The 576716-nt window shown below is 38.5% G+C and overlaps 16 protein-coding genes, 3 long non-coding RNA genes and 1 pseudogene across 31 annotated transcripts in view; 12 read left to right on the top strand and 8 right to left on the bottom strand.

Annotated features, from left to right (window-relative positions):
• Positions 1-2032: 2032 nt before the first annotated feature.
• tnk2a (tyrosine kinase, non-receptor, 2a) lies at positions 2033-30527 on the bottom strand. Of its 2 annotated transcripts, XM_041968798.1 has the most exons (21): positions 30309-30527; positions 27638-27724; positions 19694-19856; positions 19458-19528; positions 17827-18033; positions 17596-17745; positions 17276-17371; positions 16504-16685; positions 16282-16408; positions 16002-16148; positions 14756-14850; positions 14194-14388; positions 12870-12961; positions 12727-12771; positions 12397-12632; positions 9318-9521; positions 8577-9229; positions 8201-8342; positions 7485-7580; positions 5712-5839; positions 2033-3305 (listed from the first exon to the last, which is right to left on the bottom strand). In XM_041968798.1, the coding sequence occupies exons 3-21, from the start codon at positions 19854-19856 to the stop codon at positions 3293-3295; spliced, it is 3042 nt and encodes a 1013-aa protein (XP_041824732.1). In that variant the 5' UTR covers positions 27638-27724; positions 30309-30527; the 3' UTR covers positions 2033-3292. The 2 variants fall into 2 exon arrangements, with proteins under 2 accessions (XP_041824732.1, XP_041824731.1); XM_041968797.1 differs by lacking the exons at positions 27638-27724; positions 30309-30527 and adding an exon at positions 23661-24233.
• Positions 30528-32060: 1533 nt separating this feature from the next.
• Positions 32061-45406, bottom strand: tfr1b (transferrin receptor 1b). Its single transcript, XM_041968656.1, has 19 exons — positions 45320-45406; positions 43254-43302; positions 42874-43081; positions 42399-42630; positions 41011-41148; positions 40776-40860; positions 39413-39532; positions 39167-39262; positions 38926-39065; positions 38616-38785; positions 38415-38534; positions 37856-37941; positions 37716-37779; positions 37576-37643; positions 37421-37494; positions 37144-37234; positions 36606-36833; positions 36333-36482; positions 32061-34420 (listed from the first exon to the last, which is right to left on the bottom strand). Exons 2-19 carry the CDS (start codon positions 43284-43286, stop codon positions 34211-34213), a joined length of 2313 nt encoding a protein of 770 aa, XP_041824590.1. The 5' UTR covers positions 43287-43302; positions 45320-45406; the 3' UTR covers positions 32061-34210.
• Positions 45407-51552: 6146 nt separating this feature from the next.
• On the top strand, positions 51553-98287 carry sh3kbp1 (SH3-domain kinase binding protein 1). Of its 5 annotated transcripts, none has more exons than XM_041968281.1 (19): positions 51555-51782; positions 63521-63678; positions 74419-74533; positions 75759-75865; positions 77593-77737; positions 77886-77962; positions 80448-80537; positions 86907-86973; positions 90553-90647; positions 90732-90827; positions 90933-90984; positions 91637-91744; positions 93117-93252; positions 93342-93412; positions 93535-93644; positions 94427-94564; positions 94885-95093; positions 95182-95245; positions 95439-98287. In XM_041968281.1, exons 1-19 carry the CDS (start codon positions 51779-51781, stop codon positions 95475-95477), a joined length of 1881 nt encoding a protein of 626 aa, XP_041824215.1. In that variant the 5' UTR covers positions 51555-51778; the 3' UTR covers positions 95478-98287. The 5 variants fall into 5 exon arrangements, with proteins under 5 accessions (XP_041824219.1, XP_041824217.1, XP_041824215.1 ...); XM_041968282.1 differs by having other exon boundaries at positions 77901-77962; XM_041968283.1 differs by lacking the exon at positions 91637-91744 and having other exon boundaries at positions 51554-51782.
• Positions 98288-99942: 1655 nt separating this feature from the next.
• Positions 99943-143696, top strand: map3k15 (mitogen-activated protein kinase kinase kinase 15). The gene is made up of 29 exons (XM_041967956.1): positions 99943-100614; positions 113107-113246; positions 113458-113481; positions 115512-115705; positions 115900-116068; positions 116224-116330; positions 116699-116869; positions 116958-117070; positions 117239-117398; positions 119333-119483; positions 120276-120383; positions 120521-120570; positions 121224-121319; positions 121465-121552; positions 121647-121780; positions 122683-122810; positions 123173-123303; positions 124673-124778; positions 128990-129147; positions 129271-129454; positions 130207-130384; positions 130937-131111; positions 134463-134648; positions 135348-135453; positions 135620-135860; positions 140523-140635; positions 141254-141360; positions 141479-141555; positions 141759-143696. Exons 1-29 carry the CDS (start codon positions 100299-100301, stop codon positions 141850-141852), a joined length of 4005 nt encoding a protein of 1334 aa, XP_041823890.1. The 5' UTR covers positions 99943-100298; the 3' UTR covers positions 141853-143696.
• Positions 143697-164223: 20527 nt separating this feature from the next.
• On the top strand, positions 164224-166027 carry ccl20b (chemokine (C-C motif) ligand 20b). The gene is made up of 4 exons (XM_041967958.1): positions 164224-164421; positions 164568-164670; positions 165226-165300; positions 165405-166027. Exons 1-4 carry the CDS (start codon positions 164340-164342, stop codon positions 165475-165477), a joined length of 333 nt encoding a protein of 110 aa, XP_041823892.1. The 5' UTR covers positions 164224-164339; the 3' UTR covers positions 165478-166027.
• A 551-nt stretch (positions 166028-166578) lies between these two features.
• On the bottom strand, positions 166579-173139 carry LOC121628721 (toll-like receptor 13). The gene is made up of 4 exons (XM_041967957.1): positions 173101-173139; positions 170336-172925; positions 168290-168407; positions 166579-167966 (listed from the first exon to the last, which is right to left on the bottom strand). Exons 2-4 carry the CDS (start codon positions 172830-172832, stop codon positions 167723-167725), a joined length of 2859 nt encoding a protein of 952 aa, XP_041823891.1. The 5' UTR covers positions 172833-172925; positions 173101-173139; the 3' UTR covers positions 166579-167722.
• Positions 173140-188808: 15669 nt separating this feature from the next.
• LOC121629334 lies at positions 188809-198919 on the bottom strand. The gene is made up of 3 exons (XR_006008358.1): positions 198841-198919; positions 198553-198608; positions 188809-189034 (listed from the first exon to the last, which is right to left on the bottom strand). It is a non-coding gene; the product is annotated as an uncharacterized LOC121629334 (long non-coding RNA).
• Positions 189031-198535, top strand: LOC121629335. The gene is made up of 3 exons (XR_006008359.1): positions 189031-189320; positions 193865-193866; positions 198185-198535. It is a non-coding gene; the product is annotated as an uncharacterized LOC121629335 (long non-coding RNA).
• A 3719-nt stretch (positions 198920-202638) lies between the features above and the next one.
• On the top strand, positions 202639-203874 carry LOC121629333 (trichohyalin-like). The gene is made up of 2 exons (XM_041969038.1): positions 202639-203384; positions 203421-203874. The coding sequence occupies exons 1-2, from the start codon at positions 202694-202696 to the stop codon at positions 203738-203740; spliced, it is 1011 nt and encodes a 336-aa protein (XP_041824972.1). The 5' UTR covers positions 202639-202693; the 3' UTR covers positions 203741-203874.
• Positions 203875-203958: 84 nt separating this feature from the next.
• LOC121629332 (girdin-like) lies at positions 203959-205987 on the top strand. Its single transcript, XM_041969037.1, has 2 exons — positions 203959-204446; positions 204675-205987. Exons 1-2 carry the CDS (start codon positions 203973-203975, stop codon positions 205623-205625), a joined length of 1425 nt encoding a protein of 474 aa, XP_041824971.1. The 5' UTR covers positions 203959-203972; the 3' UTR covers positions 205626-205987.
• Positions 205988-218041: 12054 nt separating this feature from the next.
• cnksr2a (connector enhancer of kinase suppressor of Ras 2a) lies at positions 218042-310572 on the top strand. Of its 4 annotated transcripts, none has more exons than XM_041967561.1 (24): positions 218042-218548; positions 234882-235045; positions 235615-235817; positions 245557-245644; positions 246058-246099; positions 249581-249700; positions 251546-251605; positions 251923-251991; positions 257610-257756; positions 258959-259071; positions 259193-259347; positions 259728-259817; positions 262922-263136; positions 267746-267797; positions 270247-270422; positions 272180-272253; positions 272374-272445; positions 273102-273169; positions 274336-274433; positions 274860-275075; positions 276111-276252; positions 279281-279505; positions 284615-284802; positions 309936-310572. In XM_041967561.1, exons 1-24 carry the CDS (start codon positions 218485-218487, stop codon positions 309981-309983), a joined length of 2889 nt encoding a protein of 962 aa, XP_041823495.1. In that variant the 5' UTR covers positions 218042-218484; the 3' UTR covers positions 309984-310572. The 4 variants fall into 4 exon arrangements, with proteins under 4 accessions (XP_041823495.1, XP_041823494.1, XP_041823497.1 ...); XM_041967560.1 differs by lacking the exon at positions 309936-310572 and adding an exon at positions 288736-289140; XM_041967563.1 differs by lacking the exon at positions 284615-284802.
• Positions 276883-277352, bottom strand: LOC121628518 (annotated as a pseudogene).
• LOC121628516 (kelch-like protein 34) lies at positions 298316-301457 on the bottom strand. The gene has a single exon (XM_041967565.1). The coding sequence runs from the start codon at positions 301387-301389 to the stop codon at positions 299581-299583; it is 1809 nt and encodes a 602-aa protein (XP_041823499.1). The 5' UTR covers positions 301390-301457; the 3' UTR covers positions 298316-299580.
• On the bottom strand, positions 304680-320946 carry smpx (small muscle protein X-linked). Of its 3 annotated transcripts, none has more exons than XM_041967568.1 (5): positions 320635-320946; positions 313297-313356; positions 309898-309984; positions 308097-308252; positions 304680-305283 (listed from the first exon to the last, which is right to left on the bottom strand). In XM_041967568.1, exons 2-4 carry the CDS (start codon positions 313330-313332, stop codon positions 308100-308102), a joined length of 276 nt encoding a protein of 91 aa, XP_041823502.1. In that variant the 5' UTR covers positions 313333-313356; positions 320635-320946; the 3' UTR covers positions 304680-305283; positions 308097-308099. The 3 variants fall into 3 exon arrangements, with proteins under 3 accessions (XP_041823502.1, XP_041823501.1, XP_041823503.1); XM_041967567.1 differs by having other exon boundaries at positions 308093-308252; positions 320635-320940; XM_041967569.1 differs by lacking the exon at positions 320635-320946 and adding an exon at positions 319837-320011 and having other exon boundaries at positions 308093-308252.
• A 2590-nt stretch (positions 320947-323536) lies between these two features.
• mbtps2 (membrane-bound transcription factor peptidase, site 2) lies at positions 323537-338363 on the top strand. The gene is made up of 11 exons (XM_041967566.1): positions 323537-323834; positions 325976-326124; positions 326291-326429; positions 327064-327167; positions 328861-328988; positions 333244-333362; positions 333805-333985; positions 334728-334834; positions 335874-336072; positions 336406-336481; positions 337372-338363. Exons 1-11 carry the CDS (start codon positions 323760-323762, stop codon positions 337592-337594), a joined length of 1500 nt encoding a protein of 499 aa, XP_041823500.1. The 5' UTR covers positions 323537-323759; the 3' UTR covers positions 337595-338363.
• Positions 338364-342765: 4402 nt separating this feature from the next.
• Positions 342766-364103, top strand: phex (phosphate regulating endopeptidase homolog, X-linked). 2 transcript variants are annotated; one of them, XM_041968785.1, is made up of 23 exons: positions 342766-343088; positions 343310-343451; positions 349504-349560; positions 349651-349812; positions 352368-352451; positions 352665-352891; positions 353193-353261; positions 353654-353770; positions 353981-354064; positions 354433-354575; positions 355520-355613; positions 356585-356713; positions 356845-356946; positions 357252-357329; positions 357536-357639; positions 357723-357781; positions 358085-358139; positions 359042-359109; positions 359226-359356; positions 359555-359620; positions 359801-359905; positions 361321-361397; positions 361490-364103. In XM_041968785.1, exons 2-23 carry the CDS (start codon positions 343328-343330, stop codon positions 361590-361592), a joined length of 2238 nt encoding a protein of 745 aa, XP_041824719.1. In that variant the 5' UTR covers positions 342766-343088; positions 343310-343327; the 3' UTR covers positions 361593-364103. The 2 variants fall into 2 exon arrangements, with proteins under 2 accessions (XP_041824719.1, XP_041824720.1); XM_041968786.1 differs by lacking the exon at positions 342766-343088 and having other exon boundaries at positions 343258-343451.
• An 8902-nt stretch (positions 364104-373005) lies between these two features.
• ptchd1 (patched domain containing 1) lies at positions 373006-396046 on the top strand. Its single transcript, XM_041967426.1, has 4 exons — positions 373006-373636; positions 382322-383027; positions 393677-394371; positions 394467-396046. The coding sequence occupies exons 1-4, from the start codon at positions 373223-373225 to the stop codon at positions 395565-395567; spliced, it is 2916 nt and encodes a 971-aa protein (XP_041823360.1). The 5' UTR covers positions 373006-373222; the 3' UTR covers positions 395568-396046.
• Positions 396047-397697: 1651 nt separating this feature from the next.
• On the top strand, positions 397698-399565 carry LOC121629204 (E3 SUMO-protein ligase ZBED1-like). The gene is made up of 2 exons (XM_041968812.1): positions 397698-398801; positions 399089-399565. Exons 1-2 carry the CDS (start codon positions 397698-397700, stop codon positions 399563-399565), a joined length of 1581 nt encoding a protein of 526 aa, XP_041824746.1.
• A 48049-nt stretch (positions 399566-447614) lies between these two features.
• LOC121629191 lies at positions 447615-466678 on the bottom strand. The gene is made up of 5 exons (XR_006008346.1): positions 466589-466678; positions 453339-453343; positions 451574-451580; positions 450475-450478; positions 447615-447625 (listed from the first exon to the last, which is right to left on the bottom strand). It is a non-coding gene; the product is annotated as an uncharacterized LOC121629191 (long non-coding RNA).
• A 71053-nt stretch (positions 466679-537731) lies between these two features.
• LOC121628587 (dipeptidyl aminopeptidase-like protein 6) overlaps positions 537732-576716 on the top strand; it is a 293653-nt gene continuing 254668 nt past the window's right edge. The window contains exons 1-2 of one of the 2 annotated variants that reach the window (XM_041967678.1): positions 537732-537935; positions 538024-538091. In XM_041967678.1, coding sequence (XP_041823612.1) covers positions 538035-538091 — 57 coding nt within the window. In that variant the 5' untranslated portion in view covers positions 537732-537935; positions 538024-538034. Of the gene's footprint in view, positions 537936-538023; positions 538092-566238; positions 566328-576716 lie in introns of those variants that run through there. The other variant, XM_041967679.1, reaches the window with a different exon arrangement.

A 576716-nucleotide genomic window follows, 5' to 3' on the forward strand; every position in this document is an offset into this window, starting at 1 on the left:
AACGTCCTTTGGGATCAATAAAGTTCATATTCGTATCCTCTAAGATGACAATGCTCAGAGAGGATGGAACGTCCTGCCTGCAGTCCTGACCTCAACCCCATTGAACACTTGTTGGATCAATTTGGGTAACAAATGCCATTTGAAGCATCCCACAGCAAAGCTGGTGACCAGCGGGAGGAGGAGGTGCCAGGCTGTGGAGGCTTTTAACATATTTAAGGACATTTCAGTGTAAGAAAAAGCGAGAGGAAAAAAATAATTATCATTATTATACACATTGTGTGTGTTTAATTTGTTCATTTTATCAGCCTTTTGTTTGGGTTGTGATGGTTTGGCTAACTGGGCTCCATGCTCTGGTGGCTCTCTTGCTCTGCTTTTGACCCTTGGAGGGGGCACACTCATCATAAAACACAACTGATTCCTCACATTTTGTACTCACTCACACACACTCATGAAAAAAAAGACTTTATTGCTCCTGATAGTACTCTGCTTTGTTTGCTTGTAGTGGCTGTAAGATGTCTGCGCTATTTGGTTCGATTCTACATTTGTTGCTGTTTTTTATCTTTTGTATCTTTCTCTCCTTTTTCTTTCCTTTTTTCCTTTTCTCTTTTATTCATTCTCCCTCTTCTTTTTCTTCCCCTCTGTCAAGTCCAGCATCATTATGTTATTCAGCAGCCAAATTAAATATAAATATTGTTAAGTAATTATCAAAGGGAGAATGATATTTGCAAAGCTTCTTTCTCTGTAGAAACATTAAGCTCCCACTTAGTGAAACAAACTTGCTGCATCATTATGCTGCTGAACAGGACAATTAAAAAAAAAAAAGTGTATAGCTTTGTGTGAGCCAATAGCTCACCCTAAATAAATAGTTCAGATTTCTAACCCTAACAGAATCCATTGCCAAAATAACAACAAAGAAACAAAGTTGTGGTGCTCTGTAACCATGACAACCAGTTATAAAGTGTCCATAGAGGCAGTTGTGATGCTTTTAAAAAGTATTTTAGCTCAAACCATGGTCATTTTAAATTCTACCAAAGTAATGTTTATGTGTGAACCCCACCAGGAAGTGAGAAAGGTGTTTTAGTAAAATGTCTTACTGATGGAACCAGGGTCTCGCCTTAACAATGATGTCTACTCTCAACAGAAACACTTACTGCTTGCTGGAGCAGTATTTTACAGGAGGTCATTGTTTGTTGTGTCTCTTTATCTGAAAGGTGCCTGACAGGAGGAGGGAATGACGAGCAGTAGAGCAGTGATTCCCAACCCTGGTCCTCAAGGCACACTATCCTGCAGGAACAGCTCTCGCTCTCTGACAAGCTCTGCACAAGTCTACAAATAAGTCATTTGAATCAGGGGTGTTGCAGCAGGGAGACATCTAAGACCTGCAGGATAGTGGGCCTTGAGGACCAGGGGTGGGAGGACCTGAGCCAGACTCACAACTCACAACAAAGCTGGCTGCATTAAGGAGCTGCAGCCTCACCAGTTGAATGAATGAATGAACTGATGTGACAAATTCCGGATAGAGGACTCGTACTCCACCTGACATTTCACAATTCCTCACTGTAAAGTTTACTTCCGGGATTTTAGTTTACAGTTTTTTTGGGACTTTCCAGTTTATATATATATATATATATATATATATATATATATATATTGTTTTCTCATGTTGCAGTGGGGGTTCGATCCTTGCCTCCTCCAGGTTTTTACTGCTCAGCTGTTCTGATTGCTTCTATGGCTTTTTGTCCTCGTCTCAAGAATTCAGCCTATTTTTCTTTTATTTTTCTTTTATTTAAGTCACCCATCAGCTATTCCAGGTAGAAAGCATTAATACAATTATTAGATCTTTCTAAACTCTTCTAAAATAGGTTCATTTACAATTTTTGTTAGGCAAATTTTTTATTTAATACTATTTTTTATCATTTTGTATTGCTTCTTTAACTGTAAAATCAAGCTTCTTTTATCCAAGTGTTTTTCTCCGTAATATAGTTTAAAAAAAGAGGTTATGTAGAAGAATGACCACAGAAAATATCAGCAATTCTTAAAAGAAAATTTCCATTTATTATAAAACAACAAAAGCAGTTTGAATTTAACATTTTTAAGCCTTTCTGAACAGCATAATACAGTCAGCATCAAATAAAACAGTATCAGGACAAGCTGTTACGGCTGAGCATAAGATAGGATGGTTCACCACTCACCACCATGTAGTTCTGAAATACTTTTCCTTTATCTCTGAATTTCTTTTTGGGATAAATTAACATCTTGTGGCTGTTTTAAAAGCCAACTCTGCTACAACAGACAACATGTAATTAACATCAACTTGTGTGTAGCTGCAAATCTGCAGCAACGAGCTCAGTCAGCAGCTGCCTGTGTAATCGACTGGATGAGAGTAAAGCTCTTCACTTCGTGTTCCTGATTATCGAACAGCAAATTCATAACAACAAGTGATAACTTTAAGCCTTACGATGCAATCAATGTCTCATTTGTAGAGATAAAACAAATACCCTGTTTTCACCCATCTGAGGAAAAGCAGCACTCAAAGTCTTGACCATCACTTTTTCAGATTACTGTTATAAAGTTTAGTCCAAAACACCTTTCTTAAAGGTAACCTGTGGAGTATTTCACCTATAATGGCACTGAATAGGTTTTTGTAAGAGTCTGTGTGGCTGTAATATTCCAGCAAAAGCAGCAGAAAAGACAGATTTCTGGTAAACTTGAATGTAATAAATGTAATACTCAGACTTTTAATATTTAGTTTACAAGAAAACTCCACAGGGAACCTTTACAACAAACAATACACACATCAGATATATTAGCATTCATATCAGCAGCATCTTCACATCATTACCTAAAATGCTTTTTTTTTTTCTGACCAGCAGTTTGCACGTGTGTCGACACACTTAGTTCATTATTATATACATATTATCTTTACAATGTCACAAAAAGTACAGCCATACATCACCTGATACTTCCCTGATTTTTATATTGCGTCACTAATAGCTAAAAGGCATGGGCGTTTACAACATGCATGCGTTCAGTTCAAATCTGCAGCAGCTTACCAGAAACGAAGTCTCGACACATAAACTGTTCAAGTAAATACTGAATCATCCAGCAAGCAGCTCTGGCAGCTGGTAATGAGCATGCACGCGTTTGATGCAGTACGTTAACAGGTATTCACAGCAGGGAGAGGGACACATCTCTCCACTCATTAAGAAGCATCTTGAGTCGCTGAAGAGATGAGTCATCCAGGAAACTTTGTCCAGATGGGTCGTGGAGCTCATCAGTGCTTGATTGGAGCTCACTGTGTCTTCCTTTTGACACAGAAAGAAATAGTTTTTGTTTGATTGATTGTTGCATGCTCAAACTTTGGATTTAATCACAGAACTCTGTAGTTTGTCTGAAAGGCTTTTAACTTAATGTTTTGATTCTTATAATTATCATTTTCTGTGGCGGCAGACAGAAATTTTTATTTAAAACACTGGCTGGTGAATGCAGAGATGCTATTAGCGGCTAATGAAAAACTTCATCTTTATTTGCTCGAGGAGAAAATCAGCTGCTGTAACCTGAAACTCAGGTCGGTCAGGTTGTGGTTCTTCATAAGAGGTTAAGTTTGTGATGTAGTTATTATATATGTGTTGTGCTGTAGATGTAAGAGTGCACCTATTAGGATTTTTAGGGCTGATAATTAATTGATTACTGCAAAAAGGACCAGCCAATACTGATAGTGTACAGGCTTGTGCAGAGGTGCGTTGTAGTAGGAGACATCTAAAACCTGCAAGACAGTAGCTCACGAGGACTGGAGTTGGAGACCCGTAGTTTATAGTCTTTGATTGATAACGTAACGTTATTTACCAATGTTCTATTTTGAACAACATTTTGTGGCAATAAAATGAAAGCGAAACCTTATTTTTACCCATTTCTCCATTTTAATTTGTTTAGATTTACTGTTGTGTGGTAACAACTATGATAGCAATAGTTTTCGGCTGTTAATGGTCCAGATAAAAGAAAAAGCAAATGAACAAACAAAAAAATTCCTTGAAACATGCACATAAATACTAAAAGGTAGATGTCCAATAATGCCACTGAACTCACCATTTCACTGAAATATGACACTACGCCTCCCGTTACCCTGTGATGGTATTATGTCTGACAGTTTCATTTATAATGGGGAGTGGCAGCTGTTTTATTTCTGGATATTATCAGTGTCATAAAAATAAGTCAGCTGTTAACAATAGCTCTGGTGACGTCTGCACTCCTGCTAATATTTTCCATGTCTTAATAACTTTACATCTGTCTCAAGATTCAGAGTGAGTGTATTTTTGTATGAAAGAATCACACCCTGACTGGATGGATTAATACCAGTTTGAACATGTTTATTTGCCAGTGAGGTGACGTTGTACGTCCCTAGAGCTAGCTTCTGTAGCCAAGCATCAGATCGCCAAGGTCCCTGCCTTCAGTCATCATCCACTCCACTTTGTACCTGATTTTCCTTCCTGAGCTGACATGGAGGTGGCAACGTGTGCCTTTTCCAGGCTGGGTCCAGCCGAGCCCCATGTGCCAAGGCTCAACCATCAGGCACTCACTTGGGGCACCTTCAAGGCCTGGCTCCAGGAAGACCCCAGGCTTGGAAAAGTGACCCCTTCCCTGAAATTACTTTGCCTTGGGTGACTCTACCAGGGGCTGATGACCCCAACAACACAGCCCTCAGGTTCATGGAGGTTCTCAAACGCCTCCATCATAGTAAGAAAATGATTCACAAAGGGAAATCACCACCTGGAGAGGGTGGAGTGTCCTCTCTGAGTAGGGAAAGAGACTCTGCCCCAAGTAGAGGAGTTCAAGAATCTAAGGGTCTTGTTCACAGTTGTGGGAAGAATGGAGCAGGAGATCAATGGGCAGGTTGGTACAGCATCTGCAGCCATCTGGGCTCTACCTCAGTCTGCTATGATCAAGAAGGAGCTGAGCTCTCAATTTACTGGTTGATCTATGTTCCTACCAACACATGTGGTCACCAGCTGTGGGTACTGACGGAAAGAACAAGATCATTTATACAAACGGCCGAAATGAGTTTTCTCTGCAGTGTCTGGGCACTTCCTAAGAGATAAGGTGGGAAGCTTGGTCCACTGGGAGAGGTTCAGAGTAGACCTACTGCTCCTCCACATCAAGAGGATGCCTCCTGTATGCCTCCCTGGTGATGTGTTTCAAACATGTCCCACCAGGATGAGGCCGCAGGCAAGACCCAGAATGTCTGGACAAGCTGGAAGCAGTGGCTGGCAAGAGGGAAGTCTGGCCTTCCCGGCTTAAGCTGCAACCTGACCTCAAAAAAGTGGGAGATGGATGGATAGATGAAACTTTTTATTCATTTACTGGTAACCTGTGCCTGCTGTTTAAAAACCTGATGTGATTTTCTTGTTTATATGAGTTACATGTAAGTGGTTGTGATATGAAGCTTCAGTGTCTCAGTAAAAAATGGTTAGACTTTTATTACATAACTCCATTTATTTACTTTGCTTTAGACAATTTAGTTCTCTCCATTGTACAAAAAAGAAGTTTGATCCCTCTCATTGGATTCTTAAGTGACAAATCAAATAATTTAGGATGAAAACTGTCTGATTAGTCCATGATCAATCAGATCAGCGGAGTTGGAAAACAGCATCTTTGTGGTACAAAGAACCCAAACAGTACTCTTTCTTCTTTGTTCATGGTTGTAGTTTACTTACCTGTTGCGATGTGGTCCGTATGTGTCCAGCATGACGGTGCTGGCCTGCTCCAGGTTCCACTGGCAGCGCTGCAGGAGATCCTCACATTCAGCCCTCGAACGCAGTCCCAACCGAAACAGCTGCTCTACCTACGATGCATACAGCGGGGAAGCATTTTAATACAGGTCAGTGTGTGTTGACTGCTGTGTTATCCTGCTGTCATGACAACCACTTTATATATTTTTGTAGTTCTACTGTTTTCTGTGATTACAATCACTTCAGATTCCAGCAGTTCCTCCTTCACATTGACACTTTACTGAGGGTGTTTACCACTGTCATCACCCCACCTTCCTACACTTAATTAAACAGTGCAGTACAAATACGCTGGAAGACAGCGACTTTCAGCAGCATCAGACCAACGCTCAGGGCTTTATAAAGTACAATAAAACCAGGGTAACAAAACATTTAGATACAAGCACGTTATTGTACGAGATCATGCTGTGTAAGTTTACTATTATTCTATTCTGAGAAATGTCTGAGCTGTAGGAACACATGCAGGCTATTTGCACTGACTGCAGCATCAGAGCTGAAAATCCACAGCTTGTCAATATTTTTTTTATATTTTTATGAACTCCTGTCTGTTTTATTTAGGACTGAGGCAGTCTTGAAAAAAGCAGATTTTTTTTAACTCGTACACTTGCAGCACTTGGTCTGATATCAGAAAGCTGCCATCAATGCAGAAACATGCTGGAGAGCTTTACAGTCCACTTAAGAGGACTGTCAGACCCTCCCAGCGCTGGAGTGAATATTGAGAAGGGGAGAGTGGGGCAGTCTGTTATCTATTTATTGAACCTGGAGGGGACTTGTGCACGTTCTCCCTTTTGTCCCGTGCTCTGTGCCCTATCCCTGCAGCAAAAGCAGCGTGTGTACTGCATCCTGTATGAAGTCCCTTAGATGTTTTTTTGAGTGTAAAATCTAATGTGACCACACTTTAAGTAGACCAGTGTTTGTATTACTGCTGAAAACATTTCTGAAAAGGCTCGGGTTGTGTTAAAGTTGATCAAACAAAATATACAAGTTCCAGCGACTAGCTGAAGTTCAAACCGAGCATCAGAATGGGAAGATATGAGGATTTAAGTGAGATTGAATTAAATATTGGTATACAGAATAACATCTCTGAACACACAACAAGACGAACCTCGAAGCAGATGGGCTGCAGTAGCAGAAGACCACTCTCATCAGCTCAGAATAGGAAACTGATGCTACAATTCACACAGGCTCTTCAAAACTGGATGATAGAAGATGGAAAAACATTGCCTGGTCTAATGAGTCTTCATTTCAGCTCCACAATCAGATGGTAGGCTGAGAAGTTGCTGGAAACAACATGAAAGCATGAGTCCGTCCTGCCTTGTAGAGAAAGTTCAGGCTGCTGGTGATGTAATGGTCTGGAGAATGATTTCTTGTCCCCTTAGTACCAACGTGGCCTGGTTTAACCCCCACAGCCTTCCTGAGTATTGTTGCTGACCATGTCCATCCCTTTATGACCACAGTGTAGCATCTTCTGATGCTACTTCCAGCAGGATAATGCACCATGTCACAAATAAGTTCAGACTGGTTTCTTCATAGTCTGAAACCCCCCTTTAGCCACTTTACCAAAAAGATGTGCATCCTGACAATAAATAAAGATATTTGACTTTGCACAGTTAGGGTTAGGGTTAGTTATAACTGATTGTTTTCTGCTGCTACAAATAAACTGTTGTGAACATGAAAGCATACGTAGACTGGTAGGTTTACCTTCAAATAATTAACAGCCTGAGGGATGCTCCAGTTGTGATTCTGCAGAGCGGTCTTACACTCCTCCATGGTGACGCCATGCACTGCTCCTTGGACCTGTCAGCATTACCACCAAGTCAGAATCAATAGATGCATGTCTGGATTCATGGATTGTTTGAATTTTAATGCATAGTTCAATGCTACTTAAAAAACGAAGGAATTTCCCAGTAACAATCTCCTGGGTGGAGACAACAGGAGTTACAGCTAAGGATTGAAAGTGTTTGTTAAAACTATGATAAATGTCTTGATGTCCTTGCAATTAAAATGGGAAACAAAAACAAACAGGGTTATATTTATCATTTTAAAGTTTGTTACTTTATTCCCCTGATTGAATCTACATGCAATTTAAAATGAGCCAAAATTAAACTTTGGTTTTCCCTCATTCAGTCACATACATGTTCTAATATTTTTAAGAACAAAGTTAATGTTCTGTTTTAATCTGTTTTAAAACAGCCATTTGAATTACTTTTTATAGAGTATAGACTTCTGCTAATTAAAAGTTTGTAGATAAAAGGAGGTCAATCAGAAGCTTTCAGATATTAAATTGGTGACTTTTCATTTTTCCACCTGCAGCAACGATTGGCATTTGGTGTTCGTGTCGAGATCTGAAACAAAAACAATGAAAAGCCATTTTATATTAAAAGAAAAAAGCTATATTTTCCTCTGCTCTTCCTCACCTGTGTGATGCTTTGGTCCTGCTGTGTGTTGGAAGCTGCAGCTCGTCCGTTGTTGTTGTTATAGGAGGTGTTTGTTTTAGCTCCGCCCGGCGGCTGCTGCTGCATCATGGGTTTGACTGCTGCCATGTTGGCTGCCCCATATCTGATTAGAAGAGAAAAATAAGGAAAAGGAATATTAATCTGTGAACGATAGCTGCAATTTTACTTGTACTCTGAATGCATACTTGTTTAATTTTATAATTTTATAATAATTGTAATTATCACAAAAAAACAAAGCCATGAAAACACACCAACCAACAAACCTCTATCTGGAGTAAATAGGTTTAACAGGGCGAGAATAAACAAGTTTAAGGCATATTTGATACGAGTATCTCACCTCTCTAGAAAGGCTGGTCTCTCTGGTAGTGAGGCAGGACTAGAGTTCTGAGAGCTGTCAATTAGCGGGGAGAGGCCACGCCCCTCACGAAAGGTGAGGGGATCCAGCGAAGAGGTGGAAGAGTACGACGAGGCTGGCGCTCCTGGCCGTGAGGAATGTAAAGTGGCTTGATGAAAGGAAGATGTGGGTGGGGAGTTGGAGGACAACAAAGGACCCAGAAGTCCAGCTGTCCGGCGAGGAGAGACGGAGAGAGGAGGAGGGGGCAGTGCTACAGGTGTAGAGGAGAGTGGTGGCACCAGAGGGAGGGGAGAGGAGGAGCGAGACCCCGGTTGAGAGAAAGCATGGTCTCTGGGTGGGATCTGAGGAGGTGCTTCTTCCTCGTTACCCAGTGAAATGGAACTGGAGCGGGCCTGCTGGTTGGTGGTGCGGGTGGAGAGGCTGTGTTTAGAGGGACGTAGTGGGGGGATGGGGCTGCGAGGGGGCAACACCGGGCGATCCTCAAAACAGGAGGTGAAAGAGGAGGAAGAGGATAAAGGGGAAGGAGGAGGCAGACAGATCTGCCGGTGGGGACCCAATGGAACCAGAGGCATCGGGGTTGGAGAGGATGGGAGGGAGCGACCTGTTGCCATGGGAACCTGTAGCTTCACCATCACCTTTAAACAGAGAAATATTAGCAGAAAAGGAAACATGGGTTATGAGTGACTTTAGAAAACATGACTACTCCTGTGTGAGAGACTCTACCTCTCTCTGTAGCTCTTGAAAGAGGTCTGCTGACTGGGACTCGCTCCTGCCTGGCATGCTGGGCCCTGGAGTGACCAAAGCTTCTTCCGTCAACCCCTTGTTGATGGACCGCACCTCCTGGTCCTCCGATTGGTCGTCGAAGTCTGCGGTAACCTCGTCGTACGTTGGCTGAGGGAGAGGCCAGTCAAGGATGGAAGGAGTGTCCTGAAAAATCGATACAAGTATTTCTTATGTTATCAGATACACTGAATGACTGTTTAGTCTTATTAACAGGACAGAAGTGGACATAATTTAACATTCAACAACTATAGTGAAAATATTGATTCAGTGTTCAAAAGCAACGTCCCAGGAGACAAACATGGATCATGTTAAAGAGTGGCTCCACAGCCAGGCACCTCCAACAAGAAGCACCTGGACGCATGGCTCCTTAGTACAGATTGTTTAATAACTGACCACAACAATGGCTTATTATAATGATGACTTTTATTAGAATATGTAAATTATTCCCTGGTTGCCTGGTTAATACCACCACTGAGCAACCTTCAGACTCAGCAGTAGGTCTCATTTTATCAGATGCACACACTTGCTCCACCACTGAGTACACTGCATCTTGAAAGGATGCACATGGCAATTTGCTGTGCAAACCTCACAAGGCAGAGTATGTAAAAAGAAATGAAAATTTATGCTACTGGGTACCACTTTCCCCTTTAGCCAATATACCACAAAGATGTGCATCCTGACAAGCTCGTGGGATCAAACTGTAGGCAAGATGTCCAAGTTTGGGTGTAAATTAATTGCCAATTTGTAAATAAAGTTGCTTCAATATGATTTGAATCTCAACAAGTGAATAGTATATTTTGGACAAACAGGTTTCAGTGTACATTTTTTTTATTCATTTCTTCTGTTTTCATGCCTAAACTTTGATCGAAGACGGGCTAAAGCTGTGGGGTAGAATTGCTGTGAATCCCCACAGTAGATCACTAAAGCATGAACATGTACATGATCGATCAATGAGCACCAATCACCATCAAACTGCACTTCTCTGGGTGCATCCAAGAGGAAAGGGGTTATTTATGACATTTCTAGGCTAAAGGGTGCACACTGCCCTTGGAGAATACAGGAAGTGATTGTAAGCACAGACTTCCCACTCGTTTTTTAAAGCTTTGTGCAATTAACTTCATTGGGAGAATTTGTGGTGTTTGTGTGGTTGCTTGACGTCTCTGATGTGTCTTTAAAATCTCTGAACTGCTGCTCAATCGCTTTTTGTGTGGGAGTGGGTTAAATTATAGGGTTAGAGGCTCAAATTTCAAGATTAGCCAGGAAAAGTGAATAGAAGACCCTCTCCTCTTATTCCTGGGTAGCTCCACTGGGGGTGATGGTGTGCAGCTACTGGAAAAAAACCAATCATCTTTCCTCCCAACCTCAGCTCAATACGATGTTCAAGGAAATTGTCTACATAAATCCAGTTCCCTGACCAAAAGTGAGGTCAATGACCTTTGTCAGTTAATTAAAACACAGCTTTGGCCATGATGATCTGCAGAGCAAAGGTCACAAAGCTAATATGAAATTAAATAAAACAAATAAAAAAAAAACTTTTTAATACCAGTGGGAAATTACAATGTTGTAAATAAAAACAAAAATAATAATTAGAAGAATTTAATGCTTTATTTGAGCTGTCTTGCAATTGACTGACGAAGCCTCATACTGGACAACCGACACTGCTCTACTGATTTTGTTCTACAGGGACAGAATTGAGTTGTTTGCCGTGCGTGAACTGTGCTACCCAGCATGAGAAACGTAGCTTCACTGAAGCTCATGCAGCTGCAGTGTCAGCAGCACAACACAGAGCAGAGAAAGTGTTACAGCAGCTAAATTAAACGAAAACAAACAGCTAGCCAGCTAAAATAAACTGCTAGCTAGCTTTGTGGAACAGAAAGAGCCATTTTTGCTCCACAAGCAGCTACCTAGTCAAGATAAAAACGGCTATAGATGCTAATTTATCAGAGTGGAAATTGCTCTAATAAATAGTTCATTCTAAGCAAATCTAAATTAAATTGTTAGCCAATTTTTTGAAGCAGCAACTGCCTTGCTAACTGGCTAAACTAAGCTGCTGAGTTACCTGCTAATGAGCTGCTCTGTTTTTAGACCACACTAAACTAAAATAAACTGAATCCTTTTCTAGCTCAATAAAAATAGCTTTTATTTAATTTAAAAAAATAAAAGTTAGTTTCTTGACATAGCCACTCAGATTGGGCATGAAAGTTAAAAGAACCTATCTGAGTCACTTTCATCCTACGCTACAAAATGTTTATTGCACTTGTGGGCTTTTTATGATTTCTCAGGCAATTACATATTAAATTGAGTCTTTTAACCAATTAGTGTGCTTACAAAGTGCAGCAGTTCTGTATTAAAACATTGTGAATGAGTAACGGATTTTATTTTGTGCACTGTCAAAGCTAAAATAATTAGCACCATGTTTTTTTATCTTTCATTCTCTTTTTTTTGATGTGGTAAACAGCTTGCTGAAATAAAGACTATTTAGGACAATTAGCCCACTGACACCAGTCTGTTTGAAAAGTTGTAGGTTGCAGCTGTTCATTAAGTTTCTCTGATTATTTTTTAGGTGAGAGATGATTGAGATAAAAATTGTATCATCCTTCACTAATGCCTACAATTAACTACTGAGTAACTCAGCCTCTGAAGTGTCTTAAACTAGAGCCTTTTCTGAGATTAAACTTTCTCTCTAATGCTGTGTTCAGGCAACACAATTTTGGTAAATAAGTCAACACAGAGGCAAAATTCTTATTGTGACTTGGCACAGATATGCCGTTAGTTCCTGAACTACTGTTTGCTGCTCTTACAACCTTTTATAGACCATAAGGGTAAACAAACAGCAACGTCTGAGGCTGTTTGTGTAAAGCTGGGTGCATTTCATTTGGAGAAAAAAAATCTATAAACCATGCTTTTAAAGTTGTTTCAAAAAGTGTCTCTCTGACAATGAAAAATCAAACATTTCTTAGCTTTTAAAGCACTGGAACTGGGCATTTGTGAGGGCAGTCTGACCTAGACACAACTCTACCTTCAGTGTGTCCTCGTCTGCTTGATGTGTTTCCATGAGCGGAGAGGGTGTGGTTGAGCTGAAGCTGTCATCAGTGAAGTCGATGAGTGACACCTCACTTTTGGCTGCGCGAACACCTGTCCCCTCCCACGGTCGAAGCTTCAGACCTAGAGACGCTCCCAGCTTCTTTAGCCCAGATGAAGTGCTGGCGTCATCCTCGTCATCGTAATCGTCCATCACCAGGTCATATAATGGCTCTAGAGATACATGCAAACACCAGAACATTAATATCTGCTTAAAGGTCAGATTGTGGGTTGCAAAGAGCGCTGAGAACGGAGAAGAAAAACTTACTCTTGAGCAGAACTGCAGGCTGGGGTGGACGAGGGGGTGGTTGCTCTGTTAAGGACAGATTAAAACCTTCAGCTTATATTTACTGAAGAGGAATGAACTCACATTTCCTCAAAAGCGATATTAAATAAGAGAAGAAAACTTACTTTTTGCACGGTTGGGGAGTTTGGTGGGTCTTGCAATGCCAGAATCGAATCCTAGGACATCAGGCGGGTCCATGGGATTCCCTAAATACAAACTACAGAAATACATAACTTCATTTTAATATCAGTTTGCAGAGACAAAAAAGTGCATATTTAATATATTTAAATGAAGTTGCAGCTTTAAATAAACATAGATACTGAACATGACTGGAGTAATTAAAGTTGTTTACTGCAGATGTACCGACACTCTGCTACTGTAACAGCTGATAAAGGACTCGTTGAGTTTTGTAGCCAATGTGGGACAATGAAGAGTTTTTCTTTATCAATCACTGAGCTATGTGTTACTACATGTGGGCTTCTGCTGCCCTCTGCTGGGAAGCTGCAGTAAAATCAGTGCTAAACAGCACAGAAGTCTTCAGCTCAGAAAAAACCCGTTTAATTTAATTTCTGGGATGTAACAGATGTTTTTATATGATCATACTTTTTCAAAAAGAAACATTACATGCTCCAGTTTTTGCTTCAACTACATTAAAGCGAAGCTACACTTTTATGAGCCCTCATGCACTCTGAGCTCCAGGGGTTGAAGCCTTTTGCTTGTCCCCTTGTTAGACGTAAGACAGGACTGTGCTGTTGAGGCTCTGGAACAAGTTGCCTTTATTTCTTTAAATGATCTCTAAAACACGCTTTGGTAATTTCCCAAACCCTGTTTTTCTGTCTTTTGGTTTTCACCCATCTGTCTTGTCTGACCTGATTTTTATGTTTTAATAACTTGAATGGAAAAAAATGTTCAAGCTCTTTTGACTTCATGAGCACATAAATGCTATTATTATTATTATTATCATTTGCACCTAATCTTTTCTAATATGGCAAAATTAGACAGATGTAACTGTCTAAAACAAACAGCTCATAACCAAATAAGCTGATTTAATTTCAGCTTTTATATTGTCTGCATGTGTCAAAAGGTCATTTTCACACTCCTGATGGTGCAACCAAGTAAATACATGGTTTTTATTTGTGGGCATTTTTGTGTTTTAACTTAATTTTGGCTGTGAATGCCAAGTTTACAATAAATGTATGAGGCCAGTTGGATATATGGAAACAGAAACAACTGGAACAGAGGTTTAGTAGTAGTACAGATAAGTCAGTATGATTTGTTCTTTGTTGTACATCAAAGAAGGGTGGTGTGAATTCTTAAATAAATGTCATGATCTGTTTAATTATGCTTTTTCCTGAAGTAGAAAAAGAGGGAAAAAAAGCAGGATATGAAACAATTTACAATAAAATTAAACTCTCCATTAGGTCTGAGCTCGTGTCGTGTGTTGTTAACCTGTCTATTCGGTCTGCGTGTCCCCAGCTCCTGTTAGGGTCTGTGTCTCCGTGTCCAGTGTGAATGAAGGAGTGTTTCAGTGGTCGGCTGATGTCCTGGGCGGATAGACCGGCGACCGAAGTCACCACATGACGAGGAAACTGACCGACACGCAGCGTCCGCCTGTTCTGACCTCGCCACCAATAATGCTCTGCCCTGCAAACACACCAATACAAAAAACAGGCACAAAAGCGAAGTGTAATCAGCTGTTTGAGACAAAAAGATGTGTCTCAAGGTTGTGGGAATCTGGCTTTCAAATTTGGGAGGTCACAGAAGGAAAACACAATTCAGACAAGCACACACAAAGACTGAGCACACTATTTCCACAGTGAGTCAGCAATTTTCCACTATGCAAGGAATCCAGTGTCAACAAGAGGTACGTGTGTTCGCCTGAACTGCATGAAAGAAAATGATTCTGTGCTGAAAGATTACTTTCTGCTATTTGCTTTTTTGTACCAGACTGAGTTTAGTGCAACAGTCTTTTAGCCCTGAGTTGATTAAAAAATAAAGGTTACACACTGACCTTCCCTCGATGATGGTAATGACGTCGTCCATTTTAATCTGGAGCTTGTCTTCCTCTTCGAAGTCCTGCAGAGCTCTCATGTCTGTTGGCATGGTCTGCAGAAGACAAACATTCCCTGTATTATCACTGCCATCAGCAGGAACAGAAGCACTATGCAGACATGGAAGAAATACTCTGTTCCCTCTCAGCTGAATCATTCATTCTATAATATGTGACAATGGACAAAAAGAAAAAACACTTGCTTCTGCAAAGTTCACTCAGCTGTTTTAAGGAAAATCTCCTCGATGCTTTAAAAGCAGGGTTTTCACTGCAGTGTTGAAGGCGTATTTCACTTTTTTTGCTGCCTTCGGCTTTACATTTATCTGAGAGCAATCAATTTAGTCCTGTGCTATTGTTAAATAATAAATAAGAATGATTATGATACCTGGGAAAGGGAAATTATAAAATTTTAAATCTCCTTGAAAGAACACACTAACCTTAGCTGCATTAATCTCATAACACCATAGTTACATTGAACCTGCAGTAATTCACTCTGACATTAGAAAATCCTTGTTATTGTTGCACATAATCATCATATGTTCATAAACAAACAAACTGATACAAAACCTTTAACCTGTTTTTTTTGTTTTTTTTTAAAAACTGTATGAATCCTTCATTTGAACAAAACCTGGTTGTGCTGCATGCTGGGATGGAAGCAGTTCCCTCCCTCTAAAACAATATTTCTACAAATAAACAGTTCAGATTCACGTGCTGGACCAGATTACTGATGCACAACCTCTGCTTAAATTTCAGAACACTGTAAGCTAGTTTTTTTATTGTTATGATTCACTTTGCTTGAGTTTGAAATACAAAAAAATACCAGAAAGCTGATTAAGTGTTTTCTTTTCTTTTTTTTTTTTTTTTTTTTTTTTGTGGCTGGTTGCAACATTTGCAAATCTCCACTCCTTTCTTGGCCCATATTCCAGAGTAAACATTCAGCTTTTTGTTCTTTTTTAAATCAAACCAAAGGGTTTTTTCAGTGTCTGAAGTGTTTAAATAAAAAGTTATTTTCCACTTGCAGTTGGCAGAAATGTTTGGTGTGTGACTACGTTAAACAGAAATGGCTTGAGATATCATTTTAGAGATTTTAGCATTGTTAGTATGTACGACCCCCTTAAAAGAGCAGGATTCCCACAAAACCATCAACTTCCCAATCTCTGCATCTGCTGAGATTCATGAGGTTACTGTTTAAAAAAAACTGTGTTACCTCAAGCAGGAAGTCTCTGAGAGCGATGAAGGTGGGCCTGTCTTCTGGTTTGGGGCTCCAGCACTGCAGCATGACATTGTAGATGTCCTGAGGACAGTCATCAGGCTTGCACAGCCTCTCAGCCTCAACGTCCACTTTATGGAGGATCTGCAGACATACACATGAAATGTTTCAGCTCGTTTTAGTGGTAGGTTTTCTCAGAAAGCTGAGATACATGTAAGAATGACATTTTCTGCTCAAATCACAAATTTCCTTCTAGTAAAATGGAAAAAAGAGGCACCTGGCTTCCATTTAGGCCCAGCCATGGCTCCTGTCCGTGAGTGAACATCTCCCACAGGGTGACGCCAAACATCCAGGTGTCAGATGCATGAGAGAAAGTTCGAGACTTCAGGGACTCTGGCGCGCACCTGGAGAGATAGCGATGCAGAGATCATGAGAGAAGTGATTATGAGATAAGTGGGATGAAGGAAAGAAAAAAAAAGTTGCAACCTGTTCTCCTCACCATGGGAAAGGGATTTTGTGGCCTTCCTCCATGATGTACTGGTCAGTATGTGTGGGCAGCGCCCTCATCAGGCCAAAGTCTCCGATCTTCACCGTTTCATTGGTGGACAATAGAACATTGCGGGCGGCCAGGTCTCTGTGGAGGAAACGCTTCTGCTCCAGGTAGGCCATCCCGCACGCTACCTGCACAGACACAAACAGGTCATGTAAAATGTGAGATGAGACCATTTCTTAATGAACTAGATCCTTCTTATTTATCTGACATGCTTTAAGTTGCTGGCAGCTGGTTCACTTGGCAGGGCATCGGTCTCCCGTACAGCAGACTAGAGTTCAAACCCCACAGGGGAGAATATTAACCCCTTCCAGTTGGGTCCTTAGGCAAGACACTACTTAATGCTACGCCTAACCAGAAAAGCCTCTGCTAAATGAATGTAAGCTATGAAGCCTCTCAGACCCCGAGGTCCTCTGGTACTGGCCTTTTAGTTGTTAATTGTTAGATCTATCTGTTTTTACTTTTTAACTCAAGTGTTTTTCTCGTGAGGATCCCCCACACCTGCACCTATGCCTGCTCAGTTTGCACTGTCATGGTGACCGCTCTACTCCGGGTGTTTGGGGGACCCTGCACAGTCTCTGGGGTCGTGGGGTGGAGTGGCTTGCTGTATCTTTGTTTCTATACATACGTCACATAATTTAAATGCGATTTGATTTTTACTTCTGACTGATCGGTCAGAATCTGCGATGAATAGAAGCATTTTTTCTTCATTTCCTCTGACCTGTACGGCGTAGTTGCACAGCATCGAGATGAGGATGTGACCCTGACGTTTTCTGAGGCGATCCAGCAGAGAACCCAGAGGAGCCAGCTCAGCCACCTAAACCAAGGGAAAAAATAAGTCTTGTGCACATAAATCTGTAAATCTTCTGCTTCATTTCATACATTGTGGGACTATATGAATTAATCTCCTCAGTAGCAGGAAAGCACAGCAGCGTCTGCAGGTTTAACCAGGCTGATTTAATATGAACACTAAAAACAGTTTATCCTATATTATATTATTATATTTATTAATACAGAAAAAATAATAAATTGTGTATTTACCATCTTCATGGGCTGTGTGAGGACGATCCCATACAGGCGGATGAGGTTCTGATGGCTCAGTGAGTGCATGGCGTTCACCTCCCTGATGAAATCATCCAGGCCGTCTGAGTCCAGCACGCCTGCCTTCAGACACTTCACTGCTACTGACAACTGGAGACAAAGTCATGACAATGCCTGCTACCCTCCAAAAACACGTCCACTAATTTACTTCTATGTCTCTCCTCATCTCACCACTCTGCCGTTGGGTCCGGTCCACTCTCCTCGTCGCACCACCCCAAATGTTCCATCTCCGAGCCGCTCGAACAGCTGCAGCTCGGAGTCTCTGATCAGGCAGGTGAGCGAGGCGCCCGGCTCGGTACTGACTGGACCGGCGCCAGACGACGCCCCCTGAGGAACAGGCTGCTGGGGGTCGGAGTCCGGTCGTTTTACTGGAAACACCTGCGGGTCCAGAAGAAACTTTTAACAGGTTGATTCATTTATGATTCATTTGTGGATCTAAAACATAACTGCAACAATGCATCATAGTAACATGATGGAAGTTTAAAATAAACAAAACATCCTTGAAAAGGTGAGTTTTTAAGAGTATTTTGAACTTTATCAGGTCAGAGCTGACACAGATGACTTTTGGGGGAGATTTCCAGTGGGTCATGAGAGGAATGGAAAGATGGTGTATGGCAATGAAGGAGGTCAGTCTGATCGGAACGAGTCAGGTCATTTAAAAGTGAGAAGGACAATTTTAAAGTGACTACACTGAAACAGAAAGCCAGCGGAGTTTGTGGAACACAGGAGAGGAGGAGGCGAGCAGCAGAGTTTTGCATGTACTGGAGCTTGTTTAAAACTTTATGTGATGAGTTGGACAGGATACTGTTGCAGTAGTCGAGTCTGGATGAGATGAAACCAGGAATGATGGGTGGAGAGGGGGGTGTTCTTCAGATGGAAGAATGCTGTTCTGGTTATTTGGTTTATGTACTGCTCAAAAGGGAGGTTATGGTCAAAGACGATACTGAGGTAGTGAAAGTGAGGGGATGAAACCAGGGAGGGTTACAACACTGAGGCAGATGTATTTGGTGGTTTTGTCAATGAATTTGGTACCAATAATTATTCCAGTTAAGTTTGATCTGCAGTAGGTGGCTTTCAATCAACGTCCTCAGCGCAGAAGGAAAATTTATTTATATTTATTTACACCATAAATATTTTTTTTAAGTTTACAGTGAGGTATTTAATAGTGTGATAAAGGGCTGAAATACTTTTAAATTGCTCAGTTATTCATTATAAGTCATATTTAATTATCTTAAAAGAAAAATAAATGAATTTTTTGAATTAAACAAGTAAATTTAAAGTCCCATATTTTCATCAAGGGAAAATAATGATGTTATAAGTGTTTTAATGGTGAATATTACATGTTTTTTTCTAGACTTTAAACTTTCTCTGTGCCTGAAATAAGCACCTAAAAGCCAAAGTCTGCTGTTCAAAACTACATATTTATATGTTAATTTTGGGTTTCATGGGTTTCAGTAATCATGGTGGATTTACGAATACGGAAATAAAATGCAAACTTTCAAACTGGATTAGTTGGAGCAGTGAAAATGGGATGACATGAGAATCTGCTGCACATCATAGCGGTGGAAAATAAATGTAGGAAAGGGTTTAAGTTATTATAATAACTATTTATAATAGTAATAGTAATAATATCTAATTATTTAGTGGTATTGTACGAAGTCATCCTGTAAATGTGTGAGTGCGTATAAACCAAAGAAACATGTGGGTCTGAGCTTGTCAGTGTCAGATTACCAGATCATCATGTGACAAACCATTTCTGTCTTACTGTGTAAGTTATCTGCAGGTCAGAGGTGGTACTGTACCTTGCTCATCCAGGACTTGCGTTTGTAAAGGGCTCTTCTCCTCTTGACCGCCTCCCAAAGCCTCCTCTGACCTGAACCAACACAAACACATCCTGAAAACTTTAATAAAAGCACTAATCCTCTTGAATTTCCACTAATAATGTCAAGAGTTTGTAGGATAACTGGTTTAGAGACAGAATTTTAAGATGAATGAAACAATGGAAATCTCTACAGCTGCTTCCGGGTGTAAGACCCACCAGGGCGTCCCATGCCAATTTTCTCCAAATCTTCATTCTTGACATAGTCGAAGTGGGAAAGTCGTGTGACGTTGAGTTCGTCTCGGATCCGCAGGAAGTATTGCTGCAGCTGCACATCAGTCAGCAGCTCCAGCAGCCACTCTGTGCCCTCTTCACCCTGCATCTGCACACACACACACACACACACATTTCACCTGCATCAAAACACTGTTCGTAGGAGGACACAATCTGATATTTAATTAGTTCTGCTTTATTTAACCCAAAAAAAAGCCTCACTGAGATTAGAAATCTCTTTTTCAAGAGATTTGATCAACTTTCAAAACACAAGAAGTAACACAAAACATGTAAAACAAAGGTAGCAGCCAACATTAGGTCCATGAAATACAGCGTGGGTTGAATAATACCAGGAGGTTTAAAAACAGTCACATTTACAGAGAGATTTTTCTTCTTGAGCCCTTAGAATAGACTTAAACTCCCCCAGAAAGACCTTTCAAATCAGTTTGAAAGTTATTCCAAGTGGAAGGAGCAGCATATTTAAAAACCTTTTTCCCAAGTTCTGTTTTCACTTGGGGCCGCCATCTGTGCACCAGAATGAGAGCGAAGCCTATAATGAGTCTGTTTCTTGGACATATAGATAGAAAGATATAAAGGAAGTAGGCCAAGAATAGTTTTATATATAAAAATTAGCCATTGTGAAAGCTTGTGTACATAGAGCAGGGCTACTCAATTCGGTCCTACGAGGGCCGCAATCCAGCAGGTTTTCCATGTATCCCTGCACCAACACACCTGTGCTGTTTGGTGACATGGTGTGTACCACACTCAACATGGACCAGAGGAAGCAAAGGAAAGAGTTGTCTCAGGAGATTAGAAAGAAAATTATAGACCAGCATGTTAAAGGTAAAGGCTATAAGACCATCTCCAAGCAGCTCGATGTTCCTGTGACTACAGTTACACATATTATTCAGAAATTTAAGATCCATGGGACTGTAGCCAACCTCCCTGGACGTGGCCACAGGAGGAAAACTGATGACAAATCAAAGAGAAGGATAATACGAACGGTAACAAAAGAGCCCAGAAAAACTTCTAAAGAGATTAAAGGTGAACTTCAAGCTCAAGGAACATCAGTGTCAGATCGCACCATCCGTCCTTGTTTGAGCCAAAGTGGACTTAATGGGAGACGACCAAGGAGGAACCATTGTTAAAAACAAACCATAAAAAAGCCAAATTACATGTGGACAAGCCACAAAGCTTCTGGGAGAATGTTCAATGGACAGATGAGACAAAAATGGAACTTTTTGCCAAGACACATCAGCTCTATGTTTACAGATGGAAAAATGAAGCATATGAAGAAAAGAACACCGTCCCTACTGTGGAACATGGAGGAGGTTCTGTTATGTTCTGGGGCTGCTTTGCTGCATCTGACACAGGGTGTCTTGAATCTGTGCAGGTACAATGAAATCGCAAGACTATCAAGGGATTCTAGAGAGAAATGTGCTGGCCAGTGTCAGAAAGCTTGGTCTCAGGTCATGGGTCTTGCAACAGGACAATGACTCACAACACAGCTAAAAACACTGGACTATTCTAAAGTGGCTTCTATGAGCCCTGACCTAAATCCTATTGAGCATCTTTGGAAGGAGCTGAAACATGCCGTCTGGAAAACTCCCTTCAAACCTGAGACAACTGGAGCAGTTTGCTTATGAGGAGTGGCCAAAATATCTGCTGAGAAGTGCAGAAGTCTCACTGACAGTTACAGGAATCGTTTGATTTCAGTGATTGCCACAAAAGGTTGTGCAACAAAATATTAAGTCAAAGGGTACCATCATTTTTGTCCAGGCCTGTTTCATTAGTTTATGTTTTTAAATAATTCTGTTGCAGCATGGTTGAAAAGCAGTGTCTGACTTTCATTGGTTTTCCATAAGGTGTTAGTAGTTCTGACATGGACAATTAAGTCATTCATAGCATGCAAATATGCATGTGTGTTGAGAAATTAGTGTGTATGTGTCTGCTCATTCAAAGGCAGCCCTGACATTGAAATGTCCCTGCAACACAGAACGTGTGTCTGTGTGCATGTTGAGGGTGTAGGTTAACTACAAACTGTAGATTATCTGTATTGTGCACAAACATGGACTATCTTGCAAAAACTATTTTAATCCACATCAACTGTCCAGAAAAAAGCTTGCTAGTCTAGCTTTGTTTACATGGGTGTTAGCACTAAAAATACCTTCTGTCTCACTTAGACTGAGGTTCTTTTCATCCCAGTTTGCCAGGATGGGACAGGTCAGTTATTTCCCCAAGCAGAGCCAATAGAAACATAACAAGATGGAGGTGTGGGCGGAGCCGCAGAATACACCCCTGCATTTGAGAGTACACCCTGAACATGACAACTAGCTTATGTTGCGCGTTTGGTGGATGTAGCTAATCATAAGGGTGGTGAAGATCACGAGTCCGTTAGATTCTTTTGACATTCAGTCAGTTTAGTAATGAATACTCTCAAATGTAAGTTCTTACTCTCAAATGGAAGTCGCTTGGATAAAAGCGTCTGCTAAATGACTGTAGAATAGAATAGGTCTTAAAGGTGCTTTTTGTGGCAGGGGTGCTAATTTCAGCACAACCCCCTCTTTTTGTGTTTTTTGTCTCATTCTGAATCAAAATCTGGCATTTAAGGGGTCAAAGTTCAGAAACACCATGAATATTTGTTATGTTTGTTGAGCACTGAGGCCAATGATAGTACCTATGACAAAAAAAGTTAAAATATTTCTATGACATTATATATTACTGCATGTTTTTCATGTCTTCGGGTAAAAGGTGTGGGACTTAGTACATAATTTGACATTACACCATAAGTAAAAATGCAACAAAATCAGTGTCGATGCTAGTTTTTGACACTTAAACTCAGGCTCAGATAATCCCACCCAAAGAAAACATTTGACAATCATTATTATTAAAAAACATTATTCACTTTTTGTGATTTTTGTCTCATTCTGAAATCAAGTTTTAATTACAAAATCTGGCATTTAAGGGGTGAAAGTTAAAAAAAAAACACCATGAATATTTCTTATGTTTGTCGAGCACTGAAGCCATGGAATTATTTATTTATTTTGGACCTTTTTTCTGTCTTAGGAATGTAGGTGGGGAAAAACTGCTGCAATGAAAAATATTAGTCATCTGTAAATACGTCCCATCTTGTGATCAGCTGGGATACATATTTTCTACTGGCCCCCCTTCTTTATTCACAATACCTCGCAGATTAATCAAGAAAGTATTTGTTTAGTTTAATCATACTAAACACAAGCTTTTACAGGATTTTACAGGTTAGGTTTATATTTAGAGACAGTAAATATATTTTTAAAGCCCATTTTTCAGAGTTAGACCCAATTTAAGGATGGGTGAAACAAGAAATGTCACTTTTTTAATCAACTTACATCATGGTCACTTCATAATTAAAATTTTTTCATGTTATATGACCATGAAAGTGTGTTCAAAGAGGAATATTTCACAACAGAAAATCTACTCAAATTATTTAAAAGATTTCTTTTATGAGTTGGAATTGTCATTTATCATCAGCTTTATGGGTAAAATTGTGTTTGTAAATTAAGTCATTCTACATGTTTATCAGTGGTCAACGCATGACTGGAAGACTAAAACAGGGAAAAAATGTTGCTGTTTAATTAATTAGCTCATCAGCAGAAAATTAAACCACATTTACAACAACGTTCATGTTATTTTTACGCTGGATGAATAATTCTGTTTTTGATTGACCAGACTTCGACACAGGCAGACCTCCAGTATGTGACACGTGTTTGTTTGACTTAAGGGTTTATAATAAAAGAAAAGATTGAGCAGGTGCAGCCCAATATGAACACATGATCACAGAAATGCTCACACACTCACAAACACACGCCTGATCACACTATACAGTCGTTCATCACACAGATATTGCACATTCACCCACAACTTCAGGCTTTACCATTTGTCCCTTGACACTCCTGTTTCTCTCCTCTTCATCCTCCCCCTCCCCCTCTCCTCTGGCGTAGGAGAGTCGCTGGTACATATAGCTCTCCCCCATACTGTAAGAGCTCCTCTTGTCCTTGTTGTTTGCGGCTTCCCTGTACCTCAGTTATTCAAAGAAGGCGTTAGCTGTGCCGCCGTGCTTCCTCCAGCTCCAAGTCTAATGCGCTAATCTCCTCTCAGCTCCATGACCTTCTGTGTTCAATCGATGCACACACCCGAACACAAACTCACTGACGGGGGGCATTTGATGCCGCTCCCTCCTGTCGTATTACCTTAAGCTATCTATAAACTCGCTCCGTCCTCCCTCCCACTGCTCTTTTTGCTCCCTGCTGATTCACGGCTCCCTGCAGCATCGGACACCTCCATACTTCCCCTCCTCTCTCCAGCGTTTCCTCCTCTCCTCTCCATCTGCTCCTGGCTCAGGAGCCGAGCCCACAATCTGATGTTAAATAATTTAGCAGCCCTAATAAGAGCATGAGAGACAGATCTTAGAGGAAGGAGGGGAGACAATGGAGATACAAATTGGTGGACAGATGGATGGGAAAATGGATGGATGTTAAGACCAAAGAGAAAAGATGTGGAGACAGTTCCCAGCATGCATTTAAAGTGATGCTGACATGCATATGGTACAGCAACAATGCTCAGTTCCAACAAGTAGACCATTACCGAAGGAGGAAATAAGATGTAGTGAAAGCTTTGAATTGATTACTATGACTGATTTAACTGAATACAGCAGGAGTGGCAGGTATCAGCAGATATTATGGGAAGGTGCTGATTTCCTCTAATTTCTATGACTGGAAATTGCTGGCACGTGATAATATATATATATATATATATATATATATATATATATATATATATATATATATTTTTTTTTTTTTTTTTTTTTTTTTTTTTTTTTTGACAGACAGACAAAGTGTCGCTTAAGAAATGTCGATTCTTTTCCTTCTTTCTTCAGAGCCCAGCAGAAAACGTCTCTTCATTGATAAACTTGCTCTCTGATGCGTCTCTCTGCAGTAATCAGACGCATGCTGCAGCAGGACAAGACATAAAGAAAGAAGCATTGGACTGCAGCCTCTGCATGTGGTTTCTGTGTTCAGAGCCAGTGAGCAAGAACTTTAGAAGAAAAAAAAAAAAGTTAATGCACAATAAAAAAATAAATAAAAAAAAAACGCTGTTAATTAAGTAACACGTTAACGAGCCCAGCCCTAATATATATATATATATATATATAAAACAAGAAACTACATTTAAAGCTTGGAGGCATATGAGACAAACTAATTTTCTCTCTGAATGGTAAATTAGTCCAAATTGAAGGAATCATGGATGGTAAAACGGCAAATTGTTTTAGAAAATTAATTTTTGTTCCTTTTTACTTTTAAAGGGGTAGGGGCATAAATCCATTTGAATTTCTGGGTGTAAAGCTGCAAAATGTAAGAAAAAATACAAATATCGGTGGGGTAGGGGGGGTTAATCATCACAAGGCACTGTATTAAATCAGTTTTCATGAATGAAGAGAACAAGATACAACTGAACAGCTTCAGTACCATGTGGCTGATGTGTCTTTTTTTATTTGCAGCATTGTATTTGGAGCAAATTTGTTTATTAACCTAATTTCTCTTAAAGCAAATGGAGGTACTGCTGTAAATATGAGGGTTGTGTATAACATCCACTTTGTAAGTCTCTTTCCACAGAAATGTACAGCTGTAGTTCTGAGGCTTCCCTCTCTGCCATCTTCCCTCCTTCACATGATTAATACTTAAGTGGTAAGCCATGAGACAGATTAATGAGGCATGAGGATATTGCTACGGACATCCTCAAAAGTAATTTGATAAGTATATACTTCATTAATTTGTGCATCATCAGCATTCTTTTCATCATCAGCAGACCTTTCATGTAATTTTCACCAAAATTCCAGGATAAACTTGGATTCAATGAGCTGTTCTGGTGGATTTTTTTCCCTATACTTATAAAATCAGTTGAAAATACGTGAAAGATTGTCTGTATAAAACTTTATATTTTTGTATGTTTAGTACTGTCTTTCTTGTGGTAAGAGAAGCAAAGCGTGGCCGCTACCATTAGCAACACGTGACAGCAAAGACAGGCTAACTGGTGCGTAAACTGCAGCAGGGGGCTGCAGCACATGTAGGCTATGTGACTGAGCACTTCATGTGTGTGTGTGGCTTCATGTATGACAGTGTGTGTCTGTGTGTGCTCATTTGTGGCCTAAATGAGCACAAAATCTGAGCTTTTCTCTCCATGGTGCACATGATTTAATTAGGGCATACACTAAAAATAACAGAGCTAAATTTAGCTTGCTTTCACAGGTGAATGACTTGGTGAGAACATGGCTGCTTTACTCTCATGTAAGCATCAAATACCCGAGATTGTCTGGACTATCCACATAGGATCATATAGAGAATTCCAGCTGCTCAACAGCCCATGGCTGCTGACGTGCCATTCTTCCCTTCATGATGCTCCATATTCTCAGTACAAGGCAGATCTGACCAGACGGGACCATGTGTGCTGCCCTGGGCTCCATGAAGCTTCCCTGGTGGGAGCTGTGCAGATTTTTTTTTCCCCTGCTTTAATAATTATCTTGATCCCACAAAATGATGCCACCTCAATGGCAGCATATGCCTCTTCAAAATTCCAATATGCAGCTCTCCCTCATTGTTAACACAAATAGCTAATCAGCCAATTACATGGCAGCAATTCAATGTATTTAGCCATGTGGACATGGTCAAGGCGACTTACTGAAGCTTTAAATGAATATCAGAATGAGAAAGAAGGGGGCTTTACGTGACTGAACGTAGCAAGGTTGCTGGGCCAAGAAAAGCTGGTCTGAGTATTTCAGAAACTGCTAATCTGCTGGGATTTTCCCACTGTCGCCATCTTGGCAGCGTCACTCATGTTGTCATTCTGGGAAAATCCAAAATTGGGTAACGAGGTGGAGCTGAGAGGGGTGCTGTAAAGGTGGGGGTGGATGATTGATACCCATCAAACTCCGAGCTGCCTGTAACTAAGAGCTAACTGAGCTAACCCGGAGCTAACAGTAGCTAACCAGCTAACGAAGGTAGGCGGGCTAAAAGCTAAGGCGCGCTGTTAGCCGGCTACAAACCGCGGCTGTGCTGCACTCTCCCTTCTTTCCACAGATATTGGATACCTGTCAATCAAAACAACACATCCCTAATTATGCCGAATTTCAAGCTTAAAAAACATCCAAACGGATTACTTAGAAAAAAAATTCACCCCCCTCACAGTTGTCATAAAAGTAAACTTGACTTATTAATCCTAAAATGTTTTTTGTACCAGGCTTTAAACATGTTTATTTCTGCTGTGAAGTTGGTCTTTTTAACGTCTATGGGGATTGACTCTGTTTTGGAGCCCCTAGTGGATGAGGGGGGAATTTTTGCACTTCCACATAGGCTTCACATTTTACCAGCCGAGGCTGCCGCTTGATACTAACACATACACCGGCTTTTGCACCTTTCACTGATTAAAACCTAGATGGTTTCTCATCTTTAGTATCAACAACCAGATACTTTAAAAATATTAAAATAAAGAGGAACTGATATGCTTCAGATGATCCTGACAATTTATGCAAAAATGAAGAGAAAGTTATTTTAGGCATGGAGACATATGGGAAGTGGGCTAACAAGTTTCTTCCCATTCAGAAAATTTAAAGTGTGTTTTTCTCAAGACCAAGTGAAAGAGAATAACTAACTGTATGACAGATTAACCAAAACATCATTACAGTTGGTTAAATTTGTTTGTTCTTGGATCTCTGAGACTTCTGAAAATGTCATAACTGTCAACTTATAGTCTAATAAACCTTCACATGCTATAATACCTGTCTGGTAGGCTGATGCTATGAAACAGCTGTGAGTGGTCACAATGACCTCATCAGTGTGTTTGGAGACCTGTTCTTACCCTGCAGAGGTCTTCTTGCCAACCAGTGGCAGTCAGGAGTTAACCGTAGGTCACCTGCAAACAGCCATGAATGGAGCTGCACCGCATCTAAAAGAGAACGAGGCAGTCAGCACAGATTTAAACCACGTTATCAATGTCAAAAACTGCCTCAACAAGATCTCAAAGCTCCATCTGCTCCTGCAAAGAGAAAAGCACAATAACTCGCAGCTGCGACAAAGTGAAGGAAACTGAGCAGACGGTGACAGGGAACACAGCCGGGAGGAGAATCCAAGTCCAGTTCCTGAGGTTGAGTTCTGAGCAATCACATCAGTTTGGCTTTAGGTTGTGATACTCTGCTTTACCGAGGGAAGCTAAATAAGATAGTATACTGGTATACTGTACTTCCACACATGTGGTGCTTCAAGGCTTTTAAATTCTTTATTTTCTGCATGAAAATTTCATAAAACTTTAGACCTTGAGTAAAAAAATCTGACAATGTTGGGACACGACTATATATAGTTATAGTAAAACTATATATAAACTATAATATATATATATATATAGAGAGAGAGAGAGAGAGAGAGTAAAATATTGATTTTATTTTTCTTCAATCGTTTATTGAGTGTTGCCCAAATACTCAAATCTATTTTAATTCAGAATTCATTGTTCCCTGATGGTGGAAGCATTAACATAAGACAGGTAAAATCCTTTTGTCCTGTAAAAGACCTGGAAAATTTTATTCACACTTTCAGATTGGACTACTACAGTTCTTTCTAGTATGGTTATCCCTCCATCACCTGTAGCTGGTCCCGAGTGCTGCTGGTCCCGGTAGACATCAACACATCACGCTGGTTTCAGCAGGTTTTTACACTGGCTTCCTGTCCATTTTCACATTGAGATTTAAATGGAAAGGCACTCAATTATTCATCCATTCTGCTCCATTTCTAGAACCCCAAAAGATCACAGACATCCCAGCCAGATGTTCTTGATTCAGCCAAGGTCTCGCTTGAAGCAGAGAGAGGTTTGGGCTTTTATGGTGGCAAACATTAGACTCTGTAATAAACTGCCACTTAATTTTCACACTGCAGAGTCTTTATAGCCTTTTAAATCCTGTCTGAAAACTCACTTTGTTTTTATATTGTGATGTCCTTTTGTTTTAACTTGTTTGCTTCTGCAATTCATTGTACTGGGTCTTATCTTTTTCTGGTCTTTCTCTGAACCACTCCTGCGGAGGGTAATGATGGTCTTAAATGTTATCCATTTATGCATAAGTACTTCAACATTGTGTACATGTACCATCTTCTTTTATGGTCCGTTTAAAGTGTTACTCACCCCAAACGGCACTCTAGCACCTATTAAACAAAACCAGTACTACAATTTTAAACCTGCAACCTATTTTATGTATTCAGCTCTTTTTTGTCAAGGATTAATTGTTTTACTCTGATTTATTTTTGTGCACACAGTAAGGATGTGGGACACAGTACCTGAGGTCACCTGTCGTGCAGGCAGACACGTTTGGTGTGTGTGTTTGTGTGTGTTCTACTCTTGGTTAACATTTGGTTAAGACTATGTCCTAGCTGTGTAAAAGCAGTCACATGTGTATAACTTAATCACATTTTGTGAATGAGACATTAATCTGATCCACTGCATGTGGAAAGACAAAATCAATTTATGTTCAACATTTTAACAATAAAACATATCACATTATATCTTTCTTTTCTTAATGTGGGTGTCAGCTCAATGCTTGTGGAGATATAAATTATTTTATTCTAAAAGAATAAAAGCACAAGTTATTTTAGTAAAGTAATTCGTTACCAATAGACATATTTTTATGATATATAAATGGCTTCCAGTCATTGAGATTTGGATTATTTACATTGCTCTGCACCTTCACAGAGCATCATTTCACTCAGGCTCCCATATTTTTACCCCCTCCAGAAATGTAATACCATTATTTTCCTCAATAAATAAAAAAGGTCTTGTTTAATTACTATTTAACCTGATGATCAGGTCCTGTGATCAATTAAAATGAACTCGCAGAGTGAAAAGAGAACATTCCCCACATTTTTAGTAGCAACAAGGCAGGTTAGGTCCAAACTTTCCTGCTATGACTTCTGCAGGTTTTTCTGCAGCTGCACGATTTTCTGAATGAATAAGCAGGTTTACAAATGTTCCTAATGAAGTGCAGGATGAGAGGCTAAACATAGGTCACATCTCTTCTCCACAAAGTTCTGGCTTGTGTAGTGCAATTTAATTACATCTGAACAAACTGTACAAATGCTGTTTTTTCTCAGGTTTGCTGAGCAGCAGATGAGTGATTAATGCTGCTGATCAAACTGACGTGTAAAGATGGTGGAGAAGACATTTATTTATGACTCAAGTCTGAAAAGCATAAAGCACATATTTAATCGTGAGTTATTATTATATAGCTATTGATATAGTTCATGCTGTCACAAAACACGACGCTTGTAAACTGAAGTCACTTCTCTGATGATTTTCATTGATCCTCGGTCTAAAGCTGATTAGCTCTCCTCGGTCACATTAAGTGGAATCCCTGTCGCTTCAGCTTTGGTTTGACGACAGTTTCAGCTGTTCTCCTATATTTGCTTTCACTTATTAAAATTGGCAGCGTTTTCGGTCCAACATGTTAATACAAAGCAAGTAGCAGAAAAATAACCCCCGGCGTACAAACCTATGAAGATGGGCTTTATGCGGGAAAACGGTTCTTTTTCCTCCGGCTAGTCTTCGCTTCTCCCGCCGCTCTCGGACGCCACAGCCCGGCGAGATGCCGAGCTGTTTTATCGTGAATCGAATGATTTCGAGCAGATCCGTTATCTCTGTTTATTTTCTCAGGAACCGGAACGCTTTCCAAGTGCGCGTGCAGGAATTTGAGCGTCACAGTGCGTCAAAAACGTCAAGACGCTCTGCTGCTGCTAGACCGGAATTACCTGGATTAGCACTTCCTGTTTAGTAGTTAAAATAAAAGCACGTTTGTGGTGCTCTTACATCTTATCATTTTAAAAAAATGTACATTTAATTTTTGGATATCCCTTTTCTGTCAAACTTATTGAAATAGCTAAAAAAAAAATTAAAGTACATTTGAAGGATCAACTAAATTTCGAGATACATAACATTAATTTTAATTGGCAGTATGTTGATTTTTGTGGTACTTCATCCTCCAATTCCTTTCCAAATCAAAACAGCTAACATGTAAAATGCCTAATTTAAGGGTCAGTATTTGGTTCGTCTGTTCTTGGATAAAGTCTTAACACAGAAAACAGATCAGAATCATACAAAGGATATCATGCTAGTAGCTATATAAAAGTCCCTCATTTTATAGTGACTATGTAATTTCACCAGTAGATAATCTGCTAACATGTTGGTAAAAATATTGAATATAGATGGTGAAAATGTTACTGAATGAAAGATTTGGGTGTTTCTTTCGCTGCTGGTATTTAAATAGTAAAAATAGGGGGGAAGCCAGAGAAGGAAAATAAAGTCTTTAGTGGACTGTAATGTTGAATGTGTTGTTAAATTTAATGCAGGATTTTACCATTTTGTTCATAACAAATTTCAAAGAGGCCAAATAAAAAAAAAAACATTAAAATTTTTTAATAAATCAACTTGAATCTGCTAGTGGCCAATAAGTATAACTATGCTGTTTGACTTAAATTTCTGACAGTAACTTTTTCCAACTTGTCTATGACCTATCTTTTAATGACATAAAATGTATTAAATAACTGATTTTAGTAATTTTGTTATAAAGAATGTTTGAATCTCAAGTATAGTAAACAAATCAGAAGGAACCCAGGCCCCACTGCAGCAGCATGGTCTGACGATGCTCGGGGATCTCATCCTGGTACCTAACGGCAGTCAGGGGTCCTCTGTCCGGCCCCTTGAAGGTCGGTGCGGCGCTCCAAGGATATGCCTTCCCAGACTACCACAACCAATGCCAAACCAAAGGAGCAGATAGTCGTCCTCCTACAGCCCCATCCTGGTATCCCCTCCATGCTCTCGATACTGAGACACAGTAAACTTGCCACAGTGCACAAATGATGCACCACCTGGATGAGCTGCACCACCTGAACAACTTCTGGATGCAGACACTGCCTCGTGTTACCTTTGGTGATGAGGCCACTGGAAAAACCCCAAAGTGACCAAATATCAGCCAATAAGGATGAAGACAGGGAAATGGTCTACGGCCACCACCTGCAGGACCATTCCTTTGGTCCTGGGGTCACCTTGCTTATTCCTCTCATTTCCATCTGTTGTCTGTTCCATTTGTACAACGGCAGGTGAAACTGATTCAGTGTTACTTCCTAACAGGACAGACTCATGTCCCAGAAGAGGGACTGACTGAGTTACACGGTAATGATGTGTTCATTTTTGTGAGCAGTGCATGTTTATCCATTTAAAAAGGGGAGAAATAAAAATGTAGAAGAGAGATGCTCGATGGTTTAATGACACTTGTCTTAAATCTGAAACTGGAAATCACATTACACACATTTTTATATTGCAGAAACAAAGCTGAACAGTGAGGAGAAATACATTTCCCAGCAACCTAAGCGCTAGCTAGACGATTCTTACAAAGTCTAGTAACAGATGACAAAAATACTGATTTTGAAAGCAAACTATTTGAAATTATCTTTGTTTTTTTTCCCCTCCTCTGTTACTATGTTTTAAATCCATTTCAGAGACCTAAAACATACAATTCAGATTAAAAGAAAAAAAGAAAAAAAAGGTGAGAGTAGTTGAATTAACAGCCGTTTGGGTAAAAGCTCTGATTCTGAATGCATAAGTGCAGGAGAAATGCATGCAAAGCTAAATTTGGCTTTTGGAGTGAATTCATGTGTAGAACAGCGCGGGTAACTGAAGTTTGAAATACGAGGTTTAGAGTTGACAAGGTTGACTGATCTTTTTCTTTACCGACAACAAATACGGTGCATTTAAAACATTGACCAGTGTTGAACTACTTAACCTGGAAAAGTCTGAAATCTACAGCCGCATTCAAACTGGAATCACTTCTCAGGGGGAGGTGGTCACCAACTTTAAATCCAATGATGAAAGCAGCCTGCTAGTTGTCCAATTACCCTTACATGAAGACAATATCAGGAAGCCTCTGTTAGAATGAAAGCTACCAGTACGGGAATCACGTTTGTTCAGAGCTCAGATTACCTTACAATTTTAAAGTCTACACCACAACTGGATGTCTGCATCCATCACACACACACACACACACAACATCCTACAACTTCCTCACATTTAAATCAGAGCCTGAAAGATTTTGCTGTCCACCTCCCCTGTAAAGTTGATCCTGTATGAATGAGGCTCATTCTCATGAGACACAGTATAGATCATAATTAAACAATCAAATCATCAAAACAGGAAACCACTGAAGGTCCAGAGGACTGTTGCAACACACATAAAAATAAAACAAATAAATATGTCAAGTATAAAACTCTGGGAAACACTGTTCCCGATAAGTTGTTCCACCTTTAAAGTGAAATATGAGAGACCCTGCTCCCGATAAATACACACATACCAAAAAAAAACAAAAGACCTCACAAAATGGTAGGCAAAAACTACCGTCATCATCAATCATTATGGAAGGCACTGCTCCCGATAATGTGTTTTAATTATGGAAGGCACTGCTCCCGATAATGTGTTTTAATTATGGAAGGCACTGCTCCCGATAATACCGATAAGTGCTCCAACTTGGACTGTGCAACATAAACGGCTTCCTTGCAAATTCTCTAACCAATCAGCTCATTTGGGGTCTTGCTTCGGTGTCTGCAAGGTTTTTTATGCTTTTCCTTTAAAATTTAGTATGTGAACCGCCATCAAGTGAACAATTAAACAATTTAATCTCCAAATATCAAGACAATTTCATCTCTTTTAGCTTCTACTTGCTTGTGGACAAACCAATTAAAAAACCGTTTAATACCTTTAATTCGTTCCTTTTGGCAAACTACACACCTAATTGTTTAAGTAGTTTGAATAAATACAATCTCTGCACCAAAAGGGGAGAGATTACTGCCAGGACAATGGAAATCGAACTTTCCGAGGCTCCATTTAGTTAGCAACAGTTGAGGAGTCGTTTCTGTAGCAGATGCTGCCGTAGCTTTCGACAGTATAACCGTCATAATTATGGAAGGCACTGCTTCCGATAACGCTGTAGTGAAAAGACTAAACATTTATAGTGGACACTGCCACTGATAAATAAAACATAAGACAGTAGAAATAAGGTGTCAGTGCTTTGATGGCAAGAGGTTGCAGCAAAGGCTTCGCCTGGTTTGATGCGTACGGTGGAGCTGGAAGAGAGCCAGCAAATTTATCAGTAGTATTTCTTCAAGTATTCGGTGATGGTTTAATATTTAAATCTCATATTTTCCCTCCTCTCTACGTTAATATTTGTGGGATTAATTGTAAGATAAGCCCCCTTCCCCCCAAAAAAAACCTAATTATAACCCTGGAATTAAGGTACGGGACCTCTAACAGTCAGCTTGTGCTTGCCCGCTTAAATCAGAACTTTAAAATGTACTTTCTAATAAACTGTCTCACACAAAAGCAACTCCCAAGCTCGCATCTCTGCTTTTAGATTTCATTATCGATGTCCCACACGTTTCCCATCATGGCGTTGGCACATGCCTTCAGGTTCCAAGTGGCCAGAGCCAGCTGGGTGCGGAGCTGCTTTGTGTCGGACACATCGATGGATGCTAAAGTGTGGGAGCCCCGGCCGAACACGAGGTGGCGGAAAGGCGTGTCAATGGGCGACACGTATGGAGAGAGGAGGCAGTGCTCCACCTAAAAATAATAAAAACACATCAATCATATTAGCTTTCAACATCATGCAACTATAAGTTCAATTCAGAGTCCAATAAGAGAAAATTGAATTTAAAATTAACATAAATATTAATAAAATACATCTAATATATTAAGAAAATTGCCATTTCCTTCTGGGATAAATAAAGTACTTTGGTTTAATAAACTTATTTTAATTATAATTATCCTGCTTAGTCCAGAGGGCGTCAACCTGCGGCTCCAGCGCACCTGAACATGCTGAACACAGCTCTTCAGGGGAAAGGACGCTCAGCCCTGCACATGTTGGAGGAGGTTTTGGCTTTCTAGCACAAGCTGACCGTGCTTGCCGGAGATTTACAGAAAGGTTCGCTGTCTCACTTCCCCAGTTTGAGAGAGTTCAAAGAAGCTCACGTGATAAATTCAGAGTATTTACATTCGGCAATCACCGCAAACGTTGTTTGGGAAACGACTGAGTTCAGAGAGGGGAAAAAAAAAAAAAAAGACTACATTATCCTTCTCTGTCACTCCCCCTCGATCCATCCTAAATACAACTGCATTGGCAGGTGTGGGTCAACGTGCTCTTGAGATGGAACTGGCCGACATAGCAGACAAAGACGTATGGATGTCCAAGTTTAAACGCTTGACAGCCGACCTTGAAGAAGTTGCCCGTCAGAGGTCCGTTCTTGCTCAGAATCACAAATAGTGTGCTACTGAAAAGCTCCCCAAACTGGAGAAACTTGTGTTCGAAACTTGGAAAGCTTTCTCCGACGTTCATGTGAACATGAAAAGGTATGCTCTTGGAGTCCTGTTGATCTTAGCAGGTGTTCTCCAACATGAACTTTATTAAAACACCTCACAGATGAGCTTACAGGCCTGAGTAAAGATGAAGGTGAAACGGCCCTGATGTGCAGACGCTGTACGCTGAGGTTCAGGAGCAGAAATCACAACCAAGTATGATAAATATTTTAATTACCTGCCATTTTGCATATATTCATGTTTTTTCATTGTTCAGTAAAAGTGTCATTTTATTTTTTGGGTAGTCGCTGACTGCACGCGCCAGACGGCACACAGAGAAAAAACAGCATTTTTGCTTTGCTTTGCTGCCGGTGGATAATTTCATTTCATTAAAAAAAAAAAAAAAAAAAAAAAAAAAAAAAAAAAAAAAAAACAAAGACTCATACTGGGTATTTTCCTTGAAAGTAAACTTCAACCCAATGTCTTTTTTTATTATTTAAAATGTTTTTGTTGCATGCAGAAATGTGATGTCGTTTTCTCTGCAGTCGTTCTTTGATTTAATAAACACACACTTTGTTTATATATAAAATAAGGGAAGGGATTTGTGGCTCAGTGTTTTCTGTGGAAAACGGTCCAAATGGCTTCGAGTGGTAGCGGCTGCCGAGCCCTGGCTTAGTCCAGCTCAGGGTCGCGGAGAAGCTGGAGCCTATCCCAGCAATTAGCAGGCGAGAGGCAGGGTACTTAAATAAAATTATAATATTTTGTAATTATCCATCCATCCATATCCAAAATAAATATTGATAAAATAGAATTTAAATAAAAAAAAAAAAAAAAAATGCATCTTCACTGTAATTATAAATCATTAAATAAGTCAGTTTATTTAAATATAGATTAATAAACCAAATTAAAAACAGGTCTATGAATTTAGAACTGCCTTTTCTCCTGAACCTAATGCCTAGATGTATGGGTGTACAATACATTTAAATCCAGTAAGACTGGATGTGATCTGTAGGTTTCAGTATTTGCTGAACATGCACATTAATTCCTGCTGTTAATGAAGTCATTTCTCTTAATCTCTTCCTTAGAGAGTTTCCTTTTCCTCCATCAGCGCCGTGATCTCTGAACTCAGACTATTAGTTTAAACTTATATTCTGCTCAGGTTGGACATGATGCATCTTACCATCCTGATCCTGTCATTGAGGATCCGACTGGCCTCCGGGTCAGTCAAGTCGGTGTTATCAACAGCGGTGCCGATGCCATCAGCTGCTCGCTTAAAGGAGCTTCGTGCACGGTTCAACCATTCAGGATCAACATCTTTCAGCTCACCAGACTACAGGAGAAAAGGGACGTGTACACATCAGTTCAAATACTTTTCATATCTTGAACTAGAAGCTTACATTAAATATGAACCATGAACACAGAATAAAAAGAATGTTCAAACTGTGAACCAGACCCGCAAGAGCTTTTTAATGCGCCCGTAGACTGTGAGCACAGCTTTGTTGATCAGGTTGCTGTATCGATTCACATCCAGGCTCAGCTTGTGGTCGTGGACCAGTCGCAGAGCCATCTGACCAGCAAACTGCGCCGCAGTTGCCGTCATCTCGCTGGTACGCCGGTTGGTTTGGTAGGAGAGGTGATCCTTGTTGTCCAGGCTGGTGCCGTAGTAAACGTAGGACTCGATCTTAAAGCACAAAAACAGATGAAAGAAATTTTATGCATATCATCAAATGCCTGGTAATCAATTTTATAATTAGTGATTATTTAGCAATGAAAAAAAAAATTGATCTTGTGCATCTGAAGTTTTGCCTTTTCAACCATTTTGGTTTGAACATTTTAAAAACCAATTTAACCATCCAGCCTTCTTCTGGACTAACTAAAGGTCTGAAAGGTGGTTTCAGTTCTTAAATGAAACATTAATATTATATTAAAATCATTTTTTAAAAAAAAGATAATAGTCTGCTTTTGTTGTTTTAATATCGGCAGAGACTCACCTGGGTTTTGATGAAGTGGAAGGAGACTGAAGGAATTCCAGAGAAAGCCAGGAAGGGATAAGCAGGATCATCCATCGACATTGGCCTCATTCTGCAGGTCGCACAAAATGTCAATTATATTATGTAGAAAAATAGATAAAAGTCTGGTTTTGAGTTTATCGATATAAAGTGAAACACACACCAACAGCAAAAACCTGCTGAGAAAATTAATTCACTGAACAGTTAAAATAAAATCATTCGGCCAGTTTCCTACAGTCAGCTCTGGTTTCCTACTCACACTTGGGTGTCCCAGCTCCCGTTGTTTCTTACAGTCATGCTGTACACTGTGCCATCACCAAGAGGACTCTTCACCTGCAAGTAAGAGGCGAGTAACATTCAGTCAAACCGAACTTGTTCGTACAGGAACTGGATCAACATTAAATTACTTTTTACCTCCTTCATTGTGCTCTGAAGAAGACTGTAGAGCAGCGGACTTGCCGAGGCTATAAAACTCCCATGACCTACCAAAGAAACACACTCAGTCCACTGACAAATTTAACAAGACATGCTTGGTGTGTGTCTTCTGTACGTACCCAGGACGACTCCATCCAAGCTTATGTAGGTTATCACATTTCTGTCAATAGAGGATATAAAACCCTAAAAAGCAAAAGAGACATTTAAGCTGATTTCTAATGCGGAACATCTTTCATTTTCTGGCTGGTGTAGTTTCTACCTCAAGCCACTCGGTGGCGCCGACGCTGCCGTACTCTCCAGCACTCCAGCTTGCAAACACCAGGCTTCTCCTGGGCCTGAACCCATCTAGAAGATATAAATAAATAAAAAGGACAAATACTGAAACTTTGTAGAGTTGTTAAAATAAAAAAGGAGGTAGACCCATTACATTTATTTGTTTTATTTGCATCTGATTGTGCACACTATGGACCATTAACTTTGTTTACGTGGCATAAACAGCTGGAGACACGGATAAAGAAAACACAGAAAACACAGATTTGCAGGATGAAGATACTGTCTGGGTTTTATTGTTTGGTTTTTCCAGCCATCTGATTGGCCAGTGTACAGTAGCAGCTACATCACCATCTTTTGGCCGGGCGTGTTTCAATCGTGCGGTCATGTGGACATTTCTTGTTTGCCAGCTGGGTACCACCAGCATATGCAGCCAAAATCAGGCTTCAAATGCTTCTTTTCAGAAAAACACCAGGTAACTATTCTTAAGCAATATTGCACCAACGTTGCAATCACCTACGTTTTTTCTTCTGTGTGGTATCTCTTACCATTCTCCACCATCTCATGGAAGGCCTTGGCTAGCTCCATCAGTACAGAGGTGCCTACATTGGCTTTAGCGTAACCGTTTCCCCAGGCGTCTCTCTGAGCTCCCAGCAAAACGTAGCGATCTGGAGTTTGATGCAGACACATCTTAGCACCACGTCTTTGATTTAGAATGAAGTCTTGAATAAAAAAAAAGTGAAACCTACCAGGATCAGCGAATCCTTTGATTACTCCAAACACATTGTGGAGTTCACTGTTGACCAACACGTTGTTCACCTCAACAATGATGCTCTCTTTGCCTCCCAGGTTGTAAGACACAGACGAGAGACCGCCTTTAAAACCGCTGCTTGTGTTTGATTCTAAACCACCGATTTTCCTAAAAAATAAAAAAAGTGGGAATGAAAAGTTTGAAAGGGCGAAAAAGAACTAAAGTGATTTTTCTTGTGGTCAAAGTCTGAACACACGCTAGCACAACAGCTGCTTATCCACATGTATAAGGCCATTTCTGTGTCTTACTTTAGAAGAGTTTGAGCCACGTTGGCGCTGATGGTCTGGGCTGGGATTTTGGGTAGGCCAGATGAGTTAGTTGGGGGGAACTGAGTGTGGTTGAAGGAGGGGAATCCAGGAGTGTAGGGGTCACCTGAGCCCAGATGCACCTGGAAAATGCACAAAAAGATAAATAGTAAAAATTTAAATTCATCACTCTTGACTCAGTGGATAGAAACTAAGACTTTACAGCTGCTTGCTGCAGACTCACATGTCCATAGAGTTCTGTGTCTGTGTTAAATGGGTAATCTTGAGGATCGGGGTAGATTAGGACAGCAGCAGCCTCCTTCATGGCAGCATTGTTCACCTGAACAGACATGATCAGAAACAAGCTTTCCTGAATAACCAAAGTTCCCCTGCGTTCTTGTCGTTTTCTTCCCACCAGCATTAACAGTTTTTCTTCCTCATTCTTTCCTCCACCTCATTAAGTGAGGGGGGAAATTTTAAACACACATACCTGCTCAGCAAAAGTGAGATTTCCTGCACGGAGCAGCAGCACAGAGTCTTTCAGCTCAACAACTTTCTGTACAACATCCAGATCCTCTTTACGACCGTAGTTGCCGTACACCAGCCGGCCCTGAGAGCACAAACATGAGCAAGAGTGAGAGAAAAATAAATTACGCTTAAATTTCATTGTTTTATCCATAAAACATCTTATCGTACCCCTGCAATAGTCCTGAAGGATTTACACTTCTAATTAAAAGCTGCTTTATATTGTGCAACTACAATTCTTCATATGTTTCATGCATGTCTCACACACCACCCGATCTTTATAAGAGATTTTAAACTGACCAGAGCGGCAGATGTGCATCAGCTTGTGCCATTCTGAAACAACAGCCTAGCAATCCTTTTCTGGCTGCACACAGAAACCCTTCCATTTTCTCTAGATTATTTTGCACTTGCACTGAAATCTTGATCACAAGTAAACAGACATCTGATGACTAATTTCTTCTAGATTTAGCAAATCAGCCTGTAACTTGTGTGAAACCAGTTTCTGCCAAAACAACTAAATTAATGAATGATTTAAACTAAAATCTCATATGGACAATTCAGTGGCAGCTCAACAGATAAACATGTTTAGCAGCATAATCAGACTGAACTGTGTCAAGGTGTTAATTCAAATTAAAATTCCACTTCATTACAAATCTGTTATAGTTATACTCTAACCAAATCACTGATGCATTGGAGGCCAACGGCAGCACCATATTACACACAAACAGCTGGTCCTCGTTCAAGCGTGCTACAGATCTTTAACTTTACTCAGATTTTTAAACCTGCACATTTCGGCTATCAAATAAAAACCTTAGAAAACTAAAGTTAAAAGTGAAACAACTTTTCTCTGTATGCAGTTACTTAAACCTTTAATGTTCACACTATGACAGCAGCAACAGAAGATGAGACACATGAACATACTGAAATGGAAGCTAATGAGGCAAATTTGTGAATGACATTTAACTCTAGAGGACGGAAAACTTTTGTTCAGCTTGCAGAAAAAAAAAAATTAGACAGACAGAATAGTTTTTGCAGTTTTAGTTGCGATCGCTGGCAGTGCTGTTGTAATGATGCAGGTTTGATGTTTAGCATGTTGCATAGCCATGTATTAGATAATCATCCAATCGAAGACCACATCCTAAATCCACAAATCAAAAGCTTAGAAAAAAAAAATGTGAGTGGACTTCTTTTTCCACACAAGAATATAAAATAACTCCACATCTACAGAAAACATCCACCACACCCTGCTAATGTAAAGTTAGCTTTAGTCTTGTGATACAGCTGCTAATGAGTGAATTTGAAAGAAATTTCTCCAACTTTTAACTCACCTGAACTCTGCCAACAGCGCTGTAGGCCAAATACCCGGTAGGCTTAAAGACTTCTGAACCAAACTGAATACGGTTTGGACGCTGGCTGCAAAGAAAATCCAAAACTGTCAAAAATGTCCCTTTGTTTTCTCTATTTAACATGAGGTGGACACAACGCTTCACAAAAGATAAATAAATAAATGATCTGACAGGATGAATCAGAAGAAATTGGCCGGAGCCAGATGACTAAGCCAACCTGTCTGGCATCGGCAGCTGCACATGGTGGATGTCTGTCCAGGGCTTCATCTCCAGCCTCTTGAACGAGTCAAAGATGCGGTTTGCCAGACTCTTATCTTCTTCACTTCCTGCTGAGCGCCTGAGCTCATCAAATTCCCTGCAGGGACATGGCATGTTATTTTCCAGTCAGCTTCATCTTAGCTTGGTCTTGAAATTCACCAATTCTCTTTCATGTGCCAATCAACCGAGACGCCTTGGTTTTTCCATGTAGTAAGAACGTCAGATGACTTTCAGGGAAAAAGAGGAAACCCACAAATGTCAGGCTAATGTGAATGAAGACACTGTTCAGACTTCTACAGAAACTGACATGAATATCTTAGCTTATTTTAGGAGGTCATTACATTAGTCGTTGGGAAAATGTAATGACAGCTTTTTCGTAGAGGTTCAACGGTCTCATCTCATTCTTACGCAGCCATACTGGACATGATGGTTTGCATTAGAAAAACTATTTCCTTGTTCTCCTCATCTTTTATGGGTTTGCAACAACAGGACACATGCTAGGGAATAAAACCAACCGGTTTTACCATTTCACTAGATCACACTCATCATGAAGGATTTATACAAACACACAACTGAACTTACTTGATTAGATTAGAGGTTAATCTTCTGTACTCAAAGAATACACAGGTTTAGCTGCGCTTTGAGTGAATCTTCACAAATATTATTGAAACATTATCGGCCGTTTCTTTGCTGTGACATTTTCACCCATGAACTTGTTTTTATATAAACTCTATAAGTCTGATCACTGGTGTAATTAAAAGTTTACTACCTTATGCTGCGGTACTGGACAGGATAAGTAAAACAAAAAAAATAAAAATTCTCCTCCTTCACAACCAGATGAGGCAAATGCCAAAACTGCATCTTTTTAATGACACTGTTTATATCAAACAATAACTGCGCTTCCATTACCACTAGAATTCCAAAAAACATCTCAAATATCAGTAAAAAGTTTTTACGCTCTCATGAGGTGGTTTTTCAGATGTGTTGATATAGAAGTATATCACACAGGTCCCTGGACGTGACCTATCGGGTCATGTGACCAGTTCATTTCAGGTAAAGATGGCGCGGTATGAGTATTATTTTTCACAAATAATTAAAGAAAAAATATATACCTGCCATCCTTGACAGCAAACAGCAAAATACAGAGATTCACAAAAAATTTGAAGTCTCCTTCCTCCTCAAAGGAGAGTCTCGCAGGACGCGATTTTACAAGAATAACGGCTAATGTGCTAAACACCACTTAATGGAAACACCTCGAAATCGCAACTGCAGACCGGTTTGTTTGACTGGTGAGAAGAAAGAACACATTTAACATGTAATTTATGGGTGTAAGCAAGAATAATGTACCTCAGAGAGCTTTCAAAGGCCTGACTGGTGAGTTTCTCTGCAAGCAACTGAGTGAGCTTCTTCCAGTTCAGCTGAGGTTCTGGAGCTGGTGCAACTGGTGCAGCTGGAGCACTTGATGTTGTTGTCATGGTCCGTTCTGTTGTTGTCCCGTCTGTTTTAACACCCTTCTGTACCCCGCAGTCCACAGGCTCCCCTTGAGGTTTCTGGTGGCTGGCGTATCCAACCACGTAACCTGCAGTTTAGAAACAAAACCAGGCTGGTTTTCTAAAGTGCTGCAATGTAACAAAGCAACTTAGTGTTACTGAGAATGCATGTGGGAACAAATAAGAAAGTTAGGATGATTCATTGCTGCTTTGATCTTTTCTAGATATGAAATGAGGAAACAGTGGGTAGGTCAGTCTATTAAAAACTTAACCGTTACTTTCTCCACCGATGTCTCATTAAGAAAAACATTGAGACTGTAAGTGTGACCAACCAATAACAAATATCAGCAGGATTCCCAGGACCACGTAGAGAACAGTCCACCGGCTCCGGCGGAGAGGTGCGGGCCTGAAGCTCGGCGAGCCCTGCGCCTCCAACTCTGTGACGTCATCTGTGGCATCGTCGGACAGTTTGACCTCGGCGTGTCTCTCTCCGTTCTCTGCTGGCTGCAGAGTGAACCTGCTGTACCGTTCACTCCTCATCTGGAAAAGATAAGGGCAGAAAATATGAGAGCAATGTATTCCTGATTGGACAGACGAAGCCACCAGTCAAATAGTTACAAAGGTCAGATCATCTAAACAAAATTTAAAGTTGTTAAGAGAATCAGCCTCCACAGAATGTAACAAAACATTACAGTCAGTAACAAAAACTCACCACGCCGTTGAATGCAGACCTCACCCGATCCATTGCTGTGCTTACTGGTCTAAAAAAATGAATAAAAGGGACAAAGAGGTTGGAAATGAGAAGGCACCAAGGACAGGGGAGACAAAGTGGGCGTGAGATGAGTCAGGTTTGCAACAGTGAGGCGTTTTGTTTTTTTTTCCCCCTCTACTTGACCGTTATGGGTGAGTGTAGGCTGAAGGGAGTTTTCAGTGTAAACTCTCCTTTTTCCTGAGCAGATTCTAGATAACTAGTGTTCTGTATATGGGTCATATACAGTGAGTTTTGTATACAGGTTTAGGCTGGTTTCCTGGTTTATTGTGGGCAACATAAATCAATACCAGACAGATTCAGTGTGGTAATAAATTTGAGCTGCATCATCCTTTCTTTATTAATAACCTCGTAAAGATGGGGTCTAAGTGGCTTAACTCTGCTACAAAATATATTCGGATAAAGCTGACTTCATCATCACATGGCAACTGGAAAGAATTAAATATTTTAATTCAGAAAAAGAAAAATAAAGCCTTTGCATTGCCAAAACTGTTAAGTGAAATTAAAATGTGCCTCAGCTGTAACATAAAACACTTGGAGACATTAATACCGAGACGTTGTTTCCTCATAACAAAACTACAGGGCGTTTGTTATCTGCTGTTGAAAAGAAAAACATGGCAGACGACAGCGAGACAAGTCATTTCAAACTTGAGGAAACAACTGACAAAAAAAAAATACACTTGCCCTTTTAAGTTTGTTTCCTTACAGGTTTGGGCTGATGTAATACCCACAGAGTCTGAAACCAGTAAAGTGTTTCATCTTCCTTCCTGAAAAGGAGGAGTTATTACAAGAAACTGATGTGCGGCGGTTAAAGCTGCAATAGAACAGAAATAAAATGCTTCCATTTTATTTAATTATTTGTCTGACTGAACAAACTAAATGATTTTCTTGCTTCTTTGCAAATTATAGGCCAACTTACATCATAGGCTGGTTAAATTTGCTGTTTAGCCCCGAGTAATGCAACACAATCGATCATCCTTTTGTGAAGCTGAGGTGAAGAAAGGATTTAACTTTACCTGATGTGTTGAGACCTCATATGCAATTCTTTATACAAAATCCAAAATATGAATTACCTTTACTAATGTAAATAAGGAGGACAAAATTGTAAAGTTTTTTTTTTTTTTTTTAGGAGACTGATATTTTTTTCTTCTTCTTCTTCAGTGATCAGTCAAGAAAGAACTGCGGGTTTAAAGCCACAGGGCTTCCTTCTTGTTTTAATTGTAAAATTATGCATAAAGCAATACTAGTTTTAAGTTGCAACGCTTTTCAGTCTGCATTTGGGTTTTTGGCATCAATAACCAAGTTAATGATAAAGGCTGAAGAAAATTGGCAAAACTAGAATTCTAGCGTCATCTCTTTTTTTTCTCCCTCTCTCGTCTTTTTCTTTTAAATCTTGAATTTATTTACGTAGACTTTTCTTACGATCAACCCGATAATGACAGCGTAAAAGTAGAATAAGATGCAGACCTACTCACTCATTTGCTTACGAGCGTTTGCTCCAATTGCAAATGCATCAACCTCTGCTATAAAAAGAAAAAGATAAAAGCCAGCAGGATGCCGTATAAAAAAGGTCTAACGGTGTTACATCCTGTCACGAATCCACACGCGCCTTCCTCGTCAATTACAGACTTCTTAAAGTAACGTTTAGGGAGATTTTACTCTTTTCTCATTTTCTCTGAGGAAAAATGACTATTTTCGTCAGGGTATAAATATTCATTCAGTTGCATATGATAGTAAACACGGACACGAAGCTTACACATTTGCGCTACAACAAACCACAGAATACATTCACATTGTCAGTGTAATTCTGCTTTTTGGTGGGATCCAGCTGAGATTACAACATTACTGTATTAGCTAGCAAAACGCATCACCGGAAACACCACCTGCTAAGTCGTGGCTATACGTAATTATGTAAACCTCATAGAAGCTAAACGAACCACTAAGCTTGTAATGTAAAGAAAAATAAACGGCTGGATGAATTAATAAATGTTATAGGCGAAAAGTCTCACCTTATACCCAGCAAATGACTCAGCCGATGGTTCGACGGTCTAGTGGTCCTATCCCCCTTTATATGGTTCTATTTCCGGGCGTCATGACGTCATGGTAGACGTGTATTTGGCGGTTCTATGGAAGCAGGAAGTATATTTGGCTAATTTAAAAGATAAAAAAAAAAAAGGCCGAGAGACATAGACCCTTTAGCGTGGTGACAAATAAATAATTAAAAGAAATAATAACATCCTGCCAAAAGCACTGATGCCAGACCAAATCGAAGATGATATTTTTAAAATAATGTGGTGACTGAATGGGCAAATGATGTAAGCTTTATAAGATTTGATCATGCACTACCAGGAAATAGATAATGAAAACAAAGAGTGCATATCTTGAACCTACACAATGAAAATATTATTTTAATGTTGTTGGTTAAACATGTCTGAAGCTCACTTGACAGGTGCATTAAAATAAAAAACAAATCACTACTTATCATGATGAAAACTGTACAAACAAAACTGTTAGCGAATATTAGCTGTAACTCCTAACCACTGTGTTGGAAGCAGCAACCACCAACTTTTACCTTGCTGTCAGTCACATGAAGTGCTGGATGAAGATAGAGACATGAGCTGTTAATGGTTCTGACATGTCTCTGGCACTCATCCATCAGAGTATCATAAGTGACTCGTGAGTAGGTGTTTCATCCTGTGGTCTTCTGCATCTTCCTTTTCTTGCTGTCACTTTCATTTTAATAGAACAAAGAGTTAGGCCTTTCACATCTTTTTGCACAAGGCAACTCTACAATCAATGCTCTTTACAAAAGGTGCCAACAGATGGGAAACCACCTCATCCTGGGGAGGAGAGATTTACAGTATTATGATCTCATTCTATAACTGCTCTGCAGATGGTCTCTTACTAAGCTTTTGAGACTGTGAAGTGCTCCAAAGGGTGGGAACCTCTGAATCAATAAATGAGGAAACTGTCATATAAGGCTATTTGCAGGCCTTGATCATTTCCTTTCTGTAGACAATAAATGATGTCTTAGTCATTGTTGTAGATCTCAAACAACTTCACCAGACCTTCTGCAAATATGGTAATCATGACTATGCTAGTAGTTCCAGCTGAAAAGCAGCTGACCTAAAATGAGTGAGCTTTATCTTTATAGAACACTTGATAAAACTGAAATGACCAATATATATCTATATTTATGTTTTTTTTTTACAGTTTTTTTCATGCACATATGTAGTGGCCTTAGAAGAGATGAGTCCCCACTTTCTTGTGGTTGTGCATTTTTTTTGTCCTTTTTTGTCTGTTATTGTGTTGTTTTTGTACAAATGATGGTTTCTTTTTCACTGCAAATCCAATCTACCTTTAGGTATTAATAAAGTTATCTTAACCTTATGTAATTTATTATAAATTGTGGAACTAATAAAGGGAACTTGCATACTATATCTTCTCAGCAATTTAAGCACGAACGTCCACACAATGTTAAATTTATGTGCTCTACAAATAAAAGAGAAAGCATATGTTTAAAACTATTAATTTATTTTATAAATATATAGTACAACTGCAGCAAATTAAGACAATATAAACTCAACTATTTTAAATAAACACTTAATTTAAAAGCAAAGTAAACAATTCTTCATAAAATATCAGAATCTATGGATTTGTTTAATGACAGTACAATCCTACTTCCCATTCTAGATGCAACAACAGACATTATTAAATATCTAACAGCAGAGGACGGATACAGTGCTAGAAATTGTGTGTACCACTGAGACTTCTCACTATGTGTGCCTTTCACTTGAGCACATTGTGCAATAGCAACACTGTCCCAGATGGTGTCACCTTAGTGCTTTGTGTTAAATTTACTTCTCTCTTGAGGGTGAATTAACCTCCATCTGTGGATGGTACAACATTTCTTACGTCTTAAAGCAGCAGCACAGATGGTTGAGCAAGAGCAGATCTGTGGGATCACATACCGCAAAATCACAGTGTGACTGAGACAGTAATATCTCAATGTGTTACTCAGAGCTTTGATGCTTAATGAATGTCTTGGTTGTTTGGGGGTCAAACCACTCACAGTAACTCCTACAGAGAATTTGGAAACACATATAAAGCTCCAGCTGATATTTGAACCGGGAACATTGTTGCTGTGAGGCAACAGTGCAAACCACCAAAGGCCAAGATGACCTAAACTGACATTATGAGTTTTTAATGTTTATTAAGTTAGATTTCTAAATAGATTTAAAATAGAAATATGGATTCAACACTGATGGATGAAGCATTTAAGGAGGACATTATAAGAACAATAATTTACAAAAATACCTATGCATGACTGCCATGTGTGTTGGAAAAGCTATTATAAATGTGTACATAACACAATAAGCAGAACGGTGATTGGCTATTGTGTTTAAAAATGACAGGGATTATCGAACAAACATTATATACAGAACTAAATTGGCTAAATTTCTATGTAAGATTAAAACTAAATTAATTTAATTCTAAAAGGAAAATATACCAGATTTGTTCAGATGTGTAGATATTAGTATGTGTTCCTGTGAGGAATAAAAGAAGATGGCACATAGCACAAATAAAAAAAGACTCAGGTTTGTCCTAAAAAAAACAAAACAGCAAAAACAAACACTTTCAGGATGAATATGAACATCCCTTTTTCAGGAGAGGTCTCCAAAATTGTCATTATTGTCCCATCTGTTCTCAAAGTATAGATTTATGTTTTCTAGTTCGACTGGTGACTCTTAGCTAACAAATCATAAACAAGACAAGGTCAGTTTTAATAAACTTGCTTAAAAATCATTATGCCAAAGTTATGCAGTAAACTTTAACACTTATTTGATTACAATTTTCAAAAGGTCAAATAAGCTTTACTTGAATATTGAACAAAATAAGTTTTCATATGTAAATGGCCGTTTTAAAAAATGAAATATAATTTTACTAAACTCATGGTGTGATAACATAAGACATTTCCAAGCATGAGACATAAGGTTGACATCCAGATATTATGTTTTTTTTTATTATTAATATTTTATTTATGGGTTATGCTGCTTTATACACAACAACAATGTGATAAAACACCTTTGTTGCTTTCTGGTTTGGTTCAGACATTGACCTTAGTTAAGTTTGGATATTTAAATTTCTTGGTTGGGGTTAAGAAATGACCATCACAGAAAATTTAAACATTTGTGTTTAATAATGTCAAGTTTGCCTTAATGGAAGCCATTTAAGAGATTTCCTTAGTGAGGCTCCTGCTACTTCCTGATGGGGTTCGCCTTGTTCTTTGCTTGCTTAGGGTTGGAAAACAAAAATACTTTATTAGGTTTAACCATTTAAAACTCAAGGTCTTCTAGTTGGGAGCTTTAGCAAAGATGCCAGACTTTGGCACAGACGTCCAGGAATGATGTTCACATATTTTACAGTGATTTGATAGAAGTTTAGAGGAACAATTATCCTTTACCAGTAACACATATACTGACATTTACACATCTTACAAGTTTTCTTTTAGTATGACTTCAGAGGTTTTCAAGCTGTGTGGTTGCAGAGATGTACTCTGTTCATTATGGGTCTGCAAGTTTTAAGTAAAGACCTAAAAACAGACGTAGGACTCAAAGGGCTAAAAACCTTTTTTTTTTTGGTAAGGATATCGGCCTACTATTGAAATAATCAATATATGTATGAACTTTTCTCTGCTGAAGGAACTTCAGAATCACATATCCATGTTCCCCTTTCCATGCATCCTACCTCACAGCTTGTACACTTTTTAACATGTTTGAAAAACATGCAGCCAGTGGAGTTAGGTCCAGAGATGTGGGTAAATTTACTCTTTAAGATCAGTTCACTGCCTCATGGCTACAATTATATGTCATAGTCAATACTTACTTAAGAGTGACACAACTATTTCTTCTTCTTTAAAGATGAGGCTAGACGAAGAGAATCAAGAAACAGCTTAACATTGAATAATTGAGACTGAGATATAAAAAATGCAATATTTGATCCAGGGAGCAGAAGGAGTTTAATCTACTTTACTCATTTGTAGCTCTGTATTTTTTTTTTTATTCTTGGGTTTCACGTCAGTGTAGCTTTACATGATTAACAAGTAAAGAAAAATCTGTGTAATCTGAAACCTGCATTTCTTTAAGGGCCCCCTTTCTTTTTGAAGCCTTTAAATAGTTAGCACCCTGTTCTGGTAAACTAGTTCAGCTTTGTGTACTTAATGTCTCTTTAGCAGATGGATGTATAAATATTTCCATGAAAAACTGGTAGCATATAAGACAAAAGTAGAAAAAAATAACAATAAGAAGAATGGCATGAAAAGACAGTTCCTGTAGCAGTGTGGAAGCTAAAAGCCTTTTGCTGACATGGTTTCCTCCCCAAAACATTTCCCTCATTAGCTTAAACTCTGAGCACATAAACCCAACTTCCTTTAACCCACATCTGAATCGCTAAGCAGAGGTTAACACTCCAGCTGTGGATGTGATGTAGACACTATCCACAAAACGCCTCACACCTTCAAGTCAAGGTCAGGCTAGTGCCTACTGCGTCATCCATACCTGAGATGCATTTACAAATATCTCTCCTTTTATCTAAATGCCTTCTCTGGTTGTGCTACACTTTATCAGATCAGATCTGCCTTGTTGTCTGTACTGCAGCTTGGTCTGTCACTCCATGTGACAGTTGATTATAATGGAAAATAACTAAAATCAGATCAGTTCATTGCCCTGGTTCTGCTGCTGCAAGCACATTCTCCCCTGCATTGATTCAGAAGTTCTGCAACAGCATGGTGTGAGAGAGTTTCTGTTTATTTCTATATGAGAGTTAAATATATTAAATAAATGTAGGAATAGTGAAACAATCCTACCACTAAAATGACATTTTTTAATCTGACATTTTGAAGCAGGAAATGCATTGTGCTAATTATATATTCCACATAGAGGAAGTTCTGTGGTGTGTTTGTGGGTTCACTGCCGGTGGCATAAAATAAATGAATAATAATAAAAATAAATATTAATATAACCTGTGTTATATGGTGACAAGACAGACCGTTTGCTCACAGCATAGTTGTTAGTTGGTCCTTTTGAGACCGCAGCTGTAATTCCTTCACGTTTATGGCAACTATCGCGAGATTTGGGTCACACAGGTGCGATAATTTGAGTTCCGCCGATGCTGCCTTCAAAGGCCACTGGAAATATGTCTTCCTACCCTGCCCACAGAATCCCTTAGCAAAAGGCGAGATAAATAATTTTCCATTACACATATAAAAATGTTATTGAATCAAACAGACTAAATAATCAAATAGGAAATATAAATAAAATGTTTTAATGATTTTTTTTTTTTATAAATAAAGTTGTATACTGTGCAAACATCTTGAACCACTCTTTGCCTCTAGATGTGGATCAAGACTCGTCAAGAAACTCATAAACTAATTGACACATTTGCCAACATAAATTAAATACAACATATAAATATAACATAAACAGAGTTTCTTCCATTCTCTATCAAGAAGATGGTCCCACGCTGCTTAAAAACAAACTATATGAAAACAACACAAAACTATCTTCCTTATTAAAGCTAAACATAAAGAAATGAGTGGAGGTTTAACAGTAGGCTACATGAAATAAATAAATACAAACGAACACCCCACTGATGGACAACATCAAAATCGTTTACACATGCAAATCCAGGAACATCACATAGAAAGTACAAATGCCTTTGAAATTTGAACACATTCTTAAAGTAAAATACAATATAGTTATCATATTAATTGGCAGTTAAATAATATTTTGATTGCATACATGTTATGACACCTTTTTGGGAACTAAAGAAATAGAAACTGACAATGATAACCAATTCGATTTCTTATATGCTACATCACATATAGATTACTCTATTGAAATGAACTTTTTAAAAATCAAATTAAACTTCGTAAACAAATCTATTAAAATTTAATATTCAGTGCATACTGCAGCCCATTAGGAAGCATGGGATTTCCTGTCCCTTAACACAGTATTTGTGCCACCACCATCTGTTCAGCGTGCATGACGCAGAGTGCAACATGCTGCGTCACGCCTTGCTCAGTCTGTCCCTTGTGAAATTTAACATGAAAAAAGGGAAGTCGGAATTTACGTGGTACACATGAAGGCAACTGGAGAGAGAGAGAGAGAGAGAGAGAGAGAGAGAGAGAGAGAGAGAGGGAGAGAGAGAGATTTGCTCATCAGCGCTTTTTTCCGTTTTCTGTCCGTTCGCGCTGCCTCCTCCTCTGTCGTGTCACTGGACAGGAAAAAAGAGGAAGGAATATGGTTTCGTCTGACGCTCCTCCCGTTTCAGCGCTGCTATAGCGGATCTCTCGTATGAGCTGGAGGCTGGAGCTCGGTCCTGCACAAACCGCCTCTATACCTGCGACTACAGCCATCCCTGTGACCAACCAGCCTGCAGGAGCGCTACCAACACACCGGGAGACATAAATGGGTGAGATCTAGCCCCTTTTTTCTGCTTCTAATTAAAAGAAAGTCTTAAAATAGCCTCCAGCGCCTCTGCGCATCTGGATGGGACAGTAATCAACGCCCGGTCCAGATGCGCGCAGGGTTCAGGCTCATTTTCTTCCTCCACCTCTCCACCTCCACTGACGTCGCTTCATACACAGCAGATCTATTTGAAAGGGACCATAGGCTTGGCGTTTTGTTGCTACATTCCCGAAGCTTTACTTCTGCATGATTAGAAAGATGCGCGTGGGTGTGCAGCGCGGCCGTGCTTGCGCGTTTTTAGGAAAGTCACATTGATGACTTGCAGATGTTGACACGTTTACATTCAGTCTCTGTCCGTCTGCCCATTGTGTTCCTCAGTGGTTGAATCTCCAGCTCTGCGCCTCGGTGGGTGAAACAGGCCTGACTGTTCTCACCATCGCCAGCATTTCCCACAGCGCTGCGTTGTTGCCCATAATGCGTGACCAGTACAACTGACCGCCGATTTCATGGTCGAGTAATCAGTTATGTGCTATTCTAATGGGTCGATTGTCACGCAGATGTTCTGCAGAGCTCGACACTTGACTTCCCTTATTTGTTCTTGGAACTTTTTATCTGTACATCTAAAATGCCTCATATCTCAGCCAAAAGCATGTGACTTGAAATGAATGATTGATCGACTAATCAATTCAATGATCTACAACACGGATCATTAGTAAAAGTTAACCTTAGCTGCAGCTGCTCTCCTAATATGGCCCATTTGGTTTATTTTGTATGTAAACATGTTATTGCAGCTCTCTGTTTCTGCATGCAGTAAACAAATAATGCTCAGTTAACCTCAGGGGAAACTTCCAACACCCCCGCCCCTTACACACACACACACGGCACATAATCAGAGGCCCAACCATACCCACATTCCACTGACCAGCTATCTTAATACAACTAATTTAAAAATGTTTGTAAAAGTTATCCTTCAAAGAAAGAAATTAGCTGAAATGAACATTGCAAAGGCTTTTTCAATTAATCTCTGATAAAAGTTAAACTAGTAAAAATCATGTGTGTGTCTAAAACAGGTTATTTACCATTAACATGGTGCATATTCCTTAAATTTATTTACTTAAGAGGTGACAGAATGATCACAATGTTTAGGATAGTTGGTTTGTGCAAGAGAATTACCTACAAATGCTAAATAATGTGTTAAAGAATGGATTGATATATTAAAGCACAAAATTGTAGTGATCAGCCAAACTAACCAACAATGAACTAAATTCATGTTGACCCAAAACAGTCAGATCTCACACACACACACACGACCCCTAAAACTAAAAAGCAGTAACAATCGACACCAGTTAGACGTATGACTTTAATAAACAGCTAGAAATATAATATTTTGGTCTAGATAAAAGCTCATCTATAAAGTTCATTAATGCAGATGTCTCAGAAAAAAACTGGTCTGAAAATTTAGTTATTTCTTCACATACTTGTTTACTACGCTTGTTACCAGAGGATTCCACCTGGACGTTCATCAGAGAACTCAAACCGGATAGAGTAGCCAAATTTTTAGAGGGTAATGATAAATATAAATGATAAATATGATGACAATAGAGCAGGTTAGCATGTAGTTAATTTTAAGATCATGGCAGAAAAAAAAAATAAAACAAAACAGCAGCTTTTATTGTAGATGGTATGTAAGCTCCATAAGGGCTTGGATTTACTTGCTGTTAGCGACAAGTCCACCTACGTATCACGGCTGCCACACATTCTAACATTTGTTTGGCACGTAGGCCGCTCATGTTAATGTGAGGCAACTTGGTGCATGTGCAAATTAAAATGTTGATTTGAACTCATGTGAACAAGAGCACGAAGACGACAGGACAGATGTGAACACAGTGGCAGATAGTTCTGAAGACCGTCTCTTGGACTTTGTCTGCATGAATTTTTCTTTCCATTGCACAGTGATAAACACTCGCATTTTGGTGGTTGAAGCCCCACAAATACAATGTGATTGGTTGATTGACCTTATCACTCTTTCAAAGTCCAAGTGCTGTGTACTGCCCTCTAGTGGTGACCTCCAGTGTTTTGACTGCGACGTGCTTCCGTCATTTGCAGCAAGTATACGCAAACATAGCGAAACGTAGACGTTTACACTTCACAGCAAGTATCCAGCCCTAAAAGAAGCATGCTGTAAATATTTTACCACTGTTGATTTTCAGCTCTTACATCTGGTCTTACTGATCTCACACAGTCCCTAGTATTTACTCGCATACTCAAGGGTACTCATGCATACTCATGAATGTGTCGTCAATGTGTGGCATTCATTTCTGAGGACGTGCACAAATGATGTTTCAAATGCAAACTATGCTAGGCAGCCATGATAACCATGCATACCTAAAAATAAAAGCAAGTGCATTTTTAGCCTAAGTGGAAATTTTTACTTAATATTTAGAATTCCTGCCTAATATTTTAAAAATTTGTCTTTATATCTCAAAATATCAAGGTGTAGTTACAGATTCAGAAATCTGAAAATTACTTGATACTTAATCAGAATTTTAAGATTAAAAGAATTTTAATCTTAATATTTTTTAAATAATGCCACCTAACTTTTGTCTTACAAGAGCTTGTGATACAAAGTTGCCATTTTGGAACAAAAGAAAATGTAGAGAATTTTTTTATAGTCTGGTAGAATTTTGTAATAAGTAAAAAATATGAAACATCAAATAGGAATTTTGATATAATCTTTTCAAACGGCTCATTAAAGCTCAACGTTAAATCCGCAGACGCATATGGACGGAGCCTTCTGTGCATTTTCTGCGTTCTTTACGTCTGTACTTCAGTCTGTTTTCAGAGAGCTTGCTGATGTGCAGCCAGATGTAGCTAACGGAGCAGGACCACGGTGGCAGAGTTGCCAACATCCAACCACTGACAATAAGTAAAGAAGAAGTAAAAGCTGTATATAAAGACACACAGTGTAACTTTCCGACCTTAAAACTTTGCATTCCTGACTCGTTTGATGGCACAGTGACATCTATTATGTACATTTCTGGCCACACAGAAAGCTGCCGTCTATTTTATTTTTATTATGTCTCTTTCTGAGAATGTAAGTTATCATGATCTCCACCGCCGTCGTGTTTGCAATTGAAACGGGTATTGGATCTCAGAGTCGAACTCTCAGCTCGGCCGTGCCCTCCAGTGGATGCATTACTAGCAACCAGTGTAAAGCATGCATGGGAGTACGAAGGCAGTGACGTTTGAGACGAACGTACCTATTTACACACAAATAAGAAGCATAAATTAGGCTTCAGTCAACATTTTAAAATACTTCGTCATACAATTAATCTCTAAGTTTTAAGATCCTAAGAGATTAATAGTTTTCACTGAGCTTTTCTTTAAAGATTCTGACAGATTACAAATATCTGACTTCTTTTTGTTTACACTGGACCATAACAGCTGCTTTAAATGGACAAACATGAGGTGAAAAAAGGTCTAAATAAACAAAACTAAAACTAAACTAATCTACTTGAATTAACATCCCAACGAGAGGCTTAAAAATAGAAAAAAAAACATTTTAAGCTAAATTAAATGAGACTTTAATGCAGGATGGTAGTATGAATTGAATTTGGTGGTACAGGTGGTCAAAGAGTGCTTTTAGAGACGTGAAAATGAGAAAGTTTAAATCAAAAAGAACCCTTTTTATATATTAAATTGGCCTGAAAAGATTCAGTCCCTGCACACAGATTGTGTTAATGGACCCATTATGTTGTTTTGGTAATTTCTTACCTTGTTCACAAAAATAACACAGAACAAAATAAAGACAAAGAGTCCCACATGGAGTGGGTTGCCTTCTGTTGTGTCAGACATTTTAACTGCGACCTTCAGTTTGTTCAGTCTGAAGGTTTTTTAAAGACACAAAAAACCCTCTCAAATATTTCATTTCGCTTTTCACAGTCTCTCAATTGTTATTAGTGTTTAGTGTGGCCAAATTCTATTTCACTTTTCTTGTGTGAAATAGAAAAACTTTCTCTCCTCTTGCTTTTACTGCCAGTGTTGCATTCAACACTTATTGTACACTGCTATATTTTTTTATCTCTTGGCGGGTTTCTCACCTATATTTCTCTGAAATAGTGTCAGAATTAGACACAAACACCATAAGCCAAGAAAATAGAGTAAACTCCGTCACAAGATCGACTCCGCAGCAGAATGATGAGCAGAGGATGGTTGGAATTTTCCTTTAATGGGGGAGAATTTGCTGAAGCTTGTGATCTGATCCACAGTCGGAGTGGGTGGCTTTGGTTCCCAGCGGGCTCCAGTCCAAGGGGAAAATGTTTTACAGAGAAAAACTTACAGCTGCTCTTGACATCATCAGCCCCAGCAGCACTGAAATTCAGTTACAACCAAACACAGGTCTGCTGTAAACCACCGAAATGTCAGCAGAGCTCTGCAGCGTTCAGTCTGTCTGCAGCTTCCCCTTATCTAAACTAGCTGCAGCTGTTCAGCGGACGCTACAGGCTCATCGCAGTTCCTCTGAAAGGCTGTTTTTTGACCACTTGAGTAGGAGTCTTGTTTTGTCTGTAAGCATTTCAAATATTCTCTCGCTTGTCTTCCCAAGGTCTCCCATCTGACTTCTTCTGCCCTGCAAGCAATGAAGTCTTTTATCACCTACATAAGTTGAAGTAGAAAATGCTTCATTTATTCATTTCTTTCATTTAATACCTTTGACAACAACTCAAAGGCCAAAGTGAGAGAATCGTTTCAGTTGCTTTAAATCGTGTTGCAGATAACTTTGACATACAACGATTAAAATACTAAATGTAAGGCTTGAAAAGCATCAGAATCTTCATGAGGACTGAGTGTTTTTGGATGGGGGCGGGGCCTGCGGCAGCACCCGCTGCTCATTGAGAAGAGTCAACAATACAACCTTTCATGTCTGTTTCCAGTAACATCAGAAAAAGTTGGAAGTTTTGCGCTTTGTAGAAAGAGTCGTTAGAGGGTCTGAAAACTTGTTAAGTATAGTAAACAAGTTGCTAATCTGTGGGACCAACAAACACACTTCGCTGTCTGTTGTTTTTAGCTGGCATTTATTTGTTAAAAACCCAATTCTTTCGTTGGAAGCTTGAGAACAAAAAGGCAAGAGGGATATCTTTTATATTAAACCCAGATTTATCCAAAATCTGGCCACAGGTAAAGCAATGCAGCGCTGGGCTCAGAGGACTGTTTATCCTGCTGAGCCCCAAACACTGGATGTGATCACATTTTATGTCCTTAGGCCTTGAACAATGGGATGGCTTGACATGCAGCTGATTGTAAGTTATCAAAGATGTGAGCAGGCCACCCACTTCTTCATGCAATAGATTAGGATGTGATGTTCAATGTGTGTGAATGTTGAATTGAGGCGTGTATCTAATGCGACAGACCTAACTGATGGCTTATGTCATTCTATGAATATCTAACTGATGGTTCTTTATTACACCACAGTCTTTCTTTTCTGTCCATATGTACTGGACATTTTAGCTGAAAGACACAGTGAGCCAGATGAGTTCTATTAAAACATTCGTATCAGAGCTAAAATAGTTCAGAATGTAACCAACTATTACAATTTAGCATTTAATAATTTAAAGGTAATGCCTATCAGTATTCAGTGTTAGGGTAGTTACTCTAAAAAAGTAATTAGTTACCAGTTACTCATTACTTCTGTAAATTTTAATGAAATTACTTTACCAGTTACTGCATTTGAAAAGTAAAGCCACTACTTATTACTTTACCATTTCTTAATTCACCGTGTAGACATGGACAAACATCATAGTGTTTAGTGTATATTGTAAACAAAATGGCTTTAAACCATAAGAACAACAACCCTGTCTGTGGGAAGAAATGGACACAGTAGTCTTATGAACATTTTATCTAGTATTTTTCTAAACCTGGGCGATTCAATAGTCGACAGGGGGAGCATGTTTCCTTCAATGAACCTGCAACTAGCTTGTTAATTTCTGTCTTACCGGCTGCTGCGCTCCAGGAAAAAAGCTTAGCTTGTTTAGGTGGGTCGGCTGCTTGTTTAGGCGGGTCGGCTGCTTGTTTAGGTGGGTTGGCTGCTTGTTTAGGCGGGTCGGCTGCTTGTTTAGGCGGGTCAGCTGCTTGTTTAGGCGGGTTGGCTGCTTGTTTAGGCGGGTTGGCTGCTTGTTTAGGCGGGTCGGCTGCTTGTTTAGGTGGGTCAGCTGCTTGTTTAGGCGGGTTGGCTGCTTGTTTAGGCGGGTCGGCTGCTTGTTTAGGTGGGTCAGCTGCTTGTTTAGGCGGGTCGGCTGCTGAAGGACTCCTTCCACTGACCGGCGAGCAGGATCTTTTGCCACAAGTTTGGACTGAAACTGGACTGAACTGAAAATAATGTGAATATCGCCACTGACCAAAAGCCCATATCTCCGTCTCCAGCTTTATTTTACTTTCTCTTTACGTCACTCAAATCGATCTCTATGGCAACTTGCCCAGGCAAGCACACACACAGGCAGCAGCATGTGTGTACCACTTAAAACAGATCAGGACTTTACACATAGGCAAACACGGCATGAGTAACGCAGAAAAACACGTTACTGTAGTCCAGTAAAGTCATTTCGTTACCAATATTTTAAGTGTAACGCATTACTTTACTTCGTTACCCAAAGAGTAATATCATTACTCCCAACACTGTCAGTATTGCAGGATTACAAATCTGCAGCTATTGCAACAGACATACCACTCTTGTGAATTTCTTTCATTTGTAAAATACAGATTTTTCTTTTATTGGTTTTTCTTTTAGCTATGTTCACCACATCATTTGCAAGCACAATCAAGTTGAACCTGTTTGTGTAGTATTATGTGGTCTTTATCTTATAAAGTCATCTGCACAAGCGAATGCTAGTATCTCAATCCTGCTGTCTGTTGATTAAATATGTGACAATATGATGGATTTTTTGGGGGACTGTTATTTCCCACAGATTTATTGCTCATGTATTTACAGTGGCAGGTCACATGAGACAAGGAGTGTGAAGGAACCTCATCCAATGTAGCTCAGATTTTTTCCCACAGTTGTGGACAGTAGGTGATGTTAATAACAAATACACTAAAAGTAAATTAAGCTTTACCCACAGTAAAAAATAAAAAAGATATCAGCCAGGAACAAAGTCATGGGGAGAAACTCAGCAGATGGATGTGTCTCGCTCAAGGGCACTTCTGTGCACTTTTTTCCTACTGCTGGTCAGGGAAATGAACCGATGAACCGAGTCTTTTGGTACCAAGCTATTCTTCAATCAAAGCAATGTCTGGTCCCATGTGTGGCTAATTCTGGTACTTTAATGGGATTTTTAAATAAGAAGACATAATAGAAAAGAACCTGATTCATAGTATAAAACTATGTGTTTCTACCTGATTATTTATCATTTATGCAAAATGATCTCTTTGTTTTAACCGATTTACTGAGCGTATGCTCTTGGTATAATTGTAACTTCGTATGATTACATAGAAATGTCTTGGATCATTCATACCTTTAACTTTTTACAAACAGTGCACTCAGAAATCTCATTTATAAAAATTCATAAACTATTAAAATAACTCATTCTTTAAAATGAGCCATTACACATTAATTATTAATTCATGGAGCCATGGAGGTCCCAGAATTTAATTTTCAGTCTTTGCATGCACACAAGTTTGGCATATGCCTGACAATGTTATTTTGTGTATGAATATCAAAATGAAAACCTTTTTAAAGCGTTTCAGTAGCTGGTTTGTAAACTTTACTTCAGTAAATTACGGAATTTGCACCCAAATAACTCAACACATTTGTATGGGTATACTGGAATGCTAGTATGTATAAGTAGCTACATAGTTTTGACGTACTTTAGACATAAATACTGCACAACTATCTTGAATTCTATTCTATTCATCTTTAAAGAAATTATACTGTCCACCTTCGATACTATCAGTGTTGTACATCTCACAGACAGTAAATTAAGGCTGTTTGAATTGTGATCTCATAACCAGTGGACTTTGCTCTATCTACATGGCTTCATATAGGAAAGTTCTCCTTTCTGGAGCTTCTTGATGAACATTGTGTAGTTTTTTTCAGTAACTTTCATCATCATTAACACTTGGTGATGAGCGGAGCCGCAAGCTGTCATTCTCCTCTGGTGTTTGTGTTGCTGGCAGACGTGGCTGGTGGGTGGGTGGACTGCAGTGTGCACTTCCATTCTGCCAGTCAAATGTGCCTTAATATGCTTCGCAAGATAACTGCCACAAGCTATCAATTCACCAAGCCCACTTCTTTTTACTGAAGAACCCTCCATTTCCACTCAGACTGCAGCTTCCCCAAAGACATCATTGACAAACAACAAATGCAAATAGTATCTGTGCAGCATTGCTGTCACGTCTGTGACTAATCCCTGCAGTTATCTCAAGCCAGAATCATATCCTCCCCATCTGAGCGACAAGCTAACTTGTTCCAAAGTATTCTCCTTTGTCTGTTTAATATTGGTGTCCTGTGGAACACTTCCTCCTTTCCCGTGATTTACCCTCTCAGCATAACCCTGACCTTCCTCTCTAACACAGCTGCTTTTACAAGAAGTGGTTAGTCTTGCAATTTTTCATGATTTTCTTCATTTACTGTACACATTTAAAAGAAATTTCTGGGAGGAAACCAGTGTGTTTGAGTCATTGCTACCCCTTCATACTGTGGTTCCCATGGTTACCCAACCCCTGAAACTCCCACTCTGTCATCCCCCCTTGTTAGCTGCAGTTTGTGTGGGCATACAGCTGGTTAAGCTACGTGTGATATGACACACTCACTACATTTTTACAAGTATAAGCAGCTGCACAAGCAGTCATACGTTGTTTGTGTGATGTTAAGACAGAAAAAAGAAACCTAACCCAGTAGTATCAAATGTGTGGCCCAAATCTGCATGTGTTGATCTGGATTCTCAGTCATCCAGCCATGGTTATCCTAAGAGCTTCAATTAAAACAAGTGGACTTCTATTTCTTGGCTCTTGAAGCCGAAACCCATGACTGACTTGACAAAACTGTAGAAGCCTTTTGGATAAGCAGTTACATTTATTTGAGCTCATAGAGTGAGTGCTTTTACCTAAACGCAGTCATGCAACCACCAGAAACAGCACAAAATTTAATCAGTGTACTAACTCACAGCACCTTTGGGTCACATCTGGTCCACGTAACACCGACCAATGCTGTAACTAAACCGGGGAAGACTGAAACTTTTATCCACTGCCTGGGAACACAATTTTTTAATAGCATTTCTGAATATAGCTTAGTTATTTGGTTTTAATGATCAATTTTCTCAGCTACATAAGAAATTCTTTTATATTCGTCTCCAAGACTGTCCTCCTCTCAAAAATGATCCTATGGGGGTTGTTCATGCAGACCAAACTGACCTGTTCCAAGAAAACGTAGTTGTAAAACAGTTTCATGCAAAGTGTTAAATTAGCCTCCGTGACAACATGGTCTGTTGGAAATATGTATTCAGCATGCCACTTCAAGCTCTTGTTATTTATTCATATGGTGTTTAAGCTTTTAGAGTCTTAATTTCAAATTCTTAAAGCTGCACTATTGAACGTTGGCAGATTTTCTCAGTGACGTCGACCAGTATAAGTCAATCTGATGTTGACTCTTGTCTTATCACTTGCTCTGTTCTTTTCTCTCTATTTTTGGTTTCATTCAATAATGCCCTCTTGCTTTTCTTTGATGAATCAACCACGGTGTGCATTCAAAACGGGCAGTATGTTGATATTTGGTTGCTAGCATGTAAAGTAAAATGCTGTAAAGTTATACAAAAGTGTGGTTTCTCAGCCTAAGGATGCTGCTGGGCAATGATGGCTCCATGAATGTACATAATGAAAGTCAGTGTGCCATCAAAACAAATCAGATGTCAAGGCTGAGGCATGGATGAGGGGACCCAAATGCAGGCAAACGGGTGCAGAATGAAGGTTTTAATTACATGAACTAATCTTACAAAAACAAAACCCAGGTAAACGTGGGAAGACTACAATGAACTGGTAGAGAATAAATGAAACCGAGGGGTATATATACAGAGAGGAAAACTAATGAGAAACAGGTGAAGTGAGGGAGCTAAATCAAACCAGGTGCATTAATGACAGGAAGCAGAACGCAAAACAGATCACACAAGGGAAAACCTACAAATTAAGACAAAGAAAACAGAACAAAACATGAGAAGACCATGAAAACCTAAACCAAAACCTCAGATCATGACATCAGAAACACATATTAGGGCCATAAAGTTGCGTAGGGCTACTTTAAAATGACACACCCAATAGTTAGTGTTTGGGTAAAAGTGTAGAGCAGGGTGTAATTTCCTCACAGCAGATAGACCTCACCATTATCATTTCCCAATTCTGACCAAGTTCTTTAGTAAAGCCAAGGGTAGCTACTTTCTAAAACCAACCATTAAGTGGCAAAAATGTCTTAGTAAAGTGGTATCATTGACTAAATATAACCCAGAAGTAAAAAAAAAATAAAGGAACAACTGTGGTATCTGGGTTGAACTTGTGTCCCATGGCTTCCCGCTAAAAAAGACTGTGGCTTCTCTAAAGGAAACACTTGGGAATAACGTTTGCTGTGATGTGGAAATGCTCATATAACTTGTATTTCGCTTCTGCCACCTGTAGGGGCAGCATTTTATATCACGCCCTTGTGGGTTGAAACAAAAACAACATTTAACTGACTTGAATGGCCACTCTGCTTATTACTTACATTAGATTAGCTGCCTGCTGACCTAATCATTCTGTGTTTTTCATGTGTGTTCATTGGTTTGCATGCAATGCTGAGGTTTAGTGTGTTTTTCTCCAGCGATGTCACACCAATAAGGTGAATTTGCAGAAGTTATACACCATCTGAAATGATTCAATAATTGTTGTTCCACTTCCAGTTTTTGCAGCAAAGCTTTTCATCAGCAGGCACCAGAACCATAAGCGCTGGCCCACTTACCTGATCCAAACAGTTAACTTTTGAGATTTGTCTTTGATTTCATTACTCACCTTGCCTGTGGTCTTTCTAATGCCTCTTATTCCACTGTAACATTTAGAGGTTGTGTTTCCAGGAAAATCACTAACAAGCCTAGAAACAAACCCGTGTGTGCAATAATTAGATCAGTGAATATCCTCTAAAAGGCAGCTCCAGTTTGCTATATTACAAGAACTTCTTATCACCTATCAGCAACATTAATGTCAAATGCTGCAGGCTAAAAATAGAAGAAATTATACTTATTATAATTGAATACAAGCGCTGCATCTATAGGCGGTTTTACTAAAAAGTTATCAAGATTATATCTGAAAAGGAAACAAACACTTGCTGCTGCACTTAAAAGTCATTTTTATGTGTTTCTATGTTAGCAGAACTTCACAAAGATAAGAGATTTTATCATAATCTAACACCTTTTAAAAAATCCATGTGTTTGAAGGCACGTCTGTAAGGTATTTCTGACAGAAAGAAAGCTGAAAAATGGTTTCAGAAACGAGCAGACAGAGGCGAGGAGGAGGAAGAATATGATTAATTAAATGTGGAACATATGCGTATGCTACAGAATACTGTTAATAACAATTTTGTGCATGTTTCTTTTTCACTTTCATTTACATAAGTATATAAAAGTTACACAATCTTCAGACTCTAGCCCTCTGAGGTTGAGACAGAACTTTGTGTCTCTTCTCAACTCTGCAGTTGTTATAACACATTAACTGTCTGTTGCCCTCTGCACACAGTGGAGGCCGTGGTGGAGTTTGACTATGAGGCTCAGCAGGATGATGAGTTGAGCCTGACGGTGGGCGACGTCATCGTGAACATACGGCGGGACGATGGAGGGTGGTGGGAGGGCGAGCTAGGTGGACGCAGGGGCCTCTTCCCCGATAACTTTGTCAGGGTGAGTAATATACAGCCTCCAACACTACACTAGATTTCGTCATATTGTCAGAAAAAGAAAGAAGTTTAGAGGGACTTTTGTTTGGGGTTGAGATTTGATATAGGATTAACAGTTATTAAAATATTTAATTTCCTGTGCTTGGACTTGAATATATTTTCACATATTATCTTTGGCACAGCAAATATAAAATTAACACAAACTTGAGTAAATTTGTGTTTTATCTTTTATTTCTTTGTTGTAGCAATGCTTCTTAAAAATAATTGGAAAACCTTTTTTGTTTTCCTTTTAAATGCTGACTTTTCTGTAAGGAAAATGTATTTTTGGGATGAGCAGCAGAGCTGAGTATGTGGATTGCGCCCATAAAAAATTGCCAAATCTTTTTATTTATTTATTTCTTTTCCCTCCCAAATTCCAGAGGTAGTCTCTAGTATCAACCCTGCTATGTATAGGTGAGCGTTGTCTTCTAGGACAGTCTGGTCCTGAACTGTTGAGATGTTGGATTGCCACTAGTTGCAGAGTCTCATCTCTATATCTTGCTTCAGTGAGATTGCATCCAGTGATGATGAGCCTTGGTTTTTCAGTGAGGGAAACGCCAGCCCACACCAGCACACTGCTGCCAAAAGTTATCCTTTTGGTGCAGCGTTTAGTATAGCATTTCCCACGCACACACCAAAGTATATAACAAAAAAATTAAAACACACCTCATAGAAGTTCACACACAATCGCACACAAACTCACACAAAAACGAAGCGCATGTACACTCCTTCCACCCGCCTATACCCCATTCTGTACGAACATGAACTCCCATCTCTTAAACGAATGTAAGTATAAAAATAATAATACAATGAAAACATCTGGCTGTAGACAGAATCTGGATTTTCTGCTGTACATAATGTTCCTCCACATGAACAGGTCCCACGGCACATGTTGCCAACATTAGTGCAAATGGGCCTGACAGTAAAGGGCAGTCATGTTAAAAGCAGAATAAGCTGTTAGACATTAGCAGGTAAGATTTGGAAAGTTTTCCATGCATGCAGCCCACAGACTTAAGTCTGTTGCTGATCCCACAAAGGCATTTTCCTTACAAATGCAGCATCACTGAAAAAGGGAAATAAACAGGATTTCGTGTGGTGTATATATAAAAAAAGCATTGTTACAAAGAAAAAAACATTTTTTGCAGTAAGTTTACTTTACCTCCACACAAGGCATGCAAATAAGGGGAAAATCCAGTAGTTAATGTTTTCCTAAAGTGCTGTAATCGAGGTGGTGGAGTGTGAATGTGAACAGCATTTTCTCAGACTCAGACTATCCAGCAAAATATCACTTCCTTTATAGAAACAGCTGCTTTTGTTGAATTTCCTACAACACCGAATGTTAAAAATGTGCAACCCATCAAGCAGGAAGACTGGTCAAATGTAATTCAAGTCAGTATAGAAGAGATCTGCTAAATCTAACACCAAGCTAAAATGATGGAATCACCATATTTACAAGATGTTTAGCTTTTTATTTTTCAATTATAATAAAAACAGCGATATAACAAAAATGATTTAATATCTGAAATTACTGGCATAAATAAAAATAAGTCATTTTTGCAGTTTTTTCTTTTTTTTCTTAAACCAAAACAAGAAAATTAAAAGGAATAACTAACACTTTAATTTTAGTGCCTGAACCCATTAAATAAATTGTTGTCTGTGTCTAAACTAGTAGCAGTGAGGCCCAATCTTAACCAAACAGTGAGTAAAACTTGTAAACAGCAACTGAAAGGTAAATTGTGTCGACTAAACTCAGGTCTCAAGTTTCTGAGGGACTATCCGTTTCCTCTACAGCTCCTTACGAAGATCTTGTGCTTTGTTCAGAAATTAAGGTATAAAATTTTAGCAGCAGGTTTATCAGGGTACAACACCAAAGCACAGCATGGACACATGTCAGAGACACCAACGATATTTTATTTTATTTGCTGGAGGCAGTATGGCTCAGTGGGTAGAGCCTGAGGGCTGAGGGTTGCTGGTTCGATCCTCGGCCTGTCGAGCTCATGTCGAGGTGTCCCTGAGCAAGACACCGAAACTGCTCCTGATGGGTCGTGGTTAGCGCCTTGCATGGCAGCTTCCGCCATCAGTGTGTGAACGTGTGTGAGTGGGTGAATGTGATGTATAATGTAAAGCGCTTTCGGTATCATACCAGGAACAGAAAAGCACCATATAAATACAGTCCATTTACCATTTTTAGAGTGTTGAGTACCTAAACAAACCATGTTTATTGAGATCATTGAGGTTAGGTCCCCCAACCAGAAGTTTATTTTTAACTCCATTTTCTACTTTCTGTTTTCAGCTGATGTTTGGCCAAGTTTAGAAAATGAAACCACAGGGTTAGGTTTAGGAAAAATATTAGGTTTTGGGAAACATAAACCCTTCCAAAGTTTGATATGTATTGTAAAAATATTTTGATTTAATGTTGTTTAACATTTAAATTCTGCTGTCTTTTCTGTGACTTGGAGATATGACTTTTATTCACTGCACCGCAATAGGTTGTTGCATGCAGAGAACCAGAGGTGGTTTAAAAATAACACATTCAAGATTTTAAACCCTGATCAAGGTCAGTTGGTGTTGTTTTTATTGTACACTCACTCAAACTGTACTGTACAGCAATGTTTCTCAATCCAGGTCCTCAGGGCCCACTGCCCTGTATGTTTGAGATATGCTCCTACTCAAACACACCTGATTCAGATTAATGAACTTCCTCAATAAGTTTTTTGCAAGGCTGTTAATGAGCCATTCATTTCATTCAGGTGTGTTAAAGTAGGGTTACCTCTAAAACGGTGGTGCCCAAGTCTGGTCCTCCAAATTACTATGCTGCAACTTTTAGATGCATCCTTTCTCCAACACACCTGAATCAAATCAATGGTTAGTTACCAGATCTCTGCAGAGCGGGCGACATGTGGATGACGGAATTCAGCCGTTTGATTCAGGTGTATTGGAAAAGGGTTGTATCTAAAAGTTGGTGAAAACACTGCTGTCTAGTATCGATGCCCTTCAGGTAAAACATTTAAGTGTCAAACACACATTTTTAATTTGTGATGTTTGCCAGTGAGCTGCAGGTTTGGCTTCCCTCCATGTTTAGAGAAGGCTGAGAGCCCCACAGTCATGGACTTCATTGGTTTGTAAGTAGTTTATACTTGGCTGATGGTGTGTCTTGCAACACTCATATGAATTTCTCTCAACTTCAGCTTCTTAACTCTTATTTAGGTTTTAGTGGGTTTTGCTAAAACTGTGAATACACCATCCTTATTTACATGTTGATGATGCATTTTCCAACATTAGCATAGACATGAGTTCTTTACTATTTTTCTAAGCTGCAGACTTGGTCTAATTCTTTTACATTTACCATGTGTTGTTCATAAATGTTAAAACAATCTCCCAATTAGAATAAAAAGGTTTGGCTTAAATATGGCCAAATATGCATCTATTGCAGAAATTTGGCCTTGACTTATGGCATTAATGTGATTGTTACTGCCAAAACTCAGCCGGATGACCACTACATATGGCCCACAAGGAAATAGACAAACGGCAGGCTTCCTGTTTTAGGACCACTTCTGGCCCACAAAATACTCAGCGTAATCAACGTCCAGGCCTAAAAATGAACATCTGAACTTGATGTGGCCCACAGGAGATTTACCCTAATCCAAACCAGGCTGGCATCTAACATCTGGCCCACTTTTGGCCCGTGGGCAGACAAGCAGAATAACAGAAGATAACAAGTATTCATAATTCAGGTTCTTAAATTATATTAATACATTACATGGATAAATGAGGATGTAACAGTCTATGTAAAGTGCATGTAAATGTGTTTATGTAAAGTAAACGAAAGAAAAAAGAATTTGGAAACCAAACCAAATGAAAATGAGTGTCTTCAAGGTTGGAAAATACTGTCATTGTCTGCCAACCTCCACACCTGCAGACTTTTCTTGAAAAAAGCAGATCTAATTTTTTATCATTCACAAGCAGCCGGCTAGTTGATCAGTCCCATGTTGTTGATCTGCCCTTTTATCCCACCCTCCACGCAATAATTCTAAAAAAATAAAGAAATAAAGAAAGAAAGAAAAACCTGGATGTCACTGTTAGTACAACATTTCCATGCTTACATTTAATTTCAAACAGCTGGCTGTTTCAGTACACTTCACATGTACCTTTGCAGGTACAGACCGTGCAGGTAGCAAGTAAAAATACCACCACAGAATGATGCTTCAGAAAAATCTGCCTTACTGCTGGTATTTTATATTTAATGGAGTTAGTGCAGGTGACTTACTTTATTTGGTTGAAAAAAGGAATGATGCTTATTGTGTTTATAAGACAGATACTTCATGGTCACAATACACACCTTATGAAATATTTTATCTGGAGTTACTGACATCACCTCGCATTCTGGATGCGTTTCCTTTGCTGAAAAGTAAAGTTACAGAAAGAAAAACAAAGAAAACTCAACAGATTTAGAAATGCTCCTTTGTAACTTTGTTGGACTTGTGAGGGATATCTCTTAAAATGAAAAGGATAAAAATATGAGGAGGTTTAACCAGAATTATGCTAATTTTTTATCCCACCCTCATATATTACCCAGAATTTGGCTTAGATCCCAACAGATTTATGTGTGAATGGTTTTTGTAGCCTTCAGCGGACAACTTGAAGCAGAAATTAAGAGAGATTTTTACAACTTCACATATTTTTAGTCTTCAAAAACAACCAGCACATAGTACATTGGCAGTTAATCACATTTTCCTCCAAAGGAAGAAAAACTTCAGAGCTTTTTCTTGTATATAGCAACACAGTCTGCCTGTAGATCATCTTTAAACAAGCTGCCTTAAGCTTCTAGGACATGTTTCCACTGCCTTTGTAATAGTACAGTAAATGTCTTAAGTTTATGAATACATCTAAGCCAAAAAACAAACCCAAATGGATTTAATATTTAACATTTGTAAGCTAATGTGTAATCCACCTGTCCTTGATGTGATGCATTAAAGGTCCACAAAACCTCTGCGATAACCTGGTTTTCCTTTTTTCATCTTTGTTTGCTGGTGGCTCTGAACAGATCAGGTACAAATTTAAACAAGAGAGAGTCAGTAATGAACTCAGTCTCATACGCAAAAAGGCTCTGGTATTTAAAGTAGTAAAACTGCAAGTTTGTGGTGATGAGAAGAGGGAAGTATCTCGCTTGTGTCTCATGAGGGGAAGTAGAAACGTGCCACAAGCTGAGGGCAACAGGACACATTTTAATTCTAAAGAAGCCAGTCTATTGTCAGGTTGTCCGCTGTGCAGCCAGGCTGCATTTGTGCTGACTGAATGTCACCGCTCACCAGACAATGGGCCTGTGAGGCCTTTGCATAGATGTGTGTGTGTTTGAGACAGACAGAGTGAGGCTGTGAGTAATGCAGCAATTCCAGACTCGTCTGTCACAAGACTGCAGTTATGGGAATCAGTGACATTAAGGTCTGCGATTCTGATACAAGTGTGTCTGTGTGGGTGTGTGATTGTGTGGGAAATGGGGATTGAGGACACACAGGTTAGAGAAGTAGCAGGAAGTGTTAAGTGGTGCTATTAACACTACAGAACACAGGTGACTGGTTGTAGATGGATAAAGTTAACAGGCTTAACTGTGGATGCAATGAGTTGAGTAACTTTTGACTGTAAAACCACAAACATAAAATTCCGCTTTTCTCAAGATGTGTTGCCAGTGAAGGGTGTTTTTTTTGTAATAGACTTAATCAGTGAGAATCATCTACTCAAACAACAAGCTGTAAACACAGTTATAAACCACACAAGTCACGAGGGAAATGCTAACCAACTATCTATATTTATATCATAATGATCTGTTCCGCAACTCTCAACACACCAACTGTAATGTTGCTAACACCCTAAAAACTAAGGCTGCAACCAAACAATAATTCCATTATCATTCGACCTGTCCAATATTTTCCAGATTTAATTTATCAAATGTGTCCAAGTTAAGCTTGTTATTATGTCCTACTATTTATAGATTAATTGATTGACTGATTAGCTTATCTTCCTGTCAAGAAAACAAGTTGCTTAAACGGAGTGAATTTCTCATTAACATCCTTACAGCCTCATGCTTTAACGGAGGTGGAGGATATCCTGTTTATGGGAAGTGCTGTAGTCACGTGAGCTCTGTTCATTAGTCGAGAAGAGACTGCAAATCAGTATCACATGCTCTGCTTTGAGATGAAATGCTTTGGCAGAAAAGGCATATGCAGTTTTTAAAGACAAAAAGGTTACTTGGAAATATAGCAAAGACTGTACTGAAGTTTTATGTAAAAAATGTGTGCAGCTGCAATTAGGAATGGATTGATCACTATTTAATCTATTCTGTGCCTGTTTTCTAGCCTTCTGCATGTAAATTGCAAACCCATAATAAAATGAGTATATCTGTCCAACCACAAAGTGTGTTTGAATATGTTTGGCGTCATAGTGAAGAAAACACTTGTGGGTTACTAGTGAAGAAAAAAAAAAAAAAAAAATGAAAATGGTACATTGCACAAATGAAAAAAGTTTCAGGCTTGCCTAAAAAAAAAAGCTGCTTAGCATTTTCATCTGTCAACAGATTAGTTGACAAATATTTTAGTTCTTTAAATTTTAAATTTCTTTAGATTTTCTAATTTAACCAAGAAGCTTAGCCATATTTTTATTAAAAAAAAACGAAAAAAAACAAACGGAAATCAAACACTGCCAGCTTATCTACTTCTTTTCAACCGTTGCTTCAAATTGTATTCATACCCATTCAATTACAGCACATTTTTGTTGTAGATTCAGTTATAAAGTAATGACATTTAACAGCTAGATCTTGATTAAGTGCACAAATCCAAGTGTGTAAAGCTTGTAATCATGTTAAAGACTAAGACAGAACTCCTGCTAAAGACAGCTATGGGTTTGTACCACACACTGTACAAATAATGACCTAAGCCATTACAGATCGAAGACAAAGCGTAATCTGGGCTAAATTTGGCACTAATGGCTTAGTTGTGGTATTTGCAGGTGTTATATGAGCCTTACATGGCCTAAATGTCATAACCTGGATCTATGTCTGGTAGTGGCAAGTTGAATGAGCCAGATGTAGCCCACAAGAGTCCCCTATGGGGTACAATGAGGACCATTTCTGGCCAAAAAATTAAAAAATGCTGATTTGGGCTATCTGTTATGGATATGTGGCTGAGTTTAGACAACCGTGCCCACCCTAGTCGCTGCTGTTTTTCATAAGTGCCAAAGAAAACTGCAGATGTCGGCCATGCTGGATCATGCTGTGCCACACATTCTTTACTATCTGGGGTTCATATGCGCAGTGCCACCAACAGCCAAAGACACTGGCACTGAAAACATCTCTGCCTCCATTGAAATGTCTTTTCTTATTGAAAATCAAATCAGTAAATTCTTCCTACAAAAACTTTGGTATCAATAGCCCGATTCATTCTATTCCCTCTGTTTTATTTAATTATTGGTGGCTCTTTAGATTTATTTTCAGTTCAATATTTGTAAGTCCTTAAAGACACACCAGTCAGGCTTTGAGGGTTAATTAATCCAAAATGTACTTTAAAATACACTGAGTTTCAGAACTTTCTGAAGATTATACTTATTAGTGACCACTAAAAGGAAGAATGTAGCTTATAAAAAGAGGGGAAGTAATGTTTTACTTCACTGTCACAAAGAGATGCATTTCACAAAGTGTTGCATAACCATTGGATGTGTTTCCTCTGTTAAAGACTACTGTATGCCCTACAGTGCTGCTTCAATATCCTGTCTTTCATGATCTGTGAAGACAAGAGGGCAGAGGTCTGGTTATAGGGAACACTAAAAGCAGTGTTTAGGAGTTAAAGCAGCCTAGTATAAACCACAAAATTTCTAGGGTTTAGACATCATACAAACAAACACATGGAGCCAACACAGCAGTGTCCATAATGCAGGTGTTTCCTGTTCAGATATGATGAATCATGCTGTCTTCCTCCCCTCTTTTTAGCTGGATTTCCTTTAACTCAGGGTTACCTCCATATCCTTAAAGCAGGAATTGCAGTCATACATGAAAGTAGTCCAAGTAATGGCAAAGGCCTCCAACAGCAGTACAGTTTCTTTATTTGACTATTAATTATTCAAACAAACTCATAATTTACATTTTAGCCTCTAAAAAATGTACGTTTAATTTCTTTTCAAGAAACCATACAGCTAGTTAACACTGCATTTCTATCACTATAAATAAAAGAAAGGGATGTAAGCAAACCAATGGCTGCTGTGGATTTTTGTGTAGGTTGGCTTGTGCTGTGTCTCCAACTTTAAAGTGTGTTATTTTCAGCAGTTATTCAGTGGGTTTGTGATAATGTGTAAATTTCTGCATGAAGGTTGTTAGTGTTTTTTTTTCTTTTTTTGTACCTGCTGTATGTAAGTTAGAGAGCTGGCAGTCCTGCTATCTGACTGCAGAATCAATGTCTGTCTCTAATTCTGCATTAATGCTGCATTAGCCTACTTAGCAAACTACACCAGATTTAATGGAAGGTAAACTTTTTTCCCCTCACCTCAACAAGCAGAAATCACTTAAAGTTAAAAGAAAAAAAAAGGCTGACAAATGGCAATTTACGGTCATCTCTCTCTGGCATTAGAAAAAATAGCTAACCCACCTATAAGCTCACATATCCCCAATAAAAGGCTATGGCTCCTTTTTTACAGTGCATGGTTTCATAGACCTGGCTTACAGCTACCCCAGAAATGTTAAACTTGTAGCCTGCGCCGTCTCTATTTTTATTTTATTGATTTTTTTTTTATTTTATAAAGTTAGTAAGATATCAAGCTAGGCATGGCAGTTTATTTGTATAGCACATTTCGTGTACAGGACAATTCAAAGTGCTTTACATAAAACAAAAGCATTATAGATATTAAGAAATAGTAATAGCAAGAATCACAATAAAATAATAAATTACATTAAAATAATTAAAAGCAAGATAAGTTAAAAAGTTACGGTGCAAGCTAGTATCAAGTCAGCTAACTAGCATAGCATTTTGGCTAAAGAGACAGTTTGACTGGAGTTTGTGAGGATCAAACTGGATTTAAAGGATTAACACTGTGTGAGCCCAAACACTGAATACTGCGAATTTGACAATGTTTCCCCGTAAGTAATAAAATAGTTGCAGGTGGAAACATGTCAAAATTTGGGGATTTTTACTGTTTTTGTGAGGATCAGAGGATCAGAAACTTGTTGAAGTTAAACAACTGCTCTTGGTTTTCATTTATTTTTATTTATATAACAACTAAAAGGGTTTTAAATAACAATGCATATGAGCACTTCCTGTACCTTTTTTTAAAGTAAAGTGAAATCAAATTTGAAGTTAAATTAATATGTTTCACTCACTGTGAAACTATGAAACTGATGCACATTTATCCTAAAAATTATAAAAGTTTTAAAGTAATAATCTTTGTCTAAATTTTTTTTTTATATAAAGGATTTAAACATGGTGATGAGTCATCCTGCAGTTGGAGGCATTTATGAATTTTACATGCAATGAAACACTTTCTTACATTTTGAATTTCAGCAGAGCAGCGGGTGGTAGGGGCCAGTGGAACTGATCAGTCAGAGCAGACTGGGTTTTTCTTGATAGGGGCAGCATCATATGCTGTTGCTTTTACAGGAAATACTAAATATGCAGTGACAAATAGCCCTCTGTTAGCTGTTTCATGGGATCTGTAATTATAATGATCGGTTTGTGAAGTCGTCTAAGGCAAATCTAATCTTGTTCTAGACCCGTGCTCTCAAGAAGACAATTTCTACTTTCTAATCTGCCACTTCCTGTTGGGACTGGAGCACAAAACCCACATGTCAGATTTTAATTGGCCTCCCATCCATGGGGAGCCTAAATTATTTGTCTGCTGACTGCCAAATATACAGTTTGAAGCTTGACAGAACAGAACCAGTTCTAGATAAAAATCACACATATCTCAGCATTGTGTTCATACCTAACCTTTGCTTTGATAAAGGTTCTTAGCCTCAAATAACCTTCAGTTGTTGTAGAGGAAACATTTCATGTTGGTATTTTTAGACCTCAAAATCTCATTAAGACTTTAGTGCCACACCAGGTGATTCACCATCACAGTGTGTATAAGGGGGTTTGACTCTGAGTCAATGTGTCCAGGCCCATCTGCTTCGCTGGGCTGTGTTGTGCCACAGGCCAGGCCCAGTGAAACAGTCATGATGAATGTGGAAGAGAGATGTGAACCATTACGTCTATTTTTCCTGTAACTCTGATGGCTTTTGTGTTTGTTGTCTCATCATCTGTCTGCTTGTGGAGCCATCTGCCTCCCTGTATCTTTACTTGATCAGTTTTGCATGCTGTCTTGTGATTCTTTTAGTAAGTAAAAGTCACAGGGACAGCAGGAAAGGCAGCAGTTGTAAAGGAGGATTTTCTGGAATAAATAATTAAATATTGTGTGTAAATAAATATTGTGTTAAATAATAATGGTTACCAGGGTTTACTGATATTTAATACTGATCCTGAGAAGATTTACTTGCATTAACATACGATATAATGATACTGTTTGTATAAAAAGGTGCAGTCTATTTATGTGCCCAAATTTAAGTCCTGCCTTGATTCATGTTACCTTTTTTTTTTCCTGTAACCTAGAGATTCTCACCTGAACCTGCTATTTTTCCATCTCTCCAACTATGTTTTCTCACCTCCTTTTCCTCTGCTTCTCTACACAGGAGATAAAGAAAGAGGGGAAGAGGGATGGAGGACCAGCAGGCATGATCCGGTCTGAACTTTCCAATGGCAGGGCCAGCCCAGTGTCTGACCCCAGTGTACGACCAGGAAGGAAAGGTATTCAACACCGTCACACACTATGCCTCATACATTCACACACTGTGGTCATTAGGTAACCATAAATCTTCAGGCTCATAGATCCTATTAGTGTGAGAAAGGATTTGGGTCAAGCATTGCTCACCATTTTGCTGTTAACATGTATACATGTTACACCCTGACTGCATGCTCAGGGTCTGCAGGAGGGATGAAAAGTGTTCTCACACCAGAATCAGAAAGAAAAGTGGAGTTAGTGTTAGGATTACAGATGGATAACTTAACAATTCTGACGGTTTAAGCCTCTGTAATACATCACTGTTAATCTTAGTATTTCTGTTTCAGTTTAATTTAAAGTCAGATGCAGAATGACAACAAAGAGTTGCAAAATGATTAAATAGACCCACTAAATAAGACAATAAGAAGAGATTCAACAACCACGTGATACAGAACAGCAGCACTGATACATACAGTACAATATGTTGTACATACAAAGTAATTAAAAACTGCCACAAAGTGAAAGAAACAAACTAAATTATTAAACTTTTCAGTCAAAAAAATGCAGAAAGACAACAAAGATCTAACATGATCAAAAATACACAAAATGATCAGAAGAAGAACAGTTAGTGCTGTGAATGAATTAAAATCCAAACAGGAAAGCGAAACAACTGCGGAGTAACACAGTAAGACAACAACACCACAATAACTGAGCATAGAAACTGTCAAGAGATTAAAAACAGGAGTAAAGTGATCAAAAATGTGCAAAAAAAAAAAAAAAAAAATAAACCCACAAAATAGCTCCAAGAAAAAAAGACCCAAAACTGTTACAAAGCAATAAAGCTGATAGCTTCAGCAACAGTAGACATAGTTTTGGTGTCTTTCTCATATGGGAGGGTGAGCCGTAACATATTTTCACCTAAACCCATTCATTTATGCTGGACCTGACAGCCTATATGATCCCTGAAAATTAAGATGCGTTAGTGACACGTTGTGGACAAAACGTGAACTGCAGGGTCATGTCACATTGCCCCAGCTGATGTGGGCATCATCAAGGGTAATGACTGGGCTAATGAGTGCAAGACAAACAACTATGACACTGGCAGGGAGGCTTTGGTGCCAGTTGTCAGGGGTCAGAGGTCAGTCTTCAACCTGCAGGATATGGTTACTGATGAGTGTGTGAGCTCATGATGTCACTTTATGTTAGACCGATGCATGTTTACGCATAAATTCTGGTGTGTGTGTGTGGCAGGAGACCAAATCCGCAAACGAAGATGCAAAGCTGCGTTCAGCTACGTGCCTCAGCATGAAGATGAGCTAGAGTTGAAGGTTGGAGACGTCATCGATATTGTAGCAGAGGTGGGACTGATTTTCTTTTCCTTGGACTATTTCCTCATTATTAACCTGCTGTGTGAGCTCAGATGAAAGTCTTGTTAAAAAATATTACCTGGAAAAAACAAAACAAAAAAAAAAACAAACCAAAAAAAAAAAAAAAAAAAAAATCTCATTTTGGATAAAAAGTAAAAATTTTAAGATGAAATAATTTTGAGAAGTTCATTTTCCCATTTTTTTTAATTTTAAAAATTAGAAAGAAGAAGAATCGGGAAAAAACATAAAATACATAATAAATACATTAGTTTAAAGTTTGCAACTACAAATTCCTTTATTTATGTAAAAAGTCTAATGTAAATGTATTTTATTTATATAGCACTTTACAACAACCCACTGGTGAACCAAAGTACTTTATAAAATTTTAAAACAACAATTTAAAAACACACCAGAAAACAAGTACATAAGTAAAAGTAAGATGAATAATTAAAGCACAAAAAATAGAAAGAGAAAAAAAAGAGAAAAATAGAAGTGTGGGGCCATCCTAAATAAATCAGTTTTAAGTTTAGTTTGGGTGGGGAGCTTATTCCAGAGCCTGGCTGCAGCTACTGAAGAGGCTCGGTCACCCCAATGTTTAGATTTGGGCCTGGGGACTTCCAGCAGTAGCTGGTTAGACGCCCTCAGAGTCCTGCTGCACTCACGAACTGTTAGCATCTCAGATAAATAAGATGGGGCGAGGCCATTAGGAGCTTTAAAAACAAACATTAAAAGTTTAAAATCAATTATTAAATGGACTGGAAGCCAATGGACGAAGGACAGGAGTGATGCGCTCTCTTCTCTTGGTGCCAGTTAAAAGCCGGGCAGCAGCATTTTGCACCAGTTGAAGGGAAGACTGGGAGACACCAACATACAGTGCATTCCAGTAATCTAATGTTGAACTAATTAGAGCATGGTTAGCTTTTTTAAGGTCATAACTGTTAAGAAACATTTAAACTTTGTCCAGAAGACATATCTGGAAAAAGCTTGTCTTTTCATGGAGCAAATGACATAAAGTAAAAAATCTCATTTTGATTGACAAGAAATTATTACTTTTTGAATAAATAAAAATGATGAAATATGTTAAATTTGATGTTTATCTTAACAGAAAAAAATAATTGAATAAAAAATGGAACATTGTAGTTTTGACCATGTTGCATTAATAAAGACATTTACTTTGATCTAATCTACTTCCTGTACCTAATTCCTGTATTAGCCAAAGCTATAAAATAGCTGTAGACACACCAGTTTGACTAAGATCACACTAAACTGAATTTCTCAAAAGCATCTGAAATGTCTGCTAATTGTTTTAGTCCATGAAATAATAAGTTAACCACCAAAATGCCCAACTAGGTGAGAGGGGGCATATCCTATTATAAACTGCTTCCTGTCCTGTGCTTGTATACTGGGACAAAGACAGTTGTCCTGTTAAAAAGCCTAGTTGAGCTATAGCTGCAGCTTAACTGAAAACTGGAATGAATTTACTGACGTTATCTTCTTGCAAGATAAACACTAAAATAATAATAATAAAAAAAAAAAGCTCTGCATTTGGTCATTGTGAATCTTTGTGTCTGCGTACACCATCTTCGTTGTTTCCTGATCATGTTTGTACAGGTGAATCTTTTGTGCGCTTGTGGTTTTTTCACTGTATGAGTACCTGTGTAAATCTTTGTATAAATGTCACCATATGTTTTTTGTGTTGTGTATCTGTGTATGTGTAGGTAGAGGAGGGATGGTGGGAGGGAATTCTTAATGGGAAGAGTGGAATGTTTCCCTCCAATTTCACCAAAGAGCTCCTGACAGAGTCAGACACACCCTCTTTGGACACGCCCACATCACAGGATGAGCTCCGCAGTAGCTGCACTAGTGAGTCTAAGGCAACAAAAATATGATTTGTTACCACGACTGAGGAAAATGTATGTTTTCTAAATGTTTTAAAGCATGATTTGAAATTATGACAGTAGATTTATAAGGGGGTATTTGTTTTTGTGTGTGTTCTTGTGGTTGTGCATAGGCAAGGATAGCCCAGGCAGTGAAAGCGATGGAGCGGACTGTCGATCAGAAACAGGGATAGAAATCCAACCCAAGAAGGTAAATTTATCACACACGGACTTACTGTATGTACAGAATTTTACACCACTCACTTTTATCCTCCTCCACTTTCATCTTCACTCATGTAACCTGCAAAGGGACAAAAATGTCTGATCAGGCTATGCATTACATTTTAAATGTACTTTTCTTCATATTAAGTAATATTTTCTCAGTTTTCTGTACTGCAAAACATTAATTCTGTGCATACTGAGAACAGAAATTGGAGTCATTTATCTAATTTTTTTACATTTCCCACACATAGCCCTTTTGTTCTTTCTAAGGATGCTACTACTGGTACTACTGGTACCAGTACTGGTACTAAGGATGTTTTCACACATGAACGCCAGAGAAACTCTGAAAAGTTTGGTTCAAACATGCATGTAAAGAAGGATTCTCTGCTGGTGATTTATTATCTGACATGTTTCCTTTGCGTGCACAGAAGGCAGGACGTGACGCAAAAAGTTAACGCCAAATCTAAAGGATTACTTTAGCTGAATTAGCTAAATATTAGAGGAATATACCCCAGTGCTTCCTTTATTATGTCCTTTAGCAAAGAAAACACTGGCACATCCTTTGTGAAAGAAAGGTTATGATTACATCTCATGATTCTTAGCAGCTGCTCCTTTCAAAGCAACCTATTTATTCAGTTCTTCTAATTAGAATTTGTGTGAATAAAAATGAGGACGGAGGAGTGAGTCAGTGTGAGCAGACAACACTGTTTAATTTTTTTCCCCTATTTTTAATTACAAACTCTGATTTAAAAAAAACAGTACTAAATTATATAATATATGATGAGTACATCAGTTAAAGTGTGGTTGTGGCTTGTCCTTTATTTTAAATAGACATTTATTGGAGGTACTGCACTTGTGCTGTCATATTTTGAATGTGCAATAATGATTAACTTTTGGTCGATACTCAACGGCTACTTTATCAAGTACATTTGTCTAGTACCAGGTGGGAACCTTACTGCCTTCAGAACTGCCTTAATTCTTGGTTTCATAGACTCAACAAGGTGTTTGAAACCTTCCTCAGAGGTTTTGCTCCATATCGACATGACAGCATCACACAGTTGCTGCAGGTTTGTCGGCTGCATCCATGATGAGAATCTCCCGTTCCACCACATCCCAAAGCTGCTCTACTGGACTGAGATCTGGTGGCTGTGGAGGCCGTAGAAGTCCAGTGAACTCATCGTCATGTTCTAGAAAGCAGGTGGAGATGATCTGAGCTTTGTGACATGGTGCATTATCCTGCTGGAAGTAGCATCAGAAGATGCTCCACTGTGGTCATAAAGGGATGGACATGGTCAGCAACAATACTCAGGTAGGCTGTGGTGGTTAAAGGGTGCTTAATTGGTACTAAGGGGCCCAAAGTGTGACAAGAAAATATGCCGCCTACTTTTACACACCACCAGCAGCCTGAAGCATTGATAAAAGGCAGGATGGAGCCATGTGACTCTACCATCTGAATGTTCCAGACTCGTCAGGCCAGGCAGTGTTTTTCCATCCTCTATTGTCCAATGTTGGTGAGTCTGTGTGAAACGTAGCCTCAGTTTCCTGTTCTTAGCTGACAGGAGGCACCCAGTGTGGTCTTCTGATGCTGTAGCTCAGGGGTGCCCAAGTTCGGTCCTCAAGATCTACCATCCTGCAACTTTTAGATGCAACCCTTCTCCACACACTTGAATCAGATGTCATCTGCATGTCATTCAGCTCTGCAGAGGCCTGCTAACGAGCCAGTCATTTGATTCAGGTGTGTTGGAGAAGGGTTGCATCTAAAAGTTGCAGGATGGTAGATCTTGAGGACCGAACTTGGGCACCCCTGCTGTAGCTCTTCTTCTTCAAGGTTGGACATACTGTGTGTTCAGAGATGCTTTTCTGCAGCCCTTGGTCTTATTTGACTTCCTGTTGCCTTTCTATCATCTCCAACCAGTCTGCTCATTCTCCTCCTCATTAGCAAGATATTTGGTCCAAACAGCTGCTGCTCATTGGATATTTTCTCGTTTTCAGACCATTCTCTGTAAAATCTAGAGATGGTGATGTGTGAAAATCCCAGTAGATCAACAGTTTCTGAAATACTCCCATCTGGTATCAACAGCCATGCCAAAGTAACTTAAAAGTCACAAAGTCACCTATATCCCCCTTATTCCTCATTCTGATGCCTAAATGCATTGAATTGCTGTCATGTGATTGACTGATTAGCAACAAGCACTTGAACAGGTGTACCTAATAAAGCTGTACTACGCGTATTGTGAAGCCCTAGTTTCAGACAACTGCGACTTTTTAAGGTGTTAAAAACATGTTTTATTCTCTTACAAACTCCCATGTCAGGTCAGATTCAGTGTGCAAAGATTAGATCTCAGAAACTGGTCTGCCTAAAGAGACATGTATAGTTGGACCATGATCACATGGGAGCATTTGTGGCAAAAAATGTGATACTTGAGCTGTTGTTGATATTTAGATGTTGTGTTTCTCTTTTAACTGCCCATCAGATCCGCGGGTTTGGCTTTGGTGACATCTTTAAAGACCAGCCCATCAAGCTCAGACCTCGTTCCATGGACGTAGACTCAGAGAGGGACAAGGTGAGTTATGCACAACTAGCTGCCTTTTCCTTTGACTCACACTCATTTCCTGCCTACTAAACAAAACTTAAAACAAGTTTGACATTAAAATGATCATGTATGGAATGGAGGGCTAGCATTTACCAACAGCCGAGTCCCCGTGGTGGCTGGAAGAATTAATGAAAATCTCAAAACATGAATGAACTGTTTCTTTTTATGTTTTTTGACACTTGGATTGTTGGGCTGTGAGCAGTGAAGAATTTAACTTCTTACATGGCTCCTTCTTACTTTGGCTCCTCCCCTTCCTGTTTCACTTTCATAGCACAGGAAGTGGTTTATAGGCTCACACACGCACACACACACACACACGCACTTTGACACACACACATCCTACAGGGATCTGAGAGGCAAAGCAGAAGTGAGAGCTCTGCAGAGCAGACAGAAAGGGAGAGCAGAGAACGTCTATACTTGTTTTCCTGCTATCGGCAAAGCTCGGTTTTACTTTAACTGGACATCCAAGAGAAGACGGTAGGGTTGAGTTTTCTCTGCTTCTTCTCCTTTTTTTTCTTTCTTTTTTTGTTATCCTCCATTTTATTTGTGTTCCGTTTTAAAAATGTCATTTCTTCACATTAGATTAAGCATAATTACAAGTAATTGTAAATCTCTTGTGTGAAGGCCACACATGAGATTCAGATTTTGGAAAAGTGGTTTTAGTGGTGATATGTGTGTGTGGCAGGTTTTGTAAATATTTCCTGTGTAACCCTGAAGAAGTAATATTTATAGAAGGGAAAAATATGCTGATGTGATAGACTAAATATAGTCAACTATAAGGATAAGAAATTAAAAAGGTTGTTTACGTTTTTTAAGGGTTTCAGGTGTCGGTTGATGGTCAAGAATCATTTCAGATGCGGATTTGTACGATCAGAAATACATTTTTAAAATATGCTTTTGTTACTAAATGAGCTAAGGTTGTAAATTTGATTAAGAAATGTAATTTGACAAAAATTACAGAGACGTACTTGTCTGATGATGGAAATTAAGATTATCTTACATTTGTGTACTATTAAAGGGTCAGTTCATGCAAATTGTGTAAAAGTTTGCACTTTGCGTCTGGAATCTTTTACAGCACCTTCTAAACCCAAAAGCAAAACCGTACTTTTGAAGTCCACATTAGATCGACATAAAGAAAATAAATGAAATCAGGGGTTTTTAACCTGCATACTGCTTCCTGTGGCTCCTGCAGACATGTGTGTGTCTGAAGGATGTTTGTGCACCACTCCTGCTGAGTGGGAGGCTGTTGTGCTGCTTTATAGTGAGACAAGTTTCTCTGCTCTCTAATGAGACCCAGGAGGAGGTGACGGGAGCGTCTCAGTCCGGCTGAGTCACTCACAGCCACGTCAACTTCATAAATGAATGAAAAGGTCAGATGTGAAGCACATAAACTAATAGCTAGCTTTAGGGTAATAATTATGATTTGGACTAATTCTGTACTAGTACTTGCCACCTGTCATGCCAGTGAAATAAAAATGTCTAAAGTTTTTTTTTTTTTTTTTGCTAAAACTGTTAGTATTGTATACTCTTTACCAGTATTCTTTATCGTAAAGCTGCTGATTAGATTTTTTTTCAGTTATTTTGTCCTCTTAGTGACTTAGAGTTAATGGCGATTATATAAATGGGCTTTGACCAAACTTTACAGGGGAAAAGTCGGCGAGGGTGGGAGGAGGATGTTTGGGTGGATTGAGGGTGCACAAAACATGTAAATCTGTCACCAGAGTTAATTTTCAGAGCCCTGTCTATAGATTAGCAAGAACTGTAGTTCAAGGAAAGATTATTATTATTATTATTATTGATTTTAAATAAGCACTGATAAGCAAATAATTGCTACCGTTTAAGCTGTAAATCCAGCCATTGTCTTTTTCTAACCTTAAATAAATCCCACTGCTCAAAAATGACCTAGAAAGTTAATAGAAAACAGGGAGTTAGCTTAGTTTAGCAAACTTGGCTCTTCACAGAGAGCAAATTTGTTTGCTAACAGCTACTTCCTGGACTTTCTCCGAGTTAATTACTGAGCGTTATTGTATTTACACTCGAGGTAAAAAGTCGCCAAAATCTGACTGTTTTGACCAAATGTGACCCATTTCACACAGGTGTTTTTTTTTTCTCAAATCAGACCCAGGCCACTTTCATATGTGGTCTTATCGAATACATAACTGAGGTTTTTCAAAGTGAACTCAGTCTGAACAGTCATGCTACATTTATTCTGACTTTTACATCACTGGTGAGACATGTCACAACTCTGCGATGGAGAAGGCAGGATGTGTTAAAACAGTGTGATGGATCTGATGTTACCACTTCTGGGCATGTGGGTCAGTACAGGGCTTTAGACTGTTGGAGTCTGAACAATAAACTAAAAGAAATTAGATCTCCGCAGAGAGAGAGAGAGATGTTGGAACTAAACATTAAGCCCTGCAGTGTGGCAGACTTACAGTAGCTAGTTGTTTCCACCTTTTATGCTTAGCTAATCACCTCCTGGTTATAGCTTTATTGTTAAAAATCTTACATAGGAGTTATATTTCTAAAACCACGTCCTCATAGAGATGAGTTTAGGTGTTTCCACAAAATTTTTCCCAATCTTTTAGAAATTTCACCCACATGGAACTGGCATTTTGGGAGTCAGAAAAAGCTATTTTTAACTTTTAAAGTGACATTGTGTAAGAATTACTACCATCATCTGTCATCTGATAGTTAATAGTGGCCACTCAGGTGAAGAAGTTTCCTCTGGGTCATGAATGGTTAGGGGGAAAACATCTGGTGGACCGAAAATCACTGTCAGATTGTTCCTCTGAGTTTAGAAGGAAGAATGGTTTTCACATGGGGAACGGATCTCAATGGGGAAACTGGCCTCGAAACAGCACCAGCTTTTTGTCACAGTAAAAGCAGCTTATAAAGCCTTCCCACCGGCTTTTAATCCGGCTTTACCACGAGTAAAAGCCAGCGTTTACCGTGACTGCTGCGTTATGAAAACGACTGAAACCTCGTAAACATACACTTCTGTACCAACGAGGGTGTATTTTAGCAGAAATTACTGTGATGCTGTCTGTGGTAACAAGCAACACTAGCTGCGTTTCCATTACTCCAAGAATTACGCAAAACTGAAATATCGCAATAAAAAACTGGTAATGGAAACACCAAAATTTTGAGAAACCTCTCAAATATCACTAAAAGGTTTTATGCTCTCATAAAATGGTTTTATCAGACGAAGTATATCGCAAACCTGGAATGGAAACACCGTTTTCATATTTACATTTCCCCCAGACATGATGTTGGGGGTCACGTGACCAATTCATTTCAAGTAAAGATGGCGCAGTAGGAGTAGACACAAGAGAAGATGGAAATCTTTTTACAAATAATTAAAGAAAAAATATATAACTGCCATCCTTGAAAGCAAACAACAGTGAAATGCTGAGTTTTACAAAGAATTAGAAAAAGTGGAGTCTCGCGACAAGATTTTAGGAGAATAACGGCTAATGAGCTAAACACCGTTCAATGGAAACACCTTCAAATTGCAATTTCACTTTGTCAAAATTGTAGAAATATCGCTTGTATTTTGCAAAAAACGGTAATGGAAACGCAGCCAGTGTCAAACAAAAACAAATTAAAAAAGTTAATTTTAGGCTTATTTAGGTAGTACCACTGACTTATTTGTCAAGGACAAAGCTGGCAACTTCAGCATCTTTCTTCTACCTGGTAAACCTACCTGGGTAAACGCAAAATTGGTGCTATTTGTCCCTTACGGGGAGCTGTAGTTTCAAGATGGCACACCGTCACGGCTCATCTCTTCCGGCTTACCAGTCATATGTATGAACAAATCTAAACTTCTTTATGTTTGTGTTTTTATAACACAAACATCTTTCCTGAACTGATGACGCCAAAGCCGCTCTTCTTCCTTAACCTGCACATGCAAACCCTGCTAACAGCTACAACATTAACGGATTAGTGTTGCGTTTGTGCTGCAGAACCTTGTGAGCATGATTTGGCTTTGACTGCAAAATCCTAAAAGAGACAAAATCCACTCAAATGTCTCCTTTTTAACTTGATTTTCCACCATTTTCTTCTTTATATGTTTGTTTATATTGCATGAGTTTCTGTGCTCGCTCCTTGTCCTATTTTATGTTTTTGGTGAATTTCTGTGGCAGTGTTGCAGCACCACTTACAGGCCTAGCATACGCACTACACCTTTTTCAGTAGTTTTGTGTGGATGCACACATTTCAGGAAACGATTGCATCTTTATGTAAAAACTTTTAAAAACAAAATCAATCCTGTCTTCGTGTGGATGTAGCCTAAACTACTCTCTGCAGTAAGCTAATGCTAAATCTCTCAAAGCAAGAGCAATACAGCACTAGATACCTACCTGCCAAGGCTATATTGGAAAAAAAAACTTGTTCTGAATCAACAATAACTCAAACAATCACTTGAAAATGTCTCAAACTCTTTAACCAACAGCAACCCTGTTGTTCATAAAAAAATAGATAATTGATGAACAAAGTTATGAATGTTCAGGTGAACACAAAAAAATCCACAACTCAATCTGAGCATTTCTTTCTCATAGGATTTGTGTCACACTTACTTGCAAAAGTATTGCAACAGTGGTCTCCTCTGAAACCCTGCAACATATCCTTCCTGTGTGAATTTCCTGCTGATGCTCACACAGACTAACACAAGAAAATTTTCCTTTTGTCCATGTAAATTGCATTTAGTCAGATTTGAGCTGGAATATGACCAGAATAATATGTTTGTGTTGCCTTAATGTGAACAGCTGGATGTGGGATTTTTGTGTGTTTATAATTTTGCACAAAGTAAAGTCATATGATGTTTCCCATAGTGTTTAAAAAAAAAGAATAACTAACTGTCTGAGTCCTCCTACATATCACCATTGGCCTTTGAAAGTCTCTCAGGTTGATCCCTGTTGGCCATTCAAGGCCAAACTGGACATGCAGACATTTCTGCGACACTGTAGTGATCCTTTAAACCTTGTGGTTCCACATGGGTCTAATTAGAGAGGGGAGGAGAGAGGGAGGGAGGGACGGAGGAAGTGTGGAGGGGGAGTCCGAACAGAGCAGAGCTGTGTGTGTTCAGACAGACTGTGTGTTGTGAATGTGTGTGTTTTCCTGTGGAAGAGCCACCCTGGTTCCACAAACACTGTGGAGGGATTCACTCCAGCCGGGAAAAGACTGCTTTAATTTCAGACTCAAACACTGAAACACACACTTTGCAGGAGAGTTGACTTGTTGCTTTCTGTGCTAAATCTGACCCCATCGCCGAAGAGACTGCTGCTGATTACTAGATAATAGTGATGTTTTTTTTTTGTTTTTTATTTTAATATAATTTAGCTCATTTTGAGCCCTAATTTAACAGGAAGTATGCTACTAGTAAAGACCAGCCTACAGGGTGAGGTAAGGTAGAAACATTTCAGAAGTTATTATATGGTTTGCCAAGGAATGTTTAAGGCACCAATCGCAGACATGTAGATGTGGTACATCCCATCTGAACAAGTAAATAAACATTTCTCAGCTCTTTGTAGCATTTCAGCTAGAATATCTCCCTAGATTTCTGATTTGGATACTCAGATTAGGTTAATCAATGCCAGAAATCATCAGCATGGTGGCTCTGAACCCCCTGCATTTATAGCAACTGGTATTGGTACCAATACTCAACTTGTTCGATCTGTTAGTTCTGTTTCCGGTTCTTCTATGCCAGGGGTGGCCAGCGTTGGTCCTTGAGAGCCACAATCCTGCAGGTTTTCCAAATTTCCCTGCTCGAACACACCTGACTTAAACCAATGAGTCATTGTGCAGATCCTTATAGGCTGTTGGATCCAGTTAATTTAAGCCAGGTGTGCTGGAGCAGGGAAATCTCCTTTTTAGAAACTCTGCAGACAGGTAAATCTGTATGACTTTCTCCTCACACACGTTTTAATAAACCTGAATAGACTTTCTCTTTTTATCCACACCACATAACAGTTTAGCTAATATGGATCAAGTTTTAAATAATGAAAACTTTTGAAGTTCTGACTGGTTTTAGGTTCATCCAGCTGAATCCTCCCTACTGACTAACTAGAAAATGAAGATGTGCCAGAGTTAATTGTCTGTCAATGCCAAGCTATTTCTATAGCACCATTTATCCAACTTTCAGTTTCTAGCAGGGTTCAGCTCTGCCTGACGCTGAGTAGCAGCCGTTAGTTTGCTCCGACTTTCTGTCGTCATCATTTCACACCTTCACACAACCAGGTCACAGACAGCCCCAAATCAAATCATCCTGTACATACTGTATGTACTGTTGGTCTGAGTGGGAAGCACTGAAGGGTTTTCTGTCTTCTGTTTGTTATTCAGGTCAACGAGGGGAAATCGAGCGTTTCAGCTGAAAGTATGAAGACTGAACCCGACAGCAAAGCTAAAGGTATGAGGATGCAGTTCTGTTGTCATTTAAAAACTTATTACTGATACAAATTAAGTTCCAGTAATAATAATAATAATAATAATACATTTTATTTTTTAAAAAAGCGCCTTATCAAAGCACCCAAGGACACTGTACAAACATAAGACACTAAAAGTAAACAAAACATTAAAAGCACAAAACAGAATAAGTGATAGAGGAAGGAAACACTGTGGAAAGATGTATATGGACTTAGGGGGGATAAGACTGTCTGAACAGATGAGTTTTGAGTCTGGATTTGAAGAGAAGGAAGGAGTCCACTGTACGGAGATCAGGAGGGAGGGAATTCCAGAGATGAGGAGCCGAGCGACTAAACGCCCTGCTCCCCATTGTTGCCAGACGTGCCGGGGGAACGGAAAGCTGATGGGTATGGGAGGAACGCAGTGTGCGGGAAGGGGTGTGTGGATGAAGGAGATCAGAGATGTAAGATGGAGCCATGTTATGGAGTGCCTTAAAAGTGATGATCAGTGAAGCCAGAAAGACTTGTGAGCAAAACAGGCTGACAAAACTTGGCATGCATTACATCTTATTAATCATTTTCTTGATCTTTTCTCTTCATTCATGAAAGCTTCCTTTCATTCTGATACACTATTGTTTCTTATCAAAACAGTCTTGTAATACTGTAAGTTATTTAGAAAAACTTCCTAGTTGGAAAGTTTAGATGCTTATGAAAAGATTTTAAATCTGGATTGAAAAGCATTTTATTGAGGATAACAAACAGGAAGAAAATGTGAATATGTTTTCCAAATTAGGGTAGGAATTACATGCAAAACCACCATCACCCATATATGGAATAGTGTGATGAGGTGAATGAGCTTTATTATTTTATCTGTATTACATGATCGTTATTGTCATATTTAATTATTGGGGTACAAAGACTCATGCAGCTTTTCTTCCCATAACATTTCACTGTGATCCAGTTCCGCCTCGGTACCATATATAGTAAATATTCTGTATGGTATTCTATATTGATTCTACCTGTTTTAAACATGGTTACAGCACTGATTAGACCTTGCTTTGATTCCTCTGTACTTTAGACTTTTAGTCTGTCTCCTGTCTCACCTGGAGAGCTGGGTGGGATTTAGGGTGGCACTTTATAGAAGTTCAGGCACTACTTAACAGAGAAAAGCTCCGTGCGGGAGATGCTGAGTCCTCTCCAGTGCTTCTTATATGTGGAGTCTCAAGGTTATATTCTTGGGCTTCTTCTCCCTTTCTGTACTTGGATCAATTCTTCAGAAATATGGCACCACATTCCATTTTTATGATGACGACAATCAGATCTACATGCCACTGAATCAGGAAAATGCATATTCTACAAACCACTTGCAGTAATTTCATTGCAGAAATTAAGGCAAGGTTGTTCATATTTTTAATGAGAAAAATACAGCCTGTGATGTTTGGGCCTAGTGATACTTCCAAAGTTAATGTTGACCTGGATTAATTAAATCACTATTTGACTTATCTTTTATTTGTTTAAATGTCTTCATGGTGATCCCCCAAAGTGTCAGTCTAAATGCTTCTAGTTGCTAATAAGTTGCTTCAGCCTCATGCTCCCTGTGCTCCAAATGGTTGGGAGATCAGTTATTATTAGTCGTCTCTAAGACAAAAAATGAAGCTTAGAGGTGACCATGCAGTTTCGGCTGCTGCTCTAAAACTGTGTTATGGGTTACCTTTGCATATCATATATGGTACTCACTTCCTGTTTTATAAAGAAGCACTACTGAACATTGTGGGGTTTTCTAACGATGACTAATTCAGCATCCATCTTGCATCCTTCCAGTACTGAGTAAAAGTCAGTCTGATGTTGACTCTTGTCGTATCTGTTGCTCTGTCTCGTTCTTTCTTCAATAATGTCATCTTGCCTTTCTTTGATAAATCAGCACATTCAAAATGGTTTTGTTATCTAGTTGCTGCCGTGTGGCGTGGTACAAAAGCAAACCACAGCTTAAAGCAGAACTCAGCTGTAACATGTGGTTCAAGGCTGGAAACCAAAGTTGTGAAGCGGAGCAAAGATAGCTCCAGAAATGTGTATAATAAAAGTCACTGCCATCAAAACGACTCAGAAATGCATTTCTATGCTCAGAAAGTAAGACTATGTTCCGACTGCTGGCTGAAGTGACCCAAATCCGATATTTTTTGCCCCTATGTGACCTGTATCTGATCTTTTCATAACAGTCTGAATGACACAGATCTGATTTTTTTCAAAAGTAACACAGGCCATTTGGATATGTGGTCCTAAATCCGATGCGTGTCTGATCTTTTGCCATGTGAAACATCACTCTCACCACGCCTAGCTGCAGCTCCGTACCCACACATTTGTCTGTACCGACTTTGCTGCTGCTGCTCCACAAGATGCCATGGCCAAAAATCTGGCTCTCCTCTTTTGTAATCACCTTCCTAAAACGAGGCCATTGAAAATGTGCTGGCTACTGTTGGACAATAACTAAAATTGCAAAATACTCTCCGCTGTTACGGTCCATGTTCTGCAAACACAAAGACGTCACACGCACGCTCACTGTCCCTTCGTTGTGTCTCCTGCGCATGCGGGACACGTATGGTACGCATAAGGTTCATACAGGAGATCACATACATATCGCATTTAATTGGAAATGTGAGAGGACTCTCAAAAAAATCAAAATTGAGCATTATGCCCTGCAGCTAGTGCTACGTTTTCTCTCAAAATACATTTTGTCTCATTGGCTTTTACCATAGTTTGAAGTTTTATTATTTTTATTTTTTATTTATTTATTTTTTGTAGTTTTATTAACCGTCGCGATTTTTCAAATCTTTACTTTCTTAAGCTTCTTGCAGCTGGATGACTATGACCTTTAACAATTGTTAGAATTAATTTCTTTTTGTTGTTGTTTTTCCAAACTGCCTCAATTTTGGAAAAAAAAAAATCGGATCGATGCGGCGTCTGCAGTGACTCTGCATCGGTCTGTCGTGGTGAAGAAGGCGCTGAGCCAAAAGGCAAAGCTCTCGAATTACCGGTCGATCTATGTTCCTACCCTCACCTATGGTCATGAGCTGTGGGTAGTGACCGAAAGAACAAGATCGCAAATACAAGTGGCCGAAATGAGTTTTCTCCGCTGGGTGGCCGGGGTCTCCCTTAGAGATAGGGTGAGAAGCTCGGTGATCCGGGAGGGGCTCAGAGTGGAGTTGCTGCTCCTCCACATCGAGAGGAACCAGATGAGGTGGCTCGGGCATCTGGTTAGGATGCCTCCAGGACGCCTCCCTGGTAAGGTTTTCCGGGCATGTCCCACCGGAAAGAGGCCCCGGGGAAGACCCAGGACACACTGGACGGACTACATCATCTCTGGTGGCTGGCCTTGGAACGCCTCGGGATCCCTCCGGATAAGCTGGTGAATGTAGCCGGGGAGAAGGAAGTCTGGGTTTCTCTGCTTAGGCAGCTGCCCCACGACCCAACATAAGTGGCAGAAAATGGATGGATGGATGGATGTTTTTCCAAACCTTGCACGCTGTTTTCTTTTGCTTCTGTTAAGCAGTTTTGCTCAGTGTGTCTTTGCTTTTGATGATTGGCAGGGCGGGAGCAGTGTAAAGTCCTCTTTCCTTACGAAGCACAAAATGAAGATGAGCTGTCTCTTAAAGAAGGAGAGATCATCACCATCATCACCAAGGTGAAAGAAACTTACATGTGTACTGTATGTTTGCAGTCGTTCATATTGAAAACACTTATCGCGCATTTAAACTGTGTTATCCAGGAGTGCGCTGATGCAGGCTGGTGGATGGGGGAGATCGGTGGGAGGCAAGGCGTCTTCCCTGACAACTTTGTCAAGCTGCTAGAAGTTGAAAAAGAGGTAATTGTGTCATCTCAATGTGCATGAAGAAGCTGTCAGTCTTTGATGTATGAATCCTCAAGAGATCGTGTTTTTGTGATGTTTCTGATTTGCGTGTGTTTCCAGAGACCAAAGAAACCACCTCCTCCCAGCGCGCCATCAGCTAAACACAACACAGGTAACAGCTCACTTCTCTTCTACAGTTGTTCTTTAAGGCCCTGTTTACGCTACAACACTGAGACGGTAAAATGCAAAAGTTTTGTTGCGTTCTGGCCTCATGTTTACATGGTAACAGAGTTTTGGGTGGATAAAAACACAAAGATTTGACATCGGCTTCCAGGATGAAACTTTGTCGCAGCTCAAGGCGACTCTCATCAGTGTAAACTGGAAGTGGAATCTTTTGGCGACGATGACGTCTTCCATGTCATCTTGCACTTGCACACTCAGATCCTGCTTAACCCGCGAAAAGCACAGCTACAACAATGGCAGACTTCTGTGTCATGTTTGTACTTTCTAATTTATTTGGTCTGTTGAAGCCTGTTTCTGGTAGAGTATTTATGGCGTCAGCAAAGAGCCAGAGGTTACATGCACCAGATAACTAGTGTTAGACACGTAAATCTTCTGTTCTTGTGTTGTGTTTTGCGGTCTTATGAGGAGGCTGTACACACTTGGGCGTGTCGTTGCAAAGTTTCACTGCCTACTAGAGGCCTGGCATGTGTACTACATCGTTTCTTTTTTTCCTGCGTGGACATAATTTATATTCCACTGTTGTGAAAATGCTTTTGTGAAAAATATTTGCGTTTTGCATGGAAACATTGTTGTGTAAACAGGGCCTAAGAAAAAGGGAGACTTGTACAGTCAAACACCAGAAACATCTGAAGTCAAGAAGGTTCCTCCTGAGCGTCCTGAACATTTGCCCCAGAGAGACCAGGATCGAGGTAAATTCTGGGCTGCTTTCCCTTCTCTGGGTCTGCTTTTAAAGCATCTTGCAGCTTTCTTTTCTCTCAGATCACTAACCACCCTGCTTAATAAAAACATGTTAACAAGAATCCAGCTCTAAATCTTAGCTGCTGCTTCACAGCAGAAAGGCAGGGATTCATTTCTGTCAGGGCACCAGCATCAGAAACCTTGTTTGCAGCATGTTTCCCTTCTTTTGTGTGCAAAATAACAAAGCTTTGATGAAGAATGCGTGTCAGCATCAGGAAGCTACGGGTAGTGTGGTTTTAATCTCAACGAACACTGGCACCAACTCCATGGCTGGTACAAGACAGACACTTCCACTTGTTTGCACAATGGTGCCATTATATAACAGCAACACAAAGCAGTTAGCCTTGAATTGCTTTAGGAAAGCTAATTAAAATAAGGGGTATGAAAAATATTTACAAAAGACAATAGAAAAGGAAGTAGATCAGAAAGACCTGAGGGAAGATTAAGCTTTTAAAAGGCTTACTTAAATACTGTTTTTATAAACTGAAACATCATGCAGAAGTATCAGCTCTGCAGCAGGAGCTTTCCTACATTCATGATCAGACTCTAATTTACAGATTTCCATCTGCAGCTCTGACTCACAGTAAAGATGCTGCGTGAGGAAATTTGCATGATATGGTAGGTAGCATAAATATGATAAAATCTCTGTAAACAGCCTTAGGACAGAGGTGAGTTTGCACTGTGATGAAAGATGCATCTACAGAAATCCAACCAGCATTAAGTGAATGAAATATCACTGTTATTGATTTAAAATATTTTGTTTTTGACAAGGAGGAGAAAATGTAAGAATTTTGATAACTTTTTTTCCCCTAAAAGAACATGAGGCACTTTTCAGAGTAATATTAAATGTGTCGAGACAGACTGGATAGGAGCTATAATCTTTTAAAACAAGTGTAAATCCACCTCTGGGATCGGATCACTCACCTTTTTGTTAAGAAACTCGAGGCAGCGTTCAGGATTTTGTTGAAATGTGACATTCGATTGTTCTAAGAGTAGACAAACAGTTGAAAAAACTTTCAGATTTCATCGCTTGGCTTGTGTTTCTATAGAAATGAATCTCATAAATACTGCTTCCACCACCTTGCTGAATGGTCTTAATCCTCTCTGTACTCTGTGGCCCAGTTTGGCTGGTTTTCTTTTTTCCTGCAGCCTTCAGCATCTTTAGACCTTTCCTCTTCATGGTTTCACCCTTCTGCCTATTTTTTCCTCTCCAAAGGTCAAACTTTACTCATGTTGCTGCTGCAGCTACATTTACCTTCTCATCTCTTCTCCTTGCTTGTTTTTGAGAGTTTTATTTGACTCCTTGAGTTTGTTTGTTTGTAGGTGAAGATGTGAAGATTGGAGACATCCCTAAGCCCTTCCTCCCAACTCTCCTACCCAAGAAGCCCCTCCCCCCAAAGTCAAGCTCCTTCTCTTTGTCTAATCCCCCACGCCGTCCTGAGAGACCACCTACACTAACGTCAGTACATACAGACACTCATCCTGAAAACAGCCGTACATCCTACAGCGTACTGGGCCTAATGTTTCTTGTATGATTTACCTGTTCAGGTGTGAAAGCCCCAAGTCTGAGGGCGGGGCTTCGACACCAGATTCCACCTCTGATAGGTCACATGACACCGGTGAGTCTGACTGACCGGTGCATCGACCAATGAGAGTCAGAGCTCTCTCTCTCTCTTTTGCTCTCGTCTCTGCTGGAGTGTAAATGTCTTTTTTCTTTTTTTTTTGTGGTGTGTTTGTGCAGAGTTGGATCTGGATGCAGTCGTCCCATCAACAGAGAAACTGAGTCACCCGACAGTGTCACGCCCCAGAGTCACAGACCGCAGGCCACGCTCGCAGATCATCACACCGGTGGTGTGTAGTCATTCTGTCCCCAACACAGTCTTGCCTACAGCCCTGCAAAACAAACACAGGAACATGTCACATTTAATAAGCAACACATGACATGTAATGAAATTAGGATGGAAATTAAAACAAACAATACTACCCATGAGTACTACAACAGTACTACCTAAAAACCAGTTAATTGATTTATAAGATTATTATTATTATTATTAGATTGATCAACCATGAAAATAATTTGCAATCATTGTGCTCCATCTCAGGTAACTACATTAGCAATATTCTACTTGACCATTAATGCATTTTTTTTCCTGCATTGTGTTTTTTTCACTCTGCAGATCAGTTCTTAGATAAAAATCTTTTGCCTTTGTACAGAGGTGCTAGTTGTTTCCACTTGTTATGCTAAGCTAAGTTAGCTGTCGCCTGGATTTATGACAAATGCATATCTATTAATTCTATTAACTTGGTCTCAAATACCTACCAACAGATTTACTGAGCTATTTTTAGCCTATTTGTAAAATTATTACAAAACTATGTCTTTAAAAATAATACAAAATAATATTGAAAGACAAGGACAAGGGCATAAATATATTCCCATGTGTATCAATCTCCATCAAATGTCTGATTTCTCACAGTTTAAAGTCCTAATGCATTTTTTAATATAACTTTTAAGTCGCTGTTTTGTTTTTGTTGTGGACCCTTGGCAGTCAGGAAAAATCCTCAGTGCTGTTGGATGCTTTATTTATCTTAGTGATTAGCACAGTAATATGTAAACACATTTGTCTCATTGGCAGGCGTCTTTGTCCAGTATGGACCTGGACTCTCCAACAGTGGAGGACAGGAAGGAGAAGGAGAGAGGAAAGGATGAGCATGAATCGGTGTCTGTTAGACCTGTAGATGTTTCTCTGAGGAAAGGAGTTCCTGTTATCCCTGTAAGACCGCTGCACCACCTTGCACCATTTCTCTCAACAGAGGGCGCCAAACTACACAATAATATGTTAATGAGTCAAGCACACATTCATGCATTTTTCACTTTTTTACTCTATTTTTGCTTTTAAAAATAATAAATCTTATCAGAATACCAGGTTATACAGCTAGATCCTGACACATTTTGCCTCTGGCACAGTTTCTGTTATTTTAATTGTAAACCAAAGTTTATTCAGGTTGCAGGCATGTAAACAGATGTGCTGCAAAAGGACACTAAGTGAATAATTCATAAGCATGTCAAATCCCTGATCTGTGTTTGTATTAGGTACCTGACAGTAAAGCACCGCTGCCCAAGCCCTCTATCCTGACCCCACCAAGCTCCAGCCATCGCCCCATCTCCCCATCTTCCTCCGCGGGTCAGACCCCCTCCCCCGAGCTCCGACACTCACCACTGACTCCCCCAACACTGGAGGAGCTCAGGAACCACCTCAGAGACCTGAGAGCCTCCATAGACCTGCTGAAGAGCCAGCACAGGTGACATATCTGTCTCATGAGCTGAAGTGTGTTTGAAGGATTTTTGGTAATTTGCACAAAATGAGCCATTTGCGTTGGTATATTTCAGGCAAGAGATGAAGCAGCTGGCCAGCGCACTGGACGAGGAGAAAAAGATGCGTATTAGTTTACAGGTGAGCCCTTTAATGTGTCTATGGTAATAAACAGTCATTACCCATGTACTGTAAATAGAAACTAAAAAATACTGATTTTCAGTGTATTAAAATATTAAATTATTAATGCAAATAATACCAGCATTGTTTTAATCTGATAATGGGACATAAAATAGAAAAATGAGCAAACAGTATCTTTTCCTTGGTTTTGCAGGTGGAAATAGAGCACATAAAGAAGAGCCTGTCCAAATGAGGACCATTGCATCCTTATCGGCCCACTATGATCACATCCGAGGCCACTATTTGAAAACATTGTCATTATTGGTTTTGACACAGCCAAAAACAAAGTTTGTGCCAAACGGTCATCACGATCAGCAACACTTCTGCACCATGGAAATCAGCAACCACCCCACCCCCACCCCCCAGCGCCGCCTTATCCTTTGTTTACGTCTTGATTTTTCTTCTAATTGAGGCTTTTCTGTTCAGTTTACTGTTATTTTGTTGGAGCTTGCTGTGCCACTGGTACTGGCTGGCTTGTTGCTGCGTGTTGCCACGGTTACAGAACAAGGACACAGAGCGGCAGTGAAAATCACTGGTACTTTTTCTGAGTGAAGGAAACATCGACCTCTGTAGCTCGGTCGGCTCAGATGACCTCTGTGCTGTTCTGCGTCCACTCTGTGGCCTTCACCTCCTACCTGTGTGTGAGTGTGTGTGTGTGTGTGTGTGTGTGTGAGCGTTCCTTCTTTTCCTGCTTTGTGAGGGACTTAGTTGTTCAAGTTTCAAAGCAGGGACATTTTTGAAAATGCACATAAGCTGCACTTTCACTGCAGGAAATCTTCTGAGCGCTGAACCTGTTTTACACCAGAAGACCCAGATCATGAATAAAGATCCTGCTTGGCTCTAGTCCCAGCTGTTCACTGGTGCCATAAACTGGAAACATTTTTTTTTATCTGTGTCAGAGGGACCAATGACAAAACGCAGGCCATGTATAAGCAAGCATGCATACAATATCTGTTTATACAAGGAGACAGGGTTTAAAAGTCACCAGAATTTTGTGTGGTCCCTTGGAAAAACCAATTTAGCCAAACTGCTGCTGCTTTTTGAGATCAGCTGACCAGTATGACCTATCTGATTCCTGTGGAAACAGAACTGAAGAAAACATCAGTTCCTTGGAAAACTACCTGACAACTTAGCACAAATGCAGCTTTAGCTATATAAGCTAGGCTATGAGTGGTTTAAAATGGTATTGGGTCTATACTTGCATATCTTTACATGATTTACAGTCCAAAACTCCTTATTTAGGAGTGTATAAACTCAGTTTACCTCACCTATAAAGCCTCCTTGATTTTAGTTGGTCAGCATCCAATGAAAACTAGCATCCTCAGTTCTTTTGAATTTGTGAACATCAAACATAGACATAGAGTTTAAACTTGCAGGGAACATTTTTGCATTCATTCCTGTGTTATAAAAAATTGTACTCAATGATTTTAAAGTAAAATGCAAGTGACTGAATCAAAGGGAAATTTTCTGAGCATGTATACTTCCATTTTTTTAAAATTGTTTTTAATTGGCTACATCTCAAAGAGGAATGAACTCGAAAGATTATCAGAATTTTCCTAAACAGTCTCACTGAAACAGCTGATGTGATTTAGGTGCTAATTAGCTTGCTGGTTAGCTTGGCTTAGCATTAAGGTTGGTAGTTTTACATCTTTATATCATCTGTAAATAAATTACATGTAAAAGTGACAGTTTAAGTTTCTCCAATGACAGAGATACCTGAAAAAGTCACCGCCCATCACCAAGAAATAAGTTAATACAGGTTAAAAGATCAGGAGTTTTGGAGGCGATGGAAGCACAAAAAAATTAACATTAAATAAATAATCTCCACATTCATGAGATTTACAAATTTCAGACTTTGTTTGGGAAATGAAGTAGCGACAAACAGTTTGTTTTCTTGTGGGATGGGATGATGATCTCAAGTTTTTTCTTGTATTTTTTTGTATTTAAAATGAGCGATAATTACAACACAAGTTGTCTTTTCAAAGGGGTATTAAGGTTTATAACAATGGCCCAGGGTGGACATGGGGGAAAAAACGGCCTCCAAATTTAGGCAGAAAAGTCCTTACAAAATACTGGCATTTGATTTATTCATTCTGATCCACTTTGCTTTGCAGATGTCTCGTAGTGTCCGTGCAGAAGTGCCTCCATCCACCAAAGCAGCAGAGAAATTTTCATTTTAAACAGTTAAAGGAAGTGTTGCCTCTCTACACAAACAGAAATAGGTCCAAGTAAGGATTCTTATTTAGGACAATTAAACTCAGCAAACATGAAAAATAAATACAAAGGTCTGTGACTCTGCAGTTGAAGTAATAATGTGCCCCAGGTCTGTTGAAAGTTATCATCTGTTTCTTGTTTTAATTGCTTAGTTTTACTGTCATTCTACAGGAAGAATTAGTTAATTTAATGCAGCACTATAGACAAACGCCCAATAAAGCACATTTTAAAGAAACAAATGATTTCCTATGTGGCTGGAAGATAAAAAAAAATACATGCACAAACACCTGTATTTGTCATGGGTAATCCTTCTGTGCATAAATTTTCCTTTGCACCTTTATAACACAATTCCAGAGAACTTAAACACCTGTGCTGGTGGTTTCACATCCTAATAAAATAAAATGAATTAAACTGTGATTCATGCACAGCTCATGCTTCTGATGCAGGTAAAAGGTTACTCTGAAGACGTATTGGTGGAATGTAGTGGCAGGTCCATACTGGTAAAGGAATTTTAAACGAGTGTGTATGCATGTGTGTGGCAGCATGTGTGGCAGTTTGCCTCCCTTATATGTGCACAGAATCTATGGCAACCCGTCACTGTGGCCTTCCTGTTTTTGATTCCAAATCTTTATTTCTTCTCTTTTCTTTCTGTCTTTCGTATGACAAATAGAAAACTGCTACAACTGAGACGACAAGCTGTTTTCTTGACTTGGTCCTTTCTCTCCAGGATAGTGACAAATCTATATACTTTTATATTTCAGTGTAATAAAGATACTATTATGTACTGTATGTATGCCTCTTTTGTTTCTTAATTCCCAGCTTGTAAAATGTACTTTTGTTTGTACCCGGCATATGCTGTATATGGGGAGAGAACAGTTTAATTCTCTTTGTTAATCTTTTTTTAATGTATTGGTTGTGTACAGTTAGCCGTTACAGAAACTACATGCGCTCTTAGGTCACTGAAGGTCTGAAAGAACAAAAGCAGAAGTTGTTTCAGTGTTTACGGAAAGCACAGAATTTCTGCAACAGCAACGTACTTCACGTCACACAAAGACAGTTAACCACTTACCAATGCAGAACACAGCCGCTATGATGTAGCCTGGTTTATTACTAATAGCATAAAATTTGGGAAGCGGAAGTATTTCACTTGGTCAGCACAACCGGAGCTATATTTCACTAATAGGGTTTGTCGTAAGCATAAACACTTGAAAATTTTAGCTATGTCATTAATACTGTCAAACCAGAGACATGAGATCTAAAGAATGTTGTATACATGCATATAACTGTACACCATAAACTGGTAAGAATTGAAGGTTACCATGGTGATAATAACCCGTTGGCTGCAGCCTTATGTTGACATTGAGTTGTTGCCGAGTGTGATTGCCTTTATTTCTCAAGCCTGGTAGTTGCATTTTCTTTTAGTTACACTCTATGGTCACCACCAAGTGGTCACATATATTACTGCAACACAAAAATATATCCCAAAACACCACTTTTTGATTTTCCATATGGTGGAAACCAAAAATACAGCTAATAGAGAGCACATGCTGGATGAAAAATTAAGCAAGGGGAAATTTTTCCATGTCTGTTGGTAAATAAACAAAAAAATTAAGTCTCTTTTTACTAACAGCACTCAGAACTTACATGTCTCAAGGCTTATTCGATGAACTAAAAGATCCCAGGTTAAATTAATTATATTTCTGTACCCACTTAAGTTACAGTAGGTTTTCAATAAGACTACTGATGTAGAGGCAAGTCGCTGTAGTTTACAGGTACATGATTTTAACAAAGGCCAACCTGATCTTTGCTGACATTCATTATCAATCCAAAATCAAGTTGTACAGCAGCCAACAGCTGGAATTAATTATTAAAAGTTGTAGTTAACTAATCAACTCCTTCCTGTATTTCAAGAACTACCTGTAAGGATTAAAATATCAGGATCACCAAGTGGTTGCAGTTGCAGAAGTAGGCATAGATTTATTTATTTTTTCTTCTATTACACAGAGAAAAAGACAGCTCCAGCAAAGTTTAAGTTATAATAATGGCGATAAAAGAATTATTGTAAGCATTACTATCCCAGTACTCAAGTTGGCGCCCATTTTGGGAACACATGGATCTGTAGTCTCTGACCTCTCACAGTGTGGTGGATAGCTCTTGGGTGCCACCCAATTCAGTATTAACAGGTGACACCAGTGCGTAATAATGGAGAGTATTTATTCATGTGCCAGAGTAGTCTGTAGGACCGTTGCCTTCACGATAATAAATGATTTGGAAAACATAAAATCACTTCAGATCCCTGCTGAATTTCTTTGCTGCTGGAAAACACAGCTGATAGTAAATTGGCTGCTGTTCGCAGTGGGTATGAAGGGACCAGAAGGACACGGTTATATATATACACGGCTGGAGACACAGCGATAACATTTCATACTTGGCCAGGAGCTGTTTGTCAGCGCCCTCCAGTTGGAAACTTAAAACCAGGCAAAACTGCAAATCAAAGAACAACAGTTTCAGTTTTGGATTAGTTTTTGTTCAGACATCTGTGCCCCCGTCTCTTAATTTCAGTGATCTGGTCGAATCCAGTCTGGGCAAAGCGGACGTCGTGGTGCGAGATAATCGGCAGCCGATATGAGTTAATGAGGCGGAGATGCGGGAGGACCAACTTCGCCTCGACAGGTGGGTCTCCAGTGAGCGAGAGGGGTACAAGACGGAGGAGCAGACAGAATAAAGAGGGCGGAGAAGTGGACAGAAAGTGGACAGGGAAGGAGGTCAATAAAGCAGAGTCACTTCCCATATTTTCGCTATGGAGACGGGACAAAGCGCGCAGATCACCGACATGGTTGGAGAGCACTCCCCGGCACTCTGCGCGCTGGAGCGTGACAGGGACCGGGAGAGGTGCGAGGTGTCCAGCCCTTGCCTGATAGCCAAGCAACGCTCCCTGCGGGTCGTGTACGTCCTGAACGACGGGCTGAAGTCGGTGATGGCGAGCAGCCCGGAGTCCGGAGCGTTGCAGTGCCTGCAGAGAGCCTGCGACGCGGAGAGCGCGCTGCTCACCACCGTCACATTCGGAAGGCTGGACTTTGGAGAAACATCAGTGCTGGACAGTTTCTACGATGCAGGTGTGTTACAGTCCGGCTGTTTGATCGCTGACATGAGAAAATAATTGTTTTTATGAGCTCTGTGTCACCAGTTTTTATTGCAAATCGAAATGGGCGGCTCCAGATTTTTTCTCTGCAGTACTTAGTTACTTTGGAAACTTATTAGCAAATCCTACAGATATAAACTAAAAAAAGAAAAGAAGCAAAAACAAGAGGGCAAGCAACAGCAGCCTAATATTGTCATAATCATCACCATATAAATAAAGCTATTAAAGCATTACAGTGGCGCACGTTGAACTTTTTAATGTCCCAAAGCAAAAGAGCACATACTGTAAGCCTCGCTTCCACCAACGGGTGCGGGTCGGGACGTTAGGGTGCGGATATGGTTTGTAAAAGGGGTTATACACACTACTCTCAGAGGGTGGAGCTTACCTCCGATTGAGGTGAAAGCATCAATAAGTGCACTTCACGAGCTTAAAATATGGCTGATATCAGGTACTATGGGGAGAAGGTCACTGCTAGTTCCATCATCGGACAGACACTGTCAATCCTACTGACAATCTGACACTATCACTACCTAATTTTATTAGTTAATATAAATTGTGCGGCCTGCATGTACATTTGTGTTTTGAGATACACTGCTCAGGATGCAGAGTTCTCTTTAACACGAACAAATAATAAATATAGTACATAATGTATGAAAAAAATAATATACATTTTTTTCTAAATGATTGCATATTTGGAATAGGTACAACTAAAATAGCTTGTGTGGCAGCACCTTACATTGGCCTTGTTTGAAAACTGAACTATAGAATGAAGTACTTTTAAACTTGACTTTGGTTACATGTGAACTGACTGAAAAATATTAGGTGATGGCTTTTTTTTTTTTTTTTTTTTTTTTAACATTTCAAGCAGGTTTTTTAATATCTGTATCTTTAGATTCAACTCACTATGACCCAACATGAGAAAAACCTGCTGGATGAACTGGAACGTGAGCTTCATAGATTTGGTGATCAGGTGCAGCATCTTCCGGGCTCTTGGGGGCCCGGTGCCCTTTGCTCTGGCCACCCTGGGGGCTGCCGATCTTGGCCCACCAGGGCCTTTGCCCTGTGACCACAGGGGGTTACGGTCGTGGCCCTCCCCTGCCGCCCTCTGGGTGGGTCAGTGTTCGTCTTTGTGGTGCAGTGGCTTGGGTTTGTGTTCTGGGATTGCTACTGACTGCCTGAGTCTCTGGGCTGCCCTAGTCTGCCTCTAGCCTCCGTAGAGGCCTAGTTGCATTTGTATGATCACACTCGTCTCTGATCACTCCTCATACCTCATACTTCCTTCCTCATGCTGACACAGTCACTGAGTTGTGCAGTGGGTTTACACACCAAGAGGCGTTTAGTCATTTTTTGTGTGTGTTTCTGCTACTTTGGTTGTTGTTGTAATACATGCTCGTTTATACATGCTTGCTAGTTTAGTTTTTTTCTATTATTTATTTTTTGTTTTTATTTTGTTGTTGTTTTGGTTTTTCATTTATTTGAGGAGGTCCTGATGATTGTCAGCTTTGCTTTCTTGTAAAAGCCGTAGGAAATGATCTGTTCTCACTATTCTCCTATTTTCTGTCCCGTCCGGTCAGGTCCAGCAAGATTATGTAAATTACATAATCCATAATTCCATAAATAAAATTTAAAAAAGTATTATATATATATTTCCCACAATTCTGTTATTCTGTTGAGCTCCATCCACACCTGAAAGACATTAGGAATAGACAAACATCATATTTTAGGAAAAGTAATACTGTGGCTGGATTTCCACCATGAATATCTGTATCATATATATCTCAATACTGGAAAAAGAAAAAATATATAAACATGTACTTAAATATCTGATCTTCAGTTAAAAGAGCAGGCCAGTGTACAAACTCAGGTTCAAACTCTACCACCTCTTTTCGTCTCAGTGCAAACGTCATCTTTTGTTTTATAAGCTGCCTATTTGGTGTTCTCTTCTGCATTTCATTAAGCAAATCTTTGCCGGTATCTTCCAGAGCTGTTAGATTACATGCTTCTAGAAGGTTCAGCAGGAAGTTTAGTTCACCTTTCTTCACCCTCTTAAAGTTCTTGTTTGCTGGTTTTCCTACTGCTGCTTGTTCTCCACGTTTTCCTGCATTTATTGCAACAACAAGGCATTCTGATCTTTTTTTCTTTGTTCTGTAATTTGCCATTTTGTATTTCAGACTATTTTTCCAACTACTACAGCATGAGCTTGAGGGTTGTTTGGTTATCAGTGTTAGTGCAACACTTTCAAACTGAGCATATGATGTGTAGCTAAACATGCTTTCAGCCAGTCTCTCGTGTTTCAGCTCCTGTGATACTTTCAGGAGCGTGCCATCTAGAAGACACAGCCAATTTCCTCGTCTAAGTCTGTGCTCAACTTTAACTGAAAAGTTTGCAAAGCCAACCAAGGTTAAAAAAATTCCGGCCTGAGATGATGCTGAGAGGATTTTCGTGTCTGCTGAACTGTGTGTGTCACTCTGGATTCCATGAGATGAGGAAACACTTACCAGATTAAGTGTTTTTATTGGAGCTCATGAATATCTATTAGCTTGTATAGTTCATAACTAAATTCTGTATCTTTGAACTGCAGACAGAAATTGTAATTAGGTCCCAATTTTGTTGTAAGTTTACTGATCAAATCCTCCACTGTAGCAGACCTTGTATCCAGGATGACCTTTCTTATATCCGACTCAATGACAAAGGTCACATGTGCTAACATCTTGGGAATAAAAACAGCAATTATTTCATTTAAAATATACATGTCCTCAAAAATAATTGGTTGCTGAGCCACTGCAAGGAAAGTTACAAAATACAAATCTTTATGCCAACATTTTCTGGTGCTTCGTAGCCGGTGTCAGAGCTACAAATCGGAAGCTGTCACGCTATTCCCAGTAGCGCACTTAAGGAACGCATGGTCCAGAAATCTATGAGTGGGCCAAAGGCCGTGATCAGGTGATGATAATGCTCAATAAAGTGAACTTAATCTAAAATCAGGACATGTAGCCTGCAGCAGTTCCCTGTGTTCTTGCACTTTGCTATCAAGGAAGTGAACTGACTCATCAGTTTGTCTGGTTGCAACAGCCAACTCACAAAACAATATTTTTGTTGAATATGTACATTGAGAATGAACATTTTCCCTGCATTTTTTTCTTCCAGTATTTCATGGCCAATGAGTAGTGTAAGCAGTCTAATTAAAGTCCAGTTTTCTTGGCCATTTCCACCTATGGTCCGTTTGATAGAAAAGCCCGGGCAATAAGCTGAGGCTTGTCATTTTGTTGTGAAAAGAAGATGCGAAGGACTTGATAGCATGATTCAGTGTATCTAAAGTATTTCTTTAAAATCAGGTATGAAATACAGTGATAACATTGCAGGAAAAGGAACATACACAACAGTAGATATTGTTTCTCTATTAAAGATGCACTACTTAACTTTTGTCATTTTCTCAGTGCCCCCTATCGACGGCTAATTCAGCATCCATCTTGCATCCTACCTGTGCTGTGAGCTCTTTCCTGACAGTAAAAAACAGTCTTATGTTGACACCCAATTTCCACCAGGTGTGTGTGCATCTTGTTACGGCTGTGCCGTGATTTATGTTCTGATTTCCGTGGCGTGTCAATCCACTTCATGAATGTCAGGTGCGGAGCGCCCACGACATAGCAGGATCAGTGAGATCACAAAAAAACAGGAGAAGTGGAGAATCTTGTGATTCTCCACTTCCAGGATAAACGTCTTGTCGTCCATGAAACATTGTGGCTCCCTGACTGGTTAATGATGTAATGTTTACACTGTTCAGCAAATCTGCACAGGGGCTTTTATTTTGAAAATGACTGGAAGCTTTTACACTGTTTTGTGTCTGATTTCCTGTCTGCCCCCATCTGAACTGCTGAGTTTGACATGTTCTGAATGTGTGTTTCGTCAAAAATAGATTGCTGTGTATGTTTAGCAGAGAGCTGCAACAAGATGCTTCTGGGATGCTTCTGACACGCACTGAGCAACACCCGGTGTGAACCAAACCATTGATCAAAACGAAGGCGAAACGTTGTGGAGGTCACGACTCACATGCACCGGGTGGACATTAGGGTTGCCTTGTTATCTCTTGTTCTTTCTCTGGTGCTCTTTTGTTTCCTCTATTCTTCTGATAATGTCTTCTAGCGCTTCTTTGCTGAATCATCCACGGTGCTTGTTTAAAAATATAATAGGCACATATCTAAGTTAAAAAAATATTAAATATGTAAAAAAATATAAGAACACCTCTATATTTACAGAAAATAAGAAGAAATCACAGCACACAGAGTAATATTTACAGGGTGGGTAAAGTGCATCCTAGAGGTTTGTTTATATGTGTGTGTGTGTGTGTGTGTGTGTGTGTGTGTGTGTGTGTGTGTGTGTGTGTGTGTGTGTGTGAATGTGTGTGTGTGTGTGTGTATGTGTGTGTGAGAAGGTTTGTGGTCTTCCATGTTGTAGACAAAGAGAAAAGAAGGAGGAACAGGAGTTTGTTTACTTCCAGTAGAAGTAAATACGTCATGTCCGCCCCGTCCCATCAGAACCTTTCCCAACCCCCAGATCTTTAAATAAAGGTGATTAAATGTGTTTTCCATGTAAATCTCAATTCAGAATTACTATTTCCATGTCAACGGGAAGGAGAATACTTTAATTCTGAATTATTCACTTCTGAATAATTAATTCAGAATAAAAAAACCACCATGTAATCGTGGCCATTGTGTGTGGCTGTGGAGGGTTGGGTGCATGTGTGCGAGTACTCTGGTGGTGGAGGTGGTTGTAAGTGTTGAACTAGAGGGAGTGCTATTGCTTTCACAGTTCTGGAGAAGAAGCTGTCTCTGAGGCCCCGTTTACAACTCTGAGACATTAAGTGTTGTAAAGGTTTTGTTGCGTTCTGGCCTGTTGTTTACATGGTAACAGTGGAGTGGAGTTTTGGGTGGGTAAAACCGCAAAGGCCTCCAGGCTGAAATTCTCAACACGAGAATCCGGTGTAAAGTGTAGTTAGTGTAAACTGGAAGTGGAACAATTACGTATTTCACTTCATCTTGCACTTGCGCACTCAGCCCCTGCTTAACCCGCGAAATGCACAGCAACAGCAATGGCAGCAGTGGTGGTCTGATGAGGATGCTGTACCCACCTGGGTGTGTCATTTCAAAGTTACTGCCCACTAGAGGCCTGGCATGCTCACTATATTGTTTCTTGTCCTCTTTGTGTTTTCTCCTGCATGGATACAGTTTTCATTCCACTGTTGTGTAAATGCTTTTTTTTTTTTTTTTCCAAAAACAAAGGAAAAATATTTACGTTTTACAAAGAAACAGTGTTGTGTAAAAATGAGTCTTTTTGTAGTGGTTTTAATGTTCCTGTACCACTTTCCTGATGAAAAGGGTTGCCCCAGTGGGTGGGGTTGGCTGCAATACGTCTGGCTCTCTTCTGGACTCGGGAGGTGTAGCTGGAGTCCAGATCTAGTAGACGGCGGCCCACGATCCCCGAACCCCCCTCACCACTTGGGTTAAGTTCCTCTGTTCTGTGCTGTGCAGCTGCCATACCACACCGTCACATTTTACAAGCAGCTGAGAAGACAGTCCTGTCCTCTTCAACTTCCTGAGAAAGAAGAGCCATTGTTGGGCTTCTTCACCAGATGTGAAGTGTTCACAGTCCAGGAGAGGTTTAGAGGAAATGTGGATGCCCAAGAACTTAATGCTGTCCACAGGCTCCACTGCCTCTCCGTATATGCAGAGAGGAGCGTGCTCAGTCTTTCTAGACTGCCTATAATCTACTCTGACTTTCCTTGTCTTGTTGATGTTAGGAACCAGATTGTTCTTGAAAAACCATTTTGTGAGACTCTGGACCTCCTCTCTGAAGTGGGTCTCATCATTGTTGGATATGAGACTCACCATAGTGGCATCGCCTGCATACTTCACAACCATGTTGGTGGGGTGGATGGCAGACCAGTCCTGTGTGAAGAGGATGAAGAGGGCAGGGCTGAGCACACAACCCTGCGGTGTTCCAGTGTTGAGGATCAGTGATGAAGATGTTGACTTCCCTATCCTCACCACCTGGGGCCTGTTGGTGAGGAAGTCCCTGATCCAGGCACAGAGTGATGTTGATAGATCCAGGTTGTGCAGCTTCAGGGCCAGCATGTCCGGGAGAACAGTGTTAAAGTCTGAGCTGAAGTCCACAACAACATCCTAACATAAGTGTTTGGATGCTGCAGGTGAGTCAGGGTGGTGTGAAGTGCTATGGAGACAACATCCTCCGTAGAACAGCTCTCCCTGCAGGCGAATTGCCAAGATAAGCTGCTCTCCTTTCTGTAGTTGATAAGAAGCCATCCTTTCCACACAACCTTGTTATGACATTATTCTGGCAACCTGTCTCCTAGTTTAATCATCAACATTTGTGTGTTGTTTCAGAATATCCCTGACTGAATTATGCAACAGTGGCTGGGACAGTTCACATGTCCTTAAGGGCTGCTGTATGATGTCTTGAACAGAACTTTCTAGAACATGAAGGATTGTTTGCATCTTCAAAAAAAAAAGTGATGCAATCTTGTGCTCCAACAGATTCTTGATATCATGAAGCTCTTCAGTGCTGAAATCATCACTCTCCTCATTAGGAGTGCTTGGAGACATAAACTCCAATAGGATTATTTTGTTGGATAAATTACCAGCATCCATTTCTAGCTTGAACATCCTCCATTTATTTGATCTGTACCATTTGTTTCTATAAGAAAATTCTATGAAAGTTAAAGTCTTTATATGGATGCTGGATCCTGTGATTAACTTTTTAAATGTGCACTGTGCATGAGTGAAAAAAAAAAGTCACAAAGCTGACAGTTAAAATGATCATTAAAATTTGAATTTCTGGCCTTTCGATGATTCTTGGACAAGTGGACTTTAAGAGCATTTATCGCAGTGGTTCCCAAAGTTTTGTTGTTGGGCCCCCTCTGGTTTATACGGAAAATTCTGCGCCCCTAACCCCAACCCCACCTTTGAACACACACACACCTCAACCAGACACACATATTTTGTTTGCAAACTTCTGTACGGTTTATTTCACACATCAACCTTTTTTAAACAGTTGAAGAAATAAAAGTATACTGCAGTAAATTATAGGCTGCAACAAAATAAACTACGACAAAATTTAAATATCAAAACAACAATCCACCTTTACAGTGAGATTATTTCAAGTGCAACATTTTCTTTTTTACTGTTTAACAGTATTCTTTGCTGTCGGTGTAATATCAAGCAGTGTAACAGTGTAGTTATGTTCAGTGTAACAGGTTTCTATTTTTTACACTATAAATATTCAACATTCATATAAATACATTTGTCAAAAATTGCCTCTCTGTGCAAAATGGGTTTGAAAACATGAATGACTCCCTGAGAGGTAAAATAAATAAATAAATAAAAAAAAAATAAAAATAAAGGTTTGTTGTGCAAAAATTACACCTTTAATCCACCAATATTTTTTGTGACTGGTATGAGCCTGCTTGTTGCTGCCAGTCTTCTTAAATATGGGTTGCACCTGTGAGGTGCCACTCTGAGTTCAGCTCATGTATTTTGTCTTGACTGAGGCCACATCAGAAAAACCCATGTCACATAGTTAGGATGTGGCAATAGGAAGAAGGGCCAGGGCTCTCTTAGCCAGCAATGGATAATCTTTCTCCACTCCAATCCAAAATGCAGCTGGTGTCTTCTACTTAAACTGCAGCCTCATTGTTGAGCCTCACTGATGTCATCACCACAGTCAACTACATCACAACACGACCAGTTAAAGCCTGGATTTTTTTCGTCACTGTGCAAGGAAATGGGCTCTGATCACACAACTGTTTTGTTTCACAGCAAGTCCTGATGGCTGTCACATGGCCTGTACGGTAACTGGCTAATGTAATGCCACTTGTAAATGAAAGCTGCTTCATGTCTTCCTTCCCAGTTATTATAAATATAGGTCCTATATCAGCTTTGACAATATGTCCAAAGCATTAGGAAACTAGATGCTCTCAGAGAGCGCAGACTTTTACCAAGCCACTGCAATTTGTATTTGCCAATGATTGTGGGCATTATTTTTGAAGTAGAAGCTCTAATGGCAAATTATCCCCATCTCCCAATAGTAAAGAATCCTTTAAAAAATTCTAAAACAATCCTAAAAAAAATTGTTTCTTGCTCCACTTCTGAGATTTCCTGAAAATATTCATGAAAACCTGTCCAGTTCAGTTCAGTTCCGTTTATTTGCCATTGGCAGAAAAGAAACCACATTGGAAAATAGTTGCAAGGAACTTAAAGTGCACTGTCAACATTTAACAGACAAAACAAAACATACGAAACACAAGCCTAAAAATACAACACATGGACACATACTACTAAGAAACAATAAAAACACTATAAATAAATGGCAATACAAGAAGTAACTAAAACAGTAAAGTGCATTTCTGAGGTATTTCAAAGTGCACTGTTCAAAGTCACGACAGCTTGTGGAAAAAAAAAAACTTTTAGTATGACGAGATGTAGTGCATTTAATAGCGCAATATCGTTTCCCTGAGGGCAAGAGATCTTTAGCAGGGTGGCCAGAGGGATCACTGATGGTCTGCAAAGCTCTTTGTTAAGAGTCTAGATTTGTAAATGTCCTCCAGGACTGGTAGGTCACAGCCTATCGTCCTGTGAGCAGAGCGAACCACTCTGTTTAAAGTTTTCTTTTCTTTCACAGTGAAATTGCCAAACCACACAGTGACAGAGCTGGTAAGAAGACTTTCGATACTACACTGATAAAACTTTAAATGAATAGTTTTGCTTTGAGTGAATTTTTTTAATTTCCTTAAAAAGAAGAGACGCTGGCGAGCCTTTTTAGCAATGTTACTAGTGTTTGACTGCCAGCTCAGATCTTTGGAGAGAGTGACACCCAAAAACTTAGATAATCTTTAAATTGTGTTGCTAAGAGACAATCCAGCGCCGCCAAAACACATGACGTGGTAAATCTATGCAAATTGGACAATGGCAGTTATAGAGTAACATGTATCCCTACTCACAGTGTGTACAGTCAGTAATAAATAATTTTACTGCTGACAAACACACACTGTCTGCAAAACACAGGGCTTTTATTGTTACTGCAGGTGCAAAAGTTTGTGTAAAGGTTGCAGGCTTCACTGTGCATGAAGGACTCTGACCCTTTACTTGAGTAAAAGTACCATTTAAGAAAAACATCATCACTCACTCATTTTTATTCCCAGCTCACTACATACTGACACTTGGTCAAGAGCTTTGTGTTGAAAATCAGCCCAGCAGAATTTAGCCCTTCAGAATTTTACCAGGAACTATTTTTAACACAGATGTTATAAACCACAGGCTCATACTGATTGTTTTAGTCATATATGTCTCTAGTATCAGGGAGATATTAAATATGCATAATGAAAACTGTTTTCAAATATTCCAGCCACTTTTATCTGTCATACAAAAACTTTTAAATACACATGAGATGCTACAATCAGCTGACATTATCCTATTTACTGATCATATTACTGCTGTCAATAAGCTAAATGCCAGTCAGTATTGATTTTAGTCCGATATATTTGCACATCCCTCATAAAATTTCAACATGAAGAGCTGTAAAATAAATGGGCTGTAAGAAGTGCATTTTATTCCTGTTTGAGCAATGATTGACTATTTTACTGGGACATCCAGTATGTCACTGCTTCGTTTTACTTATTTAGAGAAGACAGTGTGAAAATGTGGGTTTAAAACGAAAGAGAAATTCCTATTTGATTCTCATCCCCTCACAGTTTTGTTTAAAACCTGAAAAACAAGTCTTTACTGGCTCAGTGACACTGCCGGGAAGGTTTTGCTACATGAATGGATTTAAATCCTCAAGATTGTCTTCTCTTACTGTACATTCATCTTAAACTGAACTTGTCAACACATCTAAAAGAAATCAGCATCTCTCTAACATGATGATACAAACTGTATTTGTTTGCTAACTTTACTGTCTTCTGTTGCCACCACCTATAACTGGGTGACCCTGTGTAACCCCAGAATGGAAAGTCATCTCTGTTTCACAGTTAGTTTTCATTCATGTTATTCATCATTCTGTCTTCATCATGAAAACCAGACACTCTTTACAGCTCCTTCTTGGATCAGGGCAGCGAAATCAGAGCTGCTCTGTGGAGCTTTTTAATTGCCAGTTATTTATACCACGTGCTGTTGTCTACACCTCTGTTGCAGACAACATGGGTACAGCTGGAAGGTTTAGTTATAAAATCTGCAGGGCTGGTGGGATCATCTTAAGCAAATGAAGCCAAAACACAAAGATAATCTGAGTCAAATGAGTCATGAGAAAGTCAGTTGAAATTAAACTTGCCAGAACAGGTGAAACACAAACATATCTAGCAACAAATTTCTTTCTAAGTAATCCCACATAACCACTCAGTCACCTTTTATGCTTTAATTCCGTCTGAGACATGATCCTGTCATGACATGTAAAAAAATAAAAGCTTTTGTATTAGCAAGTTTTGAATAAGCATGACTTTACTGATATATGTCGACAAAGCCCGGATGGATTTCCATAAAAGGTTTACAGCTACAGCTGCATCATTCCAAAGAGATATTTATATTAATCCTGAAAGTGTTTTTTTTAATTAGGCAAGTCAAGTGAAGCTTTTTTCATTTGTGCTTTGTGTCATCTTGATTTATTCTTCACCAGTAACATATAAACTGATTTTTACACATCTTAAATCTCACGAGTTTTCTCTTTTTACTATGACTCCAAAAGTAATCAAATAGATCTTGTGGTTACAGAAATGTACTCATTTCATTATGGTTGTGGCCTAAAAGATACACACAAGGCTCACAGGATTAAAATAGGTGTGTTATATTCCAGATCTCATGTTACTCAGTTTAAAGTATGTGTGGAGTAAGACGCTGAAATTGTGCAGGTAAATGTGCTTGTAGTGGTGGGCCTGGCTCTAGCTCAGCTGTAGGGAGGAAAGGTGAAGCTTTGCTTCAGGTAGCAGCGGCAGGTGAGGTAGCTTGGTGCGACTGTACTGCATGTCTAGTCATGATCTGTATTTATCTGCAGCAGCATGCTCAGACCCAGAAGAAGAGCTGAGAGCAGACACTCTTCCTCTCATATGTTATAATAAATATGCTGTTGCTGGGTGACACTGCTAAAGTGCTTGCTTATCTTTAAGATTTACTTTGAATGTTCACCAAAATTAGATAAACATTGTTTAAACGCTCTTTTTATATGAGACAATGGTTGGTGAAACATCTGAGTAGCTTACTGTTAGATGTGCTCCGTTGAGCCACGGTTCTTTCAGACAGAGTTTAAAGTAATTCTTTAAATTTTCCTTTTGTGGATGTCCACTACAGTTCCTTTCTTTTTGCCTTGTTTGTTATCTGTTGGGACTACTACTACTTCTCTCAAACTAAAATCATTTGGGGTGGCATGGCTCAGTGGGTAGAGTGGGGTTTGATCCCGGCCCAGAGAGCTCTTGTCGAGGTGTCCCTGAGTAAGACACCGAACCCCAAATTGCTCCTGGTGGGTCGTGGTTGAGCGCCTTGCATGGCAGCTTCTGCCATCAGTGTGTGAATGTGTGAATGTGACGTACATGTAAAGCATTTTGGATAAAAGCGCTATATAAGTACAGACCAGACCATTTACCATAATTAACACAGCCTGAAATTAAACAAGCCAAAGTATTAACATTTCAAGAGAGATTGTCCTGTGGAAACAAAGAACAACTATGGAAATTACAAATCTGTTGCCAACCCATTCAGTCAGTGCATATACTGTATATTTGAACTGAAAGAGGAAACTTTACCTGCTGTTAGGAGCTAAGAAATATCAGTGCATTGCCACTGTTATTGGGATTCTTCCTCTGACAGTCATGAACGGTCACAGATATTTTAATGCACTAACTTTTACCTGTTGGTGATGGCACAATCAACAGGATTCACTCATTCTTCAGAAAATATAAGTCCCATTAGTCTTGTAGAAATGAAACAGTTTTAGACATTTCTCTCAGCACTGAGATGATACTGTAGTTAAAACATGTCTGCTTTAATAACAAAAAATAGTACTTTTTGTCCACTGTCTGGACAAGCTGAGTGAACCATTACTGGCAGAGTGGGTGTTTGTAATTATTGCCTGTAGATGAAGGCTTCCTGAGAAGAAAGATGTGGTTCATCTTGGCTTCATCATCAAATCATTTAGAACGCTGCAGGCGCTGCCATTTCCTGGAATGCAAAACTTCCAGTTCCAGGAAGGATTTTCTTCATTTTAATTCTTTTTTTATAAAGCAGGTCTAGAAACAGGGACTTATAAAGCAAGCTGCTGGAAGCTGCTTGTGCTTTTAGAGATTTAAACTATCATTTTGTAATTTTAAACTTTCAGGTCTTCACTTGAGCTCAGAGGCTTAAATCTCAGTTCAGGTGTCCTTTCTTAAAATGTTAAATGTCATGTTGCTAACATTGCTTCCTCTATCCAGACATTGCTGTTGTGGACATGAGCGATGTGTTTCGGCAGCCCTCCTTGTTTTACCACTTGGGTGTGAGGGAGAGCTTCGACATGGCCAACAACGTCATCCTATACCATGACATGGACCCCGACACAGCCCAGTCACTAAAGGTAAACAGACACACCTCTTTGACTCAGCCATTGGTGTAATCAGAGTTTAGAGATGCCATTCCTTCACACAGCCTGAGAACAAAGTGATCCACTAAGTTATTTACAGACGTGTGTGCAGTACAGGCAGTTCTGCTGACAGTTTAAAATACACTGTGTCGCTATAAGTTACAGCCTTGAAACACATATTTCTTTTGTTTTTCTGCTTTTTCAGGACATGGTGGCACAGAAAAACACTGTAAGTTTCTGTTTGTGTGTTTTTGTGTGTGTGTTTCACAAAGATTTATGTGTGAGTGCACTGTCCTCTACTGTTTCTAGGAATATCCGTGACAAGTTCTGTCCAGCCTCTCGTGTGAAATGCACTCAGGAATGTGTGTCTACATGCTTTCCATTCTCTCTCTCTCTCTTCCTCTTACACACAAACACACATATACTGTCACATATACTGCATAAATGGGCACATGCACTGAAACGTGCATGGTCCTGATATATGATCAGCAGCAAGTTTTCCTGTAATAGAAGAAATGTTTAATATATGTGTGCTGTCTATTTGTGTGTGTGTGTGTGTGTGTTGAGTAGGCTACTCGTCCGACAGCATTAGGCTTTCCCTGGGTTCAGTTGCCTCCAGAATACAGAGGCTCTGGACTACGAAATAAAGTAGGTATAGTTCTTGGCCTGCACCACAGCATGCTGGCAGACTGTGAATACTAATAATCTAGGAACTGAAGCTGGAAAAATGACCTCCCCCATGGGATGTTGTGTGAATGACACATTAAATCCAAATAACAAACACATTCTGTACATGACTGATACATTCTACTTAATGCGTTCCCCATGTTCACTGCATTTAGACCTAGCTAGGCTGTGCAATCACTTCCAGCTAAAACTGTGAATGAAAACAGACATAACCCATTTTGCGATGATCTGGTGCCATGTTTACATGTATTTGTTGCTAGTCATTCAATCAAAGATCTAAAAAATCCTTAATGCACCATCCATTTGACAACAAATTGCAGAAAGACACCAACTGCTGAGCAAAGTGGGGAAAGTGTTTTCACTGCATGTGATAGAAAGAAGCTAGCATAAACCTTTTTAGCAAGCACAATAAAACAAACTCCAAACTAGATTCCAGTCTCCAAACATCCTTTTCTCATAGGATGTGATGGGGGCTCTGTCCTGCTTTGAAAAATGTTTATGTCTGTGTGTTGTGCAACTTAAAAATAAATCTCCTCTCAGCTCAAGGTTGGGTGTGTCTGTCCATGCACTGAAATAAAAAAAATTAAACTTGGATACAGAGATAAAAAATAACGATGAAGATTAAAATGAATTTTTAAAACATCCGATTAGAAGGAATCTGACAGATGTCAACAAATCATCCACCGAAGACGTGTTTACGGTTGAAGTTGGTTCTTTCATTAATGACTCTTGGCAGAACTTTTCCTGATGGGATGTAGACCGGAAGCAGTTGAGCAGGAGCAGCTCCTGGATGAGCCCAAACTCTCCAAACTCCTCTCTTGTTATGAAATCATTTTGAACCCATGCTCTCTTAGCTGTTGCTCGCCTCCTCCTCCTCAGTAAAAGTAATGCCTGGTAGTTGCTGCTTCCAAGTCTGCATCATGTCTTACTTTTTGTTACCTTACAACTGGGACCAAACCTGGAAGATTTTGTCACCCTAAACTATTATAAAATAGCCCGTTTATATAAAACAACATAACAAATTATAGTGTTTTCCTCTTTTAAAAGAAGCAAACATAATGTTTGTGTTCCTCAGATACTAAAGATTGTAAATTACAGGCCAGCAGACTGTAGCAGACTGTCCAAATATTTCAGTAGGTTTAGAGAAGAGAAGAGCTAATATTTGTTTTTCATTTGATCTATTTACTTTTCTATATTTCTACTTGGAGCTAGAAAGAGACAGTGCTGAATGGGGAAAAGGCTTTTGTGCTCCTGTTAGCACACAACCCTGCTTGTTCTAACCTCCTGATAATACCATGATGCTACCAGACAAACTGTGATGTTCTGATCCTCTGCTCATTTATCACCTCTAATCCCTGCACCCTCTATCCCACCTGCCCTCTGCTGTTTTTCCTCTTGGACTCCCTTAACACCTGCTGTCAGTATCCTGTATGTTTGTGTACCTGTTAAGTAAATATATTACATCTGCATCTGCAGGCTTTTAAAATCTTTGCTGGTATTCAGATTTGGTACAGTCCCCCCCCCCCCTTTTTTTTAATAAACAGTACTAAAACTCTGTGTCTCCCTTTCTAGGCATCCAGTGGTAATTACTACTTCATCCCTTACATAGTGACTCCAAACCATGAGTATATGTGCTGTGAGAGTGATGCACAGCGCAGGGCCAGTGAGTACATGCAACCCAGTTGGGACAACTTGTTGGGGCCACTGTGTGTCCCACTGACCGATCGTTTCACCAACCTGCTGAAGGATATCCATGTTACATCCTGGTGAGAGAGAATAAAAAACACTAAGATTTCTGATTTATTTATTTATTAGTTTACTGTAAAATTTTGGAAGTTTAATCTGTGGGAAAACGTTAGAATCAAATTTCTCTCTCCTTGTTGCAATCAAAATAATATTTCTTCTTTACTTCCCAAAGCATTTCTTTCAACCCAGTTTTTACTGCACCATCTTTCTGCAGTGCCTCTTTTAAGGACACCCTGCTCAATGATATCAGAAAGGCCAGGGAGAAATACCAAGGAGAGGAGCTGGCCAAGGAGCTTTCCCGTATCAAGCTTCGAATAGACAACACTGAGGTCTTAACACAGGATATTGTCATGAACCTGCTGTTTTCCTACAGAGACATACAGGTACAACACATCTTTAATTTTTTAACATTTTGTTTGATTACCTTTTTAATGTTATTTAAACTATTCCTGCATCCTTGTATAATGGGAATAATGTAGTTGCATTGTAATGAAGTTAAAAATAATATGTCATCCCTTGTTTTTTATCTAACTAACAGGACTATGATGCAATGGTGAAGCTTGTGCAGACTCTGGAAATGCTGCCAACTTGTGACCTGGCCACTCAGCCCATGATCCAGTTCCACTATGCATTTGCCATTAACAGGTACACAACTGGTGGATTAAAACTCTTCTACTGCCAGAGATTCAGGCTAAAAGGAACTTTACGACTTTAAAAAACAAATGAGCTTTTTGGGCTGTCCTCACTTGTTTTTTTTTTTTTCAGTATGAAGCATTACCCCGCCCCCCAGTCAAAAATATACTATATCACTCATGTCTAGATAGCATATTAATAACATATTAGCTTACTTGAATTTGAAAAATTTAAATGTGTCTAAACTTTGTGACCTCTCTTAGGTACAGTTAATGACATGAACATGTTTTTTATTTTATGACCTAATCTTACATAGTAATTCCCCAATGCAGTTAAAATGTCATCATTTTACTATGATTTATGCATCTGAATGTGTGCAGGAGGAACAGTCCTGGAGACAGAGAGCAGGCTCTCAGAGTGATGCTCCAGGTGCTGCAGTCATGTGAACATCCTGCACCTGACATGTTCTGCCTCTGTGGACGGATCTATAAAGACATTTTCCTTGACTCAGACTGCAAAGACACCATAAACAGAGACAATGCTATACAGTGGTGAGAGCACACATGAATATATGGATCTGTTTTTCTATCTTTTTATTCCCAGTGGTGTTGTCATCTGTGTTTCCTCTTCAACCTGCAGGTACAGGAAGGGCTTTGAGCTGCAGCCCACTCTCTATTCTGGCATCAACCTTGCTGTCCTCCTCATAGTAGCGGGCCAGCAGTTTGAGAGCTCCATTGAGCTACGAAAAATAGGTGACCTTACAAATCCCTTTGATTACTTTTACATTGGCGCACAAGCTAGCACACTATAAAGCTCATTTGTTTCAGTGGATGTGCTTAAATTTGATTTAGAAAAATGGGTTAAATAATGTGTTTTGGGTGGTAGATTTTTGATGATCACAAATAAATATATTTCTGTAGGTGTGAGGTTGAACAGTCTTCTGGGGCGCAAGGGTTCCCTGGAGAAAATGAATAACTACTGGGATGTGGGCCAGTTCTTCACCGTTAGCATGTTAGCTAGTGATATCCCTAAAGCTACTCAAGCTGCTGAGAAGCTCTTTAAACTGAAGCCACCTCTATGGTAAGTTTCACATTACAAAAACATGCATCTGTTATGTCTTCTCTGTACCAAAGATCCCTTAAGTGCCACCTAATTTATTGCAATATGTGACCTAATTCACATCTAAAGTGGTAACTTGATTTAAGAAATGTAAAAACCAAATATCAGTCATAACTGGGGCTCTACATTAACACCTGCAATGATGCAAAACATTTAGTTTTTTTCTTCTGGCAGCTATCACTAAATTTCTCATTAACACTATTCCATGGTGCAGCATACATCCGCTGGCTCTGTGTTTAGCTTTGTGCAGAGCTACGCAGTTTGGTCCTAAAAGTGCCGTAATCCAGCAGGTTTTCCATGTTTCCCTGCTCCAACACACCTGACTCAAATTAATGAGTCATTGTACAAAAATTAATAGGCTATTGTCATGGTGGTGGAGAAGAAGTGGACCCAAAAGCGAACTGAAGAAGCTGGAGGCATGTAAGTACAATAATCCGAGGTTTAATGGAGAATTGGTAACCGATACAGACAAGAACAGGGGGAAAACTACGACAATCTGGCAAAGGGTAACTGAAACCAAGGGGTATATATATTGAGGATAACTAACAGGGAACAGCTGAATGAAGAAGAAACAATCATAGAACACACAAGAGGTGTGGCCTCTATATAATTAAGACAAGAAACCAAAAAACATAAGACTTAGGACAATAGAAACTAAGGAACGGAAAACACCAAAGCAAACCCCTATAAACCGTGACAGCTATTAAATTCTTTTAATTTGATTAAGGTGTGTCAAGAAGCAATTGAAAACCTGGTGGATTGCAGCCCTTGAGGGGCCGAATTGCGTAGCCCTGCTTTAGCGTGTGTGGTGTCATTTTACATGCTAATGTTTGCCTGAACAATGTGCAGCTAAATGAGGAGAAAATTTGAACAAAGTGAAAGAAAAATAAAACTGTAGTTTGGATGATGTAAACAACAAGCTGGTTATGAGAAAAGAAAAGAGGGAGGGGGATAATGTTAACAAAAGAGGAGCTGAAAGCCATTGAGATCTGCTATGTGGATAGTTTTCAGTCATGCAGACTAGAGTCATTGCGCAAACACAAAAACCAAGCTAAGGAAACTGAGAATAGCCAGATGGGGCACTAATGAAATGGGATTAAATTAAATTAGAAATTAGGAGGAATTTTAAGTTAAGATGACTGTATCATATTTTGTTTTACTTTGACAAATCTTTAAGTTAAGCTCAAATATAATATGTCGGCTAGCTAAAATTAATCTGTATTTGAGTGTTGAACTAAATTTTAAAGTAGATAATTTCAAATGAGTTAAGAGCAAAAGTTTCTCTGTTTCTAAGTAAAAAACGTTGAGAAAATGTCATGGTTTGGCATTTTCATAAAATAAAAAAAAAAAAAAACAAATGACGATTTACAGAAACATTTATGATTAAATGCATTCAGTTGCATTTATAATGCGTTATAGTTTTATTTTTCTGGAAACACATTTGGCTAGTCAGAAATTCTGATTGGCTGGTAACTTTAAATATTGAATAAGTTAATGTAGAGCCCTGGTGATGTCTAGGAAGACCCCACTTGCACCCAAAAAATAGGGTTTTGTAATATTGTTATAACATCAACGTGTTCTTATTTGTACACTTTAAGTATGTGCTTTAAAAAGCTCTTTTTATAACGAATCCTTTCTTTAATACCAGTGGCCAGTTAACACTGAAAGACTGAAACATCTGACGATCGCTTCCTGGCTAAAACTTTTACAGAAACCCAGAATTTTAATTTGTGTAATCTGTTGTCATTATTGCTGTTACCTATTTGGTGTCCTGTGCATGACATTGAAATACAAATAATAACCATCAGTTTAGGGAAATTAAGTGGATTTGCAAAGGATTTGCAAGGCTCATTGGCCTCTAATTTTTTATTTGGTTAATTTGTGTTTTCTTCCAGGTATTTACGGTCAGTGGTGCAAAATCTGCAGCTAATCCAAAGGTTTAAGAAGCAGGCCGTGGAACACTCTCCCCAGCGAGAGAGACTCGACTTCTGGATGGACATTATTGTTGAGGCCACACAAGACACCACCAACAGACTGCGGTTTCCTGTACAAATACACATCCAAACATGCTTAAAGTTGCATTAAGACAGTGGTCCTCAAACTTTTTGTACCATACCCCCACTTTGGAGGAAATAACACTCCCAACCCCCCCACTCCTACTCTGTTCAAAATAATTTCAGAGAGATTTTATGATTCAGTTCAATATGATTCAAGTTATGTTAAATATTTAAAGAACAAGTTTAGCTGGAAATAAACCACATCCATGGATTGTCACTGTGTTATCTGCTGCTGTTTGGATCGCGTTTTTCTTTCAAGAGTCAGGTCCAGATTTGTCTGGGAGAGATAACCGTGGGTGAGGGATTTTATGTTAGTTCTAACGGGTGAGCGTTGGTTCAGGTTGGAAGAGTTGGACCCGTGCAGGACTTTGTGCAGCTGGAGATTTAATTTATTCAGCTTTCCAGCTACGCGGCTGAGATAAGCCAATTTAACATCACCCATAATCTCCTAGTTCAGGGCTAATACGTCTTTTTATTTAGATGCATTTGCTGCTGGTGGTAACCAAAGCAGCTTCGTCTTTCATTTGAAAGACTGGAAAGACGTGAGGGGGATGTAATAAGAAAACATCTTTTTACACATTTACTGTAAAACGAAGGATGATACACCCTCTTTCATCTTAGTCACTTGTTTCTCCATCTCTTTCCCTCTGTCTTTCCGTTTTGTCCCTGTCTCATTATCATGGATATTTGTAGCCCAAAAAGAGAAAAGGGAGGATTTAAATGCGAGTTAAACAGTTAAACTATATATTTTGTACCCATTTTATTTTTGCTCTTTCTACAGGTGTTGATTCTAGAACCAACTAAGATTTACCAACCCTCCTATGTGTCTATTAACAATGAGGCTGAGGAAATGAACGTCTCCATCTGGCATGTTTCCCCTGCTGAAACGGTAAAAGCAAAGTTTTTGTTCTCCACTAGACTTATTTAATTTTCTTCACCACTTTAGAATTAAACATCAAACAAGTCCCGATGCTTTGATCCAAACACAAATAATGTGGAAAATTTGATTATTTTCTTTCATTACAGAAGGGAATCCATGAGTGGAACTTCACCGCTACATCCATCAAGGGCATTAGGTATAAACCAAGAGACTGGGGATCATAAATGTGTCACAAATAAAAAATAATAGCTATAAAGATAATTACTCTGCATTATATTTGCATTTTTGGTCGCGATTATGAGAAATGAGGGATTACTCAAAACATATACGAGGGAGGAGGGAGGGAAATGCAAGCTCCTTGCAGCTGCATGAATAAGAATAATTCAGACATTTAAGCCAAACTGATAGTAAACACAGCTTTAGCCACCTGGAACTGCATTAGGGATTTCCATTGGGAGTAACATTCCAGCTGACCTAATCACCCTCCACATTCATGACAGTGACTTATGATGCAGAGCTGCAGTTACATAATCCATGTAACACGAAAAGCCAGCCGGAGGGGGAGAGTCCAGGGGTTTGCTAAAAAAGAAAGATGTAACACGATATCTGTGACCCATGAATAATAGTAGCTGGGCTGCACTAGCAGTTACAAAAATGTTTTAGCTTTGCACAGATGTAAAATAAAAACATTGATTCATTATATAAGAGATATTGCTCATTATAAAATTTGCAACTTTGCTGCTCATGAAAATAAAAAATTCAAAGTTTTGCTTGATTTTAAGCTCAAACTGTCTCTAAAATGTGTTATATAACTTAATTTAATGACATTTCCCGTCACCTTGTCTGCAGCATCAGTAAGTTTGACGAGCGCTGCTGCTTCTTATACGTCCACGACAACTCTGATGATTTCCAGATCTATTTCTCCACTGAGGAGCAGTGCGGTCGGTGAGGAAACACACCTCTAGATGTGTCTGTGTAGGTGTGTTTGTTTGTCATGTTTGTCTTTGTTCAACCTGTATGTGTAATTTTGACCCCGAGGCCACAAGCCCAATAAACCATAATCATATTCATGTGTGTTGGTGTGTACCAGGTTCTGCTCCATGGTGAAAGAAATGATATCTGATGGTACAGGGAATGCTGCAGAGCTTGAAGGAGAGGGTGATGGAGATACATTGGAGGTCAGTTTACATCTATATAAATATATTTCTAACTGTAAGCTGTTTTATTTCACATGGCCTGTACTTGATTGTTCTCTGTATTTGTGTGTAACAGTATGAGTATGACACCAACGAGACAGGGGACAGGGTAGTGCTGGGGAGGGGAACTTATGGAGTGGTGTATGCTGGGAGAGACCTGAGCAACCAGGTCCGGATTGCCATCAAAGAAATTCCTGAAAGAGACAGCCGGTATGTTCATGGCCTGAGGGACATTCAGTTTTCTACATTTTCAGTAAAGTCAAATAACATTAAAGATGTTAATTTTTATCATTAAAAATGTAGCTATAAATGTTTTTAAAATGTTATTATTAACATTAAATTAATTTATGTATTAGTATAAATGTTTGTAAATATGTATTATACATACATATTAAATTATCTTATTATTAACATTATTATTATTATCATATGTTTTGAAACACGACATATTACACTTAATCATTATTTATTTAACTAAATCTAGACAGAAAGTTTGGAAGCAAAGTAAAAAGCAAAGTCTTCCACAGAAATAAAGATCTCAAGCAACCAGGTGCTGCTAATCAAATTATTAACTGATCATCATCAGTGTGAGCGAACTACAAAACTTCTAGAACGACATCATTTAGACATATGAGACCAACAGAAATGTTTGGTCATAACAGACAGCAGCATATTTGGTGAAAATCAAACAAAGTATATCAGCACAAATACCTCATTCTAATTGTCAAGCACGGTGGTGGAGGGCTGATGGTTTGGGCTTGTTTTGCAGCCAAAGGACCCCTTGAGTGGACCATGAACTCTGTATTCCAGAGTCAAATGTGAAGCCATCTGTCTGATGGATGAAGCTTGGCCATTGCTCATGCAACATAATGATTTCAAACACATTATACATCATATTCATCTAAAGTTTATTTACCATATTTAAAGACCTGATGAAGAGCAGATACATAAAACTGTCAAATAGAAAGTGTGTACTGTTTTCCTATGACTTTGTATGAGTTATAGGACGTGTGCTGTCCTTTGTCCATTAATGTGATACCAGAAGACATGAAGCAGTTTTATTAGCTCACTATAGCAAAGAAACAAAATGCAGTTTGTCTCCTGTGATTCAGATACTCGCAGCCCCTTCATGAGGAAATTGCCCTTCACAAGTACCTGAAGCACAGAAACATCGTTCAGTATTTGGGTTCTGTTTCTGAGAACGGATACATCAAGATCTTCATGGAGCAAGTGCCTGGAGGTATGTTTGTACAAAGCTTTGTGTAGTGGTAACAGTGCATTTCAGCCTGACTCTACATCCTCTACATTTTATTCATTCTGTGTACAGTAAAAAAATGTGTTTAGCCGACAAGGACAGTATTTCATAGACATTAAAAAGAGACATAAGAAAATTCAAATGACCCAAATATACAGTAAATTAAATATTCTTTTATTTCTGGTAGATGTTCTCAGTTATGAACAACGTCATGCTCATGAGGGACCAATATTCTGTTTCAGAGATCGATGCTTGTGACCTCTCGGTTACCGGGCGGTCTCTCTAACTGCTTGGTCATCTTCCCATTTCATGATAGGTTTTGGACACTCCTTGTCTCCTTTCTCCAGGAAGCCTGTCCGCATTGCTGCGGTCAAAATGGGGCCCTTTGAAGGAGGCGACCATCATTTTCTATACCAGGCAGATCCTGGAGGGGCTGCGTTACCTGCACGAAAACCAGATCGTCCACAGAGACATTAAGGTGCTTAAGATCACAAACTAATGTGTCAACACTGAATTTTAAAAGAAAACAGATTTAATTTGAATAAACTAAGCTTTTGAGTTTCATATATTAAATAAGGACAATATTGTTATCTCCAGCCTATCAATGGGAGAAAGATCAATTCAAGTATGAAAAGTTCATTTTAAAGTTTTTCTACTATATTATTTTGTTTCTTTGTTTGGTTCTTTGACTTAATCTTTATGGTAAATATGCAACAAATTTAGTCAGTTAAATATAACATAATGGACAAGATGATTTAGTGCATTTAGAGTCCAATAAAAATAAGCCCCTGTGTTAACACACCGAATGCCTCAGAAGTTCAGAGTTTAAAATGTTAAGTGTAAATTTTAAATGACCTTCAAACATGTGAACATTTTAGAAAGACAGTATATAGAGCTATAATGAGAACCTTTATTCTTCACAGGCTGAATCCTCTTAGACAAACTTAATTTTAATTTCTGTAAGTGGTCGTCAGGAATAGTTCTGAGGACTTTTTGAAGGACTTTCCAAAGCTTTTTGGATATTGGCTTCTGTTTGTTCAGTTATCTTTCTTCAGTAATCCTGAGGTCTGGACTCATCACAACACAATTTTCAGTCCAGTTCTTTAGTCGTTTGGCCTTTTTGCCCCCAGTTCCCTTCTCTAAGAATGGCTTTTTAGCATCCACCATGGAGACCATTTTAATGAGGATTCATTGAAAAGTAGATGGATCAACTAAAGGTACAGATGCATCTCTAACGTCCTACCAAGTGATTGCTTTATATAAAGGCCTGGCACCTCTTCATTTGTCTACTTGTCCAGTTTCCTCAGGATTTAGATTTAGAAGGACACACTGCACACCATTCTGCGATATGCCAAGTTAAGGCCAACAGCTCTTTGAGAATAATCTTGTAGCAATAATACTATATTATGTCTGTTGAACTGTGTTGTCTTTAGCTGCATCCATGAAAAATGCCAAATTAATGGGAAGAAATTATGCAACTTTTTGACAAGCTTCTACGAAGAGTATCAATGAAATTAAATTTTAGTTGTGTGTGATATAGAGAGAAAATACTGACACGTCCCTTAAGTTTGGTGCCTTTGAATGCTTTGTATGATTTAAAGGTCAGTGATAAGTGTCCTAACAAACAAACACATTCCTCTAAAAATGTTAACGTACAAAGAATGGGCTGAAAATGAGTGAAAAAGCAGGCAATGATCACAGGATAACATTCATGGACCTTTAGAAAGTCTGCAGAACAAGGTCTTTATATCTGCTTTCAAGCCCAGTGAAATGGGGTTTAAAGACTGAGACCTTACTGCCTTTTAATCCTTTTTTTCTCTTTTTGTTTTTGTCTGCGTCTTCTTCAGGGTGATAATGTGTTGGTAAACACTTATAGTGGCGTCTTGAAAATCTCTGACTTTGGAACCTCAAAGCGGCTGGCCGGAGTCAATCCCTGCACAGAAACATTCACAGGTAGCTGTTTACACCTTTGCTGCTTCAGTGAATTTCAGCTGCAGTCTGTAAATTTGCTTTCACTGGTTAAAAGAACTTATAAACTTTTATAAATCCATAAACAAAAGCAACAAAGAAAAAAAAAACAGATAAAAGTGCAGAAATTAAGCTGTTAGGGGACATTTTCTGAAAATGTAAAGTTAGTCTGATTAATGTCATGTTGAGAACATTTTCTACGAGTCAATATTGTAATTAATGAATGAAAAGGCCAAGAAAAAAAATGGAAAAAAAGTATAATAAAAACTTACAGTCTTTTGTAACTTAAAGGAAAACCGAACTAAATCGACTAAAATTAAAGATAAACTACTATAGTCTGCATTTTCAGGCAGTGAGTTTTTCTCTTTAAAATAAAAAATAACCTTTTTTTTTAATTTTTTCCCCAGACCAAAAATAACAATTGGTTAAACAAACTGTTGTATTTTATTTATTTTTTTCTTTCTCATAACAAAAATGGAAGTAAGTTACGTGACCCAGACGTACGCTGTGTTGAAACTATATTATAATCATAAAAATATGTACAGAATGCATTATTTCCATACTTTTTTCACATATACATTAATAAAATGAAGAATGGTTTAATGTATGAGAGAATGATAATTTTTCCAGCTGTAGCTGTAGATACAGAGAAGTGTGTCTGAGTTTAAGGTTAACAAACAAAAAGACTGCATACCTCCAATATATTACATTACATAACCATTCTGCGTGATTTCTCACATGCCCAGGAGGACAGAGAGGTGCAAGAGATCAGCTGCTTAACAAGCTGAAAGTCAGCCTCTAATGTTGTGAAGTTTGCTCTTATTTTAGCTGCTAATCGCCATGGTAACTGATGCGGGACTAACCCTAACCTGCTCGGAAGCAGTTTCTTTTTACAGATCCTGCTCCTGATGATCAAACAGACATCAGCATTGGAATTATTAAATCTAACCCGATGCCTGCCATAATAACTATGCTGAAAGAGTGACATTGATGCAAAATAAAAATTATGTTGATCAAATAGCTGATAGAAAATCAATAAAGGTTAATTGTTTTCTTATTTGGCAGTCACAAAAGACAAAACAGAAAAACAAACTACCCTTTTTGTCTTTGCAACACTGCAGAAAAGCAACGGAAAGATGCTCTGATTTTCAAAAAGTACAATGTTTCTGTGGAAGGTTGGTAATCATGCAAATTTAGAAATGAATATAGATTAGTCTATCTAGGCTCAGTGTGCACCCATAAATGTTACTATATCCAGAACAGCTGCACTTAATAATCTTAACCTTGTCTTGATAAACCTGAATTTAAATTAGATTTTACAATAAACATTCAGCTCTAATGCTGACACTGAAACTTCATATAATAGAGTTAAATAGTCAGGCCAGAGACCAGAGAGCACCCACAGCTGATGTGCATCGTTTGCTAAACAAAAACTCTTTGACAGCCTGCTTCAAACAAAGTGTCAAAGAAATTTAACCAAAAACTTAACAGTCCATCTGCTCAGTATCTGCAACCACAAGCAGAGAAGTGGAAAAATGATAACAGTTATCCAACTTTGTAATTTAGATCAGGAAAACAGAAATGGTGAAAACAAATAGTTTTTGTGTTTCCTATTTAAAAAAAAAAAAAAAAAAAACTCCGGATAAGCGGAAGAAAATGGATGGCTGGACTATTTTTTTTTTTTGTTTGTTTTATAAGTAAAATTTGCTAAAATTACACAGACCAATTAAACACAAATTCCAACCAGTTCTACATATACAAACAGTAATGCAGTCTGTGCAGTATAAATGGAGTCATCGAAATGCTGCAGTCTTAGACTATGAGTGTAAATATCAAATGACCCTCAAAATGTCAAGAGCCACTATCAGCTTCTATGGAAACACTCCAACACACCAGCGTACGCAGACATGCACATTCATTGGCCATCTGGCCTTCTCCTGCAGCCACAGAGGTGTGTAATTAGATTAGCTAATCAAGCAGAGGCAGAGGGGTGTTTACCTTTCATTAGCAGGTGTGTGTGTATCTGCTTATCTGTTTCTCCACTGCTGTTTCTCCCACTGAGCTCTCACTCAGTTTTTATAGCTCCAGTCGTAAATCTGCTCTGAAGTTCTGGCAGCAGAGGATACACATGAGATAGTGGGATGAAAGTTAATCCTTTCGTTGTCACTTTTTGTAACTTTAGCCATTTTTCATTTATTTAAAAGAGCTTTATTGCCAAATTTATGTCATTTGTACTTAAAAATATACTTATAATAAAACAAAATACCTGGGTTTAAAAGAAAGATTTTGATAAATAAAGACTAGTGCTGGGCAATGATTAAAATTTTTAATCGTGATTAATCGCATGACATGCTGCGATTAATCGCGATTAATCGCATCGTTACGCACAAAATGTCTCTTTCCTTTAAAAAAAGGCCTACAGCTATAAAAAGAAAATGCAGTAAGTTTTGGTTTACAAACACGACATCAGGGGTCTCCAACCTGCAACTCTGGAGCTGCAAGTGTCTCTCTGGACCTTCCACAATGCCTCTAAATATGTGGCTAAAATATTTTTTTTAAATCTATCTTTCTTGTCATTAGGTTGGAAACCATGGACTTTTTTTCCCCTTTCTCTCACATCATTCCTTAGCAGAAAGTCTGTCTATCCTCTTTTTTTTTTTTATAAAGGTTTTATGTTTTTCTTTATTTTGAAACCTTAAAAATGGGAATAAAAATGCAGTTCTTCAAAAATAATAAACCTCGTATGGTGGCTCTTCATTAAAAATATATATTAAGTTGCCTTTTTGAAAAGTCTCGTAACATTTGCGTCTCTAAAGGAGTTTTATTTAGCTGGCTGAGGGAAAAATGGCTCTTTGGATTGGAAAGGTTGCAGACCCCTGCACTAAACACATAAACAGGTTTAGCAGCAATTTTCAGATAAAATATTTCTTCATATATATTTATAAAATCAAATATTTATGAGAAAGAAGGATGAAATGTTCAGGATTTACTAACTAAAAGGTAAAAAGTCAGCAGGATGGATTTAAAGCTGTGAAGCTGCTTCCTTCTAAACACAGAAGGAACAATATGTGATGAATATCAGCATCAGGTGAACAGACAGAAAGCAGGATGAGAATCTCACAGCTTCTAGATGGTGAGGAGAGAGAAATTATTCACAATATGCACAATAACCTCCATCCATGCACCTTTAGTACTTCATTATCCAGATTTCTGGCCTATAAATTCTCTAAACTCTAATTTTCAGCCTCCGCTACCGGGAGTTTAGGGGTTAACATCTCGTTCCAGGTGTAGCATCAGGTCTGTAGATGTAACTATAAACATGTGTGGTATCCACAGAAAGTCCACAATCTCAGCTACCAGCTCAGTAAAACCATTTCTATGTCCACCAAACACAGTTAAGACAACAAATTATTTAAAGAGCAGCTACACAAAGTCAGAAAAATATGTAAACACAAATTATGTCTCCCCGTGTCCACCCCAAGGCATGAACACGAACAAACGACTCCTCTACTGAAAGCTCACATCTCACAGATTCCACAGCTGGAAGTTTCATCTTAATATGACCAAGATTCACCGAACCAGAGGCAGAAGAAGACCCGATTTATGCTTCACGTTTGTAAAAGTCAGAAAGAATGTCTTACCTTTGCTGTCTTGCATAAATTAAAACCGCATTTATTAAAAAAAATAATAATAAATAAAGTTTCCCGTCCAAAAATTACGATGTTCTGTCCATCTGCATGTGTTTTGACAAAGAGAAACGTCGGTTCTTTTATTCTTCTTCCTGTTCAAGACTGAAAACATCTCTTTATTTTAATAAACCCGCTCTCTCCCGATCACGTCAGAAGCACCGCTGCAGCAGGGAAGAGAGACATGGACGCCATGTTTCTGTCATCAAAGCCAGCGGCCAGCAAAAAAAAGAAAAAAAAAAAACCGCATGTCTTGCCCAGGGCATGACCTGGTAATGGTCAAGTAATGGTTATAGTTAGCAATAGGAGAGACCACAGTGTGTTTTATGAACAAAATAGCAGCATTTGACAGTATGAAGCCACTGGTGAACTTACTGTCGTGGGGGGGTGGGGGTTGTCGATGAAAAGGGGGGCCTGTAGAAAAAGTTTGGGAACCACTGATAATAAGTCAGTAACTTGTTTAGAATGTGTCGCCTATATATGTTGTATAATTTGTCTATTTGCTCAAAGGCACACTGCAGTACATGGCTCCAGAAATCATTGATAAGGGCCCTCGAGGCTACGGGGCCCCAGCGGACATCTGGTCTCTGGGATGTACCATCATAGAAATGGCGACTGGGAAACCTCCATTCCATGAGCTGGGAGAGCCCCAAGCTGCCATGTTCAAGGTAGACTTTGACTTTTTTTTATGAAGCTTACATTTTCTTTTTGTTTCTTTACTATGTCAAATCTTGAATCCATATTTTTAATATCCAGACTGTCTGTGAGGAAATTATGGTTTTATGTTGCAGGTGGGCATGTTTAAAATCCACCCAGAGATCCCAGAGTCTTTGTCGCTGGAGGCCAAGTCCTTTATCCTGCGGTGCTTTGAGCCCGACCCTCACAAGAGAGCTATTGCCTCGGACCTGCTCAGAGACCTTTTCCTCAGGCACAACACTAAGGGCAAAAAGAGCAAGATCGCCTTCAAACCATCAGGTTACATAAACACAGTTTAAGCTGACATTGCTCTTTTTTCATGTGGCTCTTCAGTGATCTTTGTGTTTGTGGTTAAATTAAGATTTCTTTGATTTAAGTGAGGGAAAAATCAGGCACTTCAGAGCAGGTTGTGGCATGGCAAGTATCTGAAAGTACTGAGATTCTGTCATGAGGTCAGCAGCTCATGTTTCCTTAACGTGATGGTGTATTAGGGGTGGCCTGCACATCAATACTAACAACAACTGAAGTTAAATTGAGCGATGGTTATAGCTGCATCTGACCACTTAACGGGCCCACCAAGCTTGTTTCAGTATACATGCACGGCACAGTAACCGAGTTATAAGCAGAAGTATGTGAATATACATTTCTTGGTGGGAGATCAATATACAGTATGTGTAAGTATAGCCAAATTCATTACAATTATGTTGTCTTTAAAATAATTTTAAATAGTGATTTTTTTTCAGGATTTTATCAGAGCAGAGTGACACCATTTTAATGGGTCACAACTTCTGATGCAAATATGTGAATGAGAGTAGCTTACTAAAGGATTTTACTTAAGTGACATATTTAGATGAGGTCTGTTAGAAGTAGTATAGAATAGCAAATTTACATGTTACAATTACACAACACTAAAGAGAATTTGAATTTTTTTTACAGATTAAAACAGATCAATGTTGAGTTAAAGTAGCAGGCGGGAATTTAAGATTGTGTACATGTGCTCATGTGTCTTTCCTTTATGTTTGTGTTGACAGACTATATCCAAAATGTCTCCATACCAGTGCAGCTGCAGGGCGAGGCTGCCGGTAGCAGCAGCAGTGAACACGGCTCTGTGAGTCCAGACTGCGACTCCAAACAAGATGTTTTCTTCCAGAAGAAGAAACGCTCTGGCTCAGAAAACCTCCTCAAACCCTCCAACTCCAGTTACCTAAGGTAAGAAATGTAGAGGTTTTCCATCATAAACAGAGCTAAAGTTCACAAGTTATTGTTCTTATAAAATCCACCAAATCATTTGGATATAATCAGAAAAAAAGTAATGCATTTTCACAGTGTGAAAATAAAATACAAGAAAATATTGCAATTCTAAAACAACGTACAAATCCTACTACAGCTGAAATGATGTGAAGATGTGAGTGAATGTGTGTGAGTGTATGAGTGCTTTTTGGTGGCAGGTGGCCTGCTTGTTCTCTGCTGCCTTTTACAACAGCGATATAATGAGTTTGGATAATGTTGTGATCTTCAGCTGGTGGCTGTGCACACACACGTCCTTGGTTGTACACAGATACATGTGCGTGCACACATCCGTGCACGTCCTTCTGGGTTGACTCATGCTGCCCCTGCATTTTCCTGGACACACACAGTAGCCAGGAGAGGGTTGCATCTGTAAATAAACTGAGTGGCGTGTCACACTGTTGTAAATCATTTGTGTAATTCTTGTTCTATGTAGCAATGAAGTCACAGTGTGTGCGTGTTTGTGTGTTGCAGTGTTCCAGATGAGAGTTCTGTGTCCGAGGACCGCAGTGGCCCCGCTTCACCTGAAGACAGGGACAGCGGTCTGTTCCTGTTGAAGAAGGACAGCGAGAGACGGGCTATTCTGTACAAGGTCCTCAATGATGACCAGGAAAAGGTCATCTCCAACCTCAAAGAAAACCACATCCAGGTGTGTGTGTGTGCGTTAACTTGTATTCTTCACATTGTGGGAACACAAATCCTTTTTTACACATTCATAGTGGGTGTGAGAAAGCCCTACAGTTCAGGGTTCAACAGCACCCTCTGCAGAATATTATGTTGGACATTTTGTAATACATTTTATTGTTTTCCTTTCAGACCACTAACACACACAAAATACACACCCACACAGAGACCCGTTTACCAGTATCCTGTACAACACTGTTAAACCTCAGAAGTTCTATTAAAGAAGAAGAAATCAGATCTCTCTCTCCAAGTGCCTTGATTCTCTGACCGGAATCCTAGTCCATAATCTGCCGCCTCAACCAGCATTCCTATTATTTGAGGCTCGTCCCCTCAAACAGTGGGGGACCCACCTGTTTTTCCTTTTTTTTTTTACTTGTCCAGAATAATGACAGCAGAAAGATGGTCTGGTTGCCTTTTTGTGCTGAACAAATTTCAACAAAGCTAAACTTGATTTGAGGATTTAAAGCCTCCATTGATACTTGATTATTGTACTTTTTTTTGGACATTTCTAAGTAACATTTTAATGCTGGACCTGACAAGGGGAGGCAACGGAAAGGGGTAGTGTGATAAAAGGAGAGAGTGAGAAAAGATATACAAACAGCAGCCACAAGAAACAGTAAAACCAGCTGCTACACCTGTTGAGAAACTTTGTAAGAAAACAAAGATAAAGTAAGATTTTTCCAGTTAGGATTTTTTATTTTAAACTATATTACAGCCACCAACAATGTAGCCTATACTGCCGCCTTCTGGCAAGACTACACAGTCTGTTTTGACACTATTAACCACTAACATGGCAGATCGAGGGGTATTGTTTTGCATTTCAACACATGAAAACTGGGAAGGGTACCCTAATATCCGACCAGACCCTTCCTACTTTTTTGGTACCTTTCCGTTGGGGTACCAATCTAACTGAGCAGACCTAAAAAGGTGGAGCTTGACACACAGCAGTCTGTTGATTGGATGAAAAAAAAGTCACTTCGCGTGAGACCTGGCATGAAAACAAAGCACGAATGGCTCCTTGTTTAAAGCAACAGATGTTCTTTTTGTTAATTAAATCTCCATTTAAAATGGCTTTACAAAGCATCACCAAGAAGTAAGAACACAAACTGTTGGATGACATTGTCCTGCTTTGTTTCTGAGTTGCGCTCTGGTTATACTTTAAGGAACACATTGTGTTTGTAATAATTTTCGTTGTTGAGAGCATTGAGCTGCCACCACCTATGTTAATCCGGTCTGGCCCGGTATTAGAGGAAAAAGAGCTCCCACCACAGACAGGTTAAAAATACTGAAAATACAAATCTTTATTAGAATTAATAAATAGCTATATTAGGGTGTCTGGGACAGCTAGACAACTATTTCACAATCCTGCTCACCCACACCGCAAACTAAGAAAAAAGGTCATACACCCTAAAAGAAGCACAACACACAGGTTTTTTTGCACAGCCGCTGGTACACACACTCCAAGGGATTCACTTTTACACCAGCTTTTTAAGGACCACTACAACCGTAGGAGAACCCACTGTTGACACTAGGAGGAAGCAGAGCGCTGCCCAACCAACTGGCCACCGCTTCAAATGAGCCCCCATCTCAGTTGATCTCAATTAATTAAAACTTCTTAAAATAATTTATATACACCCGGATATATCCAACAACATCTAAATTAATATGGATATAATTAAAATTGTTTGACTTATCCTGCTCCGGTCTGGCAACAAGACACAAGTACTGGCCATTTGCCATTTACTGTTTCATGTGAATCTTTCCCTAGTGGGTCTGCGACGATATCAAACGTGTTTTATATTATTGCAAGTTACAGTGATCAGCAACCAATAGATGAGCTCTGACAAAAGCAGAAACAGGACTCCTGACTGTCAGAACGACAAAAACGGATGAAAAAAAAAAAAAAGACAAACAAGAAGCGGTGAAACGTTGTAGGTGGAACGTCCAGAAATAGGTGCAGATGGTTATTAAGATCATTTATGTGTTACAGTATAATGATCCAACAAATGAGGGCAGAATAGAAAACTTATTCATCCCTCCAGATGCTGATGAGTCGGTGTAACACCTGGTGGAGATGGAAAAGCCCATTAAATAATGATGTTTAACTCTCTATTGATCCTGGAAGGAAACTCTCTCCTTGTTTGCTTTGCTGTGGGCAGATCAGCCCTGTTCCATATCAACTGTCCAACAAATCACAAAAAATGCTGAAAGAATCTAGTTATAGTCTTGTAAATAGTGATCCACAGTCTTCAATCAAATCCCAGTCTGAGACTAGGCTAAGACGTAAAACTCTAAAGTTTAGAGTTTTAAGTCTAAAGACAAATGTCTAAACATTTGTCTTTAGATGTGAGCAGGTGTGAACTGGTAGTTTCTAGAGTCTTTTCCAATTCTTTTCAAAGTCTTCTGAAGTAAGCCAGCATTACACTATGTTTGTCTCAGGGTTACCAAGAAGTGCCTCAAAAATCAAAAAGAAAAAATAGACATCATTTCAAGGCAGAGATGTACTGTTTAAGGTTTCATGGACATCTCTAATACACAGGAAGATCCACAGGGAAAAACAGCACTGCGTCACACGCTAGAAACTTGATATCAATGCATTGGCCATTGGCACTGTGGCTATTTAAGCAAAGAAATCCAAGAGGACGATAATGGAGGAAGAGAAAGAGACAGAGACCGAGCAAGAAACAAGACTAGAGTCAACATCAGACTGACTTTTACATGCTGGACAGAGCTCCACGGACAGAGGACGCCAGGTGGATGTTGAATTAGCGATTGTTAGGTAGTTCCGTGGGTTTTAGCTGTTGGAGATTTTTATTGTAGCATCAAAAGTGACCAGGAAATAGAGAAGAAGACAGTCAAACTGATGCTGTGGCCACTTATTTAATAGATAAGTTAATACAATACATATGCTAATAAAAATTCAAATAAAAAATGTATGAGTTAAAAATTTGATACCATTGTCATGACAACATCAAAAAGAAATATAATCTCTGTTTAAGAGGAATTTTATATCTAAAGAAAACTAACAGGGTTTGTGATGTTGGAAACAATGGCTGCATATTACACTGGTGTGTATGAAAATAAGCACACAATTACCAGTAGGTGGTGTTAAAGCTCTATTAAAATACTTCCATCACCACATTTTATTTTACAACTTGTTTCCTGACAGAACATCACATGATACTAGACCCTGCTCAGTCGTTTGAATCCTAACAGGCTTCACTTTGGGACTGTGATGATTACAGTTTCAGCTCAGTCAGTAGATAATTCTGACGTGTTTCTATTTTTTTAAATTCAAATGCCTGTGTGTGAACAGGGCAGTGAAGAGCTCCAGCTGTCTGTGGATCACATCAAGCAGATTATCTGCATCCTTCGGGACTTCATCCACTCTCCGGAGAGGCGTGTCATGGCGGCCACTATCTCCAAGCTCAAGCTGGACCTCGACTTCGACTCCACCTCCATCAACCAGATCCAGCTGGTGCTGTTTGGCTTCCAGGACTCGGTCTGCACAAATACACACAATGAAACACCTTCATGTGCTGGTTTAATTGGACAGAATTGACACTATGTGATTCAGATTAAGCAGAGGCCAAAGTTGCCCGACAGTTTGTTATTTACTTGTTGGGACAAAATTAGTCAGTCGAGATTAGTCAGTATTAAAAAAATAAAAAATCTTTTAAACATGTCAAATAGACTCAAAATGTGACTAAAAGGCTAAACAAAGAGCATAAAGTAAATATGAATTAGAGTTAATGGAATGTTGTGTGTATGTGTGTGTGTGTGGGTGTGGCTAAGTGTGTCTTTGGATGAGTGTGGGTAAGGAGGTAGGGACTTTTTGATTTTAGCACTGACATGATAGAAAATGTTTACTTATTCTACAGATGTCTTTCTTTATTTCCTTTTGTTTTTGGCATATGTGTGAAATTCTTCGGCTTATCTGAAGACCGATGGAAAGTCCTGAAAAGCACTCTGTGCAGTCCCATTATAAAAAAAGGCTAAATGTGGGATGTAAAAATTGTGTTTATTTCCTTTAGAAAGCTATAAAAAGTTAAATTGCATAAAAAAATGACTTTAAATCTTTCAGATCAGCTGAACTCTGCAGAAATGATCCAACAATCCATAGATTTAAAACTACAGAAAGTATATACTTTGAGTCAGTTTAAAACAAAAAATATTCAAGCGTGTGTCCTTATGTTCTCAGGTGAACAAGGTCCTGAGAAATCATCACATTAAACCCCACTGGATGTTTGCTATGGACAACATCATCCGCCGGGCTGTGCAGGCTGCTATCACCATCCTCATACCAGGTAGGCTACACAGATGGCTGAAACATGATGTTTTGGCATAAAAAACTTAAACAGCTCAGTCAAATATTTATTTAATTTAAATTAAGGACAGTGTCTAAATAGCACAATATAAATTATTATTACAGTAAAGTAGAATTAGGAGTAATATCATGCATTTGACCTCCAGAGCTGCAGACACATTTTGGACCGGCGTCAGAATGTGAGGGGGCAGAGAAGGATGATGAAGTCGATGAAGAGGAAGCAGAGTTCGGCCCTGTTTTAGCTTCAAACTCAGATGACCCGGGGACATCAGCTGACCCCGCCCACTCTGTCGTCAGCGTACTGAACACCTCCCACTCCCAAGAACATCAACGATCGCATCATAACCTGGGAGTCCAGCTGGGGCGTCTTAAACAGGAAACCAACAGGTACAAACCACTCACACACCCACTGCACACTTTCTCTCTCTGTGATTAAGATAAAAAAACTGGTTGAGGTTTTCTTACATTATCTGAATGGAATCTGTGGTTGGAAGATCCCTCCCATATCTAAGACTCATGGACAGCAGGCATGAACGCACTGCAGAGATCAGTCATGAGACTATTAGAAAAATTCATAGACATTATTACCCTTTCAGAAAAGCACCTTCTGCAGTTTAAATTTTAAGGAGCAAAATACAAACAGACTGTAAATGTGTCACGAGGAAACTATGACATCAGTCATAACCTGCTTTTTATTTTTGAGACTTTACTATGTTAAAGCAAAAACACATATCAGTTGCAGAAATTTTGAATAAACAAGCATCAAATTATGCAGAATATAATATTATAATGCAACAAAAAAATAAAATAAAACTAAATAAAGGAAACTGATGATCCCGAGTCCTTCAAAAACGGAAACTGGCTTAAAAATATTAAAAATGTCTTTCTTAAGTATTTTAACTCAGTGGTATGACTCAGCTCATAGGCTCCAAAGAAGACTAAGAGCTGAGTGTGGATAAATTATAGCTTTATTTAAATTAACAAAAGGTATCCAACGTATAATCTTGTTAATCTAATGCCACCCAAGCCCAATATTTTTACAGCCTTCTGTATCTGTGTGGCTCTCTGGATTATTTGTCCAACACATTGCAGATGCTCCTCAGGGGCCAGTTGTTCAAAAGATTCAATCTGGATAAAAACTATCCGGATTTGGGAATCCCATTTTTCATGATGGAGGATCATGTAATCCATCTTTCTTTTATCCCGGTTGTTCAAAAGTTGATCATGTAGCTCCATCATGAAGTCCGAGTCTTTCTGATTCAATTTCTGCAAAACTGATAACTTTTCTCTGTGGAAATAACTTAAACAAGAACGTTTTACTTTCAAAACCTGTCGAATAATTTTTGCCATTACATGCTTTTGTATTATCAAGCTCAAATGTGACTCTAAAACAAGCCACAACAACTAAGTAAAATCAGATGGAATCACATTATCAGCAGGGATATTTTACCATGATGGGAAAAAGAGCAAAAAAAAGACTTTCTTTTTTTTAGGTAAACTTTTTTGTCTGTGTGATGTGACATTTCAATTTTTTCTTCACTTATAACACATATATAGGTATTTACACAACTTAACAAATCTCACATGTGTTCCATTTACTATGACTAGAAGTATGCAAATAGTCCTCGTGGTTGCAGAGATATTCTCATATCACTTTAAATGCTATTTTTGAGCAGAGACCTTAAGCACAGAACTTAAAAATAACGTGCATTATAATTTGAATGTTATCATAACGTCCACAAGTCATTGGAAAAACTGCAGAGTTTGTATTAACATCGATAGACTGGAGGCTGTTCATGGCGGGGTGGCAGGACCTGTGGGTGGCAGGACCTGTGGGTAGCAGGACCTGTGGGTGGACAATGCCTGCACTGTGTGGTCACTACATCCCAGAGGAATAGGATGAGGAAATAAAAGAAAGCAGGTGATTTGGTTGTTTTCATTTCTGTTTACAGAAGGTTTCAGGTTACAGCTTCACTTTTGTTGACATTGAAATGTTTCCACTTCAATGTTCTGCTGTAAGGACATAAAAATGATGCTGTTTCCGATTCTCGTGGGAAACTGAGTAGATGATTGCTAACTCATAGAGCAACTGAAGTTAGATAGATGATGAAGTTAGATATTCTAGATATATCTTCTATTAGTTATTTTAACTCCTCTTCTTTTATTAATTCCAACCACACTTATAATTTGTAGCTGTTTACAGTTTCCTGTATTTTCTAGCTTCCACATACTTAGTTTCAGCTTACAGTTACAGCAAGATTTCTACTTTAGTTGAGCTTCTCTTTCATTTTAGAAATTTGCTTTAAGTTACCTTAAACAACAAGATGCACTCAGAGAGCGCAGAACTGCAGCAGGCTATGTAGGGTCACTCCCCTGAGAAAAACCCTACCAGGCCCACCCAGTGCCCCCTATATTTTGAACCTTCTGTATCACCAGAGCAAGAATATCAACATGACCCGGGTCAAACAATATCAGATTATAACATTTACCATGATGTCATCTTGATTTTTTTATTTTTTTGCCAATGATTCTGGGCATTATCTGATGATTTTGAAGCTGTAGTGGCTGTAAAATTATCCCCATCTCTCCATAGTAAAGAATCCTTAAAAACATTCCTGGATCCAGATGGTGATCCGGATCACCCCCAAAATGTAATCACTTGTCCCTTTATCCTTTATTTCCTGAATTTCATCTAAATCCATCCATAACATTTTGAGTTAATTTTTTAAGAGTCAAACAAGATGCTTCAACAAATGAATGAGGAAGACTCAGATGGGGAGATAATTACTACATTAAGACCAAGTTAGGAGTAGACATCCTTGGCAAGAGGTTGAGGAAGTATTCATGTCAAGCTGCAATAGAAGATGGCCTGTTGCTGTGATTTATAATGTTTTAGACATGACTGAACACTCTGTTTCCTTACTTTAGCATCATGATGCTTTTCTTCTAATTGCTCATTCTCAGATAATTGATAAAAAATACAAATAAAATTAAAAATTATTTAATTTTGTTATATGTTAGCTAAGTTAATGTTGTAAGCTGGTACAAGTCCAAAGTAATTCCACATGAAATGTTTATTTATTGAAGCTTTGTCCACAGCTGAATGATTAAAAAAAGATTCAAAGAAAAAATAAAGGCCTCTGTAAACGCCACCTTCATCCTTTTTATGCTGCATCAGTGTCAAAAGGACCCCGTCTGGCAGTTTTAGGGGGTATTGGAATGTTGGCGATTCTAGTTTTAAAAAGCATTCCTGGATCTGGGTGGTGATCTGGATCATCCCTAAAATCTAATCAGTTGTTTCTTATACCATTACAGAGATTTCCTAAAAATTTGATCAAAATCAGTCTTTACGAGTTACGTTGTTAACAGACAGACAGACAGATGGATGCCACTAAAAACAGTTGCCTTGGGTGAGGTAAAAAAGCATGTCTCTGGGCGGTGTCACTGCAATGCTCAGTTATTTTCATACAAATTTACAGATTCATTTTAAGACACCTAAAAACAGGAAGATATGAACAGAGTGACAGAACTTTGGCTGCTTCTTTCCTTCATTTTTTAGGCTGCTAAAATAAATAAAGTAATATAATCTATGTCATTCTGTTTACTTCCCATGTCATTTAGCCATAGCCCTGTCATGCTTTCTGTTAAGATTAAGGAATAGCGCTTAGGTAAATGTTTTACCTTCCAGCTTGACCATATAGTCCTTAGAGTCATGGTCCAGGGAAACTGAATGGACAGGGAGGAACATTTGCTCTTGCAACAAAACATTTAAGTAGACTTTGTAAAAACTGTTTTACACTGTCCTCACATAATGTACAGCAGCCTTGTAATTTCCATTACACAAATGAGCTTTACGCGAGGACAGAACTGTTCAAATCTTTGCAGATTTTTTGGTGATTTCTAATCCATCAGAGACTAAGAACTAATAACTGCTGGTAATAAATATAAGATGAAAATGTGTGTGATGATGCTTCTATTTCTAAACCTAATACTTTGTGAACGCCCAATCCTGAATAATATCCATATTAATGGAAAAACCTTTGGGAGAAGTCTGTGACCTCATCCTACATCCTCAATATACTTGAAGCAAAGCATTTCTGCAGCATCACATTTTGCTACATGTACCCTGATGCTTGTTTGGACTGATTTTAGTTTGGACAACTTGTCTCCTGTTATGTTAAAGGGGTGAAGGGACAAATTCTTTTAAATACCAAAGATATGCCAAGCAGAAATATATACTCTAATAACTTGTAATGTTAATGTTAGTTTCTCTTTTTAATAAAAAAAAGGCAAGTTAATGCCAATACCTGCAGAAAGCTGCACTTTGAATCTAAATTTTGAAAAAAGATTTAGAGCAAGAGACCAACAACCACTACAAAAATATGCTGAGATGTTTTTAATCATATGTTTTTCAGATTCACACGCACCACATCTTGTTTATCGATCAAACTTTATCTCTAAAACACAGCTAATATACAAACGATTTGTACCTCAAGATTCTTTCCATCTTAAAAAACAAAACATGGCAAAGAAAAAAAATAATTATTAAAAAACAAAGAAAAAAACAAACATCACAGCCACACCACTGACAGGCCAGCGTATGAAGTCTGTTTTAAAGGTAAAGTAAACAGGCCGTTTCTTTCTTGTCTAGGTTAGTTCTAATTTAGTTTCCAACTCTATCTCCATACTGTCTCCGTACTGTTTGCCCTGAACCCAGACTGATTGTCCTCAAAATTACAGTTGTCTTTCATAAAATCATTTAAGTGATTAAAAAAACAGCTTTTCGTAAAATTATGCTTAAAAATGGGAAATTGGCTCCAGATCTATAACTGTTAAGATCGTAGGTGTCTAAATTTTCTCTGCTCAGAGTGAGGCAGACTGTCACTGTAATTTTAACGTGGCCAGTGTGGTATCAGTGTCTCATTTCAAACTCTGAGAGGAAGCTGATCAGAAAGCTTGTACGTTGTACATCTGTGGCGTCTCGTACAGTTGTTTTTGTTGTTGTGGGATCTCTAACAGTCACCGTAACAGATGTTGCTGTTGGTGCAGGATGCTGGAGGAACTGCTGCAGAAGGAGAAGGAGTATCAGCAGGTCCTGAAGGCCACACTGCAGCAGAGGACACTCGACCTGGAGCTGGTCAGACTCAGACACAGACCACCAGGTAAAATCCAGGTCATTGATCTGATGGTTGAGTTTTAAAAAACATTTCTGTCTTTGTCGTGTCTTTAATATTATAGTAACCTGCTACATACTGCATGTCCACAAGATGTGCTGAAGTGTTTTTCCTGTTAGTATAACCTTAACCCAGCTTTAATTCTAACTTCAACCAGTCGTTCTCAAAGTTGCTTAACCTGATTACCAGTACTGACAATAAAAAAGAAATCAGTATCTCTTGTTAATAATACATTTGTAATATATAATAATATATCATGACTTGATAATGCACATGTAATATTGTGACATGATCTAAGATAATCAAATAAAAACATAATTAAATTAATTTTACTTTTTATTTTTACTTTTTTTTAATAGTTGTCAAAAGAAAAGGAAAATAACTCAAAAGGCAACATTTAATTTGATAGCTATTTTTTTCTTCTGAATGTTATTTATTGAAATATTAATAAAAATGTGACTGCTTTTGACCATGATAATTGTGTAGAGAACATGAGACGTTGCAGCTACTTGAACTGGAAGACATGTTCACACCATAAAAAAAAAAAAAAAATCCTTCTCATTACTTAATTAATTGGGTATAAAAGATTTTTGTTTCTTTTCTTAGACATCTCACCTCCCTCCATCCTTCACATCCCAGCGGAGCATGAGCCGGACAAGCTGCTCACTGATTGGCTGAAAGAACAGGGTGCAGATGCTGACACTATAGACAAGGTTCAGTATCAAGATTTTTTTTTTTTCTTAAAAATCCATGTACAGACTTTTTTTTTTTACTGTTTAACTACTGCTAACCATATTTCCAAGCTAACAATTTGTGTGTTATGTGTTCCAGTTTGTGATAGAAGAATACACACTGAATGACATCCTGAATGACGTTAGCAAAGATGAGCTCCGCTGTCTACGCCTTCGGTAACCACATATATTTGTCTTCTACCTCAGACATCAGAATAAAACAGAGGTTAAATCAAGCTAAGTTTCCACCTCCATAAGGCCTCAGGCTATCTTGCTAAGTAACAAACAAGTTCTGCAATGTTTGGTTGTGATTTATTTCACAGCTCCAGACATCAACCAAAAGGACTCCTTGGTTATGTAACAATCTTCTTCACTCTCAGGGGTGGAGTCCTCTGCCGGATCTGGCGAGCCATCCAGAGGCACAGAGAACGAGAGAGGCTGACGGGTGACAAACACTCCAAAGATAAAGCATGACTACAGCTGCAATTCTAAATTGTGCAGGAGACCTGCACACATTGACACATTACCAGCACCCTTCTCTGCCTGTCTCCACTGTGCCTTTTCATGTTTCCATCTTTGTGTTAAACGTACAGAACTGACTGAATTCATGCAGTTTTTGCTGACCAGGCCAAAGCGCCTTAGTGCGGGCACTACTTTATTATCTTTGTGTATTTAAGTGTTTGTGTTCTATAATGTGTTTGTGCTTGAGATTTTTAAAGGATACAAATCCTTGTTAACAGAAACAGTTTAAAGTCTTTGCTAAATGTTTCTTTAGCTCTGCCCTAAACTGGAAAGTGATTGTAATTAGTCTGTGGTTTTATCCTCTTAGAAAATTCAGTTTTATATACATATATATATATATAAAAAACTAAACCGCAAAAGTATTGTAGCAAACCACCCTTTCATCCCCACTAAGCCAGGGATTAGCCTACATGAAACTGACCATGTCTGAAACCAGGTACCACAGTGGATCCGTTTGAGTCCTCTACCTTCTGCGGTACTGTGCAGACAGCGAAGCCGCACAACTCGAGGATATGACGTCAATGTGATGAACACGCACCGATTCCCAATCCACCCTCCCATGTGTTTTTTATGCTTTATAGTCAAGCATTTTTTGAAGAAGAAGCTCAGCTTCTTTATTAGTCCAAATAAATGTTTCTCCTTTGCTTCGCCGTGAATCCTCAGCTATCTTCTCTTCTCTGCTTCCGATGTGAACTTCCTGCAACACGCAGTGAGCCTTTACTTGCGCATGCGTTGTTTTGCTCTTGCTTTGGAGTGTTACTCTTTAGCGCCCCCCACAGCCTGTAGTATGTACTACAGCGGTGTCGTGGGGATAGCCTTTCTACTAGTTGCCACCGTTTTTGCCACCGTTTTCACACCTGAACCGGCTTCGGTGCCATGTGGATATAGCCTTAATGCTAAAGGACACTACTTCTTCTGACTGTTCAAAAGAAAAATCAAGATGAAAAGGAAACCTGAACACAGAGAACAAGATGTATCAAGGTCTTACTTCTTAAATGTGAGCAGACACATCTTTTAACTTCATGAAGCCCTGCTCGCCTGACCTCGTAGATGCTGTAAACTGACTTTAAGGCATCTAAGAAACATACTGTTGCCTCTACGTTTCACTCTGAGTGCTCATTATGAATCAATATGCTATAAAAATCACACCATTCTTTTTCACTTAAGCAAATGGTTTTAGAAGATGCTGTGGTTAGAAAGCTGGATTTGATCAGAGCCTGGAAGATCCTGGAAAGAGACTACAGGTTTATCCCCAAGTCCTAATGGCCCAATTTCCAGTATAATATCAGGCTTGTTTTAACATTTAACAAAATAAATAAATAAATAAATTATTAAAATAAAAAAAAATGAAAATACATTTAGGAATCTGTATAAAATAAATAGAAAAGAAAAGATAATAGGCAGCTGACAAAAGGCAGAATGCAAAAACCACCATAAATAAATATTTATTGATTTTTTTTCCTAACTTTTCACATTTTACATTCCAATTGGCAACCTTGGATGTTATGTTAGCATGTGGTTGATATGTGAATATTAATGTATCTCATGCCAGCAATTTTCCAACTGACCTTTTACTGAAAATAAGGGATGTTATGAAAATTACAACCTTAAAATAAAAGGTATTAAACCAGCCACTCATCTCAACTACTGTTTTCATATTAATTTATCTGTATCATCTTTCTTCTCCCCTGTGTGTAACTGTTTTTAATAATTATTATTGCTTGTTTTTTTTATTCCATCTGTCATTCATTGTTTATTTATGTGCCTTGAAACTGCAATAAATGTCAGAGATCTCCTTGGCTGATTCTCTCTTCGGTCTTGGTCATCAGATTCTGGCTGATAAAAGATGACATAACAGATTTTTTCTGTTTCACCTCATTTTGGATGCCTCTGCCTTTTTTTTTTTTAGTTTTGTCTTTTAAAAGCATGTCCAGACCAGAATAAAAACTTACATTTTAATGCTGACATGCAATTTACAACTACGTGAATTTGCAGTTGCCTACATGTTGAACACAATCTGCATTCCTTCACATGCCAGCTTCATACCATCCTAAAACCTGTGTCCCTATCTTTCTGTTACCTCACACCTTCTAGACTTTAGACTTTATACCATATTTGGATTTAATAATTGTGATGATTGCTTGTTCATAATCTGTAAAGTCTGTCTTTGATTGTGAAGTAAACGCTAAACCCAACCGTAAAATGACCTGTTCCCATTAAATGAAAAATGGAAATAACACTTCCAAGCCTGTAGCATACCAGGGGTCTTTATAGGATTGTTTTGCTTTTATTTTTAATGTAGCAAGACCAAAGACTAATTAATTTATTATGTGTGTAGATGTTCATATCCTTTTTGGTTTGCAAGATCCGTTAACCCCTGTTATGGTCGTGGATTTTGATCTTGTTTTGAGTTTTTATCGCGTTTTGGTTTGGTTCCTTGGTTTAGTGTCTTATTGAATTTTAAAGTTCTGACTTTGTCTTTTGTTTCCTAATGTTGTACTCTAGTTTACTCAATTTGTCATCAGGTTGTTTCTTGCACCTTTTACCTTTAATACATGTTTTTGAAGAATAAGGCCTTGTCATTTTTTTTCTTAAAAAGGGATCTTAAAAATAGAGAATCCAGCTACACAAATGAGACAAAGGTCTGATATTTTGTCATCTGTTGATCCACTTGGAGAAATTTTAGTTCATTCCTCCTTATATAACTTCCCAATCTTTAGGATTTCTCACAGGAGCAGCTTGTTAAGGTCCTTCTGCAACAAATCAAATTAAAGTCAGACTTTTGACTTAACTACTCCAAAACATTTACTTTATTCTTCTTTAAATTTTCTAGAAAAACAACTTGTGTGCTTTTAGTAAATGTCTTTATATATGGCCCAATCAGAAACTTGTTAATTGGATTGCGTTATACATGATATTATCCAGCTTCCTGTCTTCATTCCGGACCTCTGATGCATACCAGGAGTATTCCCATATCATTGCAATATCCTTGTTATCAAAAGATTAAATAATATAAAAGGCTTAACAGAATGTTTGAAACACAGATGTATTGAATGGGTTGTTTTTGTAAAATAAAATATTTTGAAGAATTTAAATTAAATGAACTTTTAATTAAAGTTTTTCTACTTCATAAGAGAGAAATTACTGCTTTGATTATGTGTAGCGACTTTGGTCAAGTGATTTATGCAATTTAGATGAAACAACTCAAATTCATTTGAGTCTGATGTTTGTGGGCAACTTATTTTTCCTTAGAATTGGATTATAAAACTACTATCATAAGAGGAAACAGAAATTTTTTTTTCAACGGTTTCAAAGTTAATTATATTTCTGTGACATAAAAAAATTGTCTGCAAATGCTTGTTAGACAGGAAAGATTAACTTTACATGACTTGTTTTGACTGATATATTGCTCCATGCTGACATTTACAAACCTGTTTATGTCTTTATATCAAGGGAAAATGCAAATGCAAAGGAAAGAAGTAAGAGCTTTTTGCTTTGGCTAATTTGCATTTTTTTTTTTTTTTTTGGCACATCTGTCAGGAAAAGAACATTCGTTGAACAAAGAACTTTTCTTTGATGACAGGGACTGAGTTGGCTGACAGTGTGGATAGTACTCATCCCTTTGCAGATTTTTTGTGAGCTGTGGTTTTTAACTTGGCATATTTTACGGAATTTGTTACATGTTATTTTATTTGCAGTTGTGCTGACTTGCAGGATGTCTTTCAGCATGTTTGTGGCAAACCTCTCAATGAACAACAAGGAAACAGTTTGAAACCAGTTATGCAACATACAAAACAACATAATTAGCAGTGCTGTGTGTCTCATATTCTACTTCAGTAATTTTTGGTGCAGCGTATAACACTCATTAAAAAGGTCAGATTTGTTTGAGTAGTGCTGTGTGAATGCAGTCTCAGTCCAGAAGAATATTTCTCCTTCCAACTGAACCGAGTCCCCAGTCGTACAAGTCTAGCAGACTTTCCGGGGGTCAACGCACCCCTAGTTTTGTATAACCCCACAGTCTGCTAATAAGCTTCTTCTTTGCTCACATTTATCAAACTTCTGCACAAATTCACACTCTTTCTCAGATTCTCCTAATGTGCTTCAAATACAAATGAGAAATGCTAGTAAAATATAATATACTTGTATAATAATAAAATGGTTACTTTATTAGCAAACCTTCATCATTACAATCAATAAAATCTGTCTCCACATGCCGGTCTTCCAAGTGACACTCTCCAGTTCCTCCTGGGGGATTGCAAGGATATATAATCCTTCCTGTAAGTTTCCATCTGGGTATTACCCTTGGTTTCCTTAGTAGCAATTAATTAAACTGATTTCCTACTGAAGGAAGTCTGCATAAAATAAACAGCTCAAATGCATTTTTCAATTAGACTGGGTTGATCTCATGGTGGCTCTCCAGTTTTTATCAAAAAGACAAACTAGCCTATCAGTTAACAATGAAATCTCATGTTAGTTGTCTTATCACCCTGGACCCATGCTCAAAGCTGGGAAACATTCGGCCAGGTGGGTTGGGGAAGAAGGGGGGGAAAGGGAGGAAGAAGGAAAAAGAGGGGATAGGAGGAGAAAGGGGAGAAAAAAGAAGGGAAAAATGAATGAATTAATTAATAATTAATGCAAACCTTGGGTTATAAACGTATGTTTAGTGACCTAAACACAAATTGGAATGTTTTTAAAACCAGGATGTGAACCCGCGACTGGTCATTGCGGCCTGGGTGGAAGATCATGTGACATGGCCTCCAAAATACGATGTTGGGAATATCATTAACAAGAAATAAATGTGATATTTAAAGTCTTAAAGTCTTAAAGTCAGGTTTATTTGTCAATTTCTTCACATGCCCATAACATACAAAGGAATCGAAATTACGTTTCTCACTGTCCCATGCGTATACAGGTATCAAGACAAGTAGGACAAGACAAACAATAAAGTGCACAGACAAGTCTGGTCCTTAAATAAATAAAAGGTATCAAAACAAGGCTAAGAGGTATCACAAACAAGATCAGCATATGTGCATTTGAGTCTTCCAGTAGTTTTACAATATGAAGAGATATACTGTGAGGAAGCAGCTCCAGTTAAAGTTTCAAGTATTCTCAGGGTTTGTAGTGCAATTTAAAGTTACAAGTATTTACAGGGTTTATAGTGCAAGGCAGTCAAGTAATACAAGTGTTCGCAGGGTTTGTAGTGCAAGGCAGTAATCGCACTTAGCAGCATACTTAGTAGCAGTAATGTTAACAGTCTTTGGTTCTGCTGGCTGGGGCTGGGGGGTGGGGGCGAGAGTTTAGTTGGGGCTGGGGTTGGGGGGGGAGGGGGTAGGGGCAGGGGGGTGGGGCGAGAGTTTAGCAGTCTCACAGCCTGATGGATGAAGCTGTTGGTGAGTCTGGTGGTGCGGGAGTGGAGGCTCCTGTACCTCCGTCCAGAGGGCAGGAGGCTGAACAGGTTGTGTGCGGGGTGGCTTGCATCGCTCACAATGGTGATGGCTTTTCGGGTGAGGCGTGTGCTGTAGATGTCTTGTAGGGAGGGGAGTGTTGCTCCAATGATCTTGCCAGCTGTATTCACAATGCGCTGCAGGGCTTTCCTGTTGTAGTCAGTGCAGCTCCCACCCCACACGGTGATGCAGCTGGTAAGGATGCTTTCAATGGTCCCTCTGTAAAATGTGGTCAGAATGGGTGGTGGAGCGCTGGCGCGCTTGAGCTTACGCAGGAAGTAGAGGCGTTGTTGTGCCTTCTTTGCCAGTGATGTGGTGTTAGTGGTCCATGAGAGGTCCTCACTGATGTGCACCCCCAGGAATTTGGTGCTGCTCACCCTCTCCACTGCAGTGCCGTTGATGGTTAGTGGCAGGTGTTGTGTGTGGCCTCTCTGAAAGTTGACAACTATCTCCTTTGTCTTGCTGACATTCAGCAGAAGGTTGTTGTCCTTGCACCAGCTGGTTAGGAGGTCGACCTCTTTCCTGTAGTGGGATTCATCTCCTTTGGTGATGAGCCCCACCAGAGTTGTGTCATCCGCAAACTTCACAAGATGGTTGGAGCTGTAGGTTGGTGTGCAGTCGTGTGTGAGCAGAGTGAAGAGCAGGGGACTGAGCACACAGCCTTGAGGAGCTCCGTGCTCAGGGTGATGCTGCCAGAGGTGTTGTTGCCTACACGCACCACTTGTGGCCTCTGACTTAGGAAGTCAAGCAGCCAGTTGCAGAGGGAGGTGCTGAGGCCTAGTTTGTCCAGTTTGCAGATGAGTTGTTGTGGTATGATGGTGTTGAATGCTGAACTAAAGTCTATGAACAGCATTCTCACATATGAGTCCTTCTTGTCCAGGTGAGTGAGAGCTGGGTGGAGGGCAGAGCAAATTGCATCCTCTGTGGATCGTCTGACTCTGTATGCAAACTGGAAGGGATCCAGGGTGGGGGGGAGGGTGGATTTGACATGAGACATGACTAGCCGTTCAAAGCACTTCATGATGATGGGTGTCAGTGCCACAGGACGGTAGTCATTGAAGCAGGATGGTGATGATTTCTTTGGCACAGGTATGATTGTAGTGGCTTTAAAGCATGACGGGACAATTGCTTGTTTAAGGGAGGTGTTGAAGATGTCTGTGAATACATCCTTCAGCTCCTCTGCGCATTCTTTCAGCACATTACCGGGGATGTTATCTGGTCCTGCTGCTTTCCGTGTGTTGATGGTGGAGAGTGTCCTCTTCACGCTGGCGGCAGACAGACACAGGGTCTGGTCGTGAGGAGATGGTGGGGTTTTCTGTGGGGTGGTGTTGTTCTCTGCTTCAAAGCGTGCAAAGAAGCTATTCAGGTTGTTGAGCAGAGTGGTGTCGCTCTCACAGCTCCGTGGCGCGGGCCTGTAGTCTGTGATGGCCTGAATGCCCTGCCAGAGACTCTGTGCATCCTTGCTGTCTCTGAAGTGTGAGGTTATCTTGTGTGTGTAGTCCTTCTTTGCTTTCCTGATGCCCCGGGACAGGTTGGCTCTTGCTGTTCTCAGGCCGGATTCATCCCCTGCTCTGAAGGCGTTGTCTCTGGCCCTCAGCAGCCTGTGGACATCCCCTGTCAGCCATGGCTTCTGGTTAGCCCGAGTGGTGATGGTTTTAATGTGTGTCACATCATCAATGCATTTGGTGATGTAGGAGGTCACCGTGTCTGTGTACTCCTCAATGTCTGTAGTGTCATTGTAGGTGGCTGCTTACTCATTTATTCAAGGGATACTATTACGGAAACAAACGTCTGTAATTGTACTTATCTATTAATATAATTCTACTTTTACTTCCAATATAATACACTGGTATTATAGTCCTCTTTTTTTCTATCCAGGAACCAGAAAAGATGCATTATTATTATCATTTTATATTAATATGTACACTAGATTTTTCTTCATCAGTGAATTTTGTTTTGTTTAATGTCACAATGTGGTTCTTTCTTACCAGTTTAAGGTAATTTTCATATTTTCATCATAATCACCACAATAATCATTTCAAACTCACTGTTTAATGTACAATGTCAATAAGAACAATGGCAAACATTGTTTTTCTAATTGTTTTTCAATAAACACTGTTAAACAATAATTACAACTATTTACAATTAATCACTAATACTGTTGTGCTGTTTAATGCCACTCTCAACAATCAGAAATGTTGCTTTTACACAGGAAATGAATAATATAAGAAAAATTTAACACTCAGACAATCATAACTATTTACAATTATTGATGAGCTTGTTTAATTTAACCTTTGGTCAGTACACCTGGCAGCAGTGCTGGCTGTGTCCGTATGGAAGGTCGGCAATGTCAATGTTTTAAAATGTTTCATAAAAATATATTTATAATTAAAGTAAACAAACAACACAAGTTATTACCTTTAAAAAAGCTATATACATCTATTTACAAATTCCTTATTTCTGGATCTTCCTCATTTCCTCCAACCACTGTTTCTTTGTAAGGGCTTCAGACTGTGGGCGGTAGACGCTCCTGCAGGTGTTTGCCTGCACATTCCTCCTGGATGGCCTCTAAGTTGCAGGTTGGTGGTGGGTGGCCTGCCTCTCTCCGGGCATGACTCTCTGAAACAGAACTTCAGACTGTCCTGCCTGTGTGAGGGAGGGATCCCAGCAGTACTCATTTATCCATAAGTGGTCCTTCAGCTCCTGGAATCTGTGAAGACACACTAGTCCCCTGACCTCCAGAAGCTGTATGTTTCCCTGCATCACACTGGCATTACCAACAACCAGCTTCCTGATTTTGTGGTAGTCCCTAATAATTAAGGACCACCTTGATTCTGCCTCCTTGCCTTTTCTTTTGGAGACTGGGTGAAGACCACACGGTCTAAGAAAAATGGTCTCCACCAACCTACAGCCATCAGGCCACAGTGCAGGTGCACTGCTTGCACCTTGCACACAGTGGGTTGTGCTCGCTACACCTGGAGTTTTGAGGTCTTCTTTGGTGCTTGTCCCCTTCATTCAGCCTCTGCCAGAGTTCTATAATTTGGTCTGCCTGCAGGTTGCTGAGGCAGAGAGAGCTCTGCTGCCGAAGCCCAACTAAGCACTCAGCAAGTCTGCTCACATGATGGTATCCAGGCACATTCTGGCCATCAATAGCCTATGACTATTATTCAGCAGAAAATAGAAAATGACTATTTAAAACCTTTATTTTCAATAAAATACGTGAACATACAGTATATACAATACAAATATATGTTACTGACCACAGTTTCATCTGAGGTATCTCCAGCCTCAGATATGGCAGAGGCCAGTGTGGAGGAGGTGCTGGGAGCAGGTTGAACGTCCATATTCAGCACTGTGTGGTCATCTGTGAGGTCAGAAAAGCCCTCATCTTCCTCATCAACCACCACATGTTCCTCAACCAGCCGGGCAGTCTCCTCTGAGACAGGGTTCATGTCCTGCAGTTCCTGACCAGTCTGCCAGAACAGAAACTACACTCCTATGAGCTCGCTTGAAAAAAGACAAAATAAATAAAGCACAATGCAGACTGGAATGAGTAAAAACCAGTTGGCTGTAAGAATCATGAAATACATCCACAATAACAAAAGGTAAACTTTTCTTTTACTAAGCAACAGTAAGGTATACAGTGTAGTGTATTCTGGCCTTTGTCAAAGAAAGATTGGACACCTCAAGACTATGGGGGTATTTTTCTATCTTTAATCAAGAGCGTGATTGTTTGTTTTAGGAGCACGATTTCTGGTTTTCACGTCCAAATATCATCTTGCTCTCTCTCAAAACTCTGATCTCACACTCAGAAAGTCCCGTCATGTTTTCAAATATATTGTTCTTCCTTTCAAAACTCTGCGCTCAGACTTGATCTCTTTCCTTCACACTCAGACACTTTCTCTGCTCCCTAAAAACTTCTGCTCTTGGATATTTTTTCCTCTCTCTTGGGTAGCTGAAAGAGCTGTCTGTCAAACCTCCTCCAGCCAATAGAATATGAGATAGTTCAAGCAAATAGTCCTCACCTTCTTTAGGGTGCACTTGTTTTACTTCACACAGTGGCCCCAAACTCTTAGCCCAGATTTTGTTTGAACATAAACTTTTTAGTAGTGACTAATTATCATTTTATGTTTGCTAGAGGCAGACTAGGGCAGCCCAGAGACCCAGGCCATCAGCAACAATCCGGGAGCATGAACCCAAGCTGCCCTATCACGAAGATGACCCCGTACCCACCCAGAGGATGGCAGAGGAGAGCTCCAGCCAGAGCCCCCTGTGGTAACGGAGCACAGGACCTGGCGGCCCAAGATCGGCAGCCGCCGACCCTGCCAAACACCGGTCTTCCAGGGTGGCCAGAACGAACGGCCCAAGGTTCAAAGAGTCCAGAGGCAATCTGTCATCCCAGCTTGGAAAAAGGATGCATTAAAATCCTGAATGCAGCTTTGCAAAGCTTATTCTGTGACACTATCAGCCTTCTGAATCAAGCCTTCTCTTGTTATTTTCTGTGATCTTCTGGAGACCTCTCCGGGTATCTACAGTCTAGCAGTTATACAATCACCAGGTATACAGCTCTGGTCCAGCAGGAGAGGCACATTATAAAAGTGAATAAAGCAAATTACAAGACAATTCTTAACAACAACAAGTTAAAAAAAAAAAAGTACAACCATTGACAAAAGCGTGCATGCAATAAAAACCTCTCCAGGAGCGACCAGGGTGAGTGACTGGACTTACAGTGACCTCTTGAAATACACAAAAAATCTGCTGTAGGTTTGCAACTAAGCAAATCCAGCATGATTATGCACACACTATCTTCAAGTTCCGTTCATACTCTACTGCGCTATCCTGGAGTTTTTGTTGTTTCCCTGTTCCAACACACCTGACTGAAATTAATGGGTCATTATGAAGAAGTTCAAAAAAAGCTGTTGGATCCATTTGATTTGAATTAGGTGTGTTGGGGCAGGGAAACAACATACACCTGCAAGATAGTGGCTCTCGAGGACAGCAGTTTAACACCCTTTGCTTAAACTGAGATTTCAGTGACATCTTGTAGCTAAAAAGGAAAATCATTTACTATGATGAGAAGATTTGCCTAAAGTTCATGCTTGATATCTGAAGTGCATTTGATCTTGTACACAGTTACATTTTACATAAAATGGTTGTGTAAAACTCTTCAAATCTTACAGGGTGTCATATATATTTTGCTACGTCTGTGGTTAAAACAATTTTGTCTGTACTACTAAGGGGTATTTCTATGTTTTCTAATTGTCATATGTACTTATTTTGTAATTATGACAGAAGCAGATTTCTGCATTTTGTTTAATCGCAGGTCAGGCTGGGTTGTAAAGCAATCTTTTAAACCATAGATTTTGGTGGCTAAAAAGACATTTGACACAGATAAACTAAGTTTAACATAAAGGCTATGATTTGCCCCAAAGTCTTTTTTTTAATGATTTGATCTGTGCGTTTTAGTTTAACTTTTTTCTTTTCCAGCTTTGTTGGTCTTGTTTTATTCCAATAGTCTGTCCCTTCTGTGTTCTAGGAGCTGTAATTTCCTGTTCCCCTGTCACACCTAGTTCTCAGTTGCTAATTGTCACACCTGCTTCTCAGTATTTTTGTTCCAGGTTTTCCTTAGTTCTGTGTTAGCTCATACCCTCACCTTACATATAGCAACATTAACAATGCATAAAACTACTATAAAGTGAGAAGACAAAAAACCCACCGAAATAAGACCAAATGTTTCTATACTAATGCACTTCAGCTGAAAAGTCAAATGGCCTTAAATTGAAGTCATTTGGTCAGAGGACCAAAATAATGATCATACCTAGAATAAGAGTTATCAGAATGTATGTTTGTGTATGTGTCTTTATGGTGTGTGTGTTGTGAGACTTGCAGTAACTATTTACACATTGCAGTTGTTTTGTTCATTTCATATTTAATGACTTTTCCACTTTAGAATGAAAAACTTTGACTTCAGATGAATATAACAAACAAAGGAGGAGAGGTAACTCTGGAAACAAATCAACTTTAGCAGCTTTTATGTCATGACGAAAACACATTCTGAGATCAACTTGCAAAATTTGAGAAATTGAAATACCCGAAGTGGGTCATCCTGAAGGAAAAGAAAACAGACTGAGGAAATCCAAGTGGACAGGAGTATACCACTGAATTAAAACACAAAAAGGACAAGAAGCATCAGAAGAAACATTATCTTACTGTCTTTGTTACAATGTTCTGTGATTTTCTGCCATCAGGTCTCCACTCCCTTCTCTTTTTAGAGTGGAGTTAACACCGTTGACCTAATACAGCAGGGCTGACAAGCTCAAGCATGCAAAATCAAAAGGGATTTGATATTTGAATCAAATGTGTTTCAGCTGTTACTATTTTAGATAACATTTTTGTGGCTGCTGACTCACATCATTTGTGTAGTAAAGTTTACAACACTGTAATTTAGCTTCAGTGAAATAAATCCAAACCTAAACTCCTTGTAATATTACATTGTGAATACACTATGAAAACTGAGCTAACTTAATATCACTGAAAGAAGTGTTATTTTGTTACCATCAATGAAAGTCTCAACTATCTGTACTAAGTACAAAGTACTTCTTTGTTTCTATCAAGGATGGCCCTATTTCTGTCAACCACACAAATGTGCAGTCTAAGCCAGCATTTATGTTTGGTTCTGGGGTTATTTACACCGCAGTAACTACATACCTCTACATTCCAACTAGTTTTCAAAACCATGTTTGAAAAACTTTTTCGTAATTTGGTTGCATTTTAAAGTTTAACTTTGCGCATCTTTTACATTATATTGTGTTTAAATATGGGGAAATCTTTTAATACAAAACTGCAACTAATTTCCAGCTGAATTAAGAATTATTTTATGGAATCTAAACATTAATTTAATATTGAAGCTTTGTGCTGTATGCTAACTGTTAGCCATTGCTTTCATTTGTTTAATCCATTGTTAATACCAACTTATTCCATCCTGCGTCATCCCTCTGCATTCGGTGCCAAGACAAATAAATCCAACAAAATCCAGGACGGTGACCCCTCACCCCACCAAACCTAGGACTCAGATCTACCCCTCAGGCCAATATGTTTTTCTTCATTGAAAAAACAGGTTTTTTTTTTATCAACTAAACAACTTTTGAATACAAAACAACTGCTATGATGTCTTCCAGTCAGGTTTTAGATGGCACCACAGTACTGAGATGCTCTGACCGAAGTCATTAATGACATATGTTTGAATACAGATGATGGAAAAATGTCAGTCTTATTTTAACTGGACCTCAGTGCTGCATTTGATGCAGCTGACCACAATATAATTCTTAAACAACTGGCTTAGGACCAAAATACATCAGTGACCTTTTGACCCAGTATCAACCTACCAGAACCCTCAGGTCATCTGGATCCAGTTTCTTATCAGTTCCCAGAGTCAGAACCAGACGTGGAGAAGCTGCATTCAGTTTCTATGCTCCACATGTCTGGAACAAACTCCCAGAAAGCCTCAGATCAGCTGACACAAGTTAAAGACCCACTTTTTCTCTGCTACATTTCACTTGTTATTGCTGCCTGCTGTAATGCTTTTAATATTTTGTGTAAAGCACTTTGAATTGTCCTTTAACTGAACACAGTTTGCAGACTAAGTTACTGTAACGCTCAAAGAACCTGGTGAATTGTCAGCTGGATGAAATGTGTTTGGAGAGTGTGATCAGCTTGAATCAGGGCTCTGTATTCACCACACATAAATATGAATTTTAAAAGGGGAATTGGCTGATTCTAAAGCTGATATATTATTGGGACAATCTATTGAGGGTCTTTAAAGCCTGTGGCTTTTTAAGTCAATGAAGCAAAGATTAATAGGACAGCTAATGTTTAGATTCTGGTTATTGATTTAGCCATGTTTTGAAGTGTGTTTCATGACAAAGGTTTGACTTGCAAGAACTCAGCTCTCAGGAGTTTGAAAATGATATGTGGTGTGTATTTAATTATTAAAGCTAACTTTCTGTGGTTGAGTGGTGAATGGACAGCAGAAATTGCTGTTCAATATAAAATCCCAATATAATTAATGCACATGCTTGTCACGTTATTTTTAGTGTTTTGAAAACCTTTTTAACAAATTTGTGAACAGAGTCCATCCTGTGAAAAAGGAAATAAATATATCCTATTGTGACGTCATGGATTTGTAACGCAAGGGAACAAAATAATTAAGTTGTGGCCACACATTACTCACATTACTCAAGCTTGTCAGTCTGCAAAATGCTTTTCCGTGCATTTTTAAACCATGAGCTTTGAGCGTCTGAATTAAGTGTCTCTTACTAATTATAGACAGACTGTTGCCTGTGTGAGTGGGATTTATAGAGTTTGTGGAACAATAAAGGGGTGAAGCTGCCCTTGAACAGCATTCCTTGTGTTCTGTTTTGTTTTGTAGCAAATCATTTACTTACTCAGTAAACCCAGTGATATAATTATAATTTAAAACAAAATTTTCCATGTGATATGACTGCTAAAACAATTACTTTCACATACATTACTAACACATGTCCAGGACTTTATTATCTCATCCCCATGTGTTGATCTGTAGTTTTGAGACTATTAGAAAAGATTAATGATATAACTGCTAGAACTACAGAGGAAATATTAAAAATAATCCTTTTTTTAAATTTGTGTTAAAGATGCACTATGTACTGTCAGACTTTAAAACTCTGTGTTTCTGACTCATTTGACGGCACAGTGACATATATTTAGAAATCTTCTGGAGTTGTTGCTGCTCAGCAAACCACAGTTCCCAACTTTCTCTTCCAGTATGTTGCAGCTGAGTTTTGCTTTACACACTGTGTTACGCGCTAGCATTCAGAAATAAACACGGCAACCATTTGGAAAGCATACCATGGCTGATTTAGCAAAGAAACACTAGCAAACAATATTGGAGGACAAGAGAAAAAGAAAGAGAACGAGACAGTAAGACTGTCTTTTACTGGTTGGAGAGAGCTCACAGTACAGGAAAGATACAAGATGGATGAAGAATGAGTCATCGTTTGGAAGCACGTCATTGAGAAAACCTGGAAATGTTATATATTGTGTCATTTGAGACAATTGTAAACCTCTAAATGATCTACAAGATTAAGAGATGCCGTGTTTTACACTTGCACGCAACACCACTGTTATCAGTCTTTCATTCTCCTAACATGCGTAATCAAAGTCTTGGCATAACTCACCACTAAAAACATAAATTTCCATGCACAAACCAGCCTCTGTTTTGTTAATTAGTTACTATGTAAATCAAGTTTTCTCTCTTTAGCTCCTCCAGGCTGTGCTTTATAAAGAGATCTCAAACTGTGTGTAACCATAGGTACAAAAATGTTCCCGTTGGTCTGTACAAACATTTATTCATTAACTAATCTGTTGAAGGAATGCATGTCTCCACATTTAAAGGGAGCATTTTCACACTGTTTTCAGTTTGAAACTTTGATGAGGAAGTGTAACCCGTTGTTACTTTGGCCATCACCGCTTTTGCGACTGCAGCAGATTTACGAACACATTCACACATGTGGGAAAGAGACAGAGTAAGCTCAGTGTGTCGTAGCTGCAGCAGAGGAAACGTGTGTCAGCCATTTACCTCCTTTGTACACCCTGTAGTCTTAAGCCACCTGCTGCTTTTCTGACATTCTCATGCTGGTGGTGGAGTGGACTGTGTGGAGAGGAACTGCAATCTCGCCTGTGCCAGCAGTGAGACAGCGGCTGTTCTGTCCTTCTCTTCTGGATCACTTGAGTATTTGGGTCAGGGTCCAAAATCACAGTTTTCATAGAACTCTATGTGCACATATACTGTTTTTTTTTTTTTTGTTTGTTTGTTTGACAGCAGTTACATTTTTCTTTATGCTTGACACCTTTTTCATATTAAAGACTATGATATATTTTTTCTTTTGTTTCTGAACTGAGAAAGGCTCAGACATTAGATAAGTTCATTTGGTAACACAGGACTGTTTCTTTTATTTGGTTAATATAAGGTCCAGAGAAACTATTTTCCATTTTCCATCCTTTATATTTCATATTTAAGACTTTACATTAAGTTGGGACTTTCATTTCAATTAAATCATGAGCTTGGTGTTTGGGATATTGGAAATAATGATGTTCAGAGTGTAGTTTGTTTCTTTTCCTTTGGACATACTAACTCCAATCCAGTAGTTTATAAGTAGCTGGAGAAGATAGTAAACTGTTATCAGAACCTGGATAAATTTTCCTGTTTCGGAATATTGTTTCAGCATTTATTTTTATTTAGAGTAGTTGACATTCTGGTTACAGAAGCATAATTTAATACTGAATTTATCTACATGTATTGATTACATGTAAATTAATTGATCAGCTAGATTTTGAAACAATAGCTTACCTGCTAACTGACCATGATTGCCACCCAAAGAAAAGAAAAGACTGAATATAATCATCATTATTCCAGATGAGAAAAACAGCTTTTGTTAGAGTACAGGAATGTTTTAGAAAGGTAAATCTGCAATTGTTGTTTAGGATCTTGCCTTTTTGGAAAAATTCACAAAACTTTGTTGAGGGTGTGTGTGAAGTAATCCAGCTAAAAATCACCAAAGCAAATGTTATTTGTTAGAAGCAGAATAGTCTTACTTTGGAAATAGATTTTTATTTGTCAACCCAGCCAGTGGACCATTAAAAAACGTTTCCTAGTCCAGGCATCTAAAGGATTCTTTACAGCTCAGTAATTGTAAAACCACATTCCAGGTGTCAAAACCTGTTTTGAACAGTGATGAATCGATTCCTGCTTTCATTGGGAAGCATCAAGTCAGAGCTTCTGTTCCACTTTTAGCTTTAATCTTACAATTAAATATGTTTCTTTCATGTACAATTTCATGTACAAGACAGCTCAAAGTGCTTTCCACAAAACATTAAAAGCAAGGTGCAAAAGAAAATATGTAAAAGTGATTATTTATGTTAATTATGTAAATTTGAGTGTGCAGGGGCCAGGCTGGGAGGGGTGGGCTCTCCAGCTCTTCCAGGGTTGGTTTCTGGTGGCTGGGTGGCAGTGTCAGTAGCACATGTGTCTGGGTAGGGGTTCGGGGTGGGCTGGCATTTTCACTTTTATTTCACTTTTTGTCCAGGGAGGTAAGTAGGTTGTATTTTCTTTATGTTTGTTTTGATGGGTTATATCTCACTTTACAGGTAGGTCTTTTTGGTTTTTTGTTGCCATTTTTGGCCCCCCACTTTCCTGCAAAGTCCCCTAATTCATTCTAGCTTCTTGTGATTTTAATGTTTTTGTTAATTAAGCTATTCAACTGTTTAAATCTCTATGATGCCTTCATCATGATGACTCAAACTCAGGTTTACCAGACCCAAGCCCACCTCTGTAAACACCAGACTACCGCCCCCTTTAAGTCCAATAATGTGGAAACAGGCTGGAAACTACAAAGTTGAATGTCACCATGTTTTACACCTACAGCCCAGAGCACTGTAATCAATCTTTCACTGCACAGAATTAGGTCATCAACAAGGAAACACCTCCCCATTGTAAACACAAATCACCATGGATTGGCCAGTCCCTTTTTCACAGTCCGTTACTATTTTAAGCACGTTTTCTATTTTTAGGTCCTCCAGGCTGTGGTTTACAAAGAGACATCAGTCTCTTACACATTTACAGTTCTATTAATAACATCAAGTCACAATGCTCCTGGAGTTTTTACCAACTTCCATTCATTAACAAATCTGTTGCAAAAATCCATAATAATAATAATCTAAAACATAAAAAATATAAAACTTAGAGCTACTCTATTTTTAACCTTCGTACAGTAACATTTGTACCTAAATAGAAAATAAATAAATTAATAATAATGATTAGTGATGAAAAATGAATTTGCAAAGCTGCCACAGTTTGATGTGAAGAATAAAAAATGGATCTTTCAAAATAAAGCTACGCATTTTCCAGCTGTTGGCAAACAATAACTTACTTGCTCATGATTGTCATCCAAACAAAAGAAAAATTTTGAATACTAGATGAGAAATTGCACCTTTTTAAGAGTGCAGGAATGCACTTTAGCAGTAAACAAATGTACAAATGTCATTCAGGATAAACAGGGGGTCTGTGTGTTCTACTTTTATCAAGTTGGAAAAATCAACCAAGTTATTGCATAATATTAAAGGTGTGTATAAAGTAATCCGGTGAAAAAGTAAATGTTTTTTGTTGCTATTGCATATTTTTATTATGATGTCTTTTTTTGTCAACAAGCCAGTATGTGATTAGGATCAGTGTTCATGTTTTTCCAGTCTTGGTACTTCATATTATTTACGAATCAATAATCTTATTTCCACTTTACTCTTCTTTTGTCAAAGCCTGTCTCTATCAGCGATAAACCAGAGTTGAAGCGTCACATTCTTGCTATTTTATAAAAGCTTTATATCATACGTTTGCTCCACTTTAAACTTTTAACTTTGTCCTTCAGTTGCATGGTGTTTAGAGAAATAAAGTAATATAAGGTAGTATAGAAATACGGTGTCACTATTCTAACAAATAAAACTTCAGTTGTGTTGAGGAATATTTTTCACTGCACACATTTTATATTTTATATTTTTTCTGCACTGTGCAGAAAAACACACATAAGTGTTCCAACAACAGCTTCAGTAATACTGTCATGGTTTATGGTTTCTGTTCTGACTTCAAGTGTTAGTCTTAGTCATGTTTGTAGTTTTTGGTCTCGGTTTTTGGTGTTCAGGGCTTAGTTTTGTGTTTCTTTGGTTTCTGTTTGTTGGTGCACCTTATCAGATTGCTCATTCAAGTCACCTGTGTTTAATTAGTCAGTCGGTTTATTTAAGTCCTGGGTTTTCAGTTACTCCTCGTCGGAACCTTATGGTTTCTTCACTGTAGTTTGTGGTTCCCTGTTCCTGAGTTTTTGGGAAATAAACCCTGTTACCAGCACCTTTCTGCCTCCTGTCTGAACTGCCTGCATTTGGGTCCTCACCTCTGCTGCTACACATCACAAATACATGTGTAACTTGTTTTTTTCCATAGTGCTTAAAACCAGATAACCTCCAAATGACCCAAACCAAGTAATGTGTGAACAATCTGGAAGCTACAAAGTTGAATGACACCATGTTTTACACGCGCACATTCTTATCAGTCTTTGACTGCACCAAGCTGCATCATCAACAAGGAAGCAGCCCAATAATAATTTTAATAAACACAAGTTTACATGCATAGGCCAGTCCCCCTTTTTTAATCTTATCTGTTACTATTTTAAGTGTATTTTCTATTTTTAGCTCCTGCAGACTGGTTTACAAATATATTCTAAAATGCATGTGACAGACCTTTATGCAAGAACAGTTCTGACAATTCAGGTCAATGACATTTGTACACACTATTAATAGCAGTGGCACCTGTCCTCTGGAACTCCCTTCCTCTAAGCCTGAGATCTGTGGACTCCATGATCTCTTTTAAAAAGCAGCTAAAACCACATCTTTTTAAACTTGCTTTTACTTAGTTTTATTTGTTTTTATTCTCTCTGTATTACTGTTATTTAGTGTTTTATCTTATTGTTAAGCACTTTGTGATTTTATCTTGAAAGGTGCTGTAACATTTACTTACTTACTAATAAATCAGTTTTAGATCTTTTGTGAAGCTTCTATCTGTAAAGGAAATATTATGTGAACAACTTAAGTAATTTTGGTATACACAAGATTTTGCCCTAAAATCTCTGCCATCTCTTTAAAAATTTACCAATGAAAATCATCACCTAAAATAATGGCCTGAGTAATTTTTTTAACCAATGTTTTTTGCCTAAATCATCTTTTTTTTTAATGCTAGCCACCTTCGATAATGTCACCCACACCCTCACATGAACAGATCATATGGTTTGACCCTTGTATTAAATGGCCCAAGTCAAGAGTCTTAGGCTGTTTTAGACAATTTTACAAGCTTTTCGAAATGGCTGCTGCTTCAAGAAGGAAGAGCTATCTAGTTGCTGAAGTTATTGCCATGATTCAGGGCTTATCCCCACTGGTAATTTGAGTTTTTAGTTTATAATCGACCGTTATTGTGTAACTATCTAGTCTTCTTATTCAGTCTTTTAGTCTTCATTTTTAACTCCATGAAGCTAGCATTTAGCAAAGAGCAGGAAGGTACCAGAATCTGTTACTGTTACAAATGATGAGCTTTATGTTAACCCTTTTCTATCTTTTTAAATATTTCATCCACATCTAATGATGAAATATCTAGGATCTAAGAAAATTTAAAATATTCTATTGCACTCCAACATCCCCAAACAATGTGTAGCTATAACTAAAAAAGGACAGTCTTCTGTTATGTTATGAAAATCTCACTTGATCACAATAAAATTAATCATAAGATCATTTTACCTCCATAATATATTATTATAGATCATATATAGACCACAAGGCAATTGTTGACAGGTTTTTGGTCACTTGACATTTCTGACACTGATCAGGTTTCATCCAGTGACAATGAAGAGATGAAACAGCATGTACCAGGTCAAGACTCTGTTTCAGATGGCATACAAAATACTCTAAACACTCCTCTTAATGTAACTGAAGATGCCAAGCAGACGCATCTACACCGTGAACAGGACGTATGTGATGATGATGTCATCACAGATCCAGACTATGCCTCATTCTTTGATGAGCCCTTTGTCTCTGAAGATGAAGACAGCCTAACTTTGGTGGGAACAACTGTGGAACAGCAGGATGAGAATGCTGATTTAAACAAGAGTCAAAAAGAAAATAAAAAATGCCCTAGTCCAGTAACATGGAAGCTAAATGAATCCAAGGAGAAATGCCTGAGAGGAAAGTCATACAAGAGTAAAGATGGAAAAGAAATAAGAGTGAAGGCAATGGGTCCTCCCTGCAACTCAAAGTTCTGTCAGCGAAACTCAACTCTAAACTGCTAAGTTATTACAGATAGCAGTGGATATTTCATAAGATTTGGGCAATGAACACCTGCGAGGAACGCTGGTTATACGTCACCACTTTGGTCACAAAGGTTAACATAAAGCAAAAGAAAGTTGCTGAGGGATCCAGACGCAATTCATCATTGTCCAACCATCTGAAACGTCAAGATGGAATAAGCCTCAAAGCGAGCAAAGCACTTTTTTCCTCTAGTTACACACTGGCTGAACAAAGACACCATCAACTATGACGAACAAGTAGCAGCACCCCCATCTAAATCTGGACTGAAGAGTGGCAAACATACACAGCTTGCAACTGATGCCAAGGATTTCCTGCAGGGCTGGTTGAGGGACCTGCCCACTGTTAATTCACACTACGTCAAAAGCACAGAGGCCTACAAAAACAACAAATTCCTGCACCCAGGCACAACTATCTCCTAACTGCATCAGGAAAATCAACAGGCAGCTGCAACCGCTTGAATATGGGCTGTTGAAATACAATATTACTCAGAAGTGTTCCATAAAGGAAACTATTCTGTATTCATTCTGTGAAAAGATCAGTGTGATGTTTGTGTTTCATTCAAGCATGGGAATATCAACAAGGCTAATTATGATAAACATGTCATCCAGAAAGATGAAGCCAGGCAAGAAAAATCTTGTGACAAGGATTCTGTGAAAAACGAGGTCCATTTGGACAATGGACTAGCAAGCTGTGCTGTTGTGCCCAAAAACCCAGGCCAGCAGCTTGTATTACAAAACAAAACTGCAGGTCCACAACTTTACCCTCTTTAATTTGGGAAGGTTACTGCTACATTTGGGACGAATGTCAGGGTGACCTGAGTAGTGAAACATTTGCACACCTTCAATATCATCATTTTGAAGGTGTGATCAAGGACGAATGCAGAAGCGAACGATGGTTGCGGTTATCAGAACCCTTATGCATGTGTGGCAAATGAATTGTTAGTCATGTTGAAGGTTCAAAATGGCTTAAGTCATAAAAGCATGCAAATAAATGTGCCATTTATTCCTCTCATGTTACATAACTGACATTTTAATACGTCAAAAGTCATCTATCGTCACAACCTTTTTAAATTAAATTGCTAATAAATGTAATATATTTAATATTTTGTTCAGTATTTTTTTGTTTTGTAGAAAAACCTGAAAAAATGACGTATGCCATTATTATAAGAGGCTGTTGAAATAAAACTTGAGCAGCTGATTTTTCTGTTTTGACAGAAAATTGTGACAAAAGGCAACAGATTTGACATTCAGTTCTGATTGACGATCACCTTGATAGCTGACATTGAGGGAGGTCTTTTAGTAGAGATTAATTGATTCTTAACATTTTCTTTTCAACTGCACAGTTTAGATTTTCGTCATTTTTCAAGCTCTCCTCCCTGTAGTCCACCATGCTGCACAGCAGTCTTTCTACAGAAGAGAAGCTGTGCCATGTCAGCTAAATTTTTTGTTTCTTTTAACATCCTGGTGTCTGACAATAACATGCAATTTTAAATTTATTTATCAATTAGAACGAGAATTGCTGAAGAAAAAAGGTTTGTGACAAAGTTTTATAATATTCAATTTATTTGGTTGATATTATTCAATTTCAAAACCAACAACTAAACCAACACACCCTTTAATAAAACTTAAAATACTTTCACACATTTGAAGCTTTGTTCTTTCAAATAAAGAGTTAAATATCAGATCTGTGGTCTATATTGTAAAGTAAACATTTCTGTCAAAACTATTTAAAACTGTCAAAACCTAATTTTTGCTCTGAAGTCTGGAACCAGATAATATTCCGGTTCAGCCTGATAATCTTTGGCATTTGCTTTATGTCCTTTTTTTTTTTCCACCACTACATTTTTTTTTCCACTTACTGTTTGAATCAGGTGAACCTTGTGCTACTTCCTGGTTTCCATTAACAATAGCACATGCCATTACTTCATCCTCCCATTTAGGAAAATCCCAGGATGGCCTATTTAAGCAACTCCCTTCAAAGGTGCCACACTCTCAATTAATTCATTCAGAGGTGTTAAACCTATCCAGTCTCACACTATCAGAAAGCACTAAGTGAGTAACAATGTCAAGCAGCAAAGTGAGTCTCTTGCCAGCACTGTGCTTCCTCATTATTCTCACCACCTATATCAACAGCACAGAGTCAGGTGAGTGCATTAAACAGGATTTTTATCTCAACTATGTGCAGTTCTGATGCCATTAAATCAAGTTACTGCAAGCTATTTTGTATAACTTTTTAAGCTGGAGGCAAAGCATTTTCTTTTCTTTTAATAGTCTGTGTTTGTGTTCACAGCCAGCTGCTGCATGAGATACGCCAAACGTCCGCTACGCTGCAAACAGCTTCTGGGCTACACCATCCAGAACATTACTGGCTCCTGTGACATCCATGCCATCATGTGAGTTAACATATTTGTTGTTGCTATATCTAACTAAAGCAGGCAGAAACAAACTGATAATGATTATTTAAAACTTCCAATAATACTTAGCAATTCATGTAGTTTGTTCAACTCTTAATAATTCACAGTCATTCAAGTCGAGGGCAAAAAGTATGTTGTGAGGAAGAGTAAAAGAATATGATGCAAAGACAAACTGAATAGTAAATAATCCAAAATGCAAGGCGACAGCAGCATTTCAAAAGCATGGTGTCAAGTGTCAACTACTCTTGCATAATCTGTCTCGGGTGTGCTCTCACAAGCACTTTGAAAATGATTGCTTCAAAGATAAACAGTTTGTGTAAGGTGTTCAGTGTCAGAGGGAAAAAACCTGAAGTGAATTCCCCAGACGTCGATTCACAACCTAAAATCAGCCATGAGAGAAATGGTTTATGATGTGCAGCAGATGTACTCACGGGGTTAATATTCAAGCTGAATCGCAGGAATGAGACTTCATGCAGAGAAACTGAGTGGAATGAAGAGCAGTCACGTGATCGTTGTTATCTCCTCCTCCCACAGTTTCCACCTTCCAGGCAGGTATGTGTGTGCCGACCCTTCAAAGGGCTGGACCCAGAGAGGAATGAAGTGTTTGGAGTGAGTATAATAAATGTTTTCTTAATGCATTCATGTTTTATCTTTATCATGATTTTACTACTTTTGGCTGCTTACTGAGCCAAACTCATGTTGTTAACTTGCAGTGAGAGACGGAGGATGGCTGAAAAGGTCCTTGAAGGGAAAAGCATGACTACTGATCTGCAGACTAAAGCGTAATCTGCCAGAGAAGACCAAAGAAGTGAAATTCTGTTTTTCAGTTTTAAATAACTGTAAGAGGGATCTTTTTTTTTCTTGTATCTGTTTTATGAACAGGAAAGTGTAGTATTCTCAATACTCAATAAGCTGTAGCTGTAAGTACAGTACTTAAAAAAATGCTGAATAATTCAGAAAGTTTAATCATTTTTACTGCTTGTGTTCACCGGCTCTGGCATTTTAACTGCTCAGAGAGATGAATAAAATCATATAATGAAATGTATGAAACATTGTTTTCGAAAGGTAGAAAGTTAGATTGTACCTGATATTTGTCAGATACTTTAATAAAAATGTATTTATTGTAATAATAAGCTAACTAGAAAAATCACACATTGTGCATTAGTATGAAATATGTATTTATCAACCAGCAAAAAAGTAAAATATAAAATCACATGTGATGTATAAAAAACAACATAAAACTATGTTTTATTGAGTTTTAAAAATTTCTTACTGCTCCCCATCTCCCCTGAAGAAAAGCTGATGATAAGCAATATAATAAACTTTTTTTCTTTTAAATTTTTACTTGTGTGTGTGTATTTTTTTTTTACTTTTAGTAACAAATCAAAGGTCACAGTAGCTCTTCCATTTCTCATAAAATCCAGTTGTTCTTTCATGTTTTCCATGGTCCTGTATTCTGGAATCTATGAAAACACAGTTAAAACATAGAACAAAGTTCAGTCCTATTTATACAGGTGCTCACATACAAATAATAGTTTAATCTATAAAATATAATGAAACAATATATTTTGCAAGTTCCTTGTTAGCATATTTCTAAGGAAACATGGGGTGCTTTCCTGGTCACAAGACTATTCAGAGATTATGTGTAGCCCAGTCACTGGATTATTCGGAAGTGATTTTTTGTCTGGTTGCTGAGAGGTTGAAGTTTTTGTGATGATGCTTAAACAACAGAAGGTCCTCGCAATCTTAAAATTAAGGCCTCCTGTTTTGTTCAAAATGTGTAGTAATAAATATGGTTGGAAGTGAGTAAATGTTGCAGTAAATAGCTGCTGTCACGGTGCAGCACAGGTGAGGACCCAAATGCAGGTTTAAGGAGGCAGAAAGCAGACCGGTGCAGATAAAAGCTTTAATAAACTACAAATTTACAAAAACAAAAGACTATGAAACATGACATAAAGACATGAACTCAATGTGGCTAAACTGACTGACCTAATTTCATTCAGTTACTGACCACAGAAAAATGTGCTTAGTTATCCCAGACTAATCAACAGGCTTCATTTAAAATAAAAAACGGAGCAGATTTACAGTCTGACTTGTAGATGTGTATATTGCTGAATAAATTTCTTTATATTTGTGTACTCGATGGAACATATTACAGTGGGTCAAATCTAAAATGAACTCAAACATAAACACAAACTAAGGAAGGTGTAGATAGCTTAAGTATAAATATTTCTGGGAGAGGAGGAGACAGAAAGACGACAAGAGCCAGAGACACACCCATACACCCATATTTGAAGGTTTATTCAACCATTAGAGAACCATGATTTATATCATTCTGGATTAAAACTGCCTTGTGTTAAGGGACGGCAGTGCAAGAAAGTTTTCCTGAATGAAACGTAGGCAAGTCAAATTTATTTCATATGTAAGGCAAACCGATGTGCTGTACATGATCAAAAGAAACGACAAGAGAAAACATACACTGGGTTATATATTTCAAAAAGATGTCAGTGGGAAATTAATCATTAGTCATAACTGTCAATGCACATATGCAAGAAAATATATTCAAAAAGAAAAAAAAACTTCTTATTAATTAAAAGCTGTTGCAAATAAAAGTTTATGGCCCAGTTTAAACCAACTAAGGTTTGGAGGAGGCTTCAGGTTTTAGTATATTTAACCACACTAAGTAGTTTAATTCAGTAAATTGTGATTTTCCAGCTTGACTGGAAGGAAACAGTTCAGGTTACACTTCCTATTATTTGAGTGTGCAACTGATATCAACATCCCTCCATCTATATTGTCTGTATTTTCTTATCCTATTGCAGGGTTGTGGAGGGGGTTGGAGTCCAGCTTCTATCAGACAAGAGTCGGTACAAACCAGGTCTTCAGTTCATCGCAGGTCCAACTGTGTCAATAAAATCCAAATATTCGGTTCTAAAAACGAGAAGCTCTGCATGCGGCAGTCTTGAGATAAACATCCAAAACATCGAAGACAATGCAGTGATTTACACCGGCTGCAAATCGTGTATATCCTTTAAATCACTGTGTTTGGTACACTCAGGAGAAGACTGCCCACATTCATATCTTCTCCAGTTTTTAAAGCCTGTCGCAGTTTCTCCCAGAACACCTCAGGTTTCTCTCCAGCTTGTGTCCAGCTCAGGTAGGTTTTCTTCTTTAGCAGCTTTCTCATGCGGTGGTATGGTGAGAGAAGATAAGTGGGAATCTCCTCCAGAAACACCAGGATCAGCACATCCTTCTGCTCGTCAAACAGACGGAAACTGTGAAGGCAAAATGGAAGGACCTTTTGAATGATTTTGATAAAAAAGAAAAGGTTTCAGGAAAAGGGAAAAAAGATACAAGACCCAAGGCAAAGTAGAGTTAAAATATGTTGCAAAAGGAAAAGAAAGTCACAAAAAGACCTACAAGATTATTATTATTATTTTATTTTTTTTTGCAGGACTACAAACAGTTGTCAAACATCTACACAAGCATAAAAAATATTGGGGAAAATGGGAATGACCAGAAAGAACCTCTAACATTTGAAAGGCTGGGGGCCAGTTGTTTGATAATCTGTTCATGGCTAGTCTAGCCACCACGTTACCTGGCTGTCTGGATTTCTCTGGAGCACCATTCACTCTCAAGGTATCTGTGGCTGATGACACAGATGGTCTTCCTGCTTCCATAGATGGCATCGGTGATGTTCTCAATGATGGGCTTTCCTGAGGGGGAGGAAAGGAATTAGGAATTCAGTCATGAATAATGATGTTTGATTTAGCTTCCGGGAAATTCAGGAAGGTACTGTGGTGACATCTTCTGGTCATTAGAGAAGTTACTGCATGTGCATTTAAATAAAATGCACAATTAAAAGTGACCATAAAAGTAACAAAATATGTTTCCAGGAGATTATGTTCTTTTAACAGGAAAACAGTTTCTGTTTTCATGCTTGGACATGAGAGATCCACTTCTGCTTTGCTGTAAAGTTCTTCTTTTTGTTCTAAAAAATGTCTTCCACAGTCTACAAAAAAAACCACAAACACATGAAGCTTCCCCGTAGTTTAGAAAAAGATGACTTATGAGAAAATGGTGGACTTCTAGGAGCTGGGGCTGGGGAGCAGGACCAATCCGTTTTTTTTTAAGCTGTACACTACTCTGGCCAACATGAACTATCATGCAAGCCTTAACATAAGAGCAGCTGTGGAGCAATAATAAGCAATGTTTTCAGTATTTTTCAATATTTTTAGAATTTTCTTTCACCCACTGGCTGTTGTACAGTCCCAATCAATCAACAATTGTTTACATATTATTAATTAGTTTTATTTTCTCATGTATATGACTAGACATGATAATGTTGAACTGCTGGCGTACAGACTAGGCCTGGGCGGATCGATCCATTTACTGATATCATCGATACCAGCGTGATGAGATTGATGTTTTACTACACTACAGAGTGTGTTTGGGACAAAAAGCCAAAGAATTAGACCTAACCAATAGTGGATTTAGCTTTTAACTAATTTGCACTCTTCACATTATTTTTCATGAACATGTGTGTGATAAAAGGGAATAATAAGTTATTTTATTATTTTTTTACATTACTGATGTTATTTTATATTGTTTACAAATCAAAAAGCTTAAATTTATTTTTTTTTTTTGTTCTGCCATTTAGTTTCTTAATAAAATGTTTTATTTGAAAGCCTTTTTGCTGTATTTGATTATGATAAAAAGATAATAATTAAAGAAAAAATTATAAAATAATTGAGAAATTTAAAGAAAAAAGTACTGTATTGGCAATACTTGGTATTGGCTCGATACTAAATTTTGCAGTATCACTCAGTCCTACCACAAAAGATTAAAACATCTACGGTCAACCCTCATTTAAAAACAATACATTGAAATACATAGATGAAAATAAGGTGTGCAAATTTGTGTCCTTAATTTATATTTAGGCTTTATTGAGTTGATTACAACATCTACTAAATACAAATAGCAAACGTATGATCTTATTTATATGACATGAAACTATCAGCTGCATACTTATTAAACATGTAGTTAGATAATATCCCAAATAAATTAATGGACGTTTGTTCCTGGTCAGACGTAAACATCATGTATTGTGTAAGATGTGAACAGGACAAACACAACCCATTATTAAATCATTTTAAATATTTATTTTATTTGTGAACCATGTAAAGCTTTTCTTTAGTGGAGCCCCACTATTAAATAAAAATCTATAAAAGAAAAGTGTTTAAAAAATGGCAGTATTGCTAATTTAATGCCTGTTTCTACACATTTGCTGGAAGCAGCTTGTAAGGAGTTCATGGAAATTTATGTCCTGAAATTTTGAGATGTTTAATTTAAATACAGAAACTTGAACCTCACTCGGTTTGATTTGTCTTGGGCCTATAAACAAAATCCATTTAATCACATCTAATAAATATCTCTGAAAAAAAAAAACACAAGATGTTAAATTCTTTAAATTAAATATCTTTAATATTCAAGAAAAAAAGGGGATGTTACACAATTAGCTGTAAATGAATCAATATTGAATCGGATTTAATCGGAATAGGCCGTTGTGAATCAAATCTGTTTGAATCGGTTCAGGAAGTTCGTGACGATACCCAGCCATAATCTGGTGTAAGGGTTTTCTTACCTGGTTCAAAGTCTCGATGGTGCAGACACAGCTTCCAGCCCTGCTCTTCTTCCAGTTTTGGTAAGAGCTCTCCGATCACCCAAGGCTCATCGTGGGCATTGTAAGAGATGAAGGCATCATATTGATTTGGAGCTTGCTTGTTTTTTTGCTTTGTGTCTAAGAGCCAAGCCAACAAGATATAATAGGCATAGACCAGCTGCCACCTCATGAAGTGGTAGGTGAATGCTCCCACCATAAAAGAGAGGATTAAACACGAGGTGGTGACAAAGAGGATGAAGTTGATGTCCACTGAGCAGGATTTTACGTCAAGATCCAAAAACTTTTTATCTTTTAATCCATCTGGATAGTTACACTCAAAGTTATAGGCGTCAAACACCTGTGTTGTCTTATTGGTTTCTAGCCAGTTGAGGAAAAAGGCGTTATAACAGTCACAGGCAAAGCTGTTCCCCATAAAGTCCAAATACTCCAAACTTGGAAGGGATTTAATCACTTTCTCAGTGATAACTGAGTAATGATTCTTTCTTGCCTGCAAGAACTCCAACTTGGTCAGATTGGCATTCACAAAGAAACTGAGTGACTTTAGAAGTGTTGTGGATATGTAGAGACTTCTAAGGTTTGCCAGTGGAGAAAACATTTCTGAAGAGAGAGTGCGGAGATCATTGGAGCTAATATCAAGTTTTTCCAAATTAGGTGTGTAAATAAATGTGTCTTTGTGCAGAGAGAGAAGCTGAGAATTCCTGACACTGAAAAGCAAAAGATTTGTCAAACCTTGCAGGAAGTTGACAGGAAGATGTGACTTATCCCTGTGATGCTGTCCAGGAATGGACAACTCCTTCAGATTGAACAAGTTAGAAAATGGTGCACGTGTAATGTCTTCTTTGGGATAATGAATTTTATTGTTGCTTAAATCTAATCTTCTCAGATTAATAAGAACGTTGAAAGCTCCTAAGCCCTTTGTTGTGATACAGTTTGACACTAATAGAAGCTCTGTAAGATTTGTCAGTCCAACAAAACTGTTCCAGTAAAGTTTTTCTATTTGATTGTCATTTAATGATAAATTCCTGAGAGACCGCAAACCTTTAAATTCCTCAGATACAATCTTAGGTAGTTTATTTTTATTCAAATGCAACCGTCTAAGGTTTGGTAAGTAAATTTTGAAAGCATCATTTAAACGAGTTATTTGATTCGTCTGTAATCTCAGAATTTGCAGATGTACCAAATCTTTGAAAAAGCAGTCTTTCAGAGCTGTGATTGAATTGTTTTTGAGGTTTAACTCTGTCAGCTTAGTTTGGTTGGTAAAATCATCACAATTAAGTGTGCTGATTTTGTTGCTGGTGAGATCCAGTTTGGTAAGAAATCGCAGATTCCTTGTTGCAGATGGAACTGAAACAAGTTCATTTTGACTTAGAATCAGAGTTTTCAGACTCAGAAGGGATCTGAAGGCATCCTCATCTATTTTCTGTATACTATTTTTTGTTAAATCTAACTCAGTCACATAGATGCAAGCCTTGAAAAAATCTGAATGAACATGTTTAAGGTTATTTTGTTTAAACTGCAGCATGGACATTGTCGGGATGCTACAAGAAATATTTATGAGTGCGCTGAGGTTTCGTTTCATTCCATTCATCCTCAGAATAGTTAAGGACGAGTTCACAGCTCCAAATAATGCCTTCATGCTATCAAGAGCCATGGGGAGACCACTAATATCAAGCCTGGACACTTGACCCAGGAATGTTTTGTTTCGCACGTCCCAAATCATCGGTTTTTTACTCGTAAAGCCTCCGATATTAAAAGAGGTGAGATTTGGGAAAACATTGTCAGAGATATTTAATTCAGTCAAGTAATTTTGACAAATATCAATGGCATTAAGCTCTAGCGAGTGATTTGTTAGTTCCCATGAACGAAACGTGTTTAAGTTGTTTTTTGTAAGTACGAGCGTCTGTAATTTTGGCAGATGCTGCAGTATCAGATGAATGTTTCTCATTTTTCCCAGTTTATTGTAGGAAAGATCCAAAAATGTCAAGCTTGTCAGGGACTTAAAAGAAGTGGACGCCACTATTTTGAGGTGATTACTTGTAAGTCTTAGTTCGGTTAAGCTGCTCAAACCATCAAAAACGTTCTCGCCTAGAATATCAAGTCGGTTATAATTGAGGTTTAACCTCTGGAGGGAAATCAAACTGCTAAAAGCAGCGCGATCTATCTGTGAGATGTTGTTGTGTTTTAGGTCCAACCATATTAAAACAGGTAGATTTTGGAAATCTGACTGTTGTATTCTCATAATTAGGTTTAGAGACAAATCATAGCCGGTCAGTGTTTTGGGAAGATCTTGAGGAATAGCTTTTAGTTTATACTTTGCACATATGGCGGTATCTCTGCTGATGTAACAATTTTTCAGGACATATCCATCGACAGAAATAATGAAACTGACCGTGCACATCAAGAGGAAAATAAGGGAAAGTTTTTCTTTTGGCTTTGCTTTGTCTTCTTGCAAGCCCATTTTTAGATGTCGAAAATTAAACAGTCCATCCAGTAAGTTATTTAGATTTTTCACCACAAAATCCACTGAGTCAGTGGACTGCAGCCAGTTATCCTGAGGATTCAACAAACAAGACAGTTAAGCAAAAATTAGATAATTGAAATTTATGCTCGTATTATGATGCTGTTATTAATTAGAAGAACAGTGAATCTCATCTCAGTCTCTTTAACTTTACTGAATAAGTGCAAATATTAATCCAAATCTATAAATAATAATGGTTTCTACTTACTGCGTCACACAAAAAGCTCAAAGATCCCCACAGAATTTTTCTGTTGAACTGCTTTGCCTTGAAAAAATGGTCATTATAGATCAGATATATAGAGGAAGTGAGAAGAAGAACTTGTGAGGTTAGAAAACATCCAGTTCCTCTTTTTATGGATCCATTAAGGAAGCAATAACAATCACACAGTGATAATGAAACCTAGTGTCCAGTATGTGTTAGGGTTCCTGTCTGTCTCCCCTGTCTGTTTCCCTGGATTGCCCTAGTGTGTGCGTCTGGCTCCCTCTGTCTGTCTTGTGTGTCATGTTTGTTCCTGGCCAGGAGAGCTACCAAGGCAGCAATCACCTCACCTGGGCTGATCTCCACACCAGGACCTCATCCACCAATCAAACCACCACAGTACTTAAACACCGGACCTTTCTACAGTCCTCGCCGGATCGTCCAGTTACCCATCTGACTCCTGGTGCCTTGGATCCTGTCAGTCCTGTCTGCCTTGCCAACCTCCTGCTCCGATCCACTCCCTCGTCTCCGTAGCTCATATCTGACATATATCTTACATAATAATTATGTCTCATCATGCCAAAGACTGCACGGTGGTGTGGTGGTTAGCACCACAGCCTCACAGCAAGAAGGTCGCTGGTTTGAATCTTGGCTGGGGGGAGGTTCGAACCTTGAGGACGGTGGCCTTTCTGTGCGGAGTTTGCATGTTCTCCCCGTGTATGCGTGGGTTCTCTCCGGGTTCTCCGGCTTCCTCCCACCGTCCAAAGACATCTGTCTGTCTTGGCCCTGCGACAGACTGGTGACCTGTCCAGGGTGTACCCTGCCTCTCACCTGCTAAAATGCCTGGGATAGGCTCCAGCTCACCCGCGACCCGAAATGGAATAAGCGGTCAAGATAATGGATAATGGATGGATCATGCCAAAGACAAACATTGTCATGACATTTTGTGAAATTGTCCTGAAATACAATCCACTGATTTATGCTCTCAGAAATAACTTTTTTTCTTCTCTTTTCTCGTTGCAGTTTGTTACATCATTATAAAAGGATGGTTAATCAAAACCAACAGTTTTGTAACAGTATTATAGAACAACATCCTACAACCTATAGATTATTTAATTTTTGCTTCTTTAAACTACTTAACGTTAGTTTAGCTTTAGTTACATGAACCTTATTATTACGTTTAGGCATACATAAATTTAGGTTAAGCAATAAAGTAAAAAAGAACCTCTGTTTAAATCTTCTGTGTATACAAAATCTCTTTTCTCAGACTACAAGACTAGTTCCTTCAAAATTCTGACTAAAAATACTATTTTTAACTTGAAAAATTTGCAGAATGTTCTTTCCAAGAATGAGATCATTTTCAGCTTCAGCTTCAGTTCCTACTGAAAAATGCTGCCCATCACATTTCATCCTATAATTCTAACTTCCTCTCAGTCTGTCTTAACAAATGCAATGTGCTTGAACAAACTAGTATAACTCACAATAAGTCTGTTCTGTAAATGGTTTTATATTGTGTGTTTAGATAATAAAGCAATACTTTTCATGATCTTGTTCACTCCAATAAAATAACAAATTTTCTTATTTCTTACTGGAACCGAGTTCATGGCAGCATTATAAACTATTTTGTTATCTGTGTGACTGATGCCACACAATATTACTCGAGTCTTGTGTCATTCAGAAAAACTTGCTTTTGCTTAGTATTTTTCCACTTTTGCACAACAGTGAATTAGTTTATTTTTCAACTGGGAAATAATGAGAATCCTCCAAACCTGCTTCTATTTTGTCTTAGGTTATATTAAATAATGACACAAGATGATGTCATGTGTTATCTGAGATTGTATGAACCTCATTTTTTATTTTTAAAACTATTGTTTCCTGACATTAAAAACTTTAAACTTGGGTGACTTTAGATATATTTAGTGTCAGATAACAGAGATAATTTTGAAGTCTTGTAATACCGTTATAGAGTTAAAGAACAGTTAAAGAAGCCATCACCTTATAAATACGTTGCATTTATTAACAGTACTTGTATTAACAGCTGCTGAGGTACTTTAACAGTCACCACAATGTGGGAAAATATTTTGCCAAAGCTCATAAATTCCCTAAATCGTTTTCACATCCTCATTAGCTCATGTAACAGCTCTGCTCACGGTTGTCAGACCACTGCTGATTTACAGGTGAATTATTTCACAAACCACACAATTATGTGACATTTAGCTGCAAACACTTTGCGGTGAAACTTAAACGAGATCATTTGGAAAGGACAAGGCAAAACTTGTTTCTCACACTAAAAGCTTAGTTTGACAAAGTTTATTGTACATTTCATTTCACCAACTAACTTATTTCATTAATAAATGAAGAAAATCAGCATATTTACAGTGAAATTTGGAAGCCTGATGTCAACAATTTGCTCCTCCTTTTCCACCCATTTGTCACCTTGTGAAATCCTTTGTTTGTCATTTCAGATATTTCAGAGCTGATTTCTGAGGAACGCCGACGACTCCTGCAGTCTGACTGCGTGGATGGTGACGTGAGCCGGAATGTAGCCAATCAGAGAACGAGTAGGCTGGTAAATAAAGTCTGTGTTCACGCCGTCTCCAGTCTGTTATTTTTTTTAATTCTGGCTTTTTCTGTTAACAATAGTCCCAAGACCACCATCATTCTCTTGTCCTGTTTATCCTCTTCCATGCTGTGTGTTGTTTTGTGGTTCTTGCTATGTTTCTTTGTTTTTTGCCAGTTGTTATGGTTCTTCTTCTACGTTTCGACGTTTGTCCGGCTAGGAGGACTAGATTGTAGATGAGTTGCGGGACAGCATCGTGTGTGTTGTTCTGTGATTAGATAATCGGAGCACACCACATACAGTACGATCAAAACTGATTCTTTTATCTTCACGTGTCAGGTCTCGACCACATAAAAAATGACTCCGTATTGATAAAAGGCAAAAGAGCTGTGTGCATGTGTGTACATTTGAATAATGTTGGGCTATAAACTGGTCCGGGTTTTTAAAAAGCTGCCAGTCAAAATGTCCGGCTTGGGTGAATTCTGTTGGGCTCGGGCCTTTTTGGGCCTAACTTCTGAAGCCCGATTAGAGCTCTACTTCATAGGTTCTGGAAGATCCTGAAGGTAATCTGGAGGAGGGACGAGATAGCAGACCAGTGGAGACAAACAGAGGGTGTGTGGATCCCAAAGGAGGAAAAGTCTCAGAACATCAATCAGTTCCGAACCATCTCACTGATGAGTGTTGAAGGGAAGATCTTCTTCAGCATCACTGCCAGGCGACTGACAGACTACCTCCTAAAAAAACTCCTATGTTGACACCTCTGTCCAGAAAGGAGGGATCCCAAAGTTCTCTGGATGTTTTGGTGCACACACTCAGTTTGGAGCTTATCAGGGAAGCCAGGGAGAAGAAAAGTAACCTGGCTGTGCTGTGATTGGACCTTGCCATCACCAATGGATCCATACCCCAGAAGCTGGTCAAAGAGGCATTGAACCATCATCACATTCTAAAGAATTTCAGAGACCTCATCCTGGACTACTTTGGCAACTTCAGCCTGAGAGTCTCTTCCAGATCAACAACTTGAATGGCACAAGCTCGAAAATGGGATTATCACTGGAAGTACAATCTCAGTCATTATCTTTGCACTCGCCATGAACATGCTGGTGAAGTCTGCGGACGTCCAATGTAGGGGGGCCCAAACCAAGTCCGGAAGCCGGCTGTCACGGACTGCGGTGGAGGTGAGGACCCAATTGCAGGCAGTCAGGGCGAGAGGCAGAATCGGTGCAGGTGAAAGGTTTATTTCCCAAAACTCAAGACAGGGGATAAACCATACAACATGTACTGCATATGACCACATACGAGCACATACGAGGATCTGACCAGGAGTGACTGAAAACCAAGGACATATATACACGGACATATACATATATACACTTTTTCTTTACTTCGCCAGTACTATTTTGTTTGCTGGACATTGATTTTCTTTTTCGATCATGTTGTTTCTGTCTGTAGGTCCTGTGCTGTGTCATTAGGTCTCATTTGTGTCTTTAGTCCAAAATGGTAACTGCGGTACTGCAGCACCATCTAGTGGCGATTGTCAAAAACGCACCAATTTCTCATTTGCAGGGATTGTTTGTAGGAATTCCCGTCAGAAACTGATGAAGTGGTAGCACCCTATTTTTACAGCGTAAGACGTTCATGTTGATAGAGGTTTTAATAAAATAGGAACACCACAAGCTGCAGGACCTTAAGCTTAAGGCTGGTTTCTAATCACCATGAATAATAGACACATCTTCAATAACATAAGACTAATACTTGATCTGATTGATTATTCCGATCTTATTGATGAAGATAGTTTCATCCTCTTCCTAGACTTCTATAAGGCTTTTGATTCTGTTGAGCATCCCTTTATTTTTTTTAGTCTAGAAAAACTAGGATTTGGGAGGTTTTTCTGTTCCGCTACCTGAAATCGAGCAATATTGAAGGAATTTCCGTTGCTGAAAGGATTTTACTATTGAGCCAATTGGCGGACGACAGTTGTTTATTTTTGAAAGATACTACCCAGGTGCAGCAGGCTGTTGATACCATTTCGGCTTTTTCCAAAGCCTCCGGTCTTTGTTTAAACCTTAATAAGTTTGTTCTTTTCCCCTTAAAGACGTGTGCTATAACCTCTATTAATAATATTATGGTCAAAGATCAGTTAAATTATTTAGGTGTCACTATTGCTAAACTCCAAAAGGACAGTCAATCTTAACTTTGCACCTCTGATTAAGAAAACAGAGAGCAAGAATTAATCTTTGGTTACTAAGGGACCTGTCTTTAAAAGATTGTGTTCTCTTGTCCAAAGCTGAAGGTCTTTCTAGACTTATTTATGCTGCATCATCACTGTCCTTGGACAATAAAACCACCAAAAAATTGATCAATTATTATACAATTTTCTATGGAAAACCCGTCTGCATTACATTAGAAAATCAGCTGTAGCCAATTCCTGTGAAAACGGTGGCCTTAATTTTTTGGACTTCTCTACCTTAAACTATGTGTTTAAAGTCAAGTGGCTAAAACAGTTTTTAATGAATGACTCTTCCATGTGGAATTTCATTCCTAAATTTGTTTTTGATAAAATTGGAGGACTGCCTTTCATTCTAATGTGTAATTACAAAATGAATAAACTCCCTGTTAAATTTTCTAATTTTCACATGCAAGTGTTACAAGCTTGGAAACTGATTTACAAGCACAACTTGTCACCGCATAGTACTACATTTGGAATAATGGGGACATTCTACCTAAAAATAAAAGTATTTTTTTAAAACAGTGGTTTTAAAACGGCCAGCTTATGAGTTTTGCTGATTTTATTTCTCGTTTCAATATTCAAATATCAGATAAAGAATATGCTATGGTCATTAAAGCTACCCCGACAGGATCAGTCTTGCTGTCAGGCCGATCCTGTTTTGATTCATCCCTCTGAGACCTTCTGTGGGAAAATTTGTTTTTCCTCAGGACTTAAAAAAATGTAACAAGGCTTCTGTAGCTTGTTTTTGTCTGATACTGTTGCCAAACCTAATATTGTGACATACTGGAATAATTTTGTCAAGGATATTCCATGGGCCCAAGTTTGGATGTTGACAAATAATTATATTTTAAATAACAAGATTAAAGAGGTCTTGTTCAAAATTTTGCACAAATTTTATCCTGTCAAACATTTCCTCAAGAAATTCAATGACGATGCTGATATCAGCTGCTCTTTTTGTCATACTCACCCTGAAACTGTCCCTCATTTATTTTGGCATTGTGAATACAGTAAAAAATTTGGTTTGATATTTCCAAGTTTATTAATTATAACTTGCTTACTGATTTTTCTTTGTCCTTTGAACATGTGGTTTTTGGTTTCTTTAAGTATGATAAAAAATATTGTAAAAAAAAAGCTTATGTGACTAATCTACTGATTATTATGGCTAAATTCTTTCTGCATAAGTGTAAGTTCTCACAGCATAAAACTCTTTTCTTATTGTTTCACAGAATGTTCATGTCTTATATTAAATCTTTGAAAACAATTAACAACGATAAGGCGAGAAGGGCTGTTGCCTCTTGTATCACATTTAACTTATATACGCCCTGATCTGTAATGTGTATTACGTAGTCTTTTTTGTATCTTTATCTTGGTATGGGCACCCCTGTTTATGTTCTCTTTTTATTTATTTATGCCCTTTTTTTTTTTACTTTTTTGCCCTTTTAGATCTTGTTGCATTCTGTCTTGTCTTTTTATACCATTTCACCAATGTAATTCTCTCTTACTGTGATTAGTTTCTATATTGTTCATTATATGTAATTATTATTTGTTGAACTAAATAAATGGTAATTAAAAAAAAAATCTTTCAAAAACCAGGAAACTCAACCCGAAACTAGGGCTGCAATGATTAGTCGATGTTGTCGACAATAGTCGACACTAAGACACTAAAAATAGTCGACAATGAATTTACCCGTCGACTTTTGTCAGCAAAAAAAAAAAAAAAAAAACCTACAGAGTGAGGCATCGTCTTCTTCCCTATCTCAGCTGAGAGTTGCTCAATGCACATGAGCAAAGAAAAAAACTACAGAGTGAGACATTGTTTTCTTTACTTATCTCTGCTGAGAGTTGCATATAAAGTCCACCAGGGGAAAAATATGGCGGCCAACCAATCTGGTGGCCGAAGATGTCAAAAGTCTGAACTAACTTCACGTTAAACTTGCAAAATAAATTAAATGCATGTGAGATTTGTAAAGCGGACCTTGCGTACCGCGGAAGTACGTCTGCAATCCTCGAACAATTAAAGAGGAGGAACGTCGGACTTACATAACAACCTCATGCAAGATTTCAAAGCTGAAAGTGACGTAAGATCCATTTAATAATCATGAGATACATAATCCGATTGGTCGACTAGTCGTTTTAATAGTCGGTGACTAATCGACCATCAGAATAGTCATTAGTTGCAGTTCTATCCGAAACAGGACAAGATGACTTCTCACCTTTCATCAGTATCCTTACCTGGCAGCCCTGCTGGTGGGAATACCAAGGAAATGCATCGCCTCGCTGCACAGGAACTCCCTCACTGAGGAGCGGATTACAGCTCGACCGTCTCCAGACCTGCAGTGAGATGCAAAGTCTGTTTTATTTCACTGTTTCACTACTTACAATATGAGCTAATCAGACTTTTACTCATATTTAATTCTATAACACCGCCTAGAAATTTTTGTAACTTAACGATCTTGTAACTTTTCATCTGACTGGTATTCAGGTAAACATCAGTGTTTTGGAGATTTGACCATTTTGGAGAAGTGCTTATGCATCTCAGTGGGAATGACTTAGGACAAGCCTGGATTTGGATCATAGACTGTTTGCTGATTTTCATTAAGAGAACACGATTTGCCCAGTAGCCAAACTAAAAAAAGATGGAAAAAACATACAATCATGAGTTAATTTGTACAGGTTTGCTTACATGGTGGTAAATGTAATCCTGAGATTTGGGGTTATACAATTACTACATCCCACAAAAACAGCTCATTAGGATTTAAACAAGATTTTTAAAGAAGAAAAAAAAATCATCTTTACCTGGTGACCTCCATATCTATGAGCAAGTGGTACAGAACCAGGTAGAAGTCTGCCACCGCTTGCATAAAGCAAGAAACTCTCCTACCGTGTTACCGCCACATCTAACTCTAAGATACCCTCAATCACATCCTGTTGAAGAAAATCCAGATTTGAATAAATGTGCCACATTTTTGTGGTAGACGCTGCAATGCTAACAATATTACATCACCTTAGAAACGGCCGCCAGTCGCAGCGGGCCTCTCAGTGGGGTAGGAACGGATTTGGAAAATACGCAGTTCTTCACAGTGCGAACAAAGTTGCCATTAACGTCATCAACTGGGAGGGATTCTGTAGAAAAAACAAAAGATAAGAAGCAGACATTGTTGCTGCTTTCTCAACAATAAGCTGTTCCATAAAGAAAATAATCTATTTTACCTAACAGCTTCTCACAGGAGACGATGAACCGGTCCAGGTCGCGCGTGAGGTTTGAAAAACTCACGTTCCACCAGGATTTGACAGCCGATGAGGACGGCCGGCTACTTGACGCTGCGTTGGCATGACTGTAGCAGTCAGTATCAGCGCTTTGGAAGCAATCCAGGACATGCACACGTGGAAAGTTTGATGCAGCTACCAGAGCCAAGACGAGAGCTCTGCAGGTGTTCCACATTCCCACAGAGAGCAGAAGCCTCCAATGTGACTGCTCTGGAAGCAGTTATGTAGCCATAGAGAGAAGGGTGAACAGTGGCTTCCAGATGGTCCTGATCCTGTTATTTAAAACAGAAGTTCAGTTAAAGTACAACTGTATCTATGTGCAGTACAAAGGTAGGATTTATAAGAGATGTACGGGCTACGTTACTCATATCTTATCATTAATGCATAAGTGTGAAAACTGATCTTTAATATTGGAAAAAGTAAAAGTAGGACTTAAATATGCAAATAAAATAGTACCCATTTATAAAGATGTATAAATGCTATCATGTATTATGTACATCTTCCTTAATTTCTTTTCATGTCTGCTCATTTTAGATTTGACCTACTGAAATATTTTCTTAAAGTACACAAATAATAAATGCCTTATTCGGTGATTCACACAAATCCTATACTGATACTGTTATTATTATCTATACTTTGCTTTTAAAATAATCCTATAGATACCACTAAAATAACCAAACATCTCTGTGGTAAGTGGGCTGAACTGAATGTAAAAGGGTCAGTCAGCTTTTGTCTGTTTTGAACACGAAGAAAAACACTTCAACTATCTATCCTGGAATAAATGGACAGCAGCCTGACTGCTTATTTCTCTCTCGCCTTCATCACCTCTGTCTTTTCCTCACACTCTCTCTCCCAAACTTGAGCTTTGCTACATGCAGTCTTTTCATCTGAAGAAAGTAAACAGAGGATCGACGTAAATGTCTGAATCCTACCGGCCTCAGTACACCGTGGGATGGTATCAGACACGACAGATGCGTCTACAACTAAGAGGCATAACAGTAAGTAAATGACAGTAAAGATCGTTAGGTCAGGAAACGGTTAGTCCCACGCTGCATCTATATTTATGAAACTAAGGCGGACTCCAGTCAAGTCTCGCGGCAAATCTCGCGAGATTACACAGACTGAGGCTCGCCATGCTGACAGTGGCCAAACACTGGATTACACACTTTTCTGAGCTTTTCTTTCGTACAGTCTTTCTCGCTCACTCAGTTTGTTTTATTGTCTCTGTTTTTTCATGTTGATGTGTTGGTTTTTTGTAAGATGTCTTTTAATTCTGAAGGTCTAAAGATCTTTAGTGAGCCTAGTGAGGCCAGGGTCCACATGGCAGCAGTCTTCAATAACAGCTGCAGGTCATCCAGGAACTGGCACATAGCGAACGGCTCTATGGGCAGAGCTGAAGCCAACAGAGATCTGTGATGGAGGGTCTCTGGGGTGTAATGGACAGGATGGCAGGAAAAGCCAAAGTGATATGCATAATCATATACATGTAGTTATTTTTGCATTGCAGTATTCACTATAAAAATAAATGACAGAAGAGTCAGAAGTATTCAGTTTTTGTTGTGGTTTGGCCACATCTATGAATAAAAATATTAAGTAGTTATTAACAATTAACCATTAGCTATGAAATATTAAATAATCCATCATTGCTCGCTACATCTACATCTCAGGCCGAGACGCTCTTCACCCTGCTCGAGTTCCTGTTCCCGAGGGGGTCTCGGGCCGAGACGCTCCTCACCCTGCTCGAGTTCCTGTTTCCGAGGGGGTCTCTGGTCGAGACGCTCCTCACCCTGCTCGAGTTCCTGTTCCCGAGGGGGTCTCGGGTCGAGACGCTCCTTACCTGCTACTGGTACCTGACCCAAAGCTCCAGTCTGCCCGTCCGCCACCAGAGCCCGTCCGCCGCCTGAGATCCAGTCTGCCCGTCCGCTGCCTGAGATCCAGTCTGCCTGTCCTCCAGAGCGCTGGTCCAAGCCTGCCCGTCCGCCTGAGAACCTACTGTCTGCGCGTTCTCCTGGTCCAGAGGTTCTGTCCCAGTCCGTCCGGCCTCCCGGCTGGCCCTCTGACCAGAACCTGCTGTCTGCTCAGCCTCCGGGCCGTCTGCCGGAGGTTCTGCTCTGGTCCGTCCGGCCCCCCGGCCGGCCTCCTGAACTGGTCCTGCTTTGTGCTCAGCCTCCGGGCCGTCCGCCGGAGGTTCTGCCCCGGTCAGTCCGGCCGTCCGGCCGGCCTCCTGACCTGATCCTGCTGTCTGTTCAGCCTCCAGGTGGCTCCCCCTGAACTTTGTCGAGGGGCCTGTCTTGTTTTGGTCTGGTTAGTAAAATGTGTGTTGTGATTTGTTGGAAGGCACAAGGTAAACCATCAAAGCTGCACACACTCCACCTCTTTTATCTGCAGCAGGTGGTTGTGTCCATCTAGGCTAGGGGTGCCCAATAAGTCGATCCTGATCTACTGGTCGATCGCAAAGGGAGTGCAGGTAGATCGTACGGAACTCCCAATGAAGTTTGAAAAAAAGGTAGCTGCACGACATTAAAAAGTAGAGGATGAATGACAGGCTGTCATCCCTCCGTCCAGTTCTCAACATCAAGGAGATGATGGACATGGCAACAAAGATCGCCTGTTCTATTCGCGTCAGATCTCTTCAAAGACGGCTTTTTCATGCACATCTGGAGAAGGCTGACTGCGACCACTCTGAGTTGTTCCTACACACTGATGTGAGATGGCTTAGTCGAGGGAAATTTATGCAAAGATTTCAAGAGCTCTGTCCAGAAATTAGGGAGTTTTTACTCATAGCTAAGCATGCAGAATAGACTAAACTAAATGATGTCCAGTGGCTTCTAGACTTGGCTTTTTTAACCGATCTGACCAACATGTTGAATGATCGTAATGTAGAGCTGCAAGGAAAAGACAAAACTGTTATTGATATGATCAGCTCAGTTAACACTTTCTAAAGAAAGATGTAATATCTGTCCTCAAAGTTGCAGGATCATGATTTGGCAAACTTCCAGAATGTTGCGTCGGAGCTGGAGATGCAGAAGACATGTGAACAACTTGACAGTGCACGGTACACAGAGCACATTGTGAACTTTGTCGGAGTTCGACAGACGCTTTCAAGACTTTGCTTTACTGGAGCCAGTTGCTACATTCGTGCTACCCTTTTCGGGAAGATGCTGATGTTGATTCACTTGCATCAAAATCTCATCCTCCACACCAGATGAGTTCAGATGAATCAGCGTTGCAATTTTTGACTCACAAGCTGACATTGAGCTGAAGTCTAGGGCTCATGGACAGTTCTGGAACTTACTTGCAGAGAAAAAGTACCCCAACATGAGCTACTGTCCGGATTATGCAGCCTTGGCTGATGTCATTCAGTGTCATCAGAGTAAGGTAAGGAAAAATAATGTACAGTACAGAGTTGAATTGTGCAATGTGAGTTAATGCAGTTATTCAAGAAACACCAATATGTGTTTATAGATGAAATTCAAATTCAATTAAAGGATTATTTATCCTAAAAACACAAAAAGAATATGCAATAATAATGAAATTATTAATTAAATAACAATATAGAATAGAATAGAATAGAAGTACTTTATTCATCCCAAGCTGGGAAATTTAGGTGTTGCAGCGGTACAGTCATTTAGCAGTTGTGCTTCTTAAGGTAGCAAAAAAAATGAAAAACAGTATAAAAATTTCAATATTTACAAGACTTATACAAGGAGATATTTAGCTATACACAGTAAGAGTGAGAATAGCCAGCGAATAATATAGTCCAGTGCAATGATTAGTAGTGAAGATGAGGAGTTTAACTGTGCAAGGTTGATCCAGTCAGTGCAAAAATTCACCAGTTACAACAGTCACTCATATTGTTATCTCTGAGACCATGATGATGAGTTAAACAGTCTTATTGCGTGTGGCAGGAAAGATTTCCTGAAGCGGTCCTTGAGACAGCGAAGCTGTCTGAGCCTTTTGGAAAAGGAGCTTCGCTGTCTGTCCAGCACAGGGTGGAGAGGGTGGTCCGGGTTATCCAAGATAGATAACAGTTTGTTCAGTGTCCTCCTCTCCACCACTGCTTCTAAAGTGTCCTGTCTGCAGCCAATGACAGAGCCAGCCTTCCTGATCAGTTTGTTCAGTCTGTTGGTGTCACTGGCTGCAATGCTGCCCCCCCCAGCAGACCACAGATGAAAACAGGGCACCGGCCACCACAGACTGGTAAAAGATTTCCAGCATCTTGCTGCACACGTTGAACGACCGCAGCTTCCTCAGGAAGTAGAGTCTGCTGCAGGCCTTCTTGTACACAGCTGTGCTGTTGGTCTTCCAGCTCAGTCTGTTATCAATTGTCACTCCCAGGTATTTATATTCCTCAACCGTGTCCACATCACTACCCAGGATGCAGAGGGGCTGTGGAGCTGATCCCTTCTTCCTGAAGTCTAACACCATCTCTTTGGTCTTGTCCACATTGAACAGCAGGTGATTCTTACCCGCCCACTCCACAAATCCGTCCACCAGCCCCCTGTACTCCTCCTCCCGTCCACCACTTATACACCCAACAACTGCAGAGTCGTCAGAATATTTCTGGAGGTGACATGACTCTGAGTTGTACTGAAAGTCTGTGGTGTATAAGGTGAACAGGAATGGAGAGAGCACAGTGCCCTGCGGGGCTCCTACATCACTCATCACCACATCAGACAGGACACCGCCCAGCCGGACAAACTGCGGCCTGTCTGTCAGGTAATCAGCGATCCAGGAGACAGAGGACAGAGGATAGAATAGATAAATATGCATTTTTATTGTAGGTAGGTAGATCATTTTGACTTGGTCATCTTATAAGTAGCTCGCAAGCTAAAAAAGTGTGAACACCCCAGATCTAGGCCGTGAGGTCAACCCTGTTATCGTTTCATCTCGCTCCACAGTCTGGGGACCACACAATTCTTCCCCGAAAAAAAGACCGGTTCGCCTTTAGCCTTTAGCTTAACTCCGAATGTTCGGAGCTGGTTATCCCCCACAAATCCTGTGATCACTGCCATAAATCGGCACTAGCTTCTGTTCAGCGTAACAACATTTTCATTCGAAAGTGGTGATACGGCTGTCACGTGATCGCTCTACACCAATCAGAGGCCAGCTTCTGGTAAACAGAAAAGAAAGATGGCTGCCTCCTTGGATTCACTGAGCAGCACCGATAAAGATGTCCCAAAAATCATCGAAATTAGACAGACAGGAGCTGACACCAGATTATATATATATATATATATATATATATAGACATGTTCATGAAGAACGACGAGGCAAATAGATTGGAAAGTGAAAGTCTTAAACTAAATTTGATTACATTCTGTACTTGCTAACTTACCTGTGCTTTTCTTTAGAGAACAGAACCTCTGGTCTGCGTTTGTTAAATGATTAAAATTGATTTCCTTTAGTAGTCTGGAAAAGGATTATAATGAATATGTAAATAATAAAAAACTGCATGCTGATGTAATTGTTTAAGTTTATTAACGCTTACGTAATTCAAGTCAATTGAACAATTTGCCATGCCAACTTTGTTTATAAAGCAACTTATTGAACAAAAGTGCTCAACAGAAAACAGCTAAGAAGCTTTTAAAAATAAATAAACAAATAAAATAATAATAATAATCACCAATTAAAGCTAAACAATACAAAAAAAAATTAATAATGACAGTTAAAAAAAAACAACTCATACTGGTTGAAACACCAGTGCAAATAAAAACACCGTCACGGGACACAGTCGTGGAAGCCGGAGGCGACGCTGAGGACACAGGCGTGGAAGCCAGATGACAGAGTTCAGCCCTCGCCTTCCGGACAACAGCCTCTATTCATCAATCGGCAGCTCCAGGTAAGGTGAGGTACTCTGCCCATAGAGATACCAACCTGGTAGTGGTTGTTACCCGAACAAATGTGCATATGACCCTGCCACACTGGTCAGATAGGCATCCTTGGCCAGGTATAAACAGTCCTCCAAATGTGATATCCGTATATGGCCAGCTTATTCTGTTAGTTGGTCGGACCTTCTGTTACGCATGGACCTCAAGGAGACAGGATAAGGGTTAACACAACTCGTTTATTATAATCGACACAAAGGGATGATCTTACTCAGGCAGGTAGCTGGAGATACAGGAAAACAGGGAGCCAGGCTGGGAAAGAGGCTTAGTCCATGTAGGTACGTAGGTTAAGGTCCGACAGGGAATGGACGTGGAACTGGGGAATATAAGGACCACACACACACACACACCTGTCAGTCTAACAAAATGATGAGCATGATATCACAAAAATTAGCTAGCCACAGATTCTTGTTCAAACTGTTTGCTAGCAGACGCCACAGAAATGGAGCGCTGTATGCACGTTTTTGAAAAAAGATAGTCCTGTGATCCCCTTTACAGACACAGGATGAAAGAAATGTATTGATTCTGTGTTTATGTGGAAAGAGCTCAGTACCAGAGAGTACTGTGGCAGAAGAGGCAGTTTAGAAATTTAATCTAAAAACTGAGGTTTGTCATTGTCATGCTACATTGTATAATTGTTTTGTGGATGGCTTTGACTTGCTAAAAGACTGAAAATGGAAATTACTTTTGCCAACTGTCTCTTTATAAATAAGTTAACTTTAAACTTCAGGAACCTGCTAAACTTCCAGCCAACAGCGACCATCACAGAGACTGCTACAGCCACTTCACTAACATCACAAAGATAAAACGAGCCCAGAGAAGAAGTGAAAAGACATCGTTATTTCAGAAAGAGGCTGAAAGAGAGGGTAGGTGTCAAATGAGGAAAGAATATTGAAGTCTGTGTAAACCTTGAACTTCAGCTGTGAATCTGTGGAGGAAAAAAAAAGGAAACTGGCATCAAGGCACAATGATATTAAGTACATTAACGAAACTTTGTCTTTAACTTGTAACATAACCTTATTGCATTCTTAGAATTATCTAAAAAGACTCTATAATAACTATCACTCGATGCTTCTGGATTTTGCCCCCCGAGCCCCATGCAGCATATAAATGCAGCAGCCCCATGCAGCATGAATGAGATTCCTTGAGTTTTAGTTAGATGTCTGATCCTGTGTGAGTAAGCCATAAGGGTATTATGCTTTTATCCAGAGGATGAACTTTTGACCCATTATTTGGACACACACAGGAAATCAATAATAAATGAATAAATGTGTTGCCACTAGCCTGACATCTTCAGTCCACTATGATGCAATGGAAGAGACGCCTAAACATGTTTTTGTCTGATTCTTCTTCTTTTGTTGCTAGGGCTAGAAAGAGAAACAGAAGATGGTGAGGGAACTGCAGCAAAAACAAGGGCTTTGAGATCACACATCGGTGAACTCTGCACATCCAAGCGGGCACCACACCTGCTACCAATACATTGCATAATTTGCAAACATGAAAAATATAAACATCAGCCATACACTCGGAAAAAAATCAAAGAAAAAAATGATTCAGTGTGAAACACTCACAGCTGGGAAATTGCTCCTTGCAGCTGAAGAAAGAAAAGATGAGAGTCTGCTTCTGCACAAGATACCACTTCATCTGTTTCAGAGACTATACTCAATAACTTTTTAAAAAGAAAAATGACACAAAAGAGAGCAACTTGTATGAAAATGGCTACACGCATTTCTGCAAGACTGTAATTGAGGAGAGGCTTTTAACGAGAAGTCCTGTGACTTTGTAGACTGAATATTCTTTTTAAAAACATTGTAAGAGAAAGGGAGGAACTTAATATAACATTTTACAAACCATATTCACTGAAGGCCAGACTTCAGAAGACATAGCCTTTCTTAAGATTTCAGAAAGCATCAACAACATACTTTGTATACGTTGATGATCTGACAGCTGAAGAGATTCTTCGTGAAGTTGCCGTCTAAGTCTCCTCCTCTTCCACCTCATCTGACAGTGAAGTTGAGAGCAACAAAGCAGACACACCAGGGTCCAGTCACACACAACACAACATCACAAAAGATAGTTCTCATCTGTTATATCATGCAGCTCTCACACTCAAAGACATCATTCACAGCAACAACTTCTCCAAAGCTCCATTGGCCTCCAACAGCAAAAGACCTAACACCTAAATATGGTACCAGACAAACTTTTCAACTTTGTTGCATTGACATGTAGAATTTCACTAGAACCGTCAGACAATGAGCGTGTTGAGGTCACATTAGAAGACCGCCGGGTGGCAGGTAAGTGGCAGGTAAGTGAGCGCTGGTGGCAGGTAAGTGACGCTAATGCTGTAGGTGACGTAGTTCCGGGGGAGACGGCAGATTCAAACTAGGCGCCCAAACATTTATACTTTCAATCGATTGTATTTTGTGCCAACTTAATCAAAATATTCTTTAAAGTAGGACTATAGTGTCTTTAAAAGGTACACTCTGGAGCACAGCGGGGAGGATTTGGCCAGCCTGACAGATTTTATAGATCGTTGTTACGACAGAATCGTCATGGGGAAACCAAACAACACCTCCACCCCCTCCACCTCATCTAAATCCAAGAGACAGCGAAATGAGGATTCACCTGGAGCTATTTCACCACCGGGGAACGACTCAACAGATGTTCTGATCTCCATAGATAAGAAACTCAGTAGTTTTGATGCGCGTTTGAGTCTGGTAGAAATCCTCCACAAAGAGTTCCAGGCGCTACGTGAATCATTAGAATTCAGCCAGAAGCAGGTGGAAAGTCTGGCTGCAGAAAATGCCGGTCTCAGAGAGACGGTAAAATCCCTCACCGAGGGCTTGACCCGTCTCTCAGATGAAAATAAGAAGATCAAGGAAACGGTGATCGATCTGCAGGCGCGGAGCATGAGAGAGAACCTGGTATTTGCAGGGATTCCAGAGCAGACGGAGGAGGACCCCGAGACCACAGTGAAAAACTTCATCAAAACCCACCTGAAGCTCCCAGAGGAAACGGTGAAAAACATCTCCTTTCACAGAGTCCATCGGCTCGGCGGGAGGAAACCCGGGTCCAGCAGACCAAGACCCATCGTAGCGAAGTTCGTCAGCTTCAAACAGAAGGAGCAGGTGAAGAACCAGGGCCGCGAACTGAAGGGGACCAACTTCGGAGTAAACGACCAATATCCGAGAGAGATTCTGGACCGACGGAGAATCCTGTTTCCCATCAGGAGAAAATCTATGGCTAATGGCGCTCGCGCTGTCATCGCGGTGGATAAACTGTTTATTAATGGACAACTGTACCGCGACCCGGACATCACTCCGTGGCTCTTCTGATCCCAGGTGCTGTATGTCAATCTCTCCAAATGATCACTCTTAACTCGCCATTATAGATCACTGACAGTAGAACACACTGCTCGTCTCACCACAGCCTCTACACCTAGATCGATGTATTTTTTTCTGTTTTGTTTTTATATTTCACACAAATACTTTTCTCACTTTTCACTATCTTTCACGCTTTCACTGTTAATTGTAATCCAGCTCGTAATATCAGCAGCGCACGCGGCCGGTCAAAAACCGTCAGGACGCACAGCCGCACCATACATGATAAATATAAACACTCGCGTTTTATGTATGAGAGAACACGCATTAAGGTACATATACGGACATTTAACATACGGACAAACGCGCGCAATCAGGCTGCATGCAAACACGCGCGAACACGCAAGAGGGGCGCACAAAGACACACGCGTCAGTAACACGCATGAAGCATTAAACCGTTCACAATAACCATGTTAAAAATCGTCTGTTGGAATGTACATGGAGCCGGTTCCAGGGAGAAGAGGTTGAAGATCTTTAATAAATTACAGGAGCTGCAGGCTGACATTGTCTTACTACAAGAGACTCATTTAACAAACTTAACCATAGATCTTCTTCAAACAGCTCAGTTTCCTCATGTTTACTCAGCTTGTTACAATTCTAGGCAAAGAGGAGTAGCTACTCTTATTAATAAGAGACTAAATTTTGACATAGATAGCACAGTAGTGGATCTGGAAGGCAGATTTCTGATAACTTTATTATCTATTTGTAATATCAAATTATGTATTACCAATGTATATGGCCCCAATGCAGATGATCCCTCCTTTTTCCACTCCCTGTTTGCTACACTCCAGAATTATTCAGATAACAGAATAGTGCTAGCTGGTGATTTTAATGTAGTCTTGACTGAACAAGATCGCTGCAGCACATCAGCCAGTCATCGAGTCTGGCAGTCGTCAGAAACTATCAAACAGTACATGAAGGATTTTGGTCTTTGCGATGCTTGGCGCTCTCACCATCCTAAACTAAGAGAATACACCTTCTTCTCTTCAGTTCACCACTCCTTCTCTAGAATAGATTATATATTAAATAGTAACTCACTAATGGGCGACATTTCAGAGACTCAGATACATCCAATCAGCATTAGCGATCACGCACCAGTTTCATTCACTCTGAGAAACAAAAATAATAAACCGATTGGTAAAAGCTGGAGATTTAACACCTCTTTATTGAAAGATCCTGAGTTTATTGATTATTTTAAAAAAGAATGGTCAATTTATATAGAAAAAAATGACATGCCTGAAACTTCAGCGTGTCTCCTTTGGGAAGCAGGAAAAGCAGTAATGCGAGGGAAAATAATTTCCTTCTCCTCACATAAGAAGAAGAAGGAAACAGCAAGAGTTTTAGAATTAGAACTCAGGATTAAATCATTGGAGGAGGCTTACCGCATTTCCCCCGAAGAGCACACAATGAATAATATAAGGAAAACTAAATTGCAGCTTAAAGAAATTATAGATAAAAAAACACAGTTTTTAGTGCAAAGACTTCGCTTGGAGAACTTTGAACACAGTAACAAATCTGGAAAGTTTTTAGCAAATCAACTAAAAAACAAACAAGGAGAAAACAACAATCTCATCTGTTAAAGATCAAGACGGAAACATCAGCCATGACTCAGACAAGATAAATGACACGTTTAGAAGCTTCTATAAAACATTATATGAATCACAGATTAATCCAACAGATGAACATATTGAACAATTTTTAAACAACAATAATCTACCAAAACTAAAAAATGAAAATAAAATAAATTTAGATGCACCTATTACTGTAGATGAACTCCACGAAGCTCTCCAACATATGCCCAACAATAAAGCCCCGGGTCCAGATGGTTACTCAGCAGAATTTTACAAGGAATTCTGGACAACGCTAGCTCCTACATTTTATAATATGTTGTATAATACAGGAAAAACAAAAAATACCGCAAAATATGAACTTAGCTAATATAACACTATTGCTAAAACCAGGCAAAGACCCCACACTTCCATCCAGTTACCGTCCCATATCTTTAATAAATGTAGACCTGAAAATAATTAGTAAAGCTCTTGCCAGAAGGATAGAAAAAATAACCCCTCTTATAATACATCCGGACCAGACAGGTTTTATAAAAGGTCGACATTCATCTACTAACACACGTAGACTAATTAACCTCATTGATTACTCTACTTTACATAATCTAGAATCCACAATCATTTCTCTAGATGCAGAAAAAGCCTTCGACAGGGTAAACTGGAAGTTTCTATTTGCAACACTAGACAAATTTGGGTTTGGACCTTCTTTCATAGAGTGGATTAAAATATTATATAATAACCCAAATGCATGTGTGAAAACCAACGATCAAACTTCTCCAAGCTTCCGCTTACAGAGAGGCACCAGACAGGGCTGCCCACTCTCCCCCTCACTTTTTGCCATTTTCATAGAGCCGTTAGCAGCTGCTATTAGACAAAATACAGAAATTAAAGGAATCCAGGGCAAAAATATAGAACATAAAATAAGTCTTTATGCAGATGATGTATTACTCTTCCTTCAGAACTCACAAACATCACTCTCTGAGACAATCACAGTTATTAATAAGTTCTCATCAATATCTGATTATTCTATTAACTGGTCTAAGACTACAGCCATGTCCATCAACTGTGACCTACAAAACATCCCTAATATCAAAATACAGACAGGAAACATTAGATATTTAGGTATAAATATTTCCCCCAGATTATCAGATTTAACAAAATTAAACTATGTTCAGCTACTAAAAACAATAGAAGATGATCTCTTACGGTGGAGGCGCTTACCCATCTCACTAATGGGGAGAGTTGCCACCCTTAAGATGATGATTCTACCTAAAGTTAATTATTTATTTTCAATGATACCCACTAAACCCTCCACCAGTTGGTTTAAATCTCTGGACTCTTTCATATCCAAGTTTCTTTGGAAAAACAAGCCGTCACGTATCAGTCTTAAAACCTTACAGCAGACTAAAGATAGAGGAGGACTGGACCTACCAAACTTTAATAACTACTTTATAGCTAACAGGCTGCAGTACATCTCCAAGTGGCTCAAACCCAGTTATCTGGATGAGCCGTGGCTAGATGTGGAGCAGGCTTTGTGTGAGGACTTAGTCATCTCTGACCTGCCGTTCATCAGCTCAACCATTAAACCATATAAGTGCTTTAAAAGCCTTAACATCCGTTTTTCCTTAATGGCTTGGTGGGAATTCTGTAAGATAACCAGATCTTCCCTCTTTCCATGTAGACTTACACCCATCTGGAACAACCCTGACATCCTGCAGAACAAAAAGATGATAAACTTCACTCAATGGAAGACTAAAGGAATACAACAGTTAGGACAGATAATAGAAAATGGAAACTTTGTATCTTTCAACACAATTGTCTCACAGTATGGAATCAACAGCAATAAATTCTTAGAGTACCACCAACTAAAATCAATTATATGTAAGAAGTATACCCCTGTACAGTTAGACTTGCAGCTTCCTATCAGAATAGCAGAATTCCTGAATCATAATACTCCAAAATTATTATCAAAAATATATAGATTACTTGCAAAGCTAGAAGACAGGATATCTCTCCCAACTTCAAAATGGGAAGATGATTTATCTAATAACTTTGATCAGAAAAGATGGTCACAAATATGTTTAAACACGTTTAAAATGACTCAGAATTCAAATATACAACTAATACAATTCAAAATTCTCCATAGAACTCATTATACAGGACACAGGATGTTCAGGATGGGCCTTTCACCATCAGATATCTGCCCACACTGTTCTGAGAACACCTCTGAAAGCTACATCCATGCGCTGTGGTCCTGCACACCTGTCCAAAGGTTCTGGATTAAGGTGTGTGAAGATCTCTCAAAATGGTTTAAAACTAGTTTTCCTACAAACCCCACACTTTGCCTACTGGGCGACCTGGGTGACACTAACATAGGAATACACTCCATAAACTTGGTCCTCGCAGTCTTATGCATCGCAAAGAAAACTATTCTTGTGAACTGGAAAGATAAGAATAATTTGTCTATCCAGCAGTTTAGAAATCTCCTGTTAGATCACATCAGCATTGAGACAATGTCTGTCTCCTCCAGGAACCAGTCAGATGACTTTCATTCCCTCTGGTCCCCTGTGACTGGCTACATCACTTAATGTAGGTGGAGGATTGCGGCTTCGCTGGGATGGGGGCGGATGTGGGTGGGGGGTCCCTGGTGGCTTCAGGTCTCCGGTTGTCTCCTGGGTGGGGATCTAGGCTGCTCCGCTGCTGGGTCGGCTGGGGGTTCCGGTCTGGGCGGGCGGCATTGGGTGGGCCCCGGGGTGGGGCTGCCTCGTGGCGGTGGGGGGTGGCTGCCGGGGTGCCTGGGCCGGTGTCCGTCGGCCCCTGGCCGGGTGGCCGGTCAGGCCCGGGGTGGGCCGGGTGGGGGCCCCGGGCTCTGGGGCGTCGGGTCTCCCCCCGCTCCTGGGGGTGGGGGGTCTGCCGCTGCTGGGGGGGGCTGGGCCCGTCCTGATGTGCCATGCCGGGGGTTGGTCCGTGCCCTGGTGCTTGGTCGCAGCCCCGGAACCTGGGTGGGGGTGTGTTTGTGTGTGGGTGTGTGTGTGTGTGTGTCTGTGGGTATGCTGGTGTGTGGGTGGGTGTAGAGGGACGTGTGTGCTGTATGTGTGTGTGGGTGTGTATGAAGGTCTGGGTGTGTGCGTGTATGTGTGTGTGTGAGTAGTGTGCGGGTGTGTGTGTGGAGGTCTATGTGGGATGTGGGTGTGTGTGAAGGTATGTAAATATGAGTGTGTGCACGTGGAGGTCGAGGTGTGTGTGGAGGAGTGAAGGAGTGGGTGGAGGCGTGAGTATGTATGGAGGTGCTTGTGTGTATATGCAGGTATGTATGTGAGTGTGTGTGTAGTGGTGTATGTGTATGGAGGGGTATGAGAGTGTGTGTGTATGTGGGCACCGGTGTGTGTGTTTATAGGTATGTGCGTGACGTGTGTGTGTGGAGGTATGTGCACGTATTGAGGTGTTGGTGTATAGAGGTGTGTGAGAGTGTGTGTGCGTTTGCAGGGGGTTAGGACGTGTCCTCTGGGGGGCGCCCTGGCTGGGTGTTGGGGGCGGGGGCCTGGGGTTCCCTTCCTTCGCCTCGCCCCCCTCCCACTCAGAAAGAGGAAAGTGGCCCCTTGGGCTGGGGGCTGGCCCCTGGGGGGGTTCGTGGCGTGCCTGGGTTGGGGTGCCTGCTCTGGGCCTGTGACTCCCCTCGGGGCCGGCGGGGGACGGGGGCGCCCTAAGCCACTGGCGGGTCGTCTTCCAGGGGGGAGGCTTACCCCCCTCTGGACCTACATCTCCTGACCCCTCCCCTCCCCACTCTTCACTACATACACAGGTAGGGCCGTGGGGGGTGTGCTTGTTGCGCTGGGCGGGGCAGGGGGGTCATCATAGTGGCCCCGTTGCTTCGCCGAGCGGCAGCATGCCTCCCAGCTTTTAATTCCACTTAGTCACTGAGCACAAATAACATTTGCAACATACAAACACGTTTTGGGGGGTGGAACATGCAAGGTCAGGTGGGTGGGACTGCTCAGGTGGCCCCACCCCCTCCTCAATGCAGTTACTGCCCCCCAATTTTAACCCTCTTTTTTTTAATTGCAAACAGCACATAATATATTCCCTCACTAGTGGGGGAGGGAGGGGGGATGGGGTCTTCAAGCGCCCCTGTCTCCATGGATGGCCCGGGGGCGGGGCGGGCCGGGTGGCCTGTCGCGTTGGCCCGGGGCGTGGGCGGGCTGCCCCGGGGGGTTTGGCTGCTGGCCCTGGGGGGAAGGTGCTGTTTTGGGGGTGGGGAGTGGGGGACTGGGGCGGGGTGGGGGGGGGTGGGGGCCTGGTTCGTGTCTCCTCGCCTCCTGGCTGGGGCTGTCCCCCCGCGGCGTGGGGTGGCGGGAGGATGGTGGTGGGGGGATGGTGTTTGTGTGTGTGTGTGTGGGGGGGGGGGAGAGTGGTGTGTGTGTGGGGGGATGGGTGGTGGAGGGATGGTGTGTGTGTGTGGGAGGGTGGGGTGTGTGGAGGTGGATGTGTGGTGTGTGGGAGGGGGGGTGGTGTGGGTGTGGGAGGATGAATGGTGGAGGGATGATGTATGTGGGGGAGGATGGGGTATGTGTGGGAGAATGTATGGTGCAGGGATGGGGAGTGTGTGGGAGGATGGATGGTGGAAGAATGGTGTGTGTGCAGGAGGATGGATGGTGTATGGGAGGGAGGATGGTGTGTGTTTGGGGGAGTGGTGTATGTTTGGGAGAGTGGGTGATGGAGGGGTGGTGTGTTTGTGTGTGGGAGGATGGGGTACGTGAAGGTGGATGTTTGGTGTAGGAGAGGGAGGACGGTGTATGTGTAGGAGAATGATGTATGTGTGGGAGGATGGGTAGTGGAAGGATGGTGTGTGTGTGTGTGTGTGGGAGGTGTGAAGGTGGAGGATGGTGTATGTGTGGGAGGATGAGTGGTGGAGGGATGATGTGTGTGTGGGAGGATGGGGTAGGTGTGGGAGAGTGTATGGTGGAAGGATGGTGAGTGTGTGGGAGGATGGATGGTGGAAGGATGGTGTGTGTGTGGAAGGATGGATGGTGGAAGGATGGTGTGTGTGTGTGGGAGGACAGAGTATGTGAGGGTTGGATGGTGTATGTGTGGGAGGATGAATGGAGGAGTGGAAGGAGAGTGTGTGTGTTGGTCTGGGGGGGGGGGGGCAGGACTGGTTCTCGGGGTGTGCGGCTGGGCGCTGGGGTGTGGGGCTGGCCTCTGGCGGTGGCCGTCTGGGCGGGCCGGGTCCCCCCGGGTGGCGTGCTGGCCCTTGGCCTGTGGGGATGGGGGGTGTCCCTGCGCTCCTGGGCCCGGGCCCTCTGCCCCGTCTGTCCCGGGCGGCCGGTGCCCGGGGGGGTCGGGGACTGCTGGCCTCGGCCTGCCGGGGCCGGTGCCCTGTGTCCGCGGGGCGGCTCCTGCTGGGGTCTCCTGCTGCTGCCTTCCTGGGCGGGCGAGTGGTCGTCTCTGTGGACCGGTCGGGATCTGTAGCCTACGGGGGGGCTGGTGGCCTGGGTCTCGGGACCGCTGGCCTGACTCTGACCTCTGTTCAAGTGAGGTGGCATCTGCATGATCACTCTGCATGGTCACTCCTTCCTGAACGTCTCCACACAGTCTTGCGTCGCCGTGTGGCCGAGTTCTCCAGCATATCCACACAGGTTTCTCTGCGCGTGTTCTTGAATACAGCAGTTTCACTTATATCTATTATCATATTTTTTTTCTTTTTTTTTATTATTTCTGTTCTTATTATTATTATTATTACTCTTACTCTTATTATTATTACTACTACTATTATTATTATTACTATTATTGTGATTATTATTATTGTTACTATTATCAACTAGTTGTGTAATGACCTACTGACCAGGATGATCTTAGCTCTATATGTTGCAAGTAGTATGGATTACATGGTTTTCTGTATAATGTTTTAAGTCCCCACCCGCACTCCCCACACCCTTTCTGTCCCTCTCTCTCCCCTCCCTCTTCTCTCTACTTTCTTTTCTATCTCTCTCTCTCTCTGTCCCCTCCGGTCGAGTCCAGCATTAAGAGTCTGATTTAATAAAGTTTTTCATGTCATCAAGAGGGACTTTATACATGTAGTATAAATCCCTGCTTGATAGAGTAAAATTGCCCAGCACCAGACAGCAGCCAGACAATCATTCTGTTTGCAACGATGCTGGACAAGACAGGTTAAAAAAAAAAAAAAAAAAAAAAGAAGACCGCCGGAGGATAGTTTGTACCTGTCAAGACATTATTACCTTGAGCACCAAAAGACGGTGGCTCATGCCAAAACAATGCTCTCTAGCAATGACAGTTCAGCATATGACTGGCTCAGCACAACTCATAGGCCTGCTAAATGATCTTGGCCACTGCTCATCCAGTTCCCATGTCCTTGAGCATAACACAGCTCTTGCTCACTTACAAATTGAAAGAGGAGAAACATACATCCCAGAAAACATAAGTGCTGAAGTATCTGCCACATCTGTCTGGGACAATAATGACTTTGAAAAGGAGACGCTCTCAGGTAAAGGGACAACACACAACACCAATGGTATAATTATTCAGCAGGCCATTACTAGTGATTCAGCGTCTTTACCTGGGACATCAAGACAGAGAACGAGAGCGTGATCCATTAATCCTCCTCCCTTTACTCTGGAGACATACACACGAGAAACGAGGTATGGTCCAGAGAATTCTGCATTTAAGGCAGATCTGCAGCAGAACAAATACGGACATGCTCAAACAACTGCAAGAAAAGTTGATGCTGCATTCTTCCTCATGAAAATGCCAGAGCCTCTGGGGAAAATCCCTCCTGGGTGGACAAGTTTTAACATTATGTTAAAGCAGGACACAATCCTACCCTCTACAAATGTAGGCTACTTACCAGTCACTGATGCCAGCCCAACAGATTTCAACACTGCCCATACCATCCTGAGTCACTCCATTGCTGTTGCTGACAGCCTGAAACAAAAAGAAATGGTGATAGTCATGGATCAAGCCATTAATGCCAAAGCCCAAGAGATCCGCTGGCAGACCAGTTCTTACATGGAGAGATTTGTCCTACGGATGGGAGAGTTTTACACAACCATGGCATACCTTTCCTGCATTTGGAAGATTTTTGCTGATGCTGGCTTTCAGGATATCATGATTGAATCTGAAATTGTAGCTGCTCGGTCTATTGATGGAATCATCAAAGGCCATCATTACAACAGGAGCATACGAGCACACAAGCTGCGCTGGCAGGCGTACCTGGAAACCCTGACACAAGAGGACCAAGCCACAGTAATGCAAATTCCAAGAGATTCACAACAGAAGTTTCCTAGTGAGGATTTCAATGCCATGCTTACATCTGGTGCATTTCTGCAGTTGCTGAAAGCATATGAAGAATTTGTAAAAAAAAAAAAAAAAAAAAAAAAAACTATTCACATTTTGGAGCACTTACATTGAAATGGTGGAAAATCTGCTCCTATTCATCAGGGCAACCAGAGAGGGGAACTGGGCTCGTCATTTGTCAGCAGTGCAATGTATGCTGCCCTGGTTTTTTGCATGTGACAAGGTGAATTACGCCAGGTATCTGACAGCATACTGGGTTTAGATGACCAATCTGGAAGACATACATCTCAAAGCACATCAGCAGCTACTTTCAGGTGACTTTGTGGCACAAAGACATCAGCAGCATGGTTTTGCCTGCACTACATGTGACCAAGTGAACAAACAGCTAATCGAAACATGATGGGTGTTGTGCTTTGAAACATCGTTTGTGGTATATACTGTTAACCTTGTTATGTCTAAAACAAATTATTCTATAGAAAGCTTTATTAAGTTTAGTTTGTCACCCGCTTTCATTTGATGCCTGATTCATCACAGCAATTAAAATGTAAACTTTAGATGTTTACCTTCTGCTACAAATATACCGTTCCAGTTTTAAAACTAATTCTATCACAGCACCACCTGTAAAAGCTGCAGTTCACCACTTCCGTAGCATCGTTTCTGCAGGTTTCATGTGCATTGAAACGAAGGTATATGTACAGATGCTGCTGATCTCCACATCCCTGTCAGCAGCTACTCTCCACCGTTCGCCCAACAAATAAACACAGCTGAGGTCAGGCCTTCAGCCAACCTTTCTCACACACTGTCATTTATCTGCCAAGAACTTCAGCATAGACTCCTTTTCTCTCCCTCATTAAACACAGACTGTTTAAGCATTTTTGTGTATCACTTTTGTGTGTATGATTTTTGTGTATCACCACCCTTCCAGGTCTGGTAGTGTCAAACATGGGCTCAGCAAGTTTGCTTAACATCTAGTTTCTTTATATTTCAATGCTTCTATTCAGAATTTCTTAAACTGTTTCTGTTAATGAAAAACTTTTAACAGCACAATGGATGCATGAAACAAACGTATCTATAAATCTACAGCGCAATTTGCCTTTTGTTTATTTCTACCTCAGCACATGGAAACAAGACTGGCATTTGTAAGGAGGAGGTCAGTGTGTATGCACTGCAATCCAACACAGCAAACTCACATTATAGAGATTTTTCTTACACACTGAAAATTCCCCACATTTGAAGACTTGAATGTAAAACATGAATCAATGAATATTTTTTAAAGGACAAGTACTTTATATTTATCTTTTTAGTAGACATGATGGAACAATTATCTACAATGCTGGTTATTAATATTACAAAAAAGGGCATGTTATAAAGTCTGTTATCTGGATCATACAAACAATCTGTTTTTACAATCCAAGTTACTAAAACTCCAGGACCTGCTTAATTATCACACTGCACAGATTATGTTTAAAGCTAGCAGGAACTTATTACCATAACATATACAGAAACTTTTCAGCCAGAGAGACGGGGGATATAACCGTTTTTTAAAAAAACTGTTTTTAAAATGCCCTTAGTGAGAAGCACCAGGAAAAGTTTTTGTGTGTCTGTCTGTGGGTCAAACTGTGGAATAGGCAAAATGGTGTCAAGGTGAGGAACAGCCATCAGGGAACTTTTGTTGTTATCCAAAAGTCTGGTATTAATATCTGACTCATTGAGATTGATGATCTCATGTTTTCTGCCCAGAAAAAAGCCCACTGACTATTAAAAAGATCATTTTACTCGTTCCAGTATTTCCAGTCAGACCTATGATGAGGATCATATTTTTGAGTATCAATCAAATATTTTTTTACATCTTCTGTCTCATGTTGCATAGAGCATGAAGAGAGCTTTGGTTAGTTTCACCACCATGCAGCGAGGTGTAAAACCAAGCTGGGTGAAAATGTACGGGCAGCTTAACAAGCCTGCAAGTTTTCATGAAGGTTTTAATACAGTTTTCAATGTAATTGTTATTCATCTTAGAATTTATTAAAGCTTATAGAAGTTATGATTCAGATGTTTTCATGCATTTACAAAAATTCACCCACAAAATAAAGCATGTTGAGGCTTATAGATGAATTTCAAATGTTAGAATTTGCCAGAAACAGTGGTCCTTAATGACATTAAATATTATCAAAAATAGCATAACAACTCAACTGAGGTAAAAAGTTAGCATAAGTGCTCTTTGTGTGTCATTGCTAGGTTTTATCATATGATTTCGATTCAATAAATAAAAATTCTGTTTGCCAATATTGCAGTTTCTACATTGATTCAGTGACATGAGACGATGTCACATGCTGATTTAACACAATCACTTCTATTCATATCAAATTACAAAAAGCAACTAAAATACCCAAATCCATTCCTGAGTGTAATCAGCCTTTAAATGACAAACAATCTGCTCTTTTGACAAAAAACACTGTGCCTCATTCTGTTCATTTATCTTTAAAATCATCCCATGATGTAAAAGAAAACTATTGTATACATCACAGTAGGATATAGTGTAAATCTCACTACTTTGTTATTATAATTAATTTATACTCCTTACTAAGATAGTCTCATGGTATTACACCACATCTTTAAAAATCTGCATTTTCTTCATCAAATTAACTCAACATTATGGTTGTCAGAAAAAATCAAAAGGGAGCTTTTCCACGTCTTCTTTATTAATCATATAATCACATAATTGGTGTATTAATTAAGATAGGTCCACTGTTACTGTGGTCAGCACCATAACAAGTGAATATCAGTCTTGGCAGCAATGACAGCAATGATGAGTTATTGAATGTACCAAACACAGGCCCACAAACCTTATGTCAAAATTCAAGATTCAAGATTAACTTTATTGTACCCTAAGGGGAAATTCATGTTGGGCTTTCACCCAGGCTGCAGTTATGTGATAAAGTGATGGAACAACAAATTCACGTATTTACCATCAAACATAAAAGCAAACAAATAAAAAAGTACAGAAAACTTTGATTATATACAGTGGTATGTAATAAAAACTATTATTTAAAAAAAGATTACATAAAGGAGCACCCGTGAGCTGATAAAACCAAGAAATAAAATTAGATAAAATAGAATAAAATAATTAATAAATAAACACTAGTCATAAAATATTATAATCTTTATCTGTGACGAAAACAACAGCGACGTTGCCAAGGAGACGTGAACGTGAAGCCGGGCTCAGTGATGTAATAAAGTCACTGACATCACTGACATATTAATTTCCTAAAAACATTCTAAAGAAATCATTTGCTTTCATCCGTGGACAAGTAAAGTTCTACAAGACAGAAGCGATTTTATTCCAACACTCTCCGGAGATAACTGACAGAAAAGCTGGTTTTGGTAAATAATTTTGGATTGCCATAATGTTTAGCAAACTGTTTAAACGCACCCAGCAGGGATCTGGAAAAGGCAAAGAACATTTCCAGCAAGACAACGAAAGTCTTCAAACTGAAGTTAAGGCGCTTCGTGGGATAAATCAACAGCTTCGCAAAGAGCTGGAGCTCTCACGAAAACGAAAGGTAAGAAATCACAAGCTCCAAAGAGATTATCTGTTAAGAAACCGCAATCAGCTGTCTGCTGACAGAGATGCCCTTAAAAAGTCCAACCAAACTCTGCTTACAGAAATCAAAAACCAAAATCTGCAAATGGCAGAGGCACACAAGAGATTACTAGAAATGCAGAATGAGAAAAAAACGCTGCAGCAAAACAGTTTCGCAGAAAAAGAAACTCTAGAGATTAAAATTGTGCAGCTGAGACACGAAATCAGCAAAATGGTTGGAGCCATGGATGAGAAAACGCAGGAAAATCAGACTCTGCAGAAAGATCTTGAACAGCTACTGAAAAACGATGGAGATGAAATCCTGAGAAAAAATCTCCAGCTCAGAAAGCAAGTTCCAAAGATCCAGAGCGATTTAGAGAAAACTGCTTTCTTAAAAGCAAACGACCAGGAGCTTAGAGAGCAAACTACGAGACTCCATGATAATGTTCGAGGGCTGGTTTCCAGTGAAAACGAATTTGATTTAATTAAAAACAAAATCAAATTACTGGAGCATCACAAGAATCTCAAAGACTCAAAGGAAGAAAATGAAATAATCCAAAAGGATTTAAAAGGATTGCAGTTTTTTGGCATGAAACTGAACGCCATGCAAAATAAAAACAAATGTCTGCAAAACCAAACTGAGGAGATCAACGTGCAAAACCAGAAACTCAGAAAGGAAATGCAAGAAATGAAGTTCGTTAAATCCACATGTGATGTCTCAAAAAAACAGGTCGATTTACAGCAGGAAGAAAATATCAGCTTTAAAGAAGAAAATGAGAAAGTCCAAAAGGATTTGCAAGAAGTGAAAAACTTTGAATCCACGTGTGATGTGATGAGAAAAAAAGGTCAAATTACTGCAACAAGAAAATGAAGAGTTTTTTCTGCAAAGTCAGAAACTCAGACAGGATTTCCAAGAACTAACGTTCAATGAATCCACATGTTATCCGATACATGTGCTGCAGCAAAGAAACGACAACTTTAAAGATCTCAATCAAAATCTCAGAGAGGACTTAGGATCGATATTTGACTCTACAACTGCTGGAGAAGGCTTGATTAAAAAGGATTTAGAAGGACTGCAGGTCTGTGGCTCCACATTTAACGCCATGCAAAATACGAACGAACTTCTTCAAAAACAAAATGAGGAGCTCAGAGAACAAAATCATAAACTCCAAGAGGATTTGAAAGAACTAAGGTACTTTAAATCTACATGTAATGAGATGAAAAGCCAGATTAACCTGCTGCAGCAAGAAAATGATGACTTTAAAAAGCTAAGTCATAAACTCCAAGAGGATTTGAAAGAACTAAGGTACTTTAAATCTACATGTGATGAGATGAAAAGCCAGATTAATCTGCTGCAGCAAGAAAATGATGACTTTAAAAAGCAAAATCATAAACTCCAAGAGGATTTGAAAGAACTAAGGTGCTTTAAATCTACATGTGATGAGATGAAAAGCCAGATTAACCTGCTGCAGCAAGAAAATGGTGACTTTAAAAAGCTAAGTCATAAACTCCAAGAGGATTTGGAAGAACTAAGGTACTTTAAATCTACATGTAATGAGATGAAAAGCAAGATTAACCTGCTGCAGCAAGAAAATGATGACTTTAAAAAGCTAAGTCATAAACTCGAATGGGATTTGAAAGAACTAAGGTACTTTAAATCTACATGTGATGAGATGAAAAGCCAGATTAACCTGCTGCAGCAAGAAAATGGTGACTTTAAAAAGCTAAGTCATAAACTCGAATGGGATTTGAAAGAACTAAGGCACTTTAAATCTGCATGTGATGTGACAAAAAGCCAGATTAATCTGCTGCAGCAAGAAAATGATGATTTTAAAAAGCAAAATCAGAAACTCCAAGAGGATTTGCGAGAACTAAAGTTCTTTAAATCCACGTGTGATGTGACAAAAGACAAGATCTATGTAATGGAGCAAGAAAATGTAGACTTTAAAAAGCTAAATCAGAAACTCAGAGACGATTTGCAAGACCTAAAGTTCTTTGAATCCACATGTGATCCGATGAAAAACAAGATGAAATTACTGCAGAAACAAAATGACGACTTTAAAAAACACAATCATAAATTCAGAGAGGACTTAACATCGCTGATATTTGACTCTACAACTGATGAAGAAGGCTTGATTAAAAAGGATCTAAAAACATTGCAGGTCGTTCACTCCACATTTAACTCCATGCAAAGTACGAACGAACCTCTGCAAATACAAACTGAGGAGTTTAGAGAACAAAGTCAGAAACTCGGAGACGATTTGCAAGAGCTAAAGTTCTTTGAATCCCCATGTGATGGGATGAAAAACCAGGTGGATCTTCTGCAGCAAGAAAGTGGAGACTTCAAAGAGCAAAATCAGAAACTCAAAGAGGATTTGAAAGAACTAAGGCCCTTTGAATCCACATGTGATGGGATGAAAAACCAGCTGGATCTACTGCAGCAAGAAAATGATGCTTTTAAAGAGCAAAATCAGAAACTCCAAGAGGATTTGCAGAAACTAAAGTTCTTTAAATCCACATGCGATGTGGCAAAAAACAAGCTCTATGTAATGGAGCAAGAAAATGAGGACTTTAAAAAGCTAAATCAGAAACTCAGAGACGATTTGCAAGACCTAAAGTTCTTTGAATCCACATGTGATGGGATGAAAAACCAGGTGGATCTTCTGCAGCAACAAAATAAAGACTTTAAAGAGCAAAATCAGAAACTTGGAAAGGAATTAGGAAAGCTGATATTTGACTCCACAATTGATGATTAAGGCTGAATTTCTGCACAAACAAAACAATGCTGCAAACAGAAAATTCCTCAACATCAAGGTTATTTTGAAGGATTGAAGTGACTCGCATGACTGAAGTTCAAAGACATACAATTCAAAAATCTAAAAAGAGCTCCTATGCTCCAAGAAAAAGAGATAAGCGACCCCCTCCCAATATAAACACATACAGAAACACCACAATGACTTCCAGCAAACACACAGAAGATCATCAGCTGCTTACTCATTTAAGACAGCTTCCTCAGTTGCTGAACCTGCAGAGGAAGCGTAAAAACGAAGATGACCTACTCTTTCTGTGAGCCAGCATAGCATGTGTGTGTGCAGGGGGGTCTGAAAAAAACAAACAAGGAACCTGAACTCATTTTCTCACATGGCCACTGACAATCATTCCTATCGTTCCGGTTTGGTCCATTTAGATTGTTAATGTTGTCAAGTTAAAACTGTCCATCCAAAAGATAGTTCAACTCTTATATTTCTGACAAGAAACTTCTTCATGCTTTACTCTGGCTTGTAGGCTTCTAAGTGGAGCACAAGGTTAGAAACTAAACTAAAAATAATTAAAAACAATTTTTTTAAAAACTTAAAAAAAAACTTAAAAAAACTATATATATATATAAAAAAAAATTAAAAACAAACAAACAAAAAAGAACCTTAGTAACTCTGCCAAAGTGTCTCTTTTGTGCCACTTTGCCGGTCCCAAGCCCGGGTAAAGGAGGAGGGTTGGACATCGAACTAGCAATTCCACACAACATAACAGTCCTTTGGTTAAATTTTTTTGTAATTGTGATGAACAAGTCATGTAGTGTTTGAAAAACATTTTTATCCAACAGAGCTTTTCCATGATGCTTCAAATCAAACTTCACCCGTGGTAAAAAAGAGGCTCTTACTTTCCACCAAGCAACTTTCCAAAACAACTAGTAAGATCGTCGCCCTGAAGTTTTATCTGCTGCAAATTGACTAACTTTACCACGGTATTTAGCTGTATGTATTTTATAACATGTAAGTTTTGTTAACAAAATAAAATAAAAAGTAAGAATTATACCAAGTAAAACCTTTTAAATAAGTGTATGAAATAAATATTATATAATGTATAATGTATTAACCCAAATCTTGACCGCGCTACAAACTATTAGAAGTAATTTGCATTATGAGCCAGCAGAGGGCGCTCTGCCATCACATCCAATACATGTGCTGGTAACTTGCTGCCATAAACCAATGTTTGCTGTGTTTCTGTGAACCGGAGGAACAAGTGACCAAATATATGGTGAAATGGTTGGGATTTACCAACCAGAAAGCTATTTTCTACATAAGATTTTTTTTGTCTGTCTGTCAGTTCATTTAAAATAGCCGATGCCCTGACAGTTGTGACTAAGACTGAATACTGAAAATTACACAAAAAACGTAGAAGGAGAGACAGCTGTTCAAGCTTGTAAAATAGTTGCTGGTTACTGTGACTCGCATTCCTTTCAGAGTACTGCATGTGAGGAAAGAGTCCAGTGACTCCAGCAGTTCAGCCACACCTCCATACACAGTGACTGGCCAATGGGGCTCGCTGACCATTAGAAGCTGTGTAACAAAGTAAGCCAGACCCACGCCTCCATTTGTTCGTGCTCACCAGAGAGAAACAGTCAAACAAGGCATCAAAAGTGTCCGTTTCCGTTCATGACACATTTGGTACCACTGAATATTTTATTGAGAAAGTTTCCAGAAAATAACGGCATAATAAAGGTCAAACTGGCCCTTTAAGGTAGCCAAACCATTCTTTGAATTGTGACTTAGGTTTGACAGTGACATCCAGTTGACCTTTTGCAACTAGGGCAACTAGGAAAACCTAGGGCTGTTTGGCTACTTCCTTGCTCTTGTATCTTAATTATAGGCATTTGTATTCTATTCATTTCTTAAAGAAGCCAGTCATGTAACTGTCCAGAGTAGTTTGTTGTCATGTCTAAGCTAGCATGTTATGTCATGCTAGCTTATAGAAAGTCTTACCACGCTTTGATGGTGCCAGTAAAATACCAGCTGTTTTTAGTTTCCTGATTAATAACCCCCTGCTTGTATCCTTTCCAGAATACAAGGAGGGGACACGGCCCCCTCCCCAACCCACCGGAGCAGGATGGTTTTATGATCCAAGTACCAGCAACGGGCCGTGGTGTTGGCTTGCCAGAAAAAAATTATCGGCCTCCTCAGCCAGGGCACGGCAGTCCGCCATGCTGGTGTTAGCCAAAGCGGCTCGTACCGGGGAAGGCAGCTGTCCCAGGAAGAGTTGGACGAGGAGGAAATCGGGTGCGTGGTCCCCCAAGAGATCCAACATCCTATCCATGAGCTCGGATGGTTTACTGTCACCCAGACCTTGCAACGAGAATAGACGACTGGCCCTCTCAGCATCGGAGAGTTCAAAAGCCTTGAGCAGGTGAGCTTTGATTGCCGCATATTTATTGTCTGCCGGTGGGTTCTTTAAGAGACTGACCAATCTCGTGGCTGTAGAACTGCTGACTGCTGCTACGACATAGTAGTACTTGGTGGCGTTCACTGTAATGTCACACAAGGCGAACTGTGCTTTAGCCTGGGCAAACCACGCCGAGACAGATGACTCCCAGAATTCTGGCAGCTTCAGAGACACCGCGTTCGTAGTCATCGTCAGTCGGGGAGTTAGTGGAAAACGTCCACGTCAAGTTCCACCAGTGTGGAAATTGTAGAAAGAAAGCGAAGAGTCAATTTCTCACTTCGACTACACAACTGAGTATCGTTTTTATTTAACCAGAAAAAACAGAGGGAGCAACAACATAGAGGCGCCCGTGGAGCTAACAAAAACACAGGGGTTGCTGGGCAACCGTAAACAACTTTGCTATAACATGAATATATAGACTGACCAATATATATATATATATATATATATATATATATATAGTATTTTTCTTTTAATGCTTTTAATGTTTTATATAAATCACATTGCTCTTTTATACCTTACAGCTACTGTGATAAGCTACTGTTTTTTTGCACTTTGAATATACCAGTTTTTACTCCAAAAACTCTCCATAACACAAGATCTTTTTAATTTGAGTTAAAGGTGACGCTGGTGGCAGGTAAATGACGCTAATGCTGTAGGTGACGTAGTTCCGGGGAGACGGCAGATTCAAACTAGGCGCGCCCAAACATTTATGCTTTCATTCAGTTGCATTTTGTGCCAGCCTAATCAAAATATTCTTTAAAGTAGGAAAACAGTGTCTTTAAAAGGTACACTCTGGAGCACAGCGGGGAGGATTTGGCCAGCCTGACAGATTTTATAGATCGTTGTTACGACAGAATCGTCATGGGGAAACCAAACAACACGTCCACCCCCTCCACCTCATCTAAGGCCAAGCGACAGCGAAATGAGGATTCACCTGGAGCTATTTCACCACCGGGGAACGACTCAACAGATGTTCTGATCTCTATAGATAAGAAACTCAGTAGTTTTGATGCGCGTTTGAGCCTGGTAGAAATTCCAGGCGCTGCGTGAATCATTAGAATTCAGCCAGAAGCAGGTGGAAACTCTGGCTGTAGAAAATGCTGGTCTCAGAGAGTCAGTAAAATCCCTCACAGAGGACTTGACCCGTCTCTCGGAGGAAAATAAGAAGATGAAGGAAACGGTGATCGATCTGCAGGCGCGGAGCATGAGAGAGAACCTGGTATTTGCAGGGATTCCAGAGCAGATGGAGGAGGACCCCGAGACCACGGTGAAAAACTTCATCAAAACCCACCTGAAGCTCCCGTATGGGATAAGCTTTGTGCCACTGGGGAACAAATCTGAATTCTTTATATTTGAATTTGAATCATTCAATTTGAATCTGAATATGCCTGTTTGAATAATTGCTTAAAAAAACTGAATCCAAATGACCATATTTGATATTGAATCTTTGTTTTTTGAATGTGTATATTGGTAAAGTTGAAACTTTTGCATTTGAAAAAATTCATTCCCTAATTCATTTTCATAGTTCAGTTTCAGTTCTCTCCATTCAAATTCAGATCTGAAATACAAATTCAGATCTGAAATTCAAATTCAGATCTGAAATCCAAATTCAGATCTGAAATCCAAATTCAGATCTGAAATTCAAATTCAGGGACCCAGGGTACAGCCCCGGGGGCAGGAGGGGTGTAGGGGTTTGAAGGAGGGCTGAGTGGGATTCGGGGGACTATAGGGGGAGGTGCTGGGGTGTGAGACAGGGATGCTTGTATGTTGTGTGTGTGTCTATGCGTTGGATGATGTTCGTGTGGATGTGGGGGTATGTTTGTATGCGTGCGTATGCATGTGCTAGGATGAGTGGGAGTGTGTCTGGGGAGTGAGAGTGGGAGGGTTGGATGCTGTGTGAGTGTTTATATTGTGTGGGTTGGGCTGAGGAGGCATGTATGTGTTAGAATGAGCGGGAGTGTGCAAGGAAATAGGTGTGTGCATGTGTTTCTGTGTTTGGTGGGGCGGGGTTAGGTGCACTTATGGGGGGGCCTGGGCGGGCCTGGGGGTGGTGGGCCGTGGGTCTGCCGCTGTCCTCATCCTCTCACTCTCCGTTAGGCATGTGGGGGGGGTGGGTACCTTCTGGGGTCGGTGACGGCTCACTGGCTGCGGTCCCTGAATGGCCCGGTCGTGGGGGGCCGCCTCTCCTGGCCTGTCTTGCCCTGGGGGACCTCCTGGGGAGCAGGGGTGCCTAATGCCACTAGAGGCTCAACATCCAGAGGAAAGTGTTCTTCCCTCTGGACGTACATCCCCGGACCCCTCTTATTTCCCGCTCTCTCTCTCTCTCTCTCTCTCTCTCTCACACACACACACACACACACACACACACACACACACACACACACACACACACACACACACACGTAGGGAGTTGGGAGGCGTGGAGTCATGCAGGGTGGAGCTGAGGAGACCATTCAGTGGTCTCCTTGGATGCACCCTGTGGCGACTCGCCTCTCAGTTTCAATTGCTCTGAGACACCAAAACACAAGAAACACAACACACAAACAACACCTGGGGGGCATGTCATGTGGTGCATGTCGGGCGGGGCCACTTAGGTGGCCCGGCTCCCGGCTCATTGCGGTCACTGCCCCTCAATTTTAATTGCACACAACACACACTACATAAACAGGGAGGGACAGGGTATTGGGGACCTCTCACACCCCTGTTCCCCCTGGGTGTGGCAGGGGGCGAGTGGGGGGAGGTGGTTGCCCCGGGGCCGGGTCCCGGAGTGGCTGCGCTGGTCTGCCTCTGGCCTCCATAGAGGCGTGGTCGCATTTTCACGATCTCACTCACCACTCCTCATCACTGATCACTCCTTATTCCTCATCCTCTGCATGCTGACAGTCACTGAGTTGTCCAGTGGGTTTTTATACTAAGAGATAATTCTTTTTTTTATTTTTCCTGTGAGTTAGTATCTTGTCGCTGTTAGGCTACTTTCATGATATGTCTTTTTGATTTGGTTATTATTTAAAAACTGTTAATCACTAGCAGCTCTGTTTTTTGTTTGTGTGTGTGTGTGTGTGTTTCTGTTTTTGTTTTGTAAAAGTTGTAGGAAATTTTCTGGTGTGTTCATGTACAGGTGTAGCAGTTTGTTGTCTGGTGATGGTGTGGATTGAAGGGTCGTTTCCTTCTGTCTGTGAACTTTTTGTCTCCTTTCTTCTTTCCCTTTTGCTCTTTTTGCTATTTTCCATCTTTTGCTGTCCCCTCCGGTCAGGTCCAGCAAGATTACATAGATTCTGTGATTCAGTGTAAATAAATAACTAAATGAATCAGATTATTAAGAGGAGAGCAAATTTGTTCAGCATGATACAGCAACCAGATTATCATTTTGCTGCTATGATGCTGGACAGGACAAGTAAAAAAAATAAAAATAAAACTTTTTAATTTGAAAAATAATTTTTACCAGATAATTAAAATTTAAAAACACCAAACTTCAAGTCTTTGTTAGAGCTTCAGTATGTGAGATTTAGGCTACACACAATGATTGTCACCAGCAGAGGTCTCTATTAGGATGGAAAACTCACCATCCTCTTACAGTATGCAGCATGTAAATACATCCACCCACAGGTAAATGGTGCAGGAGTGATTCAAATCAAAAAAACCAACTGCATGAATCTTTTATTGAAATGTGTTAACACATATTTATGAAAAACTGGAACAGTGAGTCAATTTCCCACATACTAATCTTTGTACTAATAAACACGGTCAACCCTACATGATTTGATTAAACTGAATGATGCTCCAGTCATTACATGACTCAGCTTACAACACTAATAAGTACAAACTGTAATTTGTTCCTGCAGTTTCCAGCTCAGGAAACTGCAGCAACTCATTTGCTTTGATTTAGAGAAAATGAAGGAGTAGAATTAAAATTAAGATTGTCTTATTAAGTGTTATTTGTCTTGAAGAGAAAAGCAATTAAACTATTTGTTTAACTTACAGGAAAAGAAAATCTTACTGACCTTTAGCAGGAACAGATTTGCAGATATTTGGCTCAAAATTGTTCCGGGAAAAGGTCAAAACAAGACAAATTGCTACACATTAAAATGAGACTGCTTGACCAGATAGTAGCAATTGGATTTAACTTTAATAACATCTTGTGCATTGTTTTGCTGATTTGAGAGGGGAAACTTTATCACGTTCTTTTGGAACAGTTTAAAGACAAAGATAAGTGACTTAAACAGATGTATAATTTATCTGTGTAGCAAATATCAGCAACTTTTTAACACCAGGCTGAGTCAGGAAAAAGTTCCTATGGAGGTGGAAAGCATCCTGCCTTGTTCCACTACCTAATTAATCCCGACCATCTGAACTTAACGACTACAGACCAGCGCCCTAATATCTCACATCATGAAAGTCATTGAGAGACTCTTATCACCTCAATAAGCAAGTGAACACCTTTCAGGACCACTTATAGTTTGCATATCATCATAGGCTTGGGGTCAAAAACTACCTGCTTCAGTGAGCCCACTCTCATCTGGACAAATCAGGCAGCACTTTGAGGATCATGTTCTTTGATTTCTCAAGTGCTTTTAATACAATTCAGCTGCTCTGTTATGTGACAGTGTCCATAAATTCCAGGTGGATACCTCCACCTGGAATTATGAATATCTGACAAAAAGACCAGTTTGTGAGACTGAAAGGTTGTGAGTCTGAGATGGCTGTCAGCAGCACTAAAGCACCTCGAGGAACTGTGTAACTCTTCACACTGTACATATCAGACTTACAAAACAACTGTGAGCCCTGTCATTAGTGCTGGGCAGATGGATCCAAATATCAACTGTATCGATACCAAGGCTAGTATCGATGGCGTTCGATACCAGCATGATAAGATCAATATTTTTCTTACAGAGGGCCTTGGGGGCAAAAGGCAAAAGAATGTGAATGAGAGCCAACCAATAGGTTTGCTTTGTTTAGCTAATTTGCATTTTTGACTTTACTTTTCTCATCCAACTGTATGTAATAACTAGGAATAACAGTTATTTTATTATTTTTTTACATTGTTGATGTTATTTTATATTGTTTACTACTACTACTACTAAAAAAAAAAAAAAAAAAAACTTAAATTAAAATTTCTCAGTTCTGCCATTCAGTTAATTAATAAAAATGCCATATTGGACAAACTCTTTATACAGTATTTTATTATAATGTGACCAAGTGCTATTTTCCCAGGAAAACACCAGGATGAACTGGAACTAGAGACCACTATATTTAAAAGAAAAATTTATTTATTAACAAAATAAGATAATTTAAAAAACTTTAATGATCTGGATGTTGAACATATAAAAGCGTGGACAGTATTTCCGTACTGACAGACTTCAGACCAAAGAAATGGCCCCAAAAAAAGAAACAAAATAAGATAATACTATATTTGGGGAGGCTCAGTCAGGGCAGTATTACAAACCACTTTACCATGCATGGAATTAAAACAATCAATCAAATGATAACTCTTAAAACAAAACATGCAGAGACCACTCTCCCTTCAGAACCCCTCCCTTTAATAAAGTCCAATGTCTAAATAAAAACAAAAGTGGCCCATCCAATGGATCAATTGAAAAAATACAGAAAATAACTACGAGTGGGAAAAACAGTGGTTAGCACCCCAATGCTGATCCTAATAAAAGAGATGCAAGGGAGAAGCAATTAACATAAAAGAAAACTTCAATTGTCCAGACATGTTAAATGAACTGCTGCTGCTTAGGCATACCTTGTGTCCTGACTGTTCTGTTGAAGCCATTATGCAAGATTTTATCATGAGCGTTAAACTCCACCACACAAAGGCCTCTGCTGCATGCTGCTCTTAGGTGTAGTGCATCAGGGAGAAAGAGTGAATTCTCTGCCCCCCTTTTATAGACTCAGCCCTCTTGGCTCAACTCAGACATCTATGCACACAACTCACCATCCCACAATAATCACAATTATGAATAGCAATTAAAGGTAAAGTCATTAAATGATTGTGAAATTTCAAGCAAAAACTATTGGTATTGGCCATGCTTGCCCTGGGTTTGCTTGGTATCAGATCAATACCAAAATTTGACATTTCTGCTTGCTTCTCCTGTTGATGATGCAGTAGTGCAATACTGTGCTATTAAAGCAGTACATTTTGGTGCAAAAGCTGCACACAAACCAGAACTGTCTGGAGCACCACCACAACACAGTTGGTCACCAACGCCATTATTGTTGTTGTGTCTGGCACATGTTCGTCACACTGACGTCATATCCTACAGAACTCAGAGGGTAGGGGTTTCAAACCTATCCACCTTGGTGCCTGGTTTCAGACATGGTCGGTTTCATGCAGGCTAATCCCTGGTTTCATAAAGATGAAAGGGTGGATTGCTAAAATACTTTTGTGGTATCACTGCAATTCGGCGTCGTGGGGACGGCCCCTCAATGATGGACAAGAAGCTGAGTACAGAGAACTGTCAGTTTGTGAGATGGTGCAGTAACAATCACCTCATCTTGAACTCAAACAAAAGAGATTGTTGAGTTCAGGAGGAACAGGAGTAAACAAAACACTGTCTACAACCAGGGAGAAGAGGTGGAGGTGGTGCAGGAATGCAGTTACCTTGGAGTTCAGCCAGATAACATACTGGACTGGAAATACAAGACAGAAGCATCTTCAAAAAGGTACAGAGCAGACTCTACTTCTTAAAGAAGTTAAGATCATTTAATGTCTGCATCAGGATGATCCATATCTTCTAGAAGTCTGTTGAAGTACAGTTTAGCATTGTAGCATCTGCTAGGGCAGCAGCATCAGAGCCAGATACTTTGGTTGGTCCGTTGTTGGGGATAACTCTGGAACTGATTATCCAGAAAAGAGTGCTGGACAAGCTGCTGAAGATAATGGGTGATTCTTCACATCTTTTACACAACACAGTGAAGCCATATTTGTTACCATATTTGTTGCAGTATCTTCTACTAGTAGAGTACTGTTTACTGTTTACTGAATCTATAGCTATGATTGTAGCCTGAAATCACACCATTTACATCTTAACAATCTTAGCTTTCAAATGGTGCATAACAAACGTATACTTGGAAGGGAGACTGAGTAAATATTTATTTGTCATGTCACACCCATAGGGTGTCTGATACCAGAGTTAAATAAGGACCCTCAAACTGTCCTTGAAAACAAAATGAACAACTTCTTACTCATCTAATTTCTTCCTCACTGAACACAATTTTGAACATAGCTTTCTGGTGTGTGTATTTTATGACAGTAATATGGTAATTAATATCAATTTTTCATTCCATAATTCCAAGAAATTATTTAATTAGTTCATTTAGCACAATGATAAGATATTAATCAAAACATTTTTTTTCAAATAATATAATAATTTTTTTTTCTCTCAGATTTTCCTTTTTTTTTTTTTTTATTTATTTAACCTTTATTTAACCAGGAAGTCCCATTGAGATTAAAAACCTCTTTTGCAAGGGAGTCCTGGCCAAGAGGCAGCCAAAAATATCAGTTACAACCAAAGTAACAATTACAACAATTCCTTACTGTTACACACTCTTTTTAAAGACAGAAAGAGAATCTAAACATATAAAGCAATACAAATCAGAATTCAGAGCAGTGATATGCTAAATCTTTACAAAGAAATTAGTCCTAAACTGTGTTTTAAAATGCCAAGGGCATGATCTTGTTGCATTGCTAACAATTAGCACACCACTTCAGACTCAATTTTCCTGTCTCTATGCACCGAAAAGCATTTTGTAATGCCTTTTATACTAAAATCATCCACCAAACAGTAAAGATGGAGGTAAAAGTGCAGAGCAGGTTGTCATCCCTTCATAGAACAAGGCGTACAATGACATGTTACATGCTTAGGTGTGTTATTTACACTTGTTCTCCTCACAAACTCAGTCGAGAGACCCACTCAGAAAATCTTATTTGGTGTGGTGGAGATATAAGCCATTAAAAGTCGAGTATTTTATTCTAGAGCCAAATTGTTCAAGGCTATCGACAAAGAAGAGGATTTTCAGCTGAATCCTTGATGTAATTGTAAGCTACCACTGTGTTGGTGTGCAGTACAGGCTCACAGAAATACTAAACTGTTACAAAATATAACCTACTGGTCTGTGTCCTGAGTCAAGGATATTGTCTTGAAAATGACATAACATACTGTATGAATAAAAAAATAATTTTATAAAATTGTCACAAAATCTATTTGTCCAGAGGAGGAAAAAACAAAAATGAAGAAATGAATAATTTTCAGATGTGCAAACTTTAATCAAGGAAGCACTTTATTTATTTATTTTGCTTTCCAAAAAAGTATTTTTTTCTTTTTTTACAACAACAAAGAAAATACAACACTTTTTGAGAAAAAATAAAAATTTTATAAAATGTAAAATTTTATTTTTACAGAAAAGGTAAAGACAGAACAAGCCAGTATCACTTCTTTTTCTTCAGGTGTGTAAAATTAATCTTCTTAAACAAGGGACATGTGAAGCGAGCTGTTTTCATCACCGCTGACACTTTGCTGATGTTGGCTTCTGTTTGGCCTCTTCTGATTTTTCAGTCAGGAGTTGATTTAACTTTCCTTTAACTTCAATTTAACTTTCTTCTTTGGTGATCTGGACCACCTTTGGCCAATTCCAAGAAATTCCAGGGGAAAGTTAAGAGACAGAGCTGCAGTATTGTGCCTATGTTGTGCGTGGTGATGAAAACACTAGGAAAGTTGCAACTGCTCTTAGCTGAACAGGACCTGTACATGCAGAAAACAGGAAATCTATATGTTACAAAGCACTAGAGTGCTGTCCAGTCACATAGAAGAACTGCAATTCCTTAAGTGGAAAAATGAAATGCTATGTTTTCTAAAATTTTGTTGTGTTATGTAAAAAGTTGTTGCACTTTCTCTTTTGTACCTTGTGTTTTCCATTTCATGTCCACTGTACATTATTTCATGGATGAGTAGACTAATGCAGTATATCTTTACATGGATGAATTTTAAACCGGAATAAAGAAATCTGGATCAGGTGCCTGAAAGAGAGCAGACATATAAGGACAGGGTCAAAGGAGTGGTCTGGGATGTCACCTGACAGGTACCAACCCAGAATATACAATCAAATTCTAACAAATATACAGTGTAAACTGACCTTTACCAGGGTAAACATCACAAGCAAGTACACACGGCCTCCAATGTACCTTTATATGTTGTTCTAGATCAACTCTACCGTGTTTCTGATAATGCAGCATTTATACAGCATCATCTTGCAACGACTTATGTATATGATCATTTTTTTTTTGTCCAAATTGTTTACATTTTATGAAGAGGATGTAAATGTCATAAACCACCAGGTATGAGGAATGTGCAAAGGTAAATGACCAATAATGCTGATAAACCTTGTAGTTAGACTAAACAGCTCATTTTCCCCATTATCATTAAAGTATAAGTGTGATTAAAGCCACACACAGGATCATCCTAAATAAACAATAGATAAAAATAAATTTAGATATATTCCACTATTTGCTTTTACAAATGTTGGTTTACCTTTAACACTACATGACCACTTTAGGTGTAATAACCAGTTCAATCATAATCAGGTGTAGTTTCAACAGCCATGATTCCATAAAAGGAAACTGGGGGAACTTACAGAACAGTGTAGGTGGAGGCAGAGTGGAGACTCATTAAGTTTCCTCACAGAGAAGCTGAAACAGGAGAGTGTACTACCCCACGTTTTCATGTCTCTAATATCTCTCCTGAGTATCTTCCCCCTCCATCATCTCTGCATGACTATCCCTCCAGAGGGAAATACACTAATGTGTGCGCGCGCAGCCACCCACGGGCCGCGTGCACGGTTTAATCATATCTGGAGAGAGTGAATGTGTGTGTGTGTGTGTGTGTGTGTGTGTGTGTGTGTGTGTGTGTGTGAGAGAGAGAGAGGCTGCCGGGTGTTGAATCCGGTGTGACTTATCTATCCTACACTGCTGCTGTCGGTAACGGAGCAGCTGCGCACACACCTACACACACTCCCCGATATCTATCACACACACACACACGCACACAAATTTACCAAGAGCGCAGATCTGGACTGGCGCACTGGGAACAGGGGAGGGAAGAGAAAGAGAGACAGAGAGAGGCGACACATGCCAGAGCGGCTGGAGCAGGGGAATGTGCCGCACTGAGGGCTCCGCTGCGTTAACGGGATACGACACCGGGCTGAGACAGAGACGGGGGCGGTACCGGACCGGGATAGTGTGAAAAAACAAAACAGAGGGGAAAAAGGAGTCACCTGGCTGCAGAAGGTGGGAAGGTTTAGAGAAGGAGGTGTGCCAAGGCGGGCTGACAAGGCTTCGCTTTCGGGGTACCGACCCAGGCTTAACGCGCAACGCGGAGTCAGCGCAAAGTTTCCTCGATGGCGCTGGTGATGGAGCCAGTGAGCAAATGGAGTACAAGCCAGGTGGTGGACTGGATGAAAGGTGAGCTACTAAAATACCATCCAGCAGTATTATAAATTACGCACCTGAAAGCACAAAACACACACGCAGAAACTGATTGTAACTGAACATGTACGGAGAGGAGACAAGACGCAGCTGATATGATGCGCGGGAGGTGTGTTTGTGTGAGCGTGTACATGCATGATCCTGCACCTGATGATCACCAGGGCCTGCCGTGAGACTGACAGTCAAACTTCGCTGCTGAAAACAGGGGCGGCTTTAAGAAACTTTTAAGGGGGGGCTAAATTATTGAATTGATATGCATGTATGTATGTGTGAATGTGAAAGGAATTGTTTAATTTTATCCACCTAATTAGAAACTGTAACCAGTTCAGTAATGTATGTGTGAAAATATCAAAACGTCACAATTCCACCTTTTCAAATGTGGAGATTTGTTGCATCACTTTTGGTTCATTGCTATTTGTTGTTTAAAGAAAACAATAGGGATGAAATGTTGAGGCCAGTGGTAAATGGACTCTCACAGCCATAAAAATGTATTCCTTATACAGTGATGGAAATTGGCTTCTCTATTTTTTTCACTGTAATTTCTTTCGTTTGTATGAGCAGAATGAGCTAGCAAAATTTTGAAGCTAAGGGAACTGAAGGAAGCTTTGAGCAACGTGATTGGTTTAAGAATTTGTCAGTAAACATTGCATGCATGTAAAAAGAGCCTTAAAATCTAGGACAAAATGTCAACTGACTTAAAAAAAAAAAAAAAAAAAAAATCATTCTGACTGCAAAACACCGAACACAGAAGCTGTATTTCTTTGTGCCTTGTCCACTATTTGCATCAGTTTATGTTTTTTATATTTTTGTTTCTATTTGGGTGTTTACTTTTTTACGCTGTTATGCAATATGATTTGGACCTTCTCTTTGTACATTTGTTGTTTCAGTAGTTCTATGGTTTTAATGTTTTTGGCCACCATTGATTTTTTTTTTTTTTTTTTTTTTGCTTCGTTACTGCATACAGTTGCTAAAAAAAGCTAGTCCAAAGCACACAACCAATATGACCTCTTTAGATATACTGCAAATACATTTTGAATACATCCAGAGGTGTATATTTGTCTCCTTGTTGGAGGCTGCATTTATAAGTTGGTAATTTATAGTGACATATAGTTTCTTCTTGGTTTAAAGATTATTTGATTCTCAAGGTATCTAATAAAAGTTTAGTCTAAAGTTCAACAAGTATGAATGTTTTGCTCATTCTACACACCCATGTTGTGTTGTTGCAGTACAGCACATACAAGAATCAAGACCTTAAAAAGCAGGAGTGAGCTCATAATTGCCTACAAGGAGAAGCCTTAAAGATGTAAAGTTGTCTCATCATCAAATGATGAGAAAAGGGTCTTTAAGTGAAAAAAAACTTTAATAAGATACATGCTCAGAAAACAAACAAACAAAACAGCATGGGTATTCGTCTGAAAATGTAACAGTTTTGTTTTTGAGAATGTCTTTGAAACCTTGGAGTGATCAGAATAGAGATTTTGTCATGCATAATTCATCAGTTTGGCTGATTAGGTCTGTACCCAGGGGCCTGTGTGAAACATTGTAAAACTCTTTAGGAGACAAAAAGAAATTGTGTGCACAAATAACGTTTGCTTTCCATAGTCCTCATTCTGAAAGGAAGAGTAGAAAATGTCATGTTTTTCTCCATTTCATGGCATTTCTGCACATGCAGAATAAATGTAAAATGCTCTAAAACGTGAAGGATGAACATGAAGTCTCAATGTCAGTCCTCTGAAAACAGCTTTGCCTTTAAATTAAATGGTTTTGCTCGTGAAATAACTTGAAACATTTAGTAAATTAGTGAAGCCTAATTTAGGCTCAACATTGAGCACCGGTTTTGCCCAGGAATCCCTAAACAACCTGCCATGGGGAGAGATGCTTCAGTAAAGATTACCCATGAATCTTATTTAATATCTGGATGAATTTAGCTGAAATTAACTGCCAACGTTTTACTGACATGCCAATGTTTCCATTAAGAGAATGATAAAAAAAAAATGAAACAAAAAAACAAACAAAAAAAAAAAAACATGAAGGTCATTCATGACTTCATAAATTGGGACTGTCCAGTTTGTAAAAAGCATGTTGGGCTTCAAGTTGGCAAGAAATTCACGTCAGGTTGGTAGCAGCTATTTTTATATCACATAGCAGATGTTGGTACTGAAACTCTCCACGCAATTTGCAGAATAGATTTAGGGAGATTTAAGGGAGGGTGGTATTGTTTGTTCACAAATATAAAATGGTTTCATTACAACACCCACTTTACTCCTGAAACTTTAATGTTTGGAACACAGAAAGAAAATCCCATAGAAACTACACATTATAAACTTATATAGCTGTCTAATGAAAATTCAAATAATTAGTTTCAGCTATGCTCAAAAAACAGTTTTAGGATAAAATATTACAGATTTGACTAGAAGTGATTATAATTCTCCTGTCAATTCTCACTAGGAGTGTGGCGTGTGTGGAATGTGATGGTTTTCATTTCAGCTCTCATAACAGATTGACAATTGCTGTTTGAGATGTGCATCTCAGCTGCGTCTTTAATGGTGCTGCAACTGCAAAACATGTAGACTACTGGTATGGTGACTATTTTTACTGCATGAAGAACCATACAAGAAACAGTTCTTAGCAAAATACACAGTAAACAACATAGTATTGACCTTGCCTTAGTGACTATATATCTTTTATTTTGTTTCAGTGTGCAAGCAACTTGTCCCTGGGCATTAAAATGCAGCTTACCTTTTATAATGATGGCTGAAGATGGTAATGAATGATTTTAAGTTCATTTCAGCACCTGAGCGTGAATGAAGTAATGGGTGGGCATTTTTTTTATGTCTCCTCATTTCATTTCACATCAATCAGGGTTTACACAAATTATTTAGTATTTATGGCCATGTCCAGTGGCATGCTATGTTTAAAACAATTGTGCAGGCAGTTGCTGTGCTGCAGCTGCTGTGCAGCAGAAAGGTTGTTGGTGTGAGTACAAACATGCAACAATACTTAGCAGCGCAGTAAAGCACACACCACACATGCCCCAGTCCCCACATGAAAGCCTTAGCTCTTTACAGTGTGAAAGTTTTCATGAAGTATCTGAAAGAGTGCTAGTTGCCTCCAGATATTTACTCATAAAAGCAGAAGCAAGAGGCGGCCCCAGTGTAAAAAGTGTTTGGTATTTAAATTTGAAATCTAAAGCCCAACAACACATTTTATTGAATGCAAATTAGAAAATGTTCAAGACTCATACCACCTGTATGGATGTGTTTCTAACTCTTCCAATAGATGATGAAGTTTAAAATTCTCCCAGAAACACCACTAATAATACTTTCCTTTAATTTGTATGTATATGTGAGAAATAGTTCATGCCATCCAAGAACTTAGAAACTGAATTGGATTTCATGGAGACTTTAATTTAGTCTTTAATAAGAGCATCTTCAGGCCAATTTTCTTTAGCCAAGACACATCTTCACGATGTTTCACCTAAAAACCAATAACAAGGCCTGCACTTAACATAAACAGTGACAGATAACCACAGATGTTCACAAGTCCTTTTTTGCAAGTCCAAGTCAAGTCTTTATACATATTTTTTCCTGAATGTAGTGCAGGATCATCACACGTCCTGCAGGTTTTATGTTTCCCTTCGGCAGCACACCTGATCCAAATGACTGCTTGTTGTCAAGTTCTGCAAAGCCTCTTAATGACCCATTAACGGGGTAGTGCACCCAAAAATGTGTTTTTTGAGCTGTAAACAAGACAGTATTACTTAATTGTGAGAAAAACTATTTAAAAAACAGGATTTTGTGGGTAAAACGTAGCCCATAATGCCCTCTACAGGGTAAAACCAATCACGAGAAAGGTTTAAAAACCCCACAGCCCCTCCCTTCAGATGCGGATAGATGGGTCCTCGCCTTGCATGCAAAGAAAACCCCGCCCACCAACGCATATGAAGGGATGTGAGCTGAACTGCTGTCTGTCATTTCTGCCTGTGCCACTCTTCACTCCCTGATCACCCCACACCTCCCACCCAACCCTTGCAGTTGCAGGCATTTTTTAAAATTCGGCAGTGGGTGGAGTTACTCAAAAAGTAGGGTGTGTAGTTACACTTTAATCATTTGACACAGATGTAATTTAACAGGTAAACATATCAAACCTGCAGGACAGGTGCATCATAAAAATCTAAATATTAATAGAGCTTGAAAAAACTGTGTGAGATGAGTATATAATACTATTATGTATGCGTATATAAAATTATTCATTTTAAACTTTTTAAAATGAATTAAAAAAACCCTCAATATTTCAGTTAATTAAGATCCAGTACTTGCAGGTCCTTACATTCCTAAATCAGCAACAGCTGTACTTTTCTAATAAACAGAGCCAGTAAAACCACGTTGTTTACAGTGGATCTGATCCCAGTTTAATTTCATCATGGCAAAATTACAGTTAATGGAAACTGTTCAGCAAAATGTCTCTTTTCTTTTTCTGAACACAGTCAGTGGAGCCAATCTGATGATGTTAGCATTATTTCAGTACAAAAGTAGTAACAAGCTAAAGTTTACATCGCTGTGGCTCTAAGCTTGTTGCTAAAATAGATGCTAACATTAGCTTCATATTACAGTGACCAACATCTTCAGATGTGTTTTTTGGATGTGGTGGATCCAGCATCCTGGGTTTTTATACCACAGACGTGCCAGTTTGCTGCTCTTATGCTGGTCCCTTCAGTGTTTAATACCCTAAAGTTACAGGTGCTGCAGCAACCGCTTGTTTGATTGGACGTTTACTGCCAAGGAGTCTGTGTGATGTTACATCAATGTTATGTCTGGGAAAATTACAGCAGACAGAAGATCAGACAGAGAAAATCATGAAAAAAATAAGATTGTTCATGAGTCTCAAACTGCGAATCCAAGTCAAGTCTCAAGTCTGTTGAGTGCGAGTCGATGTCAAGACTCAAATTACTGGAAATGTGACTTAAATGCGTCTCGAATCTGAGTCCCCATCCCTGCAGATGACTAATGATTACTAATTATAGTGATACTTATTATTCATCATGCCTATTTTTTGCTTAAAAAGCAGGTCAGGGGGTCTAATAATTCATGTGAGTCAATAAAATGCAAGCGATGACAAAGCTTTATTTACATGATGCACTGTGTCAGCTTCTCAGAGATTCGTTGCTGGTCATGTGCATATGGCATGTGTTTATATGTGCTCCTGAGTGAGTGGGTGGATGGTGAGTTGTTGGTCTCAGACCGTCTGTGCACAACAGCTGACAGACTTACACACCGGCTCTGAACAGAAGGCCCCACCCGAGGCCCCGGACATTGTACAACACACACAAGCTTGCAAAACGTGGCATTCCTTAATGTGGCATTCGGCTCATGCTGGGTCTCGGGTGTGTCTGTGGCGACAGTGGGAAATATGATATGCTGTATTTATGTGTATGTGTGCAGTAACGTGTACAGTTCCCATGTGCTTCAGGCATTTGGGGTCAAAAGGTTCACACATTGTTGATTTCTGCACATCGCACCAATGCAGCATTGATGTAACTGATGTAAAAATATGGAGTGATGCACTTTAAGGGTAAAGTGAGCATATTTGGGAATGGTAGGAATCATGTTATCATCTGTTCACTCAGAGAGCAGGGCAGAATTTCCCCTCATTTCTTTGGCTTAAATTTGATTGAGTTAAATATCAGCAGTGAAACTGGTGTGAAAGGATGCAAGAACATCTGATAACACTGATTTGCCACCAGAGAAATAAACCAGAGTGCTAGTGGTAGCATTTAGGATCAGAGGATTTACAGCCTTTTGGTTGGGTGTTTTTAGGTTAAAGCTGAAACATGTAAACAGCTTACATCAGAAAAGTCAAACCCTCCATTTAATTTGTTTGTTCTGAATAAATATTGATATTTTGGATGCTTAGATATTATAAAAAACATGGCTATTTTTTCTCTTATTATCTATTCGTGTTGCTCCAATTCATAACAAAGTCATCATAATGCACTTCTAAAGATATAGTCCGATTAAATACAGTTCATTGTAGTGTAGTTAATTCAATTATAATAATTTCATTATATGATCCACATTAGTCCAATTTATTATAACTGACTTCATATGAACCAGCCCATAAAAATAATTGCTTAGCTCAATCAGACTTTATTTATATAACACTTTTCATTCAGTTTTGTAACTCCAAGTGCTTTACAGAAATAAAAAAGCTATAAGTGTCTTTATCAGACATGTTTAACAAAATGCCATTTTAAAAGTTCTAATTATTTGTAATTGTGAAACAAAGTAAACAAACAAAAACATAAAAGTCTGAAGTCTTGAAGCATGTATAAGTATCCATATAAACACAAAGTCAGTACTTTGTAGAGCTCTTTTTCAGCTATTTTGGGTCATGTCTCTGTTCCAAACCTTTCTAAGCCGCACTGGTTACGCTGGTTTAAAACAATTGTTAAGTCATACTGTAGGATTTTGGTCTGGACTTTTATTGCACCATTCCAAGACATTTCAATATTTTGCCTTATACCCCTCCAGTGTTGCTTTAGCTGTATTGTAAGGGTTGTCTCAATTCAGGTTTTCCTAAAGAATATGCTTATAACCATCCATCATGCCTTTAATTTTGACCAATTTCCCTGGTTCCGCCAGTAACAAACATCTCCACAGCATGATGCAGCCATCACCGTGGTGATGGTGTTATTACAGTAATGAGAGTTTATGAGTTTATACCAAACACAGCGTCTCATCTGATTAGAGTACTTTATTTTCCTTTTTTGTCTCCCAGATGATGTTGAGCTTACCCCAAACATCATTTCTTGTTTTGTTGTTTCTTTGGTTTTTATTTTGTTTGTTTGTTTGTTTGTTGTTTGGTCACACATTTATACAGTCACACTCTGTGCAATATGTCTCAAACTGATTCTCCACTTAAGACATCATGATCTCTGCTGTGGAACTTCGCAGCTTTTTAAGTTTTTGTTGATTTATGGTGCCCTTGCTTGGTTGTTTAGTTTTGTTGATCTACCCTTTCTTGGCAGAATTGTTTCGGTGCCACTGCTCCACAGTTTTGAAATTTCCAATGCAGCAAAAACTAGATGTGGATATTTTTGCAAAACACTGCTGTTTGTCTGTCGCTGTTGTAAAAGCATTTGACACTGAAAATGGTGACTTCACTGTTAAATTTGGATGTTTTACAGTTGAAGTTCTGAGCTTTCGGCTAACGACTGACTGGAGAAATAAAAAAAAACTTGCATGATGCAGTTGTTTCTGGTCATATCAGTTTACATCAGATGTTGACTCAGTTTTAGCTCTAGTTGTCTCGTGCAATTTCTTTGGAGAAAATCTCTTTTTTAGATGCCAAATCACCCACTTTCTTTAACAGCTAAACCTAAACTAGCACAGTTCTGAGTTCCTGTTTTGGTCAAAAGATGTTCTCAAGCATTTGTGTTGCAAATAGTGATCAAACCTAATTGTTATTCTCTTTACTGACTAATGCAAATTTCTTGTGAGAAGTGTAATTTTGTGTATAATTTCCAGAAACAACAACTCTTGCTTTAACTGCCTCCTCCCACTGATTTTTTTACTCTAAGAGGAATGCACTATTTTTTCATTGTTGTAGTGTTTTGCTTGTCTTATTGAAAGATGTAATGCTAATGTCTTGCAAGTAAAGCAACACAGTAAATGGCATAATTTACACTTTGGAACTGCAACACACTAAATGCACACTGAGGGCTGGAAAATCTGTTATAAATAGGGATTTTCCACGGTTTCCATGTTTTCCCAGAAATGTTCCCAGACAGGACTGAGATTCAAACTGGCAAACTTTTAGTTGTAAACTTAGTTTGTTTGAGCTATTGGGTCTTTAACATCCTGCATTTACAAATCACAGTGACAGATTAAGGCACTTTTCTAGATTTTATTGTTACCGAAGCCTCAGAGTTCTTGGAACAGATGACACATAACCTGGTTGGGAGGGCCAGCTCTTTTATAGGACTCTAACATTTCAGAAGGCAGTGCACAATCTGATTTTATTAGACGTGTGTGACAGAGAGAAAGAAGGTGTTTGTGGGAGTTTTGCTCGCCTGCTGTTGTGAAAAGTGTGCCTCTGTGGGAGTTAAGTATGTGAGTCAGCTATGACTCATGCGTTTTTTCGAATTGTCCAACACATGCACAAATGTTGTAGGTCTTTCTCACACATGGACACATATAGCATACGTATAGAGATACAGAAGGACGAGTGCATGACTGTACAGACTCATTTTACAACAAGCCCACACAAACTTCTACAGTGATCTTGTGTCAATTTATAGAATCATTTGAGCTGAAACCTGAATAGTTTTAGACAAAATACGTCCCAAACATGGTACTTTAGCACAGTTTTAGAAGTGACCAAAATTAGCAGCTAGATTAGCACAGTTCTACAGGTGCAAACAGATATTTACAGACTGTGGAACAGCTCTGCCAATAAGAAGCATAAACTGTCAGCTCTCACTCATATAATAAAAACAAAACACAACAAAAAATCTTAGTAGAAACTGTTTAGAAATGAGCTAAAAGTCGAATGATTAGCAGTTGGAAAATTAGTTTGTGGCATGAATGCTAATTTCTAGGGTAGTAAGAGCGAAGTAGGTAAGGGATTTTGAATACCTCAAGAAATGGACATGCAACTTCATCAAAAGTAAAAGATGATAGAACAGCTGAAAAGAACAAACAACATTTCTCATGCTTTTCTTTGTGGTGAAGAGACAAGGAGAGATGCCATAATGCAGAGTAGATGGTGCCACTCTGAGCTGCATGCATGGGCATGGGAATAGGTTTGGATATTTCTCGCTCTTTTAAAAAGAACTTGCTGTTGTTGTTGCACTGCTACTCCGTCGTGTTTATCTGTGCAATTCCTGTCTCCTGCAAATTTCTGGGTTGTAAATTGAATAAAATTAATGTGTGCCATAAGGCTGTTAGAAAGTGTCTGTCCTGGTTAAAATGGTTTCCTCTAAATGCAATGTTTTAAAGGTTAGAAGTAAAAGCTAATGGACAATTCAGGCTAGGTAGTAGTGGATAATTTGTTTTCCCACTATAAGTACAGCTAAAAGCATTACTTATTATTTCACAGCTGATGAAGAATGAATCCTACAGAGCTGTCGTTATGCTGTATGTATATCAACTATGTGGCACTGCTTCGCTGTTTCATACAGCGTGGGCGTCTGTGCTTGCTGATGCCACTTACAATTTGAATCATCAGTATTCAGGGCATTCATGCTCTCCCTCTCTGCCGGTGATAAGCGATGCTGATTATCACTGAACTTTTGCCACTCAGTGTATATTTTCCTCTTCTGCTTCTGTGCCTCTCATTGCCTCTTTCAGCAATAGTAACACTCAGCATGTGAAAGCCAACATTGTTTTAATCCGCTTCATTTCTTTCACTCTTATTAAGAATCTGCTGCCATCACCTCTCATTAAAACACAAGTTTCAGTTTTTTTTCTTTAGAAGATGTGCCATATGCCTTTTAAATTGAACTGAACTGAATAATAACGAAATGCTGCACATATATTAGGTTAGAGGGACATAACATGATTTTTAAAAGTAACCAGTAAGGTATTATTTTAAAGAGCCTTGCAAGAGTCATGTTAATGTTTAAATAGCCAAATACTTCTTCATTACCATGTAAGCTGCATTTAAAAACTATTTCTGATTTGTGAAGGGCTTTTATAATTTGGGATATATGTTGGTTGAGTTTCTGTTTAGTTTATTTGAAAAATTCAGCAATTGGATTTAACATTCTTTTAGTGTCACAATACAAAGTCTAGTTACATTTTGAGCAGCCCATGATGACATTTACTTGTATAAACAATGTAATCAGTTCCAGCCACTGTCCCAGACTGACCCCATAGCTGTCTTATGGCCGTGACTCAGAGCAGGGGTGATTCAAATTAAATGGATCTGACAGCTTATTAAGTCCTGCTCAGTGACATATCCATCTGAATCAGGTGTGTTGAAACAGGGAAGCATCTAAAACTTGCAGGACTGTGGTAACTGACAAAGGAAAGTTTGCAGGCAAATCCTTTGATGCATACACTTTTTTTGGTTTTTGTGTGTGTGTTTAGTTTAAAGAGGTGAATCTTATGACAGCATCAGTTTTGCATTGAAAAAAAAATTATTTATTTATTTATTGTCATTAATTTAATATTGTATTTTGCTTTATTTCAGTCTCTTCTCTCTTACTTTTTACTACAATTATTTAGTTTTTACATAATTATAAATAAAGGGTTAACTTATGAACACAGTATTGCTGTTTTATGAATACACAAATAAATTAAAGACACAAAAATAAATACAATAAATAATAAAAATGCATTTTGGTTATGAAACGGAGGTGGTGCAGTTAAAACATTGCACCACTCTTTATTTTGGTAATTTATTTGTATTAGCATGTACAAAATATATGCATTCTTACATATTTACATGTATTTGCAAATGCATGTTTTCTAGATTATTTTAACATTTAGGATGCCACTGATTTAACAACAAGAAACAAAATGCAAAAACCAGTAACCAAAGTGAAACAGTAGCTTAAGCGATGTTGACAATGACCTAAAATTTTGTGGAATAAAAATCACAAAACCTAATATACAATGTGGCTTTCATTACCAAAATATATAATTTAATATTAATACTATTTTTTTTTATTTATTCATTTGTGTTTATTGTATTATTTTTATTTATGTATTTGTAGTTAATGTATTTTGTCCTTCACATGATAAATTCTTCCCTAATCAGTCTAACTCTTCCATCTACTTCCAGTCTTAGAAATATTAAATAGCTGTAAAACAATTTAAAGATACTTAAATATTGAATATTTAAACATGTGCTACCACTGTGATCAAACTCTATTTTATTGCAAATCCTGAGAGCCTGCAGGATATGTACCTCAAGTGACCTGAACATTAAAGCAAAGACCACGTTTGAGGAGGTTGATGTCTATTCTTATCAAGTCCTTTCATGCCTGTCCGTGGAGGCTGTGAGCAGAGATATCATTCATTGACTTGAGGTGTTTTGAGGTCCAGATAGTGGAGTCAGTATGTTGAGTTTCGCCCAAACAGTAAAAATGATCAAAAGGCAATGTCTTATCAGAATAGATTGCTAGCCTTTTCAAGGCCACAGGAGCTGCATTTTCAATGGTAAAAAGAAAATGTTTTTTAATTTTGAAGGATTTTAGCCTGCGGCTATGTTTTTTTCCTATCTCGATATGTGGTTTTCTGAGACTAAATGCTTCATTTAGACTTCAGATTTAGTGTAAGCGAAGGAGAGGATAAGGAGGGAGTGTGCATGAGCAGGCAAATACCATTTGCTCGTTACTGATGAAAGAAGGAATTTTGTGTGTGTGTGTGAATTGGTTTGTAAGCAATTTAGCAGCTGGCTTCTGAGTTTGTTTTTTACTCATTCTTGCCACTTTTTCCTCTTTTTTCAACCCTTCCTTCCTCTGCTTTCTTCCCACTCTGCCTTTCCCTCCATCTTTGTTAGTGAGGTTATGATAGATGAGTGTATTATAAAGCTGGGACGTGGAGCAGGGGAAATCAATGCTTATTCCTCGGAGGTGTGTGTAAATGTGTGTCTTTTGCAACTGCCTGTTTGTTAAGAGGCTAGAAGTTGGATACGCTTATTGTTTTGGGAGTCAGGGGCTGCAGCCGAACTGCTCTGTCTTGATCTGCTTTCCTTTGACTCAGCAAACACACTCTGGCCAAACAAACACAGGCACACACGCACACATGCACACATTGAAACAATGCACACACCAACCTACATGCACACTCCTGCACTAGTAAATCTAGAGAGACAATCCCACACAAACTCACAGACATTACACAATCCAGCAGAGACTAGAATCCAACGTGAATCGACTGGATTGCCCAGCCGTTACTGCCCTCTACTCCTGTTTTAGGTTCAGCATTTGTTTTGGGTCCTTTATAGGCTCTGGGATGTGCAGTACACAGACTCTTAAATTGTGCTAACAGTAGACCACTTTATTTCTACAGACACTGTAAAATCTTCGAAATACTATAATGCAGTGTTGTTACTGTAGCTTCGGACAGAAAAAAAACCAAACAAACAAAAAAAAGTTCATTCAGTTCACCTAAAGATTAAGACGTAGAAGCTGTGCACTATAAAGTTCAAGAACCCAACATGAACAGTACATAACTTCCCTTATTTTGATTTGACATTCAAATGTAACTAAGAATGACAGCAATTTCTCAGATTTTATAAGCTGAGAATCAAACCAAATTAAACTAACTAAAAAAAGTTTTTATTGTTTCCTTTTTGTCAGATAACGGTCCCTCTGTTCTCCTTTGTAAATAATTAATGTGACTTTTGTGCTAAATGGATCGCCCAGAGGAACTTGTACCTAACTTTGCTGTACAGTCTTGTGTTGTTTAATGGTGGGAATCTTAAAAAGGTTGTGAAGTAACTTAAACAAAAATGTTATAAAATGACTCTCGCAGAACTTTGTTGAAAATTGAGGTTTTATTTTCAGGCAACATTTAAAGCCCCACATCATATATTCTTGTGGTTAAGTGAATTCATGCTCTATCCTATCGAAACACAAGTCCATTTTGGTCCTTTGAGCCTTCAGATTGAAATAAGAAATTAATTTGAAGCAAGGAATTCCAGAGAGTCTTACAGAAATTTGCTTGTGGCCAGGTAACCATTGGTTTTAATAGTTTTCTGTATACTGTGAAAAGTACTGTAATGCTACTTCTCAGTACATATATGGAAGCTCTAGCATGCCCGAAACAGGATGTGAGAAAATCATGGGCACTGAATTTAATGGTTTTCTGTCTCTTACACACAAAGATGTTTACAGGATCTCTGAATCGTTGGATGTTATGTTACAGATTACTCACAATCTTTGAAATTGGGCCACAATATCTAGTTGTATTTAGGTAACTGCTGAATCTCTGTCCATCTTTACTTCCTAGATTTGCCTTGCTAAGGTGCTCTTCTTTATACCCAATGACCTGTTGACAATTTACCCTAATTAGTCAAATGTTTTTTCCAGTCTTTTGTTGCCCCTATGTGGCACTGCATTAAAGACAGACATGGCTGGGGCTGTCCCCCCGCGGCGTGGGGTGGCGGGAGGATGGTGGTGGGGGGATGGTGTTTGTTTGTGTGTGTGTGTGTATGTGGGGGGGGGGGGGGGGGGGGGGGAGTGGTGTGTGTGTGGGGGGATGGGTGGTGGAGGGATGGTGTGTGTGTGTGGGAGGGTGGGGTGTGTGGAGGTGGATGTGTGGTGTGTGGGAGGGGGGGTGGTGTGGGTGTGGGAGGATGAATGGTGGAGGGATGATGTATGTGGGGGAGGATGGGGTATGTGTGGGAGAATGTATGGTGCAGGGAGGGGGAGTGTGTGGGAGGATGGATGGTGGAAGAATGGTGTGTGTGCAGGAGGATGGATGGTGTATGGGAGGGAGGATGGTGTGTGTGTGGGGGAGTGGTGTATGTTTGGGAGAGTGGGTGATGGAGGGGTGGTGTGTGTGTGTGTGGGAGGATGGGGTACGTGAAGGTGGATGTTTGGTGTAGGAGAGGGAGGACGGTGTATGTGTAGGAGAATGATGTATGTGTGGGAGGATGGGTAGTGGAAGGATGGTGTGTGTGTGTGTGTGTGGGAGGTGTGAAGGTTGAGGATGGTGTATGTGTGGGAGGATGAGTGGTGGAGGGATGATGTGTGTGTGGGAGGATGGGGTAGGTGTGGGAGAGTGTATGGTGGAAGGATGGTGAGTGTGTGGGAGGATGGATGGTGGAAGGATGGTGTGTGTGTGGAAGGATGGATGGTGGAAGGATGGTGTGTGTGTGTGGGAGGACAGAGTATGTAAGGGTTGGATGGTGTATGTGTGGGAGGATGAATGGAGGAGTGGAAGGAGAGTGTGTGTGTTTGTGTGTGTTGGTCTGGGGGGGGGGGCAGGACTGGTTCTCGGGGTGTGCGGCTGGGCGCTGGGGTGTGGGGCTGGCCTCTGGCGGTGGCCGTCTGGGCGGGCCGGGTCCCCCCGGGTGGTGTGCTGGCCCTTGGCCTGTGGGGGTGGGGGGTGTCCCTGCGCTCCTGGGCCCGGGCCCTCTGCCCCGTCTGTCCCGGGCGGGCGGTGCCCGGGGGGGTCGGGGACTGCTGGCCTCGGCCTGCCGGGGCCGGTGCCCTGTGTCCGCGGGGCGGCTCCTGCTGGGGTCTCCTGCTGCTGCCTTCCTGGGCGGGCGAGTGGTCGTCTCTGTGGACCGGTCGGGATCTGTAGCCTACGGGGGGGCTGGTGGCCTGGGTCTCGGGACCGCTGGCCTGACTCTGGCCTCTGTTCAAGTGAGGTGGCATCTGCATGATCACTCTGCATGGTCACTCCTTCCTGAACGTCTCCACACAGTCTTTGCGTCGCCATGTGGCCGAGTTCTCCAGCATATCCACACAGGTTTCTCTGCGCGTGTTCTTGAATACAGCAGTTTCACTTATATCTATTATCATATTTTTTTTTCTTTTTTTTTTATTATTTCTGTTCTTATTATTATTATTACTCTTACTCTTATTATTATTACTACTACTATTATTATTATTACTATTATTGTGATTATTATTATTGTTACTATTATCAACTAGTTGTGTAATGACCTACTGGCCAGGATGATCTTAGCTATATATGTTGCAAGTAGTATGGATTACATGGTTTTCTGTATAATGTTTTAAGTCCCCACCCGCACTCCCCACACCCTTTCTGTCCCTCTCTCTCCCCTCCCTCTTCTCTCTACTTTCTTTTCTATCTCTCTCTCTCTCTGTCCCCTCCGGTCGAGTCCAGCATTAAGAGTCTGATTTAATAAAGTTTTTCATGTCATCAAGAGGGACTTTATACATGTAGTATAAATCCCTGCTTGATAGAGTAAAATTGCCCAGCACCAGACAGCAGCCAGACAATCATTCTGTTTGCAACGATGCTGGACAAGAAAATTTTAAAAAAAAAAAAAAAAAAAAAAAAAAAGACAGACATGATTTTGACATGGAAATCATTATATGAGCTTTGGAACCATCCACCTTGACATTTGTGATGGTATGAATTGCATTGGTACCTATGAAACTGACAACATGCACATCTGGAAATGCACCATCAATTCTGAATCAACAAGTTTTAGAAACAAAATACAGATGTTTTCTTTTTCAAAGACAGTCATGAATATTTGAATTTTATCTATTTCAACAGCACTGTTGGACTTAGCTGCCTCTAATCCAGAGTTTTGTATTATTTGTGACATAATACAAAAGCAAAATATGACAAAACAGACCCAAGATTGTTATGCAACTAAAATCCTATATCAGACAAGAATATAACGACATTCTTCTCCCAGGTAGGATAAAAACTACTGTAAGCCAGGCTTAAAGTTTACTGTGTTCTTTTTTTTGCTCTTTAAAGGAAGAAATGAAAACAAGCCAATGTCTGGAGGTCTTATTTTACAGTTGTTCAAAATAAACTCAATTCTTCTATTCACTTTCAAAGATGTAAACACAGCAGTTTCTTTATTGCTATCACAGAAGAAAATAGACCATTTATGTAGAAATGTTCTACCTTTAATTCAGTCTGATTGCACATTAAAAGAAGTGTCAAAGTGACACATTTGCAACCTGAATACTGAAAAGCTGTTTGTGGCCCTGAAGTATTTCTGAACACAAGCTGAAAATGTACCTAATTCTGCACAAGTTTTTAAAGAGCTGAATGTGCAAAGCTGAAAGCTTGAACATGTCAAAGCCATGACCCAGCTGCTGTTGTGTTACTTGGAACAAACTCAAATAATCAGCGGTTTAAAACTTTATTTCTCTGTTCAAACTTAAGAAATATTCCCTCCCTATGGGCAAACGTTTATGAGGAAAACCACCAGTGAAAATATGATAACAAAAATCTTATTAGTAATTTTGGAGTGCAGCCCAAAATCTGTCATTTAAAAAAAGAGATGGATGAATTAAAACACTGAATGGGATCTTTTTTGTTTTCTATTTGTTTATTGCTGAATTTCCATTTTAATGCTATACCTGGCAGCCGGTGGTAGGAAATGAGAAAGTGGCTGTTCTCTCTACTTTGGTGGTAATCTACATGATGAATACTCGTTTAGGTATAAAAACCCACTTCTGTATTTAAACTAAAAGTATTCTCTAAACCATAGAGGTGAAGTTACCCTTTCCTTTTGTAAAGGCAACAGAAATTTGTAGTTATGAGAAAAATCCAGTATGCTGACCAAGTCCCATTTACCCTTTTATGTACTTGGATCACTTTAGAGGAAAACTGCTCATTGTCAGTGTCTGTTTCAGGTCTGGACGACTGCTTGCAGCAATATGTTAGTGTGTTTGAGCGCGGAGGTGTGTGTGGAGAGCGGCTGCTGAGGATTAGCCACGCCGAGCTCGAGGAGTTGGGCGTCTCTCGTATCGGGCACCAGGAGCTCATTCTGGAGGCTGTTGACTTGCTCTGTGCTCTGGTGAGTTTTATGTGTTTGTTTTGTAGACTAGTGCAGTGCCTGACTCTCATTAGCCACCTACATCGATAGTCCTAATGTATGACTATTTGCTTAAGTGCACAAATGAACAAACTTCTGGCTGTTAGTTTCCTTTTATTTCTCAAATATCACTATCCTAAAATAAAATAAAAAAGCCTTATTTTTAAGAATGTGGGAAATCATATCATAAATATAAAGTGGAATAACCACATTCTTCTTGATCAGTGTTCATTGATTAACAGGATTTAAGAGACTCACTTGATAATTGAAATTCTGTTAAACATCATCATAATCATCATTAGTTTAACTGCACTCTTTAATAATTCAGACTATTTGACTATGAATGATTCATGTTGACAGTGACATCTTTTTACATCTTTTTTTTATCATTAAATAAAGATTTCAAGCATGAAAGACAATCTAAAATAATACAATAGACACATTTTGTTATGTCCTTCAGAGGATGTGGTACATATGTACATAAATAACATGTACTCACTGCGTTTAATTCCCTGATGCTAACCTGAGTTCTTGTCTGTGTTTACCTCTAGAACTCAGGTCTGGAGACAGAGAGCGTCAGGACTCTGGCTCACAAACTTGGCGCCTCGGCCAAGAACCTGCAGAATTTCATCTCCGGCCGCCGTCGAAGCAGCCAGTCTGAGAGCAGGAGCTCACGGAGGCTCCCAAATGATCTGCTGACCTCTGTGGTTGACCTCATCACTGCTGCCAAGAGCTTGCTGGCCTGGCTGGACAGGTTATACCTTCTCTTAACTCTAAATTCATCCTCTGCAAACATCCAGTCTTTTTCAAGTGGGAAGATGTGCGGTTTTAAGTCAGAATGAATTCAGCTTTGCCTTTTCGCTGGCTGCACTCACAGCAGGTAGAAATCAGACCATTCCCATGTTGGCAGACTGAGTGTTTATGTAACTGGACAACTCGACTCAGTTGTATGATAGGGTTATGTCAGACTTATTGGATTGTTGAACCTGAAACCTAAATCGAATCAATACTTTCCTTTTAAACATCTCCTGTTCTCCTTGGTACATGCATCAGGTTGGTTATTTTGTGTATCTTGTATGGATTTAGGTCTCTGCATATCCCAGACTGACTACATGATGTAGAGATCAGGGCTCCGTGGGTGTCAGACCATCTGTTGCAGGACTCCTTGTTCGTAATGTGGCTGTAGATAGTTCTTTATGACTCCACATATCAAATGTGTCTGTGATGATACTGGAGCAGTAGTAGTAGTATTGTGTGGTAGTGCATAGTTGATACCTCATATATTATTCTAGCTTAAATATTAATGAGAGTAACACATCCTTTTTCTCATCTCAGATGCCTGATGATAATAACTGATTTTATTTTATTTTTCACTGTCTATACCTGAAGATTAATTGTGAAAATGAAGGATATTATACATTAAAATCAAACAAAAGATGCATAATTTCAGAAAAAAAACTCCTTTTTGTTCAGATTATGAGTGCATAAGCTTGTTCTCATAAAAGTGCTGGAAAATGGAGTGCACTGTGTACTGATACCTTCCTTGGAGTTAATGACACACATATCCACCTCAGGAAGTCACCATGTGCATTACAGAATTGCCGGTCCAGTAGCTTCACCCACATGAGGCTAGTCCAGGAAATGCTACACTTTAATGGCAAAACATGAGTCCAGATGCACTGTTATTGGTTCTCCAAGTTTTCAAAATATGCCCAGAAATATCTGGCTCTGCACTGGTACCAGCTCTGCCTTGGTGGAAAGGAAGGTGCTGGTATGTTTCGCACATCAACTTGTACTCACTTTCTCTTCGTTCCAACTCTTAGACTAAGACTCTCTCCTCTTATTGTCTCACATGTAAGGCCCATGAAAGCCGTGTGATTAAGTCTACAGCAGTAAACAAACATAAGACAAACAAACAGCAGGAAATTTCAAATATTAGAAGAAGCAGACTGCTTTAAACCAGGGATGCTACACCTGAAGTGATAAGTAATTTTCATTAATTGACATGCTGACAACTTGAGTCAGCAGGGGTTTAGGTTATTTAATTGTGCTTTAATGGGTTTTCATGTTTTATGACTTAACACATCTAGTGTTGAAACAATGCATTACTCACCTTAAACATAATCCAAACAAATCCAAAGTTTTACTATTTTATGCAGAAGGAATTCAGTTTAGCTGGTAGTTTCAAACTCTCACTTCCAAGTCTCCAGGCATTGTGGCCCAGTTAGAGCATGCACATTATCCACTGCAACCACTTTAAGGGCACTGTAACGAATGATTGCTTACTCTTGCAGGGTGGGACTGTGCAGTTGTTTAGCTTGTGCTGTAAAGAATGAATGACATAAGAAGCCAGCGAAAGCCATTAGAAGACACTGACTGGAAAGACTGCAGTGGCTGGATCTAATTCCCAGGCCAAACAAGCAGGCGCTAGTAATTATCCACCAGGACTGGGTCCATCTCAATGGGTGCTTGCTGCCATTCATCTGCACGGTGGCATTTAGACAGATTCCTGGTTACTAGAGACTTCTCACCCTTTTCACCATACTAGCACCTGGGGCATTCTCCAGGTGCTAATACAGGCTTTTATCAAGGGTTGAAATCTACAGATTCACATCACTCTGCTGAGTACCATGACAGCAATAAGGCTGCAACTAATGACTATTCTGATGGTCGATTAGTCACCGACTATAAAACGACTAGTCAACCAATCGGATTATGTATCTCATCATTATTAAATGGATCTCATATCACTTTCAGCTTTGAAATCTTACATGAGGTTGTTATGTAAGTCCTACGTGCCTCCTCTTTAATGTTCGAGAATTGCAGACATACTTTCGTGGTACGCAAGGTCCGCTTTACAAATCTCACATGTATTTAATTTATTTTGTAAGTTTGACGTGAAGTTATTTCAGACTTTTGGCATCCTCTTCCATCGTTCTATTCCCTTGTTGGCCGTCATATTTTTCCCCTGGCGGACTGTATTTCGCATGTGCAACCCTCAGCAGAGATAAGAAAAGAATACGATGTCTCACTCTGTAGTTTTTTTTTTCTTTGCACATGTGCATTGTGCAACTCTCAGTAGAGATAGGGAAGAAGACGATGCTTCACCCTGTAGTTTTTTTTCCCTCTTTTTTTGCCGACAATAGTCGACGGGTAAATTAGTTATGGACTATTTTCATTGTCGACTATTGTCGACAACGTTGAATAATCGTTGCAGCCATAGACAGCAATAGTAAGTTTTTAATTCCAGATACTTTGGTATACATCCATACTTTTTTTTCTGGCGCATGGATCATTTCTTATTATAAAAGTATTTCAAACACTCAAATACAGAAACTTGCCTAAAACAGCATGTCTGTAAAAGGTATTTTATTTGTTTACTAAAACCTCTTGTTTTAAGATTGACGGTACTCAAAGAAGGACGTTGACCCAAGTTCTGAAATCTGTCTGAAGTTGTGGGTTTAAAGGTAATCTAGAGGTAACCGTAGATTAAGAATTAATTGAGTGGAAATGGCCTACTAAAAGAAAAAAACTAACTTCTTCTGTGAACGGATTATTTTTGGGTTTATTCGATTAACTATTAACTTTAACTTGGATTTAAATAAACTGAGTGTTTCAGCTGATCTGAGGCTTTCTGGGAGTTTGTTCCAGACATGTGGAGCATAGAAGCTGAATGCAGCTTCTCCATGTCTGGTTCTGACTCTGGGAACTGATAAGAAACTGGATCCAGATGACCTGAGGGTTCTGGTAGGTTGATACTGGGTCAAGAGGTCACTGATGTATGTTGGTCTTAAACCATTCAGAGCTTTATAGACCAGCAGCAGAACTTTAAAGTCTATCCTCTGACGAACAGGCAGCCAGTGTAAAGACCTCAGAGCTGGACTGATGTGGTCCACTTTCTTGGTCTTAGTGAGGACTCGAGTTCTGAATCAGCTGCAGGTGTCTAATTGATCTTTTAGGTAGAACCTGTAAAACATTAACATTGCAGTTGTGAGCAAAAAAAATATTTTCTTACTTCTCTTGTTCTTTTTGTGTAACTAAGCTCCATTCAGCACAACATAAACTCATCCCCTGCAGGCGCTAGTTGTTGACATCTTTTGAGAAATGCACTGTCAGATCTTTATCTCACCATTTCTCTCTCTTCAACCATCTATTCTATTTATTCGTGACTCAACATGGACTTCTGCTCACAGCACACGTATAAGATGGAGAACTGAAAGTCTTTGACATCAGTTCTTCAAATGCCAGACACCCACACCTGTCCTTAGGCCATCTAGACCTCATACACACATAAATGCATGGCGCTGCAGTTGCATAGAGACACCCACATGCTTGCGCAAATGCAGACTCGAGGACATGCAGCCACATCAGCATGGACTGAAACACACTCATACAAGTGCACATGCAACTGTCACCCATGCACAATGATTCAACAGTAAGAAGCCAACTGACAAAAAGGAGACAAACTCCTGACACAGTATATTTTAATGTTGTCAAGGTCTCTTACTTATAGTGAACAAACAAAAATATATGAAAAAGAGCATTTTCCAGCTGTGCGAGGCCATAAGAGTAAATTTAACATGCACATGGTCAGACCGCTCATGAAATCCTGTCTTCTAGAATTTATTTCTGCAGCCAGAGAATAGGCTGTAATAATATGTTTGCATCCATTAATGGACCCCTAACACTGGGTAAAAGGTTAACATATGTTGAATTACTACCCACGGAATGACTTCTCTCTGAAGGTGTACAGCAGAAGCAAATTGGCATAAAGCATTTTAAGACTGAACTTTCATCTCACACTGATTGCTGGTTATCAGACCTCTGAGGGAAGAAGGGAAAACCAGCAGTGGTTCAACTCTCAGCCAGCAAATTTACAGCATCATCTAGTTGTTCTGGAAATGATTTGAAAAGACATTTTGCAGCCTTTTCACGTATAAAGTAAGAGCAGAGGCTCAGAGCACTCTGGTTCTTCTGTTTCTAACGTCATTAGAGGATCAGTTTTGTCTAAATTTGACAACTAAAATTAGCATTCACAGTTACTTTTTTTCTTTCAGCTCTCCGTTCCTTCTTTATGTGCACATTTTAAAACATACATATGAATTGATTATTTGGTAAATGCATGGAGGATGTTGTGTTGACAAAATCTTAAAACTTCTAATTTGTAGTCTGGACATTCCTTCCTGGATTGATCCTAGTGTGACATCATCAAAATAAAACATCCACTTCACAATTTGGCCATTTTGAAAAATATGTTGACCAGTCAGCCTCTTTGGAGGGGTTTGAGACAGGAGGAGCAAACTATATAGAAAACTAGATGAAAATAAATTAATTTGACCTTGTAATGGAGGTGGTGTTTTAGGAAAAAGTTAGGTCTCCCAAAGTGCAGTGTGTGATAATATTGTCATGGATTTAGTGAACCAACATATAGTCCACAAATAAACTCCAGTTGTTTGTCTTTGTTTTCTTTTTAGTGAATAAAACTCAATAAGTTGCCAGTTTGCTTTTGCAAAGTTGAATATAATGGTATTTCTTGAATGTATGACAAGACTTCTTATTTTTTCCTTTATCTGGACAGATTTTTGTGGTACACTTTGGGAACAAGTCAACAAACATATTAACTCCATTGTATCTTTGCCAAAAATAGTCCTTGGTTATTCATTTTGCAGTGAAAAAAAAAGTATGAATTTCTGACCTTGACAGTTTTAGGATCTCAAAAAAATCTCCATTGTACTGTCTGCCCTGATTCCTGGAATAAAAACAAAACAAACAACAACAAAAAATAAACAAAAACAAAAAAAAAAAGAAATCTTTGAGGGTTGGAATCGTGGTTAGCAAACAGTCTGTATAGCCTTAGGTCCTGCATGTATATATAGCAGTCAGCCTCAATACTGATGACCCAAATCAGACACACCACTCATAAATCATACACCAGAGGCTGTGGCCGAATTTTTATCTGGGTCTTTAGAACAATGAAGCGAGTGCGCCTGTTTCTCTTGCAAACATGATCTATGTCATGACTGTGCGCTAACTTTACGTTGTATATTTTTACTCCCTTTTGTGAATGTTTGTGGAGTCATTAGCACCCCATTAGCTGCAGCATGCTCCTTATATCTAACACTTTGTTCACACCTCAACTGTTGCTGGATTTAATTTATCAACATTGTTGGGACAGAAAAAGGCTTTTAAAGACCCTCGTATTGTAGAAAAATAGGTTTTTAGAAAAACAAATTTGTCAGCAGAATGTGCATGCAAAAGTAGAAACTGTCCAGGCATGCAGCATGAACACTGAGTAAACTGGGAACTGACAAAGCCTGTGGCAAAACGGTATGAAACAAATCCCAAAAAATCCAAACTGGTGTAAATAGTTTTTCTCATAAAATGTATTTTTGTCTGACAGAAAGCAGCTTTTAAAAAAATAGCCAAGCCAAAAGTGCACCACCTTTGTCTGGTTGCTTCTAAAACCTGGATTGAAATGATGTGTTGTCCATTTGAGGTGTGAAAACTGTTGCACTCATAATAGGGCTGTCTATGTACTTTCACTAATGCACCTGTTCACTGTTCTCTTTTAGTCTGAGAGCATAAACAACACTTATATCTCTGGTAAAGGCCTTCCGAACCTGTCAGCTAGGATGCATTTATATTTATATTATTAACAATTAAGATTATTTTTCAGAGGAAAGCTCTTCATGATTACAGTTTCCCAAATGGTCTCTAAAAACACCAGTTTTACATGTCAATAGTTTCACCAAATGATTTTGAAGTTTTTGCACTTATAGTTATTGTGATTAACGACAGCAGTTAAATGGACAAAATGTACCACAAAATGTGAATATAATAAAAGTATACAACTGTAGAAATTAGTTAATGCAACATAAACTGGATGATTTTCTCTCCGAATGCCAAACATTCTGCCTTAAGTCTCACAAATATGTGAATTTTCTGCTTTCATTTCTTGCTGGTGATCATAAATTGATGGCTTTTCAGGTCTGAGTGTTTTAATTACCACTAAGCTTTCCAGCTGTACCACTTCCTGACAAGCCACCGCAAATATGAGCAAAACGACTGCCAACAACAAGAGAGCGTCGTGTTAGTTTCCGCTCATTTCGAAACAAATACACAAAGACAGACGCTTGACAAAAGTGTTTCAATGACAAAAAACTGCTTGATTTATGTTTGGCAACCTCCCAGTGACAGATGCCTAGTGGTAACCATGACGATTATAAAATGCAAAGAACATTTTTCAATAATTCTGTCAGAAGAAAGTCATGAAGCATAAATAACTGATTGTTGTCGCGTACAGTTCTGATATACTGAAACAACAGGAGAGCATGTCAGAATGAGTGTCAGACTTTAAATTTTCATTTAAATTTGTGTTTTAACATTTAATGGCAGCATAGTTGACCTTTTGAAACCCGAGGTTCCCCAAATGGTTTGGCCATTTTGGAAACCTTACCTGAACTGTCCATACTAAAACCTCCCTATTTTGATCGGTTTCACCTTATTACAGTTGGGCCTTGCAGAGATGATGTTGCCGTATTGTATGATGATATGATAGAGGTTTAGAGCTTCAACGCCATTATTCCAAAAATCTATTCGTATTCATACTGAGAGTGTTTGACTTTTTTATTATTATTATTTTAGAGAAAGCCTAAAACTTTTTCATTTGTGTCATTTTCATTTATTTTTCACATATGGACCAACGGATAATTTCACATCTTAACAAATCTCACAAGTGTTCGCTTCTCCTTTTTTTTTTTTTCGAGTAGAGGCCCAAGAAATAGGCACAAGGCTCAAAATGTTGAGAAAGGTCATATGAAGTAAATATCAAAGCTTTATAGAAGTGATTCCTAAAATCTTATTACAACAATCAGCATCCAAGAGCTCCTCTAAGCCCCTTTAAATCTACACCTTTTCTACCACAGTCATAATTAGTTAATGTGTGATGCTAATGGAAGATCGAGGTATTGAAGCTTTCGAAACAGATCAGCTGTTGACATATGAGTGGTTCATGCACTGCTTCATGTGTCCAAAAACCATAGAAGAAAACAGCAAAACTGCTCTGCTTCCTGATCATTTCCATGCAAGGCTGCATACTGTACGGACAGACTAGGCATTCATCCATCCCAGATAAAGCAGAAATTGCTGTTTCCTCGATGCTGTTCTTCCATGACCTGAAGTGCATTTGCTCTCTTTGATAATCCCACATCTTTATTATTAGTTTTTTAACCTTTCCAAGTTTATCACTTTTGTTTGCTTTTTACATTCAGCAGATTTGGTAAGTATCTAAGTTTCATATCTGGTGCAACTGAACTTCTTCCCGACTTTTGTTTTTCTTTATCATGCCAACATAGCTGCAAATTCAAAGAATAATTTATTTTCAAATGTCTGATGCAGTGAATGTGTGCTAAAAATAAGAGTGGGAAACAGGTTTGTGTAAATGCATTTGGCTTCACGATGACCAGGTTTCATTCACAGCTTTAAACATTTGCTAAAAGGAATGCAATCACATTTCTGCCTATGTGTGTTTTAACCTTCCTCTTGTGTTAGGATCGGCACAGACCTGTTTTTAGAGATTAAATTAATAAAAGAACCATATAAATATGGTCAAGAGGAACCTCCATTTCACCAAAATAAAGCAAAAACCTTTAACCTTTATAACCTTTGTGTTAGGGTTGGTTTTGACCCAGTTGTAAAAATAAGATTATAAAGCTAGAATTAGAGCCAAAAGTGAAATCACAAGTGCATTGTCATCCAACACATTGACACCCTGCTCCTCTACCAATCATTTGGGGTTTAGAGGATTCTCTTTTTGTGTTGTTTTCCTGTATACCTGCACACAAACAAACAAAGCTGGGCATGTCCAGCGTTCTGTATAGATTTGGTGACTTGCAGAGTGCACATCTCCAGTTTCCATTATGCAAAAAACGAGAACATTTTTAGTGAACTAAGCTTTTGTTGAAAATGGGCAACAAAGCCATACAGATGAGTGGCTTTATAAGGAGGAAGATAATGTGTAGTATCATCCAGAAGACACATCTGATGAGTCTGATGAGGTGGTTACTATTAGTGAAGTTGCAACACCTGAGAGATTCAAACCCAAAGATGGTAAAACCTGTTGGAGGTCAATATCTCATGATGCACCAGGAAGGTCAGCAAATGACATCAAAATGACCCCTGGAATCACAAGGTTTGTTGTGTCAAAAGTCAGTGACATCAAGATATGTTTTTAAACATGATCTCTTGCTTTGAGAAACTGAAGGAAACAAAATTGCTGGAAAAAAACAAAACAAAAAAATAGCAAAAAAAAAGCACTTTTTGGCCTTCTTCTTGAAACAAATGTGTATGAGTCAAAACTGACCAACAGCATAGCTGTTACTGTAGTTAATAATATTAAAAAGAAAATAAATTAAACAAATAATAGATGTGTTCTAATGCTCCTCAGTAATAGTCCGGTAACGCAACAACCTTTTATTTATTTATATGATTCCCTTGAGGTTCATTTTACCATCTTTTTAGGTAAAATTAAGGGTCATACTGACTAAAAAATGACCCGGAGTCCCACACCAAAAGCATTCAAATCAATATTTTCATGAATAAGGAAGCCTAACAAGATAACCAAGAGATAAAAAAGAAAGGAAACTGGATGATAGATAACTGATAGATGGCGGGTCAAAACCGAACCATTACCACAAGAGATGGTAACAGAAAACTAACACAAGAGGAAGGTCAAGCCATGAATCTACACACAGCTTGAGGATTCTGTTCGCTGGAGTGGGTAATCATGCCTCAGACCTGGAGGTTCTAATTTTTCTGCTAACCACCCTATGCATGCTGGAGGTCTCTGTTATTAGCCAGTTTGAATATGAAAATAATGAAAGTCTGTCAATCAGGAAAAAGCTGGAAGAAAATAGCAGTGTGTATTCAGCTATCTGTTTTCTATTGCTACAAGCTTGAAAAAATTACGTCTTTTATAGAAAAAATTGCATAAACACACCTCAAAATCCATAGATGGGCAAGGTCAAAAGTTTTTTATGAACCACACATCTGTGGAAGGACCTCAGATAATCAGCCAGTCCAAGAATTTCACAAAACAAAAAGCCTTTTGCAAGACGAATGGAATAAAAATCCCTTAAAGACCTTAATAAGTTAAGACTGCCTTTAAAGTGTGTTTGAAGTGTGTGATATTTGCCAAAGGGTCTAAATGCTAATTAAAACTCTTACCTTGGCTTTTTTTCCTTTACCTTTTCTTTTTAATATTTCTGAACTAAAAAAAAAAAAAAAAGAAAATAGAAACCGTAATATTGCTTAAAATATTATGGAAATGTCTCAGTGACTGAAAGGATTCTCACATTAGTGTTGGTGTAAACTCGATGTCTGTGGCGTTCCATCCTCCCCTCCCTCCAACAATGCTCCTGTCCATCTTCTCTGCACAACATCTAATGCAGCAGAAACATTATAAGACATACTGCTGTGTTATCTTTTCCTCCCAGGTCTCCCTTTGCTGCAGTGGCAGACTACTCTGTAACCCGAAATAATGTCATTCAGCTCTGCCTGGAGCTCACCACCATTGTACAGCAGGTGTGTGGAATTGTTTGTGTGTGCGTTTTGAAGGCTGATAGCTTTTATTCTCCTCCACTTGAAGTGCGAGGCTGAGGGGAGCTGCTGTGGGTTGACATATCCCCCTAAGAGTGGTGTGTGGGTGTGATGCAGCAGCCTTAGAGTCTACATCTTTGAGAGAGACTCAATTCTTTGCTATTTATGTCCTTTACAGTCTGTCTTTTGTATGACTGATGTGTGTATAAATAAAAGATGAATGTGTCTGTTTGTGTGGGTGTGTTTTTATCTGTGAGGGGTTAGATTGTGCAGGTGGTTGGGGTTCAGAAATGTGAGGCCCAGACAGCTTACAGAGATACTGTAGCAGCCTGAGATGGTGAATGTGTGCAAGACAGCATGTTCTGCTTGTGCTACAATAAATTTCTCTTTTCCCTCAGGACTGTACGGTGTTTGAGACCGAGAACAAAATCCTTCATGTGGTGAGTTCCTCTTCCTTAGCCAGCTGTCGCTTATTTGTCTCAATCCCCTCATACTCCCTGAAAATATACTTTTAATGGTGTTTCCAGTAGCTTTGTAAATGAAGAATCTGCATATCGACAACATTGTCATGTTTGTGTGTTAAGCTGGGAGCTACAGCTGAATGTGATTAGCATAGCTTAGCTTAAAGCTAGAAAACAGCCAGCCTGACTCTCTTCAAAGTTGTTGTTTGTTTACATAGAAAGAAATTGTTGTAGGCAATGTTTGAGGATGTTCTTCATTTTACTTTTACTGCAATTTATTCAATCTAAGGGAGGAAGAGTCCTGACTGTCAACATCTTACACACTGTTTACATCCTCACTCTGATTTTCAGATTTTGTCTTTTCAGTTACTAGAAACCAATATATTTAACAGTTGTAATCATTTTAAACTTTATATCAACATACACGTATCTGAAAAAGAAATTACACTCTCTTTTAACTTAGTTTTTTGAATCAGGAAATAAAAAAGTCCTTGTCCTTAATGAGTCTAAAAATGAGGTAAATACAACTGCATATAAACAGTAAATGACATAAAATTCTTAATATTTATTTAAAAACTAAGATAAAATCCAGATGCAGTAAATAACAAACTATACCAAATAATATGACAGCTTGCAGCAACAATAACTGGAGAACTTTCCTGAGCAGTGTGGTTGCTTCAGTTGAAGGAGTTGAGGAATTGGTTTATACACAGCTCTCCAACAGTCTTGCAATAGCATTTAACTCCGTTTTTTAACTTTGACTTTTAATTATTCTGGCTTTGTTTTATAAAAAGGTGGATCTGAATAAAGTACAAGATCTTTGTAGCCAATGCTCCAGAAGTCTAGTACAATGTACTTCTTGTAGCATCTTCTTTGGGTAGATTAGGTCAAAGTGGAGATGTTAATGTACAGCAGAACGTTTGGAGAAAACCAAACACATCACATCAACATAAACATAAACACCACATACAAACTTTCAAGTACGGTGGTGGAAGGCTGATGATTTTGGTGAGTTTTGCATTTAGAGGAGCTGAGCACCCTGCGGTCATTGAGTCAACCATGACCTCTTCATACCAAAGTTTTGTGGAGTCCAGTGTGAGACCATCTGTCTAATACATAAAGCTTGGCTGGAACTGGATCATGCAACAGGATCCCAAACCCAGCAACACACCTGCAACAGAACTGCCATTTTCTCTTTAGAGAAGGCTTTCTGCTTGCAACACTTCCAAACAAGTCGTACTTGTGCAGTCTTTTTATAAATGTACTATCATGACCTTTAACCTTGAGGTGAACCTGCTGGGATGTCCATTCCTGTGAAGCTCAACAAGTATGTTGAACGTTTTCGACTTGTGAATGAGTTCTCTCTGTGTAGAATGATGGACTCTAATGGTGTTTTTCCATTTCATGGTACCATATGGTTTCCATGTGCTTTTCTTTTATGGTTTTCCATTGTCTGGAACTGACACTGTCATTTACTTTTTCAGTGCTCTTCAATTACACGGTACCATCCGGTACAACTCAGAGCATCTTTCCCTGGCTTTGAATTCCATTACAGACAGTGCCATCTTAATGTGGGCGGAATCTGGTGTTTTTCTGTGTGAAGCTATGATGACGCAGACAAGATGCATGACTTTGTCGTGTGTGTGTTTATTACAATATAATGATTCAGATGACATTTTATCAAAATGAGGAGTATAAATGAGTGCAGAGTGGTTGTTCCACTGAATTTCGCTTTTTGTTCTGGAGCTTAAATATCCGCTGCCGGTGATCGTAAGACTGAATTAGTTATCTATTCACTCAAATAGCTGTAAATCATGTTAATTTCCCAGCAGAGAGGTTAAAAGTGCCTCACTGAACAAGCGAGTCTGTTGGTGTGTGCAGCTAGAGTTGTTTAACCCCATAGGTGATGGCTGTCTGACCAGTATAGTATTGGCTCGGCACACTTGGAGCTAAAACTGAAGTCAAACCCAAAAAGGTAGAGGTCAGTTTTGGCACCAGTCAATGAAAAAACCAAATACTGATACCATATGGAAAAGCACCATAAACTGTTTGGAAAATCCCTCTAACCCCAGATTAATGGGCAACATCATTGCTGATGTCTTTCCTCCTTGTCATTTTGTAAACACACACCTGAATTCTGCAGACCAGCAAATTACAGAAACTTCTACTTTTAGAGATTTGTTCACACCTGCTGATGATCAATTACTCAAACGTATTTGATGAGCAGCACCTGGCTGTTAGTGACCTGATTAATTCCACTGTAAGCAGTGAGGGTGGACATATTTGGTAGTTTTTGCTTAGTTTTTCTTAAATGAATATTCATATGGTGAAATACTGGGTTGTTATTTACATAATCTTAGGACCGGATGGCTGTTTTATTTCTTGTTCTGATACAGAAAATCTTTGAGTCCAAAACAGGAGTAAGTTGTCCCAACTTTGTCATATGACTGTATATTTAGCGTGACATTTAAAACACACACTCTGCTGACTTACAAAAACACAAACCTTTTCTTGTAATATTTTTAGACTTTTTGGTACAATAATAGTCCAGTCCTCTAGTATGGTACAATAGAGGTGAGTCACAGTTTTAAAATAGGTTATCTGCAACGTATGCTTCCTGAAAATTGACCTTTATCTCAGCAGCCATTTTGAGTTGTCAAACACAGGTGTGACTAATGGCATTGGTAATTGCTGGACCGGAGCCATCGTTAATGTGATTAGTTTCACCCAGTCTTACACTGTTATGACAAATCAACACATCTGCTGTGAGGTGGACCTTTGAGTTTAATTCATCAGGGACTAAGAAGCAGGATGGGCTACGGTGCCAGCAGGGCTGTAGAGACTCAGTCACTGAGATTTATTCAGCAAAATGACACATTAAGCATAAGATGGGCTGACTTTTTACAGGTAAGAAGAAGAATAACTGGAAGTGCAAATCTATAATAGGTTTCCAACACGAGTTCATTGTTGAAACTTTCTTGAAAAAAATTAGGGAACATCTAATGGAAATCATCCAAAAATACAGTCAGCAGTTTGTTATTTCAGCCTCTGTCTTCCAGGGAAATATTGTTTGGAAGTGTTGACAGATGAACGCAGCAGTGTTGTCTCTGCCAAGAAAATGTTATACTCATGGGGACCACAATTAAATTTCCTCAGTAAAATTGGTTGATATTTATTTTACAGATATCTCTGAAATAAACAAAGATATATTTGTAATTAAGGTTTATTGATTTTTGTAGTAGCTTTAACTAAAAACTCAAACAAAAGAAAACAGATTGTGACTGCTGGAATACATCCACCCCTTTGTTTAAGGCACCGATACTGTTGTGTAATACAGTTTGTACTATATAGATAAAACATATATAAATAATGAAGAGAAATATTAGTCTTAAAGTTCTCACATATTAAAAAAAGTCATAAGAAACACCACCAACAAATGAGTTTTTCTTCTTCTCTGCAGTGTAAGACTCTGTCGGAGGTGTGCGAGCACATTGTGTGCGTGTCATCGGACCCGTTGGTGTCGCAGTCGGCTCACCTCGAGCTGGTTCATCTCACCAACGTCAAACAATCTGAAGGCCTGGTAATGTTTTCCTTTGTCTGGCTGGAGTTGTTGTCACCTCCTCCTTTTTTCTTCTTTCTGTGGCACTTTGTTGTATTATGTGTCACCTTTTTAAAGCTCTTTTATGTTCCCTTTATGTATAACAGGTACCTCCATGTTAAATGTTGTCAAACATCTCTGCTTACATACATGTGTCCATCACATTGGCGTGATTGTTAGACTATATATCCACTAGGGGGAAGTGGAGATTTTAGAGTTCACATCCAATTTCAGATGTCACTTTCAAACAATAGCTAACATGGTGATGGTGGAGGAGATGACGGACATAAAACCAGGCAGGGCAGGAGACGGCGGTGGTCTGCGTGGCCATTACATCCCAACTTCTTGTTCTTCTTTCTATCTTTCACTGTGAAACACTGTTACTGTGGTTTAGAGTTGTACTACTCCATTAACTACATCTGGCTGCACATCTGCAAACTCTTTAATAATGAAAATACTCATGTAAAGGATGCAGAAGACATGCAGAAGACCTTGTCCATATGTGTATTAACTGTAGAGCATAAATGAGACTATAGGCCCCAAGAGAAAAAAAAAAGATAAAGAATATAAATAGTGAATCCAAAATCTTTCCAGCAATAAATCCAGTATTTTTAGCAATAACTAAAATACTGTAAAATGCAGTGTGTTAAGGTTGTGCATGCAGCATTTGAATAACTTTAATGGAAGGAAATAAAAAGAGGGCACTAGAACGCTATCTGAAAATAGTATGCATGAGTGACACACCGTCCATTACGCAACGTAGTTTTCTGAGCCAGCTGCACTGATTTATAGTTTCATAATTAAAAAACAAAAACTTTTATTTGGATTTGATCTAGTCAGGAATTTTTAAAATACCTGAAAATAATATTCAGTTTTACATTTGGTTGCTTTGCTGTTGTGCCTCCGCTGTTGTGTGCTGCCAGAACCGAAGATGTTGTTTCGATGATGGGTTAATTCTCATTTCCTTCATAATAGATTAATATACTTTGTTAGGAAAGGTTGTTTTCAGCAAACTGGTGAGTTGTTTAAACACCCATGCCTCAACTCAAGATGTTTATTAAACTCAGTGCATCAAACTGAATTGTGAATAATAAAAACAGAATTATGAAATGGATCATCCCCACTGTCATGGCAGCAATAAAGAAGTATGAAATTAGGTGTTAACCCAGGAAATGCTCATTTTTGAGCTGATCATAGTCCTTTTGCAACCCATTTGTGCTAATCAAAGTAAAGGTTTACACATTAAAAAACAGACTTGGGATCTGGATGGTAATATGGGTAATATAGCAGTAATAAAAGAAATGAAAAACAACAGTTCATCCTCCCTCCACCGACCTGATGTAACACCAGTGTTACATCAGGTCAGCAAATTTCAGACTTGTCAGGTGCAGTGCTTAAATTGGTGAAAATGGCTGTCACAAGACCTGGTCTAGGAGGAGATAATAAAGAGTACCTGCGTTAAAAACAAACAGTGAACATCAGTTCAGGTTAGAGCTCAGCAGCAGACACATGAGAAACCTGGGCTGTGGTCGGATGTTTGTGAGGAGCAGGGATGGTGAATGGATGGTATTTGAGCTGTGATGGTGGTGTAAGTTTAAGTCAACACTTAACTAGCACTGCCACCACAGCATCCTGCAGAAACACTCAGTCCCATCTGGTTTGAGCTTAGTGAGGCCATAACTTGTTTTTCAACCTGACAGTGAGCCAAAAAGCACTGCCAGGCTCTGAGTGCTTGTCGCTGTTTTTCACACTAGAAAAACCCTTTAAATGAGTTTGGCTGGTGCGGTGCAATATTTCATCTTCTATGCTCTCTCTTCTGTCCATCAGGGGATGTACATCAAGTCAACTTATGATGGCCTCCATGTGATCACAGGAACCACTGAAGGGGTGAGAGATTTATAATCCTATTTAATGCACATTCACACACCAGCAGACAGTTGCTTTATCTTTCGATTCCCCACAAAACCTGGGGCTGCAAAAAAAAAAAACAAAACAAAAAAAAACAAACAAAAAACGAAATGGATTCATGCCCAGAATATCAACAAATCTGAAGCATTTGTTTCCACAACAGCCTGTAAAATTCCATATTGATGACTCATCGTGATCATTGCTGTGAACCTTCTCTACACTGCCACACAGGGATCAATAAGCTGTGATTGATTCATAGTTGTCTTTTATTCTCTCTGACTTCTTTGTCTCTGTAGTCTCCGGCTGATCGCTGTAAGAAGATCCACGCAGGAGATGAAGTCATTCAAGTCAATCACCAGACTGTGGTGGGCTTTCCTATCAAGTGTTTGTGCATGCTCTAAAAAAATAAGTGTGTGTGTATGTGTGTGTTTATTCATGGCTTTGAAATCATAGTAAAATGAAAACTAAAAACTGAAGGCTATTTCATCTGTTCTGATCCTGTCTATGTACATAACAGATGAATTTTCTTAACAGATTAAAAAAAAAAAAAAGTTATCCCCGTGGTGGATGACGCAGCTCATGGAGTACGGATTAAAGATGGGATTTATGGCTCCTTTAAGGGAGCCGCTCCTTTCAATGAGTCACTCAAAAGACCGGCTAGTAATTATTTTTTAAATTTATTTATTTATTAGAGTTTAATCAGGGGTAACTATTTTTTGTCAATAAAATAATCACTGAAAACAATTAGAAAGTAAGATTTGGATCAGAATAATTCAAACTTACACACCCTACCAGTACATTCTCTATTGGTGGGAATTATTCTCAAATTTTAGTCATTTCATTTGGCTTTTGCTTTTTATAGTAATCATTCCATAAGGTGGCTCTATATCCCCATGCTTTGACAGTAAGATCACTAATTTGCATTTGAAAACTAAGCTGGCGACAATTAATTTCCATGCAAGACAACTTTACTCCAAATTTGTCCACATGTTAAGATTTTATTAATGCAAAACACAATATATAGGAATAATAACTAAATAAAATATGTACCTATACAAAATGTACCATACAAGATTAAAATATATATATATATATATATATATATATATATATATATATATATATATATATATGTGTGTGTGTGTATATATAATGAATGAAATGAATGAAAAATACTTTATTAATCCCAAAGGGAAATTCAATATTGTAGTAGTAGTATTTTTTTTTTTTTTTTTTTTTTTTTTTTTTTTTAAACAATCACATTAATTAATTAAGGGCTTTGTTCTTCAGCCTGATAGCTGCTGGAAGGAAGGATCTTCTGTATCTCTCTGTCTTGCATCGGACTTGAACAAGCCTCCCACTGAACACACTCTGTTGTTTCGTCACGGCGTTGTGTAGAGGGTGTGAAGGATCTTCCATTATCTTCGTCAGCTTGTACAGAATTCTTTTTTTGATGATCAACTCCAGCGGCTCCAGAGTTACTCCAAGCACAGAACCAGCTTTCTTGATCAGTTTGTTAATTCTTTTCAAGTCTCTGGTTCTGATGCCGCTGCCCCAGCAGATTGCTGCAAAGCTGATTGCACTTTCAACAACAGACCTGTAGAACATTTGCAACATTTTGGTGCAGACGTTAAAAGATCTCAGCTTCCTTAAGAAGTAGAGTCTGCTCTGACCTTTCTTGTAAATGTACTCAGTGTTGCTTTTCCACTCAAGTCTGTTGTCCAGCTGAACTCCAAGGTACTTGTATTCCTCCACCACCACCTCCACCTCCTCTCCCATGATGAAAACACTTCTATGTGTGTTCTTGTTCCTCCTGAAGTCAACAATCATCTCCTTTGTTTTCTTGGTATTCAAGATGAGATGATTGTCACCGCACCATTTCACAAACTGACCGACCAGTTCTCTGTACTCTGCTTCTTGTCCATCACTGATACACCCAACAACTGCTGAGTCATCAGAGTATTTCTGCAGATGACAGAACTCAGAGTTGTACTGGAAGTCTGAGGTGTACAGCGTGAATAGAAATGGTGAAAGTACAGTCCCTTGTGGTGTTCCAGTGCAGCTGACCACCATCTCAGACACACAACCTTTCAGTCTCACAAACTGTGGTCTGTTTGTGAGGTAGTCGTAAATCCAGGTGGTTGTGGAGGGATCCACCTGGAATTTCTGCAGCTTCTCACACAGCAGAGCAGGCTGAATCGTATTAAAAGCACTTGAGAAATCAAAGAACATGACCCTCAAAGTGCTGCCTGACTGGTCCAGATGAGAGTGGGCTCTCTGAAGCAGGTATATGATGGCATCTTCAACCCCAAGCCCATTACGGTATGCAAACTGTAATGGGTCCTGAAAGGTGTTCACCTGCTTGCTGAGGTGAGCCAGTAAGAGTCTCTCCAGGACTTTCATGACGTGAGATGTCAGGGCGACTGGTCTGTAGTCTTTTGGTTCAGCTGGTTGTGGTTTTTTAGGCACTGGAACAAGGCAGGATGTTTTCCACAGCACTGGGATTCTTCTCTGGCTCAGGCTGGTGTTGAACAGGTGCTGGAGAATCGGACATAGCTGTTTTGAGCAGGTCTTGAGAACTCTGGGACTGACACCATCTGGACCTGCAGCCTTGTTCTGGTTCAGTTTCACCAGTTGTTGCATGACTTGGTTACAGGAGACAGACAGAGTGGAGGTGGAGGCAGAGGAGGTTTCAGGAAGTCCTGATGTGGAGGGAGATGAGGTTGTGTCTAGGTCCTTGACTGAGCTGCAGGGTGACAGAGTGGAGGTGTGACAGGAAAGCTGTGGGCTCATGGAGGGTGTGTGGCTAGTTGGGGTTGAAGCAGGAGGTGAGCTAAACCTATTGAAGAACATGTTCAGTTCATTCGCTCTGTCCAGACCTCCATCAGTCTGATCCTCCTTTATCCCGAAGCCAGTGATCTTCTTCATTCCTAACCACACATCCCTCACATTGTTTTTCTGAAGCTTACTTTCCAACTTCTTCCTGTAGTCCTCCTTGCACTTCTTCATTTGTGTTTTAAGTTGTTTTTGTGTGGACTTCAATAACTCCCTGTCTCCATCCCTAAAAGCTTTCTTTTTGATGTTCAGCAGCTTTTTCAGGTCACTGGTGATCCAGGGTTTGTTATTGGGGAAGCACCTCACTGTTCTTGTTGGAACGGTGCTGTCCACACAGAAGTTAATATAATCTGTCACACACTCAGTCAAGGCATTGATGTCATCTCCATGAGGTTCACATAGGACGTTCCAGTCTGTAGCCTCGAAGCATCCTCTCAGAGCATCTTCAGCTTCATTAGACCAGGTTCTAATAGCCTTTCTAATGACTGGTTGTTGCTGAACGATGGGCTTGTAGGAGGAGGAGAGAAGAACTAGGTTATGGTCTGATCTTCCTAAAGGTGGCAGGGCAAAGGAGCTGTATGCATTTTTAATATTTGCATAAAATAAGTCCAACGTTTTGTTTTCTCTGGTGGAGCAGCTGACAAACTGTTGGAAAGTTGGTAGAGTTGCAGAGAGGGAGATGTTGTTAAAATCTCCAGAGATCGCCACAAATGCGTTTGGATGTTGTGTTTGAAGCCTGGCCACTACAGAGTTAATGACATCACAGGCTGCGTCTGGAGCGGTACCAGGTAATATATATACCGCTACTTATATAAATATAAATTAAAAAATGAATAAACCTGAGTGTCATCAGCACAGATTTTAGTAAATGTTTCGATAGGACTTTTACCAAACAGGCTTTCTGCCCATAGATGCATCACATGAATGAAGCGTGTTGGACATTAGACTCCTGTGATGGCGCACATGTGAAAGCATGAGATAAGAGTGGATAATTTGTATATTTAAAATGAATGCCTCACAGCTGCGACTTGGTTTCCATCGTTTATTTAAAAGAGCCGTTCACAGGAATCGATTCGTTCATGAACGTGAGATCTTTAGTATAAATTTACCAGACCAATACAATTATTTATTTATTTTTTTATTATTCTTTCGGCCTCGAGAACAAGAACAAATTTCTTGTTTCTTGTGGAGTATGTAAGAAGCTTAGGAAGAAAGGCAGATGAAGTTTGATGTTATGTGCCAAACGAATGAGGTCAGCTGATTACCTGAACATACTGAGTGAGCAGGTTATTTCATCAATGGATTTTTTTTTTCTTTCCTGATGGCACAGCCATATTCCAAGATGACAATGCCAGGATTCATCAAGCTCAAATTGTGAAAGAGTGATTCAGGGAGCATTCATCCATCCATTTTATATACCACTTATTCCAATTCAGTGTCATGGGGAAGCTGGGGCCTATCCTAGCAGTTAGTAGGTGAGTGGCAGGGTGAAGACCCTGGATAGGTCACCAGTCCATTGCAAGGTTCAGGGAACATGAAATTATTTTCACACATGGACTGGCCACCACAGAGTCCTGACCTGAACCCCATTGAGAATCTTTGGGATGTGCTGCAGAAGGCATTGCATGGTAGTCAGACCCACTCGTCATCAATACAAGATCTTGGTGAAAAATGAGTGCACCATCTTGTGACATTGCAGAAGCAAATTGAAACAATGCCACAGGGAATACTGTCGTAAAAAGCGGTCCAACAAAATATTAATACTTTTTTTGGCAATGCAGTGTACCACAAGCATTTAAATGTAATGACAACAGTGGATGCAGCTCTGCAGCAGAGTATGAAGCAGCACCACACACATCAACTAACTTTACTCACAGTAAATGCTGTAGAGGATTTACTTCTACTTTTGGATATCATCCCATCCACTAATCTTCCAGACGTTTACTGTGTTGTGAATGTTGTAGATTTTAATTTTCATGTGCCACCCCTCCAAAACATTTCAAAATGTTCCAGACTGCAGTGCATATCCAGAAACGACTTAAAACATCTGATGCAAAACAATTTTTTGTTCCCTGGTCTTTATTATATAAAGACTACTTAGCCAAGGCTAAAGATATAGAAATTATATATTTTAATTTAAAAAAGATGATCAATAAGTATGCCAAAGAAGTGTTGACTACTGAGAATTCCTTTGCTCCTAGTCATTCTGTAACAATATGTGCTTGTTGTTTCATATTGTACCAAGCATGAAAAATTAAACAAGAATCAACAGAGACGATCTCTCTCTAGCTGGACAATACATCAAGAAAATCGAGTAAACAAATGAAAAAAAGAAGAAGAATATATATATATATATATATTGTGGAAAAAATATCTCTGGGTTTATTAATGATGCCCCCAGTTTTGCAGTCTGACCATACGGATGTTTAAATTGTCCTCACAGATTTACAAATACACATGAATAAAAAATAAGAACCAGGTTCTGTAGAAATTTTGCTTCATGTCTTGATTCTGTTGCCCCTAATGGCAAGAAATTTGTCATTTCTTAGTTTATTTAGCTTTGTATCTCATGTAAGTTTTTTTTTATTTAGTCCTTAAAGTAAATTCCAGATGTTGTTTTTTTCTAATATAAATAAGATCAACACAACACTGCACATGCATTTCAATCAGAATATCCAACCCTCTCTGAACCACCTCCTGCATTATAATCAGGTTCCAGCTTCGTGAATGCAGTTATGGTACGAGACCTCAACTACTGAATCCCAGTGGCCATTTATGTTTGTTTGTTTGTTTTTTTTTATAGTGTGTTTTTATAATAATAATAAAAAAAACTTACAGGCAAAAAGTGTAGGCATGGCTTTTTGTAAGTAGTGGGTAAAAAATGTAAAAAGATAAGATGCTTTTGTTTTCAAAATGAGGGCAGGTTACATCACATGTAAGCTCTATAGATAGATTTACCACCTCCACACCTACTTTCCTTTCACAGAAGGCTCAACAAGCAATCACGACGTGGACAGATTTCAAACTTCAGGCTGCATATAAATGATACTTATCAGAGTATAAATGAGACTTTGATTGTTTTGCTGATTATCCAGAGGCTGATATTTTCCAGCATGTTCTCTGACTCTCAGTGGTCTCGGGTCCACAGGTGGGCTGGCAGTTGCGTAACCTGGTCGGCTCACTGAGGGCCGATAAAGGCGTCGTGTCCCTGACCCTGAAGAAGCGTCCACAAAGCACTCTCAGCTCGGCCCCTGCGCTGCTGAAGAACATGCGCTGGAAACCCCTGGCTCTGCAGGTGGGACCAGTTCTACCTTTTATAGACTTTATCAAAGCACTGCACTGGCCCACATAATTCTCCTGCAGGACTCCCTCTTCTGTTCGGACGCAACCAAAGCGTGTAATTGGGTCAGGGAGATGTGGCTCAGCATGGGTTTGTTTGCGAGGTAAAATACACCGGAATGAATGGGAAGAGGCAAAATGATCAGCACCATTTACCCACATTGGGTGGGTGTATCAGCTGGTTTTATGTGTGTTCACTGTTGACATAAATGATAACACAGCATGCACTAGTTCTTGTCAAGCTTTGCTGACATGGTGACTAATTTATTTGGAGGATAAAAAAGAAATGACTGTGACACATTAGTGTTTTTTTTTTTGTACTACTTTGTCATAACCTGCACCTCCTCTCAGTCACTTCCTTAATCAGTTTTTAAGCTTAAGGATGTTTCCCAACAAAAAATTGTATACTGTCTAATGTGTTGCCACTTTCTGTCCTGTTTTTCTTTTTTTAGGTTAGGTTAAAGATATCATTCCTGATCATAATCAGTGAAGCTCTTAACACAGTCGTTAGTTGATGTAGCACCAGGAAGCCCATTAAATCACTATTTTTTAGCGAATTCTTAATTTTGGTTTTTGTCCTGTTCCCACATAATAACAACATATGTTCTGCATGACCTGATCACAAGTGGACATACTTAAGTACAGGTGTGAACTCACTCTGGAAAGACTGAAGATGTATTCACATCTGAGCCATTCTTATACACACAAATCCCTCATTGGCCATATTAAATGACCACTTATTGACCAGATATGACCCCACTCAAGCAGTCAACTTTCCAAAGGAATATGTATGTCTGATACATACCGCAGTACCATGACTGCTAAATTACAAATCCTTGGTTTCTTTCCAGTGTAAGACAAAATATAAGTGTGTGATTTATATGGAGGGGCAGAATTTACATCTTTAGGCTACTTTATTCCTTGTTTTGATCTGCTTGATGTGCATTTAAGAGATGAAATATATTCAAGGAAAGCAAATGCAGAATAATTTCTTCGCTGCAGGAGTGAGGAGCCGAGGAAGCATAAAAAACACCTCATGAATACTGTAATTGAACAAGTTAAAGTACAGTTGCAAATATAGGATGTATGCAATACATGACTGACTTAAAGAAAATGAAGAAATAAATGGATTCCATTAACTTCATCTACTTTCCACAGCCAACCAGAAGCCCAGGCAGTGGCTCGGCCACACCTTCAGGCACACCCACTAAAAGCTCTGCCCTCCAGGACCTCTACATCCCCCCTCCACCTGCCGAGCCCTACACACCCAGGTATTTTCTCTGTTTCTTTCACTTAAACTCTTGAATTTAAAAGGAAACAAAGTGGAACCACTGGCAGCAAAGACAAGCTTTGATGTTTGCTGGTAAATATCTGCCTCTCATGTTGCCATAGAGACGAGACAGGAGCCTTGTCTGGAGATGAGGCATCTCGTAACCATGGTGGCGTCAGCGTTGCTAAGCGCTCTGAGTCACCAAACTCCTTCCTGGATCAAGAGTCTCGCCGGCGAGAAGAGGAGGAGCCTGTGTACTGCACCACACCTACATACGGTTCGATCTTGTGATTATTGAGTGTTCGTGGGTGAGAGGGGGCGCTGAGTTCAGTCTCATCCTGCTGAGCTGAACCACTTCTAAAAACTGTTATGAAGGTGGAAAAACAGAAAGTAATGGAGCTCATTTACTGCAGATGAAATTCCTGTGGTGAGATGAGCAACTTTAAGGTTGTTAAAATCACATTATTCTTCTCTAGTTGAAGCTCTTTTTAAATCTGTGTGAATATAATCACTTCAAAGAAGAAAGCATCTGTTTTTCTTTTACTGTTAAACAAATCACACCAACTAATTTTTGCCCCATAACTTAAAACTTTGTCATGCAACTTTGACCCATCTGCAAATCCTATGTTAAGATCTGTCATTTCTGTGCACTTGTAGGCAGGCTGAGGCCCATCTCCATGCCTATGGAGTGCAACTGGGTGGGTGACTATGAAGACCCATCCAAGCTTAACAGAGAAAACCGCAGAGGTGAGCACTGGCGTGTGGAGGTTATGTCTCCTGAGGAGCCGCTAAGATATTATTTACACATTGATGTCTCTTTAAATTATAAAGAGATAAGTGTGTGTGCCGATCAATGTGGTCCTTTCTTTTATTTTCCCTGTGATTAGCATCACAGAGGAGCCAAATAGGACAAGGTGAGAATTGGAAAGAGATAAAAAGAGATAGACAGTTGATACAAAGGGAGAGGAAATGAAAGCCATTTGTGAAGAGAAGAATAGAAGAGGCAGAAAGAGAGGAAGGGAGGGATGAGAGGAGGCTAAAACAGAAAAAAGACCATTCTCCCTGACCTCCACCTGAATCACTCACACAGTTGCCATAGCAACTCTGACAGCAGCTCTTCTCGGTGTCTCACTTTCTTCTGGTCGCTGCCTAGCAACCAGGGAAGGACAGGAGGGAGGAAACTGCAGAGAGAAAGAGGTAAAGAAAACCTGAGTTTGGAGAGAAGGTGGAAAGAAGTTAAAGAAAGGAATCCAGAGCACATTCCGACTTGTGTCTTACGTTTGACTGAACCTCTTTTCAAAGCCACTAGACAAATCAAAAAATATTATATGTCTAAAAATGATGTAAATATGCATATAAATGCATAGTTACAGACACTCACCCAGCTTATTTTGACCAAAACTTAACCAGGGCATGTTAGGGGTTAGTTGTAGGCATGTTAGGAGAAATTATTTGGATTTTAACCTCTCGTTAGTCTAGGCAAACAGCTTTGTTGAGAACATAATTTTTCACATACTTGCTTGTTACCAGAAGATTCAACTTGTAGGCACATTAGAGAACTCAAACCAGATGGACTTGCCAGATTTGTAGGGTATAAACACGGCGGCTCCTAACAGAAGCACACTGTAAAATTGGTCCTGATACTGTTCCTAGTGGTTACTCGCATACCTTAGCGTGAAAACATTTTGCTTTAATTTTTAAGGATGTGTACACACAGTGTTTCAAACTCAAAATATGCGAGGCAGCCATGATAATCACACGTACACATAACTAAAAGCTAGTCCATTTTTGGCCTTAGAATGAACTTTCTGCATGATATTTTGAACTGAAATTTTAGCTAATGATTTTGATCATGATGAAAAATTAAATTAACCATGGATTTTTCATTTGTGATCTGTGCAGCAGTCACCACACACAGTCTCTTACAGATAACTTAGATACTATATTTTATCAGTTATGCTTGTGTGTTTGGTTTATGGTATAGAAATGTTTTACTAAAACAGTCCATCCTGTAATCTTAATAATCTAAGCTCTTTGCAATAAACTTGTTAAATTGTAGATGTACTTATGAACCATGGCAAATTTACAAACCCTCCATCCATTTTCTATACCCACTTATTCAGGGTCATGAAGGCTGGAGCCTAACCCAGCAGTGAGGCAGAGTGGAGCCTAGACAGGCCACCATTCCATCGCAGTGTTTTTTTAAGCTGCAATTATGGTGGCTGGATTAGTGTGTTTGATCTTTTAATGTACAATAATGGGGGAATCTTTGTATGATTATTTCCCATTTATCCTCACTCCTTTTGTGGTTGTGCTGATAAGTGGAAGAGCTACAAACTGGCTGCAGGATGGACGTCTGTGCATCTTCTTGTAAAGCCACAATACCTCCACATGACGCGTTAAACAAAGTGAAGTCATGCGGCTTGGGCATTAATGTCTTTAAATCAAGTAAAGCAGCCTGGGGGGAATTTAAATCCTTTTTTGTCTGTGCTAGATGTTCAGTCTGAAGTCTTTCTGTTTCCTTTGTACAAAGCTGCAGTTGCTTTTATATTTAAATTTAATGTAATCTTTGACTTAGAATTGCACAAAATCAATAAAAACAGCAGTTGGCAGGTAACAATCAGATAAGCTGTGTAATCTCAAAGTTGCTAACAAAATGTCTGTTATTCTTTAAAAGGAAGATTTGCATTTGATCACAGTGGGGGCTTAGCATTTTTAGATCTCATCACAAGACTTGGTTAAACCAGTGCTGATGCTTTGATTAAAGGTTAAAGTCCTTGTTTTTGTTCTTCTCTCATAAACAAACTAATAAACAAAAAACAAAACATTTCTTCTATAAACAGTCTTGCAAAAGTCTTGCTTCCAATTTATTATTTTCTTGTCCTGTTCGTGTTCCTGTTCATGACCATTTTTAGTAGAATGTGATCTTCTTTTCATTCAAGCCTAATAAACAGAATAGGGCAGTGTGGGGTCGACACATAACAGGCAACTTTAAACACTTTGTTACCAGTAAACACACAATGTGTTCCTATTTCTTTTGTTGCGTCTACAAAAATTGCCAAAGTTCGACAGACACCAAATAGTCATTTGGACAAACAAGGTGATTCTCAAGGAGCTATTAGCTGAAAACTTGTCATACCTTGGCATAGTCTGCAGTGTGTACTTAAAAAATAGGAATAAGTCGGACAAGTGGACAACCAAAGATCTGGACTATCTGGAGCAGATGAACAGTATCCTAAAATGAAGTCCTTGAGAAAAAGTAAAATTAAACAAAAGTCTGATGTAGGACCTATGAGTCTCATCTGGACTCATTTAATCCATCTTCACTGCCATCAGACATGGCAAATTAAAATGCATTAAATCTATGCACATATTTCTTGGTATTATAACCTGCCTGGTTGCCACCTGGATTGCACTAAAGAAATAGGTACAAGCCTCCTTTTGGATATTTACTGCATGGGTGATAATCTTTCAGCTAGCTACAAGTTATTTAACCCCCAACTGATGCAACGAGTGGCTTCTCATTTTTTAAACAATTATTTTGAGAGACACATCCGGTGGTCGTGGAAAATATGTTAGTCTGTTTAAGAAGGGTCAGATAATTGGCTTGCATCTGGGGATGTTGCAGTTGGTGAAGTCTAGTTTCAGCAACATTATGTGCCCAAAGAATGAGATCAGCTGACTGAAAAATAAATGCAAAGCTGGTTTGAAATAAATCTTGTGACATTGCAGACGCTTGCCACAGCGAATGCTGCCGTCATCAGAGCTAAAGGCAGTCCAACAAAATATTAGTATGTGTGGCCTTTTTATTTGGTGGTGACTTTTTTTTGATGTGCTGATGTGTTTCACAGAAGCCTCACTGATGCGTTACGTTGGACTTTCCGGTGGGGATGAGCGAACTGGTTCTGAAGAGTACTCCTCCCACACGGCTCGTCCGGGCAAACGGTCTAATGACACAGCAAAGCGCGCTAAGAGGCGGAGCCATCACAGCCAAAGCCCTTCCCACTATGTTCTTCAGACAAATCAGAGAGATTCACCTCCAAGAGACCCAGCCTCCATTTATCATGTAAGGCAATCCTTTAGATTATATTTTGCTCCTTTCCTTAATATTTTTAAATTGTTTTTTTTTTTTTTTATCTTTGATTCCTTATTGTTATAATTTTTGTTGTTACAGAAAATAAGTGAGAGTAGCTCTTTCTCAGGGTTGCGTTTGCTCAATAAATTATGCAAATATCTGCAGGCAAAAGGTTTTTTGAAAGCATTCTTGTCATTGTTTGGTTACTTTGATCTATTTTATTTGTTTTACAAATCATGCTTCAGCAACTTCTGTCACACACCCATAACATAACACATGGCACACACTGGCTGAAACCACAGCTTGGCAGATCTGAGGCTGAATCGGTTTTGTAAACCTTTACTTAGCAATACTATAAAACTAAGCAAACATACAGAAAATAGATCAGTATCTCACTGGAAATACTTTAATTCAGCAAAATCATGTAAGATTACACATGAGAATGTATAAAAAGCGATACGTTAGCTTAAGACTAACATCTATAAAAAATACCAACGCAAGCTAGCAGTTAGCATGCGCAAAGGGACTAAAGGGATTAAAACAACTTCCATTAATAACTTTTTACATCAACCAAATTCTGTGTTCAATTACAAATTTACTAGAATATGGACAAGCAAATGTTTTCTGAACCATAAAGGAGAACATGAAAAACATCTTAACGTTTATATTCTGTCTGAACTGACTATGGAAAGAACAACGGGACAAAACACTGTGCTTTACTGCACGAAATTCTGATACCAGTATCATATGATAGAAATGTTTCTTGATTTTATTGGAAAAATAAAGTTCAATAATGAAGGTGAAAATAACGGAATCGGTTGTTTATGATGTTTGTCAGTATCAGAACATTCAGATTTAAATTCTGAAATAGTTATAAATAAACAGGAAGATCATAATTATCTGACTGCTTGTATTTATTGACGAAAAACTAGCAATGTGCAAACGTCACGACCACACGAACAGAGGCCTCGTTATCAGGTCGTGTCCATCATGTCTCCAGCCTCTTCTCTGGGATTTTGAACCAACTGGTTTTGTCAGTAGCTACGTTTATATGGACAAATATTCCATCTGTGTGATTGAAATCCATCTGATCAGAGATTCCAGCTGACATGCATGGGTGCTAGATAAAGTGATCCGATAAGTTGTATTTACGCAATAGACAAATTTAATACGATCGTAACACTTTTGACATGCACACTGCTTACTAGCGGGGAAGAAGAAGTGTTTTCTGCCACAAGTCCATTTAGTTTTACTGCCGCTATTGTTCAAGTCTTCCCTGAAACTCATGACGTCACGTAACCCCCACGTGGTTCAAGCATGCGCAGAAACAACATACACCACAGAACGATCAGAATGACTTTATACATCGTTAATTTTTTCCCTGCTGATCCGATCGTAAAAAGGTTTAAACCACTCCTCTCGATCGGATTGAAAATTCTTTCTGATCAACGCGATCGGATCAACTAACATGTTTACATGAGACCTTTTTACTTTGATTGGACGTTTGATAGGATTAAAAGTGCTCCATGTAAACATAGCTTGTGTCTCAGTCAATTACAATAAAATTTGATAGTAGCACAATAATTATTCCAGCTGCATATTAGCAGCAGCTAATATTTCCTTTATTAATAAACACTGAGTCAAAGATGAGACACGGAGACCCGTGACAGCCGTGGAGTAATGAAGTCCTGTCAGTGCTTCCCTTCAGATGCATTTCAATCCCCCAGCCACCAGGTGGCGATGTTTGACTAGACCAAATGCTTCAAAGCAGCAAGTTAAATTCACAGCAGACATATTAGATTGACTAAGTTTATGACAAAGCTTCGGTTTCGCCCTCCTTACGATTTATATAAAATTCCCACCTTGTTTACAGACACGTGAACTGTTTAGTTGATTTTATTTAGTATCAGGAGTGTAGAAGTGTTCGTCTTTATTTATAAAGCAGCTTTGTTAGCAGTGGTGTTATCAGTACAACGGAATTCGCGCTGGATTTCACAAAAGCATACACATACACTAGGTACTCATATGACTCTTATAAAGTTCTGTTAAATAAAAAACACAACGGCTCGTCATCCACAAGATTATTTTCTCCATCTTCCCCTTTTTGGTCGTCTCTGGCTGCTAACTTCAGTTTCATGCTAATTGTATAGATCTGAAAGTAACCTCAATCTACTCATCTCTGAGTCTAGATCACCTTGTAATTTGTATTTCTAAAATAAATACCTGCACAAGTCTGAATATGTAAATGATCCTGCAATTAAAAGAGGGGGCTTGCAGAGCTTAATGAGCTGTTGCACCTGGTCGATTGACTGGAAACATGGCCCCAACAATAGAGCTGTCAGTGGACATAATGGAAAGGATTCTAAAACTCCTTCAAGGTGGTAATTCAGCTTCTTCTGGTTGTTCCCTGTCAGTTGTATCTAAACACTGGAGTGACTACAGACAAAATGAGGATTTTTAAAAAGGGAACCATTCAGGTAGACCAAATAAAATGTCAAAACATCAGGACAGAAAAGTCAGAGCAGTATACCTGATAAAAGGAAAAGCACAAAATAACAAATTAGAACAAACAAGAGTCAATGCCTGTGACCAAACTGGAGGAAAATGATTTATATTCACTAAAAGCAAACCATGTACCATCACTAACATCTAAACAGTAGAAAACAAGTGGGCTGAAGACAAGTGCTCATGGACTGTGGGTGATTGGATAAAAGTTATCCAGTATCAGTTATTCATGTTATTCAGTCATGAATCACAAATTTGCATTTGGCAAAGAAATGATGCAGGAACCTTTTGTTCAGTGCAATGACACATTTAAAGATGACTGTCTGCCAAAAACAAGCTAATTTACCAAAATCACTGATGAAATGAGGTTGATGTCAAATAAACGGCTACTGGAGATGACAGACAGGTGGTAAATAAAAACTGGAGACCTGTCTCATTACATCACATGGCAGAACAAGAAGAGATCTTTCTTCCAGAAAGGCATATCAGCTCCATGTCATGACCAGCATGGTTAAAAATAAGAAAAAAAAAAAAAAAAGAAGGGTCCACAATATTTTTTCCTCTCCTAATCGGAAAAAAAAATCTTGCAAAAAAGCTGAATGAACATCCTCTAAGTGCGTTGATTTAATACTTTTTGTGATTCTGTCGTAATCCTGAACATGAGGAGCTAGATTTGTGACTAACTTGTGATGTTTACATTTAAACTGGGGCAGCAGGTACTATCTTGGAGATTGCATAATCCATACACAATGACTACATAATTTGGATCAAAACAGTTAAAAACCAGAAAGTGAATATTCTCTCTCTTATTGCTTTGGTACTAATCTACAGCTAGGGCTCAGATTTGAGACAGACGTTTGAGAAAAGCATTTTGAGAAAAACGTTTGAGCTTTTTCCCCTGATAAAAAGCACTGCAGTCAAGTGTGATCTGAGCGAATGCTGACTCGTTATTACCCCCTGTCACTTCCATGACATCTGTTCCTAGAAGTGACAGGGGGTGCTCGGTGCTCTCCGATCCAGACAGTCAGTTTGGTCGTTGGTGACCTTATCCATCTTGACAGCATCTCTTTGAAAATTAAAAGAGTTTGCATGTGTGAGCCCGAGTGGCCGCGCCGCAGTGTGTTTACAGTGTACATGGCGCTGCGATGGCAGATGGCGTGTCGGTGTGAGTGGGCGGGTTCATGTCATCTGTCCAATGGAGCGTGGGGTTGTGAGTGGCTGAGCTCCAGGCTCTGACCTGTGTAAAATTGTGACATCAGAGCTGGTGTGTTGCCCCATCTGACCTGTCAAGAGGTCAAGTATTAATGTGCTAGTTGTCGCTGAGGTTTGGAAAAAGTAAAGTAAAATAAATACAGCAACACAATAATGAAACACACCTATTTAAATTCATTATACATTAGGCCCAAATGCAGTGTCTCCCCCATTGGCACTACCCTTCTGTTTGCATGGATAAGTGTAGCTGTCCAAATGATCCCCAATGCCAAGGCTGAAGGGCTAAATAACATCTTCTACTTTGCATTTAAATGTAAAAAGTGCAGAGATGCTGTGATGAAATCTGGTTGCATACTTTATAGTTCATTTACAGCATGTGAGTCAAGGAGCAATCTGTGGGATGGAGGGAGTGAATTGTTATTATATTAAAGATGCAGTTGTATCATATACGTGTCAGTCCTTCATGTTTTGCTGACTAAGGTGTGTGTGTGTCACAGAAACCCCCAGAGCTCTGTTTTCTCGCACCTCCTCCATCACCTGGATGTCCTGTTGTGCCACCTGAGCCTCCCCTCTCACCCGTCTGTTCTATGTTTAGAGGTGTGAAAAAGGCTAACGTCCTCCGTGTGGTTGACTTCATATCTGTGTGTGTGTGATTGTGTGTGTGTGTGTGTGTGTGTGTGTTTGAGGAAGAGATAATGAGATACAAGACATTTTACTTTGTGTCTGCAAATCTTTTGCCTCCTCTCATCTCGCTTCTGCTCTCCCTGAGATCTGTCATCATTTATATCCTAAGATTCACTGCAGCAAACAAAGACCACTGATTCATCCTGACAGCCTGCTCTTTCTTCCTCCCTTACTCTTCCTCTTCTTTCTAACCTCTCAGACATACCAGCAGTCATCCTCTTTGCAGTCAAAGAACAGGAAGAAGAATAAAGGTAAGAGCCACCTGTTCAATCTGACCCTGCTAGTTGTGGTCCCCTGCATAAACATTTTGAGCCATTAGATGTAAAAAATGTGAGCGTGGCTGCTGTTTCAGATTAACTAGTTATCCTAGTGGCATGTTATTTTTCTGTTTGAATTTTGCTCACCTGCTTTAAAGTTTGCTGACAAAATCATAATGTTTCATTATTAGGCAATTAGACACACAATCCTGAGACTAATTGTGCTTGTCTTCATGTTTGTTTAACTGCATGCTCACCTGAAAACACAACTAAGGTGATCTTGAGGTGCATAAACACGACAAAGAAAGCAGAAACTGAGTAGCTTTACAAGCAGTAGCCAGTTGTTTTGACCCACATAAGACTTATGAAGCTTACCTTTGACCTTCATTATATTTTGCATGTCATTCAAACAAAGAGCTCTTGTAACAGTTAACAACCATGACATGTTTTAGTTTGGATAAAAATCCTTACCTTTCACTGAAATTAGAGGAGGTTAAAGAATATTCTCTATTATTTTAACATGTTACATTTTTTCTTGTTTCAGATGAATGCATGATGCTATTTTTGCACCATATTTTTTAGTAGGAGACTCAAAGATGTCACAGAGCTTGTTCTGTGCATATGCCAGAAAGATATGAAAGCACAAGCACAGAGCTCCCCACAGCTGCCCGAAAAATGCTATTAAAACATGCTGACTCTTGCTTGGTGTGTGACTGGTATCATTTAGACACTGCATTTTTTAATGTGCATAGCTGTGATGTACGTTATAAAATGTGGTGTCTTGTGGAAGGTACTTCAGGGGTATGGGGTAGCAGGACTTTTGCTAAGGTCTGTTACCAGTACAGCTGGAGTCAGAGCTTGGTTTGCATTGGAATCAGTGAGTCAGACTTGTTCCTGGTGTTGTACTCCAAGACTGTCTTTTGTCATAGTTTGATGGTAGTGGTCAGTATCAGATTTATTTTTGTTTGGTCATTTATTAATGTCTTGCAGAGTTGAAAAGATTTTCAGTCATGTTACAATCAGAGAAAAAAATCATTTATAAGTCTGACATCATGATGATAGAAATAAAAAAGGTCTTGTAGATTTGCGTATGAGGTAGTTTTTCCACCTTGTAATGACGCTTTTATGCCGCCTGTGCTGAGAGCTCTGTTTGCGATTTAACACATCATGCTCATTTGACAGATTTTGAATCTGCACACTGGACTGCACACGAAGTGGATTTCACTGAATGTCGGTAGCTTTTAAGATAAGATCTTCATCTGTCATAAGTTCTATCATCAGATTTTTTTTCTTCAGATAAGACTACAATTGAGTTTTTCTCTTGTTTACCCTGGGATTCTTTTACACCTCATTGTCTTCATCTCTTTTCAGAACCTTTCTTTTTCTTTTCCAACATGTTGGAAAAGCTTTTTTCCCCCACAAGCCTTTCACTTGTTTTGCCATCTGCCATCAGGAGAAGCTCTAAAAGCTTTAGCTCTGTCTGCACAATTTGTTGACAGCTTTCTTTGTCTGGAGAAATTCCAAATATCAAAATGAATATAATGATAATCATTTACTGATGCCATTGTGGCTCCAAATGAACAATTCTTCAACCATACAATTAATTATTAGTACTTCTTTTAGTCCAAACTGGGGAAAAAAGTCTTCATTTTCTACACTGAACAACTCCCTTTTAGAGTCAATTGATGGTGCAGTCAGTTTGTAGCCTGAAGCTGCTGTTAAAAAAAAAAAAAAAAAAAAAAAAGAATAGAATAGAATAGAATAGAATAGAATAGAATAATCACTTTTGAGGACTACTTTAGTACATTTCCAGGAAATATGCTGCACTTATTTATTTTCAGGGCATAAATGATTAATTATATCTCAACTGGAAACCTCTTTACTTTGCATGCTTGCTTTTGATTTTTTTATTTATCTATTTTGTGTGTGTGTGTGTGTCCAGCATTGTGCAGGAAAGTTGTTTCCTTTAAAGATATGCTGCCATAGAGGTAAATGGAGTTTCAAGTTACCACCCTTGTTAAAAGACTTTTTATACAGTTCAGTAGAAGTTCCTTTGTGGTCTTCATCTGGGAGCCAAGTCTCCCCCCTGTAATCTTTATTAAGGAGCCTGCAGTGAAAAATGTTAGTGCTTGTAAGCCAAAAACAAAAAGGCTATTTTTATTAAACACATCTTACTGTACTGCAGTGCAGCAACATTGTGTCAAACACTTAAATCCAGACCAAACTCTTAGCAGGAATCGTGACTACATTAATATGTGGCATTTCGTGAAAGCTTTTCTTCATAGAGACAAGAGTGAGCACTTAAATGTAGAAGTAACACATTGCATCACCCTTCTATGGACAGCTCCTTCCTGTTTGAGTCGTTGCTTTCTTCCAGTTTTACTATTTACATTCTTTCTGGTTATGAACACTATGACTTTAAGCTTCTTCCATCTTGTTCCAGGACGAGGTTTGACCTCCTTGAGTCGGAGGCGCGTTTCCTGCAAGGCGCTGGGCAGAGGAGACTGTGAAGGCTGGTTGTGGAGAAAGCGGGATGCTAAGGGTTACTTCTCTCAGAAATGGAAGAAGTACTGGTTTGTCCTAAAAGACAACTGCCTGTACTGGTACATCAATGAGGAGGTATGTCTCAAGCTTCACATTTTAGTGAATGTTTCTCCCAGACTTTGTGATATATTTGAAGGAATAAATCTGAGGGAAAAAGGCACAAATGAAATTAGTCAGAACTGGTTTTATTGTAATGAAAGTAACATGAGTTTTTGGTGTATATAAAAGGAAAAGTGTCAGGATCGCTTGTCAGGAAATTTATCAATTTACAATTTGTAGAAACAACAAAGTCTGTTGGGAAGTTGACACTAACTATTGGTCTTGTAATTATCTGTGAAAGACCTCAACAGCTAAAGGTCAACACATATCTTGATTTAGAGCTTTTCTACTTTGTCTGCAGCAGTACTAAAATAATGACATCTGTTATGTTTATTAGAATATTATTTGTTCACCTCACATTAAATTTAGTGTAAACGCTAATGTTTTTAGTCATGGTCTTGATAACTATTAGTCTTTGTAGCTTCACTTAATTCTGTCATTTCCTGACTTCTCCAGCTGCATCATGAGATTTATAATTTATAGCCAGTTTTGTCATTGGTTCCATTTACTTCATCGGATAAGATTAGTCTTCTTCAAGCGCAGCCATGAGGCTGACATTCATGATTTTAAGTGAAATATTTGGAAATCTGTTGGTCATAGTGTATTATTGGTATTTGGTTTGGTATCTGTTTTGTGAAACACTTTGACATTTATTGGTCAACTTTACATGAAAGCTGGTATATATATTCAATGTTTTCCAGAGGATTCATCCTCGCCAAGGCGGAGGTCATGTACTTAGTGGTATTAGTTTCTCTGTCTGTCTTTTAGCAGCATAACTAAAAAAAATCTGGATGGATTTTGATTAAATTATTCAGGAAATCTCAGAAATGAAACAAGGAACAAGTAATTAGATTTGAGGGGTGCTCCAAGTCACAACCTTGATCCAGGAATTTTTAAAGGATTCTCTACTTTAGGGAGATAGAGATAATTTTGTCATTACAGCTTCTAACTGAAAAACAATTCCCACAACCGTTGGCAATCACTTAAAAATGGCTTGGCGGAGGTCCATGCTCTCTGAGTGCTTCTAGTTTGAGGTAATGATGCCCTGATGGCAAGAACTGGCCCAGTTGGCATGCAGTTATAAATATTCCTGGTTTTGTTTGCTTGTTTGTTTTTTAAAAGGAAAAATGTTGTTTCGTTTTCTGATCCTTATTTATTAATTTATTTATTCATTCACATCCAAATGCTCTTATACTACTGGTCAAATAGCCATGAAAATAAAAACAAAGATTAATAGTATTAAGAAATAAATCAAACTTAATTTACCAACAGCCATGACATCAATAGAATGGATTTTTAATAAAACATCTTAATAACCGCTGGTCAAGCTGTTCTGAAATATTAAATATGATTTAATGTTTTCTAAGGTTTGTGTTTATTAGCAAAATTAGGCACGCTAACAGGTTAAAGATTAAAATGATGACCACTCTAAAGCACAGCTATGCCCAAATTAGAGCATGTGTAGCATTATTATTATATAGATCAGCACCAACACTTGTTAAAGTGATATCTATCTGCCATCTCAAACACATGAAGAAGCTGTAGGGATGGTTGAATCATTTATCACAGAGCTCTTTTTTTTTCTTTTTTTTTTTAAAAGTCTAGACAGAAGAGACAAGATGTATGATCCGTAGAGCCATGGCAGCCACTGGGATATAAACATTTATTGCCATTATCATCTTTCTTGAATTATTTCATTTTGATGTATACTTTTCTTCTCTTTATCTGTTTAGGATGAGAAGGCAGAGGGTTTCGTTAGTCTTCCAGAGTTTAAGATTGACCGGGCCAGTGAATGCAGAAAGAAGTAGTAAGTGCCTGAAGAAACAGGTCTATTGCATATTTATGTGTTATATCCTTCATGTGCAACTGACATGCTCTTGAATCCATGAAGGTGTGTTGACAAAAATAACTCCATCTGTCTCTCTAGTGCTTTCAAAGCGTGTCACCCCAAGGTCAAGAGTTTCTACTTTGCAGCAGATGGAGTGGATGACATGAACAGGTAAGGCAGTGGGTGCTACACATGGATGCAGCAGGGAAGATCCCAGCTGCTTTTCTGTAAAGCACAAAACAAATATGTTTATTTTATTCAAGGATCAAAAGTTGTGTGGAAAAAAACAGGATTTGCAAGCTATTTCCATACAAGCTTCTGCTTTGACTTACAAATACAGAATCAGTGTTAAAGGTCAAAGATTCAGTCACTGAATAGAAATCATTTAACTTGTTTTCTCTGGTATTTTAGAGACTGAAAAAACAGGCCTGATTATGGAAGCACTGATTTCAAATTATTTGATGACCTTTACTGAGTCAGACAATATCATTATGAAAATGAATTATATATATATGTATATATATATATATATATATATATATATAATTGAATTAATTAGATCCTTCTAGACTTTAAATAGTTCCAAACACAATAATCATCTTGCTGACTTTTTTGCAGAAGGGGTGAATTATATTTTTGTTCATCCTCAGCTCATTTTATACATAACTTCTGATACATTTCCTTACTATGTGTTCTAACAATTCCCCAGTTATCAGGTTTACAAGACAATGCGGTTTTTGAGGCCAGAAACGGGCTCTTACCCAGTTAGTTATTAGCTTTTTGTTTTGTGAAATGTAATAAACTTGGGTATTTCATGCTTCTTGTAGGTGGCTGAGTCGTCTTAACATGGCAGCCGTTGGCTACGCGGAGCGAGAGAGGATGCGTCAGGATCAGGGTGAGGGTTCATTCAGAGATTTCCCCTATTTCCTGGTGCAGACTGGGATCTTCAAAAACTAAAAACAATGATACTGCTGGTTGGATTTGCTGTTATTTTCAAGCATGGCCAAATCCAAAATGACCAAACATTTAATGGATTTTAACCTCACATACACAGATTTTAGTCACTGTTTTCTGTTTTATTTCAACTCATTCATTTGAACTTTAGACAGTAAAAAGAAGTTTTTCAGATATATTAATAATAACAATTGTTGGTTATAACATCTTACAGCATCTCTGAGATGCATTAATATCTAGTTTAACCGAGTCTTTTCTTCTACTTGAAGATCATAACATGGAGATGTGTGGCTCTTTATTTATTTGTTTATTTATAAAAAGAGGAATAAATTAGATAATCTAAAGAAAAGGATGAAGACTTTATAAATGTCTTGGGCCCCCAGGGTATATGCTTTCTATGGATATTTTCCATTTTGCCCAATTTGTTATACAATCTCATTTTATGTCTCAGGATATGCATTTAGTATTGGATGGATGTATGTATGAATGGATGGATGGATGGATGGATGGATGGATGGATGGATGTATGAATGGATGGATGGATGGATGGATGGATGGATGGATGGATGGATGGAAAAATGGAAAAATGGAAGGACCATGAATGAATATATACAGTGGTTGTAACTCAGGAGGAAGAGCAGTCTGCCGTTCCCTGGCTACATGCTGAAGTGTCCTTGGGCAAGACACTGAACCCCACGCTGCCTCCCTATCTATCAGGGTCTATCGCGGTAGGCTTCAATGTAAGTGCTGTATGTGTGTGTGTGTGAATGAGTGAATGTAACATGTAGTTTAAAAGACCACTTTGGGTGGTCAACGTGACTAGAAAAGTGTTATATAAGTACAGCCCATTTACCTTACACGGATGTATTATTGGACAGATGAAGTAGGCTGGTGGTTTAAAGATGGGTGAATTGGTGCAACGATTGATGGATTGGTAAATGAATGTACTGATTATGGATCAATATGCAGATGATTTCTTGATGTGTCGAGTATAGACGGATGACTGGATGGATGAGCAGATTTATATATGAGTAAATAAATAAATCTGTGTATAAATATCTTGAGTATCTTGTCTTTCTAACCGAATATTGTGTGTGTGTCCTTTAGATTATTGGAGTGAGAGTGACCATGAAGAGGACACCACCTCCAGCCCTAAACAAGACAGCCCTCCTCCTCCTTATGATACTTACCCAAGACCTCCATCAGTGAGTCACACACAAAGACACAGAAGTGTTACAGCACTTGTAAAATTAATACATGTGGTTAAAGGCAAATTCAGACTCAGTCTGCCCCCACAGCCTATTATAAAAGTTAGAGTTATTGTCACTTAAGCCTACAGGGAGAAATGGGGATATATTTGGTGTAATTGTCGCTATAATTGGACATGGAACTGGTTGCTCTACATAAGTCTTTGTCTTGGGGCATATTTTTTTTATCTTGTGATTAGAGTCTTTGGTGTTTCAAATTCTTTTTTTTTTTTTGTTCTGTTCAGTTATCACTCTTTCTTTTCCAGTCATTTGGCTCCCTTACCAGATTAAATCCCTCTATTAAAGTGCACCATTATGGCTGAATGAAACCAAGCAATGAGTTGACATCTGCTGCATTTTCCTGCTTTTCTTTCTCTCTGCCAGATGAGCGCCTACTTGGAAGGCCGGGCACGCCTGTCTTCCACAGAAACGTCTCGCTCTCGTTCTTCCCAGGAGGACTTCCTGTGTGGCGAGCCACCTCCGGCAACTGCAGAGCCACAGTACCACCCTGGACCTTTGGGAGGAGGCACCACCCACAGTGGGAGAAAACCAGGGGGCAGCAACAGCAGCGATATGCAGTACAGATGTGATCCTGTAGAGGTGCGAGACAATTTACAGTATATCATGAAATTTGATTTCAGGAGATGAATTTACAACTGCATCTTCTTGGAGTTTTGATTAATTTCTAAAATATGGAAAAAAAGAAATGGTTCAGTGGGCGTGGTAGTGGTATGAGCCACAGAAAATTGAACTCTTAGGTGTGTTTACTGCAGTCACATACCCAGCTTTTGCTGCATCACAGATTGGTACAATTACATGAAACTATGCAAGTGTTTTGTTTAAATTTTCATCAGTCATTGCTCTTGTCATTTGATCAGTTGGATACGTTCCCTGACTTGATATTGTGCCAGTTAATGGATCCCAAACTACAATGTCTTAAAGTAGTTTTTAGCAACTATTCCTTGATCTTCTACAGTTTTAATAAAATATAAAAAATCTAAATGAAAATAGTGCATGAGGTACTGCCAGTAGAATGAACAAAATGAAGAGATTTTATTTCCATGGATATAAACTTTAATTTTCCCTAATTTATTTTCCTTCTACGGCTGTAATCATGGTTAATATGCAGGTAAAACCAACTCCAGCATCCATAACTGTACCCAGAGGCTCTTTTATTTATCATTTCTAAAGCTAAACAGCCTGTGATGTAACACAGACAATAAAAGCCTAACTTTCACATATTAGATTAAAAACTTTAATTCTCTGAAGGGATTGAATGCACTAGCACCTTTAGGAAACAGCCAATCAACAACCAGGTTCTCATTTTCTAGAGACTATCAGTTTTCTTAAGCTGTTGCTCTAGGGAGTGTATAGTTTCAGGCAAATAATAATTCTTAACTATATTCATTCAACCTTGATGTGGCTTAATTACCACATTTGAATGATTTTAATGGCTGTGTTCCTCGGCCCAGAGATAGAAAAAAACTCAGTATTTTACTGCTGTGTGTACTGTGGGGTATAATGAATTTCAGTCTCACAGGGATTTTTATTTCTTTTTATGAAAATATCATTTGCCAAACTCAAAAATGCTCACATAAATCCTGAAGAGCACTTGTCTGATTCTGGTTTTTGTAGTACCGCTCCAGTCCTGCAGGGGGCAGCAGTGAGACAGGATCCCCAGGCCGGTCTTCATCTTCTCAGAGGCGCTCTTGGCAGGACCTTATTGAGACACCGTTGACTGAGGCTGGACTGCACTACTTACAAACTGGACCTCTTGGTAATGCACTGACGAAATCTTAATGTAACATCCACATATCTGTAACTAAACATATCCCTACATCTAATGCTTCAATTTGGAATCACATTTAATAGAATCTGACACTGTTGGCATGTTATTATGATGCCAAGAATAAGTTCTCATTATAGCTTAACATGTATACTGTAAGTAGAAAATTTGTTGTAAACATGGTTTTCCTTGCAGTGAATCTGTGAGTTAACACGTAAATGTTTTGAAGAATCCTCTATATCCTCAAATTCAGTCCAGATTTATAGCATATTAGTCAGTTAGATTTTGACAGGACTTGGTGTGATATGGTCTAGATGCCAAAAATAAAATGAATAATGAATTCCATTTTTTTCTTTTTTTATTCAGACTTTTTTTTTATTTTGTAGTATACATTTATTCATTTTGTAGTATACATTTACAAACTATTTGTGCGTTACCAATTCTTTGGGACCAAGGCTAATAAGCAGACATTAGAAACCCACATAGACTATTCTCGTAATGAACAGACAGGGAATTTGCTTAGTTACAACAATGCCTTGTAAATAAAACAGCCAGAGAACTGAAAAGGACAAGATGTTACTCAAGTAGCTATGTTGGTCCCATTAAGTGCTGTGAGGTTTTGGTGGATTTACTGAGCGATGCCAATGACCCCACAGGCCAGCCGTCCACCAGCATTACCAGTCTTCAGGCTTTCTCCATTTCCTCCTTTTCCCAGATTATCTGCTTTCTCATGGATCACCATGGTTCTGCCAATGATGGAGTATGGGCCTACAAGTGTGACAACATTGTCTGTGATGTTTATCTTAGCAACATTATCTGCTCCTGCAGTCACATTCCCCAAATCACCAACGTGTCTTTCTGCATCATTAGGACCCCCATGGTTCTTGTTGTGGGGATTGTAGCGCTGATGCACCCATTTGTGTTATCACCAAAAGCATGGACATGAAAGCCATGCTCACCAGGGGTAAGGCCACTGATTTCTCCAGTCAGCTTTAAAGGAGCTGAATCGTTCTCCTGTTCAAAATATACTGTCCCGCTGGTCTCTCCGGCTCCTTTCAACACACAAACAGCTTTCAGCACCATGTTTGTGGTAGTTCCTCAAGACACCAAGTAACTGCTCTTCCCTGAAAAGGAGAACCGAACCAGGAGCATAATGGCAGTAAAGTAATAATCACAATTAATTTTTTACTTAGTTATGCAACCTGCTGTAGTGAGCCCTATCATACAATATGATAGAGGTAAATTACTATGCATCAGGTCAGTGGTGGAAAAAAGCTTTTTATCGCCACCACCACCGCCGCCTGCCTACAAAAGGGAATCTTCATGGCAGCGCCTACCAGTTGTACCTGAGCGGCGGAGGTGGCTGAGGAAAAGAGGGTCACGAGCTGGAGTCCTGGTACTGGTGAGGAAACGGGGGAATCGGCCTCCTCTACAGAGTATTCTTCTGGCAAATGTTCAGTCATTGGACAACAAGCTGAATGAACTTCGGAGCAGGATGGCGTTTCAACGGGAGATTAACATCTGTAACGTTTTTGCTTTAACGGAAACTTGGCTCGACCCCTCGATCCCGGACTATGCCATTGTTCCTGAGGGACTCTCCGTTTATCAGCTGGACTGGACTATACATTCAGGAAAGAGCAAGGGAGGTGGTGTCTGTTTTATGGTGAACAACAAGTGGTGCTCAGATGTGGAAATTATTTCTACGGGATGTACTCCGGACCTGGAGCACCTCATGATCAGATGCCGGCTTTATTATCTTCCACGTGAGTTCACATTGGTTGTCATACAGTAGTGTATGTTCCTCCTCACGCTGAAACCAACGAGGCCATGGAAGAACTGTTTGAAGTTATCGACAGGGCAGAGACTTCATGGCAGGAGGCTGCATTTATTGTGGCCGGGGATTTTAACAGCACCAACTTGAGGAAAGTTCTGCCGAGATACCACCAACACATCAGCTGTTCCACGCGTGAACACACTCGATCATGTTTACACCCCTTACGCAAACACGTATAAGGCCCTCCCAACTCTCCTTTTGGGAAATCTGATCACGTCTCAGTTCTGCTGCTGCCTTCCTATAGACAGAAATTGAAGTGTCATGGACCAGTGACGCAGGCCATTCAGCAGTGGTCCGTCCAATCGAGTTGCAGCATTCAAGCCCGTCCCACCAGGCTCAGGGACAGCTTCATACTGCAGGCCATAAGACTTCTAAATACTGTCACTGCCACCTTTAAATAATAGCATTTTCTTATTGCTTATTATATATTTTATTGTATAACTTATTTATAATATTCTTGCTTTTTGTGTTTGACTATTTTTATTGTGGTTTATATTCTTTTTAGCATTGTTAGACGAGCCTGGGATTTAAGAATTTCACTACCAATGATTTTAATTGTTGTGCAATGACAATAAATTCATTCATTCATGCATTCATTCATTCATTCATTCATTCATTCAATTTAGTTTACTAGTAGATAAAATAGTAGATAGTGCAGCAGGCTCTGAACATTTAAGTTCATATCTGTTTGCATGCATTGAAATAATCTGAATGTTTGCAAAAGTCCGTTATATTAATAATATGTATTTCTTAATAAATTGCATATAACCACTGAGGTGTATGAGTTTAAAGACAAGAGCTATGTTTTTTTCTAAGTTCATTTGTGTTGTTTGTGTTCAAGTGCTGATTCAATGGACTACAAAAGATGTAGAGATAAGATTGAAATAAAAATAGGATTATTTTGGTTTACCCTCATTTAGATTGACTCTGACATCTAAGTGAAATTTGCAAATGAAAGTTGCAAGATCACTTTTTAGAAAATATGTCATCTTGTTCCTTCACTGATCTTCTGTTCTTCTTGAACAACTAACATATTGATATTGGTTTAACAATAATGACCTTACGTTCTCGCTCAAACATGTTAGGAAACATGCTGTGCTGTCGAGCGTGTTCCTGTACTGAAATGAGTCTTACTGTATTGACAACTCAAGTCAATAGTTATTTTCTCTGTATTTTGTCTCACAGAGGATGCTGTCTTTGCTGAGCCAGGCCCAGGTGGTGGCTCGATGATGGCTGGAGCCGTTTACACTCTTCCTCCACAGAGGAACGCCCCGTTGCCCATGGCGATGCAGAGGCTGATTCCTATGGCAACCCAAGGAGGGAAACCCCGCAGCTTCACATTGCCACGAGACAGCAACCTACACACACTCCTTGTACCGCCTGCAAAAGAAGAGCAGCAAACACACAACGGTGGGTTTCAACAGGTCAACACATTCGATTAGAAATACATAAAACCAGAGGGCTCAGAGCTGATGATTCCACATGCAGTCGGCATTTACATGTATACTGTACATATACAGTGCTGAGAAAAGTTTTTAGGTGTGAAAGCTTTATCTCATACTGCATGCATTATAGAGAAAGTAAACAACCAAATCAATATTGGACTTTAAAACTGCATTACTTGCTCACTTTTTAAACCACTGATTTCAGGCCAGGTGTACTTGCAGCACTTGAAATGAGTGTGAAATCTTATTTGATTTAAAAATGCATAACCTCTTCTAAACACCTTAGGGTTTGCATGCTGCAAATGTTTAAAAACTCATCAAATGATAAGAAGAAAAGTTGAGTTAAATGCAAAATAGATGTTTGCACTGCCCGGCTCTCTGGTCTTCCCAAAAAGATGATTTCTGACCTACAACTACTTCAGAACTCAGCTGCACGTGTACTGGCAAAAATCAGAAGACAGGAACACATTACACCAGTTTTTAAATCACTGCATTGGCTTCCTGTATTTTAGGATTACTTTTAATGTTCTTTTAGAAGTTTATAAATGTTTAATGGTGTGGGGCCTTCTATTGTATTTCACTAACACTGAGGTCCTGTGGTACTGGCCTTTAAATTGTTCCTAAGTCAGGACTAAACCGTATGGCAGAGCTTCGTTCCATCAACCTCATAGCAGTAGTCAGATAAACCCATGTGGCTCATGCATGCGCAGAAACAACATCCACCACAGAAACAATGAGAATGAGTGTATACATGGTTAATTATTTCTGCTGATATGATGGTGAAAAGGTTTAAACCACCCCCTCCCGATCTCATTGAAAAGGCTTTCTGATCAAGGCCAGTGGGACAAACTGAGGTGTTTACGTGACACATTTGTATTCTAGTTGGATGTTTGATCGGATTAAGAGTGCTTCATGTAAACGCAGCTATTGTTTTTAAAAAGAGGCTCCCGACCTTCCTTTTTAGCTTGGCTTATAACAAAATTTTTAGTTTTTGTTTCAGTCTATTTTATTTATTTTTATTTTATAGAGTTAATTTTTACTTATTATTTCATTATTTCATTATTTATTTATTTTAAATACTACCTCCTTTATATATACTTTTATACCTGTTGCTCCTATTTGTTTCTATTGTTTTTAGGTTTATTTGGTCTTTGTCTGTACTTTTTAACTTTAACTCTTTTAACTGCATTGTTCTCCTCATGGGGTTCTTGCCCTCCGGGAGCTATGCCTGCTCAGTTTGTAGGGTCACTCCCATAGTGATCGCCCTTGTATAGGTAGCTGGGGACCCTGTACTGCAACCCAATGGTTGTGGTGTGAAACCCGGCCCGGCCCAATCTGGGCAGTTCCTTTGGCCTCTGTGGTAAAGAGTCAGATGGCTTCTGGTGTAAACAGATCCCCAAGACATTGTTTCCTCACTGCAGCATTAAGCCAAATGTTTATTTTTATTTCTATTGTTATATTTGTATTCAGTTAAAGAGACAGAAACTCAGATTTGAATTTATGTTTGAGCAAAATGGGATGGGGAGTACATGTATGTTGTTTGTGCATATGTGTGTGTATGTGCATTTTTAAATTGTTAGTGTTATGTTCTTAGGATAGCAAAGACTGATGGATGAATTTAACATCTCAAGCCCTGTTAAATGACTGCAAAAGCTACACAAAAGGCAGTTAAGGGAGTTTGAGGATACATGTTGTTTATTTTGGCAGGTAGTTTGTTAATCCAGCATCTTGGAACTTTTATTTTTTTCAAATTTTTCTATTTATTTAGGTTTTTATCTGCGGGTCTTGTTTCTTCATTCAATCCCAGTTAAACAAAAACAAATGCTCATAATTTATGTATTTCTTTTTTAATTAGACAGTGTTTGGCTTTAGACCTGTCAACAATAGATTAATTTATTTATTCATATATAAATCTGTTCATCCATTCAGTCATCCGTCTATACTCGACACATCAAGAATTCATCTGCATATTGATCCATAATCAGTACATTCATTTACCCATCCATCAATCGTTGCACCAATTTACCCATCTTTAATCCACCAGCCTACTTCATCTGTCCACGAATGCATCCGTGTATGGTAAATGGGCTGTACTTATATAGCACTTTTCTAGTCATGTTGACCACCCAAAGTGGTCTTTTACACTACATGTTATATTCACCCATTCACACACACACACTCATACAGCACTTCCATTGATGCATACTAAGTGCTTTCTAGTATCACTCACATTCATACCCCAATAGACCCTGATAGATAGGGAGGCAGCGTGGGGTTCAGTGTCTTGCCCAGGGACACTTCAGCCTGTAGTCAGGGGACGGCAGATGACTGCTCTTCCTCCTGAGTTACAGCTGCGGTTCATTCATGGTCCTTCAATTTATCCATTTATCCAACCATGCTTTGTTTTAAAATGCATGAGTTGAATTGTGCTTAACTTTTTTTTTTGTAAAGCACTTTGTATTGCCTTTGGTATGAAAAGGGCTTTATAAATAAAGTTTTGATTTTAATTTTTGGTGCCTATGTCTGAACATCTACCTACTTTCCTAAGCATTCCACAATATAAATGCATGTATGGTCTATCTATGTATCCTACTATCTTCTAAAATCCATCCATCCAGCCGTCCGTCCGTCCGTCCATCTATCCATCCATCCATCCATCCATCCATCCATACATACACCCATTTATTTTCTACTGCGAGGTTGGGAGAATCACTTCAGTGAGAGTTTCAGAATGTGGTCTGCATAATGTAGAGACCCAGCCGTAGCTGCAGCTAGAAATGCTGCCCATAAAAGTTATGAACAGAATCTGTGTCTAAAGGGCAGCCCTGGCAAAATCCAACCCTCACCGAACATGGATCTTACCTACTGCTGGCAATCAAGCTCTGACACCGGTCTTACAGGGACTGAATGACCCTTATCAGAGGATTTGCTACCCCATAGCTCTGACTACTTCATGAACAAGGAGTTCAAGTCTTTTCTGACAGGGTCCTCTGCCAGTCAGTAGGGCAGGGCGATATAAACAAAATCTTATATCTCGATATTTTTTTACCTGAATCATGATATACGATATATATCTCAAAATACTTTTTTTGTCAAGTAACCAAAGAGACAGTTCTAATTTACAGTTACATTTAAATATACTTTTATTAAGGATCATCAGCACATGTGCATTAAAACAGCTGAATTAAATTAAAATACCTTTAACTAAATTAAATGCTCCTAAAGCAAAATAAATTAAAAATAGTTTTCAATGACCATAACAAAAAATATAGCTGTGCAAAATGCAAAAGAAAAGATGCTTTTAACTCAAAACAAGCTATCTCGATATAAACGATATTACATCCTTCTATATTGCGTTTGATAAAGCCTCGATATATTTGAAAATCTCGATATATTGCCCAGCCCTACCAGACAGTCACTACACTTTAGGGCCTACCAGGCATCCTCCCCCAACAAACGCTGCCAACTCATTAACCAGGTGGAAATCACTTTCCACTTTCCTTAACAAAAGTGTCTAAGACATGTGGCAATGACACGACTATAATGTCGATTACTGAACTGCCACCTAGGGTGTCCTGGTGCTAATTGTATACTGTAAATTGACACCCTTGTGCTTGAACATGGGGTTCATAAAGGACAGTCTCTGATGAGCACATAAGTCTGACTTCATTTTAGGGGGCTCTTCTTAGCAATCATGCAAGTAAGTACTGAAAAAAAAGAAAAAGAAACAATTGAGTCTCAGCAGAAGCGCCATCAAGCACCATCCAGAGGTACCCTTAAAAAAGAGTGGATACTCAGAACTGCCTTTTGGTGCTTATGCAGGCATATGAAGGAAATCTGACTTCTAAAAGTCATTCTTTGTATTTTTTTCTCCAGATGAAATTTGGAGAATTATGTTATAATCCATATGCCATTGAATGCAGCATCAATGGCTATATCAATATTAAAATAAAGTTTTTTAACTTAGTTGAAAAGCAGCCCATGTGAACAACAGTTCTTAATGGTAATCTCTAAAAACTTAATTAAAATGGGGACATGGACCAACAAAGCAGCCTAGCATTTCTCACTATTTACTAAAATCCATCATTTAACAAGGCAACTGTTGTGTTCTCCAGTGTTTTAATTACCTTCAGCGCAGATCATTGTGCTAAAACAGTGATCAGCACTAAATGTCTTGTGTTGAACTGCAAATGAGGGACATGAAAGTATTTGGAAGCAAATTGTCATTTAAAAACATTTCTTATATTTTAGTGTGCAGTGGTCTGAATTTGGTTTTCTTTCGGGATTGACATTAAATGCAGTGATAAAGAGATGTGAATAATACAATAGGGGCTATATAACAGATATATCTTTGTAAAGTAGGAAGAGTCCCATTTTCTGTGGAATTTTGACAAAGCATGTTATAAACATTTAATTGAAAAATTTAGCCAAATTTAGGCTTGTACTCTATTGTCCAACTACAGATGGAGCAGAGAAAGGAAGTGTGTCTTACACTGACAGCCACTAGAGACAAAAAAGAAGGATTTTTTAAGGTGAAGACATTGACGTCACTCGATGTGCCAGATATAAAATCCCTCTCAGGCAGACACATGTTCATTTAACCATCATCAGTATCCATTAACACACACTGCATTCATACACTGTTCTAATGAGGCTAATGAGACCATGGTTGGTGTGCTCGTTGCTAAGGTGAGGTGCAAGAAGAAAAATGTCAGACTAAACCAGTAAAAGAGGCTGATTTATTTGTGTATGTATCAGGTGATGTACGATCTGTTTGAGAACAGAACACTAGATGCTGATGCGGAGGAGGTTATAAAACTGCCATGGTGGAAATAATGTCCCTGAGGCTGACAGGGAAGAGATGATTTTTATCATTATTAGTAATCTCTCTGTGACTAATACAAGCTGTTACACTGTGTGGTAGAAGTGTTAATCTACTACTGTCCTCCAGTGGTGGATCTGAGCTATTAGCAAGCCCAGTCACCTCATAGTCCTCCAAGTTTCAAATCTCGTGAATAGAGTTGAAATCACCATTAAACGTGCGTCTCTGTGTTTTCCTCCGACTGTATTAAAGGTGGAAGTGAAGGTGCGTCCCTTGGCGACCTGTTTCGTGCATGTGAGCAGGGCGGAGTCTGTCCTTTGGGGCGGGGATCAGAGGCCAAAGGCCAGACAGAGTTCAGGCAGTCGTTCCTCCGACGGGCTGCGGACCCTCAGCTTAATGAGCACCTGCACCGTCTCCGCATACTGACCTCCACATTGAAGGTTGGTTCACACAAGGACATGTGCAGGACGTTTATATAGAGACACAAAACATGCCCAACTGTCCAAAAGCTGTGAATATGTAAGTTTTTGATCTTTTCATGAAACAAATGTCTAGGTTGAGCAGCTGGAACTTAATCAGGCCTGTCAGTCAGATGTGCATTGAGCTGCAGTGAGAGTCACTGTTCACAGATTTATATGTGGGGACTGTTAAGGCCAGTTCATGTTTCATTACTTACTATGCAGATTAATTTAGCAGACAGTACAGCTCATACTCTAATTCCAATATGACTGTTTCAACTTGAGTACATTCTAGACATATTATGTTTTTGACAAAGAAAAAAATGCAGCTTCAAAGCAGTAAGTGGCGCTAACATGCTGTTGGAACAAAAAGATAAATAAAACCAGTAATAAAATGAACAATAACCTCTTTCCTGTGTTTAAAAAATAAATCACTGATGTAAATCAAGTTATGTCCATGGCTGCTTTTCTTGCCAGTCAAGCCAGACAAACCTTTAAAACAACCACAGGACATAGAAAATACAAATAGCTTCTATGCCAGTCTAAATAAATGGTTTAGAAGCAATAATAACTGTCTGCCAGTGCAGAGAGGAAGTCCATTTAAGAATAATTCTCTGATATACTGTTAGAGTTGTTACATACAATGTGCAGATATCTAATTTGGACCTCTAAGATTTTACTGCCTTCATCTTGCAGCACTGTAACAGTAACAATATAAGAAAATAGAATTTTGGAGATGGGAACTTAACAAACAGTATTTTCCTTTTCACAGAAAGAAATAAGCCTTTTAAAGGGGGTCTGTTATGTTTCGTTGTCAGATGTCCTTATTAGATAAAATCTATTTGAGAGTTCATCGCAGGTTTCTTTAAAAGTCTCAGCTGAATTAGGAACAGTACACCCACAAACTATAGACAACATAGCTCAGACGCACTGAGTGCTATCTTTCTGCAGAGCTTCCAAATGGGGGGGGGGTCTTAGAGGGACAGGTACAAGACTGATACAGTGCACCTAACCAACCATTAAGTGGGAATATTTTTAATCATCTCTTTCAGTTAATGTTAGCTGTCAGTCACCAAAATGAATATTTGTTGTCTAAAATGGAGCCTAGAATGAGAAGTTGCGGCCAAGCAAAGAAAAGACTGTTATCTGCAGGAAATGTTGTTAGTTGGGCTTCGTGAAAGGTCAGTTTTACTGAACTTAATTTATCTCATCTTCTATCCTTTTTGTGTTAATAGGCACTATGTGCAGCCCCACATATGTTATCTTACTTGACAAGATCCTCTGCAACCATTAAGCTAATCTGTGTTTTTTTTTTTTAAACCCACTGAACAGTGAAGCTAACAAGAGCCCACTTCACTGACAGCATATGCTGCTTTTTAAGAGTGATTCCCTTGTTATTACTTTTTTTTCTTTTGCTCAAGTTAATGGCTTCTGTTATCTAAACTCCACTAAGGAACTGCCCTTATCTTTAAATTAGTTTTGTTATTAACCCATTGGTTCAAAATATCACATTCACACATAAATGCTTCTTACAATATAATGGCATCCCTGAGAAAGCGTCTCTAAATTGCTCCAAGCTTAATAATGTATATTTATTGTAATTTCTTAACCCAGTGCACACAAACCCACACATGATGCAAAACGTCTGTCCTGTTGGTTTTGTCACTGTCACGTCTCACAGTGTGTCCTCGGTTTGGTTTGTGTCTTCATTCGTCCAGCAGCCGCCTGTGGCTCCATGCTGTCTGAGCAGTACTGTTGCTCTTATCTTCGTTGCTTCCTCTGTGTACGTGGCAGGGTTGGCTGGTGAAGGCACAGGGGTTTTGTTGCTTGTTGTGTAAACTTTATTTATTTAGTTGTTTTTCTGTTTTGTTTTTTTTTTTTCAAGGATGGATGTGTGGCTTTGGTTATTTAGGTGGACAAGCTTTCATGTTTGGTCCCTGTCCAGCATCTCTTAAAGGAGTATACAAAGATTTGGGAAGAGTTTGGGTGAAAATATCCTACAAGACACGCTAAAATAATCCCTGTAGATGCTACAATAGCTACACTGCTTTCTATGCAGGCTTTTTGATCAGGCAGTATCAACATATCTGCTGTGGTTGCTGTGGAAACAACAAAGAGGCATATTTTCTGTCTGTTCTTTTGTATCAACTGGAGAACATCTAGATGAGAAACAGAAGCAGAAGCAGAGTTTACCAGTTGAACCATATAATACTTAAAACACAAGTGGATCACCATCCTAAAGTCCTTAATCAGTGAATTCTGAATTTACATTCTTTTTTTTTTTTTTGTACATTTTGTCCTAAAATTACTGTAATTTTTATTGTGAGTCTGTTTTGGATGCAAGCGGATGCTAAATGTCAGTAACTAATTTATTCTTTTTTAGCAATACTCTTTCACTGCTATGATGCTTCTATGTTTTTACAACCCTAAACCATTAGAAGTGGGAAAGTGTGTCTATTTTAGTTGAAAGCAAGCAGATTTTTCACGTTTCATCTTCATTTCATTTCAGTTCATTCCTGCATTTTCAGGCTTTCAACAAATAACACACAAAAGTTTGGATGGAGGCAATTTAATGGCAGTAATGGAGTAAACATCCCGATCAAGGCCTTACAGGTCTAACATGAACAAGAACAAACTAACTACATTGCCTTTTTCTCACCTCAGGTTTTTTTTTTAGAAGCTGATTGTAGTAGACAGTTAAATTTGAATAAGTCCATTTAGCAGAACATGCTCAAATCCGATTGGCTCATGAGTGTAAGGACCCGAGGAGAGAGGTCGCATGAGATACTGGAGGAGTGAAGCATAGAGCCGAACACAAAATTTTTTAAAAAAAATTTTAACTGTTGCAGAGTTCATTCAACAAAACTGCTTAATTCTAAATGAAAGTAAATCGCACAGAAATACCTTCCATATTTTTTTCAGTTGACTTTTTGTTCAGCGTTAGCCAGCCAACATAACATAAAGAGGTTATCACCTGTTCGTATGCACTTTGTGCATTTAATTTAACTTTCATTATTCAGATGACAACAGATTTTCTCTTTCTGTTTCAGACTGTGCGGTATATTGCTGCCCTCTTAGTTAGTTGAAGATCTTGTGATGTTGCAAGATTTTCTATCTTAAAGACACATGACCACACAGTTTGGCTAGTTTGGATCATCTTATCCCAATACGATGAATAAAACTTTAGAATAAAACTTTATTGTCATTGCAACAAGTGCAACAAATTACATTGGAATCTAACAAGTTTATGTTTATGTTTATGCATACATCATTTATTACTTTCACCTTGGTAGCATTACATTATTGTGTTCAAATTACTAATTATTATTTAGACTTTTTAAACATAAAGACAACCCAGTCTGGTTTTGTGGAGGTATCCTCAATACCAGAGCATCTTTAGAGTTCTGACAAAACGGATGGCAGTATCACAAAATTATTAAAGTTTGATTTCTTTTTTTATTGTTTCACAGGCCTGAAATGCAAAAATGGCTCTTGACAAAACTGGTAAAACAACACATAAAATACTATGTCTGTAAGTGCAGGAACCTTCTTAAATAGATCTTTTTATGATTTTTTTCTTTTTTTCATTTTACATGATCAACTTTCTGTTTATATTAATAATTTCTATTTATGTATTAATGTTTCTTCTTTTTATATTAATTATTTTTCTAGCAGTGCAAAATACTCCAAAAGTTCACTATTTAGATTAATATTATCAGAAAATAATGGAATAAGTGCACTAAAGTTACAAATATATGTGAATTAACCTTCAGAGGATATACTAGAAAAATTTAGGTAAAAGCTTAATGTCCCCTTACATGTGTGTCTTGCTTTGAGTGTCTGCATTTTAAAAACGCAGTGGTAACAAATATTTAAAAAGTGACCCGCCCCTCCTTTGTTTCTGCATCCTCATAGGACAGGGAGGGCGAACTAGCACTGATTGACAGGCTGCTGGCCAATCCCCAGCTGTCGTCGGCAGAGTTCCAGGAGTGGAAGAGAGCCTATCAGGAGCTGTTCACTCAGGAGCCAAATTCAACCGCCGAATCAGACCCCGGGCCGCCCCTCACACCGTCCCTGTCTCACACACACTCCTACATTGAGACGCACGTCTGACGCGTAAAACACACACATAAACTTAGATTGCTTGATTCTGGATAGAGATGAACAAACTGCTGCTGATGTTTTCATGCGTCTGAGTTGCAATCAGAGGTTTTTGTACCAAGGGATCAGATGATGACGGACCGCGTCAACAGAGGAGAGTAGGGCGCTCTTTCAGCAGCCTTGATGTAACAAGTGCAAGATGACAGCTTTCTGAGGACCCCCGGCTGATTGGTTTGTGCCTCACCAAATGACTCATGGCCAGATGATGTGATTTTTGAGTATTACGTATTAGCTTTTGTGCTGTCCCTGACAAACAAAACGCCATACAAAGAAGCTGTCATCGCTTCCTGTGGATGATGTTCATCATTTCCACGGAGTGGGATCACAGAGTGTATTTTTTATTCATCTTGCTTGTCGTGCCATGTTTATATGGAGTGCACATAGACAGTCTAATAGCCAGCAAGTGACATGCATTGTATTCTATAACGCCTTATACTTGATGATATTGATATTTATTGTACAGTGAGTGTTACAGCAGATGACTGTGAGCAAACATCTTTTTTAAAACCTACTGGTCTCACTTCCACTATCTATCTAGATTTAGAGGCTTTTGTTTGTGCCAATTTGGTAATTACACACTGCGCTGGGCTGGACCTGAAGCATGCAACATCCTCTTGAAATAGGAGGCATTTAAGGGAAAAATCCACCCCAAACTGATAGTTTTTGACATGTAGCCAGGGTGCATCTTATATTTAGGAACTCTGGTATTTCATTATCTTTATGTTTTAGGTTTAAGATAGAGAATGCAAGACACGTTTCAGTTTAAGTGAAAGTATTTGAAGAGTCATGGTTATGGCAGACATTAATAGCTTGTATAGAAATATTTTTGACACATTTGCTGAAATTGTTTCTATGTCCTGAGATCAATATTTGCCACGAGTAAAAGAAAAAAAAAAACTGCCCATTTATGGTTGCTCCTTTCATTTCAATGTTATTTGCAAGAATCCACTGTGCCTGACTGCAAACAACCAGTAAGATCCAGACAATCACTGCCACTTAAGCAGTTGCCATGGTTACCAATTTAAGGACAGCCTCCTCTAGAAGCAGAGCTGAAGCACAGCAGAGAGGGATGGGCATACCAGTTGTATTCATTTAATTTTTCTTCCCACGTTCTGCTCTAGAAAGGAACTTTCAAGATGATACTTGTATAGTAGGACTATATAAGATTGTAATTCAGAAGCTGATTATTTATGTAAATAAAGTGTGGGCACCAATTCCCAGATGTTTTGGAAAGAGGGAATGAACCACCACCACCGGAACAAAATGTTGGCATTTCATACTCTTCAAATTCCATTTGCATAACATCTAGTCACTGTGTAAACCAAAAAAGACTGACACCTAATCAGAAACATGGGTGGTCTTAGGCTTGTTCAAAACCAAACTGTATAATTTCCTGATATTTAACAAAGCAGCTTTGGCCACTAAACTAAACCAAACACTGAGTTAGAATCAGAATTAGGTTTTATGTGCCAAGACTGTGCAGACATTTAAGGAATTAAACTTTATTTTTTCATCTCCGTTTTGTTCTGCAGTATATACAAAAAACAAACAGAACAAGGAGAAGAAGAAAGTAAAAATACCCATTGGACTCTATGAGGCGCTTTTGTCTTTAAAACTAAGGTTTATTTTTTTTTATTTCACAACCATTACCAACATTTCTAAGAAAGACTGCTGCTGAAGTTGCTGTCCATCTGTCATAACCTGCAAACCCAGCTGCAGACTGCTTCTGCCAAACCCTGAGATTTTTTATTCCATAGTTTAAAAGCATAACTTTGACAGCTGAGTCCACTGCAGTCAGTTTAAATTGATTTACTCCATCTCAGTAATAACGTAAAATGTCTGTTATAAATACAGTATTTGTGTTTCATGTCTTTCCTTGAGCCTCCGAAAGCTGGCTTGGTCTGGGTGTATTTTCACCAGCACGTTTGCTGTTGCATAATCACAACAATACTGCATAGAATTTATAGGATACTACTAATAATCAGTATAGTGTATAATGTATGCAGGCTTCAATAATGAATAGTGTTTACACATCCATGATAAAACAGCTTAAGGGGCAACACTGACTACAAGTATCTGAGATTTGGGAAAACAAACACTTTTGCTCTGATGATTGTATTACAAATATAAATCCTATAAATGCTACAAAGCTTACAATATATCAAAGTATATTTATTTTTATATTTAAATAAAGTATAGGAAACTAGTGCATAATTGCATTGTTCTATTTTAAAAGTAATATTTGAGTAAGAAATTATTGGCGTTTATCAAGGGTCGAGTCTGTTTGCTAAAGAATTTGTGGTGATAAAGGAAAAACAATGCACTGGATCCACTTTAAACTTTTAATTTCACACATTTGTGATGATAAATTTAAAAAATATGCAATTGTTTTCCATATAAATAAATTGTAGATGTGGCATCCACGCACTAGAGGGTGTTGCAAAAAGATACCAAATTTTAGTGAATGTATCTTTGTCTAATGCAAAAGGAAATACAGATCCTAATTCAGATTTTATTTGTCGATTCATTGCCACAGAAGGTTTTCAGACACCCTAGCATTCTAAAACTGACTGTACTGATGAGTAATCTTGGCAGAGATGGACCTGTATGGTGCAAAGAAGGTTTTCTGGAGCTGACCTTAAAACTTGTTGATTAATTTTTGGTCTTTATGTCATACATGTTTTACCTTGTTACGCTTAATTTTGGTTTATTTAATGACCCATGTAGTGCATTGCAACACTATAAAACCTCATGTCTAAACTACTTATTTGGCTGTAACTTCAATAAGCTTTGTAAAACTTGCAGGTATATTTATGTAATTAGATTTTGGTTTTTTATTCAAAATAATTAACTCCATTTGTTAATAAATAATGCATTTTGAAAGAAAAACTCCTAATGAAGTAATAATCTATTAAATATTTTTTTCCAAAAATTTAAATTTGTACAGATGTCAATTTAAAGTTGTCTAAATATCTAATTGGTTTCTCTGCCTTTAAGACTGTTGGAGCACCCTTTGCCTCTGCAATGTCCCCTACCTTCCTTCGGCTTTCTATGTATCTAGGAGCATCATCCTCTGCATATTCCCTCTGCATATTCCCCAGAAAATGGTCTCTTTGTTATTACTGAACACCATTTTACTAAAAAAAAAAATATGTATGTTTAAATAAATTAAAGAAGCATGAATAAATATATAGATTAGTTGAGTAAGACTTATTTTAACAATGACACTTTTAAAAGACATTTTATTTATTTCAGGGAAGCATTATTATCATATAATGAAATAAGGAAACCACTTCATCAGAATATGATTCTTTAACCATCACTTATATAACAGTGTCAAAGTTTCCAAGGGTGGATTTTTCCTTAGAGATCATCTTGCTCTCTTTCCTGCATGTGACATAGAACATAGATTAATATTTTGCATTGGAAATTATGGGGTCTAATAAATATTTAAAGGTTTTTATGCTGCTGCCAAAAGTTATAATACTCAGACTCTGCACAAAACCATAAAAGCAATCATACATGCAAATACACACACTAATAAACCCTCAGTTTAAATGCTCTTTCTATGCTGCTGCCCGTGGTTGGTTGTAGTATTATGTCTTTGTTGTTGATAAAAGAAAATAAATAAATAAATCCTTTTCTGTTTTTGTGTTTGAAATCTCTAGATACAGTAGATCCCTACTTATAGAGTGCAAACTAAATGTGTTAGATCTCTAATTTTATTGGGGTTATTTTTATTTATTTATTTATTTTTGGGGGCAGACTGTCGTTGAGTAAAGATTGTTTAGTGTTAAATCTAGAAATTATAATTAAAAAACTGTATTTATTTATGTGAACATTCTTTGTGTTCTGTTGGAAGATGAGGGTGTATCAATAAAGTTTTGGTCATTTGGATGACATTGTTGTGGTTTTTCATGGTGACATGAAAAAAGAGATCATGACAGAACACGACTGGGGGGTCATGACTGCGCTGGAGGTTCCCTCTAGGGGTCACATTCAAGCACTCAGACCAGACCGAGTTGCTGACATTTTGGGGTGTAAACAAGATGACAAATGAGGTGGCAGAAGAGGCGGTAAAAATTTGATTAATTTTGAGATGACAGAAAAAAAAAACAATAGCAGTATCATGACAAGCAAGGTCCCTAAACCAAGTACACCATATTTTGTCATGAAAATTTTCCATAATTGTTACAGATGTCAATCCCTCAGAGTTTAAATTGGGTTCCCTATCCTGCTGCTGGCAAGGCAGTTTATTTGTATAGCACATTTCATGTACAGGACAATTCAAAATGCTTTACATAAAACATTCCAAGTATTACAGATATTAAGAAATGGTAAAAGGTAGCAATAAATAGCAAGAATCACAATAAAATAATAAATTACATTAAAATGATTAAAAGCAAGATAAATTAAAAAGCTACAGTGTAGATTTCATACATAGGCGCATGAGAAAATAAATGTTTTTAACCTGGATTTAAAAATGTCTACATTTGGTGAAAGTTTAATCTCCACTGGCAGTTTGTTCCATTTGTTTGCAGCATAACAGCTAAATGCTGCTTCTCCATGTTTAGTCTGGACTCTGGTCTGGACTAGTTGACCGGAGTCTTTGGATCTAAGAGCTCTGCTAGGTTTATATTCTTTGAACATATTACAGATGTATTCTGGGCCTAAACCATTCTGGAATTTGTAAACAAGCAGAAGGGTTTTAAAATCTATTCTGTGACTGACTGGAAACCAGTATAAACTGGAAACCAGTGTTAAGATTTCAAAACTAATGTGATGTGTTACATTTGTCCTGGTTAAAACTCCAGCAGTAGCATTTTGGATGAGCTGATGTTTAATGCTCTTTTTAGGAAGTCCTGTTAAAAGACCATTACAGTAATCCAGTCTACTGGAGATGAATGCATGGATGAGTTTCTCTTGGTCTTTCTGGGAGACTAAACTTTTAATTCTGTTGATGTTTCTGAGCTGGTAAAAAGCTTCTTAGTGAAGCTTTGATGTGGCTGCTGAAAGTCAGATCTGAGTCTATCAACACTCCAAGGTTACGAACTTGGTTGGTGATTTTAAGAGCCCGAGTCTCCAGGTGTTTACTAATGATGACCCTCTTCTCTTCGCTACCAAACAGAAAAATCTCAGTTTTGTCTTCATTTAATTGTAGAAAATTCTTCCTCGTACAGATGTTTATTTGCTCCAGACACTGACACAGTAAGTCTATTGGGCATGACGTTGTGTATCATCTGCATAATGTGATAACTGATAAAGTTAAAGTTCTACAATATTTGACCCAAAGGGAGCATATAGTGTACAAGTTTAACAGAAGAGGCCCAATGACTGATCCCTGGGGGACACCACAAGTCATAGCCACACACTCGGATTCATAGCTGCAGATTGTAACAAAATAACTCCGGCCTTCTAAATGGGACCTGAATCAGTTAAGGACCGCTCCAGAAAGTCCAACCCAGTTTTCCAGCCTGGGCAACAGGTTAGCCATGATTTCTGAATACATGCAGAAATGACGCAAACTTAAAATATGTGAGGCAGCCACGATAAACAGTCCTTAAAAGCAGGAATGTTTTTTGCCCAGGAGCTCAAATGACAACTCAACTTCTTTTTCCTGGTTCTTGAAAATGGCTCACCCCTCATCCAAAAGACCTCTTCAGTTCAAAGTAGTCGCTGAGGAGCTCCGGCCTATAGGTGTAAAAGAATGTCCACATATTAAGGGTAGTTGAGGTCCTAAGTGTCAATGAATCAACTGACCATTCTGTGGGTTGTTTAAGTCATTTTCCCCTTTTTACCTGCCTGACCAAAGTGCCTTAAGTAACGTGAGAATTATTGACAAGCTGCACTGTACGTATTGGGAAGGTAATACCAAACGCCACCTCTTCTGTTTCCTAGATGGACTTATCCAGTATAACATGAATGACTTAACACCTGTCTTAGACCATCTGTCTTAGCGAAGAACAACTTTGGTCCTCAATGGCCACTATCCTGCAGATTTTAGATGTTTCCTTTCTCCAACACATCTGATTGAAATGACATGGATCCAACAACTTGTTGTCAAGTTTTGCTCCATAACTTATTAATTTGAATCAGGTGTGTTGAAACAGAAAAACACCTAAAACCTGCTGGACTGTAGCCCACGTGAACTGGAGTTGCCCATCCCCGATCTATCTTCTTCAAAATATGTACATTATTGTCTTTAAACGTGTGTTCTTTATCCTTGAGATGCAGTTCGATCACCAAATCTTGAATTGTAGGGCTGGCTCTCCTATGTTGTGCTATGTATTTGGTTTCTCCTACTGTATATAAAGGTACAAGCACTCCCCATTAAACTTAAATTGACATCCACCAAAGTTGAGTTTGTTGCTTAAGACATCCTTTTTTGGTTGAGTGAGATTTCTTTTTTACCCACATGAATGTCTTAAATGTTTCCATGTCCTTGTCTTATGAATTCAGATGTCCTCTGATACACATTGCATCTAAAGTTATATTTGGAATTTGAATTAAAGTGTCATTCTAAGGGTTTTTGGTGGCTCAAATCCATCTAATAAGATGCATTTCTGCTGCAGACGTTGTCAAATTCACATTACCAATTAGTGTTGGTCAGAATTACAGCCTTTTAATGATTTCCTGTATCCAGAGGAACACACTAATGAAAAGGCCAAATGATCTGACAAGATCCATATCTCCAACTGGTATCAAGTTATTGGTTAAAATATTTGTTGTTACTATTTTGAGCAACAATACACTTGCTATTTCTTTGGCTGGGTGATAATAGCAGCATTGCTGATTTTATATGTAGAATGGGACAATAAATTAATTAATTATTTCAATAATTTAAAATGCAGTCAAACTTAAAAAGTTTGGCTTAATTTGTTTCCTTTATTAATTTAAGTAATTTATTTATTGAGCTTTTTACCCATCTATTTAATTGTCAATGATTAAGTCATTTGAAATAATTATAGCTACAAAAATGGCATAAAGTAGCAGCGTGTGAATAATGGCACAGATACTTAAAAAAAAAGCCAGAATAACTTTCTCATAACTGAAAAAATGATAACTTAAAATAATGCCTAACCCTAGGTAAAAATTTGTACTTAAGTGAACCGACACAACAAAAATCACGTTTGCATTTCTGTGTTAAACTCTTTCTAACGCTCTAAACTGTGAATAAATTATTTTGGATCTCATTTGACCACCTGGAATGTAAAATTGCTAAAAAAAAAAAAAAAAAAAAAAAAAAACGAAAGAAAGAAAAAATTGTGCATACACAATACATGACACTTTTTGTTTGTCTCTAATGTCCATACTGTATGAAGCATCTAGCTCAGCTCACACAGTGATCGTCTCAAATAATTCCACCTACAAATATATTTGTAAAGATTAATGCTTATCATAAAGATATGAAATAGGAAAGACAGCTAATGAAGAAACTCACCATTGGTAAAAAAAAAAATAATAATTATAATAAATAAACTGACCATTGGTAGAAAATAAATATTAATAAATAAATAATATATAAATAATATAAAAAAAACATATATATATATATATATATATATATATATATATATATATATATATATATATATATATATATAGTTATCTTTGTATTATAACAATAAATGTAAAAAAAAAGTTGAATGTATGGGATGCCATTATATGGAACTGTGTTGCATTTACTTGAAAAATAAAGCCATGTTTTTTGTAATTAACAAGATAATTAAAAAGTAAAACAAAAGTGAACCGACACAACAATAATCACGTTTGCATTTCTGTGTTAAACTCTCTCTAACGCTCTAAACTGTGAATAAATTATTTTGGATCTCATTTGACCACCTGGAATGTAAAATTGATAAAAAAAAAAAAAAAAAAAAAACGAAAGAAAGAAAAAATTGTGCATACACAATACATGACACTTTTTGTTTGTCTCTAATGTCCATACTGTATGAAGCATAAAATTTTTGAAGAAATTTGAAATATATTTTCATTGACTGCTGAAAATATTGAAGCAATTTATTTAGAATGATTTTATTATAAAATATGCTAAATAAATAATCTGCAAGTACAGAGCACAGTATTAATTAGGCATTAAAATGTAACACAGAAGTTCATGAATAATTCATTCTAGCTACCTATCTACTACCCACAAACCATGCATAATACACCCATGCTTTTCTCTGCTTTTTCCATCTGGTTGTCAGCTCAAATTATATGGATGGTACATGGAAAACAACTGAAGAATTTCCCTATCTTTAATCAAGAGCATAATTGTTTAATTTTAAAGCAAGATTTCTTGTTTTCACGCTCAAATATCAAATTGCTTTCCCACAAAATTCTGCTCTGGCTTTTTCCTCTCAAATATTGATATTATCGATACCAGGGCTAGTATCGGTATCGATAGATACCAGCGTGATTAGATTGATATTTTTGCTTTGGAGGCAAAAAAAAAAAAAAAAAAAAACAAAAAAAAAAACAATGAGCCAGCCAATAAAATAAAAGTTTTGCTTTTGTTTAGCTAACTTGCACTCTTGACTTTATTTTTCTCAATCATGTGTGAGAAAATGGAATAACCGTTTCATTATTTTATTATTCTGTTAAATTTCTTACATGTTTTTTTTTTTTTTTTTTTTTTTACAAATAAACAAAAGCTTAAATTGAACATTTTCACTTCTGCCATTCAGAGTTTTGAATGGAAGAACGATATACGTGAAAGCAAGAAGGGACTTTTTGAGTGTGAGAGCAGACTTTTGAGATAGAGCAAGATGATATTTAAACTTGGAAACAAGAAATTTTGCAGACAATTTTACAGACAAGAAAAACTTTAGCTAGAGCATGAAAAATGTTTGCTTAGCCTAGCATAAAAAGAAAAAACAGCATATAAGCAACCATGGCTCTATACATAAAATAACTTTATAGCAGTGCTCGTTAAATTAATCACTTAAAAAATCTAAATGCAAAAACTTAATACAGAAAGTGCTGTACTAAGCTAATTAAAATATTCAAGCTTAGCAATCACATCTAGCTCAGCTCACACAGTGATCGTCTCAAATACTTCCACTTACAAATATATTTGTAAAGATTAATGCTTATCATAAAGATATGAAATAGGAAAGACAGCTAATGAAGAAACTCACCATTGGTAAAAAAAAAAAAATAATTATAATAAATAAACTGACCATTGGTAGAAAAAAATATTAATAAATAAATAATATATAAATAATATTAAAAAAAACGTATATATATATATATATATATATATATATATATATATATATATAGTTATCTTTGTTATAACAATAAATGTAAAAAAAAAGTTGAATGTATGGGATGCCATTATGTGGAACTGTGTTGCATTTACTTAAAAAATAAAGCCATGTTTTTTTGAATTAACAAGATAATTAAAAAGTAAAACAAAAGCTGCTGTGATTTTTTTTTACAAGATAATGTGCTCTGTGTGTCTGCATTATTAATTAGTCATTACTGGATTGTCTCAATAAAACCTCTGCAGACTAAAAAGTATGTGTTTTAAAAAATCTTAGCTACACCAATAGTAACATTTTTTATGGCAATGAATGAGATAGGATTAGCGCACATTATCTGGTAAAAACAGAGCAGCATTTTTGTTTGTTTTGATGTTTGTTTGCTCGTGTTTATTCAGAAAAAAAGAGCCTTTTGTTCCTAATTATTATGTGTCTTCACTAGCGGAAGCCGTATTTTTCTACTTCACAGTTTCCATTTCAAGTTATTCATTTATTTTTATTTCTTTATTTTATTTCTTTTATAGTTTTTTTATTGTTTAAAATTTTCTTATGGCTTAACTTTGCCCCTTTATGCAGCTTCATAGTGATACTTCAGTGTAAAAAACAGTAATACTATCTCGGTAAGTTCCACCCCAAAAATCTAGTGTCCTCTCATTGGCTAATTTCTGAAAGATTGCTGAGATTATAGCAGCCACTGCTTGTGAGCTGTACTTTGTAAGCAAGCTGTGCGTGTAATAGATGACTGTATGAAGTTATTTTTATAGCTCCTTGCTAGGAATAAAAGAAGAGAAAGGGAAATTGGATCTGTCTGAAGCCTACATTATTGTCTTAAAGAAACCATCTTCAAATAGATTTTCTAAGTTTTACCACATTCTTTAAAGTTTTGAGCATGCTTGACATGAACTTTAACACTTCCAAAAGGTCCCTTAAAATTAACTTAGAAATTGAGCTTTATACTAAGTTTGCTATTTCCTTGTCTTCTTTATTTAGTCTTATAAATATATATTCCAAAATATCTTAAAATACTGTACGGTTGCCAGTGAAACCGGATTTGAGAAAGCTTGAATTATATTTCGAGGTGAGAAGTAAAGGTGTTGAAAGTGGAGGTTAATATTTAATCTCTGAAAGCCCAGTTTCCATCAAATACTGCAGCACTTTCAGCTGCCAAGATTGTTTTCTTCATTATATTTGAGTAACATAAAGCTGAAATTTTGATCAGCCTGAAAATTAAGTGTCAAGTTTTTGTTCCTTTTTAAAAGTTTGTCTTGATATTTTTGATACTATGTTGGGGTCACTTAAATTAGGTTATAGTTGTCATTAATGGTTCATACTTTTACTCTGGCAGAGGCAACAATGTGCACTCAATCCCAGTAAGAGGTCTAGGAAGCTTGCAAATTTCTCTCCAGCTATCTTTCTTTGTATCATACTCCAGCACACTCTTCACAATCACCTCCTGTCCATCACTCCATCTTCTCCCTCCGAATACTAGCAGATTCCCAGAAGGCAAGGATACCATTCCATAGTTGGAGGAACCAGTGACAAGGGGTTTAAGGCGTGTCCAATGGTCTGACAGTGGATCATACCGTTCAATGTCACAGAAAGGTTCGTACATTCCCAACAAGGCATAGATGTATCCATGGGAAGTTGCCAATCGATGACTGAACCTGCCAATGGACATGGAGGCCCTCTTTTCCCAAACTCTACTTTTGAGATCCCAGAACATGAAGTCTCTGCTCATTTCCCTATTTTCATCCTGGTTTTCACCTTGGTTACTGCCATGAATGTTGCCCTGGCTGCCAGGAAGTCCACCTGATACATAGATGGTGTTGTTAAGCACAGCAGAAGCATGGCCATGAAGAGGGCGAGGCATTGTTGCTCCTCTCCTCCACGCGCCTGTTGCCATGTCATAAAACTCAACAGAAGCAAGAGACTGTTGTGTGTCTGAGTTGAGATGTGAGCGTTGTCCCCCGATGGCATAAATAACATCCTCCACCACACAACAGGTGAACTTTGCCCGCCTCTCCTGCATGAACTCCACCTGCTTCCAGTAACCAAATCGAGGATCGTACCTCCACACTTGGCTGGATGTTGCCATGATGACAGACTTCTTCTCATCTTCGTCTCCCTGTTTTACTTCTTCTCCCCCAATCACAAAAAGAAAACCTCCCACTGAGCACACACAGGAATTCCTCAATCGTCGAGGTAGAACACAACTTGTTGTTGAAAACTTCCTACTTCTTGGATCAAAGGCCAACACTTCCTGTTCTGGCCATTCAGCACTGGGCCCACCACCCACAAGAAGCGCACAATTGGGCGATGCTCGGAGAGTCGACTGCCTGCTCTGTGTGATTGGCTGAGCTGAACCCAGTCTGTGGTACTCCATCGCTCGAGTCAGCTGACTTCTAATTAAAGGTGTGCTCATGGCTCTGTGGGCATGACAGAGGTTAATGAGGTCAGAAGCGGCGACCAATCCGAAGCGCAAATGACTCAACAGAAGATTTGATTTGAGGAGTGGGAGGGGCCCATTCTCATCCAACCATTCCAGAGTCAGCATTACAAGCTCCACCTCCTTGATGCCAGGTATCTCATCTGCATCAAGAACTGCCATCAGAGATTGGATATTCAACCCTAGAAGATCAACCTTGCTTTTCTGTAGCAAACGCTTCATCTCCATGGCAATGGTTCGGTTAGCACTTTCGAACGCATTTAAGAGGGCATGGCGCTCAGCCAGGTTAGCATAGCAGCAGCAGTTCTCAGCATTTAAATCATCGGTCATAAATCGCTCACATATTGACAAAGCAGTCTCCACCTGCAGATACCTGGCGGCTTCAAGAACAGCAGGCAGTGTGGATGGTGAGATGCTGAGCCAGCCTGAATACAGGAAGTCCAGAATGGCTTCTAATCCCTCAGGTGTCAGCGCTGGGAGGCTAATGGAGCTTGCTAATCGCTCTACAGTAGTCTCCCCAAATAGGGCCCAGAAATAGTCGCTGGAGCTGGCTAAAAAGGCACGATGACACGGGAAAGAAACCCCGCCAGCCTCAAGGACAATATCACACATCTTCTTCTGAGAGCGCAGGCGCTGGAAGCCACAGAGGAGTCCAGTTCTATAGGTAGAACTGTAGAGGAGGGAATAGCTATCCATGCAAAAGATGAAGGAGATGGAAAAAAGGAAGGACAGAGTGACCAAGTTTAAAAAAGACCAAAAAGGAAAACAAAAAAGTTTAAATAATATCCTTTTTCACAATTGAGGAAGGAGGTAATGTAGAAATATTAAAAGTTGAAAGCACAAGAAAGAGTGAATGAGTGAAGTCGGGAAAATATGTCGCTATCAAGCTGCATAAGGTCAGAAAGAGAGTGGAAAAATCAAGTAGTGTGCCCCCTCAGTCAAGCTCTCTCCATCAGTGTTTTTATCCAGTTCTGTCTGCAGCAGCTGCCATGTGACACAATGATAAGGAGGGTAATAACTGCCCCCTTCTCACACATGATCACAATCCCTTGTCCCGCCCCCCGTAAGAACCAAAACACGAACTGTACCAAAGACCCATTGTCCCTGTGTGTGATACCTTCTATGCTGGTTTTATGTTTGCCCACTACCATTTTCTCTAGTCCATGAGTAAGTATAAGCCAGTGTATGTGCCCAACCAACAAGCAAGCAGATGCACTGAAAAGTCGGACTGAGAGGGAGCCAAGCAGGGTTTTAGTGTCTATCCCCATGGATGAACTCATCGGTAAATACAGCTGCCACAGTCTGTGACCAGGATTCCAGGGCACGATTGCTATGACACCTATCTGTATCCTCATCGCCATGGTGACAATAATAGAAACATGGCTCTATGGATTTGGTGCAAGATGCATATCAAACCCAAAGAAGTTCTGCCAAGTTATAAAAGATTTTACAAGTGTCAAAAGTAACTCATAGCTTGTTAGAATAAGCCGTGCCCTTTGGAGAGGCATTTAACCTTATTCTGACCTGCAGCACTTCAGAATCACGCAGATGGTCATGATATTATTTTTATGCAACAAGAGAAGTGGATGGTGTGAGGGAGATAGGAGTGTTTATAGTTGGGTGTAATTAATGTAGAGCTACATCAGCATGCAAACAACATCTTTTTATTGCACACTTACAAGTTCTTGCAGGGGACATTTTGCTCTGAGTTATGATCACCATCTCTAAACAGATGCTGGCTCACAGTCAGATGAGTGTGTTTGTGTGGGTGTTTTTGTTTTATGGAGAGGTTACACTGGTTCAAAATTCAGCACAAAGGGTATTTGTAGAGAGAAAAACAGACTCACACCCTTTTGAATCTGCAAAGTGTTTTTAATCTTTCCCACTCGATGACAGATTCCCCTGATCCTACATAGACATTGTTTCTCTCTTGGCTGAATATTCCTTTGTGACCTGATGGAGGCTAAAATTAGCTACTGCTGGTGTGTGTGTGTGTGTGTGTGGGTTTATGTAAGTGCAAAAGAACATGTGATATGATGATGGATTTGTGCTGTAATTGGGGGGCATGCATGTCTGTTAATGTAGCTTTCCTACGCGAAACTGATGGATTTTTAGATGTGATCTTAGTGAATAATGCAGCATATCTTTATACAGGAGTAAAACAACCTGCTACATATGCTCAACGTACAGGAGTAGGCTAATTGTGGCTGGAATGATCAAAACAAAGTGTTTATCTCTTCAGGTGCTCAGATCAAGGTAAAAAAATAGTGTGACAAATTTTGCCTTAATGGACTAAAAAAGATGTTTTCAACTTTTCATCTTCAAAATGTTTCTGTCAGTTTGTCGACTTGTTTCAGGGTGTTTTTCTGCACTCCTACAACTGTTGAATCCACATATAAAAAATGAACAAATGAAATGAAAAGCCAACTGAATGGCAAGGCTAACATGCTGATATAACAGGTGAACTGCTCACCATGTGCAGCCACTTAAAGGTTTCAGCATGTTATTTGCTAACTAGCATGAATGAACCAAAAAAATCAACAGCATTAGTGTTTCTGGGGGAGACATAGCTTCTTTTCAATCTTTTTTCATAGAAAAGATTTGTGTTTGTACATTTTTCTTGAAATTTACCATGATATGCATAAATATTGACCTACTGGTCGCTACAGAAGAACTTAAGTTTGTGTTCTTGGACTCTGGTTCTCATGAGACACTGTTGTGCAGGTTTGACATGTTTCACTGCTCAGAAACACACTTGATTCAAATACTGGATCTCGTTAACAGCTTGTCCTTAACAAACCTGTTCATATCTCTAGCTAGACGAGATGGAAAACCAGAGCAGCAACAGAGACTTTAAATGACAAAAATATTAAAGGTTAAGTACGGTAGCCAGGAAGTGCAAAACAATATTACATTTTACATTTTCGTGATACACATTTACATCCAATGAAAAACTTTATCAAGTTTACCAAAACACAATTACAAAGATAGGTGTTTCACCAATATCTGTGATCCATCAGAATCTGTGACCATAGTGTACATTTCTCTGCATGTACGTCTTACAACACGATCAAAGTCTTCACTTTTATTGAAAACACATTTCTGTGTTACTTTTTATGTTACTTTACCTGCATTATAATGAACTCAGACTTCAATAAAAGTGTTTTTAAAACTTTGCTTGTCTTCTAAGACTTCTAAGACGTGCAGAGGGCTCGCTGCAGTCACAGATTCTGATGAGTCACAGAGTTTGGTGAAACACCTATCTTTTGAATTGTGTTTCAGTAAACTTGTAAAAGTGTTTCAATGGATGTAAACGTGTATCACGAAAATGTAAAAGTGTTTCACTAATATTGTTTTGCACTTCCTGGCCACCGTAGTTAAGCCATTAGGATCTGTATTCATGGAACTATGAATGTTAGCATCTCATTTTATGTCAATCCATCCAAGAGTTGTTTTAACATTTAACTACATCCCAAACATTTCAACATTTTTTAGATGCTTGAAAACGTTATTAGAGCCTTGATCATAATAAATTAATTATTTATTGGACTATAACTGTCAGCTGTGCCTTAACTTTATGGCAAGACTCAAAGTGGCTCAGTGGGTAGAGTGGTTGTCCTGTAGCCCAAGAGTTGCCGGTTCAATTCTGGATCGGAGTGCTCATGTCGAGGTGTCCTTGGGCAAGGCACCAAACCTCTAATTGCTCCTGATGGGTCATGGTTGAGCACCTTGTATGGCAGCTTCCACCATCAGTGTGTGAATGTGTGTGTGAATGGGTGAATGTGATGTATAATGTAAAGCGCTTTGGATAAAAGCACTTTATAAGTACAGACAGCGCTATATAAGTACACATCGTCCCAGAACTAAATTAAGGTAATAGACTGTCTTACCGACCAATGATAGCAGAAACAAACAAAAACGAATAATATTCAGGTCTTTCAGCCACCATTATTCTCATTTACTGTAACAGAAACTGACAAAATAAATTTGGACTTTGTTGGATTTATTGCAATATTTAAATTTTATGGGAATTGTAACAACATTAAACAAACATAACACATTTTCCATCTGAAAAGCATAAACATTATTCTTTAACCCAAACAGTCAGCTGTATGAAGAACATTTAGAAAGAAATCACTTATCAGAAAGCATCCATATAAATTAAAGTTGAACAGCTGATGTGTGTACAAGTTCTTCTACACTGAATTTAAAAGTTTTGTTTTTGGGAAGTTCATGATAATCTTTGAATTTATTTCCTTCTAACCATCCAATTGAAAGCACCTTTAAAAAACACACTCAAAAAAGAAAACACATCGCAGAAGTAAAATGAAGCCTTATCTGTAGCAGAAACAAATTTTTGTACAAAATAAAATTAAATTCTGGATTTAGTGACAAAACAGCATCCACCCCTAGTGATAGACAAACTTTTAATGCTGTATTACTGATTGGAAGAGAGTTTACAAAAGTCGAGCTTCAGAGACTTTCAGTGTTTCCAAACATGTTGAGTTTGGAGATTTTGCTAGTCTTCAGCAGCGGTGGGCAAATCTGTGTCCATGAAGATAATCGTCCTCGTCGTCTGGCAGGAAGATCCTGAAGGACAAAAGACAGATAAAGACCCTGTGAGGGATTTTCTTTAGAAGCTGTCGGGTAATGCCTAAGAGACAGCCGAACCGTGACAGTTGAGATTAAAAGGATTAAGCCTGGTTTCTCTGTTCTTACTGTATCTACTTTTGTTTCTTCTTTTATCTCTGTAATTCTGCCACACTTACTTTTTAATACATTTTTAGACTGTTCCCTTTTCAAAGAGTTGAGTTTGAGTCTGCTGGACATGAAAGGATTATTAGCTAATAAAAAAGGTTGATAAATTCCAGGGATATATCTGGTTTAAGTATCTGAATTACAAAAATAATGGACTAAATTAGTTTGTTTTAGCTTAATTAATATTTCAGCTGTCTTCAAAAAAAAAAAAAAAAAAAAATTAAACAAGGAATCGATTCCATTTTTAGCTTTCAATTTATCCTTCAAGTAATGAGGGTTAAATATAAATACACTGTTAGGTCATACTGCTGTTGCTTCTTTATATAGTGACAGTAATGCGTTTTAACTTTAAGGGAACTGTGTGGGAAGGTCTCAGCCCATTTGAACATCATGTGCACATGGTCCATTAAAAAAATTGTTTTTCTAGTTTCATACAGCTGAAGACTCACTGCCTGTTATTCCGGTTTGGTGTGGATGTGAACATCAAGCTAGAACTCAAAGGAGATCTTAATCAGGGGACAGAGGTGAAATGTTTGCTAACAGCTAACAAACTGAATGTAAAACCTTTTGCCAAGAAACTGAAGAAACATCTTAATGTCTGAGCAAGTCATTGTGCCTAAACTGTTGTGTTAATGGCATGGTGTCCATGTCTGATGACGAAAATTAAAGTCTAAACTGGCCAGTGCGGGCAGAAGAGGAAACCATGAAATGGCCATGAAATGGCTTTCATGGCTGCAGTAACTGGATAAAGAGAGGTGTCATTATTAGATGAAAACTGGAAAAGAAACGTCACATATGCACAAAGAAAAATGGGGATGTACTATGGTTGCAATTATACTTTCATTTCAGTATCCATACTAAGGAAAATATTACTATTACAGCAGGGCTATTAAATTTGCTCCCATGGAGACTGCAGTCCTGCAGGTTTTTGACACCTGACTCAAATTAATGAGTTATTGTGCAGAACCTCAAAGGCTGTTGGATCCATTTAATTTGGGTCAGGTGTGTTGGAGTAGGGGAAACACTGATTCATTTATTTATTTATTTAACATATAAGCTCCCCGAAATTTTTCAACTTCTAATTTATTTCAAACTAATAATAATGTCACTTAATGCTTAACAGGAGAAGGGGATCCTGACATGCTGCTCATTACCAAAAGTTGGAAAAAACTTTATGTGTGTGTGTGTGTGTGTGTGTGTGTGTGTATATATATAATAGAATTTTATAATCAACACCAAAAAGCTTATTAATCATGAATGGTATCATTAGACGGTTGTTGTTTGGACTAATAACTGGTGTGAAGTGTTCACATCTTAAACTTTAACCAGCTCGTGCTTTTCCTCCCTCATCATCTCCCACCACGGCGCACCCACACAGTTTGAGCAGGGTGGAGAGGCTGCAGTGTTTTGATATTGTGGTTTCTGCATCTTGCTGAAAAGTCACAGCACAGACTGCCCCTCAATGCTCACACTTCCAAAACTCACACTCATACTCCTATAAAGCATAAATATAGCGCCTGACTCAACCCCTACAGCCCACACACAGAGACATCAACACACAGCCTGGCCCACGGCAAAGCCTGAGCAGCCAACAGCGCCTCCCTGTGGCGAGCTGTGACCACTACAAGTAATTATTGTGGTTAAAGTCACGCTGACACCAGAAGGATCTTTACTTTTCTCTTTGTTATGCATCAAAGACATAATTGATCGACATCAGCTTCTTCTCGGGTAAATTAACTGGTAAAGTTTCTTTTATCTCAGGATTATCCAGGAGTCCACATGTACCATAAGAAATTAAATAAATGGTCCACAATTTAAATTCCATCATAAAAACTTCTTTTTTTATTTTATTTTTTTATTGCTGCAGCTTCATTTTATAGTCAATAACTGTCCATAAAACAAGGCTTTGTAGTTGTGAACAAATGATAAGAAAACGAAATATCTGCTTACAGCAAAAAGCCAAAGACATTTTCTTTATGTTTGAGACTTGGAAGTTTTAATTATTGTTTAAAATTATTTGGCTACATTTATAAATTTTACTTTGAGACACAACTATCTTTGACTGACAATCATATTTGATTATATTGTGTCTGCTGCAGGATTTAAACCTCGCTGACATTTATCAGCTCTCACTTCGTATACTGTACCTCCGTTCCAGTTGGAAAATCATTTCCCTTTTTTTTTCTTTCACATTTAATGGATTTGCATCCCTCACAGTGAGTTGGTAGCTCAGTTTATAAATTCACCCTTTCTGCTTCCTTTTTCTAATTTGGATATTATTTGCATTTATTTTATTTTCTTTTTGAGTCTTCAAATCCAGCCTTTCTGACCTGTCCAACATTCAAAGGAAGCTTTATGTCAAAACCAGTGTCACTGTTAAAAGCCAGCTCATTTTTTTTCCATCCCTACCAAACAATGAGTGTTTGTGTTTTTCTGATGATGATATTAGCTAACATGGATGGGCAGTTGTAATGACCATACTGACTTTAGTATTAATAGACTTATTAAAAGAAAAACTTCATGTTAGTTGAATAAATAAATCATTAATAGATACAGGTCTTATATCTTTAAATAATAGATTTCATTTTTCAGAATAAAAAGCAACATATTGTGTATTAATTTCATGTGTGAAACAACTAACCTACATGTTAATCCTTGGTGACCCATCGTAATTCACTCTTGACGTTTTGCAGCTCTGTTAGATTCACCGCAGGCCCAGGTAGCTTCACCGCACCTGGCAACGCTTTCTTCTCCTCTGGTGTCTGAGCTGCAGGTTGGCAAGTTGGGTCTGGTGAAGGAGCCTAAGTGGAACAAAATGGTGTCGAGTCATATTTATTTAGAAGCCCATTTAAAAAGAAACAAACAAAACAGACATGCTGTATGACTTAAAAACAAGAATCACCAGACACCAGAAAACAAGACAAGTTACTAAATGTCAACAGCTCATTCATAACTAAAAGCCAAGGTTTGAAAAATGCTTTTTAAAACCAGTTTTAAAAAACATCCACTGTTGGTAAAGTCCTGATGTGGAGGGAAAGGTGGGGAAGGCATCTCTATAGAACCTCAGTACAAGCAGAAGCATCTGATAAGCAGACAGAATAGAATAGAAATAGAATAGAAATACTTTATTAATCCCTTTGGAGAGTCCTCAGGGAAATTTGGGTACCAGCAGCAATACAACACCAACAGTAAAGCAGGACAAGCACAAGACACAATATATACAGATCTCAGAGGTCTGGAAGGAGTTAAAAGATCTGAAAGACAAGATACGGCTGGACCGCTTGAACTATTAAAAATGTTTTAAAACTAAACACTTATTCATGCTTTTCTTTACAAATTAAATTGTTGGAAGTTTATATTAAACATTCCCAAAGGTACAGGTTATGAAATTAATAGAAAGTAATTCGGTCTATCGGTCTAAAACCTCTGCTTATAGTCCAACATCAACACTTCACATCTTTCATTCATATTCAGAATAAATTGTTTTATTTGAACATAATTGTAAGGAACTGGACTACTCTCGATCATAATCAATTTAATTTAATTAGATTACAGCTAAATTACCATAAACTGGGTGGAACTGGGTTATAATTAGATTGAATTGGACAATATATTTCACAATGCCTTGTGATGACTGAATAGGTAAAATAAACAAAACTGAATTGAATTGAATTGAATTGAAGCAAATCTTGTACAGACACACTAAGCACAAGAATATATCAGAGCAGGGTCAAAATAAATACAATTTTTTTACGTTTTTTTTAAACAACTAAACTATTCCCAAAATCAAACGAAATAAAGTCTGAAATAAAATGACAGATACTTTCACTTTCTACTGTGAGTTCACAGACGACATTCACACAAGGTACAAACACACAGTTTGTATTTAAACCCAACTCATTTGTTTAATGGAAATACAAATAGTAAATTTATGCAGAGCAAAATGTGATCTGATTGGTCAGAACATGTTTGGGAAAAATTTAGACTTGCTTTATGGTCACAACCAGTTCCCACTGTGAAGAAAAGTCCCGTGCTAGAAGCTGAAACTTTGTTTTTATCCAGTTCTATTATTCTATTAACACCAATATATGTGTGTTTTACTCAGTCTGCATTCCACGTATCTACACTCATTATACACCATTAAAAAGCTAAGCTTCTTGAGTAGATTCAGTAAATACTTATTTCTGACCAGTCGCCCATGGAATTAATCTTTGAAGCCATACTGTACTCCAGTAGCAGAAAATGATGCAACAGACACATTACTGTACATCAGCAAGGGTCAAGTAAAGTACTTCAGTAAAATCATGGTCCACAACATGTCTTTTTATCCATAAAAACACGTTTTAGGTGAAAATGAATGGATTTTAAGTGTAAAGGCCAGCAGACTTAATGTCACTATCAAGATACTGATCATTGTTCATGGTGCTTCTTAAAGTGCTGTCTCACCTCTTCTGGTTCTGCTGTCTCCTCTCTCCTTTTGACAGGATGCCCCGCCCCTGGACGCAGAGCTCCCATCGGGATGTTCAAATTAGCCTGAAAGACAGCGAGAACAGCCAACGAGAGCCTTTTAAAACTTTAATGAATAAAGTTTAACATTTCTGTTTGTGTGTGGGTGTGTGTGTGTGCTTGCACTCTTTCCTCAAAACCCCTTGTTTTGATTATGACCACTGCTTCCTGGTTATCATCAGTCCCTAAAAGGGCCTTGTATGTTTATGAAAATGCGACACACTCAGACACAAACACACACACACACACACACGAACACACTAAGCGATTTGCTTGCCAACTTACTATCCTGCTGCTGCCTGCATCCCGTCATTTGGATTTTGGTGTGTTTTGTTTTGTATTGTATATAAGCTAATGTTGTACCTCTGTATAGAGTGGGAGTGTGGTGTTTGTTACTGATGTCAGTGGATGTTGTTCTATGAAAGAGTTTTATATTTTACTGACATTCAGGTCTTAAGATTGGAAAGGAACTTGTGTACAGCATGTTTGCTGAGGTTGGAATTACTGTAAAACTGCTTTGGCTGGAGTCGTTTGCTGTCTTTATGCTTACAGTGCCGTCAGCAAGCATGTCCTGATGTCTCACCATTAACTACCAAAGCTTAAAGGAATATTTTACCTGAGGGCAGGCCAAAACAAAGAAACTGAAAATGTGAACATATTGATTTTCTCAGTTATCTGCCTTTTTTTACTCAAAGCAGTTGATTATTATGGGAAACGATATTCCCTGCATTGTACGTAATACTAGTAATTACTGGCTGTGGCACTGCAGTAACCCTACACTGGAAAATTCAAGCTTGAATAAAATATTTTACTATAACTGCTGGAAGGTCCCTCAACAAGGCTTACTGTTTCTATTAAATTGCATAGACCTAAATAATATGTATAAATGACCTTTTGGATAAGAGCTATAGCTTTATCTATTTGAACATCTATATGTGATTATTAATGAGAATTTGGACACAGTCTATTTTGGCTTTATCATCCAGCTATAGAGCATAGATTATTTAGCCCTAGAATCTCATTCTATAACAAGGAAAACAGAAATATAACTTAAGTTGTCATAAATTGTGTATTTCCTAAGATTTATTATGATTTAAGAGAATTTTAAACAGCAGCATAAATTGCTTATGTTTAATATGTACCTCAGTTTTAAAGTAATGTTTTTGTATTTGAAGAAATTTGAAGTGTCATCAATAGCTTATTGGTTGTAACCCTATAAAAGACAAGAGCAAACAAATAAATGTAAGTGAAACCTGAATGTGCTAAAACAGGACCTAAACTCAAGTTTTCTTGGCTGCAGGGGAGTTTTCCAGTTACAGTCTGACAGCTGCTCACTGGAAGCTCCGTTAGGCTCAATTATCACATACATGGATATAAAATTCCTGTAAGATTGCTTTATTTTATTTTTAACTTTTATTCTTTATTTACATTCCCAGCAGGACTGGATTACGGATTTTTATGAACTTTTGTGTGAAACCTCACTTGGTTCTTAATTTGCAAGTTTATTTATGTAACCGACAAATTATTTACACAATCTTTTATCAATTAATTCGTCCAGAGCACATTACTCCAAACATCTAAGACTTTGTTTCATCTGCAAACTATAGCTTCCTGCCTATATAATTATCAACAGCAAAACACTTTTTCTTGAAATTCTCCAATGTTGTTCCCATAGGAGTTGTTTCTGTCCTCATATTAATGATTTACACTTAAATTATATATTCTGAGATCTTTTTTTTTATTTCTTCACAATGCTAAGAAGTATCTTTACATTCTTTTTCCATAGGCCTTAGATAGCATTTTAAATCTAGGCATTATATCTAAAGAAACTATAATAGCAGAGAGAGAATCAAATATACGAGATATAAAGGGTTAGATAAGACGAGTATTTGTCATTTGAATGTGTGATAAACATTGGGGTGTGATTCCTTTTCTCCTACCTTGCATAGAAAAATAATCTCACACAGAATACAAACAGACTTGCTTTTTAATCATGGTGTGCCATTACACACACAAGCAACTCTGGTGGGATTTACACAACAAATTTTAATAGATGCTCCTGTTTTACTCATTAGGATTAAGTTTAATTCTATAAAAGATGGTTTGTTAAAGGACCACCTATGACTTCATTTCCATAACTAGTCTGTGGGTTATATTCTTTTCAGGGCACAAATATTTCTTTTTTAATGTGTGTCATTGCTTTCTTGATCTTTTTGAAGTAGCAGTGAAGAAAAATCAATGTGGAAACCTGCTTTTGTTGGTGTTTTTACATGGATATTTATTCTTGCTTCCTTATAAAACTGTAGATGGTCCTTGCAGATATCCCTTCTCTTATCAAATCCCTATGTCTGCATTTCCCACAATCCAATAGTTTCTCTCTGTTTTTAACAACAAGCCTTCCTGCTGTTGATGTAACAATGCAGTTTTCCCTCACTTTTGTCTTTTCAAATTAGATGCATAATCATTATGATGAGAATCATTATTATTTTGCTATTTTCAGACTTTTTAAGCTGATTTAAGTAGCAGCCATAAAATGAGAAACATTCTCACAGAGTCCACAACACTTATGAGTCTACTTGGATGTGCAATCTTGGTCAAGTTCTACTTTAAAAACAGATAGTGGGGGCGTGGCACAAACTAAAGCTGTGTGTTATGTACATTTTGGAACTGTCTTAATTTTTTTGTAGCTAAATTAAACATAGTATTGGATGTTTCTTAACAACCCAATGCATTTATTGAAATAATAAAGCTTTTTTTATACTGTAGTGATTATGAAAAGGAAAATATTGGGAGAATATACAGTATTATAATGTGTTTTGTGTTGTTTTTGAAAATGTTTAAAGCTAAGAATGACATTGCGTTTAAAATAGGTGATATAAAACATGTAAAGTTGGTGACATAAGAGATTAAAGAACATTTATTTATGACCCAAATATTTATAATGTGAAGCTATTCTGCTGTTTTTTTTGTTGTAGACTGACCTCTTGTTTGTATTGTACGGGTTTTTAAAAGCCTTCTGTACTGATGCCTATCCCATGGTTAGATGTGAAAATGAGCACAATGAGGAGTGAGATGATTAATGAAAGCCTCTCTGACATGCACACAAAGCCATCACCCCAACAGCAACCTCTGCGTATGTTTGCCTTGCTAAAATACTGCACTAATAAAGCCCTGATACTGCATATGCACAGTCTTAATCCTGTATCTGCCTTCACCAATAAAACTTCAGTGTGTAAGCAGCTGTCTGACATCCTCATTCCTCCACTTACAATCATGCAGGAAGCCACACATTCAGGTTTCAGAGCCAGGTGTGGGTGCAGGCAGGTGAAAATATTTTACCTGCAGGGCCTTAACGTTGGTCGAAGGTTTGGACATAATCCCCCCGATGAGTCCACTGACCTGCAGGAAGTATAGATCATAGACATTCAGCTGTGTGTGCTGGTGTGTATTTGCGAGTGTGTTTGTATGCCTGTTTGGGGCCCAGGGACTGTGGTTTTCGAGGGCCGGGATAGCATTTCAGTTGCTTAGCGACTCTTACAGAGAAAAGCAAGTAGAGGAACTGTTCTCTGAATCATTCATGAGGGAGACAAGAGACACTGTCAAAGCAAAAAATACATCAGTTTCACCTTTGGGTGGATCTTTGCATCACTGAAAAAGTGCTCTGTGTGGCAGGATTAGCATGGCTGCTATTAGTTATACTTAAATCATAGCTTAAATCTGAGGAAATTAGTTGCATGTTGGTAAAGTTTAGATTTGACAGGTAAAACAGTTGAAGATCTGCCATTAAAACCCTTTTATTACCATTCATGTTTATTTACAATAATTTGCATTATTTAAGACCATCCACTCCCACTGATTGGCACTTTGGCCGTAGGTTCTTACCCAAACAATCAAATTGCTTCCTGATAAACAAGTGTGCAAGTATTGTTGCTCATTTAAGCTAATGCAGTTTATTACATCCCCTCCTTAGGAAGCATTACAGTTGTCAATATCAAACAGGTGAATGTTCTCCCACTTGAATCCATTCTACAGTCTATACAGATGATGTGGCTCCTTTACTTGCATTACACAGCCATGAGGGTCACCAGAAGTCAAGCTCCACTGTGTGGTTTGATGATCATGTGTGTCACTGATAACGCTAATACAGCAGCTGTTTTGTGTTTTCATGACTAGTTCAGGTTTTTTCCATTTTTTATTTGTTTTTTTGTTTTTTGTGAGTATAAAATGCAAATAAGCAACTCATCTCATCATATATCACATAATAAGTTAGAATTACATGTTGGTACTACAGACAGCAAAGAGATATTCATTCATCATCTGGGGAGTGTGTGAAAGTGTTTATTTCTGCCTTTAAGATGAGCTAGCTTTGATGCCACCATAATAAATCCCAACAAAAGGCAGTGTTAATAAAATCACTGCTTCTATGAAAAGGGTCTGAAAATTAACCATAACTTTTGTCCTAACTCTCAAAAAGTATTTTGGTGGCTAAACTTGACCAAACACAGACAAGCTAAAGTAAAAGCAGCCTGCCTTAAGTTAATGAAGTAGTAGCTAAAAATAAAATATAAAGTAGATATAAAACAGGTAAAAACATTAGCATCCAGTGAGCCAAGACCCACAGAAACAAACTGTACTTTAAAACTTCTGACCACCATCACAAGGCTTTAATCTGAAGAGTGCAGACTCTCTATGGAAGCAGGGCATCACCCCACACAACAAAGGTTTTCAGTCCCAGATGAAGACCAGATGATGGCTTGTTTCTCATTGAATTTCATTCAACTGGATACTTGTGTTTCAATCCAATGAATGTTCAGGGTTTAAGATTGTGATGTGGTCACCTGACAAGGTAAAAGTATCTTGTATTCAATGCAACTGTTTTTCGGCATTGGGTATGCCTCAAATGACAATTGTCTGTTTCACCAGCCAGTGTAAGCAGTGCATTATAACATTTCACTTTACACAGAGTGCCTATTGTGAGAATGTAAAAATGTTAAATGGCTTATTATGGTTTGAACTGGAATCATGTTTTAATATTGTCTTTCCCCACACTGAAATTTTATTTCTTGCATTTTATCTATTTTATTTTAGCATCTTCTTTCTGTTTTTATTTCATTAATTGCATTTTTTTTTATCTTTTTTTTTTTTTTACATTTTTTTAATAATGCACTTGTATTGCTTTCTACACCCTGCTAAAATGTTGTATGTAAAGCACTTTGAATTGTCTTGTACATGAAATGTGCTATACAAATAAAATTGCCTTGCCTTGAACTGGCCTGCAAAGTCTCTAGATCCTTTTCCAATTTTCCAGACAAACAGGTTGCTGGATTAGCCACGCTCCATTTAGACCGGGGATAACAGACTTCAACCTTAGGGGCCATTGTCCTGCAAGTTTTGGATGTTTCTCTGCTCCAACACATCTGATTCAAATTAAATTAGCCTAAAAGCTTGTCAAGTTCTGCATAATGACCCATTTAATTCAATCCACAATGCTACAGTCTTCCAGAAGAACAGTGCATTTATTACAAAAGCTCTTCATCTCATCCTCATTTTCACATTCGGTTTTTTTGCTTCTTCTACCATATGGTACTTCACAGATCAACTCCAGCCTAAGTGGTTCATAATGGAAGAAGTTTCCATAACCTACTTATCTAATCTACTAGTAGCTCAGAGGGCCAGAGGAACACTTCTCTAATCGCCTCCATGGAGGCGTTCATGCAACAACATAGTAAAAAGTCCTTGACAAAAAAAAGACATCCTTACAATATGCAACACACACACATACCTGCACACACCCCCACACAATGGTATTTATGTTTTATGAGTAGCAGCTGCACCCTAATGAGTCCTTATTGTGTGAAACAGCTGGAGCTATTTTTTCAACTTTCACTTTCTGTAACTAAATACACAAGTAAAATGATGTTAGCTTAAGGAATGTGTCCCTAAGCTTGTTAGGTCGAGAATACCAGTAAGAGATGTAACACACAGCTGCAACTGCAGAAATAATCATTTTTTGTCACTTGTTTCAATACACACCATTGAAATGTGTCTGAACTCTTTACACCAGCATCAACACCACCAAGTGTTCACCTATGACAACAATAAAATGTTGAAGGAGTTTAATATGTTCTGTCGTCCAAAATATTTCATCTGTATACCATTAACTAACTAAAATAAAAAGATAGGTTTGTGTTTGAAAACTAAGCCTAAATGCTTACATGTGTGGAAAAACTATATCCACCTTCACTGTTTTCATATCAATAAAGAGGGTTAGTAGCTCCAGGTGCTGCAGATTGATTGCACTGGATTAATTGAGCAACAACAGGTGTTAGAACCCCGATAAAAGTTGAGCCTTTGCCAGTTTGTTGGTCTGCAGCATTTATTGATTTCTGAATTATTTATTTATTTTATGCAGGAAAGAATTAAAAGCAATGACACAGCAAAAACTGATTTTCAGCAGGTTCATGCACTGCAGAAACATGGACAGACACACAACACATGTATAAAGACAGTACTATCACACAGCAGTGGTTGGAGGAGGTTGTGGGGATACATCAGTTGCCATGGCAGTAACTGTCTGCCAAATGGTGTTTGTGGGTGGTTTAAAACAATCCTGGTGATGTTTTAGTCCTTATGTGATGTGGAATGTTGTTCCAGGCTTTGTTTAGTACATTAAAGAAACATCTTTGTACATAACCTTTTCAAAAGAATGGTAATGGCACAAGTGTTACTGATCTGGTTAAAGGATCAGATCTGGGGTTAAGTTTTGGTACTAAGGCAGCTAATGATGCAGATGGGCATCTAGTAGGTGGAAATACAATTTAGTCCCATGACTTAGTACAAAGTTTTGAAAGGTCTCTTGCCACTGGGTCAAGAATTTCATTGGTTGAGTGTCCAAACAGGTAAACAATATGACACAGTAAAAAGAATCATTGCATGCAAATGTGTCTTAGAAACTGACAGAGAAAGATATGATCTGATTTTACTATACACAAATAATTTTTGTTTCAGATAAGGTTTTGTTCATGTTCACTGTATATGAGATGAGACTCCAGCATGATCCACAAATACTTGTATGTAGTGGAGAGTTTTTAGTTTGCAATGAAAGCAGGATTTGATAGGACAAGCTGGCTTCTTGGAGAGTGGAAATACATGCACATTTTTTATGGTGATTGTCAAATTATTCTTTTGCAGCCACCCATTTAAGGACTGCAGATCTTCATTGAGTTTATGGTTAATTATGTCAGTATTTGGACCAAATACAAAAATAAAGGTGTCATCTTCATACAACAATGAGTTAGAATGACTGAGCACAGGGGGAAGGTCATTAAGATACGTTTGGAAAATAGTGGGCCTAAGATACTTCCCTGAGGAACTCCCTTTGAACACTCAAGCCACTCTGATGCGACTGAACCTGGGTTCTGCCACTTAAGTAGGAGGTGAGCATGGTTATTGCAGATGGTATAAAATCAAATGACATAATTTTATTCATGAGAATTTGGTGATGGACTGTATCAAAGGCATTCCTAAAATCTATATATATGGCTCCAGTAATATGGCCCTTGTTGAGGGAAGTACATATATGTTCAATGAATAACAGCCAAGCTGAACAAGAGTGTTGTTAATGGAAATCTGTCAATTTCTGGAAGTTTTTATCTGTTTTTTGCCACTAATGGATTTATTTGTATACCATAGTGTTCTTGGATTAGCAGCAGCTAAATTAATTAGTTTTTTAAAATAGACGTTTGGCTTTTCGCAGCTCAGTTACATTTATTTCTCAGCTTAACAAAGACAAGCCTATTTTCAGCTGTTTTTGAAAATCTGTAGGAGGCCTTCTTTTTTAGAAGTTGTAAAGTATTGGCTAAGTATTTTGTCTGATAGGTACTATACAAGTAGTGATGAAGTTTTCAGTGCTTGAATTTAAGTGTGTGTTAACACAATGCCAAGAAAGAAAGACAGAATCTTAGAGGATCACTTGTTACTGCTCATCAGTACAGGAAACGTTATAAGACCATTACCAAACTATTTGAAATCCATCATGTGATGCCTACACATTAAAGTAAAAAGGTAAGGACACCCTCTATTCATCATCCATAAGAAAGATTATTCTTAAATAGAAAACATTCCACACAGTTATCAGTCACCTTAGGAGTGGACACCCCAGCAAGTTCATCTCAAAGTCAGACTATGAGAAACTGAATTTAGAGAAGTTGCTAAAGTTGAGTGTTAAATGTTAAAGGTCATAACAGTAAACTTAGAATCTGAACAATTATTTGTTTGGAAAAGCTGCTAGGAAAGAGCATAGACTGTATATAAAAGATGGACGGCGCCTCCGTGACATCACCCGTAGGTTTCTGAAAAGCAAAAATAAAAAGTAAAGCTCATTGTGTGTTCCCACCGTCTCCATCTTGGTAGCGTCATGCATGTCGTTAGTCCTGGAAAATCCAAAAATGAGCAAAGAGGTCAGGGTAAGAGGGGGACTGTGAAGGTGGGAGTGGATGATTGACAACCATCAAACTCTGAGCTGCCTGTAGCTAAGAGCCAACCGAGCTAACCCGGAGCAACGGTAACTAACCAGCTAACAGAGGTAGGTGGGCTAAAGCTAAGGCACGCTGTTAGCCAGCTAAAAAATGCGGTTGTTCTGCACTCTCTTTTCTTTCAGCAGATATTGGATACCTGTCAGTCTAAAGGACACTCCCTTAATTATGCCAAATTTTAAGATTAAATAACATCCAAACAGATGAGTTAGAAAAAAATTTCACCCCCCTCACAGTTGTCATGAAGATAAACTTGACCTATTAATCCTAAAATGGATTTTTGTACCATGCTTTAAAAATGTTTATTTGTGCTGTAAAGTTGATCTTTTTAACATGGGAGTCTATGGGGATTTGCTCTGTTTTGGAGCCAGCCCCTAGTGGATGAGGGGTGAACTGCAATTCTTTGCACTTCGCATAGGCTTCACATTTTATAGGCAGAGGTTGCCACTTGGGAGAAAGCCTCTTTTTCTCTTAAAAAAATAAAAAAAAAAACAGCATGGCTCATGTTTTCAAAGTTTCATCTGAACAAACAAGACTTCTGGAACAATGTCCTTTGGTAAGACCAGACCAAAGTTAATATGTTTGGCCAAATAATGATGAGCTGGAGGGCTTGAACACTTTGCAGTCATTGAGTTGACCACAAACTCAAAGCATTCTAGAGTTAAATATGAGGCCATCTGTCAGACTACTAAAACTTGGCTGACCTTGAATCAAGTAACAGGACAATGATCCCAAACACAGCAGCAAATTTACAACAGAATTACAAAGTGTCACGAAGTGTAGCAATGATCCGGTCAAAGCTCAGACATCAGTATGACTTTAAGAAAGCTGTATATTAATGAGTGTCTGCAAACCTTGATGAAATGAAACAACTGGGCCAAAATTCATCCACATTCATGTTCAATATATGAAAAATTATTACTGAAAGTTGTTGCTGCTAAACGTGGTTTCAAACACTACTGAGTAATTGGTGTGCTTTTTCTTGCAAATTGTTGCATTATATCTTAGAGTTTGTTAAATAAGTAATGACAGCATAAAATGTCAAATGTAGTTCATCTCAAAATGAATTTATGTATCTATTATGTGCTGATCTAAAACCTTAGAAATGAAAGAGAGGACTTTCTTCTTGTAATGGAGTGGCAAATGAGTCTTTCCATCCAATGACAGTTACAGGCTCCAGCCCCCCTCATGACACTGAACTGGATTAGGTGAATATTGTATGTTTTTTTTTTATTTGTTTATCATATTTAACAATAGAATTAACATGATCACTATGGTTTAAATTTCCCTGCCAATTAAAACACAACACATGAACCTTTCAAAACATAAAACAGCTCTAACTTACCAGCAGATGACAGAATACTATTTTCTAATCCCTGGTTTTATACCCACTTCATCCAGCTTCTGTCCCTCATACACTATTTGCCTCTTTTCTTTCCATTTCTTTCTTTCTCTTTCTCTTTTCTTCCTCCTTCCGCCTTCTCTCTTTCACCATCACTGCGTGCAAAGTTGCAAAAAGATTCCTCTCATATCTGGGATTTGTTCACACTATAAATAGATGAGTGATACACTGAGGGGACCTGCTTTCTGTCCACACTCACACGCTTCCATGGACACGCATAGAAACTGGCCATAACACAGTTAAACAGCTGCACTAAGCACTTGAAATGCTCACATTTGGAAAACTTTCAAAGGTTTTTTTGAATTACGCTTCTGGTAAAAACTGAAATGTATATCATGATATGGATGGTACCATAATTTAACTCCTCTTAAAACTTTTTTAAACTATGTTGAACATAAAATGTAAGACTGAACTTTCTGTAGGAACTTAAATTGCTCATACTCATATATTCTACTCATATACCACATTATAATACCAACTATACATCATGTGTGTGAGGATTTTTAAGAGCATTGTAATTAAAACGGTGGCACTTGATTCCTGAAAACACTCTTCAATCTCACTGACTAAAATGGTTTTGACCTATTTTTTTCTGTGACGCACTAACACGAAGTAGTCGGGCTGGCAGATCTATATTGTATTGCATACACAACTGCAAACCTAGAGGGGAACGGTGATCTCACTGAGTTAAAGGTGTGTGTGTGTTTGTGTGTGTGAAAGTATGTGTGTGTGCTCTCTTACCTCCCAGTATGCGTGGCTTCTCTGCCCTGCCTTGCGCTCTCTCTGAGGTCCTCTTCAGCTACCTGACCTGTTTCCGAACGCTCCGATTGGCTTGGAGAGACAGGAAACTCCTCCCCGAGTGGAACCCGACCCAGCAGCAGAGAAGTTAAATGAGTGTTCAGCCTCTCAATGCATGCATTTCTTTATTGTTGGAACTGCTGGATTCCACCTACCTACCTCTCGCTTAGGGTTTTGCCAAAATCTGCCTCAAGTGAAACTGTCCACATTCACTTTATCTAACCACGGGGATCTTTGTGGGTCTTGCCTGTCAGTCTGATCTGCTGTGTGCCCAGATAGTAAAATGAAGAGCCTCTAACTGCAGGCTTGTTGTATATCCAGACTATGCAAATCCAACCCACACTATGGGCTCACCTGTTGGCAAGGAGACTCCAGATATTACAGATAAATACCTTCACAACTGAATGCCTTTAATGTACTTAATGACAACACACTGTAGCTAAGGTAAGATTATTCCTGGGGTCCAAAGCATTCTGTTCATACTGTTTTATTATGCACCAATTTACCATCAATAGCAATATATTAATATAAGTGTTTTTTTCTTTATGGTATTGTTACACTCATGTGGCATATAGACAAGTAAAATTATTCCATAATAAAGAGAACGTCAGGTTACAAATACTGAAAGCACACTACATAAGTTTCTGATCTCAAAACTTAATGCTTCTGACTTGTTTTGATGGCACCCTTTTCATTATGCACGCTCCTGGAGCTGTCATTGGGGAACTTATTTGGGAAATTGCTCCTCAAAGTGATTTTGGTTTGTCTGGACAAGGTTGTGTTTTGCTCGGCTACTCATCTCTCTTTGTTGTAGTTTCACTTTTTTTTTAACTTTTTTTTTACCGTGTGGGCTTTGATGATGCATCTTAATGTTCTGCTTTCTTTTTGTGTATTTTTATAATAACTTTTTTAACTTTCTGTTTAACGCAACAATACAGCGTAAAATATATTTAACTTTGATATGATGTGATCTGTGGTACAGGTCCTTATTTTTGGCTTATTTCATGTCCCTCCAGTAGTCAATTTCAGCAGTGAAGATGGCCCATGCTTTTATGATCCAGCAGATTATTTAATAGCTATACACCACTTACTGTGAATAAAGCATTTATACTGACATATTCCTGTTGTAGAGCCTGTGTGTGTACTGATGTGAAGAGCGGCGAATGGCCTTTGTTCACTTCAGTTTTATGTTCCAGCGATCACATTTATGGCCTAATGAGTCGGGCTGGAAGCTGGTTTCCTTATTGTGTCTGAATCATCCCTCCTACCTTTCAGACAGATTAAATCCAATATTCAAACTCATATTTTCATATTTATACTGCCCAGTACAGTTCAAATAGCTGACTGATTAATATGTTTGCCCTTTCCTTTTTTTTAAAGACCCATTACTGCCTTCAGGTGCTTTCTTTCTACAAGAATAAAACAAAATTTATTTTTGTCAGGTTTAGACACAATGAAAGTCACACTTTAAATGATAAGGAAATCAAGAGCTCACATCACTATTAATGAAGGTAGCTCTTGGGCTATGTGTGAGAAACAAACAGGGGCCCTGTTTGCAAGCTTCTGATCCTGGGTGGGGGTGTGGTTGCATTTGCATGATCACACTCATTAATTAACACGTCTCATTCCCTGTATTCTGCACACAAACTCACTAATCACTCATTGCTGATATACCGGACAATCTGCACACTTTTGCACACTCATTGTACACACTGTACATGTGCACATACTACCTCTGCACTACAACCACTTAGTGTTTTCCTCTCTACTAGTATTTTGCTTCCTTATAAAGTTTTATTCTTACTATATATTTTTATTTTACTTATATAGCTTTTTTTCTTACTTGTATTTTATTGAAGCTTAATTTATGTGCAACATTTGTTTTCTTTTGCTTCTTAAGTGCAATTTTGAGGGGGCTCTGAATCCAAGAATTTCATTGCCAGTAGTGATGTTTCATTGTTACGTGTATTTGACTAATAAACTTGAGCTTAACTTAAGTTAACTTAATGCACATGCTTGTACAGTCACTGTGTCATTGTGTTGGTATCATAATAGCTACAGTCATGTTTTTGCAGTTTCATAGTTGGTGCTGTTATTTGTATTGTTGTTATGTTTTTCTCACTGTTTTGTTATAGGTGGCCCTAATGATTGTGTGCTTTGTTTTCTTACAGAAGCTGTTTAGTTTCTCTCCAGGTGTAGCAACTGTTTTTTATGTTTTGGTTGTACAGTAGTTGCTGTGGCCTTTCGTATCTCTCTCTTTTTTCTTCTCCTCATTCTCTCTTTTTTATGTATTTTGAAGATGTTGTGATGTAATAAAGGATCAGTTCATATACAATATTTCTTCTTTCTGTCCCTTTTAATTTTGTATTAGAATTATGTTTTAATTTTATTTCTTTTTTCTCAAGAAGTAATTAATAAAAAAGTAATTAATACCCTCCATTAAGCTCCCCTTGGCAAAGCATATGTGCTCAGTAAAACAAGGCACCCAGATTATCTTTCTGCTGTCATGATGCAAGACAAGGCCATTAAAAAAAGAAAAAAGAAGAAATAAAAGTGTGGACAAAGAATCAATTAGAAAGTTGATAATAAAACAGCCATTTCTATTTTCATCCTTCTCAATGTGTTCATAATAAAGTTTTGTTTTTATTACATAATTTTTCTTTCGGGTCCCCCCCCCCCCCCCCCCATTGTAATTTCTGTGTTGTGTGTTTTTTTTTTTTTTGTTTGTTTTGTTTTTTTGTTTTTTCCTAAATGGACAGTAAACAGTTATGTCCCAGTTAAGCTCGAGGTGGCGGTAGTGAGCTTCCTGGTTGCCAAAGAAAACCGGATAAAGCAACGACGAAGAAGTCGGTGGGGTTTTGTTTGTCGCACAGTGCTGACGCACCCTTTCCAGTGACAGCATCCTTGAAAACAAAACCTGTTTTACCTCTATGTTTAACATAAAATGTGGGCATTTTGTCACATCTTTGTCCGCGGCTAGGTGCGCTGCTAACGGCTGGCGGAGGGAATGATGGCGTCGGTGCGGTTCAGTTCCTGGGTTCCGCGGAGACTCTTCTGACGGCTGCACCATGATACCCGTACCTCTCATAGTGTGTGTGATGGCAGGATGGTGTGCCGTCTACCTGGCCGACACACTCCTCAGGGTAAATCCTTTATGATTTAATTTTCTGTTTAACTGTCTCTCAGCTAACATTAGCGGATGGATTAATAATAAGGAGACTGACAAGCATCGGCTAATGTTTTCAGTTAGCCAGCTTTGTGAAGCAGATCCACGTGTTTCGCATTAATTAATTACCAGACATTTCAGGCTGCTCAGTGATTTTGGTATGTTTTGTTGTAATAAAAATAAATAAAAAATCAAATACTAAACTTAAACAATGGAAACAATTTCATGGAGAAGAATACACTCGATGCAGGGAGCATGATCAGATACACTCACGGGCCACTTTATTAGGTCCACCTTCCAGCTGCCTCAATTCTTTCTGCTGTATATTCAGTAGGGTATTGGAAACATTTCTCAGAGATCAGGCTCCATATTGACATGTTGGTGTCACAGAGTTTCTGCAGATTCGTCGGCTGCACATCCAACGCTGCTCTATTGTATTGAGATCTGTACTCCAGTGTAGTGAAGTCATTGTAATGTTCAAGAAACCAGTTGGAGATGGTTTGAGCTTTGTGCCATGTTGCATTATCCCGCTGGAAGTAGCCATCAGAGATGGTATACTGTGGTCATAAAGGGATGGACATGGTCAGCAACAATATGCTCAGGTAGGCTGTGCCGTTTTAAAGCCTTGGTAGTAAGCAGTAAGTAGTGTGCCAAGGACATGTCCCCGTGCCATCTTACAGCAACCACCACCCTGATACAAGGCAGAATGGATCCATGCTTTCATGCCCATTCCACCAAATTCTGAGCCTACAGATGGAAACCTAAGACATGGTCACATCAGCAACCATGCCACATTCAATGTTAATGAAATCCCATTTCTTTCCTGATCTGATTTTTAGTTTGAACTTCGGTAAATCTTCATCATGTCTGTCAGCATGACTGAATGCATGAAGCTACACATGGCAGCCCATGTGCTTCTGAGCCATTTGTGTTAATAAGCAAGTCAACATTCAAGATTCAAAGACTTTTATTGCTAATTTGCTATCGACACTGAACATACAGGCTAATTAAAAAGCGGTTTCTCTCCCACTAAACGCCGTTTGTTTTTTTTATGTACATGTTTATCTAGTTAAGTGGCCAGTGTGTTTATATCAAATCCATACATGATGTGCAGCAAAAAGTAAGTAATTAAATAAATACATGTGAAAGTGTAAAGACAAGTGATATTATGCATTAACGAAGCATAATGGCAAATAAAAAAAAAACAAATCGGTTAGGATATTTATCTAAAAATCAAAACATACATTTTTTATTTGATTTGTCTTCATATTCGTATTTATTTGCTCCTATTAAAATGTCTTTAGTTATATTTGTATTCTGACACTGATTTTATTTTTATGTATTTTTTCTTGTTCTAATCAGAAAGAGGATTTAAGTGGATGTGGGTTACAACCATATATGACTCATTTTGATTAAGCTTGTGTAAACAAGACGATCCTCCTCTTGAAAGCTGATTTATTATAACTGCTGGCTCTTTCAAACTGCTTCAGATAATTCCACCCCCAGTTTGACAAATTAAATTCCCTTGTGTTTATCAGTATTTAAGTAAATGTTTGTGCTTCTTAAAAATATTATGCATATTTTTTTCCTTAGGAATGTCATGAATATTTGATTTCACAATTATGTTAAACACCAGTTAATTAATTGAAAAGATCCTTTAATACTGTCTCTTTCTAGAAAAGGCTACGCCCAAACACTAAAAACTTTTAGGGGGCTTTGCATAACTTTAAACTTTTTCATCTTCACAGCTTCTCAGATAATCTAAACCAGGGGTGCTCAAGATCTACTATCCTGCAACTTTGAGATGAAACCTTTCCCCAACACACCTGAATCAAATGAATGTCTCGTTACCAGACGGCTGCAGAGCTGAATGACATGTGGATGAGGGAATTGAGCCAGTTAATCCAAGTGTATTGGAGAAGGGTTGCGTCTAAAAGTTCCAGGATAGTAGATCTTGGGGACTGAACTTGGCCCCCCCTGATCTAAACACATGCAGCTGGTTTTGATTCATGTCAAAGTTCAGGAGTCACAGTGACTAAACTTTCAGAGAAAGAGAGCTCAACTTCTGTTTTCTTGTTTTTCTTTGAATCGTAAATTGGATTCCTCTCTGCTCTGCAGTCATCCATCACACACCGGATCAGTTACGAGTCGTGGCTCGTCAGCCGGGGTCTGATGTTGTCTCCTTTCCACTTGAGATGGCAGACCACCATTTTCAACCGGCTTTTTGCGCACTGTGCTCGCATCAACCCCCGAGCTCTCTACCTGTGGTATGAATCATGTATTAAACCTACCCTCAACACTAGGAATCTACTTTCTGAATTAAAATGAGGAAAAACTGTCAGTCCTGCACTTGACCTCTTCATGTACAGATGTACACTATCATAGCTTTTTAAGTTCCTGCTGTAGTTTCACCATAATTTCTACGTTCCCCAGGTTCAATAGTGGTCTGGTGTTTGGTATCGCTTCCATGGTGGGATCAGTGGTGCTGCTTATAAAAACACTCCAGCAGACATATGCACAGATGACCACAGACAATCCTCGGATCGGAGGTCAGCAGGCCCTGCAGGTGGTGGTATGTGGCTTTATGAACATTTATCAAGAGCTTGCATCAGGTGAACACGGATTCTGACACCATAAATAGATAGAAGCTTTTTTGAGCTTCTCAGTTTTAAATGTGTGTTTCCTCTCAGTTTACAGTGCTACATCTTGATTTTAGACTAACAGAAACGAGCCATCAATTATACAGAGCACTTTTCCTGTTCACTTTTTCATTGTGGTGTCAAATAGCTGTGACTTAATGTGAGCACTAATCCCAGCGGACCCTGCAGGTGATTCATGCAAAGCTATTAAATGGCCATTTATATCAGAGAATTCAGCCTGGAGCAGCAAACATGCTGAGCCCAGCAAGGAGGAGAATAAGGTGCAGACCACTCAGAAAAACACAGTTTCAGCAAAAATATGCAGTAATGAATGTGAAGGAGACACACAGAAAGACCACCTCCTTCACATCCGTGTCTCCATATGTTACCGTGCAGTTTTGACTCCATAAGTAAACAGTTAGTGTGATTTCATGTATTACACCATCAGATGTTCCCCCTATTTAGGATAATGTGAAAATACATATACAGGCCCTAAAACAAGATGAAAATGTCATGTTGTGTTTGTGTATCACTCCGTTTCTTTTTTTGGCCTCTCGTGTGTTTTAGGTCCCAGGTGTCAATCTGCCCACCAGTCAACTGGCCTACTTCTTCATCGCTCTGCTCCTCAGTGGAGTCATACACGAGCTGGGCCACGCTGTGGCAGCGTTGAGGTAATACACTCTCCTCCTTCAGCATGTTACCATGACAACCTGCAGGGGTGAGCAGCACTGGTAGGCTGTTTTTCTCCACAGGGAAGTGAAAGGCTGTAGGACCTTTTTAATCTGAGTTTGCCTTATATTTACCCTTTTTTTAGCTTGTAAACAAATCCAGGTTGGACACCGAAAGTAGTCATTGTTTGCGTGACAGCAGAGGCACCTCAGTAGTAAATCCATTTAGAATTTGGCCATGCATGGTTGTGGTTTCTTCTTGATCAAGGAATCTTTATATCTTTTGTGTGTGTAACTCCAAATTCTACTGAATTAACTATAAATACTTGTCTGTCAATGATTTTCTAAGCATCATGCGTATCAATATAGATGCAGCAGTTGCCCTGCAGATGGTGAGCTGCCTCACCCTCTAAATGCAAATGGCTTATAAACAAATACATTTATAATAATAATATAATAATAAATCTTTATTTGTATAGCACTTTTAAAAAACAAGGTTTACAAAGTACTGAACAACACACAGCAAAGTAAGGTAATAAAATCAACAAAGTAAAGATGCATGAAGCCATTTCGACAGACAAATAGAAGTCTGACAATAAATAAGTCAGAAATAAAGTAAATAAGTAAATAAAAAGGTTATAAAAAGGCCAATCGATAAAAGTGTGTTTTAAGAAGTGACTTAAAAGATGAAACTAATGGTTCCAGCCTTATCTCCTCAGGCAGGTCGTTCCAGAGTCGAGGGGCTCGGACCGAAAAAGCTGGGTCACCTCTGGTCTTGAGTTTGGACCCTGGCACAGCTAAAAGGGACCTGCCTGAGGATCTAAGGCTGCGGGGAGGCTCGTAGGGTGTCAGTAACTCTATAATGTAGCCGGGTGCCAGACCTAAACGAGCTTTAAAAGTAATCAGTAAAACCTTAAAATCAATTCTAAAACTTACAGGGAGCCAGTGCAGCGAAGCTAAAACAGTAAAATGTTGTCTTCTGCTAAAACCAGTAAGAAGCCGACCTGTTGCGTTTTCAACAACCACAGGGAATGGGGGCAGAGGAGGAAGTAAAATTATTTATGGTGACCGCAAAGGTTCTATCTAAAAAATAAGAATAAAACCAATCAAGTGCAGTGTCCGTGATGCCAACCCAGGTTTTAAGACGATCAATTAAAATAGCGTGATCAACGGTATCAAATGCAGCACTCAAATCTAAAAGAATTAAAATTAAAAAAAGGCTAAAAGAAGGTCATTAGAGACTTTGAGGAGAGCTGTTTCAGTGCTGTGTAGTGCTTTAAAACCAGACTTTATACCTAGATATCATACACAAAACAGCTCAACACTCACTTTATCCACTGGTATCACTTTCCTGAAAACTTCAGGGGCAACAAAACTCGGAGCATTAAACTTGTCTCATGAAGTTGCAGTGTTGCTTTTGGTCTGGATGATGCATTTACATTCCCAATTTGTCCTCAGTAATGATGGTTTGCTCCTCCAGGGTGAAATACGCTGCGTATTGGGCAGATGCTGCAAACGCCAGCGTTTATGGTGTTAAACACATGATGTTGCATGTTTGAAAACTACAGATTACCTTAGCATAACATGATTGTTTGACATTTTACGCTTCAAGAGATTTGATAGAAATGTCTGAATGTATGCTCCTGCTTTCCTTTGAAAACATCTCTAAATGAGTAAAATGTTTTTCTCCTTGCAGGGAACAGGTGAGGGTGAATGGTTTTGGGATGTTTGTGTTTGTGGTGTATCCCGGTGCGTTTGTGGACCTTTTCACGACACACCTGACCCTCATCTCACCTACTCAGCAGCTCCGTATCTTCTGTGCAGGTAAGATTATTTACCCAGCAATGTGATGATCACTCTCTATAGCAGCTAATGTGATCACAGCTATTAATCACAATTATTACGAGCATGTTGTTTTAGTGATGAAGGTCACTCAGAGGAATTTTTTGCCAAGCAGCAGACAATCACAGCTCATCAAATTATTTCACTTTCCATTAAGAAAATTGGAGCTTGATGAATTGATTGGAGTTGCCAGGTATTCATGCATGAATGTGACTGATGTTTGCTGTTGGAGGTGATCAGTGGCAGCCGGTGAAAGACTCGATTATCTCAGCGGAGTCTTGTCTGGAAAAATGGTTGCCACTTTTAATTTAATTAAGCTGACAAGAAATGCTCATTCTTTATTAATTGAAGCTTCTGTGATTTTTAATGATCAAAATTTAACAGAGAGAAAGAATGTGCAGTTTATATAACAGACTAAATTAAAACAATCTTATATATGTTCAGTTTTCTTGGAAAAGACTGCTTTTTGGTTGTACTTCCAAACTTCTGTATAAACGGTGTTTATTTCATTAAACAGGATCATGGTGTCCTTTTCGTTTTTAATAACAAATGTCTTAACAATCCAGTTAATCTCTGGTAGTTTTGTGTGGTGTCCCACATTTGGCTCCATATGATGCATGCATCAACTGGATATGTAAATATAAATATCACATATACCACACATGTTTAGAGTTACATCTACAGACCTGATGCTACACCCGGAACGAGATGTTAACCCCTTAACTCCTGGTAGCGGAGGCTGCAGGTGCAGAGGTGAAGCTAAACAGTCAAGCTAAGAATGAAAGATTAGAGAAATTATAGGCGAGAAACCTGGATAATGAAGCAGTGAAGGTGCATAGATGGAAGTTATTGTGCATATTGTGAATATTTCTCTCTCCTCACCATCTAGAAGCTGTGAGATTCTCATCCTGCTTTCTGTCTGTTCACCTGATGCTGATATTCATCACATGTTGTTCGTTCTGTGTTTGGAAGGAAGCAGCTTCACAGCTTTAAATTCATCCTGCTGACTTTTTACCTTTTAGTTAGTAAATCCTGAGGATTTCATCCTTCTTTCTCATAAATATTTGATTTTATAAATATATATGAAGAAATATTTTAACTCTTGATGTTTAAAGAGAAAACTGCTGCTAAACTTGTTTGTGTTTAGAGCCATTTCCCCCTTAGCCAGCTAAATAAAACTCCTTTAGAGCTGCAAATGTTACGAGACTTTTCAAAAAGGGCAACTTAATATATATTTTTAATGAAGAGCCACCATAGGATATGTTATTTTTGAAGAACCACATTTTTATTTCCATTTTTAGGTTTTAAAATAAAGAAAAACATAAAACCTTTATAAAAAAAAGAGGATAAACAGACTTTCTTCTACGGGATGTAGATATTTGTGGAAAATGATGTAAAGGAAAAAAAAGAAAATGGAGTTGTCCATTTCTTTCAATCAAAGTGTTTAACAGATTTGATCGTGTATATGGTGACCTTCCTTTATATCATCATGCTAGAGGTATGTTGGCCATAGCCTGAACAAAACCTACTCCCTACCAGGCAATGTTCACAGTATATGTTTCTGTATTAACAGAAAACCCAAGATTACTGTTCAGTCTTGGTTAACATGACTCACTAAACCAGTAAACCTACTTTTTGGAATACCTGCCTGTTGTCAGTATGTGGATTAAAATAGCCCTGTTACTCTATTTTACTTAAAAGTAATATTTTTACACTAGTAGCCCTGTAAATATATTTTCAGGCAGAAGTCAAGTCAGTTTGTTGCTGTTTAAACAGCTGGTTCTTCCTCTTTCTTTCTCCTCATCCTTCTTCTTCTCCTCCTCCTCGTCTTTTTCCTCCGTCCTCCTTCAAGGATGATTCTGCTTAATAGTTTAATAGCAAGCCAACAAACTAAACACCTGCAGCACTGGCTTCTTTTTCTGAGAGGTTAGCGCCCTCTGCTGGATCAGAGGGCACACAACTTCTAGCAGTCTGATAGATTTTGTATAAACACCCTCTGCACATTCAGAGTTTCCAAATGAATGTTAGCCATTGTTCGTTGTATGAACGTGTAAGTAGTTATTTACTGTTGGATGTGGTTTAGGTGGACACATCAGTTTACAGTTAAACTGCCAGTCAATTTAACTGTAGCTTCAAACAGCATGAAACAATTAGTGTGAGTTTAAAAAAAAGTTTTTGCATTGTCAGGTTGAATAAGGCCTAAATAACTTTGAAAGGGAGATTGTTTTGCATGAAAGTAATATCACATGTATAACTATTGTGCAATAATTTTTGCTGTAATGTTTGAAGTGTTTGTATTTATGCATCTCAAATGAAAATAAGACATTTGTTTAGTAGTTCATGAAAAATTTGGCAGTATTTTTGTCTTGGATGCGTCTTTGTTTGTGTCCATTGCTGGGAAATGAAAGCAGCTGACCTCACTGCAGATGATCATGTCACTGCTGAGGTGCTACATCCCAGCATTTCCCCATCTGCCGCCTTCAGAGGGCAGTGAGGAGCTGCTGTGATGCTCTGTCACCCTTTAGTGAAATATTTTTTCCAGGTATTACTGACAAGTATCTAGCTTGGTTGTGACTCCAGACACAAGCCTTAGACATCCTGTCGAGTCATGTGACAAGCCAAAGCGAGGAGGATGCTATTCCCATCAGGGGAGTGGTGACAACTGCATGTGGTGTTTATTTCTCTGTATGTCCACAACAGAGTTAGTCTCTGAGCAGAGAGGAGGCTGTATAACATAACATGTTATTTACTCTTGTAAAGAAAGCTGATGTATATTTAATTCATTCATAGCATGCAAGCCTTTTGTGCATTTAGGTATAAAATTAAAACCTCCCCCTAATTTAATTAAGATTAAAACAAAAAAAAAAAACAAATCTCTTCTCATGACTTTTTAGAAAATTTTTGGGAATTTTCGGTTTTTAATTTAACTCTGACCAGACTCGGGACTGAAAAGTTGCCTTGACCTCATCAGACGATGAGTTTTTCCTTCTGTGGTTCTTGTTGCATAATTAAGATGGTATAGCTGTCTCTATTTTTAGTGAACTGTGTTTAGTTTGGAAACAACATCCTGCAGCCAGAACATGTATGGAGCATGCAGACTGTTGCAGCAGTGCTCGATCAGGACTTCATACAATCTTTGTGTGAATGGTTGTTTTAGCAGCTTCTTGCCTTTGTGAAGGATTTACTTTTGGACATTTAAAGGAATGATAAACTTTTATTGCCTGCATTGTGACACAAGGACTAGTTAAGAATATTTAAATCTCTTTGGACAATATGTGAATATATTTGGAAGCAGAGATGAAAAATAAAGAGATTCTATGTTAATTTTTTTTTTTTTTACTGTTTGTTAAAAAATAATTTCTCAGAAGAGATGGTGTGTAACTCAGTTCGGCAAATGTGATTGATATCTTATCATTTTGGTGATCTACAGAGGTTTTCCAGGAATTTTGGGCCACAAAAATCTGCATGCCACATTGGTAAACCCACAATGAGTGATCTATGATAACATTATTTATCACATTTTCATAATTTAAAAAGATCGCTATCACTACTATGTTGCTAAGAGACCTCTATTTTGACCAGGAAATTATGAGGAAGCCACTTCCTGTCAAACTTCCCACCAACCAGAAAGCTTAAATTCACTCAGTTTAAATGAGGAGCAGCCAGAGATCTGCCTGAAAAGAAAAAAAGAGGTCCTCTATAGCTGAAATAGTGCAAACAAGATTTTTTTGACATACAATGAGAAAAAACACGCTGAGTTGTTATTGCGAAATATTGGGTAAACACGTAAAAAAAAACACCAGAAGGGGAAACGGTGTAAATATGTAAATAGTTTCTGTTCTGTGTTTGTTTCAAAGCCAACTTGAGTGAATGAAATGCAGATGAGAAAAGGCTTAGTTGTTGTAGGCCTGTTTTATTTCTAGTACTGTTAGTGATATTTTTTTTCTCTATGCTGCTGCATCTATTAATACATTAATTTTACATAATTTTTGTCTGATAATCTGACAGCTGAAACTGCACTAAAAAATAAAGAACTTGGAAGATGAGATTAAATAGTTTTGCGTGCGGTTTTGTGCTCAAATGAAGTCTGGTTGTTCTTGCTGTTATCATTCTTCCTGTTATACTGTGCAGCCTGTTTTTTGACTGCTTCTTAAAGAGAGATAATGAAAATATGTCCTGTTAGCGTACTTGAATAAATGTTTTAAAAAAGTTTTTTTCTTTCTGTTTCTGTTTTTAGGTGTATGGCACAACTTTGTTCTGTGCGTGGTAGCGCTGGTCTTCCTCTTCCTGTTGCCCATCTTCCTGTTTCCCATGTATTCCACTGGAGCCGGGGCGCTGGTTACTGAGGTGGTGCAGGTCAGAGCTGCAGGTCTTTTTTGTGTATGAGATAATACCCTAAGGGAAATATGACTTTTTTGGAAGTAACTCTTTTTGCTCCATGAACAGATGAGTAAACATAATTATTTAATTGAGATAGCAGAGTCCAGCCATCACAGAATCAGACACAAACCCCGAGATGGTTTACTTCAAAAAGCTCATGCACATGTAAATATTCCCAGTGTAAATCTGTGGTAAAGACCAATAATCTAGGTGTTAGGAGGATAAATGAAGCAAGCTGTAAACTACAGTTATCATTTGTTGTTAACAGCAGCAGAGACATGAAATGGCTTGTTGATCCATGTTCCCTCCACATGTTCCCGACAGCTGAAGCTTGCAGGATTGAAACCATGCAACGTCTCTTGTGTGACCTTTTTTTCCCTCAATGTGAACCATGTTCATGTGTGTGTCTTTGGTCCAGGGCTCTGCAGCTGACGGGCCCAGGGGGCTGTCAGTTGGGGATATTGTGACGGGGCTGGAGGACTGTCCTGTCAGGGGGGTTGAGGACTGGACCAGCTGCCTGTCTCACCTCTCTCACACACCACAGACAGGATACTGCGTCCCAGTTGCCAGCCTGCAGCCCAGCTGGGCTCATGGACGGGGTGGGTGACAGAAAGCTTTACCAAAACAACAACAAAAAAACATTTTTAAAGAAGGGTAGTGATAGCTTTTAAGATTTTATGTCAGTACAATGTGAAATTAGGTCAGTCCCATGGAGCAACAAAAGAAGCTCTGATTGGCCAGTGATCAACTCATGAGAGATAAGGGCTCAACAGCTGGCCAATCGGAGCTCCTGCTGCTTCCCTGTGGTCTATAATTACTTAAGCTGCTCCCTTCATTTGGCAACAGATGCTAAAAAATTAATTTTTTGTTAAACAGATAATTTCACGCACTAAATATGAATTACATTTATTATAATCAGTTTCAGCCATTTTTTTTCTTCTCTGCTTTCAGTCTCAGATGTGAATTTTTTCTTCAATGAAACATTTTGCTTACATTTATTCACCAATAAATAAAATTTCTGTTTGCTACAGATGCAGCTTCATGTTGCCCAGAATTTGACTTGACTTTTACAACAATCACCTGATTTACCTCGACTCTGTGGCTGTGATTATATTATTGTCATCACACGGATGATTTCAGATGCCTGAGTAATGTAATATTTATCATATTTTCCCTGCAGGGTATTCTCTCTGTTTCTCTATTTTACTATAGAAACAGTAAACTAGGGATTCATCTGGAGTCAGGAGTGTGTGATATGCTGTTATAGTCTTGATCGTTCCAGCTGAAAGTGATGTCATGTTTTCCACGTGCTGCTTTTTATTTGTCTTCTTTCTCCGGTAGCTTTCAAGCGTCTAGATGGAACAATGGACTGCTGCAGCAACAACAGCCTGACAGACCTCTGCTTCTCCTACATAAAACCACAGGGCAAGAATAGCAGGGAGAGAGAGGTGACACACACGCACACACACACACACACAGATAAACAGGCTTTTTGTGGTGGGTTCATCATGTGAGCTGCATATTAATATTACTTCCTTGATTTGACTTTGATTCCTGTTTTTCCTGAGATTGTGCTGCAGTGCTGAGCTAAACTGGCTTCAGCTCTACTTTGCATTTTGTGTGTCAGCGTGTTTTTTTGTTTGTTTGTTTTTGTCTTTTTCCGTCATGTAATCCCAGCCTGACTCTGTGATCGGGGGGGGTTCTGTATGATCTGCTGCAGGAATTGATGTTTTTATTTTGGATTTATTAAAAGGACCAAATTTGACTTTAAGTTATCAAAAAAGTGACTTGGATGAGATTTTCTCACAGGAGTGTGAGTAAACATGTAAATGAATGTTATTGTTAAGACAACCAGATGAAAATTTCTATGTTTTTGCTTTAATGCTTTCAGCATCACCACCTTATGATTGTAATGACAGGTGCAGGTAAGAGAGCTGCAGCCGAGGCTTGTGTCCTCTTATTTTATAATCTTGCATCGTCTGTCCACATGGTCTCAGCATCAGTAATCCGGGATTGGCTGAGAGGACGTTTGCAGCCTGTTGCTAAAAAATTAATGTTAAACATCAAAAGAAGAAAAATGAACTCACTGCTGCTCCTTTTTTAAAATAATTTCTTTGTAATTGTCTCTTGTTTTGTTTTTAGTACTATTTGATTTGAGTGTCTGATGTATAATCACGTCTAAAACTTTTTTACCCATCCCTGATGGGGAAAGGATGCTGATCAAAGTGGGACTTAAACAGAAGTCTTGAAGGAGTTTTTAATGAATTACATGTCAGTATTTGTGGTGTGAACGCAGCCTTTGGATGAAAAACTTGGCTTTGTACTTTTCTTAGCTGTTATTCATAGAACTAAATGGCTAGGAAAAGTCTTCACGTGAGTCTCAGCGATCTGGTGTCGAGGACAAGATGGAAAAATCAGCGAGGAATTACAAAAGTTCACCATCATGAAGAGAATTAAATTTCCTGGTGTGATTTTCTGTGGCTGCAGTACGCCTGTATGCCGGTCCGCAAGATGGTGACGGGGACGCGAGTGTGTCGTACCGACGACGACTGTGCCACACACACCCACGCCGCCAGCGTTTGCGTCACTCCTTCCCTGGAGAACCAGACTCGCTTCATCCGTGTCACACACCCTCCTAGCACACACATGCTGTTTGTGGGTTATCCGCCGCACCTGCAGTACGCTGGTACGTCCAGGTTTTACCTTCCTCACTTTTCTTTTATGATGCGCTTTCTCTATAACTTTGAATTAAACACTGAGATTTATCTGACTTTAATTATTATGATTTCTGTATAAAATCTTTCTTTTAAGGTGTAGTTTTTGAAGTTCCTCCCTTGAAGGAGGCTCACACCACCTGCACTGTAAACAGTAGTTTCCACGTAATTACTGTTGACTGGATGCTGTAGGTGTTCAGCTGACTCCTATAATGAGCAAGAGCAGGCTTGATGTCTTGTTTGAGCATATTTACGACAGATTCAGGAAATTATCACCTCTGTATTTCCTGTTTTGTCTTTGCCAGTGAGTTTGACCAACTTTATCCCCCGCTTTGGTTTCCTTCACCTGGACCTGCCCGTTTTCTTGGAGACCTTTTGCAAGTATCCTTTTATATTTGGAGGACTTGCCTCCAGTTATTTAAAGGTGATGGATGTGTCTTTTGGAGTAATCAATGTTTGTGTCACTTTTTAAATGCAGTGAAGGGTAAAATAAGTCCTCAGTTGACATGTACTTTAAAACACGAACCATGTTTGTTCCTGGTTTAACTACATCTTCATTTATTCTGGATAACGGCTCAATATCTGGCAGTTTTAAGGCTCTGTGTTCTTTACAAAAGCCTGAGAAGCTGATTTAAACTTTTAATTATGGGTCAGCACTTTAAAATCTGGTCAGCTGCAGTTTTAATCAGTTGCAGATTGTTTTTGTCTCTTTAACAAATGAGTAACGTGGCTTTAAGTAGAACACAGTGTAATGGACTGATTTCGTATTTAGACGTTTTCTGAACAGCAAGTTGTCACTGTACAGTAGCACATTAATCAAACATATAAAGTACTTTAAGCTACTTTATCACACTTGGTTGAATTTTCTCAGTATATCCATTTTCTGCTGCTTATGTGGGCTCAAGTCATACTCATTTGATTAAATGCATTAATATTTGAATAAATAATAAACATAGTATTGCCACCCTCTGGTTTTCAGTCTACTTTCAGGCTTTGTTGGTGAAACAAGGTAACATGTATTATAAATAAGATGCAATGGGAGAGTCAGTTGTAAAAACAAATCTAATAATCAGAGTATAACAGAAGGTAACTAAGGAGACATATATTTTTGTTTTAATGTGTTTTGTAACCAACCCTAACTTCACCCAGCAGTAATTTCCACTGCTCAGATCCTGTCAGAAAGCATTACTGGACGTAAGCCTGCTCTCCCAGTAGGAGGGTTGGAATATTCCTGGAAGTGTTGCATTTTCCTGACCTGCCCTGCATCTCAGATACGTGGTGTCCCTCTCTGGTGCATTAGCCGTAGTAAACTCAGTGCCCTGCTTCGCTCTGGACGGTCAGTGGATGCTGAACGCTCTGCTGGAGGCCACACTGGTTACTGTGGTAACGGACCGCCAGAAACGGGAGCTAATTGGTTTCTTCCTGTTGCTGGCAGGCAGTGCCCTGCTGGCAGTCAACGTGGCGTTGGGCCTGTGGATGGTCACAGCACGGTAGCAGAAGTGGTTTGCTGCCCCGACACGACAGAAGTAAATGAAAAGAACTCTGCAGAAGGTTTGACACCTCAGGATGTGCTTGAGATGTTTGGACCATTTAACTGTGAACAGAAGGGTCAGGTTGCATCACCCAGCAGCGCTGCTGCTGCCTTCAAACTGTTGAGCAGAATGTTGCTCTGCCTTTAAGCTGCCACTGGACCCCCACTGAAGAAAAAAACTTTTTCACCTTGTTGCCATCATGTAGAAAAAAAAAGCACATATGAAAAGTTAATGATGCACTAACTGTAACTCACTGTCCCATGTGGCTGTTTACAAAAAATCTTAATATTTTAAAATCTGAAGTGTTTGTGCATAAAGTTTGAGTGAAAAACTTTTTATGAGTTTGATCTCAAAAGACCAAGGTGTGCTGTTGATTGACAGGTTGGTAAAATGAATATTATGTCCACGTTTGAACAAAGAACTTTTGAAAGCCTTTGTTTTATCGCTGAATGCATGGCAATGTCGTGACATTCAACACCTTATCACTGTTGGAAAAACTGTACTACCTAATATTCATCATGATTTATTTAGTAACGGGATCTCTTCATCTCAGCATGTTTATAGGTGTAAAATCTACAGATTTGAATCAAAACAAGGGACTTTCTCTTTAGACATTGCAGACAGAAATTTTGCTTTTTTTTTCATTCTCTTGACCTCTCACTGTTTATAATCTGGTTGTAAAAGTTGATTTGTCATAACTGTGGAATAAAGGACTGATTTTTATTCAAGTACTCTCAGTCATGCAAATGGATTACTGTATTTCATGTTTTCTTTTCCTATTAATGGGATGTGTGTCAGTCTTTGACTAGCTGGCAAGCTGGTGCTGTTGCTTTAATGCATTTCCACTTTATTCCTTCTTATGTCAGAGGAAAATATTTTTAACTGCAAAGCAGCTGCATCTTCATTTATATACAATTAAGTTTTATAAACTTTGATGCATTGCTCCAAATATAAGAGTGTGATTAATGAAACTGACTCAGAAAGGACATGAAGAAAGATTAAAAAGAACAGAAAAACAAATCCTGAACAGTAAAACAATTAGGAACTTTACAAAAAGCACTTCTAAGCTGCAATAAAAGTTACTTATGCTACTCTTTATTACTCATGTACCTTTTATTTACAATTTTTAAATGCAAGATTTTCTTTTGGAATTTAGTATTTTACATTTTTGGTATGTTTGATCATCTCCGTACTAATTGCAGGACATGCATTAGGCCAAGAAAATCCATGGACAGATCACTTGGCATTACTGGAAGAAGTACCAAGATAATAAAGTTCTTCTTTCTGCAAATGAAAAGAGTGAGCTAGTGCAAACATCTTCTGAAAGGAAAGGCATGAGAACAAAAGACAAATGTGAAATCATACAATTCAGCAAACAGGTTTGTTTTGAAAAAGCCACATTAAGGAAAGTCTCCATTGGGCAAATTCATCACATTAAAGGCGCAGCTGTTTAAAAAACCACCAATGAGCAGCAAGCAGGTATTTGAATCTGCTGGAGTCTCAGGAATTCCAGAAGCTCTCCATGAGGAAACTCCAGAGGCTACAGTCGTACATAAAGCTGTATTTCAGCTGCTTTTAACCAATGCTGACAAAAACATTTGCAATGGGCCCAGAAATACATGGAGGCTCACTGTCAAACTGTTTCACTCACTGATCAAAGCTGTGCTACACTGGAGGATCCAGGTGGCATTCAGGGAGGTTGGTGGATGGTCACAATCTCCCAACAAGGCTGCACCATCAGCAAACTGGTGGTGGAGAGATGTTTTGGGCTGGAATAATTGTAGTCTCCTTTAGAGTGCCCGAGGGGTGTAAAGAATACCATTAAATCTTTGGCTGCGTTCAGGGTGAAGAGAAAAGCCTATGGTGTGGTCACCATCACCCCCTGACCTCAATGCTATTGAGAACCTGTGGAGCATCCTTAAAAAGAAGATCTATGAGGGTCCAAACAGCCACTCTGGTATCTTACAATGAGATCCAGGCAGAAATTATCCATGGACTTCTAAGTTCAATGATAAGAGTGTTGTTAATGATATCGAGGAAGGGCTCCTATGTTACCATGGAACTGGATCTGGGGGGAAAAAAATAGAAAAATAATCTATGTAATCCAAAAGATACAACAGATATAACATGTACACTGTTGGTTCTTTACAGCCTGCATGTAATTGTTTGACAGCTGTTATGCAGAGTAATTTGGAACACAGTGTATGTGCAGTTAAAAGTCATGGTGCTGTGGTTTGTCAGGATAATGTTTGTTAAAAACAGTTATATGCAGGAAGCCTGATGCTCTAGGGAGATTCTCGAGCAACTTTCTAATTTTATACTTCACATACCTCCAGCACATTGTCTTCCTCAGACATTGCAACAAAGGACAAAGGCTACACTTTTAGTAACACTCCAAACCGCAGAGTTGTTCTGGCGTTATGAAGGAGTTGAGAAGTGTTTACACTTCCTAAGTGTGTGAGCGAGAGAGAAGACACATTGTAATTTGAAAGGGTGTTTCCTACAGACGTAAATACTGAACGGTCTTCTGCTCAGTAACTGCGGTGTGTTTACCAAAGAAGAGCAGACACCTCCGGCAGCAGGTTGTGTGGTTGCAAACTTAATCATTGTAGAATAATTAGCTCAGTGTGAGAGGACTGGGCCATGTAGCATGCATGACTTACTGTCTTTTGTGTGCTTCTTCAAAAGCTGATTTTTCTTTTTCTTTCCAGTCTGTGCAAACAGATTGTTCATGTGTCCTCACATGTGTGTTCCTGTTACTTATCTTGTGCTAATGACAGCCTGGAGGGATGTTTATACAAAACAGACATTGAAGAGTGATGAAGAGGAAGGAGAGCGAGGACAAAAAAGGCATGTCCTGGCTGACAGGTTCATATCGAGAAATAGGCTCCTGATTCACCTCTGCAAAGTTTTGTCTGTTTTTTTATATTATTTCCCAAGTTTAATCATTTTTGCTGTTTTCGTGCTCACTAGTTAGCATTAAATGCTTATGTCTGCATTTAATGCTTCTTGGAAAAGCCAAAATATGTGCAAATAGTTCATTTCCAAAGGATTCTGCAAGCTTAAAGTTGCATTTTATGCTGACATAATGTATACACTAGTTAATATTAATTTAAGAATTATTGGTGACCAGTAAAGTAGTGGGATAATCACTTCAAGTCAGTATTGTCAGTATAAACATCAACTACGGCTGCTTTCACTCCCCTGCACTGAAAAGCCAATATGTTTATTCCAAGTCAAGAAGTCTGTGGAGAATCAGCAACAGCTTTACTCAACCTCCGGGGATCACAAATTAATTAACCAAATTTGACATTACATTGAGGGGTTTGGGGAATTTTACAATGAAAACAAAAATGATTCCTATTAAAAAGGGAGGACAACGAAGGAAGAAGGCTTCATCCTCTGAGGAGCATGAATGACTGTAGCAACTTTTACAATAATCTGTCCATTAAAATAAAGTCTAACTAATGACAATCACATGATGGCACAGAAGGAATGTCTGGGTTAAGGCTACAACCTCTGGAGAATGCGAATTACATTTGGCCTAAATGCTGACACCTGTATAGTTAAAAAATAAAAAGTGCTCTAATTTAAGTAAATAAAAGTACATCTTGTTCCAGATTAAGCCTCCTGCTATTTAAGGTTGTCCACTGGTTATATTTTACCAACAGTAAACCTATATAAAAATAAATATTTTAAAATTTCTGATACCTGTAATAGATGTCATATGTCACCAGCAAATATGACACACATGTTTTGGTCTTGCTTTTACCTTAAAGGCTTCTGGACAACTATTTTCAAACATCTCTCTGTGGCACTAAATATAGTATTGACAACATGTGCAGACATAGCTATATTTGGAATATGTTCAAGCAGGAAAATAAGAAGGAGGAACTTGGAAAACATTAAGTATACCTTAAGGGGGTCATTTAAGACTGCTTGGGGCTTTGTGAATGATTGATTACATAATAAAATTGACATTGCTATTTATTCAATTGTTTTGTATGTACCTGTCTGATGTACAAAACAAACAATGCCAAATACAAAAACAGCAGAGAAAATCTGTACTAACAAGCTTCTTTTCACTACTTACTTTTGTCATCATTTCAAATAAATGTCATTTTGTTTTATTCTTTGTTCACTAGAAATCTTGAAAACAGAATTAAGAAAATAAAAAACTAGCAGTTATCCAGAAACTTTTATGTGAACAGACATTTCTTTGCTTGACAAACCAGAGAAACAGGGTTAAACTAACCATGGGACCAGCCATGATGTTAATTGAATAAATAAATTAATAAATAAAAAAACAAACTTTCCTCCACCTGGTGGTCATCCAGGTTATCTTCCAGTACTTGACAATAAATGTAAATTTTAAGTTTTTCTTGATTCTGAAATCAATCTATAAATATACATACTTTGTCTAAGAAAGACAAACATTACAGCTCTGTATGCATCTGCTGTATAAAAAAATACTCTCTTTTTTTGTGTATGCAGGCATAAAAAAATAGATTATCAAAAGTTTTGCACATCACACAAACTGATTTACATGTTAACAAACTATTGGCCCAAATTTAATCCACTATTAACTATATTGTAATTAGATGGACTCTGTGGTCAAGCTTTTCAATAGATTTCTGGACAGCTAATGCAGCCAAGATTTGGAGCCTAAAAGAAGAGCAGAGGCAATCAAAACTCATGAGCCTGGACCGAGCCGGTTGAGATTTAACACCATAAGTTATAAACGGGACACAAATGACTTTGAGTCATAATGGTGAACAATAGCTTTGTGGTCTGTGTTTCCACTTGATGAATGAGTGTTTTTTTTTTTAGCAGCACAGGAAGTCTTGACTGTATATGGACTTTGTGGCCAACACCCCAAACCTTAATGAGCGCGTGTAGAAACAACTCTTACCACAGAGAATGGGGAGGTTGACAGCCAATCAGGAGCTGGAGTGTCACCACCATCACCACCTCTGGGCATTCGAAGAAAGACCTCTGACAACAACGCTGATGTGTTTTTACAGGCCACATCATCATCAGATTAATCTATTGTAATCAGCGTGCTGTGCTTGAGTCTAATTTTGTTCCAGTCCAGTGACTCTCTGATCTGATAAACGTTTTGAGCAGAAACGTTTGTACATGACATTAAACACATTTTGCATCCATGTTTCAGACATTACCAGGACCTGCAGCTGCTAATGCTCAACAGATAAGGCTCTGGTTTTAACTATGACTTTTAATAAACGGCCTATCATTCTTCTCAATGGGACAAGTGGTCTTTGTTTCCTGAAGGCACCAAAGGAAGGGGGGCGGACTGTTGGGGGAGAGGAGGAGTGTTTGGGTTTCAATGGGAGGAACATTTTGAAGAGCCAAGGGTGAAGTTATTGGAGCTGCTCACATATTGCAGCACAGAGAACAAGACAGATTGGGAAACTGAGCCAAAAGAAAGAACTTTTGTAATTAATTTTTTTTCTCACCTTTTTGGGATTTAATTTTGTTTATATATATATATATATTTTAATTTCTGCATTATTTATTTTTCTTATTCTTTTGGTGAGTTTATTTGATCTGTGCATACTTTCTCACTTGACTGGCTCATTTTTTTTTGTTTGTTTGCTTTTGCTTTTTTTTTTGTTTTTGTTTGTTTTGTTTTTGTTTTTTATTGTATGTGTGTTAGTGTGTGACACAGTAAACCATGGAGCTGGAGCATTTAGGTGGTGGTGGGGTTAAACCCGAGAAGGGCAGCAATCGTCGCTACAAGATAGCTCTGGCCATGTGTGTGTGTCTCTGCTTTGCTCTGCTGCTTGCTCTCATACTGGGTAAGTCCACAAATACACACACACTTACATAAATACAAATTTCCCTTTATCCTACATTATAATTTGTAAGGAATTCCACGTATAGCACAGTACACTCTCTGTCCTCAGATTATAGTCATAACACTCTGCACACTGGTGGGAGCCTTGTGGAGGGCTCGCTGGTAACTTGTGTCAAACTATTTTTGGGTCATATAAGGTTTCACACACACCCACATTCAAATGCAGAAAGCCATGTTGTCTGTAAGGCAAGATAGGAGTCAAACTACTCTGAAATAATGTGAAGGAATTAATGTATTTCTAGTTTTTTGCTCTATAATGTCAACTTATCTGCAGGAATTTGAAGTGGTGTGCAGGATGTTTGTTTAACAGGTAGCAATGAGTTTTAATCAAGAGTGACTCTTTAAGAAGCATGTGTTGTAGATAAATACTCCAGGATAAGATAAACATTTCTTTCCTTGTCCAGCTAAAAATACAAGTATAACATACGTTCACATTTCACTAAAAGATGTGACAATATGTGAGTTTGATGTTTCATGCTGACACGTTAGCACATTTCAGTCACAATGTTCCATATGTGTGGTTGATTTTCTGATTAAGTCGAGTCAAATTATCTTTGTTTCACTGATCTATCACTGTTGGTGCTGTGTCCCCCTAACTAACAGTAACTGAGATTACAGCCCATAGGACTGCACAATTAATAATAATACAAAAGTTATCTTAATTTACACATTAATTTAATCTCTCTTCTAACTTGTGGTGATTCAGTTGTGCATAAATGCCCCCTTTACCCCTCCGCATGCTCATATAATTGCTTTAAAACAATACTTTAAGTTATACAACTTGATCTCTTTTCTGATCATTTTTCTTCATTTACCAACTGGGATAGCAGACACAACTTAAGAAGGAGAATATACCCCTTTGTGGAACTTTTTCAACCTTAATCCCGACAATAATGCAGACGCAGACGCAGAATGCATAACGTTAAACTAGCTACCCAGCAAACATGGACCAAGTGGGATCTCACAAGAATCTCATTGATCAAACTTGGAAAACTGGAACTGTTTTAGATAAGCTTCCTCCTGAGGTCAATGTATGACACACTCCCATTTCTAGTAAGCATGATAAGATAGGGCCTGAGAAAAGGCTAATTGTGCTAATTTGTGGGGAAAAAATAGCTTGCTTGCTCACATCCTGACTGGGTGACAACCTGCATCCAGAGAAGAAACAGCTTGTGACACAATGAAGTGCTCATGGTGATTGCAGGGCAAGAAGAACCAGAACCAATATTTGTTTAAAGATGCAAGTGTGGGAGATGAGGGCAGAACTGGAAAGAAAGGTGAATTTCCATTCTAGGCAGACATCACCTAGGTCTGACATTATCTAGTCAGAGCAAAAGTAATGATCCCTTAGAAAAAAGCTGTGGTGATACAGATGAGAGTAAGAGCACAAGGCTGGTAAAAAAAAATGTGCAAACGTGGCTTTTCTTATAGAACTGGGATGTAGAGGGTTCCCAGCAAAAACGAGAGATTCTAGAAATCAAATCATTGATTACACGTTGTGACAGTTTAACAAAATTCTGTGAGAGAAATTTGGAAGGAGGTGGAGGGTAATCACTTGGTTGCAAAAACTGTTGGCTGCAATGACACCCTGACCTGAGAAATACATAGCATGTAGATAAGAAATGCATGTTTAGGGTTTAGGTTTTAAACTTCTAAGTTCATACACATCTCAGATAACCAGGACAATTTAAAAGTGCACCCAAAAACAAAGCTCAAGTCTTTGGAGAGGAAGAAGTATAGCCACTACCACTGTCTATAGTAAAAATGAACCAAAGGTCATAAAGCATCTTAGTTGAGTATGGAAAATTTGAGCTGTCCGTCTGTGACTAAAACTATTTCTGAACTCTTTTCAGAGATAAGAAGCCTGATTCTTTTTTCTTCCTTAATTAAATATCTAGAAATTTATAGAAGGGAGTTTCTATTTATTTATTAATTTTTGCAAAACTTTGTAGAGATCCAGGCCAGCTGTTTCCTCATTTCTCAAGCCTTTAGGCTTAACTAAACAAATGAGCCACATCCTCTTATTTCTTAAAATTTTAAACTGTTCCTTTTAGAATTCATGGAAACAATTTCTGTAGTTTTGATGGTGTGGTTGTGAGGATGGTCATAGCTGGGAGGGGCTCATGTGCTGGTCTGGGGTGGGGTAAGTATTGTTTTTTTTTTTTTATTGTTTTTTTTTTTTTTTTGTTATTGAGGGAAGTCAGCATTCCTGTGGTGGCACTGAAGTGTAATTATGTGCCTATGGATGCAGTCCCACACACCCACTCTAATGGAAACCCTCCTCAAGTCTCTGGTCATGCAAAAGACCAGACACAGGAATGCCAAGTAGATGCTTTGATATGTTTTGGTTTTATTAAAGGAAATGTGACTCTTTCATGTGTTTGTCTACCTCCATATTTGTGTTAGTGGCTTGCTTTTGGCATCTTAGTTATGAACATTAGCACTGACACTGAAGCCTCAGATATTTGTGTGTGTGTACGGGTTTCAGATGAGATGAAGTGGAAGTAGAGGAGGGGGGTTTGGTAAGTTAGTTCAGGCCACGCAGGTCACACAGGGTTAAAGTTATGAGTTTGTGCATTTGTGCTTAAAGTGACCACAACATAAAGCAACTCTCACAGGCAGCTTCAGCCAGGCAACAAGAGCAGCAGACCTCAGAGGTCAGACACTGCAGCGCAGCTCGGTAACGCTCCACTCATCCGTTCACAATGGGATTTGGTTCCTAAATCTGTCCACTCGCTTCATGGCTTCATGCAGTCTCTGTCTGGCACAGAGCCACGTCACACAAAAGTGGTTTCTGACACGAGGTTAGAGAGGCTTACCTTCGAGGAAGGGAAATGAATGGCTAAACCTGTGGTCGCGTGTCAAATGACATAAACAATGAGTGGTTTATTGTTTTTTTTGTGTTCTGCTTGCAGCCCAGTTTTAAAAGTATAAAAGGAAATATATTCCTGGAAAGCACTGACTCTTTACGCATGGCTTGTAAAAGATTATAAACAAGTGACAATGAGCTTGTGTTAAAAACACCTTTATTCTGCTGTTAGGAACTTAATGTTTGTTTGCACCAGAGCCTGCAATACTTAGCCAAATATATATAACATTTTTGACCATACATTTGATAAACATGATGTGATACCTGTATATTATTGCTGGAAAAACTTCACTAATTCTTGAAATCTCATCCAGCTCCAGCCAAAGGTTGTGATGTTAATCTAAACATTGGATAAAAGTAGTTTAAAAGTTTTATGTGTAAACTCTAATGGATTTCTGTGTAGTACAAAGTAGCAGAAAAGTACTTCTTTACTCAAGTTTAGTAAGTAAAATACTGCAAAGCTGTACTTTCTGATGAGTTGTGACCATGCAGCTCCTAAGTCAAGACAAATTGGACACAACGGACGATGGGGCGAAATTGTCAATAAAGGTGAAGAGATTGAGAAATGGTGATGTTTGTTGTTTTGTACAGTTTACAAGAGGCACAATGCTGATCTTTAATAATTTAAATCTATTTAATCTTTATTTATATTCAAGCATAGCCATGTCATTTTTACACCTAACATTAACCTACTGCAGGTCAGATGTGACCCGAGCTTCTCTTGCATGACAGTTTTTGGTGTAATATCACCACTGATTTCTTCATTGTTGTTGGAAGCCACTCATTGCTGCCACCTGGCTCTAATCCTACATGCTAATACCTGCCCCCTGTTGCCTGCTTGGAGTTGGCTGGATCTGACACGCCTTTGCATCCTCCCTTCTGATTGGATCATCACTGGTCCAATCTATGCCCCTGATGTCACCAGCCAGAAAATAAAGCCAGAGGCGACTGTGACCTTATCGGCAACTGTTTAGCACAAGTAGTTTGTCCTTGGCTTGTTTGGACTCGTGGTGACTTTGTTCGTGTGTTTAGCTGGTGGTATTTTGCTTGGACAGATTAGGATTTTTCCCACAGCGTTAGAGCTGGTTCGTTTAGTTTTTTGTTTGGTTTATTGACTGATAGGCTTGTTTTCTTTTCTGGTTTTGATAACAAGTAAAAGCTCTTTTGGCTTCTGTTTAAGTTGTTTTGTTAGAGTTAAAGTTGTACTGTTTAGTTAGTTTAGAATAGTCAAAGTTAAAATGTAGTTTAGTTTGTAGTTGTAATTGTATAGTTTTTACATAAGCATAGCTATTGAAGCTACTTCACCTTTTATCTTAGAGTAGTAGGCCAGTTTTCATTCACTCATTTGAGTATTCCTGGGTTTTGTTTTCAACTGGCTGACTTTGAGATACCCATAGTGGTGATATTTGGTTTTTTTATTTATCTGTTACCACCATTTGATAATTCCCCATTTCTGCTTGTAAGAATAAAATTTAACGACTTCCTTTATTAACATCTGTCCACAGCACTCTTCTTTTGTTGTGCCTTTCATACCCCTGAATTGGGTAACATTTTTCATCTCATGCAAAACATTAGTATAAAACAATTTAGTAAGAACAGCTTTTGAGCCTTAGCGGCACAATTGCAAAAAATAACAGAGGAAGTATATCTTGGCTGAATCATTGTTTTCTTAAAGCAGTTACATAAGGAGAAACTCTTTGTACCAACTCTGCCACAACTGTGTCACTCTGATATTTTTATGAAGTAATAGGAAAAGAAATTCTTCCATTACACCTACCTAGATGTCAACGGGTAAGGCAGTAGCTGTCATAGCACAATTATTTGCCTTTCCATTACTGTGGATAAAAATGGGCAGAAAATTGCCCACGTCACAATCTTTTCATGAATGCAGTGTAGGAGTCATTTTTATTTAAATACAGAGTTACTGTGGGGTTTTTGTAATTTAATCCCTTTATTCAGATTGTTTCTGTTTGTATGGATGTATTAAATATCTTGCTAAATATCTATTTCTGTGCAAAGCCTCATCTGAAATGGCAGCAAAAGTGTTGCTGGCATTGTTTCACTTTGACTTTGTATCTGTGTGTGTGATTGGGAGTCGTAGGGAAGACTTGTAAGTTTATGTGTTAATGGTGAAAAATAAATGAAGATGGCACAGAGCACAAATGAAAAAAGTTTTAGGCTTGCCTGAAAAAAAAGAAACACCTTCACTGGAATTATGCAGCTGCAGCTCTGTCCGATCATAGAACAATATGTGAACAATATCTCTGCAAAAGCCAACTCTGACAAAATAAAACAGAACAAAATTAGAGGATTTTTGTTCAGACAGTTCTGGCAAGGTTTCCAAAATGGCCATTTTGGCTCAGTTTAGCAAAGTACACCAATTGGGGGAACTCAGGGTTTAAAATGTTAAGTGCATCCGCTACAGTTTTGGCACGAAAAATTATTTGTGGCACCTCTTTCAAATTGTTGGCAGTCCCTGTGTTTATACAAACAGTCTGAGACATGCTTCTGCACAGAAAATGTCCTTATGTGTTCAACTTATAGTGATCTTCTAGATCTTCTTCTTTAAAGAGCAGCTGTACTTTGGCAAAAAAAACAAAAAAACAAAAACAAAACACTGACAAAGAGATATGATCAGAGTCATCACTGAGATGAATTTCCTGTGATGGAAAGTACTTCAAGCTGCTAAAGGACTCCCAGTTAAATTTGCTATTTTCAACAACTTTTTGGCCAATGTAAATTAAAAATGACAAGCGCCTGCATATACTGCTTTAATTCAAAGATCTTAATATTTTTAAAATTTATATGTTGAAGATTTTAATCAAGCAGTTTTTAAAAAGTCATGTTAGGTAACATAATCTTTAAATCTTCATAAGGAAATTGTGGTTTTCATGAGCTCTTGTTAGCAAGAAGGAAGCAGAGAAGTCTGATTTTTGTTAATAAGCACCTTCATACACTTCTCTAGTGAAACACTCGGTTTGTCGACCACAGAAAGTCTCTAACTGACGTTTCAAATCAGATAAGTCATTTCAAATATCCACTGCACGCTTTCTATGTGAGACACGGTAACTGTGGAGAGGTCTTTTGTTTTAGTCTCATCATCAGCTGCTTTCTTCTCTCTCAGTCTCTCAAAAATCCAGTCAGGAGGAGTTCTGTCTGACCCCAGAATGCATTGAAGCAGGTAAGCATAAATTAGTAAATGAATTTACTTGGTTTAACAATGAGTTATAAAAGTTTGTTATTGTTAAAACTTTTTTTCTCATCTCTGTAGCGGGGTCTATTCTCAGCAAAATGGATCGCTCTGTAAACCCTTGTCAGGACTTCTACAGTTACTCTTGTGGAGGTTGGTTAAAGGAAAACCCCATTCCTGAAGATTCATCCTCATACGGCATCTATCCTTGGTTGCGACAGCATGTTGACCTCAGACTTAAAGGTGTGTATGATATTTTCCTTGCATTATCAGCCATGATGACTAATGTTCTTTAAATGCCACCACTCCCCCAAAGTGGCAAGTAACAGGTTATCTGCCATTTAAAACTTTAAGTCTGATGTAAAAATAAAGGCTAAAGAAGCCTCACCCCCACGCACACTTTCCCAAACCCCAACTCTCCTCCAACTGGTCAACTACAATAACCTGATCTAGCTATACCCACCATTTTATATTCCCTGGTGTCTTTCACCACCGGATGCACATGCATCCAGGGGGCAACGCCCCAGGTAGGACTTATGATATTGTATTAAAATGGTTTCAATGCAGAGTTGTGGAAAATGTGCATTTCTGAATTATCTTACCTGGATGTTTCTGTTGACTTTGATTATGTCCACAGTTTGGTGATGCCATTCATTTAACTGGGTTCAATTGGTAAAACCTTTCTCAAGAAGTTAGGCTGTACACCTGGCCACATTTAACAGAAATCATACTTACTGTAAACATGCTGCACGAGATAAAAATGAAAGCTTACCCAGTCTGAAACAGTGGATGAGAGGTTCAAGAGTAGCACTTTTCACTTTATCATAACTCATAACCCAGGTGACATAAGCAGCCCATGCCTTACCACTAAGAAGAGGAACAAAATGCAATAGGATGCAGTTCTCTCAAAGGTTCTTAAATAATGTTTGATATTGTTGTGACCATCTTTCTGGGTTGTGACGCCATTGTGTTGTTTATTTTGTGGAAGCAGATGATGTTGAAAAATAGTTTGTGATGGCATTTTGTAGTTTACTGTCCTTGATAAAAAATCGTTTCTTCTTTTGGTGTCCTGGTGTCTTCATAGTCGTTTCTGTGATATGATGACTTCATCATATGAAGATCTTCTCTGGATCATGCTATTTTGTAGTAAATAACAAAAATTCTTTCAGGTAAAGGGAGAACTCAGGACATCAGCTTGATGTATAAAAGAAATTATGGTTGATTACAAAAAGGGACATCTTAAACAGATCTGCAGCTCTATGAGGTCTCTGGCCAATTTGAAACCCACTGAAAACATGTGTTAGGCATCATTATATACCTTTCAGACAAAGACATTCCTTAGTCCTATGTGTGCCTTACATCAGCCTGTCTATACATGGAGTCTAAAATTCACTACTCTTAGCAAATTGCAGTATGCTTAAGCTGCAGCCCAGTATATTCCTCATCGATGTAATTTTAATCAATTCTAATTATGAAATGCTGCGAATAAAATACTTCAATATCTTCATCCTCATGATAAGGCTGCATCTTTGGGCGCTTCCAGCCAAGTGACCCCCTACAAATCTGATTGGCTGATCCACTCCATAGGTCTGCAAAACTTGTTGAACAGGTTGAGAAACAAGTGGGTCTGGAGTAGGCATTTAGAATATTCTGGTACCAGCTGATGCACCTTGCAACACCAGCTGATGTTCCTGATGTTCTGACCGAACCTCCTGTTAGAACTGGCTGAACTGGTGCTGCATTCTTTTCCACTGCTGCTTTTGGACACGCTCTCTCCTGCTCCCATTTCCCCTCATGGTCCGTTTGCTCAGTGGACTTGGTGGACTCTCATCAGCTCCACCCAGGTTTACCATCATCTGGAACAGCCCCACTTGGTTAATCCAGTGGTGCCTGGTATATCTTGCTCCAGTCAGTTTCTGCATTATTTCCCTGTACTGGCCTGGATCCCACACTGCCACCATTTGTAAGAACAATACCAGTAGATTTGTAATAATAAATTTGGAGAAGTGATCAGATCCTGTCACAATGAATGGGTAGACATTTCTAACAGATATTTCTAACAGTCTAACACTTATTATAAAATATTACGGCCTGATAAACATACAGTATGCTATGGGAGGCCTAGAAAATCTACATACATGGGAATCCTGGATGCATATATTTATGTTCTCCTTATACTTTTAAGAGAGAAGTCTTATGCCATAGGATCAGTTTTGCTTTAAAGACTTTGCTGCTAATGGGACAAGTGGGGCCCCAGTCCAACCTTTAACTGGCCAGGATCTACAAATCTCTTATACTCTCAGTAAAGGGCTGTGATCAGTCTCTGTCAATCCTTTTTTGCTGAAAGGTTGTGTTGACCTCCTTGTCCTTTCTGATTTGGAGCTTGGCTCTGCCAAACAAACCTGGATGAGCACTGTTTTCTATCCTGTAGTTATGAAGGCACACCTGGGATGATGTTACTCAGAAACTTATCAGGAAAAAGTAAAACTTTAGGAAAAGAAACTGTTTAGTTATATGAAAATACATACACACACATTATTTTAAAATATTTTTGTAATTAAAATTAAATTAAAGCTAAACCAGCACTGAGAGCACTTTTAAGAATATTATCATGATACCATACAAATAACATTAAATGATTTTGTCTTTTGTTGAGCCAGACACTGGCACAAGAAAATCTGAAACATAACTTTATTTTACAACCAGAGATTTGTAAAGATGACAACAAAAAGGAAGAAACTTGTGAACTGCTAACTGTTGTTACTGTGAATACTTACAAATGTTTTTTTCTTTGTCAGAGTTATTAGAAGCTCCTTCAGATGCTGATGAACTCCAGGCTGTAACCAAAGCTAAGATCCTCTACCGCTCCTGTCTGAATGAATGTAAGTTTAACAACCAGCTTTGCATGGTGGAATAATTATATCATCTTCTACTGTGAGGACGTTATTGTGTGAAAAATTTTAGAATTAGCTATTGATCCATTTGGCAGATTTGATCGATTGCAGAGGCAACAAGCTAAGTAGCACTCATCACAAAAGTAGGCAACAGCAATATGAGATTTTATAAAATATTGTTACTTCTGTTTGTTTCTGAAGCTGTACTGGAGGAGGCCGATGCCAGACCGATGCTGAAAACCCTCAAACAGCTTGAGTTTCGGTGGCCTGTAGTGGGGGATGGGCTTGGTGGGGATTATCAGTGGTCTCAGAGTCAGTGGAATCTCCTGAAGACACTGGCTGAGATGAGGAACCAGCACAGCAAGAGTGTCCTGATTCGCCTCTACATCTCCCCCGATGACAAAAACTCCTCCCACTACATTATCAAGGTCAGATATTAATGAGTCACTGTTGTTAAAGTAAATTAGACTGACTTCTAAAAATTTTACAGAGGTTGTTTGAGATTTTATTTCATTTTTGGACACATAAACCCACCATAAATGCAATTCCCCTGGAAAGTAAGAAAAGGCTTTTCTATATCCTTCATGCAGTACATTGTAGTTAAAAAACACAAACACATGGACATGTGTGCAGACAGCTTCAAAAATGTTTATTTATGCAGTAAAAGTCACAAAATAGTAAAAATGTGAAAGCAGCAGACACTAACATGTGGCGTCTGTCTTTGTGTAGCTCGATCAGGCCTCCTTGTCTCTGCCCTCCAGGGAAGACTACACCACCAACACTTCCTCTGCTCAGGCGGTGAGTTTCTGCCTCATCGTTAACTCATCTTACATGAGATATCAAAGCTCTTCTCCCTGCAGCAGTAACATCCTTCCTTTGTCACAGGAAATATTACCAGTTAAGATCAGGAGGGAGTGTCTTATCAAACTCAGTGTATTCAGAAATACCAAAGAGTATGCAAAAGTGTTTCACTGTAATAAGCAAATGGAGATTAGGATGTTAATCACTTTATGTTTGTTTTTAAACAGGTAAAATATTAATTATAAATACTGAAAATTTGATATATTTGCAGCTGCACTAATGTATCTGGCTTGATTGACATCCATGAACTTACAGTTTGTAATAATAGATGACATTTTCTCTTTTTTTTTTAAAAACTTAATCTGTCTTCTCTGTGCGACTCTGTCCAGTACCGCGCAGCTTTGCTCAGTCTGATGGTGGACGTTGCCGTTATGCTGGGGGCCACACAGAAAGCAGCACAGACCCAGATGGAGAACGCTCTGGCCTTTGAGACCAAAGTAGCTCATGTAAGGACATCAGTTAGACGAATAGAATTCCTGTTAATGTATAATAATGATTGAATGGCTTTCTAAAGGCTCTTGACCTAATTAAAATGGCAATATTAGCGGTGAAATATGATAATGATTCATGACTTTTGCCAGCAGGGTAGAGGAAAATGATTCTATGTACAAATTTAAAATCAGTCTCTTTAGTGACGCTGGTCTTTGTGTCTGCAGATCCTGATTCCCTACGAAAACCGCACCAGCGAGAGCATGTACAACAGATACACCCTGTCTCGCCTGCAGCGTTCCATACCACAGGTAAGTTAAATACATGCACATTTATTATTAATATGATTATTTACTAGAGAGAGACAAGAAAGAAAAGGTTGAAGTGTTTTTTGTGCTTTATTGCCATTGTATTTGTATGTTATGTTCTTCATTTTTATTGAAAAGGGAAATTGTGTGGACAAGAAAACATTGATATGAAAAACTATGAGTAGAAAAAAGAAGATGAATTTCTATTCATTACTGTTTGCTAGCTCCCTTTATTTTTTAGCAGCCAACCAAGAATAAAATGCAGTGAAATGAGAATAAAATGAAATTCCTGAAGGAGAGTGTATGCACTTCTTGAAACTACATTTAACAAAGTCAGCAGTTACCAGTCAGTTAAATCTCTGTGTTTGCAGTTCAACTGGCTGGATTTTGTAAAAGCCGTGGTTGAGACTAAAGACGATCCATCTCGAACCATCTCCTCGTCCGAGCCTGTCATCGTCAGAGCGCCGCAGTACTTTAAAGACCTCATGAAACTCATCGACTCCACAGATCCGAGGTAATGACACTTTAAGACGTTCATAGCTGATATAGTCCATTCTCTAGCCACATTTTTCAAAACATCATCTCAAACTATTATTTATTAAAGGTCCCGTATTGTGCAAAATTCACTTTCTAAAGGTTTTCTAGCAGCATGCGTGTCCTCATAGCCTGCTGAGGCCCAAAAATGAGAGAATTCTTTCACCTCTCTCACTTGCTTGCTCCACTTTTCAGCGGGTGACTCTGAGATCATTTACTTTGTGACCTCATGAGGGGAAATAACCACTGCCCCTAGTAGTGGAAACCTCCATTGGCCCACCCCCAGCTAGCTGAACCTGCCCTCTGAAATCCCAGCGTGGGTCCCAGCAAACCTCTCCCAGAGAGGGGCGTGGACAGACACCACTCATCAAGGATCAAGGCTGAATTTGGGTTGTAATACACTTTGAAAACAATGTTGGACCTCTGACACCCATATGAAATCGTTGAAAAAATGTATAATATGGGACCTTTAAAAGTGTATTTCCATATATCTTTCCTCAGATGTTAAGAACAAAGGTTTTAGTGGACAGTTTAAAATTTCACTAAAACCTTCAGGACTTTGAATGCAGTTTTAAATCTTAGATTTAGGTCTGAATGGGTTAATCAAGCTGTTTTGGACTGTTATTGTATACAGACACTATCAGATGATTGCTATGATGGAGCAGTAATCATGTTGATCTCATCAATAAAATGATTTGCTAATTTGATTTTTAAATGTCCTGCTTTGTTACAGCAGTCCAAAACCTCACTATTTTTAGATTATAATCTTCATATTTTCAGAAAAATAGGAAGATTATATATATATATACACACACACACACATACACACACGCCTACATTGAGCTTGAGGGCTCTACTCTTTCATCATACGCATTTAATGTATAATGAGATCAGATTTTAATGGATGTCTCCTTCTATCTCCAGAACGGTGGCTAACTATGTCCAGTGGAGGACTGTCTTTTCCAGGATCACCACTCTGAGCCGCCGTTTCCTCTACAGATATCTCGACTATGCTCGGGTAGGTAACAGCATATATGAGGTTGATTAAATATCACAAAGAAGATTAAGATCACCCCCATGACTTGGGCAAACATTATATGACAAACACCAGCTGACGTAGGTTTTGGGGGGTTTAGTGCAGGTCTGGACATCGTTTGAAAGAACAAATCTAGCCTGAATATTCTCACAATATTACACACAACATATTCAGATTTTTAATATACATTTCTTTCTTGTTCCAGATTTGTTTTATTTATATTTTTTCTGAATTTTAAATAATGTGCTAAAATATGACCAACACTTTATCAGTTTTTCTACATGCATCTATAGAAAGGACCAACAGATGGCTCTATTTAACAGAAGTAGTTTTCCAAACCTGCCTAATACAACATTCAGCTGTGCTTCATTTTGTATTCTTTGTCTAATAATGATTCTTATTGCATGATATTTTAGCTTACTATATTTAAATTATTTTCATTTAGTGAAGCAAATAAATAAAAATATCAAAATAATTCGGTATTTTCCTCAGTTTTTTTTTCCCTATTATCTACAGAAATTTAAGAAAAACCTTTTGTCATCACTTGTTATGGACTTTAAAAAGTTCTTATGCTCTGACAATGATAAAGCTTCTAAAGCTTACAGGGCTCTCTTTTGTGTCCTTTTCTTTGCATGACTTTTTTAAAGTCCATGTTAGGCTAATGTTGTGTAACTTGAGAACACGTCATAGCTCTGTGGGAGAGAGAAATTGACATCTTCAAGGATGGAGTTAAGCGATAGATTCTGGAGATATTGGATCACCACTCGCTCCAGAATCTCATTCTGATGCATGTCTACCAATCAGTGATTGGCTCACACCTGGCAGCACTTAAATCTCAAAACAAAAGAATACCAACAAGAGAATATTGTAGGGATATTTCAGGGGGATTTAGAGATTTTTCAGAGGTAGGGACAAATGTCACCTTGTTTGTTTGACTTTTGCACCCCAACCAGGTAACCACGGGAACCACTTCGCTGACCGCACGCTGGGATAAGTGTGTCAACTACGTTGAGAACTCAATTGTTTATGCCACCGGGCGCCTCTTTGTTGACACGCACTTCCAGGAGGACAAGAAGCACATGGTGCGTGCGTTCCTAACATTTGTTCAGCTGCTCATTTTTGTGTGTATGTAAAACAAATGCTTATCACCCAGAGACAGCCCAGGGATACACTGTGGATGTATTTTTTAGAAATAGTCTTGTGCTGTACTTAGATGGAGGAGCTGATAAAGGGCATTCGATGGGCGTTCATTGATATGCTGGAGAAGGAAAACAACTGGATGGATGAACCGACTAAGAAAAGAGCCATTGAAAAGGTTAGAACAGACTGCTGCTTTAGATAAGTCACCTCATTTTTACTGTTTCCATTTTCCTTCATCCCAGCTGCTGAAGCATAATGAAAAAAATCCTCTTTTTTTCCACTGAAATCTATACTGCCTCAAGAATCTGAAATTCTCAGTTTCCTTGATAGATAGAAAAAGTTCTCAAGCTAATGTTCCTGGTTCCCCTCCTTTCCCGATTTCTTGTGAAACTCACTCATTATTCACCATCAGCTCCTCAGAATCTGATACATCTTTTCTTGGTAATGCAGATATGTTTAAACCACCATGTCTCTTTCAAGGCTCATGCAGTCCTGGCTAAGGTTGGGTACCCCGAGTTCATTTTGAATGACACCTACCTCAATGAAGATTTACAACAGGTTTGTACAGCAACTTAAAAATCTTAATAGCTATACTTTAAATTGGAAATTAGTTTCTTTGAAGATGGGTTGTATGAACTCTTGCTGACTTCATTGTGCTGTTAGTTTTAAAATGACTGTATAACACAACTAAAATAAACCCAACTATCCCTTTAAGTTGGTTTAACTTCCAGAAATTTAAAAATTTGTGTTTGTGTCTGTTTTAGTTGCAGTTCAATGAGAAGGATTACTATGGTAATGTGATGCAGACTCTGAAGTTCATCGCCCAGTCAGATATCGCTTGGCTTCGGAAAAGCGTCCCTCGAACAGAGTGAGTGTTTGTTAAAACTGTGTCAGTTTATTGTGTTTTACATCCTCGCTGACATGCTTTATTGTTTGTGGGTTTTTTTCTAGGTGGTTTACAAATCCAACAACGGTGAACGCGTTCTACAGTTCCTCAACAAACCAAATCAGTAAGACTGAGGATTAATCTCAGAGAAACACAGTCATTACTGTGGATATATTATTAATATTTTAATATTATTATTGAAAATAATAAAGAATACACAATTTTCTAGAACAACAGAGAAATTTGGGCCTTGTGAGAAGCATCCTCCTTTATATTTATTGCTTCCCAACTATTTTTAGACTTTATTCATTAACACTCAAGCCAACATGGAGGGGGGATTATTTTTTTTCATAAAAAATTTATAAATAAATGGATTCACAGACATAAAAATGATTAAACTATCATTTTTATCATTTTTTTTTTGTAGGATTCCCTGCTGGAGAGCTTCAAAAACCCTTCTTCTGGGGAAAAGAGTATCCAAGGTGAGATTAAATTAATTTGACATGCTCTGCTAGCAGACCAAAGAAACACTTCTTCTTGCTTTATTCAGTAGCAGTAATTGCAGGATTTTTCTGGCATGAGCCCTTAAATAGAAATCACAACCTGTCCAGAGAGCAGAATTTCATGCTTTGTGCTCCACAGAACCTGAAAGTAAAATACATGAGAAAATGAAAAGTGTACCAGCACTAGATTAATGTGGCTTCACCATTGCTTTACTGGCCAGCTTTATTTATTTCTTTTAGGATTAAGTTTCTTTTAGGTTTAATAAAGGAAGTTTTAAATAAATATTTTATGAAAAACAACGCATTAGAATATACTGTGTATACAAGTAATATTTCTCCATGTTTAGGGTGTGTAGGTCTTTTAGACTTTACTTAAAGTATTGGAGCTACGAGTTATTGACAGAAAACTTGCCGCATCTTAATATGGGTGTGCAGGGAGTCTTTAAAAAGTCACGAGGAAACTGGACAAGTGAAATATAAAAGACTAAAGAGCTATCAGCAACAAGTGAAGAGTATCTAAAACTGGACATTTAAAACGTCAGTTTTAGATGAACAAAGGAAAAAGACAAAGAAAAAAATCCCAAGAGTCCTGATGCAAAACCTGAGAGTTTGTTGTTCTCATCACTGGTCTTCATATGATCTGATTAAGAGTTACTGAAGGAGTAAAGTCTTCAAGTTAGCATAACATCTTGCTAGTTGTTAGTGCTTTTAATATATATATTTTAATATATATATATATATATATATATATTATTTATTTATTTTTTATTTATGTATGTATGCTAGCTTCAATCCTGCGTTACAGAAAGTGAGTATTGAAAATGGACACACACACATAGTATCTTTGTGGTTTATGTCCTTTCCTTCTCTTTGATTTTCAGATCTTTAAGCTACGGTGCCATTGGTGTGATAGTTGGACATGAATTAACACATGGCTTTGACAATAATGGTAAAAATAAATAGACAGTCCTCAATACAAATGAATCTTTATGGGGGGAAAAAAATAAAATATTAACACACTAAAAAATCTGTTTTTTTTTTTTGTTTTTTTTTTTTTTTTAATAGGTCGCAAATATGACAAAAATGGAAATCTTGACCAGTGGTGGAGCAACTCATCTGTAACTGCCTTCAATGAGAAGACTCAGTGTATGATTGACCAGTATAATGACTACTACTGGGACGCGGCAGGCCTAAATGTAAGACAACTGTTTATGGTCATGGTCCATTTAAGATAAGTTAAGATAAGTATTTACCAAAGAAAAATGATTGTATGGAAAATCATAGTGTCACAAGTAGCTGAAAACCTGTGACTACACATTTCCAGCAGAAACTGTGTCATTTTCTGTAAAGATTGTACAGGAACACATATGATTTGTGCTTGTTTTGTTCTGTAGGTGCGCGGTAAGAGGACTCTGGCGGAAAACATTGCAGACAATGGGGGGATAAGAGAAGCATTCAGGGTATGACTTGTGATTCAAGAAAATATCTGTCAAATGACTCTTTGAAAGGGAAGACATTTTAACCTTGTTTGTTTACAAAAACTCATTGCAGTGTGGTCAGTATTTCAGGATGAATCACATTAGTTGCAGCCATTAAGAAGTCAAGATAAGAAAAATGGTTCTTTTTCTGTTTGCATGTAGGCGTACAGGCGGTGGGTGGATGAGAGCAGAGGAGGTGTGGAGGAGCCCCTGTTGCCAGGAGTTGAACTAAACAACAATCAACTCTTCTTCCTCAGCTATGCACATGTAAGAACACACATACAAATACAGACGAGCAGCTATATCTGCTGCTAAGCAAGCTGAGGTTATTTCTGGAAAAAGAAAAAAGATTGTATAAAGTAAAATGTAGGATGCAAATTAAAAAATGTATTAGTATAATTCAGTAAAATATGTGCTGGAGAGTGAGAATTACAACTGCAACTGATCACGTCAACTTTTAACTTATTTAGTAAATGTTATTGAAATTTGAAAATTGATGTGGTTTTTGCACTTGCTGCTCTACTGTGTGCAGGCATGGCAGGCCTGTGATGTCATCCTTTACCATCATAGATGTTAGCAAAGATGGTATAATCATATCTATGGCTTCATACATGCAGCAAGCTGGTGTACATGGATTATTAAAATGGCACAATGCGAGGTGGTTAGGTCAGCCAGAAGGTTGTCTTGCAGATACACATCACTAATACTGATGTGAGAAGTCCAAGGCTAACATCTTTCTGCTCTGTTCACATTACTGGATATAAAACCTCTAGTATCACAGGAAACAGTTATTTCTTAGCTCAAAAGTTACACTGGGAAGATGTTCTGATAATTTAAATGCTGATACAATCTAATAATTTGCATTAAAGGATGATGTAGGACTACTTTAAATTTGTTAGAAATGTACAAAGAAGATGTTCCAATGATTTGCTGTCTGATGTACACTTGCCATGGCAACAAGCCATTAGATGTTTCTTATTGTCAAAGATCCCTAACTCCTAAGTTTCTTGGATGCCACATCATCAAATCTTGCAGAAAGACAACTCTGATAACATGAATTATTTGAATGACTCCCTTCTTTTGATTAAATTTCAAGGATGCCTACGTGTATCTTCTGCATTCTCAGAGCACCTTGTAAAGGTTTAGTTGTATAATGTTTTAATGCAATGACAGCAAAGACATTCTTATTCTAAATTTTATCTTCCATTCTGAAAGTTATAAGCCATGATGCCCAGTGCAGCTATGTTAATGGGAACCCTCCAAGTTGTTATTTCCATGAGGAGTTATTAATTTATTTAAAATAAAAATTAATACATTACAAATACAAATACATTAGGATATAATTAGGATATAATCTGTGAATTATATGCCGATGGATCAGTATTAGATTAGTATATTACAATTCTTGTGCAGATGTCAGCTCGTAGCATCAAATTTGTGATTGTGTCTCTATTGGATAGTTTTTCTTTTCTAGTGAAGAAATTCTAGGCTTTTTTTATGTTGATCAGCCACATACTGTTAAAAAAAAGAAAAACGAGCAGGTCGTCTGCTGTGTTCTTGTTCAGATGCTTATAGTGCGTAATAGGATGTGCTTTGCAACAGTATACTGTACATCAGGAAGTATTGATAATCTTTAAGAGTCAAGCAGACAGTATTCAATATTGCATGTTTGTTCCATGCAGGTGCGATGTAACTCATACAGACCAGAAGCAGCCAGGGAGCAGATCCAGAACGGAGCCCACAGTCCACCAAAGTACAGGTGAGGACATACACACACAAACACACACACAAACACACACACACACAGGACACATCACCAAGCTGACCTTTATCATGACTGTATCCCTGCAGAGTTATTGGAGCGATGAGCAACTATGAGGAGTTCCAGAAAGCGTTCAGCTGTCCTGATTCATCAGTTATGAACCGAGGAGCGCAGTCCTGCCGCGTGTGGTGATCCCAGCGTTACACTGAACTAAACATGAGCTGTCAGCAGGGCGTCGGCTGAAAAGGCTGATAATGCTGGACACTGCCAACATAGTTTACATGATGAGGGAGCAAAAATAAACTGTTCCTTCTGTAAAATACTCACATTCTTAGATTTAACATGCTTGAGTATTGAATGGAATGGACCATTTTTGGACTGAAGCCATTTCTCATTGGCTTAAAAATAACCAGCTTTCTTTAAACACATGTATTTACTGTATTTTCTGCAGTTAATGACATAAATTATGACTGAATCCATGTGGGAAAGAACATAATTTAAAATATGGTCAGATATTCAGCAGTTAAAAATTTTCTGTTTTTTTTAGAATTCACACATAAATGTAAATGTACGAATATATAGTTTTTCTACTCAGTGATTACATATATTCCAGATGTATTTTATCAATTAGCACAGAAAATGACTAAGTTAATGATTTAAGGTAAACCTCAGGTAAACCTCTACATATGTTTATAAAAACTGTAAACCAACAATCAGTTAATGTTTATTAATTTCTTAATTCCTATATTTTATCTTTTCTTCTTTGCGTAATTGTGAGAAACAAAACTGAGACAGCAAGCTAACCTCTTAAAATCATTTAAAAGCTTCATTTAACTTTACCAAATACTGGATTTTATATATGGATGCTAATTGTCTTGATATTCTCTAATTCATTTAATTTGAGTCCAAAATCTCCTTTGATAAATCTCAGCTCTGACTTGGTTTCTGTTCTGTGGTAATATTTGGTTTTACTCTGTAGAAGGAAAATTGTAGGATACTGATTGAACATATTAGCAATAAAAAGTGAATTAAACATTCAATAGAATATTGCTGGCAATAAGAACCTGCTTACACCTAAGCCCAAAAAGCTCCACACTACAATGTCAATCCATGTCATCAAATAGCATTTTATATATTTGATCTTAAATATACGAACCTCTGTTTATCTGAGAGGGTTTTGCAATATTGTTTACTTTGCAATGAGCTCCCTAACTATTTAAACTGACTATAACTTTTTTGTGTTAATGTAAGACTTAAATAGATTTTTTAAGACAGAAAATTTAGTTTATATACTTATTTCTCCCTAAAATTAAGCAGTTTCAGAAAATGTTGTCCCAGTAGAATTACTTTCCAACAAGTCAATTAGTGTTCAATTTTGCAGCTTCCTTGGTTGCAATAAATTAAGTCCAAGTCATGGGTTTGCAATATCATGCTCCACTATATCCTAAATAATACCCTCAATCTATTAACATTTATGCACTGTTATTTTCTGGAATTGATTGGGTCTGTCGTGTAGTATATAGTGACATTTATCAGCACAAATTGCAGCTGACTAAATACTCCCAACCTACTTTAAAATGTTCATTGTGTAAAGCAAAGAGCTGCTTCCGATCCAGTATTTCCCTTTTTTCCTGCTTAGCTACTGTATAAACAAGCTGATACAACATGAGGGCAAGAAAGGTGATCCATACCATTCACTGATAAAATTCACTGTTTTTATTATTATATGGCATTTCTGCCAGTGGATTATACTAAATGTTGCACACTGGAACTTTAAAGCTGTGATTGTTTCTTGTAAGAAATAAAGTTCAGTGCAATCCATTTAGACACAATCCAATTCATTCCAATTTCAAGTGATCCAATTATGTGTAATCCAGTTTAGTCCAATTCATATCATGCTAAATTCATTACAAATTGTCCAGCTAAGGAAACCAATGAGTTATATCAAAGTTTAATTAAATCCAATGCTCAGAGCTTGCGCGAGGTGGTGGGTGATGGAACCAATCAGAAGTGTCTCTTAACAGCATCAGACCAACAACAAAACCAGACTCAGGAGGGATGGCGTAGGTTGAGAAGACAGGACAAAGATTAAAACAAACACAACCAGGCCACGGTTAACTGCTGCTAAAAAGAAGCTGAAGAGAAATACAAAATACAAAAGCTATGGCATGTAAAGAGAGGACGGTGAAAAACGCTGCTCAGTGCATCATGGAAGGTCTCCCGGATAAATTTATTGTGAGTGGTCATTACCCACTGAAGAGAGGATAAAATCTGGAGAAATATCAAATTTAATCAGCCATCTGTAATCTGTAATCATTTCCCAGAATCCAGTGTGGAAATCTAACGTCCTGTTTTATGTAAGAAACTGTTCAAAACCCCAAATACAAGAGATTTATTAGTTAAAACCAAACTTTAATTTTCTGTTTTATTTTTTTTTTAAATAGATTTATTGCATTATCATTGCCCCAAAAAGTCAAAATTATGTAAAATTTTCTAAATTTTAAACATCATTGGCTCTACTGTGCTAGTTTAAAGCATTTCATATTATGTGGCATCTTTATTTACATTTATATATTTTTATTTATTTTCCATAAATATGATATTTTTGTAATGTGCTGAAGAATTCTGCTTTTTAATTCTGTATGTTTACATGCGTGATCTGTTCTGTTTTTATTTTCTGTTGACTTATATTAAAACTCTAAGACATGCTGTGTATTTGCCAAGTTTCCTCTGATTGATAAGCTGAACTGAAAAGTGTGTGTGAGTCAGATCAAGGTGACAGATGGTGTATGGAGATAGCTGATGGATGGCCAACAACGCCATGTCCATTTATTCATTTTCCTCTGGACCTGCTATTACACTCAGACAGCACCACACATCACATCTCATTCATTTATATCAGCAGTTCCCATGGCAACTATTCTGTTACAGGAGACTCTTGAACTGGATGCTGTGTGTGTTTACTGTGTTTGTGTGGCTCTCAGTTGGTCTTACAGTATCCAGCAGGGGGTAACATTAATGACTTGTATCTGTGGCAACACCAGCGGCTGTCTCATCAATTCATAGCAATTAAAAAAACAGTCCCATGCTTCTACTGTTGTGGTGTGAGCATGTGTTGGTGGGATGTTAGGTTGATCAAGAGGTGGAGGGAGGGAGATGGATGATAATGAGCAGAGATCTGATTTACTTGATATGTGAGCAGCATCAGGCCTGTGGCAACCATTCATAGACTTTTACATTAATCAATGGTGGCAGTTTCGATTGCTGATAACAAAATGGATGAACAACTGCTGCTCAGTTTTTTCTTCCTCATAATGTAACTGGATACTCTAATCTCCCCACAACAAACTGTAACTTGTAATTATATGATGGATGAAATTATTTATAATCTTTGATGGATAGATTGTATATTAAAAGTAATTTGGTAAATGAACCCAACACAAAAAAACACTACTCAGCAGTTGCATTAAAGGAGACGAGACAAGCCGCGCTTGGTGGATTTAGCAAGAAGAATCTACATGGGTTATGACAGGGAAAGAAATATAAATGCACACTGTCCTAAAATTTTAACCTGCTAAGCATAAAAGGACTTGGATCAGGAGAAATTCTGGCTGAGAGAACCATTGGAAATATGAATGAGTGTCATTACATGCTTGTGTTCGGTCCAGAGCTTGCTATATCAGTTTTCAATGCATGGTGTGCCCCAAAGCATCATTTTAAGACATGCCAGGTTTAAGTCATGGAAAGTGTTTCCATGGCAATGCAAAAAATGTTTCGGAAACTTTCCATAATTAAGTGTTTATTCTCATAAGCCTTAAACCTTAAAACCCCTCTTGGATTTGGTAGTTTATTTGCTCTTTGGCACCCCATGGAGTTGTGTGTGTGTTGTCAAATCAAACTGCAGCCAATGGACAGCCATGCGTGCAAATTGGCTGACATGTTGAAAACACTGGCAAAAGCCTGACAACAGTGTAATGTGACAGGACTTAAGGCTGTAATATAATATCAGGAACAAACACACAGAAACAAAACCGTCCTTATCACAGTAGTTTGCTTTTCATTTATTTACATTTTCTAAGCATTTGGAGGTTTGTGAAATCAATACATGTGTAATGTAATTCACATTTTATACATTACAATCTCATGTGTTACAAATAAGCAGAGAACGTTTGGAAAAGATGTAAACATCTAAGTCTTGGTGTGAAATTAGCACAAACTGAGTAAAGGGCAGTTCAGAGAGCGAGAACAAAAACCGGTGTACTTTAAAATGAGTCAAACACATAGTTTTAAGGTTGACCAACTTCTCTAGTGCAGGGGTGGGGCTAGACGTTTTTTGATGGAGGGGCCAGGCAGGGGCACAGAGCAGGAAAAGCAAAGTTTGGTGGGAAGTTGTTTTAAAAGAGAGGATGCAAATTTTAGGAAATAATTAACTGATTATTACAACTGAAGTAGTCCTGTAATATAAAAAGTAAAACAAAGTCCTGATTTAAAAGAGTTTTTTTCACTGTGTGATTTACAGTATTAGAGTGAAGGCTGTCATAATAAAGACAGAAAAAGAAAGGAAGCTAACACAAATATGGTCAAGGTTGGACTCAAACAAGTGACCTGCTTTGGAAATATGTTACTCATTTAGAATTATATTTTTCTTCTGCCATCTACCTTTGGTGCAGCTGGTGCATCAGTTACCAGTGCTAACATCAAAGGGGGTCCCATGAAAACTGAAGCAAGGAGTTCTGGACTAAGCAGCAGTCGGTGACAGCTGGGAATGATGGCTTTAGTTCTTACAATCGCTCTTGTGAAGTTTGCAATCACACATTAATCAATAGAATTTAAAAACTGTTAATAAATCTATGAGATAGGAAATGGAAGGAGTAGGTTTGTGATCTTTTTTATTGTTTTTGGTCTTAATGAAATGGGATGTTGCTTGTTAATTGTGTTTGTACTCTTGTAATTTAAGTGTATGTATCTGTTTAACTGCCCTGGGACCACAGACAGAAATGAGCTGATGGCTACTTCTGGTACAATGCATCTTTTCTCCTCTGAAATTAATGTTTCTTTGTGCATGGTCCCTGAAAAATGCTGTAAATATAAACATCAGGGTACAACAAAACTCCACTGATAGAAGTCATGATGCCTATTGTCTAATATTAAATGACTATTTTTCAATGTGCAAGTAACAGCACGGAGAAAGGGATGAACTAAAAGACTATTTACAAATATTAACATTTTTGAAAATAATAAAAGCTATGTTTTCCATGCAGGATTTTACATTGCAGTGTCATGTCACTGCAGGATTGTTACATTAGATCAATATGCCTCAAATCTTTCAAATTTAAACCAACAAAACTAAGGAGACACCCCTGCTAACTGCAAACGTCTATGAAAATCTGTCAGTGCAGTGACCTGTGCTTGCAAAACCATTAATAATGAGACAGTGCCTGCCTTTGTGCCATTACGTCATTGAATTGTGGTAAATCTACTTTAATGGCGGCTGTAAAAATGACCTCTAAGGTGATTAAACGGCTGATTTGTCACCTGGATCTTTAACTTACTAAACACAACCACAGCATGAGTAAATCAGGTCACAGAGAGTCAAGGAATTAGTGAAAAATAAAACCTAGAGGAAATGTGTGGTGTTTTAAAACAAAAACATTAACATTTTTATATATACTTAGGAGAAATACTAAACCTCTGTGTTGAGTCCTGCATACATTTCATTTTACGTATTTGGTCAAAAATGTATTTCCAAATGAAATCCAGTCTTTAATGTGTGGAAATGACGTGAAAAGTTGATTTGTTTAATTTCGTGTTTGCAGCTCTGAGCAATGAGCCTCTTAACAGTAGTTTTAAACACAAGTTCTTCAAACTCTTGCAGTTAGTTCTATTGCCAGAGGGACAATTACAGTTTGATTTGACAAGAAAAGACACAACTGGTGTCCTCCAAACTCTTATGATAAGGAAATGATAGATGTACTATTTAAACACCAATTAGTGTTTAGCCTGCTGTGTAAGAAGGTATTTTTCTACTTACGCAGTTCTGTTTTTGTCCAAAGTTAAATGGTGAGTGAAGCACACCTAAGGCTCTTTGTTGAGGTGCTGTCTAGGTTAAATTTAGCTTTCTGAGAGGTGAAAATAGCTCTCCTCAGATATCATTCCCTGACCTTTCAGCTAATAATGTTTCCCCAAGGCACTGCTGAAGTCATTGGGCCTTTCCCAGTATTTTTATCAGACTTATGTCACCCAGCTGCCTCGGTTTGATCTGTTTCTGGCTGCGTCTCCTGAGATTGTGAAGGAGAGCTCGAGAGAGCAGCATTTTATCTACATCCGTCTGCATCTGTCGTTTCTGTTTCTGGTCTGTAACTGTAATTGAATCTTTCAGTCTCTGAAAGGCCTTGAAGATGGCTATACAGTATTTCTACTGTCAGGCCCCTGCTGAGGACCTCCCTCTTCCATCATGTCTGATTGCAGCATCCTGTCTGAGTTAATGTCCAAATTACATTTAGAAAATGACCAAATAGATAATATTTTGACAGAACACTGAATACATGGAGGCAGAAGTAGGTGTATTTATATGTATATATAGTATATAAATATATAAATTAAATATTAACAGCCTTTCTATAAGTTTATAACACTTTCTTTACCAACACTGGATAATTTATACCAAGATTTGTGTTTTATATTCTATTGTGAATTGTCGGTTATTAAAATCAGTGTCTTTCAGATGAATCTTGGCTTACAGGAATGCACTGATATTCCCTCAGAGAGCCCTGAAAAAACACTGCTTTCAAGACTCAAGGATGAATATTAAAGGTTAACTATGAATAAGGTCAATCATGCCCTCCATGCAATCATATCTGGGACATTTAGGTTAAATGTTTCAGTTTGACATGTAATGAAAATTAATTACAGATAAAGTATTTAACAAAAAACAACAGCTGCACAAGTTTTTAAATCATAATTCCTTGATTTGTGTGTGAAAACTCCTCTGATTATGTAGTTTTTTAACTGAGCCAGCAGCCTTAAAAAGCCACTGTCAGTAAATTTAGGTGATTTATATTATTATGGGTGTTAAAAAACATTTAATAAATACAGTTATAAACTATGGCAAACTACATTTCTTTTTTATGCTCTGGCAGCGTTAAAAGTAAGTTCCTCGTAAAAAGTTTTTCTCAGTCATCAGAGGAAGGTGGATCTACTTTGTCCATGTCTTGCTTCCAAAACTGGTGATAGATGGGTAAATAAATAATACAGAAGGGGGAAATAGAAAATGAAAAGATGGGCTCTTTATTAATGGATGGCTTCAACCAAAACAGATGGATGGGGGGATGGGAGAGGAAGAAGAGAAGGAATGATGGGCTGGTTCAGAGAAGCCTCGTGGATATCTGCTCTTGTCCATATAGCTCTCTTTAATAATGGACAAACATGAGGTCAAACAAATATGCAACCCAAATATGGACACACATGAAATGACAGCCTGTCGACAGTAAAATCTTAAAAGCTCCTCTTCTCATTACTCACTGTACTTTCCTGTTCATCCGTCCATCTTGTGTGTGTGTCTTTAAGTGTGTTTATTTGGTTGCAGTTTCCAACCCCTGGAGTACTCTCCCTACTTCCCTAAAATAGCCAGCAAGGAAGCAAAAATGGCCCCGTTTTAAAGCACTGCATTCATTCTCTTCACCTCCCTTTTTCCAGCCACACACACACACACACACACCTTTCTGATTTCTATTAATCATTTTTGTGACACTAATTAGTACTTTTGTGATGAGAAACTGCCCCAAGCCCTCTCACATCTCTGCAGTCTTTCATTTTCTCTTCTGCTCTTCCTTCTTCCCCTGGGAGACACTTACTCAGTCATTCCTTCACTGCTTGTGTCTCGCTGGACTGGTAATGGGGATTAAAGGCTAATTGAGGCTTAATTGAGTAATGGATTAGAAACATGCACGCAAATGTTGTTTCCTTGTGTTTTTCAGTTTTTATTGAATTTTTTTTAGGAAATGGTATTCATGTGGTGTCTGTCCTTTTAGCAGGATGACTAACTTGCAGATGCATGCAAATTTGGACTAGCATATTTTATTTATTTATTTATTTTTTGTGACTTTAATGACAGTAGATGAACATTTATTAAATATATTTATAATATATCCATTAGAAGGATGAGCTTCTGTATGCATGTCTTGATTTTACAAAGTCACCCACAGTATCATGATACAGTTTAATTATATAGCTCCTTGACAGCCACCAGGAATGAGGTCTGTCCTCAAGTTTTGGGGTTGACTTAATTCCAGTTAGATTAGAAAAGCAATCAATCAAACACAAAAAGGTCATGTTGAGCATATTACTAGAAAGACAAACCTTGGTTGCAGAGCTGGAAGAAGGAGAAGATGTTTACTTTATGATACTATGCAGGTTAATCACATAATCTTGAATAAATCAATTACAAGAACTGATTATCTGTGTATCTGAAAGATGCATCTGCACTGACTGGCAGATAACCAGATTTTCTCCCTCATCTAAACAAGGAAATTAGCAAGGTCCGGATGCCCCACTTCCTGGAAAAACAAAAGACAAAAAAAGAGAGTTGTCTTTTTAGATGAAAACATAACCTTTCGTTGTTACTGAAAAATCCACAGTTCTCAAAGTGTAAGTGCCCCAATTATTGATGCAAAACAGACTTTTTAAGTTTTAATTATACAAAAGATCCGTCCAGTCTTTCTCCTTTGCAAAGGTTAATGTTAAATAAATAATTTCAGACATGTTTCTGCAACTCTGTAGAACAAAAAATGAGATTGCAAGCTTTGTTGCCTCGTTATTCAAAATGATTTCGAGGCATTGTGTGTAAACATCATCACACTTTGGGTACTTTTCATATATCATTAATGAATTGCATTTGGCAAAGCTTGAAATTGTTCTGTTTTCCTTACACAAAGTTCTGATTATTCAGCAGATTAACATCTTCCTTTTACACCTTCATGGACATTTATTTCATGTTTCATGAATGTTTGAGAATGCAAGAGGGGAAGGAGAAGGAAGGGGAAAGCACTATTCAATAGACCCTCACACATTTGATTTCAAGTAGCTGGATTATGCGACACTTATTTGCATAGCTACTGGACTGCAATTCCACATTTTCTACTGTACTCTCACCAGAAAATGGTTAGGATCAGGAGTTAAAATGGACATGTTCTCATGAAAAGAGAACATTATTACCTGCCTAATCATCTTTTCATGACACAGATTAGTATCCTGTGAAACCCTTATGCCATTACACTACTACCAGCAGCCTGAGCCATTGATACAACACAGGATGGATCCATACTTTCATCTTGTTCCCATCAAATTCTCACCCTACCATATGAATGTTGCAGCTGAAATGGAGACTCACCAAAACAAGCAACATTTTTCCATCTTCAGTCGTCCAGTTTTGATGACTCTGTGCAAACAATAGCCTCAGTTTCCAATTCCTAGCTGGCAGTATTTTTACCCCATGCGGTTCTACTGCTGTAGCCCATCTGCTTTGAGTTTGGTTGGGATGTGTGTTCAGAGCTGGTATACATTGGTTGGAACTGGTTATCTGAGTTCCCATTGACTTTCTAACATCTCAACCAGTCTTCCCACTCTCCTCTAACCACTGATAGCAACAAGGCACTTTGGTCCAGAAAACTGCCAGTCACTGTTCAGAAAAAGAGAAAAAATCCATTCTCTGTAGAGATGTGTGTGTGTGTGAAAATCCCAGTCGATCAGCAGTTTCTGAAATATTCAGATCAGCTTGTCTGGAACCAACAGCCATGCCACATTTAAAGTCACTTAAATCCCTCTTTTTCCCTTCATTTTGATGCTCACTTTAAACTTCACCAAACTCTCTTGACCATGTCTACATGTACAAACTCATTAATTTGCTGCCAAGTGACGGGCTGATTAGCTGTTTGTGTTAACAAGCAATCAAACATGTGTACCTAATAAAGAGGCTGGTTAGTTAGGTATAAAAATCAACATAATTTAAACCCTGCATGGTAAACCACAACAACCACTGCCATCTCACTACTTAGAACCATGGGCTGTGGCACAAAAACGCTGTAAATATGGCCAAAACTGTTATTAGATTTTCTGATAACACTGGGCTAGTTGCTGACACATGATGCTAAAGCAATTTTTCTCCACTATGCTTTTATCAGGTTAGCATGACTTAGAAATACAGTCCTTAGAAATGAATTATTCTGATTATTAGGTGCATATGTGGCCAGTACGGGATGTAAATTCACAAAACTGCTCTGCACAGTCTTGAAACTGCATTCACTTCTGGAACAAGTCATTAAAGTAAATGCAAATATGAAGAATTATGCATCTTAGTATTTTTAATCTATATCTAAGCAATGAGAGGACCATTAAATTACATTACGCATGTGTTAACAGGCATGCAGCCTTTTCAGTCGTACACAATTTCCTCCGGGATTAATAAAGCATTCTGATTCTGATAGTGCCCCGTGAGGTACACACTACAAAAGTAGACAGGTGAACAATCAGACAGACAAAATGAGTGTGATCTCAGTTTGTCAGAAACTCATTATCATCTCCACATCTCCTGTCTCTCTACTCTCTGTCGCTTTTCTTTATAAATGTCATGTATCAGGCAGCTTCACACCATAAGCAGATTGGGAGTCAGCAGGTGTGTTTATGTGTGTGTGGTGTGAGAGTGCCCTTTTGTGTTTTAAGGGGATGTGTGGCATCACCATTGCCATAGAAACGAGGACTTGTTAAAAAATGAAAAAAAGAGGAGTAATTTGACTGGTATCCCTGGCAACGACCGACACAAGCGCAAGAGATGCATCTGCAGCAAAGCTTGTAACGTGTGCGCAAAATTGATAAAGTTGCGCCAAGCACATGCAAAATGCGCAAACAGTGGGCCTACTTCTGAGGGGAAAACGTATAAATTCACAGAGAAACAGATTAGTTAACATTAATGTCACCTTACGTTTCTAAATCGTTTATTTTTTAGACATGATTTTCAAACACACGCTGGCTTTCTCTGCATCGGAAAAGCGATAGGCGGGGCAGAAAAAGAAAAAGAGAGGCAGAGTGAAACGGTCCCCGGTTTGAAAACCCGTAATTATTTGCGGATGCAAACCACCGGGGCGATGAGGGGCAAAAAGGACGGACGCCAGAAAGCTTTCTGCCGCAGAGGAATTCCAGTTAAGGCTGATTTGACAAGCTGCTCGACCGGCATCCCCAGTGTGTCCACACCGCGTCACTCATCCTGTGACTCCCACCTATCCACACTCACAATCCCCCTCTCACCTCGCCTGCCCATGTTATGTGGTGACTTGGTGATGCAGGGTGGAGAAGGACAAACACCTTGGTCTGGAAGAGGCTTTTAGATGATCTCCGTCATCACCTGGTCAGTCCCCGCTGTCCGCTGTAGGTATGAAGCCTGCACCTTGACCAAGCGCAAAAAACCTACTGGGATTGTTAGTTTTTGGAAGACGCTTAACAAGTCTGACCATGTGAATACTTCTGCTCTGCGATTTTTCTGTTGCGCACAGAGCCACGCAGCATGCAGAAGACACTATAGCCTACATATCAATGTTGTGGCTATAAAATCAGTTTTCTTTCTAACCGCAGAGCTGACAAATAAATGCTGGACCATCTAGCAGCTTTTAGTCATTAACGGATGAAAAAACCTCGGAGGAAAGGGCGCCCCTGTGACCGGAGGAGGGTTGAAATCTCCCCAGCTGGTGGATAAATCCTCCCTCCACCCGGTGTCACCGCCCTGACTCTAGAATGAGAGCACCGGAGTCAACCGATGCGTCCGGCCGCTACTGATGCTCGGCAGTGCTCCGGGGCTTTCCGGTCGGTGGGAAAGGCTCGAGCCGCGGCCGCGCGCTAGGATGCTTCGCCAGGTGTTGCACGCGGGCCTGAGGACCTCTTTCCACTCGCTTGGCCGCTTCGTGGCCAGCCACCCGGTGTTCTTCGCTTCGGTGCCCATGCTGCTGTCCATCCTGCTGGGGGCCAGCTTCAGCCGGTACCGCGTGGAAGAGGACGTGGAGAGCCTGCTTGCGCCCAAGCACAGCCTGGCCAAGATAGAGGGCAACTTGGTGGACAGCCTGTTTCCCGTGAACCGCTCCAAGCACGCTCTCTACTCCGACCTGCAGACGGCGGGCCGCTATGGGCGCGTGATCGTCACCTCCCGAAAAGGGAGCGTGCTGGACCCGGTTCACCTGGACACGATCCTAATGGTATGTATGCGTACACCACATCCTTCAAATCTAATTAAAAACATAAACTTTAAATAATTTTTACAACAAATAAGGAAATAGTATATTTAATAAAACAAATATAAACTTCGTAAAAGTAGTCTAATGAGCCAATAAAAATGTTTTAAAAAAGATAGATTAAAAATGCATGTCCCAATGTCTATGAGAACCTCAAGTTTCAATCACCAGTTGAAAGGTAACTGACTTATTTTTGCATTTGTAAAAGCTGAACTGTCTATTTGTGCCAAAACCTTGAGTTTAGCCATATGTAATGATTTATAATAATTTAGTTTAGCTCCTAAGAACAAATTCCAACTAGAGACACAAACTGACAGGGTAAACCCAGAGAGACAGAGAAGAGACAGAGGACAGCTTTGGCACTAGTGCAGATTTTCTTCTAAGCAGAACATCTTAATCACAATGCCAGGAGCAACGCTGACTATAAACTCTATTTTGTGGACTGTGTTTGTAAATGTATATTTCAATGGTTCATTCAGACAGAACAAAATGATAACCTAGAGTATTGCCAGTTAGAGACAGACTGGTTGGTGCATCAAAGAAGACTCAACAAAGGAATAAATCCACACTTACATAATCTGATAATGTCTGTGGTTGCTCTTGGCTGACTTCACATTTGCCCACAAGCCTTTATGCATCTCTTTGAGAATGGGCCTGAACTTGTTGCATGCAGTAATCTGTGTCAGCAGAGAGTGTGATGTTAGTGATAGAGAACAAACTAAACAGAATTTCCACTTGCAGTGAGAGTTGCGAGTCACAGCCATTGTGTTGGGCTATTAAATCCTTGGATGTTTATAAAGTTTAGCTCTTTCTCTGTAGTAAAATCTCCAGTACCAGAAATTCTTGTTCTTTGATTTAGTTAGTGAAAACAACCTGACCTTTATTTCAGTGTTTCCATGGGCTCTTTTCTACACAATACAGTAGACATTTTATATATGTGATGATGCACCCACAAATCCACAAGAAAGGGGAAACATGCTCCCAGAGATTGATGCTCTTTTGTGTGGTTAAAAGTTTTTTTTTTTTTTTGTATTTAAAAAATTTTGATTCTGAAAAAACTATGACTGCACAATGAATATTTGGGAACAGATGTTTATGGTTTATGTTTATGTTTATGAACACATCATGTTCCAACTTATTCTTCATGTAGGATTCCAGTTCATGGAACATTTAGATTTGACTTTTTCTGTGGATAATTTAGCTTGTGTTATTTCTCCAGACAGGTTTGATAATTAGTGTTCCAGGTGAGCTTAATTAAAGGGAAACTACTTAAGGAGGTTGTTCCACATTAAGCAGTAGGGCACAGTTTCCATGCCGTATGGGGGAAAAGAACAATCTTTCAGCAAGACTGTGAAATAGTGCAACTCCTTGTGAAAGGAATGAAAAAATTGAACATTTCATGAAAACTTAAGCAAAAATCATCCTACCGTTACAAAAAATAGTGTGTGATTCAGAGAACAAATAAGTTTGTTCATATAAAAGCATATTAAGAAAATTCTCTCTTAGGTAAATTTATTGTATTAAAAGAGCAACTGTTTAAAAGCCACTGGTGAGGAGCAAGCAGGTATTTGAAGCAGCTGGTAAACAATGACCTCTGCAAAATATGTACAGTTCCTGAGCATTTCCTGCCATTGGATCAAGGGAAGAACCATACCTCCTGTAGTAAAGACAATGCTCCATCCTATGCTGCAAAAACATACCATTGAATCTTTGGCTGCTATGGGTATGAAAGAGAAAAACCTATGGTGTGGGCAACATCATCACCTGAACTCAACCCTATTGAGGCCCTGTGGAGCATCCTTTAAAGGAAAATCTGTGAGGGTGGGGGGGAAATGGCTCCAAACAACATCTCTGAGTGGCAATTCTAGTATCCTCAAATGAGATCCAGGCAGAACCTATCCATGGACGTCAAGGTCCATAGATGAGAAAGTTGATATAATTTTTAACAATTAAAAATTTGTATTCAACACTATTCATATTGATAAGGAAAAATAAACAAAAACTGAATGTGAATAATTATCTCTAACACAGTATAATGATTTTGAATGTATTTCATTTAAAAGAGGGAGAATTGCATATTAATGAACATAAGTACATTATGTAAAGTGCTACAGAGTTAGCTTAGCCGCTAATTTGCATCTGAATGTCCCTTGGCAGTTTACAATAGTACACGCAATAAAAGGTAAAGTGCAAATCCTTCACAGTAAATCCAGTCTGTCTACTTGACATCATATCACCAGCTCAGTTTTCTTCTGTTCAGTAAAGAATCTCAACATCTGCCAGATATGTTGGCACAAAAGTTAGTAGAAAAGTCCAACAATTAAACAGCCTCTTAGAATATGCTCTGTCTTCCGTCTAACGTCTATTGTGATCAGTGAGTGCTTTATATCAGTATGTTGAAATTCTGAACTTATGCTGTGTGTCAAATCAAATACTTTTGTTCTACACTTGATATTTTGAGTGCATAAGCACTTTCATACTGACAGGAATAGTGACATCCAGTGCATAATGAGTACCCACTATATATTTTTATAAATCATAGCACACTTCTCTGCCTTAATGTGGCACCACATGGTGATGTGGCAGAAGCGGGGGGATAACCAACCAATATTCTGCCTTCTGGAGATAAGCATCTCTTGATCTACCTCCAACATCAAAATCTTCCACTGACAGCAGAACAGTTTGATCATACACTGGCTTAGTATTTCATGTGAGTTAAATTCTTGTCAGTAGACTAATATGTAGTGAGAGCCATGAAGAGTTCTTAACAGCAACTTACAGTGCCACAATCTGGGTTGTAAATGTTTGAGACACTGTTATCTTGTCAAAATAAATGTGCTATTAAGGTAGTAATACATGGAATTTTAATAATAGTATACTGAATGAGAGACAAAGCCAACAAATGCAGTGTTTCCCACAGACCAAATAGCAATTTGTGGTGCTCCCTGTCACCAGGGAAGGAATAGAGTGTCATGGTGTTGTGGTGGTCGGTGGAGTCAGTCATTGGGGTGTATGGAACGGGTGGTGTTCAAACACACTTTTTGAGCTGCCATATTAAATTTACACCTGTATCCTTATCTGTTCTTCTTCAGAGTCACCTGCTGAGACCATTTTAAAGCTACAAAAAGCATTTGAAGTTATTCAGTTCAATCTTAATTTCTTAAAGTAAGTTCTTCAAGAGAAGAGAGAACTGAGAGAACTAGTCTCTTTCCACCTCATCTGTTGTTTCAGCAGCTGCCTGTCTTACAGCAGCATTTAGCTGCTGTCCTCCTGGCCTATCTCTCCTAAACCGTCCTGAGCAGAGTTGTTCAGAACTGTTTGATGCCTAGGAACATTTGAAATTACTACTAATTAATAAGATTTACTAGCCACAACTTAATTTCAGTCTGATACCTTCTCAAGCTGCTCCGTCTCCTCTGGTCGAGGCTTTTTTCACGCAGAAAATCTGTTTAATACTCATCTTAATTAAAGCAGCAAACATTTAGAGTAAATGAAATAATAATAATAATAATAATAATAATGACAGTCAGCAGCTCAGCGGCCACTAGACAGATGGAAAGTGAGATTCGCAAAGCACCTATGCCACAGAGCGTTTTTTGAGGTGGAAGACTTTTCCCCTCCTGAATCTCCTCAGCTACTCAAGAACAAGGTGGTCCTGAACCGTAGCAGCTCCAGCAGGTTCTGGAAAGCTGTGGAGACTCACGGCAGGTTGTGGCAGCTGCAGGAAGTTGCCGCTGCTACGATTTGAGCTGCTGTCTGTCACCAGATGAGGATCAGTAGGTGTTACTTTTACACCCCTCAAAAGCACAAATCTGTCTCATTGCAGGAATATTTAATCAGAAACTCTGTGAAAGAATAGAAGTCTGAAACTAATTCACATCCCTTCACATACGTTGGTGGGCGTGATTTTCTAAGCCTGCAAGGCGAAGACCCGTCTATCTGCATTTGGAGGAAGGGGCTGGGGGTTTTTTTTTTTTTTTTTTTTTTTTATTGCGACGTAGACAAGCGCCAATTATGGCTCAAGTATGGCTCTACATCACGAAAAACAAAACCTGGTTTTACCCTGTAGGGGGCATTATAAACCATTTTTTGACCCACAAAAATCCTGTTTTTAAAAGAAATAAAAAAATTACTAATTTTTATCAACAGTATATGTGGTTTTCATCACAATTAAGTAAGACTGCATTGTTTACAGCTCAAAAAAGACATTTTAATGTGCATTACCACTTTAAAGTTCAGAGTCCACTCCCACGAGCCGACGTCAGTTTCAGACACCGTTTGGCAGCAGTAATGCTTCACAATAAAGTTTTTCTAACCATTTAACACGGCCCAAACATTTGCATATAGTCTTTCATGAAAAGCTCGCACAATTTCTACAGTTCTGCTTTTATGTTCCCTTCCTGATTCTCTTCTTCTCTGGCTTGTTTTAGTCAGCACTGCCCCTGTGGTTTTCGGTGGTATTGTTCTGTCTTCTGTGTCAAGCAACGGATAGCTAAGTTCCATGAAAACGGACCAAATTATGCACATCAGAAGACGGTCGAAACTGTCCGTCATCCGTCTGCATATCTGTCTTCTGCATCGAACATTAATGGGCCTTAAGTGATTGTTTGTGGGGCTTATAATACACAATTAATCACTTAATATGCTTTTATATGATTGTATGTGGATTGTGTGATGTCAAGAAAATCTATTCTCAGATACTAATCAATTCTAAAATGTTGTATCTAGTTTGATATTAATTACCATTATTGATACTTAAAAACCACTTTGGCATTTGCTGGTTCATGGAAAGGACCAGCAGCCTCTATCCATTTTAAACAGGCACTGCAGTGGGCAGCCCTGCCCCCACAGCAGCTCCCTGAAGGACCCATTGTTTAGTGTTGCCAACTAAGCAACTTCTTATTATAATTAGTGAGTTCTAGACCTCTCTAGCAAAACCTATTTAAAAAGCCTCTAGCCACAAATTTAGCAACTTTTTCTCATGTTATTTAAGACATTGAGACTAATGTGAAAACGTCTCTATTACCCTTCTCAATGAGTTGCGGGTCCTACTGCAGCCCCCTCCCCCATCAAGAAGCCTCAAAAGAGACTCATCCCTGTGCAGCAGCCCACCTCTGAGCTGCAGGAAGAGCAGAGTTCTTTTCCTTAGCCAGCCTACAAATGAATTGTGTGAAGCTGCTACTGGGTGGTCACACACTTGCTTACAGTCAGATATGAATGCATTTCAATGTAGACAAAAAAACATTTAAAAAGCCAATTAATGTTTTTATTTAATTAATTAATCTAGTTTTTAAAAGTAAATCATTTTAACCAGTTTGTTCTGTTGCTTGCTCAATCTTGTCTGAAGTATTGTGAAGAAAAAGACACTTATGTAAATACATTCACTAACTTGTGGTTTAAGTGTTTTTTAGTTTTGTATATTTTGCTCCACAGTGAGCAGTCTTCACATGTAGTAAAATAGCTTTAAAATAATGCATTTATTTGAAAATGTTAGTATCTTTAACTTCTGGAAAGCTGCCAGGATCTTCATAAATAAGGAGGATAAAATGGTTCTTGGTGGTTCATCACTGTGACAAGGTACCTACATGCCCAAAATCAGGTTCTCTTTCGGCAGTAATGTCAAATTAGGATTTTTAATATGTTGTTTATGCGTTAATGTGTTAAAAAATTAGGGTGCTAATTTTAATGATTTATCTCCTCATTAATGGTTTCATTTTGACAGTCTTAGTAAAAATCCCAAATTTACTTGATAAATGTAGGCTATATATTTTTTCACAATAATCTCACAACCCTCTATAATTATCTTGCGACCCCCACGGGGGTCCCAACCCCAGTTTGAAAACCTCTCAACTACTATCTCAACTATAACCACATTTCCTTCTAATCGCATTGTCCAAAGGTCATCAACAGTCTTCTCTGTGCCAAATATCCCACTGCTTTGGGATTTCTTTTGATAGGCGATATGGAGAGGAGGACCGGGTGAATCAGTTGTCAGCGTGTGTGCATGTATCAGCGATCCGCAGGTTGATCCACATTGAGCGGTTGTGAGTCAGCTATAAAGCTTGACGTTTCTTAAAATATTCAGAATTTATGCTTGAGACAGCATTAATTAGGCATATCCTATGAATAACTGTTCAAACGACATTTTATGTAGGCTAGTGGGAAATACTAATTTATTGTGAATGTTGCATCTTTATTATTATTATTAATATTGTTATTGACTGTTATTAATAATTTTGCATGAATGCTGAAACGGTATAAAATAGGCTAATATAATAATGCAGGTTCCTCATGTTAAACTGCCATGCATCAAAAATGTTGCCTAATACTTTAATTTAAATGCATAAATGCATATGACTCAGGGATGTCAGCTTCACGTAACCCAATAAGACTGTGATTAAGTTCATCAAGCGCATGGCCTACCTTTTAAAACAAGTGGTCAATATTAACAGGACTGCCAACTCTCATGCATTGGCCGTGAGACTCATGCATTTGAGTTGCTTCATGCCATGGTGAGTGGAGATATTTCAGCTCCACAAACAGCAACGATGTGCAGTTTGATATGTGTGTGTGAAGATCACAAACTTCCTTAAATGCCTGATCTGTCATAACAGAGAAGCAGAGGTGATGAGGCTGTGATGAGGTGAAATAAAGAGGAGGAGAACAGGTGCTGCTAGGGAGGAGACAGACGTTACTCCGAGTCTTTTGGCGCTGCAGGCAGGTACTATCAGAGGGAGAAAATGTGTAGCACTGACTGTTGCTGGTTTTTGGGGAAATAATTTATGTCTGCCTGCTGTTAGGTCTAAGTTTTTGTGTTGTTTATAGGAGTTCCCTGAAATCTTAAAACTAAGGCTTTCTGTTTTGTTCAAATGTGCAGAAATAAATATCAGGCACACCATAAACAGTGTGATGTCATTGAGAATGGTCTATAGAAAATGGATGGATGGATGGATGGATGGATGAAGCTGTCCAGCCTGCATCTTATAAGATACAGAGTAGACTAAGTTTACAGTAAGATGAAACATGACTCGTGTTTGTTGGTGTATCCTAGCAAATGGCTTATATATATGACTTACAATCATATATACTGAACCTTTCAGGGCCACCTTAACATCGTAACATCAGTGTTGGCAAAGATTAACATCATGAAGCACATGGTCCTCAGCTTAACACCCAGCAGCATCAGGTCCATCCTGAGAAAGGCCAAAAGCCAGTCCAACAAGGCACACAGAGCTTAGGAAATTATTATTGTTGTGAAACTCCCTATTTTTTGTCTTAGTGTCACTTCCTTTTTGTAGTTGTGTTGTTTCCTGTTTTATTTTGAAGTTTCTGTTGGTACTTTTAACACACTATTTGTAAACCTTTTTTTACAAACCTTTTGTTGTTGAGTGCTGGATTTTATGATTAAACCTGCACAAAATGAGACAAAATGATTCTTGTGTCTTGCTGTGGTGTACGTGGAAAAATTTTGTTTGGTTCCACCAAATTTCACTTCAAGATGGCAGCCCTGTATTAACACCTGCGGTCCAAGCGTACCAGCACGCTACTCTTTTTCTTTCTCTCTGTGCAAGCGAAAATTATGAGGAGAAAGGGAGCTATGAATGATTGGAACGGATTTTTTCATTTCAAAATCATGTCGGTGGGGAGGGGCGAGCGAAATCTGTGGCACTTGGAGTTGATTCTGTGGGGCTGTGCTACACATTGGTCTATGTGTGGGAAACCCTGGAATTTCATCAAAATAAAAAATTTAGCTTAAAAATATGTCGCTGTGAGAGTTACTATGCTAATATTAGCATGTTGCTTACCCCTGCTCATTGCTTGTGTTGTGAAGCAAAACTTGAAAAAAGTAATGAATGTTTCATGATATTAGTACAATTGTACAACGTATAACACGTATACATTTAACTGCATATACAAATGAACTTTCAGGTGATAAGAGCAAACATAGTTGCCTTGTGGTATGGGTAATAAGTACGGTCCTCTGGGGCACAAAATATTGCGCTGAAAGTTAAGTTTGTTGCTTACAGTTCTGCCTGTCCTCAGCCTCTATTTAATACCTGAGATTTCTGCACCTGCATGACCCAAATGAACAAATCAATTTCTTGCCTAAGGCATCAAAATGGTTCAAGTTGGCCTGGCAATCAAACATTTTGATTTAGAGCTTTAAAATTTATTTTATCTGAGGCACTTGTATTGTTCATTTTATAAAAGAGACCAAAAGACAGGATTAAGGTGCAAATCTTTGTATTGTCTTACCAATAAATTTTGATCTTACACCAGGAGCTTCTTCAAAATACATTTCTGCCGACTCACACTCTCTAAGTCAGTGCAGCATTCGGAGGTGGGAGTCAGATCTGTCCACGTTCACTGTGGCAGAGACTGGCATCAGGCCTGTTGCTTAGTAACCAGAACCAGTGGATGTTGGCACTGTTGTCCTCATGCTTTGGAAATGGAGGAGGACACTAAGACAACTATTGTTATCCTGTTGAGTAAGACACACACTACCCCACACATCTTCTCTATTATTCCTATGAACACATATGTAGAACACAGAGGAATCAAATGAGCTACTGACACTTCAAACTTCTAACCTTTTTTGTCACCTTGCAGCTTATTGAATGTTTTTGTCTCTTGTTTTATCTGTTGTAGCTCCACAGGCGGATCTACCAGATGCAGGTGACAGTCCCAGCCACAGGCTTCAACTACTCCTTCTCCTACCTCTGCCTCCCAGATGACAAGAATGTCTGCATCATTGATGACATCATCCGTGCCATGGAGGAGATGCAGTCTGCTCGCACTTCCAACCGTTCCATCCCAGTCCTGCAGTACCCAATCACGCAGCTGGGGGATGGGCGGCAAGCGTACATTGGCCACCAGCTAGGTGGCGTGCAGGGCTGGGGCCCCGGTGGAGCAGTACGAGCTCAGGGGACAGGAGCCAAGGGAGAAGGTGTCCGTTCTGCCAGGGCGCTGCAGCTCACCTACTACCTCCAAGGCAGAGGTGGCCTGATGGACCGGGTAGCCAGTCAGTGGGAAAAAGCCTTCTGTACTGAATTACAGAACTTTGCAGCATTGCATCCAAAGCTGGGGCTCTACCCCTCCACCTCTTCTTCTTTGATGACAGACTTCCAATTCTCCTCTGTGCTGGCACATCGCCCCCTATTGGCTAGCTTGGGAGTGTGTGGGGTGCTGGCTGTCCTCTGCTGCTCTATGAGGGACTGTGTGAGATCCAAACCCTGGTTAGGACTGTTAGCTCTGCTGTCCGTCACACTGTCTGGCCTCACTGCTGCTGGAATACTCAACCTCACTGGAGCCACCTACAATTCCACATACCTGGGCATCCCTTTTGTCATGCTTGGTAGGTTCAAAGTTGATATTTTTCACGTTGAAAACATCCATTTACTTGTCAGAAACTCACCTTTTATAAATGTTCAGGTCCTTTTTGGATGCTCACCTTTTCAGTAAGGTTATGGTAGCTGAGTACAGAAGTCTTAGCAACAACAACGGCACATAAAAGCAAAGAGAAATCAAAGAAAAGTGATGCTAATGCGTGGGAGGTGGAAGCAACGATCAACACTGCTTTTGCTTTTACATCGTACTCTGCCTGTAATCACATCTGCTCTTTCAGTTCTTGAGATGGATTTTCTAGATGCATGCCTCGGGCTAAATGCCATTTCAAAATAGACAGATCATCAAAATGACTGACAAGTACTAGGGCATGAACTTACTGAGGGGGAGGATGATGGCAGAAATGACACATTTTCTGACTGCAGGCAAGAATCAAAACTAAAGTTTCTAAAATACCAAGTTTTGAAGTTGGAACACATTCAGAGCAGAAACCATTCTGTTTTATTTCAATGATATGATAACATATATCATTGCTATACAAGTTATGTGAGCACTGAATGGATTTGAATGGTGATACAGATCACAGCTATACAAAAGAACTATCTTTTAACTTGTTTAGAGTTAGGAAAAGATATATGGTTTAGTTATTTATATAAATTGTTGCTGCAGCACTTAAATAGCGCAGTGCTACTGACACTGATACTAATCTTAACTGTTTAATGAATGAACAGATTACTTTTGGTTTATCCAGTGTTCTTCCACAGTGATGATGGTCTTTAAGCTTCTACAGTAAACGATCCAGTAGTCCATAGTTGGCCGAACAGTAGTATCAGATCCTGTTTCGCTTTGCACATGGATGACTGACATTGGTCAGCAACTCACATCTGGCATTCACAGATGCAAAAGCATCATTAAACCTCACAAGCAAAAGAAAAACAAGAGTAAATTATTACTATTTAAATGTAGACTTTTTGCACAGATGTTTTTCTACCTAAAAATTTAGATCCCACCACAATGTGGAGTGAAGCTTTAGTTTGCATCACATAATCCACTAATAGTAAATCTAAATGTCTGAATTTCTGTGAATTTATGGACTTCAAGTGTATTCCTAAACCTTTAACAGCCTGCGCTACCATTTTGAAGGACAATTTTTAGCATTTCTAATGAATTAATTAAAACATTTGTTCATGTAAACCTGCCTGAGTCATCTCAACCATTTGGTTTGGGTGTGAAATGCCAAAAGTAAGTGTTAGTGATTTTTATTGCAATTAAGGATGAAGGAAACAAATCCAAAATACATAAAAATACTGATGGTTGGTGTTCATTGACCTTGCTGCATGCATCACTGAGGTCCTTAGAAGTCCGTATTCTTTATGAAGAATATCTGGATTCTACGATAGATTGTTGGCTTCATGTTTGTTCATGTGCATTTTCTTGCTTAAGCTTTGTTTAAATATAGAAATGGAAAAAAAAATATCGAAACAACACATAAAAGAGAAAATTACACACTAAGCAGGTTGTATCTGCGTTTGTGAGAAATTCATCTCGTATTTTTTAAAATGGTTTAAAAAATTTGCCTCCACAGTATCAAATAGCTGCTATTTGTGATAGTCTGAATCTATGTTTCCCAAAGTAAAATATCTGTCAGAGCGGCAACAAACCCTTCTCTGCTGTGGCTGTTAAGACTGATTGCCTTTTTACTTATACTGCAAGTGTAACATCTGCAATAAAGTTGTGTCACTGTTTGTGCTGTGATTTGGATTTCATCCATTCCTAAATTAACTCAGTAAATTGGTTTTATTTATTTGGACAGAGATAAGATGAAGAGAATGACTGAAGAGAATATAGAAAAAGTGGAGGAAGAGAAACTGCTGTCAGGCTTAGAATAACTGCAGAGTGAACAGAAAACATGGGAACAGAGTTGGAAAGGGAGTCTCTATGAAATATGACTCCAAATGTAGGCTGAGATAAAGATGCTCTCAGCAGAAAATAAAGTTAAAGTGTGGTTAGAGGAAGATGGGTCAGCCATCAGGGAGGAGGAAGGTGTTAGTGGGCAGACAGATAGATGTGAGGAAATGTCAGACAATTAAAGGATGTGGATTTACTGCTGAAAAATACTGGATTGTTATGGGAAAAAATCTTTTATAGACAGTTGAATTAGTGACAGCTCTCTTTAAAGAGCTTAATTTTTCAAAGGCCACACAGATTAGTCTGTTCTTTTTACTCATCGGATGTCATTGTGTACTAATGAAGGTAAATTGATCATTTAAACTTAAAACTAGTCTATTATAACTTGCTGTAGGTTAACAGTCAACTGCCATCTGAATTTTGGATAGCTGATCAGACACGACATTTAGAATTTTTACTATTTGACATACAGACACATTGGTGTGCAAATGACTTGAGCTACCACTCATATTTCTTTATATTGTTCAGGAAATAAGGAAAGAGGTGCAGAGATTTGCATAAAAGTGCAAAAAAGAGTTTGTAAAATTCTATAGAGCTCTAAAGTCAATAATTAATATGAGCACCTCCTATATCTGCTTGCCATGGGTCCACATACATGGAAGCTTTCATATTTGTGTCGCCACTTTTACTATGGTGTTTCTGAATGGACAAACAACTTAGTGTCTGAAGTGAGAACCATCTGAGCTTTAACACTGCAGCGACAGCTGTGTTTGATATGTGCAAGAGCACCATTTAGAATAAGTAATGCCTTAAAAGGACCATAGAAGAAGACAGAACACACCTACACAATGCTGGAGTAGTTACCTGTAGTGCAGTCATTGCAGCACCTGAGGACCTTGGATCTACTAACAGATGAAAACATGTCATTTAAGACTTTTGGCCACTGACCGTCCCTGTACATTCACAACTGTGCTTGGCATTTGAAGTGCCCATCTGTATTACTAGACGTCAGTAATTCTTACACACTGCAGACCATTTCTGATCAGGCTTTAGTAGATGGATCAACTGAAGGTCCAGATGTCTCTCAGTTCCTGTTTCATTCAAATACTATTTTATTTCTGTAAAACTGTTTTCATTAGCTCTTTATGTGGATGTGACTAAAGAAATGGGGGCAAATAACATATCTCTGCAACAGGCTTTGTGGGTGGTTAGGTGGCCTTTTTTATGCTTGAACGATTCATAGGTCAGTGTTAGGTGTCTTGAACAAAAAGAAAAGTTAAGAAGCTGTAATATGTAACCCATTGCAGCAGTTAAGTGTTGACAGCGGTTAAAGTGATGAAAAGTTTCAAAGATAAGACGCAGCATTGTATTCATGATACCACTGTTATATTTATTTTTGTAGTGATCTCAAAATATTCTAAATAATAACCTTCTCTACTGTTTCTATGTTTGTTCAGTTTACACCCTACAAATTTGACAACTCTCTTCAGCCTGAATTCTCTAATGTGCCCCCTGGTGGAATCCTCTGGTAACAAACAAAGTAGACGCGGATGTAGGGCCATATGAATAATTACGCTCACATTGGAGCTGGTTGTCTATGCGAATGCAAGGTTAAACACATGTATGTGTTCAGCCTTAGAAGTAGGGCTCGATGATATAAAGAAAAACGTGTGATATAACGTAAGTGTATTTACAAGGGCTGCATTCCACTTCCACATGTATACATGTTAATTATAGAAAATGCATGACAGCAGAAATTCCTCTCATTGGAATTTAGTCCTTATTAAAGCCCTGGTGCTTGTCCTAATTCAAGTCCAAATGTTTTTACAATATTTATTTTATGATCATGATACATTTATAATATATTGTGCAGTCTTAAGTAAAAAAAAAAGAATGAAACAGTGGAGAATTATGTTATTTTAAAGCAAAGTTCTATCTAAAACATTTTCTGATGACAAAATCATGTTTTTATCTTCCTCAGTGTGAAGGAGCAGTGATTGGATATCTGCAAGTTTGTTTATTTCCAAAACACACAAACCAAACCAAGAGCTTTCAGCATCTATGATCCATAACCCCCGACTGAAACATCAGTATGCCACACATTAGTTTCCTTGTGTTTAAATCTAAATCAAATTCCTCTGCAAGTGCCATCTTTAGCTTCATTTACACACTCTCCTTGTTCTATTACTCTTTCTCAAACACACTAAGATTTTTTTTTCACATGATGCACCTCACTTAAGGTGTTAAGTGTTTCACCATGCTGAGGTCACTTGAGGGGGAGGGGTGTATGATTCCACTGGTGACTCACGGGCACCATGGCAACCACTAAATGGAAAAAAAAAAACTTAAAAACCATCTGCTTCACACATAAATATGTACGTGCATGCACATGAAACTGGACATGAATGAGTTCATGCATGAATGACTTCATAACTCATACCTGAAAGGATATTACTGATTCAATTTTAAACTGTCAGTGTATAGTGGAAATATAAATTTTTTTCTTTTTAAAGAGTATATACTAAATTGTTTTTCCAATTTGGTTACTAAACTGGGTACAGGTTGTGTTCTCATGCTCCAATTTCTCATATTTGTGTCTCTGATTCCGATGGATTGAGGTCAGACATAACTCAGAAGGGGACAGTTTAAGATTAATGTTGTACATAATTAATGCAACAAGGATGAAATCAAAACACTCCACTGGGAGGTGACAAGGGTTTTGTTTATGCTATTTGACTTCATGCTGCATTACTTGCTTCTGCAATGTTTAGGCACAAAGTTGTAACTACAGCAAATTTCGTGACAAATAGAAGCTTTCTTAGCTTCCATTTGAGACTGGATTAGCTTTCTTTACCTGTTACGGGTTTTGTTTTGCTCAGAAAGTATTCACCAAACTATTGTTTCTGTCTGCTGTATGGTGCTAAGCAAACAATGATTTATTTGTTTTAAAGCCTTTATAGTAGAAACAGTTGATTTTGTTGCAGAAAAGAGTTGCTGTAAAAGTTGAACAAACTAAAATGGCTAACTTTTTTTAAGGAAATGTTCAAATAATCAGGGTAAATTTATGGCTACAGAAGGTAAGGTATTAGATGTATGAAATAAAAATAAATAAATAAAATCTAAATCATGTTGTCACTGAAACAGAGTCCTAAATTAGTTTCCACCACAAACAAGTCTGCTTAATCCTGGATTAAAATCCCTGCATTGGCTCCCCGTGCGTTTCAGGATTGATTTTAAGGTTCTTTTAGTAGTTTATAAATGTTTTAATGATCTTGGTCCCTCTTATTTATCAGACCTTCTTTTAAGTCATCAACCCTCGAGGACCCTGAGGTCCTCTGGTACTGGCCTTTTAGTTGTTCCAAGGGTGAGGACTAAGACATTCTGTTCTTATAGTTTCTTAGGGCTGTTTAATTTTAATCGTAACTCCAGTGTTTTCCTCGTGGGGATCCTCCACGCCAGGGGTTTTGCTTGCTCGGTCTGGGGGCTGCTGCCGTGGTGATTTCACCTATCGGGGTGGCTGGGGCCCTGCACTGCAGCCTTTTGGCTGTGGTGTGGGCCCCGGTCTGTCTGATGGGGGTGGTTGCCGCTGTTAGACATGGGTGGACTGGCCCCTGGTGGATGGATCCCCATGACACTTTTATTGTTTCCTCACAGCAGCATTAGGCCGGATGCTTATCACTTTTAGTATTTTATAATAACATTCAGTTTGAGACAGAAATAAGAGAATCATGTTTGTATAGAATGGGGAGGGGGCTGCTTGGTGGGTGTGTGTGTGTGTGTGTATGTGTGCATGCGTGCGGCTGTGTGAAATATTTTAGTGAGTGTTTCAATTATTATGTATTTCCACTTTTTTTTGTTTTTAATATGCATAAATGTTTTTAATCATGTAAAGCACTTTGTGTTTGTGGCATAAGAGGTGCTTTATAAATAATGTTTGATTTAATTTGATTTGATTTGAACACCAAGCGGCAACCTCCAGTGGTAAAAGGTGAAGCCTGTGTGGAAGTGCAAAAAGTTGCATTTCACTCCTCATCCGCTAGGGGCCAACTTCATAGCAGAAATAAACATGTTTAAAGCCTGGCACAAAAATCCATTTTAGGATTAATAGGTCAAGTTTACCTTCATGACAACTGTGAGGGGGATGATTTTTTTTCTAACTCATCCATTTAGATGTTATTTAATCTTGAAATTCAGCATAATTAGGGGCGTGCCCTTTTGATTGACAGGCATCCATTATCCTCGGCAAGAAGGGAAAGTGTAGCACAAGTGCTAAACAGTTATTAGCCGTCTAACAGTGCGTCTTAGCTTTAGCCCACCTACCTCCATTAGCCGGTTAGCTCACGTTAGATCCAAGTTGGCTTAGTTAGCTTACCTAAAGGCTAAATTTGGAAAAGGAAGAGAAACAAAATGGTCTTGGGTCATATTCATGTGGAGTGTAGATGTTTCTACTAAAGTGTTTCATTGTTTGGACATTTCGTTGACATTAAAGTGGCGTTTCGGCAGCCCAAAAGCACAAATCTTTTAAACTGCCTTTTTTTTTATTTTATTTTTTTTTTTTTAAATAAAACAACACAAACATTAATTAAATTCATCAAGGTTTAATTTATTCCTAAATAGTTTTAATAGGTTTTGTCCACAAGGACCTGGAGTATATAGAGCCTGAAAATGCTCATAATTTTAAACCAGGTATTAGGTATCAGAGTAAATAAATATGAAAACGGCATTGTTTTGTTTTTGTTTTTACCAAGCATATGCATCTTTCTAAATTAAATGAAATGAAATTAATGAAATGAAATGAAAAATACTTTATTAATCCCAAAGGGAAATTCAATATTGTAGTAGTAGTAATTTTTTAGTAAAACAATCACATTAATTAATTAAGGGCTTTGTTCTTCAGCCTGATAGCTGCTGGAAGGAAGGATCTTCTGTATCTCTCTGTCTTGCATCGGACTTGAACAAGCCTCCCACTGAACACACTCTGTTGTTTCGTCACGGCGTTGTGTAGAGGGTGTGAAGGATCTTCCATTATCTTCGTCAGCTTGTACAGAATTCTTTTTTTGATGATCAACTCCAGCGGCTCCAGAGTTACTCCAAGCACAGAACCGGCTTTCTTGATCAGTTTGTTAATTCTTTTCAAGTCTCTGGTTCTGATGCCGCTGCCCCAGCAGATTGCTGCAAAGCTGATTGCACTTTCAACAACAGACCTGTAGAACATTTGCAACATTTTGGTGCAGACGTTAAAAGATCTCAGCTTCCTTAAGAAGTAGAGTCTGCTCTGACCTTTCTTGTAAATGTACTCAGTGTTGCTTTTCCACTCAAGTCTGTTGTCCAGCTGAACTCCAAGGTACTTGTATTCCTCCACCACCTCCACCTCCTCTCCCATGATGGAAACACATCTGTGTTCTTGTTCCTCCTGAAGTCAACAATCATCTCCTTTGTTTTCTTGGTATTCAAGATGAGATGATTGTCACCGCACCATTTCACAAACTGACCGACCAGTTCTCTGTACTCTGCTTCTTGTCCATCACTGATACACCCAACAACTGCTGAGTCATCAGAGTATTTCTGCAGATGACAGAACTCAGAGTTGTACTGGAAGTCTGAGGTGTACAGCGTGAATAGAAATGGTGAAAGTACAGTCCCTTGTGGTGTTCCAGTGCAGCTGACCACCATCTCAGACACACAACCTTTCAGTCTCACAAACTGTGGTCTGTTTGTGAGGTAGTCGTAAATCCAGGTGGTTGTGGAGGGATCCACCTGGAATTTCTGCAGCTTCTCACACAGCAGAGCAGGCTGAATCGTATTAAAAGCACTTGAGAAATCAAAGAACATGACCCTCAAAGTGCTGCCTGACTGGTCCAGATGAGAGTGGGCTCTCTGAAGCAGGTATATGATGGCATCTTCAACCCCAAGCCCATTACGGTATGCAAACTGTAGTGGGTCCTGAAAGGTCTTCACCTGCTTGCTGAGGTGAGCCAGTAAGAGTCTCTCCAGGACTTTCATGACGTGAGATGTCAGGGCGACTGGTCTGTAGTCTTTTGGTTCAGCTGGTTGTGGTTTTTTAGGCACTGGAACAAGGCAGGATGTTTTCCACAGCACTGGGATTCTTCTCTGGCTCAGGCTGGTGTTGAACAGGTGCTGGAGAATCGGACATAGCTGTTTTGAGCAGGTCTTGAGAACTCTGGGACTGACACCATCTGGACCTGCAGCCTTGTTCTGGTTCAGTTTCACCAGTTGTTGCATGACTTGGTTACAGGAGACAGACAGAGTGGAGGTGGAGGCAGAGGAGGTTTCAGGAAGTCCTGATGTGGAGGGAGATGAGGTTGTGTCCAGGTCCTTGACTGAGCTGCAGGGTGACAGAGTGGAGGTGTGACAGGAAAGCTGTGGGCTCATGGAGGGTGTGTGGCTAGTTGGGGTTGAAGCAGGAGGTGAGCTAAACCTATTGAAGAACATGTTCAGTTCATTCGCTCTGTCCAGACCTCCATCAGTCTGATCCTCCTTTATCCCGAAGCCAGTGATCTTCTTCATTCCTGACCACACATCCCTCACATTGTTTTCCTGAAGCTTACTTTCCAACTTCTTCCTGTAGTCCTCCTTGCACTTCTTCATTTGTGTTTTAAGTTGTTTTTGTGTGGACTTCAATAACTCCCTGTCTCCATCCCTAAAAGCTTTCTTTTTGATGTTCAGCAGCTTTTTCAGGTCACTGGTGATCCAGGGTTTGTTATTGGGGAAGCACCTCACTGTTCTTGTTGGAACGGTGCTGTCCACACAGAAGTTAATATAATCTGTCACGCACTCAGTCAAGGCATTGATGTCATCTCCATGAGGTTCACATAGGACGTTCCAGTCTGTAGCCTCGAAGCATCCTCTCAGAGCATCTTCAGCTTCATTAGACCAGGTTCTAATAGCCTTTCTAATGACTGGTTGTTGCTGAACGATGGGCTTGTAGGAGGAGGAGAGAAGAACTAGGTTATGGTCTGATCTTCCTAAAGGTGGCAGGGCAAAGGAGCTGTATGCATTTTTAATATTTGCATAAAATAAGTCCAACGTTTTGTTTTCTCTGGTGGAGCAGCTGACAAACTGTTGGAAAGTTGGTAGAGTTGCAGAGAGGGAGATGTTGTTAAAATCTCCAGAGATCGCCACAAATGCGTTTGGATGTTGTGTTTGAAGCCTGGCCACTACAGAGTTAATGACATCACAGGCTGCGTCTGGAGCGGTACCAGGTAATATATATACCGCTACCAGAATAACACATGTGAACTCTCTGGGTAAATAATACGGGCGGAGACTCACAGCTAGCAGTTCAATGTCTCTATTGCAGATCTTCTCTTTAACAGTGACATGTTCAGGATGACACCAGCGCTGGTTTACCAGCACCGCAATTCCACCTCCCTTCAGCTTCCCGCTGAGTTGTTTATTGCGGTCTGCACGGACCGTCCTGAAGCCGTGTACAGACGCATTACAGTCTGGGATGTGTTCATGCAGCCATGTCTCGGTGAAGCACATAATACTGCACTCTCTGTATTCTTTAAGAGACCTGGTTAGCACCTGAAGTTCATCAATTTTGTTAACTAGCGATCTCACGTTTCCCATAACAACCGTTGGAAGAAACGGTTTGACTCGCCACCGTTTTTCTCTCTGCCTCGCTCCTGCCCTGCATCCTCTTCTCTTTCTTTTCAACTCCGTTGGGATTTGAAGTGTTGTTTCACTGATAATCTTGAGTTTGGAGAGTTTTATCAGTTGATCCCGATGGTAAACAAGTCTCGTTGCCATGGAGACTCACAATAACAAGTCTTGCAAAAAAGAAAAAATATTCAGAAAAATCTCCCGTATAGCACAGCCTCTGACCAGCGCGAAAAAATCTACCCGAACAGACACAGATTGACAGCTGATGTCTTAAAAAAGACGGCTATATTGCAAAAAATCACAAGTTAAAAACAGAGCTACTACAATTGCTGCTGCCACCTAGCGGCGCATTCTAGATAGATGGATAAACTCATGACATAGTCTCACCTCTTCCTCAACCTGCATGCAGAAACCCCACCAACAGATATTGGTGGACATGTCAAGTTCATACTGCAGAAGCTGTTGATCATTATGTGGCATTTACAGCACAATGTACATAAAAATATAATATATAATATAAAAATATATACACTACCGTTCAAAAGTTTGGGGTCACTTCCCTATTGAATCCTATGACAAAGTGACCCCAAACTTTTGAACAGTAGTGTATTTTATTATATAAAAATATAATTTAAAAAATCCACACAAGTTCGACTCTCTGCTTCTTTTTATTGTTTACATTGCACAAGTTTATGGACATGCTCCTTTTCTTATTCTCTTCTCTTCTCGTTACAGCACCTAGCACATGTATTACAGCATTTTCAGTGGTTTTGTGTGAACACACACCTTTTGTATTTATATAATAATTCCATCTTAACGAACAAATTATTTAAAAACAAAATTGCTTCAGTCATGTAAATGGTAAAAATGGTAAATGGTCCATATTTATATAGCTCTTTACTGTACCTGGAACGATACCCAAAGCTCTTTACATTATACATCACATTCACCCATTCACACACCCATTCACAGAAGTGGTTGTAGATCTGGGACAAACATACAAACACAAGGATCAATTATTCTTTTTATCACAATTCATATGACAGGTGGAATATGTTAAAATACCTTAAAACTAAACCATTGTTTCTGTTTTTTATCTTTTGTGTGATGAAATGTTCAATTCAGGTCATGGGCTCTTTGGCTCCTTTGAGATACTGTCGTCATGGAGGCGAACCCGAGAGGACCAGCACGTGAAGGAGCGTGTGGCGAGCGTCTTTGAGGATGTCATGCTGCGTTTCTCCGGCTCCACCATGCTCCACCTGATGACGCTAGGCCTAGCTGCCTCGCCACTCACCAACATGGAGGCAGTCCGACTCTTCTGCCGCAATGCTGCCCTCGCCGTCACAATCAGCTATGTTTACATGTTGTCTTTCTACAGTTCCTGCTTAGTGTTTACAGGTTACCTGGAGACCGGGTACAGACACGGCTGCTTCTGCCGGCGAGTTCCCAAGCAGGATCGGCTGGACTCTAAACCGGCTTGGTACCGCTGTTTGATGTACACACGCTACCAGGATGAGACTCAAATTACCAACCCGCCACATGTAGTCGGACATGCTCACACACAAAATCCTAACATAACTCACACTCATACAGCGAACAACCCTGGCATGCATGGACATGTTGCTAACTCCACACATGCACATCCACACCCTCACATTCATTCTACAACAAGTATGGACTCTCATCCGCAGGACTCGCATCTTTTGCTGAGATATATGCAGCGTTGCTATGGAGACTGGATCACTAACACTTATGTCAAACCATTTGTGGTTCTGCTGTACCTGGTTTACATCTCTTTTGGATTGATGGGCTTCCTACAGGTGGGACACACCCCTACAGCATTACAATGTATTTTTATTCATACATAAGACACATGAGCTTTGTTTACAGTGTAACGTGTTTGTGTTACTAACAGGTGACCCAGGGTTCTGACCCCAGTGCGCTGGTTGCCATGGATACAGCAACAGTATTATACACGCGTGCCCAGCAGCGCTACTTCAGCTCATATTCACCAGTTATTGGATTCTACATCTACGAAAGTGCCCCCTACTGGAATTCCTCTGTGCAGCAGGACCTGCTGGAATACGCCAAAGGCTTCCAGAGAATCAGCTGGCTGGAAGCTTACCTGAACTACTTGGCAGACCGCAACCAGTCCACCAGCCAGCTGCGGGAGAACTTCACCCGCACGTTGCGCCACTCCTTTCTTCGCGAGCCGCAGTTTGCCCACTTTGCAGATGACATCATATTTGCAGAGCGTGGCCACGGCGAGGAGCCTGATGTGGCTGCTTCACGCATCTTTTTGGTTGCCAAGACAACGGAGAACAAGCGTGAGGAGATGTCAGTGCTTCTGGACACGCTGCGGCGCCTGTCACTCACCTCCCGTGTTCGCTTTCTGATTTTTAACCCCTCTTTTGTCTACTTGGACCGCTATGCTGCGGCAGTCAGCTCCCCCCTCAGACATTCACTGCTGGCGGTGCTCTTCCTGTTGGGTCTGTCCTCTCTGGCCGTCGTGGAGCCGCTGGTCTCTGTGTGGCTGGGTCTCACCCTGCTCTCCGTCCAGTTTGGGGTGCTGGGCTTCATGACTTTATGGGGTGTGGAGCTGGACTGTATGTCTGTGTTGTGTCTGATCTCAGCTTTGGGGCATTCAGCAGACTGCAGCGGCCCCCTCCTCTGTGGCTTTGCCTCAGGTCGGGGTGAGAGCAGGACTCGCTGGGTAAGGGTGGCGCTGGAGAGACATGGCGTTCCCTCTCTACAGACACTCATCTGCTACGGCGCTGCCTTGGTGCCGGTTGGCTCGGTACGCTCCAACCTCACACGCACAATGTTTCGCTGCCTCACCCTCACGGCCGGATGCTCGGTCCTGCACACGCTTGCCTTCCTGCCCACCCTCCTAACTTTCCTGCCCCCCTCCAAAAGCCGGGGCCACCGGCCTGGCGGAGAGGGCCAGAGACAGGAGGTGGAGTGTGTTGAAATGAATGACAGCACCAGAGTGGTTGACCAGATCACTACAGTTTGAGCATGTGATGATGATTTCTTTTTTGTCCCTGCGTTGCTATGGTGAGAGTGTGCTGCTGAGGAGCTGCTGACACTTGTAAAGACTGGAAGAAATGGAGTGTGTAACACAAGGAAGATAGAGAAAACAGATTCAAACAGGTGAAAGAGAGCAGGAGAAAGATGCAGACAGGGAAGGAGAAAAAAATCTTCAATGCAGCGTATCCATGGTTACCTGCTTGTTGGTAGTGCTGTATAGCATGTGAATGAGTTTTGTTTTTGTTTTTTTACAAATCACAAGTTTAAAAACAGCCTGGATGAGCTCACAGATAAAGTACCACATGTTCCACTTCTACAACTTGCTTTAGATCACTTTGTTTACCTACTGCTCTCCGGCTGCCATATCAAGTTGCGGTTTCAGCTACAATAACTTGAGAATCTTCTGTATGACTTGAGTATTTCTACTTTGATGCTGGACAAATAAAATCAGAGTAAGGAAACTTGTATTTATGTATTTGTGATTAGCTTAATCACAGCATTCAAGATTGCATACCTTCTCCTCAAATCTGACAATATTCAAAAAAGGGAAAAATTATATGGGGGCATTGGTAGAACAAAGCAGCAAATCAGAGAAAAATAAAACTATTTACTTTTCTTACACACAAAAGTATTTTATTTTATTTTAACTGGAGTTCTGCGATAAGGCCTGAATGTATGTGATGCCTAGACACCTACACAAAGAACAAGTGAAGTGATAATAATACAAACTTTTCCTTAAGTTTCTCCAGTCCTCACACATTCACACTGCCCAACATCACTTGCAGTCCAAAACATTATCAACACAGCAAAATAAAAAAAATATAAAAACAATAAGAAAACAAGGGAAATACAAACAAAGGGCTTTAGTTCTGCAGAGAACTGCAGCACTGTACAGTTTTACTGCGTCGAAAGACATGTTTGAGTGGATATATTTAGAGTCTATCTATCTAGCTAGCTAGCTAGCTAACTAGCTAGCTATTTGTTTTATCTCAGCATAGCTGGAGGGTAACAGCTGGCAAACAGGATGCAGTGCCAGACAGTTCCTGTACTGTAATATTAGCCTTTATCTGGAATGTGAGTATTATTGTTCCTTTGTGTCCATAAAACTGCATCAGCTGAGTAACTTATAGTACTTATAATTACACACTTAACGCTTCATCTACTAATCTATGATCTATTATAAAACAAATACTGTTTGTAACTGAATTATTGCAAAGTATTTATTTTTTTTGTTTTGCTTATCAGGAGTCTACTCATCCAGCCATAAAAAAATACTGGTCGCCGGAAGCACATCGGTACTGTACCGCAGACTTTGCTGGTGTAGTTTTACATCACTTTACCAGCTCTGGTTCAGTAGTATTTCGAGCTGAGATAAGTATTTTAGATATAAACATCTCTAAAGGTTTTTATGTGTTTTTTTTTTCTTCTTCTTCTTCTTCTTTTTTCTTTCGGCAAAACTGTATGCTGGGCCACATGGAAGTTGGAAGTTTAGGGCTGCATGCGGCCCACTGGCTACTAGGGGTGGGAGAAAAAATCGATTCACGTAAGTATCGCGTTTTTTTGTTTTACAATTTTTAAATCGATTTTTTTGTTCAAAAATCGATTTTTCCTTTAATTTAAACGCTTCGTTTTAGTCTGTGTATAAGTTGTGTGGGAAAAGGGTTACCGCTTTTCTCCAACAGAGGACGAAATGTTTTTCTTCCGGCTATCGCGTGACGTGACGTTACATCCCTTTGCAGGAAAAAAAACTTAAAAAGAAGGCGGACAATGGCGGAGAATTTGGAAAATGCGCGGAGATAAAACCTCCACCTTCTCATTTTAAGTCAAATGTATGGACACATTTTGGTTTTTTTGCTTTGAATGAAAAAGCAGAGCTGGACATGTCGAAAGCTATTTGTAATGCACTGTAATGCACGTAATCGCGTACTGCAGAAACACGACCAACGTTACTGCCCACTTAACAAGACACCACCCTGAGGTAAATGCAGAGCTAGTAGCCAAATGAACTGCAGCAGCAAGCCAGCAGACACTCAAAGCAGCACTGTACAAACTACCCAGCAGTTCTGAAAAAGCGAAACGCATAACTAAATCAATCGCTGACTTTATTTGTAAAGACATGCGGCCTTATCGTGTTGTGGAAAACACGGGATTCAGGAACATGCTACACACGCTAGAGCCGAGGTACGTGATACCTTCCAGAAAGTATTTCTCTGAAACAGCAGTGCCTCAAATGTACAAGGACATTAAGGAGAAAGTCAAAGAAAAACTCATCAGAGCGGAACATGTTGCTCTCACCTGCGACGCATGGACTTCACGGGCAACCCAGTCTTACATCACCATAACAGCCCATCACATCACTGAAGACTGGTCTCTGTCCTCCCACGTCCTCCAGACCAGGGTCATGCATGAGTGTCATACTGGCTCAAATTTAGCAGAGCTGCTTCGTAACGTGGTAACGGAGTGGTACATCACAGATAAAGACCCGGCTTTAGTGTCAGATAATGCGGCTAATATGGTTGTCGCTGCACAGTTAGCCGGCTTTCTCCATGTCAAGTGCTACGCACACACACTCAACCTGGCCTCTCAGCATGCGCTAAAGCTGCCGGCTGTAGCAAGACTACTCGGACGAGTACGGCGTGTGACTGGATTTTTCCATAGAAGTGCCATCGCACTTAATGTTTTGGAGCAAAAACAGAAGTTGCTTGAGCTCCCCGCGCACAAACTGATAACTGACATATCAACCAGGTGGAACAGTGCGTATGATATGGTCGAGCGTTTCCTCGAACAGCAGCCAGCAGTCACAGCTGCTCTGCTTTCCCCCGATGTGAGGAAAAAAGAGAAAGATATCAGCACCTTTACAGAGTCAGACATATCTAATGCGGAGGAGTTCATCCGGGCCCTGAAGCCAGTCAAGGTGGCTACAAGTGTTATGTCTGATGAGAACAACCCGACTGTCTCTGTCATAGCCCCACTTCATGCGCAACTCCTGCAAACCACGCAGGAAACCCTCAGAGATCCTCCATTTGTTAGAGACCTGAAAGAAGCAGGTCACCAAGACTTAAGTAAGAGGTACACGTCAGAGGTGGAAAAGGCCACACTTAATCTAGCATCAGCACTAGATCCAAGGTTTAAAGTGCTGCCATTCCTGACAGAAGAGGAGAAACAAGAAACATTTGCAAGAATGGCCGCTGAAGCTGCAGCCACTGTGGAACACTGTCAGGTAAACAAATAAATTAATAATATAATAATCATTAGAGACATGTTCTGTGAGTATTTAATTCACAATGTAGTACTACAGGCTTTTCTCTGTGTGTTTAAATTGAACATTCTGGAGGTATATGCATTTTAAAATGTTTACATTATGATTATGAATAATGTATGTAGAACACTTTGCTCATGATGTATTGCAATTTAATGATCGAATACGTAGAGTGCCATCAAAGAAGTGACATTTAAGTTATTTATATATTGTATTAATTATTTGTTATACTATTTTATTTGTTGTAGGAAGTAGTGAGGCAGAACCAGGAGGAACTTGGTGATTGTGCAGCTGCTACAGAAGAGGGTCAGAGTAAAGGAGAAGATGGAGATTTCCAGGGCCCCCCATCTGCAAAAAGAAGAGTGTCCTGTGCACTAGATGAATTACTTGGGAACACTTTTGGGGAAACCAGCAGGCAGGTATCAGCACTTCCAGAGAAGTCAGCCTTTGACAGTGCTGCAGAGGAGGTGATGGAGTACAACAGAGCTGCTCCTTTGCCACTGTCTGAAAGTCCGTTAGAGTGGTGGAAAGAACATCATTGTGAGCACCTTTTCCTGGCTAAACTAGCCAAGCGGTACTTATGTGTACCAGGGACAAGTGTCTCTGCTGAACGTGTCTTCTCTACAGCTGGGGATATTGTCACTGCTCAGAGGAGCAGCCTCACCACAGAGCATGTTGACCAGCTCTTGTTTTTGCACAAGAATCTTGATATTCTGAAGCACTAACTTGATGAAGGATAAATGTAGCAGCAGAGTGCATGTTCTTGTTCATTGTATTGTAGATTTTATGTACTACTTTTGAAGTTCAGGGTTTTGAAAGGACACTTCAAATTCAACTTCATATGAAGTTAAAGGCACACATTTGAGTTTTCAGGGGCTCTATCCATTTTGGCCTGACATTTGTTTTCTCATAGCACTGACTGAGCAGGAACAGCTAAATAAGTGCTTGAGTACATTTTTTTGCCTCTTTTATATGCAGTCAAGGCTTTGAGAAGAGTGTTTTAGTTATTTTATTACTTCCTTATTAACCTTAACGTTAATTTAAAGGCTGCAATTTGTATTGTGTGAAGGTAAATGTAGCAGTTTATTTCAGAAAGTTAGGTTTTTTTATTCAGTTTGTTAAAAAAGTTTAAGATGTGGAAAGTAAGAATAACGTTCTTATCTTTTTTCTATACCTCTTACATGCAGTCCAGGCTTTTGAAAAAAGTATCAGTTGAAACAGCTTGTGCAAATATATTGCTGCTGAATAACTCTTAAAAACAGACTAACATGTGATGTGCATTTTTCTAATGGGAAAAATGGCTCCTGATAGTCTGTAGAAATAGTTTCAACTATAGTTGTCAAAAAAGCAAACGAAAAAATCACAAAAATCGGCTGTATCAAAGAATCGCAATTTAAATCGAATCGGCAAACAGAAAATCGTAAAAGAATTGAATCGGGAGAAAAGCATATCGTCCCAGCCCTACTGGCTACCATTTGAAGAGGTTTGCTAGAATGTGCATAGCTTACTTTTTAATTTGCTAACACATATTTACCGAGTAATAGCTTACAAAGATGTATGTAGACTGTTGATGTGTTTGTGTGACAGCTGGCAGCTCTTTCTCTGATTGACTGTGCAAGGCTGGAAATAAGCTTGGCACCTGTAAGAACACAACACCTGGGTGTAGACACTATTTTCACTAAATGCTTTTTTTTCTTTTTTTTTTTTTTAAATAACACAAATCTACCCAGCATAATGTCCCTCATGGAGGCTCTGGAAGCGTACAGCAACAACTTGTGAACAAAAGGAGATGCAACTGATTGATTTCTTAAAAAAAAACAAATAAACAAAAATAAAATCTGTCTTCAAGACTGCTGAAAAATTGAGCTGATGTCTGCAGTTTGGTCAAAAACAGTAAACTAGGCTAATTTTCTCAAAGATGTGAGAACAGCCAGGTCATGGTTTACTGGGCCAGTACATTTTAGCCCTCTGAAGATTAAACCATTAATACTACATGCAGGGAAAGAGCTTTAATCAGTTTGTATTAGCAAATTTACCTGCTTTAAATAATGGTGCTTTTTGAGTAAAAACAGCATGAGTGGCATTTTGCTCTTTTTTTCACAAGTTGACAAAATTTCCTGTGATCTTTTTAAAATATTTGTGCAATACTGCAGCATTGTTATTTTACATTTTATTTGTCAGTACTTTAACCACTGCAGTGTTCTTACCATGTTTCCAAATTGTGCATGCATGTGAGTGAAAATAATGTAATGTCTCAACTTCGCATTATTCTTCAGAATTATTCTTTTTCGTTGAAGATCTAAATGAGACTGCTCGGTAGTGTTAATCCATTTCTGCTCTCTGACACTCTTATGAATGGAAGTATTGTTCAGACTCTGTACAGGAGCCACTACCAGCTAGAAAAAGATAACATCTTCCTACCCATGAGCACTGCCAATTGGCTGCTGGATGAGTACATGCAAAACCTGGAGAGATCACTGGGATGGTTGCCTCATGTTTTGTGTGACATTCAGCATGCAAAGCTGGATGACTGGCAATGGTTGAGCCATGTCTTCACGCTTTTTGCTCTTACTCAGTACAACACATTGCAACATAAATGCATTTAATTTATGTGACATAATGTCATGTAAATGAACGAAGTCAGTCTTGGGTTTATATGTTTTTATATTCATTACATCTTCATATATCATTTAAGCTCTGAGCTGTGAAAAGTTGAACGCATTAATATATGTAAGCCATGCAACTTTGAGCATCTCTACTTATAAATTTTTAACTCCTAAACTTTACATTCTTATATGAGATCGAAGTAGAACAGTCAAGTCTGTCATTTGGAAGTTATTTATCCAACCCTTATCCCTTCATAGATGTTTTTGTAAACATTTGTCTCCACTTTTTTTCTGTCAACACCATCATAAGTTCAGCAAATTCTACACAGCAGTAGGAAAATGATTCTGAAAATTTAGAATCAAGTTAATTAAAAAATCATAAAACCAAACATAATCCTACCAATAAAGCTCATATCTGTAAGAAAAGTTCTAGCACACAGAAGGCATCATTTGTTGACTGAGCTCTGTGTGTTCTGGATAACACCATTTCATGAGACCAGGCTGTTCTTCTTCCATGTGGAGAATAAAGCGGGAGAGGCTGTCATCTTAATCAGACCATAAAACTACTCTCATCTTTCATTAAAGAGCTCAAATCTAACTCCACCATTAGCCTTAATGTGTTATAAAGCTATTTTTTTTACTTACTTTTTCAAATGATGCTGATTTTATTTATTTATTTTGGATGGTCTGTGTGCATATATGTAGCTGGAGCATTGACAACTTGCCCCAAACTGGTTATTGCATGTAGAATGTCATTTTGGCTATCAGAAGACTGCAGCTGGAGCATCAAATGTTTCTCTAGTAAGTAAAAAAAATAGATTTTAATTTGTGCAATTTAACATACTTTAACAAGCTTTAGTCAAAGTCAAAAACAACTTTATTCTGTTTGACAGTCCTCAGTCCATTAAAACCAATCATTAAGAATTTAAAAACATACAGCAACTACAAGAGTCACATTTAACAAGCTTTGATGTACACTAGTATAATCAAAAACATGGTATGATATGCTTCATTTAAAAAAAAAAAACTGAACTAAAGATCACACAGCTAGTAAAAAAAAAAGATGGATAAGCAGCTTATCTTTCAGAAAAAGGATGTTAATCTGAACTGGATATAATTTAAAGGAAGACCATTGAGATCAAAGATGGAGTCCCTAATGTTTGAAACACCCAGAAATTGGTGCAGGCTTTTGTGTTTTTGCTGATTCAATGTAGCAGAAGGAAAAAAAAAAGACCTTGATTCACTTGAGCTGTGTCTCCACTCTTGTCGAGGAATAACTCATCCAAAAATGCTGTGTCATTGAAGAGGAGCAGTAACGTGATGCAGTTCTGCTCCGCTCCACTGATCTGATACTGTTTAGTTTATTCATAGTGGAAGTCCTGACACTTAATACACAACGGAAAATGAAACACAGTACCATGCTGGCACTGCCCCCTTGTGGTCAGTGTACATGCCTACCTACAGTAGACGCCCTCTCTCACACACACCAGCAAAAACAGTGATTTTAATAGATGTGTTGCCCTCGGGCAGCTCTTGTCTTGTTTGGATTTATATTATGACTTACGTCAGATGCCATTCCTCAGGTTTGGGGCCAAGCCTTCATTGTTAGTGTGTATGAAAGGAAGAAAGAGACAGAACATGTCGGACCGGTTTGTCAACAGGAATCCATCATTTCATACTTGGCATGAATGTGTAATTTTTGCTTGTTTTTCAATAAGATGCTCAGCTTACTCAGTTTTATGGACACAAAGGAACAATAATACTCACATTCCAGATAAAGACTAATACTTTGTACAGGAACTGTCTGGCACTGCATCCTGCATGCCAGCTGTTACCCTCCAACCATGCTGAGATAAAACTTAGACAGACAGACAGACAGACAGACAGACAGACAGACAGACAGACAGACAGACAGACAGATAGATAGATAGATAGATAGATCACTAAGCAGGTTGTACTTGCTTCTGCTTCCTCCCTCCTCTTTTGTGGGTGTGTGTTATTATTTTACCTGCTGTGTCCTGCAGGCTCAACTTTGCATTGCAGAATTTTGATTTCCTGAATGTACCGTAACACTCTCACAAACACACCTGCAAACTCAGAAACATGCTTTTGTCTAAGAGATGGGTGGATACTTGAACAACAATGAACAGCAAGTCAGGAAAGAGGAGGGCAAAACAGCGCTGAGACGGGTTGTATAAGAGGCATCAAAACTTGGATTTGTGAGAAAAGGATGAAGTAGAGTACAGGAGTGATGGAGACACATGAGCAGACCGGAGTGAAGATGGCAAGTTGTCCTTTATATTATTCAGACTTTTAGACATTCAAGCATAAAAAGACTGCAAGATGCTTTCCAGAAGCACCAGGTAAGTCATTTAAAGTTTTATGTAAACTGTTGAGAAACAAATGTAATGGCTGAACAATGGTAAAAGAAGAAACACAAAAAAGGTCTATCATTTAAATGAAAGACTGAGAAAGGACAGTTCTGATTTCCAGAAAATTAGACTGTGAAAGCAACAACCTAGTTTCTGTGCAGCCCCGAACCTTTCATTCTTTCTTCTTATGACATAACAAGCACATTTTAAAAGAAAGCCTTACATAATAGAAAAGTTTGGTTTTTGAAAAAAATGTCAAGTGCTGAAGGAGGAACTTAAACATTAGTCACTAGAGGGAAGGTGCTAGAAAATAACTGCAACTGCTTTGTTACATCCAAATGTGAGTCATTTATTGATAAAAAGTTGTTTCCTGATATATCAAGATTCACTTCATCTGCGCTTAGACACCTCTAGATTGTCTGTCCTAATCAGATTCCCTCACATTAAAGTAAAGCCTGGTACACACATAACTTTTTTAAACTTATGAGATTTTTTATCTGGTCGAGACCTCACACGTGAAGATAAAAAAATCAGTTTTGATCGTATTGTGTATGGTGAGCTCCGAAAATGTAGTCACAGAACAACAAACATATAACGATGCTGTCCCGCAACTCATCTACAATCTAGTCCTCCGAACCGGATAAACGAAGAAGAAGAAACATAGCAACAACCGGAAAATACAACACACAGCATAGAGGAGGACATATAGGACGAGGGAATGACGGTGGTCTTGGGACAACTGTTAACAGACAAATACAGAAATGAAAAAAAAAAAAAAAAACAGACTGGAGACAGCGTGAACACGGACTTTATTTACTTCCTTGTTCCCCAGTCAGCTCGCTCTCTCCATCCACACAGTCACAATTCACGAGTCGTCGGCGTTCCTCAGAAATCGGCTCTGAAATATTGAATATGTTCAATATTCCTAATTGTCGGCTGCGACCCGTTTCGGAGTGGATTATCGGGACAAATCAGCTTGTAACACACCACAGACCAAATGATGATTGTACAGGGAAATCTCACGATGATCGGGCGTTTGCCGTCTGAGGCCGGGAAGAGGCAAAAGACAAAAAACACAGCCCAAAAATCGTTATGTGTGTACCAGGCTTTAGTTGATGAGTTGAAAGGAAGAGGTGGGAGAAGTTGAGAATCATGCTGTGACCCACCAACAATTAGGCCGCTGAAAGGATTTTTATCTGCCAGGGTTAAATCCACCTTTAATGCAGAAGGCAACACAAAGTGCTTTACATGATTAAAAAAAAATCAATTCATGCATATTGAAATAAAACAAGCCTTCACACAAAAATAGATAACATAGCAAATAAAACTAAAAACACGTTAAAGTCTCTTATACACACAGCTGCACGCTCACACATGCATACACACACATTCAAGACAGCTGCCACCCTTCCCTCATTCTGCGCAAACATGACTCCCTAATTTCTGTCTCTAAACTTAATGTAGGTATAAAATAATAAAAGTGATAAACATCTGGCTTGATGCTGCTGTGAGTAAATAATATCATGGTGATCCACACCGGGATCCAGTCCACCCATGTCCACAGAGGCTGCCGCCACAGCAAGCACCCAGATCAGGGGAGGCTGGGTCTTCACCAGAGCCGCAGGGCTGCAGTGCAGTGCAGTGCAGTGGGTGGCCAGGAACCCGGCCACCTAGACATAGGCGATCGCCATGGCAACAACCCCCAGACCGAGCAGGCAAAAACCCCGGCATGGAGGATCCCCATGAGGAAAACGCCGGAGTTAAAACAAAGATTAAATAACCTTAAGAAGCATTTTGACATTTTAGAAGAAAACTTAGAAATGTAAAAACAACAACGTTACTAATGTGTCATTACTTTTAAAATGATCAGGAAATTTTATTTCAGCCACAGCGTTTGTGATTGTCTGTGTCTTTGAGAGGATACGTAGTAGTTCACTGGCAGCCAGAGAAATGTCACAGATCAGCTGCAACGTCCTGTAACCAACCCTGTTAACAGTATGGTGGCTCTATCATAAAAACTTGGTTCTGCTCAGACTTGAGAAGATTGTAAAAATAGCATGAAAAAAAAAAACAAAAAAAAAAACTGACTTAAAACAGTCAGTTTTTTTTCTAAGTTGTTATTACACACACATATTTGTTTCCGTGACTCATCCATCTGCCCCAACATCCTTCTCATCAATGAAAGTTATTAACACGAGTTTCTCGGTAATGCCTTTGTGACGACATAAATGCAGACCGTTCTCAGACATTTTATGAAACAACATGCTGGCTAGAGATAATTTAGGGACCCCAGTAAGGAATATAGTTTATATGTTAAGATGTCATTAAAAAGCTGTTTGGCACTAGAGATTGTTTTTAATGGGTGCAACCCACATATTAATCTTTGTTTCTCAACTCACAAGAGCATTTTCCCTCAAAATGTACCTTCAAAAGGGGAAATAACAGACTTTCAAACTGTATAAATTTATTGCCAAGAAGCATTGTTACAACAAAGAAATAGTCAACCAAATAGTAATTTGCACACTCTTTCTGCAAAGTGTACATTATTTTCTTATGATAAATATACTGAATCTATGAAAGAGCTCAATAATTTTGCGGGATATTAATCTATCTGAATCATACATGTGTGAAATGGGATGTCTAAGCAACAAAAAGACACCTACAAGTCTCTCTTTTTAAAAGCGTAAATGTGAAATCTAACCCAACATGTCCACCCCTCCCTACCCTACAGCCAGGTCTTCTGCTCACACAAAGACACAGAGATAATATTCAGTAGTTTTAGCTTGCAAATTGCACAGGACACTTTAGCTGTTACACTGATACGCTTTGATCATATCTGAAAACACAGGTTGCACGAAAAAAGCACTGGCATTATGGAAAAAGAGGAAGCTGCCAAACATGCAACTACAATTATAAAAAAAAAAAAAACGTTTCCTTTGATTCCATGTTTAAATGCAAACTTAGTAGTATGAAAATAGCCTTACAAAGAATTTTGTGTTGTTCCCAGGACACTGTTTGACCGGTGCTTTGAAGGAAAGTGGAGATGGAAACCTAATTTCCCACTACTGATGTGGTTTGCACTTTTATCAACCGCTACACCAACAGGTGAGCTCTAATTCATGAAGACCTGCATACATTTTCTTGCACTTGGACATACAAAAAACAATTCCCATACTAAAAGGAGTTATTCTCTATCCTCCTGCTACCAGTAGTTCAAATTTGTCCTCTGTGGAGGGCATTTGTAAACCTGAATATCTCCACCCCCCTGCATGCTATTAAACCAACTCATGTTGTTCTCTAAAGAGGACATTCAGGGCTTTTGAATGGTACCACATTTATAGGGGTGGGGCTTTGGGAACTTCCTGTCTTTCTTGGCATTCATTACCACAATCACATTTTATGAGAAAAGTAAGTGCATAATACTTTTTTTGTGTAAATATAGTCCTGAAATATTATTGTAATATTTCTTTATGATTATCTTAAGAACACATTAAACCATTTTCTAAATGAATATAACAACATTTTACCACAACATTTAAGAGTTTGAGAAATGTCCTCTGTAGTGAACATTTGTAGTTATTTCCTCCATTTTGTTCTGTACTTTTCAATTAAGAAGAAAGACGTTCACTGTCAGAAGAAGAGAGAATCTTATGACAAGTTGTTGATGGAAACCCAACTATTAGGTTGTCTGCTCAAGATGCAGCATTTGAGCCAGAAGCAGAAGCATGTGCATTGATGAGCAAAAGGTTTCATTTACCGGTCACTGCCCAGTTCACCAGTACGTGCCAGACAAACCATTTCTGACTGGATTGAAGGTGTTTAATTGGCTGCACCACATGGTCTGGTCTTAGACTTTGTGGTCTACCAAGGCAAGACCACCTTCAGTGTCACACAGGGAATTGGAGAACAACCTGTCATTCATTTGACCAAGTCCATTCCCAGAAGAACTCACCTGTTCTTTGACAGGTTCTTTACATCTGTGAATCTCCTGGAAATCTTGGTGGAAAAAGGGCTGACAGGGAGTTTCACTCAGTTATGAAGTTGACTTTTTGGTATTTTCGTGTATAAATACACTACAAAACAATAATCTGGAGTTCTCACTCATTCCTATGTTGACTTCATGGTATTTCCTTTGGGATTTACTGATTGTTATCAAAGTTTGGTTTTACGTGAATAGGTGAGTTTCCATTATCCCTAGAATTGTGGAAAAGCTAAATAACGCAATGAAAAAATAAAAAAAAGTAACGGAAACAGCTACATTTAGAAAAAACTCTTAAATGTCGCTATAAAGTTTTTACTCTCTCATGAGGTGGTTTTTCAGATGTGTCGATATAGAATTATATCGCAAAAGTGTAATGGAAACACTTTTCTCACATTTACGCTTCACCGGACGTGACATAGCGGGTCACGTGACCAGTTCATTTCAAATACAGATGGAGCAGTCTGAGTAGACGCGGGAGGAGGCAGAAATCTTTTTACAAATAATTAAAAAAAATTTAATCGTCATCCTTGATAGCAAACAACGGTGAAATGCAAGAGTTTTACAAAGATTAAAAAAAAAACTATCCTCCTCAAAGTCTTGCAGGACGAAATTTCACAAGAGCAACGGCTAATGTGCTAAACACCATTCAATGGAAACACCTGCAAATCGCAATTACACTTTATCAAAATCTTAGAAATATCGCTTTTATTTTGCGAAATACTGTAATGGAAACGCAGCTTATAATGTTTCGACGTCCACTGTAGTGGACACATATCTTGAAAATGAAAACTTTTTTTTTCAAAAAAAATGTTTTCAGTTTTCTCATTACCCTTCAAATAGTCGGGGAGGTAAAAAAAAAAAAAAAAAATATATATATATATATATATATATATATTGACAAAACAATATATTTTTTCCTGGTAGTCAGGAGGCTTTTACAGAAGAGAGTCGTCCTGAACTGCTTGAAACATAGCAGTGCATAATGAGGGCCCTTTAAAATAGTTTTGACTATCCAAAAGTATTTGTTGTTGAGCTGAACCACTAAAATAGCAAGTCTAGTTTAATAGTTTTTGGGCTTCTTTGGCTCTGGAAAAGAGATAATGCATCTCAGTTTGTATAATGGATGCAATTTCACATGGCGTTCACTGCTATGTCATTACAGCACACCCTTGTTAGCACTGTTTTTTCTTAAAAGCTTAAAAATTCAACTGAACTCCATCTGTGTCATCTGCATTAGATTTTCTTTTCTTTCCAGCACTTGGCTATTTCCTGGGAGACACAATAGCAGTATTAAATGGTTGTGAAGACCAGTGGACCCTGCAGAACAGGGCCGCCATGCCAGAGCTTTTTCAGATGACAGTATGTGTGGATGTTCGCGTGGTCGTCCCTGGACCCTGGGTGGCTTTCTCTTACAGCTCAGTCTATGCACCATATCCTGACTTAGGTCTGGAGGGAGACTCCGAGGCAATATATGGGTGGCTCCTAAATGTCCGACATCGGTTTCCTCTCCAGATGTCCCTAGCACACTGGCACAGGGTGTGTCTGAGACGGGACATATATGGCAACACTTTTAGTCTGGAGGTAAAAATTTGCATAGTAGTACTATAAAATATCACAAACGTGTTGATGTTTAATGCACAAGAAAACATCTTTAATTGATTTTCAACACTCACACTAAAAACACAAAGTTTGAAGGTAACAACAGAACCTGTCATCACCCTTTTGTCCTGCAAAAATAAGCTACTACATTTTGTTGGTGGAGTTTGGAATGAAGGACAAAACAATATGTTGCCACGGGGTGTGTGTAGACACTCACACTCAGATATGCATGAAGATTTTCACCTAGTTAGTTGCATGAAAACAAATTATATACCACTGTGATAAATTACAGCATTTTTGCCTAAAGTTAATAAAGACAGCTTGTAGTTTACTAACTATCAACATTTACAAAACCTTTTAAGTCTCATAGATTATTATGTTTTACAACCACAAGTGTTGCAACTCAGACTGTGTGAATATTCCAGGTGGATGGAAGAATGGTGGCAGTGAGGACGGTCATCTCCCAGGCCATCCCTTCATCAGGCTCCCTGTGGTTGGGCTGTCATCCCAGAAACCAATTCTCTAAAACCAAGATGGGAAAAGTGGAGCTGTACTTGTTTCGCGTGTGGGCAGACTTGGGCCAACATGGTTTCTGCGAGGATGGCACTGTGATTGGCTGGAATGCTCAAAACTGGGGGGTGACCAGTCCCAAAGCTAGAGCGAGAGACCCATATCTTCTGTGTGGTGAGACAGATATATTTTACATCACAGATTTCATTTGTTCCATAGATTCAGTTGTGCATGACTGATTCTTTGGTCTAACTATTAACTGCATTTATGACAGAATGCAGGATGTTTTTCTGTTGAATTTATGAATCATGAATGTAAAAGCCTAGTTTTAGCTGAAAATTAGCATGGCATGTTTTTTGTTTTTTCTTATCATGTATTACCTTTTTAGTTTTTATTAGATAAGAAGCTGACTTTTAATGCTTCTGCTTTTATATCTTGCCAAGATCATAGCCCAAGATATGTATGACTTAGAGACATAAGAACACATCCTGTTCAATTGTTGTGTGACAGTTAGCACCTAAAAGAGAAAAACTTGACATTTGTTTATATTATAGTCTTTATAGATTATTTATTTAATGTTACAGTTTCCCGATGAAAGGGCAGCATCACCAGATAAAACTGATCTTATAAATTCTGGCTAATCTAGGTTGCATTGTGTAAAAAAGGAAAATGGTGCATATGGGGTCTCTTTAGTTGACTAAATAGTTAACATGTTGGAAATTATGAAAAAAAATCTATGCCTAAACACATAATTTGGCTTTTCTTTCATGTTTAACAAGGTTAGCAGAGGGAGATGAAACAGCAAATTCTTGTCCAATGGCCATTTTTCTTTGTCAAAAACCATAATTGCAGATTGGAGTAGGTGGGGAGGGGGCTGATAGCACCCTGGTTCCCGGGGTGTGCGGCTGGGACATCGGGGTGTGTGCTGGCCTACGCCAGGTGGCTGTCTGGGGTGGCCTGGTCCTCCTAGGCATGTTGCGGGCCCTCTGCCTTTGGGGGGTCGGGCGGCCGCCTCTGGGCTCCTGGGGCCCTGGGCCCTTCGCTTGGGCTGCCCTGGGTGGCCGGTCCCTGGCAGGGCCGGTGGCTGCTGATCTTGGCCCACTGGGACCTGTGCCCCGGGACCGTGGGGGGCTCTTGCTGGGGCTCTCCTCTGCCGCCCTTTGGGTGGGGCTGGAGTCGTCTTCGTGGTGGGGTGGCTTGGGTTGGTGCTCCGGGTCTGCTGCTGAGGGCCCGGCCCAGGCCCTGGTCTGCCTCTGGCCTCCGTGGAGGCGTGGTCGCATTTGCATGATCTCCCTCACCACTCTTCATCACTGATCACTGCTTGTTTCTCATGCTCTGCATGCTGACACAGTCACTGAGTTGTCCAGTGGGTTTTAATACTAAGCGATAATTATTTTTTTTATTTTTTTATTTTTCCTGTGAGTTAGTATCTGGTCGCTGTTATGTCTTTTTGATTTGGTTATTATTTAAAAACTCTTAATGACTAGCAGCCCTGTTTTTTTCTGTGTGTGTGTTTCTGTTTTTGTTTTTGTAAAAGTTGTAGGAAATTTTCTGGTGTGTTCATGTACAGGTGTAACAGTTTGTTGTCTGGTGATGGTGTGGACTGAAGGGTCGTTTCCTTCTGTCTGTGATCTTTTTGTCTCCTTTCTTCTTTTCCTTTTGCTCTTTTTGCTATTTTCCATCTTTTTCTGTCCCCTCAGGTCAGGTCCAGCAAGATTACATAGATTCCGTGATTCAAAGTAAATAAATACATAAATTAATCACATTATCAAGAGGAGCCTTACCCATAGGCCTCCCCTTGGCAGAGCAAATTTGTTCAGCACGATACAGCAACCAGATTATCATTTTGCTGCTATGATGCTGGACAGGACAGATTAAAAAAAAAAACAAAAAAAAAACATAATAGTGCATGCAATACATGTTACTTACCAATGCATGAATTATCTTCTCTAACCTTGTAGTGGTGCATGTTTTTACTGCATGTTAGATGTTGAATGCTGCATGTCTTTATGTGTCTTGTAGACCACAAACGATCAAGGCGAGAAACGGGTTTAACAGTCACTGCTGCTCATGTGGATTCAGGTGATTTATATACACCCATGTTATGAGAAAAGTTAAAACAATTTACAAGCATCAATAAAGACTATATTTTTTGTCTGTGCCTTTGTTTAACAGATATCAGCCCTAAGAAATTATTTCAGTGTGTTTACTGACCAACTTCAATGTATTTGGAAAATCTAAACTAATTTGAAATTTATTCTCAGCAGCACCGCTTTTTGGGCTACTGTGCCACTTTGTTACATGAACCTTTTATTATACTAACTGACGTTTTTCAGAAGAATCCATTTTGATTAATTCAATTCTTCAGCTGCTCAGTAGTCTATGCTTATTGTTTTGTCCAGTTCTCCACTCCTTGATGCGCCATTTGTTTTCAAAAAGCGACATATCCAGACTGTTCAGGTCAACTGAGCATATTGTGGAAACTGGTGCATCACCACAGCATCACAGATGCTGGCTCAGATAAGAAGTGTTTTTTCTTATTTTTGACACAGAAAACCAGGTGTCAGCTTTCTTTTTTACATCGGAGATGAGATTTTGTTTCTGCAGTGTTAATAAAGGCCTTCTTTCTTATGTAACACGTTTTCATTAACATTTTTGGACAGCTGCATTGAGTGGAAAATTATTTTGGAGGGTACTACCTAGCATATGTGGCTAAATCGATAGAGCGATAGTTTCTCATGTGGTGCTGCCTGAGGTTCTGAAGATCATCTCTGTTATTGGCTTTGATTCTGTGATTTCCCAGGACTCCCTGAAACATGGTTTTAAAGCCAACTGATGATTTCTGATCAAATTTAGCACAGTGATGAGCAAAGACTAAACCTTTAGTTTGATGCTCTTTTTTAGCCCCAACTCTGACATCTTCAATTTTCACCAGTTAATCTGATGATTTTACTGTCCTGATATATTCAGTAAGAATTATTATTTTATTTTATTTTTTGTGCCAAATTTCCACATACAGAGAAGTTCATCAGGTAAAACACTGAACATCTTTTTTTTTTTTCTTTTTTTTTTTTTTTGGCTTGCATCTGTTTAATGAAGATTCAATTCAAATAACTAAATACAGATTTAAGTTTTGATTAAATTTTAGAAAATTTCCCACATTTACTTATATGATTTGTACATTAATATAAGTAAATATTTGTGCATGTATGTTACTTTTTCCATTTCAGACTGTAAATTGTGTTTAATTGCATTTGATTCCTATTTAATCAAACATGTTATTTACATGTATGTATTATTTTTAGAGCTGCCAAAGCTATTGGTTAAGTTAAAAGTCATTAGTGATACGATGACACAAAAAGAAGCAATAACAGAAACATTGGAGATAGAAATGGAAACCAAAATGCTTAATAACCATACTGACTTTTTCAGCACTTGCAACTGCACTGAGACTTGATAGCAGTCGCATGCTTCCACCCGGTAAGCTTCACCTTTAGACAATAATATCTGTTTAAAAATATCTCATTTTACTCTTTTTAGCTTTGCTTCTCACTTAGCTGGTATATCAAATCTACTTCAACATGGTTTATTGTACAATATTTGTTTTGCAAGCTACTGTCGACACTTTCAAGCTAACAGTGATTTTAAGAGATTCTGAAAATGATCTTATAAACAAGCTTTATCCCACTATTTCCTTGTGTTGTTTTGCTTCTTTACTGAGTCAGTGTTATATTTAAATAATGGGTAGAATTAGGAATGTAGAAAGGGAAGTATTCCTCTGAAATCTTACAGGAGGCAAGTTGTTGCAGGTTCAACAGTAGAAACAGAGAGATAACTAAAGACAGCCATCCAGAGAATACTTCTGCAACCTATTTTTAATAGTTTATGTTTGAACTGTAGCAACAAATGACCTGCCACATTTGGCAAAGCTTCTACTGAATACCATCAGGGGACTGGGAAATGTTTCGTAGTTGTTAGAGTAATGTGAATTATTAAAATGACATCCAGATATATTTTTATTCCTAAGATCGCTTGCTCAATGACTCAGAATGAGGAAAATGGGGATTAAACATGCAACCATCAGATTTATGGAGCTCTCCATGAATCTAGAGAGGAGGAGAAATCCTACACTACACTAAAGCACGTTTTCCTGGATAAAATGCTGTTTTTGAAGGCGTAGGGTCTTCTGCCGACAGAATGGAGATTATTTTAGCTACTTTACTGACCTGGCATCACAAAAAAAAGGAAGCAGGAGAACAGCAGCAACCAACACTTTGACATGGAAAAGTGATTTACTTTGCAGCTTCACCACTGCTGGTTTCATGGTTGACAAGAAATATCAGATAGATTTCAATACTTACAGAGCATGGGAACCATCTTTAATGTGCACTTTACAAGGTGGTAGGTGATGGGCTGATACTTGAAACTGAAAACAGCTCACTCTCTAAAGAGCTCCACTTTTAAGTTTATTTTACTAGCAATGGTGCAATAAGGAGTCTAAGAACAGTTCCCTGCAGTTGGTCAGGCATAGTGTGTGTTTTTAAGATGTTATTTGACCCATTTCAGTCCACTGTCTTGTGTTTGAAAACAGTAGCATTTTTACAATTTATCATTATAGCTTTTTGTTTTTCTCTTTTTTGAAGCAAGATTGCAGCATCCTAAGTTTATAATCATGACGGGTTAGAAAAGGAAAATGAAATTGTTCTTGAATTAAAGTAATAAAGTAGCATAGACTGACTCTTCTGTAATTTCAGGCACTGATTACACATCTAGGACAGGCAGCTTGTCCCCACCAGGAGGGCCAGCCCCACCCTTTGTCTCCAGTCTAACCAATCAGTTAGCAACAAGCATGAGCATGCAACCAGTCACAACTCTGCCTCTCACACAAACCACACCTGAGGGATTACTCACATCAGGTTTGTCTACATGCAGTAGATATTTAGTGCATATTTTTGCAGGTGTGTAATAAAGGAATGTGTTAGACAATATGTTGTGCAAATAAAGAGGCAACATTTTCCTTTCATGTTTCTATTTTCTTATCTTCTAGGACCTACATGGGTAAACTGCAACACCAGTGAACTCTGCTCTAATAAAAGTAAGAATCAGCCACTTCTTGTTCGAACACCATGCTTCAAGCAGGCATGTTTTTTCACCTCACAGCTTTCTCCCTGCAGGTGCTTACTTTTGGATGTCCATCAGTGTGAATGCGGGGGAAGTCAATCAGACTGAAAGAGAAGTTCATGATTTGGTGAGCGTGCAAACCTTTCCCATGCTGATAAGTTTCTAGCGCACCTTTTAGACTAATGCATGTAATTGCTTTAAATGTCACATTGTCAGAAACAGGTCTCTCCGGTGCAGGGTTAACTTGTAGGAGCAGCACATTCCAGCCCTGTGATACATCTGAGAATACTTTGATGTACAGCTAATCATTTCCCTGTAACAAGAAACATGACTGATGTGCTGACCGTCTCTCAGACATTTCACACTCAGTCCCTCCTTCCCATCTGTTGCTATTTTAATCTTCTGCTGTTCACTCACTTTGCTTTACACTTTCATTGCCAAATAATGTCAACTTTCTAGACCAACTGACTCTATGTTTCTATTCAATATTGTTACTGTTGTTTAATTTTCTAACCTTAAGAGGGAACTTAAACGTCCTCTTCATCTGCTCATTTTTACAAGAATAATGAATCTGCTAATCAGGCCAGATAATTCATGAGGAAAAATAGCAGCAATTTAAATTAACAAGAAGCATGAAATGAGAAATATAATTACATCAAAATAATAAATTTTGTAGATACCAATTTAAAAACTACAATAAAGAAGGCAAAATTTGGTCATTTCTCTTACAAAATTATTGAAAACATCCCTTTCAGTCATCACAAGAGAGGCTGGATGAGTTTCTGTTAAATGTTCTGCAGTCATTTGGGCAAAAATGCTGTGCAAAGGTTTAAAAGTATTTGCTTTGTTGCTTGTTATTGATCTATTTAAGCCTTTTTAGTTATACCTGACAGTAATATAATGCAATACAAGACTCATTAACACATAAGATATATTTCAGTATTTCCTCTATGTACCATAAATTCAGCATGCTGCTGCTTGAAACTGTTTTGTTCATTTCAACTCAAATGTTGCCCTTTTTTCATGCTAACTGTAAAGAAACCACCTCATTAGTAGCTGAGTTCTTTCTTGTGGCTTCAGCCTCAGTAGAGCTGACAAAACATATCCAATACAAAGAGCTGCTTTAAAGCAGATAATTCAGAAAACTGGACTCAAAATAAGTATTTGGTTTTAAAATGTAGGTTTTTTTTTTCCAACATGAACATCTTTTTAAAAAGAAAACATAGCCAGACTCAAATTCTTTTGTCTTTATTGCACCACAAAGTTCAATAAAGAAGAAAAATCTGGAGTCTTGTATGAGGAACAGAGAATAAAATATTCTAACTTGATGCAAAGCCAGCTTGTAAGGAGCTGTATGATTTATAGCTGCTTAGTGTCTGACTAGTGTTGCTATGAAGAAAGATTAAGATCAAGACAGAAGGAACACCACTTTTCCACTTTCTTACAAGCAAAAACTTAGATAATCAGTTAATTCAGTGCGGAAAGGTCTGTACGTCATAACAGAGACAACAGAACCAAATAACATGTCTCAGTCTCCTGTTACCAAAACTGAATGTGTCAGACTTCTGTCATGCAGTATCAGCATCTGTCTGCTTCTGTCTCTCTTTCCTTCACTCAGGTGTCAAAAGCATTTGGTTGTTGCAATGACAGCATTGATGCACATGGAGTTACAAGCTTTATAGATTTCTGTCAGGATGATGGACAACTTCAGGTCAGTATTTCATAAGCTAGCAAAACTTTAAGTTCTCCCATAAAGTATTAAATGGATATAAAGTTTTTGTGTCTTTGCAGATTGTGAAGGTTTCCTGTAGAGCAAAAGATGCTGCTAATGTGAGGTAACACCAAGTCAGCAATTACAGCACAACAACCACATTTAAAAAAAATGTATTTAGCCTTTATTTAACCAGATTAGTCCTGTTGAGATCCAAGATATCTTTTTCAAGGGAAACCTGGCCAAGATGGCAGCAGCTTAGTTATTAAAACCTGCTCACATAAAACACGTGCATACAGACAAGGTAGACTTCAAAAATTTTGCCAGGGCTTTAAATGTATTCATTGTATCAATGATAGCAGTTGTACTTCCTTATATTTGTATGTATGCCCTTTTTTCCAGCCGGACACACTGCCATGTGGTGCTGCTGCTCAGCCATGCTGTGCCTGCCGGCGATCTGCAGCTCGTCGGAGAGTCTGCGCTGCAACAAGCTGGAGGCGAAATGGAACCCAGAATCATAGGAGAGGTGCAGAGAGTCGGTGAGCACTCTGTCTGTTCAGTATGAACCAACTAGAGCCAGAAATTTATGAAAATTTTCCTGAGAGACAAAACTCTTATTTTTGTCATTCTTATTGGGATTCTCGTTCTTATTGTTCAGTTAATTAGTGTGACAGAAAGTTAAAAAAAAAATGAAGAGTGGGGGAATATCCACCATCTGTTTGCATTATTTTCATAATATCATAATCAAATGAGACAAGAAATGTGATTTCTCTCTAAACTAATAAGTGTAACATGATTGGTTCTAAAAAGCTAACATGCCTAAGAGTTTGAGTCTTTTAAGAAGTAATGTTGTGGAAGTATTCACTGATCTGCCGAACACTGAGTACACACTAAGAAATCAAGGTGCTGGAAAGGTTCCAAAAATAGGTACACGTGCTTTGTTCTGTTACAGAAATGTGTTCAGTTAAAAACAGCCAACACCTACAGAATTAGCAGCTATCTATCCTTCTGTTTTTTCTTACTTAATTGGGGTTGGGTTGTGGGGATAACAGCTTGATCAATGAAGCCCAGACTTCCCTCTCCCTGGCCACTACTTCCAGCTCTTCTGGGGGGATCCTGTGGCATTTCCAGGCCAGCCATGAGACGTGGTCTCTCCAGTGTATCCTGGAGGGAGAGGGAGAGCCCAGACACCCTGCAGAGGAAACTCATTTCCTCTGGGCTCAGTGCTTGGCCCTCTTCTCGTTTCACTATGCACCTCCTCACCTGGTGCAGTCATTAACTCTCATGGTTTCTCCTACCACTGCTATGCAGACAACACTCAGCTTTTCCTTTCTTTCCCACGTGAAGACATAACTCAATGTGAATATCAGCATGCCTTGCTGATATCTCCACATGGATGAAGGATCGCCACCTTCAGCTAAATCTGTTCAAGACCGAGCTTATTGTCTTTCCAGCCAAAACTTCCTTACCGCCACAGATAAACGTGCAGCTTGACTCTATCATGCTTGTGCCTACATCTACTTCTACCAGGAATCTTAGTGTCATGGTAGACAACCAGCTGACCTTTAAGGACCATGTTGCCTCGGTTGCTCGATCTTGCCGATTTGCTCTCTACAACATCAGGAGGATTAGACCCTACCTGACTGAACACACGGCACAGCTTCTGGTCCAGGCTCTGGTCATTTCATGCACTGACTACTGCAACTTCTTACTGGCTGGCCTGCCTGCATGTTCAGTTAAATCTCTACAGATGATCCAGAATGCAGCAGCACGTCTGGTCTTCAACCAGCCCAAAAGAGCTCATGTCACTCCGCTGCTAATTGCTCTTCACTGGCTTCCAGTTGCAGCACGCATCAAATTCAAAGCTCTGCTTCTGGCTTACAAAACAAAAACCCAAACGGCTCTGGTCTATCTCCACTCCTTAATCCAGAGCTACACTCCCTCTTGACAGTTACGCTCTGCCGGTGAAAGACGCCTAGTGCTCCCACCACAACATGACACAAAATCAGTAGCTAGACTCTTCTCCTCTGTTGTTCCCTGGTGGTGGAACGATCTACCAAACTCTGTCCGATCCACAGAGTCCTTATCTACTTTTAAGAGACTCAGACTAAAGACTCAGTTGTTTAGGGAGCATTTCGCACTTAGCTTAACTCTTCTACTCAACAGAATGAGTTAGAAAAATTTGTCCAGCTCTTTGGCTCAACTAAGTACTGAATAAGCTTCGTGCATTTATGCTAAAGATATTGTGTGAAAAAAAAAAAATTTTTACATGCACTGCCTCTAGCACTACATGACAGCACCTGGGTCCAACTTGACTCACAGCAGTCTGACTATTACTTAATTATGACATCCCATCTTGTTTGAATTCTTGCTTGTGTTGTTCTTACTCTCAAATGTAAGTCGCTTTGAATAAAAACGTCTGCTAAATGACTGTAGAATAGAATAGAAGGAACAGCTCCAGTGAACATTTAAGATCACGGCCTAATGAAGCGAACAGGGTATCATCATCTAGAAAAAGCAAAGATACTTTCTTGAGGCCACCAAACCAGACCCCCCAGCATCAGCAGTTAACTAAAGATAAATTTTTTGGACTGTGGGATGTAAAACATAATGACTCAACAGAACATGCAAGAAGGTCACAGATGAGACAAAATGGGATCCTTCTTGTTGTAAGACGATAGTGTGAACTACCACACCTTGTTTAGTTTATTAGATATTATGACCTGGCCAAGATATTATGTATCCTTTATCTTCAGTGAGGATTTTGTACCTTGGAAATTAGGATATCTGCAGGAATTACCTGAAACACTGTTTCTGTATGTCACAGGATACTCTCTGAGACAAGAAATTTTATTTTCTGGCAGATAACTGAACAGTTTTTGCACAATGCCTCTATTCACAAAGTTACAAAGTATTAAGAGATGTTATCATCTGCTGAAGTACTCAAACGCTTATTTTGGTTGTTTTGTACTCAGTATCTATTTACCTTTTACTGTAGCCTCTTTGGCAGGTTCTCAACTGACTCACCTAAGACAGAAAATACTTCACAAGTTCAACATAAAAAAAGTAAAATATCCCTTTAATGTTATTCAGAAGTTTAAAGAATCTGGAAAGTTCTCTTTAAATTATGGGGGAAAGCTGAAAGTGGGGGAAATTCCCTCAGCCGTAAGTAACACACACATCAACACCCTTTAAATGCAATACGGTTGAACACAGCTTCTGCTGTTGTTGTTATGTGTCTGTGCCTCAGGGGGTGTGCCTCTCTTTTGTGACTGCACCACTTTCTGTGATTCTTCAAGTAAGTAAGAGAAGATACAAATTACTGTCAAACTGTTGAGTAAACAGACATGTATATTTATTTGTGTTAATATGTGAACCATTCTCTTTCCTTTGTTTTTTTTTTTGTTTTTTTTTTTCTTCTTTTTTTTCAGGTCAGTTTTATGCCATAAGAATCAATATTACCAGCAATGCTTTCAATATTACCACCCTAAGAACTTTGGTATGTTCACTACAATGTGTTTTGACTATATATACATATAACTACTAACAATATACTTTATATAACTACTGATTCTCTAATCTTGTTCGACAGTTTTTGCAGCCTTCTCCATTGTCTCTGTGTGGACAACAGTCACTACTGTCAGAGTAAGCCAATGAAACCCAATGAAATCTATTGATTAGACTAACACAAATTCCTACATATATACTTTTTTACTCGTACATGTTTTGAGTGTCTCTGAAAAATTATTTGTTTCCAGGTGCAATGAGATCTTAAATAACTATAAGGTAAACCTTACTGCAGATATAAGTTTCATGGAAGCCTTTCGTTTGTAGAATGATTACTCCTATTGGTCTTTAAAGAAAAATTTGTGTTTCATGGGTCTTCTTTTTCATCCAGGGCGCTCATGTTAAATGTCATGGCACACAGCACAGGTACACATTTTTCTCTTCTGCCTTTTATGTGCACATAGAGGTCTTTAGTCTCCCTAAATATGTTACTTACAGATAACCAGGTCTTTTGTGTGGATGTGGTAGGAGAGATGATATATTGTTGTAAAGGACTAGATGCTGTTTAAGAGCTGCTACTGATGCTGGTCTCCAGGTTGTTCAGCTGCATGGTGATACTGGAGATGTCCGGATCTGTCAACGGTTGCTCCCTCAATAAACTTGTGCAACAGATTATAAAGAATGAAAATGACATCACAACTGAAAACCAGCTGACTCAAATGAGTTAGTATGCATGAATTACCAATATGTAACAGACTGTGCATAAAAGTTATGTTAATATACATATTTAATGCTAACGGTCTTCTCTATTTCTCAGTGGTATGTGGTCCTCCTGGGTGGTCTGTTCACACTCTTCTGGAGTCCAACCTGACCTGGGTTTCCAGTTATCTGCTGACCTCAGATATTTGTCAACATGACCCCACCTTGCTTAAATGGTACCAAGCACCAAATTTCTATTTTGATATATGTTTTCAGTTTTCTAGAGAGGCTTAATGAGTAATGAGTAGCTTTATGAGTAATGAGTAGCAAGGAGGATTGGCCTGAGATATGGGAAAGATCTCTCTGACCTTTGCACTGGAGCACTGGAGATATATTTTACAACAAAATGGCACCGGCTCAGAGATATTACTTTTGAAGGTGGTCTTATTTATTTACTTAAAGCGGTCTAATTTGACTAATTTTAGAAACACAACTGCAAGTGGAAAATAGGACAAAAAAATAAGGCTTTTGCAAAAAAACGTGTTGGGCACTCTTTCTTGCAGTGTAGGCTAGTAGTAGGTATAGTAGGCTAGACACGTTTTTCTGAATTATACTGGAAGTGTTCTCAGAATACTTCCAGTATAATTATGATAATTATTAATACTGTTTGCCAACGGTTGTATTTATAAACAAAGGACTCTTTCTGCACTTCAATATCTTGGTGGGATATAGAAAGATAAAACTGTCCTGTAGTCATTAAAGATGTAGCTGGCAATTTAAAACATTTTTTTGTTGTTGTTCTTCTATAGTGAGGCCAATGAAACACTTGCTGTTCTCCTGGCTGACAGCTGCCCTCCACAGCCTCATGCAGCAAGCACAACCAAACCCTCCAGTCTGCCCAGCACCACAGCTCCTCAGTCTACACTACTGTCTGTGACCTACACAGCTGAGTACACTTATCCAAACATGGCAGACGCACATTCAGCAGTTACCAGTCTACAATCTATGACAGCGCAATCAGTCCAACTACAACGCTCACATAGTCTGATTGTGACTGTCCCTAACGACACCACTGTACAAACATTGTCTGATAATAACACAAGTACAAAACTACCAAACAACTCAACTTTAACCAGCTTTACAACTGCTGACAAGTCCTTCAGTCCTCCTCCTAATCTCAATATAACTACAGCTGCCAGTAATCACACAGTGGCCACCAACAACCAAACAACAGTCTACAGTGGAAACATGGAAAACAACAAGAGCACAATAAACAATAGTTCATCCACAAAGAATACAAGTAGTACATTTACTTTCAGTACCAATTTCACAGACGCGTCTAACGCACCTTCCCCAGGAAACAACTATACAAAAATTAATAATATAACCACAGTGGAAAACAATTACACACCAGATGGAACATTAATAACATCCCCCAACAACACAACAGTGCTTAATGCATCTAATCCCAGCAACAACAATACAACAGCTGACCCATTTGAATCTCCTGATTACACTACCATGTACAACCAAGCAACACCCAGCGAAAATGATACAGCTTTGTACAATGCAACAACGCCCAGCAGCAATACCATAACAGTTACAGGTACAACAAAACTCAACAACAATTACACAACACTAGAGGATAAAACGACACCCAGCAAGGATCATACAACAGTGGACAGTGTAACAACACCCAGCAGAGATAACACAACAGCGGACAATGCAACAACACCCAGAGACAATTTCTCAACATTGTACAATACAACAACACCAAGCAATAATCATACAACAGTGGAAAATGCAACAACAGCCACCAGCAATAAGACAACTGTGGACAATACAATAACACCCAGCAAAAATTATACAGCAGTGAATGATTCAACAGTACCCAACAACAATTACACAACACTAGAGGTTATAACGACATCCAGCAAGGATTATACAACAGTGGTCAATGAAACAACCACCAGCACCAATACCACAACAGTAAACAGTGCAACAACACCAAGCAACATTCATACAACAGATGTCGATACAACAACACCCAACAACAATTACACAACACTAGAGGTTATAACGACATCCAGCAAGGATTATACAACAGTGGTCAATGAAACAACCACCAGCAGCAATACCACAACAGTAAACAGTGCAACAACACCAAGCAACATTCATACAACAGATGTCGATACAACAACACCCAACAACAATTACACAACACTAGATGTTGCAACAACACCCAACAACAATTACACAACACTAGAGGTTATAACGACATCCAGCAAGGATTATACAACAGTGGTCAATGAAACAACCACCAGCAGCAATACCACAACAGTAAACAGTGCAACAACACCAAGTAACATTCATACAACAGATGTCGATACAACAACACCCAACAACAATTACACAACACTAGATGTTGCAACAACACCCAACAACAATTACACAACACTAGAGGTTATAACGACATCCAGCAAGGATTATACAACAGTGGTCAATGAAACAACCACCAGCAGCAATACCACAACAGTAAACAGTGCAACAACACCAAGCAACATTCATACAACAGATGTCGATACAACAACACCCAACAACAATTACACAACACTAGATGTTGCAACAACACCCAACAACAATTACACAACACTAGAGGTTATAACGACATCCAGCAAGGATTATACAACAGTGGTCAATGAAACAACCACCAGCAGCAATACCACAACAGTAAACAGTGCAACAACACCAAGCAACATTCATACAACAGATGTCGATACAACAACACCCAACAACAATTACACAACACTAGAAGTTATAACGACATCCAGCATAGATTATTCAACAGTGGTCAATGAAAAAACAACCAGCACCAATACCACAACAGTTAACAGTGCAACAACACCAAGCAACATTCATACAACAGATGTCGATGCAACAACACCCAACAACAATTACACAACACTAGATGTTGCGACAACACCCAGCAACAATTACACAACACTAGAGGTTATAACGACATCCAGCATAGATTATACAACAGTGGTCAATGAAAAAACAACCAGCACCAATACCACAACAGTAAACAGTGCAACAACACCAAGCAACATTCATACAACAGATGTCGATACAACAACACCCAACAACAATTACACAACACTAGGGGTTATAACGACATCCAGCAAGGATTATACAACAGTGGTCAATGAAACAACCACCAGCACCAATACCACAACAGTAAACAGTACAACAACACCAAGCAACATTCATACAACAGATGTCGATACAACAACACCCAACAACAATTACACAACACTAGGGGTTATAACGACATCCAGCAAGGATTATACAACAGTGGTCAATGAAACAACCACCAGCAGCAATACCACAACAGTAAACAGTGCAACAACACCAAGCAACATTCATACAACAGATGTCGATACAACAACACCCAACAACAATTACACAACAATAGGGGTTATAACGACATCCAGCAAGGATTATACAACAGGGGTCAATGAAAAAACAACCAGCAACAATACCACAACAGTAAACAGTGCAACAACACCAAACAACATTCATACAACAGATGTCGATACAACAACACCCAACAACAATTACACAACACTAGGGGTTATAACGACATCAAGCAAGGATTATACAACAGTGGTCAATGAAACAACCACCAGCAGCAATACCACAACAGTTAACAGTGCAACAACACCAAGCAACATTCATACAACAGATGTCGATACAACAACACCCAACAACAATTACACAACACTAGGGGTTATAACGACATCCAGCAAAGATTATACAACAGTGGTAAATGAAACAACAACCACCAGCACCAATACCACAACAGTTAACAGTGCAACAACACCAAGCAACATTCATACAACAGATGTCGATACAACAACACCCAACAACAATTACACAACACTAGGGGTTATAACGACATCCAGCAAGGATTATACAACAGTGGTCAATGAAACAACCACCAGCAGCAATACCACAACAGTGAACAGTGCAACAACACCAAGCAACATTCATACAACAAATGTCGATGGAACAACACCCAACAACAATTTCACAACACCAGATGTTGCAGCAACACCCAGCAACAATTATACAACAGTGGTAAATGCAACAACACATAGCAGTGATTACAGAACAGTGGAGAATGGAACAATGCCCAGCACCAATACCACAACAGTAAACAGTGCAACAACACCAAACAACATTCATACAACAGATGTCGATACAACAACACCCAACAACAATTACACAACACTAGGGGTTATAACGACATCCAGCAAGGATTATACAACAGTGGTCAATGAAACAACCACCAGCAGCAATACCACAACAGTTAACAGTGCAACAACACCAAGCAACATTCATACAACAGATGTCGATACAACAACACCCAACAACAATTACACAACACTAGGGGTTATAACGACATCCAGCAAAGATTATACAACAGTGGTAAATGAAACAACAACCACCAGCACCAATACCACAACAGTTAACAGTGCAACAACACCAAGCAACATTCATACAACAGATGTCGATACAACAACACCCAACAACAATTACACAACACTAGGGGTTATAACGACATCCAGCAAGGATTATACAACAGTGGTCAATGAAACAACCACCAGCAGCAATACCACAACAGTGAACAGTGCAACAACACCAAGCAACATTCATACAACAACACCCAACAACAATTACACAACACTAGGGGTTATAACGACATCCAGCAAGGATTATACAACAGTGGTCAATGAAACAACCACCAGCAGCAATACCACAACAGTGAACAGTGCAACAACACCAAGCAACATTCATACAACAAATGACGATGGAACAACACCCAACAACAATTTCACAACACCAGATGTTGCAACAACACCCAGCAACAATTATACAACAGTGGTAAATGCAACAACACATAGCAGTGATTACAGAACAGTGGAGAATGGAACAATGCCCAGCACCAATACCACAACAGTAAACAGTGCAACAACACCAAACAACATTCAAACAACAGATGTCGATACAACAACACCCAACAACAATTACACAACACTAGGGGTTATAACGACATCAGGCAAGGATTATACAACAGTGGTCAATGAAACAACCACCAGCAGCAATACCACAACAGTTAACAGTGCAACAACACCAAGCAACATTCATACAACAGATGTCGATACAACAACACCCAACAACAATTACACAACACTAGAGGTTATAACGACATCCAGCAAGGATTATACAACAGTGGTCAATGAAACAACTACCAGCAGCAATACCACAACAGTTAACAGTGCAACAACACCAAGCAACATTCATACAACAGATGTCGATACAACAACACCCAACAACAATTACACAACACTAGGGGTTATAACGACATCCAGCAAGGATTATACAACAGTGGTCAATGAAACAACCACCAGCAGCAATACCACAACAGTGAACAGTGCAACAACACCAAGCAACATTCATACAACAAATGTCGATGGAACAACACCCAACAACAATTACACAACACTAGATGTTGCGACAACACCCAGCAACAATTATACAACAGTGGTAAATGAAACAACCACCACCAGCAGCAATACCACAACAGTGAACAGTGCAACAACACCAAGCAACATTCATACAACAAATGTCGATGGAACAACACCCAACAACAATTTCACAACACCAGATGTTGCAACAACACCCAGCAACAATTATACAACAGTGGTAAATGCAACAACACATAGCAGTGATTACAGAACAGTGGAGAATGGAACAATGCCCAGCACCAATACCACAACAGTAAACAGTGCAACAACACCAAACAACATTCATACAACAGATGTCGATACAACAACACCCAACAACAATTACACAACACTAGGGGTTATAACGACATCAAGCAAGGATTATACAACAGTGGTCAATGAAACAACCACCAGCAGTAATACCACAACAGTTAACAGTGCAACAACACCAAGCAACATTCATACAACAGATGTCGATACAACAACACCCAACAACAATTACACAACACTAGGGGTTATAACGACATCCAGCAAAGATTATACAACAGTGGTAAATGAAACAACAACCACCAGCACCAATACCACAACAGTTAACAGTGCAACAACACCTAGCAACATTCATACAACAGATGTCGATACAACAACACCCAACAACAATTACACAACACTAGGGGTTATAACGACATCCAGCAAGGATTATACAACAGTGGTAAATGAAACAACAACCACCAGCACCAATACCACAACAGTAAACAGTACAACAACACCAAGCAACATTCATACAACAGATGTCGATACAACAACACCCAACAACAATTACACAACACTAGAGGTTATAACGACATCCAGCAAGGATTATACAACAGTGGTTAATGAAACAACCACCAGCAGCAATACCACAACAGTTAACAGTGCAACAACACCAAGCAACATTCATACAACAGATGTCGATACAACAACACCCAACAACAATTACACAACAATAGGGGTTATAACGACATCCAGCAAGGATTATACAACAGGGGTAAATGAAACAACAACCACCAGCACCAATACCACAACAGTTAACAGTGCAACAACACCAAGCAACATTCATACAACAGATGTCGATACAACAACACCCAACAACAATTACACAACACTAGGGGTTATAACGACATCCAGCAAGGATTATACAACAGTGGTCAATGAAACAACCACCAGCACCAATACCACAACAGTGAACAGTGCAACAACACCAAGCAACATTCGTACAACATATGTCGATGGAACAACACCCAATAACAATTTCACAACACCAGATGTTGCAACAACACCCAGCAACAATTATACAACAGTGGTAAATGAAACAACCACCACCAGCAGCAATACCACAACAGTAAACAGTGCAACAACACCAAACAACATTCATACAACAGATGTCGATACAACAACACCCAACAACAATTACACAACACCAGAGGTTATTACGACATCCAGCAAGGATTATACAACAGTGGTCAATGACACAACCACTAGCAGCAATACCACAACAGTTAACAGTGCAACAACACCAAGCAACATTCATACAACAGATGTCGATACAACAACACCCAACAACAATTACACAGCACTAGAGGTTATAACGACATCCAGCAAGGATTATACAACAGTGGTCAATGAAAAAACAACCAGCACCAATACCACAACAGTAAACAGTGCAACAACACCAAGCAACATTCATACAACAGATGTCGATACAACAACACCCAACAACAATTACACAACACTAGAGGATATAACGACATCCAGCAAGGATTATACAACAGTGGTCAATGAAACAACAACCAGCAGCAATGAGACAACAGCGGACAGTGTAAAAACACCCAGCAGAGATAACACAACAGTGGAAAATGCAACAACCACCAGTAGCAATAACATAACAAATGAAACAACAACCAGCAGCAATGAGACAACAGTGCACAATACAATAACACCAAACAACAATTACACAACATTAGATGATGCAATGACAACCATAAGCAATAACATAACATTGAACAGTGCAACAACATCCAGCAGTAATAGCAAAACATTGTACAATGTAACAACACCAAGCAACAATCATACAACAGATGCTGATGCACCAACACCAAGCAGCAATTACACAACAGTGTACAATCCAACGACACCTCTCAGCAATAGCACAATATTGTACAATGCAACAACACCCAGCAGTGATAACACAATGGTGGACAATGCAACAACAAACAGCTACAATTGCACAACACAAGAGAATGCAATAACAACAAGAAGCAATAACACCACAGTGTACAATGCAACAACACTAAGAAACAATTACACAACATCAGAGGATGCAATGACACCAAGCAGCAATAACACTACAGTGAACAGTTCAACAACACCTAACAGCAATTACACAACAGTGATCAGTGCAACAACACCAAGCAGCAATTACACAACAGTGGACAATGCAACTACACCAAGCAGCAATAGCACAACATTGTACAATGCAACAACACCAAGCAACAATCATACAACAGAGGTCAATGCAACCACTTCCAGCAGCAATTATACAACAATGAACAAGGCAGCAACACCAAGCAGGAATAACACAACAGTGAAGACTGCAACAACACGCAGCAGCAATTACACAACAATGTACAATGCAACAACAACAAGCAACAATAACACAACAGTGGACAATGCAACGGCACCCAGCAGAAATAGCATAACTTTGTACAATGCAACAACACGCAGCAGCAATTACACAACAATGTACAATGCAACAACAACAAGCAACAATAACACAACAGTGGACAATGCAACAGCACCCAGCAGAAATAGCATAACTTTGTACAATGCAACGACACCCAGCAGCACTTATACAACAGTGAACAATGCAACAACAGTCACCAGCAATTACACAACAGTGAACAATGCAACAACAGTCACCAGCAATTACACAACAGTGAACAATGCAACAACAGTCACCAGCAATTACACAACAGTGAACAATGCAACAACAGTCACCAGCAATTACACAACAGTGGACAATACAACTACACCAAGCAGCAATAGCAAAACATTGTATAATGCAACAACACCAAGCAACAATCTTACAACAGATGTTAAGGCAACAACACCCAACAACAATAACACAACACTAGAGGATGTAATGACATCCAGCAAGGAGTATACAACAGTGGTCAATGAAAGAAAAACCAGCCGCAATAAGACAACAGTGAACAATACAATAACACCAAACCACAATTACACAACATTAGAGGATGCAATGACACCAAGCAGCAATAGCACAGCATTGTACAATGCAACAACACCTAGTATAAACTACACAACATTATATAATGCAAAAACACCAAGCAACAATCATACAACAGAGGTCAATGCAACCACTCCCAGCAGCAATTATACAACAATGAACAAGGCAGCAACACCAAGCAGGAATAACACAACAGAGGAGACTGGAACAACACACAGCAGCAATTACACAACAATGTACAATGCAACAACAATAAGCAACAATTACACAACAGTGGACAATGCAACGGCACCCAGCAGAAATAGCACACCTTTGTACAATGCAACGACACCCAGCAGCTATTACACAACAGTGAACAATGCAACAACAGTCACCAGCAATTACACAACAGTGAACAATGCAACAACAGTCACCAGCAACTACACAACAGTGAACAATGCAACAACAGTCACCAGCAATTACACAACAGTGAACAATGCAACAACAGTCACCAGCAATTACACAACATTGTACAATGCAACAACACCCAGCAGCAATTATACAACAGTTACACCAATTGGGTTCCTGCAGCAGAACACAACTGCTCTCACTTTAAACACAACAGTATCTTTCACTGTTTCACAAGATACTGTGGCTAAAAATGGAACAAATACAACAATGCAACACGTTACAGCTCTAGCTGACATCTCAACTAAACCAACCGAAGCTTCAGTGAGTAACCAGACTGTAAACCACACTACAGAGAGTATGACTCTCATAACAACAGTTAACAAAAACACCACCAGCTCCACCACACTTTATAGCAGCATTCATACCAATATAACACCAGGGGTCAATTTGACAACAACAGCAGCTAATACTTTTACAACTCCCCCAAAAACCACTTTTACCACTACAACATCCACCACAGCCACGAGTACCTCTACAACCACTACAATGACCACAGTGAGAAGTAAGCAAAGACAGATGGTTTATTAGAACAAAGTCAACACATGCAAACACTTCACTCATTGTGTCCTAATGAAGCTGTACTTCTTATTAAGATGTTGAAGCGACCTCCACATCCACAGCAGAGACAACTACAAGTGAAAAAGTAAAGGAGGAACAAGCTAATGAGCTGTTGAATCAAACACAAGATTCATCTCAGCTCAACTCTTCTCAGGTAAAATGTACTACTGAGACATAGCAGTTTTACTTATGGGGATACAGTTTCTGTGTTATTTTGGATGCAAACATTACAGTAATAATTTGCTGGGCGTTTCAGGTATCTCAGCTAGTGGATAAGCTGGAGAAAGCTTTGAATGGCCCTTCTGTCTCCCAGTCGTTGGGACAGAAGGCCATCAACATAATCAGCAACCTGATGGAGGGTGACTTATCGGCTCTCTCCAAATCTTCCAACAGGTTAGACTTGTGTCCTTCAGAAAAACATTAACATAAAACCACGGATGTCATTTTTCCATAATTTCTGTGTTGTCTGTGTTGTGTTTGTTGATAACAGGCTGATTCGATTGGTGGATGATCTTGGTGTTAAACTGGATGTCACCGGTGACACAGGCATTCTCTCCTCGACTTCACTGGTTCTGGCAGTCAGAACAGTGGCTGGAACCAACTTTCCAACAATGTCTGTGGACATTTTGAATACTGATAATGTCCAGGTAACCCAGACAAGCATGCTGTTAACCATAGCTGTATTATAGAAACTTCTGAGTTAAACACCTTGTTTCCATTCATGTGTTTTTTTTTTTTTTATTTGAGTAGACCTACACCACAGCCTACAGCATATTTCTACCCTGTAATATTGGGTAGAAACTTTACCTTTAATTGTATTTCACTCGGTAATTTCAGACATTTTTAAGCTTTTAGCTTTTGTTAGGTATACATTATGCTAATGAGAGAGAAATATAAGTGTGACCTCAAGTGTTTGCTTGAGGTCAAAGACCTTTAAATGGAAGTGCTGCAGTTTTAAGTGACATCCCCTGACTTTTACCTGAAAAAAGTGGTATTTATTTATGTTGTGATAATTTGTGTTGCAGCTTCATGCTCTCAGCAGATCCCGGTTGAAGAGGTCAGGGTCAGCTCTGGGCTCAGTGTACTTGCCTCCTTCCCTCACAGCAGGTCTTAGTCCTGAAGAGCAGCAAGAGGCCGGAAGAGTCCAGTTCACATTCTACACTAAAAACTCCTTCTTCCAGGTGCATTTCCACTGCTTCTTCTGTGGTTACTGGTTATTTTTATTTATTATGATTGACATTTTTAACAGATTTTTAAACAGTTGTGACATGTTTGACAAGCTTAGTATGTATACTATTGCACCCAATATTGAGCAAATTGAACTTCCATGTCTGTATGTTCTATTTTTTGCAGGATGAATCTTTAGATAAAAAAACTGTTGTTAGTCCAGTTCTGGGCTCCAGTGTTGCCAATCTGTCAATCAGTAACCTGAGTGAAAACATTCTGTTTACCATCAGAAACATCAACCCCGTATTTGTGAGTCTCTATTATTACACAAACAATTATTTTTCACCTACCTCATTTTAACCACCACTTATTTGTTCTCGGTTTATAGGCAAACAGCACATCTTGTGTCTTCTGGGACTTTGCCCTAAATGGTGAATACACACAACCCTCTTTTTCTTAGAAGCTATGGTGACCCGGATTTAAATATTCCAAAATGTGCCATGTGTTTTGTTTAGGTGGTGGAGGAGGCTGGAGGTCCGATGGCTGTTTAGTTGTCAATGCCACTCCTGAATATACAACCTGCAGCTGCAACCATCTCACATCTTTTGCAATTTTGCTGGTGAGTGCCGTTGTGCTTTTGGGCATGTTTGTTTCTGTGGAGTAAAACAGCAGTGTTACTACAGTGCTATCTATGGAAGACCATAACTAGAACTAACTATAAAATATACTGTTATTTAATTATACAAACACTAATTTCAGTTTTTGCTGTGTCTGAATTATAAGGTGCGTGTTTCTAAAATACCTAAAGCAGGACTGGTCTCCTGGAAGAACCTAATGGGACTAATCAATTCTGATCAAATCCATATAAATCAAGTTAGATATGTTAAATTTGCAATGGCTGTAAGTCTATGTACTGATTGTTCTTTTTGGAGCCAGAGTTACCATCAACATACCATGTTTATCCTTGCTGTCATATACCTAAACCTCCAAACAATGTTGACTAACTGGGTAGCCAAAATATTGACAATTTGTCAACTTGGCTTTAAGAATACTGTATAAATACCAAAATATTACAATTCCCAACCCAGTTAACAATCTCTGGAAGAACATATGAGAGTGGTTGCTCACGTGCAGCATTTTCATGGACATGAAAGAGTGAAAATTTGCATTAGCAATGTTCCATATGGGTTTGGTCAGTTAGTTACTTCTGTTTTATACATTTATACATGTAGAGATAAGTAAAAAAAAACAAAAAACAAATAAATAAATACATCAAAATAGAATTAAATACATTGTTATAAACAATAAAAGATTAATAAATGCAGAAATACCTAAAAAAAGAGTAAATAAATTAAATTATTATTATTTATTTACATAAAGAAGTAGAAAAACAAAAATAAATTTGTGTAAAATGTGTTTCATTAAATTACTATGTGTTACATTAAATTATTTCTGAATATATACGTATTTATCCTTTTGTTTTGGTCTTCCATACTTCTAGTCAGAATCAGACTGTCAAAATGAATGCCAAAAAATAGTAAAGTAATCAGACTTTTTTGTGTTTATCTCAACTCTGACACAGGATTTATCTAGAGATGGAATAATGGATCGTCAGAATGCACAAATTCTGACTTTCATCACCTACATCGGCTGTGGAATATCTACTATTTTTCTAGCTGTCACCTTGCTGACATATGTTTTATTGAAGTAAGAATTCCAAATGTTTATCCCAACCAGACGTCTAATCTTTACTCAGTAAAACTAAAATGGATTATGCAAGAGTTAGCATTTCAAATAGCTTCATTTTGAGATATTCTGATTACTTGTACTTTTGCAGGAAACTGTTAAGAGATATTCCAGCTAAGATTCTGGTCCAGCTTTGCCTGTCGCTCCTCCTCCTCAACCTGGTCTTCTTGTTGGATGGTTGGCTGGCGCTCTACCCTGCTGCTGGGCTGTGCATCAGCACTGCTTTCTTCCTGCACTACTTCCTGCTGACATCATTCACCTGGGCTGGGCTTGAGGCCCTTCACATGTACCTTAGCATCGTACGAGTGTTCACGCCCTATCTGAGCAGATACATGCTGAAATTCACGTTGATGGGCTGGGGTAGGAACCTAAAAAAACGTAACCTTAAAGTAAAATATTTCTCTGCTTCACTTACTGAGAACTTATTTGTTATTTGCAGGTATTCCACTTATTGTGGTGATTATTGTGATATCGGTGGACAAAAACAACTATGGTCTGGTAACATATGGAAAAAACACTAATGGCACATCTGATGACTTGTAAGATATTTTTATTCTTTTTTTCTTACTGTCAGTCATTCCTACTAGTCACACTCAATGTATCAGACAGGCATAATGATACTAAAACGAGTTTAACATTCTACAATGACAAGTCAAAATATTATTCATGGGAAAAGAGGCACAACCTTTAAATTGAATGCATCATCCAACCTAGCAACTATTTAAAAATGCATTGGAAGTCACATTGATTGTGTCTTCTTGTGATGAACACTTACAGCTTTTCTGTGTTTGTGTATGTCACTCTGTAGTTGCTGGCTGAGTAATAACGTCGCCTTCTATGTGGGCGTGGTCGCTTACTTCCTCCTGGTCTTTGTTCTGTGCCTGCTGGTCTTCATTCTCATTATGGTCCAACTGTCCCGGATCAAGAAGCAAAACCCTCAGAACCAGGCTCCCAACAGGAGTATGATGACCGACCTGCGCAGTGTCGCAGGGCTCATCATCCTGCTCGGCCTCACGTGGGGGTTCGCTTTGTTTGCCTGGGGGCCTCTCTATTTACCATTTGTTTACCTTTTCTCCATATTCAACTCTCTACAAGGTGAGACATTATTAAATGCAGTGGCTTTAGATACTAACAAAATTGGAAATATTATTCTCTCGTGAATTATGTCTCCTATACATATCTATTTATTTATATCATCTAAGGGCTCCTTTCTCACTTTTATAATTGTTTTGTAGGTTTCTTCATCTTTGTTTTCCACTGTGCGATAAAGGAGAATGTCCGCAGACAGTGGAGAACATATCTGTGTTGTGGAAAGATGCGACTGGCTGAAAACTCAGGTGGGTTTTCTTTATCTGATAAGTTTCCTCTACCGATTTGGATTATTGTTCCTTGTACTTCCACTGAACTGCCTTGCATTGGGTTGAATGCTTGATTTATGTCACACTAGTGCTCTGTCTTGAAGTCAGAACTCAGTCAAAACTGAGTTTACAGTTTTTTTTTTTTTAAATTCAGTCCATCTCTCAACAATTAGCTTACTTTATTAAAATAAATACGTACTTTATCTTTAGAACTTTATAACTTGCTTTAGAATTTACAAGTTTTCCTGCACACAGTTTGCAAAATTTATTCTTAAAGAAGTTGGGGAATTCATGCCAACATTCATTTAACATGCAGAAATATAGTATGTTCATAGGGCAACCTTTGATTTTAAAGCTGTTCTATGACAGGTCAGATGCCCAGGACATATTGCAGGACTTTTATACTCTACAGGACTACTACTGAACTGCATATTTATATTCAACAAATACAGATGAGAGAATAAAGATAAAGGCCTCCGTCTTTATGTCAGGGTTTCACATCTTAACAGATGTCATCAGCTTCTCTAAGAAGCTATAAAAAGTATAATTTTGTACAATTAATGGACTAAAACTGAAGCACCTGACTCAGACACCTTAAAATAGCTTATGTTTGCATTAGCAAGGCAGGCAGATTTTTATCTTGCACATGTTGCATGTGCACAGTGACACATTCAGACCTATTAGTTAATATAATGCAACATTCCAGATCACACTCCTTGGCTTTCCCAAAATCAGCTGGATTTAGACCATAACTCTTTAGGCTTGTCCAGAGCTTTGGAGCTGTGTGGATGACTAGATGACAACTATTCCTTGATCCCTAAACAATAAAAGGACACCTCTGCAAAGAAAAAAGGATATGGCCCAGGGGAAGAGGTTCTGTAGAACTGGGACTTTACCATGGATATGCAACATTGTGATTGGTTGTCAGGCAGGAACTGATGCTTCAAAAGTTACAGAGCACTTTTGTCACTATCTGTTACTTATGTGATGATCAACAACAAACTACTTTCATTCCTTTTCAACTAATAATGTGAGGTCAAGTATCAACTGTTCGTAACTTAAAATAGAACTTGATAACTTTTCACTTTTCAGCAGTTCATACAGAATGGTGGATGGAGTCTGATCAGGCCAGTAGCATTAAGTAATCACAGCAGACTGGGATTCGGGGGGAGGGGTGTGGATTTCCTAATCTCTGGAAATCTGTGAAGACAGCATGACAGTAGCTGTTTATACACACTTGAATAACCAGTCAGTGAATGTGATTCATTTACAATTATTTATCCTGCAGAATGGAGTCGTACAGCAACTCACAAGAATCCATCAATTACCATGGCGACCACCTTAAATCCTCAATTTACCTCTCGAAGCTCCTCCTTGATCAGCGATGCCACCAACAGCAGCGGTATGTTCTGTGATACTTGATCACCATTTCTGTACAGTAATCAGATTTAGTGTAACGTGCAGCTCTGTCTCCCATCAGGCTCTGTGTTTGCCGACAGCGGAATATCTGATGGTACAAACAGCGATGTTGTCCTCAACGAGATTCACAGGCGAAATCTGTCACTGCGAGAGGACGTCTGACAACATGATAAACATTCTTTTTGTGTTATAGCAATTGTCATCTCTAAAAAAGCTGGGAATGATTAGGTATTAGTGATCTCCTGCAGACAGAGACCTGACTATGGATGCACCTAAGAAATTACTAGTGTTGCACAAGATGATTTTAAAGGTGTAATGAAGGGCAAAAGTGTCAAGGAGGAGCAAGACTGAAGTACTTATCGAAAATATGAGTTTAGTAAATGCAAGCAAATGCAAACAATGCATTGACTTGTTACAGATATGTACCACATGAATAATGTGCCTTCTAAATTAGGCACATTAGCAGAGTTGAGGCAAGTTTCTGACTGAAAGACTTTAATATTTCACTGTTAGAGCTGTAACTGTGACTATTTTATTTTAAAAAATAAAAATATAAACACATTTCACCATTTCATGGAACATACCAACTCATTTTGGATCACACACCTACACATCTCGATAAAACAGGGTGACCTGAATCAATAACTTGCTCATTACCAGGCCTCTGCAGAGCTTAATGACATGCAGAAGACATCTGATCCAAGTGTGTTGGAGAAGGGTTGCATCTAAAGGTTGCAGGATGGTAGATCTTGAGGACCGAACTTGGGCACCCCTGTTTTTATAGTGCCCTGACAGTCCTGCACCATCGCTGCCAATTTTGTTTGTTTTTTTTTATTTTTGCTCCACATTTTTTACTGGTGAAAGGTTTGGACTGCACGTAGACTAGTTCAGCACCCAGACTCTCCTCCTGTGAAGCTTAGATGTTGTGATGGGTGCAGTGGTTTAGTAATGTCTTGTGTTACTTTAAAACCTCAATGTACATTATAGCATTGATGGAGCCTTCACAGATGTGTAAGCCGTCCATGCCATAGGCACCAGTGGTTCTTCTTCACTTTTGACTGATCATGTTCACAAATCACAAATTAGTGAATCTCTGCCATTTCTACATCTGAGAGGCTTTGCTTCCCCATATATAGCAAAGAAATGGTAAAATGTTTCAGTTTTAACATCTAATATGGTGTTTATGTTTTTTTGAGAATAAAATAAGTGTTAATGAGCTTTGCATATTGTTGCATTATGTTTATATTTAAATTCTACACAGCATCCCAAACATTTTTAGAGTTAGGGTTGTCTTTGCAGCCTGTTAGGCTTGTTTCAAAGCTGTTGCTGTAAATAATTAGAATCTTAAGATTATGTTATCATTAAAAGAAAAAGATAGAAAACTGCATTTAATTAGTCTGGAGCAGATCTTGTCAGGGTTTGTAAATTTTCTAAAGGCTGTTTTGTATTTTTCTTTTGTGTATATATATATAAGTTTATATAGTTATATAGTTTTTATAGTTAAAAGTTTTTCTTTTGTTTGGTTTTTTTTTTTTTTTTTTTTTTTTTGTTTTTTTTTTTTTTTTAAATAAAGGTACTTTTTGTTTTTTTTAAATAAATACAGTACTAAACCTTTGGTCTATATTTCAGAGCTGAGTGAAATTCCTGAGTAGACACAACTCTTTGTGAGGATGAGGTGGATTGAGGGTGTTTAATTCACAACAGCAAATTGCTAAAAATGTAGTCATGAAGTTTAAAATTTATTCCTCTTTAAAGAGGACAGATTTTGTTAAATGTCCTTGTGCAAGAGCATGTACATGCCCTGAAAGAGAAAATAATAAAATAATAGTTCACATCTAATCCAGTTGTTTTACTTTTGCATCAAACTTTCAACATGATATCTGAAAAACTCTAATCAAACCTGTTTTAATGGGCAAAATGTCAGTTGCGCATCACGGTATGCGCCCATCTCTCGGCTTGTTCTGAAACCTCCAGCAGAGAACTTCACATCAACATAAGCTGGTTCAATTGCAGCCCATCAAGGTCAACCTCAGATTTTGGCAGCAGCCAGCCATTAAAACTCTACATGAGTTAAAATCTCGCAGCAGTACGACCTCTAATGCGAAGCACATGAGAGAGCAACGTTGGGAATGATGCAGAGGTGGAGGCACAGATGTTTCAGCTATGGGCAGAAATGATAATAATTTATTTTAACCCTGAGTTCTCAATGCCAATTCCTGCTTAATTCTTCTTTAAGTTAATTGTTAATATGACTTTTGTCGGCTGCCTTGTTAACATAACTTGAGTGGCACATGTAGAAAATAAAGCTACAGTCTCCTTTGAGGATTAATCCATTCACATCTATAGGTGCTTTATAAACTTGAAGATATTATACAAACCTTAAGATGTGAAACATCCTAAATTGTTTTTTAAACTTCTAAAGAAGTTTTGGAAAACTGCTGTGGGTGCCCTGGTCCTCAAGCACCACAGTCCTGCACACTTTTCATCTGTCCCTGCTCTAACACACCTGATTCAAATCAAATAAATCAGCCTATCAAGTTCTTCACGGTGACTCCTTAAATTAAATCAGGCGTGTGAGCGGAGGGACACATGGAAACCTTGCAGGACGAGGGCCAAGGTTCCCACTAATGTAAGGTGTTATTTAAACTTTTAACAAAGTGTCTTAGTGCATCAGCAATGTATGTTCTGCAGACCTAAAGGGGTTTGCAGAAGACACCATCTAAATATGATTTTGGTACAGTTAAGCAAAGCTGTTCTAAAACATCTAAATGTAGATAGTAACTCAAAGAAATTTCAGCTGATAAAATAAGTTGGTTCTGTTCTGGAGACTGCTCTGGAGCCTCTACCATTGCTTTCTTTTTTAAACATTGAGTGTCATTCTTGCAACAGTGATTTGAAGAATATAAGGCTTAAAGTGTTAACAGGCACCTTTGCAGCTTGACGACAGGGACGATTTATCTTTAATACTTGGTGAGGTCTAGTTTACCACTAGATGTCAGTGTAATCCCACAACATTTTAAGCCACATCCTCCAACCTCTTATTATACCTTCACACCTGATCTGATAACAAGCTGTTCTGGTAAACTTAACACCTTCACAGACACTTCCTTATAGAGCTCCAGAAGCTTCTGAATAAAACTTTAATGACCAAAACACTCCCAATTAGGAGACAACTGTAGCCACTATAAAACAATATCAAAAGATACTAATAGAAATTAAAAACCCTTGAGTCTTAATTTCCACTACTTAAGCTGAGTCTAGCTGATGTGGTTCTGTCAGATGCTAAAATGCTGCACGGATGCAGATTGATGTTAGTCATATGTCTAATTTACTAACAGGTTTTACAAACTAACCCCTTGTCTTCTTTTTTCCTTGTCTGTAGTTTTAATTAGATTTGAAGATAAACTTTTAGTGCAGCTGTGCAGTGTAAGAGCTGCCTCCATGCATTTACAACCAGTCTAATGATGGCAGCGTAGGAAGGGAGGAATATTCAGCTGCACCAAAATCGATAAACACTTCATGTTAACACGGATTTTAGAATTCCCCCCCAACACACACACACACACACACCAAAAAAGCAAAAAATAAAATATAAAAAACTGAAAATAAATTTACAAAGGAATCATCCACCTTCCACACTGCGCTGTGACATATAAATCTGCCCTCTCTTCTCCATTATTGCAGGGCATCAATATTTAATCCAGGTCAAATGAAAAGGTCTGGCTATCACCAGGGGGGTGCAGTTTAACACCAGAGCTGACTTTTTATGCATGTCATATCTGCAGTTTATTATATTGTATTAAAAGTTCAATTTAGAGATGAGGATGACTAAATTCTCCTTATTTTTCTATGTTTGTAGTTTTAAAGTTCAGGGGCTCAGACAAACAGCTTGTATTTTGAGCTGAAAAGTTGATTGTTTGCACCTTAGCAGCTGTTTGTTGTTCACACTGATTTCCCAGCTGATGTGAAGATTCACTCCTCACAAAACTTTACAGTCTACAAATACTTTCCCACATGTATTTTTCTTAAAGATGCACTTACAAAGGTGTGCACTGGAGAGATCATACCTTCAGAGATCGGAAGAGGTGTGCAAAACTTTTAAGGCTTTACTGGAATTACATACTCAGGTAGATATTGCAGCCCACAGCAGCATATTGCAATAATCTTATCTGATTTCACACAGTTCTCTGTGCACACTGGGACGCGCAGGTATTAAATCCATTTGTTTGGCAAAATGAAAGATTTTGCCCTTGTAAGAAATCCGTGGATTAAGATTCATGCCATGCTACTTCATACCGTTCTTGTGTATGTTAGAGCCTGAAGTCCAAGACATCTGAAGCAAAAGTTGCACCGCGACCAGATGAAAAATGATTATCTGGTTTTGTTGGGAAAAGAGATAATGAGCTAAACAGTAACCATGGAAGTCTGCAGTAACTAAAATCAGGTAGTTTTATTTATAATCTATATACTTAAAAAAAAACACATAGAAGACCTAAAATGTGTGTTTTGTTAGTCAGTAAATCCAAACAGGCAATATTGAACGGTAATCAATTGTCCTACCGGGTGTAAGAAATATAGTAACTGCACTAACAGATACATGCTGATACAAGTATACACACTGCAAACACTCTAGTGGGGTCATGCAATGATACAGTTCAATTATTGCAAATCTGGAAATGCCCCTGGTGTCAGCCTGAGGGTTGATTTTCAATTGGACTTTGTTACAGGGAATTTCATGGGTATCAGCAGTAATGTGATGTTATAGTTGGCTAATTTTTACAACTTTTAATGTTCAGTGTACAACCTGAGAAAATAATACTGTTTTCCTGATACTTGAAGTTGATACGCAATTAGCCACGGCTCAGCACCGGCATGTTTGAAACCCTTAATTTATAATATAATGTTGTTTACTGATGTACTATTTTTATGATGAGTATACTTAGATGAGAAAGCTGCTTCTTTTATCATGAGGTAACATGTGCATAGTATCACACTTCCTTCTTTTTAAACCACAGCAGTTTGTTCTTTTGTTATTAGGAGCAGCTCATGGCTTTAAAAAATCTGTTTTTCTTGTAGTCTAAAATAGGTCATATTTTATTTAATACAAATTAGAATGAAAGCTGGATGAGCACAACAGAAAGGGATACATGCAGTACTCCAAACACCCAAACTATGCACATCTCTCTGAGATGATGCTACTATTTGGTTGAATGCTGGCTAAAGATTAGGTTGAGGGGGCAGGGGGCAAACAATGGCAGATTACATAATAAAGGGGATGAAGTGAAAATAATGATATACTGCAAAGAAATGTAAGAAACTTTGCATTATTTAAAATATAATTTCATTCTATTGCAAAGCATATCTTTTTACATTTAGACTTTGTCCTTTTCTCAACAGAGCCATGCTAAAGCGAGGTACAGACATAAAGATGGGCTGTTTTTAAATTTTTATTTTTATTCTACTTTATTAATCCCAGCTGGGAAATTCTTTCTCTGCATTTAACCCATCCTAGTTGCTGGGAGCAGTGGGACACCAGATTCCACCGCCCTGGGAGCAGTTAAGGGTTAAGGGCCTTGCTCAGTGGCCCACAGTGTTTTACCTTAGTTGCCAGCCTGGGGACTTGAACCCAGGTTCTCCAGACCCAAGCCCACCTCTGTAACCACAAGGCAACTACTCCCAATTTTGTTCCTTCCCAACTAAGGACAACGCTTAATTACCTTACGTCTTATAAGGTTTTCCTATAAAATTATCATTTAGTCTGAGGTGTGTTAAGAACAAATTCATCCCGATAATCTGCTCCGAAATGGGTCGTGGCCGACAATCGGAAGTATTGAACATGTTCAATATTTACGACCAAAAATCTTTGTTTTTCCAGTTGTTGCTTTTTTTCTTTTTCTTCATTTTTGTTAGCTCTCATTGGATCACACAAGATTTCGGGCTCGGAGAACTAGCTTCTAGATGAGTTGCAGGACACCATTGTTATATGTGTGTTGTTCTGTGATGAGATTATCGGAGCACACCACACACAGTATGATCAAAACTGTTAAATGCCTGATTTTTTATCTTCAGGTATGAGGTCTCAAACAGGTAGAAATCTCATCAGATTTAAAAAATCCTTATGTGTGTATCAGGCCTAAAGCATCAGCACAGCCAGGACCTTATCGTATAAGATAGCTGTCAAAAAGACGTATGCATGATTCTAAGATTTGTAGTCGTATTTTTGTGTTAATAAAAGTTTTGTGCACAAATCAAGGCTGTCATATATGTGCGTCTGGTCAATTTTGTGGATTAGGAGTTGTTTTATGTGAGTATGAATCTTAAAGCTGTGAGTGCAAAATCTTGTGAATACAACTCCAATTTCTACGAAGACAAAGTCTCCTATTCTGTGTGGACACGAATTCACGTTTTTGGGTACGAGTAGAAAAGTATTCAGATGACGTCACAAGGGAGGAGTAATCGATCTGCCGATTGTACAAAACACAACAAGCTCCAATTTCAAAGATGGCTGAAGAAATTGCAGCGGGAGGAGCTACCGGCTCAAGTGAAGCATCACAGGTAAGATGTTCAAGCGGTCTTTATTTATATATTAAAGAAAAACATACTATTTTCAATAATATTCTTTGATTTAAAGACATACTGCTATAGTTTGCCATGTCGGGTAGTGCTAGCATTAGAAGCTGGCTTGTGCTATTAGCATTGATGTAGCGTGGAAACTATAAAATGTTTATTCTTAAACAATGTCGATTGTGGATTGTCATTTTTGTAAACAGTATAACACGACTTGCGGAGCACCGTTGCTAGGGACGCCAATGCCCCTAGCAACGGTGCTCCGCTGGTTGATCAGATGACAAAGATGATGCTCAGGGAGGAAATATGCCAGATATTTGCCCTATGAGGTTTTACGCGGTACTTAACCAACTTCAGAGTAATAGTGATGGTTAAAGAAATCCATTGCGACTTTCTACTGGGAGGAATTAAGTCTCTTCACTCCATCGGCATCCCAGGTCACGTCACTCAAACGCCCCCGCAACCCCCGCAATATCGTGTTTATGGCAGAGAAGATTACATAAATATGCATATCATGACATATATAATAAATACGGTTATTCACCGGTACATGGATTGATTTATCCTCAGCTTCTGAACAACGCAGGAGTGGAATAAAAAAAAAAGGCGGGCGAAGGGAGTGGGGTAAATGGAAAAGAGGATTGGCGAGGACAGACTGATCGACTAAATAGCGTAATTAATAAATCCATAAAAGTCGCATTTCAATCGACATTGTCTAAGAATAAACATTTTATAGTTTCCACGCTACATCAATGCTAATAGCACAAGCCAGCTTCTAATGCTAGCACTACCCGACATGGCAAACTATAGCAGTACGTCTTTAAATCAAAGAATATTATTGAAAATAGTATGTTTTTCTTTAATATATAAATAAAGACCGCTTGAACATCTTACCTGTGATGCTTCACTTGAGCCGGTAGCTCCTCCCGCTGCAATTTCTTCAGCCATCTTTGAAATTGGAGCTTGTTGTGTTTTGTACAATCGGCAGATCGATTACTCCTCCCTTGTGACGTCATCTGAATACTTTTCTACTCGTACCCAAAAACGTGAATTCGTGTCCACACAGAATAGGAGACTTTGTCTTCGTAGAAATTGGAGTTGTATTCACAAGATTTTGCACTCACAGCTTTAAGATTCATACTCACATAAAACAACTCCTAATCCACAAAATTGACCAGACGCACATATATGACAGCCTTGATTTGTGCACAAAACTTTTATTAACACAAAAATACGACTACAAATCTTAGAATCATGCATACGTCTTTTTGACAGCTATCTTATACGATAGGACCTGCCCACAATCCTGACTGCTCAAACTTTTTCTGAGACTGTCCCCAAGTGGCAACAAATTCCTAAAAACATGTAGACAAATGTTTAGGAAGCATCAATGCAGAATGCTTTTACATATATGTTTTAAAGTACTTCCTTGTTGGCTTTGTAATATTTACTTAAATTTAAATGGTGTACTGCCACCTACTGCCCGTATGTTAGAATGTGTTTAGTTTCTAATGTCATGCATTTGTGTTGAATAGTTTTGTTCATAACATTATATCCACCTGTGGTCCTTCTCCCTTTAAAAGATGAACTTTCAAATCATGGTCTTATTGAGTTTTTATCAAAGATGTGCAAACATTAAAAATAGCAAAGGGTGTTTAAATTTTTGTCAGAGGAATAATCCAAATAAACTTATGTGTCCACGGTGGGCAGTACAACACAGAAAATCTGAGCCCTGGCATTAACAGCTTTTACATCCCCGTGTTTAAGGAAATATATGTGCATCCATGAATCTTTTCTTTTCTTTATTTTATATCAAACCTCTAAACATGTCAAAGCTTAACGTCTGCCTTGATAAAGTATGGTCAGAACTGCTTTATCTCTACCAGTTTTAAAAACAATAAACAATATAAACTTTAACACCACCCGCATGAACAATGGAGTTTTATTTGAAAGCAGATAGAAGGACTAATAATAACACGCAGGATCAGCACAAATAAAAACCTCCTCGGGGAGCTATCAGATCAATGAGGCAAACCACTCAATCAGATGCTGATTGAAGGAATCGCTGATTCAGCAAGATCTTTTGCTGTTTGGCACATTTGAGAATTTGTCTTTATGAACTTGTCCTCCAGCTATTACAAGTATTTCAAAGAAATACTGATATGTGGTCACATTTCAAGCAAAGACAAGAACACTGGAGTTTGTAGTTTTGTCAGCACATTCAGTAATTCATATATGTGTATGAATATATATATATATATATATATATATATATATATACATACACACACACAATGTGGGATAATCATTGTTTACAGATGAGCAACTGTTAACATGGTACACAGAAATACTAAAACCATTGTAAATGTGTTACTTACCTGTGTGTTTTTATGCAAGGATGTTGACCTTGCTCCTCGTGGATGCTTTTTGCTCAGCTAATAAATAGACTACTGCTAGAGTATTTAATATTCAGATACTGTTCATGTACTCTTAATGGTTAATTGGCCTGCCACTTTTTTTGTCCTGCATTTTTACATTTTTATTAAAGTGTTTGAGGTCACACTTCACACCATTCTGTAATGAGTTCAGGATTAATAGTTTGTTGGTGGGGGAAAATTAAATAAAATATATAACACATCTAATTATAGAAGCAATAGTAATGTGAGTCTGGTTTGTTGAAAGGTAAATATGTGGATGAGGTTATGGATGGATTTAAAGATTCTCTGATTGGATCATCTTGGGTGTCTCAGAATTGAGGTTTCAGGATAGGGGTTCTGTCTGTCTGGATGGGAATGTTTAAATTCGATAAATGACGAGGGATGCAGAGGATAAGGGAAGATGAACTGATGAGTGGAGGGAGGATGGATTACTGGAGAACAGCAGACGTTGGAAGAATGAGGGCTGATGGATCAATGAATTAGTGAGAGAGGTGGAAGGACTAATGGATGAAACAGGATGGGTTCAAGAAATGAACAGTACTAACTGGTTGAACCAGGTATCAGAAGGCTCATCAGGTGATTATTATTGGTGGTTGAGATGTAGCCTTGCTCCTAAACTGGTAAAAGTATTCAAACCAAACTGAAAGGTCTGAAAGTGAAAAAGGTTGTAAAGCACCCCAATTCCCCTATTTAATCATTCCCAGTTATCAGCCTTTGGTCACATTTTAGTACCTAGCAGTAACGTATAATAGAATATAAACTATTTACACAAATATCACTTGGCTTGATCTGTTACCACCTTTTTTACCAGTGGAAAAATTGATATGACACTGTAGGGATTAGCCCTTAATTTATTCCAGTTTAGAGACTTTAGAATTGCTGTTTAATTAACACGTTTGTTAAGGTATAGCTGAATTTTCTGTCAAATTCTCTGGATATTCACAAACAAGAATAGACAGACAGGAGAAGAATAAAACGGTTACACAACATAATACAAGAACAGAAAAGCATCGGCCAGACTCAAAGGAAGTATTATTCAATACCAGTTAGGATGCTCATTGCCAAGGTTGCACAGCAGCAAGGCCAATAGGTTAAAGAGAGTCCTTGATGTTTGTTTATGGAACATGCATTGTTAATCACTTGGTTTGACCTGGTTATTTATTGATTATTGGTGTGTAAGTGTACGTGTTGTCTGTGTAGCAGATCCCTCTGTTTTAGAAAAAAAAAAAATCTCCCAAGGGAAGCTAATACAGATACTTTTACTTTAATCATTAAAGTGACCATCTGACCTTGTATGTTGACCATTTGTAAGAACATAATTAAAAAGAAAAGTAAACAGCATTGTTTTGTTCATATAAAATCTTTTGCCTTGGTGATCAAAAGAGGAATAACTTTACAGCTGGCACTAGCCGCAGTGATGGAGGCACTGAGTGAACTATTAGTCCATGGCTTCAATAAAGACTTGAAAATATACCACATGCATTAAGTGTTGCATTGCTAGCAATTCGTTTTTCTTTTTCTGGTGAAAATTACCTTCTAATTGTATCATTGGAGACTTTTACTTTTTTAACTGGGGGTCCCTGTCCCAGCTGCTCAAATATGAAGAGATGAGTCTACAAGATGGATCACATAGAGCATTGACAGTGTCCAATGTGAATCCAGTAGTTCATACTTCTTTTTAATATCATGAAATCATGTCTTATTTTTATTGTTTTAATGCCTTTCTTAGTTTTTTTTATTTTTTTTTTCCCACCTGAACCCAAAATTTCGTTTATGAAGCAATATTGTTTGGTGTGGTGACACCTGCCTCCCCTTTCAGCCTCAGCATTTAGTCATACTGCGTTTCACATGTGAAATTTACCATCTGATGTGGGTGAAAGCAGGTGTGACAGGAAATGAGAGGGTTGTGAAGCCTGTTATCAGGCATATTACAGTTATTAATCTCTGTCACTAGCTACAGCCAGGAAGTCGCCTGTATCAAGTTCCATGGAGTTGTGACAAGAATATAATTTAAGCAAAGTTTTCTGAATAATATCTAAAACTTCAGATTCTTTTTTAAATTGAGTTCAGTCAGACTGAACACAAGTTCAGACAAACTTTTCCAAGCTGGTCAGAACTGAAACTTTGCACTTCTAGTTTATTTATTTTTACTTGAATTTACTGACTACAAACACACAGTTGCTTTTAAAAAGTTTTAACATATAATACTGATTTTATAAAGGAGGAAAATACCTCTCCAAAAAGGAACTGAAAAGCACAACCATCATAACACAAATCAATCTGATTCCTAAGAATATTATTAGGAAATTATTATGTGTTTACTGAATGATGTTTGATGAAAATTGTCTCAAAATTAGCTCCATCAATGCAGAGCAGGGAAGATCTGAAAACAACTGATTCCATACATAACATGAAAGACGGCACCAAAACTAAAAATACCAACGAGGCATAGGTGAAAATAACAGTCAGTAAGGACAGCAGCATGAATAGCTGGACCGATTACATCCACAGATAAGGGTATGATATGGCGATCTCCAAGTATTTCAGTTTTTCTCATTAGTTTGCTTCATCTGACAAACTGCTTCTAATAAATGATAATCCACACTGGAATATAAAACACAAATCTGCTTATACGAAGTTGGTAAAGAAGTGAGAGTCATTTTTCTTTTTTTGTCAGATTGGACAAAATAGGATTGTAATTCCATTGTGATTTAAAAAATAAAATATATTAAGACATTTTATAAAGACATTGTATAAGCTTAATGTCCAAGAAAATCAAAGTGTACAAACATACTTTAAAGCAACTCACAGAAGTAAACCTAAAATTGTGGGAATATGAGAAAACAGCAGTTCTCCTATAAGTCATTAAATTTGAATGAAAAAAGAAAATAAATTAACATTATCACCCAATCTAATGAAGTGTTCTCAAAAAGCTTTTGAGTATTCAATAGTTTATAAATCAGAATTACACACTGAGGCATCACTCATAGAAATCTTTAGTGGTGAAATAATATTTTAAATGATCCTCTTATTTAAAATTGAGAGCAGAGGTTAGATATACTTCCTTTCATTTTTTATTTTTATTTTCTTCTAATTTTCTATTTACATTGAACAGAAGGATGATTTTATATAATTTGATCTTTTATCTGATGTGGAAAAGACAAGGTTTCCAGTTGCTATGGCAAAACACTCTGATAAGAAGTGATCCACCATGCCTTCAAAACCCAGAGTTTGATGTTAGGTTCATTTAGTAAGACATCAATTTTGCTTTGTAATACAAGCCTATACGCTCTGCCTGTATCTCTAGGTTTGACTTTTATTCTCAAAACACAACTCAGTGACTGGTAAGAACCAAGACCCTGATTATTCTATTTTGTACACTCGTCAGCACTGTTTGTGTTAAATTCTGTTTTTACCGTTTGTGTGATAATGAGACTATTAATCAAGCTGTACAAACTGGCTCACATGTGAGGGAAGCAATTTCTTTTTAATGGACATATTTTTAAAAGCTTCTGGTTCTCTGACAGGCAGGTACATTTAGACTTGAGTTAGACACCAGGGAAATCATACTCTTCTTGGCGCTGGCTGTCAGCCGACCTGGTGAGGAGATAAGCCATATACTGTTGGCAGGGTGATAAAGACACATTTGAAATGCAGATATTTTAACAACATCAGTCACATGCAAAAGCAATCTCACCAAATGTTTGTGCATTGATCTGCTTTGGATTAGTGGGACGGTGTAGGTCCACTGGCATCAGTTTTAACACTCCAACAAAAACATCTGAACTCTGCTCAGTATATTATCTATTTGATTATTTATTTATTTTCACTAAGAAATGGTAAAAAAAATAACTGTATATCAACTGTAACTGTTCTAAAGTTCTGGGACATGTAGGTTTGTTATAAATATATTGTTTGTTATTTGTTATAAATATTCATTAAACTTCTTGGGGGGAAAAAATGCCAGTCAAGGACATCACTTCCATTAGAGTGGAAAGATCTATGTATATGTGTGTGTGTGTGTGTGTGTGTGTGTGTGTGTGTGTGTGTGTGTGTGTGTGTGTGTGTGTGTGTTTGTAGAGAATCACTCATCATGAAGAAAATATGATGGATTCATACATTATTTTTCTATGACTACTACTAATGTGGTCTTTAAAGTCTTTACTGTAATCTTTAAAGCTGATCAATGTACTGCTAATCTACTGTAGTGTACATTTATAGGGTAGGACTTTTACTCCCAATGGACATAGATGCGCTTATTCAGATTTTGATACAGCCTCCATCACTAACAATAAGAACAATAAGATTTAAGAGAGATGAGTAATAGTTCCCTTTGAAAGGCCATGAAAACTAACATTTTGTATCATGTTGGAAATCACTGTTGTACAGTCTAATGACTGTGGAGGCAAGAGATCTCCTGAACCTCTCAGTCCTGCACCACATTGAGATCAGCCTCTCACTGCAGCTGCTTCCCTGTCCTGTCAGGGTGTTATGGAGGGGGTGTTTATTATTGTCCAAAACACCCTGCAGTGTCCTCCTCATCTGCTGCTTCACAACTGTTCTCATAGGGTAAAGCTCCACCCAGCACAGATTTGACCTTTTTCTCCGGAAGTCTACAGTCTTTGTCTGTGGCACTGCTTCCCCAGCAGATAACAGGATAGAAGAGAACAATTGCATTTGCAGTTGTAGTGATATTCTACAGTCATTTAGCACACGCTTTTTATATTTGAGAGTAAGAACAACACAAGCAAGAATTCAAACAAGATGGGACATCAATATTAAGTGGTAGTCAGACTGCTGTGAGTCCTATTGGACCCAGGTACTATCATTTAGTGCTAAATATATACATATATATATATACTGTTTTTGTGATTTTGTTTAAAAACAAGATCACGATTTCATCACATAATATCTTCTTGGGCATAAGTGCATGCAGTTTATTCAGTACTTAGTTGAGCCAAAGAGGTGGACAAATCTTTCCATCTCACTCTGAGTAGAAGAGTTAAGCTAAGTGCGGAAATGCTCCTTAAACAACTGAGTCTTTAGCTTGCTTTTAAAAGTGGAAAAAGGTTTTTGCGGATTGGACGGAGTTTGGTAGATCATTCCATCACCGGGGGACAACAGAGGAAAAGAGTCTAGCTACTGATTTTGCGCTACATTGTGGTGGGGGCACTAGGTGTCTTTCACTGGCAGAGCGTAACTGTCAAGAGGGTTGGCTGAAGACCAGACGTGCTGCTGCATTCTGGCTCATCTGCAGAGGTTTAACTGAGCATGCAGGCAGGCCAGTCAGTAAGGAGTTGCAGTAGTCAATGCATGAAATGACCAGAGCCATGCAGAGTTATCAGCAAGGCATGCTGATATTCGCATTGAGACAGTTCTGTCGTCAGGTGGGAAAGATAGGAAAAGCTGAGTGTCATCTGCATAGCAGTAGTAGGAGAAACCATGAGAGCTAATGACTGCACCGAGTGAGGAGGTGTATAGTGAAAAGAGAAGAGGACCAATCACCGAGCCCTGAGGCCCCCTCTTTTATACGTGATTTTCCTCAAAATAACCCCCTCTATCTTCTTTGCCCTGAGCAGTACACAGTGGGTGTGCCCCATGTCATGACCTCAGCTGGTTGTAGAGAGAACGTGCTAATGACAGAGCCCCACACTGGCAATGTAAACAATAACCTGAAACCAAGACAGAAACTCAAGCAGTAAACTCACCTAACTGACTATACCAACCCTGATTAAAATCATAGCATCTGCAGCATGTCACTGCAGACATTGAAGGACCTGAGCCATCTGAGGAAGGAAAGGTGACTGTTTTTTTCTCTGTGCTGTGTCTGTCTTGGAAGACCACTCTAGCTTCTGATCTAGAACTATCCCCAGTTATCTGTAGTTCTTCACAGTCTTTATTTCCTCGCCATTAATACAGACTGCTGACTAGGTGTTTTAGATCTCCTGAAATCCACCACCAGCTCCTTATTCTTGGTGCTGTTCAGGAGAACACAGTTCTTTTTACAGTCTGAGAAGGCCTCCACAAGGTCCCTGTACTCCCCCTCCTGACCACCGCTCACACATGCCACAACAGCGCTATCATCTGAATACTTCTGTATGTGGCAGGACTCTGAGTTGTACCCAAAGTCTGATGTGTAGAGAGTGAAAAGAAGCTAAAGGAGCTAAAGTAGTCCCCTGTAGAGCCCCAGTGCTGCATTCCAGTGTCCCAGAAACACATCTCCCCACCCTGACGTACTGAGGTCTGGATGTTAGATAGTCCATAATCCAATATGTCAAGGATGGGGCCACCCCCATACTCATAAGTTTGTTTCAGTATGGGAGGCCTCATGGTGTTAAAAGCACTGGAGAAGAACATGGTCCTTATATAAGAACCATGGATGTGAGTGCCTGGTGCAGTATGTAAAGAGCGGCGTCTTCAACTCCCAAATGTTCCAGGTAGGCAAACTGAAGGGGGTCTAAATCCTTAGCACCCTAGAGGTGTCTTCATTATGTGAAATGCCAAAGCCAGCGGTCTATAATCCATTTAGCTCCACCGGTTGGCCAGTTTCAGGCATTGGTATGAGACAGGAGGTCTTCCATAGCACCGGGACCTTTTCCATCTGAACTGCTAGTTGTCCTGCACAGTTCTTTAGCAGACTTAAACAAAGTCCATCTGGACCAACAGCAGAGTTGGTGAGGGGGGGCAGGGCAGTCACAGTGGTGGAGGGAGCAGCTAAAGACCTGGAGAGAGGAACCAGGACTCTGACAGACTAATCAAACTGCACTCTCTGCATAGCCATCGGCTCCTCACAGGCATCTCTAGTTCATCACATTTGTTTGGTAGCAATTGACATTACCCATAAGAACAGAGGGCAAAAAAGGCTTGTACCTCCACTTCTTATTGTTCATCTATGCCTTTATTTTAGCTCTGCATCCATGGTACATTTCCTCACTTCAGTTTGAATTGGATATTTTAGACCATGTCCCGTCCTCAACAGTTCCAACAGTTTCTCTTTAGTGTATTCTAGAGCACAAAACACACAGGGAACTCCACAAAAAAACATACAAAACAGTAGTTTGGACAAAAAAAGTTTAAAAAGGTTGTTTTTTTGTAATTGTAGTTTTTTTGGAGTTCTGTAAACTCCAAAAAAGAAATGAAAGAGCACATGACCTATTCGGACTTGCTGCCTCTAGATCAGCACTTCAAGGACGATGCTACAGGACACAATGCTGTAAGAAACAAACAAAAAATAATACTTATACAAAACATGCCTCAACAGAAGCTGAAAATGAACATGATTACTCATTTAGAGACCTTTTTTTTTTATTAAAGAACAGGGTGTTTAAAAAGGGTAGAAGAACTGTAAATAAAGCTTGAAAGCACAAACTGGTGAGTCAGTATCTTAGAGCGCCAACTATATTGACTTTGTAATAAGGAACTGGGGCCAGCTTTACAGGTCTATGCTGACGTATAAGTCAACCTTGAATCTAAGTTGAGCTCCAACACAACAAAGCTCCAAAATTATATAAATAAATAGCTGCTTAAATCTCTCCTATAGGAAATGGTTGTATTATCTCTCCCTTAAAAGCTTTACCTCCAGGCGAGGCTTTTAAAAGATGGACTCTGTCCCCTTGCTTGTGCTTTGGTTTTGGGATATAAATAGTTCATCAATTTGACAGGCTCACCGTGTCAGTTACTGTAGGAGCAGATGTCTTACTTTCTAATGCAGAGAGAAGACGACAGAGTCAGCTGAGGACAGTTCATGCTGAAGTTCTGACAGTTCAATAAGTTCAACTTATTCTAAGACAATCTGAAAAAAAATCTCTGTCCTTATGCTTTACTTGTGAAAAGACTGAACCTTTTTGTTCCGAAATATGGCTTTTAAGTTCCACATGCTCATTATTTCCAAAAAGAGCTGCATAATGTGACAGATGAAACTCCTGCCCCTTCTGATGTGTTTCTCTCTCCCTTTGCTACCTCTAATGTCACACCTCATTGGTTACCCATGGCAACCATGATCACTGGTATGAAAATACTGAGGCATATTGATTTACTCAGCTCAATCAGTCTCATTTGTGCACCATATAATAGGCAGCTATGTTCTTCCAGGGTTATAACATTTCTGATTAAGAGGAGAATCAATATGTTAACAGTCACATTCATTATTATCACTAATGGCGTTTTCAGAACACAGAAGAGGTCACTATGTCAGGCAATCCACACCTGACACCCTGAAACTTTTATACAGTGTTGGATACAGTCATGAATATGAAATTAGCTGGCACTCTATTGATTAGGAGCAATTTCTGCTCAGCCCTGAGCTGAATTTGACATTTAACTTCATTAAAACATTTCATTTTATTAGGTCTTGTAGTAAATTACTGTAGTTTTTAACGTCTTAGGCTGAAGCTGTCATTATGAGGCGCGTGCATGAATAGGCAGTATTCATCTTTTGCTCCCTGGAGCGGCTCTTGCAACATCAGCAGGATGTTTCAGTGGTTGAGAACCAGTGATGTGCAGACATGCCACAGCTCTGGCTTCAGAAAGCCCCCAAACTTCACCTTAATCAACAGTGCTTAAAATCAGGGTGGTTTTAATGACTAATCTGTGATGAACGTGATATGGTTAAATTCTGCATATTTTTACCCTGAGGTAACAAAGTATTTTTCACCCTGTCATCTTTCCAAAAATATGTAAGGTTCAGCACATTAGGATGGTTGAAATGCTGCACCCTGGGTGGAGGACATGAAGTGAGAAAGAAAGCTTAACTTTTTTTTTTTTGTACAAAGTATGTTGCAGGTATAATGAAATAAAAATATTAACTATAACTTGCCAAGTCTTAAATTTAAATATCATTTGGAGCCATTTATTTGTATATTAAACATATCTACTAAGCTAAGTTGCAGAAGGTGCATGTGTGTGTCTGTGTGTGTAAATGAATGAATGAATGAATTTATTGTCATTGCACAACAATTACATCAATAATCATTGGCAGTGAAATTCTTAAATACCAGGCTCTCCTAACAATGCTAAAAAGAATATAAACCACAATAAAAATAGTTGAACACAAAAGCAAAAATAGTGACCGCATCTGTGTATGTGCTGAAGCAGTCGCGCAGAGACGAGTCTGATTGGACGGTTCACTGCTGAGTGGTCTCTGTCACTGGTCTGTGACACTTCAATTTCTGTCTATAGGAAGGCAGGAGCAGAACTGAGACGTGGTCAGATTCCCCAAAAGGAGAGCGAGGAAGGGCCTTATATGTGTTTGCGTAAAGGGTATAAACATGATGGAGTGTGTTCTTGCCACGCGTAGAACAGTTGATGTGTTGGTGGTATCTCGGCGGGACTTTCCTCAGGTTGGTGCTGTTAAAATCCCCGGCTACAATAAACGCAACAACCGATGACAACCGATGTGAACTCACGTGGAAGATAATAAAGCCGGCATCTGATCATGAGGTGCTCCAGGTCCGGAGTACATCCCGTAGAAATAATTCCCACATCTGAGCACCACTTGTTGTTCACCATGAAACAGACACCACCTCCCTTGCTCTTTCCTGAATGTATAGTCCAGTCCAGCTGATAAACGGAGAGTCCCTCAGGAACAATGGCATAGTCCGGGATCGAGGGGTCGAGCCAAGTTTCCGTTGAAGCAAAAACGTTACAGATGTTAATTTCACATTAAAACACCATCCTGCTCAAAAGTTCATCCAGCTTGTTGCCCAATGACTGAACATTTGCCAGACAAATACTCAGTAGAGGAGGCCGATTCCCCCGTTTCCTCAACCGGACCAGGACTCCAGCTCGTGACCCTCTTTTTCTCAGCCACCTCCACCGTTTCGGTACAACAACAGGTAGGCACCGCCATGGAGATTCCCCATTGTAAGCTAGTGGCAGTGGTGGTGGTGATAAGAAAGTTTTTTTCCACCACCGACCTGATGCACAGTAATTTATCTCTATCATGCTATATGATAGGGCTCACTTTACCAGGTTGCATAACTAAGAAAAAAAAATAAGAAGAATAAATAAGGAATAAATAACGTTAGGGGAGAGAGCTTGAGATGGAGCAGCCATCCTCTGCGCCATCTTCAGCGTTGTCAGTGAGACTGTAGTTTTTCATTTTTTTTTTCACTTTTGTTATATTTTGATGTGAAGGCTTTCAAATCTTGTATTAGATATAGATGATTTATTATTATGACAGCACTTTGTTTCCATGTGCATGAAAGATGCTATAGAAATAAAATTTGATTTGATTTATATATATATATATATATATATATATATGTGTGTGTGTGTGTGTGTGTGTGAAGTTGATGCATAAGCGTAGCTGGTGTCTTCTCAGGCCAGTGGAGTTAACCACTCTGAGCCTCTGAGATGTTTAGTGGGTTTTTTTAGCTTCGGTGTCTGCAGAGAATATGTAAATATGCACACAAATGGCACTCTGCTGTTCATTTCATTAGGTTTAATGGAATATAGTCACCACAACCAATTACAACTTACATATGAAGTTGGACCATCACCTTTTTATGTAAAGTATAATATATACAAAAACAGAAAGTGCAGAATATGTAAACAAGTAAAATGAATGTCAGAGCAACCACTGGACCACATTAGGCTTCACATGGATATCTAATGAAGTGTTCAGTTTACTCTGAATCTCTTTTAGCTTCTGCTGCCAGACTTTGTCACTGACCTCTTGCACTTTGTATAAGACGAAACACATTTTACATATAGAATATGTCCTTTGGGCTCCATTTACATAACAATCACTTCTGAGGTAGAGCAGACTCTTTAAAGACATTTTAAAAATTAAAGCTAACAGTCAAGCTTTTAGCAGAAACAGTGGTGGAAATGTCTTATTCAAACCAAAACTGAAAAAAGGGAGAGTACACACAGAGAGGATGGAGTGTCACCATGATGAGACTATCCATTAATGTCTGTTCGTGTTTCAGCTTGTCTGAAGCAGAAATCCAAGGTCAGCAGACCACTGTGCTGGCCCTTTCTTTAGTCCTTAAACTCTGCAAGATTTTACTTTTCAGATGCTGACTTGCTTGTTATGCAATCACTTCAATTCTGATTTCCCTGGGCAAGAAGTACTGTTTATATGAGATAAGATAGGGACACATGTGCTTTGAGATAAGTGGCTCATCAGTTACACAACATGAATCATATCACAACTCTCTTCAGATATTACAAGAAAAAAAAAAAAGATGCTGCTGTAGACACGCGGATGATGGTGTTCCCATGACTATAAAATAGGTCAGGGAACTGTTCATCAAGAGTAAGTAATTATCTCATCACAGGCTGATTATTGAACATCGTATTTGTAGCTTGGCAGTCATGGGGTTCATTAGCAGCTCATCTGAGTCTGTCTTTGAATACTAAAAACAACTTCACATGTTTTGAGTGTGGGATCTACATCAAAGAGGCTACTGAGTACAACCAAATTCCATAAAAAGTTAAATTGCTGTGAAAAATGGACATTAAAATCAAATTCAGTGACTGACATTTATAACAAACCAATGTGTTATTCACAAATAGAACATATGTGATGGCGCCACCACCACTTTTTTTTTAGTTGTTTTGCAGGTGTTGTAAGATAATTAGTGGCATGAGCTACACCTGCCGCAGTGTGCTCTACCCATTTTTAGATCCTCACCAGCCTGCAGTCAGTGTGATCTACATATGTGTAGCTGCTCCTCTTTTATCAACTGTCATCTAACATTTAGAGCTTAAAGAGATGTTGTAGGAAGTAATGTCCTATTCTGGACTGATTTGAGATTGTAGCTGCTATGTGGTCCTGGGTCATGGCCTTATTTTGTATATCATATTTTTAAATGTTTTTTTTTTTTGGTGCGAGGTCGGGACTACAGACCAAGCATCTTGACTCTTCAACTATGAAGCCATAATGTTTTCACAGATGGAGTATGTAGTTTAGCATTGTCTTGCTGAAATATACAAGCCCTTCCCTGAAAGAGACATTACATGGGTTTCTCCAAAACCTATACAAATCTTTCAGCATCAATGGAACCTGTCCAAATGATTGGTAGCAAGCTCCGTAGACACTAATGCACCACTCTACTATGACAGATGTAGGTATTTTCACGAGAGCTGAAATAAAACATGTAGAACTTTACCCAGACAGCCTACAAAATGGTGTCTTTAAATTAAACATTTTGTCAGACTGTTTTAGCTCAAACCAAGATGTTTTTGTCCCCCTAATAAAGTTGCTTTTGCTCCTAACTCACAATTCCTTTTTGATTCTTTTATAACGGTGTCTCTCTCCTATAGCCTAACCAGGTAGTTTTATTTTCTAACACTTACTAATAAGCAATATGCTTCACCCTAACCAAGAATATTTGACTTTGCATCTTGATAAAATTGTTTTACTTCTAATCTTAAACCTAACTAATGCAGATGAAGTGTCAAAATTTGGTGTCAAAGTTCAAAGGTACAGACTTGATGATTGTTGAAGATGATTGTTGTGCCAAGGTCAGAAATTACATTCCCTTTCGACAGCTTCAGGACACTATTTGCAGCCTTTTTAGACCTGACAAAAATCATCGCTATGCATTTTTCACTCCACATTAACAAATCACTATGGTCTATGGCACAAAGAGGAAAAAACAGTAAAGGCCTCCCATTGATTGGACTACAAACAGTTGTCTGTGCTATCACTGTCGCACATTCAATAACAATAGGGCATTTTAGAAGTGATCTCAAGGTCACCAGGATGGCTTTGTGTGAAGTTCAAAGTCTGTCTCATGCTACTTTGATTTGGTGTGAGGTTACAACCTGGGATCTATATGAATCAGATTGGCTCTCATTGCTAATCTGATCAGTGCTATCTGAAATATTTAAAAGCATGTTCAAAGGGTCTGTGCAACTTTGTTCTCTGAATCCTCACTGAAAGTGCCCTTTCAGGGGAGGGGAAATGCACACATACGCCCACCATGTCCTCCAAGCATTTGTGTGTCAGCAGCAAGACTGAAAATTCAGATTAGTTTTTTTTTTATTAACTGATTTTAAATGTTGAGTTGAAGAGTTTATTTTATTTCATTTATATTAAAAGTCAATGTCATCAATTCAATTGGCTGATGTAAACTAATATGTCATATTTTTATGTATTTTATTATTATTATTATTTTTAAATGAATCTTTATTTAACCAGGGAGGCCAACTGGGGACCAATTCTAATTTACAATGATGACCTGGGCCAGAAACAACAGTAAAACATACAGTGGTACACATATATAGCAAGGACATAAGTTTGAATACAATGTACACATTTCCTAAAAATAAATATTAAAAGTACAATAAAACAATTAATCCAAGAAGCATTTATTAGCAGGAGCAGTGGTCGCAGACTATTCTTTGCTGCAAGTTTGTAAAAGAGGAAATTGGATTTAACAAGTTAAGTTTTAGATTCTGTTATGACTGGTTTCATTCATTAGATGCTGTAAACTGGAGAAATGGCCAAAGGATGCAAAGAGCTGAGGTAACCTCGGCTTTACCAAGCTGGTTTTATAAATAAACTGATACCAACATCAGTTTACATGAATTAATTGTTGATTAATGAGACAATACAGATTTAGTGATGGGTGTAGAAAGGAGCACTTGTAACAAAGTGGATGGAGGCTTGTTAGGTGACATGCAGTTTATGGAGAAGAAGATTATAAATACCCTTACACAATAGATATTCATCCCTCCAAGGGTGAATGCAACTCATTTTTGTCCATCTTTTGCATATCCCTTGTGCGTCATGTTATAAAGAAGTAAAATAAAACCTTACTACCAAACACAGCATAATTCTTGTTTCAGGATCTTGATCTCTGTTGGACAAAGGATATACACAAGGTCATCTTTTTGTTGTTGATACCAAAGCAAGATGGTCGTGGTTGCTAGTTCGTGCACTCTAAATAGCATTAATTTTAGTGCTTTGGCTTTTGTTACTTGCGAATACAATTTTTTATTTATTCATTTAAAGGCCAAGCAAGAGATGAGAAAAGACTAAAAATTTGATTAACCTTTAATTGCTGGAAGGAGGTCAGAGAAGAAACAGTATGCAAGATGGATGCTGATTTAGCAGTATAAGTATACGCAGTACATGAGCTGTGTCTGATAGAATCGACTGCCTACAGTAATAACAGTACAGTACAATAATAAGTTTTTGACAGCAACTATAGTTTTGACTGAGATACTGTAAAAATATAAATATATATGTGCGTGCACGTGGCATGCGAAGTCATTCTTCACACCCAGAAATAAAGCTCCCCTGAATACCCCTGTATATTTTGAGCATGGCATATACTGTTAAACAATAAATGATACACATTTTCAGTACTAAAATCTTATATTTTTATAGTCCACATGCTGTGACAAAACTTAAACAAAAAATAAATAATAAAAAAAAAGTTATTTAAAGTTACATTTAAGGGAATTTTATTTCATTAAATCTTGTTGCTATACCTGCTGGTAAATTACAGTGTTTCTAACATTGTTCATCATTTGAAATTGAACTATGGTTTAACTATACCGTTCATTCTCTCAGTATTAGAAAAGAACTGCTTAACAAGATAAACAATCAAACTAAAACCAAAAATTGTAATATTTTCTGTTAATTTGTACTAACGTGATAACTGATTAAACAAATAGAAACTGACTGCTCCTGATGGGTAATTTACTGTATAAATGATGAATACATCCTGTAAGGAATAAACATTTGAACACTCAGGATCCAGACCAGGTTGGTCCACCAGTCATGCTCACTGGTTTGGAAATTGGCCAAGAATAGGTGCAACCTTAAAAAATAGAAATTAAAAAGTGAGAGTGAACTCTGAGAAGAAAATGATGTCGTAATTACCACATTCATTTATAATCCATTTTACACGTGGTGTGTGTTGACACAGACATGCTCAGGCTCTGTACACAATTTCCACCAATGTCTGTGAAATGAAAAGTGACGATATATATGTGGTTTATTGGTAATATTTGTCATGCCTAAAGAATTATACTTTACATTTGATTTATGTTATCCCTTTGACATATGGAAATTAATTAAAATCAGTTATAATTGCTACATATGCATTATATGGGTGAACAAACATCCTCTTAGAACTGACATGTTCTCTTTTTGAAAGCAAAAATATGCATCAAGCTCCCCTTGGTCGCTTATTATTGTAACTCTTACAGTTAGTCTCATGTCTCAAGAACATTAGGGGAGGGAGGGAGAGGAGGCGAGCATCTAGTAAAGTGTTGTGGAGCAAGATTGGATGAATAACCTTCTCACAATGAGCACCAATGACTGCTCTCAGCACATGTTTCTCCACTGGCGTGCATAGATAGAGCCTTGATGGTGTTCAAGCACTTGCCCTTGCCATCGGGGCTGAAAAAGTGCGCTTTTCATTAGAATTTATTTTTTATATACTGTATGTGGCCCACAATGTCGACACAATCACACACCCCTTACACATACGTGCACACGCGTGTACAACCTTTTCGTTCCCGTAGTTTTTTCTTGGCAACGTGATCATGCAAAGTGGGCGCCATCGATGCTCATTGTAAGCATGTGCATTGTACATTGCAACAGCTGGACCATCTGCGAAGGTACCTCCCACCGCTTCACCTGCCTCTACTCAGGTAATGCTGAACTATTTCGAGTGCACCTTTTGCTCCTAAACTAAGCCTGATAGCAAACTGTTCGTCCCTGTTGTAAAGGAGCCTGTCTGTTTCATTACAGCCTGAATGGCTGAGTCTAAATTAGCTGCTCAACAAGCTTGGCACTAGCCATAATCAGTAGTACCTTGCCAAATGTTAGGCTAAGTGGTCACTACAAACGCGGGTATGATTGGCTTTTTCTTCCGTGAAGTTTTCACGGCGTATTCATAAACCACATCACACAGCGTTCTCCAGTTGTCCATCTCTTTTGTCACAGATTGTAATAATTTGAAATATCTTTTTGTCTTTATTCCAAGCAGCATTATTCTAAGCAGTCTATAACACTGTTGGCCTCGGCTTTTATAAATTGCAGCATGCCTAGAAAAGAGAGATTAGGAAAACAGAAGTTAAAGGAGCTACACCAGGCATCTCAGGGAAGCAGCTCTCTGCTGGCCTGGATAAAGTCATCAAGCAGCAAGGAGGATGAGGAAGAAGATGAAGGAGAAAGGCCAGAGCCAAGACCAGAGTCATGTTAACTGTTAAAGGCCTTTTAATAATAAATAAATAATAATTTCTTACATTTATATAGTGATTTCTAGACACTCAAAGCGCTTTACAATGACTGGGCACCTCAGGTTTTCAAAAATGAACTCTTCCACAAATTTTATTAAACCATGTAAAAGTGTCCACATGTGGTTTGGCAGCCAAATGTGGTACAAGCTATATTAGCCCGGTACATTATTTTGTAGCCCCACAAATATAAGTTGTTTCCACGTTAGGCCTTACAGAATTCACAGTTATCTTGTATTTACCATTGTAGGCTAATAATGAAATGTTGACCATCATAAATACCCAATTAGAATTTGTCTGCAGAACACAGCTAGTGGTAAGGCATTGAAATCAGACTATGGCGGTTGCAGACTGGTGTTAGTCTTAGTGGTGTAATGCATTGACTCTTGTCACTAAGCATCACTCTATTCTCTCTACTGTTCCACAGTAGACCATCTACCAGCATGGAAGATGAGGAAGATAGGGAGAGCAGTGTCAGATCAGTACCAGGTTCATGCACAGTAACATATTTCAATAAATTTGCAAGTACATAAAAAGCCTGTAATTTTTTTTTTTTTTTCACACTATCATTAAACATAGATGACGGTTCCACGTGCTCTGCAAAGTGCCCTTTTTTTAAAAACTGAGCACCTGCCCCTCAAAATGTCTGTGCATGCCACTGTGTTTCTCAGTTAACAACAGCACCACATTCCTAGTGAGGTGTACTCTTTCTCAAACTCAAATCTGGGCACACTAGTAACATTTTAAACATCTGCTCATTTAGTGCTGATGAAAAAGTCCTGATTTCTGGCAGCTATCACTAACTGACAGCTACATGCTAAACAATGTGACTCAGTAGTCATTGAAAAATGTTGAGCTTTACTGTTATAAGCATGAAAGGAGATTTAACTTTATGAGGTGACCATTTATTATATTAAACTGTACTAAAAGAAGAGAGAATTTAAATGCCATCTGTATCACATTTGATACATATAGTTTTTGAGAACTTTTGCATCATTTTATGGTAAAATTTAGGCTCAAAACCCTGTTGTACACAATCTGACAATTGTTGTATTGCAGCAAGAAGACATCTAACACTTGCAGGATACTGGGCCTTGAGGACCAGGGTTGGGGACCACTGCTCTAGAAGTCTGTTTCTAAAGGGTCAGAGACAAACTACTGTCCTCAAACTAAAGGCTACCGGAGGTTGCAATGGCAGGACCTGTATCTCTGGAGGGTGTAGGCCACGACTGCAGGAGCTGGGATCCCTCTGGCAAGTCAGCAGCACTGCCAAAAGACAGGCCCTGGTGTTAAAGGAGTGTCCCCCTTGTCCACCGAAACCAGAGGCAGATGAGCATCCTAAACCGATCCCTGCTCAGAGACAGGAGCCTCAGAAGGCTAAGGAGGAGTGTCCCAACCCGAGAGTCCCTCGGAGACAGGAGCCTCAGGAGGCGAAGGAGTTGCATCCCAACCCGAGAGTCCCTCAGAGACAGGAAACTCAAGAGGCAGCATGGACCAGGGTGATGGTTTTGGACGTCGAAGTGCTGGACGGAATTTGGGCTCTGGTGAGGGACGCTGTATAGCTGGGCAGGACCTGGGCGCTGTCGTGGGACACTGCGGAGCTGGAGGCTACACTGGAGACATTGGCAGTGGAGCTGATTGTAGGATTTCAGTCAGCGTTTTGAGGACTGCAGCCACAATCTGTACATCGGCTGCACCGGGAAAGCTGAGACACTTGGAGGTGAGGACCCAAAATGCAGAACTCAGAGGCAGGAGGCAGATGGAATGCAGGAACAACTCAGGAAAATACCGGAACCATATGACAGGGGAAAAAAATAAATAAATAAAAAGAACATACAACAGGAAATAAACCACAAGGATCTGGTAAAGGAAAATGAAAAGCAAAGGGTATAAATACACTGAGGGACTAATCAGGAACAGGTGAAGTGCATGAGTTAATCAGACCAGGTGAACTAATGAGCAGAAAACAGTAAGCAACACAGAACACACCAAGGAAAGAACTGTAATGTACTATTGTAATTTTGAGGTAAGCTGGGGCTGCACTTGTTTGTAATTTTGTTGCATTTGATGCAATGACAAATAAAATTATGTTTTACAAAAGTGAAAACAGGAAACAGAACTACACATGACAAAACAACAAGAATATAAACCAATTATCCAGGTTATCCATCTAGTTTCAGTACAAGTAACAAATCATTCACTCTGCTTAAAGGCAATCCCATCTATGCAGTTTCATTAACTCCACAGCATATTTTTCCTGTCTATCTCTATTTTACTTGAGTATGTGTGTCTCTACAGTTGTTGTAAAAGGTTCCCTTTATATTTTCTTGACAGCACTTAAGATGCGGCCTTTAGGATGTTTTCACTTGAAAATAATGGATTTTTTTACATCTCATTTCAGGATGAAAAGACCCATCAGCCTCCCTTAAAAATGTCAGCAAGGTTTTGAGCAAAAAATACAAGCATATTTGACATGGACAAAATTCAATAGTGTCTCAAAGGGGACATTTTAGGTTAATTACAGTTAAATGTGCTAATTATATAGACCTTGCCATTGGCTTTTCAATTTTAACATGTATATGCAGCCACATTATTCATTATTTCCTCAGTACTTTTCATGAACTGCTGCATGCGCTGCTGTTTTGGGTCTTGCTTGTATTACACATTAATGGATTCAGCTCCTCAAGGAGCAATTGGGCTGAAATTTCAAGCAGACGCATCTGTAAGTCAAGAAAATGAGTTCATGCTTGTCTTTTAAAGAGCATTCACTGCATGAGAAATTACATTTATACAAATCAATATAGAGGGGCACAGGATCTGCAGCTGAGATGAAATTATTTCATAATCACTCTTCATAAACATTACTTTATCAGGGTTGGGATGATCTCTTGACCCAGACTCAAACAATTTTCTGTTAACATAATGATGAGATTTTATTAATGTGTTTGTATAACTCCACCCACTGCCAAATATGAAAAATGCCAGAAACTGCAAAGGTTGAGGTGGGAGGTGTGGGTGAGTCGGGATACACGAGCAAAAATGATTAACAGACAGCAGTTCAGCCGCCACTAGATAGACTGAAAACGAGATTCACAAAGCACCTACACCACAGAGCGGCCTCTGAGATGGAAGATTTTTCCCCTCCTAAATTTCCTCCGCTACACAAGAATAAGGTGCATTCCCTCATCCTGGGTGGCCTTGATTGGACCGCTAGCCATCATGGCGGAGGTGATCGAGCATTCCAGCTGAATATACCTTGAGTACTGCACCGTTTTGCTTCCACATCAGGTTTTGTCTGTCTACAGAGGTTCACGTGGCTTAATCTTTTTGCATCCCTAGACCATAGACTATAAACCCAATATTTTTTTATTTCTCTTGTTTCTCTTATATGGCATTGGCTGATATACATATTAATACAATAAGTGTCCTTTTACCACACATATATTTAAGTTTATTTGCTGCAGGCAAAGCTTTTTATCATACAATTAGCTAAACTTTTGTAAGTGCTTTATATGGAATACATTTGTTTAGTTTTTTTAAACCCTGTAAGTTAATCTTATATTAGCTTGTTGCACAAATACAAACTAGTTAATGAACATAATCATTTGACACAGTATGACAATCATTTTTTGCGTTGATATGTATGAATACATGTGATAATACTAAATCTAACCTTTATTTATTTATTTATTTTTATCAGTCTCTTCAAGTTGACTGAATACAGGCAGTTTACCCTTTGGGCCAGGGGGCATTTGGGGAAGAAGAACATGATCCTTTTTCCAGCCTGTGTTGTCCACTCCATCAGGGCTGTTTTCCCCTCCCCGGAATATCATGGATTTGAGTATGATTATGATGATTTGTAAATATTGCGTGCAAGTGTTCCCAATTCAAATTTTTTTGTTTAGATCTATAATTTTACGATTGTTCACATTATATGTGAAACGTGACTGCTCTCAGACTCCAGTGTAATGTGAATAGTCTACAGCCCTGAAGTTACCCACATGCACAGAAGAAGCTGTGGCGTCACACGCAGCATGCTGTGTTTATGGAAGTAATATTTGCTCTTGCTGTAATGCATCTCCTCCATCAAAAATGTGTGGCTTTTATGGCCACTGTGATGGTGTAAAAGCTAGACAAAATGTACCATTACTGTTCTGCCTTGGATGGGATTGAAAAACATCAGAAATGTTATCTCTATAGTTGTATAGCTTTTTCTATAAACTACTTTTTTTCCTACTTTATAGCCATGCAAAGTACATAGGTTTTGTTCAGCCTTTTAAGTTTCTCATTTACAGCATTTTTTCCATCCATCCATCCATCCATCCATCTCTTTGTATGTCTATTCCTTTCTCCCTTTGTGCACTTTAAGTTTCATTATTAAATGGAAGAAAGTAAGCAGGTAGATTGATGAGTGCATGATAACCTATGTGTACACACTGAGAGAAATCTGAGATCTAAAGGCTGGTACACACAAAAGGATTTTTTAAATTTGAAGAGATTTTTTATTGTTAGAGACCCCACACACGAAGAAAATAAATAAATAAAAATCCGGCATTTAACAGTTTTGATTGTACTGTGTGTGGTGTGGTCCAATGATATTATAACAGAACAACACACACATGACGATGCTGTCCCGCAGCCGATCTAGAATCTAGTCCTCAGAACCAGAAATCTTGCATGATCGGATGGGATCTATCAAATACAAAGAAGAAACACTGCAACAACTGGAAAAACGGAGAAGAATCATGGCAACAACCGGAAAACACAACACCCAGCATGGCAAAGTACGTACATAATGAAGTAGTGATGGTGTTGCAACTATTGTTAACAGAAAAATCCAGAAATGAAAAATAGGTAACACACTGAAGAGAACATAAACATGGACTTTAAATCCTTCCTTGCTCCCTAGTCAGCTCACTCTCTGATTGGCTACATTCTGTTCCAAGTCACAATTCACAGAGTCACAACTCAGGAGTCGTCGGCTTTCCCTACATACATGAAGACCTTTGGTCATAAATATTGAACAAATTTAATCATTGTTTTGTCAGTCACGATCTGTTTGGAAGCCGATTGTCGGGACAAATTTCCTCTTAACAGACCTCGGGATAATCGTATAGGAAAATCTTATAAGACTTAAGATAGTTGGGCATTTGCCATCCTTGGTCAGGAAGGGGCAAAATCAAGATAAAAACAGCCTGATTATCTTCATGTGTGTGCCCAGCTTAAAGGTAAAGCCACAACTTGTCAGATACCGTTAGTCTCAGGATTAAATTGGAAGGATAGTGAAGATATATAATTTTGTAGTGGAAATGCTTTGCTGAAGATTCCTTAGTTTAGAGAAGGCATTTTATCAAAATGTTAATCACACTGTCCCTACAAATCTCCAGGGAACAAGCGTGTTTGAATATATACAGTGAAAAGATAAAACAAAACACATCCCTGAAAATAGTCTCAGTGCATGCACATTTTTCTGATTCATGTTTTCCTCATGCTTGACTTGTTTCATTTTATCAGCTCAGCAAGCAAAAAATCCAGTGAGTGACAACAAGATTTCCTGAGACAACTCCCCACTGCTATTTTTCATCACAAGAGGGAAGCCAAACTGTTCACAGTCCCCATGAATAGAGAGAGCTGTAATTCCTCGTCGAGAGCTGCACCCACTCATGTGAAACAGTGGCCATTTCTCTCTGAGTTTAGCCTTCCTGTTGGTACAGGTTCTCTCAGAGATTTCTCTTTGACTAGTACTTTTACCTCTCCAATTTGCTGCGCTGCAAAATGACATGAACATCTATAATATAGCAGGAGAAAAACACTCAGATGGACTTGTAGGAAGATTGATTATGATTTATGTCAATGCAGTCAGCCATTAACTCTCATTTCCCCCAAGACACAAAGATACAGCAGTTCAATTTCATAACAAAGCAACTAGCAACTAAAAAAATGTAGCAGTCAAGCATTTCAAGTCTATACTTCTTAAAATCATGACAGCTTTTAATCGAATTGGAGATTTACCCAAGGCTATGTTATAGCACTTCAAAAAGGAAGCAGGAGTTTTTGCTAGTTGGAACTGTTTTAAAAGAAAATTCAAATAGATACATATAGATAGATACATATATGAGAACATCTATTATTCATGCCTTTCACATACAACCCAAGACCTAACATACATATTTAAGGATTTTCTTCCCAACGTGTCAGACTGTACGTACCCCAGCGTTGCCCAAATCCGTCCTTATTCATGTTGTTTGTTTCAATAACACTCCGTTCTTTGGAGTATGTTCGCTGAGAAACATGGGCATGCTGCTCAGAAATCTCACAGAGACAAGCTGCCTCCTGAAATCTATAAATCTGTCCTTTGAGAAGTAAAGTGGGTTTAATGACCATTGTTGGATTGTAGGGTCACTGACCCTGAGATTTTAGATGGGCCCCTGTTGCTGCCGAGGGGAATCATTAAAAACCCTTTCCATCAGTTCAGCACTTTTCTCAATTTAGAAAGTTTCGAATTGCTGTGGAAATAAAAGTCTGAAATGTCTGGCGCCTCCTGTGTGCTTCTTTTGTTCTTTGTGTTTATACACTGATTATAACCTCAATTTCAACACAGTGATAGCTTTTTAAAGATTGAGTAGGATGAGATGGTGTGTGTGTGTGTGTGTCTATATATAAATATATGTATATATATTTATATATATACTTAGCTGGCCTGTGATTGTCTCGGAGAGATCTGAAGCACAGCAAAGAATTTCCTCCATCATGTAAGTATTTGTAAGTATATATTTGTCTTTGTGCATAAAATTACACTTAGGAACTTTACGAAAAAAAAAAAAAACATAAAATAACAAAACACTGAGCACTTTCGACCTGATTCTCAAGAAGACGTCAGTATTCAGCTTAAAGAAAAACTGTGTTGCATCTGGAGTAAAAGTAGCTCATTATGAGCAGTTAATAACTGTAGAAGTCTTGTCAGGTTAACACGTTTCCGTACAAGAAAACCAGCATAGATGTTTGCATTTTTTAAACTGCTGCTGAACTTAATGAAGTATCTCACAATAAAAACGCAGAATGAGTGCATGTCAGCAGGCGGCTGCAATCTGAATCCATGATGGGCTCTTGTTTTCTTTCCTATCTTGCTAATTTTATTTCTTGTGTATAATCCTTTTCTAAAGTGGGCTAATTGAATTTTCATGAGATTACAGCTCCCATCCCAAGTGTGCTTAATTCGTTGATACTCTGTTCTCGCTGTACTGTTTGCAAATGTGTCTTGTGCCAGCACTCATTCCTTATTAATGCCTATTAAGATGGTAATCACAAGCCTCATTATGTGTGGGGAAAAAAAAATCTTAAAAGTGGCTTAACAAAGTCACTGTAAACAGCAGACCACAGTATGAAATTATATCTGACTAATCAAAGCCTTTTTTTACTTACAATGAAGAGATAATGGGCCACAAATGTTAAAAGTTAATTTATTTAATAGTTTTCTGAAATAAAAATAAAAAGGTCATAGTCTTTCACAACATTTAACATTAAACTCATGAGGAAAGTTGCTGGTAAATGAACAGCTGGAAGCTCAACAGCTAGTGCGGATGAAAATACTTAATAAAAAATTAATAATTAAAAAAATAAGTGTGCGCAATACACAAAGAAACTGCCGTTCTGAACTTTCTCTGCCGCTCTCTGTAGCAGTTTTAGGATCAATGAATCATAATGAGTGTTTTAAAATGAATCAGAAATTTCAGGAAGTGTGTCTGTAACACTCCACACACTGCGACAGCAGCTACAGAATACTGAAAAATGAAATACTTACACTAATTTGTGCAGTTTCTTTATCTGTATGATCCTGGTATATACTGAAAAACAGTAGATGCTTATATTCTTACCTCATCGTTCATGCACGTTGCTCTTTTTCCCTGTATGTTGTTTGTCAGGTTGTTTGTAGTATTTTCTCTCTCTCTCTCTTATAAAACCAAACCATGAACTGTTTTTAGGCGAATGAAACACACTTCCTCCTGCGTGCATCTGGCAAGAGCTGAGCTCAGCAGGAGGCTGATTAACATAGTAGACAAACAGGCCAAATTCTCTAGTTTGAAAGTAAAAGTGAAACACTTGTATAAAGTTTAACTTTTTTTTTTCTTTTTAATAACTTTGTTATGTATGTTTAGAGGAAAATATAATGGTGAAATATGGAAGCACAAAATGCTAGCTGATACAGAAAGATAAAGTATTTCTCATTAGTGGCCTCTCTTTTTGGATGTCCCTGCCAATTGATAGGTGTCTTATGAATAATAGATAAAAAAGTATTTGTGGCTTAACTATGAATCTTGGTGATTACAGTATCTGAAGTATCTGTGACTAAAACACCTTAATAATGCTACCTTCTTTGCTTATAGTGTATTTTGTATATGGGATAGAAAGAAAAATACAAATATATTAGGGAGAATTACATCCAATACAGTGGACTGTACAGTCTACTGAAGAAAATTTGTATGAAATACAACTGAAATTTTATTATAAATATCCTCTGAGCCTCGTTATTGAGACTGTAACGGTATTTCTGCCGAGGGAGCAATCTCAGCCCTCTAACAGAGGTGCAGTTTATACCTGAAATAGATTCAGCAAATATAGGAACACAAAATGAAACGTGTCGAATTGAACTGTGGAACTTCTGTCTGCCCCCTGCTGCACTCCCCTCCACCCACATAAGTTTTTCCACACATGATCTGTTCACTATGATGTGAGTAATGCAATTGTTCCATATGACATTCAATCCTCCAACAGCACCAGAAAGGAAATGACATTTAAATTTCCTGTAGTATGGATTCAGAAATAAGCAAGGCATGAGTTTTTGTCCAATACAATCAAATGAGGCCATTTAATTACTGAGACCACAATTATCGTTGACTTTTATGGGTTCCTTTTTTATTTTAAATAAAGTGTTCAGCCTCAGGGGTGTGAATACACCAGCAGCACCAGCAGTTAGACAGAGCTGGCCCCAGCCACTTTGGTATGGTTACCTCTCCTCACACACCATCCCTAACACTAATAAACAGAATAAAATGAAATGAAATATCTATCATTTTTAATACTGTTCACACAGGTGAGATACATTTGGCTTGAGAGAGGAAGCATCTACAGTATAGCTTGAAAATGCTCATCACTAGGTTTGGACCTGGACTTTGACTCATCATGGTGGAGAACAGCTTTTCATACAGACATGTGCTCCCTAAAAGCCACATGGTGGTTTTCCACTCAATTCATTACATTGCCCCCCAAAACTGCACAAAACCACTCAGTCCTCCGTTTTATGAAGATTCTTATAATTTTCAAGCCACAAAATGTGGAGCCTCTCCTTTGTGCTGGCTTAGCTAGCTTCAAACTGCTACAGAAACAGTACTTTAGTGTTGTGTTATTTATTTCTCCTGTTAGAAATAGCTTCTGAAAATACATTTACAAATGACAGTTCGTAATAAAGAATTATCATTTCAATATGCAATTCCTCAAATATTTCAATTTAAAATGTGGAATTACCAAATACTTTGCCATTTGATTTCTTTTTGTATAAATTAATTAATTTGAAATTATATTTAGCTATCTATATTTTTGTCTGACAATTAATTACTCATCATCAAAATACTGTATCGCTATTTCAAAGACCCTCCTGGTCTTCCACACCTGTATTCCTCTGTCAATTAATAGTACCAAACAGAGTTGGCTCAGCGCTGTATTAATACACACATCAAACTGGCACTGCTGAATCAGCTGATGGAGTAATAGCTTTTTTTTATCAGTTCAGAGTAGAAATGGCAAGTTCTACATCGTATTTTAGTCCTTTGCTTCTCAAAAGGTTTCTTCATCAAATAAATGTTTTCTCTTGTTCTGTAAATATTATGTTTGTTTGTTTGCTAAATCCAGCCTTGCTACGCTTTCCTCTTCGAGTGCTTTCAGACAGAAACCATTGAGATTCTGGCTCTGGCTCCATATTAAAGCCTCAGAATTTTGGGACTTTCTGGCAAATCAGCTCGCATTCGCACCAGTTACACTGGAACCTGAGTGGGAAGTGTCATCATTCTTTGTTTCTGTTCTGGCTTCTTGTGTTTGGTTTTTGTCATGTTTTTGGTTTGATCTTGGTTTCTTGTATTTAGGGTCATGTTCTGTGTTTTTTGGTTTCTGCTCATTAGTTCACCCGACCTGAACCTTGTTCAGTCACCTCACCTGTGTCTCATTAGTTCCTCAAAGTATTTAAGCCATTGGTTTCAGTTCCTCCATTGCCAGTTCATTGTTTGACTTTTGCTTTCTGTTAGTGCTGTCAGTTTAGTTTGTTCATGCCATGTCCATTTTTTGACGCCGTTGTTTTTGTAAGTTTAGTTTTGTTTAATGTGACCCTTGAACTGCACCAGTTTGCCTCCTGCCTCATCTGCCTACGGCATATGACAGGAAGACTTTACTCTGTGGATATAAATGTGGATATTTGGCAATAAATGTTGATGGTTACATCGTCAGGCTCAATTATAACCAATGGTTTCCCAAAGTTAACAAAATATGCAGACAACTGAGTACAAATGTCAACACAAGGTTACATAAATCTAGCCTAACAGAACAATTTAATTGGTTGTCAGGCAACATAACATATTGAAATTCAGATTTAAACTACATTAATCATTTCAGTGTTTAAACAACCTGAGTAAGCCCATCTGGAAAGCTTTTTTCAGTAATGTTAATGTGTGTAATTTAATTGTCTATATTTTCCCTCTAAATATTCTTTCTGTCTGACTGTCTTTGAAAGTACACCTGAGTAGAGAGCTGTGCATCCCTTACACCAGTGGTTCCCAACCCGGGGTCCCCCAAAGAGCACGGGGGTCCCTGAGTCTTTGAACATTAGAGCCACTGTGATTAATGTCCACAAATTGTCCCTACTTTAAGGAAAAAAAGTAAGGCTGTATGTTGTTTTTGTCTTTATCAAAGGACAGGACTCAACTAGAATACATTATATATGGTGAGAATCTCACTTTTGAAAGTCTAAAACCAAGCATGGTTTCAGCAGAGGGTGGAGCAGGGGGTCAGGTAGCATTTTATGCATGAAGGGGGTCCCCAAGGAAAAAAGGTTGGGAACCACTGCCTTATATTAAACAGAACAATAAACCACCAAAGATGTGATTCCACCAAATGTCACACACGTATATGAGGTTTTACAATCCACTGTTCAGCAGTTTGGGAGTACATATCCACACAGCCCCAAGCACTGAATAAAATATTAGAAATCTCCTTCCTCCTCAAAGTGGAGCATCACAGGACCAAATTTTACGAGAAGTATAGGTTATGTGCTTTTAATGGAACCACAGGCAAATTACAATTGTCACAAATTTTAGAAATGTTGCAGTTATTTTGCTAAAAAAAAAAAAAAAAAAAAAAAAACTAATGGAAACGCAGCTCGTGAGAAAACGATTTTAAAGGTTACAAATTCAAAAATTACAAATACAAAATGGAATTTATGATTACAGTTTCATTATGAATTTACAAACCAAAACTGTGAAGCAACTGTCAAAAATACTTCACTTCACAAAAATACTATTGATTGTTAATTTTTAACAAAGGCAAAGCGAAAATATTTCAAAGCTCTAAAAATACTCTATCACTCAAAGTTTGCCCCAACAGCAGCCAGCTTTTTCTTTTAAGCAGATGTCAAGCATTCTGAAAATCAAAAATCACTTATTCCCATAAAGCAGGAAAAAGTTGCAGAAACATAACAAAACCTTTTCAGGTAACTATCTTCTCACTTTCTAATAAAAGGCAGAAAGAACACTGAATGTCAAGCTGAGACCAAATGCAAAAAAAAAAAGAAAAAAAAAAGCTTTTATTGTTAACTGCTGCAAGGATTGAACAGCAACTTAAATCTCCCTTAAGAAGCTATAAGAACGACTTATACAGCAAGATAATGATCCTACAACCATGTAAGCCCTAGAGATATTTTTTAGAAAATTTGCCTTAAAAGTAAAGTAAAGTAAAAGAAGGATTGCTCTGCAAAAATAAGGTTCATATACATGTACCCAGTGTCTGTCAAGTGATATTTAGGGACCTCAGAGAATGTATTTCCAGTTTCAAAAATGTGTCCATCACTATGCCTGAGTAAGTTTCAATACAAAGAAGAAATACAAAATTTCTGTCAGTGTATGTTTTTTTATCTGACAGAGGGCAACATCATTATAACAATGATATATTAGGGGTGGGACTTGATAACTTAATTATATATTTAAAAACAATTAACACATTTAAAAAAGAAATAACACATTTAATCACAGTTTTCATTCCAAACAACATGGAAAGTTTGTCAGGATTTCTGGTACACCGATTAAACTGAGACATCCGTTTTCAGTTTTCAGATCCATCTATTTCAAAGAAGAAACTATCAACAAATCTAGAGACTTTTTTGGTGTTATTGGAGACTTTTGGAAACTGATGTGAAAACACATATACTTCTTCTCAATGAGCAGTGCTTCTGCAGGCCCCTCCCCCATCCATTAGCGTTCACAGCTATAGTCAGAACAGGAGATGTTCTGCTCCAGGACCAGACTCAAAACTGCTGTTGGCTGATCCTGTCCTTGCCTACTGTCAGACATTAATGCCTATTAATGATGAGTATGGATGAAAACATTTAAAAAATTAAAAGTACTGTAACGTGTTGTAGAATCTTAATTAAAGAACGGCTGAAGCTGCAAGTTAAGGTACTTAAAATGACACTTCAGTTTGGAATAGGGATATTTTCTATTTCTTTTTCTACTGTTTTGAATTGAAATACATTTAAATGCATTTTTCTAGGCATTACTAGAGGCTGAGTTTACAATAATAATGTCTGTGTCTATTTGATTCAATTTTCAAGTAAAATCCATTTAAACTGAAATAATGTGGGGCAACAATTGTTATTCCATTATAATTCGATTTAACAAGATTAATTAATTATGTATGCTAATTCAATACAAAAGTCCCCACCCAACACACACACACACATATATATATATATATAAATGTATATGTATATGTAGGTGATTTTTGGCCGATCAAGCTAAAAGGTCAAGAAAAGAATCACTCCCTGTGTCTTTTACTGTTCCATATCCTTTACAGTTTTTGGATATAGACACTGACAGATATCTGTCAAGTGAGCAGCAGATGCAAGAAAACCCAAGACACCTTTTATCAGAAGATTGGGCACAAATCCCTGAAACAAAAAGTTGGAGTCTTCTGGCTGTTTGATACTTGTCAAGGATGGTGATGATGCACACTGACCATAGCTTTGGATCCCTTTTTTCCTCTTTCTTTATTTCTAAATTGGAAATCATAAAATGTGTAGATAAAAAAGTGCTATTGCTTAAATATTAAAGAAATGTGTCATCTTTTACTTTTTGCCTTCAGAGATAAGATCATTTCTTTACTTACTTAACTATTCAGTTTTCCCACATTGGCTCTCAGTGGTAAAATGAATTATAAATCACATGATGTACTACTACTCCTCTGTATTTCAAATGGTAAATGACAGCAGGAATGTCTCTTCCCTTCTGTCCTGTCTTCTCTCAGCATCATTTTGAAATCCAGGCATAAAAAGCCACGTATCGTCCCAACCTGGTCTACCAACTCAGATCCAACCAGATCATATACTGAAACCTTCAACTTAAAGATTTCAAGATTTAAAACAAGTCTGACATAAAATATACTGTCCAATGCAAATGACATGAAAATGCTATGCACCAAGTTAATCTAAGATTCTATCAATAGCAGTTCTGTTCAAAACATATTAATTGTTTAGTCTCAGTACTGTTTGTAGTTGCAGCATATTGTTGTTTGGACTGTTTTTTGGTGTAGATTCATTGTTAAACTTGGTGTCTCTAAGTGACTCACACCCATTCATTGATGGAATGCAACATTTTATAGCTTTTGCTTTACTCTAACATATAGAAATATTGACAACATCCATGTTTATTTGATAAATGATTCCTCTAAAGGTCTGACTGCTCCTTGCTGGTAATTTAGGAGAGGTAGTTGGATGTATAATGTATGGTAGTGTGAGAGTGTGAGGCATAGCCAACACATTGGTAGGGAATGAGTGGTCCACTCTTGTCAGTGTAGGTCATATTTAACTGTATTTTCTTTGGCAGGTTGTATCCATTATAGTGTTAACCTCACAGATTAAGAAACAGGGCAAAGCTATAAAAGCCTGAAAGAATACAGTACACACTGATGACATAACTGGGATTTAAACCAGGGCATTCTGTGAAAATAAAGCCGTAGGACAGAATGGGTTTCTTACTGTAAGCTTCTTGAAATGGATCTACTGCTTGCTCTTGCCGTGATCTTTCTTTGGGTTTTCACTTTCATTGTCACCCTGGAAATTATTTCTGGTTATATTTTCAAATAGTATCTGTTTCTTCATTTCCCAGTTTACTTCAGTGGAGTTTAATTTGGCTCCAGGCACTCAAGAAACAGCTTTCTAATACATTTATTTAGCAAATTTCAATTTAGTAATTAACCAGTTAACACCGTGAGACTTGTGTATGTTACTGAGACCGAGCACAGTTTTGACTTTTTTCTTTTCTCTTTTTTTTTCTTAGCCAAAAGCACTGAGTGTATTCATCTGCAAGAATATCTATGTTTTCATTTCCACCATAAACTCATTGGTAGCTTAATGTTTTAAGGGTTCAGATTTCAGCCTGATCTTGTTGTAAAAACTGATAATTTTGAGTCTGTTTAAAACCAACGTTGCCCTGCACACACCACATTTTGCAAGTCATCTGCATTTCAAACTTTCCATGTGTGTTTGTTAATGATAGTCAACATAGTGCCATGAAGGGTGGCTTTAGGTATGCTGAACCTGGAACTAACTGATCCTTTTTGCAGATGTAAATAGTGCAAAGCCACTGATGATTCAGCACTATTCAGTCCCCATTAATTAACTAGCACCTGCTCCACAGGAGCCTCGATTTAACAATAGATGACCACTTTAGTTATAATAATCAGTTCTTTTTGTATTTATTGTTAAGGTCTCATTTACATGTGCTACACCTTTTCCAGTCTGTCCCTGCATTGGCACCTCTTAAAAAATGTTTAAACTCACCCCTGCTCTGAGCAGATAAAGACTGGTTCATTTTCAGTGTTTTAGAGACTCATGTTAAATTAATTTCAATGTTAACCTGTAGGACATTAGCATTTGGTAGATGTGGTGTTCATTTTAGAATGTGGGCAGGTAAAAACCAACCATACACAGGAATCACCGAGCAAGTAAAATAGCAACCACAAGTAAAAACACATAACACAAGGAGGGATTTCTGCACTGCGAGGGAACAACGTGATATTTGCCAGCAGAGAAGCATCCTTGTGAGAGACTGTCAACCCACTGTGTGCACAAACATTGCTTTAATTATTCAGAACTGAAAATCCTGATGAAGGTTTAGTATCTGTGATGCAGCACCATTTGATGTGCTGGGGCTCAGCTCCAGACAGTCCTGGCCCAAAGGAACCCCTGCTTACATGGTTGAGTTAAAAAGGTGAGTTTCAATGTTTACAGTTTACTGGTGGCAAAAAGAAAAATAGTCAACATGATAGCTCATTATTTACTTTTCAGACAATATGTTTATTTTTTCATATAAGATATGCACCGGGAGTGGGTCATCATGTGGAGAAAAAGTGCAATCTGGGTGTGAGACGGGCTGTATTAAGCGGAATGATAAAGTCATGCTGAAATTAAGGAAATTATAGCCTACACTGTAAGCAATTGATCTACCCTTTAAATATTTAGCCTCAAATATTTATTTTGGGTCAGCCTCTGCTTTGTTCGTGTGGTTTAGGCTCAATGGGAGCCCTTCTGATCAATACTAAATGAGCCATGTCTCCATGGATTTGGAATATAGGATGGGCTATTTAGCATTTAGCATTGGACATTTAATGTACAAATGAAGCATGTTTCCATCTTTCTGAAATTAGATGCAAAGACACAAACCACGTGCAAGCAGTTCTTGTTTACTTCATGAACAAACTGTCACATTTTTCTTAAGGGGTGGCCTCTGCAACTTCTAGACTTTCACTCTGATTTTCGTTTACCAGCCAGGCTCAGACTGCTCTTAATATAGCTTCATTCTGTCATAAGAATAAGAGAAAAATTACTCATATCCACCGCCAGCAGATCCCCAGCATTGTATGCCGTCTGTGAAGAATAAAGAAAGAAATCAAAGTTGTTTGGCATGGATAAAAATATGCTGTTATCTGTCTTCTCAGCAGCAGTCTGTTGACCTGTGGGATATTTACACTTCAAACGTGTCTACCTTCCAACAGCCGTTACTCCTGGTGGGAGTGGTTCCTCTGAGCACAGATTAGACCCTTGAAGAAAAACAGGAAGAACTTTTTTGGATCACACGGGCTCTCTGTGGATGACAGTTCTGCCAAACAGCCTAGCCAAGGTGGGGAAATGGGTACAAAAATGAACTGGGAAGAGATAATTACAGAAGATGGCAGGCCTTTTACTGTAGCTAATCAAACCAAAAACTTCCTGCTACTCAGTTAGGGCAAATGAAAGACTATTCCCATTATCTAAACTTTTACTGAGAGTTATTTTTGCAATGATTCTGCTTAATAGCCAACCTCTGTGCAAGGCCTGAAATGTCGCTCCAGTCTTTGTAAGTAATACAGAGATGAGAGAATAAGCTGTTGACTGCCTATCTCAGATGCCATTATTGCTCTCAGAGGAGCCATTACAGCATGGAGAGAGAATCAGAAACACAGGGAGAGATTGTCATTACTCACCTTGAAGAACAATAAGTGAGAAACATCAATTATCCTGACAGAGGTGCAGTGTAATTCAAATAGCTGTGTAAAACAGAGAAATTATTAGCCTACTTGAGGTTATTAATGGTGATAAGCTTCACCTTACGAGCAGTGAAATGTAAAAAATCACACTTTCCTCAAATTTATGTTTTTCACTGTGTTCACTGTCCACACAGAAAGCCATTTGCTAATAATATTTTTTAATGCATTATTCATTCATAACGCAACAACAGCGGCTCACTGGGGACATAAACCTAGAAATAAGTGGCTTCTGATGAGAAGTTAGTTTGAATCCCAAATCAGTTCTTTAATTTGAATAAGAACCAGTTGGACTGGCATTAAAAGCCTTGTAAATGTGTCACATCCTGCTTCAGTTAAAATTAGTATTCTGCTTGTTATTATCATTGTGAGCTCATTGCCAGTGGTGGATGTCCAAGTCTTTTAAAGGGAAACACAAATTTCACTGCAAGGCTGTTGAATTTTGTGCGTTTTGTTTTGTTCATTGTTCCTTTGTTAGGCTTGAACACAGAAGGCGGTGTAAATGCCTATTGAAATTATAGTCTATTATTCTTATTCCAGCAAATTAATGGCCCTTTTGGCAGCTGCAATATATCCCAAAACTCGTGAAAGCTGGCACACCCCCTCACAGGATTGTGTGAGATCTTAGATTTTTGGGGTGCATCTTTTGGAAAACAATTTGCCTCCACAGTGCAACCAAAGTAGCAGCCTGCAGAGCATGGATCTTGAATAAATCTGGCAGATACATAGAGCACGTCAAACCCAACAAAACAATCCTTTTGAAACCATAAGTTAAATTAACGGGAAATCAGCCAAGTTGGCTCATAGATGCCATGATGGCAATTTGCACACGTTACATTTTAACAAACGCGTGATTAAAGCTTGGTTATCTTTGCTTTTACAGTGGAAGAGTAATTTGTTGGTTTATAGACTTTTTCTCTTAAGAGTGATTTCACTGGTTGTATCTATGGATGGAAAACCTGCCAACAGGTTTTTTTGAGGGAATTATCGCTCCTGCTCTTGGAATTTGTCTGTGTTTGTCTGTTTAGTAGTGTTTCACCTAAATTTGACTTATTTCAAACTTTTTATTTTTAACTTAGTCTTCATGTTATGTTGCTGTCATTGTCTAAAACAGATTTCATGTGCCTTCTTTCTGACTCTATTTTCATTCATGTGTAGCCTTGATGCACAGTCTTTCACTGCACTGCACTATCTGTGAAGTGGTCATCTTTAAGTACTGTATATTAAAACAACAGCGTTACTTGGGAATGTACCACTGAGTCCTATTGCTGCAAGAAAAAAAGGTACATTGTTTGACCTCTTAGAGTAATTGACACAGGTTCTTATTCTTAGTGAGCTTTATATTTGACTTTCATTATTCTGCAGCCACATTTCCATTTAGACATGCTGTAGTTTGTGTGTCAGGAACTCCCACCTCAGGTGTTTTTGCAACTTATCATTAGAATGCTGCAGACTGTAGTGTATGTGACTGATCTTGTCAACCATTGTTTGAATTTGCATGATTTCTGCAGGTAGAAAAAAAAATTATTTGCTCTTCCGACAAAGTAAGGGTACTTTGTCCTATGCATCCAAAATTGTATAATCTTCAGAAAAAACATTTAGTTCTGAACAGAAATTTTAGAGTAATGATTTGATTTTTAGTTTAGCCGAAGAAAAGAAAAGAAAGAAAGCGTAAAAAATAACAGCAGTTGGTCAAAATCTCAGTAATAAAGATTTTATTTTTTGAATAATAAACACAAGTAAAGCACATGGATGCAAAACAGCCTCAGACTCAAAAAAGAGAGGAAAATAAGAGAAGAGAGGGACCTTAATAAAAATAACTTCAGGAGGAGGCAAGCAAAGTCAGAAACTTGCTGGTATCTTAAATGTCCCCACCAGCAGCAGTGATGACTGGTTATTAAATGATTGAAAGGGGTGAGATGGCTGGTGTATTACAAGCTGCAAAGTTGTAGCTGAAAATAACATGATGATGACTGGTTGAGATTCTCCATGGCCCTGCTGATGTAGCTGTGGTGACCCTCCTTACTGTAACAACTTCATTCTTTTGTAAATGTCCCTGTGGTTTGCTGCTGTATTGTGATCTCCCATCAGCCTAAACATAAAAGATACTGGAAATTCCAACCTTGGATATACAGCAGGCCATAGATGGGATTTCCTGGTAGATAAAACATTAGTTAATATTTTGTGCTGTGTTAAACTGCCGGTGGTTATTTTAATACTCAATCTGCTTTGCTATAGTTTGTACAAACATATTGTATACAACTGTCTATGTCAAACATAAGAACATTTATTTTTATTTCATTAGCAGGTTAAATGATGATGAGGGAAGCTTTTGATTTAAACAGTTTCTCAGACAGCTTATCTGGTTGTGCCGCAAATGAAGTATTTAACATGCTTGCTGGTTAAATGTGGCTGAAGTTTTGGTTCACAACTCCATGTGCTTTGTGGAATTTTCTTTTTACATGTTAATGGCATGGCTTATTTTTTGCATTAAATATTTGGTGGGACCTGCTGGGTCAAACATACCTACACAAATAGGCTGCTGCCTGAAAAAGTTTGGGAACCCCTCCTAAGGTTGGACAGTCTGTTACATGTTGAAGTTATGTTGACTTTTTCATTTTCTAATGTTATATAAATGAAGTTGCTGTTGCAGTGAGTATTGATGTTTGCATATTATATGTACCATGGTAAACTTACATCTAAATGATTTGATAAAAAATAATAATACAATCATGTTGTTTAGGTTAACATAAAACCATATTGTTAATATGGGAGTCCTGCCGTGACTTTTGTAGTCAGTCTTATGATGAGGCTCGAATAGAAAAGCACTGAATTAGTGGCTTATGGTTTTGTATGAACATCTGTTTATATAGATTAATGAGCTTTGGTGATTTATTAGCCTGTCTCTGTATGTGTGTGTGTGTGTGTGTGTGCGTGCGTGCACTTGCGCAAAGTGTGCCTGAGTCTTTGTGGCAGTCCAGTTCTGCCCTGCTTCTGAGCTGCCAAATGAAGTAACAAAGATAAAACAGGCCCCTCTGTACTCAGACATGTTACCATGCTGATTAATAGCTTAACTAAAAAAGACACCACTAGTTCAGCTTGATGTCCCTTGCAGCCCACTGGGTAGCACATAGCCACTCAGACTTCTTCAGCTAAAGTGACATTAATAATTATGACGATAGTAACAGTGCTCTCTACTGACATCAAAATATTAATATTTAAGACATTTTGAGATTTACAGCTGATATCCTGCTCTCAACTGATGGAAATACTGTTGAGTGTTCAAGGGGGTAAAACACCAAATAAAATTTCCAATTGACTAAAATACCAAAGGCACTACAGTTGAAACAATAACAAACATTGCTATTAAAAAAAGAAGAAAGAGAGGGGATTTCTGTTTAAACATGCATCTCATGCTGTCATTATTATTTTTAAAAATGTAACAATAACTAGGATGGTACAGCAGACTATTCAGTCTTCCATGCTCCAATATGATGGGGAAAAAAACAAACAACAAACAAACAAACAAACAAACAAACAAACATTAATAAATCTCAGAAAAGAGTTAGAGAGGGAAGAACAAATGTTAACACTGTGGGGCATGTGTCCTGCTGATTCTAAATGTAAAACTTGTAGAAAGCACTTTATTATGGGCAAAGTGTTTTTTTTAATTTATTGTTTTTTTTATTTTGCTATTTCACTCATAGACTAAATTATTCTTATTTGTTGCCTCTGTGTGGACCAGTATGCTTGCACCGTTATGCTGTGGATGCAATAAGAACCAGATAAGAAGTTTATGGTACATGTCTTTATTTCCAGATGATACACAGGTGGAACATCAGATGCTCAACTATTCAAAACATGAACACATATTTTAACTGCCAAAGCATTTATAGCCACAAAGTGGAAACAAAAAAAATCACTTTTTTTACATTTACCTATAGTTATCTTACCCACACTTATAGTGTCTTGTTTAGATGAGGTTATGAATTGTCTGGACCACCATATTTGCGCATATTTTATCATCATCAAGGAACTTGATCTCCAGTCAGCAGTGTTGTTGTCACTGCCATCTTAATTTGTTTAAGCTGTCTCTATTTGGCATGTGTGAATTAGCAAGGAGGAACAGGACATCTTCTTTTTTTTTTTCTTCTTTTTTTTTTTTTGATGCAACCGATGTGCAAAAAAGACTTTTGTCTAAACAGTTTAATCAGATCAATGAAAAATCTTTCATTTTATGTTCATTTTCCTTTGCTGTTATTCTGGGATTAATTTCACACTTCCAGAACACTTTCAAAAACAGGTTTTATTCAAAGATGATAAAACTCAGCAGCCACGTGGTCAAATAGAGTTTATTTTTGGATATCATCCCTACACTCTAAGAAAAAAATCCTGTAAATTTGCAGTAAAATACTGGCAGCTACAGATGCCGATGAAAGGCTACCCTTTCGTCCACTGGGGTAAACCCCACTATACAGGCGCCAGGTCAGGGGGCAATGAGCATGCCCACACCTGTTAGGCGCCTCTCACCGGGAGGAACTCCAGACTGGAAGCAGGTCCAGCCCCTCTCAAGGACAGTGTTTCCAGAGCCCAAGCCGTCCGTCGAGGTGAGTCCAACTATATCTAGCCAGAACCGTTCAACCTCGCGCACCAGCTCAGGCTCCTTCCCCGCCTGAGTGGTGACATTCCACGTCCCTAGAGCTAGCTTCTGCAGCTGAGGATCAAACCGCATGGGAAAAATATTAGAAAATATGATTAGAACTTAAATCATTTGAAAACAGAAATATTTCAAAGAAAATAAGTGACAACAACTAACCTGTATGAAGTGCCACTCAATGCCCATCAGATGTTTGAGTAGAAACATGTGCCTTCACTGTCTGCAGTTTCTTTTGAATTATCTTGCCTGTCTTTTTGGACACCATCTTTCCATGGGTGGTCTTTGTGCCCCTTTCTGGGTTAATCCCAAAGAAAAAACACAAGATTTAAATGAGAAAATGCAAGAACCTGCCAAATAGTTTATTTGAAACTTTGAAAGCAGCCAGTAACTGTAATATAATTTTTTTTACCTTGTTTTGATAAATTGGGCTGTTTTTAAATATACCAAGAAAATACAGCAACGATTTTGACAGCTATTAGTTATAATTTGCTTTATAGCTTTTAAATCTTGTGTAATTTTTTGTGTTTAAGTCACAGTACAGTACAGTTAAGAAAGCGACAGCAGAACACTACACTTGTTAGCGGTGGCAGTAAGTAGATCAGTGCGACATTTTGTGTTGTGCTTGTACAAACACAACTATTGGCAAAATAGTTTAAGTTCAAATGCTAATGATTACATATGGTAAATGGTAAATTGTCCATATTTATATAGCGCTTTACTGTACCTGGAACGACACCTAAAGCGCTTTACATACTTCATATTCACCCATTCACACACACATTCACACACTGATGGCGGAAGCTGCCATGCAAGGCGTTCAACCACGACCCATCAGGAGCAATTAGGGGTTCGGTGTCTTGCCCAAGGACACCTCGACATGAACTCGGCTTGGCCGAGGATCGAACCAGCAACCCTCGGGTTACGAGACGGCCACTCTACCTTGCTGAGCCAGGCCACCCCCATAAATTCACAACTATGGAAAGATGAAAGAGAAAAAAAATGTGGTCTTGCATCATCTGTGTATTAAACACACCTTAGATATTGAAGACTTTGTGGCTTATGGCAAAAAAATTCAGCTCATGTTTTGCATCTACTTGGAGTTCGAATGTTTCAGTTGTGTCCCGAGTCATAACATCCATTAGGTAACATAAACCCACAGCTTAATTTATTCAGTAACTTCTTGTCACTCCTATTGTTACAGTCACAGTGAGTAATGTATGTTTATTATTTTATTCATAGTCACGATTAACTTTCCACCATAAATCCCGACTGCCTGACTGTAGCCAAAGATGTGTCACATCACAAAGTCCTTTAGCATAAGCATACTGTATGAAAAATAACTTAACAGCAAAGCCTTTGGCCTAAATCGACTTAATACCATGCAAAACCACAAGTTACATCCTCTAAAATTATTTTTCTTACCCTTTTTATGCTTTAAAACTGAAAGATGAATGCTGATTGTCAAAGTTGCAAATGCCAAAGAAGCATGGTCACCAGAAAAAATAAATAATAAAATACTGTATTGGCCTGTTATTTTGCAGTAGTTTACTGTCAGTCATCATTCTCAATTCTCATGACAGAAAAAAAATTATTTAACAGTTTTTTACTACATTTTGGAAAGACGATATGTTACTGCTAGAATTCACAGAAATTTCAAAGAGTGTATGATGAACCACTTTAAATAGAAGATCTTTCACATCCACTCAAGCATCTTCAGTCAATGCAAATCAAATTTTTATGCAGCCCCGATATTGTTTTCTGGATTTTTTTTTTCCTTCAAAAGTGTCAAGAGTTTTATCCACTGGAGATATGATTATAGGTAAAACACCTAAAAGTTATGTGTTTACTGTAAAGACATTTAGCTGAAACAGAAGCCTTTCCAAAACCAAAATCAGTATTTGTGCAGGTTTCAGCTTCAATAAATGCAACTGCAACTTTATTTGTAATGCGCTATAAAAACAAAAAAGTTGAGCAAAGTGCTACAATGTGCACATAACATTAAAAATATTAGTATATAATAGTAATAATAGTATATGATCAACAATTAAACTTTTAAATTATAGTTAAATAAGATAAAATAATTTAAATAAACTAAAATCAGATCAAAATGTCAACATGTCATTCAGTGCTAAAGGCCAATGTGAACAGATGGGTTTTAAGAAGAGATTTTAAAACAGATATAGAGGAGGCCTATCAAATGTATAAAAGCAGCTCATTCCACAGTTTAGATGCTGTCACCACAAAGGCTCAGACCCCTCTGAGCTTCCGGCTAGTCCTGGGCGCAATAAGAAGTAGTTAGTCAGCCAATTCGATTCTGGTGACTCTTAAAAGTGCTGATTAAGCATCGCTTTAATACTGGATTTCAAAAATCTCAAGAACATTGTGCTCATTTAAGTGCGGATCTATTTGAATATAAACTTTTCTTTCCAAGACTTTAGATAAAAAAAAAGACAAATTGGAAATCAGCCTAAAGCATCTAGATCATGTTTTTTGAGAAGCGGCTGCACAACCGCATATTAACAATTTTTTGGGGAACCACTCCCAGGGTGAAACTGCTTTTAATAACAGTTAAAATTGATGAGTCCACAGCAGAAATAAGCTCTGTCAATAGGGGAACAGGATCATTAGGTGAACCTGATAGCTTTAGGTGGCCCACCACTTCCTGTACTAAAATTCAGAACCAGTGTGTTGAGGAGCCATATACAAACAGAAAAATTAATTATGAGAAGAAAACATTCAGATAGTAGTCAGTCTTCCCAAGAGCGGATATCCCAGCATGTTCCCACCAAGGTCAGACGATTCACAGGCCAGATAATGTGTACAACTAAAAGTGTAGAACTGCTCCCAATAAAATGCAAAGAGCAGGTCATTGTACACAATACCCCTCTGAATGTAAACTAAAAGTGAAGATCTTACTTGATTCACAGCAGAGGCATGGAAGGTTCCTGGCAGCTGTGTTTAGTTTGCAGCTGCGTTAGCCGCCTCGCTGCATAAACGTTAAGTATTTTCACAGAGGTTAATGAGGCTTTAAGATTCGGCTTCAAAGGTGAAACAGTGTAATCCCATACAATATTGGCTTCTGAGAAGGAGATGCAATTCAAACAACGATACACTCTCTTTTTCTGGTTGCTTTTAGTCCAGTGTGGCTTCTTAGCATTTAGTTTAGGATATCTTTAAACCATTTTTGTTTCTCTGTGTATTAACCAAAGGAATGCTTCTGACATTAATGAATGTAGCTGCAAAGAAGAAAGTGTGTCTATTAGAAAGTAGATTCCTATTTGGACCAAAATTCCCACTTCAAAGCACAATCCAAAACAAACTGAGTACAGGTGAGTCCCGGTTTTCTTCTAAATATATGGGCTTGTTTTGGTTGTGAGAACAAAAAGTTGGCTTGGGATAGATTTTTATTGGGCACACTCCTTTGAGAATATATGCAAAATCTTTCATCTCCACACCAGGGAGTCACCCAAAAGGGGTAAAAACTCTCACGGGAGATAAATGAAGCAAAGGAAGAATCTTAAAACTGTTCCCTGTACCATGGAGTAGTAATTCAGAGGGTTTAGATACTGAGCGAATCTGAAAACAATCATCTTAAATGTCGCTCCTCACAGCATAGCAGATGACCCTTGACATTACCACTCACATTAAAGTCATCATCACCAGAATGAAATGTCACATCAGAAAAAGCTGGGATCCCTGTAAAACGTGTAACCTTTTTTGTTGCACATGCTCAATGTTCTACCCGAGTCCCCACTGAGGCTTTTTCTTATCAGTCACATGGGTGCTGTATTGCAAATATACCTGACATTTATGGAACGCGATTAGGTAGGATTTTTGCCATCCGTGCCAAACATACCTCTAAATCCCATTAGGTATGACACGGTAAACAAGCTTCCACATTAAACCAGAGGATCAGCATTTGAGAAGAACACTAATTCCTTTTGATGTCCACATCTTACCTGATTTTTTTCTTCTTCCTCTTCTTTTGATGTGCAGGTACAGTGACATATAGCACTCGAGTCCTTGCTTCTGACTCTGTGGTGGCCCATGGTAAACAAATGGGCTCCCTCTGAGCTGCACACTTTCCACTCCTGCTGATCTGAGAGTCAAAGAGAAAACAATATCAAAGACACAAAAGTACAGGGGTGCTCCGCAGTTTTAAAAAGAGACTTGAAAAGAATTCATTGGCATGGAGTTCAAAGGCAGAGTTGTACATTGCTTCCTCCATGAAAGCTGCTCTTTTGTGGAAATCCAACTTTACCCTGGTAGGGTTAGGATTCTTGCATTCCGCATTGCTAATCAGAGAGTTGGATGTGAAGTAAAATCAAAGGAACTCAATCGTCATGCATCCCACATACATGCACAGAACAAGGTGAGGACGGCTTAAATCTTCCCCAGATAAAATCAGTAATGAAAGATGATGAAATAGATAAATAAATGACGAATAATGCAGGTGTTGACAAGAGTCCCTCTTTTGTTTTATATGTGAAAGTAGAAGACCACAGCAATGTGGATACAAAAACTAATTGGCAACCAGATGTGTATCAGCACTGTTAATTAAGTGATCTTTGTTATTGAGGGGTACAAATAAGCCTCAGATGAACCAATACATAACCGTGACCGTAAAACTAAATTTTATAAATATTCATTGACCTTTTATTTCATACAGCCAAAGTCACATAATTTTTCTCGACAGCCGACTGTGTGCAGGCAGCTATGCTTGCTGTAATAAACATATATGCAAAATAAATCATGATTAGGGGGTTCATAGTGTGGTATATTCTCTGGAATGAGGAAGGTCAAGGTGACTTTTACTCCCCACAGACAGACAAAACCATCTGTAATATTACAGCATTTTCAATATAATTTTACAGTTTTGCCTGTATTTTAAAAATATAGGGAAATACCGATAATATTATGGAATTAGAGCTTGAAGTAATGGACTTAGGGGTGAAAAGAACCAGGTTCAATTCCCCTGATTGGCAAGAAAAGTGAACCACTGTCGCCGAACATTCCTATTATACATACTAATGTCTTTTAATAGAAATTAAAAAGCTGAAATAAAACAAATGATCCCATTTAAAATTAAAGGTATAAGTTGCATTTTATTATGAAATATTAAGATTTCTTTTAATGTCTTTTATTTCTCAGTGTTTTTCTGGCACCTCAGCTACCAGAATATTACAGTTCTTTATGTTTTGTTTTGTTTGCTTTGTTTACAGTGTAGCTGCTCTTCTGTTTTTGTAATAATACTGCTATGTACTTGCAACAGTTTCTAAGTCTGTATTAGCTTCCCCTTCCTGTTGAGCATTGATGTTGTCAGGACACCCTCTCATAAGGTTTTTGCCTAAATAAATGTACAAAAGACTTTATTCATCTCCTCTGCAGACTGTGATTGACTTGCTTAAACATTGTTTCTTCTCAAAATAAATATTTAGCTTACTTTTTGTAAGAATGATCTTTTCCTTCCCACTTGCCGTCTTTATCTGGTGCTTGGGTTATACACTTTGTCACTTTCATGTTAATATACTGTCAAACTCACCTCATTTTTTAATTCTGTCATCACCACTCTGATCCAATGGTCTTATTGCCTACTTTTAAGCAAATCAGTACAAACTTTTAAATTACTCTCATTAATTCTCCAGACTGACTTCTGTGAAGCCCACCTTCTCTCTATCTCCACTTCTTCCTAATCCCAGAGGAGTTTCATCATTTCCTACCTTCTATCTCTTCTCAGCCGCCACTAGCATTAAGACTGTAGGGTGTTTGGCGGGTTTCAAATGCAACTCTTTACATCAATAAATTGAGAATATCTTTCATATCTTTTCAGATGATTTCTCCATATTCAAGTGCTCCTGGCAGGCATGGAAGGAGGCTACAGATGATCCTGCTCCATGTATGATAAAGAGTTATTTCCCTTGTTGAATATGCTGTTAAGTCTTTTACCATATTAAAAAAAAAATAACTGATGTAAGAATTTATAGCAATGTGCCAATGTTTCTATATAGAAAGCTTTTAGCATGTTATTTGATGTATATTTTGACAAATCCTGTTATCAGAATCAAATCTCAGTTAATCATGAAAATGACATGCCAAATTGTAAAGTTGTTCTTGTGTTTTCATGCATCCAGACAAATATTGTGCTTCAGTGTCAGGGTTTTCTTTGTGAATAAACATAATTTGTTTGCCGGGTGCAGTTTTTTTTTAGCTCCATCTTTGGTGTCTATCAGCTCCTGAGGGTGTTATCACTCTTATCGCTTTGAAGCTGATAATCAGAGTTTTTCCCAGTGAGGGACAATAACAATCTATCAGTTGTCCTTTTAAGAGTTTTTGTTCACTGCATGTTATTCTAATTGATACACTGCTCTCAGCTGGAGGGTTGCTTAAGCAGCTGAGCACCAGTAACACATTTCAATGCAGTGATTATTGTATAAAAGTATTTCTCAATGACAGTCTACAGCCTGTTTTAAAGCCATTAATTTCAGCTTAGTATGTTTAAATAGAGAAACATTTGAAGGCCCATCTATGCTCCCTTTACATACTGGTACATCTGGTTCAAGCGTCCCTGCACTCATTCTTCAATGCGTCCCTTATGTTAGTGTGGTTGGTAGGCAATTAATCCACCAGTGAGCAGTGAAGAGTTCAGGGTTGGCCTCCGAGTTCCAATGTCAGTCTCAGACGATAGCTAACATGGCGGAAGTGGAGATCATGATAAAAAAAAAAAAAAACAGAGCAGTGGCTGTCTCTCATCCGTTGCTGCTTTTTCTTCTTCTTCATTGTTACTTTTTCTACTTTGTTGAGTCACACATCAGCTATATACTGCTCAAGACTGCCTCCACGGTCTCTGGTGATGCTACTATGGACCAAATTATACGTAAACGACAAATAAGACGTATGAAATGTTTTGTATCTGTCTTCAGCGTAGACCATAAATAGGCCTTTTAGTTAACAGAAAATATGACATTTTTTAAAAGAAATTTGTTTCTTCCTCCTCTGTTCCCAGTAAAAAATTTCATTTATACTTCTTATTACAAGAAAATCTCCATCCCCGGTAATGCACAGAGATGATGTGCATGCAATTTCTTTAACAGGACTGACAGGTGATCTCCTAACAGTTTACTGGCCTTCAGTGTGCAGGTGAAGCAGTTCAGTTAAATGCCATAGCGATGTCCTGGACATGCAAATATTTTCTTGTCATTCCTATTTGTCCCACTAACGCTATTCCTGACCAAGTCTGATCCAAAACTGGCAATGTATTTACTAGCTTGTGTGCAAATGTGCGCTGACACCATTGTTCTTCATTCATCTAGTGAATGTGGATTACAACAGATGATGAGGTCAGGTTGAAATGAACTAATTTCTTCTTTTATTTCAAAAATTAAAACAGAAAAAACAGTAAAAGGTTCAAATATTAAAATACTTTTTTAAAAACTTCATTAGTTGACTATGTACAATATTTTCATCAATATTAGGAATATTCTGATATATGGGTAATAAATTTAAGTGTGATATGATGTTTATATTGTGAAAATGTTCAAACATATCAGCACAGGTGCACCTCAGGGCTGTTCACCCTTTACACAAACGACTGCACTAACAGTGTCCCTGGCAACCTGTTTTTTAAATTCTCCAACGACACAGCCATTCTCAGCTCGCTTCACCAGAACTCAGACCTGTCTGTGTACTTCACGGAGATAAACAAGTTTGTCCATTAGTCTGAGAATGATCTCATCATAAAAACAGCAAAAGCTCAGGAGAGGGTGAAGTGTCCTTACACGGGAAGGAGATCAAACAGGTCACATCTTATAGATACTGGTATTCACCTGGATAACTTTTTCAGCTGGAGTGATGTGGATTTTTTATGTTCTCGTTTACAATAAAGACTTTAATTTTGACTCAGGCTGAGTGTGTTTGGTGTCAGCGAGAATATCATGTTGTTATTTTATCAGGCAGTGATGAAGAGAGTCATCAGGTATGGAATGATGGGATGGTTTAACAATCTCTTTATGCAGTCCAGATCTACGTTACAGTGCCTGGTGCAGACTGCCCTGAAGGCTATGGGGAGGACTGAAAAATTCTCCCCTCAGTCCATCTACGAGCAGTCTATACTCAGGCAGGCACGTATGGTATTGTGGGACCCGTCCCATATCCTTCACACGGAATGAGCTCCTGTCTTCTGGCAGCAGGTACAGAATCCCAAAATGATAATTTAACCATTTCAAACACTCCTTTGGACCTTCCTCTGTCAAAATCCTAAACAGCTCTTGAGACGTGTACGCCAGGTAGTGTGCAATAACTGGGTATTCTGTTTTTGTTACACTTAATCTTTTAATCCTTTATCAGATGTGTTATTTGTGTGTCACATAAAAACAATGTAGTGTTGGTGTTTAATGTTTATTTATTTATTTATTTACTGTGCGTACAGCCAGTTACTGCAGGCATGAGAGTCCATGGCAAATTTCCCTTAGTCAATATTAAAATATATTTTATTTTATTTATCTAAATTAATAAAAAGAAACATAATATTGTAGCATTGTGTTAAAATGTTAGAGGCACTACTGAGCCAACGATGGTTAATTTTGCATCCATCTTGCACCCTTGCACATCTATTCTCTTAGTTTTCTCCAGTCATTTAAAGTTAGTCAGATGTTGATTCTTTTATCTCTTGCTCTGTCACTTTCTGGCTTTCTTTTCCTATGTTTTTCCAACAATTTCCTCTTGCATTTCTTTCATAAATCAACCACAGCGCTTGCTCAAAACAGTAACTGTGTTGATATCCAGTTGCTAGTGTGTAATGTGCATAAAACTCAGCTGTAAAATGAGGCAGCATCCAATGAGAAAAAGTTGCAAAGTTTCTCAGCCTCAGGGCAACAACAGCTCCAGGAATGTATATAATAAATGTCACAGCACAATAAAAAAAAGTCAGAAACATTTCTTTTAAGGTCAGAAAATTACTACTCGTGCTTCTTTAAGCCTTGTGTTCTGCAGCAGAGATTACTAACTACCATTACCTTCTCTCAAACACTGATAAAGACAACATAATGAACAAAAATAAGATTAATTTTGTGGATGTATTTGGATTTTTTTTAAACTTAACAAGCTACTTGTATAACACATAGCAGGTAAACAAATTAGCTCACTTGATTTCATAACTCACAATCCACCATTTTTGTTTCTTGCTAAAACCACTACCACTAACTCTAAAGTATCTCAGCAATAAGCAAAGCACACCAGCAGCTTAATTTACTGGCAGCAAGAGCAAAGAAGTTTCCATCCACTCCTGAAGGGCTGGATATCATGTGCATTTCTTGATTTTTTTTTTTTTTTTTTTTTTTTTTTTTTGTAAGAAACTTAACATATGTTTGTCCAAATCATTTTAGGCCTGACTGCTTTCTCGAGGGTCAGTACTAGGCTGGATTTGCTGCAAAGCTGAAGCTCAAGGGTAGATCGATACCAGCTGTCCATGACCAAAGTTCAGATTTTGTTATGTGTTTTAGCTTCTGCCTTGTTTTGTAGGGGTGTTCATGGCACATAGAAAAGCTTCATTTACAATGTTAAGACCAGGTGTGATAGAATGAAGAATCTCTGTTGTCTTTTCAGCTGTATCCTGATACACTCTGTGTACAAATTCAATTAACTTTCAGGATAAATATGAGGCCTTCAAAATGTTGAATTTCAGTGTTGACAAGATATTGACTTTTACATTTTTATATGGAATCATGAATTACTGTCCTGAGTAATATCTCTGCCAGTCTGCAGTGAGACATGATATGGTTAAATATGCTGTTGTTTGCTTTTAGAACATAACTTTGCCTCCAAGCAGTGTTAGTGTGTATCCTATATATAAAACATGCTTTTGTGGATATTTTTTCCTTTTTTTGTGCCCAGTGCAGAGAGAACTCATGGAGCCCCATGAATATATTCTATTTGATATTTTCTGGGCTGCTTGATCTTGATCCTGTGCCTGTTTTCCTGTGCTATGAATATATTACAAGGACACAAAAGAAAATAATTTTATTGTGAAGAAAAACACAGGGCTGCATGGAAAGAAAAAGGGAGGATAAGAATGACTGAGGAAGGCCATGGTTTTATCAAAGACTACTTTTCATAAGTAGTTTTTGGAAAAGAGTGAAACTAGGACACACTTTTATCATTTTATGCCAAAGCTGGCAGCTGTGACGGTGGTTTCTAGTAGTTATCAAGCCACAGCAACTCAATAAATTGCACATAACCGTCTGGCACATTTTCACTTTTGTTTACATCCGAACCCACAGGATGAAGATGTAGCCTTTGATCATGTGTCATTTAGGAGGTGGATGAGGCATTTGTGTGAACATTTCAGGTCCCACATGTCTGTTCAGACAAATCTCAGAAGTACAAATAAAATTGAAATAGTTTTCCACATTTCTGCCCACAGCTGTACCCTAATCCTTTCAAAGCGGGTGTGACAGAGGATGTTTTCATGGTGATTGAGGCCATATGAACATAAACACCTTCAATGGGAGCTCAGTGGAACTGTGTCATTATTGACCAATTCCTTTTGAGAAACATTGGACACAGGCAATGTTTGCTTTTTTCTTAGTTTTTTCTTTCTTTTTAAATACTATTATATTTGTAGAAAATTTGAAAAAAAAATAAAAAAAATTTAGGGGTGATTATGGATGCTGCTGTTACTTTGTTACTGAGGTTTATGTAATATTTGCCCAGTGTTATTAGTCATGTAGGTTCCAACAGCAAAAAGGTTTATTTTGGCTTCCATTTGCTGGCTACCTGCTGGCCATAGAATTTATTTTAATATCCTTCTTTTAGCTTATCGATGTTAAAATGGCCTTCCTCCACCCCACCTGTCGGAATAGTTTCAGCCTGATGTACCTCCTTGGCCACTAAGGTCTGTTGAGCAGCTGCTTTTGGTTGCACCATTGACAAGGCTCAAGCATAGAGGGATCGGGCTTTTGGAATTGAGACTCTGGAATAAGTTGTTTCTAAATGTTAGGCAGGCCTCTTTGTTAAATCCCTTTTAAAAACGCACTTGTTTGTACTTGCTTTTTATAATATATGACTGTATATGTGCAAAGATGTATATGTGTGTACATGTATTTTATAGTCTTATTGCTAGTTTTATCATTTACTGTATGTTTCTTTTACTTTTAATTGTTTTTCTATTGTTTATTGTTTGCTTAAAATTGCACAGCATTTTTGTGCAATTGTAAATGTGCTTTATAGATAAACCAGATTGAATTGGAATAAAATAAGGAAGTGTCTGTACATAATTCACATAGGCTCATTTTAATCATAACACTCAAACAATTGAAACACCTCAAAACAAAGTCTCCATTAGTGAGACTGGATCAGCACTGATGCACAGGAGGCTTAGTTCAGATTTGCTAACAGCTAACAAGTTATTTCTGTTTGTTGCAGGGTTGGAGGTTATAGACTATGGTGTCATAAATAGCAAATAATACCATATTTACATTTTTATTTACGCAGTCTTCCAGTTTTCTATGTTCAAGACTGCAAATCATTGTGTTCTTCAGGATTATGTCTTCTTGCATAGTACGTCCTGAGACCATAAGTCTTTGCAAGATAGTATGACCATGATAAGAGAATTAATTTTCTGCTTGCTAAATATTACAAATGATTCATTTTAATATAATGTTGGACTTAGTGTATAAGTTATAGTCTATACATTGGAAGTTTTTTATAGATACTCTTGGGGAACCCTTAAAAAGAAAGAAATTAAATAACAAATACAATATAAAATCATCATTTTGCCAGTTGCTAAATGAGTATAACCCTGCAGTGTTGCTTATTTTTGTGCTGGAGTAAACTAATTCCCTTTAAAACTACTCCAGTAGACTTTGTCAGCATGCTGTGTATGGACCAGATGGTCAAATAAAGAAATGTGGAACAAGCTGACATCAGCTTGGCTAGAAAATAAGCATAAAACACTGTTCAGAGCCATCTGAAGGCAGAGCCTTTAGCTAAAAGGAATTATTTGAAATTTTGATTCATTTTATATGGCACATTGAAAAATGAATAAATATTTGACAGAAAGTAAAAGTACCATATGTCCTTGTAGACCCTGATTACTCAAATAATTAGCTCCTTTTCAGTGCATGTAATCCCAACAAACTTATTAAACTCATCCCTTGACAGAAAAAGTTAAAATATCCAACATTCTCCAGTATTAAATGGCAAGGGGCTGTGACATTGAAATATTCAATTCTGTTTAGATTTCCATGTGCACTCACTCATACACAGCATTTTCAGTTTTGGAAAGCATTCACAAAATACGTCAGAAACCATTGAGGGCACCATCATTTATTTAATTTGATAGGACCTCAAAAAGCTCATGTTCAAAAAGGGTACAGCTATTAAATCAGCAGAGGGAATTACAAACAGGCCATATGAAGCCTTGCCTGCTTTCATCAGGCAGATTGCTACCTGAAGAAATCAAAAAAGGATGACATATAGAATCAAATTAGTTATTGCACAGATTATCTCTGTTTATGGACAAAATACAGGTTTAGGCTCAAATCTTTTACAGGCTGTCATCATGAATATTAATGGCTCTGTCAAGATAAAAAAAAAGAAAACAGTAGCTAAAGTTTATTCATTACATTATATATTAGTATCTTTTGGACAAAATGTAGTTTTTGATCATATTTGCAACACCTTTTCTCATTCTATAAAATATTATTTTGTCTGTCAAGTTTCTGGTTTTGGTAAAGTTTTTAACTGGTGTCTGAATGTATCCCATCAAGGATGTGAGCAGAGGATGTAAGGACAGGCATGAGGGGAGAGGAGCTGAGGTAAGAGGCCTTTGACAAATTGAAACATCCTTGCTTCAGAGCCTTTGCTTTACATGAGGGTCTCAGCTGTACCATCAAACCATTACAGCCTGCCACTTTATTTAATTATGGGACTTGGATTAATTCACATCTGTTTGTGACTTTTAGTGCAGTTTTGCCTTTCCAGGACATTCACTGCTATTTGCTTATAACTCCACTTGGAAGCCTTCTCCCTTCTAGTGCATTTTAAGACACAAGACAGCCTTTAGATTTGTGAATAATCACACATATCGCAGGTTGGTGGAGGTAGGAGAGAGTCGACAAAGAGGCTTAAATTAAATAAACAAGAGGTAGTCTTAGGTTTATTATGCTTATTATCAGCGGTGGGAAACTCTGGTCCACTGTTTTTTGATGTTTCCCTGCTCCAACATACCTGATTCAAATCAAATGAACAGCTTATCAAAATCTGCACAGTGATTCATTCATTTGAATAAGGTGTGTTGAAGCAGTTGAAGCACCGGAAAGAGGCCCCGGGGAATACCCAGGATAAGCTTGATCTACATCTCGTGGCTGTACACCTTATCACCTAAAGCTCCTCCAACAAGTCTTCTCTCCTCCTCCTTATGGCCACTGATGGGCTCTAAAATGTCTTTAGCTCCACCAGATATAAAAAAAAATGCTAGGCCTCTAATTAAATGCTAATGTCCATGTGTTTTGCTGGATAAGCCATGCTTGATTAACTTCTTCTGAAAGCTTCACAGTTAAAGATTTGGCAATAAAGATTCAAATTTCTGTCCAATCATTTTTCAAGTATGTGTTGAAGCTCTGCCATCTTATGGCAATTTCTGGCTCCAAAGAGACTAAGATGAGGACCAGCAAATCCCAAATTTCAGGCTTCAAAATTATGCTTAATTAAACAATGGATGATGTCACAGTGCTTACATCCACGTCCTGTATACATTCTGTGGACTATTATGTACTTTAGAACTATGGTTCCCAACCTAGGGTCCAAAGAACACAGGGGGTTCCCGAGGCTTTGAAAATTTAAAGCCATTGTGATTAATGTCCACACATTGTCCATATTTTAGGAAAAAAAAGTAATGCTGTCAATATAACTTTGGCTGTATCAAAGGACAGGATTCAGCCAAAATACATTATTTATGGTGGAAATCTCACTTTTGAAAGTATAAAACCGAGCATGGTTTCAGCACTGGGTGGGGCAGGGGTTCCACAGCTTTTTAGTAATTGCATCAAGGGTGGTCCCGAGAAAAATAGGTTGGGAGCTATTGCTTTAGAAAATGCATATATGTTGGGCACATTATATTTACTGCTGTAAAATGAAGAATCTAAAGAGCTAAATGAGATGAATAGCCAAGTGGGCCATTAAAGTTCCCATGCGGGTAGAGGAAAAAGCAATAATGCAGCTTCTACACGCTCAGCCATAATCTGTTGAGAGAATAAACACTTGGATTGATAGTATCATTTGGTGCCAATTTTGCACCATTGCAGGGGCAGACAACAGCTGGAATATATATATATATATATATATATATATTCTTTTTCATCCTCCTACAATCTGTTACATCTCTAACCTCAACAGATGAACTAGTCCCTCATCAAGAAAAAGTTTGGGGAAACTACTTCTCACCATTATGGTGATAAATGCTTCTGATTTCTAAGCTTTGATGTTTCATTTTCTGTTTCTGAGCCCTTTATGAAAGTTTCTCTGGCTTAGCTCTCCTGTTCTGTCTAATTAGCATGTGAGCTCAGAGATTCATATTTAAGTTCATCACTGTGATTTGCCAATAAAGTGGTCACCGTGGTAGCAACTCCGCGGCAGCCAGCGGCTATTCATCTTGCTGAAAACGCTGTTTAATTTAACCCCCTCATTTAATGGAGAGCTTATGGAGCACAATCCATCACAGCTACAGTATGACACTGTGACGTTATTTCTCATCAATATCACACATGAGAACTGCTGAGGCATTAAAATGCCATGATAGAAGATACCACAGCCGAAGGGCTGAGGAGGAAGTGTAGTCTTTATCTTACAAAAAACTTCATTTGGGGACTGATAAAAAAAAAAGCTGTTTGGATATCAGCAAAGAGCTTAAAAAAATTAAGCTCTTTTGGCCCTAACAGTAAGAATGAATATTATGGTCTTGTGTGAGCTTTTTTAATGTCAAGAAAAAGCATTTGTGCTTTCTTTTTAAAATATATCAGTTTTTTTTTATCATTGTTCTTATGATCTTAAGAAATAAAGCATGAGACAGACACTGTTTTGCCTCCTCATCTTCTTTGTATCTATAATCAACAGTCTTGTCATGAATCTGTCAGCACAAACTGCAAACAAAACAACTTTCAGTGCAGATGCAGCACATCAAGCTTCACATTTTCAGTTTCGGTGCATGAGTTGTCACTCTGCTGAAAAGCTAATGACCCTGTGTTGCTACCTTATTTTTACAATTACAATTATTTAGTTTCTGTTCTGTAATGATGGTTGAAACTGGTGAAATCAGTTAAGTGTTTATTTTTGTAAGGCATGTAAGGTGGTGCATTTCAACTCATTGAAAACAAGCTAACAGACATCCAGCTATCCAGACATGTATCACGCCCTGTATGCTTTTAACTAAGATATAGTTTACTTTTATTTAGCATCCTCTGTTTTAAACATTGTCATTGCAGGTTGAAAACTGAGTTCTGGGGAACATCTACTAACAACTCAATGAATTTAAACTGAGCAACAGCAATGAAGAAGCATCCGTCTTCACTGAGATACTAATTATTACAAGCAGTGGGATTGGTGACTGGGATTTTTTTTTATTTGTTGAAACTGCTGTTACTGCCTTGTTGTTAAGCCTTGTTTTCTACCATCTTTATCCCCATGCCAGATGTTTTTAGACTTTTTCTCCATGTCTCAGCCACATGCCTCCCTGAGCCAGGATCAGAATGTTTTCTAGAAAGAGCTAAATTTATAGATTCATATTCATCTAACATTTTATAATTTCATCATTATTTTTAGAAAACAAAAATGAGAATTTTTAGAAATGTGAGATCAAAGGTTATGTACAACAACATCACATGGTCCTGTAGGAAAAACATGTGTTGTGGAATTTGCCATGACACATATAAATAAGGATTAATGCGGATTGTCAGAGATTACACAAACTCTTTACCAACTAATGGGAAACATGATGACTGTCCAAATCTGCAATTTATACAAAATCCTTCATAGAATACAATATACAGAACACAGGACGTTCAAGATGGGTCCTAATCACTCAGTCATCTGCACATAGTGCAGAGGTTACATAGTAGATGATTACATGCACGCTTTATGCATAAGTCTAAAAGTTCTGGAATAGGGTTTGTAAGGATTTATCAACATGGCTCGGATGTAACATTCCTGCATGTGTACTTTGGGTGACCTGACATTAATTTGGACTCCAACAAGGCACACATGGACCTTCTGTCCTTATGCATCACAAAGAAAACTATTCTCATGAATTGGAAGACATGTCCTGTTTACTGAAAATGCAATAACTGTATACTGCATTGCATTGCGGTAGGTGCCATTTGATGGGAACTGTGAAATGAGTATAAAACTTTGCTTGGTCATGGTTAGAAAGCAACCAAACCTAGTGGTTTAGGGTTAAAAAATCATGTCTATGACTAAAATACTTTTGAAATACAGCTGTCACCATCATGGACGTCATTTTATTCTTCACATGCAGTTTTTGTCACAATCAAGAGAAGTTACATATTCTTTAAATGAGTCATATAAAGCTGCATAAAGACAGCTGTGTTTTGGGATGGAGAACAGTTCTGTTTACACCTCTGAAAAATAGGATGAAAAGGGGGACAAGAATAAAATTTCTAAGCTCAACTTGACCATATGATTAGCTTTTAAAGACGCTCTACATTAGCAATTTTCTAAGTGATGTGTCCCCTATTGATGATTAATTCTGCATCCATCATGCATCCTACCTGTGCTGTGAAGAGCCCCATTCTGTCATCTGTTTACTTTAAAGACATTTTAGTAGAAATGCAGATTGTATTGCCAACAGCTGTTTCTTTCTCTCTTTTTTTTTTTTTTTTTTTTTTTAACCTTAATCTAATTCTGTTTGATACTGTTCGTTCTTCTTAAGAGAGAGCTGCTGAAGAGAAATCCTGGAAGCCAACACACTTTTTCCCTTTGATTTCCACCTACAGAACATGGAACACATACAGTTCCTTCACAACACATAAAACCCACTTGCACAATCCAGTTACTACTCAACAAAAACAGAGATAAGGGCTTCCTCCACACTGACATGGCTGTCAAAGACAGTAAATAATGAAATGTAACTTGTTCAATGGGTGCTTTTGTGTGGATGCAAATTTGTCATCAAAAGATTCCTCACACATTAGTACTAAGCTTTCTGTAAAACCACATTGAGAATATAAAATTAAGTTCAATACATGTTAAAGACTGTAATTTTTGAAGAAGCCAAGCTAAACTTTATAAGCTACCATAAAATTGATTATTTAATGTTCTATGTTGGTGGTGATGGAGGCAGCTGCTCATTATTTGCTTTGAGATGTGCCAAACTAATCTGATGCTGCACCTGGCAGAGAAAACCTGAAACAGTTTTAAGTCCAAAGTGTAGTCAGCTTGAGTTAAAATAGCAGAAGGGACTAGCTTGTCTCTTGTCTCCACATTCATTAATAAAACAGTTTTTGATCGCCTAGATTTTCAAAATGTTTTTTTTTTTTGTTTCCATTTGAGGTTGTCAAGTGACATATTGGCCCATGTGTGGCTTTGAAGGTTTTTCAGATGAACAAAGCCCTGCAGACAGAGAGGCTCAGTGACTGAAAGCTGCCATTGTTGACTTAAGCATAGCTGTCACAGCCAGTACAAGATGTTGATTGTGATTTCTTGTGAGAATCTAATTGTTTTGCAGTTGCCAAACTTGGCAAATGATAATTAGAATTGTAATATCTCATATTAATAATAATAATGTCTCAAGGTTATGTGACTACTGTAAGTAACAAAAACATCCTGGATTTCAAACAGTCAGAAAAGAAGGAGGTCAGAGAGGTGAAGGGAGGCATAAAATCTGCCAAACTAAGGTACAGGAACAAAGTGGAGCAGCTCTTTGGACAGTCATACAGTCTCCCACACCATCCACAAAAAGAACACAACCAGAGCTCTGAATGACCTGTTCGTGGTTCTCACCTCCCATGTTACTGCTAATACACTCTTAAAGGATTTTATTTTCAAGTGTTCATGTGTGTGAGCCTAGTTCAGCCTCCTGGCTCTGACTGTGGCCCCCACAGACTTGCTTGCCTGGCTGCTGCTGTCTATTCGTGACCTTGTTGATCATGATGTGGATTTGCAAGATCTACACACTGTCTGTGTTCATCTGGATCATCCTTTCATCCAGGAGTAGGTCTTCTTCAATACATGAGGGATGATCTTCTCCTCTTTCTCCAGGCTCGTCCTGCTCTCCTGCCTCATCATAAGTACATTCATCGGGGCTCTCACTGCTCTTTTCACTATGACAACTCCAAACCTATACAATCCTTCTGGTTCACTGTTCGCCATCCTCCACAGAACTCCGGCCAGGTTGTTGACCACACTGTGTTAGCCAGCCTGACCAAATTCTGACTTTATAAATGACTTTGCTGATCTCCTGACCCACTTATCCACCACATCACCTAATATGCTGGGTGATTTCAATAAACACATGGATAATTCTCACCATCCTCCTACAAACGACTCTGATCATGTCTTGATAGTTTTAGTTTCAAGCAATACACGGTTTCCCACCCATGTTAAAGGCCATATATTGGATTTAGTTTGCTACTCTGGATTGACGCTATTCAATTTTACAGCTGATGACCTGCCCTTCACTGATCAATCATTTGCTTCTTTCTTTTAATGTCAAACTCACACTCTCCATAACAAAGATCTCCTGCACAATGTCTTTCTGAAATACTAAGAATATTAACCCAGAAACTCTTTCCTCTGCTTGTTCTAGTCTCCTGAATCTCAACAGCCTGTCCACCCCAGATAATCTTGTTTATCATTACAACTCCACTCTTAAAAATATTTTATCCTCCACAGCTCCTTTTCCCAGGCTGCACCTTGGTTCACATCTCAGGCTTCTGGCTCTCTTTTCTACAAGGATTGTATTGCTTATATAGGTCTGAATATACACAGTTTTGCTGACTCATGCTGGAGTTGCAGAAGTCTGGTTGGGTGTAGTCACAGATTGATCTCATGCAGATGTCGACCCCCCTCCGTGTGACATCCATCCATTTGGTGGCTTCGTGTGCTCTGGAAAACAGGGACAAAGAAACCACACACAAACAAACAAGGTATCTCCTCTGAACTCCGGTTGACCCAGAAATGTCCCTTAAGGGTAACATTCCACATGTTGTTTTACTAGCAACACCCTGTTAGTCAGTATATGAGCTTAAAGATAAGATATGATTAACAGAGTAAGAATATAAATGAAAATAAGTAACACACCCAAGCCATCCCTTGATGAGTATCTCTATAAATTTCTTTACACTTACCAAGTCTACTTATTAATATAGCTTCATCTGCACTAATGAAGCTAACACCAGGCTGCTGTTTTCACAACTCTTTTGTCAGGCCCCCAATCTCTCTTCCTTCCCACCTTTATTAATCTGTCTTTTGTAACTCCTTAATGTCTTTTTTCACTAAGAAAAAAAAAATCACCAAGATCTGACGCCTAATATCCCCTCCTGTATCTCCCCTATAACCTTTTTGTCATAGCTTTATTGCTCTGTCTTTCAGCTCCCCTCTGCCTCTAATATATTAGATCTCATCTGTAAATCAAAGCTCTCTACTTGCCAGTTAGATCCTATTCCCACAGTATTGATTGAAGTCTGCCTTCTTTCTCTGCTCCCCCTTATTTCTGCCATTCCTCTCTCATTACTGGAATTGTTCCTGCCTCCTTTAAAACTGCTGTTGTCACACCCATTATGAAAAAACATGGTTAGTATCCTAATGATTTTAATTTTCTGTCCAATTTTTAACTTGCCATTTCTATCCAAAAAACTTGAGAAAGTTGTTGTGACTCAAATCTGTTCTTACTTAATCAATAATAATCTTTATGAACAATTCCAGTGTGGTTTTGGCCCCCTCTATAGCACTGAAACAGCCCTTCTAAAAATCACCAACGAACAAGTTTCCACACCATTCTCATCCTCCTTGATTTAAGGGTGCCCATTGATACCATTTCTCATTCCATTCTCATAAATAGATTAATCTCAATTTGGTTCACACATACACCATTAAACTGGCATTACCTCTCTGGCCATATTCAGTTCATCCAGCTTAAATCATTCACTTCCCAGTTACCACCGGTGTGCACAGGGATTGCTCCTGGGGCCCCTTCTTTTTGTTATCTTCTTCCCTCTGTAATATCTTTAGCAAATATTATATTAATTGTCACTGTTACATGGATTACACCCAGCTCCATTTGTCCACTAAACCAAATTACACACTCCCTCACTCACTTTCTCCATTTTCCTGAACTCAAATCGTTTGCTTTCAATTTTCTCAAACTCAACAGTAACAAAGCAGAGTTCTCTTGGTAGGAACTAAATCTACATTATCCAAAACTGACTGACTTCTCTTTTCAATCTCACATCAGTAACGTCACTCGGTCTGCATTCTACCATCTACGTAACATCAGTTGCCTCCAACTTTCCTTTTTCCCCCATACCACTGCCATCCTAATCCACAGTGTTGTCACCTCCCGAATTGACTATTGCAACTGGCTCTTGTATAATCTTACTCAAAAATCCCTCTGTAAGCTTCAACTGGTCCAGAATTCTGCTTTTCGCATAACCAGAACTCCCTCCATACACCATTTCACCCCTATTCTGCAGCAGCTCCACTGCCTTCCAGTTAAACATCATATCGACCTCAAAATCCTTCTGTATACATTCAAGGCCATCCATCACTTCTCCCCTCCTTATCTGTCTGACTTTGTTCAGATCAACACTCCATCCCGTTCTCTCAGATCCTCCTCCTCTCTTCCTCTTTCTGTCCCTTCTCCCCACTTCACCATATGGGGAGCAGAGCTTTCAGCTGTTCTGCTCCCCAGCTCTGGAAATATTTACCTCCTGACATCAAAAATATCAGCCCTCTTCCTATTTGCAAAATTGCCTATCCTACATAACCCCATTTACACTTCATCCCTCTTTAGTTTTATTTTATATATTTTGTTCTCATTTATCTTGTGCTTTAATCCTTGAATTTAATGCTTATTGCTATTGTTTTTTTGTTTGTTTGTTTTTTTGTTTTTGTACAGTGTCTTTGTGTGTTTTGAAAGGTGTTGTTGTTGTTAATTTTGTGAAAGCCATTAGGAGGGTCTTGAAACTCCACCTTATTAGAGCAACAGACTCCCAGATGGCCCCACTCCAATTTGCTTATTGTGTAGGCAGAATCAAGGACATTGCAATGACATTGATCATGGACAGTGGTCATAAACATCTGGAGCAACCAAACTCTTAGCCAGACTCCTGTTTGTTGATTTCTTCTCAGCATTCAACACCCTACAACCCCATATCCAGACCACCAAACTTTCCACCCATTTTGATCTGGAGGACCAGTTAATCCTACTGATTTGGACTTTCCGACAAACAGACCACAACGTGTACTGGTCAACAACCACTTTTACACCTCAACAGGCTCCCCCCAGGTTTGTGTGCTGTATCCTCTGCTCTTCATCCTATAAATAGATGACTGCTGGTCCACACAGCCTAACTGTCATCTGGTGGAGTACACTGGTGACACAGTTCTCTTGTCTCTACTGCTGGACTCCTTGCAGAACCACGAACAGACTATGCAGGAGTTTGTGGGCTGGTGCAACAGCTCACAGTTGGAACTGAATGTCAACAAAACCAAAGAGATGGTGGTGACTTTCTCTAACAAGCACAGGGATCTGGCTACTGCCTTCACCACTATTATTCATGGGAAGCTGGTGGAGCTAGTTCAGGAGTACAAATGTCTTGGCACCGTCTTTGATCCCCTACTGAGTTTTTTCTCCAGCACAGAGGAGATTCTAAGGAAGTGTCGCCAAAAACAATACCTCCATAGGAAGCCAAACTCCTTTGGAGTCAGCAAAAAATTCTGCTGACATTTTATTAGTCATTCATAGAGAGCATCATCACATTCTCTTTCAACTCCAGGTTTCACTCCACCTGCCTCCAGAACAGCAAACGCCTCAAGAGCACTGTCGTTAAAACAACTGAATTAAACTGAATCAAATGATGTGGTTAATGGTGTATTTTTGTGCTCATAGCATCAAAAATAACTTCATAGATGAAGACTTTGTAATCCTGTTAAATACAAAGGACTGATGGATAAACTTTGACTTGAGAAGTCTGGATCTGGAAGACTGGTCCCCACTGCTTATGCTTTAAAGTACCTTTATCAAGTTTTTCTTTTTGTTCAGTTGCTTTCTTTTAATCAACTTTTAATCAACTCTGTGTACTTTGCCATTTTCAGAAAAAAAAACTTTCGTTTTTTTGGTTGCTACGCCAGCTGACACTGACTTTTTAATCAAGCATATGTAGTCAGGAACACAAGCTTTGGAATATAGCTCAAGAGCTGGTTCCTCCCTTTAATTATATCAGGGGTTTATAAAGCACCTGCTGACTACTTTCTCCCTCTGCTTCCTCCTGTGATTGCTGCTGCTCGTGATGGCAGCAGCGGCTGCTGTCTTTTTTGACTCCTGGCTTATCATCTGCTTTACCTCCCAGGGTGGTGAGTAGCAGGTAATATTTACAAAACCAACTTGTGGACTTACTAATTTGCTGTGTTTCACTTGTAGGTCCACCTGCTGCTGTTTTGTATTGTCTGCTGTTTTTTTCTGCTGTTTCCCCCTCTTTAGTCTAGTTTTGTTGTATTAGCTTTGTTTATCCTCATTTCGGCTTGGTTATCAGTTATATCTTTGTTTGGCCAATCTTTAGTAGTTGGTAATTCTTATTTTCTTATTTTAAGTTTATTAAGTGGATCAGTTTGGATTCTTTCCCACATTATAACATAAGGTCCCAGTTTCTCTTTTATGTGACCGCTCCACGCTTCTGAAGAAATGACCAGTAAAATGCATAAATAAAATACCACAGTAATTGAATATGTTTGTCAACACCTACATATTAAAATATGTAGGTGTTAACCATCATTTTAAACAAATGAGAACATTATCTCTCCTATGGTTTTTCACACATATTTTAATGAATATTTAATGACACCAACCTCTACAGCATTCTTACCTGATGTGAGCAGATCTCAAGGACACATCACCCTAAGCTGAAATCATAAATATATTTATTATAGTGTTGACTTCTTTTATAACCATATTTAATACTGTACATAACAACACAGGATGTCTTGGTCTTAAGAATGAGAGGGATTCACATTAGAACATCAATACAAAAGCCTAAACCTAGCAGACAGATGAAAATCACTTTTCCAAAATTTAGCATCAGTGCCACACTGCTCCACATTTTCTCCTTCTATATCTAAATATTGGTTAGTACCTCACAGTACATGATAGTACCCACCTGAAAGGATTCCAAGGAGTCCATCAAAAGATTCCAAGAGAGACATCTGTCTGCAGCACCTGTCACTCTTCTCTCCTTACATCATATTTTGTGTTATGATTGAGTCTCAGAAGTTTAAGGAAGTTTGTGGCGTAGCTACAACACTGTTTTCCCACACATCATACAGCGTGTCATTGCTGTTCAGCTCCACACGGGACTGCTATGGACTGAGTGATTGTTACGAACCCCTTCTGGTCTAGGGGAGGAAAGGATTCGGTATCACAACAAGCCAGAAACAAAAGTAAAATGATCAATAATTTATTTACAGAATTTAATACTATTTACATATAAACAACTGAAAGTTTCCTATTATAGGTAAATAAAATATAAAGAAACAAACTATAAGTGTCCTATAAAAGGAACTGCACAAACCCAGCAGGAAATTATACCTTGTTACAAACTAAACAAAATATATCCTACACAAATATACAAAAGAAAACTAACATACCAAAAGTCCCTAATAAATGAAGGAGGGGAGCTTCTCCTAATGAGAAAGCTCCCGACTTACAAGTCCTTAAAGCCAGTACAAAACCCGCTCAGGGTAACAACACTTACGCATTTCAGAAAACAACCCAAGTGACAACCTGTTTCGACAAGGAATAACTCTAACAAACACTCAGCGAACAACTCACAAGGTAAACTGTGTCCTACTGACACAGCTGCCCAGAATGATGACAGATCCTCCTATTTAAAGGCGAGGTGTCCTTCATGATTGCCAGCTGAAAGAGTGCGGGATCACTAGTGACCAATCCACAAGGCGGAGGGGAGGAGCTTCAGATGCTGGTCCACAGCCAGCCCTGATGCAGCGCTATCACAGCACCCTTCGCATATCCTGGTGTAGACTGACAGGCCGGGGACCAATCTACACATTAACCCCAAATGACTAAAATATTGATATTCTTTGATATGAAAATTTATTCTAGAACATAAAAAGCTGGTATCGGATTTCAGTATTGATCCACACATCCCCAGCAGAAAGTGTTTAAATGGTGATATTTTTGTATTCATGAACATAGAAAAGACAAAAAAGATTGTGTTCGCAGACATAAATTCTGTAATTGGTGTTTTGTGACAGTCTGACAAGCTGGAGACAGTGGTGGGTTATGAGAGTGCACTGAGTTTAATTTACAAATGATCTTTTAGAGAATCTCACTGGCGCCATATTTTTCTGTCTTTTCTCTCAGTTTACCAGCTGGAAAAGTTATGTGATGAAGCAGAGAGGCAGGAGTCCTTGACAGCTCAGCGGTAACGGTGTATCAGATGAAGTGCGACTCAAGTGCAAAGCAAACTGCACAGCAGCGCTGCTGCCACTGCATCATGAAGTCATCTTTGCTTTGGCACAGTCTTGTAGTCAAACCCATGTGGCAGAAACGACTTACTTGTGTTGCAAATTGTCTCCTCAACAGCAGATAATTTGAATTACAGATTTTTCTGAAAGATCTAATAATTTTCTGTAAGAAATGACGATTTATTTTTCACTTCTGTAAAAAAAAAAAAAAAAAAAAAAAAGTTAAACCATCAAGTGGCTATTAAAATCTTTAAGTTTCATGGGTGATAATGCCACACGAGGTAGAAATCATTACACATTGCCTATTTAACTGCTGTTTCATATCTTTAAAGTAAAATAAATGCTGATGTTAATGGGATAACTGTATCATCCTCATCCTCCACTTCTACTTTAAGTTACCTTCATAATGAAATCTCATCTGTGTAGGAAAAACCTACATTCATTAATGCACTGGAATATAAATGTTTCCACAAAAACAGTTTTTCTGCAAATAAGACGAACAAAATTGGATCAGCTCTCTGGGAAATCTGCTTGCTTATTAAAAATGTAATGTACTGTGCTCACATGCAGGGAACAAACAGAGGACAGTGCCCAGGCAGCAGATGAAGATCTTAACTGACTTCATCTCTCATCGACTTAAAAAGCAAATCCTACTGGTGTTAACGTTTCGGCGAGTGTTTCTTTATCTCAGGTTCAATACATGTAAAGTTTCTCAATGCCTGATACTAAATTATGCTAGTAGTGATTCAGCAAGAGAAAAGAACAGTAAATATTTCAACGTTTTTTTCTTTAATTTGTGTTCATTAGCTGTAAAGTGAGATCTTAAGCAGAACTTCACACTGAAAAAAATATAATTCCTTTTTTTTCATCCATTATGTATTTTTTTCCACTCAAGTCAATCAATACAGTTTTTGAAAGTTCCACCCAATCCCTGTCTGCAGAGCAAGAAACACTGTCTTCACTGTGAGTCTGTTTCTAACAATGGTTGGATGTCAGAGTGGACTGATGTGTTCATAACTGTTTTCTACTTTTCAGATTTCATATGTCAACATGTCAGTTTTCTGGTTTGTTGGTTCTTATTTCACCCTCTTAAATTTTCTGATAAAATAATTTAAAAAGAAATTACCTCAACCTTATCTTATAGGTGATCTCCACAAAATAAAAACAGAATGCAATTTTTTTTTAATCTCATAAACTTATATTTTATTTCTAATAGATGTTTACTGTTTCATTGAAAATATTAGCTCTTTTTGAGTTTGATGGCACCAACACATCTCAAAAAAGTTGGATCATGGTGGTGTAGCATCCCCTCTTTATTTAACAAGTCTGGAAACATCTGGGAAGTGAGGAGACCTCTGGAGTTTTAGGAGAGATGTCCTTTTCTGGTCTGATTAGGATTCTGGCTGCTCAACAGTCCTGAACCTTCATTGGTAGATTTTTCATTACATTTTGTGCCAGTTGTTCTATATTGGTGAAATACAGTACCTGGACTGCAGGCGGGTCAGTTCAGCATCCGGACTCGTCTACTGTGAAGCTATGCAGTTGTAAGGAACGCAGTATGTGGTTTATCACTGTTTTGGTGAAATATGAAAAGGCCTTCCCTGAAAAATAACCTTGCCTATTTCAGCAAAGATTCGACGATGTCATGAAATATGTGAGCTGCCCAGGCCATTGATGCTAATGCAGCCCCATACTGTCACAGATGTAAATGTTTGATCCAGCTTCTTGCTGAGAACAAGCTAGATGGTCCTTCTCTGTTTTAGTCTATGCTTTCCAAAAAACAGTTTCAAATTTTTAACAATCTGACCACTAAACAGTTTTTGCCTCAGACCATTTTAAATGGGCTTTGGCCCTGAGAAGATGGCACTGTTTCTGGAACATATTCATAGTGATTTCTGGAGGTTTTTCTGAGCCCATGTGGTGACTTCCAGTAGAGAATCATGCCTGTTTTAATACTGTGTTGCCTGAGTGCTCAAAGATCATGGGCACCCAGTTTTTATCTTTGACGTTGTCCCCTGCACTCAGAGATTCCTCCTGAATCTCTTTTGATGATATTTACAGTGTAAACTGAGGGATCTTTGTAATTGTTTACAATTTACATTGATGAATATTTTGCTAAAACTGTTTCACAATTTTTAGAAGCAGCTTGTCACAGACTGATAAACCTGACCTCTCAGAAATGCATCTCTTGTAAATCCAGTTATGTTATTCAGCTGTTGCCAGTTAAACTCATTTTTTTGTGAAATGCTTCTTTAGTTGCTGTTTTTTTATTTGTGCCAGTTATGTTTATTTACAGAGTCCTAACTTTCTTGAATTGGGGTTGTACTTAAAACATTTTTAAGAACACTTTTGAGAATCATTTAAAGATTGTACTGTTGAAATGCACAAATTCTAACCTGTACATGTAAGCTTGGGATTAAGGTATTGATTAGAACCAATACTTATACTTACTATATTAAACTTTTATCACACTACATTACTGTTAGACAAACGCCAGTCTTTCTGTGTTGTCTCTGTCTTCATATTGTACAGTAGATGCTCTAATATTTGAGGATGTTGAATAAATATGTGGAACTGGAGCGGAAAGTGAAGGCTGATTAACAAGTCTGCTGTAGTTTGTAGAGAACATACAAAACATACAGACATTTTAAGATTTATAAGAGATAGAAGTGGTCATATGATTATTTCATTGCCATAAAGTGAAGTCATTATTAAAGGCGAAGAAAATAAAGAAATGGAAATGAAAAGTTTCCATTTAAAATAAATGTATTTTTATATTTGACATTATAATATTAAACTCTCATTGAATAAAGACTGTAGCCCATCTATTCTAATGTTATTCCTCTTTGTCACCCACTCATGTATGAAGGTGATTAACACCAATAATGTGCTTTTGTATGTTGACAATTCACAAGCTCCTCCATCTCTGGAATTGAAAAGGCTGACTGAACTGAAGTAATAACTTATGGAGAAATGCTGCAGATTGATGGTGCTGATATCAATGTGTCATGGAGTGGAAAGGTAAATTATGACTCTCAGCATATTGGAGGAAATTGGTGAATCTACACCTGGGTCTGAGCGCGGCATGATAATGTCAGCCCCATCATTTGATATGAAATTGAGCTGTCAGCATTCCTGTTTACAACACCACCTTCACACTTAAACAGCCTCACTGTCATGCTCATGAAACAGCAGATGACTGAAGTAGTGAACATAACAGAGGACATGTTCTGTGATCCTTTGCATATATTTAAATAAATCAGACATAATAGGCACTGGTGCAGTAATGGAGAAACAGCTTATACAATAAAAATGGCTGCTGTTTATGTAAAACTAAAATTCCCTTAAACAATATCATCCTCTGACAAATATATCTTTCATCTTTCCTGTGATAAACCGCAACAGAGGGAAATGATGCTGGATGCTCATATAGAAATTAATTTACCTAAAAAAAATCATAATGCACATTTGACAGGGAAATTATTAAAAAAAAAAAAAAAAAAAAGGATTTAAAAAATGAAAATGATTATCTCTTTATATTTACCAAGAAAATGTTATGTAGAATTACCATTATATCAAAACATGAAGCATAAATGGAAATACAGTATTTAGGCCAAACCTGAAATGGCACAATTCTAATAACTTCAAACATTAATATTTGGTATGGAATATGTATTTATTCAACACAATTTTAAACCCCTAGTTTTATTATAACTTTTTAAAATTAGTCTTCAGGAATATTTCCCCAGATTTCCCCAGACTTTCCAAAACTACATGGATGTTTTCTGCAATTTGCTCTGAAATCAATATGTGTCAGTGAAAATCCGTGAGAAAAAAAGATCTATCATTTATCAGAAGAGCTTTCAGATGATTTGCACAGCCTTTACGTTTGGTCCTGTCAGTTTGTGGTCCCTCCTGAACTAGGAATCCAGAATAAACACACCACAACTACTGCTGACATATATTTTTACCTTTTGTTGAAAAGAAATGCATGCATAATAACTGACTCATACAAAACAACAAAAATTCAGAGAGTAACTTCTAGTCCTTCGGTATAAATAGAAATAGATGACCAAAAATAAGTCACCATGTAAGAAAAAGAAATTACAACAAAAAACAATGAAAATAGTCAAAAAGAGGATCGCCTTGGAATATGCAAATGAGGGTTGTAAAATAAGGGATGTCAAACGGCCCCATCTTTATTTATGGCATTGCATGCATTCATTTTCAATTAAATTAATCATCTTATCCATTCTTATGAAGATTGAGATTATGACTTTGAACAATATTGATTTCTTAATCAATTGAAGATGCCACTGGACATCCATGTGTTGGCATGTTTTAACATTGAAATGTGCAATTTCAGCTTTTTGCCTACATCCATAAATGTTGTTCGATAAGTTGGAAAACCCCATCTTTTACATATGGTTTGCTCAAAGTTGTATCTTTTCCCTGATTTTCCCCCTGACATATTAACAACTATTTGAACCAAAAAACAATGTTCAAATTTGGATTCATCACTCCCTAAAACCTGTTCACACTGTCTAGCTCTTGTGTAATTTAGCAAATTGACAATTTTTTTTCTGTTTCTCTCTTGAAGAAGTGATAAAAAACAGCTGATGCATCATCTGAAAGCCCAAAATCATCTTAAGGTCATGTGTCATGTCTTCCACGTGTCTCCAGTTTCCTCATATTTTTAAAGGACACACTGCACACAATGCGGAGATATGTTGAGTTTTCAGCTAATAGCTCTTTCATAATCACTTTATTGGTACAAAAATGCAATTTTATGTCAGCTGAAGATGCAGCTAAAGAAATGCATCCAGGTGGTGTTTCTTCATGGCAAGCTGCTAGTAGCGCAATGGCTAACAATTTCAAATTCATTGTTTGCTACCTCGTCTGTTATGTGTAGCCATAACTCAAGCTCATCCCATGAAATGGGCTTTATATACTTGATGATTCACAGATCAGCATTAAAGTAATTAATGAACACATTTATTTGAAAATGGGAACATACAAGAACTGGATTGTAAATTAGAGAATATTGGAATTAAATACCTAAACCAAGTAATAGTGATGGCTGAGACAGTTTTTTTTTCCCCCACAAATTTTTAATAAGGTTCAGTACAGTCATGAAAAAAATGTGCTCTACTAAACTGTAAAGCAGGCAGTTAGACGGTTAAAACATTACAAGAGAGTCTAGCTTTGTATGAAAGGAAAATATGAAGAAATTAGGGGTGGCTCAAATCCTTTGTGCAGTATTGTATGGAGCAAAAAGCATTACTGGGAGAATTCCTGTCTACAAAGCTTTTGTACATTCTAGTAAGTTTTGCATTCTCTTTGTAGAACAGCTAGTGTTGAGTCGGTCTAGTTAAAACACCACAGAAAAGTGAGATGTGACGTTTTTTCTTTAAACATTTAATGCTTGTTACTCCATAACAAAGGCTGTGCTCATACAGGCACTAACTGAGCACAGCTTCAGCCCCTTTTCCTCAATGTTCTTATTAAAGTTGTGCATGTGATAAATCCCCTCGGATTTAATTTGAATTACCGTGACTATGGTTAGCTTCACTGTGACTTTCTCTTTCTCCTCCAGTTATACTACACTAAGCTCAATGCAGTCACACAATCTATGTCTGTGACCGTATCTATCCATTTACAGTCATGCAGACTTCTTTTCCTTTACTCTCTTTACACAGAGCAAACTATTTATTTAATAATTAGGCATTAAATGCACTGTAGGAATAAGTAGGTATAGACAAGAGATGCATGGTTGAATTTACATGCTTAGGTATTTAAATATATTTGGTTAAGGGTAGGAACAATAATGACTTGCATTACAACTTAACCTGAAATAAAGTTGAATATCAATATATCCTTTTCTGGATCACTGGCTACCACATCCCACCACCTTGGCTAAATACACAAAACATGCGGTGCTCATAGTAAACTGATCGATGGAAAAATATAATATTTTATTAAATGTGAATGTTGTTTTCTGTGATACCAGGCATTATAACTATCCAGCATCTCTTAGTTGTAATCAAAGTTGGCCCGAGGCATAAGCGAACCAAGCGCCTGCTTAGGGCCTCATCACCACTAGGGGGCAACCAAGACCAGTTAGGTTTTAAAACATTTTTTTATTTATTATTTTTTGATTAATATGAATTTTTACATGTGTAAGTGATAATTCAAAAATGAATTTGACAAAATATTATAAAGTGAATATTATTAAAAAACAGCATTATGTAAACAGATTACTGCTGGTATAGTGATTCTACTGTCTCTCTGCTCTATGCTCCACGCTTTACAGCTAACGTGTACAACCAAGCATGTAGTGCGCAGTGTGTGGCTAAAGGCGGATTTATACTCACGCGGCGTCTGCGTGCGGTCGGTGTGGCTGATTCTGACGCTGGTGAGTTTGCTTTTGCATTCCAGCGTAGGGGTTACGCGATGTTTTGGTACTGAGTTGTAATTTCTCCTCTTAATCTGAAGGTGGCAGCAGGTCGGCCGGTAAACTCACCAGGTCGGAGTTCTTTTGATGGTTCACTTCAGTTCAGTAGGTTTTTTCAGTTTTAAAACAACAGTGGCGTCCAGTATGGTTCAGTATAGCCTATAAAAGCTAATTAGCTAGCTAGATAACAAGTGGAGGATTGCTTTTAACTGGCAGGTTAGTTAGCCTACTTTTAAAGCTTTGGTTTTTGTGATTGTGGAATACTGAGCCTTAACTTTGATCAACGTGGTTTTTCTCTACTCTGAGTCACTTTTTTCAACTTTAACAAATGTTTAGCTAATTAAAGACACAAATGTTTAGCTAATTAAAGACACCGCGTTTGGCTGCTAGAAGACAAGCTTGCACGGAGGTGTCCAACACACAGAACTGTGTTAACAAAATAAAAACACAGATATGTTGTTTGCTGCACAAGATAGTCATAATGTAAATAAAATGAACCATCTTTTTACATTGATATTCTCATAAATTATATGAAATCTCCCCAGGAACACTGCAAACAGTCCAGGGACAGTCCACCATCTTAGGCTTAGCAAAGACTTTGGCATCAGGCAAGGAAAAAGCACTGTCATTGTAAAGATTTAATGTCTAATCAAATTATGCCTAAAAGATTAACTATAAGATTAACTATATGACAAGGCACTAGTTGTTTTTAGAAAAATGCTTATCATTTAAAAAGTTCTCAACAGCTTTGAGTTGTTCCACTGGCAGATTTCTTTTTCTTATTAAAGTAAACACAAACTGGAGTAAAGGTTTTATATTATTCTAGTATGACATCTGACATGGATGGCTTTTTTTTATTATTTGTTGGTTTGATTGTTTTATTTTGGGTTTTTTTTTTTTTTTCATCTTAGGTTTATCTCCATCTTCTGCAGAGCAGTCTGTCAACCTCTGGTATGCCTGTTGATTTACCTGCTGAGTGAACAAAATTGACTTTGTGATGCTCAGCGCTCTACAGAAAATTCTTAGATTGATAATTTAGTCCAATGTTATTTTAATTTCCATAAAGGTCCGTCTTCAGTGGTCACTGAGGATGATGTCACATCTGTTTCCTCAGCAACTTCAGTTTTCACCATGGATCAGCTGCTCCACCAGGTTACCCAGCTGAGTGACCATCTTTCTTCTTAGACTCAGAAAGCACTGACTGGGTATTTAGAGGGCCTCTGCCTATAAAGGAGAATTTAATGTTCTCCAAAGACAATATGGCTTAAGCTTCCACCTCCACTTTACCTAAAGACAAATAGTCAGTGGGGAAAGTTCAAGCAGATGTACATCTCTTTATTTACATAATTATTTATAGATTTTTAAATTATTTTTAAATATAATTGATAGTCTGTTTTTGTAGAAAATAGGAGGTAGTGTTTATTTTAGTGATTTTTTTTTTAGTGCTATTTTTGTAGGTCTTTATTGTTTCACGTTGCTGTTAGTTTATTTAAATCCAAAAGTAATAAAGCTGTTGTTTACAGCAAATACATTTTATATTGGTCTATTTAATTACTTTTAGTGAGTCTGTGGCATTCTGCACCCCAGTTAGTACAATATCATCTTGAATATAAAATGTAAATCATTTTTAGGCCACATTTGTAGCTGAATTTATTACTATTTCAGGTCTGTGAGGCTGGCAGGGAGAGTTGCTGAATATTAATTGTAAAATTTTAAGTTTGGAAATCTGTTGTTTTCTTCCATAAACTTTACCAGTAAAATCTAACAACAAAAAGTTCTCACATCTAGTTTTATTAGTACAAACATTATGACAGATTACTAAATTAAATAAGTGTATGGTAGGCATGTGAATTATTGCAGACAGTAATAGAGGGCCTCAAAACTCAAGTTTTGCTTAGGGCCTCGTGGAGGCTTGGGCCGGCCCTGGTTGTAATGTTGTTATATAAATTCATATTTTTACCACCATCATGTTTGAAGCTGTGCTCTGTAAATCTAAAAGCTCAGTCCAGCCATTGGTCCATAAAAACCTCACCAACTGTTTTGGTTTTCCATCAAATTTGGTTGAATATGTATGATACTCAGTCCTATGCTGGTGGGAACATCATATAAACTTTTTGCTCTTCCTGTAAATTTAATGTCCCCTTTATAAACTGACACAAAATGTTTTTCTCTGCTTCCTTTACTTCTAAGCTTCACTAAGGCGCTAAGTTGTTGGAACATTCAGCATTCAGTAAAGCTCTGAACTGGTTAACACATTACAAATACTACTTGTTTACGGTATGGTACTGAATCATAATTTTTGTGGTTTAAGAAAACACTTATCTCATAAATGTAGTGCTCTACAGATCAAAGGTTGCCTTAAGGGTCTCTGCAGTGTAGAGGGGGCATATTATGGTTTTCACTGCACAAAGGTAATGAAAATAAGTTAGACACAAGTACAAAAACACAACATACTTATTAGATTATCAGTTAAAAGATGCATGGTCCTTAATCAAACATCATGCAGTTCAAACAATTTTCTGCAAGTACAAAACTGGAAAAACGTCTTACAGGTACAAGACATCAAAACTGGAGATTTGAAAAAAATAAAAACAGTAAAGTTTTAAGTGCATCTTTATGCATTTAGTCAGTGATTCGTTCATTACTAAATAGTTACTAAATAAGTATATGCCTAATGGCTCATTTTTTGTTGATGTGGAGGTGACCTCTACATTTCAAGGCCTGAGGGCAAGGCAAGGCAAGGCAAGGCAGTTTATTTGTATAGCACATTTCATGTACAGGACAATTCAAAGTGCTTTACATAAAACAAAGACATTACAGATATTTAGAATAGTAAAAGGCATCAACACATAATCACAATAAAATAATAAATTACATTAAAATGATTAAAAGCAAGATAAGTTAAAAAAACAAAAAAAAAAAAAAAACAAAAAAAAAAAAAACAAAAAAAAAAAAAAAAAAGTTACCGTGCAGATTTCATGCATAGGCACATGAGAAAAGAAAAGTTTTTAACCTGGATTTAAAAATGTCTACATTTGGGGAAAGTTTAATCTCCACTGGCAGTTTGTTCCATTTGTTTGCAGCATAACAGCTAAATGCTGCTTCTCCATGTTTAGTCTGGACTCTGGCCTGGACTAGTTGACCAGAGTCTTTGGATCTAAGAGCTCTGCTAGGTTTATATTCTCTGAACATATCACAGATGTATTCTGGGCCTAAACCATTCTGGGATTTGTAAATGATCAGAAGGGTTTTAAAATCTATTCTGTGACTGACTGGAAGCCAGTGTAAAGATTTCAAAACTGGTGTAATGTGTTCAGATCTCTTAGTCCTGGTTAAAACTCTAGCAGCAGCGTTCTGGATGAGCTGCAGATGTTTAATGCTCTTTTTAGGAAGTCCTGTTAAAAGACCATTACAGTAATCCAGTCTACTGGAGATGAACGCATGGATGAGTTTCTCTTGGTCTTTCTGGGAGACTAAACTTTTAATTCTGTTGATGTTTCTGAGCTGGTAAAAAGCTGTCTTAGTGACAGCTTTGATATGGCTGCTGAAAGTCAGATCTGAGTCTATCAACACTCCCAGGTTACGAACTTGGTTGGTAATTTTAAGAGCCCGAGTCTCCAGGTGTTTACCAATGCTGACTCTCTTCTCTTTGCTACCAAACAGAATAATCTCAGTTTTGTCTTCATTTAATTGTAGGAAATTCTCCCTCATCCAGGTGTTTATTTGCTCCAGACACTGACACAATAAGTCTATTGGACTGCAGTCGTCTGGTGACAGAGACACATAAAGTTGTGTATCATCTGCATAACTTTGATAACTAATGCTATAGTTTTGTAATATTTTACCCAAAGGGAGCATATACAAGTTGAACAGAAGAGGTCCAAGGACTGACCCCTGGGGGACTCCACAAGTCATGGCCACTCGCTCGGATTCATAGCTGCCGATCGTAACAAAATAACTCCGGCCTTCTAAATAGGACCTGAACCAGTTAAGGACCGCTCCAGAAAGTCCAACCCAGTTTTCCAGCCTGTGCAACAGGATTCTGTGATCTACAGTATCAAACGCAGCACTGAGATCCAACAGAACCAGGACTGATACTTGACCAGAATCGGTATTCAACCTAATGTCATTTAACACTTTGACCAGAGCTGTTTCAGTGCTGTGATGAGGTCGGAAGCCGGACTGAAATTTATCAAGATTTCCACTTTCATTTAAAAAGTCATGAAGCTGGTGAAATACAACTTTTTCAATAATCTTGGAAATAAAAGAGAGGTTAGAGACAGGTCTATAGTTGTTCATTACAGAGGCGTCTAGAGTCCTTTTCTTTAGGAGTGGCTTAATAGCAGCTATCTTTAGTGACTTGGGAAAAATGCCTGATGCCAGCGAGCTGTTAACTATCAGTAGGAGATCACTTTCTACTGAGGTAAAAACTGTTTTTAAAAAGTCGGATGGTATCATGTCCAGAGTGCATGTTGTTGATTTCAAATGCCAAACTGTTTCTTGTAGGACTTTTAAATTCACCATTTTAAATTGTGACATGACATCAGAATTATTTCCGGGTTTTAGACACAGACTAATTTTCTTGTTTGACTGTGTGGAATTAATATTTTGCCTAATTGTTTTAATTTTTTGGCTAAAAAAGTTTGCAAATTGGTTGCATTTCTCAGTGGAAAGGAGCTCTGGGCTTATCTGTTTAGGAGGATTTGTAAGTTTTTCAATCATAGCAAACAGAGTGCGAGAATTGTTGACATTCCTGTTAATCATTTCAGATAAATGCAGCTCTCTGGCCTTGCACAACTCATTGTTATAGTTACGCAGGCTTTGTTTGTACAGCTCATAGTAAATTTGAAGTTTATTTTTCCGCCATTTCCGCTCAGATTTTCTGCATTCTCTTTTTAGGCTGGTAACCACAGTGGTGTTTCTCCATGGTGTTTTCTGTTTGCTCAAGTTGCTCTTGATTCTTATCGGTGCAACAGCATCCATTACATTCAAGATTTTCAGATTGAAATTATCCAGGAGTCTATCAACTGACTCTGCACTGGTTGTTGGTAACATAGCTATGGCCTCCACAAACTTAGCACTTGTTCTTTCATTAATGTACCTCTTCCTAACGGAGAAGCAGGTTGGTTGAACATTCTGAGTGATCAGTAAATCAAACAAAATACAAAAATGGTCAGACAAGGCCAAGTCAGTGACCGCAGCAGAAGAAATATCAACACCCTTTGAAATAACCAGGTCCAGAATGTGACCTCGAATGTGGGTCGGTTGTTTTATATGTTGCCACAAACCAAACATGTCCAATATGGAACAAAATTCCTTGACATTACCATCCGTCATGTTATCTATGTGAATGTTAAAATCCCCAGTTAAGATGAAATGGTTACAATCAGTAGAGATAACCGACAATAATTCAGAAAATTCATCAATAAAATTTACACAGTGTCCTGGACGTCTGTAGATGATTAGAAATAGGATTTTAGGAATGCCCCTTAAAATAAAACTAAGATATTCAAAAGAAGTAAAATCACCAAATGACATTTCTTTACACTGGAATGAATCTTTAAATAAGGCAGCTTCTCCTCCCCCTTTCCTCCCGTTTCGACATTTATTCATGAAACTAAAATGAGGGGGTGCTGTTTCATTAAGAACTGTAGCACTTGTGTCTTCTGTTAACCATGTTTCTGTCAGAAAAAGAAAATCTAAACTGTGAGAAATGATGAAGTCATTAACTAACAGTGACTTGTTGGACAGAGATCTAACATTTAGTACAGCTAGCTTTATGAAGTTTACACTGGTCTCTGTTGTATTCTGAGTTATACAAGGTACAGTTAACAGATTAGATCGATTCACCCCACAAGCTGACCGTGTTCGATTCCTTATTTTACTAACTAACACAGGAATCCTACTGGGTCCAGGCTTGATCTCAGAACAGCTGTCAGTAGTAGCAAAACTACAGCAAGGACCCTGAATGCATCATGGCATGTTATCTTTGTTGTGAATTCTGCTGCTCTGGGAACCTCCTCCCATGCCCTGCTCGGTCAGGACAGATGATCTAATAGGAGGATGAGGAGGGGGAGGGGGGGGAGCCCTGTATTTCTTGGTAGATGGTGGTCGCTGGGGTTCAGACCTGGATAGAGACATCCTTTTAAGACCTTGGGTGATGTGGAGAAGAGGGTCTGGTGAGGGGGGAGAGCTGGCAGTTGATCGCTTCTCTGCTGTGTCCTTCGCTCTTATCTGTACACTCATGTTTGGGTTTGCCGTCCCAACAGCATGACGCAAGTGTGCACCAAGTAATCTGCATCCAGTTAGATTTGGATGCACACCATCAGGTCTGAATCGCTCCTTACAGTTCCAAAAGATATTGAAGTTATCAATGAACTTTATCCCATGGGTGATACATGCGTTTGATAACCATGTGTTCAGGCCAAGAAGCCTACTGAAAAGTTCAATTCCTTTACCTGCTGTAGGAATGGGTCCTGAAATGTAAACATGGTGTGCTCCCAACTGACACAGTCTCTCCAACAGCAGAGAAAAGTCTTTTTTCAGGATCTCAGAGCCAATTTTCCTCCTCAGAATATCAAAAGACCCTGTGTGGACAATAATCTTCATACCATCTGGATGTGAAGACAGAATGGTCGGCAACATCTCTGTCAGTTCCCTGACTGATGTATCAAAAAGTGTTAAATTTTCCGTCTTTGCCATCCTGACATGCTGTGTTATAGAGTCCCCAATCAGAATTGTGTCTATTTGTTTTTGTGTGGAGGTGCCGATAGCTTCTCTAGTCCTCCTGTTTGTGGGATTTTGGCCTCTCCTCCTGGTCTGGTTAGCCCTGGGCTGAGTTTTAGGGCTATTTCTTGAATTTTGATAAATCCTTGCATTACATTCATCATCATTCATTTTAATATGACTCAACACATCATATTTATTATGCAGTGAGACTTCAGATGGTGGAGTGAGTGCTGGAGCTTTAAATTTCCTGCTGGATTTACCTCTGCGACGAACAACATCAGACCAGGTTCTGGCCGGGGTTGATGACTTTGGTCTGGCACCAACAGTGTTCCAGAAGGAGAGATCAGTCTGATGGTCCGGTTTGGGATTTTCCTCAGCTATTCCAATGTCATTTGAACACATCCAGGGAAGTGTATCAGCCAGGTCTGTAGCGGGAGGCTCCACATTCGACATGCCTTCGCGTATGAAGATGTGACTCAATCCATTTGACAACTCAGTAGCTTGTACAGAAGCTACTACAGAGTCAATAAATTCTTCATTCACACGAATGTCTTGCAGTGTTTCAATCCTCTTCTCCAGCTGTGTTATCCTCAAAGAAAGTTGCTCACACTCAGTGCAGCTCACTGATACTGCAGGGTTAGGAGACATCGTTCCACTAGTTCTCCGATGGAAATCAACTAAATTTATCAAAAAATATATTCGTTCCAGTGATTTATAAGTGACCAGGAGTCCTTGTTCCTAAATTTCTTGCCGGTAAAGATAAGAAAAAAAGAAGAAAAAAAGAAGAAAAATGCATGAATTACTTCAGCTGTGATGAAGAGTTCAGTCACTTTTAAGAAGATTCAGTACCTTGTTTCACCATTGTTGATAGTTTTGTGTTTGAACTCCAGTTTGTTTGTTTGTTTGTTTGTTTTTTCGTTTTGTTTTGTTTTTTTCTTTGTGACATCATCCTTCATGACACTTCTACTGTGTTCTGCTCCGATTGTAAAGTGTTTGTGTCCTTCAAAGTCTCTCTCTAGGATAGATAATGAACTGCTATTTATTTCCTTTCAAGAGTCGGTTTCGAGGAAAATAGATAAAATAACATTTTTTTAGTAATTGCTTGTTCTGATGTCCATCGAAGAACTTGGCATAAACTCCCTGCAGTTTTATAAGTTTGCTGTTTATTTATTTATTTAGCTGTTTTGTCATTGAGGTTGTAGTAATTTACACAGTATTTTAGGGTACTGACTATTTTATTTTGGTAGCATTGTTAATGCAAAAGTAACTTTGTTCATTTAGTAAGACTTTATCACATGTCACAAACATGAAAACATGGATGACTCATGTCACGGTTCTATGTGTGATTTTATTATACTGGTCTTGGGCTGGAACTCTACTTTGAGAGCATAGGAGATCAATAAACTACACATCACTGTGGACATTTTTGTCCATTTAGTCATATTTTCCAGGCAAGGGGGGAGTGGTTGATGGTGTCCTGGTTCCCGGGGTGCGTGGCTGAAACACTGGGGTGAGTGGTACACTCTGCTCACCCTGGATGGCCAGTTTTTGGTGAGGTCGGCAGCTGCGGGGACCTATGCTCCATGGCTACTGGGACCTTTCTCTGCCGCCTTCTGGGTGGGTGCAGGATCATCTTTATGCTGGGATTCGTGCACTGGGATTGCTGCTGATCACCCAATCATCGCACACATCTTTGATTACTAATCATTCCTCATATTCTGACACGGTCTCTGCATTGCACTGGGTTTATATACTAATAGTTACTTGATTTTTTTTTTTTTTTTTTTTTTTTGCGTGCATGTGCATGTTTCTGATTTTTGCTGTAATACATTCAGCTCAGCGTTTTTTTGTACAGCTTTTTTGTCTCTTATTGGTGCTCCTGATGATCATCAGCTTTGTTATCCTGTAAAAGTTGTAGGATATTCTTTGTTGTGTTACTCTAAAGATGAAGCAGGTGGTTGTCTGGGGTTTCTGTTTGAAGGGTCATTGCCTTCTATCTGGTGTATCTTTATCTCCTCTTTCTTTTATTCACTCTCCTTTTCATTTCTCTTTACTCTTCATCCATTTTCTGTCCCCCCTTGTCAGGTCCAGCAATATTAAGTAAACTTCATAATTTGAAATAAATAAATAGGAATTAAAATTAAAAAATCTGATTATCAAGAGGAGCCCTCTATACATAAAGATTCCGTTGGCAAAGCAAAATTGTTCAGCACAACACAACAACAAGAACATCATTCTGCTTTTGATGCTGGACAGGGCAAGTTGAAAAATAAATAATCCCTTTAAATCTGGCTGTTATTTTGAATGTGTTGTGTGCACAGTCAATTATAACGTAATATAACACCAAGAAAGTTTCTCTATACAATTTTTAGAATAAAATTTTTATTTGATCTAATTACATTTTATGCATAGGCTTGTCATGAGGATGATTTTAGTGGTGATCTGTAAAAATGTTTCGCAAGAATAAACTCAAAACATCACACAATGTAAAATAATAATAATGAGGGGGAGGAACACTACAAAGCAGTTGTGCTTAGGGCACCTAAGCCTGCTTTATGCTAGCAGCGGCCCTAGTTGTTGTATTCATGAATTGCAAATGGAATTAAAAGAAGGGAGCTCATTGTTCCCTGCAAATACCCAACAGCGCATATTTGAATTGCTCACAAAATGATGAGAAATAACCAGAAAACTGCATTACTGTGGGCACAAAATTGCTACAAACCCATTAAACTCCCTTTTTCCACCTGAGCGAATGAGGTAGTCTGCTCTCGCATGCTGAGGCCATGATCAAAATAAGATCACACAGCTCATTTCCATATGTTATGGCAGAGAGGATTTGGATATTAAATCAATCACTTCCCTTCTAGTCATCCACAGACACAGCTTCATATACTTTCAACAGTTTTATACTGATACAGATTACATTTCATGCAACAATGGAAATATATCTAGTAGACGGAAAGGATTTCTTGTTCAGACAGTGTTGAAGTCCTGAGAACGCAGCTGTTTTTATGTTTTTTTAAATAAATGTAATAAGACCACATTAATTCTTTTGGTGAATGTTATATGATCTTAATAGTGTGCACTCATTAAGGATTTAATCAGTACTGCTCTTGTTTTGCACAGATTTATGCACATGAATTACAGCAGCACATAACACAGTATGATGTGGTTACAAACTCACTGAGTGTACAATGACAAAATGGGCGGATTATACAAGCTTGCTATGTACCAAAACAGTTTTATTCTCACAAATATTGTTTTAATTAGACTATACAACACCTTTTAAGAAAAGCTAAAGATGCAGTTTAATTTTACTATTGAGTGTTGAAATCTGTGCCTTGATTCTCTCATGAGTTAGTTTCTTAATTTTGGCAAAGATCCCGTCTTTAATCTTCAGTCTTTAGAGAAAAGCTTGCGCTATCATTTTTCCATCCATGAAATGCAGCAAAAAACCTAAATATGGTCCAGGATTTATTGACATGCAAAATATTGCTGAGTTAGCCAGAGGTGTGTTAGCAGGAAGGACGGCAGGCAGCAGATTTGGAGTGGGATTCACCTGGCAGCTGCTCTGATCCCTTAATCGATCTTTCCTCCCGCTGCACCCGTTTCAAAGTCAAAACCATAATTTCCCAAGTTCTTCCCATAAATTTGACCTCATCTTTAATATGTGGCTCTATTTACATTAGCTCTACTAAATTTCACCCTCTAGTATCATGCAGGTGTCATTGATTTTCCATCTTAAAGGGGCAATCTGTTTTTTTCTGTAAGTTTACCTGAGAGGTTTGAGGTCAACTATAACAATTTAAGCACATATTTCCAATAATATTTACTTTCCTACGTAAGATGAATAAATCAATAAACAGTACTTTTCAGTTAAGCCCTGGTTATGTAGAGGAAGCAGTAGATTAAGTGATTTAGTACATATAATAGTACATGTCCTGATTATCATGTAATTATGAAAATGTATCATTTACAAAGAACAAGCTGCTACCTGCAAAATGTTTAATGTTGAACGTTTTTGTATAGACCAACATAACCCTATTCTACTGTCATTTAGCAGACGCTTGTCTCCAAAGCGACTTGTAGCTGGGAGTGAGGAACAACACAAGCAATAAATCAAACAGGAGAGGACATCATAATTAAGTGGTTGTCAGACTGCTGTGAGTCCAGTTGGACACAGACGCTGTCGTGTAGTGCTAGAGGGGGTGCATTTTTTCCCCCCCTTTCCCTCCCTACAATAGTCATTTGTTTAATCACACAATATTATCTTGCGTAAGTGCATGCAGCTTATTCAGGGCTGAGTTGTGCCAAAGAGGTGGACTATTCTTTCTAACTCATTCCAACAAGTAGAAGGGTTAAATGCAGAAATGCTCCTTAAACAGCTGAGTCTTTAGCTTGCTCTTATAAGTAGATAAGGACTCTGCGGATCGAACAGAGTTTGGTAGATCGTTCCACCACCAGGGAACAATACTGGCAGAGTGTGACTGTCGAGAGGGTGTGTAACTCTGGATTAAGTGAAGGCAGACATTTGGGTTATTGTTTTCTAAGCTAGAAGAGGAGATTTGAATTTGATGCACGCTGCAACTGGAAGCCAGTGAAGAGTGATTAACAACGGAGTGACATGAGCTTTTTTGGGCTGGTTAAAGATGAGAATGCTGCTGCATTCTGAATCATCTGCAGAGGTTTAGCTGAGCATGCAGGCAGTCCAGCCAGTAAGGAATTGCAATAGTAAATGTGTGAACAGTTAACATGTTAAATGTGTTTGTGACAGTACGGTGTTTTCATCTGAGACATTTACCTAAATCAAGACCTGACAACAAACAATTGCTCCTGATACATAATAGAAATGAAAGCAGATAATCTTTCATTTTAATGGCTTCAGTGATCAAATTTGATTATCGTTGAACATCCATGAGAAATTTTGGCCTGATGTGTTAGACTGAAGCCTACCACCATCTGAACAACATGTGAGGAAATAATTTTTGGAAGGACAATGTTCTGTCCCTTTATTAGAGCTCCAAATGCCAAGGTGAGTAGAAGCTGCTCAGATGGCACATAATGGACTGAGACCTGTTGTAATCTTTGATTTGTTTATCAATAAAGAGAGAAAAAAGCATCCATTAGGACTTCAAAATATTAAGTTCAATCAGTTCAGATTTCTTTAAACCATAGAATCTTCTTAAAAATAAAAGTTTTAAAATTCTTTTAGGCTTTTGCTGGAGGATAAATTAATTAGATACCAAAATGGTCTAAAAAATCAAAGAAATTATTGGCATCTTGTGGTTAGGGCTCACATCAATGGTTTCTGCAACTGAAACAATAGAAATATTTCTAATGCCAGTTAACAGGAGGAGACTGTGTGAATCTGGCCTCTGTGGTCCAAATGCTGCGACAAATAAAGTAAATCCATAAGAAGAACCAACCAACTTCAACCATGAATCACATGATGGTCTAATTTCTCTGAGATACAGACAACATTAAAGAATGGTACTGTAATAAAAATAAAAATAATAATAATAATAAAAACACTGAGCTATTAGCTAGCTAGTGTTCAAACTTTTGACTGATTCTGATGACTGAATGTCTGAATTTCCTCTTACACTGACTCTAAATCAGGCAGGGATCATAAGGAACAGTAAGGACAGAGAGAATTACAGAAATAAATACTTAAAGGAAAATTTGTTTATTTCACATGTTTACTTAAGTAGCTACACTGCTAAAAAAATAAATAAAGGGAGCACTTAACACAATGTAACTCCAAGTCAATCACACTTCTGTGAAATCAGACTGTCTACTTAGGAAGCAACACTGACTGACAATCAATTTCACATGCTGCTGTTTAAATGGAACAGACAACAGGTGGAAATTATAGGCAATTAGTTAGACACCCCCAATAAAGGAGTGGTTGTGCAGGTTGTGACCACAGACCACTTCTCAGTTCCTGCTTTCTGCCTGGTGTTTCACTCTATTGGTAGCATGAGACTGAGTCTACAACCCACACAAGTGGCTCAGGCAGCTCATCCAGGATGGCACATCAATGCGAGCTGTGACAAGAAGGTTTGCTGTGTCTGTCAGCGTAGTGTCCAGAGCATGGAGGCGCTACCAGGAGACAGGCCAGTACATCAGGAGATGTGGAGGAGGCCGTAGGAGGGCAACAACCCATCAGCAGGACCGCTACCTACGCCTTTGTGCAAGGAGGAACAGGAGGAGCACTGCCAGAGCCCTGCAACATGACCTCCAGCAGGCCACAAATGTGCATGTGTCTGCTCAAACAGTCAGAAACAGACTCCATAAAGGGTGGTATGAGGGCCCGACGGCCACAGGTGGGGGTTGTGTTTACAGTCCAACACCGAGCAGGATGTTTGGCATTTGCCAGAGAAGACCAGGATTGGCAACTTCACTGCTGGCACCCTGTGCTCTTCACAGATGAAAGCAGGTTCACACTGAGCACATGTGCCAGACGTGACAGAGTCTGGAGACACCGTGGAGAACGTTCTGCTGCCTGCAACATCCTCCAGCATGACTGATTTGGCAGTGGGTAGGTAATGGTGTGGGGTGGCATTTCTTTGGAGGGGGCACACAGCCCTCCATGTGCTCGCCAGAGGTAGCCTGACTGCCATTAGTTACCGAGATGAGATCCTCAGATCCCTTGTGAGACCATATGCCGGTGCAGTTGGCCCTGGGTTCCTCCTAATGCAAGACAATGCTTGACCTCATGTGGCTGGAGTGTGTCAGCAGTTCCTGCAAGATGAAGGCATTGATGCTATGGACTGGCCCACCCGTTCCCCAACCTGAATCCGATTGAGCATTTTTCCACTTTAATTTTGAGTGTTACTCCAAATCCAGACCTCCATGGGTTAATAAATTAGATTTCCACTGATAATTTTTGTGTGATTTTGTTGTCGGCACATTCAACTATGTAAAGAACAAAGTGTTTAATAAGAATATTTCATTCATTCAGATCTAGGATGTGTTATTTTAGTGTTCCCTTTATTTTTTTTGAGTAGTGTAATTACTGAAGACATATCTTAAAATTTCTAAACCTGGAAGGTGTAAACTTTATGCTCTTACATGCTTATAAAGTATGCCAACAACTTGTCACTTTAAACCTAAGCAGTCAATTCAGGTTTAATCTGCAGACACATTAAAAGTAATACTTAAAAATCATTTGTTGAAAAATGAATGTATGTTAATTGTAACACCTTTCTGAAAGTTACCCCAAAATGCCAAGGCATTTTTAAACCAAGATGAAGAAGTCCGTCAACACCTGTTTGATTCATTATCTGGACTATTTTCTAAATGTTTTCTTTTCTTTGCCTTTCCTTTTCTTCCTACTGTATGAATGCATGAAGGTAATAGTTTTTGGACCCCAGTTTGGCCTAAAACTTTTTGGGTAGTGTGCTGTTCTATGTTCTCTGTTTTGTTGCACCTTTGTTACAACTGCACATCACATTTGCAATTTTAGCATGTTCTATATCCCCTATGCAAGATTTAAAGTCAAACGCTCTTTAAAACCCCTGTGATAGGAATACACTCAAAGGCATGCAAATGACTTTGAACAGCTTGGCCCTTAATTAAACTTCTTCAAGCAGCGCCAGCTAATTTCACGTGAAAATTTACACACAAGAAAATATCATAAGCTATGCAATCAATAAGGATGTCATGAAGGATCATATTTACTGTACTGAGAAGGAATACCAAGCAGGGGAAACTACAGTAAGTCAGCACTTGTGCCAAATGGACCATAAATGCAACATTTAACAGCAAAATTGCAGCTCCTCAATGTCGTTTTGAGTTCAGCTTGCACATGAATCTGCTAATTCACACCTCATTTAGTCAAGATTTTAGTTTCTGCCTTTCAATTTGAGCCCCTGTGAAAAATACTGATAATCAAACAAATAAATGGGAAGTTTCGGTTCTTCTGCAGACACTATATGTCCAACTAACATAGCCTGAAGGACACTTGAAAAATCTGCTGAAAAATGTAAACAATTGATTCATGTCACTGGACACAATATTTTGCTCATTTTTGTGTCATATACACACAAAAAAGCTTGTCACAAATAATGTTTTGAAGACTTTTTTTAAGCTGTCAAGAAAAGTTTTAACAGATAATAATTGGAATACTTTAGTCCCAGAGGGAAATGGTTGTGTTACCATGCTCCTTAAAACAGTTAAATGAAATGAAACACAGTAAAAAAAAAAAAACATAACTAGAAAATAGAAAAAAAATGGAAAAGTAAAAAGTCAGTAAGATGTTTTATAAGGACTAAGTCTTTAAAAAAACTATATAAAGGTTTTGTGATAAGCTTAAAAAACTAGACTTTGAGCAACATAGTTTAGCTCATCCCTCATCCCAATATTCTTGTTATTTAAGTTGAGATTTAACTATTTAAACTAGCTGGTTAGATCAAGGTGAACTGCTAGTCTATATCATGCTCACAAGGCACTGTTTACATGGAAATCACGACACATAAAAACACAGTGAAGATGCATTCTGACAAGACATACAGGTGATTTCATAACAGTTTCCTGCCTTTCAATGTAGATGAAGCAGCTCAGTTAAATGCATCTGTGATGTCCTGCACAAATGAAAAATTCTTCATTGTTCTTCCACAAAAACCACCTTAAACCCAAATTTGTCATGCCTAATCAATGCCCAACAGGGTCTGGCCAAAAACTGGTAATAACACTAAGACCACTTTTAAAGTAACTACAAACTAACTGTACATTAATGTGCAAACTTGTAAAAGGTTAGCACAGTTAGCACTAGCACTATCTTGGCTTAGTTTGGCATTGCCTTGTAAACAAAGGAGAGATAATCATATATTTGGGACACTAACCAAAGGGGATAGTGCACAATCTGACATAGTAATCCAAAAACTCCCCATCTCCACTCTTTACCTAAGTGAAATCATTTTAAAAATTCCTGTTTGAGAAAACATGGTGCCATGGACTGTAAAACAGAAGTTGTAGATAACATGACTTCATTGTCTTTTTGGTTTTATGGAACTACAAGTGACCATATTTTAGCAAACTGACATTATTTGGAACAGCATGACTTTTCAGATGCATTGAACACAATGTAATACTGAATACTAAAAAATGCAAAAATTGCATAAAAAATTGAGAAAGCTGAATGAACACACAGGGATCACCAGTGTCATTGCACCAGTCTGAAGTCAATTTAAAGTGGTTTCTTAATCTCCTAGTCATCTTTTTAAAATATTGAAATTTGGTTGTAGAAGAGATTTTGTCCATGTACAATTACTCGTGTTATGACAGGCTATTAACTTAATGTTAATCTGAAGCTACTTTGCAGTGCTAATCTACTCATATGGCTGCGCTAGATGTGGTGAAACCATGTCATATTCTGTTTTCAATGACTGTATTTAGGGATTACGCATCAACTCACTTAATCAGGATTTTCACATTGGAGCTGAAAATAAACTATAATGAATGGAAAGTGCAAAGAATAAAGAAAGAAAATAATAAAATAATACCTTAATATCTTGTCATGACACGTGTAGTAGGCAATGAAATAAGCTGAGAAAGGACACTCAAAGTATCAGCAACCTATATTTTATCTGAGAGTGAGAAAGTGTGTGGCTGGATCAGTAGTGTAATATGGATGCAGGTCAGCAAAGTGATGAAACCCAGTTGCTTGCAGGATGAGAAAAAAAAGAGATAGAGAGAGAGTGCGCACTGAGGGCTCTGAAGGGTAGATCTTTTATAGTGTGGATGCATCAAGGCCAGGTGCTCTAATGAACAGGAGCCACCCACTTGGAACACCAACCTATCAACAGAGAACAAATTTCCACATCAACAGGCAGAGCTGGGCTGCCATAACCCAAATTATTTACTACTGACTAATCTAAAGCTAACAGATCCATTTATTAATTTTCTATACCGCTTAATCCAATTCAGGGTTGTTGGGGGCTGAAGCTGATCCCAGCAATTCACAGGCAAAAGGCAGGGTCGACCTGGACAGGCTGCCAGTCCATCACAGGGACAAACAACCAATCATGCCTACATTTGAGTGACCAGTTAACCTAACTTGCATGTTTTTGGACGGTGGAACGAAAGCGGGGTTACCTGGAGAGAACCCAAGCATAATCAGAAAGAACATGCAAACTCAACATAAAAAGGGTACTGTTCAACCCTGCCCCCCAGCTGAGGCTGCAGCGCTAACCACCACACTACCGTGCAGCCCCCTAACGGTATAACAGTCCCCTAAATAATCCAGTTTAATTTAAACAAGAAGCTAGCAAGGCTGCTAGTTGATTTTAAACTAAGCTATGTCATGAAACTGGACACAAATATCCAGTCTGCCACCAACATCACCACAAAGTAGACCACAATTGCTAGGGGAGAAGCCATTGATCCCTCCACTATAACATCAAACACCAAATACTGCTTCAAATATTTCCACTTAGTCATCCAGATCATTAATATAAAGATATTTAATTTCTTGTGTCTCTCATGACCACAGTTATCACACCTGTGTTTGTGTGACTGTGTGTTTTACACAGTCGTTTACCCTTTTTAGAATATCACCCAGCTTATAAAGTCTTGCACACGTTCTTGCGCCCAATATGTAAAAATCTCGCTCCACCACTGATGCTAGATACCAGGAACCTGAAAGTTCTTCAGTTAGTTAACAGTTATAGGACAAGCTGTTTTTATATTGGCGCAAAAGACAGCATCAAAACTAGCAGTGAAAAATACAATCCAGCTGCTAGAAAATAGTTGCCATGTTTTTAAGGAACCATAGTTATTGTGGAATTGTAAAGTCATTTGATACCCTAAACATATTTGTCTTTGAGGTTTATTACAATTAACAATTTGTATTGTTTTTTCATTGCACCACCAGCTTATTAATTGGAACAAGAGAATTTAGGGAATAATAATAAGACTTTTGGAAAATATTAGCATTTCATAAAAGAAGTTGTTTTTTTAATGAGACTGGAGGAACTAGAGCTGTTTTCTTGTTTTCATCTTTTTTATTTATTTATTTTTATTTATTTATTATTGAGAAGGTAGGAGTGACCTTTGCACCTATGGGCTTCAATCCTGTGGCTATATCCATCTTTTATAGTGTATCTGGTCCTCATTCTAAGATGATCTATGTGTCTACATAAACCCTGGCAGTGACAGCATGACTCAAGCATGGAGGTGAGTCTCAGGTGTCCTTACCTGTCAGAGATTTTCAAAAAAGCCAAAATGCTGACAGCCAGACTTCCTCACAGACTGATAGTCTGCTGATAGATTCTGTCAATAGACTGATTTAAAAAGGGTAGAGTGATGTGTTGTAGGACAAAGAACGGAAGTCTGAGAACACTGCAGTGACCAAGGTTTGTTCATTATTAGCCAAGTAGAAGAGTCCTTGAGCAAGACAGTGAAAGCTTGCAATGAAACCCATCCACACACCAGTGTTGTGTTATTTGAGCTCAGCTGTAAACTCAGACACCTGATATGTGAATCTTGTGAAAAATTCACATGAACTTCTAATGATAGAAACACTGCATTTAACACACCGTTGCAATATTTACCCCAAATATCTTGATTAAAACATACTAGGTTGAAAAATACCAGCATTAATGTCACAGAACTTCAACTTTTCTTCATGCCATTTGTTTTGTGCCAAATAGAGATAGTAGTGCAGATTTTATTCATTACTGATTTGACTCAATATGATATGGTCCAACACCGAGCTCCAAATAATATAATAAGTAATGTAAAATATTGACAGCACCATGCACAATCTGTGTACATAACTGAGTAGAGAGATGAAAAATTTATTCTGTATTGATTTTCATGGATTAAATTAAAAAAATAAATGAACAAAATGTAAGACAAAAGTAAAACATCTACTTTATATCTATGTAATTAGTATAACCATTTATTTTTTAATAATTTCTTTGATCATCATAAACAAACTTTGAAATAAACCAGACTTGTAGGTAACATTCAATGATAAGAAGAACTGCACAGTCCAAAAGGTATATATATATTTATATTTTTATTTTTTATCTTCATAGCACACTTTATGACTGATGCAACTTACAGTCTGGAAAATATGGTACTAACCAAACCAAAAGGTGTGCATAATAAAGCTGCCAAATAAAGCAGATTTTTCTACTTTCTTTTTTCTTCTTTTTAATCTGTAGTAAATTGGCTCCTGCTGCCCGGCCACTGTGAGTCTGTAAGCATCTGCTAAATGACTGTGATGAAATCTTAACTTGTGTGTCGTCTGCATAAGGTTGGTTGCAGCGTTACCGGTGTATGCTTCACTTAGGTCTGTGGAGGCTCAATACGCAACTCTTCCAGACCTGACGCACACCCATGCTTGCAGCACAGTGATGCGGAAGGACTCTCTTCTGGTCAGTTTGTGATTACGTGTTTCTGGAGCTTCTCACTAATTTTGTGCGGTAACCGCCGAAGAAAAACTACAACAACCCTACGCTCAGATGAACCACCAGCCCACTGGGCAAGTGCCTGGTATGCCTGATGGCCAGTCCAGCCTTGCTGAAAGGTAAAGCTTTTAATATAACGGTCTATCTCCAACTCTCATCTATGGTCATGGGATCTTGATAGTTGTTGAAAGAATGAGATAGTGGTTAAAAGCAGCTTTAATGAGCCTTCTTCAGAAGATGACAGGGCCCAGCCTGAGGAATTGGGTGAGGAGTTCATATGTTAGGAGGGAATTTGACGTAAAGCCACTGCTCTACCGTATCAAAGGGAGTCAGCTGAGGTGGTTCAGAAATTTCAATGGGATGTCTGGATCGCCTAACTAAACCTGTTACCCAATGGATGGATGGATGGATGGATATTCCTCTGCATGCTTAGTAGTAGCCAGATAAAGTGAATAGTATTTAGAGAGAATAAAGAATATCTCAAGCACAGAACAGACATACATTTCCCACAATGAGAAGCAGCAGTGATGCATATGAAAAATGGTAGGAATCTCATCTGTGATGTTAATAACTCCATTTTCACATCACTGTATTTAAAGGTTGATGGGTTATAAAATGTTAACAAATTGACCTGATCATAAACATTGTTTGTCTAAGAAAATTCATACTCCTTTTGAATCAAAAGCAGCCTCCTGACAAAACATTATGTCATGCAAAGTTAGGAATTTTTGGTGAAGGAATTGGCTGCTGTGCTTTTGGGAAATTACCTGCCTTGCACCAATGATAATTGAGCCTCTCCTGAAATACACTTTACAACATTCAGCAGTGAGTAATGTGGGCAGTTTGGTGATATACTGCTACTTCCCAGCCAGGATGTCCATGTGGGGCCCATCAAGGTTATAATTAGGCTGCAGATAACCCAAGTGAGTTTGTCTGCAGTTTCCATGGTGGCCTTACCTGTGTTTGCCCATATGGGTTTCAAGTTGGTTCTTAGTTTTATTTGAGCTATGTGGGTACTGAGTGGGCATGGGCTTGAACTGGACCAAATTTTACGGGCCTCACATGGACATGCTGTCTGGGTAATTGCATCCTCATGCAACTTAAATTACTTAATTAAAAATGACTGCCCCTCTATTTCAGACTGATTGGAACAGATAATATCTCTGTTTTTTACCATTTTCCTAGTGAATAACTTTGTTTACTTTGATGCGGCTTGAAATTGTTTCTTCAGTCAGAGAAAAACATCATATTTTAGTTAGATATCTAGCAGCAATCAAAAACAAGACATTTAAAAAAAAAATGTTTAAAAAACAAAAGAATAAAACAAAATAATTTAAAAAAGGGACAGTATGAAAAATACATGAAAAATTATTGTCACATTTCTTATTATTTTTGATTAAAAGCAGACAGTATAAACCCAAGATAATTTACACTGCATATGATTTGTTAATGCTTATACTTTTTTCTTTTGTGTGTGTGTGTGTGTGTGTGTGTGTGTCTAACATCCACTTGCCCTGAATAACTACAGACCACAATTCACACTGCACTGTGATGTGAGAAGCTGTGAAAAATACAGCCTTATATTTTCACAACTGCCTGGATTTAATGACAGATGGACCACAGTTAGTGTTGGTTGTATTTGTGAAGATTGTCAGCAGCACAGGAAGACCACAAGGAACTGTTCTCTTATCTTTATCATTTTGACTGTACACCTCAGACTTCCCCTGCAGAAACACTCTGATGACTGCAGTTGTGGAAAGAATCGCCTTTTCTCCAGCACAAATATACCAGGGGATCGTTGTGGTTTTAAGATGACCAGAAGGAAGCAAAGCTCTATTTCAGCCATTCAAATGAGTAATTTTAATTTATAAGGTCATTTATTGTTTTAACAGAATATGTTTGACTGACCTCTTGACTCTGATTGGGAATAACTGGTATAAAAAATGAATGAATGAATGAATGAATGAATGAATGAATGAATGAATGAATGAATATTTATATAAAAAAAAATAACAAACAACAACAACAACACACACAAACATGGAACTAAACGCAACTACAACATCATAAATTCCCTTTATGGATTAATAAAATGTTTTCCATTCCATTCTTTTCATTTCATTTAAGACCTTCTTGCACTGAGGACACCAAGCAACGCAGGGTTTCAGGTGTTATTTTCTCATCTTCCTCCTCCAGACATTTACTGAGTTGGGCATCAGTGCAGCAGGTCATATTTTTTGTTCTCCTTTGGCCTATTTCATTCATACCACACATTCTCTTTTTGGGATAGATCAGGTGTGGAGGCAGACCAGGCCATTTGTATTCTTCTTCCTCAGCCAAGCTTTTGTAATGTTTGCAGATTGTGGATTTGTATTGATCTTCCTGGAAAAGATGAGGTTATTAAGGCAGCATGTGCTGATGTCAATTATCAGCAAACTTTTTTGCATTTCATATAAATGCTGTTGAACTTGTTGCTGTAGAAGTTAGAAGAATAATAATTGTTTTCTTTGATCCTAAATGCTGTTGGTCCATCCCAAATGCCTCTGAGCTTGGTGAAGTTGACACCACCGCTGAAGAAAGGTCAGCATCAAGTTTCTTTTAGTTTAAGGTGGTTTAAGGTCCTGAAGTAATCTTTTACTCATGTGGTTCTATCAGCTATGGATGATATTGTTCCTGATGCAGAACTGTCTGAGGGATCAGTGAATGTGGGTACCCATCAGCTCAGGCGTGATTTCTTGAATTCTTTATTGATATTATGCTCTGTAAAAGAAGAAATGAAATGTGCAAACTTTTTTTTTTAACTTTCCCTGAAAAAAACCTTGTTTTTAAATATTCCAAATGACTTTCTTGATTCTAAATTGACTGTAAGGGTGAATATGAGCATGTGTGGCTATTTCTTTTGTCTCTATGTTGGGTCTGCTTGGACTGGTGACTTGTTTGAGGTATATCCTCTCTTGCTTGATGGTAGGTATAATAATCTCCAGCTTGTCTTGTGTGGCCCCAAGTAGCATAATAAGGTAGAAACTCAAATAAATTATTTTCTCAAGTATTTGTACTACCTGTCTATCCTTGTTCATAAAAGATGCAACTTTTTTATTGATTCTTAATGCTGTTGCATCACGTTATACTAACAAACAGCTGTTGACATTCCTATCATAAGATTACATGATATTTTTTTACCTCAAAGGTAGGCCTTAATTATCTAAATTCCCAACTATATTTTGAATATCTTGCATGCTTGAATTGCAATAATGGGCATGCATTAACAAAGTGAAAATAATGGGACAAAAATGACAAGTCAGTCTACAATGAAATTAAAGTAAAATTAGATAAAAGAAAATTTTCTTTTTTTTTTTTTTTTACATATCAATTTGTCTTTTCATGGCATCCCAGCTCTCTGTTCTTCAGTTGTATTTGTCAAGCTTTTCTTGCCTACGAGTGTAAACACTTTTATGCTGGTTTTCCCATCAGTTTTTCAACACAAACATATATTGTCCATTTCAGGCAGCAAAGTCAGTAAGCCATGTTGTTTATTCCTCTCCAAACCTCAAAGCTGTGTAAAAGTGAGTGACAGTAACTTTGTCACAGCTTAGCTTTTACCTGTCCAGCTAATTGCCACACTTCAATGGAAGATTGCCCTTGTAACATTCATTAATTATGCTATAATTGAAACCAAACAAATCCACTTCCTCTTGGTGAGATAATGACTGTAATTGTCTCAAACAATTTGTCACTTTTAGTTTTCGGTGTCAGTCATCTTATCTGAATTTGCCAGAGGTCTCTTGGAGGTGGCATTCAGCGGATATGAGACAAAATAGACCCCTAGGATTGTTTTTTATCCGAGCAGAGAATTGGAAAAACACAGAGTAGGTTTAAATCTCATCTCTTTATGGTACTGAACTACAACGGAGAGTGGGAAGATGATCATTGTTTGGTTGCTTTTAATAAACACCGCTGCAAAGTCTGGTATTATATGCGGGTCCTCATGACACATAATTACGGTGTACCCCGCAGTCCCTGCCGCTGCTTTCAGCTCAGGAGTGGGCGAGCAATGCTGACAGGCTCCCCCTTCAACCCCGAGGAGCTGTCAGAAGAGATGCGCTTGCGCAAATTGTGCACGAGCACATAAACACACAAGGAGACACACGGCTGTGCCAGTCAGTGTATGTTAGTGAAAAAAAATCCTCAAACTGCGCGCGTACAGAAGGATAGAGTCACATCGACAGATTTACCAGCTGGTTTGGGTTGGGGAGACAACTTTTTTTCTTTATGACCTCTGCAGCAGGACTTTGCTCCGAACAAAAACTCCTGTTATAATCCGTGGACTTAATTTTAGGAATGATTTAGACGACTAAACGCATCTCACGCGTGTTTGCAAACTGGTGACGTTTAACAGCGAAGGCGAGTCAGCGCGGCGCGCCAGGTAGTCAAACACCACACAGCTTTCTCCTCTCTCATCAAATTTCACTCCAACTTTGAACTTGTTTGGTACTTTATCTGATTTTTTGCAGAAGTTTTCACCATGAATCAGACCGCCGGAGCCACGAATGCTTACCGCAGATGCTCCAAGGGAGGAAAGGTAAGAAGGATTTCTTTACTTGGGAGTTGGAGTAAACACGTTGAATTCGCGCAACTATGCGGCGCAGAATTGAAGAAAATATGGCAGTGACACTGAATGAGCTCTTGTAAGCGCTGGAAAAGCTTCAGAGGCTATTTAAGACATGCTGGATCATTGCGCCTCAATCCGTTCATTTTAAATAAATCAGTGTTGATGAGTTCAGCATGCAGAATTGTGAGTTTACAAGCGATCTTGGAGTTGTGGGAGGCAAAAAAGACCTTTCCTAAGTATGCACTACAAACTTTATGCAGGATTTTTCCAGACGCAAATGGAGAAAGAGGAAGTTGTTGATGTTTTGTAGTAATTTCAAATCTATTGCAATAACTTCCCAGTCACCTCCTGTGGCTTCATATCCAAGATAATGATACCGCAGCTGTGTTACCAAGCCTGTGACCCACATTACATGCTGCTGCTACTGCTGTTGCTCTGTGAATGTTCAGGGAGATGGTGGTTGAGGATGAAAGGCTGTGGAAGCAAAGCCGGAGAACGTGGGAGGACAGAGAGGGGAAAGGAGTGAGAAGGAGAGGGGAAGGCATGTCAGTCTTTCCAGTGGTACCATTAGAGGAGGAAGAGCGGGGGCTGCACTCATCCCAACACATCTGGCGCTGTCAGTATGCACCATCAGTGCAGATGAAGTATGCAAGCTTATTCCTCACCAACAGCTATGACACAGGAAACATCCACAGCGGACTCCTCTGTGTTTACAAATATTGATTTTTCTGGCTGCAAATATTTGGAGTTGATGTGCATTGACTGCAGAGGTGCTTGTTAACTCGCTGAGATGTTTAGAAGATGAAGTAGATGAGCTACGAATGGCAATGATAAGAAGAAACTGACACTGTTGCATTGTGTTGTTTAACACTTAGATTAATTGAGACTGACAGATTTGTTTTCCTTGTCAGCGTGACGACACAGGCCATTATTGCCAATTTCACACATGGGAATCAATGGACTTGTAGAGGCTAAGTGTTTTGTCAGTCATCTTTACAGGCAAAGCTGTAGGCAGGTTGTAAAGGCATATCTGTCCTTCTTGTGATTTCTAACTTGGTGAGGCGTATACAAGGTTTCACATATGCCTAGATACATAAAAAATAGTTTCCTGACATAAATAAGAAGAAAACAAAGTATAGCTAGTAGGATTAAATTGATTCAGGGTATGCACATAATGAAATAAAAATAAAATAATAGTAAAATAAGCACTGTGTGGAATGATTTATTTTTTAAGTTAATAATAATTTAATGCGTATCATATGTCAGCCAAAGAGAAGAGGTAATTAGTTAAACATGTATCGTCAAACTTGCTAACTTAAAGCAACATTTCATTCCAGACTTCAAACTGTGCTTTTGACTGGTTTTGATGGCACACTGACATTAATTATGTACATCCCTGGAGCTGTTGTTGCCCTGCAGCATCGTGTCACATGTCAGAAACTGGATATCAACATACAGGGTGTTTTAAACATACATCATGGCTGATTATCAGAGGCGGTGAGGTAAAGAAAGAGAGAAATGACAAAGCAAGAAATAGGACAAGCGTTAACATCAGGCTGACTTTCACTATCTGGAGAAAGTTCAGAGAGGAGTCAAGACGCACACCTCGAATTAGCCAAAATTTAAAAGTGCTGCATAAAACTTTTTTTTTTTAATTTTATTTTTACGTTGGTTAAAAACCCTGTTAACGTCTGTTAATATTTGATTTTTGTGTGGGACTTCCTGACCAGTTCCCAAAGTCTGGAAAAAAGACAGCAGACAGCGTTCAGTAGTCATAAAAATTATGATAGCAATTCAATAACACCATTTGTTTTCCTCATTGGATAGATGACTGAGGCATGGAGTTCACCCAAAAGCATGGAGAGTAAAACGGAATGGAAGAAGAAAACTAAATCATTTAATTCAAGCAAAGGTTTCTTGTTAAAATTACAAACACCCACTAATCATCTGCTATGCGAGACTTCTGGCCTGGAGTTGTGGGTGGATGTTTTCATCATGTCTCAGCTGAGTCTATGGGTCAGTATTGATTGTAAATCTGTTCCTTTCTTGTAGTTAATGATAATTTTATAATGATCCTCACAACATCAAACAGCAAAGGTTAAGACAAGGGGGAAATACAGAATTGAACCATAACAGTTAAAAGCAACAAATGGACGGCTCAGATGTTTAAAAAGATTTAAGGTAAAAAAAAGTTAGCTAGAATAAAAGACAAATAGCTAAAATAATGAGTAGGAGTAGATAAATACACTGTTTGCAAAAGATTGTGTTTGCTAAAATCAAACGGAATGCACAAAAAGATTAAATAATCCTCAATGTCAGAAAAGTGGAGCAAATATAGAGGAAATATTCATGACTATTCTTGGGTTAAGACAGCTTTCACCAGCAGACTTAGAAAAATGTCACAGTCTTAGTTTTGCAAACTAAAACCTCTATTGCAACCTCTGTATATAATCTGTGTAACTTCAATGTTTTTGTGTTTATTGTGTGTAACAGCACAGTTTTGGGTTCCCATTGTAGATGGGGGTTAAACAGGAGCTTTACATAACAAACTTTAGGGATCATTTATGCTCCCTTTACATCATGTAAATAGATAACTCTTACAGACCTTGTCAAATGTCAGTGCCAACATACACCCATTCATCCTGGAAATTGGTGTGGTTGTTATGCAATACATCCACTAGGGAGCAGTGAAAAATTCACTTTCAAGTCAATTTCATGGTGACAGTGAAGGGGATCTTAAAAACGTACATTGTTAGTAAGAGACACAAAAATAGGAAGCACAGTAGATGGAGCTGCTCCGTGGCTTCTTTTTCTTCGTTTTTCTTGTCACTGGTCATATGTGAGCTGTACTGAGCAACACTGCCCCATTTTTTTTGCGATACTGTTCTGTTTGCTATATCGCAAACTTTCTGAAAAAAGGTCTAAAATGCAAACAAAATGGACTCAGGATGGACAGAAGGTTCCTTCTTCTATTGGCCACATTGGAAGTTCTCAGTGAGAACTGTGTCAACAGTTGTCACAGTCTTAATATTTTGTTTTAAAAAGTAGAAAAAGTGAGAAAAATGGTCAGTGAGACAGAGTCAAGGATTAACCCCTTATCAAGTGGGGTCATTTTGGCAAAAACGCCTCTAATATGACCTCTCCAAATTAGAATTACTGCTGTTATTGAACCCTCTGGATTGTAAGTACAGGCTTGGGCTCTTTGTAAAGGTAACACTCTCTAGTTTCACTCACAGCAATCAGAATCACTGTAAGTATTACTGATAAAAAGTTATACACTTTAGAACACACAGAAAAAAATAATTTTTTGTCCCCGCCTAACCTGTACGGACAGAATGAGACCAATCTTGATGGGAAATATTGATGTTTGACCTATGGAGAGCCCGCAAAGGTAAGGAAAGTCAACATTTAAACTTTCTGCTTTTCTGTAAAAAAGGCTTTAGTGTTAGCGCTGTGGTTGTTGCGTGTCAAAATGGTTTATGTCATTGAAAAGACGAGACTTTGAGCTTTCATTTGATGTGTATATTGTGGGCCTTCATGATGGAGGGGCTTGCACACATGGCTGCAATTTTGTTGATAATTAGTCATGTACTGGGACCGGTACGTCTGCATCGTAAGGGGTTAAATATGATTGTCCACATATCAGTTGGTGACTTTATGATGGATTGAGTCCATGCTAAACGTAAATATAAGTGCATTAGATTTTGGTTGAACAATAATTCCATGAGTGATCAGTTCAGCTATTGTGCTAAAAGTAAATATTTAAGTGAGTAAGTAAGTAAAACTTTATGTATATAGTACCTCTCAAGATATAAAATCACAAAGTGCTTCACAAGTGCTGCAATATTCTATAAAACATGTTTTTAAAAAGAGTGCTAATGTAAACTATGTTGACAAAAATCCTGATTTATATAAGTAAAATAAACTCTTCAGGGTGATGACAGATACTGTAGGTGAAGGACTTTATCAGTTAAAAGGTGGATTATGTCTAGTATATTGTACACACTATCAGCCAGGTTTGAATATTTAATGTGAATTGTTGCAGCTGGCTTGTGTCTCTGTGGACCGTCCTTACTGTCTGTAGTGTTTTCCTTTGTTTTTCTGGCAGGTTGATATTATTGTCCATACAATATTTATATTGTCCTTTCACTCACAGCTTGTTCTAATTCTGGGGTGTTTCATCTCATCTTTCCCATCAGCTTTGTGTGAGAAAATAGATCCAGACTAAACAGCTCTCCAGACAGCAGTATCTGTTTCATTATCAGCGCTGTGGCCAGTTTTAGCCCACCAGCAGAAGAGTCTGCAATTTCTAGACTTTTTTTTTAATAATTGTGCTGTTTAAAGCTCCAGTGCTGGATAACAAACAACCCAAAAATATATGTATTTCTAAGTGGTCTCTTTTTCATCTGTCTCTCTGTGGACTCTCTGTTTCTAGTCATGTTGACAGTCGGCCACCGAGACCTTTCATGGATTAATGACACTTTGATTAGGTCTGCATGTGTTCTGCAGTTCTCCCTGCAGGATAAGCCTCACATGGTCATCAGCTTGTGACAAGATTTGACAGGTTTATAAACACCTGAAAGCAATGGAGTGTGTTGTGCCTCTAGATAAATTTAGGATCATTGAGACATTAAAAATAATAAGGCTGTGTTGATGTTGTTAGACCCCACTTTGCTGCACCAGTGTTTTTTTTTCTATTTTATTTTTTTTTATTTTTGTCAAAATAAAAATGGATGCACTAGGATATTGCAACAAGATATTTCCAGCACAGCTTTATTGCATTTTAATACTGTTATCTGTAACACAAACCATATTTCTCAACCTTCTTGAAGAAGATCAACTGCTCTTTATCAGTTTAGAGAGACTCGTAGAGGAAGTAGAGATGGAAAAGTTTCACCTCTGGCTTCATGAACTATTAATGCAATCACAACTGGGTTATTTATGGTGGCAATAAAACAGCTCATTTTACAAGTGTTTAAACCACATTAACCATCATACTATCACTGTTGGGCTTGCTTCTGACAGGAAGTCACTTCCTCCAAAAGGTGTATGGGGAATTTAACAGGTCTTTAGCAGAGGTTTAGTAGTTCATAGTTTCCTTTTCATTTCAAGTAAAATAAAAAACACTCGCTGGTTTCAGCTTCCTAAATGTGAGCATGTGCTTCATCTTACTGCTTTATTAAACAATCAATCAGATTTTATTTTTATAGCACTTTATATAATAAATAGAATATAAAAGTGCTCTATGGAGTGCAAATACAAAACCTAATAAAAACAATAAAAAGCAGTGCTGAGATCATCACATCCCACCCTGTACCACCTACCTCAAATGTACTATAAGATCCAAGTCTGAACAACAAAGAACTGTGGAAACATGACTGTATTTAAAAATAACATTTTTAGAAATTTGTATGAGGAAACAGAGGCAGGTAGAAAATTGCAATATTTTTTAAATCCTAATACTTTGGAGGGTATAATAGGGGGATACATGGAGATTTTGAGGTTAGCACTGTTGCCTCACAGCAGGAAAGTTCTTTCTGTGTGGCGTTCGCATGGTCCCTTCATGCATCCTTGGTTTCTCCTTGGCCTCTCTTGGTAAGTGAGAGTAAGAACGAGTGGTTGTTTGTCTCTGTGTGTTGCCCCTGTGATGGACTGGCAACCTGTTCAAGGTGTACTCTGTCTTTTGCCTAATAACTGCTTAAGACAATTGCTTTTTGTATTACATTCTGGGCTCTAAATGAACTTTTTTGATTAACAGCCAATGTAGCTAGCAGATTCATAAAGTTTCCACTAGCTAGATTTTTTTTTCCCAGAGAAAATAATCCAGATTATAAATGCAACTGAATGGATTTAATAATAGTTGTTTCTTTAAATAATTTGTCCTGATTTTTTTTACATACAAATGCTAAACAACAATAAAATTATCTCAATGTTCTCTTTTACACAACGGAACAAATTAGGTTACTAACCAGTTTCTAACCAGTTCATCAAGCTGTAATCTTCTTTCATTTGTCGCTGTGCCACCTTACTTTATTCTTCACCAGTCACACACAAATTAATATTTACACATCTTATCAAATTAACAAAAAAAACAAGTTTCCTTTAACTATGACTCCAACAATATACAAAAAGAGCTTGTGGTAGGAGAGCTATATTGGGTATGCAATTTTCAAGTAGAGACCTAGAAAATAGGCACAGCGCTTAAAGGGTTAATTTGGTAATAATTTTAGATGGTAATATTTTTAATTGTCAGTGTCAAAATAAATGTCATAATTCACCTGTTTCATAAGAGCTGCACAAAACTGAGAAAATTCTCATATTTCTCCAGTGATTTGGACTGTTTCTCAGGTGTAGACTTGGCTCGTCTGCTGAGTGCAGTTTATACATTTTCTTTTTGGAAAGCATGAAGGCAAACGGACACTGTCATTTACTGTAAGAGTTTGGTGAATTATTGTATTTTTAGGATGATTATAGTGTGATAATTCTAACAGAGACTATCTTATTATTTCATATAATTCTATCATCTAGTAAACTGTTGTAATTGTGACAGCTGTCCACACAAACCAAGCTGAAACAGAAAAAACCCTCCAGGAAGTCTGCTGGCTTTTTTCCTATTAACTTCTACATGAGCATTTACTATGTCCATGACTTCACCTGATTTTTTTGTGGTTTCTTATTCTAAATATTTGTCACAGTGAAAGACAACTTTCTCAGTCTTTTTCAGCCCTCTTGAACTGACTCGGGCACTAGTGCTGGGATGTCGGTAAAATCAGTGTTGGGGCCCTAAATTTTGAACCTGGGTGTATTTCTTTAAGGGGCATTGCCCATACTCTTGGTTCATATTATTTAGACTTAATTTATGTGAGGTAATTCTTCTATTCTCACTGTGTAAATGTAAAATGGAAATCAGCATTACTTCTAGTGGAACATTATATTATATGGCCAACAGATCATCTACTGCAGTGACATAAAACAAACATGTCAAGCTTTTCTATTTCTTTAACCTTAGCTTTGGAGGACATACTTTGCAGTTTTGACATGACAGAAAATCAACAGTCACTAGAGGGCAGCGTCGCACTGCTACACATAAATCTGCAAGAGAGTATTCTGAGTATCGGTGCAAGGCAAGAGGGTATAATAACAGCTCTTTCATACATTATACTTTTACAAAGCTGGTGCACATTACTGAGTCTGTAGTAGTTATTGTATTATTATTGGGGGTTATTGGGCTTAGGCCCCCCACCTCCTCCTGTGACCCTGAATTAGATTAGGCAAGTATATAAAATGAACTGATGGATATGCTATTGGGATGAACAGAATATGATAGAATATCAAAGCTGTTGTCTTGGATTGCATCAGATTTTAAGGTTGTCTTGATGCAATGTTCTATGTTTGTGCTTTAGAACATTTTGAAATAGTTTCATGAGAGATTTTCTCGTTAAATTTTAATGCATCCTATCTCCCTTACCTCCTTAATCCTCCAACATCTTTTCTTTGGTTGAACATTTTTGATTTCGTTGTGGTTCCAACACAAATCTTGTTTATTAAAGCCAGGATTTTGCAGCTTGCACCTCCCACTGCTCTGGGATCTGTTCAGAGCTCTAATTTTCTCTCTCTGTCTCTCTCTCTACTGTTCCCACTGCTCATTTTCTTTTTCCTTGTCTCGGTCACAGCAGGCTAGTTTGATTATCTTGGCCCTTGACAGCCCTGCAGTCCTGCATGCACACACTAAATCCCAATTAGCTTCCCCAGTTTCAGAGCCATTTGCAACTTTGCTAATCTCTGCATCAGCAAAGCCCAGAAAATCCCCCAATTCTTCTGATTAGAGATTCATGATAAAAGGATGAAAGTTCAATTTATGTGACATAGTAAACAACAAAACTTAAGTAACTACACTGTGCAATGAATATGTATTAACTGCTGCTTGCCAAATAGAAACTAATCACCTGAGCACTTCTGTAATTTAAATGTTTTGGGCTCAATTTGTTCATCTAATGTTATTGTGGTGGGTTTAAACCAAAAGTAATCTTCTTCTACAATTATTGAGTTTATATCAGGACACAAATAACTTTGGCATGCATTTATTAAGAGAGCAAGAATGCTAAGCGGATCTTTAAGGAGCGTAGAAGCTAAGCTGAAAGGTCTTTGGATTGAGGGTAGAGTCCTTAATTACCGTGGCTTTGTTGGCCATCAGCAGGTCAAACATCAGTGCGAATGTGCCAAGTATTGATCCATGCTCTCATTATGTTGGGGGTCTATTGTAATTCACAGTTATCACTCTGATTCCCTCACTGGAGTCTATGGAGATCATGATCGATTTTCTTTTTCCCTTTAACCCTCTTTTTTGCTTGCTTGGTAAAATGGCAGCAGAATCATCTTTGCACTTCACAGGAGGCGCTGTCCCACTCGTTAAGCACTAGTAATCTGTCTCTCATTCTGCTGACTGAGGTGGATGGAAGCGTACCTTTGGTCAAGCTGAACTTTCTCTTTTGTGCACTGTAATGTGCAAAAGTCATGAACCCTCCTAATTTATTTTTATCGGACTATTAACACACACACACACGTATATATATATATATATATATATATATATTTACATAGAGAGAGAGAGATAAAGAGATAAAGATATACACGTTTAGTTATTTTTTATATTTGGAAATTGCTAATTCTGCTGCCATAGCATTTACGTTTGTAGCAACCTGCAGGTGTGTGCATTTAATCATCAACTTCTGCTCCCCTGATGCAGCACGTACTATGAAGAGGAAATCCTTGAGGAAATGGGAACTTCATTACATTATGTCAGAGAATGAAAAACAGGAGGATACAATGTGATGTTTACACACTCAAACTCAATGTCGTGTTTGTGTCACTTGGCTGCAACAGCTCAGACGTGGTTTGCTGTTTTCCTGGGGATGATTGACACCGCAGGGAGTGTAACTGCATGAGTCACTGGGACCTCCCTGGCCCTTTGAGCGAGCACTTGGCTTGGCAAAATACTCAGGTCATGACAGCCCATCTGGTGTCATATCAGAAGCAGTCAACAAGGCCCGATGAGACAAATGGCAACGCAGTAAACAGTGGGTGGAGGGTTGGAAGATAGACACTTGAGCCATATCTAAAATCACAAACACATCCAATATGTGCCCCTACAGCCTTAATACCCATCCATATGGGCAGAGCTTACAGCATCTAAAGTTCCTCATCCTGTCAGAGCATGTTGCAATGAATTATATGACCACTTTTACCACTTTTATGCCCATCCAATGCAATAAATCTTAAGAAAGTGGAACTACAGTAAAATATTAGAGTGCTTAGGAGCTAAAGACTGAAGGTTAGGTTCAGGTTTGCCCTCTGGTGGATAAAAGAATTCTTGAGCTTCAGTGCAAGAGTCTCACATCTCACTCAGTAAAGAGACTTTCTGCATAATAAGGCATCTTAAATGAGGAAATCATTATTATAATGAGTTCTTAGTGGTGTAATTTAAAGGATGTTATTTCCATTATAAAGAATTTCATCTGAGGACTTTAAAAACACACAAAACAAATGCTCAGACTGTTAAAAGCAAAAGACAAGATTATAATGGTTTAAAGGCTGCAGTATTACATCACTCTGCTGTTAGAGTAGAGACACAGTGGGACGCCTCATCCGATAACACAAAACAACAGGACCTCAGTTACTCTAAATAAACCATAATTTTTATTCAGCCTCCTCATTGATTTTCATGAAAGGGAATAAAACAAACTAAAGATCAAAGAATCTCCTGTAGTGTTGATGTGCTTGAGCCTGCAGTTGTAACATGTTCTTTAACAGGTGAGAAAGAAGGGCCACTTTCTACTGCAGTCACACATTTATCATTATATATCCAGAACCCACGCAGGAGCGCTCAGGGCAAACCTTCGTGTTGAATGGCTTTGGTCAGATATCCAGAGAGATGTATACAAATAGCCATTCCTCTTCATGAGTTTTGCTCTGCCAGGTTTCCTCCTGGTACTGCAGTATCTGAACAACAAAAGGTGGCATCTATACGTGATGAATATTTGTGAACAAAAAAATCTGTGCACCTTTTTTTGGGGGTAAAAGTTGAGATTAAACTTGACAAAAGTAAAAAGCTCTTTAATTTGCATTAATAAAAATTTCACTTAAAGAAATTATTCACACTGAGATGACACATCTTCAGAAAAGTGTCATCTAAGTCATTATCTTAACAGCCTAAAAGCTGTCAGCATCAGGTTCTGAATGCATTATTATTACAGCAGACTGATCTGCATATTTGTCAGCTCTTAAATTCTGGATATGTTTGTGTGCATCAGAAGCTGCCGTCAAATATCTTTAAGTTGTGAAGTGCACAGCAGATTTTTCATGCAGCACTTCTGTATTTCTTTTGCAAAAGACTAGTTGTCATTTTTTATACTACACTATAAAATATTTCCATTTACAGTTCACTGTTATGAGTTAATGATATGAGGCAGCAACAAAGCTTAATGGAAGGACAGTGCTTTTAGGATGTGTATTAAGTATCTGTATGTGACAGGTTGAGAGCCATCTCATTTTACTCAGTCTTCTTAAATTTGATCAGAAACGGTTTGTACATGTTTGGTTTAGTCTTATCTGACACGGAAGCTTTGAGTTCATTCATATGACGAAAACTTAAACTTATTTTGTTTTAAAAGTGAAGATTTGATAGAGGTTTAGAGCTCCAGCTTCATTATTCCAAATGGATCTTCATATTAATCCTGATAGTATTTTTGTGTTGGGCAAACTTGATATATATATCATTTTAACTGTATCATATTTATTAGTGCTGGGCAACCATTGAAATTTTTAATTGTGATTAATCGCATGAAATTTCTGCAATTAATTACATTATTATGTGCAAAATGTCCTTTTCCTTTAAAAGTACTGCTACATGAAGAAAATGCAGTAACTTTTGGTTCACAATCACTGAACAGATAAACAACACGTTTTCTTTTTACACAGTAATAGTTAAAATATTTCTTGTAAATCTTATTAAATAATAATGTAATAAAATCAAATATTTATGACATAGAAGGATGGAAATTTTAGGATTTACGTACAAAAAGTTAACAAGTCAGCAGGATGCATTTAAAGCTTTGAAGCTGCCTTTCTTATTGTTCTCAGAGGGAACAATATATAAGTGAACAGACAGAAAGCAGGATTACTCTCAGCACTTCTAGACTGTGAGGAGAGTTAATCTTTACAAAATGACTGATGACTTCTAATGATGCATCTTTAGTAATACATTATTCAGATTTCTTGCCCATAAATTGTCTAACTTTGCATTCTTAGCTTGACTGTTTAGCGTAACTGGATGGAGCTTTAATTTCTAACTAAAGAAAGATTATTGTCTAAGTTGTCTGTTTTTATTTTCAGCCTGGTGACACCCAGGAACTCAACTGGAGGAAAGTCTGAGCTGCTCTGAGCTGCTCTGGTCTCTTTTATGCTCTTCTTTTTCTACTTTCTTTCTTTTGTTAGTGCCAGACAGAAAACTTTTGATTTTGATAAACCCACTTTCTCCTGTTTGTTTACAAGATGCACCGCTGCAGCAGGATCAAGAGATGGAGGTAGAACCCCTTTAGGGAGTTCTACTCTGGTTGTCACGGCTCTATAATGAGTCAAAGTTGGTTGGCCATCGGAGAACCCCTTCTGGCTCGAGGACCCAAGCATTTGACTGTTGGCAAGCAGTGCCTCTGCATGTGGTTTCTATATCTGCTCCTTTTCAGTCAACCGGGCGATGACCCAGGGGGAAGGGATGATGCCCCAGCTGATTGCTCGTTTTAAATGGAGGGAAAACTCTGCCAACCCAGCTCTCCGCTTGGTCACCCAGCCAGTAAATGGAGCAGACCCACTATGTTCAGAGCCAATGAGCTAGCACTTTGAAAAAAACAAACTGCGTTAATGTGCAATAAAATTATTAATGGTGTTAATTTATTGTGTTAACGCAATAACGTGTTAACATGCCCAGTCCTTCTATTTATACGTCTTAACAAACTTCATACATGTTCTCTTTACTATGATTCAAAATCATTGAGTTGTAGCACCATTTTATCCAATATTGTCTCAGGAGTTTTAACCTTTTTAGCTTAGTAAGTCATGTTTGGTGAGTGAATTATGAAGAACACGTGATTAGACTCTATAGATTATATAAGTTTCCAACCTTAAAACTCTGTGCTTCTGACTCATTTTGATGGCACACATGACATTTATTATACACATTCCTGGAGCCTTTGTTACCCAGTATTATCCCGAGGCTTAGAAACTCCACTTTAAAACTTTATATTCCAACCTGAGGTGTCACGTCACAGCTGTGATTTGCTTTATGGTGCTCAACCACGGGCCAGCAAATGGACAGCAAGACACTGGCACATTTTAAATGTGCACTTTGGTTGATTTAAAAAAATAAATGAGAACTACATCTGAGGAAGAGAAAAAGAAAGAAAGTGAATGAACAAGAGATAATACAAGAGTCAACATTGGCCTGACTTTTACTGGCTGGAAAAAGCTCAGAAGAGAGACAAGATGCAAGATGCATACCAAATTAGCCTTTATTAGAGGGCACCAATGTGTGATAATGTTTCAATCTTAACAAATGCATGGGTATGCCAAACTATGCAACACAATAGGTAAAAAAAAAAGATGTTTCACAGTTTCAGTACATTTTGGACATGTGGAAAAATATTCCTTTTAGACATTTTCTTGTGAGACTGGGTTGGAATTGTGATACATCTATGTTAAGATATCAAAGCAAACCAAAGGTTTAGAGTTTAATCAATAACTGATCTGCTTTATGAAACTAAGTTTAGAGAATTTAAAGACTGCAAGCACATCTATCTTAAATCTTGTGTTTTCATGTCATTTTGGACACTTTGATCACTCTGAGCATTTGTTTAGCGCAGGGGTGCCCAAGTCCAGTCCTCGAGAGCTACTATCTTGCAAATTTTAGATGCATCTCTTCTCCAACACATCTTAAAGTGGCTAAATCCCCTCAGAGGCTGGTAATCAGCCATTCATTTGATTCAGGTGTGTTGGAGAAGGCACGCATGTGAAAGTTGTGGGATAGTACCTTTTAGGGTCAAATTTAGCTTCTTCTAAGAATTTTGAGTCTCAGAAAATGGTTGCAAAATTGTAGTCCGGAACTGGTTTTACAGAAACAGTATCCACTGGCTTCTGTTTTCTGTATTTGCTTTTCTGTTAATTCATGAAAAGTTATTTTGCATTAGAAAAACGAAAATGCTAACAGCAAGACTCACTTCCTTAGTTGTTCTCAGTGTCCATCTTTAGATATGTTTGTGACTTACAAGAATTCAAATACAGGAATGAGTTGTATGAGTTACACTTGGAGTACATGGTTAATGAGTTAATTGTTCTTGAGGGGGTCCTTTGCATTGAGAGGAGCTGGATGACATTTGGTTAGGATGCCTCCTGGAGAGGTGTTCCAGGCATGTCCAACATGGAGGCCCTAGGAAAGACAACTATTAAGAAAACCCTGGAGGGACTGTGTCTCACAGCTGGCAGGGGAACACCTCGGGATTTCCCTGGGGGAGTCTGAAGAAGTGGCTGGGAAGAGGGAAATCTGGGCTTCTCTGGTTATAGCGACTGTCCCTCTGACCCGACCCTTGATAAGTGAAGGAGAATGTTTAGACAGATGATTTTTGAGGAAGATAGGAGGATGTTTGAGTGTTTGGTCTATTCATGAATAAGTTTAATTTGATCAGTGAAACAATTGGAAAACATTTGGAACTAATGTTCCAACACACAGTGGCATTTCTCTCAAGTTGGTATTATTAACTTTACCATCTCGTACAACTAGAGCAGAACAAAGTTCAGTGTGTGGGAGGATTTTCTCCTTTTAACCTTCAGGTCTGGCAGTTGAATCATTGCACTTCTGCCTATCACAGTGGGATACAGAACTGTGTCTGCAGCCTATTAAACACTTGCATCCTGAACTTACTTTTCTAACTACAAAAAGTGAAGAGTCTGCATGGGCTTCGTGGGAACTTTTTTAAAAAACTTTTTCTCATATAATCTTTATTTAAATCGATATATGTCTAAGAGATCAAAGATCCATTTTGTAAGAGTGACCTGGTCAACACATCAGCATTAGTACAGTTACAACACATACAGACATTTAATAAAACAAACATAAGAATTATTCAAAGCTAAAATGAAAAGTAAAATAAGAAAATTCTAATTAGTCATAAAACCATAAGATAAATAGCACAAGTTTATAAATGCCAAGATCATCATCAATCATAAGGTGTACATCTGAAAGTATCTGCCTCTAAGTCCCTTAAAACTGATATGAATTCCTTCAGCAAAATGAGCATCTTTAAATTTAAGCAAAGTTGGCTCCATGCAAAGGAAGCAGCCTGTAAATAGAACAAATAATGACTAAGTGTATGTACAGACAATGTAGACCACGTACAGTAACACAAGCATACAACAAGCAGCGTTGAGCTAGAGATTTATAACCTCAGAGCTCCATGATGCGCTCTATGATGGACTCTTTTGATAGTGACTCAGTATGAGGTGAAAAATATAAAGGCATAAAACCATTTTCATAACTTTGTCTTTCCTGCATCGTGGTTCAAGTGTGTTCCAAGAAAAATGTATGTTTTTGATATTTCTTTTCTGTGTTTCTCCATAAGCTGCTGAAAGCTGCTTTCAGACTGTGTTATTTAAGCTACACTGTGTGACAGGTATCTAATAAACTCGGCAACGGTGTCATGTTTGATGTGTGCAGACTGTATGATGAAGATACCTTCTGAATTGCATCGGGCTTTAAGGCTAGTCAATGTCCATCTGTGCTTCACAATGATAAACTATGATGCCAATAAATAAATGGTTTTCAGGTTCGGTTCAGGTTTGTTTTGGTTCCAGTACAATGCAGCAGTTTTCTATATTGTGTTCTGAACATGTAAGTTCTATGATCCTAAATTTATGACACAGTCATATATTTGTCCATTATTGTGTTCTTTCACAAGATTGTCAAATATCTCGTAGTGTCTGAAGTTGGACTATTGTTCTTAAGGAACAAGCACAATTCTTTCACAGTGGACATCTTTCATCAAGGACAGCTGACATGTGTCTGCATACTGTAGTTCACCAAACAATAAAGAAACCTCCTGGTGAAATTCCTTAATAAACAAGTTTTGTTTCACTAGATTAATTTAATTCAAGCATTTCCATCACCACCTTTAAAAATAGATTTAAAGCCCTAAACGTGCTGCACCTAACTATTTAAATCGAGACAGTCATTTGGCCTGATTGCTTGGCGCTTGGCTGGTTTGGCCATGACTTTACATATTGTTTCCTGAGCTCCGTCCTTGTCTCACAACACTTCCAATCTGCAGCCTTTATTGAAATGTATTGCATGGCCCTGATACAGACCATTTCCACATAACTGGTGGATGCAATTCAATTGACTTATCGCAAAATGCTGCTGTATGACTGATTGCACAAGCCTTCTCTATCCTTGCATCCCTGGCAGTTAAAAAGAAATTATTTGTCGAGTTAACTCCCATGGTGCTCTACATTGCCCTCAAACAAGATGCTGTTCCCCTTGACAATGATCACACACCGCTTGAACATAAACAACGGTTTTATTGTGCCCTCGTCTGTGATCGTCCAAATCAATGCTTTGTAATTCATCCTCAGGAGGCATGCAAACACAGATTCATTCTGTGTGGCCACAATATCTATGGATACACTCACACTGGCACATTAATACAGATGGATAAAGAGCACAGGGCCAGTGTTGTGTGCTGTCAGCCAGTAATGATGTGCTTTTGTGGCAAAATGGCAAGGAATCTGAGAGATGTGGGGATCAGTGAAGCCATCAAGCATCATTTTAGTTCAATTCTAAACTTGAGCCATCATTAAAGTGCAACAAGAGCAGAATACTATCAAATATGCTGCAACTGCTGAACCTTGCTGTCTGTTTGTATTAGTCTCATTTAATGCGTTCCATGCCTCCAGAGATACTACAATCTAAAATCAGCAGCAAGCTGTACACAACAACTGAAAGTGGGACAAATGTGCAGGTGCAAGGTAGAAAAAGAGCCCACTCAGCCCTATCCTGTTGGTTAGGCTGGATTGTTATGTGGATATAGACCTGCAGTGCATACAAGTGAGCAGTCTGTTGCATAAGAGTTTTCCCAGAGACGCTGCCTCGGAGATAAAGGTTTTAGGATCATTAACTTCCCTCTTAATGTTAAAGTTAATACATGTCTTAATGAGTCCGCTGAGGCATTTGAATGCTTGAGTGTAAGGTTATGGGCTTCTCCTTGAGATTTTTAGCATGTCACACATTATCTTTGCGATATCTTAATAGCCAGAATATTTCCAGCATGTCATTTAGTACATTTGTTTCTGTTGTTGTGCCTTTATGCTATATTTGCATTGCTTTTAGTGGGGTAGTCTGCAGGAAAAAAACTCCACATATGTAGAAGATCATTTCCGATGCCATGTCAGTAGTCCTGATAACAGTTATGTTGAGCTGTCTTTAAAAGATATTTTGTGATGTAAATCTTCCATCATAGGCCTTCACTGGGTGAACATGAATGCAGGGAACCCACTTGAAGGCTTTCTTGGTGGAATTAGGGAGGTCATCAATAAGACACCCCTTACTTGGCATGAGAACTAGAAACAGTTTGAAGAACATTAGTCTCATTTCTGCACAGTATCTGTAATATGCAAATATGCTATCCTGTGGATGATCTATACCTGATGAATAGCTCAGTTAGTTAGATGCACTAAAATGGTGCTGAAGTCCATGGTTTGAGTCTTGCCTAATGCTTTCTATGGTTACTGTGTCTTAACCTTTATTTTGCTTGAACGAGGCTTTAGTTTTATAATGAATTACAGGATGAAATCTACCGACTGAACATGTCAATACAACTGTTGTTTCATTGTGTCCTGATATATTGTCTTTGCAATATAATGCAGACTTTTTTTCAGTTAAATACAGTTTTGCTTTGATCAATCTCTGTAAAATGTACAGCAGTGCAATTTCTCCACAGAGGGACTAATAAAGGTTTTGCTGCTTCTTCTTCTAGTTTTACACTGCTATTTACCATACGCTTTCCAATTTTTCATGAGTGTACACACAGAGGGTGTGTGAAATGTGACACTAATTTGAATGCTGACAATGATTTCTCATGAGATTACAGTTACCTGATTGATGGCCTCGCTGTTGCCCCAGAAACCACCTTGGGTGATGTGATATGACTCTCCTGTTATCAGACACTGAAGCATATTCATGCAGTTAATCTCCCCAAATGGGTGTTCAGAGAAAATATCTGACATCCACAGGCCTTTACTGGTAATGAAAGACGGCCTTTTTTGTAGTGAAATGTATGAATGCAGTTCATTTCATAGCCACACAAATGACAGAGAAAGTTTCATTACTTAGTGATATACTGTGGAAGCTATTTCAGTATTGCTAAAAGAATGGGGAAAATAGTTGATTTATATAAAGGCAGATGAAGATATTCATTATGTTTGTTTGTAAATACCTCGGCTTCTTGAAAAAAGTTTATTAAATAAATAAAAAAAAATGGAGAATATATAGATGATCACTCAGCAAATTCAAAGCAGCTTGATGTTAGTTCCTTATTGAAAATTGTAGGTGTACCCATAACAGATTCCCTTTGTAGCTTAAAATTTAGTTGAACTCTTTTTGCACAACAGTTGCATCTTCATAACTTTGTGGGAATCCCCCCTAAAGTTTCTCTGGTTGTTTTTATGGACCATCTCATGGTCAATTAAATGTTTTATGGAAAGGAAAATTGGAGGTCTGATTAATCAAAAGCAAAATTTGATTCCCCTGCAGTCAGTCTTAACCTCATACTATCACAACACATATTTTGTTTGAGCTGGAATGCTGACTGTTTTCCATCAGCCTAAATCAATGGTAGACTTATTGGAGCAAATCCCAGCTTCTAAACTCTGTATGGAATGATGCTATTATAGCAGCATAATAATTCAAGTGATGTTTGGGTGCCTGTACACTTCAATGGACATGGTGCAAAGATAAAATACATTTTCCTCATGGATCTATGGTTTTTCAGCTTGAGAGATGTAGGGATGACTTTCATACCATATCTGCAGGCATCCTGTTCAAAACTCATCAGAAAAAGGGTAAAACGAAGTGCCATCAGATTCATTCGGCTGTATCTTCCTGATGGATAAATGTGCCACCAACTCCACAGTGCCATCCGTCAGCTTTAATGGTTGTTAGCATTACTGAGGAACCAAGTCTAATCATTTTTACACTCTGTTGACAGTAGAGTGGCACAAATATGTAAATGTTGATGAAGCAGGGAGCCTAACAGGCCTGCTGTGAAAGTTTTTACCTGATGTGTAAGATGCAAAAAGTGTATTTGCAACATCCATCTTCTGTGTTTAATGTAGCTTGCTAGGAACTGCTCAGGGACTAGGAATGTGAGTAATCAGCTGACACTGTTAATTGTCACTGTAACTTAGTGTTTGCTAATCCTGATTGTCAAATCATTGCATAGTGACTCGGAAATCAAACACTCACACACTAATCTTTACTGAATTCTTAGGGAGTTGTATGTGTAGACTTTTGGTGATGTATGGGTTAATTGGCTACTAGTATGCAATTTTGGGATGTACCTTATATTTCAACTGTTTCTCCCAAAATAAATACTACATACTTTGAGCTGTTGTTGTTTACATTTGTTTGCTATTCATATTAAACATATTAATTTGATGAAATTGTACTTCTTTCACAACTTATAGTTTTGTTCCTGCATTGATAAGAATGAAATAAAATTCTGTCTATATTCGGGTGTTTGATCATCTGCTTTTTCCAAATCTAAACTGTGGGATACTTTGACTATATAGCATAGTATAGAGAGCTTAAAAGCTGACTTTACTGTGAATTTAGAATTTAGACACCAAAAATGTCGAGCTTGTGTAATAGGGTGAGTAGTGAGTGATCTGTGATTCTGGACAGGGTCTGACTGTGCACAGCAGGTTTAGCTGGCTAATGGAGCGCTGTTTTTCAAGGTGAAAAGTAGCTAGCCAGCTATAACTGTAGCGTTTAAGCTCATATTTTAGGTGCTGTTTTCTTTTTTCTTTTCTTTTTATGTGTTTTTCCCCTTTAGCTCGTTTTCTTTAAAAAAGCCACAGCAAGAGACTTATTCCACTAGTTCATAGAGCGAGTTAGGTCAGCATAAGCAGCGAGCTAACATTAAGACCAATAATTTGAGTTAAAATATTTCTGTATGGCTTGAGATACCTGTCTTCCCTGTGGCTTAGATGATGTCAATTTTGATCTTTTGACATTTTACTACTTTCCATTAACTTTGTAAACTTCAGTTCTGTTATTACAGGAACTTACCTACAGTTATTGTATCATTGTGGGAAAGTTGAAATCATGTCCCCACCATTTTTTTTACGTTTAACATTTATTACCAACTACTTTTTAATACATGATTTGTTAAAACAAATCCATGAGAAAAAAAAAAAAAAATAGACCAAAAGTTACCTAATGCTAACTTCCGATTGCTATGGAGATGTATGTGGCAGTAACTAACCTCCCTGACTCACATTATAATTTTATTTATTTTGTTTTTTTTTTCAGCTTTAATTTCGGAAATACACATTACCATAACATGGAATAAACAAACAAATACGCTAATCAGTGTCCAATGAGGAATTGGAGAGATCTGGGGTGCATGCAGCAGACCCTCAGTTATTAAATGTTTATGTTTAGAATTATAAATCAAGTAATGAATGATTACCACTATTGTGAAGTGTAATATTCACCATATAGGAACACTGTCATCAATAACCTTGGAGTTGGATGTATTCAATGAACCTGCTACTTACATGGTAAGTATCATTAATAACTTGTCATGGACATCCCTGCCCCCTACTATCATGGAACATAAAGAACATGTCTTTTCTCATTGGTGTTGGTGCTTAAAATATAAATAAATAAATAAATATATATCATCATAACAAACATACCATCATTGCGAATATATATATATATATATATATATATAATTTGTTATGATGGTTACCTTTTACCTGGTGGATCCCAGTGGAGTGGTTTGGCCGGTGAGAGGTTTTTTCTGTGGGAAGCATGCGGACATTAAGACAGAGACTAAAAACAGGAGTCATTGCACCACAGATGTAAGATTTGACAACAATGTTTATTGCACGATAAGACTAGTTTTATTTATACGGCACAAATTCACAACCAGGCACTTTTACAAATGCAGTCAAATTCAATACAATTAATTGTAGTCGAGTTTTATTCCAATCAAAACAGAACCATTATTCTATTCACATTAATACAATTTATAACGATGTTCATACAAGCCTTTTCATAAAAATTATTCTCCAGCTAAGGAGAGCAACAGATTGCATGCAATTTGTCTTCAGTTCTATCCCCCATTCTGAGAATGCAGAGAGCAGTAGGTGACAGTGGAAAGAAAAAAAAAAACAAAGAACTCCCTTTTAACAGAAAGAAAAACCTCCAGGAGAAGCCGGCTCATAGAGAGTAGCCATCTGCTTCGACTGGGTGGGAGTGGAGAGGACAGGACAGAAAGGTCAAGAGCGCCATAACTCTAAGCCATGAATACTTAATGAGAGAAAAAAAATGAGAAACACAAGATAATAAAAATAATGATGTCATATATTTATACATGGAGAAATCATAATTTTGAAATGCTCAGTACATGCCCCAGCATGCTAAGCCGATAGCAGCAAGGCAGGTTTACTGTAAATGTAAAGCACATTTCATGTACAAGACAATTCAATGTGCAGTGTGCAAAACTAAAGGGATGGCCAAGGGTCACCAAGCTACCCCTAACTATAAGCTTTGTCAAAACGGAAAGCTTTAAGTCTAATCTTAAAGGTCGAGAGGATGCCTGCTTTCTGAACCCAAACTAGGAGCTGGTTTCACAGAGGGTCCTGATAACAAGGCTCTGGCTCCCATCTTACTTTGAAAAACAGGACTTACCAGTTAAGTGCACTTCTTGAAAAATATGAAGATATGAAATCTTTAAGGGCATATTCACACAAGCCTCTTGTATTTGAATCCAAGTCTGTTAGCTCAGAGAGTCTGCTTTGTTTGTGAATGTGCCAATAAATTCTGATTCAAATCAAAGAAGTGGACTCAGTCTGCCTACAAATGCAGGTCTCGGTCTGCTTCAAATAGACCAAATACAGAAAGCTAGGGGACTACAAAACAAAATGCATTGTGGGTACAGCACACGGCATCACAGGTAGACACAACCAAAACATAAGTGTGTGTGGGATGATAGGTGGGTCTGGATGGGGCTTATGGTCAGATGTGGAAGAATTCTGGAAAAGTTTTGATAAAAATATGATCAACCCAAGACTGCTAAGATCTGATGCAGCTCCATATTTAGCTTTTATGTACTGGAAACGAAAGTTGTTCTGCATTGAAGGGAATATGTAGCCTAAAAGATTATTTATTCAACATTTGCACCTTTCATCAACTTGACAGCAGTGTTTGTAGTCATTCACATATTTTAGTTTCTTATTCCAGATATTTTAACACATCAACAACTAGAAATAAAAAGCAGACCATATGATAATTACGAAACTTTATTTCGTAACCACAGTGTCTTCTAACAAAATCTATATTTAAATAACTAAAAGGCAACATCTACAAGGAATTCAGCTTTAATGAGAGACAATTAGCAGCAGCAAAATTTCATGAACATTTATTCGTGCAGGACAGCGCAACAGACATGGTTAATAACTTTATAACTTTCCTGTGCATGTATGCTGAGACTAAAATAGTAGTCCAATTAAATGGCCACTTTCAATCCTAATTATAGCTCAACTCAGCTATGCATATAATGTACTGAATGTGTCATATGCAATAAGAGTAAACGTGTAATTGTCAGTCAGGCATAATTCTACTTCGTATGTTTAAAATCTCCCTGTCACATCTTTAACAACTCGGTCTTTAGATTAGAAAAAAGCAAAAATCCTGATAGAATGGATCATCACTAAAAGTATACATCCATCAATCTTTCAAATCATTCATATATATATATATTTTTTTCCTTTTCTGACGCGTTCACTTGGCACTTGCATACACATCTGTTTTTTTTTAGCGTGAGATGAGAAGCTGAAGCCAGCTGCTGTGAAGTGGGAGCTCATCATTCGTCCCTTAGTGTAGCCGAGCAGGTTAACGTGATGAATCTGATCCAAGTTCCTGACAAACGCCTGCTGTTCAAAGCAACTGTTTCATTAATATTCAGATGTGCTTACTGGCTCTGTCATGTTGGGGTGGGAAGCAGAATTTCCCTAAGTTGAAAAATAATTGAAGTAACTTTGTCTTGACAACTGGAGCCGTTTGTGGCAATAGTAGAGTTACAATTAGTCATATGTCATATTTTGGACGAGTGCTTCATAGAGAAGATCTGAACAGATATTAATGCTTTTCACTTGCAAGAGTTGGTGCCTGCAGTAAATCTCATATAAATATAACAATCAGCTTATTATATTTCTAGCTCTGTATAAGACAGTGATAATAAAAGTAGACCGCCTGCAAAGATTAACATGTCTGAGTTCCATTTTTCTTTTTCTTTTTCTTTTTTTTCATCCCTGAATTCATTAGACGTGGTAACGATCTGTTGCCCTGGCAGTCCGGGGCAGGGAAGGTCATTGCAAACCTCTTAATCTAGATTATGTAGCTCCCCACCAGCGGTGAAGTGCACCCAGCGTTTTTTTAAGAGAAAGGTGTTTGAGATGCAAATCAGTCGATCATATATGCACTGAAACAGTAGCATTCCTTAGTGAAGCTTTTGAAATACAGTCTTCTGTTTTTCCACTCATCTGTCTTTATCTGTAGCTGAAATGAATCACATTTAAACTTAAACTTAGCTTTGCCCAGTACCTTCTCAGACTGTTTTCTCAAAAAGAAATGAATCAGTTAGACAATCTGGTTGTATCAGGAAAGGATTTAGTGGCTGTCTCGGTTTCCTGGGTTCAATTTAGTTTAAGGGTGATACTGCTGACAGTAATTTTATTACTCTTTGAAACAAGTTCAGTATCTCTCAGACTGTCATTAAAACAGCAAAAGAAAACAGTGACAGCAGCGTAGAGGATATCACGGTATCAAGTAATTAAAGTTCATAATGAAACCATTGATTTTTTTTACCCCCTTTTTTTCTCTCTTTTTTTTTTTTGCTTTTCCCCTTATGAAGGTCTTGGTTGTGTTTATTGTGCTGGATGACTGTTGTCACCAGAATGAAGCTTGATCTCTGCACTCACTTCACTGGGAATTGAGGCCAATCAATCCTGAACTGAGCCTATTCTTAATCACTTTTGTCTAAAAGCCCTCCTGGCTCATGAAAGAAGGCTTGCTTGGGATACACATGCTACCAAAACGCCCTGTGATGAATGCTTACAGACACAAAAGGTCGTACTGTAAAAATCCCAAATTGCAGTGATTAAATGTAACGTTACAAAACCTGTGATGATTTGTGTCTGAAACTGTATTTGTCTTGTATTACACAGTCTAAAGTTGAAATAATTTAGAATAATTGTTTAAATAGGAAGATATAAATGTTACTGCAGAGCTTGCTGATGAGAAGAGTCATTACCACACATTAGGTGCTACCAGGGGGCTAATAGGATAAATGAATAAATAAGTGTGTGAAGGGCTGATCATAGGTCTTTCAGGTGAATCATTTAGTGTGGACCACTGGTCACTAATAAAACATACCAGTCAGCCACAACATTAAAACCACTGACAAAACAGTGATAGAGCTTCTAATCTTTGTATACCAAACTATTCATAAAAGCCATCATCATGGGAACTAATCAGGGAACATAACAAAGAGCCTAAGACGTTGGCCTGGCCTCAAACATCACAGCTATGCAGATGCATGTTTACACCTTATTATATTTTGCTGACACTTGCAGGCAGTGTGAGAATTACAGTCTAAGATGTGGAATGCTGTTGATAGTGTTGTTGCTGTTGTTGGTGCTTCAGCATTGTTCTGCTTTTAAAAAAAAAGGCAGACATTAAAATTAAATACGGGTGCATTCACAAACTACTATGATGCAGATCAAAGAAGCAAACTTTGGTCTTGGATCAGAGGAATGTTGCAATCTCCAACTGAACCGAGTCCCCAATAGTACCAGAAGCTAAGGATGAACCCTGAGATTTTCACTGGTGCTTTTTTGCTTGTTTGGTACTTTGTCCTCTTTGTTATGAATCAGTTGTTGTCAGTTCCCCATTGATAAGATAACTTTGCACCAAACAGCAGTCGACCAATGTAAAGTGTCATCTCCAATATCTATATGTTGTTAACTTTTCTGGAGGACAACCAAAAAGCACCAGTGTTGGAAAATATCTGTGGAGGGATACAAGTTTCAACAGGTCTGAACCCCAACAAAGCAAAAGCATTCTATATTAATATACCACTTTAACCTGACCATTGCTGCCACCTTTAGCCCAGATTAAAGGAAAAAAATGTGGTATTGTTGAGGTATTGTTGCTTAATTTATCTTTTTCTGTGTACTATGTAGTCACTTTTTTAAAAGTAGTTTTATGTTGTCTTTTGTTTGTAATGAAATGACAGATTTTTCTTGCTCTGTCCATGGAAAATAGCAATTTGACTCCACCAACCGTGTGCTGTGGCTGTCTGTGCTGGACTCGATCAGCAGCCGTTAACACGGCTGCAGATTTTCTCTCCCCAGCAGAGCTCACATGCAGCTCGGTAGCTTTGGCAGCTGTCTGCTCTCTAACAGTCTACTGCCTTTTTTGTGCAGCTTCACAGAGTACAAGCGCTTAGCCATCCCTGACCAGCCATTTTCTCTGGGAGTCTTAACATCAGGCTGCTGCTGTCTGTTTCTGCACAGACAACATTGTTGTTACAGATGTCCTTGGCTGTCACATCTGTATGTGATGAATTCCAACTTGGCTCAGTATGTGTAGAAGGGGGAGTAAGCTACATGGTGCATTCAAAATCACATTTGTTGTAGAGGCCAACTTATGAGGTCAAAGGGAGTTTACAAGTCATGTTTGAAATATAAACCCAGACTCAATGTGGAGCGATCAACAAAGCGTAGAGCTGCAATTTAGAGGAGTTATTTGCCAGGAGTTTGAAATTGTGTTATAATGGTAACCTTTTAAGCCTGCCCCTGACAGAACTCTGTGGAGTAGTTATGTGGGAAATCTGTGAAAAATGCAAACTCAGTAATAAAGCATCACAGCGAGCTACCTGTCTTTGCAACTGCTGTGTTCTCCCTCTGTCAGCAGTCCAGCTGGTGTCTAGGGAGCCTGATGCCCCCATTAGGTTGTTTTGACAGTCATATCCAATGTAATTAATACCAGGCACTTTTAAACAAGATTTACCTGAGACGTGCCGTTTCCACCTTCCAGCTGGTGGGAGCTGTTCTGTTAGCTGCTGCTGAGTGTTTAGGATGCTTTTTCGCCTGCATCATCAGCACCTTAAATAAAACCTTAAATTCAGAATGTTTCATAGTAATATTGGTTTAAAAAAGCCTGAGAGGAAAACTAAAGCAACTTCCATCTTGAAAGCAACCTGTACACTGAATTAAAAATGAGGCATGCTGGCTAAAAATCACACAATATGTACTTTAACTTTGAAATATGATTAAAACATAAAGATACTGAACATAGTGCTCACCAAGTAAAAGTGGTGCATGTGATTAGTTCCCTTCATCTTCTTTGAAATCTGTGCAGACTCAAGAGAATCGATAAGAGATAAAAGCATTGTATTGATCATATGTATTCACTCATATACATCACATATTCCAGCTGAAACAAGATGTTTGCAGGTAGATGACATCTAAAGAAAAAGTTGTTTTTACCCTGCAATTCAAGTTTGGGCAATACTGTTTGGTTTTCATCCGTTGACATAGCAACCACTGCAAAAAAGCAAGTCAGTAATGTGAAGAAGTAGAACAAGCACAGAAGAGTCACACACTATTCATTTAGTTGGAACTCCTTTACCAGATTTTGGCACAAATTGATGTCAGGTGGACAATCCATGTGTGAAAATGATGTCTTACTCTCTCTGAACCACTCTTTTGCAATTTAAGCTTGATGAATCCAGGTGTTGTCATCTTATGCCTGTGCCATTAAGGACATAAAAGTCTCTTAGTGGAAAAATCTCCTCCTTCGGTGCACTTTTTGGTCCATCTGAATGCATGAACTTCAATTAACGTCAAGTGAACCAGACGCAGGAAGCAAACTACGCCTTCATCAATTCTTGATGCAGCGCCACCTCTAGTGAGGAGACAGGTATAATATTCACAGTTTTCAGATGTTTGACCTCCTGCCCTCAAGGAAACGATATTGTGCTATTACATGCACTACATCTCGTCATACTAAAGGTTTTTTTCCACAAGCTGTCATGACTTTGAACAATGCACCTTGAAATACCTCAGACATGCACCTCACTGTTTTAGTTACCTCTTTTACTGCTATTTATTTATACAGTGTTTTTATTGTTTCTTAGTATTTATGCGTTTTAGGGTATGAGTCTGAGATGAAGTTTATGTGATCAATAAAAACACGCCAGACTTAAATGAATTTACATAGCAAGTAAGATGTCAATGACAATTCCCAGTAGAGAAAGAAAAATGGATTAAGTCACTCCTCAATACAATGATGGCAGGTCCTCTAAAAATAGATTCAATCCCTCACAGTTTAATTCGATATTAGCCTGGTATATAAAACAGCTATAGCCGATTTAAGGTGCATCTTATGCCAAGTGTACTTTCTGAAACTTCCATAACTTAAGTGTATCCCCAGTGTCTTTCCTTGTTATTGAATCAAGCCAATTATAAACAGATATTTAAAACAGTGCCATTTAGAGAAATTGCGGATACACACAAGCAGGAGGGATCTTGGGTAGGCCAGAGGGGAATCAACACACATAAAAGAAAAATGCTAAGCAAAGCCTAAAATCCAAACAACAGAGGAGGAACAGTAGCAGATGTGTAAAATCCAATATAATCCAAAAACTCAGTGTTTGGAGAGAATTCTGTTTTTCTATTTCTTCTTTTGGCTCACCTCAGACTTCTGTCTGAAATTGTACAAAATTAAAGTGTGTACTGGGAAAGGTTGTTCCATTTAATTCTGGATTTATCTTGAGAGCGTGGTATAGATTTTAATATTGGACTTGTCTTTAAAGTTTTACTTTGCAATGTAAAATCTGAAAAAAGATCATTTAGGTTTTATTTTCTCTTAATTGCAAAACACTCCATGTAATGCAGTTTGAAATCCATCAGTGAAAATGCAGGGAGACTGTATTCTTCTGTGCAAATCTGTGCAAGGTTCAAGAGCCACACATGTTAAACATGTTAGGAACACTGATAAAACTTGTGATTTGGCTCAAAGCCAGTTTTCCTCATTGCCAATCAATGTTTGTAGGAAATCTTTATAGGATTAACCTATGCACCTAAGTACACAACTGTTTATTTAAAACTAATATATCATTGGCTGTTTGTTTGGCTGTTGGCCCTGCCTCTCACCTGTTAATGCTGGGATAGGCTCCAGCTTACCCGCGACCCTTAAAAAAAAAAAAAAAAAAAAAAAAATATATATATATATATATATATATATATATATGTATGTATGTATGTATGTATATATATATATATGTATGTATGTATGTATATATATATATATATATATATATATATATATATATATATATATAATTTATCATTTATTATTTATTTTTTTTTTTTTTTTTTCTGGTTTTTGTGAAATTGTGTTCTCTTTTTTTATGGGGGGGCGCACTTATTATCAGCTCCTGATAAACATGGAAAATGTGTTTTCTGTTGTTCTGACAACCAGAGGTTAAACATTTATCCAACCTGATCTTAGCTGTGATTATAATTTGCGTTTAGTTTTATGGGCATGGAAGGAGCGCTCTGCCAGAGACCATTTGAACAGCCCTCCAAGCGGAGCTCCACGTTGTTCATCTTTCTCTTTTTTTTAATCGACCCGTTCGGTTATAAGCCCACCCACTTATAAACGGGCTCCCTCCCTATCTGAGAGCTGAGAGCTGACAAAAACCGTCTAAAAAGTCCATAAATCCAAGCTTTCGGAAGCAGACATTGAGGGAGGGAAAAATGAAGGAAAAGAGTCTGATTGAGACCGCAAAAATGCAGGGCAACGTGCTGGTAAGGTGCATTTTCTCCCGTTTGTTTTGCATGACGCCAGTGAAGTGATTTCATTAGTCGTAAAAATCTGCAGAAAGCATCCCCTTCCCGCGGTCATTGCGCGCTTTGACGCGCGAAGATAAAATTTCACGTTTACCTTTTACATCTGTCATTTCCCGCGAAACGGAACTAATGATTACATCGGAGTTGGAAAGTTTTGTCCTGCGTTTTATTTATATATTTATTTAATCATTTTTTTATTGAGCTGCTCGTAATTACAGCTGAGTTTTGGCATAGTCTCTTTTGCCTCATCAGACCTCTGAGAGCAGAGGTAACCTTTTGCCCAAGGAGGGTCCCATTAATATTTTACTGCATCTAAAGCTGCGGGGCGGAGGATATATTACTCTGGCGGTCCTTCTGCAGGAAGCTGCAGGCAGTAATATGAATGTTTGTGCGACGAGAGGGCAGTGCCCTTTGGGGCTGTCTGAGATATTAAGGGTTATCATCATGCCTCTTAAAGGTTTTTGGTGTAGGAAATATTACATTTCATTGTTTATTAAATCCTTTATTTCATCCTTTAAGACTGCTGATGTGGACTGAACTTGCTTTTGAATTCCCATCAGACCAACTTTGTTTCTGCTCAGTTTGAAGTTAGTAATTTCTGGATTTGCCCATGTTTGCTTTCTTTATAGCTGAATAAGCTTTGCTTTGCAAACACTTAAGGCCATCTTTTTACAGATGTGGCACACAGCTGTGTGGAGTCAGGCTTTTCCATATGGTTCCATCACTGAAGACTGTCTTATCCTCCCCCTGGCTTTATTTTGTGTAGATATGTGCAATGTATTTATCTCTTTTTATTCCCACATGACTGAAAGTTAACATGGATGTTTTTGAATGGGGATTTAGACCAATTTCTGAACTAAGACTCTTGGGAATTAAGTGAAAGTCATTTGTTTGCACACTCTGGTTTGTTTTAAAGGTGAACAATATACACATTTTAATTAAAAACAAATCCATTTTACAGTAGGTTGTGTGTTGGACTATTTTTTGGCTATTAAAGTATCATCAGAAAATGTGAAATCAAGAGAAGTGCAGTTTAGCAGTCCAATTCAGCTTCTTTTCTTTCTTCATTGTTGGCTCCCACTTTATAGAAGAGGTATTCTCAGTAACAGAGAACCAGTCCCACGTTGCAAACATAAACAGTGACAGTTTTTAGGTCTCAAACTGCATACTTCATGGTTCAAATTAAGCCTTTTGGTAAATATGAAATGCATTAAACCAGATCCAAGGATGTAAACATTGCTGGATTTAAAACACTTAAAGAATCATATTAGCAAACATAGGTAGAAAGAAGCTGAACTCATTTGCTAGAATCTAAAAGTTTAGAGTAAGTTACTATGGCTCTATAATAAAACATGATTTAAAATATTCTACAGAGAATGCAACTTATTTGTAAGAAAATATACTTCTCAACACAGCAACTTCTCAACACTTCCAACTTTTGTTGGAGCTATTGTACAGAGCTATCGAATGAACCACAAACTTGTAACAGCACAGTTCGGCCAACCCCAGGAGAAGCTGAGCAACTGCCACAACTGCAACAATTCAGTGTGCATTTACAGAGTGTTTCATGAATGTTCATTAAAACAACTGTATTTATGCTGGACACCGTAGCACCCTACTTTTCTCCCTTTTGGTGTAAGCGTGGTATGTTGGAGGTCTTTCAATATTCAGTTGTTAAAAAGATTCAGCTGAAACTTTGAGGAGACTTTTACAGATAACCTTTATAGATGTTAGTAAAGATGTAAATCATAAGTCATGCCATGCTGTTAAACCTTAAAACTTCAACTTTTCTGTGGCAGACAATGGATGCAGTGAGCATGTAGTATTACTCTGGTAGGTTAAAAAATCTCGACATTGGCATGTTGCATCTGTTAGTCCATCTTGTCCTCCACAGCATCATCTACAATTTATCACTGACTGAAGACGATGGGCTGCAACTACAGAAATGTTGTCCAGAACAAAATCAGCTATTTCTTTAGCTCTGTGTTCTGAAAAAGAAAAACTACACATTCTCATCTTTTATTTCATCTGTCTTGATATCGATCTGTTGTTTATGTCTTCTTATGCCTGCATCCTTTAAGCCACAGTTTAATTTATCGACCAAGACGGCTGTAAAATTTTTCAACCTCGAGGTTGTGATTTAGCAAGTTGCAACATGGAAGGCACATGATAACAAAGCAGAAATGTGGTCTAACCATGGCGTGACAGGTTTATTGTAGCAGGTGATTGCTTCCTGTACTCATGAGACAGAGATGGGGTGTAGTGCCACAGTGGGAAGTTCTCTCAATAACAGGGAGGAATCTGCACAGCATGATGTCTGACCACCATATGTGAGAGCTTGACAGCGTTGTTGCCCGATGGGGTTTCTGTCTGCAATTGAAGCAGGTAGTATGTGAAAATGGGTGGCAAAACACCCCCAAGATGTTGCTCTTGCACAGGAAATTGCTTATAATCGAGTCTGGTCCCAAATGACTGAGTGATAAAGACAGCATAAACGTTACCATGGGATACATCGCCTATTATCTCACTCGTTGACTTGTAGTACAGCACAATGAGCTCGGCATGCTTGATGTCTGCAAATATACGAGCTTCTGGACCAAGTGTGAGACTGTTCTGAAGCAGCTCTGGCGTTTGTTCTCCAGCTTTCACTGTGTTTGTGTCTAATTGCTGTCTGACATGGCAAACGTCCCTGCTCAAGGGCACCGACGACAGCGTTGTTGAACAGCTAATGATTTGTTTCTCTGCTGGAACAGAAGAAAGAAAATGGACTGAGAGATTTATCCAAACCGAAGAAGAGAGGCATTCAAAGCTCACCAGGCAAAGCCCTGTTACCACAATTATGGCTGAAACTTTGCTGAGCTTTTCCAGTTTCAGTGAACGTTCATGCGTTTGCAGTGAGGCCTGTTATTGTCTCATTAACTACAAAAGGCTGCACGATGCAACTCTAGCATTTTAGTGCACTGTTAAGATTTTGGTTTTCTTTTTTTTATTTAACATGTCTAAATATATTTATAAGCATATTTTTGAGCCATAGTTAAATGATAAAGATTCAGCCAAATAAAACAACAACATCAACATCATGGCTGCTAGAGACTGAACTTTTCCTGGAGAAACTTTACCTTCCTTACATCTTCACAGATAAGGGAGGGTTTTCCGAGTCCTGTTAACATTAATGTCCCTGATGTCCAGATTGAGAGCCACTACAAGAACCATTAGCCCCTTTAATTGAGACATATTAACATGCTTAGATGGCCTGTTCCATATGCTGTGTTTGCTCGTCTTTCCTCATTCAGTGTAACCAAAGGAGACTGCTACAATGCAGCCCAAGCGTGTGTGTTCTCTGAGAACGTGATGGCATTCTTACATAAGAGAAGTAAGCGTTCAAGCAAATGCTGGTATAATCATGAAATTTTAGTGTCGTACGAAAGCAGAGACTCTGCAGGTAATAAAGATGTCTGTCTCATCACAGTGTGGCAAAAACTTTGCAAGATAGCAGCCAAAGAGTAACAAGCAAACAAAATCATAAAGCATGTCTTACTTTTGCTGGTCTGAGACAAAAGTGAAATTCCAAAAAAAAAAAAAAAAAACATAGCTAAAATATTCTCCTATGGCTCTGCCTTTGTGTGAAATGAACCATGGGGGTTCTGGTAGTTTGCATAAGGATGAGGGTTTTTTTTCATAGTGAAGTATTCACTCTTTTTTTGGGTTTTACTTCACAATTCTCCTGATTCTGACTATTGATGGATGTGTTGATCATCAAAATCAGCTAATAGGTTCCTGAGACATTTACCTGTGTAAAACCTACAAAAACATCTGTAAAACTGCTCAGGTTCACTTTTTTAGCTTCTATTTTGCCTCTGCTACCTATCAGACATTGCTAATTCCTAGATGAATTGGGCTGCTATTTTCTAGTTTTTACTGAAAATAATGTGATTTTCTTTTAGAAGTAGATAACCATTTACATTTTCTGCTGTGCTCCAGGGGACTTTACTCTGACACAGAATCACATCTTGATTCTGACACTTGTGTAGTAATCTAACATGTCTCGGCTTTCTTTTGAGTCCAAGATTCAACATACAGCCATTGTAGTTGTAAAATATACTTAATTTATTTGGGATATGTCATGTTGGACAGAAGCAAAAAAAAAAAAAAGAAACGCTTTGTGAAGCAGAGGTTTATTGTGGCTGGTTGTAAAATTTTACTTGTTATAAAACTCCCTAGAAATAATGTTTCAAGTCTATATCAAAACTTAGCTATGGATAGGTGTTTCATGACTGAAGGCCCCCTGGAATCAGTGCATGTCCAGTAGAGTTTGTAAGCAAGCAATAAGAAGATCATTTCAACTGCATCAGCCAATCAATTCTGTCAGTTGGAAAACAGAGCTTTACATAGGGGTAGGGGAAAAAACAGTTTTAAAGATGCATTGCGATGCAGACGTAAACAGTAGTTGAAAAATCTGTTTTTTTTTACATGTAACAAAATATTTATAAATTCAAAAGGCCGAACTTGCAAAAGTGCAGCACCTGGAGCGTCTGTGGTGTGCACATAACAGACACGATAGCTGAGTGTAAAATCTCATGATGGTGTTTGTGCTAACGTTGTTGACCGATCTTTGAACATAGGTGCACATAAATGTAAAGTGATTATGTGACTACGCTGCTGGATGGAGGCTTCAGAATGCAACTGTCTCCATGTTGTACAAGTCCTACGAGGACCTCGAGTTATGGGGTGGCAGCTTTGACAGTCAAGTTGCTGCTCCTGCAGAATATAAAGATATTTTTCTGTGTTGAGAAGGATGGAAACAGCTCTAATGAGATCACCTGTCAATGCTGAGCAATGAACTATTTAGTAGTCAAAGGGAGATCACACATGACAGCAATCAATACCTTTGGATTGGCCACACAGGTGATTTGGAATGTAAAAAGATAAGTTTTTCTTTAGTGTGTGTGTGTGTGTTTTTTAATAGAGGTGTGGTGTGGATGCTCCTCAAAGGTTGGAAAATATCAGTGTTTTGGCCTGCATGTGTGGACTGAATCTCTGATGACCAGTTCAGATGAATCTTTGGTTGTTTGAAATTGAAGTTTTGAATGCACTTTTTTTTATAATTAATGTTAGGAAATGTTGAAAATCTAATCTGATCATACCCTAAAAGTGGATCTTAAATCTATTAAAAACTAAAAAAAAGTGACATTTCAAAGATAAGAATATTTCACCAGACACCAGCAATAAGCTCAGCTTACAAACTGCCACCTTTATTGGAGATCAGCCTAATTTGCTGCCTGTTATGTTTTTTTTTCCCTAGAGCACATACGGGAAGCATCTGTTAGCATACTCAATGCTGCTGTTTTATACCTCAGACAGCTGTTTTGGCGTATTACAACCGCATGTGCGCCTTCAGGCTGCTGGTTGCATTTTGATGGCGGACCACTGTGCTTGATTTGGTGCGCCGCTACACAGTTAATGCCTTTTCAATACAAACCTTTGTGGCTGCAGGCCAGCTTGTAGGAGTTATGTCAATAGCTCACTTCACTTGTTTTTGTGCTTGGCTGTTCCAAACCACATGAAGAAGAATTTAAATCACAGCGCTGTTTGACCACCTCCACATGCATGCTGCTTTATTGATCGGTGTGCAATGCCTGCAGCACCCTTGCACTATGATTTTCCAGACATCTGGTATCTGTGCACCTGTTACCCACTGTCTTGTAGTGAGTCAGCATTACCATCACAGCCCTTTTGATGTTGTTGTAGCTGAATTCTGGGGCTTTTCAAGGTATCAAACAAGAAATGGGATGCTGTACATGATAGTAAAGACATTCTGAGTTGTGTTGGGAAGGAAAGCTCAGTTATGCAGCCACTAAAAGTTAATTTACTGACAAAATGATCAGTTTATTATTTAGATTTATCTGTAAACGGTAAAACAAAAACAACCTTAAAATTCATCACTCTCTGATGTAAGACTATAACATTGACATATTAAGTATAAAAACTAAATAGTTGCAATTGAGAATTATATAAAATGCCCAAACCTTTTAGTAAAAATGTGAAAATTTGTAGAATATTACTTTAAATACTAAATAATGACAGTCATATATGTTTTCTTGGACTATTTATCATCATGTTTCAAGAAAATAAAACTTTATCATAAATTCCTGTCAAGTTTGAAAATGAATGCCCTTGTTTTGAAATAATTGGTGAGGCAGTGACACAATGAGCCAGCATCCCATAAAGTCTGTGCATGCTTGTAGGATATTTATGTACTTGACTGGGGTCAGCTCTTTGCCAAATGAGAAATGCAGCAGTTTGGGATGGATGGACTTGATTTATAGTGACCTTTATGCAGGCCACAATTTTTCAGTATTGTCAGTGCACAACAAAAGCAACACACCGTGATCCATCTTGCTAAGCTTTCCCCTCTTTGGCTAGATTTTGTTTGTTGAGCAATGAAGTAAAGCAGGCATATGGTCAGCGTTATAATCTTTTGAAGCACATCTTATAATGAGAGTGGCTAGTTCTGAAATTTTATTTAATTTGTTGTGAAGTTATCTTGTATCCTTGGTTGTTGTTGGTTGTCAGTCCAGATGAAACTTCAAAAAAGCTTATAATAACTTAGGGATAACTTAAGGATAACTTAGGCACAATAACTATCGGCCTGATAACAGAAAATTATTACGTCAGTCCGACTTGCTCCGATAACATATATTTTTGTCTTCAAAGTTTCCGAAGAAGACAGTTCCCGGATTAATTGTAATAACTGCTCCAAACAAGTTCCACGAGGAGAGAAAAGTAGCACGAGCTTCACTACAAACCTGATAAGTCACCTGAAACATCAAAATCATTTCAACTGAGTTTTGAAAGCGTATGACACCTGGGCTGCCAAAGATGCAAAAAAGTTAAAGCCAACCGCAAAGAAGCCGCTGGGACTGACAGACATCTGTGAGGTGTTTGAGACATGCAAGAAATTTGCCAGGCCCACGGGCTAAGGCTATTGAAGATTTAATCATGGAAATGATGGCGCTTGACGACAGAGGTTTTTCTCGTCTGATTCACGGCTTGCAGCCACTGTTTACAATGCCGAGCTGCCGCTACTTTGCTGGTGTGCCTTCCGTATGATGCTATCACCAAATGTATTCACACAATTTATCAAATAATTCTGTTTGATATCTTTAGAAAATGTTTGAGAGGCATGCTAAAAGTTTTTTACTTAAAAAAAAATCAATGTCTGTTCATATAAACAGAGAAAAACCTCTTAGGCTTTGTTAGTATTGCTGTCATGATCTTAAGTGTGTTTGTTATCGGTTATTATTTATCGGTATCGGCCTTTAGTAGCTGATAGTTATCGGTTATCGGTTTTAAAAAATGGTTATCGTGCATCCCTATAATAACTTGATTGACTGTGCAGTTGATCAACACTAGTGATTCAGGATCACCTATAAAGCTGTATTCAGTTTCAGAAAAACAAACAAACAAACAAACAAACAAAAAAACAAGCTAAACAAAAACTACCATCCTGTTCATGTTGGTACTGCTCAGTGTAGCAATCAGGGGCTTTTGCTAGCATGGGAACCATATAAATCTGATAGCTCATGTTTCATTTACTCTTGCAGAATGTGTTTGGTCCTCCATTATATGAGGCGGGTTTGATATGATTACACCACAGAGAAGCTTTGGGGCACTTTGGTAAACAACTAGGATTATTGCTGCTGATGTGGAACGGTCCTTGCCATATTTTAGTAACTACAAAAACAAAAAAACAAAAGGTTAATTTTTTTCTGCTTTTATGATGTTTTTCTTTTTTTTAGTGATGCTTTGTTTCTCTGATGGGTTTTAGGTTTTCCCCCTTGTGTCCATCTATATTGAAAAAAATTGTGCGTTTGTTTGATATGTTTTAATCACACCAAGAACTTAATTGGTTTTCATATACATGCTGTAGTGGCATCAGCACTGACGGTGTCTTGTTATTCTGTCCTTGTTTTTCATGCATGCAAATGTCCTGCATAAAAAATCTTCAAGATATTCAAAAGCATTTGAGCATACAGTATGTGTCTTCTCTGCTGTACCCTCTCGTAGGCCCAGAGCAATCAATCATCACTTAGCCAGGATACACCACGCTGAGTGCCTCAGCGAAATAATGAGTCTTCAGCAGGTGAATATTTCATATTGCCTGCTTCATTGTTTGAAACTAGAAATTGTGGACCCGTGCTGGTTAAGGTCTGACAGCAGTGATGTTTGCCTTTTATGAGCAGATGCAGTAATTGGACTTGTTTAAGTAGCCGTGCTGACTTCTTTCCCCTCCATTTTTATGAGCAGTTATTTATCATAGTTAAACTGAGATGACCCCAGTCTGCTCATTGAGCACTGATGAAGTATGTTTGACACTTTTTGTAAAGTACACCAAAGAGTTGAATCTGAATTGAAGAGTCATTATCTCTATATTGATTTCTTTTAAAGGATGTTAAAGTGTAGTAATGTTTAACAGACACTTTTTCTATTACCACCCACCATGCTTTGAATCCACTCATTCTCTAAATTCATACAGAACACTTGCTATCCTTACTCTTTCTTTGTAATTTTATCACATGTAGGGTTGGCCAGTAGACAGGCATAACACATTAAGGCCCGACCCGTGAAAAAATGGTAAGAAAAGTCCAATTTTTTTAAATATGAGGTCTTTATTTAACCCTCTAACAAAATGTAACCAAAAAAAAAAAAAAAAAACATTTTTTTTGGGGGGGGGGTTGATCAACCATTTATTACCATGTGATACATTAAAATGATTATAACATGGTTTTCTGCTTCTGGGTATCTATTAGAGGACAGAAGACAAGTATCAGATTGTGTTCAACAGGATTTTGAGCAAAGGTTATACCATAAATTGAAGCAAAATGTCTCAGAAAATGTATGTGACAAATATGACACGTCAGGCTCTTATGGGTTAAACTGTATATGGATTTTTGTGATCCCAAAATATAGCAGAGGAGAAGCTTGTTGGAAAGGTTAAGAGTTGAATTAAACATGTAGCTGCAGCTCAAATATGAACTAAATAGGAACTAAAATCACTTTTTGGGAATTAAAACAAAACAAAAGTCTGTAGTCAAGTGTTTTATCCCAGCAAAATATGTCGATAATTAAACATCCTCACACGTGTGATATCAGTATACTGTGATGAAAAATTATGCTCATGTCTAGTGCTGGGTTTAAAAAATCAGTTAATAAATTTTAAATCTGTTCAAATTTAATAAATCCAATATCGATTGATAAACTTGGAGATTGATTTTTTTATACATCCTCATTTCTGATGACGTGACCTTAAGCTGGAAATATACTCGCGTGGCATCTGCGTAAGGTCGGTTATGGCGTTACTGCTTTAAGCTCCACGGAGCCTTAATGTACACCTCTTTAAAACCTGACGTGCACCACCACTACTAGCGCAGTTACACGGGAGTACTCTCTTGTGATTGAAGGATTTCACCTGCTCCAGTGTTACTCCAATGGCTTCATGGTCGTCATGGGAACGCACACAGCTGAACAAGCTGAATCTACGTCATTGTAGGAATTTCTGAGTTGTATTATGACTTAAAATTGATCCAATATTCTTTGTGGTTTTTTTTTTATTAACATCAACACATTATCTGAGATCTGAACTTTAAGTATATGTAGGGTGACTCCACTGAATGAAATGGTTTCATCAGGACATTTAAAAAGTTGAACTCTTTATTGTCCTGATTCTTTTTTTTTTTCTTTTTTCTGGCTGTGAGTCAGAGGAAACACTGTATTTTCACGGTATTTCAGAAAAGCATGATGTGTCAGATCAGATTATTACTATAATCTGATTACTCCCAGATAACTGATTTTAATTGTCACATAAATGGACTCGGTGTTTTGTAAAAATAGTTATTTGAGAATAATATTCAAGAAAAACAAGTGGTGTTAAACAATTCATTGTGAATGAATCGACATTTAATCGAATCGGGTTTAATCAAAATCGAATCAAAATAGGCTGTTGTGAATCTAATCGATTCAGGAAATTACTGCCGAAACCCAGCCCTACTCGTGTCACCCCTAGCACATTAAGATGTTACATTATTGTCTTCACTAAATATTTATTCTATGCTGGGAGTCACAGTGATCTGCTTCCATGGTGGGGTATGAAAATTAATTATCCTCTCAATAACAATACAATACCTCCATTCTATATTTGATTTCTGACATAATTACCACAGCAGGGATGGCTGAATTGTCTAACTAGAAAGATAAAAACATGAAGTCTTTATTCAGTAATTATATGACTGACACCCCACACAGTTGCATCAAGTATTTGCAGCATTAGAGATGCTGCCATACTTTTTA

This window comes from Melanotaenia boesemani, chromosome 18, assembly GCF_017639745.1.
Source record: "Melanotaenia boesemani isolate fMelBoe1 chromosome 18, fMelBoe1.pri, whole genome shotgun sequence".
Lineage (NCBI taxonomy): Eukaryota > Metazoa > Chordata > Actinopteri > Atheriniformes > Melanotaeniidae > Melanotaenia > Melanotaenia boesemani.

What these genes read in the sequence shown, in the direction of transcription:
- tnk2a (XM_041968797.1), bottom strand. Translation starts at nt 23,759, where the DNA reads ATGGGGGAGAGCTATATGTACCAGCGACTCTCCTACGCCAGAGGAGAG. An exon ending in TCAGAGACTTCCTGCTTGAG is followed by an intron (nt 14,851 to 16,001) that starts GTAACACAGTTT and finishes TGTCTTCTGCAG; the next exon opens with ACCATGCCAACAGACATGAG. An exon ending in ACTCCCCAACCGTGCAAAAA is followed by an intron (nt 12,772 to 12,869) that starts GTAAGTTTTCTT and finishes TGTCCTTAACAG; the next exon opens with AGCAACCACCCCCTCGTCCA.
- tfr1b (XM_041968656.1), bottom strand. Translation starts at nt 43,286, where the DNA reads ATGGATCGGGTGAGGTCTGCATTCAACGGCGTG. An exon ending in CAGCTGCCGATGCCAGACAG is followed by an intron (nt 40,861 to 41,010) that starts GTTGGCTTAGTC and finishes TTTTCTTTGCAG; the next exon opens with CCAGCGTCCAAACCGTATTC. An exon ending in GCGCTGTTGGCAGAGTTCAG is followed by an intron (nt 39,533 to 40,775) that starts GTGAGTTAAAAG and finishes TTGTGCTCTCAG; the next exon opens with GGCCGGCTGGTGTACGGCAA.
- sh3kbp1 (XM_041968281.1), top strand. An exon ending in ACCCGACAGCAAAGCTAAAG is followed by an intron (nt 86,974 to 90,552) that starts GTATGAGGATGC and finishes GATGATTGGCAG; the next exon opens with GGCGGGAGCAGTGTAAAGTC. An exon ending in CTGCTGAAGAGCCAGCACAG is followed by an intron (nt 95,094 to 95,181) that starts GTGACATATCTG and finishes GGTATATTTCAG; the next exon opens with GCAAGAGATGAAGCAGCTGG.
- map3k15 (XM_041967956.1), top strand. Translation starts at nt 100,299, where the DNA reads ATGGAGACGGGACAAAGCGCGCAGATCACCGACATGGTTGGAGAGCAC. An exon ending in ACTGAGGAGCAGTGCGGTCG is followed by an intron (nt 121,320 to 121,464) that starts GTGAGGAAACAC and finishes GGTGTGTACCAG; the next exon opens with GTTCTGCTCCATGGTGAAAG. An exon ending in CCCAAGCTGCCATGTTCAAG is followed by an intron (nt 129,148 to 129,270) that starts GTAGACTTTGAC and finishes TTTATGTTGCAG; the next exon opens with GTGGGCATGTTTAAAATCCA.
- ccl20b (XM_041967958.1), top strand. Translation starts at nt 164,340, where the DNA reads ATGTCAAGCAGCAAAGTGAGTCTCTTGCCAGCACTGTGCTTCCTCATT. An exon ending in TGTGACATCCATGCCATCAT is followed by an intron (nt 164,671 to 165,225) that starts GTGAGTTAACAT and finishes CTCCTCCCACAG; the next exon opens with TTTCCACCTTCCAGGCAGGT. An exon ending in AGAGGAATGAAGTGTTTGGA is followed by an intron (nt 165,301 to 165,404) that starts GTGAGTATAATA and finishes GTTAACTTGCAG; the next exon opens with TGAGAGACGGAGGATGGCTG.
- LOC121628721 (XM_041967957.1), bottom strand. Translation starts at nt 172,832, where the DNA reads ATGGGCTTGCAAGAAGACAAAGCAAAGCCAAAAGAAAAACTTTCCCTT. An exon ending in CCATCGAGACTTTGAACCAG is followed by an intron (nt 168,408 to 170,335) that starts GTAAGAAAACCC and finishes CCTCCCCCTCAG; the next exon opens with GAAAGCCCATCATTGAGAAC. An exon ending in AGAGAAATCCAGACAGCCAG is followed by an intron (nt 167,967 to 168,289) that starts GTAACGTGGTGG and finishes TTGCCTTCACAG; the next exon opens with TTTCCGTCTGTTTGACGAGC.
- LOC121629333 (XM_041969038.1), top strand. Translation starts at nt 202,694, where the DNA reads ATGTTTAGCAAACTGTTTAAACGCACCCAGCAGGGATCTGGAAAAGGC. An exon ending in AATCAAATTACTGGAGCATC is followed by an intron (nt 203,385 to 203,420) that starts ACAAGAATCTCA and finishes AAGAAAATGAAA; the next exon opens with TAATCCAAAAGGATTTAAAA.
- LOC121629332 (XM_041969037.1), top strand. Translation starts at nt 203,973, where the DNA reads ATGCAAAATACGAACGAACTTCTTCAAAAACAAAATGAGGAGCTCAGA. An exon ending in AGATGAAAAGCAAGATTAAC is followed by an intron (nt 204,447 to 204,674) that starts CTGCTGCAGCAA and finishes AGCCAGATTAAT; the next exon opens with CTGCTGCAGCAAGAAAATGA.
- cnksr2a (XM_041967560.1), top strand. Translation starts at nt 218,485, where the DNA reads ATGGCGCTGGTGATGGAGCCAGTGAGCAAATGGAGTACAAGCCAGGTG. An exon ending in TTGACTTGCTCTGTGCTCTG is followed by an intron (nt 235,046 to 235,614) that starts GTGAGTTTTATG and finishes GTTTACCTCTAG; the next exon opens with AACTCAGGTCTGGAGACAGA. An exon ending in AGAACAAAATCCTTCATGTG is followed by an intron (nt 246,100 to 249,580) that starts GTGAGTTCCTCT and finishes TCTTCTCTGCAG; the next exon opens with TGTAAGACTCTGTCGGAGGT.
- LOC121628516 (XM_041967565.1), bottom strand. Translation starts at nt 301,389, where the DNA reads ATGGATAGCTATTCCCTCCTCTACAGTTCTACCTATAGAACTGGACTC.
- smpx (XM_041967568.1), bottom strand. Translation starts at nt 313,332, where the DNA reads ATGTCCAAACCTTCGACCAACGTTAAGGCCCTGCAG. An exon ending in CCAACGTTAAGGCCCTGCAG is followed by an intron (nt 309,985 to 313,296) that starts GTAAAATATTTT and finishes GCTGTCTTTCAG; the next exon opens with GCTAATTTGAACATCCCGAT. An exon ending in AGACAGCAGAACCAGAAGAG is followed by an intron (nt 308,253 to 309,897) that starts GTGAGACAGCAC and finishes TGTTCCACTTAG; the next exon opens with GCTCCTTCACCAGACCCAAC.
- mbtps2 (XM_041967566.1), top strand. Translation starts at nt 323,760, where the DNA reads ATGATACCCGTACCTCTCATAGTGTGTGTGATGGCAGGATGGTGTGCC. An exon ending in CACGCTGTGGCAGCGTTGAG is followed by an intron (nt 327,168 to 328,860) that starts GTAATACACTCT and finishes TTCTCCTTGCAG; the next exon opens with GGAACAGGTGAGGGTGAATG. An exon ending in TGGTTACTGAGGTGGTGCAG is followed by an intron (nt 333,363 to 333,804) that starts GTCAGAGCTGCA and finishes TCTTTGGTCCAG; the next exon opens with GGCTCTGCAGCTGACGGGCC.
- phex (XM_041968785.1), top strand. Translation starts at nt 343,328, where the DNA reads ATGGAGCTGGAGCATTTAGGTGGTGGTGGGGTTAAACCCGAGAAGGGC. An exon ending in CCGCTCCTGTCTGAATGAAT is followed by an intron (nt 352,452 to 352,664) that starts GTAAGTTTAACA and finishes TTGTTTCTGAAG; the next exon opens with CTGTACTGGAGGAGGCCGAT. An exon ending in TCTTCCTCAGCTATGCACAT is followed by an intron (nt 359,906 to 361,320) that starts GTAAGAACACAC and finishes TGTTCCATGCAG; the next exon opens with GTGCGATGTAACTCATACAG.
- ptchd1 (XM_041967426.1), top strand. Translation starts at nt 373,223, where the DNA reads ATGCTCGGCAGTGCTCCGGGGCTTTCCGGTCGGTGGGAAAGGCTCGAG. An exon ending in ACCTGGACACGATCCTAATG is followed by an intron (nt 373,637 to 382,321) that starts GTATGTATGCGT and finishes TATCTGTTGTAG; the next exon opens with CTCCACAGGCGGATCTACCA. An exon ending in GATTGATGGGCTTCCTACAG is followed by an intron (nt 394,372 to 394,466) that starts GTGGGACACACC and finishes TGTTACTAACAG; the next exon opens with GTGACCCAGGGTTCTGACCC.
- LOC121629204 (XM_041968812.1), top strand. Translation starts at nt 397,698, where the DNA reads ATGCGGCCTTATCGTGTTGTGGAAAACACGGGATTCAGGAACATGCTA. An exon ending in CCACTGTGGAACACTGTCAG is followed by an intron (nt 398,802 to 399,088) that starts GTAAACAAATAA and finishes TATTTGTTGTAG; the next exon opens with GAAGTAGTGAGGCAGAACCA.